Consider the following 571,413-nt stretch of genomic DNA (forward strand, 5'->3'; position numbering starts at 1 on the left):
TTCCCATGAAAAGCCTTGCTCAAAAGCAGTGTGCTCTTTAACTCCCAGCAGAAAAATCAATAAATTTAAAATCCTATCCCCAAAATTTAATGATTTTGCAGGTAGCTGGACAGGTGCTATCTAAAAAGGTCATTAAGATGTGAATAGATGGTTTATTTGCAATTCAGAGCACATGACACATCACCCTGATCTATACTTTTTAAAATGTGCTCGAGATTCACCTGTTGTCCTTGAAGCGGGGCTGTGGCACTTTTCATCCCCATGGCATCTGTAATCACTTGGTTGCCTTATTTCCCAGTAGCAGGAATAGAAAACCAGCTTTGGAAAGCATTTCTTCGAGTTAGGAAAGGCAGGATGGGAAACCAGAGTCCCATCAAACACTGCTCACAGAGGCTGCTTAGCAGCTTGCAGAGCAGCTTAAGTGCTCAGCTGAAATTATGAGAGGGGACCTGGAAAGAAACCCCCCCCCAAAAACCTGTCAGAGAGAGATTAGAGCCGGGAACACAGTGGGCCAGGGAGGAGCATGGAAAACCATTGTCAACATGCGTATGGAACACAGATACAAGGTGACACTGTGGGTGAGTGGCAATTTGTACTCTGCTCACGCTGCTAGAATAATTTGCTTCTGCTTCAACGTGGCTTGTTTGGTTTTTGCAGTGAATGCTGCAAAAAACTCTGCAACTTACAGCCACAGAGGAGAACAGTAAGCTGGATTTATTGCCTGTCCTGCTGGAATGCTCCACCCTATCCTATAAGACTCACTGCCACACAGGTGAACTCTTAGGTTAGAAATTTTTTGAAGATTGGCTTGGAAATAAGGCACTGAAGGCTTGCTTTCATTTGTCAGGACATAGCTACAAATTAGAAAAAAGACAGTGAGGAAAAACTAGAAAAACCACCTTTAATTTTTTTCTATTAAAGAAGTGCAACATTTTCAGTCCCTTCAAGGAATCCTGATGTACACTGATGGAGACAGGCACCATCCCACTCCCACCTAGACCTTAACTTCACCGTATCATCAGCGTGTTCCGCTGATCTCTCTCAAAGATGTTTTTCCATCTCCTTCCTTTACCTACAGTAAAATACAGCCCAGGAAGTTGTACCATCCACAGGCTGGCCCACTACACAAGTTAAAGGGTTGGAAGAGATTTGAGGTGTTAAGTTTCAAATTCCCATTGTAGCAGAACAGAATTCCACGATTTACAGGATTTTTACATTTTGCTGTAGGCAAAAATCAAAATGATAGCCCTGACAGGTCTAGGTCAACTGGGAATGAGACTCCACAGGTTCCTCTGGCACAGGAGAGAAACTGCTCTGTGTTGTCAGAACTGTAGGAACTTGTGGGGAAAAAAGGTCAAAGCCTGAGCAATGCCTGGGTTTCTGCTGAGAGCCAAGGAATTGGAGCTGCCCATGAGCCAGGAAGATTTCTCTGCGTGTTATGTGTGTAAGGATATGCCAAAGTTGCCACTCTGATGCCAGTAGGAACTGGGCTGGGGAATTCCTTCCAGGAGCTGGGTCACAGCAGTAACCACTTGTGCCTGTGAGGGAGCACTGCCCTAACCAGGCATCGAAAATGAGACGTCAAGGAGACCATTAGAGCAATTTGATCTTCAGTTTAAACCTGCATTCCCCAGGCCTGTGCTCTGGCCTGTAATCCAAACCCACTGGTCTCTGGGCAGCAAAACCATTTGGGGCAGCACTCAAAGTATCCAGCAGCCAGCTTATTTTCCATTCTGCCCTGGTGTGTGGCAGTCAGAAGCAGTCCCACAGGTGATTGGAATCGTGAGATCTTTGAAGAAAATTTAAGAGCAACTTCTATCTGCCAATCCCTGCAGCTCGCCCAGAGAGAAAAGTGTCCTCAACAAGTCTTTTACACATGGCCCAACTGACTCTGGCTGCCAACAGGCTCTAGTTTAGCACCAGGATGGAAAAAACAAACAAACAAACAAACAAAAAAAAACCTGCCAGTAGATTATTTCCATTTGCATTTTTATGCAACAGAGAAATGAGAATTTAGCAGCCCTCAAACTTAAAATTTTTAATACTAGACTTTCAAGCAATTTTTCTCTAGTACTCCCCATCAGGTCACAGCTTTCCACTCTTACATATTTTACATATTTCCAGACAGGTATCAATTACTATTTCGGTTAAGTTCACCACTTGTGACTATAATTATCAATTTTCTTGTAGTCTGTAGAGATCGAAAAAAGTTGTATATGTTTGTATATAGAACATTCTATATATATAATATATATGTAATGTATATGTTGTATAAGTTTGTTAGTGCACACTGTTAAATGCTTTCTATCAAGATTTACCATGTATGTGGAAAAAACCCATCACTTAAAAAGTTCAATGAGGGAGGAAAAACTCTTGCCTGGGTGATTTATTGTGCAATGAGGGGGAGTGTGGGATTTTTGCAAGGCGTTGCCCTGAACGCTGCTCAAGGCTGTCAGTGACAGGCATGAAGCTGCAGCATTCCCAGCAAGGAGCACAGCATCTGACTCTGAGAAAGACTGTAGGACTGCCACTGGCTGGAGGAAAACCAAGGACTTTGGCTGTCGCTGGATGTTGAAATCTTTCTGTGCTTTCACCTTTCCCACTCAGACAGCAGCACCTCAAGCAAAATCCCGAGCTTAGATGTATCTTCAGCCTTGCAATCCTCAGCTACACCAGGCCAGATTGGCTGGAAACATTAGTTCAGTTTAAAATGCTGTTTGTTCATTTAGATACTTTGTTCTCTCACGTTCTTCTCTCCAGGAGCTCTGTCAAAAATGAGATCCAAAACCAGATACACAGAACTTCCAACAGCACACACACCTTTGGGTTGGACCAGATGTTTGTAATCTTAATGTCTAGTGCTGTAGATAGACAGAGAAAATGCATTAAATTAGATTATTTATAAGTCTGCAGAGTGGGCAAGTCTTCAATGAAGTACAAGCTACTTTATTTATTAATAAAAAAATTAAATCCATTCCTAGAGCTTTAACTTCAGTTGCAAATCTTGAATTAAAAGACATGACAATTGAAATTTTGAGAATCAGATTTTGTTTTCTATAATTACCTGGGGGGGGAGAGGGGCTTTAAGTTTTTTTTACAGTTCTGCAGTTCAACTCTATCTACATCAGTCATTCCCCACAGTACCAGGATCGTTACAAAAACGTGTAACAAAAATACTCGTATTTACTACATGTATTGTATAAAATTATCACATAAACCCTTCTCTAAAACAGTTCATACTCCTTTTCCAGAATCCCTTTCACACCACAGTGTGTGCATAATGCAGGTGGGCATAGAAAGCTTTTTTTTTTTTAACTGGAAACCTCTTCAGAGCTGCATCCAACCTCAGGCATCCTCCATACATAAACTGTGTAAGCCCCAGGTTTTGGTTAATTATGCCCCTCAAATAGCCTGAGCCCTGCCCCATCCCCTTATGCCCCTTACCTGTAGCTCAAAGGTGAATTCAAGCACAGCATATTTCAGTCCTGAACGTTTCTTTTGCCTTGGAAGGATCTGCTAAGAGCACACTCTCTCTCCCATGAAGGAACTTCGTGCGGACATCCGTAGTCAACTCCTCCTCTTAGGTGTATAAGCAATAGTCACGTAAATGAGTGTTTCCATTCATGTGTTTTGTTTTGTGATTAAATCAACAAATCAAACGTTGTACTTTTTTAAATAGCAACAAATATTCAGATACAATGTCAAGGAAATGTGGGCTGAGTGTGTGTGTGGTTTGTTAACGAGTCATTACCTGTCTCTAAGAACGAAGGCTGGCCTGGGGTGAACCACACACTCCTGTGCTAACCGTGTCCTGTTTCCACAGGTATCCTAAATCAATGTCACAAAGCTAAGGCATCTTAAAGTGAGGCTGTTTTGAGCCCCCATTAACAACCAAAAAAAAACAAACAAAAAACAGAGGGAAAGGAAATAAAGAAAATAATTGATACTAGCGGATGTAATCTCTTTTTTTTCCAACTTCTATTCCTAGAGTCTTTATAGTATTTCAAAGGTGCGTGGTTTTATGTAAAGGTTTGTGCAGCAACCACCAAAGCTGTGAGTTCCCGCTACCAAGGCTGGGCAAGTTCTGCCCCGTACCAGAAGCCAGCTGAATGTAAATTTGTCATTTTGAGCAGCAAGCAGATGGGAACCAACCAGAGCAGGGCCGCTCGGCAGCCCCAGGGGCCAGGCTATCCCCGTGAGGAGCTGCGTCCCACAGGTTCCCATCTTGTGAAAACAAGGCACTCTCAGTGACCACAGCAGTTCGCCAGGACTGCATCCCAACTGGATTTCTTTTAGCAGGCAGACACATCCCTGTTGATGCAGAAAAAAAAGAGAACTCTTACCCCTTCTGCAGCATTCATCTGTCCTTGTGCCGGGCTGTGCCAGCTGACATAAGGCTGTGAAGAGAGAAACACACAAACAAGCTCAGGAACAAACATCCTGTCCTGACTGCACCGAGACTGAGACTGACCTGCACTCTGGTTATCAGGTCCTGAATTAATAAAATGCCCTCAGCCAATCAGAGGTGGGGGGAAAGGAGCCCACAGGCAAAACCAGGTAAGCAATGTGAGCAGTCAGGTTCCTTCTTGCCACTTTCAGAAAACAACACAAACCCTTTTCTGCAGTTCTGGGTTGTGCCTCTGCTTACCTGGCTTGGCCCTCTCCTGCTTCCACTGCTCAGTCTCGCTAGGAGTTAACGTCTAATCGGAATTGAGGAATGCAAATAGCAGCAATCAGAAAACAGCTCAGAGCCAGTCCTAGCAACACGACCCAAAAGCCACAGTGGCTACCTCTTATCTTCTCATTTGCTCCAAATTACTGCTTAATTAAAATGAACCCATCGAGTTTGTTAGTCAAAATAAGTTTGGGTACATGTTAATCCCCTTACTGATTAGCATCACCCCCTTCTGAGAGCTTGCTGAGAAATACGTGTGAGATCCATCCTCTGGAAATTCTGAAGGCGGTGTGTGGGAGGGGAATATTGTAATGTGCCAAAGAACAAGCAGCCCAAATGACAGCAGCCCCAGTGAGGCCTGGAATAGGGCACAGGTGTGTCACTGCAGGACACCCAGGACAGGAAATCATTAGGCCACGTGAATTGATGACGAGTCCAAGCCAGCATCTTCACAGGCAGAGCACACAAATGCTCAGGCACCAGGGTGCCGAGGCTCGGATCTGTTAGGAGCAAAAGCTTTAATACAGTAGGAAAAAAGATGCTGTGGATAAAGAGCTCGGCCATCAGGTGACAGATATCGTAGAAAGCCCTGGCATAGAGCAGGCAGGAAGAAAACAAAAATACCTCCATGTAAGGTGCAATACAGAACAGGAAGGAAGGCCAAGACGGTGCTGAGAGGGGCAGTCAAGGCAGCCTCATCTGGGGCCCCGGCTCAGTACCACGTGTCTGTTTTGCTGCACAAGAGGCAGGTGGAGGATCAGAGTCCATGCTGCAGCCTTTTGTAAGGAGGCCCCATTAACATCCTTGAGCACTCCCTATGTTCTCCAGCCCTCAGTGCCAGCTCCTTCTGATGTCAGGATAATGGCCCTGCCAAAAGCACCGCATCTGAAATTAACAGTCTCGAGCCCCCTCTCGGGCTGCTGAAAGCCAAGTGTGCATCCTCTCAGATCAGGCTGAAAAAGCAACTTCAAAAGTACACTGCTTAAAAGGGACCCAGCAGAAATTCAAAAATGAAAGGATAATTAGGGGCTTGAAAACTTCTCACAGGAGGCAAGAATGGAAAGATGAAGATTGATTACATTAGGGAGGAACTGCAGGAAAAAGACATGATACAATAATTAGAGGCATAAGGAAGATGACGGGAGGCACTCGTCCTCCCTTTCTTGTATGATACAAGAGCTAGACCAAGAAATGACAGAATTCAAGGTCAGGCATTGTGTGAAGTTAACAAAAGCAGCTGAACTTGTGTAACCATCACAACCGCCTGGAAGGGAAATGAAAACGTGATGTGAGATTTAGCCAGACCAGAAGGCATTAGTGGGGAGAGTAATGCCAAATAATGGCAGATTAATTCCCTGCAAGCTCCTTCCTTGCCCCTTCTTTTGAAGGATCTGATCCCAGCTCAGCTTGACAAGCCCAAACTCCCAGGAAAACTTTCTGCCTGATCATAGGGTCAGAGCAAAAGACACCGAGGCAAAGAGCAGGGGAAATCTGAGCAGGTTTTAGTGGGGCTGCCAGGAGGCAGGTGTGAGGCTTCCTTAGGAGAATGGTCTCTGAAGGAAGAGCCACAGGTCACCACCACAGTGTCACGACTCCTCTCAAACACACCAGACCTCAAACACCAGCAAGGCTGCCATGGCAGCCAGCCAGACTGAGATGGTTTCCTTCTTCACAAAAATATGCATTGCCATGAAGTTTTTAACCAATTCATCGAGCTTCATTCTCTAAAATGTTTCTGCTGGTGATTTTGTGTTTAGTCTAAGAGACTCCAAACAATATCCCTCTCGAGGCCAGTTTGCAAGGTAGCAGTAGGAAAAAATACAGAGGTCAGTCACCAAAATGCTTTCTTAAAAGTGAGAGGCCAACCAAGAACAGATTCCACCCATTGTGAGCGCTGCTCAGCTGCTCAGTGAGAAATCCAGCCAACTGTAAAGCCACTTCAGCACCTGAGTGTCATCGGCAGAATCCAGTACAAGATAATCCCGCAGAGGCCTGCAAAATTCTACATCAAGTGCAACCACAATGACTTTTTTTGCCTTAGACAATTATACACAGGCACTGCCAAATTATGTTTGCACCTTGTTTTAATAACGTAATCCAGCTTATTTCATTCATAATAAATTCATTAGGTTTTGGGGAGTTGTACAAGATCAAGCACACTTTGACAGAATTCATTTAAATATCCTTCTTTTAAAAATTAATAGTTTCACAGTTCTGTAAACACGTTTCAGTGCTCTGACTGAGCTCTGGAGGGTTTGGCTTGGTGAGTTCATACCAGCTTCCACCAGGTGTTTGAGTTTGGTACCCTGCCAGTAAAACAGAGCACGGGAGGATCACACCGCCAGCAGGTGATCACAGGCTCGTCCTGCCCGGTCCATGGTGCCTGCTGCCTCCCCATGCACAGGAAAGTGGCACAGCGTTGTCACAGCTCCAGGTCCTGCAGGTCTCCCCAGCTGGGGCCAATTTTCACTTTAACATTCAGTTTCACGGAGAGTTTGATGGCGTTTTCCATCTCGTGCTTCACGATCCGAGCAACCTGGGAGAAAACATCAGCCATCAGACATGCACACAGCTTCAGTGCTCTGGGTTTCTGTCCATGGCTGGGGCTGACAGACACCTGGAATCCTATCCTGCCTTTATTTGCACTGACTTACCACCAATGGGAATGCAGCCAAATCCTGATTAGTGTTCATGAATGGAGAAACTGCATAAAGCCAGTGAGATTTTATGCAGCACAGAGCTGTGACTGGTTCTGCAGTGTTTAAGACTACTCAAAAAAGGGGCCAAGATTAACTTTCTATTAAACACTTGAGAGTCCTGAAGAGTCTCATCTTTCACTCAGCTGCATAACTCTTGTTTCATGGAGTCTGCTCTGAAAACTTCAATGTACTGACAGCAAGACACAAAACAAATTTGCCAGAAGAAAAAAGCAGTGGCTCCTCCGTGTTGTGCCAGCTTGAAAAGCACTCTGTGAAACACAAATCATAAACCTCTGGGAAAGCAGCTCATATTCCACGTGGGTGCTACAAATACTGCCCAGGTTCCCCCTCTCCTCACTGTTTAGTTAAGGCAACTCCTGCCCTCTAGTAAACAGATGAGGTTACTGTTCTCTGCTCCCCAGTGGTATTCCCAAGAAAACACTCATTTCAATACACAGTTAAGAGACCAGAAATTATTTCTTTCTGCAACTGTTTGGATTATAAGAGACTGTTGGTTTTTTTTTTCTCCTGACTGTAAAAACCTGTCCTGGACAAAGGTATTCCCTTTCCTCCCCCAAGACCCATGCAGAATCCAGCCTGTCCTGGATTGCTTATTTGAATGAATCCTTCAATCCACGCCCATCCCGTGAACCTTTCCACAGCAGAGTGAAAAATTATGATGATTCCTCAGCTCTGCTAGAAGCCTCCCTGGCAGCAGAGGAACTGTTCAAGCTGTCTGACCCTTCCATGTATTTTCATGATTTCCTCACAGGGAGCCACCACAGAAATTCCTCCATAGTTTCTGCTGGGGGATGGAGGAGGGGATTTGAGGAGATCAGAGCACAAGATTTTCCAACAGCATGAAGACCTAGGGGAAGATCTGTGTTCCAAACCCCTATGCCCCTACATACTGCATTTCAAAATGATCTTGATAACCTAGAAAAATGCTTTGAAATTGGATGTAATTCAGCACAGAGTGCAGCATAGAGAAAGAAGCAGGGTAGAGAATTAGGACAGAAATAATCTACTGTTCAAAAATAGGATGAAAAATTACTGCCTGGGAAGGAAAAAAATGGGGTTATCAGAGATTAAAAACTGAACAGGGCCTAAGCAAGGCACACTTCTGTGAGAAAACAAGGAAATGAAATTCTGGAACATAGAAAATGTTGCTTGCATGACACACAAATCAATTTTCCACTCTATTCAAACCACTCCAGCCTTGATCAAATTTGGGGCCCAGCAGATCAAAAGAAACATGAACCATACAGAAGGGGATTCTCTGAGAATGGTCACAAGTCCAGCACAAGGCATCAGCAAAGAAGATATGATCAGAGCTGCTGCACCTAGAGCCAGTGACAGCAGCTGTGCTGCAGGGGGGACAGGAAAACCTGCTGGTTTAAGCAACTGCCCAGAAAAATCTGTGGAGAAATACATCTGAAGGAAGTTAGAAAAACAGGTAATGACTGCTCTGGAAGTTAAGGTAGTTGGCAAAATAAATAGAACACAATAAATAGTAAGCAAATTCATTCACTTGTCTCCAGTTCTCCTGGGAACAGCATGATAAACTGGAGTCAGTATCTAAAGATGATAAAGCCTATACTCAGGGGATTTCAGTCTTCTACAGTAACAATATTAGGAGCCTTCTCATCTCAAAAACAGCCTGCCTAGATTGAAGCAGCAGATGTCTGAACAAAGCTGGCAAAATGAGAAAAACCTCTAGCTGAGATTCAAGACAGAAATATCAAACCTTTTGTATTTATTTACACGAACGTATCTATATTATTAATACATATACTCACTTGTATTCTTCATATTTTTAGTATGTATTTATTAATATATACATGCATGCTCAGGCCAGTCAGCACTGCTGAGAGCTCTGTCAGACTAGGAGTTACTGCTTGCCATCATGACCTTTTGTCATTAGTGACGTGCTTGTGCAGAAGTGGAGGAAAGGCATCCCAAGATATGGAAGCAGGGCATGGAAGCCTCCCTGTGTTTGTGCTCAGGGATTGGGAAACACTGAGCAGCCAGCAGCCAGCTCAAACACTGCCCCTGAGAGCTGGCACACAGACTGCTCTGTGCCTTCAGGGAGGAAGAGCACTCACACAGACACGCACAGACAGTAAAGGCACTTAAAAACCACAGAGCACATTCCTTGCACCTACCCCGCTGCCAACCAGCACCACAGTGCTCCTGCCAGGAAGACAAGCAGGTAGGGAATGAGGAAAGGAGTGCCAAAAGGATCAAACCCTCTTTTCCTGCGCAGAGCACAAACCACAGCTAATACATGTTCTGAGTTAGGCACCAGAGCATAAGCAGGGAGGCAAAAATACCTCCAGATGAGGAAACACTTCCCCCTACACCCGTCAACAATGCTAAGCCACTTCACTCATCAAACCTCACAGAGAAGTAACTGCTGTTACAAGCAACGAGGCACACGCTGAAAATGGACTTCAGCCATGGGGATGACATTAATACAAAAATCAAGAGATCAAGCATGCAAACACGTTTTTTTCATCCAGCTGAATTTTGTTTTCATAGACCTTTCAGCACCCAGGGAGGGGGGATCCAGGGAAGAGAAGGTGAGCCCCTGGAAGGAAGGCTTATTTGAAATGCAGTAAATGCAGGTAGAGCTGAAAGAGGAACTGCAGGGCTGTACCTGGATGACATCATCCTCTGCAACCTCATAGAGGAGCTCATCGTGCAGCTGGAGGATAAAGAAGCCTCCTCTGATGGGATGTAACATCCCTGCGTTTCTCCTCCTCGACAGCCGTCCTACACAGGGGAAGAGCAGAGTTTGTTAGGCACCATCATACAAAAGTGTGTTTCTTGTATCAAAAACCTTTGCACATTCCTAATGCTGAGAAAAAGAACGTGAGGACCTTGAAAATTAAAAAGCCCATGCCTACAGACCAACCCACAAATCGTGGCTATTCTATAAATATTTGTACAGCTACCGAGGGAAAAAATGTTAATGGAAAGTATTTTAGATATACACAGTTCAGCCTTACAATATAAAGATATGAATCAGAACAGAAGCAAGAGACAGTTGTTTCCTGAGCCATCTGTTTTGAAAGTAAATTTTAAACAAAGTCTTGCAAAGTTTAATCAGAAGCTTGTTTACAGCATCCTCTCTGGCAATGAATTAGGATTCTGCTTCTCTTCCAGAAACATTTTAATGGCTAGTTTAAGAAAGCAGTCGGCCTCCTGCAAAGTGCAGTTTCTGAAACTGTAGCTCCTGAGCAGAACTGAGGAAGGAAAAAAAGAGCAGTTATTGAACAAACAAATAAGCAGCTAACAAAACCAAGATCCTGGTGGGCCTTCCTTGACAAAAAAATTAAAACAAACCCTTCCATGTAAAAAGCTGTCGGTGTTTTAAAATAAACAAACACAACCTCAGACACAGAGACTCAAAAGTTATTTATTTCTCAGGTTAGCTAACAGGAGGACTTCAGTTCGCAGAAAGGGTTTCAAGCCATCATCGGTTCCTCACACAAGCCTCACGCTGAGGCAGCAATGTTGAAGCAGCCACGTGATGCAGGATGCTCCTCTGATGGCACAGGCATTTCTGACTTGCTGTAAAAGATTTCATTCCAGTTCTTGAAACACTCGGTATCAGAGCAGGGGAAAACTGTCACAAATGCATCTACTCACCCCCCTGCAATCACACTGGCCAAAGGTCAGAAGCTTCCGCTCCTAGGAGAGGTAGGAAGTTCTGCCAGATACTCATAGCTGACCTCTGGATCTGGTCTCTCCAAAATAAACTCCCTGACACATTTTCAGAGGTTTGGCAAGTCATTATTTCATTTCCAAATCAGACTCTTCGTATTAAGACAGCCTCATGTTTCAATTAAAGCATAAGAACTATCAAAGAAATATAGCTCTCCGTTTCTTAAGTAGTCTTTCTAAAATACAACTGATGAACAAAACATCATCTACATAAACTAAAAAAAGTCTTTGTGGCATTTCTCTGGGAATGAAACTTACGCTGATAAACACTTCATATAATACTCTTGTGAAATCTCTGTACATCAAATTCCAGCCAACAAATTCAGGACTTAATTCTAACCAAAAAATGTATTTTTAGAACTAGAAGTCATCCCACTCAATTTTTTCACTGCCTCTGAAGCCAGAGTGTCTGCTCAGTTCCTCCTTCCCACTTGTGAACAATTCTGTGGCGGCATCACAGACCGCATCACACACGAACTCTCACTGCCAGCCCTTGCAAGATGTGCTCCGAGGTAACCGGAGCCTCTGCTCTGGTCACATTTGCTTCAGTTTGTTGTGCAGACATTCTTCCTCCTTCCTGATGACATTTTTGCCCCTTAAACACAGACTTACCACTGTCAGGAAATAAAACTTCTCCCACCTCTAGGCCCAAAGGCACTAACTTTTTTTCAGGTCTGGGGGTTTTGTTTTGTTTTGTTTTTTTAAATTAACATTAGTAACACTGAAAATCTTGCTCCAGTGTGCAAAGAGGAGGCAACCATACCAGTCTTATCTCTTGGGAAGGAGCTCTCCAGGTGTCCATGGGACTTGATGCCAGAGGAGAAGGCTTCCAGGCGTCTCTGAATGTTCACAGTGGCTGTTTTGACGATGTCTGCAGCAGATCCCTGAACAGTTGTATTCACAGCCTGGCGCTCCGCCTGAACACAGAGAGTCGTTCTCAAAACTCACCCCCAATAAATCAAATCCAACATGTCACATGCACTTAATTAAAAATAATAAATACATGGCCCGACATACATGGAGTAAAACTTCCAAACAAAGAGTTTGTTCTAGCTGCCTGAAAGAAAGACACCTTACAGACTAGCTTCAGACACAAAATTTCTACAGGCACCTGAGAAAATCCCACAAATTTAAAATTAATTAATATCAAGGGTAATAACCTGCGAGAGTCACAATCCACAAGAAGGAGAAGCATGTAACCATGGCAAGAGTTTCAAGGGGAGTGGAAAAATCTCAGTTAATCTAAGCATCACAAGACACTTCTGCCTATCTTCAAAGCCACGAGGGATGGACAGCTGAAGGCAAGAAACTGGACTTCATGGACTGACAATCTGATCTGCCACACTAAATCCTGACTGCCAGAGCATTACACAGCTGTGCAAAAACACACCAGACCACTGTTTTTTCCAACACAATCAGCTTCTCTACTAATCCCCTCCTCAGAGAGGAAAACAATATTCAAAGTCTCCTCTTTCTTTGTTCAGAGCTGAAACATGTGCAAAGAATTATGAGGATATTGAAACAAAAGTGAAGATAATCCATTAACTGGTCTTTAATGTGATTTTAAAGACCAAATCAAACTTGAACAAGAGATGTATCTACAAAGCTTCCTGCTGTAGATTGTCCATTATTTTCAAAAGTTTTTGAAAGCCTCCTTGTTTCCCTGCCAACTGTTTGGAGTACAAATTCCCCCAGTTCCTCTTCTACTCTAGTCTTTAATTCCACACAACTTCATCCAGTTTCCTACCAAGAAGTATAATGCTCCTTCCCCACAGAAACACCTCCCTAGGGAGTCAACTTACTCTTACTGAAGTAGAGTCTATGGCAGAACTGTCCAAAATGACTTTGAAAAAAAAAATTATTCAAAGGTGTATACTAAGTAGATATTTATCTAAAAAGTTAAAGCAATTTTCCTCTCAGGGAAAATAAGAAAAGGAACAAATACCCAAAAATATAGGTCTTAAATGCCCTTTCTTCCTCAAGTGCTGACAGCATGTATCATGCAAAGACTGCTAAGTGGGAGCAACTCAGCCTGAAGAGTTAAAGTGTACTCCTCTGTGGAAGCTTTTTAAAATCATGTCCATTGATTTCAATAAATTACTCACTCCAGCTCCAACGTGGGAGTTCTGAAGGGAGGTTAGCACAGTGACGACAGCTGTACACCCAGTCACAGAAGACTTACGTCAAACAGACGACGACAGAAGCTCTGTTATTCAGAGAATGACTGAGGGAACAGTGAGCTAAGCAAGAAGTGGCAGGTCATGGCTAAGACGGCTCACAAACCTTGTAAAACTGCAGACACGGCTACACAGGGAAATCTGGCATTTTAAAAATAATACAAAGAAAAAATTAAAAAGGCACAGCACTCAACATACATGAGCTTTACAGTAGGGATTCGGATCTTTGATAGCTGGCAGGTATCGCCGTCTCCCCAGGATGGTCTTCACAAACCCATCCCTTCTGCAGCTCTGCACTGTCTCCCTCAAGAATTTCTGAACCCCTGTGAAAGGAGAGAGAAAGTTTTCTGTAACGCAGCTGATGTTCTGTACTGACTTCTCAGCGGGGTCACGGGAAGCAGTCTGGGGCAGCCAAGCAGCACAGAGGAAACCCTTTCAATTTCCCAGACCCCATCAGTGGACAAAAGGCACACGATCACTCATTCAGCTCTGCTGCAAAACCTATTTGAGGTGGAAGAGACTTTTGAGGTGGAAGAGAGTGCACGGTGTCAGGATACCTGGCTGTGCAGAAGGAAGTGGGAAGTCCATCCTGCACAGCGCCCAGGCACAGCGGGTCATACGTGTATTATCCATAATGGAGAGGTCAGAACCAGCGCTGGAAAGACAGGTAGTAGGGAGGGAGTAAATTGAAAGCAGAAGCCAGCCCTTCATGCCTCAGGCTGCCTGACTTCAGGCTGTGTCCCTTCAGATTCTAGGATGAAAGAAAAATCACCCACCTGCACTTTGCAAGGGAAGGAGCAAATCCACCAAGAGTGTTAAAAAGAAACTTAGGTCAAAGAAAGGTGAGGTAGGGAAGAGTGAACTTGCACTGCAAGTTCAGGTTAACAACTGTACTAAAGTGGGAAAAGTTAACTTCAGACAGTTTCTTTCCATGTTTACAAAATATAAAATGTAAAAGGTGCTACTCAAAATCAAGACTGACAGTGTAAGTCAATTCATTAGGTGTGTCATTTAGCAGCCAGCCTGGCAACACATAGCAAGTGAAAATCCACGAGAAGCGAAGTTACAATATAAGGTACACTGCAGTTTGTATGCACACACACACGTGCCAAGAGAGAGGAGGCAGGAAATCGTTCCTAATGGTCATGGAGAGACTACTCACAAATTAATGGAGACTAAACAGAATTTTAACAGAAAGCCATTTCTCTGCATCTGTCTCCTAAAGAAACAAACCCCAAAGCTTCAGAACATAATTTTCCAGCTCATTTTCAAGCCCTGTGATTAGAGCTAGCTGCCTCTTGTCCCATTTGCCCTCCATTCCTTTTTTGATTGCAGCTCTGTTCTCTCTACAGCTTTCCTAAAAAATAACATGCTTCTTAAAAACAAAACCATGTCTTTTTACAAAACATGGGAGAGCTACTCTGAGCAGCTGGATAAAAATTCAAGGATAATATGTATAACAGTTTAAAGCTCCATGAAAGCAGAAGAGAAAAGCAGAAGAAAGAAATAGTTCTATTTAAAAATTATAAGAAGCATGGTCTAAAGTTGTCGTATCACTTGAAGCTGTGTGTTTTAGTAAGGGAAAGCATGTTTCTCATTCAGCAACTTAAGAGATTCAAAATGACTCCTCAGGGTTTATTAATTAATTTAAAAAAATTGTAACAAGTAAAGAACAAAATCCTAAAGGTGACTAAAACCAGAAATTAGAGTAAAACATTGCAGAGTATCAAACTGCTGCATTCATGCACTGGACAATTTCAAAATGAAAAGAGTTTTCAAGAAATATGAGTAGTGGGTTGAGACAAATTTAGGATTTGAAGAGACGTGGAGAGAAAGGATTAAAAACAACCACCACCACCTCCCAGCTCCCAAACAGCCATATCCATACCTGAGTATCTTGATTTGAAGGATTCAATATAACTGGCAGCTTCGTTTTCATCAATTCCCATCTGCTCGCCTAAAGATTTTGCTCCTATTCCATAGATGATTCCATAGCAAATCTGCCAGAGGAAAGGGTAAAGAATCACAACCATTTGGTCAGCCATGCAGAGAAAGCAGAGCCAAAACTAAATGTGATTCACTGGAAGACAAAGGTATGGGAATAAGGGCAAAGTATTCAGGAAGAGAGGACCCCCTCTGAGTCCAAGCCATTCATGCTGCTTTTCTCCACCCTCATCCCCCAAAACCCCAACAGCTCCAGTTGCAACGTACTGAGATTGGGAGGATGGACGAAGCAACTACTGAACAACCATGGCTGAACTCAAACAGAAAACATATTACAATGTGTTGAACACTGCACCTTCCTGCCCAGAAAACTGCTATTGAAGTTTTTTCCTAAAATTACCTGCTTAGCTTCTTGCCTGGTCCTGTCTCCAACATCTTTGGGATCAATCATTTTCCACTCTGCTGCGATGCTCTTAAAGACGTCGGTACCACCATTCAAGGCTTGAATGAGGCGACAGTCGCAAGACAAATGAGCAAGGATCCTCAGTTCCAGCTGAGAGTAATCAGCAGCCAAGATTAAGCCACCTGAAGTCAAGAAGTTAGCAAAAAGCTTTATTTCATAAATTACTCCAATATTCCATCCAGCTTGCCAACAAGAAGGATTGAACCCATCCTTTATCTTCTGCTCGTAGAGTTTTTCACAGCAATTTCTATCAAGACAAATTCTTGCCTGTTGCCCCAATGCTCAGCCCTGCCTGCTTCACATCTGGTCACATTTAGAATCCATCAAAACCATATAAACAAGTATCTGTCCAAGTGTCTAAGACAGAGCAGGCAATGTGAGAACTGGCATTTGGATAGAAAGAACACTAGGCAGAGTGCAAGTTGGGTATTAAGAACTGCCTTAGCTACCTCTTTAAAAAAACAGGTATCCTTAAAGAGGAAAGTGTGAACACACAAATGATATTTGAATACTTTGCCCAACTGAAACTCTCTCTTTTACAGTCGTGTGAATAATTTTGAAGGCATGCTAACTACTGACTGCGCTAGTTTTCCAGGTAGGTTGCTCAGACACACATATACTGTTATCAATTCTTAAACCTTCATTATATCTAGGATTTTTTGCTAACCATATACTTAACAATTCCAGAGCAGGACCTGGGGATTACCTGGGAAAGGAACAAAAGCATGCCTCATGCTAACAGAAAATGGTATTCCTCTTTCTTCTAATCTTTTTGCAGCTTGAACCTTTAGCCCATTCGGCAAAATACTGGAACGCTTTCTGCATCTGTGGAGAAAAAGAATGACGGCTCTTCACCAATTTCTAAACTACTAAGAGATGTGTAATCATTTTTACCACACTGAATCAGTGAAAACTAGTGAGACACTGGCCTCTCTTCCATTTTTCTGGACAATCCATACCCAAATTTGACCACGCAGGAACTGGACAGAGACCTCATAAACACCTGAAATGGATTTATTGATTCCAAAAAGACTTAGGGATAAATCTTCCTAGTACATTCAGGATTCAGTTCAGAAATTGGATAATTCTGCTCTAAAACAGGTAAGATGAATGGCCGCAGACCTGTGATGAGCTTACTCCAGAAATGCAACAGAGTCACAGGAATCCTAAAAGTTCAACATTCCACCTTGAGTGCCAGGTCTCTCAACATCATTCTCCTCTGGAGAATGCATGCACCAGCCCAGAGGCAGAAAAATTCCTCCCCTCAACATCACCCTCATTACTGCACACGCACATACATGCACAAGTAAGCCTGTAAAAACAGAGCAGAAGTTGCAGAAGAAGCACTCGTAACACACTGCACATTTCCTCCCTAAAGACTGAGGGGAAATTTGCCCCAAAGCTGCTCAATTTTCTTTTCTGAGAGGCCAGAAGTTTACAGTGTCATCCACGTGCTCTGCATCCCTTCAGGGCTCGCAGAGGTCTCCTGTCCCACCAAGGCATTTGTAGCTGCAGATGGAATTGTATCCATGAGCACATCCACTGAACAACCACAGCTCTGACACCATTCACATCACACCCTCCCATCAGTACCAGTCTACCAGACAGTCCAATGGGCTCTTTCTTCACTGGAAAGCAGAAAGCCTTTATAAGTCTGTGATGTCTGGATCAGGGATCTGAGCAAATTCTTTATCAAAATGAAAAGGTATCTCTGAGATCAAGACTAGTTTCAGCAGAGCAGAGAAAAAACATCATGCTCTCCCTCGTGCACTTCCTTTTCTTCTTAAATATTGGCTTTTCAGGAACAGTAGGGATCAATGAGATGAAAGCACAAAAATCACAGAAATAAATTTTCAAAAGAAATAAAGGTGAGGAACAATTGCACGTCTGGCTACTGCAGAACATCACACTGTTCAGCATAGGTTCTCAGTTTAGTTAAATGTGTAAGGGCTTTATACCATGACCTAATTTAGCTACACTCCTTTGGTCAGAAGCTTCTTACAGCTGGAGGAAAGAGTAGCAATAGTAGTTAGTAAGATAATAGACAGTTTGGACCAAAGTCTGGAAGGCTGATCAGACTTGGCAGGCTGGCAATTTCCTTCGTGCCAGCAGTCATTTCTGTGCCTTTAGGATTGCCCATCTTCCTAACACAGTGGCTGCTTAACTAAGGAATGTGGCAAAGTGTAGGAAAAGTCAGCCTGTGGAACAGACCTCTCAATGTCTGGCAGGCATTCCAGTCCTTTGATGGGCTCTTTTCTACAGGGAAGGCTCCCAAGAAACCAGCACACTTCCCAGCCATCCTGAAAAGCTGCTGCAAGCCTGAGCACTGCCACACCTTTATCTCAGAACGACATTCCTGCCTCCATGGCTAAGCCTGGTTCTTCTGAGGAGAAGTGGACAAGATCCTTCTACTCCTGAGTTCTCTTCTCATTACTTTCCCAAGGCACAAAGATGTTAAACGCACAGTAGAAGAACCAAAAACCTTCTCAAATTTCTCACATCTGGCTGTGGGGAAAAAAAGCTTAGACAAGTCACTCAGGTGACACAACTGGGACAAGAACCTGAATGGAAAGAGAAACTGAGAAGGCAGAGAAGCACCACCAAGTAAGGAAGCCTCAAAGCTCACAAGGTAGATGCTAAAAGATTGACCTTGGTGTTTCACTAGACTTCCACACAGCTGCTTAGGCATTGGCATGTAATGCTGTCAAAGTAGAATTGTAGAATCCTGGAAAACAGGGTATTTGGTTAAGAGGAACCAAATTTAGAAATCTTCCTCTGCTACCTGGTAGTTTCTGCAGGTCACTATCACAAATTAAATTATTAACAAAGAATGAAAAATATGTTGACCCCTGTTCCCTTACAACGAGAGCTGCACAGCATAAAACAAATTCAGTTTCTTCTGCTTCTTCCACAACATTCTATCCTTTTTCAGAGTAGTTCTTAGCAAGTCAAACCAGATCCTAACAAGTTATTTTCCCACTCAGGCTTTCCATCCAACAGCTGGGAATGTAACGCTAATCTCACTGAAGTGTTTCATAAAGAACGTCAAAATGAAAGCAAATAGCTACATGAAACCACATGCTGTTAGTATTATTATGTCTTTCATGTATCACTGATTTTTAGGTATTTATTCCCCTGTAAGAGAAACACTGAATAACAAGTCACACTGACACGACAGCAGCCAGTGATGAAGTGAAAAAAGAGAAATTTGACAACCTGACCACATTAAGATTAGACAAAAGCTCTGTCAAAATCCTCCTACCTGCCCCCCAAAGCAGCATGAGAATTAACATTTCCATGGGCTTGGGAGGGTGGGCTTTCTTCAACCACAGTTGGCATTTCAATCTCAAAATCTCTTGGCACATTCTGGATATTTGGCTCTGTGAAGGTTACTCGACCTGAAAGGGAGACAAGGCAGAACTAAGGAAGGATCCAAAAAGAAATCTCTCTAACTCAATGCAGCTGCACTCCAAAATACACTACACCTCCAAAATACAATGGCCAGGAAGGTGAGAAAACACAACTCCTAAAAAATTTTTCAAAAGGAAATGTATTTTGTGTTTAATGGGCTTGTGATGGTTCCCCGTTTCTGAATCACTAATATGAAATTCCCAAATCCAGAACCTGCTCTGGAGTCAGAGGTTTACATGGTAATTTGTGCAAGAAATTAATAATACTGCTCAGTGAACACAAAAGCTATTTTAAACACATCTGGTTTTTTGAGGCAGATACATGTCAAATAGATATACCAGTGTCTTTGTTTGCTTGAAGCAGAGCACAGGCTTGATTTCCTATCTTTTCCTCTTAGAAAAGCTGCATGCATACAAACATACAAAAAGACAAAAAGCAGTAAGAACTGAGGCGTTTGCACACATTTGTTCACCTGTAGCTGTGTGAGTCTGTGAAATTGGATGTATCCTTTCCATTCCCAGTGCAGAATTCAGTCGCTTCTCCCTCTGTAGTGGAAACACCACTTTAGTAATGGCGTTGTTGATCCTCCTCCATTCCAATATCAGCCCTGGCAAGGGGTGAAGTGTCTTTAATTTCTCCAAAACATCCTTGTGGGAAGAAAAGGGCACAACTAATCAACGGCCTTTAAAACTTTATAAATAAAGTTTTTGCAGCTCTGCAGGAAAAAGTGACTCCTTCACCCACAGTGAGCTTCCACTGTCACTGCCTTAAAATTAAATTGATTTTATTTATACTCTCCACTTATACCACCTACACATGGGTAATCAAAGCACCACCTGACATAGCTGCAGTTTTATTGCCCACAAGAAGACAATCGCTTCTCTTTGGACTCCTGCACCCTCGTCATCACTCTTAATCTGCACCAACCAGTAAACCACCTGAAATGATGAAATAAAGCATCACTTGCCAGAGGTCCCCTACGTTGCCTCCTCTTGTCCAGCGTTAACACTTGTCCTCCATCTTCTTGCTTATTTTTCTCCCTGCTCTCTCCTATCTGTACACTAGGAGCACCAAGCGAAGCCCTTGACCGCGCTCCTTGAAAGACAAAGCTGATCACTAGCAATCAAATCCTTTCAGTTTAATCAGAAATATGAAGGGACTAACAAGAATTTCAAAAGACAGTGGCATGCAAACATTTCTCAAAATAACATTTTGTTTTTGTGCGCCGCAGGCAGCTGCAGCCTCATCCCCCCACATCACAGAAGGAAGAAATCTCCCTTTGCTTCTTGCTCCCTGCTCTGCCACCACCACTGCACCCAATGTCTTCACTGCCACTTGAGTTCCAGAAATCAATACTTGTCTTCTGAGTACAGACTACACTGAACAAGAGGAAACTAAGAAAATAAAACAGATTAATGAGTCCTGAAAACAGGGACATAGATATCTGCTAATTTCACTTGTCTGGCAAGAGCACCCATTAGCCTGCAGCAGCTGGTATTAATGCAGGTCCACAATATTTATCAACTGGCAAGAATGTCAATAGCCTTCACATTATACAAGCTTCTGATATACTAAATTTGATAAGCCATCAGATTAGCCATTCTGAAGACAAATTCTCTGAAGCAGATTTGATACTAGCAGGAAGAGAAAATATTGTATTTAGTCAACATGGTATTTAAGTATCTTTCAAGCTGATGTGGAAAAATTCTTCTGCTATTGGCATTACAAAATTATTGTGCTATTTTGGTCTCACACGTGATTTGGGAAATCAGACTCTGCCTGATTTACTCTTATTGAAGCCTGCTATTTATAGGCACGTCCTCACTGCACTCAAGCTTTAGCGGAGTAGGAGTTACTAACTCTGCTAACAGAGAAGTTAGAACCCAATTTGAATTTCCAGTGGTAACTGGAGGAGCAAAAGGCAATTAAAATTTACTTTCAAACTAGAAACAGATTTTACTGTACCTTGGTTGTACTGAGCTGCTTGCTTAGCCTGACCCTGTTTCCTTTAGCAGTTGCTCTTCTGGTGTAACCCAGGGTTTTCTTGTTCCCTTGGACTTTCACATCTCCATTTTGTGGCAACTTCAGCTCTAAGAACAAGACCTGAAAGAGGCCAGCATTTCGAATCAGTTTCTGCACGCTGCACCCAGGGGGAAACAAAAGCAACTGAGCACTTAAACAGCTTGTTCCAGCCAAAGGATAGTACAACTGCTTCAGGTAATTAAAAAGCTGATTAAAGACCCCAGCTAACAGTCATTCCTCCTCATTTTAATTAACTACAAAATGCAATTTAAAATCTCATTTTCTGAACACTCTAAGTTTAAGTTCAGAGGTATGTTTTTAGAAAAGGTAATTAACTCCATCCAGTAAGTGAGGTTATCACTGACAGTCAACTGTAATAAAATGCAATGTTCAGATGACTGAAAGTGGGAAGAACATTAGTGAAAAAAAGGAAATGTTAGCAGGGAGCAGGCTTCAGAACAATATGAATGGCACAGAAAGAGGTGGTCACAAATATCTTTCAGAGAATAGCTAGAATATTCGTTTTTCTAACAAACTGCCAAAAAACAGAAAATTAAGTATATGCTCATTTGGTGACAGAATACAGCTCTTCATTTTTCAGTTTATGTTTCTGTGTAGCATTATACACTATTTAGCAGCTATTGTCTTTGATTTCACAGCTGGCAGAAGGGAACAGAAAGCTTTTTTCCTGTCCATTTATGTAGCACCGAAGTTTTACTGACCAAAACTAGAGGGGTAAAGTTCCATTAACTCATACAAGATAGTTTACATGACTCATAATAAATTCCCACATGAGATACAAGCTTCTGTCGTTCAGAAAACAGCATTTCAGACAAAACTACTTCCCCCTTTCCATGAAGCAGAATGAAACTGAAGTCGAGTATTATTTCAGGAATTCTAACTTAGACTACTGTTACTGAGTAAGACTTCTACATTTGTAACAAAGAAGGAATATTTCTGTGGCATTTCTTTTGCTGATAGCTGCTTGCAGATTTTGACTACTTCCATATGAAGTACAGCCCTTTAGTGAGAAAACAGTACATGGAGAAAAAAAAGAAGAGGGGGAGAAAACCATGCACAGCAATTTTAATCTATTTCAATCATTCCATGTAATGTACATTAAAAAATATAAGTGAAATTCTTCAGGAATGAAAGCGTTGCTATTTTACATAGAAATCTGTTTCTTAGACTTTAAAAAATATCAGTTCTTAAAACTTTTAAAGCAGTTTTTCCTCCTCTTTCATGCCTCTACAGGGACAAGGGTAACAATTCAACTTTTGCAGCACAAGTCAAGACTACATGACACGAAATCACATCTCGTGTGCGGGACACTGGCATTGAGAAAAAGCTTCTCCAGTCTTGCACCACTCATCCAAAATACTCCAAAAGCCATTTAATTGGCAGATCATCTCATGCACCCTGACAGGCCAGGTCCTGTACAAACCACGTGCTTATTTTCACTTGGTTTCTATTTCCTCTGCTACTTTCTTTGTCTCTGCTAAAGTTGGCAGAAACCAGACTGATCAGTAACAAGCAGGAGAGACTCAGCCTCTTGCAGGCAGCAAGCTCAGGCAGGAGTCTGAGGATAAAAGAACTCTCAGCAGAGTTGGGTTTGCATTTTGTCTTTTCTTCACGCCGTCTTCCCACGAAGAATTTTTTTCTTATTTTAGCCAAAGCCTCTTGATGGTGACTTCTGGGGAAGTTCTCCCCCTCCCACCCCAACCCTCACGTACCTCTGCAATGTCATCGGGGCTGGTCAAGGAGAAGCTGTGTCCTGCCAGCTGATATGCCTTGGTCTCAATCTGGCTCAGTTTTGCCTGCATCACCTGTTTCTGGGTTTCGTAGGCTGCTGTGCTGAAACCAATGCCATTCAGCTCCAGCAGAGCCAAGCAGTAATGGGTGGGCATCTCCACTTTAGAAAATACATCTGTAATAAGTACAAACCCAAGAAAATCTTTTATGAAACAGATCAACTGCAGATAAACACATTCATTTTAAAAAAAAAAAAAAAAAAAAAAAAAAGGAGAATCCTCAGTTTTGAAAATACTGAAATGTTCTGACACACTGAAATCTTTTACTGTAGATTTCATTTAAATACTTTTGTTTCTGGAATAAAAAATATCTCATAAAAAGAACAGTTCCAGAACTTCCTATCACAAAAGTATTCAAGAAAGCAGATTCTGTCAATTTTTTTTTCTAAAAAAATACATCTCTCTGTATATCGACATTTTATCAACTGCAGACATGCTTAATGTAAGGCTTTCTAACTTGATACACTAATTCCACCACCCACATATTTTTAAAATGTTCTAAGGTTCAAGTGTAACAATCATAAACGATGTGGTAAACTTGCAATAAAATACTTCAGTGGGATTGGACCACAATCCTTGGCTCTTGATAAAATTTAGGGGGAAACTATCATAAAGACCACCAATAGGTATATTTTGGGGATGTTTTTTGATGGCTTGTTTTAAAAACAGCACAAGCACTCAGCAATTACTAGTGGAAACATAGAGGATCATTCACCGTGGAATCAACAAGAATTTCATGGACACAATGCATACGTGACAAATCATGCTATATGGGCAGGCCAAAGAGCAAGAAATCTCCTTCAGAAAACATCTGAGGATTTTAGGAATTACTTCTGACAAAGAAATGCAAAAACTTTTGAAAATGCTCATGAGAAATCATTGGCAGACCCACAAGTCCCTCAGAATGGCCAGGGTCCTCACCTGGGAAGTACAAATCTGCTTGATTTAGAGACCTAGAAAAGACTCTACTACAACCTTAACCACTGGAACTGGTAGAGATTTGGGATATAAGAATTATATTTTAAGGTGGGGTTTTTTTTCAGAATATATATGCTTCCAAGGGGATGTCCCTCTTTTCATTTAACAAATGAACATCTTGACAGAATACATTTAGATAAGAACTTCCAAACCGCCTCTCTTCCTGGGCTGATCATTCAGCCTGCCGTAGCAGAGCTGTATTTACCCTCCATCTTTGCCCCCAAGCAGAGGAGGTCCCTTCACCTGTCAGATTTTCCTTCTGTAACTCCTTGTGGAGCTGGTCCATGACGTTGAAGACAAGCACAGACTCTATGGCCGCTCTGTACCGCCCAGACTGGTCTCTGCTGGCACTCAGCCCCAGGCTCTGCACCCCTTGGCCGGTGCCCACTCCTTCCAGGAGGGGCAGCTCACTGGGCAGAAAGTTGGTCACCATGCTGTGAAGGGTGTGTTCCTTGGAGCCAGAATCCAGCAGCCAACATGCAACCTTAAAAACGGAGATGTCCGTGAGACTTTTCTTTTTTTCCCTTTAGTCATAATTCAAGGTTATAGTGGATATTATTTTTTCTTCATTTGGCAGGCAAGCTGCAATAATTTGTTACACCATTTCAGTCAAAACCTTCAGGAGGGCCTAAGTCACTAATTAGCTTAATTCTTGAGTGACAATGGAAAGTTACTTCTTTCTAAAAGAAAAGCTATTTCTGTACTTTTGAAAACTTTATCTTCTGTCAAATAAACACATCTTGAAGTGTGTTTCCACTTACTAAAACTTAACTCAAAGGGAATAAATATGAAAATCAGGATCAAAACATGTTTAATCTGAAAAAATTACTTTGTGGAGATCAGAACTTGTTATTGATCTAGAATATTAGCCAAGCTGAGCTCTCCTATATTTTGCAGGACTAATGCCAAGAATTCTGCATGGGATATTTTACTCCTGGTAGAGTTTAAACCCTCTCTTCAAAGCAAATTCATTTATATGTGTATTTCAATTTCTTGTGTCAAAACAGGATGAAGCAGGATGGGTTGGGGAGGGTGTATGTACATGTCCATTGTACCAATAAAATGAACCACCATGAGTATGACTATCACATGGAACAGTGAAGGGAAAGATGATTTTACTGCTCTTCAATTTCATCCTAAAACTATGTCTTGGTATGAAAAAATCTGTTTGTCCTTGTGTTGAGCACCTTAGTTCCTTTCCTGCAGAGATGAATATTGCCATGAAGCTGTTCAGCCCATGAGCAAAGCAAGCTTTAAAAAGCAACATGATTTTCTGTGCACCCAGAGCTTTTTGTAACATGGGCAACAAGGTGCTTTTACCTCAAGCTAGTGTTTCATGTGAGTTCCAACTGGTACCCAAACCTTTTGAAATTCCATGTAAACTTGGATTTGTTTTGTTTTGAGAAAATAGGGCTAGCAAAGTGGTCTGTATGCATAGTGGGTAAATATTTTCCTTCAAAGTCTTCTGCTCTCAGAAGAAATAACTTGACCAGAAGCATTTGTGACATATTTCAGCCCCAGGTTTTTTAATGCAACAAAACAGAAGTTAAGTCCTGTCCACTGGGACTGGGGAGAGATTTATCTTTTTTTCCCCTGCCAAGTAAGGTATGAAATAATAACGCGTTCTGAAAATTTGTTTCTCTTGCAGGCACCATGAACATCTATAGCAAAACAAAGGTCCTCAAAATACTGTTCTAGATTACCCACTGAAGGAAAATTTCACTAAACCTCCTGAAAAATCCGTATTTAAATAACAGAAGCACCAGAAGGTACTCCTGTCTTTCCACTGCTGTGTTTAAACTAGCAGTTTCACCCAAGTGAAATTTCTTAATCCTGCAAACCTTTGGGTCCTCAAAACTTCCTTCCAAGGAGATGCCGCAAGCCATCAGCAGAGTTTTGTAGTGCGGAATGAAGTCATACATGATAAGTGAGCGCTCCTTCTTGGGCTTCTTCTGCAGGTACAGCTGCACATGGTTCAGTCTCTCTGTCACAGACAGGCTTTGGTCCAAAGGTGGTGGTGCCAAACTCGGACTGATTTCTAAGGCAGAAAATACAAGCAAAAATCATCTTTTAACCCATTACATGGTGAAAAAGGCAAGAGAAAAATCTTCAATTCAACAGCCTAAAGCACAAAAGCTACAGTTGAACTATGAAGAAATAATACATCTATAGCAATATTTCATATTTATTCAAACCAGACAAAGCTCCCAAAAGCAAATGCTCTGTCTGTTCTAACAAACAAAGGATAGCCAGAAATCAAACCCTAGTCACAAGGTCACTTAGCACAGATTGAGCTATGTTCAGCATATGAGTGCTAGATTTGTTCTAGAGAGCAAAAATTGGAAGAGATTGAAAGGGAAAAGCAAGTTAGATAAAGAGAACCTGGCAGTGAGTAAATGTCTTAGCCATATGCATGCTCACAGTCCAGTGTCTGAGCCAATAACCTGCCTTCATTACACAGTACTATAGATGTATCCACAGCAACCTGTCCAAGGGTGTTTAACACCTAAGACTGCTAAATGACTCCTCCACACAACAGGACTGGGGTTGGGACAATCACAGCACTTCCAAGAGCCTTATCTGCTGAAGGAAATTTTTTGAGATGCAGTGTCAAACAACCCAGCAGAGCCTGTCTGCTCACTTACCAGTCTGGTCTTGGATCTCCTGCAAAGAGATATAGTAGGCATCTTTTCCACCCCAACACACTGCCAGTCCAACTACCAAGATGTCTTCGCATCCTTGGACAGGAAATCCGTCATCTTTAGCTTGTATCCACTGAGGAGAGCTCACTAAAGAAATAATTTTAAGTTACTATTATAAAATGGCATCCATAAATACAGAAGAGCTGGGATCCTGAAAATGCAAATACATACAGCTGAGCCTAAAATTGAATATTATCGAGTCTCAGTAAAGCAAAGGAGCTGAGTGTTAGTAGATGATGGAGAGTTGGTTGATGTCAAGCATTTCCTTGGTAGGTCTTTGGTGATAGTAATGAAATGTTAGCAACTTGTTGGTATGTGAGATCATCTGAATATTATTCTGTGACTAACTCTGAACCAAGGTTACATATTTTCAAATATTTTCAAAATGTAAACTTGGTTTAATATAAGCATGTGTGAAATTCAGATCTGTCTCTGGGTTGTTGCAATATTGCTTTTTTTTTTCCCCACAGAAGTACTCATATGCTGCAGTTTGATGCTTCTTTATAAACATATTCTTCCTTTAAAATGACAAGATTCAGCAGTTAAGATTCTTTGCTGTCACATTGCCATAACAACAACATTTCTTAACTATCAAAATAGGTTTTTGAGAGGCAAATGTTAAATTCATTTTAGAGTGGAAGGAAGGAATACACGTCTATCTCAACTCTTGGAGAGGCTGCTAGAAAAGGCCAGAATTTGGAAGGGATGTTTTATGGGTGGTTTAATCTGAACAGGAGGGAAAACTGATTTACTTTGAGGGTGACAGAACGCTGGAGCAGATTACCCAGAGAGGTTGTGGAATCTCCTTCTCTGGAGATACTCAAAAGCTGCCTGCACAGGATCCTGTGCACCCTGCTCTATGTGAACCAGCTTTAGCAGGTTCTGTAATAATCTCCAGAGGATCCTTCCACCCCCAAACATTCCATGATTCTGTTATATCAGTGATTTTCCTCCTTTTTTGCATACCCTTTCCTTCTCTAGGCCTGCTTTAAGCTGAAGATACCACATGCTATTCACAAAATAATGCACTGGAATGGGAAACTGACCTTTTTTGAACTTGCCACCAATCGTTGATTTGGGAGACAAAAGGCACTTTGTTCTTTCACATGCCACCGAGATGGAGAATCTGCTTTTCTCCTTCCATTCTGCAACAAAAGTCTGGAAAAGTGCTTTGTCGCTTGCTACATCAATAATAGTGAAACTTTCAGCACTTAGGGGAACAAATGGAAAAACATCCTGAGATAGCTGCAGTGAAAAGCCTTGGTCTATAGTGGAATCATCTTTTATCTCAACTGTCTCAGTTGGCTCTAGACACCCAAGGTTGACCTGGAATGTTTTTGCCTGCTGCTCTACATTGCCCTCACTGTTCCACTGTAGCTGAATCGTCTGCCCTTCATTCTTGCAGGTGACTTGCTCCTTTCTTGCAGATTTCACAGGGACAGAAACCGAACTTTTTGGAAAAAGCTCTTTGGGAAAAAGCTCTTTGGGTGGTGTTGGAGGAATAAACCCGTTATTACTATCTGGTGCAGGACAGGATGTTCTGTTGCTTCCCTTGAGCTGAAGTGTTATGCCATCTGTTTTCTGAAGATCAGAGTTTTCTATTGTGTTTCCTTTAACCTTGAAAGAGCTTTTTAAATCCTGGCAAGTGGGCAAAGGCTCTGGCTCACAACAGTCAGATTCAAAAACTGGATCTGGCTCTTGACTAGCAATAGGAGCAACTAACTCTCCTTTCAAACTGGAACTTGCTGAAACTGGTTCAATGCCTGAGAGGCTAGGCCACTTGTCCAACACATCCTGCAATCCCGGGCTTAGCTCAAATGAGCATCCAGACCACACTACTGGATGGGGGTTCTTCTCTGAAGCTTGGTGGCTTCTCTGGAGCTTTTCAACTTGATCTCCTACTAAATCCTTTGGTCTGGCGTCATTGTTATGAATGACTGAATTTCTTAATCCTGACTGACCTTGAAATGTAGAAGGAACGTCTTTCAGAAAAGATGGGGAGTTTCCATGGTCTAAAACTTCTGCTATTACATCTGAGGATGCCAGAGACACATTGTTACACTGTGCAGGATTCTCATGTTCTTTCTGATTGTCACTGTCATCGAATTTATTCTCAACAGGCCTTGGATTCTGCAAAACACCATCTGGAGGAAGCAAAGCCACAGGGTCCTTTCCATCAGCTTCCATGATGTGAACAGCTGAAAGGTCACTCACATTACTGAAGGTATCATCAAACAGCAAGCCATCACTCATATTTAGGCTTGTTTCAGGGACGGACTGGCATTCGACTTGTACAACGTGTTCCCTACCAAAATGGGAGGTTGTTTTATTCAGGTCTTTAGACACACTCTCCCCTTTCACTGAATTTTGGGTCTGGTAATCTTGTAGAAAGCTGTGTAGCTGTGAGTCAGTCACTGAGAAATCGCTTTCTTTAAGGCAAGGTGCAGGTTCTACTTTCTTCACTACAGGCTGTAAATTAAGGCCTCCAGAATCCAAAACTTTATTACTACAGCGCTGAGTTGTGTTTTTTGTAATGTTATTTGTTGTGATAAGACTTGGGAAGCTTGGTTTCCTAATTGCTGCAGCCAGCCTTTTATCAGTATCATTCTCAGTCCATAAACTGCTTAGTTTTTCTGAGATTTCCTGATGTGGTATTGCTGCCAGCTCTGAACCTCCTATCCCCTGCTGTCCTGTGATTCCAGCTGCTCCCTCCTGTTTTATTATCATCTCAGTTTGAGTATCCAACTGGATGCTGACTTCAAAGTCTCTAGAGTCAGAAAACTGATGAGAGGCTGGATCATTCTGAACACCATCTGCATTGCAAACACCTCTGGATTTTACGAAAGACTGTATCAGAAAATCTTTAGGGTGACAGTTGCCATTCTGCAGTGTTTCAGCTTGTAACAATATTCCATTGGGCTTTTCACTCCCATTACTGCCAGCATTCTGAATCTGAATATTGCAGCTTTTCTCCTCACCAGGACAAAAATATTTATCGATCCTCGCCTCAGCACAGCTCGCATCTCTTTGAGTTTCATTCCTTTTTTCATTCCTTTTATTCTGCTCACCCTCAGTTTTGTCAGTTCTCTGTGTCCTAGCACTACCAGATATTCCTCTACTTCCTACAATACTGTGCGTCTCCACACTGGTGTTTGGAGTACCCTTCAGCATAACAGGTGCCTGGAAACCTGCTCTCCCCTTAGGCATGCCTTCCTTAGTGGTGGCAGGCTCTGTAAATAATCTTTCCATTTTATCTTTCTTCCCAATCCTAACTTCCTCCCTCTGTACAGAACTTGAGACTTTATGAGCTACAGAATCTGTTTCCATAAATTCCTTATTATTTTGGTTTGAAGCAGAATTACCTGTAGAGATGGTGGTGTGGGAAACAGGCAGCTTTTGTATGTCTATGTTAAGCTTATTTGAAACTTCAGGAAGTGACCCCTGCAGTTTTGAAGCGGTATTTTTGCTCCTAGTCCGATTTAAATGTGAATCTGTGCTTTTAATCAATCTAGAGGCTGAAGACCCTATTCTCAGTGTTGGTGTTTTTCCTTGTTCAGTAAGGTGCTCTTGGACTGCTGTTCTGGAATCCGCCTTGGTTTTGACCCCAGAAATTTCTTCTATGTTTTCATTTCCTCTGCACACGTTTGGCCGTTTTCTAGCACTGTACACAAGATCACCCTTGCCTTCCTCTGCTCGAGCCTGCTTCCTGCCCAGGACTTCACTCTCAAACACAGAGCTTTCTGTGCTACTGCTCAGTCGCCTTTTATATCCCTTTTTAATATTTGATAAATTTCCAATCTGAGAACCAAGGCCATTACAGCGCTGAACTCTGCACCCTTTTTTGCTTAACACCCTTGAAGACTCAGCAGACTTCTCTCCATCTGATCTACGCAGTCTGTCTTCCAGTTCTGACTCACTGCTGATCACAGAGGATGTATCAGTCTCCAGAGAAGACTCTGGGTTCCACTGCACCCCCATCAGTGCCAAATCCTGCTGCAAAAGTCTCCTGGCTTCCTCCACAATGATGGAGGCTGCTTCTCTTTCAGTTAAACCCCTCATTCCAGCCATCCAGATGCTGCGCACGGCCCGACGCTCCTCTGCTGCCTCTTCATCCTCATCCACAGCCCTGCGAACACTGCGGGGAAGGTAACAGCCAGGTGTAAACATCCATGCAGGACATAACAAACAGCACGAGGAGCCAGCACTACTCTCTTCTGCTCCCGTTTCAACTGTCATCACAGCTTCCTTTACAGAAGCACTGTACCCAAAATATAATACACTTGATGGGAAATAACTAAATTGGAAACAACTATTTCTAAATATGAATAGATACTGATGAAAGATATTGCTGGCTACATACCCCAAAAGCATTGCCAGATTTCTGTGTTCAAATGTACCCCAGACAAGTCCCAATTCCCTGCTAGGGTAAGAGCCAGGTCTCAATGAATCATCCTCTATGTTTTCCAAAGAAAGAAAACTTCAAGAGCATGAACCAGACAAATGTCATGGCACAGTCCAACAGGTACTTCATCAGGGAAGCTTGTTACTGCACTAACATATAAACTGTAAGAGAATCCCGAAAGATAATCAGTAATAAATCATCAACTATTTTGAACATATGGTGTAGCTGCCTTTTAGAGGCAGCAAAAACACCCCAGAAAGCACTGACAATTTTCCCAGAACTCAACAGTGCATTGAAAAGAGGAATAAAAAGAAAATTTGGGTGTCAAAAACTTATTCTGTAAATACAAGATGCTTCTATTAATTTCAGAATAATCACGGAACGACTGCGATCAGTCGGAGAGACCTACAGGTTATTTCTATCTAATATTTGACACCAAGTTCCAAAGAGTTGCCATTTTTTTTTGCATGTTTCATCCTGTAACCCTTCACCTTACATACGCCTTTACTTGACTTCCGGACTTCCTGATTTCTCACCTTTTGAACGGTATTGAGCTCTTCAGAGCAGCTGCCACGTCATCAGGACTGGCTTTAGCAAGATCAGCCACGGTGACGAAGCCAGCGCTGTAAAGTGTCCTGGCACGCTGTGCGTTCAGCAGAGACACGCGCACCAGGTCACAGAGCTCCCTGTGCACCCCGAAAGTGAGGCGGCTCTGGAACTGAGAGAGCAACAACTCCATGTTGTGCCAGCCCAGTCGATTACAGAAAACTGTGATCATTCCTGGAACACAAAAGTCGCATTAATGTCTGAACTCCAGTTCCAGTTCTACTAAGCCGGATTCACTCCCCACCCTCCCAGTCTGAATCAGCACTCACATTTCTCACCTTTCCATTATTTACAGAAAATAACTCATGTTTATTACAAGTATGAGTAGGAGCTAGTCTTGCAGAACTCAATCTGCAATTAACTAGCTAATCAGTGAGGCAGAAATTCTGAATGACACTGTTTTTTCAAAGATGCAAATATTGAAAGTTTGAAGCACATGCATATCCTGGAACAAGAGTCCTATGAAACAATCATACTAAAAAAGAAAAAAAATGGCAAAGGAAAAAGTAGTGATGAGAGTCACTAAAGGGAAGCCACAGATCTTGGAGGAAACCTAGCAGTGACATCCATAAACACAGACCCTGGCCTGCAGGATTTCAGTTACTGAGAGCGTCATAGGAGGCAGCAAATCCTATGATAAAGGTTACAACTGCAGTCCTCAGTGCATGGGAAAAAGAAAAGAGCACAGAAAAGACAGTTTCTTACCCACAGATTGCATCTACAGACTATGAAAACCACTGAAAGACGTTGCATCCCTCACTAATTTTACAGTCATTATAGAATACAACTTTTATCATCTCTCTTAACTCTATGTCATAGCAATAGTTCATTTTACTTCCCAGATTACCTCTGTGAAAATTTTTAACAGTGGAAATACAGAATTATGAAACTGCTACAGTTATTTATACCAAAAAGTTTTTTTAAAAAGTTATTTATACTACCAGAATTAAATTAAACTACTCTGCATCAGTTGGCGTGACCTTTTCATTTTGGGGCTTTGACTCATGCTGCAGCCCACACAGAGGGTTTCACAAGTTGAGCTAAAACTGTCTTAAAAACTGAAAACCCACTTATGGAGTAATGAAGGATTTAGGCAACAGAAAAAAAAAAAAAACCAACACAGTCTCATGGTGGGCTGTTACTTCTACTCCCACACAGCCTTCTTAAGGAAGTTAAAGGTAGCAGTTGTCTGACCTCCTATGATCTGCTGCTAAACGACCCAGAAGCCACTCACTCTGTTTTGAAAACTCTAACCCTATACCTTCCGGCCAACGAATTCTGCATTCAGAAAAAAGCCATGTCCGATCTTAGAGGCTCCAAACATTACTCAATGCTGAAAGGTATTCTTTCCTGATAGAGCAAAGCTTTAGAAGGGACTTGCACTAATTTCCATACCTAGTATTAAACAAACTATGTTCCTGCACAGTACACAGCTGATTTCCACAGACCTCATCAGGCTGCACACTGCTTGATTCCCCCCAGCTGGCCCCCCTCCCACTGCACACTCTGTGGTTCCACAGCAGCGGCAACCACAGGTTAAGCTATAAATCCATGAGTGGTTTTACAAGGCTGTTTGCTGTTAGTGCCACACTGTGGCTATCTTGGCCCCATATCTGGAAGGACCAAAAAAACCCCACCAGACTAGCCTAATACTCTTGGGGTATCTTGCTCAGACAACTTGCCTGCATAAGTGGCAGCAGATTGCTGCAAGGATTGAAGCTGACCACGACTACAGCCGTATTTCTTGGTCATATCTTGTAAAGGAACCTCGCTGATTAAATCCAGAAGGGCAAGGCTGGTGAAAAACCTGTTGACAAAGTACATGAAGAAATAAAATTGTCACCTGGGGCACACTACTGTACATGGCAAAATGTACCGTGATACATGGGACAGAACACTACTACAGTATAGCACACAAAGGAAACAGAGAGGATGGCTTCCTAAAACATCAGTACAAACATCTGGTGCCACCAGTGTTCTCAGATCAGAGCAGACCAGCTCCAGGTTCTCTGACCTATCAGCTCACTTAGAAAAAGAGCCAGTTCCTGAAAACAGACACAGAGCCTGTGCAATACAAATGTCAAAGCCTCTAATCTCTGCACATTCACACCCACATTCTGTGGCTACCTTTTGTGGATGGCCATTTGTCTGTGCTGTTTCTCTGTTTTAGCTGTGATTTTGCCCTTTACAGAGCGAGCTAGAAAGCCTTCTTCAATGCCCACCAGCTCAGCCACACGTTTCATTGAGGCTGGCAGCTTCTCCCATAAGCAGAAAAACTGGTACCAATCAATTGTGGTCCACTCCTCATACACTGGGGTGACCTAAAGGAAACAGGACAACGCAAAAAACTGTTAAATAACAGAGAAATAAACACAACCAAACAGAGTTTTGGGTAAACAAAACTACAGCCTAAGGAATGCGGTTAGAGCATCCTACGCACTACGTAAAGGCGCTGAGTCACAGGAGTGTACCATGAAGAAAGTAAAAGCTCTTCTAATCCAGTTTCTTTGATATTTGTACTGATGAGATCTGACTCATATGGGTACTCCAATGATTAAACAATTTAGAATCTTTGTCAGATTATTCTTTAAATCCAAGGCACTAAACACTTTTTAAAGCTGTATCTTCACTGTTCTTTAAGAAAACAAAATTTTATTCTTTTTTTAACATAATTTAGACATCTACCAACCTCTTAAAACCATGAGTAACCACACCAACCACTTCCATAGCATTTGATAAAGGACGAAGGACACAGATTTTGCCAGAACTTGCAGAAGCTTTAATTTACCTGGAGTACAAAAAAATCTCAACTTTTATTAACACTAACAAAAAGCCCTCCAGAGCTCCTTTTTTTTTTTTTTTTTTTTAACCTTTTTTAGACATAAAACCAATTCTTTTAATGTTTAGTCAGCAGAGTCAGTTTCTCTATGAGGAGATAAAATGTCTTCATATCTTTATCAGTATAAAGAAAGATTAATTATTTTGAAAGAACTAAGAGTTGTTTGGCACAAATGTTAAATGGCACAAAATACTAGATGCCTATGTGGTTGTAAATTATCCATACCTCTTCATCTGCTGAGAAGAACAAAAGTTATTAAGATGGGGGTTTATCTTTTGCTGATTGTTGGGCTTTTGTTGTGGTTTGATTTTTTTCCTTGAAAGGAAACTATTTTCCTAGTCTAGAAAATCCTTATTTGTTTTAATCAACTTCCCTAAAATACAAGGGCTTGGAATTCAGTGTCATATTTGTACAAGTAAAAGATTCAAGCTTAAAAGAATTAAAAAGCATTTTAGCAGATAAACTCTCTGTAGCCCATAAGGAACACATGAAGAACAATACTTTAAAAAAAACTAGAAGAGCAACAAAATGAAATAAACCTTTGGCCTTGAAAATGAACAGACTTGAAAGAAAGTGTTTTAGAGTAGCTTAACAGAAGAGAATCTCAAGAACATTTTGTTCAACAGTGTATGATTTAAAATAACCTTAGACAAGCTGCTGCAATTAAAAAGTACAGCATAAAAACCATAATGCCATCACTGCCTCTACCCCAGAGCAGGAACAAATTTCATCCTTTTTTTCTGTTTTGGAGATGCAAACAGGGGAAAAAAAAATCACTGGTGCATAACACAAAGGAGTCCATTTTACCTAGCAGAAACAGAACAAAATATAATGTGGTCCTCTAAAACAGAGATATGAGTACATATGGGATGGCAGTAGATTTAAAAAAAAAAAAAAAATCTACCAGTATTAGCCCATAACTGGGTTATTGAACACAGCAAGCAGAGACATGTACCCTCAGATTCTTGCCTGCCCATCTCCCAGATCAACAAGCTTTGTAACTGCAAGCTAATTCCTCTTGAAGTGAACTTTCTTTTCGGACAACATTCCCAAATTTTGCCTTTATCATCCTTCGTATGTAAAGGGAATACACCTTACACTTAACGGCTAAAGCTGACTGTCAAATTTCAGCTGATGATTGCATTGATGGGGCTCTAGCAGCCATGAATCCCAAGTTGTTCAGTGCAACTCCATCTGGTTTCCTTACTAATCTTCACAAGTTCATGGCTTCCTCTCCCAAGGTCTTAAATAGCAGTGCTTAGCTTTTCAAGTGTATGTGCTCATAAATCTTGACACACTCTGGGACACTTTTCCCTCACAAGATTTATCACACTCCTTCCTTTAGCCCTGGCAGCATCACCAGGCAAGTAAACTAAATCAGGGATGAATTTCACTGTAACTGAAACAAAGAAAGGCCCAGCCATAGAAAGAAAGTGGTGTGGCTCTCTGAGGCTTTTTGGAAGCAAAATAGATACTAAATGCCCAATATTTTTCTGGGCCTCCAAAAGTAATATGAAATGAAGCCTGCTGATCCCAAATACACTTACAAAAATCAATTTGTTTCATCAACTTCAAGCGCCTCAGAAAAATTACCACTATCTTATGCCCAAAACTTATTAAGTTCTGAAATTCTAGTAAGGCAAGAGTGCCAACAATGGGGTTAAATGGCACACAGCACCTTGCGTGCACAATAGACACTATGGTAACACACTAATTCTGAAGAGCATTCAGTTTAGAAACTCTTCTTCATGAACGATAAGCTAGGCAAACCACAGGAAAACCCAAACCTACGTTCATGGAGCTGTCAAGAACTTTGCATTGTGCTGTCTCCCCTTAGTTCAGGTAGTAGAAAATACAAGGCACAGAATGAGGAACCTACCAAATAGACAATATGCAGATCATTCTCCAGAACAAAGCTTTTCATAGCTCGCTGCAGGTCAGCAAATATTTCCATGGCTTCAGTTGGTGAAAGAGAAGAGGAAAGGGTAGCTGAGCCGAGATGTGTTGGGTGATAAACCTTTGCTGTTAAAAAAAAAATATATATTATGTAGAGAAACATTTCTGTGCAAGTTTATAATAATTTTCAGGTTGTGCTTCATTTGAGAGATTTCTAACTTTTCACAGCTGCTTTCTCAATAAGAAATAGTCTATGTCTCCATTCTGAAGACAGAAAAATGGAAGCAATAACAGGCTTAGCCTTGCCTATGTCTAAACTAGCCTTTTCTTTTTCTCTTCTTTAGAAAGAAAAAAATCACAGTCTGCAGTCAATATGCACCAATCCTGTGGTTAAAGTTTGCTTTGTTTAAAGATATTTTGGGAATTTGTAGACTAGGACACATCAGTCTTAGAGGTGATGCAAGTGATGTGATGTGCATTCCAAGAACATGCCAAATATGTTAAAACAGGTGTAAAGATACCTTCCAGAAAGACAGAAAATTCTTGATATGCAATTCTTTAAAATAAAATAAAAATGCAGAGAAGCTCCTTACTGTTAATTTCCACTGAACATTTACTCAGCAAAACAAAGCTAACTGCAACCACTGAGAGGAACACCAGCTTTACCTTTCACATCATTGCCAGAGTCCACAACCTGGATGAATTCATTTTCCAGCAGCCATGTCACACAAGCCTCGATAGGTCCAGCCTGAGCTTCGTCTTGCCCTTTCCCATTTTCCCGTTTGCTTTCCTTCAAGCTGGATGCAAGCAGAGTGCAAGAGGCGTAGGTCTGCACATCCTCTGGAGTGTTGGCTACTCCCCCCACTATGATCTGTTGAAGAAAACTATCTGTTCATATTGCCAGAGATACAGTAGGACAGAAGATCAGATCAGAGAATCAAAGAAAGTCATCTCAGTTTCAAAGAACCATTTTCCCAGAGGGGAATATGAGACAAAGCAACAGCCAGCTTTCAAAGACTTTCTTGGCAAGAAGCCAGTCATCTTGGGTAGAAGTAAGAGGACTAAGCTATGGAAAAGAATTATTTACAGTATCTTATTTTGAAAGTGGACATACACATAGCAGCAATTTAGATTTCAGACTAATCTGAGGCATTTTTGTTAGCCAGCACTGTGAAACATTAAAATATGTTAGAACACAAACTGCAATTTCATGAATACAAAAAGCAAACCATGAAGGTGGAGTTCTTGTAAGGCTATTCAGCATATTGAAGGTTTCTCTTGGTAAATATGAATGTCATACCCCACCATTGTTTTCCTGATTGAGAGTGATTTTGTTCACCTTAGATTTTGGTTTTGCTTTAAAGGAACCCCCTTTTTTTAGATAGTTCTTATGTAGAAAAATACATTTAGAAATTCCACTGGTCTGCTAAAATTCAAAATCTATAGAAGTATAATAAAGTTCTAAGCATCACAACAGTTTTCAAAAGACAGTAAAAGTATAACAAACAAATTCTATTTAAAGAGTCCTGTATCTAATATAAGTTCAAGCCCAAAAGCAGCTTCGGAAAAGGAAATAAGCTCACCTATGTGGAATAAAACCCTTTTGGTCCTTTTTACTCCTATAGGAATCCTATAGAGGAGGGAGCAAATTGGGTATCACCCCTGTTCGCTCACCAAAAACGTATTCACAAAATCTCAATCATTCCTGTGCAGAAGAGGTAGGGAAGTTGAGGGGGTAAATAAGAGACCCTACAAGGTTCCACAAATGTCATTATGGCCCGAAACAGCCTACAAAGCCTCTAGGATCAGTAATTTACAAGCATCCTCCAGCTAAGAACGTCAGGTCACACCTAAGTTTAAGACTTACACATAGTTCTGCCTGCTGCTTGAGTACATCTAAATGCAATAGCAAAGCCTCTTTGAGTGTGCTCACAGCCCAATCTGCAGCAAGCAGAGAAACATCCTAGACAAAATGCTGAATACTGAAACAAGCTGGCAGACCGAAATAAGATGACTGGGTTGACAAAGGAGGAAACACATGAAAAAGATGGTGTCACAGAAGAAACCATCCTACAAGGGTACGAGCACAGCTCTAATTCCTCTCGGAGTGTCCTGTACCTCAAGTATTGCTCTTTTCATGCTAGAAGCAACACCTTCCCCTTCTCTTCTGAGCAAACAGCTGCAAACAGGCTTGAGAGACCCCTGAAGTAGAGCAACACCTTTTGATCTCTCTGAGGGCTTGCAGACTAAAATGCTCTCACCTATTGGAGAAGAAAAGAAAAACAAAACAAAGCCAATTATCCTAGTGCTGCATCTTAGCACTATAACAGCCGCACACCGTTCACCGAGGACACGTTATTGGAATTGAAAACTCTAAGTATTGTCAAAAAAGCTGAGTAACAAAAGAAGAGAAAATATGTGCAACCTTAAACAGTGCATATGAATTACTGTGTAAGAACGGCACAGATGCATAGTACATCAGAACGAAGGCAGGGCAAGCTTCAAAGTTACACTAGGCTAGTCTGGGTCTTGCCAAGTCATCTAAGGATATTCTACAGCCTCTCCACACATCTGCTTTGCTACTGAACCGCTCTTGCTTCTTGTTCTGGAGTTGACTGGAACTATAATATACAGCAGCATCAGTTTGACTTTTTCATTAATAAACAGAAAAAATTCTCAAAAGAAAGAAGAAAACATAAAAGCTGCACAGTATTTTGACAGTTTCTATTAAGTCAACCAGCTTTCACTCCAGAAATAATTAATTCAGAAATCCAAAATTACTGATCTAAGTAACTCTGAACTTTCATATATGCATTTATACACACTTAAACATAAGTGTCCTGCACAGTTTCCACTGAAAATACATCTCAATATATCCCACCTTAAAATTCTCTGTCAGACATTGTGAAGTAAATCTCTAACTACTGAAACTCCGTGGGAGACAAAGAACACCCAGAGCCATGAAAGAAAAATGAAAATAATGGGTAAATTCCTTCAAGGGGATCACAGTACAGCTTAGCCATGGAAAATGCAGTGGTCACACAAAGGATATTTTCCCACAAACCTATTAGACAGAAACTGGATCACTGTGTCTCGGTTTTGAAAGACAGTTGTCTGCCAGGCAAAACTAGAACCTCCCTTGGAATGGAGAATGTAAACCCCCTTCCTTCCAAATTACTATAATTTTGCAATTAGGGGCTCTCAGACAAAGATATGGGAAATAGGAGTAATAGTTCTTTACTAGGAATAATAAAAATAAAAAGGAAAATACAAATGTAGTAGTACAAAAAAACAAGCAAGGAAGCAAACAAAGATCCTGGAAAAAAAGCCCTGACGAAGTCAGGGGTACGACCTGGCACCCTGTTGGTCAGGGTGTTGGAAGCAAATAAATCCTCCTGGAGTAACAGATGTGGTTCTGTGGAGTAGAGATGGTCCTGTAGAAAATCCAGTGGTGGTGAGATGGTCCAGTCTTCCTCCAAGAATCCAGTGGAAAAACAGGATACCTTGTGTCCTTCAGTCCCAGTTTTTATCCAGCTAGGAACAGCTGGCTCCTCCCCCACTGTGTGGAGCATCTCACAATGGGATGGTGGAATGTGTCATGTCATTGATGGGCCCTAATGGCCCATTATCAGAAGATGTCCCCCTGGAGGTTGAAGGGGTGGTAAAAGAGATAAGGAACACTGCCCCACCTGGATTTAATGGCTGGGCCATTATCAGGAGGCGTCCTCCTCCTTCCCCCCTGGAGGGGCAAGAGAAGGACAAAACATCTCCCCCCCAAAAACCAGCCTTCAACAGATGAAATAAAATACACATTTCTAGGTTACATAATCCAATATACACTGAAAGACCATAGCTAGTTGCAAGTTTTGCCAATAAATGAATTATGGGTAGAACAGGTTTGCCTTTGACTAAGAGGAGAGCATTAGTTTTGGCTTAGCTGTACTGTAAATATGATAGATTTAAGATAACTTGTTAAGATTTAAATGCATATAGTCTGGACACAAGGTAATTTTGGTAGTGGGTATCTTAGCATGAACTGTAGCTGTGGAAATGCTACAGTAATTAGCAAATCCAGAAGAAATGAAAACACAACTGCACTTAAATTTAATGAACAGAATAAATAAGTGCAGTGTGGGCGAGTAACAAAATACAGCTTAAATATAATTACATAAATTAACTACAGGATGAAATGATGCTCAGAGGATGTGTCTTGGGTTTTTTTTATCTTGCCAGGTGAAATTTTTGTTGTCTGTTGACCACGTACTTTTGACAGAACTGGGGAGCAGGTAAGATAAACTGGCTGTAAAATACTGTTTTGTGAAAGAAAAGCTTATTTTTATTTTAGCAATAAAGAACATTTATTCATTTTGTATTTGGGTTCTGATGTGACCCGAAATTTCCTCTGAAAACTTCCCTTTGACTCTTTCAGAGTGATGTATATAAAGGAAAATCTAACAGAAGATGGGTATCCACTTAGCTCTACATTATCTGACAGTTTTTACAAGACTTGGGGGATATTTTTTCCCAAGATGCCTCTGACAATTTAAAGCTAATAATTGCAATCTAGTAAACAATAAATTTACAAAAAGGAACTGAGCAGTTTCCAATATCCATTATTGAACATTTCAGATACTATGGGAAGTCTAGGTTAGCATCAGACTAGACAAACACCAGAAGACTCAGGATATCTAGGCATAAAACTTCATTAAAATCAACAACGACCCTACTAAATTCTAGGTTTTGTTCAGCTTTACTTATTCCTCTTTGGGAAAACTTGATGAATGTAGTTTTGATGAATGCAAAAAGAAACTAATTTCACTCTTCAAAATTATATTTTTAAATGTCCATCAAAGAAAAAGAAATTAAAATATCAAAATGTAAGACAATCTAAAACCACAGCGCTGGGAAAGGAGGAGGAATTCAACCCAACAGCATTTCTCTTCTGTCTGTCAGCTGAATTTCCTATCCACTAAGGCATTTTTTCCAGCTCAAGTTGCTGTCCTCCAGTCTCTCTATTCCGTGACAGAGTAGCAGCTGGCAACATAGCTTTATGTTCTCATCCAAAAGACTCCGTGGAGTGGAAAAAAATGGTACATTCATGAAGCTCATCAGCATAAAATCAACTGCTTACTGTGCACAACACAGTCACGTCAGGACTGTCAAAAAGGGTACTAATTATTGTAACTTGAAGGAGAAAAAGAAGGAACTTCAAGGAATGATGTGACTACAGTCAAATGAGAAAGTCTGGAAAATTTCAAAATCCAGCATGCAGCTGCCCTTTTCTTGAACGCATAGGGAGAGCTCGCACAGATATAGGTCGCAAAACACTCTGTTGCTACGCTACTCTGGCAAAAATAGAAAGCTAAAAGTAAGAACAGTCTGCTCACATAGGGCTCCAGCAAGCACCAATCAAACAATCAGGAGGGCAAATCCCACTTTCATGCATCTGTTGAACTTCTTATTTTCTACCGTGTTTATACTTGTATGATGTGGCTTTTTTGCAAACATCATCCACAAAGATAAACTTACATTGCAAATTAAAATAACAGGCAGAATTTTTTTGTAGAACATCAATCAGTGCCACTGTTTGCAAGAAGGTGCCATATTATCTGTGAACTACTGTTCATTTTTCCTTGTCTCTGTCTGACTACTACTTTCAAGATCCATAAAATTGATGGTTAAGTTTAGCAGAAGTTGAATAAGTCTAAATCATACAACAGAAGTTTGTCAAATTAGGGTTGTAGACTTTAAAAGCATTTCTTACATTTTAGGCCCATCCAGTGAGAGTTTACTGCAAATTTTCTCACTGAAACTCTAAACACTTTAGAATTAAGGCAAACGAACAACACAGCCTTAGAAGCTAACAAGAATTCAAAGGAGAAAATAGCCTGCTCCTGAAGTAACTGAAATATAAATACCAAAGGCAGTCTCAAGCCGTGAAAACAACCCCCTGGGAATTACAACTTTTACTCCATTAATACCAAACAAATTAATACCAAACAAATTCATGTTGATTAACCTAATCATACCGAATACCGAAGGAATTCATCGTGATTACTCCCTAATTGCGAAGTACTGCCCCGGATTTAATCAGGTTAACACCGCTCCTGCAGAATGTGAATAAAGACCGTGCTTACCCTCCGTGTCTACCCCTTTCCTGCCAGCCCTTCCAGCCATCTGCTTGTAGGTGAGGATGTCCAGCAGTTTGCCACCGAAGGTGGGTGTCCGGACGATGACGCGGCGGGCAGGCAGGTTCACTCCCGACGAGAGCGTGGAGGTGGCTGCCAGGACTCGGACCAGGCCCTGCCGGAAGGCTCCCTCAATGATGTCCCGCTCGTCAAAAGTCAGACCTGAGGAGATATGGCTTTGGTGACCCTTGTGAGGGTGAGACTGAGTTTAAGAGCTAAAAATATTGACGCTCAGAGAGGGAAGAACAAACTTAATGAACATGCACCATTCAGTGTCAGGAACTAGACTTGCAACGCTACCCTAGCTAGCTTCTGACCGATAAGTGAAGCGAAATTTCAACATGAAATTGTTATTATTCAACTGACAGTAATATATGAGCTTTTCTAAGGTGCTTGTACACATAGTAGCAAGATAAACTACTTACTGTATATTTACAGGCGCTGTGAGTAAATAAATAAAGAAATAAAATAAAAAATGAAAAAACAATAGGGAACTAGGATTTACTCATCTGCCATACTGACCCTGGACTCCTTCTTCATTATTCCCATTACAGGTCTAGTATGTATTTTTCTATATTACCTTCAGGGCTTCAGGCCAATTTTATAAGCGATACAGATTCTATAAGCATTTGGAATTATTCCTCCTACACAATCAATGCCATAGCTACTGTTGTCTCTCCCAGTCAGTCTTTTCTCTCAGTGAATCAACAGGTGTGTCACCTCTATTGCCTACCTAAGTAAGAAATAAAAAAATCCAAGCAGAAGTGATCACAACAGATGCTCCTTTTATTTTTATACTGCCTCTATTTACTCATTTATTTCAATTTTAAACTGAGGAAAATTCCTCTGAAATACTCTGGCAGCTTTAGGAACATCTTGAAAATGCTGGAGCTGCCAATCAGTTAATTTTTCAAGCATTTCACAGAGAAAACACTAGGTAAGTTGTATTCCAGAAGTTGCTGTTATCCAATATAGAATAGAGAGAAGATTTAGCAAAACAATTTGTGGATTAAAGTCTTTGGCCACAAAACAAGAATTTCAAGTTTGCCTTTAACTGTGGGATTCTCAAATCTTATTTAGTCATAAGCTACAAAACACTTTAAAAAGCAACTGGTAAATTGCTCATACTTGCAGTAAAAAGAACCCATATGACTTCACCACTACTGAATTCATGACCAAGATATTCAGTAATACCTGCATGATGAAATGCCACTCCCCATGGCAAAGTACGCTGGAGCACAGAATCCAGGCCTGAAATCGAACGCTTTAACTGATCCAGGACCTCATTGATCCCTTCCCTGTCCACAACAACTGGGGCAAGGGCTGAGTTTTTTGCAGAACCTTGAGAGAGAAAGTATTTTTTATAGTTCCTACTAAAATTAATTTTCATTGAAGTCACTGTGCATACTGTAGTCTTCTATTAAGTACTTTTCTCTTACTCTCAGTTTGTTGCAAACTGTAGAACTCCCTGGCAATGATGTCTGCCAGCTTCTCACACCAGTTCTTGGACGGACAGAAGAGCAGAACTGAATGGCCACCACACACAGTCTCATAACACAGGCTCACAATATGGTCTTCGTCTCCCTGAATTGAGATAAAATATTTTCAGTGCACTCTCAGACTGAATGATGCTTGTAAATGCTGTCCCAGTAGAAATCTTATGCTTCCAGTCAGAAAGAGAAGGAAACAAAGAACATGGAGCACTGTTACCTTAGTCTCTGTCTTTCTTTATGAAGTCCAAGCACTAGTATGACCACATTGTTGAGGGCAGTTCTAGACCTACTCATGAATACATGTAATGTTTTACATCTTGCTTTCAGAAATCTTTTTCTGAATGAAGGCCACACAGCGCCCAAATAAATCCCTGTAACCTCCACATCATGGCTAACAGCAGTGGGGAAGACCTAGGAAGAGCCCCAAAGGAAAACCCCTCTACTCTGACTAAGGAACTTTTTTTAACTTGGATGTCTGAACTAAAAGCATGACACGTAGCAGTCTAAGCATCCCCAATAAGATGCACTCAGCAAGCACTGCTGACCAAAGACTGCAAGCGTTCAGAGCACAGTGGAAGGCTTTGAGGGATACTTATACAGATGTTCATGCAAAAACCTGCTGTTTACAGCTTGCTTTTTTGGTTTTAAGATCCTAAGAGAGTCCCTGCAACTGATCTGTTTTGCTTGGCTGTGCCAGATTCTCTTGTAGCAAGCAGGCCAAAGGAGGAAGGAAAAAATGTAGGCGTAAAGCAAGAAATAAAAAGCACTAAAATGCAAATGAAAACAGAGGAGCAATGGCAGGAACTTCTCCACAAGGATTCAGCCAAATTCAGCTCAAGTGGTGAAGTCATCAAGTTCTCTTTTATTGGTCCAGTCTAAGGTACAGAAGTCTGACAGTCCAGTGATAGATTTCAAGCCCAAGATCCCCCAGTCTTGTAAAATAAGCCAGCTCCTTTAAACCATTGAGTCATAAGTCTAGTTTAGTTCTTCCTCTCACTTAATTTAGTAACTATCCAAAGCAACTCAAAAATATCCAAATGCAACATCGCCTTCTCAATATAAAAGATAACTTCCAAATGCTCTAGTGGAAAATATTTCCTTTTGTTTCCAGGATACTTTTTTTTTTGCTGTGCCACCACGCTACTGACAAGAGAATGTCTTTGCACAGCAAGAACAGAGTGCAAAACATTTCAAAATATTGCTGCCATTCAGCTCATATTGCCCAACCACTACACTAGTATTACAGAGAGCAGTTGAAAAGACAAGGACTCCACAGAAAAGGACCTACAAGTGTAGAGTTCAAATTTCCCACTTCTACCCATTTGGTTCTTTGAAATCATTACAGTATCTTACCCCTAACTTTCCATATCCTTTTCAGGGACTGCAAAAGGACTGACTACTGAAAGCAGATTCAGAAGAATTAGGATGGACATCTGCCCTCTAATCGGTGTCAAAATTAAATCATTTAGCAGTTTAACATAAGCAGGTTCAATACCAGATTTTAATACAAATACTTTCTCCCAAATATGAATGCAAATTCCTTGGCCTAAGCAGAAAATCCTTACCTGCATTTATGAAAGGGAAGTAGATTTCCAGACACAAGACAGAGTGGTGAGTAAGGGGAGAATCAAACCCTTTATATCTGTTCAAGCAGTCAGAAACAACATAACTGCAAAGTCAACTTTGTCTTCAAGTCAGGTTCAAAAATCTTCATGAGTGTGTATTTCAAGGTTTTTTGTTTAAGTCAGTAAAAGACAAAAATATCAACATTATTTTGTTTGAGCACGAATCTATGAAATAAACAATGAAGTTGTGAATGTCATCTATTTAAAAATAAATAAAAAACTTCCCAGGAGCTGTCTTTTAACTTTAGCACTACAAAAGGCCTTATCCCAAAGCGACTGCTCAGAGTTTGGTTACCTTCAGTTGCAGCTTGGGCTGGAATTCTCGCACTAAATTCATGGAGGAGTCATATATGTTGCTGCCAATTTTCACCCACTCCTTGAGGGGCACAGGGCGGAAATCTGTACAGTACAGCTCTGCATCTAACCATGAGGCCAGGAGCCCCAGGTTAGGGAGGGTAGCACTCATGCCTACTATCTGTATCCCACCAGAACCAGGACTGGTGTTCTTTGTCTGTCTGGAAGTGGTTAAAAAAAAATGAAAGTTAGCGACAACACAGGCTACTGTTCTGGAAAATGGAATTCAGAAAAACCAGTTCGATCTACTTCCTTCCAGCCTCTCAAGTGCAAAGCTAATTTTTCAACTTCTTGACAAAGGAAGAAGCCATACTCTGCTCTTAGAAAACATGTCAGGTTATGCACTGATAACAAGATAATTCAGCTTTCAATCAAGCTGAACCCAAACCTTCACCTTCTTTGGGTAGCCAACAGCTATAAATTGACTGCAATATCTGGAGAGACTGAAAACAAAGACTGACTAGTTCCTTTCCACAAAAAAAAACCATGGAAATAAAGGAATGGCTCAATCTCCCCTGCAATCTTTCTAAGTCTAAATACCTTAATTAAGACACTTCAACTTGTTTCCATTTCAGGACAAATAATATTAGACTAATCCTTCCTAGATCACCAAAGCCCTAAGTATAGCAAAGAAGCAAGGAGCTTCTGTTCCTAAAATGCTGAATAGCAGCTTTCATTAAGACAGTGAGAAATAATGGACTCCTAACAAACCTGATAACACAAACTGTGTAGATATCCAAATTAGGATTTTAATTCAGGCTTTTACATCCACATAATAGGGGGTTTTTTTATGTTTCTAAGCTTGTGTTTGAAAAGTACTCATTTGCATTGCACTGAGCTACAAATTGAGACTTTAAATAATAAAAAGATCTGACAAATCACTGTGAGCTCAGAAATAACCTGAATCTTCTTAGAAGACCCTGGTAATCCTGGCAAAGACAAGACAGAGAAAACAAGATTATCCAGAAGCTGTAGTATAAAAGGCCAGTCACTGATAAGACAGAAAGAGGGAAGTTGGGGAGAGGCAGACTCTCTGTTATCCAAACTCTTTAAACATTTGCTAGTACAGCTTCACCATTAAGGTTACAGATTTTTGTCCCTACAGAAACTTTGGACTTTTCCCTCCCTTTTTGGAGGTGTAGGTTTGTTCCTTTTTGTCTTAAAGGATTTTTCCCCATAAGTTACTAGGAAACAAAGTGCTGGTACTTAGAAGGTACTTGACTACTCAACACAAAAAGGTGGCCGGGAGGGAGAACATCACACGAAGTTTGGGCGAGGGAAAAGGACAGGGCTGGGAGGAGCTGGGGTTCTTTTTCCCCCCCTGGCTCTCGGCATAGGAGAGGCAGGGTCGGGCAGCTGCTTGCTGCATGAGGAGTCCACTGTTAACGGAGGTCCTGGGAATTCTACCACCATTCACCATCCGCTCGTGTGCCCAGGAATTCGGAGCCCCTTCGCCTGCCCTGCTGGAGCCGGGCCAGCCCTGTCTGGCCATCGCAGCTTCTCCAGCACTGCTCACTTTGCCTGCCAGGACACCCTCTGCCTGCTGGGGACATCCCACTGTTTCCAGTCATCGGCCCCGAGTTTCCACCGTTTCTGTTTGGTGCTCTCGGGCTCCCAAGGGATCAGACTGCCCGGGACTTGTGAGACAAAGCCCCTCAGGGTTCTTGGTTCTGTTTATTATTATTGCTGTAGTTGTTGTTGTTTGTCCTGTGATATTTACTAGTAAAGACCTGTTATTCCTTTCCCCATACCTCTGACTGAAAAAACTCCTTTAATTTTCTAAATTATTATAACTTGAGGGGAGGGGATTGGAATTCCCCCATTCCTAGAGATACCTGTCTTCCAAACTAAGACATCCCTAAAGCAACTTTTGACCTCCAAGGATTAAAAAAGTTCCAGCTCTACGACACACATTATTTGACTAAGGAGGAGAAAAATCTGCTGCAGAATTTTGGCTGAGTTTGGAAAAGCCTCAGGGAGAAGCATGGACACCCACACAGGCAATGGCCATCTGAGAACATTTTCTTGCTGTGAAGACACAGCTTGTACTTCAGTGGGACGTGCACTGATCATCCTGATAACTGGCCAGACTGGACAGTGTTTAAAGACTTTATATAAGCTCATTAAATAACAGAGAAAAAACAAAAAAAATTTAGACTCAGAAGGGCATTTGAAAGAAAATACGGTCTTCAGCTCCAGGAACCCAGTGGATTCCAAAATAAAAACAGCAGCCACTTTCTTCATGTCAGAAAGTGGTACAGGGTAGCACTGTCACCTTGATCCTGACAAAGAGATGGAGAATCTGGGCCCTAGCATGTCTGCATGGTGAAGGCTGCAACACTGTGTCTTCCCAGGAACATTCTTCGATGCACCTGTACTTTTTTCCCCTGGCAAGTGTTTTCTCCTCCCTGCTTCCTCTATGCAAGGGAGTAAAGCAGAGGGTGGGCTTGCACCTGTGCTGCAGCTACCTGATAAACCAAGAGAAAAAGAGTGGCAAAGTCACCCACACTGCTCCAAAGCGGACTGGCTTCCAGAATTTATGGGGTGAGAAGTCAGATGTGATTAGACCAAGAACACTGCTGGCTCCTGGAAATCACGATGGGAAACACTGGGTGAAATGCCCAGTGGAGTGACAATGTAGAAATGGCAGCTCCCCCAGAACTCAATAGATGGTCTCTGCTTAGCCCAGCACTGGTACAACTCACGAGACACAAGAAGCAGTAGAGAAAACTGGCAAAATCTGACTTTTTGTGCTAAGGAAACAGTTGATTTTGACTCTTCTCTCAGCACCGCCAATAAAGGTTAAGAAGGTTACAGCCCCTCTTCCATTTTGTTTTCTCTGTGTTTGGGCATTATGGAGCAGGTGGACAGTTTGGTGCTGAGGATCTCGATACCAAATTCTTAAAAGCTTCTCGAGGCCTTCCCAAGCGCCTTATCTATTCCTCAGCGTCAAAACAATTGTGCTAAAGGCAAGAAAACATGCACCCACTAGCACATGTTGTAAGCAAAAGCACACCTCACCCTGAGCATGCTAACTGCTGACATATCCTCTAAGCTTTCTGATCAATTCACCATGCACAAGTTAACAGCATGCCCACTCTTCCACCACACCAGAGCATTCCACAAGGATAATTACACCATTCCGTGAAGCACTGAAAAATTAGGCAGGGCAAATCTGCTGGCAAAACTGTTTTAAAAATAACCAAAGTTTAAAAATAAAAACAAAACCTAGGCTGAAGAAGTAAATGAAAGCTTCAGCCTTACTTCTTTTCCTGAGAGGATAAATCCCATGGTAGCACACAAATTGAAAACCAGGAGGAAAAGAGGGCTTAACTACGATGGTAAACCCCCAAAAAGTGCTATGATGAGATCTTAATAAACAGTCCAGGTCACCGCTCTCATAAAAACCTTGGAGCTAACCCAAATTTCCATTCACACAGAGAACAAATATTTAGAGTCATCAATTATTTAGCATTAAAAGACAAACATCTCGGTCTACTCACCTTTTTGCTACCTTCTCTGTAACATATCTCACTTTGGTCAGGAGGAGTTCCAGCAGATATCCTCGATGAGAGTCTCCCAGCATGTGCAACTCATCCACAACCACCACTCCTGATAAAGAAAAGCACTCGGTCACATCTGACAGACCTCCAGGCTAAGAACAAATAGCCTCCTTAATCCTTCCACATTCCACATGATGAACTGAAATTTATGTTCACAAATCCATCTCTGCTTACCAACACCACTATGGCTTCCTTTTGTCACTGAGAGAGACAAATCATGACTGATGTCACGACATTTCACACTCACCACAACCACACACATAATCAGCTTTTAAAAAATAAAAATAAATGGGTTGAGTTGTTGTTAGTCTAGACACCACAGAAAACAGTATTGCAGCATCTATACTGTAACCTCCTTGCAAGTAAAAACACTCAGGCTACAGAGTATCTGGAAAGGAAAATTCCAGCACCCAAATGAGCTACTCAAAAAATTTTGTTGACATCACTGTCTTAGTTAAAAACATCATTTTTCACTAATGCAGTAATGTCAGAAAAAAAAAAAAAAAAACAACCAACAAAAGCAGATGTAATTACGCTGGCAAAGTCTGCTTCCTGTTAAATTGCTCTTCATTAACCAAACCTGAACAAGCCCTGCTATTTAGCTCTGGCTTTCTAATGAAAAAAAAAAAATCCTGATGTGACAGCTTTGTTGCCCTCCTACCTCCTGCAAATGACTTTTTAATTTATTAACCACCTCCATCAAATTTTTAAGGTGTATAGAAATATCTAAAAGAATCATGTCTAAAAAGGCTTCTCAATATCAGCAGCTGGAGACAGCAGAGCAGACTAGGGCGTTCCCTAAGGGGAAAACACAGAGCCACTACTACTCAGGCACCCAGTGCACCTCCTGCACACATCCCAGCGGCAGTATGTATCCTTTCTGGGCAGCTGACAGGGTCCCAGGGATATGGAGTAGGATAAAGGAAGGTTAAACAGAAAAAGCAGGGTGCAGAGGACACCACGCTTCATTAGCTCTGCTGATGTGGAATACTTTTTTTCTCTTTGGTGCAGCTATATAATATCTTTCTGGTACGGCTAAAATAGCAGGAGCTTAAGGGTAAATGTGACCTTATATTATCTGTCTCAATGCTATTTTTCCTTCTCTTTTTTCTCTCCTTCCTACGTATGTTCCTTCTCTCTCCGTCTGTTTTCTCCCTCCTTCTCTTCCAAGCCACTTAAGTTAGAAAAGAGTGCTGCACTGCTTCATCAGGCTCTTTTACAAACTCCCACCCATCCAGTTCCTCTGTCTTCCTGCACTTCCTCTATTCTGTGCTTGCTTGTAAAAAATGGCAATTCATTGGTCACCAAATACATATTTGTTCAGCTACCAGAAAAAACTTCTTCCTGCTTCCCTATACAACAATCTGTCTGAATTCTTCCAGAGCCGAGACAGGACAGTTTAATCAGATACCTACCAAAGCAAAATTCATAGCAGTCACTTCAGACCTTCATCATACTAAAAGAGATACTGAAAATAAGGCTAGATTCAGTCTGCTATTTCTGCCTGCAAATCAGGTGTATCCCTAGAAGACAGCTGAAAAAAACCTACTGAAGAGTACCTGAGAGGTACCAGACGTGTTTACTGTAGAATAACTAGGTTGTTTTAATTCCCCATTCTGTTTGAAACTAAAAAGTTCTGAATGACAAGCAGGGAAGACTTGTTTTTATATTTTTTTTTAATAGAATTAAACTAGTAATATTTTATTTTCAAGTTTAAATTAAGAAACAAATATCGTAACACCACATTACAATTCCATTCCCAGCTGACACACTGAGAAAGCAGCAGATTCTTCTCTAATCATTTTCCTTAAAGTCTCTTTAGCATCAGTGTCAAGAGGCTGAACAAGAGGAATATCATCATCCCATGGACCTGGATGTTCTAAACTGACATGTTTTATAATAATTAGCAACACAACATTGCTTTTAACTGCTTCACGCAGCAAAGAGAGCTCTGGCAGGCAGAGGAATTGCGCTTCTCTCAACGATTTCCAAAGGCAACGTGAGCTATCAGCATGGGGCTGACATCAACAAAAGGAACAGCTCAAGCTTGAGATGGAATCCAGCCAGGATTGCACTCATCTCCCCATAACTCATCTCAAAAGATAAAACACCCTTGTTACAAACTGGTCTAAATTTAGAATTAATTAGAAGACAAGGTACAATCTTGCAGTTTCAGACAAGCTTGCTTTGGGTGACAGCTAAACTGGCATTTTCAGTTCATACCCATATTTTACAGCTTTTCTGAAAATTTACCTCCAAACAGAAAATTTGTCCATACTTTACATAAAGATAACTTTTAAAAATCAAATTTAATTTAAAAATTAATGTGACAGAAGCATATAAAGAAAAAAAAATAAGGCATTTTACCCTCATTTCTGTTATATGGCCATATTGGGGCATAAGGGAAATGGAGGTTCGCAGCAGAGGTATTTTTGAATGGTGAAAGAAAAGCATGATGCTTTAAGGAGGTATTGCTATTGAGAACACATATTCAAACTCAAATCTTGTAGTCACTTGGCTGCTTATATTTAAATGACTTTTTTCAAGTACATTCATCTTCGAAAGTGCAAGAACATGTAGGGATGAAATGGAGGTTCCAGCCAGAGGGATTTGGTGTATCTCTAGCTTCTGAAAGATGATATTAAACAATATATTTTAATATACTGAGGATGCTCCAAAGGCACACAAGCCAGCATAAAGTTGTTTATCCTGACCCCACTGTCTGCCTTGTGCTGCTAGTACAGCTTGTACAGTGTGGTGACATAGGATCAGACAAACCCTAGTTTAAATAAGCAAAAAAAAAAACCTTAAGCCAAGTAGCCATATATTGAAATAAATAACAGGTTCTCTTCCAAGTGAAGGGATGAAGATATACATTCAAGAATCGAGATGGACTGCCAGAATCTTCATTTGAATGAGCTTAAAATGCTGTACAACAGTCACCCACTCATCTTCCAGCCCACCAGCAGTCTCTAAAGCATTCATGGTGATTCAACCCCTCTAGATCCAGGCTTGAACATGTTATCCCATGATCTCACACTCTGAAAAAACCTGCAAGGTTTTATTTCCCATTTTCTCTCTAAAAAGCTCTTCTGGTACACAATGCAGCAGAATATTACGATACCAGATGCACACAGAACAGCAGTTTCAAAGGTGGAGGTCTCAGAGCAGTTGGATCCTCATTTATTTCTGCAATTTTTATATTCTTAAAATAGCAACCAGCTATGTTACAGGAGAGAGTGAAGATGGGAAGGATTACTGTGTAAAACACAACTGGGTATAGCTTTTTTGAGCAGAGAAAAAAGGAGAATAACAAACTTCTGATTGGACTAGGAAAGCACATCTCTCTCCAAGTGTACACAGAAACATTGGGCTTCTTCAGCTTTTAACTCAGCCCCAAAACTTAATGAATACTTTCATTTTCTAGTGGCCATCGGGGCCACAGTGACCCAGAAGCCAATGTTACAGGGGCAGAGGGTTTTTGAGCAAACAAGACAGAAATGAATGGCACAGCCACCCCAGTCACCATGCCTACCCAGAGGAGCACTATGTATTCATTCTGCTTATCTGGATCCAGATGAGCACAGAATGTAATTCCTTCTCTTCCTCAAGCTAAATGAAGATAGATCTTAGATTCCACAATCTCTGAATAAACAAACCAACATATTACATTCCTGAACTCAAACACATCTCAGAACTTTAATTCAGTTTTATTGATTAGAGAACAGTTCCTAGCTATGGGAATCATTGTTAAATGCAGCTTGCCCTCCATTTGAGACAAACTAAAGTCTGCAGCTTCTACCTACTCATCCCAGTTGCTGAGCTACATGGAACAGTGCTGACTGTCCTCCTAAATCCAAATAAGAGGTTCTCTGGAAGAAGAAAATTGCTTCACATTCCTACATCTGTCACGTACAGAACTCAGAAAATTCAAAGTATTCTATGATTTCACATGTGTTCAGAATATGTAAGCCCTCTAATGGTCAAGCCATAGTATTTTACCCAGTGAGTCCATTTTGTTTTCTTCTATGAGCCTATTGATTAGTCCATTGGCTTTCTCAATGGTGCAGACAGCAACATCCAGAGCAGAGAAACGCCCAGCAGGAGCCATGCTTCCCATGTAGCCTTCAACTCTCACATCCACCTCCTGAAACAGGGCCTGTTTTCCAAGGATACAGAACATTATGCCAAGGTTACAACTCTGAATTTTGACCAGTGCCTGCTGGAATCACATAAAAGCCTGCACTCTCCATCTACAATTTCTAGTATTTTTAATGTCATCTAATCAGATTAAAGCCATATCTCAGCCAGTTAGAGACATTTCTTTTTCCCACTGTCATATTTTATTTCCAAAGCAGAAGCCATGGAGTTCACGTTGCAAGACAGTGTACTTAACTGAGTAAAAGATGAGGACTACTGCTTTGTATAAGAAGAATTAATATTAAAAATATTAGGGAACACAGAGTGCAATAGTTTATGATATCAGTGGCTTATGTACAAAGACACCCTCCTCTTGAGAAATCCTGGGTGAAAGCCAAGTGTGGAAATCCAAACACAGTGATGACACATCTCACACTGAAAGCCAAGAAACTTCTCTTCCAGGTCTCTTTACTCCCGTGCCAAAGCTTTGACACATCTCACACTGCATTAACAAAAGATACAAACATTTGGACCTCACAGGTAGGTCACCCTGTGAGTTCAAGTATGCGCAGCTACGGCCAAACCCCATGCCAGGAGCAGCAGAACAGAGCACTGATAATCCTCCAGTTTTACGAGATAAAAGCAAAAAGGTGTCCCCAATGTCAATCACTACAAAGTAACTTTTGCACTTAGCTTGTAGGATCTCCTAGCAATTTGTAAAGTTAAGATGCCATCTCATTTAAAGAACACACAAACTGTCTTAACTGCTAGAAACTGTAACGAAAATGACTGCTGGGTTTGGATTTGGTTTTTGTCAGTTTCATTACCCAATGGCAACAACGTTTGACATGGAAGTCTTTCAAGAAAAAATATCTATGCCTTGAGTGTTTCCACTGTAATTTTGTTTTTTAAATAGCTGGGGCGAGGGAGCCAAGACAATCATATTCTGGCAGAAAAAAAAAAAAATAGTAAAGTCAAAGTGAAATCAAATGCACAAAATTGTGGTGGAATACCCCAAGGAAAGCTAAAATACATTTTTATCCTTAAGATAACATTTACACTCTCCCTTTGTACTTTTCTTAACAGGGTCTTTCATTAGAAACTTCATTGAAATTTTGTATATTATCAAATCGGTGAATAAATGCAAGTAACAATGCTTTAAAAGTCAAAGCTGAAATAAAATGTTTTAATTGACTCTAAATTTTTTCTAAGTTTACCTTTTTGGCTGAAAGTTTCATTTTTTTATCTCCAACTTAAAGTAAATTTTAAATTATCTACAACTTCTTTTTGAAAAAACTCAGCAATTTTTTCTCCCCCCCAAAATCCATGCTGTTGCATTTCTGATTAAAAAACATGACCCAACCACTACTACACATAAATTTATCCTCCTTGAATGCTACTTACCTGCAGGTAACATTTCTTCTCCTTAGCCACAGAGACAAAGGGAAGGATGAGAAGAGCTTTCTTGCGAGTCTCCAGGACTCGCTTCAAAATAAGCAATTCTGCGACAAGAGTTTTTCCAGCGCTGGTAGGAGCTTGAAAAAAAATAAAAGGAACAAGCATCACAAATCTAGCATAGAAAGAAGTTACTGGAGAACTCGGGGTGGAACTCTTCAGTTGATGTCTCTCACCCACAACCATATTTGCAGTCTCCCCTATAAAGAGTCAAGAAGAATAAAAATCACACGCCTCTCTTCTAAGTTCTTCATCCTCTCAGTGCTGCTCTAGAACCTTTTTCCCATGAAAGGTAGACACCAAATTGTCATTTCCTACAGACTTCTAGTCCACCAGTCCTACTTCTCCTTCTGCGTTACTTCCCCTTCTGCACACATACCCCACACACAATATGTGATGAGAAACAATAAATGACTGAAAAAAAACCTAATAGCAAATAATATTCTCAGAAGTGTGTAGATCTTCAATTGTTATCAGTCAGTTCCTAGTAGACAGTCTGTAATAAAAAAGAGTCATCATTAGCTGACTCCTAATTATCAATTTCTAAAGGAACTTTAACAGAGAAAATGGGGAAAAAAGTCTCTCTTCACATCTAGAAAGAAGACTATCAAGTCAAGTCTGAGGTACAGCAATGGGACAGATCTTAAGATGTCTCCAGAAGAGGATCTTGACCTTTCTAGCTGTCAGATCCAAATGTTTCAGCACCAATAAGTCCCTGTAAATGGCAGTGGAAAAGTTAGAGGGGGCTGGTTTTGTCAGATATTCGCATACCTGAGTAAACAAGGTTCTTCCCTTCCAGAACTTGTCCAAGCATCAGGCATTCTGCTTGCCATTCAAACATCTGCACTACTCCCAGACTGTGGTATTTCTCCAGAACTGCTTTGGGAAGACCCCAGCTTGCAAGGAGCAGCTTGTCTGCTTGGTCTTCAGGAACATTTACCTGCTGATATTGCCCTTTGGAAGGAGAAAATAAAAATAAAATTTAAAAAGTCAACTATCATCTTTGCATCTGAGGTCACTTAGGTTATACACCTAAATTTTAAACTTCTCTACAAACTCTGGTATTACAAAAAAAGGCAATAAACTATCTGCCCTATATTTTTCAGTATTTTGTGTGGGTGGATCACCATTTTTTCTTATCTTCTGACATCTTTTTTTTAATTTTTCCTCCTGTAAGATTTTCCACATTGAGTTAATTTCCTCATCAAACTCTTGCCCTGGTATTCACTTTTGAGACAGACCAGCCATTACCAATTACATAGTCAAAGAGAGCTTCAGCACTGATTAATGTAACAGCATTGCAATGTATTTGCCATCTTGTCCTCACCCACACCATTTAAATTACTGCTACTGAGATTTCCCTAATTCTCACTGATTACAGAACTACCCAGTGTTTTTTTGTTTTACAGATGAATGAAAACCACAACCTAAAGCAAACAAGCAGCTTGAGCTACTCCATAGAATGTGTCACATCTCAGTTTATTAACAATTATTAGCATCTTCACAACACTGCCGGTTCCTCTAGCTTAATTAACTTCTTTGCTGATTATTTCTTGTCTTAGTAACCCTAAACAACTTTGTGCTGACTACAGGCACTGCCTCTTCCTTCTCCTCTCTTTTTTCAAATCATTAAGAAAACTCAAGCTTTTTGTCCTATTCTGGTTTCTGATCCACAGGAATGCCTCCCCTACCACCCATAAATATATAGTTCCTGGAAAAGCATTTTGTGAAAGACCTTGTCAAATTGAGATGAAAACCAAGTAATCCTGGGTACTGCCTCTACTGTACCCATTCTACTGGTACATTCAAAAAATTCTGAAAGAAATTTCCCACCGTTGTTGACAGCATAAAGGCTGGCTACATTAATAATACCAGCCTGCATAAGCAGTCAGCATTTTTTCTCTCATCACTAAAAATTTCTGCTGGTGCCTTGATGTTAACCCCAACCCAGGCCGTCACTGTTGCATGATCAGTCTCCTCTACACAGGTTTGCTTCACTTTCTATAATCAAAGTACCATAAAATGCTAAACAAAAATTTACACACCATTGGGAAAGAACAGAAATATGCTACAAAGCAGAACAGACTTCCCAAGGGGAATTCAGAGGAGACCAGAATTGTCTATCCTAAACTGTGACTGTGGACCCTGGCTGGACACCAGGTGCTACCCATAGTCATTGCCCTCCTCAACAGGCCAGGAGAGACAAAATACCATGAAAGGTTCATGAGTGAAGAAAAGGACAGGGAAAGACCACCCACCAATTACCATCACAGGCAAAACACTTGGGAAGATTAACTTATTACTAATCAAATCAGAATAGGATAATGAAAAATAAAGCAAAATTTTTAAAACACCTACTCCTCCCTTCTTTTCAGGCTCAACTGTGTTCCCAATTTTCTCTACTTCCTTCCCCCCAGCAGCACAAGGGGACAAGGAATGAGAGTTGCAGTCAGTTCATCACACATTGTCTCTGTCACTCCTTCCTCCTCAGAGGAGAGCTCCTCATACTCCTCCTCTGCTCCAGTGTGGGGTCCCTCTCACAGGAGACAGTCCTCCATGAACTTCTCCAATGTGAGTCCTTCCCACACGCACAGTTCTTCACAAACTGCTCCAGTTCATGTCCCCCATGGGGTTACAAGTCCTGCCAGCAAACCTGCTCCAAGCATGGGCTCCTCTCTCCACCAGGAGCCTGCTCCAGTGAGGGCTTCCCAGAGGGCCACAGCCTCCTTCAGACAACCACTCACTCCAGCATGCGATTCTCCACGGGCTGCAGGTGGATCTCTGTTCCACCATGGATCTCCATGGGTTACAGGTGGATGACAGCCTGCCTCACCATAGTCTACACCATGGGCTGCAGGTGGATCTCTGTTCTGGCACCTGAAGGGCCTCCTCCCACTCCTTCTTCACAGACTTTGGTGTCTGCAGGCTGTTTTCATCACATATCAAGCTCACTCCTCCAGCTGCAGTTGCCATTGCACAGATTTTTTTCCCCCCCTTCTTAAATACATTATCCCAGAGGTGCTACTGCCGTTGCTGGCGGCCTTGGCCAGTGGCAGGTCCCTCTTGGATCTGGCTGGCATTGGCTCTGTCCGACACAGGGGAAACTTCTGGAGGGCTTCTCAGAGAAGCCACCAGAAGCCTATAGTCCCCTCCTTGCCATGCAAATCTAATAAAGTGACCAATATGGCAGAATTAGGATTCAGGAACATAAAAAACCCGATGTGATGGGACCTCAAGCTTTTTCCCTAGTGTTAAAACCAACAAATTTCCTGTAAAAGATGGACTGAGTAAAGGATTACGTGATTGGGCTGTTTGAAGAATATCTTTAGATTAGAACTGAACATGTTTGAAAATTTGTGGCTTAGAGATCTATGTACAGAAGTATACCCTTTTTTATTTACTAAAACAATGCTAAGAAACAGTCAAAATTAGGAAGATATAAATTGTTGGTTAAAAGCTTTAGGTATTAGATTTCTGAGAAAGAAAACGGTTTCAGAGTGTGGGACCAGGTAAACACAAGAGTGTTGATTACTGAATTGTCTTTAGGGAGCTGACTGTGGAAATGTGTACATTGCCTTGCTCTATTCTATTTGCAGAAACTGACAAAATTGTATCTTGCAGAGCATAATCACATCAGTGAGAAGATGTGACATGACTAGAGAAGAGACCGAGAGATGTAAATGCTTTTAAAAGTTACAGAAAAATCACAAAAGAGATGAAACTGCAAGATGCTTTGTAAATATCTTGATTTAAGATGCTGTATACAATCGCGATGCTGTATAAGTCTTGATTATTCATTTCATTCAAGAGCACAATAAGCTGGTAAAATATATGTATGGCATCTAGAAGCATCACTTTAAGTGGCTCTATCTGACAGCAGGAGCGCTTGATATGACACCTTGCCACAAGATATTTATACAAAATCCTGTATATTGCAAACAGAAATCTATTGCGTATACTTCTTCTTTATCCCACATGTATTCTTTGATCAATTTCACAGCGGAGGTAAACAAACCTCGGCGGGCGCACCAAGGAGAACGGACTATACCGATTGTTGTATTATGGCAGCACCTAGAGGCCAAGCCAAGAATAAGGCCCACCGTTACCCGACACACAGAATGCCCCCATCTCAGAACTGGGCGCAGAATACACATTTTTCTTATTTTCTTCCTCGACTGCACAGTGAGGGGTGCAGGAAACCCGTCGATCACCACCCCGCTAACACAAGCACGTACCTCGGCTGCAAGCCGCTGCCCTTGAGGGGGAAGGAAGGGGCGAAGCGCGGCCCGAGCACCGCGCAGTCCGCCAGGGCCCCGCGCCGGGAGAGGCTCGGGGGGATCCCGGCCCCTTCCAGCAGCCCCGCTGCCCCCGCCCAGCACGTCCCGACCCGCCGCGCTGCGCGACCGAGGGGAAGGCGGCAAGGGAAAGAAGGGGAATGGCAGAGAAGGGCCGCGCTCTCCCGCGCAGGTACCTGCCGAGCCGCTGCGGCGCAGGGAGAGGTCGAGGCCGGGCGGGGGGCTCAGCACAGCGCGGCGGGGAGCGGCGGGCCCGGGCGGCACGGCCCGCCCCGGCCTGGGGGACCCGCCGCCGCTGAGCCCCGCGGCCGAGGCTGCGGCGGCACCGCTCGGGGAGAGGCCGGCGCCGCCGCCATCTTCCCGCCGCGCCATTCAAACCCGGCCCCGCCCCGGCCCGCGGGAGGGCGGCCTCGGGCCGCGGCCCCGGCGGGAGCGGGGAACGGGAGATCCCGCAGCAAAACCGGGCACACCGGCACCCCCGAGGCGTGCGGCCACCGCAGGGTACGGGCTGTCTTGGTAAAAACATCGGTCTTTGCTTCGGCAGCGCTCCGAGCGTGCGGTACGCGTGCGGTACCGGTGAAAGGCTGAGATAATTAATGCTCTGCTTCGACAAAACAAGGCTTACCTCGCAGAGCTGAAGCAACAGGAGAAGGCACAAAGGTGCAACAGCCTCGTTTGCTGTTTCTAATGTCCCTGACGCCAAAACAGCTGTTTCAGATTCCAAAAGACTAGGCCTGGGTTTTAATTTCAACTGAAGAAAACATACTGACCTTTCCAAAAATAAGGACAGCAAAGGGTGAACACTGAAAGCAGGAGCATGAATATACGCAGCTATTTCCTTCTGGACGCCACTGGTTTATTCTGGATAACATAAACACACGCACCCCATCCAGAAAAGCTCTCCGTGTTCTGTAACTCTCTGCAGAGAAACGGATCACAGCTTAGGAGGCTGAGTTCACATGAAGCGGGACCGGTGCTCATCCTCTCTAACACTTACACGCAGAAATTTCTGGCCCTTGAAAAAGAGTATGTGCTCTCATTCCCATCATTAAATCTTAAAAGGAAGCAAAACTCTTTAAGAATACTGCTGTCATTTGAGACAATTATACCTGAGTAAGTGTAAAGGATCGTCTAATGGAAGAGTCAACGTATTTTAATCACCTTTAAATCAAGCAGCTCAGAAAGTTTCTTTCACTGTTCAAGTTTACAAAACCAGATGCTAACAGTAGGCTCCTCTGTGTTTCAAAGCCCAAGCACCAGACAAACACAACACACACATTTTCCCTAAAGCAATTATTTTAATGAACTGACACTTGGAGAATGCATCCACCCTGCTACACCCTTGACCAAAAGTTAGATACATGAAAGGGAAGAGAGGCATACTGACACCCTCTGCTAAAGACTCCTCACTGCAGGAAACAATTCCCACCGCAGACTAACCGTTTCCTGTATTAGTACTGAAAAAATATTGAAGAAAATAACTCAGTAAAGATTTCTACTTCGTAACAATATATATTTCTATTGTGCCAGAAAAAGACCAGAATAAGCACTGCTGATATTTAAAATACTCATAGCATAAACGTTTCACTTCAACATGTAGTTTTACAACTGCAGTATGAAATCTATTACTTCCTCATCACTTCATGTCCTCCTTACATCTTTGAAAAAGCTATTTAAAATATTAAAGGAGACATCTATCTTCATTCTACTCTTCTTTTTTAAAGGGGAAAAGACAGGTTTTGCTATGTGAAATTTTTGATTCACTAAAAATAGTTTACAAAATTTGAGGACAGACCTACTTTACCAAAGTAGGAAAAAGAGCTAACTAGCAACCAATCGAAGAATTTGATTCCGTAAGTATGTGCACAGCTGGTTCATCAAGTCTCTGTTCTGTCCTTCAACCCAGTGCATTTCTACTACTACATCATTTCCTTCTTTCTTCACATTCATTAAACACTTGAAGAGAAACCCCCCCCTAGTTTCTTTAGAGCTTTGCTCTTTTTCCACTGTCAGATTGTTAGCTTCCTCTGAAGGGCAAGGTTCCTCCTTTGCATCACCAGAACCTTTCCCAAGCGACGTTTCTCCCTGCTTTGCTTCCACCTCTTCCTTCACAGGATCACGGTGTTCTTCTTTGGCGGCAGATTCCTCTGGTTGCTCATCACCTGCCGTCATCTGGACATCCTCTTCAGCTGCCACAAATCCCATTTCAGAGTCTTCAGCCTTGGGGTTTTCACAGTCCGAGCTGTTGCTCACGCTCTTCTGGCTGTTCTTTTCCTCCTCCATTGCTTGCAGAGTATCTTCAGAAGCTCGAGGAAGTTCTCTTAATTGCCTTATTCTCTCTCGTTTCTTTCTCCTCAAATGAATCCAGGAGTTTTCAATGGCAGTCACAAAGAGGCTAATTTCATCTTTTCCACATGGAACATGTTTATGCTGAACCTATTGCAGAAAACAGAATTTCATACGATCCTCACACGGCTATGCTTTCAATTAGGACATTGTTTTAACATCTAATACTTCGTACTGTACCTTCAGATCAGTGAGAATCTTCTCTACCCAAGCTCTAACCACAGCAATAGCTTCTACAGCATCCCAGCCCATAGCTGCAGCTTTGATGGATAACTCTTTGACTGTAGAAGCCAAAACCATGAATGTAATTGGTTTTCGTGGCTTTTCTAATTTTCTTCTTTTAGAGGGAGGTGACTAGAAGAAGAAAGAAAGAAAAGAATTACAAGGCTATGCAGTATCAGTGGGGTGACTTTTGTACTCAGAAGACTGGGATTCCATAAGGCACGAGGATTAAGAGTGTAACGTAAGGCACTAAGCAGTCATTCGCATGGCCCGTGCTCCACTTCACCCCCAGGAGTTTTAGACTCCAACCAGCTAACAGGATCATGCACTTTATGCTAGCCTGATGGACAGAGGGAGTTTATCTTCAGGTTTTAGGCAAAAAGCTTCATTGGTTCCTTCAAACTATGAGCTCTCCATGAGCTGAGAAAAGTGTGGCTGCTCTTGGGAATCGAGGCCAACTGCCAATATCCACGTTTTGATCCAAGTGCACCGAAGGTTTACTTGCATCTTCTGTAAGGTTGGTTATTGTCTATACCTATATTTAAATATACAAACATCCAGATCCAAAAAAGCAACTGGCTCACATTTCAGGTGAACAAGCTCCACTTACATTCATGTAGGCAAGTCTGAGTTAGACGTGGTCATACCTATTTGGTAACAGAATCCACATGTTAAATTAAAACTGAGTTCTCAGAGGGAAGTTTAAATTCAAATCCAGCCCCAAACTTAGCGTATTTTTATTACAACTAAACTGCTATTTGAGGTATGTTACAAATGATCCTCACTTTCAATGAAACCCACAGGAAGTTCCTGCAATGGCTTCCTTTTTCCACCCTCAACAAGGGTCACTCATGAATCACATCACAACTGCTAACAGACCGGCAGCCATCTAAGAAATTCCACTGTCCATACAGCCCAGCACATCCAATATTTCAGTCTGAAGAACAGTATGTATCACAGCAGTTATAGCTAATTAGCCCCTTCCTCAAGTAAGAGGCACAGAAAATCACAAGCAAACCAGAATTAAGCTACTTACAGGTACTTGTACGTCATCATAGAAACTCCAGGCCAGTGCCCATCTCATGGTGCGTCCCTGGCAGAATTCAGTATGAGTGACTTTAGGAACCTATGCAAAGAAGCAATAGATTATTTCAGATTGACAAACAGCATTGTTTTACTGCACACATTGTCAAACAAAGCGTATTTTCTCATTACACAAATGGAGATTCTTTCTGACGTGGCTCAGAGGTGTCAGGACCCTCTCTCATTTCTCTCCCTTTACTGTGACTGAGGTGCAACAGTTCAAGGATAGAGAAGAAAATCAGATATTTTGTGTCTGGCTCAGCATCTGCCTTTGGTAATTCATCTTTCTGGGAATTTATTTCACCATGCATTCTCTTTCCTTCCACTGAATACAAGGACAGATGTCACAATTATTCTCTTTGTATGGGAATTAGTGTATGCTAATAAGAGTATGCTTCCTCCAGAGAGTGTCCTTTGCACAGCCCTCCTTCAAGAGAACAGTAGCACGAGGTTCTATTTTACTTGGTGCCAGAATTGAATGCAAACAAAATAACGCTGCCACTTAAATTATGTTATTATTCCTTTTATCAACCAAATTGCTAGATTTCATGTGAGCTAAGAGAAAAGAAAGCTAGATTTTTTTTTTTTTTTAATACAGCCTTGTTAAGACTATTATAAAGCAGAAACCCTGAATCTTCTAGAATGAAGACAAGCTCCAACTTGCTAAAGACAAAACTTTGGAGACAGTATTTGTTACTTATCTGTCAGTTTTGAATCTACAATAGTTAAAACCTCAATTGTTTCCCTAACAAGGAATTGCAGTTCCTCTTTGTAATAAAAACACTGTGCAGTAATTCAACAATAATTACCCACATACACTGAAGCATACTATATTCTGTGTAGAACACAGGCAGGATATATATGGACTCTATGCAAACTTACCCCCTGGATTCGAAGTTCTTCTTTCAGCGGTGCTAAACTGCATTTCTTCCCCAACATGCAACTGTACCATCTGCAAAGCACACATTAACAAGAGTATTTTACAAATAGAGATCAACTGAGGATGGCACCTATCAGTAAGAACTACTTGGACCAGAAAGCTTCAAAAACAATACGAGATCAAAAACCAAAACAACAACAAAAAATCACACTTTAAATAGAGTCACTAGGACACAGTACAACGAAATTCAGAACAAAAGATCCAAAGACAGACTGGACAGGAAAATCTTTTTGATCTTTTAAGAAAGACATTAGGAGTATTTTAGAAACAACACGTGAACAATGAGGAATTTCGTTTCAAAGAGTGACTTCAGTTCTGGGGAAGATGTTACACCTTACAAGAATTTGTTTCAACCTCTCCACTTTCTTTGGAGAATGAATCAGAACAAAAAGGAATAACCAACTATTGGAAAGTAATCGTACTCAAAAGCAGACATGCTAGCCCTTATAACTTATCCAGGTTTCCATCACGCAACCCATATTTCATGAGGAAAAAAATCAGGAAAAAAATGTTATTTTCCCAGTACTAGTGAAGCTTATCCTTCCACACAGCTCCACATCTTCAGAATCTCCCAAACATTGCTTTAGATGAAGCTTTGTTCTTCATCTGAATTATTATTCGAGCTTTACAACCCCACCTTCCACATTTTTTGATGACTGGATCCAAAAACGCTTATTCATAAATATAACACATTGAAGTACAAAACTTAAGATTTCCCAGTTATCAAGGAACAGTTTTGTCCAGCACTGGGGGAGTGAAAGTCTGTTAGTCAGAAAACTGAAGATGTGCCATCTGTTTCAAAATAAGGTCAAAAGAAGATCTCACTGTGTTTTTTATTGCAGCTTACGTTCACCCAAAGACAGCGCTCAGTACAACAGTGTCCTTTAGCAGGCAAAGCTGCAAGTTACCAAAATGCAGCCAGGGAAAGATAGAAAGTTCTAGGTAATCAACAGATAACTAGGCAATGTCAGAAAACCTCTTCCACCCCAAAAGTCCTCAAGAATGAACCCTGATCTGTCTCTTATCAGGTACATGTGCTAATTTTGCTGCAAGCTACAAGTCCCACTTGTACAGGGGTTTTTTGTCTTCTACCTTTAAATACCTCCAGCAATAACTTCTGATTGCTGCTCAGGAACAACTGGATGTGTAAGTATTATCAAACAAACTGAGCAGATATCACTGGACCACAGCAACTAAAAATAACCTTTTTACATGACTTCTGCCAAAGATGAAGATAAAAGGTATCAGTTTGGGGTTTTTTAACTGGAACAAAACACTTACCGTAACCTCTTTTTAAGCTGGAGACTATCATGAATAATTCTTTTGACAAATTCTAGTTCTCCTCCCTCAGCCATGATTTCTGTGATCCCTCCTGTATTTACAGAGCTGGGAGGGGGGCGCCGTGGATTTCGAGAATTAACTCCCTGGATTAAAAAACAAAAACATTTGACTTGAACATTTAATGAAATGTTACGCTGCTTTGTACACTGCTTCCTATCTTAATCTTTAATGGGTGGCAAGCACCACCACCTCTACTTATCCTCCCACCATCAGAACCATGGACAACAAAAATCCATTCAAAATAAACACTCCTGAATGAATTCCCTACTCAGTCTCAAACCTAGGTAAACCACTTGTCACATGAGGACTCCGCTAATATGAAATATGTGGTTCCAATACACGTAAGACATGCTAAGTGCATCTATGCAATTACAATCTATAGTGTTTAATTAAATCTTAAACCTTCTTTTCTACTGCCCTGCATTATACATTTCTGACTATATTCAGTGGGTATTGCAATACCTGTATGATACTGTCCACATGACCAAGGAAATGAAAAATACAGTTAAGCAAAATTCCAGGAACTAATTCCTCTGTACCACTGCTATGCAGCAGGCACCTAATTTCAGATTTACTAGCTGTCTACTTTCCAAACTCATTTTCTAAGACAGTAAGAACTTGTGAAAGAATGCTACAGCTCATGCTTCACTTCAGGAGGGGTAACTGTAAAGTTTTCAGAACTCCTTTAGGGGCTTAGGGGACGAGAAGCGAAAAGACTTAAATGCTATTTCATGATGATTTGGGATTTTCCACTCAACCTCGCTCAAGCCAAGAGGTTAAATTGTTGCTACCATCCCACTGACTACTGCAGTACATACCAGATGCAGTTTGTCACCTTACCTTAGCTTCCAACTGGTTGGCAAAAAAGGGGGGATTGCACATGCAGAAATCATAAACGATCTCAGATTCTTCCTTCAGTGCATCCATTAGAAGAGTCTTCTGTGGTACCTTAACCACTATTAGAAAAAGTGAATTTGGTCAGTAAGGAACTTCATATTTTATTTAACATGCCATATACATTATACATTGTATAAAACCTGCCAGCTGCTTTTCCAGTATATTGAAACACCACCACACCACTAAAAATCGGTGGCAGCAGTGACAGAAAACTCTTACTGTTCTCTACATCAGGTTCTGGATCTTCAAGACTGACATGGACAACAGACTTAAGACATGTTGCTCAAATGGATGCTTCCAAATGTTTTTATTTAGAGCTCATAAATGGACCTGATTTTTACTACACTGAGTTCCTACAGAAAATTTTCCAAGCTCGTTCCCATTATCCAGGGGGAGCATTCTAGGTCTCCTACCAGCAGAAATAACCTAAACACCAAGAAATACTTCAGTAACAGTCAGGGAATACAGAGATAAAAACACCCCAGGGTGAAGTTTAACTTTCAGATTTTCTTAAGGAAGAGTATTTCTCTATCCACACATCCCGTGCTGGACAAGACAGCTTTTTGGCTTAAGCATACACTGATTTTAGTAAATATTCTACTCTAGTAAAAATGATTGAGCGTGTATTTTGAAGGAATAAACATTCTGATATGCCACTGAACACGGCAAAAAATATGTCACAGCATTCATATACTACTAAATACCTTATTACATTGTACCTTTTATAAGATCAGACAAGTTATTCTGTTCCACATTCTTCTTGGCATAATTGAAGCACATGTCATCCACTTCTGTTGCAAGGAAATACCAGCCATTCAAAGTTGCTCCAAGTAAAGGGTATATACAGGATGCCCCTGTCCCTGCAGAAGTGAAAATCCAGGAAAAAGGCAAAATAAGTACTGGTGTTATACACAGTACAGCTGTTAACTATGTACTTATTACACTGAAAAGAGCTTCAAGAAAATGCTGATTATTGATCATCTACTACTCAATTCTTTAGTGAACTTGATTTTTGTAATCTGAAAAATAGCATTGTCATATATGCACTTTTAATAAAAGAAAGAATAATAAATAAATTTTGTAGTAAACCATCAGCTTTGGTTTAAGCGATTTTCCTTCTGTATGACAATTGTTAATTTATATAAAGAAAGCCAAATGCATTCTGGCTTTACTAAAACAAAAACCACAAATAAATTTCTCATCTGCATTTTTCTATCATCTAGCACAAATAAATTCCTTTGATGCATACAACAACCACAAAAAAAAAAAAAAATCTGTTCCACCAGACTCTCTTTCTCTAATGTCCAAAACTATCAAAGAAACCTAAGTGTCAATCAAGATATTCAAGAAGAGAGACAGACAGATAAAAACTTGGTAAAAAGAGAGAGATGCTGGCACAAAATAATTATGGCATACCTGGGCGAAAAAATTATCAATGACAACCAAATTCAAGATTAAAGGGAATGGACGGAAAAGGGAAAGATATCCCACCACCACAAGACTAGAGCTTACATGTATTTAGAATCTGTTATATTGACTTATAGAACCATCAATTACTCCATCTGTCAGTACACAAGAGCGAGGGAGTACTTCTAGCACCTCTGTCAAGTCCTTCTTGGATGACTTTCTGCTTTTCCAAAGCTGAAACATCAAAGCTCATGCAAACTCAAGCTGAAGAATTTACAGTATGTGGAGGACTTAGAGGATCTGTCTCTTCTACCCAGCCACCTACTGCGATGAAGTTCATGGAATTAATTTTCAAAAATGAAAATTAGTATCAGATGCCTAGAAGCTGTCTAAAAAATTTCAAATTTACTAGAAGAAAGCTGCTGTGAACACATCATGTCATGATGCAAACCTGGTACCCAGCACAACTCCAGGACAGTAAATTTCAGGAAAACAAAAAAAAATTCCAATACAAAAAGTCATGCTAGCAGATGCCAAGAAAAGTAAAATCTGGCACAGTAACAGAGATTACTGAACCCCAGCTTTGAGGAATTCAGTAACTTCAAAGTTTTAACACCAAGCATTAAAACACCTTAGAAAGGAAATTCCAACTTCTCTCAGCTTCATTTTAAGTTTTCTTCAGCACAAAACAGTCTTTGAAATTAAGCCTTTGAAACTGTAAAGGAAGGTGACAAAATAAAAGATGTGAACTAATCTCAAATGTACTATCACTAATGCCTTTTAAATAATTCACATGGAATAACCAAAGATTGGGAATCCAAATGCCAATTTTATTATTTGTGTGTGGAACCTCTTACGGAGCTTACAATTCTTTTATTTCTAATGAAAACCAAATTATGGTCATCAATGTACATCTTATAAATTCACATCTCTGCTGTTTACATTTATCGGCTGCCTAATCTAGGTATCATCCTGATATTACCCAATAGTCCACACTGACAGTGGACAATATCATCCATCTGCTAATGCTTGGTCCATCTTAAAAGACATTTTGTTCTCAACAATAAACGAGAAACGTTCCACCTCTAACGACCGAAACACAGCTCAGCTAGCATTTGCCCTGGTTTCTAATTAAGCCTCTTTTACAATTCACCTGTCAAATACACCTATAACAACAGGAAAAAAATATTATTAAGTGGAACACCAAAAAATATTGCTATGCGACTCGCAAACTCTCTGGTGCAGCCATCCAAAAGCAAAATTACTAAATTAGCAACAGAATGCATTTCGCCAGTTCGAATACCGGTAAGAAGCACTTTTTATTTCCTTTAGAATGACATTTTTGCCTGCATTTCTAGAAGCACAGTTTTTGTACACCGCACAAAGCTGCACTCAAGCGAGTTCAAGGCCCTGCAAAGCCACATCGTTGCGTGCCATGACTGCTCCTGTGTTTGTGCAGAGAATTCCTGCCCACCCAGAAGGCACATGTAACACTTGTGGAGCTCAGACTGCCTTCCACCACAGCGAGCACAGGTCAGAACTCTTTGTTCCTCAAACTCGTGGATGAGCAACAAATTGTATCTGCTACTGTCGCCGACGGTAAATGAGGATTCAGACATTTAGTTTCGCCAAGTACCTATGTCAATGCCTCGTCTCAGGGTTTGCTTCTCAGCATCCTGATGGCCGATGAGATCCTCCACCCAGTGGATGTAGTTCAGCCTCAAAGGGACGGTGGGAATGAGCCTTTCCACGGGGATGTCGATGGTCAGCCCGAAATCCTCCTTCAGGAGGGTGCACGTCAGGGCCCTCACGGCCTCGGGATCCTTGAAATTCAGGCTGAAAGGCACAGGCAGAGCTTTCAGGGCTGCCCGGGGGCGGACACACGCGGGCACCCACCCGCCCCATCCCGCCCCGGCCGTACCTCACCCTGCCCGCGAGGGTGGTCTGCACGTGCTGCTGGAACTCGGGGTACTTGCCAGCCAGGTAGGCGAAGTCGGGCGGCTTGTCCTTGTAGCGGTTGCGGGCGTGCATGGACTTGTTGAGGGCCATGTCGGGCCGGGATGTGCCGAGATGCGCCGGGAGCGCGGCGCGAGATCGCGGCCGCTCCCCCCCGCGCCGGCCGGGCCCACTCCCGGCGCGCACCGCGGCGCCGCGGGCCGTACCAAGGCGCGGCGGGCCGCGGGGGGGGCGGCCGGGCGCCGCTCCGCTCGGACCATCGCCCGCCGCCGCGGCGAGGGAAGTGCGGCTGCTGTGGCGGGGAAGTGACCGCCGCGGTCCCGTAGAATCCTGGAATGTCACGGCTTAGAGGGGACTTTAAAGATTGTCTAGTCCCAACCCCGCCGCCAAGGGCAGGGATACCTCCCACTGGACCAGGTTCCTCAAAGCCCCATCCAGCCCGGCCTTGAGCGTTGCCAGGGCTGCGGCATCCACAGCCTCCCTGGGCGACGTGTGCTAGTGCCTCACCACCCAGACAGTAAAGAATTCCTTCCCAACATCAAGCCTAAATTCCCCCTCTTTCAATTTACTTCTTGTCCTATCACAACAGTGACGAAGAGTCCCTCTCCATACTCCCAGTAGCCCCCTTCAGATGCTGGAGGCTTGCTGGGAAGCCTCCACAGAACCTTCTCCAGCATGTGAACAGACCCCATTTCCTCAGCCTGTCTTCCAACGGGAGGTGCCTCGGTCCTCTCATGAACCTCGTGGCCTCCTCTGGACTCGCTCCAGCTGTTCCATGTCCTCCTCATGCTGGGGGACCACAGCTGGACTCAGTACAGTTACAGTGTAGATGTTCTACATACAGGCATCATCTCTTCAGCGTCAGGTACTCAATGAGTAATGAAGACAAATAAATGACATTACATAAACAGTCGCGTTTTTCTGCTGGCTCCTCGGTGCAGGCTCAGAGGCAGCAGCACGAGGAGCCTCCACTCCTATCTTCACGCGCATTACCCACCCACGTCATCTTCGTTACCTTGAAGGAGACTTCAGCACTCTCTGAAACGCTTCACAGCCACGGATTTCTGTAAAACTCCTCCATGAAGCCACTGGCAACCAAGCAGTGGCCTGGGCCCTGCTGCTTGTGGCTTACCTTGTGCCACAAACTTTGCAACACGTGGATTTTAAATGATCTATTAAACGGTTTGAGATGGGGGGAAAAAACCCCCAAGGCTTAGACATCATACGTGGAAAAGATTGCCAAGAATTTCCCCACTTCAAGCACTTTCAATATACAGCATGTAATTCTAATAATGATCATACTGTTGTGCTTGTTGAACATAAATTATGAAAGGGAAAAGTGTACTACAGTGAGCTTTGTACTGTCTCTGATTAAAAAAAAAAAAAACAAAAACAAGGCCAAAAAAAACCACAGCAAAATCATCCTCAATTAAAACAGGATGTAGGCATAGCAAAACAAAGCCTCCAACTGGGAATTAAAATTGACTTCAGTTCCTGGCTTTGTCACTGACTGTCAGGAACTTCCAAGTTTCAAGTAAGAAACTTTCAAGTGGAATAGGAGCAGTCCTTCCTTATTTAACACGGTGCTTTGGTTCCTCAGACAAAAACATGTAAGATTAACACTAAAGTATAAAGTATTATTATTATTTTATTTAAAGATATTTTCCTGTTTAAAAAGCCAGATATAAATCCAAATGACTCATTGTATATTGTTAAAAAATTCAGTCTAAGTGTGCTGGCATTCATATTCTTGAATATCTGAGAAGACCTACAAGTGGATTTCATTTCAGTCCTACTTCCTGCCCTCAGCTAGCTTCTTGTGATGTGAGGTCAGCTAAGTTTTACATACCAAGGTACACAAAACTTGGGTGTTTTATTGAAAAATACACAAGCCCTCCAAGCCACCCGCTCTTGACACTTCTGTAAGTTATTCCTCTTCTTCTGCCCCCAGCCACAGTCACAGAAAAGAAGCTGATATGAGCAAAACCACAACATAGGTAAAAATATTCACTTTAATTCAGAACATTTAGTGTATTTACAACAGAAAGTTTCTCTCTGGTCGAGGGATTAAAGACTGAAAAAATCCATGCTACAAACATGTGGACAACCTGCACCTGGTGCAGGCTAATTCAATTTTTTCTACATCTGGTTCACCCAGGGTAAGTCCAGTGAGAAAGTGATGGGGAGAGCCTGGAGATGGCACCGAACGGCTCCCACAGCCAAGCAGCAATCACAGAACGCAGTCCAGGAAGTAGTGTGAAGTTATTCAACAGTTGCTAAGATAACTATCCAGACACGTACACAGTCCCATTTGCAGTTAGATTCATCAAATCATCCACGTGTAGATAAGCAGGTAGACACAAGCCTACCGACCTGCGTGCAAGCACAGATTTGCAGAGGTGCTCATGCACAGGTACCACCCCACCCAGGCAGATGGACACACTCCTTGCCACCCTGCACTTGGACAAACACACAGGCAGGTGTTTTGTTAATGCTAACTTACATGGTTTCTTGATACAGGGAAAAAAAAAAATCTTGAGAAAAAAGCACCAACCCTCTCATCTGACTCACTGGCTCGGAATCATTACTCCTCTGGAATCTGAGGGAAATGGTGTGGAAAGGATAATGTCCTCCTGTTTCTCTAGAGAGAGAAGCAGTTCTGAACAAAGGACTCTCCAGGAGTACTTTTGCTACAGATACCCGTTAGTTGTTACTAGTTGACACCGAGAGGGGGCAATCCTCTCCTGCTCCCAGAAATAGGCACATCCTCCCACCACTTCCTCCGAGCTGGATTTAGCAATCAAAAGGCTGCAATATGAGCCACTTCAACTGGTTGATCTCACAGAAAAATAGATCTGCAAGAAGTGAGTAAGTACTTTAACATCTGAACAGTCAGATTAACCAAAGCACCCTCTAAGTTTACCCACCACCTGATGTGTGGAGCACCTTGTTTCAGCAACAACTCGTCCATAGAACCTGTATGATCAAGTCACTCAGAGCTCTCATTTGCATCTTGCTCAGAGTCCACACACCACTTCCTTTATGAGGTGCTTTCCCTCCTTGGGAAAGGAGGTGTTGCAGAGGTCTGCCATGGCTTAAAGGTGTTGAACTACAAGGTGGTTAAGAAGCAAACCTCAGCCTTCCTCCAGCATAAGCTGCTGTTGTCTCCAACAAAACCAGCTGACGAGCGCTACAAAGATGGGGAGATACGGGGAAAGAACGAGAGCTACGATCCCCTCTTAACAGCCAAAGGCAGCTAAAGCAGAAATAGATTAAAGATGGTTGTGGAGGCTGCAGGGCTGAGGGGAGTTCTGGTTTAGCAAAGCTTCTTGAACAGCGTCACTGCAGCCGCTGAGCTCCATCTGGTTGAGAACACAGCTGATGTGCTCCACGGTGGCGGCACGGCCCATCTGCAGCTTCCACACTCGGAGCATTTCGTACTGGGCGTCTCGCAAGCGCCGGTGCTCCAGCTCGATCCGCTCCAGGTCGCAGTCACTCAGGCCCAGGCGCCGCACAAACTCCTTCCACCGCGACGGCGGCACGTGATCCACCACGGTGTACAGAATAGCAGGGTCTGTGGAGAGAGGGGGAAAGCTGTGAGAGGCAACATTCTTCGACCTCAGGGAGAATGTGAATAATCCAGGGCTGGAGGTTGCCTAGGTATCTTGCATTGCCTCCTCTTGTTGAAATCTTCTCCAGTTCTCCGGAGTATCACACAGACTCTTGTGATGTCCAGACTCGCTCTTATCCCTCAAAATGTAATGGGAATGTGTCCACATGCTCTTGTGTAAGGTTATGACCAGAGTCAAGCACATTGGCTTAGGGCCTCGATGCCATACATTCTTGAAAAAGAATGTATTATTGAAATTATTCTGGGTCACTACCCCAGGGGCATTAAGACTGACAGCATGTCAACACATATGACAACCCATTTTGGTGGTAGGGAAAAGACAACAGAAAGGCCTTGCACAGATATTTGGCATGTAGAGAGACTCACAGGCTCTGGGCATGCTCCTGCCCTTGTACTGTGCCAGGCATGGGTACACATCCAGGTCATGTACTCGAGGTAAGCTCTGTCCAGCATACTCCTAACTGCATCTGCTTAATTAAGTTCTCGTTTGACTGGGGAAGGAGAGAAGGATGGAGGAGTTGTACTTACTGTCTGGGAGCTGTGTCTTCCTGGCAGGTCTGACACAGTCTGGTAACTCATGTGAACTCTGTGGCAGAGGTGCAGATGATATGGCTGCATTTAGTGGCAATTCTGTTTCCTTCTGGGATTCACAAAGGGTGGAAACTTCATTTCTTTTCTCCTCAACCTGAAAGACACATTACATAGTCCAGAATCACCCACAGCAGCACAACACACCTGTCTCCTGTGAGTAACAGCTAGCTTTATGTGCTAAAATTTATCCAAGATAGGTGGGGAGTGGGTGTTGAGATTTTAACTCTTCCTACATGCCTTGTTTCAGCAGAAGACCCCAAACATTTCTTTCCAGCAGAACCCAAAGAGTTTAACTTTCTTTTGGCACCATAAAACAGTAGTCTGGAAAAAAATATTTCTTTACACAATCAAGTAAGGCTGGCACCCAAAATTACCACCATTCTAGAAGCTCCACATGCCGCCTTTCCCATCAGCCTCCTCTGTGAGGCTGTGGAAACCCCACCTCAGCTGCTGCCTGCGCCCTCTTATTTGCAGAGTTACCTTGGACCTGAGAGCATACTGTGAAGCAGCACTGAGAGGCTTGTAGAGCAGAGATCTGAAGTAAAATTAATTAAATCCTCCAAGTTTGGGGTACACAGAGAGAAAAGGGGATTAAGGACCAACTATCTGAAAAAAATGCATCCAGAAAAATTAAAAAAAAAAAAAGAAAAAGCAAAAAGCCAGGAGTTTGAAAAGCATCCTCTAGAAGAGGGGAAGTAAAGTGTTACTGGCTCCACCCTCTACAGGAAAAGCCTTCTGAGTTAAACAGCCCTGTTACCCAGCTCACTTGAAAATACAAGGCCTGAAAACAGCCCATGGGGAAAAATATCACTCAAGATCCCAGGCTAACATATTTGAAAGTGGAAGGTAAGCTCTTATACCCATCATCTTGCTCACCTCTGATACCGGCTCCTTGGCTGTCTGTGGCAAAGAAACTTCAAAGAAAGAAAAAAAACAAAAAGAAAGCAGAAATTATTTTCACTTCCTCTTGTCCAAGAAAAAACAGGAAAGCAGCTACTCAACAAGCCTGCCCTCAGAAATGTTTTATGCAAAATACACGTCCCAGAAATAAGCTCACGTGCACTTCCAGTCACAGCTACGGGCTCGGATGCAGAACTGCAACAAGAGCCTTGGCTATTTAGTTCTTGCGCTACTCTACTTGCAGCAGAGCAGAGTAAGGGGATCCCACTTTGTTCCTCACACGTGTGCACACACGAAAACACAGAGAAAACAGTGTCTATCCCAATCAATATCACTGTACTCACCACAGGAGTAGAAAGACGACACGATCCGATTTTTCTGGACCAGCTTCCCTACTCTGTGTGCAACGCAGAGGACAGAGATAACTCCAAATACTGCAACAAGGGTGCCAAGTACAAGGTTTCCATCTGGACAAAAGGAGGAGAGCAAATGCATGAGTGACTAAGAAAGGAGGAGGTGAGTGCTAGAGGAAGAACAGCAAGTGAAGATTTGCAAATGGTAGGAATAAGGAGGATATATAACCCTTTGCAAAAGGCATTAATAGAACAACACCCCACAATGAAAAGATTCCACTGCCCTTCAGTCCCCTGAGTACTCACTCAGCCCAGATGAAGTTGGTGAGGTAGTGACTGGGCTAGGACACAGCAAGCAGTCTTCTCCAGTGCAGCTGAAAGAGCGAATCAGAGAGGTGAGCACACGTGCAATAAACTCTATAGCCATTTGCAATCATCCTGATTTAACAGACAAGTCAAGATGAGCCTGCAAAGCAGAGCAATACACTGTGACTAGTGGCTTTGGGCTTTTAGTGGGCTGATGCTTACATGGAGGAGACTGGGGGTGGCAGAGGTGAAGACCTACTTGCCCCAGAAAAGCAATTAGAATATTGTAAAGTTATGTCTAGATAGAAAGAGCCTTGAGAAGAAGTTCCTCCTCCTGTGGAGCTCCTGCTGTCTCTCCTACTCAGTGGTGGGGCACACAGACTAAAAAAGCTCACCTGCTGCAAGGCTTGCAAATATTACTACGTGACAGGAAGAACTGAGGCTTACACCTGCAAATTGCATCTTTGTTCTTTGAACCTGTAGAGGAAAAAAAAAATCAGAAACTGTTGCCATAATCTGGACTAAGAAGGAAACAAAAGGAAGAAAATCTACTCCTAGATGGATGAGATATTATCTTTTTTTTAAGCCTGGAAAACTGCTACTGAAGAAGAGATAAATGATTTGATTTACATATAAAAACAGAGCTGCAGGAGGATAAAAATAATAAAAATAAGAGTGCCACTGTCCTAAAGGTGGGCACCTCTGTAGAGGCTTGGGAAGGGACTATATAATTACAGAGCAGCTGAAATTAGTGTAATGTGCAAAAAGCAGTAAAAGTCACTCAAGTTCAAGCGTGACAGGGAGGGGAAACCACATTAGTCAGGCCAAGATGAGGGAGAAGTGGTCCCTGAGCAGCTGGGACTGGTGAGGAAGTCAGTTCAAGGCGGGGAGAAATCACTTCAAGTCATGGGACACATAAGCACTCTGCTGATGTCGGGAGTGGAAGGGGCAAGAAATGAAAGAACTATCACTTCTAAGCAAGTCACAGGAGAGACCTAAGTCAAACAGGTGTGGGAAGGAGCAGGCAAGAACAGTGGTGGAAGGACATCAAACTGCATGACAGGGAGGGAAACTGTCCTAGAACAAGGAGCATGCATTCTGTGGCGAGTGAGGGACAGAAATAAAACAGTTCTACATCAGCCAAGAGGAAAGGAAGCTGCTCAAAGGCAGCGTGCAATGATGACCCTTGAGGAGAGGCTTAAGTGTGGAAACTGTCACAAGATGACTGAGCACTAGAGGGAACACACTCACCAGTGAAACAGCAAACCTCACACTAGACAGGGTAAGAGATGAGAAAGGGATCAGGAGCAGCACAGTTTGCAAAGAAGAGAGGATAGCTTTAAGACAAGGTACGGTGTGGGAGCAGCTGGACTGGAAGCACGGGCCTGCTGGATGATTAAAGAGCAATGACTAAATTAATTATAATTGTATCTTTTGTACAGATCATGACCAGCTGAATAACATATCCAGAGGTGAGTGTGTGTCCTTGGGCTGGAAGACAGCCACTAAGGAATGTATGCAGGTGTGGACTTTGAAGACCAGTGGGCCTGTGAATGGGCAAGGACGTGTGACGTCTTGTTTGGCTGCACAGTCGGATCTACCTGTGCAACCTTATAAAAGAGCTGGCCAAGGAAGTAAAGTCAGTTAGTGTTGCATCCAATACTGACTCGTGCTTTCTCAGTCGTCACACGAAAAGAAGACATTTAAGGGACATGGAAAGAATTAGACTACAGACAACAGTGTTTGTTCAAGATCTCTGACTCCTGACTGGAGATGAGGCACCTCAGGACAGCTAACACGAGTACTTCTCCCGGACACCGGCATCATCCCAAGGTAATGCCCAATGCCACTGGGAATAGTTCAGCATTACTAGCAGCTCTTTACTTTAGAACGCTGCACAGAACGCTGTGGTCGTTCAGCAGCTGACTGACAAGCAGTTCAGCTGAGCACTGGGACCAGAGGTGTTTTCATCCATTGTACTCAAAGTGCTTCCAGCAGTTGGTAGGAGAAATGCAGTGAGCATCAGGAGAAAGACAAATAAGGAAGGTAAGGGGAAACCTGTTGTAAACATAAAGACCTTGCCTCAAGACAGGCAAGGCAGAAGCACCAAAATTAAGTAGAAAGTAGCTCCTCACAACAGCCAAAACCAAGAAACCATCCAAGGACAAAAAGCAGCTATGATAGGAAACAGGGATTGATGCCAGAGCAGACAAAAAATAGAACCCCTTCTGGGGAAAGAGGGCAAACAAATCGCAGAGTTGTTCCAAAACTGCCATCCTTTCAGTGCAAGGCACTGCAGCATATCAGAAAGCCTACCCTGGTAGTGTACATCTGCACTGGAGCCATACCCATGCCATACTCACAGCTGGTAATAACCCCATCGGCACACAAGCTGCAGTTCCTACACCGGAAGAATTCAGACTCAGAGCCAGTCTGATACTGGTTCTTCTGACAGCCACATACAGTATCTTGCTGGGGGGTGCAGGGGGTCTCTACTACCTGCTGGAGTTCTGAGGAAAGAAAGGAGAAATGATTGCTCCAGCCTCTTCCTTCACCTTCAACTGAGAGCACTGTTAAGTGATGGTAGGTATTTTTATCCCTTAATTCTCACAGAAAAAGGCCAGAAAGGCCTGCAAACTGTATCTCAGACCGTACTTATTTGGTAACCCTCATTCCTGCTGTCCCCAGCCTGTCCCTGTCGTGGGCTTTCCCCGACATTCAGGTGGTTTTAGAGTCTTTTTGCCCTCTGCAAAGCTCTGTGCCAAACAGATGAAAGAGACGGAGTCTTCAAGTTCTGATTTTTCAAGGTTGCATGCTTCGTTTATTTTTCTTATCTTACAATTTTCTCAGTGCCCAACAAAGATGTTTGCAGCTGCCTGGACATCTGACGACTCCTGCCTGCCTAGGGCTGTCCCTATCTTTTATACTAATTACTACCTATTCTTTATTTACTATTACTTGCCAATGCCTATCACTATTACTAAAAAGGTCATCTCTGCTCTGACCCAATCCCCATTAAACTACTTTGTGCCAACGTCACTGCTGAAATGGAGAGAGGGAAGAAGAAGGAAGAAGTTGGAGACAACGCCCCAAATTCTCCATCTTGCCCCCATTCACTTCAATGTTAGAAACCTAAATTTATTGGTTTTTCACCCTGTGATATACTAAACTTTCATACTCTTGTGGCCTGCAACCCATCCTGCAGTGCAGGAAGCCTTTCCCATGGACTGAGATCAAAGCCAGTGTCTCTCTGAGCTCTGGGCTGGGGTCCCAGACCCCCCTGCCCAGGTCCCTGACCCTCCAGGGCAACCAAAGGAATGCCCTGGACTCCAACATGTCCCCATACACTGTCTTACCCATTCAATTGCTTACTTTTCCAAGCTCCCTCGCTCACCTTGCCATCCCCTCCAGCCCTCACCCACCACAGTTTTCCTCAGATCCTGCAGACCTGGCAGTAACTCACCTGTACGGCAGCGCGTGCAGCGGAAGCATTTAGACATGGTGTTATCAACAGCTGTGAATGTGCCACTGGCACATGGAAGACAAACAGTTGCCTGGTCAGGCCCATCACAGTCTTTTGCCTTGTAGGTACCTGCAAAAAAAAAAAAAAAACAAACAGAGCTCTGACAGGAGGCCAAATGTGTTGTCTTAGGGAGGACAGGAGTCACTGGTTCCTCAAAGAAACCAGTGTTTCTGGTTTCTCCAACCAGGAGCTGATGGCATAAGGACCAAGTATGCTTCCTCTCACCAGTGTGAATGACACTGACAGCCCATAAGAGGAGAAAAGGAGTAAGAATAAATAAAAGGAATACAAATTCATCTGGGTAGGGATAGGTACCAAGCAAAGGGAGAGCTGATTAGTTGTAGGGAAGAGATGGTTTGAGAATGCAGGACAGGGAAATGCCTCCAAGGTGAAAGTCACTGCTACTGTATTTATTTTGTGTACCTGCATGACACCTCATGCAGCAGTGTGTCTTTCTGGGGTGCAGGTATTGTCCCAGTTGACAGTGCATCTGTTTCTTTTCTCTCCTCAAAGCGTTAGAGGGGTCTCTTCCATCCAAAGCTACCCGACGGGCTTGCAGTCTGTATGGCACTGGAGTAATTTCTACAGATTCCTTTGTCAACACACAGACAAATATTAGAATAACCTGTAAATAGAGAGGAAGGGAGGGAGAGGAGAGAAACAAGGTGAGAAAACATTACATCCTTCTGCAGGCTGCACCTCTGACTTCAGCACTGAGAATTAAATCATATCATGAGTTCAGTTTACTTGGCTAATTCTGGCAATGGGACCCTCCACTGGCAAATGTGTGTGGGGAGATGATTTACAAAAATAAACCCCAACGAACTGATGCCTGCCATCTGTGATATTATATCTGCCGTATCGTTCAATGGCCTCTACGGCAAACTGGTTGTATATAAAACAAATATTTTTCGTGACTGCAGTTTATACATGGAATGCCTTGAAAAACGCTGCAGCTTGCATAAAAATTGCACAAGAGCAAAGAAATGTTTTTATTAAGGAAGGCAGTAAGGCTGTCCATGTAGAAACAGTTCCACAGAGAAGAATGCACCCAGTACTTGCAGTTCCACTGAATAAATACAGAAGATGGGAAGTTTGGAATAAGATGGCAAAAGAGGATCTCACTGCCTGCAAAGTAAGGGAAATCTTCCAAAACACCTCCTGAGCAAGCCAGACACAGAAACATGGGAAAGTTAGGGTTTTGAGATCTCCCCGTGTCAAAAGCACATTCTTCCTCTTAAACTGCATCTGTTAACAATCAGCCCGTACAGTTTGACACAAAAATGCAGTTTCTTCTTTTTTTAACTCCGTTAAGATTTGATTTGTTTTTCCACTTGGAAGTTACTGTTGTGCCAGTATTCACAGAAATATTAAGACTGGCACGACTGCCACGTGACTGTAAGAGAGCGTGACTCTGTACACCCACACACACACGAACCAAGGGTTAAAAGCACAGCCTGGACCAATAACGAAGGATGCCGTTCCCTGGACACTGTTTTCAGGACAATATTCCCAGCACTGAAATTGAGAAATATAGTGTTTATATAATGGCCAAAAGGTCTGCACTCTGCTAAGACCGCAGCATAAATGACTCATCAGCAAAAGATCCTGCACCAGAAGGATGGTAACAAGATTGCAGCATTATCACAAACACAACTCCTTTGCCTGCTGGCCCAACAGGAAAATAGATCTCGGGCATGCGTTTCAAACATTCAGATAAAGAAAAAGCATGCAACAACAAAAAAGTTAAAAAAAAAAAAAAAAAAAACAGCTAAAAACTTGGCCCAAGATTTATGAAACCTGAAGTCAGCATGCTTTATAGTACCATGAAGAAGTCCAAGCAGCATGATGAAGACAACCTGCAACCCTTGCCATCCTCTTGGCACCCAAGTGATCCTGGCCACACCATCTGGACATCCATGTGTTGATGCTTCTGAGTATGTTACAGATGCACCAACAAACGCTATGCATTCTCAGATCATGAGAATGATGAAAATCCACTGATTTTTTTTTTGCAAATGAACACTGCCCCGCCAATATAATCTCACACAAAGTTTTACTACACTACCTTTCTTCTAATTGCAATGTTTTCCCAGCTTGTTTTTTGAAAGGTTTTTTTGAAGATGCCCAGCAGTACAGGCACAGCTTCAGAGTTCCTTTTTTGTTGGTTTTTTTTTTTCCCTTTTTTTTCCCCAGCTAGGAGAGTTATAGCAAAAGCAAAGTAAACAAGGGCAAACCACAGTGCTGATACCAATTTTGTGGTAACAAGCTTAATAAAAGATACATAGAGTGAAATGGCTATGACAGCCCTACACTGTCTCGTTTCTCTTTCAGAATTAAAGCCTTGGGGGAGAAAGATACATACATAAAAGCAACTTAAAACCTCAAGAAGGATGGAGTTTGCCACTCTGACAAAGCTAAAACATCATTTTTCAGAGAGCTCTGACATATTCAATAGACCAGATGCTAAAACAGTGAACAGGAAAAAAGAAAACCACATATTTAAATAGATATCATTTCAGACTTAATTAGTTGACCACAGAAGAACTGTAAGCACTCCAACAACTCCCCAGCGAAACTAAAAATCGTTTCAGCAGCTGACATTACAAGATTTATTGCTTGCAGGAAAATGGAGAAAAGATCCTTCACACAGATGGTCTGACACACAGTAACAATAAAAACATCCTGATTCTCTAGCTAGTGATTAATCCCCTGATAGGAGAATATAAAGTCAGCCCGTGACACAAGTCAGCAACTGAAAGAAGATGAAAGCATCAAAGATTAAGCCAAAAATACAGAGAAAATTGGTCAGATATACCTCCAGAGCTAAAAGAAAACAGTAGTGCTTTTAATTTTTCAGATTAAGTGAAAGCATGTCTGTCAACAAAGCAGAGCTGACACACTATGGACCACAATCTGAGGAGCAGAGAGTCACAGGCCACAAGTGACTCACACCCCAATGACTCGGCCATCCAGCAAAATCATTCAAATTATGGGAAGAAAAAACCAAAAAGAAACCAAAAACTACCACCATCTTAAGCAGCTCCCCAAGCCATTCAGCAATACACTGATTTATACCAATGAGCAACTTCATCAAATTCAGGTAATACATTAAATTAGAATAGTCTGTTCTGCTTCAGTTGGAAGGCACATAACTCATGGTATAGGAACTGTAACAACCCTATTACAACATGGACTACAGAACTGATCAAAATCCACAGTGAAACCAACCTAACAGGATATGAGGGTGACCACATGGCAACCACTTGGAAGTGAAAGAGTGGCCCAATGAAGACCCCATGTAATAATGCTTTTGATCCAGACTGTCATTCCAGGCACAGGGAGTTTAGATCCTAAGGGTGCAATTGCCTAGGGATTTCTTTTTTTTGGGATCCCTCTTTTGAGGCACCTGGCTTAAGCTACCACCTAACACAGTTACAGATGATTTGCACCAATAAATCTGTCTGATGAAGGTGAGAGCCTGATTTTGAAAAAATTCTTTAGGAGTTCTTTAGGAGATTCCCTCCTCTGGACACTCCAAGGACCTTCAAATCCTGTGAGGCTCCGAAGTGCTCCTGCGCTCGGGGTGGGGCGGCAGCAGCGCTGAGCACAGCGGATGATCCCCGCTGTGCCCGGCTCTGCTGCCGTGTTTGGTGTCCCCAGGACACGGTTTCTGCCCTCTGGGCTGCCCGGGCACACCCTGCTGACTCTCACTGAGCTGCTGCCACCAGCACCCCAGGGCCCTGCCTGCAGGGCGCTCTCCAGACAGCCCCCTCCCGGTTTAGATTTGTGCCCGGCGGTAACTCTGTCCCCAGAGGCAGGATCCAGCATCTGAGCTTGTTTAATTTCATTCCAATAATTATTGCTCACTGCTCCGATTTGTCTAGAATAAATGCACTGAACAGAAGTGGCGCTAGAATGGAGCCCTGAGGAACGCCGCTGGTCATCAGCTGCCAGCCAGATTTAGCTCCATTCACCAAGCACTGAAGCCTCAAGTCATTGATAAGAGTTTGCCAAGGCAAAGTTTGGAGGTCTCCTGCAAGTGAAACAAGCTGAATCTCCATTGTTAGACGAACAGCACACTCCATTTGGCAGTATAAAGAAACAGTACCCACTAAGCAACTTCACCGAGACCATGTGTATTACCTAGACCAAGTCATAATTCAAACCACATGTGAGGCACACCACTGATTCATACCTGCTCACTCATTTCAGTGAGCAGGGACTACCCGGGGCAAACAGAGTCAGCAAAAACTCTAGGGTTTACTTCTGAAACTGCTGCAGGAATAACCAAAATACTCCAGAATGCTGCTTCCTTAAAACATTCCACCCCTCTGGGTGACAGCCTTGTTCCCCGTACGTTATCCTCACACAAAAGGCAGCCCTAGTTCCCTCCTATGCCTCATGCCAGCACTTACTGCCCAGCACTTCACCTGCAATGAAAAAAAGGCACAGCACAAGCCCAAAAGCTCTTCTGTGCAAGGTTTTGAACAGCTGAGACAGGCGTTAGGAGTCTTTCCACAATTTTCACACGCAAATATTCCCGAATTACTGCCACCGCTACAATTTACACCCTTGTTCCCGCTTCTGCTTCACCAGGCCATGCACAGAGAACTGCAAGGTGATATCCCCCCAGAGTAAGGCAAAGAACGACAGGAAGGGCAAAGATAAAAGTGAAGAACGGATGCCAGAAAGATGGGTAAGAGGGTGGAAATAAGGGACATTTGAGAGCAGTGTTCTCAGGACAAGGAGACATAGAGCGGAGTTCCTGAAGCAGAGGGACTGCACAGGGAAGTGCAGCATGTCAGGGCTGCCCCATATTATCACCTTATGAGGCTGGGAAATCCCAAATTACTCAGCACGAATTGCTGCAGCCCTGCTGTGACCTGCCAGTGCAACATCACACAGGTCATTTTGCTATCTTTGATACCGTGGCTTCAATACTGCTTGAAAAAAACAGCACACCGTACTAGTAGTATTAACTATCTATATGGTGTCCTAAATAATTATGAATTAAGTCTTTTAGTCCCAGCATTATCATCATCAATGAAATAAGTATTTTAATCATATAAATGTATTTCTCAGGACCAAGTTGCACGAGGATTCCATTGTAAGAACTTAATCAGCCGCTTCTCTCAGAAAAGGCTTCCATTTTGCAAATTCCATCTTTAAGCTAATTAACTGCCGGCAAATAAGAGGCATTATGAGTCATTAGAGTGTCTCAAAGTATTTTGTAACAGCAAGTCACCTTGGCTTAAGAATCCAGCGTGATACACGCCCCATGCACAAGTATTCTACATATGAATCATCTGTAAGTTAGCCTTTTGAATGAGTCATAAAAAATTAGTCAGCTTGGAGGCTTGGACGAAAACCGGCATCTTGCTCCGACTAATGAGCCACCAAAGAAATCAGGGTACAGGATTCATCTTTCTGTTCTTTGTCTGGTTCAGCCATTTCCAAAAGCTCTTTGAGGTTTGCATTTTGTTTTAGTTTGCTATACAAAGATGAAAAGGAAACCAGAACTTCTGCTTTACACATTGAGAAATGTGCATTAAAGCAACATTTACAGGAAGTTTTTGTCATTGCTCACCAAAATCTGGAAAGAACAAAACAAGGCAAGAACTACTAGTATAAATAATCATCCATTTTATGAAGATCAGATTTTCAGGCCTTGTCTCAAATCAGGAGACTAGTAATAACTTTTCATACAATGAAGAAAGGCCTTAGAAACCTTAACTTAAAAACCAAGAGAAAACCGTGATTATCTATAAGGATTGTGGACTTCATATCATGAAATATCATAAAGTATATAAAGTTAGAAGGCTTTGTTTCACATTAGTAGAAATTAAGAAAAATGGAGAAGTCAGTAGGATTATAACAACCATAAGAAAATGTCTTTGGAAGTTTTCCCTCCGAGGACGCTGTGGCGAGCGCTGTGTCAGAGTGCCACGTTCACTGACCCTCGACACCACTGCACTTTGCCTGCCTCTGTTCAGGGCCCAGCTGGACTGGGCTGCTCTACAGCCTCACATCAGAGCACTGATGGAGCAGGAGCTCAGTGGGGTCCTGACTTTTCCATCCTGCAATGATTTCAGCTGAGCCCTCGGCCCCTGCCCACACTGTGCCATGGACCTGTCCATGCCCCGTGCCAGTGACTCACTAGGTGAATTTTTAAGTCAGGTAATTGTGCGATGCCGAGTCCTACACATTAGAACAGGTATATTCCTATTTGGTTTAATAGAGAAATGTAGTGACACTGCTTTGAGATGTGCTTTCCACTGTCAGGTTCCTAACAGCGTAACACAAAGATATGCATTAGCAAGGGAAGCACTCGGCTATCCAGGGATTACGAAACAGAACACAAGGCATCTGCCCCAAATACAAACAAAGCCTCTTTTGTGATGACTAAAGAACGTGGGTAAGAAATAGGGAAATGACAACACCGGGTTTACCACAAATAATACTGCTAATGCGGAAAATTGATTACTTAAGGAAAAGGGAAAAGCATCCAAACTGACAGTACTGGTTACTTGTGAGAACAAAAATTGCCATGTAAGCGTACTTAGCACAGACCCTAATATAAACTTTTCACTGGACTAGAAGTAGTCATAATAGTCCTAAAAATAGAAACTACAATTAGATTAATAAGCAGTTCAATTAACCTGATTGGAGAAAACAACCAGAAACAGAATCAAATGCTATGAATTATTAGGAAAGAATTTGAGAATAAAACCAAGAGTGTTGTTATGGCAATATATAAAGGATTGAATCTGGACTGTACTTCCGGTCCCCAAGCTTAAGAATATAAAATAACCCAGACATAATACAAAGAAAAGTAAAAAGGACCATCATCGGTACAGACTGGTTGCCACAAAGGGAATGATAAAATATACCGGGCTATAGAAGAGAAACCTGAGCCAAGGATACTGTAGCAGGCTCAGAGTCCTGAATGCCAAAGAGAAGATGAACTGGGATGAGTGTTCCCTGCCTCCTCCAAAAACTAAGAGGCATTACATAAGACAAGCAGCAGAGAGGTTCAGGACAAACACAGGGAGGTACTTTTACAGCCAACAAGTAGCTGAGGTGTGGGACTCCCTGAGAGAGTGCCGGCTCTGCCAGAAACCTGTCCTGGTTCCGAACCTGATCACCACACCCATCAGCAAAAAGAAAAAAAAGAAAAAAAAAGTTCAGGGATCCAAAATATGAAGACACCATTTCAGCTTGGGAATTCCTACAGTCCCAGCCTACTGGAAGCTAGGAAAGTATTCTCATTTCTTGTTGCTGTACACTTGCCCTGCTCCAAAACCCTTGGCAGACACCTGTGACCAGTCACTACTGGAAACAGCCCGGTGGCCCAAGAGTCCTTTCTTACAATGCACTTGGTGGCCTGGTTTTCAATTTTTATATAACATAGCTTCTAACTTCAAAATGGCAGCTTCTCCCTTTACTTTGAAAAGAAATCAGTGCCAGAAGTACCCTTATGGGTATTTTGTCTTTTTTCTTCATAAAATGGAATTTTCTTTCATAAATGAAACTTCCATTATATATATATATATATATATTTTATTATTTTTTTTTTCTTTTCTTTTAATGAGACAGAAAACACCCTGGCCTCAGTGAAGACAGATGCCATTTTGTTCACTATAAAAGTTAGGAGTGCATGGGGAAAACGCAGAGAACCTGAAAATGAGTTTAAGGACAGGCAGAAAGAGTGAATGCATGGAAAGAGGCTACAGGAAATTTTGAAGAATCACAGGAAACATACAAGAATCAGAAGAGTAGAAGGGAGGCATCAGAGGGCAAAGAAAAACTATGAGAGCAAACAGGATGATATGCAAAGTAATAACAGATGGAAGGGCAGGCAACAGAGTGAGAGCTGTAACTCTGGGAAAAACAAAAAGAAGAATATGGTTTTATTGAAAAGATAAACATTATCTTGAAACGACACACAAATAGGAAGGGGAACGCATCTTCAAAAAGAAATCCCACTGAAGGACGCCTCCTCCAGTATCTTATTTAACTGAAGATAATATAATGAATTTGGGGAATCCAATAGGTTTTTCTTTTTTTGCCAACTGAATGAATAATATCCCATATAGCATCTGATTTACACCAAAATGCGTGCACCTCTCTTCTTAAGCCAGAAATACACTTTTCAGGTTTGCAAATTGCTTTGAGATCTGTCCATAAGTCAATGGTTTATGTATCCTGCCTAGGTCCCAAGATGGCAAGTGATCCACAGCTAGACTCAAAATATTCCTTCTCTTCAGTTTTAGTTGTGTTGTCCTGAAATTGCTAGCTTTAAGCCTATTACTGGGTTTCCAAACCATTCAAGTGGTAAAATAATCCCAAAACTAAATCCAAACCCTTCTGGAACGTAACTTTGCACATGTTGCAACTTTCTGACCACAACTTAACAACTAACCCAACATTGCAAGTCCAGTGCAGCCAAGTGCAAGTGCGCATTAGCTAGGATGCTCAGGTACCTAAGGATAAAGAGCGTGACCTCGTAACCTCTACAGCACAATGTATAGCCGTGGCAGGATGCTGAGTGACACCACTCCGTTGTCCCATCTTTACCACACATCTGCTGATACTGGATAGCCATTCACGTCTGGCAGTCGGGTTATTCATAAAACTCTCCGATTTCTTTTACAACTTTTTCGCCGGCAAAATCACAACGGGCAGCTTAAACATCTTGCCCTGCGAAGCCCGGGAAGGCTGAAGAAGATCTACCGGCAAAGCTGAACTTGCTTTTATACAAATCCCGTGGTTTGGGGCGTAGCTGCAACCCACTAATCTCTGTTAAAACGCCCGCAGAGTGGCATTTGTGTGCGGCGGACTGCACAGCAAAGCGGGGGCGGGAGCGGAGCGGCTCCGATCCCAGCCCTGGCGGCTCCGATCCCGGCCCGGGCTGCTCCGATCCCGGCCCTGGGGGCTCCGATCCCGGTCCGGGCGGCTCGGTGCCCCGGCGAGCCCCGGCGCCCGGAGCGCCCCGCGCGTTAACGGCCGCGCCGCGGGCTCCAGGGAATGCACCGCCGTTCCTGCAAGCCCCGACGCCTTTTCCCCGAGTCAGGGATAAATCCCGGAAACGGCGCCAGAGAGCTCGGTGCCCAGCGGAGGGAGGGAGGCGGCGAGCACGGCGGTGCCGCTGCCCGGCCGTCCCGCGGGCACCGGCGGATGGCGCGGCTCGGCCGCCCGACCCGCTACCGCCGCTCCGGCACCGGCGCCGGCACCGGCACCGGCACCAGCCTCCCCTGCGAGGACGACCGCCCGCCTCGCCCTCCCGCAGACTCCCCGAGCCCGGCTCCCCTGCCGCCCGCCCCGGCATGGGGCTGCCGAGAGGGGAGCCCCAGCCCCGCGGAGAGGGCGAGCAGAAAGCGGGCTGTCCGCAGATCGGCGGCCGTGGGCAGCCCGACGGCGGCCGGGAGGGCCGAAGAGAGCCCGGGCCCGAAAGCCCGACGGCGGGCACCGCTGTGCGGACCCGCGGCGGGCTGCAGATCCGCGGGAGCGGAGCTGTCGCCGGGCGAGGCGGGGTCCCGCCGGAGCACGGCCCCGCTCCGTCGGGAGCGGCGAAGCCCCCGCCGCGACTTACCGTCCCCAGCGAGGTGCGGGGCAGCGCCGGGCCGCGCATGGCTCCGCGGCCCGCTACATCCCCGTGGCAGGGCCCCCCACGTCCAGAGGAAGGCGGCGCAGCCCTGCCCAGCGCCGGCCGGAGCAGCGCGGAGAGTGACTACCCCGTCTCCAACTTCCTGGCAGCGGCTGCAGGAAAGAGAGCGGCGAGCGGGAGGCGGCCCGGAGCCGCGCCGAGCCCCGCCCGCCCTCCGCCGCGCGAGGAGCGGCGTGGGCAGTATTCCTTAAGAACGCAGATGGACGGGCCGAGGAAAAGCAGCGGAGTGGCTAAAGCTGCTGGAAAACACACGGGAAAGGAGTCAGACGAGGTCCGCTGAAATCGTAGAAGTGCTTGACGCAGGAGTGTTTCGCTCTTGAGCTGTACTTTCCACGTGAAAATGAACCGTGTAATTGTAGGAAAAAGGCTTTCTGCATCTCAACTGCCTTGATTTTAAAGACGGCCATTTTTCAGCCACGATCAGCATTTTTCAGAGTCTGCATGACCATCCTGTAGTTTTTAATGTAAAACACACATTTTCTTGTATGCTCCAATAAGCCAGCTGTACAGATAGTGCAAATATAAGCAAAAGCAACGTGACATTCTGTGTAAGCCCTGCTTCATTTAATATATCCTCTTAGAATGTTTGAAAAACAAAAATACAGCTAGGAATGAGTGGCTAAATGATAAAGGACTCCCCTTCATTTGTTGCCCATTAAGACTTCCGCTTGCTTTCTGGAATTGTCTCTATACTCCAGTAAAAGACATTAAATCAAGCTACTAAGCATTGTTTTGGAAGAATTTGCCCATTTCAGTAGAAAAGGGGTACAATTCACTCTACGGACTGCCTGAATTACTGCGGAGAAATCCAAACACGTCCACAGACTGTTCCTGCAATGGAGTTGACTATCTGCTGTCTGGAAACCAAGGACTGCACATGCACAGGAGAAAAGAAGGAGGGCACTTTTCCACACTTTGGCTTGGAATAGCTGTGACTTTCCAGCTGCAAGTCCCAGGAGGGAAGGGAATAGCAGAATAACCTATTACCAGATTGCAGGCACCTCCCACGGTGGAAAAGATTTTATCCCATTCATTTCCTTGCCTCGAATAAGGACAATACAAAATTAGCCCCTAAAGGGAAAATTCTGGCACACATTCTGTGAAGGAGGAAATGAAGGAGGAAATAATGTTTTTAATGGGCTGCTTCAGGTTTAGCACTTGCTGTCATGTGGGTGAATGAGACACATCCTTCCAACTTCATGGAGCTTCAGCCCTCAAAAAAAAAAAAAAAAAAAAAAAAAAAAGGGCAAAAGACAGCCCCATTTCTCTAGAACCACATAGAAGTCAGAAAAATCCCGGTGAACCTTCACGTTTGACTCCTCCCAAGTTCGGGGAGGGACATCTCTCAGCCCACTGCACGCTTGACATTTGCTCCAATGTCAAGCTCATCAATGCACATCCTCTTCCCAGCTTTCCCCAGAACGGCAGCTCCAGGCCTCCCTCCATCCCTGCCACCTCCCTGCAGCCTGCCAGGTCTCCAGCTCTTCCCGAGGTCCTGTGGCTACAGGCTAAGGCCCAGAGGGACTGAGCCCACCCTCCTGTCACACAGCCAGTGGCTTGCAGCTCGTCTGACACCCCAAGCGCTTTATCCCCAGCCCACAGAGCTGTATTGGGTTTGCACAACCAGGTTTTGGTAGCGGGGGGACTTCTGTGAGAAACTGCCAGAAACTTCTCACGCGTCTGGCAGAGCACCACAAGATGGGTGCACCGCTGGTCAAGGCCGGGCCTGTGAGAAATGGTGGCAATGCCCCTGTGATAACATATTTAAGAAAAAAAAAAAAAAAAAAAAAAAAAAAAGGCAAGATGTAATTGCAGCCAGAGAAGAGCAGGATGAGAATATGCGAGAGGAACAACTTCGCAGACACCGAGGTCAGTGGAGATGGAGGGAGAGAAGGCGCTCCGGGCACCAGAGCTGAGATTCCCCTGCAATCATGATGAAGACCATGGTGAGGCAGGGTATCCCCCCTGCAGCCCATGGAGGTCCATGGGAATGCAGAGATCCATAACCTATGAAGGAGCCCCATGCTGGAACAGGTGGACACCTGAAAGAAGGCTTTGACGCCGTGGGAAGCCTGTGCTGGAGCAGGCTCGGGCCAGGAACCTGCAGACCCGTGGAGAGGAGCCCACGCTGGAGCGGGTTCCCTGGCAGGACTTGTGACCCTGCGGGGGGCTCACGCTGCAGCAGGCCGCTCCTGAAGGACTGCCCCCGTGGAAGAGTGGATCGTGTTGGAGCAGCTCCGAAGAGCTGCTGCCCGTGGCAAGGTTGGAGAGGTCCGTGGGAGGGACCTGCAGGAGCAGGGGAAGGATCCCTCTCTCTCCATGAGCAGCGGCAGAAATAACGTGGGACGAACCGACCGTAATCTCCATCCCCTCTCTCCCTGCTCCGGTGCGGGGCGGGAGCGCCGGAAGCGGAAAGGTGCTTTTAAGATTTATTTTACTTCTCATTCCCTTGCTCTGGTTTTGTTCGCAGTCAATTCAGTTATTTCAATTCGTGACTTCCCCCGGTCCCTGCCTCAAGCCGTGAACCTTTCCTTTGATTCCCTCTCCCCTGCCCGGCTCCGTCCCACACGCTCCCGGCGCCGGTTCCTCGCGCGGAAGGGGCGGGAGCGGCCGGGGAGCGGCGGCGGCGGCGATTGGGCGGCGGGCAGGGAGGGGGCGGGGCCGTCATGGCGGCGCCCGGCGCGGCGGTGAGTGAGGGGCCCGGGCGGCCCGGCGCCGTCTCCGCCGCCCGCCGCTGAGACCCCGCTTCTCTCCTTTCCCCCCGCAGGAGCAGCGCTGGCTACGGGCGGCTCGGGACTTCGTTCGCCGGGCGCTCCCGGGGCCGGACGGGCAGGAGCCGGCAGCGCTGGAGGAGGTGCTGCGGTGCCTGCGGAGCGCGGGCGGCGGGACGCTGCCGCTGGGCTACAGGTGACGGCGGGGCGGGGGCCGGGGGCCGGGGGGGTCCGGTGCACACCCGGGGGCTCGGCCCGGCTCGTTCGTGCGCGATGCCCGCCCCGGATGCCGGCTGTGGGAGGGATCGTGTCGAACGCGGGTAACCGCACGCGTTCCTTCGGCCTCGGCGCGCCCCCGGCCGCCCTTGCGGTGTGATCAGAGCGCCGCATCCGCCCGTCTGCGGGAGGTGGAGCGTGAAAGCGAAGCGGGGCATCTCGCCGAGGCGAGCTGCCGCACGGAGCGGCGTTTGCACGGCAGCTGCCCGCTGGGATCCTGCTGGCCCGCACGGGAGGAGGTTCCTGAGCACGGTCTCTGGAGCTCTTGGCCAGCTGAGCTCAGCGTTCGAGTGCGCGCTCTTAAAAAGGGGGGATCCAGGGTAACATGCTCCGTATTTTAGCTGATAAAAGGTTTTTGGGTGCTCACCATCACGAGAAACATGCAGCTTGTTGCGAGATAATCCATATTGGAAAGTTTGGCTTGTCCGGATCTGTTTCTTGCTCCAGCTTGTGGAAGGATTAAAATACCTGGCACGGCCAGTTTTGGGAGAAATGGTCAACTGGAATTGATTAGGGATTTGTGACGTTTAGCTAATAGTTAATAAACGTAGGTGGTTGATCTTTCACAGCAGCTAAATGTGTCTTATTTAAGCCATATTTTTTCCTGTGAATTTTATGACATTTAAAACAGACTTTGGTTTATGTTCGGGAGAATCTATGAAGAAGAGTTGAAGGTACATGGTATTTATCTCCTGGCCACTGGTCTGTTTGTGAGCAGTGCGCTACATCCACAGCTAATCACCAAGCATACTGGAGCACAAGGAGAGATTCTATTTGTTTTTGTATGTGATAACCATAAGCCAGAGTCCCGCTGTAATTCTGGTTTATTTCAAAAAGCACTCAGCACATTTGACAAAAACATGATCAGCACTGTGCTTTTGTGGATCACAGGTACCAATATTATTCCCGGTTGTGCTGTCTCTGAAGAATGAGCAGTTTCAGCTAATGGAATTTTCAACTAATCCCCTCTTCGTTTTCCTGCAAAATGCACAGCATAAGTAACTACATAAATTTATGTCTTCTGATTAATTTTTCTCTATCTAAATACTATTTATTGCTGATTCAGACCCATCACTGATCTGGACTAGTTTCTTGCTTCGAACTTTTGATGCCTGACTAATCAAGTGAAACTCTTCAAATTCACACCCTTTGAATTTGATTATGTCCTGCTAGTGAGCAAGTGGGTATTGTAAATAGAGCTCCAGTTTCACACCCTAAAAATGCCAGTGAAGTTCACTGGAAACCAGTACCAAAATCACAGGCTGGAGAACAGTTTGTGTTGGCTCCTTCAGTGTTGCTATTAGGGTACTTTGCAAACTGAGTTCTTCATACATCCTGCTATACTCTTGGGGTTTTTTTTTTCCTTTCTTTCTTTTTTTCCAGTTTCGTCTCCATATCTGACCTACAGCAACAGCAGCATATACCGTGCTGCAGCCACCTGAGCTGGAGCACTCATGAATTTAAGGAATGGTCTCATCAAGGACAGGGTGCTTTACCCATGCAGAACACTTTGCCAAGGACTTACCTGATCCTGGTTGGCTATTTAGCAGATGGAAGGCAAGAAAACAAAGACAAGCTGGTAGATGGTTGCCTGTACGTGAAGGACAATACTGGGATAATTCCGTGTGAGGTATGTCCTCGGTCTGAGGGGTTCTGTGTTTATTCCCACTTCTGGGGCAGTGTCACAAACCACCAGGGGCTTCAGGTGTTCTGCCAGAGTCTGGTGAAGGAAATAACACGTCTCTGTAACGGGCAGGGAAACAGCAAGCTCACATCCTGGGCAGAGGATAGAATGTGTGAAATGTGCCACTGCTAGGAGAAGAAATACTGAATGTACCGGCATGGAAAAAAGAGATAGCCAGTATAGTTCTGTTAAATTCACCACGCTACAAGGTGGTCTGGGACACCTTCCCACTCTCTGCTGAATTCCAACTAGTGGAGCAGAAATAACTTCCTGGAGAAAGCTATTAGTTACTTACTTCATGTTCAGTGGTGCACTGATGACATGTAGGAAATAATGAAATAATAGCTTGCATGACAGTTGACTTAAAAGCCTCCTGAAGGAAATTGGAAGTGGAGTGGGATAACAAATAACCCCTAGAGCGGTGATGACAGAGCACTGAAGTTGTGCTTTCCAAGGAGACAAAGTCTAGGAAAAAGTTGTGTTGGTAGGAACTTGTAACTGAAAACACAGGGGCAAAAGAAAGGGGGCAAGGATTGTAGAAAAACAGTCTGAAAATAACTATACTAAGCCTTGCAGTGGATGAATTATCACCTTTCTGTGAGAATGTGACTCTTAACCAGGAAGTGCTAGCTGTAGAGCTCAGCAAGTCTGTTCCAGATTTGCACCTGGAAGGACAGAAGTTCTCCATGCAAGGTAAGGGAGTGGGCAGGAAACACTGCTCTCATTTAGTGATGAAGCCTGCAGTATGACAAGAGTTTGTGATGCAAATGCAAGGGTGTATTGGTAATGAACACTCTGTAAGCAGTGCTGAGGAAACAAACTGAAACTCATCTCAAGCTTCAATCTCGTTATCTTTTGGTTTAGCTCCTGCACTTCAAGCTGGAGTGGTTGGAGTCACTGTTAATCTTCCCAAGCTGGTCATATATACCACAGAGAGACCAGAGTGCAGCAGGGTACTTGGAAATCCTGGTGGATCCAGTGCCAGTAAATGCTCCCAAGGAAGTACTTCCCAGCATTCCAGTCATCTCCCCAGTGTCAGCTGAGCCACTGCTTATCTCCAGGTAAAAACTCACCCAACTCCATCATAGCATCATTGCTCTGGCTTGGGAGGTAACATGAAGAGCACTTGGCTTAGAAAGAGAGAAATTCTATTTCTGCCACATGTGAAAGCATAGCAATGAGTGGTGGAAGTAAAAGTTCTACAACAAAGCCACTTTGTTTAATCATCTTCTTCCCAGGAGTTTATTGGAAGGTTTTATTCTTTAATTTGAAAAAATCAGACCAGTTTTAAGTATTTCTAGATGTAATTTCAAATTATAGAAAGAATGCTAGAGCAGTGTTGATTCAACTGTCTCTGAGGCTAAAATTCACTCTTTTGATCAGCACAGCTTTTCTTTTCTTTGAACCTCCAGTGAACCGTAAGTATAATTGAAAGTAATCCTGTATTGTATTATGATGGTAAGATGTGCCACTGGTCAAGTTCTTATCAGATTCCTGGGAGGAAAGTGCAAGCGAAATGTCAACTGGTAGAATTAACTGTGCTTTAGTTTACAGCGTGTGAAAATGAGCCAATGGAATTGCAAATCTTACTAAGCTGATAGTTTCAAGTCGTGTTTTATATTCAAAGTCAAGATCATGTTTTATATTCTTGAGTAGAGAATTCTTGGTGTAATTTAATTACAATAAAATGTCACTGATAGTGCTGCTTTAGTTTCTTTTTAATTATCTTTTGTTTTTATTTGGTTTATCTGCTTCTAAGAAAGTAATTCTAAGCTTAAGTGTTTGATTTAGCTTGAAGGACCTTTCTAAACAAGAAAACTATTCCCATATTTCAGTATATGTTCTCAGGCTTTTAATGTGAAGCTCCTTTGGTGTTGACTGATACCTGACCAATTTTCCATGTTACAACAAAAACGTTACAGTGAGGTGCTGGTGCTACTGTGTATCTACTCCTGGTTGGGTTTTTTTAAATCATGAAGTTAGGTAATTATTTAGATGTTTTGGAATCAAAAATGGTTTTGTTCAGAGTAAGTGGGATGCTTATATTCAAGTGCAGTAGGAGCTGAAATGAAAATTACAAACATAAATTTTTTTTAAATTACTCTTTTTTTAAACCTTTTGAAACGTAGGTTTGAAACAACAAACGAGATTGATTCACGAAATATCATTTCTCTCGCCTCTCATCTGCTTTCAGTTTTGCTGCTCTCACTCTGTGTGTCAAGTTTGTTAGAAAGACTCCATTGTTGCTTTCAGGCCTCGTGTTTATAGGCTTAGAGCTTCCACAGTGTTGTGTTCCATGGACCTACAAATCCGCGTTCTGTTTTCTGCAGGGGAGTTCCTTGTGACTTTTTTCCTCTCCTTTAGACCAATAATTAGTTTCTTGTTTGTGGTAAAGCTTTTTATAGCCTGGCTGTTGTCATGGAGTGTGTGAATTTGTTCTGTTCCTTCTGTCTTCAAATACTAAAATGTCAAAAGGATTTAGTGTAGAAGAGTTAAAGTACAAATTTTGTAGCCAAATACTGTTTTGAAAACCTCTCTGAGAGATTGACCGTATAACTTTGTTGGATCTGTTATTCCCAGAAAGTATGTACGTGCTGCACATTTGTTTATTTTGCTTTTGGGATACTTTTGGGCTTTCTTTCATCTCTGATTTCAGCTGCCTTTTCAATTGCCCTCTAGGATTCCATGTAAGAAAAGATCAAAGCTTACTGTAGCAGGGGAATTGACCAGACTTGGGCCTCTCCTTTGTGTTCACCACAAGACATTCTTCTTTCTGTTTCTGAAGTGCTTTGCCTCTGCTGTTTGTGTCCCTGTGCTGGTGCAAGTAAGTTCTTGGAATTTTGCTCACAAATTCACCGTCTGGATCTGTGTATGTGCTAGCTGATTAATTCTTTGAAGCTTGCCATTGATTTCCCAGTTTGACTTACTCTTCCTTTTACTGGTGATACCTTTTTAATTGCACCCAGTGTACAATAGTCTTGGTGTGTAAGAAGTCTAGTTCTGTGCCCTGCAGAAATACAGTCCTTCTCCCTCAGGCAGTTGCAGTGTCCCTGAATGTCTTGCAGATACAGCCCTTTTGCTAAGAGTGTGAGGCAATCCTCTGGCTGGAAAAGGGTTTTTTTGGGTGGGATTATTTGGGTCAAGAAGATTTTTTTTTTTCCACTGCAGTTGATGCTGATGTTGCTTTTGGTTTCTCTGCTCTAGAAACCCAGCCAGATGCTGTGGCATCGTGTCTTCCAGCTGGGTCACAGGTACACAATCACAGGCCTGAGTATGTCCAGCCTGAAGAAATCTGGACACTCAATGTATGTCACCGGTGTTTCTTCCTGCGTTCTGCCCTACTGTGCAGAGCAGGTGAGGGAGCAGCCACTGAAGAGTGCTTGGCAAGGAGAATCCACTCAGTCTTCTTCTTTTGAGACTGCTGAGCAGCTCAGCTGCTCCTTGCAGCTGGGGGCTGAAGAGGAGAGGCCAAGTGCAGCCAAAGAGTCCAAGATCATCTCCTATGTGGTAAGGAATCGTAGGTTTAGCCTTCACCCACTCACGCACTGGGGTTTCAGCTCCTGGCCTGCAAGGAGCATTATTTTCAACATTTTATTTTCTTACTGCTCAGGCCCGTGAGTCTCTTGTATTTTGGGACTCTCTACAGTTCTCTTACTTTCTGTTTGCTTTCTGTTTAGGGATTTGTCACCAAAATACTCAGTGTTCAAGCTGGTCTCTTTTTACTGGATGACCAAGTCTGCTTGTGCCTTGCTTACCAGCCGCTGCTGAACTCTGCACGGGGACTCCGACCGGGAGCCTGTGTGGAGGTAAGCTGAGATTTGCTAGGCCCTGAGGTGTTCAGTGGAAAAGGCTCAGGCCCTGGGGATATGGCTTGTGAGGGTGTGGCTCAACAGAAGGCTACGGGAACATGGAAATTGTTTCAGCAAGTGTCTGGAACAAAACTGGAGATCTTACTGCCTAGGCTCAGTCATGAGAGTTGATATGCTTGTTATCTGATTCCTCCCTAAGCTGTGCTCAGCGCCTCAGGCCTGATTATACACGATCCAGTAGAGTGAGAAAGGATTTAAGGTGGGGTAACACTTTTGGGGAGCGGTGGCAGGCTGGCTATCTCTTCTCTTACACTCTGTGTCTGTGTATCCAAGCTCATCAACGTCCACCTCCTGCAGAAGCCTCTGGTGTCCTTCCCTTTCACTGTGCTCGGTGCTTGCCTGAGCAGCATGGTTGTGCTGAAGAGTTTCTCCAGGCTCAGCACCCCCTACCAGCCAGTGGCCTCTCCGAGAAATCTCTGCTTACAGCTGCTCTTCCGCTTCAATCTTGGAATGCCGCTGTACCTCTGGCTGGTGAACCTGCTGGAGACCTTTGAGGAGAGGTGAGGACCATTCTTCTGGAGGCAGGCCATGCCTAAATGTGCCTTGTAGGTTACCTGGGTGTCTTCTAGACCAAAGGATCACAAAATCACTGTGCTTGGATGCTCTGGTTTTTTTGCCTAAGTAAGCCATTTATCCTGGCTTCCCATTGTGTCCCGTTGCTTGTTACCTTTCAGTTGTTCTTATGAGAAAAGCCGGTGCATTTTTCCAGTGCAGGTGAGCTAAAGGTCTTGGGAAGCTGCAGTGCTTCAGGGCATTGTACTCACCTAATCCTGCCTGGAATGCTTTGTCCTGAAATGCAGAAGCACCACAGGGGTGTCTGCCTGCCAATGTGGTTTGCTTGGTGGATCAAGGTAGGCATTGAGGCCGAAGCTGGAAACTGGTGCTACAACTAGAACACAACTGATATAAAGGCTCTTGTGTCCTGGCTGTGCCCAGCAGCAGCAGCAGCTGCTCAACATATCACTCTGAGATATTCTGAGTATCTCCAGGAGTGTGATCATTTGTTTGAGAGTCTCTGTCTTGGCAGATTTTCCCATCCATGCTTACCTCCGAGTCTTCCAGATGGCTTCCTGCACTCTGTTCACAGGACAGCTGTGGGCCAGTTTCTGGGTTTAATTCTGGCTTCTGTTAGTGAAAATATTTGTGTTTGTTCTGAAGCAGTTATGGTTGACCACTGTCACTGCTGCCTTGGACTTTAAAGTGTATTCATTTTACTCTGTCAAGTAGCAGTTTATAGAGTGCTCAGTGTTCTGGAAATGTGACATGCTACCAATAAAACAGCTTCAGTTTTGCCTTGGGAATTATGCTAGCTATAAGTTTCAGGTTTTATTATCTTTTCCACTTTCTTTAAATGTGATTGCTCAGTCCTGTTACTGCTTAAAAATTGTTCCAGTGAGTGCTGTCTGTTTTCATTTGAGTTCACTTTCTGTCATATTTTGGCTGGCAATGTGATCACTTCCAGCCATTCAAAAACAGTAAGCTAATCTTATGAAATCAATTCTACATGAGGGAAATATTGGAATAAGAATAGTCTGTGGTTGTTTCTGAATTTTTTGCATTCTGTGAAAGAAAGCCAAGTGTACCTGAGTAATCATATCAGGCCAATTAAAAGGCATGGAGATCTATTTGTGTGGCTTTAGAGGGAGAGTATCTTCATGTCATTTGTTTTTCTGGCCATTTGAGTTTTGAGATTTTGCCAGTCTGTCCATTTCTGTGGATTTTCTTGTTCCTTGTCTGCCCAACATAATTTACATCGGCCTTAAATGCTCCATTTTTTAATCACTTTGTGTTTTTGTGATCTCTTTAGTTCTTGCCCTATACAGCATATTCACTTGAAACAAGCAGAAAGAGTCCCTGATTTAGATGCAAGACTCATTAAATGCAAGGACTGCTTGTGCTTTCAATGCTCATAACTTTTTTTCAGGTTTTCTTGTTTCTTTGGGCGCTCTCGACTGCTTAGCTCTGCGCATCGAAACCCTGGAGCTGCTGAAAAGTTCCTTGTCCCCCTTCTGCAAGCTATGGTTCCAGACACAGAAGCAAGAGATATATATAATGAAATTCTATCAAAAATACACCAGTGTCCCCTGCAGAAAGTGAGTAAATGTTCTTTGAGCTGTTTGCTGGTTGTCTGATGGGAAGAAACTCAGCTGATTCATTCTTTCTCTCTTTTGTTCAAAGCATTTGACTCTGAACCCTCCATGCCAGGCCCCATCTCTGTCAGTAGTTTGCCATGTGGCAGAGCAGAAGAGCTGGGAAGGCTTCAGCCCATCACAGTTGCTTTCCCCCTTGGAGGCACAGCATATGGGCACCCAGGAGCTGAATCGCAGACTGGCCTGGTCCTACTGCACACTCTCAGCAGAAAGTTTCCAGCCCCAGCTGGTAAGTGCCTTGTTCTCTATCCTGTCTGTGCCTTGAGAGCTCCTGGTTCTCACCATGCCTTCCAGCACCTGTCCAGGGCATGCCTCTTCCTCCTGTTAGGGAATGACTCTGCTTTTCTCACTGTGGCACGTGAGGAGCATTGAGAACAGATTGAACTTGGGCCGCTGCTACGCACGCTTTGATTTATGGCTTTCAAAGATAGGAGTTGTTTGATGCTCCTTGCAGCTTCCTTTCTGTTGTAGATACTCCTGGGTGTGCTGAGGGTCTCCTCCAGGAGCAGTTCCCTCCAGCTGCAGGACAAGAGCAGCAAGCTTCCCTGTGTGATCTCCCATAAGGATGGTAGCCCCTTTGCCCAGACTGCTCTCATCGGTATGTCCCACTAAACTGTATTTGGGTGCTGAGCTTTTGTTCTTCTGCCTTCCACCTCCGAAACAAGGAAGAAGAGGCGTCGTGTGGAGATGCTGAACTGTCACTGCCTGACCTCGTGACTTTAAAATGAGGATATTGACCTTACTGGTTTTGTGTTCTCTTTTTATTTAGCTCAGCTCTTTTCTCTGATGTGTTTGCAGGATCACTCTTGCAGGTGGAAAACTACCAGCTTGTAGTGGAGAGATTCCTTAAGACTGATTTTCCCTCCTGGGAGCACCTGAAAAATCTGGAGCACGTGAGAAAGAAAAAAACTAGGTGAGTCCCTTTATTCAGTGTGCAGGTAAAAATCATCACTTTCCAGTTCCATGAGTATTTTGGACTATGGTAAGCCTTCTTACCAGCATAGCATTTCAGTGCCAAAACAACTGTTCTTTGCCATTTGCATAAAATGAGCTCTTTCTCAGCAACAAAGCCACCATCTCACTTGTGTTCAGAGTACATGCAGCCTGGGAGCTGCCCTCCGCTTCACTCTCATTCCCACTGCTCCTGCTGAGTACCTGTGGGGCGCTCACCAGATGTGTTTTCCCCAGATAATCGATTTTTTTGGACAGCCACGTGTCAGGAACAGAGAGTTTCACTGTTACCGTTTGTCATTCCAGTGTCTATGTGCAGTTCTACTTTGAGGATGTTCAGGTTCTCCATGCTGCTGAAGGACAAATCCAGAAAGACCTTAGGAGTGGAAACAGCTCCCCTATGAGGAAGAGCAAAGATGGCAGCACAACATCTGAGCTGGAAACCCCAGAGACAAAAATGCTGAAACCTGAGGATCCCGAGGCAGATGCTGGCAGAGATGAGAACTGTCAGGAGGGCCAGAGCAGCAGCAGAACAACGAGCTGTGTGTCTCGCCTGTTCTTGGTTACCCAGAAGGAGAGTCTCATGTCACGCAATTACCAGCTGCCCGCAGAAGAAGCGAAGGAAGCGCAGGAGCAGCAGCGCAGTTTCCAAGCCACCGTGCAGTGGCTGGGCAGGCCACGGCTCTGGAGCCACCCCAGAGAGACTGGGAATCTGTCAGAGCTGGAGGAGACCGGCTGTGATGGGAAAGAGGGCGTGACGCAGCAAGAAGTGAGGCGGCCTTGGGGTGTGGTTTGATGAATGTGGGAGCTGGCTCCTCGGCAAGCCTGTGTGCTAATTTGTTATCAATGGGAAAGTGATTTTTCTGTTGGGTACAGTTGGGTGGTTGTGCCAGCAAATTCCTTCTTTCACCCCAAGCATGTTCCATTTCCTCTCTGTCACTTTCCTGTAAATGCATCTGCCTTGTCTTACTCTTGGTGGTGCTAACCTTACATCCCAATCAAGACATCCTCTGGGCTGGGCTTGCTGTCTTTTTACTGTATTTTTCATTTTATACCTGCCAGTTCTCATCACCTTCTGTCCCTCTCTCTCATGCTTTCCCCCACCAGGGACTGTTGCTCTTTATGGGAAGGTCTCTGCGATGGTTTCCGTTCCTGCACGTGGATGGACTGTATCGCTTCATTGTGCCCTGCTGCTCGGTAAGAGAGAAGTTGTGCTGCTGTTCTCTCTTGGAGACTTTTGCTGTACTGCATGTGGGAGTTGAGGAGTCAGAGGGTGACTAAGCTGTTTTCAAGGTCTGGCATTTCCTTCTGTCTTTCCAAGAAACCACTTTTGTTCTGTGTTTGATTAAAATTCTCAGAGCTCTGAGTTCAGTGGAATTTTTTTATTGTTCTGTAAACCATTGTTCTTTACTTTTTCCCTATATAATCTCCTTCCTTCTAATAGTCTTCTGTCTTGCCGTACCGCTCTTATCTCAGGACTTGGAAGTGTTTGACAAGCTCTATTTTCCACCTGTGCCAGCAACATTCCTGAGCAGGCCATCCTGCCCGCTGTGCCTGCCTGTCCAAGATAGCTGGCACTTACAGCATGAGACCTGGATCTCCTGTCTGCCTGAGCGCCAGGTATGCAGTGCCTTATTGCACAGGGCTTTCACAGGTTCCTTGTCGATCTCTCCAGAGCTAGCTAGAAAATTATCACTGCAGGGTGTCTTCTTGGTGGGACTGTTCCGCTCTAAGTTCCATCAGAGGCTGCTGCTGGGCTTCTCATTTTTCCTGCTTCAGAATTCATCGGGAGAGGAAGCATGAGTTGCCTGACCTAGCTCTGAGCACGCAGAGCTTGCCTTTTCTACTCTGCATGGGAATGTCTGTAAACTGCAACCCATCTGAGGCTGTGTCTCCCTCACTTCTAGCTGACAGCCCTGTCAGTGCTGACAGGCGTGGAACAGAGAACTGCCTCCATTCCAGAAGTGCTTAGCAGCAGGTATGTTGGTCTGCTCCAAATTATAAGCAACCACGTCTTAGGGAATGGCTCAATGGTAATTTTTAGTGGGAAGTGTTACATTAAACTGTGATGAAATATCCACCCTTAGAATATGGTTTGGAAAACCTGTGTGCAAGTAGTTCAGACTTCTCCCATTCTGGTTATTGAAGCTAAAGGGATTGTAGGTGACAAAAGTGCAAAATGGTGTCTTGAAAATGGTTCAGCCACTGCTGGTGTGGACTAAGTCCCAAAAGCTTCTGCCAAATTCCTGTCAGAAATGGAAACAAGCACAGCAGGGAAAATCAGACTGAATGTATGTTTGGTTGGGTTTTTCTTTCTTTGTTTTAGATTTTTTTCGCATACCTTGCTCAAACAAATACTAAGGTTAGAAGTTTTTCTGTTCAAAGCACGTTTAATCTGGGGTGATGTGCATGTACACTGGATTTTTCACCAGTGCTTTATGAAAAACTGTGTTTGCTTTGCTTGGCTCCTTCCTCTAATTCAGAAGAACAATTAGGAGTTTAGCAGATAGGAAGGCTGTAATGCCTCCCCCTTTGTCTGCACTGCTGAGCCTGAAGCAGCAGAGAGCAAGGTGAGGGGGCCTCTTGTCCCTGGGAGGGGTAGGCTGCAGCAAGCTGCCCTCAATCCAGTGGCTCAGGTGCTCAAGGGCAGGTTCCCCAGATACTGGGCTTAACCAACAGTGCTCTTCTTCATGTCCATCTTGAAGTCAGGCCTTCTTCTACTCCCTCTCTCTGCAGGCAGGACAAAAATCCCGGTGTGCTCTCAGTTTCACAGGTTCCCTTGTTTCTTTCTGTGGTGAGATCGTGGAGAGGACCTTGTGTGCCTCTCCCAAGAATGAGAATCCACCTGTGATCGCTGGCCTTCGAAAGAAGAGAGGTAAGATTGTGTCAGCCTCTTGAGAAGCAACAAACTGGTTCTTGCTTCTTTCTGTTTCAGAGAGCCAATGCACTTGGCTAAGCGTGCTGCTATGTCTGGGAATAAAGGAAGTGTGCCAGGATATCGCATCCTGTTGCATGTCAAAGGGCTTGGAAACTGCACACTGTCTGTGTGGAGATGGGAATGCAGTACCCGGGAAACCGTGGAGGTGGAACAGCGATAGCCTCATTGTGATAGGGAGGAAAAACCCCTCTAGCAGGCCCAGCTCAGTGACAGGCCATGCTGCCTGTGTGACTGAGCTCATGGTCTTTGTGGTTCTGTGCTCCTCAGGGACTCTGCTGTCCAGGGATCATAATGTAAAGCTCAGCGTCTCAGCTGCTTCAGGCTCCCCTGTTGTCGTGGACGTTTACATTACTGCCACCTACCTGCAGCATCTCTGGGGTCTGCTGCCTGGAGCCAAGATCCTCTTCCAGAACTTGGAACGCAAGATCTCAAGGTGCTCCTGTCTTTAGAGCCCTGATCTCTCGTACTGTCTTTGAAACCATCTCTTAATCTGACCTCCCGGGCGGAGTTTCCTCATCCTTTGTCCAAGCCTTCATGTCTCCCAATCCCTTACCATAAATTATTTTCTTACTATGTTGCAAATGAAGATCAGCGCAGCCATCCCAAGAAAACTCGAGTGTTTGGTTTCTGTGAGCTCTTTCTGACATCTGCTCCTTCATATTGCAGATTCCATAATGTTTATTGCACGTACATTGCATCCAGCTGTGTGAGCATCATATCTCTGCCAGCTTCTCACCTGCCTTTTCCTTCTACGTAAGTTGGGTCTGTTCTCATGTTACAGTGTCCCAAGAAGGGCTTCTGTGTTCCAAGCTTCTCAAATTCCTATTTCTTCTAGCCCTGCAGGAGAAGCCTCATCCCCCTCACTAGTGTTTCTATCCAACTTGAGACCTGAGCTGCAGAACCTGACCCAGGCTCGGATTTTATGCCACTTGTCCTGTGTACTGACTGTGTGCCTGCAGTGGATTTGCTCGCTTTGCAGCTGCATCTTCAAAGAGGTATTCAGGCTTCCACAAACATAATTTGTGAGAGGTCTTGCAGATTTTTTACTCTCACACATCCTTTGCTACCGTGTAGAAGAAATGAGAGTTCCTGTCTCAGTTGCAAACCCTCATTCCAGCGTCTGAGAAGGACTTGCACATTAGAAAGGGACCAAAGTCATAACTGCTTAGAAGTATGTATCTGATGCCAGGCAGGCTGGCAGCTAGGACTAGGGGTGAAGTGAGGACACTGAAGAGGACAATCCTACTCTGTTAATGCTCTGCTCTTTCCATGTTCACTGCTGTTGGGGATCAGCACCTTGCAGCAGGTGATTTTTCTTTTTTTCCCCACATAGACTTTTCCCAGGACACTCATTGGAAATGCAGTGAAATTCTTTACACCTTTGCATACTTAATTAGGGAAGGGTTAAAGTAAACAGTGGTCCTTCCCTTTCTCACTTACACCACCAATACATAGCTGTAGCTTTGCTCTTCCTTCAGGGGAGGTGCACCCGACACAATCCTCCGTGTCCATCACAGACAGGAGTGAGGCAAGCCAGTGCACGGTAAGCGCTGTAGGGCTTGGGAGTGGGAAGAGGAGGGGAGGAGGAAACAAATTACACCACAGACAAGAGAGGGAAAACCATATCAAGGATGGGATGTGGACAGAACGGTAAATATGGGGTTATCACATCTTCTGAGATGTGAACAAACTCTCTACTGCGATCTGTTGTCTGGGGTGTGACCCTTGAGAGGGAGCTGGTTTTGTCCTGCCCTCCTTCTAATCCCAGCCTGCCTGCTCTTTGCACAGGGTGCTGGTGGAGGATGGAACAGGTGAAGCTGTGGTACTGTGCAGGAATGAACACGTGGCAGCAGTGCTGGGCCTGAGCCTCCTCGAGTGGGAAGCTGTGCAGAACTGTGTGCAGAGCAGGGGCACGTTGTGCATTCAGCATGGAGAAGCTCCTGGAACAGGGGTGAGTGGGTTATTCCAGCAGCAGTTGCAGCCTGCTGGGCTCAAGTCTCGGCTGGACAGGATTTCCCTTTGCTCTGGGTGTTCCAGAGCCTCCCTGCCTCCGAACACATCCTGGCAACCCACTCTTTCCTTCCTCAGGGTCTAGAGGAATCCGAGGATCTTGTTGCTTGTTACCTAAGGAGTCTGTGCAGGAGTCCTCTCATATGTCGCCCTATCCTGTTGGATTTCAGCCTAGACAGGAAGCCCTCCAAGATCCTGCAGTCTGGTAAGCAAGTACTGCTGGCTTTCCTAATATTTAGTGTGGGAAGGAAGGGAGGAGGCATCTCACCAGGCTGGGGAAGGAGAGGTGCCTTCGCTGCCCACAAAGCAAGATCGTTGAAGGATTTTCCTGGAATTTTGATTTCTGTAGCGTAGGACTACGTTGTGTATTGGTAGATCCATGGGTATAAGAATAGAGGAGAAATATTGTGGAAATCACTAAAACAAGATACATTGATTTCTCTACTTCACACAGAAACATAAAACTGTTTTTGAGGAAGGTTCCCAGTCCTTGTCTGGGACAGGAATCTGATCAGCCAGAGTTACTGTGCAGACCTCTCAAATCACATGGGTTTCGACTTTAGATAGCATATAGGGTCAATAGTAGGCCTGGAAATCCTCATCTGGAAATCAGCACTAAAGTTTTTTGAATTCATGAGCGCTGAGGTCCGAGCTCATGCTGCCGCAACTGTGCAGTTGCTGCGTTAAGGGGACATTCTTCACACCAGTTCTTCACACTGTTTGCACACATGGCTGGAGCTGAAGTTTGAGTGCAAGTGCTGCAGGGTTGGATTTGCTGAGCTTACCAGAGGATGCTCTGCAGCGAAGACTCTTTCTGGCTGTCGTACACTGTCCATAAAGGCAGACTGCTGATACTGATAGAGGATACAAAGCTCAGTGCATCACCTCTGTGGGCACATAGCTCACAGCATTTCACAGTGTAGAATGTCTGTTTCCTCCAAGTTCGGAGGGATACCGAGAGAATGCATTCACCTGCCTGTATCCTGGATTCATTCATCATGCTGTCCTTTGAGGTTTAGCAGATGCCAAGCAGCTGCTGCAAGAGCTTCCCTCCCCCAGCAGCTTCTGTGTGCTAGAGCAGAGCCAGAGCCCTGTATCGAGTTGTTACCCGTTGTATCTTTCCCCTGCAGCTCCCCCGCAGCTGCGGAATTTTCGCTGTGGTGAAATGGATTTCGTGTCACAAGTGGGGCCTCCTCCAAGCCTGCTGTGTCTGAAGGTGGAGGAAGTGGGACAAGATGCCTTACGCTACCTGAACAGCCAGAGGATGGGCAGGACATCCAGTTCCTGCTGAGTGGGAGCCACTGCTTAATGCCTCTCTCAGTGGGAGAGGAGTTATGGAAATACCTGCTGGGATTGGGAGGTTTTTAATCTCCTTTCCAGTGGGAGCAGGAGCCTGTGAGCACAGCGTGAAGCGTGCAGTCAGGCAGCTGCTGTGACTTGTGGAATTTCTAAATGGTCGCTCCGAGCCATTGTCAACCAGTGATACTGGGCTACATTTTGGAAGGGAGATGTTCAGTGCTTCCTTATGTGACAGCTCTTACCTTGGGCCTAGGGCACACAGTGTGTGCATGTCATGTGGTAGTATCTACTAAATAAAGCTATGCAAATGTCACTTCAAGAACACTGTATCTGTTTTAGTATCTATTTTAGTATTCGGGTTTCCTTGCTATGTGATGACCATTAACAAAACTACCCACAGGGTATGGTCTTCTTAACCTAAGTGAAATTACACTTTTACAGCATCTCCTTCAAGAAGAGAAGGGAAGTGAGTAAGCTGCTGTTTGGAGACTAAATCATAGGACTAAATGACAAGATTATTTGGGCATTGTTTTGCAGTTTATGAATAGCAGCCTGACCATCAGGTGGGGCTGGTAAGAAGAGGCAGGCACTGAGCTGTGATACAGGCAGTGGGTTTATTGAGCCTGAGTAAAGTACCTTCCCTCTCAAGGCCTGCTGACCACTTCTGAGACCAAAGTGTGAGTGGCACAAGACCTGATAGGTGCCACCATTCATTAAAGTTCTGAGACTCCATCCTAAAAGGTTGCCAAAATAACTTAAAGCAGAAGTCTGCAAATGTTGCTGTGACAGCCTTATTTTCTGTGGGTGCTTTCTGCAAAACAGTTACAGTAAAGATTTTACTAAAGCTTACTCTCCGCCCTCCAGAAAGAAAACAAAATGAAAAAAACCCCCAAATAAACTTATCTCAGCCTGAGGAAAATGTTGACAGTAAGTGATAAGACAAAGATCAAATCCGGTTAAAAAGTGCAACTGAAAGTGGTCATGCAAGAACACAGTAACAGACAGAAATAGATAGGAAGTGCCAGATAACACTTATTTAAAAAAAAAATAAAAAGGCTCTATCTCAGTTTAGTAACTTTGCTTCTAAATTTGAACCTGCCGGTAGTATCTTGCTGGTTTTCTTTTCCTCCTCATACTGTATGGTAGTTTTCTGTCTGGTGTCTACTTATCTGTTCCTCTTTCATTTCACATTACAAATCCAATCATCACTCCTCCTACAGGACTTTAGATGTGGTTTGTCTTTGCCAGGATATTCCAAGCTTGCTGGCAGTTTTCTAACCCGTTGCTGTTCTGCCATTCGCATCTTTTTCAGAAGGGGAGTTTGATTTTAGCACTCCAAGAAGATGGAGAATAGCTGGCTCTCTTATTCACAGTTTTATTAGTACAGCCAGAGAATCACAAGCCAAGGGATGGGTGAATCAAATCTCTTTGGGGGGAGTTAAGATTTGCCTGCTTTTAGTATTCTGAAGGAGCTGTTCTCAGCTGTATTGTGGGAAACCCTTTTCCTGTTTGTGTCTGAATTTCTGCCCGTGATCAGAGTTCTGGTCACTGTGTTAGATCAGACAAGGGAACAGATCTTGTTCTGCAATCAGAACTTTTGCTTTATGCAATTTTCCTTATCACATTCCTTGTTCTCTTTGTGAAGCCAAGCAAAATATCCTGGTTTTGGTGTGGGTAAGAAATAGTAACACAAGAAAAATCAGCTCATTTCATGTTTGTGCTACTGTGTGCTCTGGAACCAGCAGGAGCTCCTGAAGTCCTCATCCCCAGAGGGAGGAAAGCCTGAAGTGAGTCCTGCCATCAACACAGCTGTAGTACCTGGTCTGTATGGAAAGACAGACATGTTCCTTTTAGCTGATTTTCTTTAGCTCATCCTTTCACCAGCTCACCTCCAGGTCCTACCACCCAAAGCCAAAGCTGATGAATACTGAGGGCAGCTGTCCCGTGCTTTGGCTGTGTAAGCCCTCCTTATTCCAGGTCTGCAGGGGATTGCTCAGGCTGGCAGCTCCCTCTAGCCATGTTCAAGGTGCCTGTGGTATTTACTGGAGACAGCACACTGTACTGTGGAGTTGTGTGGGTAAAGTGGGAGCAAGCAAAGCTTGTACTGTAGCAGGTCTTGTGAGCAGGGAGAGAGGAAAAACCTGTGCTGCCTTGCACCCATAAACTGCAGCCCAGGTCCAGAGGGTGCACAGGAAAGAGAGCGAGGGGACAAGTAAAAGCTGACAGATGATGGTGCAAGAGAAGGATCTCTGTGGTTGCAGAAAGTGATGGGAGAAGCCATCAGGGAGCCTGTGGGAGGGACAAGCCATGTATCCCAGCTGAAGATGGGGATGGGGAAAGGATGGGCAGAGAGGAAAGACACAACACATTCCCCCATTCTGGCAGGCTCAAGATAGGTCTGCTGCTGCAGCCAAACTCCCTGAGAGGGCCTCCGTATATTGTACACATACACGTCATACAAGTTTCCCTTTCCAGGCTTACCTCCAGACCCAGCAGTTTCCAGTCGCTTTATAGAGGTTTTATATTGCCAGCAGGTACAAGGGAAGAAGAAGCATCCAGTGACAGGCTGGAAAGGAGGATGACACTGACTCTGCATTCAGGCTCATCGAGTTAGTCACCTTTGTAATTCTGAAATCTGTAGCAGAAGAATAGTGAGGGGCTACCAGAACAGGAACACAGCAAGGAAGGCAAATAAAGTGTATTTATTCCTTCCCACTTTTCTGAATATAGATGAAGATAGGCGCTGCCTCTTGTACTGGAGACCGATTGCAATGAAGTCCTGGCTGTAGAAGCATTATGGTCCTTCTCATGTAGAGCAGGAGAAGATACTCAGGACCTTTGGAAAGTTTGATTTTCTGTGAGCAAAATGGCCTTTTAAATAAAGGAATTGGGCTATTGTCATCAATAACTGCTAAAGTGGCCTGTTGGTTTGGTACATAAATGGGATCTAAGCTGAACTGGCTAAAAAAAGTGTCAAAATATGTGGGCTTTGGTTAACATTTCAGGCAATACATTCCTTTGAAGTGTGTCTCTCTGGTCCCTGGCAGTTCTGTCCCTGTGCCAAGGTGACAATCAGTACCATGATAAGCACATGAGATAGCCAGGAGCAAACACAGACCCTTTCATGCATCCCAGGGACAGAGAGAAGCAGTTGGATTAGCCATGCTTTCAGTCCATTCCTTGACTGACACAGCTGCTGCAGGACCCCCCTGGTGCACCAGGAACGATGTTGAAACTCTCCTCTCCCCCATGCCTGTGGTGTCTGGGTGGTGTTGAACCCTACCTGTCACTCCGATGTTGACCACAGCCTTGGCAATGCTGTTCTCAATCACGCAGGTGTAGGTGGCGTTAGCAGTGATGTTGTGCAGGAGGGAAGTCACCTTCACAGTGATGTTTTCGGGGTTCAGCTCGTAGCTGGTGTTGGCAGCGTGGGGCAGGTTCTCCCCAGTGTCACCGTGGGCCGCCCAGCGCACGGCAGGGCAAGGGAACCAGCGCGGGGCTTCGCACTGCAGCGCGTCCCCACGGCTGCTGCTCTCCACCTGCACCATGGGGATGCTGAAGGCTTTGGGAGGGAAAACAGGGAGAGAGTCAAAACAAGGCAAGTGATAGGAACTGGGCACAAAATACCCAAATGCATCTACCAGCCTCAGGTATTTCTAGGCTGCTTGTTGCTTAGCAGCACAGCACCGCCTGTAGCCAAGCCAAAAACAGGCTCAGACAGAGCCTGGTGCAGGTTGGGCCATGGGAGGATGGCTACAAGAGATCTAAGGACTCCTGGTACAGCTTGACAGGATCTGCTGAGATTGTGACACAGGTTTAGTGCCTTTTATTCTTAATAATGGGGGAGAGATGATTCACAGTCTCCACTTGCTGAGAAGGGGGCCGGACCAACACCTATGGCTTCACAGAGTTGCAGAATTGTTAAGGCTGGAAGAGACCTTTAAAGATCTAGTCCAACTGTTAACCCAGCATTAAGTCCACCACTACACCATAACCATAAATGCACATATTTTAAATCTCTAGGGACAGTAAGTAACTTCACTACTTCTCTAGGCATCCTGTTCCCGGGCTTGATAACTCCTTCCCATGAGCAAATTTTTCTTAATATTCATCTAAATTTCCCCTGGTGCAACTTGAGGCCGTTTTCTCTCCTGAGCAATCCCCTGCAGACCTGGAATAAGGAGGACTTACACAGCCAAAGCACGGGACAGCTGCCTTTAGTATTCATCAGCTTTGGCTTTGAGTGCTAGACCCTGGAGGTGAGCTGGTGAAAGGATGAGCTAAAGAAAATCAGCTAAGAGGAACACGTCTGTCTTTCCACACAGAACAGGTACTACAGCTATGTTGTAAATAAAACTCATTACAACATTTCCCATGTTCCTTCTAATGCCTCTCTGTGTGGATTACTCAAGCAACACAAAAGCAGGCAGATCCATAAGGTTTCAGAGAGGGATAGGGGAAAAACTCCCCATGGAACATCGGCAACCCTCAGGATTGAGCCAAAACCCTCTTTCACTTGGAGAGGTCTGAGGGCTTTTCCTCACCCAGTTTGAGCTGTAGGGCAGCAATTCTGGCCACAGGGATAAGAGGCAGGGTGCAAAGACTGCAGTCTGGAGGAGACCCTCAAGAGGTTCACTCATCAGTCTCAACATGAGGTGACCACTTGGGAGGTGACTTGTTACTACAGCTAGATTCATCTCACTGGAAGAGGCTAAAGATCTGGTGGTTTCCAGATCTCTCCTGGAGTACTCTTGTAAATATGTACTGTTTCAGATAACTATGATATCAGAGGTTTGTTGCTTTGGTAGTAATTTTAAAAAGCTGAATACTTTAGAAAAAAATGAGAAAAAATTATTAAATACACTAAATTTTTTACTAGGCAGGGTATATCTCCAGCACTTCTGGGTGGAGATATATCCTAATTCTAGAGAGAAAAAGCTACCGTGTTATCAAAATTATAACCTTTTCTGGAGCAAGGATGTCAAAAGAGAGGGTAAGACTGTACATATCCTTGTAAAAGCCAGAAAAATACCCTGCTCAGGGATGCAGCACGATCATAAGCACAGGTAGGTTCAACCAAGACACACTAGCACGTGTTTTGCAGCAGCATTTTGCTCCTTGCAGCCCTCACCTCCTGTCCTGTACCGCAGCACCGCTGCCCCACTCCCTCTGGCTGTGGTGACAGAGCACTGGTAGGTGCCAGCATCAGAGAGCTGCACATCCCTCAGCTCCAGGGAAGCATTCCCGCCGATCACCTGCTCCACAAACAAGGCCGTGCGGCCCTGAAATGAGGGATCTTGCTCTTGCAGGTGGTCCTTCCCACCCTTAAACTCGTGAACCAGCCCAGCTACCCCCTCCTTGGCCCACTGGATTGCTATGCTGTCCCTCCGGATGTCGGGCTCAAAAGTGCAGCCCAGGATGCCGCGCTGGCCAATGTTCCCTGGAGACGTCAGCACCGTCACACTGATGGAGTGTTTTCCTGCAAGGAGAGAGCAAGGAAGCTGGAGAAAAGTGAGGCAGCAAGGCTGGAGAAAGGCCAGACTGCCCTGTGGCTGTCATGGACCAAGCCTGAGGCTGAACAGGCACTGGCACAGGGCAAAGCCACCAGTGGCAGCTGCCAGTGCTCCCATGGATTGTATGCCAAGATAAAGCACAGGGGTATTTCTTTAGCAAAAGAGTGTTTCAAAAAGTAGCTCTCCTAACTTGTTTGAGAAGAATTCATGTGGTATTTTCTTCTTTACTTACATGTATCAGGGATTTTTCTCTTTGCAGGCACCAGAAAAGGGTGATTTTTATGTCTTTTCTTAGTCAGGACCTCCCTTCATGCAATGTAAATGTGATTGGAAGGCATAATGCCAGCAGAGAAATAGCAGCTCTTTCCCCATCACTGAAACCCAACTATTTTTGCTTCATTTAAGAAAAGCCAGCATCTCAAATCCTAAGATGTGAGCCTGAGAATTCCCAGAGCCAGGTCTTGTTTCCCATACAGCCCTTCCTCACCCATCCTCACTCAGCACATTCCAAGGAAGCTGTATTATGGCCAACACCAAAGCAACACATTTTTCTGTCTGTGAGGGACCTGGGAAAGGTGTACCATCCTGGCAGATGGTCTCCGATTTCACAATAAATACCATCCCATCATCTCATCGTATCCCAGAGAAGGAGCAGAGCATGCGCAGGACTTTATGTGTAGGTTTGGGACTCCAAGCCCAAGGAAGTTTCAGCTGACATGCCACTACACTTCCAGCAGCACAGGCTGCACCACATCTACCTAGCCTTTGTTAAAGGGCAGTAGGTGGCACTTCCACACATGATCACACCTCAGCCCAAGCACGGGATGGACACACGGAGGTAGAGGCAGGGCAGAACTTCATCAACACCCCACCAGTAACTGCAAGAAATCTGAGCAGTCACATACCTGAGACACCAAAACCAATGATCAGGGCGATCACTGCAGCCAGAAGGACAATGACTGTAGTCATGCTATTGGGGGAAAACGAAAGGACAACATTAGAGCACAGCCCACCTCCTCCACAGCCCGCACCTGTACCGTCCATCTGCAGAGCTGTCTGCAGGAAGGAGGTGGAGACAGGAGAGCCACAGACCCAGAATGAGGCAGATGGGTGAAGCACATGACCACAGTAGTGATGATCATTCAGGTGAGCAGCACTTGTCATCAGCAGTGGGGGACAACATGGCAGGAGACCCAGGCTTTGCCCTTGAGAGCAGGCAACTGGCCCCAGTGCAGGATGCTTCTCTCCACATTATTCCCTGGGGCATAAGCACGTCAGGCAGTCCCTGCTGGCACTTGTGAGTGACCAGGGAGTGAGCAAAGCCCCTGACCCCAGGAGACACCCAGAACAAGGCAGAGAATGTGCAGGAGGGGTCTGGAAACAGGACCATTTTTTGGAGCTGGTTAGATTTGGGATGCTCCATGTGGAGATGATAATGGGCTGTAGCATGAGAGACTGAGGAGGAGAGGACCACTTGCCAAGCCACATAAGTGGAGCAGCCACGCCAGAGGAGAAGAAAGGCGGCACGTCATGGATCAGCACAGCTCCAGCCTTGCCAGGCACAGCCCAGCGTGGACAGACCCAGAAGCACGGCTGGGTATGGACTCCCACCACAGCCAGTGGAGCCCTCGTGGTCACAGGCACATTTTCCTGTGGACTGAGAGGTTGTGGCAGCAAACAGCTCCCAGCCAGAGCAAGCCCAGAAGCAGCTCCCCACAAAACCCACAGGCACATCCTGGGGCTCATGCCCAACAGTGTCACAGAGCCTCCTCACAGAGGAGAAGCCCAGAGAGCTGCGGGCTGTGAGAGGTCGCTGCTTTTCTGCCCACACAAAACCAGCTGCTCAGCTTCAGCAGCATTTACTGGTTTGCAGCACACTTTGCCAACACACTGGGCAGCCTCCCGCAGGAGAGTCCCTCAGTGTCCCTACAGCCATGGACTCCTCCCACCGCTGATGTGTGCCTGCATCTGTGACTTGCTCAACTTCCACGAATGCCACGATCACAGGGCTGATATGGAACTCTAGAGAATCGTACCATGGGAACAAGCCTCTCCCACAGGGACAAGCAGGGAAGGGAGAAAGGGAAGGTGGGCTGAAAGAGGGAATAGAGAAAAAGGGAGATGTTGCAGACTTGTTTGCTCTCCCACTGACTCCTTTGCATCCTCATCCTTAAAGCCAGTGGGAAGTTGTCTGAGGAAGCCCTGTTTGCACATGCTCAGAAGGGAACAGAACTCTCACCAAAATGTGAGGTACCTCCAGATAAGGGTTCATACAAATCCATATATCCATTCACATCCATATCAAGCTCTGTCTAGATGCCCTCAGAGCTGGGAGATATCACATTTGGCTTCTTCTCTGATGTCACCAGCTTTCAGTCATGGCTGGGATGGACAGCAGTTCTCCACCTAATTTCTCATGATGGATCACAGCTGACCCTGCTGGGAGAAAAGCCATGGCTATCATCCAGCCATGGGCACCAGGCAGCTGGGGACCAAGCTACTGCTTCCCCCAGGGCCCTGCAGGATGGGGGCTTTGATGGCTCCTGTGGATCCTGCAGAGCGAGAGCTTCCAGCAAAGCCTTGCCATGTCCCACGGGGCTCAATCCCAAGTCACTCAAGGTCCCAGCCAGGCTCGCCATGGGACAGCCTGTGCTTTCCTGTTCTGAGGAAGATGCCAGGTGTCTCATGTAGGTTGAATAATATCCATCTCCTGGATGGGCTCTACCAATTTCCACCCTGGGAGTTGATCCCAGAGTGAGATAGCTGCTATAAACTCAGCCAAGGTTGCCATGACAAGCCTTCGCTCTCACACCTGGGAAGCGCAAAGCAGCCACACAACAGCCGTGACTCACCTTTATCCCCATATCTTACAATCCTTCTTCCCGAGGACAGGCAGGAAAGAAATTGCTCAGTCAAGGGATGCTGCCAGAGGGTTACAGTAAATGCTGGCAGGTATGGCAGAGGGACAAGCAGCCAGGATGTCCTCCTGTGCAGTCTCTGAATGCTTCAAGTGCCACCACATTTACCTCAGGTCCTTGAAAGTACCATCTGGCCTGAATATCACCTCTGCCCTCACACTCTTCTGTCCAAAACCATCCTCAGCTTACTCACAAACACAAACCAGCACAAACAGGCCACACCAATGCTTTTGTCCTGTGCTGGTGCCACCTTTCCCAAGGCTGCAAAGCACTGCTAGCTTTGCACCCAGAGAGCAGCTACCCACCCCTGCTCCAGAGCACCAGCAGGGCTGGTTGAAAAAGCTGCTCATTTGTCACAGGGGGAATGGCAATTTTGGGTATGCAGATGCCACTGCCCACTTCAACACCCCTTGTGAGGGACAAGGAGAAATTAGTCCCTCTGGGGTTTTCTCCACGGAAACGGCGAGATCCAGGAATCACAAGATCCTTACAAACATTTGCTGTGTGCCCACTGCTGTGTGTAATGGGTGGATCTGGAGTTCAGAGTGAGTGAGAGGAACCTGGCATCCTAACCACATGCTGGTGGTAGCTGTGTCCTGCAGCAGTCCAGTTCAAGCACTCCAAGGGAAAAGCAATTTTCTGTGCATCAGCACCCCTGGTACCTCCTGTGTTTTAAAGGCATAGAAACAGACTGACGTAGCTGGGGCTGCACCAGTCCGAGCCCTGACACCGCCCTCAGTTCCCAGTGCCAATTTGGCAACCTGTGGGATGCTGCTCTGTGCCTCCTACCTTATTTTCCATTGTCTTGTTCCCATGAGCCAAACTTGGAATCAAACAGGAATCAAATTCGGCATTAAATTCTGTTGCAGCAGCCCTCTTGTTAGAGGGTAGAAATGAGCCAAGATATAGACTTCTTGCTCACCACAGCATGAAAAGGGTCCTAGTTTACTCCTCTTTACAGCTCGGCCATCCTGACTCCAACCATTCACTGACTCTGGCTGCAGCAAGCTCCTGCTGTAGGTTTCCATTGCAGCCTCTGACTGCTGGCTGTTTCCTGCTAAATTATGACTGCAGGTGTTGGTTTGCAGACTCAGAATACAGGCTTTTACCCAGCTAGACTGTGACTGCAGGTTCCAACTGCAGACCCAGAGTGACCTCACAGCAGTGATTCTTTCTCCCCAGGACGCTTCTCCTTAATGATGATTTTCTTCACCAGCTAACCCACTCCCTTTTATCTCACTTATCTTTATTGGCTATAGCTGTGACTCATCAGGGGAGAGGCTGTATTGGGTAATTAACACAGCTATTACTTATCAGGGGCGAGGTCACATGTATTCCCTCCTACAAAATTCATCCATTCAGTACCAGCCTAAATGCTGCTGGCCACAGCCCGGGGACACGGAGAGGCTGTGATAGGCAGCAGTCCTAATCCTCCAGATCTCTAGCTCCACTTGGACAGCGGTAACCCAAAACAGCAGGGTTTTTATTCCAATATGCAGCTGATGATTGCAGAACCCAACACTCTTCAGCACTTCGGGGGTTTTGTTGTTTTCGTTGGGGATGTTTTGGTTTTGTTTCCTTGGTTAATTTTTTTTTTTTTTTTTTTTTTTTTTTTCCCCCTGAAATCAGCAGAAATCTCCCGCTGCTTCTCAGAAACTTCCTGGAAATTTCACCCCTCTCTCTGGTCTGTTTCTGCATTTCAGGATTAGCCTGAAGAGCAGATGTCCCTGAAGGAAGCCTGCTTCACCCAGTAACCTGCTGCTGCCTGGCAGAGGGCAGAGGCGCTGGCAGAGCAGGAGGAAGGTTTTCAGAGCAGCAAGGGATAGATGTGCATTTTTTCACACCTATCAGTTATTTCATTCCCTGACAAAGACTGGCTGGGCTGCCTCTTGAGAGTAACAGAGCTGGTTATTGTGTGCATTCCAGACACATGAGGAATACAGTGCCCAGGGAATATTCACACTCTGACATTGTGTCTACAGGCAACCTCAGTTCTGTCAGTGGAAGGGTGCAGATAATATTGCTATTTAGTTCTTCCTTGATGCTCCATGTGACAAAGCTCATGTGTGAGGTCTCTTCTGCTCACACGTGGCCTGTCCTTCTCCCCACTGCTGCTCGTCTCCGGTGGGACAGATACTGGTAACAGCTGAAATCTTTTTCACAGAATAAATGCCAGCAGAACTGTCCCACACACCACTGGAACCTCTGTCTCCATCCAGCCTGGAAAGTCCACACTTGGCATGGAAAGACAGCTTGTTGCTGCCTATGTTCAAGCAGTAAAGTTTGGATGAAAGCTCAGTCCATGCTGACTAGAGGAAGAAAAATTTGCCCTTTTATCCATCTGATGGGGCTTATTTTTAACTAATCAGGAGATAAGGACACAAGGTAGATCTTTTTATGGCTTCTTTTTCCAGTCGTAGCTCACCAGCACTTGGTCAATAGCTCCAAAGGAAATGGGGTAATTGAAATGAGAGGCACAAACCACTTTGAGAATATCTTCCCAGCTCTTACTCCTGCAAGGAAACTTCTGGAGGACAGTTTCTTTCTCCCCACAGCAGGCTGATGTGATGAAAACACAAGCAGCTGTCTGAGGACCAGCAGAAGAGGGCTACCTTCCTCAAGCTATTGAACCCCCAAAATACAACAGCAGGAATACACCCTTCCTCAAGCATTGCTACCCCCATCTGCCACAGCATTCAACCCTGGGTTAGCAAATTCTAGCAAATACAGAATTCTAGGACATGCATCTCCCTCTTGACTACAGCTGATGACCTGCACACGGGTGTCTGACACATACACGGCCTTACAAATTGTATAAAACAAGCTGCACTGGTATTTAGGTAGCTTGAGAGAGTGCAGTACAGTCAAGCTGCTAAAAACTGCTGTCTTGGGAGCTCCTGGCAGCAGGGCAATACATCCCAAGAGTCTGAAAAATGCAATTCCCTCCCCTCTGCCAAGGCAAGTGCAGATAGTACCATACCTCCAGAAAATGACCTGGCCTTGGGATGCCATGGTCACAGCATCTGCAGAGACAAGTCAAACACCAGGTGCCTGAAGGTCCCACACTGTCCAGCACAGCCCCTGTCCATTGCATGGTACATCCTCCCAAACTGTCCTGCTTAAATAACTGAATGCAGCTAAGGAGTGGTGAGCACAAGCACTGAACTCTCAGGAATGAGGAAACACTGAGCATCTCAACTTCCCCCTGCCCAGGGCACTCATAAGCAGGGAGGCCTGGTTAGACACTGGGGCGACAGGAGAGACCTCCTACACATCCATTTCAGAAACATGTCTTATTTAAGTCAAAAAATAGCACAGCCTGTGGTTTGGTAGCCAGCTAATCCTGGGCTCAGAATGCACAAGTGTCCCAGGAGATCTGCAGCTTACCCATCACTGAGGGGCTGTGTCATAACCAGGACTAGCTCAGGTCTCCCTACAAAAATCTCCAACCACTTTCTTGGCACTGGGCAGAAAGGTCCCACATGCAGGTCCCACTCCTGGCCCCATTTGCACTGTGTTTCCCCTGCATCTCTGTGTTGTGCTAAGAGGCTCCTACGAGCTCAGCAGGGCTCTCAGAGCCACACAGGTTGGGCAGCAGCCCCTTTTCTGACTGCTGTTTAATCCCAATGAACTCCTTCAGGCCAAACCGCCTCTGCCCACCTGCTCCTGCTGCTCTCAGGTCTGCCAGTGTGGTGCACTTTGAAGTGTGTAAAGGAAAGAAACTGGCACCTGCGAGACCCTGCAGGTCTTTCCCTCTGGGCTTGGTCTCAGACAAGGCTGGAGGCAGGATAAGCAGCTCTTGGGCATGACAGGTTGAGAAGGGCAGAAAGGTTGTGAAAGAGTAGAAAAGGGAAGGCAGCTTGCACCACCATGTTCAGTTTCCCGAAAGGGAACCTGCGTATCCTGACATCTACATCTGGACTGTGTTCCAGGGAGGATGGGAAAAAGGGGATTTTTGTCAGTCTGTAGCTATCTGCAGCAAGTTTGGATGGTTAGTGGGAGTGAACAGCTTTCCCCATGCAGAGCTGAGGATGCCCAGAGGAACTGGGAACAGTCCAGCATCTAAAAAACCCCAAACTACTCTCTCTGCAATAACCAGAGGTTAAAATCAAGAGCAATCAATATTGGTCAGTGATGAAAATTGGAAAAAAAAAATCATTATTTGTCAGAATTCTGCTGATTATTAAGCCTCTCATAATTTAGCAGTACAGTACAAGAAGCTAAGAATAGCTCTAGGCCACAGCAGCCTGGTGGGAAATGCACATTAAGAAATATCCTGTTGCCCCCAGTGACACTTGATTAATGGCTGTGGTGACACCTGATCTACAGCTACGTGTGCAGTGGGCGGACAAGGCGTCCCCTTTCTGCTCCAGTTAACTCCAGGTCAGCCACAGCACACCCCATTGCACAGTCAGCAATCAGGTTACTTCCATGCTGGAAAAACACGTCTGCTTCTGGGGCACAGGCAGCCCCAGCAGGACATGGGCAAGTCCTGTTCCTCAGGGCAACACCACGTTCATTTCTGAGCAGCTCATGCTGGAGCCTGCTCCTGTTTGTATGCTCATACTGCAAAAAAACCCCAAAAGGGGTTCAGGATACTTCCCAAAGAAACCAAGGGTCTGTGACTACAGGATCTGCCCAGCTCTTACCAACCTTGAATTTATTAGCAAATCCAATCAAATGTGACAGCAGGGTCTGGTCCCACATGGTCTGTGAGAGCTGGTGAACACCTGGGACACATCAGCTGCCTTCACTGCGGGCACAAAGTGCTACCAGCTTTGCTGGGCCCAGCAGCTGGTACCCTACAGAAGAGTTCCCCTGCTTATGGGAAGTTCACACCTTATTTCAGTGTCACTGGAATGCTGCAGGAGCTACCAGTGAAGGAGAAGATGGAGTTGTGGCAAGCTGACCAGCAGCCAAGTTTGACAGAGCATTCCACAGAGGTGTAGGCAGCTACCAAGCTGAAAGAGATAAAAGCTTTTCTTGGGGTTTAACCCAAAATGTAGGATATCTTTCCCACGTTATGATCCCACATCTGTAACAATGATGTTGAGAGGTGCTTGAGAAGCACCACAAATGAGAACACTTGTGATCTGGAAGGAGGAGAACTTGACACTGCCTTGCTGGCAATATCTGTCCTCAGCCTCACCTGCCTGTGAAGGGAAGCTGGAAGAAGCAGCACTCAGAACAATCCCTCACCTCTCAAAAGAGGGAGGTGCTGAGCCACCTGGGCTGCAAACACACAAAGTTTGTCCTCCACAAACTGCACGTGCATCTGTCCTGACATGGCATTCCCATCAGTGCAACCCTGTGAACCACTTTCTGCTCTGGGAAAAAATAAGCCCATCTGAGCCAGAATCCGTTCTACTCCTGAGATCTTCTGGGACAAAATACACACCTGTGAAACAGAGGCACAAGTGCAGTTGTGTCTCCAGCATGCTTTGACTCTCAAAGGAGAGATTCCTTAGCCCGAGCCTGACACTGGAAGCACCCCACATGGAGTCTTTCAGGCTCCAGGCATCCTTCCAGGATTTTTACAGTCTCTTGCTCTTCATGGTTTTTCTCCCAGCTACACTGCTCTCCCTATTGAGGGAGTAAATCCACTTCTCTTGACTCCCAAAGCCCCACTCCACGTTCATTTTTTTCCCCAAATTTTGGAGACAGGCAATTTTATCAAGAGCTTTTGGCTTGGGGGAGAAAAAAAAAAAAAAGTACCTACCAGTGCAGTTCTGTCTGCACTGCATTAATGTCTGTCTTGAAAACACCTTTATTATTTCAAGGACCAGCTGGACAGAAATAACATCATATGGCCCAGCAGACTAACTACAGTTCCTAATGCACCCCCTGACCCAGCTGTTTACCAACAGAGCACTGGAAGCCCATCTTGGGAATGGTTGTTGGGGTCCAATGTCAGACTCCAGCAGATCAGAAGGATGTGTTAATTTGCAGAGTACACTAAATTATAAAAGGCTGATGGTAAAGGCTGCTGGCAAATAATGGGAGGACACTGATCTAGCCCCCTCCCCGCTAAGTGAATAAGGTCATTAAATGTCTTTTATCAAGATGTTTCTTCAAGATATCCTCATCCACAACAAACACCAAGCACACAGTGGTAGCTAGCCAATACCTCCTAATCCCTGGGACCAACTGGGCCTTCAAGTCTAACAAAAAGAAAAAAAATCAATACCAGGACCCAAGCTGTCCAAAACCTGCTCTGCCCACATCAAATGGAGAGCTGCAGTTCCCTGAAGGGTTTAAATTTCATTGGTGCAATTCTGACAAACAGATTCTTGGAAAGCATCAGCGACAGGGTGTGTAAGGGATACCTAACACAAAGAGAAAACACATTCCTCTGTCTGAGAGGACTAAGATGTTTTTAGTCAGAAATTATCTGCCTAGAAGGTAGCGCTGTCCTTACGTGTTCCCTCTACAAGACAGCATGGAGGTTCTGAGAAAAAAACAACACAGCTAGTGGGGTGGGGGAGCAAGAATTAGAAAGACACAAAAAATTAGACATTTTGGTTTATGTCACATTCTGCACTGAACATTGGCTCCGTTGAGTTGCCATTGACATAGCAAGGATGAGAATGAGTTACTATTTGTTCTATTAAAGGTTAACTCAAACTAAACTTTCACTTTGAAATTTCAGACTCAGCAACTTGAAGATTCAAACTGCCTAGACTTCCTTGATTGTTTGACAGGGAAGCTTTCTGGATGATTAATGGAAAGCTATAACCAGCATTTGCATAAGGGTATCTATCTCCTTTGGTGGGAAGAAGATCCAAAACTGGCTCTATAAGAGGAACAAACTACAAATGAGAGACTTCCAAGGCTGAGCAAGCAAACAGTTTCTAGTATTTACAAGCCAGCTGTCATAATGCAGAAAACAAAACCCAGTCCTTGCTGTTGACAGTGGAGCAGCATTCCTCTCCCCAGTGACCAACAGTGGGACCTTTGTGCCCAGCTCCTCAGGCAGAATTAGGAGCCCCCAGCAGCACACACCTACTGGCAAGGTTACCCTCAGGGCAGTGGTGTGCCCTCAATGACACCATTTTGTTTTGTAAAGGAAGGTATTCAGAGTGTCTGCTTCACCCAGACAAGCAGCTGGCAGCAGCCAGCAGGGTGGCAATTGCCCTTCCAGGGAAGTGCCTCTTCCTCCTCATCACAGACGCCATTTCCCCAGCTATGGGGTGAGAAGCGCTTTGCCAAGGTCGCACAAGACAGATCCAGGAGTTTTGCTGTGTTCCATCTCCTGTGCTCCAGCTCTGGACAGACAATTGCAAACTCATGTCTGTGACTCCTACTGATGCTCAAACTGCCCCCAGATCTTCCATGGGTGAGCTGGGCACTCCCTTTGCTTCCACACCAGCCCCAGCAGCACTGTGTCCCACATCATCTCCATGGAGAACATACAGACCAGGCGAATGATACTCCCATTCCTGTTCCTGTCAGTGCCATGAGGTTTTCTGGGCCTTCCTGCAGATACGTTACTGACTCGCCTTGCCCCTACTTTGCAGGCAGGGTTGTAATGAGACTGCAGTTTATCTGGAGGAGGTGTAGGAGTTGCAAACATCCCAGAAGCATGACTGTGCTATGTGCACACATCCAAGGCTGGAATCCAGATCCATATCCAACAGGGAGGCAGAAGCCATTTTCAGGTTGTCAAGCCTTTCCAAGGCATGACCACAAACCCTTTGGAATGTGCCCCAATGAGCAGCTTTAACCTCATCAAGAAGGACAGCAGAGGCTGTTGACCCTGCAGAGCAGGACACACCTTGACCCTCCTGTAAGGTAACTGCTCAGACTGAGTTTCACCTTAGAGCATGCCCTCATGGGCTACAAGTCCTCAGAAGTGTAGGCAGTGGTACAATTCCCAGAATTTGCTCCTGTCTGAGCACAAAATAACTTTGCATACACACCCCTGGGTGGAACATAAGGCACGGTTTTATTTTCCCCCACGCCCCCCCAACAACTCACACCCATCATGCCGTTTGCTGGCAGCAAGGCTATGCAGGGGTGGATCATATGGATCCTCATGGATCATCTGTGCTCCTGAAGCAGCCAGCAGCAGTGCCCTGGACTCCCAGGAGCTCACCTGGCTGCTCAGAGTGCCACTGTCCTGAGCAAACTCCTCTGTGAGGTGTCGCTGGGGGGCCCACACAAACACTCTGAGCTCTCCTCCACTTGTCCACAGCACGACCAGTGGTGGCAGCCAGGGTGACCTTTGTGTCCATGGCCACAGCCTTGGTACCCACCTGCAAGAGAAGAGGCACCAGCAGCTCAACCCAAAGAGGGCCAGAAAATCCCAGTATGTTACAGACTTTGGCCTCAGGACTTCTCTAAAATGTACTGATGAGAACACAGCATATTCAAAGCCAAAACTTCCAGGGCTCCATAAAGAACAGCTCATCTCAATAGCTGGGGAAAGCTGAAGATTTCCGTCCCCTTGCCTGTTGAATAAAGCAATACATGGGCGCCCAGAACCCCGTGCCAGCTGCTTGTGGCTATGGCCAAAGATACAGATCAAGCACAGAAAAAGCAAGAGGACAATTCTATTCTAAAAACACGCAAAACACACAATGACACGTGCAGGTGAAGGAGAGGGAAGATGGTTGGGACTAAACAAGTAAGGGAGTTGAACTCTTGTCCTAACCATGGAGTGAAGTTTCTCCAGAGCTGGTCACGGTGTAACACAGCCCACGAGCTCCCAACATGCCAACACTGGAACAGGAACACTGGAGGTACAATGCTGCTCAGCCTCACTGAGAAGGGCTGAAAGGCTGAGGTGCCCTGCCCCACCTCCTGCACAGCTGGCTCAGGTCTCTTTCTACGGGATGTGCCACAAAGACCCTTGGTGTGTCCTGCTGCATTTCTCCCTGCTGCAATCACCCTCCCAAAACACGTGTACGCACGGTTTACCACACTCCCGGTGCATGTCCAAGGTGCAAGTTGGGTGAGAGTATCTCCTCACACCTCTATCCACCAGGGAGGAGCTAGTGCAACAAATCCTCCTGATCCCAGCAGCGTGGGGAGAGCTGAGCACCCACCTGGCATGGTCCCACCACAGGCGCAGCGAGCGGCCTTCTGGCCTCCGCTGGAGCAGAACGTGCAGCAGTGAAACACCCCCTGGTGCTCTCGGAACTTGTGCTTCACCATCACAGCGAAGGGAGAGCCCTGCAGAGGACAAGCAAACAGAGAGGCTGCTGCAGCGGGTGCTGTCAGATGTGTCTGCATTCTCAGACACCATCTGGGTGACCCTGTCAGTCACAGATCACTGAGCCCAGCCTTAAACTGCTACGTGGTAGAAGTAATCCTTGGACAGATTTGAAACAAATACCTAAGAAAAGAAAAGTAACTGCTACGTGGTAGAAGTAATCCTTGGACAGATTTAAACCAAACACCTAAGAAAAGAAAAGTAGGTAAGGAAGAAGCATTGCAAGAGAAATAAGAAACGTTACCTGCACGTGTTGCCCTTTCACACAGACGCAGACAGCATACAAGCCTGGCTCCTCAGGGATGTAGGAAATACAGTAGGTCCCATCACCATTATCACACACTGTTGGCTTGACTGCACTGTGGACAGTGAGAGAAATCCAAAAGGTCGGTGACTGGCAGAAAACTGCTTTAAATGTAAACCAGAGTTTGGCCTAGATTGGCCTAGGGTGGCTTTCACAAACCCATGCTATTACCATACAAAGGAAGTCTCACAAAGCCAGTTGCACTGCAACGATTTGTAGCAACCTGCACACCAAAAAGGCAGAAGATGACACACAGCACACTTACAAGTCAGATTATCCCATCAGATAAGAGCCCACACAAATGAAGTAATTTCACAGCTTCAGCAAGCAGTTACCTCCAGAAAAAAACATCTAAAAGATAGGATAGAATAGGCTAGGTTTGAATCACTTTAACCACTGTCCCAGCTGCATTGACCCCAACTCTTCCCTTCAATGCTGAGGAGTTCTAGGTCCCTGCTGGCAACTCTCCCTTCTTGTAGTGAAACTCACTGTGTTTCACAGGGAGCCCTGGTGAACAGAGTGCTAGAAAGAAAGCCTCAGCTGGTTACTCCAGGATAAATTGCCTGCTCCACAGGAAGATGGAAAGCTTTTCAGATAATTATCAGGCAGCTCTGCATAGAGGAAGGTGTTCTTGCTAATCCCCACTAATTAGTCTCCTGGGCCCCATGACATGTAGGTTCATAATCTGTATTCCCCACCCCCAACACTTCGTATCAATACAGCTGCCTACATAATTTCCTGCCATGAACTGTGCAGTGATACTTCGTGCTCTTCTGCAGCTGTTGTGCCTCAAAGCAAAGCCAGACAGCTTTCAGCAACCCAACTAGCAACTGCATACGGGCAAGAGCAAGAAACCGCGTTAATGTGGCCACAGCGACCTCTAGCCTACCACGAGAAATCCAGAAACCCCTCAGGCACGCACCTTCCTACACCATAGCTGCACTCATGGAAGGAAGGTACATTGGAACAATGTTCTCGGACAGTGATGCTCTACTGATAAGCATCTGTGCAGCCAGCACTGCTTCTGTGTGCTCTGTCAACATAGCAAAGGGTTTCAGCATCCTGGCCCTTTTTTGTTTCATCAGGTCATCCCATCATGAGTGCTCCTGGAACAAATTAATGCTGGCATGCAGTTCCACCTACTATAAAACAAGAGAGATTTTTCTTAAGAACTAACCCCCAACTGGGTCTGCTTTCGTGCCTGGCTGCTCTTTCGTGACAAGTGTGGTCTGGAAACAGTAATAATTTTTTTCTGGTTGGTCACTTTCCTTGTGGAAACACTGAGGAGCTCAAGTGCAGCCTTTCCTGGGTTTGCTAGGAAACCTTCAAACACATTAAAGTACTCAATGCTTGCAACTACAGGAAAAAGGACAAAAGCACAGCACAGATTCTTTCTCCAGAACATGAAGAAGGCACGTCCACATCAGCTGTCAGAAGCTCGTGGGGTTGGTGAACTCTGTCTGACTTGTGACTGTCATACAGGGGTTGCAATGACTTATTAGGTGTTAACAAAAGCAGAAGCCCCAGGCTTCTGCTGGGAGGAGCGAGAAGGGGCAACAGCTCCCTCTGACCGTGCCCAGCAACACACACAAGGAGTTGAATCCTTTAAGAAGCCCAAATCAGTCAAAGACTTAATACAAATCTCAGCAATCACTGTCCAGACAACACACAACCAGAAGGAAGCACTGTAGGAAAAAGAGTAGTGCCTTTTCCTCTACAGGTTCTGACCCACATGCTGAAGCACATCCTCCCACCCTCCTAAGCAAGCAGGGAGCCAGGATAAGAGAGGCAGAAAAGCTAAGCCAGTGAGCAGGGATTTCTTGGGTGAAATACCCACCAGTCCCTCTTGTCCTTGTGGGTGATGGTGACCCGCACTGCCTCTCCTCCCCGTCCCAGGCGCTCCCCTGTAGTGTCCTTGCACAGCAGGGTAAAGCCACTCAGCTGGTTCTGACGGGCACTGTGGAGATCTGGGGAGAAAACAAAACAAAACAAAATAACAGACCACCAAACCAGAAAGAAAGAGAACTACAAAGGGCTCAAGTCAAGCCACGATTGCCAGCTCCCACCTATTTTGCAGAATTGCAGCCCCATTAGAGCACAGCCAGGACTTTGCTTCTGGGGTGTACAGCTCCTTCCACTCACAGGGAAAAGTGAACATATGACTGGATATTAGGAGAGAGCAGAAGCCATAAGTTCTGAGAGATGTTTGGCAGGTTTAGGCCAGAGATCTGTATGGACCATGGGGGTCTGTTTGCCTGTCACTCAGCCCAACTGGCACCTTTCCAGAAAGCCTCAAGATATACCATGCAACCCAGAGGAAGAAGGAACAGCACCCTACTGTGCCCCAGAGAACTCAACACCTACAGTCTGGCACGGAAGGGACGGAACAAGCCCTGGGTCTGTCTCATTTGTCCTGCACAGACCATTACTGACCAAAGCTGGCTGCGCTCTGTGGGATGGTCTGAACACTGTCTCTTTGCTGGCCCACCTCTATGTCCTTAGTGAGCAAATATCCATAAAACCATCAAGGTATTGCCAGGTATTCCTACAGCAATCTCAGCAGAATCTGTAATGGGAAAAACTTACCCAGCCACAAAGGGGAGATCTGCCTGGGCTTATGCTACAAAACAGCTTGGACCACCAGCTAATCATGTCCTGCTATTACAGGTGCTGTTCCCATCCCCTGAGTGAGCCCTCCTCAGCCCCCTGCTGAGGTTGGTGACATTGTGGAGGGCAGTGCCACATGCTCTGCACATCTGGATGAGAAAAGCTGCCTGGCTCCCTGCCCAGCACAGCTCCCACAGGCAGGCAATGCAACCTCTGCTGGGGATCTACCTCTGCCCCTGGTCAATGCCTGATAGCAGGGAGCCAACAGTGCCAGAAGCTGCACACCACGTGGGTACAGAGAGCAGAGAGGTGATTTCAGGGAGCAGTGCACTCCCATTCAGCTCTGTACAGCACCCCATTACCTTCCCCATGCAGGGTACATCTGGCTGGATCAACCGCTTTATTGAGAATGGCCCCAAAAACTTCATAGCCGCAACACTGCCCCGCCCTCTCGTGCGGGGAGAACTGGATCCTGTCATCCACGCTGGGCTGGGTGCTGTAAGCAACGCTGTTGAGCTTTGTCAGACGGCTGGACACCAGCCCTTTGGTGACGAGGATCTCCACGTCTGAGCCACTCATCAGCAACTGCTCGGTGAACTCCACGCCTGTCCTCATGTCCAGCAGCAGCTGCTGCAGCTGGGCCTTCTGCAAGTGCAGCAGGTTTTCCTTCTGCACCTTCAGGTCCTCCAGCTGCTTCAGCAGCCGGTCCCGGTGCTCTTCAACGGCCTTCACGTAGCCCCTGGCAAACAGGCAGATCTCCGCGGCCACGGCCTCCGCGCGGCTGCGGACGGCGCTGCCCATCTCATCCACCCGGCCCAGCACATCCTCCAGGGTGTCCACGTGCTGCTGGCTGCTCTTCAGCAGCTCCCGCAGGGCGTCCCCGTGCCTGTGGATGACATTGCCGGCGAAGTCGCAGGGGTGCTGACGGTGTCTGCCCAGAACGCAGTCCCGGCACACGGGCTGGTCGCACTGCTCGCAGAACAGCTGGAGCTCCTCTGCGGGATGGGAGGGGCACAGGAGAGGCTTCCCGGCACGGCTGCAATCCTTGGTGCTCTCCAGCTCTGTCACAGCGTGGGAGGCCGTTTTCTTCTGTCTCCTAGGCAGGAGCAAACAGCAATCACTTTATGCACGTTGGACACAAAATACGAAAACTGAGAGCCTTTGCAAATGCCTATTTGCAACAGGCTGCAAGTCATAGTGTGCACTGCTCCTTCCTGTCTCCACTGAAATTCCCTGAAAGGACTTGTGCTCTCCTGAGAACTAGGCTCCACACGCAGGAGGAGCGAGTTCCTCCTTTGTGTGGAGCCCCTCCTTAGGAGCTGCTCTCAGGCTCCCCAAGCCTCCCTGACTGCATGGTCGGCACGGATTTCAGACACAAGGCAAGTGAGCTCTAATATCCCTTAGGGGAAAATCACTGCCAGAAGACAGCCAAAAAGTAAAACATTTAATATTCCAAAAGTCACACCCAGCTTCCTTCTGGTTGCCAGGTTAGGTCCTGCTCAGAAGGATGGGACATGAAGAACCTGTTATAACCCAGACATCTGCCATGTCACAGGGCAGCACTAGAATATTTCCATTCTCTGCTACTTTGGACACTGGGAGTTAGTTATTGAGAAGGATTTAAACCCCTCCTCTCCCTACTTGTCTCCTGCACTAATGACTTCTGGCAGTTGCAATGGGAGCTCCAAGCCATAAGCAAAGACTAACTCCAAAGACCAAGTGCTGCAGAGCTGCTCTGGTAACACAAAGCAACCTCATCACAGGCTCTTATGCTCCTCCTTTTGCTTCCCATTAACCACCCTTGGATCCACCACATTTTCAAAGCCTTCCAATGTTGCATGACTTCAGCCTAATGCCTCAGTTGTTCCAAGGAGCACAATCACGGCACTCAGAACCACAGAAACCTTCCCTACACACCAGGAAATCCTTTCAAAATGGTTTTCCTTAGTCCTTGCTCTGACATCAACTAAATCAAGTGAGAGTCTGTAGATGCCAGTGGGGTGAAAAAATGACAGCAGTAAAATACTATAGGAAGTGGGTCACGGGGACAAATTTTCTGCTGCTTTCTCCCTTCTGCAGCTATTCCTGGCAGAGCAGCAGGCTGCTATTCAAGGTCTCTTATCACTCTTCAGCAGCTCCATGGGGCACGAGGCATTAGCTAATCGGAATGGTATGCTGAAAATTACACCCGGAGTGGAAAGGTAACTAAGAGCCTACAACATTTTCCCCGCAGGCACCAGTATGTGCAGGGGGGCAGGGCAGGGAGAAATATGTCTGGGGAAAGAATTTGCTAATCAAGCAGAAAGGAGCAGCAAAATGTGGAGAGAATAGGGTGAGTTGCTTAACCCAGGCTGAGGCTTCCCTGGCTTGTGCTTCTGGGTGTTTTTCTGACCCTGCCTGTCACCTCCTTGCTTCAGAAAGCCATTCAGGCTTTCCATCACTTTTCTTCTATAGTGCTGACTGACCTCTGCGTGGCTTACAGGCCACTGAGCCCCTTTCCCCTTTGACTCCTAGCTGTTGCAGTTGCGTCTCCATTCTGCAACAATTCTACAATATGTAGCAGGCAAGCACATGGGTTGATCATCAGCAGGTAGCAACCACACCAGGCAGGACTTCCACAAATCTCCTTTCACTTTGCCTAAGGGTGCCTTTACACATACACACAGTAAATGGTCCTGGAGGTGGAGAGAGGCAGAGCAGCGACTTAACTTTCCCGTTTTCCTTCGGGAGATGTGTCTTTTCCAAAGTGGGACAGTACAGCATGTGAGGCTCCTGTCCTGCAGGCACCAGCCCATACCCATGCCTGTTGCCCAGTGATACTAAACCGAGATGCAAACCAGCACGTGGACACCACTACAGGCAAAGGATGGCTTGATTTTGGACTTAATGGCCAATAACATGGCTGATAGACTTGTTCCCAAGGGGTTCAAGAAGAGTTTTGACAACACTCCAAGGCACACGGGGATTCCTTGTCTTGGGCCAGGACTTGGACTCCACGATCTTTGTGGGTCCCTTCCAACTCCAGATACTCTACGATTCTATGCTTGCAGCTTGCTTGTCCCCACCTGAGTACAGAGCATCCTGCGGGCATCCTCCAGGCAGGGGCGGTGAGCGGTGGCTAGAAACTGGGACACAGGCCAGCTCTTGCTCCGGCTCGCCCTGGGTGTGTCCCTGCCCGCTCCCCCAGCCGCGGTGTCCCGGTGTCCCCGCCCGGGCCGCCCCTCACCTGTGCGCCCGGCAGCAGAAGCGGCACAGGCGGACGCCGCAGGTCAGGCACCGCCCGGCCGCCGCCCCGTCGGCGCAGAGGTCGCACCCGGCCGCGGCCCCGGCGCGGCTCCCGGCCAGGCAGTCGGGGGGGAGCTGCTCCACGCCGCCGGCCGGCAGCGACAGCTCGGCGTCGCACACCGGGCACAGGACGGGGCGGGCGGCGCCCGGCGCTCCCTCCGGCGGCCCGAGCCGCCGCAGGCAGGGCTCGCACAGCGAGTGCAGGCAGGGCAGCAGCCGCGGCGACGCGCAGGGCCGGGCGCACTGCGGGCAGCGCGGCCCCGACATGCCGCCCGCCCGCCCGCCCGCGCGGCCCCTCACGGCCGCTCCCCGGCGCGAGCGCTCCCGTCGGGAACGCCTCGCGCCGCCCCGCAGCACGCGGTGCTTCCCCGCCCCCGCGAGGAGCGCGGGGGCCGCGCCGTGAGGGGCGGGGGCTGCGAGCGGACCCTGCTGCTGCCCGCCCCGCCGCTCCTCCCCCGGCCGAGGCGGCCTTTGTCATCCCCCTCACCGAGGCGCGGAGGGACGAGCTCCCCTTCTCCGGCACCCGCCGGGCTCTTTGTCTCCGCCGCTTAGCGTGGGAAACGGCCCCTTCCCACCACACCGCCGCAAGATCATGTTTCCACTTCTTCCAGTTCAAAACTTCCAGGTTCACCGCCTGCCTGGCCTCTTTGTCGGTCTGCTGGGTGCCTTCAGGCCGTGGTAGTTTTTCCCCTTCGGATCACCGGACACAGAACTCGCCGCACAGCTGAGCGAGAGCGGGGAGACTTTAACTGAGACGGTGAAACTTCAACGCCGCCCGCCCGGTCCTGTGCCCGCTGTGCGACGCCGAGCTGTCGCTGCCGGCCGGCGGCGTGGGGCAGCTCCCCTCCCGGGCTCCCCTGCCACTGCCCGCCGGCAGGGGCTGGGGCTCTTCATTCACCGCACCTGGCAATCAGAAATATGCAAGAAGCAGGCGTGGAAAGCCCGACGTCAGTGAAGCCCTGCGCGATGCCCCTTGGGCTTCGATGGCATCTACGCGGTTGCCTTTAGCAGCCTGATGTGTGTAAGCGCTTCAAAGACTGAAACCAATTTTCCTTGTTTTGAAAAAGTTCTTTTCTATAAAGTGAACTCTAGTGCACCACATTCAGCCCTTAATAACTGAACTTTTTACCAGCCTCTCCATTAGTTTGCCCAGGACATTAAGTATCTTACCTGTCCGATCCTGCTGGCCCTTTTGAATACCAATGTAATGTGAGGAGGATTTGAGATTTCTGGAGTTTCAGTTCCCCAAGTCAAAAATCAACAATGGGAAGATCTCCAGTCAGGTTTTTGTTTTTAGAACCAGAGAATCCATTTACAGAGCAGTAGATAAATACTTAAAATCGGTCTATAACACAAGTAAATATTTCCTCTGTAACAGATGCTAATGCCAGTCTGATGCCCAATGGCTTAACACAGAACTCATCTTTTTCTTCTGATACACTCAGACATTTCTGTGTTTTATATGTTGCAATGCAAGATAAAAGTTTTAGGTCATGATGAAATGTTTACACCCTCAAAGCCAATCACAAGAAGGATGTTCCAACAGCCTTCTTCAGATTACCTATTAGCAAGTGCAGTGGTTGCGGAAGCTGGAGAGGATAAAAGCTGCAGTGATTGTGAGACAAGATGACTTGATAACAATGTTCAATATTGTCACAAAGACTGGTTCTTTTAATCATGCAGGAGGAAAGAATAGTAAATGGCCCTGTGAATGTGGGTGTGGGAAGAAAATGGGGGAAGAGTCATAATGTTACCTTTGTGCAGAAAAGGTGAGCTGCCTAGAAAACAGCAGCACCTTCCATTGCTGCAGAGATGATGGAATAAAGCCGTGACTGGCAGCGGCAGAGAAAATCTGAGGATGCGGCCCAGCTGATCTGATCTGGTCACCTGCCCTGCCACTGATCAGATTGAAGCACAGATCACTGCTGAGTAATGAGTATTTATGCGCTACCAGCATAAAGTAAGAGCACTCTCGGGATGATTAGAGGGAGTTGTAGTAAAATGGGCTGGAGAGAATCATCAAGGGAACCCTGTGAGAACTGGGGAAAAGAAAAGCAGAAATGCAGGGAAAAAACCACCCCAACAACTAACCCAGTGACCCAAAAACCAGGAGCTGCATTATTACAAACTCATGATTCCCTTTGGTTACTTTCCCCCTAATATTGCTTTCTTGGGTACTGTCAGTCAGTGGAGGAAGCCCCTGCGCCACTACATCCTAAATTGTGGAAGGCAACTCAATGGACATGTAAACTGGAGCTCTGTGAATATCTTCAGTTAAGCACCTTGGTCTGCAAAGCACTGCAAGAAGTGAGAGAGAGACCCTCTACCGTCTTTGATTATTCAGAGTTTGCTTTGTAACTGATCAAAATTAACAGATGAAAAAACCAATGTGTTAATTTATATACAGTGGAGGGCAATAAAGGAGCATAGTGAACAGAGAACATAAATGAAGCCATGAAAGTGTCATTAAAATTAAGCCAATGTTTTCCTTTTGCCACAAGAGTTGAAGGATGGCTAATTATTCTCATTTGACCCAAGACCTACTTGAAATGAAGTCCTCTTTGAACTTGTTTTCCTGCCTCTATTGTTAATGATGTGTATCAGAGCCTCGCAGAGTAGTTGCTCTGGGTGATCTGTTCTTTCCCCACCTTACTTTCACTGCCAGCTCCTTCCTCTTTTTCCTGTTTATCTGCTTCTCATTTCCTATCATTAAGCACTAGATCATCACACTGAGATATGGAAGATTTGTTTCCTTCTCCTGAAGGACTTCTGACTAATATTTCTAGTATCTCCTAATCAGACTCTTGTGGGGAAAGCTTTATGCTGCTTTCCCATTTTTATTTTTCTGAAGAAATATTGGTAAAACTTTTTATAGCATGTTCAAAAAAAAATCTTTAAAGCATAATTTCCTTCCTAGACTCTGTGAGTGGCATGGGTATAGCCCATTAATTAAAGTTTGAACTGGCTGGATGCCTCATGCTTTCCTGTCCCTATTTACTCTGATAATTTCAGGGAGTTGTTTCTGGATATCCTGCCATAAGAAACACATAAACTGAACAAGTGGTGAAATAGAAGTCATTAGTGAACAGGACTGCAGAAAAGCCCAAGATGACTTGTTGACAGAAACCTGAGAACTTGTCTAAGTGCCAGAGCTTAGCTTAATGGCAGCCAGAGGAGTGTGGAAAATTATTTATTTGGGGAATTTACAAAGAAAAGACAAGTAGAACATACTGTTGGCTTCTTTCCTGCTGACCAACCAGTTCAGTTTTGCTGTGAATTTGTCAGCCCTAGGAGCTACTGAGAGACTTCTCTGAACGTGGCAGAGCGGCCAGGCTTGGACTGGGAGTACTTGAGGCACTGGTACTTGTTTCCATGCAAACTGTTTCCAGCTACCCAGCTGACAGCTCTTCCCCTTTACATTAACCTCCTCCAGAAAATCCAGCAAAGGATTTACAAACATCTCCCAATTCAAGCAGAATCTCTCCCTCATTCAGCTAAAGATGCATTTGAAATGATGAGGCACTTTTGACTGTTGAGAGGAGCATTTCTGTAAGGCACAGAGACTGGTGTCATCCCCAGCCTTCACTTTCTGCATCCAGCCTGATGCCCACAGGCTTACCACACTGAGTAAAGAAATTCTTCCCAACATCTAACCTCAATCTCTCATTCTTTTAGTTTAAAACCATGGATTTTTTTAAAAAGGAAGTGCCATTTAACTTTTACTTGTGCTGGGCCTCAAACACACCCAAGTAACTTGCCTCAAGCCCAAGCCTCACATGACAAAATTTCTGCAAGCTGGTGGCACATGGGGAAACGTGACAGCTGCAGCAGCAGGACAAGACTGATCTGCTTGGGAACACCCCTTGGGACACAGAGAGAGGACTTCTGTCCTGGGATTTCTCACAGATTTTCTACAAAGCATTCCTAGAGGAACTTACTCTTCAGAGAAACACTTCATCTCTCTTCACACATATACACTCTCTTTTAAATTTGCCAATAGCATTTTCTCTTCAGGCTTGTGTTGAGCTTTGGAGACAAAACAAAACTGAATCTCAAGTTACATCATTTAACATAAGCCCATGCATCTTTATTTTCATGCTGGACGCCAAAGTACATTTCTGTGAGCTGCTGCTGTCACACCTCAGCCTTGTGCTCCTGCAGGACTTCAGCCACTACAGCGTGACCTGGGAGAGGTGACAAAGGAAAGCAGCCAAACAACACACAGCCTAAACCTCTGCCACTCACCGACTAATGGAAGGCACACAATCATCACACACGGGCTTGGCTTAACCCTGAAATAGCAAACAGGAAGTTGATAGGGCATGGAGATGTAAAAACACTTCAAACAGAAAAGAAAGCAGCAAAAGAGATGTGTGGATCTCTCTCGTCCTCCAGATTTGTAACAGGAAACACACGGTTAGAAGTGGGCAAGCCTTATCCCTTTCACTTGGCAGCAGCTCTTTGAAGACCAAAGCAGCTGCAGACAAACCACCCAGCGACATAGGCTTTGTGCAGACTTGCCCTTGCTATGCCTTCTGACCAGACATTCCTGCTTTCCCCTCCTCCCTGCAGCTTTCCAGCCACCTGCTGCCACTTTCGGCTTTCTGCTGCTATATATATATTCTTTTTAATCTCTCCTGAATCCTGCCTACTTTTTCTGAAGGGAAGATGAAACTGGATTTTCTTCAACAAGGCTTTTCTAAGGCAGCAAGTTCTTTGTGATGTCAGGCCATTAATCTTTTTTAGCTTCCCTTCATCCATATATGAGAGAGGGAAGTGATCTGAAAGGCTGTAAGTTTCTACATGCAAAAGATCATAGAATCATTGAATACTCGGAGTTGGAAGGGATGCACAAGGGATCACTGGATTCAACTCCTGGCCCTGCACAGGACAGCCCTAAGAACCACACCATGGACATGACGGTCTTGTCCAGTCACTTCTTGAACTGTCAGGCTTGGTGCTGTGCCCACTTAATACTGATGCCAAGAAGACAAATTGAGTTGGTTTTTTTCCTTTCCCCTCACTGCTGGGACCAGGAGACAGAAGGATATTAACAGCAGGGTATTTCACTGAGATGAAGCGAGGAGCAAAAACCTGGCCTTGCCTGCAGGGCAGTGAGAGTGGGAATTCACTTAAATGAGACTTGTGGTCAGTATGAGGCCTGACCAAACATACTTTTATGCATCTATGTACACACAAAGAAATATAAAATCTGGTTGCCTGCAACAGGTGTGCAGGAAGACTAGCTCCCTGCAAGAGCAGATGTCAATCCAGTGAGAGTCAGCATTTTGTTTCAGACAGGTAAAGGCCAGCCTGGTTATCAGGCAGCAAAGCTTGAGTTGCTGAGTCGAATTCCAGCAACAGCTGCACTTTGTTTCTTGGTCTAGAACAGACAAAACAACCCCCCCCCTAAAATTCTTTGCGCTAGCAGTTTCTCAGACACTGCCTTGAGCTTTACTAGCCTTCAGTATTCCAGCAAACACACTTCCATGACATCCTAGGACAGCTCATTTCTAGCCAGAGAACACTGTGATCTCAGCCTGAACCACAGGAAGTCACAGGCTGTGGAGGAGGTGGTGGGAAATTGGAAATAACTTTCATTTGCTAGCTCTCCATCATAAATATTTTTGTCAAGGTTTACTACAAGATAAGGAACGGATAACAAATAATTTCCTCCGTTTTAAGTTTTATAGGTAATCATTACTAGTAAAATAATGACTACTTTAAAAAGTCAAATAAAACCAATATAAGAACCACGGTCATTAGAATATTACATAAACACCCAGCAAACCAGCTTAATACAATTATTTGTATCAGTTTTCTGTTCTATAAAAGAGCACATACTTTAGTACACAGCAAATAAAGATTCGGATTTCAACTTCAAATAGTCTCTTTATATTTAGTATAAAAATATAAAACGAGATTTTTGAAAAGCAATCCTCCAGTCCAGATGCAATATCTAATGTGTCAGCTGCACAGAAAACACAACTTTTGGGGAGCAACTGTAAACCACAGAAGGAACAAATACTTTCTTATGCACATCCTTATCCACCAGAAATAGACTGGCTTCCTAATCTCCAGGTTCCTTTTCAATGCAGGTACCTTCCCTCATCTCAGTTTTTCCTGACATTTTATTCCTGTATCTTGTGCAAATCAATGCTCCAGAAAGTTTCACAGGCAATATCTAAAACCTCCTGCCTTCAGCACACCTAACAGAGATATCAAGGTGCTCAGCTGTAAAGCTCCAGCAGCCTGAGTTTCCCACCTAATGAAGGAATTTTTTTCGGTGAAAAGGTGTAAGGTCACAGCAGCATGTCCAGCTCAGAAACTCATTCAGAGCACGTCCCAGAGTGTTCTGTAGGGCACAAATACAGTAAAGCACATGGATCTTTCCATACTACTGGCACTGACATGAACACTCTTCAGAATTAAACTGCACATCTGTAGAGAGAGGTTATGATTTATTTGCAGTTCATTAAAAAATAATTTAAAAATACATGACTTGAGCTCAGCTTCCTTTACATAACATGCATTGACAATGCAAACCATCCTTCTTCTTTTTGCTTTTCTACCTGTAAAAGAAGAAACCAGTTGAGATTCCCATACAGTAAGATTCCCATAAACTCCTATGTGCCCTAACAACGTGTTAGGACTGTTGTCTGCCATTGGCACCATGGAGGGAGTCACACCACCTACTTAATAATCTCAAATTTCCCTCCTAGGGATGTAGTTTGCTGTCAGGATAGGAAGTCCTGGGCCCTAACTCTGTTCTCTTTATCAGTCCTTATCTGGGTTATTTTGAACATCAGGAAATAGGTTATTAATTTGTCCTCATGGTTGCTTTGAAGCCTATAAACAGCTCTTATGATTTGTTTATCAGACTGTACCACTGGAGGGTATCCATTTCTTTGCACATCAGGAGTCAGAATTTTAGACTGGGGCTTTCTCTTTACATCTGGATTTATTCATCCTTCATTAACTGACTTGTGCAACAGCTAGGTAAGAGCTTGCCTGCCTCCTGACTGTGGCCCTACCAGTGCATCATAATCAAGCCTTGAGATTGTCTGCAGTCACCAGGAAAAGTCTTCCAAAGGTTTCCAGTTCTAACACACAAAGATGCCACAGGAGAAATGGGGTGCTTGCTGGTAAGCAACAACTCTGTGGCAGAAAATATTGAATGTCACTAGTTCTCAGGCCTCTTCTTACAAATTGTCTATAATCCAACCTGTCACAATTTGATTAATAATAGCCTCGGGCTATTTAAAACAGGACAGAGCTCTCCTCCCTTCACCCATCTTATGAATCTTTTCCCTTTTATGACAACATTAAAATTTTCTGGCTGAAGATTTTTTCAGTCTCACCTTTGATCTTTGGCTGACAGAAGTTAATTTAGCACTTTCTGACATGGCACTTGAAGATGAACAAGGTTTGTTGGAGTCTCCTACAGACCTGGAAATATTCAAAATAAGATTAAAAAGTGAAAAATGGAAGTGACTATTAGAATATCATCTCTGATCCTGAGTTAGGACCCCTCATCAGCAGTCTTCAACAGCACATGACATCTGTCTTGTGTCAGATTGCAGATACTTTAAAAATAAGCAAAGGAATTTGTGAAAAAGCTATTAGACCTTTGTCCCACCTGCAGAGTTTAATGTGAGAAAGTAAGGGAAAATCCACAAAGCCAGAAAAACACATGGCAATTTCTCCATTGTGTTCAATTCCTGCTGCATGGGCAATTAAGATACTACAAATATGAAATAGTAAAGGGTGAACTTTTACCTTCTTATACTGGTCACACTGGCATGGGGAGCACTGTCATCCTTGGAGCTGTCCACTGACACGGGAACAGACACTTCAACTGTCCTCCTTGCATTTTCTAGACAATAAATAATTGCTTGATTCTGATGAGAACACAGCAACATTGCACTACATTCATTTTATTTTACCATTTTTTCCTGAGGCATCACAACCTCTTCCCAATTGCACAGATACACAAAGCAGAAATAAAGCACCAGGTAAATATCAGCCTCACACCCACTTTCTGAAAACGATTGACAATGAAAACAGAGACTCAGAACAACTACAGACAACATTCACATACAGAATGATTCTTCCACAGCTAAATTTTCTGTGGTTTTTGGCAATTAAAGGCTTAGAGACTTATGATCTCTCACCTTTGTTCCTTTAAGATTTTACTTACCATGCTGAATTTACATTACAACAGCCAAACAAGCATTGAAAGTGTTAGGACCCAACCCCTGAGTCCCTGCATAGACACCTGCATGCAAATGCCCACACAATGCTTCCTCCTCCCCCTCCTTCCTCTTTCCAAGTCCTTCCCCCTTTATACATCCTCTGTGGTTTCACAAGGGGAAAGGACAGGGGTCCCACACAGAGCACGTGTACACGGTCACATGCACTTCTGCTTCTAATGACAATGACTCCATGAAAAGATAAAGCAGCCCTGACCTCCTGCAAAGTAAATTTTTTTATAGTTACACATGGCAGCTAATCTGTGAATCCTGAACCAGCAAGTATATTCCCTAAGCTTCCATGACTGGAGGCTCCAGTTGGTCCTTTCTATTAGCACAGGCAGTAACTGAGCAAGACAGTCTGATGGAAGGAGTACCCAAAAGACAAAATCTAAAATGTGGTTGAGAATAGGATGACCCATGAGTTTTAGAAGCCTGATGTAAATACTTTAGTCTTTTTCACTCAAGATTCTGCACGATAGAGGACTGATTAGAAAGCCCAGTGCTGCCCACCAACGACTGTCACAGAATCGACTACGTTGAAAAAGACATCTGAGATCATCAGCTCCAACCTCTGAACCTTGTCAAACAGACCAAGGCATTGTGTGCCACCTCCAGGGACGGTGACTCCACCACCTCCCTGTGCAGTCCATTCCAATGCCTCACAACCCTTTCTGTGAATAAGCTCCCACTAATGTCCAAATGCAGCATCTGCTCTTCAGACAAGAACATAGCAAAGAACAGGTCTAACATGAAGCTCAGGACTTGCAGCAGACTAATTACTAAGCAGAAAACTTTAGCAGAGGTATAGCTGATACATTTTTAGCTCACTGAAGCAAGAAGTGTTTGTACCACACAGTCATTAACAGCAAGTGTGACTAACCACAACCACTGATCCAGTAAGATAAGGACTCTCCAAAGGAGAAAAACACTGTCTTACTAGTTTTTGTTTCGGCTGAAGCTGAGTACTTACCAGTGTAATTCAGGGATGGGGTTGGAACAGGAGACAGCATTGGAGGGACCATGTCAGCAGCAGCTGATTTCTGCTGGTCTATCAACTGCAACAGTTTATCCCGTGCTTCTGTACTCTGGCGGTTCAGCTCCGCTATTCTTTCCTCCAAGCTCCTTGATACCGTGAGATGACTCTACTTGGATAATGGGATAATTACTTCCAGTTGAAAATTTACATTTTTCACCCTCAGGGCGGGCATACAATGTATTTCAAGTACTTTTATGCATTGCTTTCAAACTGAAAGTGAATATAATTATGAGCACTTCTGTGAAAAAATCTGATTTTGGCCCTTTTACTGTCCTGTATCTAAGTCCTCAACTGATTAAACACTACAGTATTTTATACTGGTCTTCCCTCAAGTAGGAAAAATACAGCTGTTGTCCACATAATTTGAGAAATAAAAAAACTCACAACCCCTCCCAAAACATACGAACAAACCCCCCCACCAACAACAACCAAAAAAACCACCCCAAAACAAACCAACAACCAAACCCAATAAACACCAAACATTAACTACAATTAGGAATATGCCTAATCAGAGAGACACACATTCAGGAAGGTGTGGGGAAGCAAAAGCAGTTTTCGAGCAGAAGTGTCCTAGAACTCATCTTTAAGCCAGGTTTTGCTTGCTTTGACCTCTTGCCCTCCCTTTTGCTAATTGCTTCCACAGAAACAAACTTACTAAGAGTTTGCTTCACCTTGTACAACCAAATGAGTAAATATTAAACAACATAACCCAATGTGGAAAGTGACAACACTCTCAGCCTACGTTTAAAAGAAGCAATTAAAAATCTTTAGGATCCTTAATTTAACAGTCAATCAGACACTGTGATAGAACAAAAGACAATAGCAAGGGCAGGGATATTTTTGTGATATTAACTTCACTCACTGGGATCCTACTGAGCAACTGCTTAGTTGCAGGTTAATTTTTTTTTCCACTTAAACTGAAGCCTTCAAGGTCTCTCTCCCAAAATCTTTGGGATTTTCACAGAAGAGGACTGACAAGACAGATCCAACAAGCACATAAACTATGATCAAACATTTGCAAAAGATGCACTTGCACTAACTTGAATCTCATCTGCTTCTGGGTCAGAGCAGCAGAAGAGATGTCAACATGGCTTTAAATGTGGGTTTTACAAGGTTGACAAGAAGCTGTGGGTTGGTGCAGTGCTTCCACTGCTAACAATACCCAAACTACAAGAGCTTGGATCACATTGCAACACCACCTCTTTTTGCAGCATAACCTTATAAATGTGCTGCACAGTCTTCAGAACCCATGTACAGCATATGCCCAATATGAGAAACTACTGCTGATCTGCTTATGGAATAATAAAAATAAAAATCACAAGTCTTCAAGCAAACAAATGGTAACTGACAACATGAAAGACAAAAAACCACCAGTAAACTATGGGAAAGCTGATCAGCAGAATGGAGATCTAGCCTTCCTCTTCTGTTAAATTCTGACCTGTCCTTGTGAAGAGTCTGGATTAGGATTTTGTGTCAGGTCTGGCAGATGCAGACATTCGCTTTTTTCTCCAGGGTCACCTCTGGATTTGCTCAGCTGAGCTTTAATTAGAGCATTCTGCCGTGTGAGCTCTGCTATCTGTCCCAGCAGATCACCATCCTGAAGGAACTCTTCAGCTGTGCTGTTTTTTCCAGTGTCACCTGGGCAGGACAGATTGATTTTCTCATGGGAACTCTCCAAGTCTCTGTCTGCAGGAGGAATTAGTTGCCTTGGAGAGATGGGACAGTTTCCCTCAGTTGTGCCCTGCGTCCTCAGGGAGGAAGGAAAGCTCCTTTCCTTGCATGGTTCTCTTTCAGCAGACTGGGAAATGGCTGCCAACACTACAAACACGAAATAAAGGAACAGTAAGGACAGTGACACGTGATCCTCACTGAGAAAACTAATAGTGACTTTATTACTAATAAGCAGGAGTTTGAATTGTAACATCTGGCCTGAATGGTGTTATGGTACTGATCAAAACCAGTCTCTGCAATATCCTGCTGTAAGAGCCAGGTGAGTATTTCCTATTGCAAAGTCTTACATTTAAATGATTTAATTAGAGATTCACAGAGAAGTCACTAAGAAGATAAATTGTTCTGAGTTTCTTAGCTGACAGATCAAATACTATATCTTAGTTCACCATTTTCCAAAATTCAGATACCTTACCTGATAAACTAAGTTTTTGTTCAGTTCTGATATTTATATACTGGGTTATTAACAAAACTTTTAGGATACTAAACCAAAGAAATGCAAGACTTCTGGCATGATAATACATTGACTACTTAGCTCCTAAAGAGGAAGCACTGTGGCCAAAAAAAGTAGTCAGGTATTTTTTTGTGGTCACCATCAGCAAAGAGATAACACATCACAGAGACATGACTACAGTCACAGCACTGTCTGCTGCTACATGCTAAGTTCAACTTGACTTTTGTGACCAAAACCAGATTTTCTATGCTTCAGACACCAAATAGCCCATTCCTTCACAAGCTTTAGTTTTTGCCTCTTGAGCAGAGATCAACACTTTAAAATTTACACTCAAATGTGTTTTATGAATCTTTGAGCATAAAGAAACATTCATTAAGTTCAACATTTGTTGGGCCATTTAGCATCAGTTTTAAGAGAGTCACAATATATTTTATAGAAATCTTGGAATACAGTTCGGCATTGTTGTTTCAAAAGTCAGAAGACATCTGACAGTTCTCCAAGGAACTGAAACCAGACATTGCTCTTTGTAGAACAAGACCTTTAGTTCATTTCCTCCAGATTGTTTATGTACCTTCTCATAGCAGCCCACCAAGTGGCTGAATTAGATATAAACTTCCAATTGCCCAGCAAACTCCTTAAAAACCTAAAAGACTTTCGGTTATTTTTCTGACTTGGAAAATGCTTACAAAACACAGCTGAAAAGGGAAGAAAAATGAGGAAACCTGCAATACTGCTCCTGTACCCTCCTTCTTGTCAGCCTCCTTCATCTGGCCATGGATGTAATTCTCTGCCTCTCAAGGGTGTTCTCCAGGGCCTTGGCATGTCCAGCGGGATGCATGTGCTTACAGTGAGAATTGCAGCAGGCAACAGCTCAGTTTTAGAATCACAGAATGCTTCCTTCTGCTCACTTCAGTAAGGATAAAGGAGAAACACCTTCCCTGATCACCCTGATGAACCTTCTTCCTCCCATGAACCAGAACTGAGCTAACCTAAAAAACGCATAAAGCCTATGGATACTGAGACAAGACTGAGCTGCCTGGTTATCTAGCACCACATAATTTCACCTAAATTTCCTCAATCCTTTCCTGTGTGTTAAATGAAACCAAATGGGAGCCTGGCTCCCGCAGCTTCCAAAAGCCTCTTTGCTGGGAAGATTGGCTCAAAGCAGGAGCACACAGCCTATAGACATCCGTGTGTGTCTGCAGCACACATTGCAAAAACAGAGGAGTTCCAGGCTTCAGCGGTCCCACCATCAAAGGTGATGGAGGGTGACTACACCATCAGCAGATGGAAATCTGAAATGTGCTGTAGGTCACCGACAAAGAGCTTCAGCAATCACACAGACACGATAATCAAAATGAGTACAGAATAAAAATGTCAGTCTGGATTGCCACTGACAGGACTGCTGCCAGGAGATGGAAAACAGGAAGTGTAAAGGCTGCCTAGCAACAGGCACAGGAACAAAGGAAATGCATATCTGGGTGCAGCAGTAGCATATTCCAGCTATAAGGCCCATATGTCTAGGCACATAGATTAAAAAATTTTTCATGGAAAATACATCTCCAAAGGTAGTGGGAGATTGAAACAGTAACACAAAACACAGACTCCTAAGTCTACTGCAGTCAGAGAGATCTCACCATTCTGGAGGAAAGACAATTCCTGACTGCTCTTCTGCTGTGGTGGTGACAACAGCACAGCTGGCTGGAAGATGTGAGCTGGAAAGCTTCTACCAGGTCTTGTATCATCTGAGGGACCTGACCCTGGGCGAAACGTGAAAGAAAGTTGTTCTTGTGGAAATTTCAGCCTATTTTCCCTATTGCCTGCATCAGTCCTGGGCTCAGAGAAGGTCAAATCAGGTTTTTCTAAAGAAAAAGACAAAGCCAGGATAAAAGTTAAACAAATGAACAAAACAAACAAACAAAAAAAGGAACAAAATTTACTTATAGTGCAATAGCAATGCAGGAAAAAATCAATAACAAGTCTTATGTTCAGATACCTGAAAAACAGACTAGAGTATGTTCCACACACACTTCTACCTTTCTTCTGATGCCCAGGTACAGAATTCTTTCACTCAAGCAAATTATAAATCTTTGCTGGCCATAAGAGCAAGAAGAACTCTTACACACAGCCTCACAATTTAAGGACAGCAGTATGAGATCTGTCTGCAGCTCATGCACAAGACTTACAGGTACATGACTTGAACAGGTGTTTGAGCTGCATTTGGTAATGTTTTCTTGAGTAAATCAGACCTATGCACTTGTCCTAGTGCCTCATAGTATAAATTTGATGGCAACAATGCTGTAGAAAACAATTCAAGGCTTTTTTGAGCTCTGCAGATCTTGTTATCATTTAATTCAAATGAGACATCTCTTCAGTTAAAAAAAAAAAAAAAAAGTAGTTATTCTTCTCTATTTAACTAAGGAAAGAAGATTTCTAATGCTGCAGAGTTGTTGAATGTGAAGATTTGGGTGTTAGGTTGGGGTTTTTTTGAGGGGTGCTTTGTTGGATTTTATATTTTGGAGAATAGTTTCCTTTTGTTTACTTTTACAAAGCCTGGGTCAATCACCAAGGGAAAAAAAAAAAAAAAGAGATCTGGTATGTGGTTTCTTCCCAAGAAGAAAATTCTTCCAGGAAGAAATTAGCTACAGAAAGATTTATGAAACCACCACTTAACTATGGAACACAAGTAACTCTGAGCAATCTCGGGATTCACAAGAAGTTACTGACCTTGAGAGCAAAAGCAACGCATTTAAAAACTGGCCAGGAAATACAGCTGGGAGAAAACTCAGTGGCGAAAGGTGGTTAACAGTCCAAGGTGAACGATGTCTGTTATTCTGGCCACCGATCTAGCGGCTCAGCTTAGCCTGTCTCCATGTCACACATCACTGAGCCGGTCACTCCCCTCTCACACAGAGCCACAAACACCAAGTGACACAAACCTCTCTGCCCGGCTGGTTCCGTGCCTCAGCTGCTGCTGCCATGGCCAGCAGCGACCTCCAGCGTCTCACGGAAGAGCCAATCTCTGCCTCTCAGGCTGCTCAGCAACGCGAAGCCGAGATCCTGATTCTGCTGGGTTTGACTTCTGGGGGGTTTTTTAGGACCCTCAGAATGAAACTGACTTTAGAAGCCATCTAAATGTGGGGAACGCTACTCTCCTTTGTTTGTACTCACAGCAGAACCCATGGCATGTGAATTTACAGAAGTGACATTCACGCTCATGCGAGAGGTACTTGTGCAAGCAGACATCTATTATGTACCAGATTTTCCACTACAGTGATAAACTAACAGCTCCTCTTTCATCCTTCACATTCATGGTACACACCTTGGCTGTTTTCTGGACCTTTGCTTGCAATTCCAAAATGCTTTGGACTTTGTTCTCTTTCAGGTTCTACCAAAGGGAGGCCTTTAAATGCTTGTGTGAGACACATTAGCTTTTGATCTGTTACTGTCATATACTCCTGAAGCTTCTTCTAAAGGAGGAAAAAAAAAACATTCACAGAATTACAGAAATTTGTGACCTACCAACATAAATTAGAAAATTATATACAAGCAGTCCTGAAAAAAAAAAATGGCCTCTTAATACTACTGCATGATTCTGTAGGATTCCAGTGAGGATTAAATATTATCGTCCCCATGTTTTTCATTTGTAAATTATTTGTTCTGCCTTTTCTTACTCATGAAATCTCTTCTTTGCTGAGGTTTCTTAATTGCACCATCCCCAAATGTAGCCATTGATCAAATCTACCTCCACGGAAAACTAAAAAAAGGAAAATGTAGTATTACATCTACTCATTGCTCCAGTAAAGTGTTAGTAGTAGTAGTGTTAACAGTATAGAAGTGTGACGGAAGATGCCTAAACTTTTAGATGGATAAAAAAAGCTCAGTTTCACAGAACCAGCACTTTCTCAGGCTTTGAAGTTAAATAAAGATAAATGAACAACTTTCCAAACATTTCATACCCATACCTGCTACTGTGATTCTTTGGCTCTTCATTCAATTTTATCATTTTCTTTCTGGTTTTGGTGGTTGTTATTTTTTTTTTGTTGGTTTTTTGTTTGTTTTTGTTTTTGTGTTGTGTGGTGGTTTTTTTTGTTGTTGTTGTTGTTGTTTTGGTGGGTTTTTTTTGTTGTTGTTGTTTGGTTTGGTTAAAATCTCCAGAACACGAGACAATGCATCTCAGCCCATATTTGCAACAGAACTCAATTCTAACACGTAAATCCTGATGGGGAAGAAAGGAAGGGGGGCTCAGTACCTGCATAGTGATGTTTTCCTCCCTTACTTGAAGAACTTCAGCAGTCAGAGCATCAATCAGTTCTCTGTGTTCATTCAACATCTCTTCCTGCTGCTGCTTCATCATCTCTTTCTCATGCAGCTGCATTTCAGTCTAAAGAGGGAGAAAAAAATCAAAAACTTATTACAAACCAGTAACAGACTCATATTTGAAAACAGGAATGAGTCATTATGGCATCATAATATAACAGCTCTTCCCACTATTGCTAAACTTCATTACTTTCATGACAAAATCAAATTGTCTGACCTTGAGAACTGTCAAGAGAGCTTACTGTTTGTTCCTCCAGGACACTGTAGGGAACCCTAGACATCCTTGTTCTTCTGCCTTTACAGCTTTTACAGGATCTAATTAAAAGTAATTTCTCTCTGCACAGATACAGTTTCTTAAGTTATTGAATCTTCAAGCAGGAATCAAGTAATTCCAGATGTGCTGATGCTTGTCAGCATCCCGTGCTACTTGTGCCTGATCTTTAGTTTCCCTAATTCATTAATGAAGACAAACTGGACTAAGTAAAGGAGAAAGTCCTTGCTTTCTAATGCTTTCCATCAGAGAAAAATGTCCTAAAGGGTTTCAAAAGTATGATGACCAAACTGCTCTGCATCCACATGAAATGAATGAATAAATGAATATTTTTGAGACTAACTGACAGATACTGCCACTAGACACAAAGACAGGCATACCTCCCTTAAGTATGTGAGAGGCAAACCATCCATTTTCTGTTTCTCTTCCAGCTACAGAGAACTGGGTTTTATGTATTGATCCAAGTGAAGCATGCTGGCTCAGAAAATGGATTAAAAACCCTCTACCTGGTCCTCTCTTTTCAGAAATTAGATATCACAAAAGAAGCACTTCTACCCTCACAGCAGTGATGAGGCTTCTGGTGCCTTAGATCTGGATGAGCTACTGTCTCTACTAATCCTACACAGCACTAACCTAGTCTTGGAGGAAAAGCTTCCAAGCAGCTGTCTTACATTTATCAGGGAAAACATCAGGGTCAAGATCCATTCCTATCCCCAGGTAGGATTTAGGTCTGGTATACCCTGAAAGAAGTATTCTCATCCCAGCCCACTGGGACATGGCTCTAAACACGTGAGCTTTAACACTGCACCAGAACATGCAGCAGATAGGGAGAACAGAGCAGCACAGATCCAGGGAATATGCCCAAACTCCTTTTATCATGTGGGCCTGGCAAAGAAGCAGCTTTCTCAGCAGAATGGGGGTGAGAAGGGAATGATTCATTCTAACATTTGGACAGTGATCTAAAAACTAGTTTAGAAACCAAGTCAGATTTATCCATTTCCTCTAAGAATTTTGTACAGTTTTGCAAACAGTTCAGAAGTTTATTTTCCTCCTTTTCTCTAGGCTCTTCTGCATCCACTACTTCCTTCTTACAGGTGTTGGTTTGTTAATCACTTAACAAAAACACTTTCATGGAAGAGTCCTACAATCAAGTTTCTCTTCCTACTTTTTAGAGACAATTTTGAGAATAAATAAGGCAACATCCTTTATTGCAATCCTGATATTCTGCAGCAAAACTGGAAGGAAATAAAGGGAATCTCTCTAAAAGCTTTGAAACCTCAAGAAGCCTGACTGACTGTTTAACTAAAATCAAGGGCTTTCTAAATATCCCCTGCAATGTCATTTTCTTAAAGAGCACTGCCAGCTGTAATTTAGGCATTGGAATTCTGCTAACTCTGCTGGCTAGGCAAGACAGATGGTGCACACAAGTACTTCATTTATGTCTGGCATCACAGGGACCAGGTTTTAGGAAACACTTTGACAAGCTGGGCTTCTTCCCAGCAAATTCTCAAATTCTAATTGTAACTAAACCTCCCTGAAAAGGAGAAAAGTCACTTTAAATTATGAATGCAGTACCTATCTCAAGCAAGCCTGAATACAATGAACCGCATTATGCAGCTTGAGTGACTTCTTCATATTGCTACTTAAGAATTTAGGTAGTAAATTTATGACTGTGGCAGAAAATTCTGCAAGCAATAATCAACTTCTGGAAGGATGAAATGGTAACACAAGAAATATTATGGGAGTAGCTTTGGAAGAAGTCTGAGGCTCAGGAATAACTCATTTCTGTAGAAAAATTAAAGACAATCTAACTGCAATTACATTTAAAACACTAATTAGATGCTATTAAATTGATGTATTCCTAATAAACAGAAAACATTCTACTGAAATTCTAAGATCTGCAAAACAACCAAATTTAATTCCCTTATTATAATTTTAATAAAGACCAATCATTATTAACTCATTTTAAAACATAAGACTTTCTCAGCTGAAGTTCATCTCCTGATGGCAGTTGCTTTTCACTCTTGGATAATTTACTATTTGCTTCCAGGACTTAATCAAAGTAAATTCTTCCATACAGATTAAATACAGAGTAATAGAAAGATTCAGTTATTATACATCTGGTAAGACAAAAATTAGAATTTTAAAAGAAGATGGGCTTCCCCCTTTCAATTATTATGCACTCTGAAAAGGAACCAAAACAAGACAGTTCCACATTCACAAGAGATCTATCACCTTTTCCATGAAATAGAGCATTAGCACTTAGACAATACACTCTGCTGTACCTATTAAGAGTGCAGGAACTGTCACCATCTGGTTTAAAATGTCACACAGACCCAATGATTCTGTGAGGCATTGCTGCCTCTTGAGAGCTCTGGGATACAGATGAACTAGAACACACATTTTTAACCCTTTTCCTTTTTATAAAAAGCTTCTACATGGTACACAGGTGGTCTTTATGGAATTCCATTCATTCCCAGCTGTGCACTGTTACAGTGAGAGCACTTCAGGTCATTCTTGCTTAAGGTAAAGTTTCTGTTATGGATAGTAAAAGAGGACTAAGGAATCTCTCAAGGAAAATAGGGGATTTGGGTCCACTGCTCTGGTGACAACAGCATCACCTTTGGGACGCAAAGGAAGAAAATTAATTTGTAAACAATGCTGTAGTTATTACCCTGCTACAACTCTGAGTATTTGTAAATAACAAATTTAAAATTATTTCAATTGGTATTTTCTGCTTTTAGACACTGAGAGACTTTCACTGCAGTCAACTCCTCCATTTTCCCTAGGGATACCAATTCCTAACAGACCAGTTCCCAACACAGCAGAAGTTTTAACTCCCAACTGCATGCAGACCAGGCAATAAGCAAGGATAATCAGAGTTCAGTGTAAAATGATTGGAAGGCAGAAAAGACTAAAGTTCCCATCTGTAAAACAACCTTACATCCTGCTTCATTCCCTCTCCAGGAGCAGCTCTAAGTCTCCCACCTCTTTGAGGTAGCGCATCAAACGACAGAGAGCGTTCACCAGGGACAGAGTAAACCCCGACAGGCCTTCACTTCTCTCCTTTTTTTGGACCTCGCGACCTGTGCATCGCTCATATTCCTCCAGTTCATGCTCGACTTCCTGGATCATGTGGTTGAGAACATCTAGGCTGGGTTTGTTGTCCCTCTGAAAGTCAGTCTGGATTAAATCAGCTGGAGAATCACCTCTCTTCTGTCTTGCAGAGTTCTGTGCAGCTTGCTTTCTTTTCACTGAAGGGGAAGAAAAAAAGGGTCATTGGAATTTCAACTTGTACGGAGATCTTCGCAGTACCGGTGAAATTGCATTGTTTATCGAAGTACATCAAAGGAAATGCCCTCTCTTGCCATAAGATGAAACAGACCATCAAAGAATGTCCCCCAGTCATTCCAGCTATTTTCAGATCCTCCAAAACCACATATTTTTTCTGCCACAGTAGTACCTCTCAAGCGCAACTGTTTGGTGCTTTTATCTTGGATACACTTGTTTGTACTTTTCTCCTTTCCAGTTAAATGCATGGAAATAGTTTGCTAATGAAAAACATCAGCTGCTTTCTCATACTCAGTAAGCAACTCTCCTTTCATGTTACAGCTTGGAACTGATGTCAGTCCCCTCACACGAACGTGTAGAACAAGGGGATTGAACTGCATCCTTAATCTGCGCAGCACGGAACAAAAAGCTGGATCAGAACTACAAGAGTCCTGCACAGGAGAGAACTCCATGACCAGCATCAAAGGGCTGTTTTTATGGTTCCCAGATTCCTGTGGAGTTGGCTTTGCCAATGAATGTGCCGAACACAGGGGAAATACACTAGACAAGGAGCTGTGGAACATCCAGCCTCAAAACCAGCTCAAGACTCAAGGACCCTCTCATCAAATTTTGTTATTAGCCCTGCAATGAACTCCAAAGATCCGTTCCAGCCCACAGTTTCTTATGACACTAAGGACCTTGGACAAAGCGTATTTTATTTTTAAAAGTACTAAACTCTTTGCTGCAATTTGTTTCTGTTTCCTTGAGTTTGGGTTCAGCACTTGTCTCACAATGTCACTGGAGTCTACAGACTCTTCTTCATCCTCATTCTGAAGTCTTGAACGGGTTCTCTTGATTACACTGGTAGCATTGAGGGCTGATTTAAACACAAAACAAACAAACAAACAAAAAAGCACATGTGAAATATTTCAGGCATGTTCCTAATAGTAGTATGTTCTAGAGCAATTTTATGATAAGAGCTGGCTTTTTAGTCTGGAGATCCATCTGAGCCAAATCAGCACACATTTCTGTCTCTGACCCCCAGCCAGGCATAGGATCCCATGAACAGCCCAACAACCTTGCTGTGATTTGGCAAATCCCACCTGAGTGATCCAATGAAGGAGAAACAGTTGGAGTCCAAGGCACATTTGACTCCTGTGATAAGGTGGTTTTTCTCATATCCTTTTCAACCCACAATTGAGAATTCACCAAGGAATTTTCCTCTCTCAACAACCGAAGTAGCCTACATTCAAAACAAGAATGACAGTGAATTGTAACAGGACAATGGCATGATTCCAGATTACCTATCTTGACAGAGCTCTTAAAATTATCTGCAACTGCCCAGCTGAGTTCTCATCTCACTTTCATTTCCAGTCTCAATGTTACAAGAAGGCCTTTCCCTGGAATTCTGAGATCAGGAAAGGAGGGCAAAGGGAAACAGCAGAACAATCTTAATCGTACCCATTCAACACCCTTTTTAACTCCACCTGTTTCCAGCGTCAAGCAGGTGGAAACGTGAATGGATGTGTTTGTACTGACCTGTCAGAACTGATGCTGGGTTTGAAACCCAAAATGTCATGGTGCTCATCTTCTGATAATGCTTCTTCCTCCTCCTCTTCCTTAAGAGCCTTTTCAAGAGACAACAAAGAAAACAAAACAAAATTCAGAAGAAGTTAGAGACCAATTTTATGGAATTGTTTCAAGAAAAAAACCAAAGCCATCTTAGTCTTCCCCTCCAAAACTTAAAATAAAAATACCATGCAGGAAAAACATCAAACCCACACCCCTTTGTAGGAAGTTCTGGGGGACTTTAGTACCTAAGGAATACTGATATTGACAATTGTCTCTGAAAATAACACAGGAAGTGACTAATTCAATAACCAGTATTTTCTTTGTGTGATTTATATTAAATAAGAAAACCCATGCAAACTAGAGGATAAAAAAAAAGCTGTTAAGGCAGGACCAAAGCAGAGAAGCAGCAGGCAAAATATGGAAAACCAACCTAAATCCTTGGTGTTTGTAAAATTTCAGTCATTTGACATTACAAGCTAAACAACTTCATAATGAGACCAGCAAAATTACATTTATAGTCTGTATGTAAAATGCAACCAGAGCAAAATACAATCCTATGTACTACATTTATAGCTGAATACAACCAACCAAATTTGGAATTAAGGTTTCTCAAACTACCAGGATTCTGAGCTTCTCGGTAGGTTTCACCAGATAACCTTTAACTGTGATTTCCTAGTTCCTTAGAACTCACAGAAGCTTGGCAGACAATCAGTACATGCTTCTTTTAAAAATTTCAGCTTATCCTGCAGCATGCATCCAGTGACACAGCTTACACAGGTGCTGCAGTTCACTCCTCATATTAAAAAAAAAAAGAAAAACAAATGCCACTCCAAAATACCTAACACAGAAGTACCACAATTTGAATCACAGCTATTTTTGCAAGGTAGTAGGAAGTGGGAGTAGAGAACCATGGGAATATGACACCATCACTTTTGCTCCCAACAGCCTGTTGGGTCTTCATCAGAGGGAAGTTTTCCAGGAGCATCACATGCCCGTTCTCAAACCCCAGTGAGCACTCCTGGTACAACATGTTATTAAAAGAAAACAGAGCACAAAGGCAAATAAACTAAATTAAATTTTAAACAATTTAAAAATCGTTTACAACAAATCTGAATAAGTGTAAAATAATGCGAAATATTAAAAGTTAAACTTGCAGGAGTCATCAGGGCTGTGGAGTGGACTGGGATACAAATGGCTGTGTCCCCATATATGCAGATATAATTGGAAAATCAGACACATATTCAGAATTTTAGCAATTATTTATAGCAATTAGTTGAGTGGCACAGAATTTCTTCTCTTAGACTGTAATCACATTGCACTCTTCCTGAGAATTCCAGAATTTAAAAGAGAAGGGTATGCTAACGAGAGAGAGCTTCTACAAGACATAATGATGTTTGTTTCTCATATCCTAGGATGAAATAAAAAAAATCGTGATTCCCAGAGTTTCATTAAAGAAACTCACCTCTGTTTAACCTTGTTTTCTATGAATGTTATCAACAAAATCCAATTTAGTTCTGCTTGGAAACTGTTATCTTTGCATAGTCTTATTCTGTGCAAACAAAAAAGCCACAGGACATGCATTCATGGAAGAAAATATACATTACCTGGGAATCCATGACCGATTCACTAAGGATGGAAAGCTGACTGGGAGGATGACTTTTTTGTACAATGGGTCCTTGAGATGATTCTAGGTCACAGTTAGGAGCCATTGTTACATTAGGAAATCCTACAGGAATTAAACAACACAGGGAAGAACACAGAGGGTCTGTACTTATGCTGCAGCACTTTGTACCGAAAATCAAGCTCCTGTACTTCACACACAGAAAAAAAAAAAGGTCACAGGGATGTCACTGTAAACAACAACCAAAGACCAACCATAGGGTTAATTTAGTACACAGGGCCACATACCCAGCTTTTGTCCTTCCCAGCTGCATAAATACACTTGTGCAGAAGCAGCTTGCAGGATCAAACAGTCACTAGGAACAAAAGAGAATGGCAGCCTGCAGAGAAAATCCCCTAGGTTAAAGATTTCATATACAGACAGCCAATCCTGCCTTCCAGCAGCACAAGGATCCACAAGCCAAACTGAGAAAAGGAAAAGCCTCATTCAGGAGTTGCTGATAAATCTTCAGCCATATCCAAGAGCAAGAGTCAGCGCACGGAGCAATGAGAATCAGAAAACCTCCAGCAGCTCAAACTGCTGCTCTGCACAGGCCAGTAGCTTGGCTGTGAAATGGTGAGCATGAGGTGTTTCAGAGCACATGATGTGAAATTCCACAGCGGACCAACACAGGAATTACCAGCCATCAGTCCCTCTCCTCTGATATGGGAGGTGATGGCCTCACCTGTGTTTCATCCAACATGAACGGGATCAATTGTACCATGTTAGAGGATGAGATGAAAGCAGTTAAAAAGGACTTTGCAATGCAAGACTATTCATGGAAGGCAAGCAGCTAATCTTACATGTGCTACCACATACAGACGAAATGTTCTACCTGTTCGTGTGCGAGGAGCATCCTCAAGCAAGTCTTTTGCCACAGCCATAACCTGACCAGATCGTTCCAGTACATCTTGCAAATGGTATTGATCAGACAGTATCTGAAATCACAGTGTATAAGGAAACTTTACACTGAGCAGGACTGATTCTTTCCTTTTTTTTCCTTTTTTCTGGTATTGTTCCCGAAAACAGTTACTAAGAGAACAGTCGACAAGAGAACGTTTGCAAAGTTAGTATTCCGCAATCAGATCCTAAATAAGATAGATCAGAACACCATACTTGGTTCTGAGTAACCAGAATTCATACTGTTTTTCTGAAAAATTAAACACATTACTTCTTAGGCCCCCATCAGCACTGACTCTTTACAACAAATCCTTTCAGCCCCTCTTCTCCTCCCAGCCTGACTCAAGAAGCTGGGCATTTATGACACGCTCATCAAAACAAAGACATATCTAGCAATTAAAAAAAAAAAAACCAAAAAAAAAAATCCTCAAATCATTTGATCTCAATGTCAAGTCACAGAACACTTACCTACATCTGACACCCAAAACAGGTACTATTTGATGAGATTCAAACCAATTCAAGCAGACTTGTTTCACTCAGTCTTGCCTCCTGAAAATCCTATCTAAAGTTAAGCCACATACCACCAAAAGTTCCAGCAGAGCTAAACACAGCTGACTGCATCTGGCACCAGAAGACCTTTTGGGAATCTCCAAAGATATAGCTTCTGTATTCAAATTCTCTCTCCCAAAGTCCCTCTCCAGTATTTGAAGTCCATCACAACAGGTGCCTCCTAAGGAAAGATGTCTTGGAGTGCAAAGCAAGAGGCATCCAGCTACCATGAGCCAAATGGAGCTGACTGGGGTTGGGGCTCAGTGAGCACAACACAATGAGAAGCTCCTCACTGACTCCTGGCTTCATTCAAAAGCTGGAAACTGAAAACTAGTAAAATTATATCCCACAACCTGGGGAGAAGTTCTTAAACATCTGAGAGGAAATAAGTAAGTGACTTCCACTTGATCATGGTTCATCAAATTGATCCAGAGACTGTGAGTACTTTAGAAGACCTCACAGAAAAGGCTCATGCATGCCCTCCTGCTCAAAATTTGAAAACTCACTGACAATTTTTGCTCCTCCAGGAATAAGGAACTGCTTTGGAATGGTTTCACAGTTCTCTCTGCTGTTATCTCCACAGAGTTCTTTTCCATGTCCATGGGTAAGTTTGCTGGCTTACATTTAGCCTCATACAAAAAGTTCTAGACAATGGCATTTCACTTGTTTCTCCTTAACCCTCTATTTTACTACATGCTTTGTTCTGTCACAAAGTATCCCTACATATCTGAGTTTCCATGTTTTTCTAGTCTTTTGAGCTTGCGTTACACTGCAGTAAATTAGACATCTCATAATAATTTAGCAAATCAGGGAATATTCATTTTTCAAGCACTTCACAGATCTCCCTTTCCAGACCACTACTCAGTTTTCACATCTCATACAAACTATATCTAGTCTTTCCATTTAGCCATCAAAACAATGCAGGTTGGTAGATAAAGTTATTATACCAGATTGGCAGATGAAAAAAAAAAATAGAAAGAAAAAAAAAGTAAAAAAAAAAGTTTATATGGCTCATTTCCTGAAGGCAATTAAAATTAGAGTGATGTGTATAATCAGACAAAAATTATCCTGATTAGTTTGTTTTTACTCTCCTCACTAGATCTTTTTTGGCATCAGCAGGTTCCTAAGCTCTACCCTCCTGCTGAACACATTATGAACATTTTTAGAGCATTGCTCCCAAGGTAGATTAGCTCACATTTGCTTGTGATGAGAAGAAAAAGTGACATCATTTTGTAACCCCTTTAGGCCCATTTACATGCCCTGGACAAATCCACTGAGCAGTGTGCTTTGTCCCAGTTTAGTATCACCTACGAATTTCATTAAAAATCACCTTCCCTCCTGTTTCAGATGTTATCAAAGCAAAATAAACTGGACTCATCCTAAAATCTCTCCACTACAATAATCCATTTACCTCTACTCTTTGGTGCAAGGAGTATTAAGTGCAAATTTGGTGCAAAGAGTATTATTTTAAAAGTAAGTTGTTACAGGGCCAATCAGTATGGTACCTACACATTCACAGTCCTACATTTCAGAGTGAACTCATTTATCTTTTCATTCAGATTTTCAGGCAGACAAACGCCCAAAATATTAAAATTTTGCTTATCCCTTTTATAACTCTTTTTTTAATGTCTTTCTGTTCAACACACAACTACATGAGAAACAAAAATAGCAGCACCTTCTTAGCTTTTGTCTCCCAGTCTTTTGCAGTTGAGCAGTATTCAAGAGGCTTAGAAAGTTACACTGCCAACACTAAAAGAACAAGATCACCAAGGTAACAGAGGCAAGGAAACAATTCTCAGCCCTTGTGCTTTACTGGGAGACACAGGGTCTCCACAGCTACTCTGAACAACAGGATCTGGCAATTAACAAGATTTAAGTTAGGGAGATGTGAAAATGGTAACTCTATTCTATTTTTCTCTACAAGCAAGAATACCTCAGTGATTGAAACAGCAAAAACCAGATTTGTTTCACCTTGCCTGGCATAATTTCCTTTTGCCTTCCTTTTCACTGATTCAGAGGTAGACACAGAGTAAACTGAATAAAGTAATCCCTTAACTATAAAGGGGAAAACCACTCAGGAGGAATTCAGATTTGTGCATTTTCATTAGAATCAAGCAACAAATATAGAAGACTATTTCCTAAACATGAGTTTCACACCTGCAAAAGAATTAAGTCACGTAACAGGTAGCCCAGGCAAATCTTAGAAAATATAGTCTAATCTACCTTTTGTGACCTATAGCTTATTTCTACGTGGAAGCATTATTGAAACTAGGCTGCATTAGGGAAAGTCACTGAGAGGTTCACACTGTTTTTTGAATACTCTGCTGAAATATGCTTGGCAGAAGAGCACCAAAGTAACAAAGTCCAAGTCTGAGGCTTGATTAGCAAAATATCCACAACACAAAAATTCTACTGTGGTTGCAGAGAAACAGGAGTCAAATAGAAAACCAGGTGGTGATCGTCAGTTCTAAGTACTTCCATTTGTTTGTCTATGCTTGAATATTCTCAGAGATCAGAAAGAGACTTCTGAAAAATTACAAAAGACAAAACAATGAAGTTTGTGATGGTTACTCCATTGCATGTTTACAGAACTACCAGATCAAGTTTATTTTAACTGCTAAGTGAACATTGTTCATCATCATTCCTTACCAGCACGAACAAATCTCACTCTGCTCGAGTACAGAGGTCTGAAAGCTAATTTTCAGATTAGTTTTCATGGCAAGGAATGACCTGCCATGTGAAAAAGGAGATCAACCACCACTTTTCAGTGACAGCTACTCTCTCTGTTACCTAGGCATAGGTTTACTGATACAATTCAATATTCAAAAGCAAATTCAATAATACATTTACAGTCAGAGTGCTTTAGAATGCTGAGAGAATAAGCTTTTTTCAATCCTCAGATGACAAGCTTCTCAGCCATAGCTCATCAATCCTTGTTCTGTCAGTTTTCCTCCCTTAATAATTTCTTGCCTCACCCTTTCAGCCTCCTTGACACTGCACCTTCTCTGTTTAAATAAGCAGTGTCCCTCCCTGATAGAGAAATGTTCATGTTGGCAGCAAAGTAAAATGCTAGACACAAGGAAGAAAAGGCAAGCTGGCAATAAGAACCCAAAGAACACACATACTTTTAACAGCAGTTGAACTCTGCAAACAGTTCCTGTTCAGATGAAGAGAGGCCTGCAGAATTACAGAGGGCACAGCCAGGTAACCTGGGTCAAATGCACAACTCTATGTAACAGCTGGTTTGTCAGTCTACTCCAATCACTGCATGCATGCAGCACACAGAGCACATGCACATATGAAATCAAGTTATCCAACATGAGGAGCAACTGGGGCTTCCACGTGCAAGAGCAGTTTCCCAGTAGCGCTGCAGATCACCTGCAGCAGGCTGCAAGTGCAAATTCAGCTCTCACCTCACGCATCAGAGCCAATTTCCTTTTCTCCAAGGAATCTGCACCCAGTTGCTTTTGCTTCCTCAATTTTCTGTTCAGTGCTTTCTCTTGGAGTTCCAGATGTGCCAGTGCTTTGTTTTTTGATTTGTGTATTTCACGGCGACGGAGCTACAGAAACGTAAAAGAAATCATTTCAAAAATCAATCTTAAGCAATACTTGCAGGGCAAAGCTAAAGAGCTCATCTTGATTTTATCGTTCACACACTGAAAATGATTTATGTTAACTTCACAATAGTGCCAATGACAACCGCATAAACACCCACAAGTGAAAAATGCTATCAGTACCAGTCAAATTTACAGCAGCTCCAAAGGTGAATGGGGAAAGTATCAATTTCTGTCTGCCCTACACCACTGACTCAGCAAGAGTTTTCTCAGCTGTAAAAGGAGACAAAACCCAAACAGAATTCACATACTTTGCAAGGTATATGAAAAGTATGTGAAAAGTATATTGAACAGTGTATCCGCAAAGTATCTGCACAGTGTAGCGCACAGTATGTGAATTCTTTGCTACAGACAGATCATTCAGTATAAAGAAACTGCGTCAAACTGTTAAAATAAAAATTGAGTATTTTCAGAATTAGAGGCTCCTCAGATAAAGCACATCTTTCAGTCCTTCCTAGCAGACATAAGACCTTCAATTAATCCACTGACCTTTCATGTATTTACATTTTCATGCTTTTATGATGGCACGCAATTTATTCAAATAAAAACTGCAGCTACTGCTTCCCAGTGGGAACAAGAAACTGAAAAACCCCCACTGCCAGACCTGGGGATGCTCAATATCATAAACAAAAAACTAGCACTAAAGAGCCAACATGTTCAGAAGCTCGAAAAAGAGATTAAACATTGTCAGAAAACATCCCCGTAAGCATGGTAAGCACTTGTCACGTCAGATAACCAGCTAAATGTCCTTGCCACAGGGACAGAGCAGGGATTGCTATTAAACTTACAATATCCTCGGGAGTTGCACGGTGCACGGTCAAATCATGGACGGTACTCTGCGAACAGGAACCAGGGAACACGTCAGAAGTCATAACTGACGGCAAACTTATTTTTTTTTTTTTTTTAAGCTTTATTTAAAGTAAAACCCAAACAACTTTTAAACTGCAGTATAATTAGCCTGGCAGCATGCTGCCGTGCACTTTGATGGCGCTGCAGAGCGTTCCACCAAAACCGACACCTCCACCAAACCCGAGCGCGCTCTTTTCCCCCAGGAGATGCGGGAGGCCCGGCCGCTACCAGGGAAGCCAGAGCGGCCGCGTCCCCCTCGCATCCCGGGGCTTTCCACGGCGCAGCCCCTCGGAGGGCGGTGGCTCCCCCAGCCGTGGGCACGGCGCCTCCCGGGCCTTTTTCCCAGCGGAGGCCGCCCGGCGGCGGGGAGCACTTACATCCCAGTCCCGCCTGGCCACCGCCGCCTTCCTGGGGCCCTTCCTGGCGGCGGTGCGGGGCCGCGGCCCGCGGAGCAGCGACATCGCGGCCGCAGGAAGGGGCGGGAGCGACGCCGCCGCCGGGATCGCTTTTGCTCGGCCCGCCCTGAGGGGAGGGCGGAGCGCGGCCTCCTCCGCCCGCCTCTTCCTCCTCCTCTTCCTCCTGCTCCTGCCTTCCCCGCACGGAATGAATAAGGTGGCTCCTGTGCCCGTCGGGCTGGGAAGGAGCAGGCTCTGCCCTCCCTCAGGGCTGCAGGGGACACCCCTCACCGCCTCCTTTAATAGAGCGGCGCCGTGGCCGCTCCGGCCCGCTCCCGGCGCTGTCACTCGTCTTCCATCTCATTTTTCTGCTCGTTCACTTCACTGTTACCCCTCCTCGCTGCAAATATCCTCCAAAGGTATTTCTCAGTGTCCATCTGAGGAAGCCTTGGAAGTTTCCCCGTGCGAAAATGTATTTCAGATACTGTTACGAAGCAGAATGTCACACAAACCATGAAATGAAGGTGCTAGGAAATGAAGGAGTGACCCTTGTTTAAACTGAACAAACAGATGTCGTTCGCTGTGCCACCGAGGAAGGGTGTACACCTCCTTAGCCACAAGGAATTTCTGGTTTCTGTAAAGCAACTGGTGGTTCTGAAATGAGTCATTTATTTTACACATGGGTGTAATATATTCTCTATAGACTTACCCCAGAATATGCCACAGATCCTTCACTTCCCTGCCACACAGGCGAAGACATGATATAATTACTCCAAAAGGTTACAGTTAACATTTTGTCTTACAGTGTGAGCATAATATTTTGCCTGTGGGAGCTGGAAAGTCATCAGCTTTTCATTCAAAACGTTTTTCGTTTCACCAAGATTTCCTGGTGCTTAGGTTCCCCATCAATGTAATTCTGGCTTTACCAGGGTCGTTGTAAAAAGATTCATGCAGATGGTAATGGTTAATGTATTGAGGGAAGGAATTGTTTTGCACGTTATACAAGGAGAAGATGGAAATCACGAGGAGAGAAAAATGCATTAGAGAAATACTTTCAGCAATTGCCTCTAATGAAGTGCTGCAAATGTGGAGGCTGCACCTCGACTTCAGTTTCCATCTAGACACTCAACATAGGTACCATATGCACCTGAAAGTGATCATCAGAGTTCAGCCTGTGGGAAGAGAAATCCATGCAAGGCAATTCATTCATCTGTGTTGGTCTGAAAAGTTGGAAGCCAAAAGTATGACTCAAGGGCACATCTGGAATTCTCTCTTAACATGGCCTTAAATTGTCTTGAAGAACAAGGCCTACTGAAGAAAAAAGCAATAAAGGCGTAATTGCGTCATTACATTGTCTATTTTGAAACCTCTTAAACCTCTCTGCTATTATTAATTACAATCAAATATAAATGTTAAATACCTAATACAACCAAATACGATACAAGCCAAACACAATTCTCATTCAAGCAGCACATTCTCAAACACTTTGCCCACCTATAACAAAAGTCGGAGCAGGTTCTATCAGACATTTTTAGAGCCAGTTTATATTTCACTTCTTGTTATTCTTCACACTGCATTTTCAGCAGTCTGAAAACATGGCATTATCTCTGCAGAAGCCAGCTGAGCATCTACAGCATCTATTAACTCGCAGAGGAGCTTACATAAGACAGAGACTATATATGCAAACAGTAATTTTAAATCATCAGGTTCCCAAACAATTTGGTTTGTTATACATTTATACTATTTCCCTTTCTAAGTTAGTATGATTTAGGGAATTCCTTTGTAATATCCTCTATCCTGGATATCTTTGCAGCCATGGTTACCAGGGGAAAATGTGGTTTCTGTACTGGTTTTGGGGGGGTTGTTATTTTGTTCCCAACAGCAATGAGATTTTCTGCTTTTGTGCTATAGAGAAAAAAAAAAAAAATCAACAGAAAACTCAAAACCACAGTTTTGTGAGCCTCTCATCCAGCACAGTTCCTCCTTCTCTTCAGACACTCACAACCCTGGGCTTTATTTATACTGGGAAAATGGGCTCTTTTACAAAATGCATGCCCTCCATAAAGCCAGAGACAAGGGCCCCAAGAGCATCATCCTCTTTTCTGGAGGTTTGGCCCCCTGGGCTCATGGACAGCCTGGGAACAGCACAGCTGAGGGCTGGCCTTCTTCCCTCCAGTGACTTTGGCATCAGGGCTCTGGGGAGCCTTCAGGGAGGGCTCTCTTCCCCCTCAGAAGGCAGCTGTATTTCAGGTGAGGCTCTGGTCCGTGGCTCTGCTCGAGCTGTATCCCTGGCTGTATCCCTTTGGCCCTGACCAGCTTCCTGGCCAGACCTCAGATCTGCCTCACTGCTGGGTCTTGCCTGCTGCTGATGGGACTGTGTCTGTCCCTGAGTGACCAACTTGTGTTGACCCCAGACCTATCCCATTGCTATTGACTTGTCCACTGATCTGGACTCTGTTGATTCCATATCCTGTCCTGCTTGTCTTGCTCAGATCCCGTGGGATGGGGCCCTGGCCGATGAGGTCCCTGCTCTGCCCCTCTTTTCCCTCTCTGTGTTGTGGCACTCGGATCCCTGTCCCTTAGGGAGCATCTGGCCCTCACTGGCTTCTGATGCCAGAGTACTGTGGCATATTCAAGAAAAGATCACTTCCACTGACTCGAACCCATGGTGTATCTGGTTGAGAATACTGTCTCTTAGAGGGATTGGTTCTTTCTTCCAAAGTACATGCTGCCCTTCAAGAACAAGATCCAGGTGTAATGAAAAGGGAAAATGGGCTACTCATCTTTATCAGAGGGGTCTGAGTGAAGTGTTATAAGACAGCCAACCTCCATTTGTTATCTGGAAAAGTAATGAAACAAGCTGTTCGGCAATCAGTGTACAAACAACTAAATAACAGTAAAGTGATGAGCAGCAGGCACTCTGCATTTGTCCAGAACAAGTAATGTCAAGCTAACCTAATTTATTTCTTTGCCAAGTTAACTGACTCAGTAAGTGCTGAAAGGAATAGGTGAAATGTGTTTTGACTCCACAGGGCTTTTGACATTGTCTTCAACACCACTCTCATGAAGGCAAATTGGTCTCAGATGGTATTAACATGAGAGGAGTGTGTGATTTAAAAGCACTTTCCAAACTGGTGCAGTGGATCTTTTCCTGTCAATAGGAAGGTATATCAAATGCAAAGACCTGATCTGTCTGCTAGAATTGTTTACATTAATTAGGAATTTGAATGGTGGAACTGACCTTTGACTTCAAACTTCTGCAAATAACATCGAGTCAGTCAGTACCACATCCACCACCTTGGAGGCAAAGATTTGAACAAAGGTTTACCATTGCTAAATTACAGAAAGAGCCTCATAATAGTGAGATGAAATTAAGATAAGAACAATGTATGACACTTTTGAATTCTCAAAAATGAGGGAAAATGTGTAGTCTTTGGTAAGATATCACAATGTACATCTAATCAGGGAAAGCACTTTAAAAATAACATAGCTTGGTGTTGGAAAATGTGGACCATATGAAGAGACACTTTTTTTTTTTGCCACAAAACCAACACAGCTAGAGAGGGACAATGCACAGATATCCCAATCTGAAACATGCATTACACCAAATGACGCAAAAATTATTTGCAGTTGCCACAGCTACCTTGGTTTGCAGAACACCATCCTTGTGCCATCGGTAACATTGCTCTGAGGAACCAGGCATGGCCCTTATCTGCTTCACCTCCTCCTGTTGCCTGAAGTCTCCTCTCTGGGAGAAGATGGGTTTCCTAGTGTCCTCCCTCCAGCACATGCTAGAGGGCTGCTGGCCCTGGCAGAGGGACCTGTCATCTGCAGAGAGCAGCGGGTGAGAAAGGAGCTGTAGGGTTTAGGAGCCTTGGACTTGATGGCATAGGGAGGGGAAGCCACAAGTCTCCCAGCACCAGCGCTGTTTGAAGTCTCCCAGGACAGGTCATGCCATGTCCTGTTAAGAGGCAAGACAGAGTCATAAACTCTCCTGGTCTGCACAGCATGATATTTCAGGCTGTAAGGCAAAATCTTTGCATTGGATTCTCCATATTGCAGCAGATTGCAAGTGGTTTATTTTACCCTTAGTGATACTTCTTGGGATTCTGACAAAAGGCAGGGTGACTTGAACTTGAACACAGAACTGACTGACAATTGTTTCGTTTTTTCTCTTGGCAGAAATCACACAAGGGCCTGGAGATCAAAACGGCAGTACAAGGCATGCTGGCTCGTTTTGCTGAGCTTTGCAACTTTTCCTCCAAAGACAACAAGTGATTCTCCCAGGAAATCTCTCAGCCTTGAAAACAAAACTCACAACTTCTGGAAAGCTCCTGGGGCCAGAGTCACTTCAGTTGGAGACTGCAGGCTGATGTTATAGAACTGTGGCTCCTGAAAGTTTATCCTCAGCCTGAAAAACCTTTCTGATTGCTTTATAAGTAGCACTCTTATTTCCTCTCACTTAAAAGTGCATCCCTACACCGTGGGATCTGACACATTTCCCAGGTGTGTTTTCCACAGAAGATTGTAGGAGGGTTAAGCCGTGAGGGAGAGAGATCCCTTGCCTTTTCACAGCCCAACAGTATCGTTGTTATCTTGCTGAAAAGGTTTAGAGCATCACAGTATGGTTTGTAGCCAGTTCCACAGATGATGCAAAGAAGAGATGCACCATTTGCTGCTGCCTTTTGCACCTTTAGGCTGAACTAAAGGACGACAGAGTTTATCCCAAAGTTATGAGAAGCCAAAAATAAAGGTTAGGGAACTCCCCATACGGGATTGCAGGTGCGAGCTGCAGCTCCAGCAAGCCGGCAAACTATGGAGCGAGGGCTCCCCTAACGCGGTGGGCAGGCAGCGTTGAAGCCCTGCAGACGCTGATCCCCACGCGCCTGACAGTGCCAGCGTGTCCCTGCGCTCACGGCACAGCTCCCCAAGGGGAAAAGCTCCCTGGCACCCTGCTGCTCAGCCGGGCTTCGAATTTGGGGCCGGTCGCAGAGAGGAGACCCTCCTCCCCTGGGCTGGCCAGCCCTCCGGCCGGCCTCCCGTCCCCTCCCCTCCCCGCCCCGCCGGCCGGCGGAGGGTCCTTCCCCGGGGAAAGTTGCTCGGCGTCCCCGGGCGAGGGGCGGGGGCGTGCGGCGCTGCCCCCGCCGCCTCTCGTCCGTGTCGCCGAGGTATTTATTTAAACCGCAGATAAAGCGCCTCGCCGCCCGCCCTGCCGGGGACGCACGGTCCGGGCGCCCCGCGGGGTCGGCAGGAAGGAGCCCATGGCCGGGAGGGCAGCCCCGGCCGCCGGGGCTCTGCTCTGCGCCCTGCTCTGGGCGGCGGCGGCGGCAGCGGGGGGCGGCCCCGGGGACAACCCCGCTCCCGGCGCCTTCGGCCACGTCTACCGGGGCGCCGTGAACATCAGCGCGGAGCGGGTCTACGCCTTCTCCTACCGCAGCGAGCCCGGGCAGGTAGGAGCGACCCCCGGAGCGGCGGGTTCCCCGCGGCGGGGTGAGCACCGCGTCCCCCTCGCCCGCTCGGGAGGGGAGCGTGTGCCGGGGAGACGCCGGCGCCGCTGCGGTTCCGCCGCTGTGCGGGAGCGGGCCGGGCTGTCCGTCTGTCCTGCCCGCATCCTCCCGCCGCCGCGGTGGTCGGGAGCCGCAGTGCACCTGCGGGCTCCTTTCCGCCTTCCCCGGCGCCGACAGGGCTCCCGGGATGCGAGCTGGGAGGGTGCCGGTGTCCCGGGAGCGGCGGGGTGGGCAGGTGGTTTGGTGCTCCCCAGAGCAGGGGGGGGGTGGTAGTGGTTTGATGTCCAGCGGTTCTAGCAGCAGAATGCTTTTAAAGTCTAGAAGGGAGTTGTGAGGATAATAGTACTGCGTTAAAAATAATTTTAAGGAAGCAACACAAAACCTAAAAAAAGGATAAACTACAAAAAAAAAAAAAAAAAAAAAGTGTTTGTGCAGTTAATAAGTCTTCTTAAATGCCGTTTTCCCCACTGTGCATTTCCTTAGGATCAGGGTGCTCTCCCCTGGTAGTCCAGGAGGTGAGGCAGGGCTGTGCAGGTCAGGATTGTCATGAGGCTGCAGGGCAGCGTGGCCAGGGCCATCTGAGGCTGTTTGATGGTGGAAAGAAACCTGTCATTTATGTATACCCAGTAATTGCAGGCTCCCCCTCTCCCCACTTTTTATGTGTTTTTTATCTCAAGTAGATAAGTGGTACCTTGGAAACTCAGCCCCCGTTGTTTGGATCGGGCGTTAATTGCTGAGTAAGATGATCTGATGTACCAGAAGATGGTGAACTGGGTAGATGAATCTTCCCTCCTGTCCTCAGTTGCACAGAACAATAGAAAATGGAAACCCTGGCTTTTTCCCACACTGTGTACTGTGTAATAAAATGCACCTGGTATTTACGGGCCAGCAGTTGGGTGTCTGGGCTGTGATGCAACTGCGCCCAGCCTTACTTAACTGTTGGGTGTCACCAGTGATCTCAGGAGGTCAAAAGCACACTTTGGGCTTGAGCCTCCTTTTGGAAGCTGGTTGAGGTGTAAGTTAGGTTCCTCCAGATGTTTCAAGTATTGGGTATTGTGATGAGAGCCTATTGGCAGTCCAGATGTTGTGTGTGGCTTGGTAGCAGAGACAGCACAAATACTGACTTCAGTTAAAATTAATCTGGTTCCTTCAATTTAATGTGCTCTTTGAAGCTCGGTGCTTTTTGCTGGACACCTTCTGAAAAAAAAAGCTTTCTCTCCTTGAGAGCAACAGTGAAAGCACAGTGGGAGGCGGCAGGGAGGAAGCATGGCTGCTCAGTGGTGTTTGCAGGTACCTAAATGCAGCTTCTAGGCTGCTTCTAGACCCTAGGCTGTTCCTGTGGCTGTGAAGTACAGACTGCTCAGTACAGACTCCTGCCTTACTTTAAGCAGGAGCTTTAATGGACTAACCTCCATGGTCCTGGGTGCTGGAACATGAAGTCCCTGCAGAGATAGGGTCAGGGGTGTATCTAGGAAGGGAAAAATCAGGTTTGAGATTTAATATTTTTTTCAATGCAGAACTCACCAAGCACTGCCATGAATATGCTTAGAGGGCCATGCAACCAGCTCCTGCTAGGAAAAATGTTTGGGAGACAAAAACTCTTTAAATAAAGGTGGGCTTTCATAGGAAGTTTTCTGATGAGGGATGCCTAGAACAGGTTCTGATAGTAGAAGAGGCTCCAGAGAGACTTTATTATGGCCTTTCAGTATAAAAAAGCTTATAAAATGATCAAGAAGAGCTTTCTACAGTGCCATGATGGGACACAGGGCAAGAGTTTTGAACTGAAAGAGATTTGGATAGGACATAAGGAAGATTTTTTTTTTTTTAATGGTGAGGCACTGGAACATGTTGTCCAGAGAAGTTGTGGATACACATTATTGGGAGTGTTCATTGTCACGTTGGTTGGGGCTTTGAGCAACCTGATCTAGTGAAGATATCTCCTTGCCCATGGCAGGGTGTTTGGACTAGATGATCTCTGAAGATGATCTTCCAATCCTGTGATTCTTCACTGAGCTCTGCAGGTGCCATGTCTGAGATGAAGCAGTGGAGGCTGGCAGGAAGGTGGCTGACCTAGTTGGGGGGATTGGCTGTGTGCAGCCCCTTTCCCAGCTGCAGCCCTGTGCTCATGAGAGGCAAACATGACTGGATCTTCTCTTGCTGACATGGTCAAGGGTTGAGCTATCTTGATGTTCCCGTGTCTCCCTGTTGTTGAGAATTGCTCGAGATTTAGAAGCTTGGTAGTGGAAATCTTGGCTTTAATCACCAAGTTCTTGTGTGCAGGGTTTTCTTAAGCAAAAGTTGGGAAGATGTTTAGGAACATGCTGTCTTCTTGGTGTTGGGGCTCGTGAAGGAATGCAAGTCCTGCAAAAACTCAGTGTATTAATCATTGCTTTTTGCCACAGTCTTAAGCCTTGAACTCCTAGTGAGGGAATACCAGCCTGTGTTTACCAGTTGCCTGCCACTTGAGAGCTCTCTGCTCTTCCTGGTCTTTTTGGTCTCTTCCTGTCTCTGTGCTGATGGCAGTTTAGCCAGACGCCTCTGATAACTCAAGGCAGATACCTCATGGGCGATTAACCTTAGTTACAGAAAAGTTAATTCAATAAAAAGAAAATTCCCCATATGGAAGGGCTGCAGTGGATAAGATTAATTGCTTTCCCCTCTGAAACAAAGTCAGGTTTGGAGTGATCTGGCTCTGAAAACAGGAATTTGTTTTCATAGTGCTGTAAATTCTGATGTTTTCCCCTCTGCTGCTCTTTCTCATGAGGCCAGGCCTACAAAGCAAGGGAAAACTTGGGAATAAGGACAAAATGTGAGGTCTGGCTTGTGAGCCATGAACCTTCTGTAAATTTTGTGGTTACTGATGTGCTATGGCTTCAGAGGCACATCTGAAAATGCAACTGAATAGAGCAGTGCTTGAATGATGGATGAGAGAAAGGAGGGAGCAAGACCTTTTCTCCCGTTTGGTGCTTTAGAGACTTGCTGCTTTCTGAAAAGTGTTGTGCTTGCCTAATCTTGCTGTTCTTCATCCACATCATCATCCTTACTCCTTGGGGTACAGGAATGCATGCAAGACAGGAGGGGAAAAAGCGAGTCCCACGAGAATATTCACAAGCAGATATGTACAAGGTGAAGAAACCACAATTCAGGGCTCTGCAGCTGAGCTGCTTTGAGACATGTGGCTTCCTTTCTGTACAGCTTGTGGGTAGAATGAAAATGATGATACTTATATGTGGATCAAATCACCTAGCTGAACCTTCTGTGTGTAAATACATTGCCAGGTCTCTTCTCTCTCTCTCTGTGGAGGGTGAAAAGCCTTCCTATGTGCTGTGCAGAAACACTTGTCTTGAGGAGTCACAGGAGAGCTGTGACAGTCTTTTATGTATTAGGATTTTAGCCTTAATTGTTGAGGGGGAACTGTGAAAGTAAAGCTGTGCTGAGGAGAAGCACAGCCACCTCTGCTGCAAAGGTCTTCGAGAGTTGGCCTGTGAAAAAAGGCACATGACAAACTCCTTCCTCGTGGTGGAAACTCTTGATTTGTAGTAGAGTAGTCTGTTTCTTGAATTCCCTTTTTTTCCTTCTAGCTGCTCTTTGAAATTCCCCCCCCAATACAGCTGTTTGTTTTATTTTTAACTCTGAGTGTAAGAAAATATAGTAATAAACCCAACTGTGTCACTTGTTGCTGTGCCCTCATGTTCTAACAGCGAAGGCAGATGTGCACTGTTAGAAGTCTGGTGAACAATTAGTTGGGCAAACAGGGTTATTTTATTTTAGGATTATTTACACTGGAGACGTCCAGGATAGGGGTTAAAAAAAAAAAAAAAAAGCACGCTCATTCCACATGTTCAACATGCCCCTGCTTGGGAGGGAGAAAGGAAGGAGACCTTTTCTGATTTGGTGGAGCTGCATGTGCAGTGTGTTCCCGCTCAGAAGACTGAAAAAGGGTTGTAGAATGTTTCTGCTGGATTTACCACTGACTGGAGAAGGCTATGTGTGACAACTAAGAGAACCTGCTTAGTTCTATGTTTGCAGTTATACCAAGGTTTTCAAAAAGAATACTGTGTGTGTGAATACTGATGGAATTCAAAGTGAATGGGACGTTCCACCACTGTAAGATCTGGCAGTTGCTAATGGTTAATTTGCTGAAAACACAAATTACACTCATGTTGTGCAGGTTGGTACGTCCTATACCAAATTGTAAGTGGTCCAGGAGAATATCATGAGGAAGAAGACAACAGAAGTTATTTTTCCTCCCTGGAGCTCAGGTCAGCTGAATGTATGATTTGGGAAATACTTGGACTATATTTAGAAAACCAAGTATCTCTGAAGAGAACAAGTTTCCAACTTTACATTTGTAGGCAAATCTGCTGCAATCCAGGCACAATTCTTGGACATTCATGCAGTACATGTTGGTTGTGATGAGCTCCAAAGCTTAGCAGTGGGCTGCACCTATTTTAAGAGAAAGAGTGGGTGCTATTTCTCTCCTCCTCCATTGCCAGGACTAGGAACAGAGCCCCAGTCTCAGTTCCCATATGGCCCAACTTACCATAAATTGTGATTGACAGTTGATTAAGCTGGGGCTTCTCTGCTGAGCAGTTGTGCAGAGTGAGGATGTGTAGCCCTGGAATGTGTGTCTTGCCTGTGAAGTCTATCTGAGGAGCAATGGATAAAAAATTACCTTCAGTCTGTGAGAGGCTGTGTGCCTCCCCAACCGGGGAGGGTTGCCACCATCATTACCCTTCATTTTTTCAGAGTTGCAGATAGGAAAAAGTTGACTGTCCTAAAGCAAGAGCAGCATCAACACTAGCAAGAAGATCAGAAGTCTTCCAATTACGTGCCTTAAATTTTGTGACCAAGTGCCTTTTCCAGGTAAAGAGCATGGTGCATTCCTCAGTTTTCCTCTGACCTCTAGTGAATGGGTCTCGTTTCTTAGATGTGGATGGTAGTTGCACTTGCTTTCCTTTAGGCTAGCAGCCAGAATGGGAATTCATTCACTCATATGTTCCTCTGGAATTGTGTGATGAGTCACTTGCTCAGAACAAAGCCATCTGTCCTAGCTGCAGGGAAACTCCTTGATCAGGGCAACCTGGTTTAATAAGTGGCAGTGATCAAATCTGTGTTTGCTCTTCGCTGCTGTTTGGCATGCTAGTGTAGGTCACACTCCAGCAGCACCCATGTCTGTTATAACAACTCTAAGAGCAATTTTTTCACCTCTTGCTTCTGAGCTGGCTTTGGGTTTCACATGTAGGACCCTTCAGGCTGGAACTAAACTACCTTGAAGTATTCCCATGGTGTCCTGCACATGTTCTCCATGATGTTAGTCTTGGCTCCAGCCCAGCTTTCAGTCTACAGCTGCACCATGCATGCAATAAAACTTTAGTCTACTATTTGGAGAAGGCTGAGCCTGAGCTGTAATGAGGACAACAGGTCAAGTTCTGTCTTTCCTTAATGCTAAGTGGGACCCCACCAGTTTAGCCACAAAGATGCAGGTAAAAATCAAAGAAATTGGGAAGATTACAAATGCTTGCATGAGAAGATCTGCTGATGTCAGTAGACCTGCTGTTATTGCAGGATCTCCAGGGCCTGAGCACTGTTGCTCTTTGGTTGCTGGCTCTAGTCTGTTCACCACAGGACACTGGAAGAGCCTCAGGACACCATTTCTGGAACCTAATAGTAAATGCCTTATGTGACAGGAATGTAGGCACAATGTCAAATCCCAAAAATATCAAAGCAAATTATAGTATATGATGTCTGAAGCCAAGCAGGGTTCAACAGAATCCCTTTGTGTATATAATTTATATTTCTTAAAGAAAACAGCCAACCCTGGGAGGTGACAGCGTAGGCAGTGTAGAGCACACAGCACTTGGAGTGTGCTTGCTGCTTCTCAGTGGGTTCTCTTGAGCACTCCTTACCCTGCCTAGGGTCACACAAAAAGCTTTTGCTTACAGGGGAAGACAAAAGTAAACTATGAGAGAAATGGGATGGCAATCTACTAAAACCTCAAACTTGACTGTTGTTTTTTGCATCAGAAAATACAGTCTTGAAAACTCTGACAAAAGTGGAGTATCTTAGGGGAAAGAATGGTGTGGGACATGGCTTTGCTTTGGACTGGGGACAGAAGCGACTGAGATCCCCTCAAACTTAAATTATTCTTTATCTTTCTAGGATTTTGCACATCTTGACAGAGGCTATCAGTTTGCAGGCTTTAGGGAAAAAAACTGAAAGCTGCTCTGGTTTCTTACAGGATAGCCCACAGACCTTCAGATGGTGACTGCAGCGCTGGCAAGAATTTTATTTTTATTTCTAATGTGTAAGCTTAAGCTGTCAAGCTCGATAACTTGTCCTTGAACTAAAGCGTCTCTTTTGAATTTGAATGTTATTCTAAATCTTAGTCCTTCTCTTCTTGTGAGGCTGTCATGTTTAAAATCAAGGCTGATCAGGTTTTGTTGTCCCTTCTCAGCCCCAAGATGTTTAAATTAAAATAGAAAACAAATTCTGAATAAGAGGAACTTCATCAAAATGCCTCTCCTCAGTTTGAACTCTTTCCAAGAACAGTGCAGCAATTTATTATACATTTGCATTGTAAGTGGAAGCTGAAATGTCCTCAAATAACTTGTGCAGAAGTTGTTGGTAGGGAGGTAAGTTTTTTCTGTATGGACCTCATCTGCTGTTTCAGGGGATATTTAAGGAATCAAAGTGCAGACTGTAAAAGGTATATTGCAAGGGTGTGCCATCTGCTCAGTTTGAAAATATAGTTTAGTACATTTGCATAAGCAAACATAATTTCGTGCTGTGTATACTTGGAGAACCACAGAGGATTTCAGAAACAGCCTTCCTTACTTTTTTACACTGATGTTTTTCTTTGAGCATAGAAATAGCTACTTCAGTGTAGTTTAAAATAAATGGAAAATGGTTTAAAAAAAATACATCATGCATTACAAGACGTAATTCAGTCTGCATCTGAAGTGTTACTGAAGTGAGGAACTTGGGAGCCAAGAAAGAATGAGGTATCTATGTTCTGACAGCAATCACGGGAGTTACTGCCAGCAGCTGGGAGTTAGAAGGTTACAATTTGGAAAGGTTATAAAACTTTTTGTTCCAAGGGGTGGCCTGGCCCAGAGTTCCAGCTGCTGTGGTTTAGGAAGATGCAATTATTGGAGAGTAGTTTGTTCCTTAACTGACTGTTCAAAACAGGTACCTACTTCATCCAGCATGGCAACTCCCAGTTTCTCCTTCTGGCTGACTTGGAGACTCCCTAGTGACATTGGTTGGAGGACAAAATTTCACAAATGGAGAAAGATAAATATTATCGTGTTTTATATTTGTATTACTTCTATTTGTCCTTTACAGATACTGTTGCAGACAAATGAACTCGTGGGAAAGCCCATGGGAGGCTTTAAGTCCACACAGCGCATTTCCGCAGAGTGAAACGTTTAAAATGAAAACTACTAATCCTGGAGCAATTATGTTAAGGTGTCCAAGGCTGTTCTTGGCATATCCAGAGCCTGTCTCTTCGTTTATGCTGCTTCGGGTATTTAATACTCCTGGCAGAAACGCTGGAAGAAAAGTGTCGGCCGAGGTTATTTGACAGCTTGCTTTTGGCAATTAAGACTTATTGACATTGGAGCGCAGAGACAGAAAAAGGCTGAAAGGGAATGATCCTCTGAGCTCCATTTGTTTTGTTGTCAGCCAGGAGCGGTGCTCACGTCTCATGAGACGGCAGAAGAGAGGTTCTCTAAAACCTGTCACTGTCTCAACTATTTTCCTTTCGGGTCTCAGCTTCTCCTGTTGCCTTGTCAGTGGCAAGATCAGGAGAGTTCGGTGCTGATGGGGTATTCATTCACTGCCTCAGTTGCCCTAGTCCACCTGGCTCAATCCTGCTTCACTTCACTTCAGGGTTTTGATAAAAACAAAGCACCTCTCTCTCATGGGACAGCCGGCAGCAGCAGTTGAGAGGCTTCTGTACGCGTACCCCACGCTGAGACCTTTCACTGTGAGCGGCACTTTGGGTGTTCGCCTGCCGGATGTGTTCCCTGCCCGCGGGCTTGGCCCGCTGCCCCGGCAGGCCCACGACCAAGCGCTGTCGCAAGTGGGGCTGGTGATCCCGACGGGCTTGCGAGGAGCGGCTGGCGTGTGGGCGCGGCGGAGCCCTGACGTGACTCAAAGGCTTTGCTTAGCGAGAGCTTTTGGAAAGGAATCCCTGGTAAAGCCCTTGAAAACCTTTGCTTACGGCACAAACTGTTGTTGCAACCTCGCCCTTAAATTCACATCCCCACAGTCTTACGATGGTGTGTAATCTCTGTGGGAAGTGCAGAGTTAATAATCAGTCCAAGGATTCTTTCATGTCAACAAGAGCCTGGTTTATTTTGCTTGATGTTTGCAGCCATGTCGGTTCCGTTGAGCTGTAAGAATTTGGGGCCAGCTCCTTCTGACCTGTTCCCATCTAGAGAATGGAATTCAGTTGTACTTTTTTCCTTTCCTTTTCTTCCCTCCCCCTATCTCCACGGTGGTGGTGGAACTGAAGCACAAATATTTGTCTTTCCTGGTCTAACGCGTTTTTATACAGAGCTGAGAGCTCTCTCTTTATTCAGCTGTCTTGTTGCTCTTGTCCACCTTGAAACACCAGGGGAAGCCTCAAGGTCAGTCGTCTGAGGAACAAAACTCTCACGAGCATGGCTGGTGAACAGCTCTGGGAAGGAATGTGAGGAGCAGAGGTCTCTGAAGCAGTCCTGACCCTGCCTCAGCCCCGCTGCACAGAAGGCAGCAGTGTGGTTATTGCTGACAAATATTTGTGCAGGGCCTGCCTTGCCAAAGGGAGCGTTTGGTGCACGAGTTTGTTTCCCAAGGTGAGGGTTTCAGCTTGGAGGGTGCAAATGAAATCTAGCAGTATATTATGATGCCAATATAGCCAGCCTCCTACTGTGAGTGTACAAGGAAGGGGAAGGTGCAACCAGTTTTCTGTAGGGCTGGCGATGATCTGCTCCAAAATGAAGTCCCTCAGCAGTGCTGGCAGTGCAGGAGTGCCAGGAGCCTTGTTGACCCTGTTTCTGCCCAGGCAAAACTTCCTCCTCATCTCACCAGTGCTAAGTGAGTGGGGATGGATGCAGAGGAGGCTCCTAGCCTTTGTGATGATTGTAATTTTAAATTAAAACACTGCTTTTTCCCTGGAGTTCCTCTTGTCTCTACATAAACATTTGAGTTGGAAGTGAGAGGTATGTGTGATGGGAGCAGTGGTTCTGTAGCAGGGAAGGGTTCTTGCATTAGAACTCCTTGTTTTTAAAATGAAATGAGCTTTGGAAAGGTGTGGAGTGGGAAGCATGTTTGAAGTAAATAAATCACCTTTTTTTTTTTTTTCTTCACCTCCTGCTTTTTTTCACTCTTCTAAAAATATTTTGCTGAAGGCAAATGCCAAATGCTGACTTCCAAAGGGAAAGATGGGATTACTAGCATTGGCTCAGTAGTGAGTTCATTAAATCTGTAGCATGAAAATGTATATGTTGTCTATATCAAGGCAAGAGAATCTAGAAGCAAAGCATGGATTAGAAGTTTAAGGTAGGTCAGATAGAAGAAGGCCTAAAAACATCCATTCATGAGTGTTACATTTTTATCCCTGTCCCTTGTGATGTTCCTGCTAGACAGTTCATCCTGCCAGGGAAAATGTCTTTCTCCAAGACACTAATTAGGGTTCCTTCTAATGTGTAGCACTAAATTGGGGAGCGAGTGACAACAGACGAAGAGAAGCCCTAGTTGCAGTTAAATGGTAATTCTTTCTGCACTTTTCCAGGCTTCCTCATAATTGCACTTATATTTTGCTGGACTTGTGCCCAAGCTTATTTCCAAGTCCTCAACCATTAATTGGGAACTTCTTGTGCAGGTTTGGCCAGCAGGCAAATCCCACCTGTTTCATTGCAGTGTTTGGCAGAAAGAGCTGTTGTATAAGAAAGATGCCCATCAACCAAAGCTGTTGGGAGCTTCTGCTGAATCCTCGAGATCCTGTGAGGGGAGAGCAGAGCTGCACCTTGGGATTGGGATCTGGCCCCTCCACTGGAAGTGCAGGATCCGCCCGCAGGAGGCCCTGTGTTGCTGTGGTGATGGCAGCAGGGTAAATAACTAGATGGACTGGAACCTCAATTGCCACCTGTCCAGCTTCTTAATCACCCTGTTTGTTTCCTGGGCTTTATAATAAAGATGTTGACGGGGTTGGGCAGTGTGATGCTCCTGGCTGATCTGAGTGTGTGCAAATGTAGGAGGAACAGAGGTATTCATTGCAAGTGAATTGTTGGTATATTGAGGTGAAATTTAAAGTGCACGGGGATCTTAATGAGCTGCTCTGTAACTGTTGCTTATGACTTTCTGATGTTCCTCTCTGAGGCACCCTGTTTGAATGTGGCCTGGGAAGCAGCTTTGCCTGCGTAGAGTGCAGAGAGAAAGGTGGGGGGGGGGGAAGAAGTGTAGTGCCATCCCATCTGTGGCCAAAGGTGGTCCTGCCTTGATGCAGCTGGATGTTGTCCCAGATATTATCAGACCAAAAATAGCTCAAGGCCCCTGAATAAAGACTTTTAGGGGAGCAGGGCAAAGGAGCTATAACCAGCTGTTACAGAGAGCAAATACAGAGGCCTGAGCACAGTAAGGATGTAGAGAAGTCGTCGTGGTAGTATGGCATATGCCAGTTTTCATGTGGGTAAGTACTTGGATTTAAAAGAGTATTGAGTCTTGAGACTCTTAACCTCCCTCTCCTGATATTGCTATTTCCTACACGTATTACAAGATAATGGAATCAGCAGCGAAGCTGGATAAATGTTGTAGCTGAGGTATAATCAGCTTAGTTTTGTGGAGAGATGGAAACCAAATGAGGGGGCTGCTGTATCACAGCAGAGGGAAGGGACTTTGTCCCACTTCTCAGGCTTTTCTCTATCAGAGCATTAATCACCAATGCTTTTGTTTCACTTTCCTTGCCCTTCCCTAGGATAGATGGGAAACTTTCTTTTCTTTCTGAGGGTGATCAATCGTAACAGGTCTCCCAGAGAGGTTGTGGAGTCTCCATCCATGGTCAGCTGGCTGTAGGTGGTCCCACTTGTGTCCAGTTCTGGTCTCCCCAGTATAAGGAAGGTATGGACTTACTGGAGTGAGTCCAGTGCAGAGCCACAGAGCCAATGAAGGCACTGGAATACCTCTCCTATAGGGAGAGGCTGAGGGCTGGGAATAGATTGTACTCATTTAATGTACACATACTCATGTACAATTAAAAAAACCTGACTATCTGCAATATGTGCATAACTCATGTCCTGAGTTATGGTCTGTATTTGTGAAGTCAATGGAGAAGAGAATTTCCCAATCTTTGGCTTGTATTTATGGATAGCTGAGGATGCATAAGCCAGTAGTGCTATTTGCTTTGTATTTGATGTGAGTTCCCCATTGCATTGAGCTGATGTGTTGAGCCCTGGAGGGTTCACAGAGCCATGTCCAACCTGGGGCAAGCAAGAACCACTTTCCCTTTGGAGGTGGGTTTGCTTGAACTGTTTCATGGGCAAAAAGCTGCTGGACAGGTAGCTGAAATGTGTCCTTTCTATAGTGATAGTTGTTTTCCCCATGGGTGGAGAATTGTTCCATATCCTTACATCAGATTGGCTTGACTATTGTGTCTTCATGCTCCTTAGATTTGTTTTCTTGTTCAGTTCCAGTCTCTTCGTTCATGTCCTATTCCTTGTCACAGCAAACACCAACGAACAAGCAGGAGCTTGTTCAGCCCAGTCCCTGTGTTTCCAAGTTACACCGATGTGTGCTGGCTCAGCTGCTTTGGGACAGCCACAGGGACTAAGGAAGCCACCAGGTTACCTTCCAGTGCTGCCTGTGGTGACGCCCTTCAGGTGTTCCTTGTGTGTTTTGCCTTGTGGTGCTGGTTTTTTTTTTAACTTTGTTTTAGCACCTGGTGGTGAAATATACTTGGAAACAAAATTGCATAGGTAGTTTTTGTGACTGGAAGGAAAAACTGGAAAGCAGGCCAAAAGAGCTTTGCAAAGGTTTAGAAGCCAGATGGGAATTGGGAAAAGATTCTAATTTCTGCCCTTCTGTTTCAAGGGGGTTTTAATTTTATTTTATTTATTTATTTATTTATTTATTTAATAATTTTTTTTGAATTGGTGGCTGTCACCTCTGTTTAATGGTGATAATGTCAGGAAAATTGATGATTACAGCTTTCAGGAAGGTGTTTTAGTCTACTAGACTTAACTCCCATGTGAACCTAGAATCACCAAACAAGAATAAATAGGAAATTTGCTTTGACTTGGAATTGCAGATGTGAGTAATTTCTCTGAAACCAGTGTCCTCAGGGTAAGAGTAAGCTCCTGTTTCTGATAACTCTCCATATTCTACCTTGCTAATTCTGTATGTTCTTCTCAGAAGGGGCTACCTCCTTGTACCTTTACTCTTCTTGGAGGGTATAAAGTCAGAATACCTGTGAGAAATCTTTCACTGATCCTAGTGAGAGTCCGTTATAATCTTTCAGGTTGTGGCAGGTTTAAAATGTGTATACATTATCTACTTAATAATGCTGTCATTATTTCAAGGTCTCTAATTGAGATGGACTGTTTTATCATATGAAGAGTTATGCACTCTTGTATTTTGTGTTCTTGATCAGTGTCTACAGTTCTGGAGAGGGAGCTGAAGGGATGCTCTTTTCAAATGGAAATGGTGACATCTCCATGTGGTGCAGACAAAACTTCTTGCTTCTCAGACAGTGATCTGAGGGTGTTTTACACCAAGCTGTCCTACCTCTGCAACCATTTGGTGGCCAGTGATAACGTAAAGAGAAATTTCAGTAGCTGGTGCAGTGGGCTGCATTAAAACGCTTTCTCACAAGCAGCCTTTCTTGTCCACTTGAGGGCAGCCAGCAGTGTATTTCTGTTTTGTTAGGTGGGATTATGGTTATATTGGGATTGTTTACATGAGAGCCAGCTGCTAATATGCTTTTTCATCCTTGGCTATCGATATCATCTTTGTAACTTCCCAGTAACGTTGATAGAGTTGGGTACATAAGAATCCTGGCAAGAAAATTCTTAGTTGTATCTTTGGGTCTTTGTTTTGTGTGTCCTCATCTGTTTGCTTAATTTTTGTAAGATAAGTTATGTAGGTTGCTCCCATCAGAAGCTGCTGAACTCTCTTACCTATTCTGCGTTTGTCCACTGTATCTTGTCTGACAGTCCCCTCTGACCTAGGCACAGGGCTGTGATTCTGGACTGCAGGATCAGCAGAGAGGCACTTCTGGATCTGAATAATTAGTCTAGCGATGAACACTGCTGATCTCCCTGTGCATATTGTCAGCACCTAGGTCAGACTGAGGAAGGGGGGAAAGGCTTCTCCCACCTGGATTTGGAGCTGCCTTGTTCTCTACCTTCAGCTTACGCTCTCTTTCCCCACAGGTGGATGCAGTGCGGGTGTACGTGAACAGCAGCTCCGAGAACCTCCAGTACCCCGTGCTGTTTGTAGTTCGCCAGCAGAAGGGAGTGCTGTCGTGGCAGGTCCCACTGATTTTTCGAGGCCTGTAAGTACTGGAGTCTCTTCTTTGTGTCCCACTCCTCTAGCAGCTGTATTCATCAGCAGCCTGCCTCACACCTTGTGACCTCTGTAGACTGCAGGGTTTGGTTGCAGAGTGTTCTTGCTCGCTGCCAGCTGGGTGTAGGAAGACCAGGACTGGATAGGTAACCTCTTACTTGGCAGCCTGCTCTTGCCTCTTATCTTCTCAGATATGTGCACAGAGTACCAGGAGGCTTGTCTGGGGGGGATCTGCCTGTGGCACCAGTCACTTAATCTACCACACATCACTGCTGTCCTTCCACAGTTGCCTGCCATGTGTGCAGGGAGTTCCTGGGCTCTGGTTTGGGCTCAGGGTTTGAACAGGCTCTTGAAAGAGCCCTATAACTTCTGTGTAACAATGCATTTGAGGAAAAAGAGCTTCTGTTTCTCACCTCAGGAGCATCTATTCTATTCTAGGAAGTGGTTGTTATGGGGCTGCTTCTTTATGAAAGCAATGCTGCTTTGTATCTTCATTAACCCCAGAGCTTGTTGGGCTGAAAATAGAGAGTTTTCAGGCACCTTAGACCACTTAAGATGTGAAGCTTCATCCTGTGACTGAATCCTGGTGCCAGCAGCAGATATCCTGCAGTGTTCTGCCTGCTGCGGGCGATGGGAACAGTGATGGCTGTCAGTGCTCTTTGTCTCCACTAAATGGCAAATGTTAGAGACCCGCAGCTGTCGTGGGCATCCCCCAGGGAAGTGAGATGTTGGGGCTGACCAGTCCCTTGTGCAGCTTGCAAGAGGCCACAGAGGTGGAGCTTGAATGCTGAATAAAATAGTGAATGCTCCTGGCCTTTCAGATGAGAACCTCAGTTATGCAGTTAGAGGAAAAATTATGCCGTTCTTAGTAGTGCTGAAAAGCTTTTTAAGTGCTCTTTTTCTCTCTCTCTCTCCCCTTCCCATCCAACTTTCTCTTCCCTCCTTCCCCTGGCTGTTGTAGCTATCAGAGGACCTACAATTACCAAGAAGTGAGTCGCACCCTCTGTCCCACTGAGCCAACACCTGAAACAAGACCCTCTGACCAGATTATATTTGTGGACGTCGCTTCCATGGCGCCGTTCAATATCGCATATGAGCTGCTAGTCACCAGGCTGGAGAACTTCCAACTTGAGTAAGCTGGGATGTGAGAACACAAATGCAATTTCTTCATGTATCACTTAAACATCACTTGAGGGACTTGGTCCATCTGCCTACTCTTCCCTTATTTTTTCCTTCTCAGAAAAAAAAAAAAAAAAAGATCTTTTGTTTAATCTGAGGGTACTTTGTGTGTATTCCAGCTCTGAAAGTTTTAGACTTCAACATTCTGGCATTTGTTTTCTAGGACCAACAAAGCCTTTAACTTCACTGCCAGCCCTTCCCAGCCCCAGGTAAGAATGAATCCTGTGTAGATTGCTTGTATGTCTTACCACATCCAAGTGATTGATGTGATCTTTTGTTAGAGATAGCAAGTCTTTTATGACTAGGAAGTTTGTCTCTTAGGATGCAGGGAAACTTCCTTACTGTTGAATTTTCTGTGGGTACAGTGAAGAGGTGACAGTGCTTCGGTCTCTCCAGGGGTACATTTGAGTTCTCCCAAAATCCATGATCAGAGGAAATGAATGGTACTGGCATTTCAGGAAATCCCAGAAATGTCCAGAAGTCCAGAGGCCATTGGACTGCTGCACTTCTGTCAGGTGATACACATCAGGGTTGTATTCCTGCCAGTTCTGGCTTATTTGTCTGAGCACAACTTGTCAAGATGCAGTCTTTACTGGAAAAAATAAACACAGAAATAAAGAAGCTGTAAAGGTGCAGCAGAACTCAGACTGCTGTTCCTTGCTTGGGGCAGCAGGTCATGCTGAAAGGTGATAAATGAAATGCCTGATAGTGATGCCTTGAGAGGCTCCCTGGAACAGAGACTAGACAGTGTTAAAGGAATAAAGTGTTCATTAAAAGGTCTTTACAGGACACACCTTGGGCAGTACGAGAGCCTGGTCCAGGCTATGCCCAAGATGGACGATGGGTCACACATTTGCACACTTTTATAAGTTTTGAGCCATTTACATTTTGGGGTTGATTGTCCAATTACGGCTTCAGGTTATAAAGTCCCATCCTCCCAGTTTGCTCTTCTCCATTTGCTGTTGTTTGTACTTCTTGGGCCTGAAGCTGTCACAGTGTCCTTGGTTCTTGGGCTGGAAAAGGATTGTTTTGTCTAACTAAACTGTGAGGAGAACTTGCTAACACTTTATATGAGGTTCAGAGTTACACACTGATGCAGTACAGAATCTGGAAAATATGAAAGCTAAAACTTAAGGCATCCATTTGTCTGTTCAAAAAGAAGCATGCATGAGCAGCACCTCCAGCTGAACAGCTTTGCTTAGAGCCCTGCAGATACAAATCATCTCTTGAATGAAAATGCTGTTTTGTTGGCAGCAGCTGTAGAGATGAAGGCACTTGTAGAGCTAGGAAGGTGTGTGATTTACCCAGGCTGTCGGGGGACTATGTTTTTGTTGTTGCTTTCACTGTTAATAACACCATTTAATTTTAGGCTTTGTATTACCAGGCATCCTGGCTAATCCTTTTTGCTGTCAAATGTTGTAATCTGGTTTGCAGATTCATGCAGTATTTTATAATGTAGAAGCACAGGGAATGATGGTGACTCTTAATAAGCGCTCATCACTTAGGATTTTGTAATTTGAATATAGAGTGTTTAGGATATAAAATTAACTTTGTGACTGTCTGATTTTTTTTTTTAATCACAATAATATGAATCTTAGGACTTTTAATTAATAACCAGGTGTATGGAGTAGAAGACTGCTTCTTAATCGGTATAATGCTGAGGTTTTTGTAAATCAAAGTATTAAGCAGTCAACAGGGGGAAGAAAAAAAAGATGATTTAAAATCTAGATGGGTATTGTAAAAAGACATAACAACTGAAGGAGATGTTGTCTGGAACCCAGCTTGTGCCCGAGGGCAGAAGCCGAAATTGGATATGCTTGTGTAGGTGAGAAATGTTGGCTGGATGTGTTTATAAGACTTGCAGTGTGTGCAGCAGAGAACTGCTGGCCTCAATGCCCTTGTGTTAATTCCGTACCCTGGAAATCTGAGGATATTCTAGAAGAGTCCTCATGAACTAAAAGGTGGTCCTCATGCAACTGAAACTTTCCAAGGGGAAAAAGTGCCCCTGGGAAACCAAGGAGCTCAGTCTGCCCGTGACCTTGCTTGCTGCAGACAAAATGTGCTCTGCTAAGGAAACTGGTGAGTTTGCACTTTGCAGGGACTTGTGGTTGGAGCCAGCACCCCTTCAGCAGGGAAGGGACCCTGCTTGGAGAGGGGTGATGGGAACAAATGCTTTAATAGAAATGGGCAACTTTATGCGATTTCCTGCTTATCCCTGCCCTCCCACTTGGGGGCCATAATTCCTGGGAATGGCATGGAGGAAGAGAAATAGGAAACAGCTGGCCCTTGCTCAGCACTGAAGTTGATGTGCCAGAAAGGGAACTCTACAGCTGGGAAAGTCTCAGGTGATGGTTTTGGAGCAGGGGTGCTGGTAGCTTCCAGCATGGCGGCGGTGGCTGCCTGGTGCCTGTATGGAAGGGAGGGAGGTGACTGGTGGCACTCCTCAGCCTTGTGCCCTTCTGAGGGGGTATGGGGTGCCCATCAGCCCCTCCTGGTAGCTGTGGCTTGGAGCCTGAGCTCTCAGGGTCTGGCCTTCAGGTAGGATGATTGCAGCCCTTGGAACAAGCCTGCCTGCTGGGCCAGGCACGGGAGCCCCACTTCTCCAGCAGCTGGCTGCGGTAGTGCATAGAATTTTTTATTGGGCAAATATGCAAATAATGATATTACCTGGGACATCTTTTGCCCAGATCTGAAAAAACCAGCTTTTTCTAACCCTACAGACTGCTCAAAGAAGGAGATGCCATTCCTTCCCCCCACTGGAAAAGTAGGAATATTGCCAGATTATTAGTGTCTCATGATTTTTTTTTAGTTACAGCTGAATTATTTTCAAAGCTGAAGTGCAGAGAGAAACCCCCCATTATGCTTTTCCATCAAAGCAAACAAACAACCCTAAATTCTACAACTAATACGAGTCATTTATTTACGGAACTCTTGACAGAGTTTTAGCCATTTCACCTAATACTGTTCAGTCTGTCTGAGAGGCAACCTGTTTGAGAAAGCTCTGTGATGTTTTCCTTATATAAAAGTACAGCCAGCAGTATGGGAACATCTGGAAATTGCTCAAATCAACATTAAATGGAATGGGGTGTAAAATGAAGTCACTTTAGCTTCATCAGGTGGAAAAAAGCTTAAGGAAGCAGAAACTATGCTGTGTTTTGCACGTTGAAGATGTTTGTGCCTAATAGCATACTGTGAAAGGGGAGCAATTGCCTATATGTATTTAATCTGCTCTTCTCTAGTGTATGGTCTTAACATTTGAAATCTGATTTTTTTTTTTTTTTTTTTTTTTTTTTGTGAAAGCCATCCACATCCAACCCCAAAGGCCATCTAGGGCTGTTCAGGTACCTTAGGAAGGTGTTGAAGATACTGCCAAGGTTGATTTCTGGATCGTGACTCTTGTACTCTGCTTTCTCTGCAGTATTTTCTGTACAGATTTCCTCCGGATGTCGATTCAGTCATTATTAATGTGGTGTCTGATGCAGCCTACCCATGCTCAGTTGTCTCTGTCCAGGATATTGTGGTAAGTGCAAGCAGAGAAGGGTGAGGAGCTGCTTGCTGCAGCTGTGTCCAGCTGTGAGGGGTCTGTGCCCTACAGAGGGGCTAGAGCCCTAGGCAGGGCTTTGCCCTGGTGGTGATGGGTGGTAAAGGGAGCCCTTGAAAGAGGAACTAAAATTCTATGGGAAGGAGGCCAAGACAGAGATGCTGAGTTCAAGCAGCTCATACAGAGACTTTTGGTGTAAATAGGTGAACAAGCTGTTCCTTTCTAGCTTATCCATAGAGAACACATTCCACATAGAGAATTTGTCTCCCTTGTGAGGTTCCCTGCTGCCCTGTGATATGGGTCTGTGTCTCCATGGAGGGTGTTGGGTGGAGTGTCGGTGGCTGAGGGAGGGAACAGTGCTGTTCACTTGACTCTCCGCTGGCTCAAGGCAGCTTGGGGAACGTCTGATTTTCAGACATGATGTCTTTCTTCCTTTCCAGTTCGATTTCCTTTCTGTATATTTCATCCCCTTTCCTGGGGTGTTCCCTGTTGGGGAGGTTGGCTGTTGCTTGCAGCTGGGAAATAGCCCCATACTGATTCCCTTTTCCCACCTCCCTGAATGATGCAGGGTCCTGCAGTGTAGGAGCAGACAGAAATGCAAGATGTTCTGTTCCCTTGGATACCCCAACTGGGGCCTTTTTTTGCTGTTCTCTGCTGTGTTTTCCTGCTGGCTTCTTTTGAAAATAATTTGGATGTTGTTTAACCTGGTTTAACCCTTGGTTGTCTGTTTTAGTGCCCGGTGTATGACCTGGACCATAATGTGGAGTTCAATGGAGTTTATCAATCTATGACAAAGCAGGCAGCCATAACAGTGCAGGTGAGATGCTGATTTGTGTCCCAGTGTTTCTGTGTGGCAATTAAAACCTCGTCTCTGGCTATTGGACTGGAGAGGCTTTGTGTCTCATGGATTTTCTGTCCTCTTCCATTCTTCTGTGCAGAGAAAAGATTTCCCAGGTGAGCAGTTCTTCGTTGTGTTCGTCATCAAGCCAGAGGATTACGCCTGTGGGGGTTCTGTGCCTTCTTCAATTCATGGTAAGTTGTTCTGGGAGCTGGATTTGAGTGCTGCATCTGAGGGATGGAGCAGTGGGTGTCTTTTAGGACCTTCCTGTGGGATGCCACCAGGTGATTGTGTAGCTCTGTCTTATCCAGGTAGTTGTGAGGAGGAGTGAAGTATCAATTTGATATTGTTGGGCAGGTTAAACGTCTTGATAAGTGCAGGAGGTGGCTGGCTAGTACACTGCCTGGCATGCTGGGGTTGTGTGCTTTTCAGCAGCACCACTGACACCTTGGGAGACACTGGAGACACCCAGGCAATGCTGCTTACAGCTTTTGGTTTGGTTCTCACCTCTGCTCCCTGCTCCTGTATTATCCTCTTGGCTCCATGGAGTCTCAGTTCCTGCAGAGAGCATCTTCTACTGCTGTCTTGGGATCTGTGACAGCTCTGAACTTGGGGTAACAGGAAAAAATGGCAATTTTGGGAGAGTAACGTTACAAAAGACTTGTTCTAGTGTCTTTTCCAACCAGAAGACACTGTGTCCACTTGCTGGGCAGTGATAAAAACAAAGTCTCCACCAGTCATGTGGTGGCTGGAACTGGAGTGGGAACATTCCTCTTCTCAAAACCTCAAAGCTTCCTCCCTGTAGAAGAAGCAAGACTGCAGCCAACAGATACATTGGGCTCCCTCAACAGCTTTATACTACTCCCCTGTCACCTTTCTGCCACAATTTTCCCACTAAAAAAAAAAAGAACAGTGCCATTTGGGGTGTCATTCCCTCATCCTAATGCTGTCAGCAGAGCTGTACTGGCCAGGTGTGCTAAGCCCTGCAGAAACAGAGAGTTTCTAGAGTGGCATCCTGCAGAGAAGTGTTTTACTCACAGAGATTTGGCCAAAGGCAAAAGTGGACTCCCACTACCTGTAATGAGAGAATCTCTGCTTTGGGGATTAAATGAATAGGAGATGAGACGCCTTTGGGATTCAGACATCCAGACTTAAGCAATGTACAGAAGGCTGAGGCAGGGATTTCTAGTCTGAAAAACAGGTGAACAGGGAGGAAGGGGGAAACGTTTGGGAAAGGCTGCATATTGACAGATCAGAGAACAGTTTAAAGCAAAGCCACCCACACATTTTAATGAAAAGCCAGACCCTGTTGTTTTTGCAAGTTCAGAGAGCCGAGATCAGTGCCAGAAATCATTAATGTTGATTGTTTTTATATTTGCTGTACACTGTGCATCTCACAGGGAACGTCAACCGTACCTGGAACCTGCAGCGGACAAAGAACCTTCAAGTGACGATTGTGCCCTCCATTAAAAGTCAGTGTCTTTGGGCAGAGCAGTGCAACTTTACAGGGGAACTTGGCACTTCTGAATGGGGGGGTATGGCTGGGCCAGCAGCCTCTGAAGGAGTGCTGCAGAGACCACCAGCAAAGGAGACAAAACCACTTGGAGCCTGCTCCCTTCCAGGAAGGGCTGTGTGGCACACCAGCTAGCACTGGGGGGGGAGAAATGGGGGGAGATGGTGCTGAACAAGTTCTGTCAATTCCTTTTGAAGAAAGCAGATGGGTCTGGAAAGGCTGTTTGGGGCTGGGCATTTTTACAAGGTGGTGTTGGGAAGGGTGCTGCCCCTGAAAGGTGCTGTTCCTGCTCTGTGAGCTCACTGATGCCTTCTCTTTCCTCAGAGTCTGTTTATGTCCAGGCCATGTTCTTCAGCTTCCTGGGTTTCCTCTCCTTTTACCTGGGCTCAGTGATTGTTGCTTTTGTGCACTACATTAGGTGAGTTCAGGAGTTATAAAAGAACAGTCTTTCTGTTTCCTATCATCAGGGACACCACACCCTGCAGAAAATTTGGGAGGAGGGGGATGGCAAGCATTTAAGCAGAGCAGCTGAGGAAGTCTATGGCTGCTCAGTGGGCTCCTACTGACCATCAGCTAGAAAATACTTCTTCTTCTGCTATGGGGGCCATGGGAAGGATGAAAATCTAAGGGTCTGCCCTCTAGATCCTGGAGTGCCCCAGCCCTGTGTTTTCTTATGTAAGGACACTGGGCAGCAGGTGGGAATTGTGAGGAGGCCAGTCTGGGATACGGAGTGTGGGACCATGCTGGACTCAGTACTGCCATAAGTGGCAGTGACACAAACAGGGCTTTGGGAGTCCCAAGGATGCTGGTTCCTTCCTTACCTGCCTCCCCTGCCCCAGACATTGTGTGGCCAGTGTCTGGGCTTGTGTTGAAGAAGAACGTTGAAGAATGTCTGCGTGGGCATGGCTTAACTTCAAGACACGTCAGTGAAAATACGTTTCATTGGAACAATTCAATGAAATGACTTAACTGTGTGCTCTTGCTGGTATTTTTCTGTGTTGTGGGAATATGTTGGGGTTTTTTGTGTGTGTTTTTTGCCTTTTTTTTTTTTTTTTACCATCTTCTGCTTGACATCTGCATTGACAGAGGTGATGTGGGCTTCTTAAGAATTGTGCTAATGAGTGCCTTTAGATCCTGCTGCCTCTTCAGGAGATTGATACATGCTTGGTCCCCTGAGCTGGGAAGATGGGTTTGGAAAGGTAGTGTGAGGGTCTCTCCCAGCATACTGAGTAGTGAAGGATGGGACAAGTCATGGAAATGGTTGTCCTGCCTCTGGTGGATAGCTGAGGGGGTAAAAAAGCCTTCTGTTGCTTTGGAAGTTAGAGAGGTGGACAGCAAGCAGTCATGGCTGAGTTATGTCTAGTCCAAACAGTATCTTTCTTTTTTGTCGTTGTGTGTGTTTGTTTCTTTTGTGCTGATTCTTGTTGGTTTTATTTGGTTTCTTAGAGCTTGCACCATTTTTACCTGTTGGTGTCCTAGATAATCCTGCCATGGCTGGCCGGGGATGAGATTTGTTGGCTGTCTCATGAGTGCTGTCTGTTGCTTTGCAGGGTTCAGAGGAAGGCTTCAGCTGGGAGATTGAGTCCCGAGCATGGTAAGATCTCTTCTCTGTTGGGTGACACCTTGGAGTGAACAGCACAGACCTCAGGCCAGGCTCTCAGCCGAGTGCCTTCTGTCCTGGAGCTGTCTTCCCCGGTAGCTCACACAGTCTCTGGTGCTGAGGGAAGATGTTAGAGCTTCCTCTCTGCCCTCACAAGCGAGGGCCTTTGAAGCCAGCTGCCCTGAACCTGGTCTTGACTCCTACCCTAGGAGCTGCCTTTTAAAGGGGTGGAGGAAGGCCAAGCCTCGCCTAAACCTGGCTACAGGCAAATGTCCCTGATGCCAGGTCAGTTCATTTTTAAACAAGGCACTTTTGAGTATGTCAGCTCTTAGGCTTTAAGAATTCCTCTGCCTGGTTTAAGGATGGGGTCTTTTAATGTCTTAATTGAACTTAAATGTTAAATTGTTTTTCACTGGAAGCCAGGTGGATGAATGACTAACAGAGTTAGGTAGTGGTGTTTATGATATTTGTGTTGGCATTGGATCCAGTTTACTTTGTGCTGCACCCACATTTCCACAAGCTGCAGCCTTCTGCCTTATAAAAACAGAGCTGCATCTAAGAAGCTGCCAGTGAAAGATGGAAGTTTTTGTCATGTGGATGGGGGGCACTGGGAGTTCTTGCTTTCTGGTGAAGCGTGGGAGTCTTTTCATTTTGATTAAATATTTAGTGCCTGCAAAGTAGTTCAAAGTGGTGGTGCTGAGGTCATTTGTACCTCTCTCCTGGGGGAAGGGAGGACATCGCTTTGGCAGCATTGAAAGGTTCTCGATGTTATTCCTTTTTTGATGCCGAGTGTTTTCAGTCTCTCTGGTCCACTACATACCATCAGATAAGCATGGCAGTATAACTGAACTGTGTTTTAAAGAATCAGCAGTGGAACTTCACTCTGACTGGCATTAATTGGCTAAATATTTCTGCTGAGGACCTGGGAGCCTTTGAATTCTTAGACTTGCTTTGTTAGCCACTAAGATCCACATGTACCCCTGGAATACTTGTGAAAGGGTTTTTTTTTTTTTTGAGCAAGGGAACTGTAAAAATGTCCATAAATATATTCTAATTGTATATGATTTGGGGTTGATCCTGCTGTGAAACAAGAGCAGCTCTTAAGGAGTGGAGAAATGGGAAAGGCCTGTGTGTTGGGGAGATCGGGTAAGCGGAAGGGACCTGTCCAAGGCTGTGGAAGAGCTCCAGGGTGCTGACAAGGAATCTCTGTCTAAGACAAGGAGGCACAGTCTCAGCCAGGTGAGACCAGAAGTCCCAGGGAGTGCTGCTGCAGCTGAGGTTTAATGTGCTGAAGCTGCCTTCAGCAGACATGGAAGTTAAATTCTGGCGTTTGGAAAGTTCTCAAAGAAGATGCAGGGCACAGATGCTGGATTTGGTATGGACCTGGAGAGTGGAGAACTGGGCTGCTGAGCAGACAGCACTGCTGAACAGCAGTGAAGGGAGAGAGGAGCACAGTTCCTTCATAGTTCACAGCTTTCCTCCCAGAGGCACCTACTGCTTCTGTGACCTGTCCTCTTCCTTGCAATCCACTGCCACTTTCACATAGCTGGCACTGCATGTTGCAGCCACATCCTTTCCTCTGGGGAGGAATCGTGTCCTACCCACACGCTGTTTCTTCATCTATTGTCTCTTCAGGGTGTGTCTGACTGATGCTTATAAAATGGTAATTAGCATCTTCCCTGTCTTCCAGGTCGGTGGATGCACTGGCTTTCTCTGGTTTGGTTTTTTTTTTCCCTCCTCTTCCCACCCTTTGGAAATTCTTTCCCTCCCAACTACCCCTGGATCTTGCCTTCTTCATTTACTCCCATTCCTTTCCTGTACCAAGGAACTGGATGGAAATGCTCAGCAATGTGATTTTGCCATTGGTCTTGGAACGTCCTGCCATTCCATGTGCCTCTTAGCTCTTGTTATCCATCTTATTTCTGGCTTCTGTGGTTAATTTTTAGGGGTTTTTTTAATCCCATGGCACACCTTCCTTTCCACATCCTCACTATCTGGTGGAGGCAATAGCTGGAGGAACCCCGCCCGGTGTGGTACATTTGCTTTGCTGACTCACTCTCACAGTGGGAAGTGGGATGGAAATTAGTGGGTGAGCTGGGTCCAAAGTGGCTGTTAGAGACAGGGCAGAGTGCCTTTTCTCCTTGGCTTACCTCCTTTGTCTGGAGTTAAATCTTTGGTAACTTGGGAGAGAAGGTTGACAGGTCACTTGGGAGAATAAAGCCTGGTCTAAAATTAGGAGGGAGTATCCTTGTGGAACAGGACTGACAGGCCTAGGAGTTGTGCTTGTGCCTTGCTGCTGTGAACATAGGGAAATGCTTTTGCCCTCTTCTCAGTGATCTGATTTCCAAATTACTTTGGAAAGCAACAGGAAAAGCTTCCATGAGAGAGGGAGACTGGATTGGAGGTGATGAGTAGAAGCTGCATCTTGCTTCTGCAGCAACATCTGCCAATCTCAGCTCAGGGCTCAAGGGCTGTCAGCTGGGGGCTGCAGTCCTCAGGGCCCTCCCTCTGGTGCTCACTCCATGCCATGTTCTGGTGCTCCTCTGAGCTGTTTGTTTTCTCTGTCAGAGGGACGGGGCAGAAGCATTAAAGGAGCTGAAATTTGAGACCAAGTCAGCCCCCAGCCCAACAAGCACAGCAGACATGCCAAAGAAAAGCAGTAACTGGGACTTGAAACATCAAATATTGCTGTAGGGGTACTTCCCTGACTTGGGGTCAGTCAGGGACAAGTTTTAGAACTTTCTACGTTTGTGACTAATGAAAATGGTATAAAAACCTCCACAAGGTGTTGGGAAATGCCCAGAATTTCCAGTGGGAAAGAGCGCTCTGCCTGTGCCTGCCAGTTTGAGACCAGCCATGTACTGGGAAGCCAGAGATGCAGCTTGGGAAGCCAGGCCATAGCCAGGCTGCAGTGAGGCTTCCAATACTGTGCCATGTTCTGCATTGCTTCGCTGCTGACTGACCACGTGATATTGTTGCAGGGTTGAAGCTTTAAAGCACCTTTAACCCATCTCACTGTTTGTCACTGCTGGAAAACATGGTCCTGCTCCTGCTGCCCTTGCTTCCCTCCCTTTTGAGACTGATCTCTCGGTGAAGGGACTCAGCTGGCTGTTTCCTGCCATGCAGGTCAGCTGCTGAGCTCCACCACTGGAAGCAAAAAGAGGGAATGTGGAGGCAGGAAAGCACTCCTCCTTGCTTCATATATGTGGGCAGGAGGCAGGATGTTCCTAGCCCTCAAAGGCTTGCCCTTCTTGTCATCAGCACGAGATCATTATCACTTCTTGCATAAACCATTATTTTTTGTTTCTCCTTGATTGGTTAATATGATGCAGCAGCTGTCCTGTCAGTCTGTGACTCTTCCAGGGATGGCTGAAGGTAGAAGAGATTGGAAGAGTTGCATGAGATGGGGAAAGAGAAGAAGTAGAAATTCAGAAGGCTGTTAAGAACATCATGAGACTTGCTCTAAAATTTACCAAGGTCTGCAGCCCCTCAGTGTGATCCGTGCAGGGTGCAGCCTCACTGGCACCCTGTGTGGGGAGGCTGAAGGGAATGGGTTTCCTTCACACTGCAAAACAAGGGTTTTCCTTTTGCACAGTATGCTCCAGAGGGAGACTGCCATCTGTTTAGAGAAATGCTCCTTTTCCCAAGCCCCTCCAGCTCTTCAAGCTGTTTGGGTTCACCTCAGAGATGTTTTGAAGCACTGGCATGAAACTAACTGTCCCTCCTGGGTCTGTTTCCATTGCAGGATCTGGGATGATGACTTCTTCACACCCCATCTCAGCCAGCACTCCTGAGGGAAGCAGCTACGGTGCTATTGGTACAGTACATTCCAGAAACGGGGCACAGGAAGCTTCTCCCTGGGGTGGAGGAAGGCACTTTCAGGGTGATTTAACACCACAGGAGAATAAAGTTGCAAGCTGCTTTAGGAGCATCTTGCAGCTATTAAAAAAAACCAGCAAACCCAAACAACCAAATTGCAGTTTGTGAGGTGCAGGTTGCACTTTAGGGAAAAGCAACGACATAATAAATGTGGCAAATCAGAAAGTGGTGCCCCAAGAGACTGTCCTTGGAAATGTGTCCTAGACAAAGCTGCAGTCACCTGAGAGCTGTGGGTGACAATGCTGCATCAGACAGGACATTGGCTAGTGACTGACAAAGATCCCTTGCAAGCAAGCTTCTAGGAGCCTGTTATTAGCTCACAGCCTGCCTTTAAACCAAAGCATGCCTGTCCCTGGGAGGCTGAAGGGCTGTGTGCCATAAAGCAAGACACAATCAGAGCTTCTTGCTCCCAGGGGTTTCACTAGGGAAGAAATAATGTCGTACTGCCAACGGGCAAATCATGCCCTGGTGGCAGAGGAGAAAAAGACTTCCTGAGGGCTTAATGACCACTTTACCCCTCCTTCTCCTTCTTCCAAAGAAATCTTTTTAAAGCATTTGGGAAATGAGGAAGAAGCCTGTGTTCTGCCCGTGTCGATGTGGACGATGAGCTGGGAGTTGCCCAGCCTGTGGGAAGTGCAGGCAGGTCCTGCTGATCTTTATGAGACCAGTACTGGGGATGCAAAGGGAACAAAGCTGGTACTCTGCCTGCTTTGAAAAATCAACTTTCTTCTTTGTCTCTCGTTCTATGGTATTTTTAGAAAAGCTTAGATATAAATAAAGCTTACATAAAATCTGAAGGTTAACTAGGTGAGTGTGGTTTTGACCCCTAGCAGTCCGCCTCTTTCTCCAGAGGTATTTGTCTTATCTCAGAATTCCAGATTTCAGAGCCTGGGCTAGTAGAGAGTAGAAAATGTTGAGATGAAAAGTAATAGAATAAAACCAGAGTGAAAACTAAAATACTGCAGAGAGGGGAGGATAATGGTCCTTCAAACTGCTCTTAGCTGATCACCTAAAACTTTTAGGAAGGTGTGGGATCATGGAAATTTTTTTTCCCCCTGAACTGGCCCTATCAACTTGTCAAAGCATCAAAGCACCTGGGACAGCTTTATTCTTGCTGTACACAGAAGGATTTAGCCTTTACCCTGTCTCTTTCTCCCTGCTGTGGCCCAGATGAGTCCAGCTCCAGCGGTGGCCATCAGCTGCCCTCCCCGGAGCGCAGGCCCCCGGCCGGTTCGGACACGGACAGCTCCGTGGAGGAGGAGAGCGACTTTGACACCATGCCGGAGATTGAGAGCGATAAGAACATCATCCGCACTAAGGTATGGCTGCTGTTGCAGCTGTGGGCCTCGTGCTGGGCCAGAACTGCTCACTTCAGTGAAATCTCAGAAATCCTGTTCCCTTTCTGGGTGGATTTCACCTAATACAGCTGAGCGTGCTTCTTAGTCTTTTTTCAGTCACTGAAAGTTCTCCCCCTGTGATAAGTGTGCTGCTGGAGGGCGTGCTTTAATATGGAAAATGAAATTGTATTGGGGATGATTGAGAAAGGAGGAAAATGCCCAGAGAGTGTCCCAGAAAGTTCAGGGAGGTGTGAAGATAGGGAGAAAATAATCTGCAACAGTAGGAGGCTGTTTAGTACAAGTAGTGTGACTACTGTGTATGTACAGAGGGGCTTTGAGCCAGCAGCTCTCAAACTGCCTCCTTTTGTCATCCTGCACTGCTCTGTGTAGTTGGAGCCATTCCTGGAGGTCAGAGGATTTTGCAGAACTCACTCCCATAGAATCAAAGCACACAGTGAGTTCACTGTGTAAAACCAGTCCAAATACCACCAAGCTGCAAATATGTCAAGATCTACTGGCATGTGTCATCTACATTGGTTCTTTTGTGTTTTCTTCCCTCTTTCCCTACCCACTAATGTTTTAGGTGTTCCTCTATCTATCAGACTTGTCCAGGAAAGACCGAAGGATTGTCAGCAAAAAATACAAAATTTATTTCTGGTAAGGAGAAGGCAAACTGGTAAGGGCCAGACTCTGGGCTCAGAGTCTCTGGTTGTGGAGTCTGGTCTGCATGCCCTTCTTCTGAACACTCCTGAACTGTCCTGTTACCCATTCTGACCCTGTTCCAATCAGTAACTGCAGATCCCACATACCTCAAGTAAGGATATTTGTGTGCCATTGCACACGTGATCCTGGCAATGGATTCTGTTTTGCACCATTGCTTTTAAGCGTGGTAACAACCAGTGCCCTGGAACATAATGGGAAGGGGGTGAAACTGGCACTCAGACACATGAGCTTGTGGCCAGCATCCTGTCTCATTTGCCTCCATGTGCATGAGCACATGTGCTGCTCTGCTTCAGGGGGTCACAGTGAGATCATGACCCCAGAGCAGTGAGGTGTGCACATTCCTGCACTGGCACTGTGGGGCTTTGTTCTGGGTGTGCACCCCCGGCTTTGGTGTGTGTGTAACAGCTGCTGCTGTCTCCCCTCTGCAGGAACATCATCACCATTGCGGTGTTCTATGCCCTGCCGGTCATCCAGCTCGTCATCACTTACCAGACGGTGCGTTCGGCTCGTGCCTGTCCCCTCTTGCTTTAAACTTGCCCCGGGGCTGTGTTGTGTGAGGATAAATACAGCCACAGTGAAACTGGGATCACCCAGGAGTTCTGCTCCGTGTGAGGAGCAGTCGATTTACCTTAGCTGCTCTCGCCGCACTGTGTTGATGTTACAGTGAGCTTGGCTCATTGGGCTTTCACTTCTGCTATTTCTGCTTGGGAAAGTGGGAGTGCTGCTGTTTTCCTGCTCAGCTGATGTCTCATTTGGGTCCTGTTCCATTTTAGAGACAGGAGGAATTTGATGTTATCTCTAAGAGCAAATAGTGTTTGCTGTGATTTTTCCTCCCTTCTCCCAGCCTTTGCTATCCTGCTGTTACGCAGATATCTTCGAGCAGGTCTATTAGTGGGGGGTGTTGGGAGCACACAATGTTTCCTCTGAGGACTGTTACCAGGTTTGTGGCCCATGACAACATCTTGTCCCACCCTGAAAGCTTTGCTTGCAGACGTCAGTACTCCCCTGTGCCAGTGCTAGAGCCGTGCTGTGTCCTGGTACACCTCGTGTTTGTGCCACGTTTGCGTGGGGCAAACCCCCCAGAGCAGGGAGCGTTTGCTGAGGCCAGGCTCTCTGTCCAGGTAGTGAATGTGACGGGCAATCAGGACATCTGCTACTACAACTTCCTGTGTGCTCATCCCCTTGGCGTGCTGAGGTGAGTGAGCCCTTTCGTCACTGCACGTTTGTCTCGTGCCTCCCGAGCGTGTGTGCTGTGCCCGGGTCAGGATTTTTATGCTCGCCGGGCTCGCAGTAGCAATGTTGTTAAGACCCCTGGGAGTTTGGGACTCTGATCTTTGTGTTTTGCTCAGCAGTGGTGCTCTGTTGCAGTGAGACACGTGCACCCTGGAACTTGTGGCACCTGGGTGCCCCTTGCAAATCATTGGCACAGCAGGGACGTGCTCCCGTGCTCTGTTGGACTCTTGTATCCAAGCAGCAGCTGCTCTGCAAAGAAGTTCAGATCAGTCCGTCCAGGGTAGCGTTTCTCTAAACTAATGTATGAGTGCAAAGAAAGCCCAGAGTTGGGAATCTCGCAGAAGAAGTGTTAAATTAAATGGGACAGGTGACCTACTCAAACTGAAATTGACATCTAGAGTTAAAATTGCAGTTCTTGCAGCTGCTGAGGTGGAAGGTGGTGGAGGGGGGAGCAAAATGGATTCAGCTTATCACAACCCAGGGTTCAGCTTCCTGCTGCTGTGCTGCCTTTGTCTTAAACCTTCTTCTTTCCTGCAGTGCCTTCAACAACATCCTCAGCAACGTGGGCCACATGATGCTGGGCTTTCTTTTCCTCCTCATTGTGTTGCGCAGGGACATCCTCCACCGTCGGGCCATGGAGATGAAAGATATCTACACCCTGGTAGGAAGCATGATTGCCTGGGGCTGGCTGAGTGGAGGCAGGGAAGATGGAGTGAACTCAAAAACCAGAGTGATACGCAATGGGTTTCCCCTTGTCTTCCTCGCTGGAGGGTTGAATCCTCCTCTTTTTGTCTTCCTGTGCAAAAGGATCTAGGTGGGATGCTGATGTTCCTGCACACCCCGGTGCTTTACTGCTTACAGTGTGTCCATGCTGCTCTGATGACCCAGCCTGGGCCTGTGAGGGCAAGGAGATTAACAGAGGAAGGATTCCCATGGCTCTGGCTTTTCCTGCAGTGCTTGCTGTCCCAAGATGCTTCTCTTTATAGTGAACTTTGATTTGTTTTACACAAGAGCTGCTTATGATAACTCTGAGGACTTTGGCTGCCTCAGTCTCTGAAGCAGAGCTTCTTGTAGCCAGAGCTTCAATAGTCTCTCGTGGGAGAGGATGGGGAGATCTGCAGCCCTGTGGGCAGAGGTGCTGGTGGTTTCTGGAGACAAACAGCACTGTTCCCATGGGCTTGGTAGCAAGTAAAGGCATTAGCAGCTCTAAGGGTCTGCTGCTTGTGGTTTTCAGGTGAAATCTTGGCCAAATTTGATGATGGAAATCATCAAGATGATGGAAATACCTTCTCACATTGGCTGATGGGCTCTGCTCAGGTGCTTCTAAGACCCTACTGACCACAAGAGCAATTCTGGTCAGCCCACACTCAGTTTTGGGCAGGATGTAGCATGGCATGAGGTACAGGACAGGGATTTGCAGTCTCATGATGTCAGTACCAAGACTTTGAGGTCTTCAGATCAGAACTTCCAGCGTGATTAGCTTAGGTTTGCTGCCTGTGGATTCACCTGGCTATGCCACATGTCTAAATCCAGAGCCTCCAGGACACTGTGCTGCACTGGTGACTGGAGGATGTGAATAGGAGTTAGGAGGGATGAAATGATGGGGAATGAAAGCTTGCCTGTGATCAGGACACTGAGAGCACTCACTATACAGCTCTGCTCTCTTCCAGGACTATGGGATCCCAAAGCATTTTGGTCTCTTTTATGCTATGGGCATTGCTCTGATGATGGAAGGGGTGCTCAGTGCCTGTTACCACGTCTGCCCCAATTACTCCAATTTCCAGTTTGGTAAGCTGAGTTTGCTTTCTCCTTCCGAGCTGGAGCTAGGATTTGCCATGTTCTGTCTCTTGCTGATGTTTCCCATCTCTCTACCCCTGCCAGTCTCCCTGGAGCCTGCCTGTTTCAAAGCTCAGTCAGGAGGTCGCGATGCCCCTTATTTTCTGATCCCCTTTAGTTTTTGTTGCCCCAGAGCGTGGAAGATGTGCTGCTGCGAGGTGGCAAAGCACAAAGTGCTGTACAGCGTAGTGCAGCAGCAGGGCCAAACCCAAGGCTGGCAGGCTCAGATCCCTTTGTGTGCCCTTGGAGCAGCTTTCTGGGGCCGCTGGCAGGAGCTGTTTGTGCAGTTTTGTTGTGTCCCTCCACAGACACCTCCTTCATGTACATGATCGCGGGACTGTGCATGCTCAAGCTCTACCAGACGCGGCACCCAGACATCAACGCCAGCGCCTACTCCGCCTATGCCTCCTTTGCTGTGGTGATCTCCCTGGCTGTCCTTGGAGTGGTATGGCTCCCTCTTACTCGCCTGCTTCTCTGGGGAGGGGGTGGCACGGCTGGGAACATGGTTTGGGTGTGAAAATGACTGGGGAAAGCAGCAGAGTAGGGTAAGAGTGTGTTAAGCAGCTGTTAGCATTTGAAGTCTCAGTTCTGCTGGGCTTTTCTCCTTCCTCCCCCTGAGCTTTCAGGTAGGAGAAGAGCAGAACAGGTGCCTCTAGGTGGGCTCTTTTTTTGGGGCTTTGCCCACCACATGCCATCCTTCTCAAGAGGAGAAATTCATCATCCAGGTGTACATGTCCACAGACACAGATGGTCTTCCTGTGGTGTGATTCATATTGGGGGAAAGAGGGGGGTGAGGCTAGCTGGGCATTCAAGACAGGTATCTTGCACCTAGCTGCTTGTGCCTGTTTCTCCCCTTTGGAATACACCATGTTGTTTGTCACAGCTCTTGCAGTTGATTTTCCTGTCTCTGGAGAGGAGCAGGTGTGTGTGTGTGTAGATAGATAGATAGATAGATAAATAGCAGATAATGTCTGGGGAGCTCTCAGGCAAATTCCTGGTGTACCTGCCTGTGGAAGGGCACTGGAGCAGAAGCTGTAAGGCTTTGCCTGTTTGCTCATAGCATTGCAAATACTGAGCTGGGCTCACCAGAATCCTTGAGCTGTGCTTTACCTTGGGGGTCTCTGCTTCTCTTTTTTTGAAGGACTCAGTTTCATTCATCAGTAACCAGGCAAAATCCATGGAATTCTTGCTCTGAACTAGCAGCTAGATCCCAGCGGGCTGGTAGCTCCTCACTACCACATAATGCAGAGGTCTCCATTTACAAGGCTGTGGGTGGGATAAGGCATGCAGGAGGAGCTGGTGACCTTGTAGATCTTGACAAGGTTCAGAACACTGAGACTTTCTTATGGATTACTCTGTCTTCTTTTGTGGGATGCTTTGAAGCTGTTCAGTGGAGCTTGAAAGCAGCATCTCTCCCTTGTTCCTTTCATGGAGAGGTGGCTTTTCCGCTTGCTTTTTGGTGCGTGTGTTTTTCTCTCTGTCCACACAAAGTAAAAATTTCAGGCGAGTGTGTTTGCCCCAGGGTAGGGAAGTGGTCACAGCCTGATGGCAGATCAGAGTTTCTGGACTCCTTATTGCATGAATGAAAAATTAGGATTTTAATGTAGCATTAACCTGTGCTTGCAGGTTACTTCCAGTCCTTAAATAAAATTAAAATGCACACTAGGAGAAATTGCCTGCAGAGCAATTCTGTCCTTTTTCGTCTACTTCAGTACAGTTGTTAAAGTAATGGTTGGCTCCCTGCTTGCCTTTGTAAAAATCCACCTCCTGGCCTTGGAGTCCCTGCATTTCTGCTCCCTGGGCCAGCTGCTGTCCATCCAGTCTTGTCTAAAGGGGCATTCAGAAAGAATGGCCTCCTCTCCAGGATGCTGAGCTCCTCTTATTTCTCTGGGCTTTGTTTTGAATTTATAGATCTGTTTTCTGGTTGGAAGATTTAGAGGTTTTTTCCTGTGTTTAGTGAGGTTGTTTAATGTCCCATGGTGATACAGGACAGGAAAGGATTGTCCTGCTGAAACAGGGCTCAGTTTACTTTTAAAATGTCTTTGCTTTCAGGTGTTTGGGAAAAACGACATGTGGTTCTGGGTTGTTTTCTCAATGATCCACGTTTTGGGCTCGCTGGCTCTCAGCACCCAGATCTACTACATGGGTCGCTTCAAGATCGGTGAGTGCTGTCACTGAACCATCTCCTCCCGGCTGTGCAGTGCCTCCTGTCCTCACCTGCCTGTGCAGAACAGTCCTGCAGCCCCTTTTTTGGGCTGCCCTGTCCTCTCATCCCTCTGACGCTTTCCTGGCCTCTGAAGTCCTTGTGCTGCTGCTTCCTGGGGCAGTGGGATCAGCAGGAGCTGTGTGCTCCATGGCGGCAGGACGGCTGGGCTCTGAGGGAGCTGCAGCTCTCCCTCGTGCTGTGCGCAGAGGGGTGACCTACACCCTCTCATGGGGTGAGGGGGGAGGGGGTCTGCTGGGGAGCCTGGCTCTTGTCCTCTGATAAACCTATTTCTTCTTCCTCTTCTGCCCCTGTCTGCCTCAGACGGCCCTGACTCAGGTAACTGTCCCCAGCTTTCCCTTTTCCCTGTTGGACTGAGTGTGCTGAGGTGTAGCAGCCGGGGATTGCATGGGTGTGTGTGGGGAGGCAGGATCGTGTGCCACCTGGGGTCAGCTCTCGGGAAGTGAAACCAGTTTGCCAGCAGCACTGGCAGTCCCAGTTCCTTGGAAGGAAGGGTATGATTGAGCTCATTTTGGTGCAGGAACCTTTTCAAGCTCTGTGTCGTGGCTAAAGGGGAACAAATGTATTCATGCATGTTTGTCCATCCCCACTGCCACTGATGGCTCTGCAGTGAAGCTTCTAGAATGATTTTGAGAGCAGGAATGTCTTGCATGTGCTCTGCCCCTCTAGGACCCTCTAAAGCCTGTGGGACCCCTTTCTGCTGTTTCCCTGCTCTGGCAGCTTTTTCCATGGAAGGTGCTCTTCCCCCTTCCTACCCCCATCCGTCTCTTCCAGAGATGGGGTTGCAAAGCCAGCCTCTTTACACATACAGGCAGGGCCTGTGTGACTGCTGGGCAGTGCTAGTGTAGAGGAAATTTTTGAATTTACTTTTGCCCTAACCTGTTGTTCTGGCTAACTGCCATACATCCTGTGGTGGATGCCCTTCCGCTCAGCACAGACTGCTTCCAAAGGGCAAGACATGGATCTGCTGACACCTTGGGTTCTCTGTTGTCAGCTGGTGGGTGTCAGCTTCTTCTCACAGACATTTTAGAGCTCACTGTGCTGGCTCTTCTGGCTTTTTATCCTTTCCTTCGACAGACGTGGGCATATTTCGGCGAGCGGTGATGGTGCTGTACACGGACTGCATCCAGCAGTGCAGCCGACCAATGTACATGGTAGGTGACCTCTCATCCCAGCACCTCTCAGCAATTCCTCACTTCTTTAGGCAATGTGCAGAGGGAAGAGGTGGGGCTGTTTGAAAAAGTGATGGTCCTGGCTTCCCTTGTTCTCCTTCCCCAAAATGGGTGGGTAAATGTAGGTCTCTGCTGGAGTGGCTCACCCCCAACCTCCAGGCCTCCCCTGATCTCAGCCTTGGTGAATGAAACATCGGGGCAAAGGTGGTGCGAGTGTAACAGGATTTGCCTTTGCACTTCCTCTCTGGGAGCATCCATTCAGAGGAACAGGTATCAGGCTCTGCGCAGTGCAGCCTCTCTGGGGAAGGGCTGCAGCTATTTTGGGTCTGTGGCTTAAGCAAAAGCAATTGCCATTTCTGCAGCACCTCAGGGCAGATAACAAAAAGTTAAGAAAAGGTGGCTGTTACCTTGTGTCCCACTGATTGCTTTTATTTTATTTAAAAAAAAAATATATATATATATATATATATTCTCCTGTCTCTGAATAAGCAAACTTGGTCCACTCACACATGAAGTAAGCCTGGCCAGCCTGAAACAGCTACATCATGAAAGCAGCTGTAAGCATAAATGCACATGCCCCATAGATATAATCCTTCTGCCTGCTGTTCTTTCTGTACTTCCCCAGCTAATGGTGAGATGGCAAGAAAAAACAAGGCTCCCTGAATATATGCAGGATACTGTCCAAAGCTTCCCCTGCTGCCTCTTTCAAGCACATCTTTGCTCTCTGCAGTAATTCTTTTGCAAAACAGTGGGAGGGAAGGAATCTAACTAGAAAAGCAGTAGAAGCAGGCAATGGATTCGCAGAATCTCCTGAAGTTGATCCCTTAAGTGCTAAGCTTGTCTTTTTTTTAGATATTTAGTCTCCTTGCAGCACTTTCTTAAAATTTTCGAGGGTCAGGGCAGTTTCCAGCTGATAAAAGCTCCCCCAGAGCCAGGTGCATGTGTGTTTGCAGGAACCGGACTCCAAACCCTCACACAATGCTCTCCTGAATTTCTGAGGCAAAGGCCTTTTTGCATACCCTTTTCATTTCATATGATCATCAGTGTCCTTTCTCCAGGACAGGATGGTGCTGCTCATTGTTGGGAACCTGGTCAACTGGTCCTTGTAAGTACTGGCACGTTGGTGCTTTGTGTATTCGTGCACGTGGGCAGCAGGGTTTGGCACTGGGACACGGCTGGCCTGGAGTGATGGGGACATGCAGCAGTGTGTGTGCTATAATCCTGAGCTGGGGCCCCTCTGACATGTTTTGGCAGGCAGGCTGGCCTGAGGGTGGTGGGCAGATCCATGGCATGCAGTGCAGCACTAGAGCTACAGGGAGCATCCCTTGAGCGTTTCAGCTGGGGGTGTCCCATGGCTCGTGTTTGAGGGAGCTTGTGCAGGCTGGCCTGGAACTGTGCTCTGTGTTGTGCGTCCCACAGGGCTGGGAGACCTCTGGCACAGCCAAGGGGCAGGAGACCTGGCAGACAGAGTCACAGAGCCTGGCTGAGCAGTAACTGCATGGGAGGGATCAGCTCTTGGATGAGACCTAAAATCACTGCCCCAGGCTCTTGCTTTTCACTAAAGCTGCTTCTCAGGGACATACCTTCTACCCAATGTACAGGTCTAGGGCCAGATCCTACTGAGTGAGATGTGGGGCCATGGGGTGGAAGCAATCCAGGGCCCCTGCCTGTCCTCTGCGGTCTCCAGTTGCTTCAGCAGCTGACCATGGCTAAATTTCCTTGGCTGTGAGCAGAGGCAAACAGTGCATTTCCTCCAGGGAATTGGGAAGCTGTGGCACTGGTGCTGTGTCTTGCAGTCCTGGTGGTGGGTAGAACAGTGTGTGGCTGTCAATTCACTGTCCCCAGTGAAAGAAGCTGCCTGATGTCCCTTCTGTCCTCTCTCTCAGTGCTATCTTTGGGCTGGTGTATCGGCCCAGAGACTTCGCCTCCTACATACTGGGAATCTTCATCTGTAACCTGCTGCTGTATCTGGCCTTCTACATCATCATGAAGGTAATGAGAGGCAGCTGTAGCTGTCCTTGAGGCCCCTGGCTCCAAAGGGGAAGGGATGAGCCTGTTTTCTGGCTGCCATTTGGCTTCCTGTGGTGCTGCAGAGGGATGTGGAGGGATCTTTGTGGGGCTCTGGGTGGGACAGGGTGTTGGGGAGGGATGGTGTGTAGCCATTTCAGGGGTGGCTGGGCTGTATCTTTGGGCGGTGGGCAGCCCTTCACAGATGCAGATGGTACAGGTTGGAGTGTGAGCCCTGTGCATGGCTCTGTCCCCTGGGAAGAACTCAGGGTGTGTCCCTGTCTGTAGCTCCGCAGCTCTGAGAAGCTCCTGCCCATCCCCATGTTCTGCATCGTGGCCACAGCAGTGGTGTGGGCAGCTGCCCTCTACTTCTTCTTCCAGACCCTCAGCAGCTGGGAGGTAAATTTCCCTTTTACTGTTCTTCTGTCCATCCCTTTCTCATAATCTTTCTTTCCTGGTGTTTGTTTTGTACAAAAACTGCTCTGGAGAAGAGTCTTGGGCTGCTCATGGGGAGCTGAAAGGGTTCAACTCATTTAGCAGACTTGTGAAGGGGGTGTGGGAAGCTGTGCTGAGCCAAAAATGACTGTAGCTGTGTAGAGGCTGTTTATAACCAGGTGATCTGGAGGCGATTGGTCCTTCCTAGGGGACAAAGAATGAGCTGACCTGGAAGGAAAACTGGGAAAATCCTGACCAGTGCTGGTAGACGACCTCCCTGGAGCAGGTGGCCACCTGGGGTCAGCCAGGTCAACCTGCTTGGGCTTGTTAGGGCTCTTGGTGACCTGGGAGGCCATTCATCCTGACTGAGTGCCTTCTAACAGGATGTCACATCCATCTCCATGGAAATGAGGGGCTTGCTGCAGAGTGGTCTGGTGGAGGCTGTGCAGCTTGCACCGTGCAGGATCTCAGATGTGGAGACGGAGGGTTCCCCTTGGGTTGTGGTCCCAGCTCCATTTTGAGGTCCAAGTATAATGTTGTGTTGTTTCTGGCCTGGATCCTGCTTGCAGGGTTAAGACAGGGTGATCCCTATAGGGTGTAGCAAGGGCCCAGCAGGGATGGGTTCCAGGTCCTGACCCCCTGCCTGCCTTCCTAGGAGACTCCAGCAGAGTCCCGGGAGAAGAACCGGCCGTGCATCCTGCTGGGATTCTTCGATGACCACGATGTCTGGCACTTCCTCTCCGCAGCTGCCTTGTTCTTCTCCTTTCTGGTGAGTCCTGCTGAGCCTCCCACTCTGCTGGCTGGCCTCACCCTCTCCTTTCACCCTGTTCCCCTCTATCCACATGGAGCTGTGACTGTTCCAGAACTCCACAGAAGTGCCCCAACTCCTCTGCTTGGCTCTACCTCTAGATATCCTTGTCAGTGGGATCAGGCATTAGGCTTTCTCCTTTACCTTATTTCTCTCCCAGTGCCTCCTGGCCTCAAATTCCCTCTGGGGCTGTGGGTCACACAGCTGTTTGGGGAAGCTGAGGGGCTGCTGCTGTGACCAGTGACTCATGGATTTGTGGACACCTCCCATAAAGGCAAGGCCTGAAGGTCTGAAAGGAAGACCTCCCTGGCCAGCAAGACCTGAATGTGGCTCGCACTTTCCTCCTCAGGTCCTGCTGACCCTGGATGATGACCTGGATACGGTGCGCAGGGACAAGATCCCGGTGTTCTGAGTCCCCGGGGACAGGGGCGCAGGGTGTCCCGAACCGCTCAGCCAAAGGCCCTGGGCCACTGGTGTCCGTGGAGAATGAGCCTGCTTCCACGGCCAACAGCCCAGTGGGAGCAGGGGAAGCGGATCCCGCGGCAGGCACGAGGGGCTGCTGTGGCAGCTGAGGTGGGACCAGGAGGGAAGATGATGTTGCTCCTTTCCTGCTGCATCCTCTGGGGCAGGCTTGATCCAGAGGCCCAGGCCAGTGCACAGCCCTCTGGCTCGTGGGTGCAATGGGTGCTGGAGCCAGTGAGGGGGGAGGAAACAGGAGGGAGGCACGTCAGAGACCTTTGCTTCCCTTCCTTCCTGCTGATGTGCTCCACTTCCTCTCTTGTGAGCAGGCTTGAGCCGTGCCATGCAAATCTTCCTGCACAGGGAGCTAATGCCTGAACCCTGCAGTCCGCTGCCCTCAGAGAGTCCCTTCGGCAGCACAGGGAGAGCATTTGGTTCCTCTGCTGCAGCAGCCGAGGGAGCAAAGGACTCCAAACTGAGGTGGCAGTGGGGGACTGTGTTTTCCTTTTTCCTCTTCTCGTTGGAGAAACTCCTTCGGTAGCTGGTGGGGAGCCATGGTACCAAGGCTGCAGCGTTGCTGGGAGGTGGTGAACCAGAGCTGCCTGTGAGGGCTCTGGCAGACTCAGAGCCTCCTACCTTGCTCTCCTGCAGCCTCTCTGTCGCTCCTGTTGAACAGCCACGCTCCTGGGCAGCTCCGGTGCTGGCACTTGGCAGGGTCCTGGTCTGTCACGGCACCACAAGTGCTCTCCTCGGGCGACCCCGAGAGAGACGGCACAGCAAAGCCACAGCCTCGTGTGGCAGCCCGTGGCTCTGCTGTGTGCCTTGCCAAAGAGGCAGGGTGGAACAGGGAGGTTTTCCAGCAGCCTCAGACCTTCTCCTCTCAGGAGTTTGCCTTGGACAACCTTGGGAAAGCAGGTTCCCTTATGGGCCGGGAGAGTGAAGGAGATTTTGGGGAAGTTGGTGTTGAGCTCTTTAGCTAAAGATGTGGACCAAATTTTCTTCTCCAACTTGTCTGAATCTGAAATGAGTTTTTTAATGGCTTCTGCATTCTTTCCAGTTTCTTAGTTATTTAAAAAAAAAACAAATCCAAGAATAAGGTGTGAATTATTTCAGGCCTTGTATCTAAAGTGGGACCTGTTTTGCTCATTTGCAATTAAAAAGAGTTCTTTGAGGCCTGCTGTCCTTATTCTTGTCTGCCTGAGCATTTTTACTTTGGTGTATGTGAATGGAGCCAGTGATGGAAAGGTTTCGTTCCACTTCTGCTTGCTAAAGCAGGTGACTGTGGTGATGTTTTACTCCAAGAGTCTGTATCTCCTTGAAGAGTTTTGCAGCAGCTGGTTTTTATTTTTTTTCTAAGTTGGAGTTTGTCGAGATGGTCAATAAAATGGATGTTCCTGGTTCCCTGCTCTGCAGGTTGATCTGAATTCTTCTTGCTCCTGCTCTCAGCAGCAAGGGCAGAGAGGTGCCCAGTGGTGTCACACGGCTGCTGCCATCCTTGGGACTGTCACAGGCAATTCCGGAGCATCGGTGTGGATGACCTGCTTGTTCTCTTAACCAAATTGCCTTTGCGAGGCTACATAAAGGACAGACACTTGTTTGTCACTTTCCAGGGTGAGGAGAGGGCTGGAGGAGGAATGACACAAGAGGCTGCCAGCCTTCATCTTCCCCAGCAGAGCTGTGCTGCTCTGGAGGGCATTGGGGTAGCTGTGCCAGACTGAAGGAGGACCTCAGTGCCCCCAAATTTCTCCAGTTCTGGGGACACATTTTTATATAATATACTCTTCTCCCTGTGTTTTCATAATCTGTAGTCTCAGACCTTGTTCCAAGATTGTATTTGTTTCTAGACAGGAAGCTGGTTATCTTCTCTAAATTGAAAAGTGAGGAAAAAATAATGTTGAACAGCAGTTGGAAGGCTCGACGTGGGAGGTAGAACAGCATATGGGCTCGCTGGGCTGAGCAGAGATGAGCACAGCATGGGATGGTAAGGTGGAAGCAGGGAGGGAGAGGGAGACTGGAGAACAGCACAGAACAAACAGAAAATCATGACAGAATTCAATTAAATACAAGGAAAGGCACCTCAAGCCTCAGAGATGGGAGGAAGGGTTGGAATCATCTCCCTGCTGCTTCTGCACTTCCAAGCTGGCTGCATCGGTTTTTAAAATTTCCTTTTAGCCTTGCCCTGCCTGCTGGGCTCTGTTTGTGCTTCAGCTCTCCCACCTTGATGGCCACCTGACCCTTCCATGGCTGTGGCTGCTCCGGGGTCTGGCTGGGCATCTGGGCACTGTGTCCCCAGCTGTCCTGGGCACGCTTGGCTCTGCAGCCCTTGCCCCAGAAATGCTGCTTGTCTCCAGTGCTGCTGTCCTTCTCAGGGCCCCAGCCCTCGGGCAGCAAGAGCAGCTCCCTGGGTACCTGGGGGACCCTCATTCCCTGATTAGGAGGGGTCATGCTGCTGTTTTCTCTCCTTTCTCTGTGCAGGGACGGAGATGTGTAGGGGTAAAAGCAGAGCGGCACCATGGAATTGTGGTGGGAGGTGAGGGGACAACTCCTGAAAGGGAAACAAGCAGTGCCACAGGCAGGGACACCTCCTACCAGAACAAGTTGCTCAAACCCTCGTCCAGCCAGGCCTTTCTGAAGATGGTGCATCCACCACCTCTCTGAACAATCTGTTGTAGTGTTCTACCGTTCTCATAGTAAAAAACTTCTTCCTTACATTCCATATATTCCCTGTTTTCTCAAGAAATGTAGGTAAAGTTGCTCTTGCCAGTGCACCTGAAAAGAGAAGGAAACAGCTTTTGTACGATACCAATATCCCCTCAGAGGTCAGGAAAACTACCCGAGTCGTGAGCTGTTACAGCTCCCCCTCGAGCCTCCGGGCTGGCAGAAGAGCAGCCAAGGCAGGGGCAGTGCACTGAAAGGGGAAGGCAGCTCCCTCGTGTCCTGTTTCCCTCCCCTCTGCTATGACTGAACTGTACCCTGGCTGTCACTGAAAGAACAAAAGCCCCTCTGTCTTAATACTAAACTTTTTTTTTTTTTTTAATTAAGAGCTTCCCTAAAGACAACTTCCACACCTGCAAGAATTTTGAGGTTTACAAGCCAGGTTTTCTGGAGCCCCTGAAAATAATTATTTCCTAGTAATTCTGTCAACTTCAGTATTGTGCAGTCTCCCAAAAAAGCCTTTACTTACCTTGGGGGGTCTCTGTACTGCTCTCATCCAAATCACACTCTTTAGCTTCAAACTGTGACTAAACAACTGTCTTAGATCACTTCCAAACCAATGCAAGGGGACTTGAGATGAGAAGCATTTTAGAAAATGAAGCTGTATCTCAACAGTGATTGTTGTCACTGGGGCAGGGACAGCACCTGCCATGAATTTTTTAGGTACTACACAATCAGTATTTATTTCTTCTCAATTACACAGTTTTATATCTCCAACTACTATGGTGCATTACTCTGGTATATGCAGAGGATGTGCATCAGTGGGAAACTCTGACAGCAAAGCTTTTATTTTTACCTCTACTTAAGAGTGAATAGCATAGCTTTCTGTGGGGAAAGCAGCTGTACCAACAAGAACACAATATTCAAAGAGTGGTTTTCTCTTTTTTTAATAAAATACTATCATGTTCATATCTATACAAATAATTATTACAACTATTAAACAAAGTATTACATTTAACAATAGAAATCTCAGAACTCTGAACAAGATCATGGTTTGGGATATTTACACCTGAATGCAACACATTTGTAAAAAGATGTCAAAATAAACAGAGCAAGATCTTATTTACAATTGGAAGATGATGTTCCTGTGCATTCATTATAGATTTCTACTGCAGTGTTCCTATTTTCCATTACAAAATAGTAAGGATTTTCCACTGGGACCGTATCCAAGTCATTTACAGCTGTATAAAACAGAAGCACAGCAGAATACTCTGGACTGAATATAAATAATTTACATTGTGGAGGGCAACAGCATCTTTGATTAATCTCCTGTGGCAAAATCCATACTTGCTTCCCTTCTCACAGTGAGCAGGCAGGAACAGGGTGCAACCCCCCACGAGCCCTGTTGTTTCACACTTGTGATTGCCAGAACAGTAGCACATATTGCAGACTTGGAAACCTCATAAAGATACTTCTGGTGAGGCAGGAAAAAAAGCCTTTAAAAAAAAAAAAATCTCAGAAAAGCTGGTATCAGCAAATACTAAATAGTGTCTGTGCAACCAAGCAGGGCTTGGTCACAGAGACTGTGAATTTGTATTGTCAGGACCAAAAAACCTCTGCTAAGTTTCACCAGTTCACAGAGTAACCTTCTCTCAGTGGGAATAAAGCCTTGGTGCTCTGAGGTTTCCAATTTATGGATTACAGAGGCAGTAGGAAATTGAAAATACCCTCACACAAAGCTGTGTCTGCTACCCATGCTGGATCATGGCAGTGGGAGAAGGGAACAGCAGTAGGTGGTAACAGGTCAGGTGATAGCAAAGAATGGATCTCCTTACAGCACTGTATCAGAAAACAAAACAAATATGACTGATCTGGTATAAATAGAGTTGATGCTCCTGTTTTGCCAAGGGAAGTGGGAACATTATTAAAGTGATGAGCGTGAACCTTACTAGGGGAAGAGCAAAAGATGACACCTCTTCATAGCACACTCAGTCATCCAGAAACAGTGGGAGTTTGACTGAGTCCTTGAGCCAGGACTGCACAAGTACCTCAGAAAATGTGAAAAGAAAACAGGAGACCAGAAATAACTAAATGGCCCCTCTTCTCCAGCCATGCCCTCTGCAAGTTGTCCTGCCACATGACTTGTTTCCTGCAACAGGACTACAGACACCAATCACAGTAGCAGCAGCAGCAGCAGCACAGCTTTAAAGTGCAGTAGGAAATCTGTGCAAAGTTCTGGAGGCTCGGGACCAGCACCGTACTTTTTTTTTTTTTTTTTTTTTCCCCCAGAGGTGCTCTCCCAGCTGGGCAAGCAGCAGTGACAAGCTGGAAATATGAGCTGGAAAACCCATTCCAGTAAGGCTCAGCCCCCAGCTCAAATCACTTCAGTTCTCATTTTCTTTAACTGTTCCTAAATGAGGTCCTTTCTCTCAAGAAAAAAGTATATAAATATTAGCACATTACTGTTTTATTGCCTGCTTTCAAATTAGTCTCTCTCTGCTCTTAGTCTCCTAGGCTGTTTAAGGGATTAATATGGACTACACTGACATACATGCAATCCAGCCCAGTACTATTTACTAGTGTTTGTTGAAGTTATTCAGGCCAAGCTGAAACCCACAGCCACACGGTGCCTGTCAGCTGTGGCAGTCCCACCCCAGTTAGTGCCCAACCTTTCCCTTCCAATGCTGATTTTTCTAAATTAAGCAGTACTGGGTATTTTTCCTTCCTTCAAAGCCAATAAAAACCCCATGTAAGTAACCATCAAAAAAAAGTGTTATGGAAGAGAAAATTCCATTCTCAGGCTAACAAACCACAGCTAAACCCACAAAATCTTTTCCAAGTATATCTTGAAAAACAAAGGAACTGTTAATTGCTGGGTAGTCCTCAGGAAGAAAATTTATGTCATCGATGCTTGCTGAAGAAAATGTTTTTGCTCGTCAAATGGCTTTTATAACAAGTAAATCAGAATCATTCCATCTGCAGAAGCTCCTTTTTCAAACTGCCTCCAATCACAGATCAAGGTGAGGTGAGCCTTATCAACCTGACAGCCAAGCACAACAGGTTCAGTGGGAGGGGAAAGGAAAATGAAGAAAAGAAGGACTCGTAAGATGTTGCATTTGCTCCTCTTCCTGAGAGCAGAGCCTGAGGCCCTGGGGAAGGACGGAGACACCAACGTGTCAGTGCCACAAACTGAACTCAGTGCAAGGAGCCTGGGGGATGTGGAATGGCAGGCGGGATTAGTTTACTGTGACAAGGACAATACCAAACAATTTAATAATTAAAAACTAACAGAAATTTAACATCTAATTTCCTCTCTTTTGATGTGAAATATCCAGTCCCTCACTGTTCCTCCTAAGGCAAAAGAGCATGAACATAAGAGAAGCTGAAACACAGAGGCCAAGTACAACATTCAAAGCCCATCTTGGGCAGTCAATTACACCAAAAGGCTACACAACAGATCCAATTTTGCTTTAATTAAAGTCACCTAGAGGCCAGTCAGCAACTTAAATATCAGAATTTGGATGAATGTGTTGATATGAGGCCCTCACAGAGAGATCTGCCTACCTTTCTTGTCACAGCAGTCTCCTGATCCCACACCGCCACCACAGGAGCACTTAGCGTCACTCACAGCATGCAAAGAGACTCACACAGAACTTCAACAGAAACTGCCATGCTCAGGGAGGGGAATGAAATGGTATTTCTCCATCCTGGTCTCGTCAGGTTTCAGAAAAAGGCCTGAGAAGGATGACAAAGTGCCCTGTCACAACAAAATACAATTCTCCAGAGAAGACCAAGGGTCACACAGTGAGTACTTCTCAGCCACACACTGCAAAATTGTGCAGTTCCTACAAAATCCCAACAGTCTCTGTACGGCCGAAATGCCTGTGCTGTGACTCCCTGCACCGCAGGCATCCTGTGAGCAAGGAGGAGCTGGTCTTGGTTGTCTTTGCAAACAGAAAGGGGGGATGTGAAACTTACTGACAGTTACTGCCTCTTCAGAAAATGATGTGCGTGATGAAAAAAACCCAAATAAAATCACAGCTGACATATTCTATTGTGAATACTCAGGACTGCATTTAACCTTGAGATGACAGCAGTAAATATGGAGGAATAAGAAAACAGAACAGGTTGAAACAGTTGAAAGGGACCTATAGTGATAATCCACTCCAGCTGCCTGGAGTGCCTCCATCTACTTCAGGACCGAGCATGTTGTTCAAATGCCCCCTAAGCATGCTTGAGGCATCAACCACTTTTCTAGCAAGCCTGTTCCAGTGTCTGGCCTCCCTCCTGGTAAAGAGATGCTTCCCAGTGTCCAGTCTGAATCTCTCTTAGTGCCCCTTTAAGCCATTCCCATGTGTCAGTGGAGCGCAGGGAGAAGAGATCAGCACTTCCCTCTGCACTTTCCCCGTCAGGGAGCTGCAGAGAGCAAGAAGGTTGATCTGGATCTATCTATCCAGATCCCTCTCCAAAGCATCTCTCAACAGCACCTCCACATTTGGTATCATCAGCAAACTTTCCAATGGTGTGTTCAACTCCTGTATCCAGATTAGTGAGAACTACAGTGGATAGAACTGGCCCTGGAACTGAGCCCAAAGCAATTCTGGTGACCAGGTGCCAGCCAGACATAGCCCCGTTCACTCTTAAGTCCTTTGAGCTCTGTCCTTCAGCCAGTTCTTCACCCAGCACACCATGAACTTGTTAACCCCACAGATGAACACCTTGTCCAGATGGATGTTGGGAGGGACAGTATCCAAAGCCTTACTAAAATGCAGAAAAAGTGCATCCACTACCTTCCCTTCACCCACTAGGTGAGTGACCTTATCACAGAAGAGTATCAAATTACCTAGACAGGACTTTAACTTTGTGAACCCATGCTGCCTGTGTCTGATGGCTGCATTATTCCTTAAATTCCTTTCAACAGTACCCAGTATAATATTTACAATTTTTCCAGGAACCCAGGCTCTCACGGTCTGTAGTTCCTGTGTTCTTCCCTCGTGCCCTGTGTACTGGAACAACACTGGCTACCTTCCTGTCAGCAGGGACCTGTCCAGACTCCCAGGTCTTTTGTAGATGATCGAGTGGAGTCCTGCTGTATGTCCTGCTTGCTCCTTCAGTACCCTGGGATGAATCTTATCTGGCCAAGTGGATCTGTGGACATTAAAGCATTGTAACAGCTTTAAGTTTATAAACTCTCTCCAGTTTTCATAGACATCATAAAGTAGTGCAATTTTCCCAGCAGAGGAAACTAATACGGTTTTCTGTGAATGTCTGGGATGATGAGCAGGATTTATATAAAGCCCTAGAAGCCAGGGCTTAATTTTTCACTAGTTTGTCTTGAAAGCCAAACCCATTGCTGCACACGCAATTCCATTTAAAGATAGCAAGAACGGGAGCGTTTGTTTCCCTCCTCAAAGACCAGACAAGTGTGTAATGCACAGAGTGGCTGCTGCTTCAATCCCCATCCTTACCATCCAGAACCCATGGAAGAGGCACTGTTATGGAACTCACCTCACCACCTGAGAGAGACCTACAGCACTACAGACACCCCTCTGGTCAGGGCACACCCAGACCTGCAGTTGGCTTCGCTGGTTTGAGGCTGAGAACTGACTCACTCCTAACCCCTGCATGTGGTGACTGCACTGTGGCAGAGGAACTGCCTTGCTGTGAACTGAAATACTCAATTACTTACAAGAAACACAGAAGTGATGCACCACTGAGATTTAGTGTCTTAAGATAAGCTCCACCTGAATTAAATCATGATTCCAGGCAGAAAGGGACCTGGGGGTACTGGCTGAACATGAGCCAGCAGTATGCCCAGGTGGCCAAGAGGGCCAATGGCATCCTGGCCTGGATCAGGAATGGTGTGGCCAGCAGGAGCAGGGAGGTCATTCTTCCCCTGTACTTGGCACTGGTGAGGCCACACCTTGAGTGCTGTGTCCAGTTCTGGGCCCCTCAGTTTAGGAAGGACGCTGAGACGCTTGAGCGTGTCCAGAGGAGGCAACGAGGCTGGGGAGGGGCTTGGAACACAAGCCCTGTGAGGAACGACTGAGGGAGCTGGGGTTGTTGAGCCTGGAGAAAAGGAGATTCAGAGGTGACCTTATCACTCTCTACAACTTCCTGAAGGGTGGCTGTAGCCAAGGTGGGGAACGATTTCTTCTCCCAGGCAACCACTGACAGAATGAAAGGACACAGTCTTAAGCTGCGCTAGGGGAAGTTCAGGTTAGATGTCAGAAAAAAAATTATTCACTGAAAGATTGATGGGGCAATGGAACTGCCTGCGCCCAGGGAGGTGTTTGGAGTCACCATGCCTGGAGGTGTTTAAAAAAAGGCTGGATGCAGCACTCAGTGCCATGGTTTAGTTGATGAGGAGATGTTAGGTTAAGTCATAGGTTGGACTTGATAATCTCGAAGGTTTTTCCCAACCTAGTTCATTCTGTGATTCCCAGCCAGGATCAGAACTGTTTTACTTCACCTGCAGGAAACCATACTAGACTGCAGGTTACAAGAGGAGAGACATTGTGAGGACAGACTACAGACACAGCCCTATTATTTTTCATGTTAAAGCCTCCTTACTTTCCTGGATCAATGTAAAAGGGCTTAGTAAAACCAAAGTCTGGGCACTCAAGCTGTGGAAAACTGTTCTAGGTCCCTCTTTGTGGGTCTTGTTCTTGGACATGGAAGAATATCTTCCTTCCTCCCTTTCAAAGAAAAAGAAACAAAACAGAATAAAAAAATCCCAGGGAGCCTGCTCCTGCTCATCACCAGGAACTTCTGACAGGTCCCAGGAGCAACAAGATGATGCACTGGTGAGCAACACACAAGCAGAGCACGACTGCATGCCAGGGAACCTGAAGTTACTATGTTGTTTGAAAAATCAAACGCAGAATGTTACTTCCAAACACATAAAAGACAAGTGTTTCTGCCTCGTTAGAAGAAAAATCACATTGCAGAGACACTAAATAAATAAAATTTACCTAATTCTTCCCCTTCCTTTACAAGAATTGGGACCAAAATTTGTGAAAGTACTGGAGACTCAGCCAGCACACACACATTCACTCCATCTCTCATGTATCTACAAATACAGCATCCTTCCTCCAATCCCAATGTCTTCCTGTGTGTTTCACCCTCAACCCATCCGCGTTCATCCATGTTCCTCCTTCAGCCACAACCACACAGGTTTAGATAAAAGGTGCATTCAAGTGCAGAGTACTGAGATTAACTCAGGCTCAATCCTATCAGCAATATCAAGTAGAAACTGTGCCCCCAGAAATCTCCACTCATTTTGTGGGATGCGACAGGCTCAGTCCTCCTCCCACGTGCTGCCTGGTACAACAAAGGACTGTCACTCACAGAAAGCAGAAAGCTGGTGTTAGAGCATGGGCCAAAGAAAAGCAGAGAGGGGAAAGAAAAAAAAAAAAGACATTAAGAAGGTGCTAAACAAAGTACAAAACCCACCCTGAGGTAACTTGCAGCAATCAACAATGAAATGGCAACAAACACAGCTGCTGTCTCTGCTGACTGCACCACCAGTCATGAGCTACACTGAAACATTGACTGAGTTCAGCAGTAACAGAAGCCACTGTTGAAACAGATCCAAACGAGATTCTTAGAAAGTCATGGGTTAAAGAAACCTAAATTTTCTAAAACAGTATTTTTAATTGCTGACCATGGGAGCACACAGTAATTTTCACCGGGTAAAGTCAGCCTTAAGTCAAGTGTATGTGACAAGCCCGAGACAGACAAAAGCTGCACAACAAATGCTTTTTCCAATTAGCACTGGGTTAACGCAGACTTGACTTGCGTTGAAGCTCCTCAAGATATTTCACAAAGGAAAAAGAGAAACCCGAACCATTCCAAGCTCCTATGCAGTTTCAGGTAAACACATCAGGAACAAACCGACACCTGTAGCACTTGTTTCCTATCTCCCATAGAGATGCTCTCACTCCATGGATTACTGAGGGTGGCCCTCACCTTGGGACAATCAGACATCAAACTTGATTGTTGGAAAATCAACAACCGATATTTGCACAGCTCTCAATGTTGCATCCTTACCACTTCCTAGTAAGTAAGCATTGCTATAGGCACTGGTGCTTTAGAGTTAGTAAGGTGGGTGGAAAGACGACGTGTATTTAAATATGGAAAGTACCATACACATACATTTAGGCAAATAAACAGTGATGCTATGAATGGTCCCTCCAGGGATGCCACTAAGATCGGCTTCCTTCTTCTTAAATATATAAACAACACATCAGACAGAAGTCAGTTCGCCAGTTTTCATACAGCTGAGCTGCAGTCATGACCTAAAATATGGCTTATATTGTGGGCAGGGCGGTTTGAGGGCTGTTTGGAAGAATCTGAAGCAGATGTGTTTGCAATGGAAAGCAAAGGTGACATCGCTGAGCCATCTGGAGGAAGAGCTGTGGCTATTTCTGGAAACAAAGAAGTTAAGTTAAAGTTGGATAAGTGAGATGTGTTGGTCATGTGCATTGGTGGCATATCTGGAAGCAAAGGAAAACTTGGCTGAGCAAAACCAACAGGCCTGGGAGGAGACAAAATGGATCCAAATCGATTGTTTAAACCTCCACCGCTCGGCTTTTCCGTGCTTGGGTTCGGAAACATTTGATTGGGAAAGTAAGGGATAGAAATGTCATTGGAGAGGGTAGGGTGGGCGGGAGAGTAAGGTGGATAGAAGGATGGCAGCGTATTCTGAGGATCAACTGGGATTAGAGCTGGTGTCCGAGTGGCACTAGGCTGAGTGACTGGTGGGATGAAAGAAGCATTAGCATTTATCGGTGGATTCATGCCACCCTCCGGAATAAAAGGGAATCCAAAATTCTGGGAGAGAGTATGTTGGTCAGGGGCCGCATTATCGTTGGACACTTGAGGGCCATCAGACATAAATCGGACAATGCTTCCTCGCTTTTCTATCGTGGACTGTTGGCGCCCAAGGATCATGCTGCCACTGGTGGACAGAGGAAGATGGGGAAGACTAGGGTCAAAGACATTCCCATGTCTCTGATTTCCCGATCGATTCCTTTCGGGCTGACGTATTTTAGAACCTCCGTTGTCTTGCAAAGGATGCCTTGAGCGCTGAGTCACCGAAGAGTTCGGCTGGCGAACAGAAGGCTGCCCTTGCTCATTTCCATGAGAAACTGCAGGGTGAGGGTGAGTTGGCCTCACAACTCCATGCATATTGCTGGAAACGGGCGTATTCATATGGTTCTTAGTCCCATGACTGTCCGTCATCCTCATGGGGTTGGACTTCTGCACAGAGATGTTTGGGCTTGTATTGCGACCCTGAATGTCTCCTGAGGAAGAAGAACTCGAAAAAGGAATAGTCAATGAAGTGTTCCTTGTGTTAATTGCTCCAATGGACATGTCACAGCTTTCTCTGCTCTGGCCATCACCATCCCTTCGGATGTGGACACTCTCCCGTGCTGGGGGACAGTTGTACTCGATCGTGGAGGAGGCACCGCACTGTGTGTTCCTTTGATGGTCTGGGATTGATCTTTGGCTTCCACTGACTTGATCTCCAAGGTGAGGGGCGAGCAAACTCTGCATAAAACTTTGGTGGCATGTGTTTTCATTTTCCCTTGATGGCAGGGCATTCCCCGTTGGAATACCCTGTAATGGCTGGTAGGGCAGTCTCTTCTGCCTCTCTAAGGGTGGCGCAGCATTCTGACTGATTCGGAACGCTTGTGACTGCATGCCCCGGAGGGATGACACAGAATTGCCAATTTCACTGTTTCTTGAAGCCTGCACATCGAAATTGCCCGTTGGCTGTTGATTGGGTCCAGAGGGCTTAAATGTTTGGCAATCAGAAAGACGCTGCACATCCGAGCCAACTGTGTGGTCGACCGACAAGCGGCCCTGCATATTATGAATCGCCAACCCTTTACTTCTAGAAACGTCAAGATAGCTTCTCATTTCAAGCTGGTCAGAAACCCTAGGGCCTTGAAGAGATATCCCTATTCTCTGCTCTGAATTAGAGGGCGTCTTCCCAATGAGAGCCTCAGCAGAGTAGCTGGAAACTCTGTTTCTTTCCTGCCTGTGAGGGGTGCATGTCATATCTGATGGTCTGGTTACGATACTGGCCTGGGACACCATTTGCTGCTCTAAGCCCCTCGAGGTCATAAGCCTTTGCATCTGATTGTGCCCTGACACATGTTCTGAAGTGGAACTTTGCTGTCTGCTGGCAACATCCTGTTGCTGTTGATGCATAATATCCTGACTGATATGGCTCTGAGGGTGGTTATGGTGGTTTCTGCTTGTTGCGGGATTTTCACAGTTCTTTTCAGGCTGGGAGGCTCCAAAGTGCTGCTGCATCTGCTGCTGCATTTGTGGGTGGTGAGGATGAGGCTGACCACCTTTCTGCCGTGTTTGATCACTTCCATGGTGTTTTTGCTGTAGAGAAAGTTGTGTGGCTTGTGTTCCCTGGATGAGATTTCGTTTCTTTTGCATCTGCACCTCCTGCTGTATCGTTCGCTGTTGGTGGACACCGTGGGGTTGAGAGTGGACCGAGTTCTCGCCGTGAGTGACGTGGTGCTGCAGCTGGTACAAGTGGTGCCTCTCTCTCAACTGCCCAGCCTGCTGCTGCTTCAAGTACGGGTGATTACTGTGAAGGTGAGAGATGCCTTGGGCAGGGACATGTTGAATTGGCTGCAGGTGCTGCCCTGCCTGGCCGGGCTGCTCCGAAAGCGGCGGCTGAGAACCGCACTGAACTTCAGTTTGTCTCAAAGCCGGCGTTACGAAATTGCTGTTGGGTGGGAATAACCTATTGAGGCCATCGGCGTGCCCTTGATTGCTCACTGGTGCCACAGAATTGGACGAATTAGGAGGAATCTGACTGACCAGCATCTGCGTTTGATCAGCAATACCCTCTGGTGTTCGGTTCATCAGCGCCATTCCCTCCAGCCTAATGGGTGCTGTCTGGCACTGCTTTTGCCTCTTTGCTGTGGATAGCAGAAGGTCATCCTGAACGGCCCTCTTGGCAGATTCTTTGCGACCCTCATGGCTTTGCTGCTTTAAGTGTGATTCCTGCAGCTGGGGAGCCTGCATGGTGCTTGCCCTGATAGCATTCAGCTGTTCCTGGGCATATTCACTCATCAGAGCGGGTCCAGGAGACGGATTGATGTACGTGCTAGATGGCAGGGAGAGGCTCACAGTTGCAGGGACACTTGCAGGCTCTGAGGACTGGGATAAACCTGCGCAGCTCACCAGGGGATGGACAATGCGGCTCTGGTGTATCAGATTATTCACACTTAGGCTGGTTATGCTGGGTGTCTGGGTAGTGGAAATCTGCAAAGGAGTGTTTGATGTTTCCACACCTCCTACAGAGCAGCTCGGCTTCTCAACCTGCCTGTCGACACTTGTCTGTACTGCTTCACGAGCACTGAATTTGTTCGGTGCCGCTTCCAGCGGCCCTGCGTTGTTTTCTTTCACTGACTGAGGTTTAAAAGGCGGTTGCTCTCTCTCCAAAGGCACAACCTCAGGCTTAGAGATGACACCCCTCGTGTTAACCTGTATTCCCCCTCCACCCTTCTCAAGGCTTTCCTGGTCAAAAATAGCTCTCGCTGCAAGAGCTACAATGTCAGTCTGTTCCGAAAACGTGCAGCTGTTACAGGTACTGGTTGAGGTGCTGCTTGTGACGTCTTCTCTGGTGGTATCTGGCAACATGGACGCAACTGAGAAGCCTCGACTGCTGCCAGAGCTGGTTGACATGGGGGAGTCTGCCTGCCTGCTAGTGATAAGGGAAGCACTGACTACTTCCTGATCAGAGATGCAGGAGTGAGGTTGGGAGAGAGCGTCACTTTCCGTGTTCATCAGCAAGAGTTCCTGCTTCTCAGGCAAATCAACATTTGATTCTGCTGATTTAGAGTTTTCCATAGGAAAATTAGAATGCTCCCCCTGCACGGTAAATGAAGAGGTTTTTTCCACAGCTGTTCTTTCTTTTGTGAGATCAGACAGCATTTTTGTTAGACCCTGTCCTTCTAACAAGTCCGCATCTTGCATTACCACTGAGGAATCCTGCGCAACGTTGCAGGACTCCGAAATCATTCCTGCCTTGGAAGAAGGACCTGCTGTGCTGCTCTGCACTGCTGAAGTCCCATTTGCAACCTGCAAAGGTGTCACCTGTGCTTCTTTATGAGAGGATGTTAAGGTGTCGGGGGGTTCACTGGGTTTGGGAGACTCTGACAAGACGGAGGCAGTTGGTGGGTGGCTCTGGGATCCCTGGGCCGGCGGATGAGGGGCAGCGTCTTTGGCCGGCGGTGGAGCGAGCAGCAGCTGCTCTGGCACTACAGACTCCAGCGGTGAGGAAGCAGGCACGTCTGCCGAGCTCGGCTCTGGAGCAGAGGGGGTTCTCACTGCCTGTTCGGAGCTCGCAGTCTCTTTGGAAGGACGGTCAGAAATGCTGACGCCGCTTGGCGCGCCCGCGCCGCCCGCCTGCGATGTGGTCACGGCCTGTGACGCTGCTGGGGCGTTTTCCGGCGGCCCTTCGCCATTTGAAGGCTTTGCCACCGTTTCCACGGGAGCACAGTCCACCTTCCCCGCATCTTTGGAAGGAACTGCTGGGCAGGACACTTTATTATTGACTGCTTGGTGTTTCTTTGTGCTTGGCTTTTTGTTTGTCCTTTTTGATTTTGCACTGGGTGGCAAGCCAGCAGCCGCTTTTTGCGGGGAAGCATTTATGGAATTAGATGCGCTGGTTAATACCGAAACCTCTGCAGGCACTGAAGGTGCCACAGAAGTTGGCAATGACACACAGCTGACTGTGGCAATCTGGTTATTGACAGTTGCGGGATTGGTGGGGTGGCTGAGAGACAAGTGCAAGCAGCTCTGTCCAGCCATTTGCGATATGCTTTGATTGAGGTTAGCTAAAGCACCAAATGTATTGAGGGCAACGTTGGTATTTGGATCTTCGCTGGTGGTGGGCTGAATAATTTGCATAGGAGCTTGGTTTGAAGCTCCAGATGAAGACATCACAGGCTGCAAGGCAAAAAGCTGCCCATTTAATGAGATAGTCTGAGGGTGCTGTTGATTGGACATTGTCACTGAAAATGTCTGCGTAGAGCTAGAAGATGGCAAGGAAGATGGCCTTGGTAATATATGGACAAGGTGCTTCCCTCCGAAAGTCTGTGGAAGAGAGGCATTTTGTATGGAGCCGCTGGAGTTGGCCACTGCAGTTGGCCCATTCACGGGAACTCTTACAGAAGCAGAAGGCTGAGCAGAGAGGAGGGGAAGAGGATTCTGATTTGCAGCTTGTATAATTACAATTTGCTGACTAACGTTTTGGCTGGGAACTTCCGCCCTCACAATGGGTGGGCACGGAGCAGGGTTTGGAGGCTGGAGAATGATGACGTTCTGGTTAGCTGGCGCTCCTGTCACAGCTGAGGCAACTGGCTGAGCCATCTGAATCACCTGCATAGCTGAGTTTAATGGAAGGATATTTCCTGCAGCCTGAGCTTTAACCTGTGGCTGGCTGATTAAAGGCTGTATAGGTACAGGTGGGCACGAGGGCAAGGTAACTACAATCTGTTCAGCTGCCTGGCCATCCCCAGGCAGAGAAGCATGCAAACTGATACTTGTAGTCAAAGGCCTGCTGTGGGCAGAAGACACAGTCCCAGCACCATTGACTGGCTCGTTGAGGAGGGCAGTCATTTTCCCAGATGGTGTCTGGCTCAGCGGCTGAACAGTGTTTCCTGCCAGCTGCAAAGTCGTCCACGTGGTCTGTGTGTTCCCAGCTGAAGGCATCCGGGTAAGGCTACTCATGTTTTTCAAATCTGAAGTGCCAACACCTGAAGAGCCTGAAAAAGACCAGCAGTTCTCCAGGGGACTGGCAGCCAGAGTGCTTATTGCTGTCACAGCCTTAACTCCTGCTGCTGCAGACGTCGCAGGCGTCCCAGCACTGCTGACCACGTCCGTACTCTTGAGGACATTTGCAGAAGAGCAGCTCTCTGCAGTAGGCAGTCTCACAGGTGGCACACAAGCTGTGTCCGTGGTTGAAATGGCACAGCTCTCCTGGAGGTCACTCCTGGAATTGTGTGTGTTTGAGCAAGTTGCATTCACCTGTTGAACTTGGGAGGCTTCCACGGAGGCACTGGAAGGAAGGCTGGTTGCCTGCGGGAGTGTTTTTTTTGTTGATTTAGTGCCCTCCTCATCGTTTTTACTTTTGGGGGGATTTTGCTCATTCTGTGGTGCATTACTTGAAGAACACTGTAGTTCCTGTTCTGCTGCAGGTCGAGGTGTGCTCTGTGTGCTGGCAGGAGCAGCGGTGGGCACACCTCGCTCGTTCTCCGGGGTGGAGAGCTCAAGAACGTTCCCTGCTGGAGCCGACTGAGCAGATGTCATTGGAGAAACCGTAGGTTGTGACCATGGCTTATTTTCTGGGGGATAAATACCAGCGATCGTCACAGGAGTCACTAAGTTGCAAGTTCTCTGAACTGGCACAACATTGGCTGTTTGCTTTTGCAAATTATGACCGACATTAAACGTTATTCCCTGCACAGACGCTCCCTGGTTATTTCCATTGGGTTGAGTCCCATTTGAATAGACAATGATGTTCTTTTGAACCTGATCACTGGGAATAACAACCGAGACCTTGGCGTTTTTGAGGTTTCCTTTCCAGTGGATTGTGGGGTCATCATACAAGCAAATATCATTTGCTTTCAGTAGCTCGATGTATCTCCCGTTTTCCTTTTGCAGTTCGTCCAACTGTTTCCGGAGTTTTTTTATCTCTTCAGCTACAAAAAGTGAGAGTACGCCATTACATCAGCACCAGAGCAAATAATGAAATAACATTACCGAGTGATTTCGAGAGTAAACACAGCGTAGTAATGAAATAATTTGTAGGAATAAATTGAAGTAGTTGTTAATAATGCGTGTTCTTTTCAAATGGTTAGCATAACCTATGTGCTCTTATCCTGACCAGTCTCTCTACTGAATGGGGAAGTGAATGAATTTCACAGACTATTCCATTATCAATAGCAGGATATATCAAATTTCTTAGGAAAAAACATTAGAACAAACTCAGATGAAACTGAATGCTAATCAAAATTGTTTAATTCCTGAAAGAAAGACAAGCACATTAATCTTTTTCTTTTCCCTGCTCTTTTGCAAACACCAAAACTGTTTTAATTGATAATCTTACAGCTTTCCAGAAGAATTAAGTTTCATTACATCTAAAAATTACAGGCAAAATGAAATACAAAGCACTCATGTAAAGCCACAAAAACTGGCAGTGCACTTGGGAGATGGCTCACCAAACTGGGAAAATCAAAATAAAGCTGAAATAAAAATCACAAACCACAACATGAGCTCTGAGATTATTTCTGTCATACCTCCATCACTGCACTTTTACACATCTATTCAAGTAAATTTTATATGATGCATTGTATTTTTATAAAATGAGCCATTATAACTTTTATAGCTTTTCAAAGGAAAAAAATGAAGCTTTATGAATGAAGAAAAATTCATCTTTTTGATAAAAAAAAAAAAAATCTAACTGAAGTTTTTCAGGAATCATTCTGGTCACTACAGTAGAATAAACTGGGGCAGAATTTACCAGATGATGCCACATCACCTATAAGCTCTGTAATTACTTTACATCACAATGCAATTGCTTCATTATCTCATAGCTACGTGCCAGAACACTCACTTGGGTGTTCTCTTGGCTTTTTGTTATAAGATATTCTAAGCAGCTGTATTTTTTCCTGTATGTGCATAATTTCTTGGAACCATTTGTGGTTCCAGGCTCTCTTGTTAGTCAGTACAGAGGCACAGCAGAAGCGAGGGACAGAAACTCCAGAGCCCCCAGCAGCATCTGTACTTACCCTGCTCATTGTTCCCTCCGTTTAACAGAAGTTCATCATTCTGTCTTTTCATTTCTGTTATATACTTAAAGGCCTGATCCAGGATCATGTTCTTGCTCTGTAAAAGAGATCACACATATAAAAATAGGAGAAAGGTCTAGAATTTGTAAATTCATTAGTGATGAGGCTGCACTAACTCCAAGAGGAGTATTTTTTACTTTAAAAATATGCTCTGAATATCACTGGGCAGGGTTTGTTTTTGGTTGGATTTTTTGGAGGTTGTTTTTTAGTTTGGTTGCTTTTGTAAGATGAAACTGCAGGTTTTGTGAGTGATACTGACCCTAAAATGCTGTGAGATTTTACAGAATAACGTTTTCAGTGCTGGAGCTGACACTTTCTGATGCCCAGAGGTAGGTACTGAGGCCACACATCCTAACAGCCAGCATCCTTTCTTGCTGAACAGCCTAAAATTCATGTTCACTAATAAACACACACATCACATGAAATTTCCAGGATACTGCCTTGTAAATATTTTATTAGAAAGGAAACAACTACCCAGGGAGATTCATGCATAATTTTGAAAGTAGTATGCTAGGGAATATGGGAAAATAACCGATCCACAATCATCTTTTTATGAAACCATGCTTATTCTGCCTGCAAAACCTTTGTTCACTTCTTCGTTTCTTCTACTGTTCAACAGGAACAGTCTCTGCTGGGGATTCCTCTATCTTGAAAAAGATGTTTCTGTGCATCCACCTCAGAGCTATTGTCTTGCTTCATCTTTTGCAAGGGGAGTGTCTTAAATTACTATAATTATAATTTCAGTTTCTGAATTGTTTCAAGCCACTATGTGAAGGATGACAAAAATAAGCTGTCACATGCAACACATTCAGATAAAATGCTCAAAATCTGTGTAACTACATTCATGCGACCCCACACTTCCAAATAGGAATTCTATCACAAGTTGTTTTAAAAATACTAATAACTAGTGATATTTTTGAGTATATTAGTTCAGACACTTTTGCCTTCTTGCTAATATAAATAGTAAAATAAGTATTTATACATCTACAGACAAAGAAACACTTGAACATATGACAGGAAACTTGTATGCACCTCTGGATGGACACTCACCTGCTTAAGTGCTGGAGAGCAGGGAATGAGTTCTCCAATTCTGTTTATCCCAGCATTAATCTTCTTCTTTCGATGTCTCTCCACTAAGCAAAAAGAATATGTACTGTGTCATCTGGTTGGGCAAGTGAGCACAAGACCAGCTGTACAATGTAATGGCTCATAAATACATTATTTCATTGAACACTGGAACCTGGAGTAACTTGAGTGAGGAAAAAAGTTCCTCTAAAGTAAACCTCAGTTATCAAATTAATACTCAGTGGAAGCAGAGAGTCATGGCATAAATAGCTATACCTTTAAAAGGTGGAAATATTTTGGACTCCTTCATGAAAAAGTTCCTACAACTCAAAATTCAGGTTTTGAAACTGCTTTTAACACAGTTAGACTACCTCTAACATAATTTTATGACACTATCTTCATAAGAGATTGATTTAATTTAGGCATACAGAAAGCAAATGAACAAAGATTATGGAAATAATCAGTTTCACATCTGGGAAGCAAACCCATGCCTCTTAAATTCTAATGTCAAATTTAGCACCAAAAGAGAAATAATGTAGATTTTATCAGTCTTCAGGCTTAATTTTAAATTTCTATTAACAGAGCAGCCAGCCAACATTGAAGATAGTTGAAGCTGTAGGTATATGGACTATCAGTTACTCTTTTCTATGTCCAAAGGTTTAATTGTTCCATAAGGTCTGACTGGGAGTAAAGAAAATATTGAATGGAGAGTAGTTCCAGTGAATTACCTGTTTTGGAGAAGGTCAGAGAATGCTCCATTTACAGTCTTCTAGTGATACCATTTGGAGAAGGTCAGAAAATGTTTCATTTATAGTCTTCTAGTGATACCATTTACCACTTCAGTAGGGCTGAATATTGGCAGAAAGGGTCTACACTGTGAGTCCAGGAGTGTAAATACCTCTGGGCGTGTTTTTTACAGACAATATCTCTGTTTTCCATCAGTCAGCCTCTTTCAAATAGTTAATTCTGATGTAGGTTTTTGTTTGTTTGTTTGTTTGTTTACCTGAAATATTTTCATATTCTACACAAACTTAAAACTATTAGATGTCTTAAAAAAAAAAAAAAGGAAAAAGTTCTGCCATGGCTTTGTCAGGGCTCAAACCATTTTGTTGTTCATTCAGGGTGCTGAATGAACCTTTTGATTTGTGCAGTTGCTCTCCTTTTGGTAGCACACAGAAACAAACCATGACCTGCAGGTGAGCTGTTCTTTGTTTTGGTAATATTTGCAACACTCTCCTCAGCTTTTCCACATATTAATGTCTAAGAAGGTGTAGGCTTGGAAGGAGCTGGTCCCCACATACTGCAGAGTTCAGCCCAGGTGATAAAAGATTTTGGAAAGCTATCAACAAGTGAACAAGAACCAGGAATTCCAACCTGTTAAGACTGTTTCCTGATTCTTCTCAATTCTAAAGAAATTGCCCCCACCCTGAGTGCACTCAACAAGCACAACACTGCACAGGCTTCACATGGAAACTGCTCAGTGATTTTTCCAGCTGAGTTTGTGAAGACCACGTGATACTGCTGTTCAGTCAAAGAAGAACTGCAATCAATTTCTTTGGATAAACCAGGCCAAAGCCTGCCAGACTCTTCCCGAGTCCATCTTTCTGTTCCTACTTGTAGAAGATGCCATTGGCACCAGATGCTGACTGGGTGCTGCCCAAGGAATGCGACTCCTGCAATACACAGCCAACATTTGCACAGAATTTCTGGGGTGCCAACATCCAACTGGATGCCTTAGGAATAGGCTAGAGGAATACCTCTAATCCAGGGAGCCCCTAAAGCTCTCAGTTGGGAAACCAGTCCCTGTTTTGACAGAGGTTGATATTAGTTTCGTGTGAATGTTTGTTGTTTTCCTTTGGAACTAAACAGAGCTGAAATTGTTTACTTCTTAATTTACTAGCGCTGGAAAGGCAGGGGCACAGTGCTCCTTCATACTTTAACTTTGTACTGTGGAAAACAGCAAACTAGAAATAATCTGCATAGATATTTTTTGCAAGGACACAGAAAAGTGTTTGATAGGGTGAGGCTTTTTCAGAGTACTAAACTCCTACGGAGGAACTTTCTTCATGCAGAGTATGTTTTATTACTCCAAAGTATCTGTGCTTATTTCCAGACCAAACAGCAAAGCATGATGTTCCTACCTGCATTATGTGTCTCCCGGTTTTTCTTTCTGTGAAACATAAAGGGAGAAGACTCATGTGAAACTGAAGGTTAAATATTTCTTTTATTATTTCTCTTACAGCTAAAAATACTAATTATAGTCTGCTCTGTGAACTAGAACAGCAGAAGTCACAATCAGATGTTCTTAGACACTGGTATTAAACCTTTTCTAACAAAAAATCAGGTTCAGACTTAAATCAATTGTAATATAACAAGGCACAGTGAAATATTCCACTTGATTATTGGTATATATTTATAGTGGAGAGCTGGGTTCCTGTAACACTACGCAGTGTTCAAAAAGGCCAAAGATTAAAAAAATATATATTTTGTTTCTGAGGAACAAGACAGTTAAGTATTTGTCTGAAATGTTGCTTTTACATTCACTGCATCACTGAAACAGGAGAAAACTTTACCATGCAAGTTGATTTTCTAGCCACATTGCCTTCAAACATCATAGTTTCTGGCGTTAAAGAGGCTTCCTTTGTGAGAGAAACCAAAAATACTGATCCTCTGCAGCTGCTGTTCTTTACCACCTCAAAATTCCATGTGAGGGTTGTGTTTGGTTTCAGGTGTCCACACCTGGGACTACTGGACTGATGGCACCAATCATAGTGCAATGCCCCAAACTGCTCTACTGGAAGTCAATAAATTTCAAATATATACTCTACATATAAAAATAAGATGTACTATACACAGGCACTAAGACAAATACTTCCAGGAAGTACAGTAAAGCAAAGCATGCGTTTTCTGGAAAAAAGCAAAATTCCAGAAAAAGACTATTTCAAAAAACTTCAGTCCAGCAGCACACTCTCAGTCTAGATGTCTGCTAGGGTATGCAAAAGGCAGAGTAGCATCTTCTGCTCTCCTTTTTGACTGTTACAGAACAGGCCAGATGTAACAAGGAATCTGAGGTAAGAATACACGATACATGTGGAAGCGGTGTGATTACTGTGAGACACAGTATATCCTTTATGCTTTGAGTTCATAGTTATTTCCGGTAACTCACTAGAGGTAGCCTGCACCTAGAGTAACTTAGATAAGGATTAGGAAACAGTAGTATTAATGTTAAAGGTCAGACCCAGAGACATCTGCTAAGCAATAATGCTTAAAGATGACCATTAATACTAAATATGCACAAGAATATAAGGACTGGGGAGACCAAGCTGTCCTTTGGTTGATATTACCATTACAGAAAACAAAATACTCCATTAGTCAGGTAAGAGAGAGTAATGAAATCTGCAAAAACTGAAAAACTTTCTGCAGGACAAATCAGTGTTCTCTCTGAGCTTTTCTTGATCATAAATCATATCCACATGGTTACCTAGTATAAGATGAATGCTGTATTTAACTAAGGACTGAAGAACTCCCCCGCCCATCAAGCATTAGATCACACATCCCTCTGTTAATACGGAGGAACAAAACTCCGGAGAAGTTCTACTGAGTGCTGAGTCACTTTGTTACAAATTTTGGTCATAGTGTTGCTGTACAACCTCAAGGTGTACTTTGAGTTCCAGCAGAGATTTGAGATGTAAGATCCAGATTCCACTGGGAGTTGAGGAAGAGATCTAAATTACCTTTTGAAAATTACTACAGTTTCCCCCAAAATCTACAAGGATCCTCCAAAGAAACAGAGGCTGTGCTCTAACCAAGGCAGCGACACAGTTTTACACACATCAGAATAGTCACTGAAGTAATTAAAGACTGTCTTTTGCCTAAGTGACCCTGGTAGATAGATCTTTAACAAATAGTTTGGCATAGACAGGGCAGGAAAGAAACTTTTGGATCAACCCTGATGAACGCACAGATCTTCTTGTCCATACCCTTACTGCCAAACTTTTAGCCAGAAAATTCATAACTGTGACGTGACCACAGACCACGGAAGTACGAAATAGTCATTTTCTCACAGAAACTCACCGATGTTGCTTCTTAGTAGGTGTCTCATTCTCTGTCATCTCTGGCATGGTTTCGGAGAAGAGAGCCTGAGGAAAAATCATGGAAGGAATTAACAACTCCTGCACTTTTCTGAATTCTTAGTCCTTGACATTTTCACGGCTTTGCCTTGGACCACAAGGACAGGGCCCTACTACAGTGCAGGCACAAGTCCATCCCCTTGAGTCACAGCAGTTGATTTTGTGGCATTAAAAAGTAAGCACGTTACCTATCGGGATGTTTTGTAAAACCCCTCTGCAATGAACTGGTTTCCATCTCCTCAATTACTTTAAATATAAAAACTTTTACAGTCCCAACCACTTTAAGCAAACAAGAAGAGTATATGACTGCTTTTCAAATGGGAGGAGGAACAGCTGAATTCCCTCTTACCAGCCCTGCCTCACTGAATCTGCACTCAGTTTCCAGTTTGAAATAAAGCATGAATGCTAAGCAAAGCTACGAGTTCTACAAAGCAAAGTTCTACAAATTTAGAGTGCTCTTAATGCAGCAGATTATGAAACTTACTTGCTATTAAATTACTGTACAGATAAAAATAACCCAAAATGACATCCCTACGATCTCAGATACGTAAAATTCAGTTAAAATTAAATTATGAAATGAAGTTAGACATAACAGCCTAATAAACTGCACCTAACTTGTCCTCATCTTGAACAGACTGGTGGCCTGTATTTAGACAAACAAAATCATTATAAAAACACACAAAAGATGAGATTAAGTCAATGATGGCTGAGCACCCATCTACCAGAGAAATGAATTTTAGAGAGCAAGTGACACAAGTACTCTGTAGATGACAACAGGAAAAGATAGATCTGGTTTTTGATATGTCTGAGCTCTGTATTTACCGTCACAGTTCCATTCACTCTCTCACCAACCAATCTGTTATTGCAATTCTTCCCATGGGCCCTCAAAACTCCCAGTGGCTTCACCTTTCCCTGGCTCCTCCTGGAAAGCTCACTGGCTTCTTTTAACAGGTTTCATGTCTTTAGGGTATTTTTTTGTCTGTTTGTTTGGACTGCAAGGAAGTGGGGGTGGTTTATAATACAACTTTATAAACACCAAGCAGTTCTTAATGTAAACTGAGCCTACCACTACTGGCACTGACATCAAAAACAAACCCCCAAAATAGTATCCTTACAAACCAGAAAGCCAGACACCTATGGAGCTCCCAAAGCACCGAAGCATGCACTTCACAAAGTGCTCTGCGCACGCACCTGCCTGTGTGTGTCAAACTAACAGAAATAATCTGTATCGTACCAGAAATTAATTCAGATACTGCTATTCAGCATTTATACTCCAGAAGTTAATTGAATGTAGTGCATTCAGTAAACATTAGAGGAGGAGAAACATTAGGGCTGATGCTGTTTACCACTCTAATTTGGAAGAACGTTCTCTGTTCCAGGGAAGGCTTGGGAGATGTTGGCAAACCAAGGAATAAAGCAAACAAGAAACAACCTATGAATAGATCCAATTCAGGGAACTCAAAGTGCCTGAAGATTTCAGGAACATAATTCAACTCCACCTACGCAACAGTGTTCACACCATCACAGAATTGGACACAGTCCTCTCTGAGATGAGTTACAGCATTCCCTTGCCTCACAGGGTGTTACACACAGCCACCACAGCCCTCTCCAGCCCAGCAATGGGAGCACATCACTTTCTATTTATATCCCTCCACAGATTTTGCTTTCTCCGTGCTCACTGATCATCCCCTGCATAAACTGTGAAAACACCTGACAGAGTTAAGTCTTTTACTATGAGAGAAAGCAGTGGTGCAACTTTAACACTTCCATGCATGCTCTTAAAAACAAGATTTCTTCTCCTTTGAATCCCATCAGCTTACTTCACTAACAAATTCATTTGAGTTTATATGTAGTAAGATTAATCCAAGTTAGTAAAAACTCACAACTCTGACAGCCAGGAAAGTCAGTTTCCCACCCAAGGCATCTGTAACTTATCCCTCCTGTGTACAGCTGGTGATGGTCACTGATTCTAGCTGCACCAGGTGATGCTGAAGGGGTTAGCTGGGAGACTTTAGCAGATGAGCAATTCTGATAATAATAATAAAAAAATAACAGCTGGTTAGAGCCCAGCCATCTTGGACGCTGTTGGTAACCAGAGAGATGTTCAGGTGTACACAGTGACTGAGGCCAGCACATCTCCCTTCAGCAGAGTTTCCAGCGTGCCAGAGCAGCCCAGCAGAATCTGTATCCATTAAGGCTACCAGCAGAGACAGGAGAAGCAGAGCAGCTGCCTGGTGACACTACACTCGTGTATCTATCACTGAGGCAGCACCTCGTGTAGCAGGTAAAATAACTACCCAAGGGGGCAAAGAGGTCATTGAATTTAGTGTGTACAGTACAGTTTCTGTTCTGGTAAAGCAAAGCTCCCACACATGCTTAGTAAAAGGAAGATGCTGGATTGTATCGTGTGGCAGTCACACACCTTGCTTCTTGATTTCTGCACCACCTATAAAGACAGAGCTGCTGTGTCTGCTACTGGGCATTATGAGACAAATTTTCCAGCATAGCAAATATGCTGGAAAACAGAGCAAAAAGATAAAAGAGGTCTTAGTTTGGTGAACATAGCATTTTTGAAAGACTAATGTATTCACCAAGCAACCGTATGTTTTTAACCTTTCAAATTTATACAGCTCGAGAACCAAAGGACTATTTCTGTACTGCAGTGTATTTAAGGTACAAAGTGTTAATGTGGGTTAGATGGCCAGCTACCAAGCAGGGCTAGAGATAAATCACAACTGTGTGAAGGTAAGGAAGGGTGTAAAAAAGCACCCACCCACAAATCCCCTTCCCCAGAAGAGACACTGCTGTTGTGAGTCCAGCTGCACAGTCCAGAACACACTCACAACCCCATCCTCCCCCTGCCCTAAGTCAGAACACCCACTCCTTGAGTTCTCTATACTCCTATATTTCAGCTTCTTCTGTGTCCACTCAGAAAAGTTCTTTTTCTTAACAGCAGGCATCCCTATCTCCCAAAGTCCTGCTATATACAATATTCCAATTGCCTTATTTCTTCCTGCTGAAATGATTCGGCAATTCATTGTACATAGCACTCTGGAAGGTAGGTAGACAAGGCCTTAATGAAAATTTGTGCTGTAATTAATTAACACAGTTTCTAACCATTTTTTGATCCTGAAAAAGATTAGATCTTTATTACGTGTCAAAGACCCCACTTCTTTCTTCCTCCTCTGCCCTTTCTTTAAATTATGTCAGTAGGCTTCTTCCAAGTGATGCTGTTCCCTGCATATTTCAAGCCATTTGCTGCCACACTGAGTGTATAAGCCTCACAAATGTAAACTTAAAGTCTGTACTTGATATGATTCAGTTCCACTGGGATCTGCAGCCCATTTCCTATAGGATACATGGCACAGGAATGCCGTGACTGTTACCCTAATTTCACTTTACTGTGGAATTACTTCAGGTGAAGTTTTTCAATTGACCACTCAACCAATGCTCCCACTTTTGTGACAGCAATAAGAAAAAGCAAGGCTGTACACTACCTAATTAACCAATTAGTTTATTTTGAGCTCCACTGAAAAGAGGTGGTTAAATTTATTAAACAACACTTGTATAAAACTCTGGGCTTTCTACTGATTGATTGTACCATGAGAAATATGGTGAACTGAAGTTGTTTTTTCCTGTTCTTATTCTGTAAGGACAGAAACCTTTGCATTTCACTTGACACTCCATGAAACAGCTCAAGCTGGCAATACCAGGGAGGAGGAATTCTTAAGGGCTGCTGAAAATATGGGCTTTGTGAATTAAAAAGGAAATAAAAATACCGCCTAGGCAGAGATTTCTGAGAGCTGATGAAAGTTTACACTCTCCATTTCTCCCCCTCAGCTGTTGTATGACCAGAACTTTGACAGTGGGTTTCCCTTTACTTCTTCTGCATCAGGTATTGCTTCTCCATGGCAAGATCCCTTCACAGATTCTCCAAAGCAGAGGACATGTATTTGCCTCATAAACTCAGAGACAAATGTATTTTACCTTCACTCATGAAATATGCTCACTTAACTCAGCTGAATGTCACCTGCAGAGAAACTGTAGCAAAATCCAAATTCTTAAAACAGATGAAGAAGCAGCAACTCATCATTTATATTTACTCACTACCAAGCTTCCCTCAAGCTTTATGCAGTTAACAGCTTTCACATTGTCAACCTAAAATATTGATTTTAAGTGTGATGTCATCCTCAGAAATTAAAGAATGTTTCGTGTTCTGAAGATTTAACATACTTTAATCTCTTCTATAGTTCTGAAACACAGGGTATAAAACTTAAAACCGATTTGTTTAAACATCTTTTTGTCTACCACCCATCTTTCCAGCTATTATTCAGCAAATTTTATGAAATCTCTTCTTCAAAACATGCACTCAGCAAATATAAGAAAAAGGAAATTTTTATTATTTTATTTGGCATTATTTTTTCAGTCCTTATTTAGAAATTGTTTCCAAACTTGATATTCATTTTAAAAAAGAAAATAATTGTTCCAATCTGTTATCTTTGGCTGTACAAGGCAATCTTCCTCAAATTAGCAAAGCCATTCCATTTTTCTGCATCAGGCAGAAAGAATCTTTTTTATATGCAACGACACATATTCTGCAAACCCACCAGCAGAGCAAATCTTTCTTTCTCTTAATATCCTTCAGCAAGCTTATGCTGTTACACTGCTGCAGTCTCACAGTTCTTACTGGTTTTGGATACCTCATGTAGTTAGCCTTAATGCAGAGCTAAGATCAATTCCAAGGCATAGACAAGAACTACTCAAATGCTTTTTTCCTGAGACTGAGTTTCTTCATCCAAGCAACTGCTGGAGCTCACTTCTCCAATCTTCCATGCACGTTTTAGAACAAGGCCAGCTTTACTCAGGGACTTAATCCAAGCTTTTAATGACAAGCAAGCTGCCCTTGAGATCAAGAGACAATTTACTGCCCTTTCTTTTTTCCCCCTTGGAAGGGTTCTATTCTAATTTTATATTTACCTAATAAAATGACTGCAGGAAACACAACTCAAAGCTCACCTTTGTGATTGTTACCTGTGTGAATTAACTGCTGTGGCCTGTCAAAGCAACCTGGTAAGACTATCATGCAGGAGAATGAAAAAGGCTATTTCTCCTGATAGGATGAAAAAAAACCAAAAACCAACCTATCAGTTTGGTTTCAGAAGAAAATGAGATTTCCCTCTTCCTGTGTCCCTTAATCCGCTCTCTCCCCACAGCTGGGCCCACTGCCTGAGCTCAAAGAGATGAAGTTCCCAGGTGTTTACAAAAGCCTGGGAGTGAGCAGAGGAGGAGGAGTGAGGTCAGGTAAGGGACTGGACAGGGCTGTGTCTGTGACCAGCTCTGCAGCACGGATGTGCTGGCTGACCAGCTGGCTCAGAGGGCACTGCCACCTTGTGCTGAGGAAGACAGTCCTGATGCAAACCAGCTGAGAGTTTCCCAGGCCAACCAAACTCCTCCCAGAGCTTCTGCAAAAGTTAAGGAAAGAAAACCAAAGCCAGTAAGCTAAAACTTGTTACACGGGGCAACTTTTTTTTTTTTTAAGGTGCTTGCAAACAACAGATAGCAAAAACCCCAAACTTCACTGTTTTTAGATATTTTTACTCTGCCTCTTTTGTTTGTATTATCTAAACTCAAATACATTAGTGGTTTTCCTCCTGCCGACTTAAAGCAATAAAGTTTTAGTAAGGCTCTTATATAAGAACATGCAAGAGAACTGGAAAGAAAATGTTCGGGTGTTCTTTTGGGTTTTTTTGTAATAGCATTGGAAGAAGAGAAAGGCTAATTACACACAGGTGATATTCAGGTGATATGCAGTTTCAGGACAGCACAGGTGTAGGGTCATTCTGAGAAATCCTGACCAGATCTGCTTAAGAAAACTTCATAAGGAAAAAAAAAAAAAAAAACAAACCAAAAACCCACAAAAAACTTTCCTGTTAATCACCTGAAGATGCACCTCTCATATTTATTCTTTTCTGCCTACTGTTGTTCTCTCCCAAGTCTACATAAGTACAGCATCATTTCTTTTTATATCTTAGAGGAGGGGCAGAGAGGGAGCTCAAGTCCACGGAACCAAGTCTCTAACTCACTAAGAGGTATCTCCAGACATTTTGCACCCAGACGAGAGCTGCTGCCACCCTCGCACATTGTGCAGGTGATCTTGGTAGTGCAAACAAACTGAAGTGCACACAGTGCAAGTAAAGGAAGGTGCCTGCCGGAACTCTCTCCTGTGGTCTGGAGCAATTGTTATAGGGAAGCAGGCATTTGGGAACTAAAGAGCTGTCATTAGGCAACCAGTGCACAAGCCAGAATCACAAAGACCAGACACCCTTAAGTGTGTCTTCAGCTACTTTAGATCAAAATAAGGAGAACACCACTCTTTTCTTTAGGAAATCAAACAGAAATGACCAGGGCAATCCTCCTGTTCCCCTGTTCTCCATGTATTGTGCTGAGATTCACAAGTCACCTTATACCAATATCACAAAGGAAGCGAGGAAGTGTGAGAAATGTCTCTATGTTGCAAGACAGTGCTCATCTCCCTGGCTTCCAATGCACAATGATCTGTGGGGCACTTCAAAACACAAAATGAATTTCAGAGGGAAGACAGACACCTAATTATGCTGCTCACAAAGGAGCCACAAGTGTGTTTTGATGGTGAAAGCTAAGTGGATGCGAAGTGAATTGCAGGCAAGCTCCTCACAGAGGTCATCACCTCTGTGTGGGCTGGGTTACCTGTACCAGATGGCGAAGGTTGCCAGCACCAGGCTGAGAGTGCTCTTCCACTCACTCCTGTGCAAGAGCAGCTGCTGGTGAGCCCAGCCTTGCAGCAGCACGTTACCTAAAGAACAAGTGTCTCTTTTCCTGAAGAAAGCTGAAACATAGAAGTCATCGTGGTCTCCAAATACTGCGACCAAGATGGTTATTTATAACTTGGGAATCCATCCATATGTGAAAGCTGTATTTGAAACACTGAAGACTGACTGGACACATGTAGGAGCTGTAAGTAAGAGTCACAAAATGGTTTGGGTTGGAAGAAAACTTAAAAATCATCTCATTCCAACCCCTGAGCCATGGGCAGGCGCACATCCCACTAGACCAGGTTACTCAAAACCTCATCCAGCCTGGCTTTAAACACTTCCAGGGATAGGGCATCTGCAGCTTCCCTGGGCAACCTGTTCCAGCGAGAGCCAGTCCAAATGTGCTTTCTCATGTGACCTTGTGTACAAGTGAAATCTCCATCCAAAGAGCAGTACCTCGTCACAGAACCAACTTAGAATTACAACATAAAAACATTCATTTTGGCTACAGTGATTTAGCCAGAGCAGTATCCTTTGCTTCACTGCTTTGGTTTTAAGCTGAGCTCTTTTGGTTCTGCAGCTACAAAGGATCCTCACGCAGGCTGTTTATAAAACCGCATACGGTCCCGAGGAGGTATCAAGGCATTTTCTGACACTTGCCAAACTGCTTTGCTGCTCTCTCCTGAGGACTCTAACTAACAAGCAGTGCAAAATAGCCCAGAACCGAAACATTCAGGGCATCCAAAGAGTTTATGTGTCAAATTTTTTAATTCATCTTTGCAGATATGAGTCATTCAGTATAAAGGATTACACAGACAAGTTCTTCAATATTTTATAGGCTTGGGGTTTGAGAAATCTGACACAAACTAAGAACTCATCAAAGGTTCGTAATATAGGAAGCAACATTCTATGGGCCTGCACTACAAAGTTCCACTACAACATGCAGAAGAGATCAATCCTGAAATTGTGTTACAAACACTTCCCTTCCAGAGCTAGGGGATTTCCCAATGAATCTTGATGGGGCCAAAGGCAAAAAGTGGCTGAGGTAGAAGGTACCATAAAACAGAAATTCAGTTTTGATGTATAAGCTCATTAAACCAACTCACTAACAACACTTCAATGAGCTTTCAGAAACAAGCACACACACATTCTGCCCCCAAACCCAAGAAAACCAAACAAAACCTCCACAACTTTGCAACATACATTTCATAGACAGACTATTCACAAAAGGTTTGAGTAGACAGAAGGTGGCTCGTTCTCCTTCACACCCTAAATGCAATTACGCATTTGCTTTTCGGAGGTTTCTTCCTTGGACCCACGAAGTGGGTGCACTGGGCAATTACTTTGGTTCCAGGAATAAAGGACTCATCTTGCAATCTGGATGTTTGACAGTTTGGAATAATACTGGCAGGGATAAAGCTGCACATTATTTTAATTATATTTAACAGAGAGGTCCAAACTGAAGTTATCTGAGCCCAGATGACCAGAGAAAGCAAGCATACTTTGTTAACACTTTCAAAGAGGAAATTTAAAATCAAAATTAATGCACGTTAGACACAAGAAAATGCAACTACTAGGTGCAAATCCATAGAAAACCTGAATTCAATAATCCCACTACTTTAGGAAGTACTTATTTAGCTTAGGAGAATTACTGTACATGAGCTACCCGGGGTGATTAAGTAGTTCTGAAAGCATTAGGAAAAGCAAATAAGACTACAGTAGGAATTTAGTACTGACAATGGAGAAGAAACTAAAACCAGATTTCCAAGTTACTACTTTGCATAGGTCTGAAAGGAATGGATAAAGGGGACAGACTGATACCACGATCCTGCAAGTTTTACTTCATTAAAAAACCATTCTATAAAATGAAAATGCCTTACCTCTACTCTACCTTCTTCTTCTATAACTGTGTGAAATCACTTCCCTATTGCCACCTAAGACTGACTTGGCAAAAAGACCATTAAGTGAAACTAGGAGTGGGAGAACTCCACTGAATTCCTTAGCAAGGGATAGCTCACACACTTAATATTTCCACACTGGGAAACACAGGGTCTTCCCATTCCTGCCCAGAATAAATGAGAAAAGCCACAAAGTAAGGTGGACTGTAAAGCCTCTTGAGACAATTCACAGATGGGATTCTCCCTGAGCCTCCTCTTCTCCAGGGTGAACAATCACAGACACCTTGGCCTCTCAAGACAAGAGATGCTCCCCTACCTTAATTGTCTTTGTGGCCTTTCAGCGCACTCTCTACAGAACATCCATGTCCTTCTTGTGCTGGGGAACCTAAACCTCAGCACAGGATGCCAGGAGTGGTCTCACTAGTGCCAAGTGCAGTGGAAGGATCACCTCCCTCAGCTTGCTGGCGCTCCTGTATCGAATGGAACCCATTTGCCACAAGGACACTTTGTTGGTTCACCTTCAGCTGTGTGCCCACCAGGTCCTTTTCTGCCAAGGTGCTTTCCAGCTGCGTGGCCCCCACCATATGTTGATGGATTGACTTGTTCTTCCCCAAGTGCAGGATTTTGCCCTTGTTGACTGCACAAAATTCCTGTCAGCCCATTTCTCCTAGCAATAATGGGAAAATCCTTGAGATGGTTATCTTCCCCAATTGTCCCAACTCCTTCAAAATAACGCTGAGAGATGTAGCCTCTCCCCTGGTTCACTGGCACTCCTCACCCAGGAGGCCAGAGGAGAACACGACTTCAAATTAAAATTTACTTTGCAAAAGGATCACAGAGACACCCCACAATCCCAAGTAAGTACACTGAAACAACAAGATTGCTTCTCATGGTGGCAGTGCTGGCTTAATGCTCGTGAAACTATGACCCAAGATGATGCCAAAACTAGCTAAACTTCTCCAATTACATGAGAAGTCCCAGAATTTCCAGCAGGTGAGAGACTTACATGGAAGGAGGGATTTAAGTTATAGATGCATAATACTTGCACATTTCTGAATTAAAGCACCTCTGAATATTGGGGGTACTCCAACAGTGAAAAATTTATGTTCCTTGTTGCTGATTTGGAGCACCATTTTACTGCTGGAGTAAATGAGCAAGAAGAGCTGTAGCATGAAGCTTTGCACAAGAACTGTGTTCAATTTCTAGCTAACAGCTTCACTGATGCATGAAAGCAAAGCAGAGTCCAGCCTCAAAGGTTGAAGGCTGGCATGAAATTAAGTGTCCCTGAAGCCATCCACATTACAGACTACAGATGTAGGCAGACACCCCTAATGGACAATACTATTTTCACTTAAACTTCAGTTACTTGAAGAATAAACAAGTCTTTAAGCTCTCCTCTCCCCATAAAACCCTTACACTGCTAGTAAGTGTGTCAGCAGGCTAATGGACATTTTCTATAATCTTTTCATGGCACTGCCCACCACACCAAAAGCTGGAAAAATGGATCATAGGTTCTGAGGAACCTGGATTTACACCTAAAAGTTAATAGCTCCATACTTGGATCATTCCAACCTCACTAGAGATGGACCACAAAGAAGCCACTCAGGTATCAGAATACCAGCATGACTGAGATGTGCTTTCAGATGGAGCTGATTTCAATAAATGGTTTTCACATTGGTCAGCTAACCTGGCAGAAGTTCAGGTAACTGAGTGAGAAAAGCACTTGTTACCAGGAAGCACCAAACATTTTTAGCAGCCTAGTCCTTTCTTCTTACCTGAATCACAATGGCACCCAGCGTGGCTGATGTAAGAGATTGCTATCAGTAAGTCATGGTTGCAAAAGTAACTCATTCACCTTAGAGCACTAAAGCCATAGCTTTTCATACAGGAAACAAACCCAGTTTACCCATAATTTGTCAATCTTGGGCACACAGCAGAACCACTTACTCTAAGTGCTTTGTTTTGTCTTTGTACTTTGGTTTGTTGCCTTACCAGGGTAGTGCTTACTCTAAGCATGACAACAGCAGTACACTGGTCAGGTAGCAAATCAAAGTACACTTTGGACACATTATATCCACACATAAAGCTGGAACTGTATTTTAAACAGCAAGTTAGGTCAGCATTACATAAACTGGGCACTGCACAACATTTCTTAATCAAGGAGTTGAGACCTTTACACATTTTACTGTAATCTGAAATAACCTGAACACTGCTTGAACACACCCCCCCCCCCCCCATTAAAACCGAATACATATCACAGCCCAGAGTTTCAGATGAGACAGTTTTCAATTAAATAACACAACTGAGCCATGTCCCTGATGAAAATGCCAGCAAAGCTGTGCATACAACCCAGGTTTTTAAATGAAAATGAATGTGTATATGTGTGCAGGCATACCACCTAACAGCTTTAATGTTCCTGATCTTTTCATAACAACTCTGGTTATAAATCTCAGGGCTCTGAAGAAGTGTACTTGCCTCCAGCCTGATGGATTGTCTGTCCACAGCATTGCCAGTCATTTTATAATTCTTCACCTCAGTTGTGTTTGTGAATCCTTTAATCAAATTAAATCCCTCAGGAACACATCTTACTATTTTGAAAGGTATCACTGCCCTTCAAAGCGCCATAGACTTTGTGGTACTTTCCACAATTTCTCGCGGCACAACCAACCATGATTCATTGGGAAGCCCTTCATATCAAATGCTATGCTTCTTATACCTCCCCCCAGCCAGGTGTCACTTACAAAGTTATTTTTTATTTTTAAGACCTTAAAAAGAACTACTGTACAAAAATTAAACTACCTAATGGCTCTTGTCAAACCAGCATGTCCCAGCCCTTGACTTCCTCACATGTCTGTTTCTTTCTCTCAGCATCCAGCTTCAACTCATACATGTATTAATTCAGATCCAAGTGGGACACAACTGGTACAATATCAAGGCATTTTGCAAATTAAAAGTGTGCCTAAATATTTGAAATGCACCATCCCCAATGTCTCTGTAGCCCAATTCATTATACCTCAATATGTGGAAGCCAAATGTGTTCTTACAGCTTCAGCACGTGGGGAGAAACCATCAACAACTGAACGATGCTCAAAAAAGTACCTCTGTAACTCCGCTGCCTAAAAAGAGTCAGGAGCATCCCCTACATTCACCTAAGAAGAGCTGAGGTGAAAAACAGCCGGAGCAGCTCAGCTAGTAGAACACATTCACAGAATCTTTGCCTTCTTGCTCCCAAGATGTCTTTGACATTTCAGAATAGAGCTAAGCTTCAGCTGCAAACAGGAGTGCGCAATGCACACAGCAGGTGTGGGCCAGGCACATGTCACAGGGTCACTCGAGTGACAGTCAGTTCAGTCTGTCCCTGGCCAGCTCCTCAGAACACTACTTGAAACACCAGGAATCAAAGCAGCAAAGCCACTATCAAAAACTTACATCCTAATTATCTCTTTGCAGCTGTCAGACTCCTCCAGGATCCACCACCATTTTTCATCTACTCCATTAAAATCTTCCCATGTATCCATAACCTAAGAGAATAAGTAAGTCTCTAAGGGAATAAGTAATTTGCAAACACTTGAAAATCTGCAATGTTCTTGTACTGTTCCACATACCTGACATGATATTTTGAATACAAGCACCTTAAAAATCATGCTCATTACACGATCATTTTTCTAAGCTTATTTCCCATTCAGGGGCAGACAAACTTTCAGTTGTCAAATGTATTTAACCCCAAAATGTACCTATGAGTTATTGTTATGGCACTAACTGAAAATCAAAAACTGAAAGTCGTAAATCTTTATAATAGTAAGTATTTACTCATAGGAAGTTTATTCCTTCCCATCTGTCTGATTACTGCACACAATTCACGAGCAACAAACAGGGCTCTGCAGTTGGTTAAAGTGCTACATAACACAATCCTATCAATAAGATAGCCCCAGTGACTTGTATATTAAAAGTAAAGCTAAAATCATGCCTCTAAAACAAGCTGTTAAATTACCTGACTTCTGGATGCTTAACTGTGCCATCATTATCTCTGCTAGAAGTACTTAATAATTGCACGCCTAGATGAAGTCTAATAGAAGTCCGAGCTATTATGTGAAAAACAAAAAACACAGTTTTGTGATTTTTGTACCGATGGACAGAAATTCAACACAACACTGTTCCCGTTTTCTTCGCCTTATTTCCAGTTTTTCCCTACAGACTTTGCAGGACCACGGGCATCATGTGCCACAGCTGTATCTAACCATAGCTATGTCAGTGGACTCAGTTCATTTGTGCTGTCACAGGGAGTTGCAATTTTAGGTGCCCTGCCCTCAGTGTGAGCAGTAACTGTGAGCTGCAGACACTTCTGCGCTTGTCAATGTTGATTTCCAAGAAAACGAAGCCTTCCAACTCGTTAAAGCCTCTGCTGCTGGCAAATTTGACTGAAATTGGCCAGAGAGCTAAAATTAACAAGCAGAGAAGGAACAGACAGACACATCCATCAGACTTCCTCAGGAGACCAAGCTTATAACACGCCCAACGAGAAACGCTAGCTAGGAGTGACCGAATTCCCAGTAAAAAAGCTGTCCCTGTAGGCACATCATCCTCGGCAGCGGGCTGGCTTCCCGCGGGGGTGTCACTCCACACCAGCACACCCCGCACCCCGGAGCGAGCCGAGGAGGTGCCCGGCTGAGGCGCAGTGCCCACCTCTGGCCGCCTCCGAAGCAAACTCCCTGAACGGCCACTCACGCCCGATGGTCCCTCAGCACCAAGCCCGCAAAGCGGTGCGAACCCGCCGCTCCCCCGACCCTGCCTGCCCCCGCAGCCGCACAGCTCCGGGGGCGCAGAGCCCGGGCACCGCCGCCGAGCCGCGACCGCCCGGGGCCCGCGCCGCCAAGGGCCGCCCGCGCTCTGCGGCCGCGCTCCGGCCCGTCCCGGCCCCGCAGCCCCTGCCCGGGCACACCTGGGCCGGACAAAGGGGCACCGGCCCCACCGGCGTCCCGGGGCCAGCGCGGCCCCGGCCCCGCGCGACGCGCCGGCCCCGCTGCCGCGCCCGCTCCGGGTCCCTCTCCTCCCGCTGCCGCTCCCGTCCCCGGTCCCGCCGCCGGCACTCACGGTCGGGCCGGGCGCGCTGCGCGGCGGCCCCAGCGCCGGGACCATCCTCCGCCGGGCGGACACCCCGCGCCAGCCCCGCCGCCGCCTCCGCGCCGCTGCCCGCCCGCGCAGCCCACCCTGCTGCTCTCTCCGCAGCCAATCGCCGGGCGCGGGGCCGGCCCTCGCCGCCAATCAACGAGGGTCGGGCCCGAGAGGGCGTCGCTCGCCCTCAACTGGGCGGGGCGAAGCGGACGAGGGCCAATCGCCGCCACAAACATTGGCGGAGCGAGCCAATCAGAGGGCGGCGAGGGAGAGACCGGCGTCAACAAGGTAAGGTGGCCGAAACAGGAACTGGCGGGGAGCGGCGTCCCGGGCGGCCAATGAGCGCAGCGGGAAGAGGCGCGCGGAGGGGCGGGCGGCAGCTCTTAAAGGGGCAGCGGCCGCTCGGGGACGGGGAGGGATGCGGCGTTGGGTCGGTTCTGCGCGGCATCATCGGCACCGGGGAAAGGACCGTGTGTGAGACAGGACCGCGTGTTAGTTTGTGTGCCCTGCTGTCACTTGAAACGACCCAGTCCTGCCAGGGCGAGGATCACCCGAGCGCTGCCCTTCGCCGACCTCAGCCGCGGGGCACATGAGATCTCCGCAGTGTAAAACAGCGTTCACGCACTGAACTGCTGCCCCGCGCCCTCGGCAATCGGCGTCCTGGAACGGAGTGGAGAGCAAGGATAAAGGCCGACTAAAGATTTGCCACATGGAGCCCAGCCACGTCCTGTGACTGTTCTGTGCTGTGACGGATGCTTAATAGACATTTTTCTTTATCACACGCTCTGCTCACGCTTTTCTGGGGAAGAAGGCACTCCATCCATCTTCCTCATGAACAGAATAAATAGAGTTTAAGAAAAGTGTTGTTTTAGCCACGAAATGAGGGGCTGTGGATCATTAAGAACTCCCCACTAGCCCACTTTTTACTTCCTGCTAATGCCAAATACACTTAGCATCCATAATAAGGCAGCTTCCCAGTTCCAGCCTCCACCGCATCCCTGAGAAAGCATCTTGTATCCATATGCCTTCTTACAATAGAATAGAGCAGGGACAAGTTTCTGGAGCAGTGTCCAAGAACTCTTCTGTTGCTGAAATGAGTCATAGCAGCAATCAGATGTTAAACAACCCAAACCATTTGATTTTGAATAGCTGCCACTTGCAAAATAACTTTGCAGCTGATATTAAGTGAAAAGCTCATTTGTGAGCTGTGAAGAAAATTGGGGCCCTAGCTGGTTTTGCAGAGGAATTCTAACGTTACTATAAATACCAGCTGGAAAGTGTAAAGTAGGAATGTAAATGCACTTTTTCGCTTTTCATCATCTTTGGTGCTGATATGACACAACCGAACTGGAAGACAAGCGAAATCTGAAATACCACTGCTCCATCAATTTATCCCAATACAAACTGAGGGACGAGGTTTCTCTTCTAAAGGGTAGCGTGCTTTTTTTGGTGAAGTTTTTCTCTAAATAGGCACCCCCCGTCCAAAGCAGCAAAACCAAGTTTACCTTCTGACACTCCTATTGGGCTCTATAGTGCGTTTGAACTCATAAATGATCAATACCAGTGCAGGGTTAAATATCTGAAATACTGTGGCAACAATCCAGCAGCAGGCAAAAGTCCACAGGTGAAATCACATACAACAGGAACCTGCAATGTATCACTAGCCTGTTTCTCTTGGAGAACATAAATTTACAATTATATGGCAAGATTGTTAAAAGAAAACAAACAGCTTTTGTACAAATACCTGGAAGAAAAGCTTTACATTGATTAGCTGATTTGCTGTTCTTTTGACAAATGAAAAAGTTTTGCAGCTTGATTGCAAATAGTCTTAACCAAGAACTTGAGTGCAATTTTTTGAACTTTTTTTTTCCTTTAATATAAAATTCTTGGCTGTAGTGCAGATTTGGGTTCAATAATTCAGTGAACAGTACTGGCCTGAGTCTGTATGATGTGATACAGCAGCTGACAGGCAATCAGAACACAGGTCAGTGCATCTTTCCCAGTGCAGGAGTTTCTTGGACTATGGGTCATGTACATTCAAGGGAGTGAAAGAAAGCTGGCAAGTCAGCAGTTTAGAGAGCTTCAGCTGGTGGTGCCACAATGCCTTCAGGCAGAATGGTAGCCAAGCTGAGTGCTTTTACAGTGTTAAAGCCCTGGGGAGGAGGAAAGAAGGCAGAATGAAAAGAGAGGGATAGAGTAACCTTTCCATTATCTGTTTGAATTGATGCCTCTTTAGGGGCAAGAGAAAAGAACATAAGGCGAGTCATCTGTCCCTTACAAAGCATCTGGATTAGATGGGCTGAAGAGATTTATGGTAAGGAAAGTAATACTGCCAGAAGCAGATCACAATGCTCACCTGACAAGATTGGTGTGGTAGATTCTCGAAAGCACTTCACGTAAGAGCTTTTGGACAGGGATTTTTTGAAGTAATCTAAGATACTGCAGGATCAGAGGATAATGTCCTCACAGGGGCTGAGAACTGGTTAAAAGACAGAGCAATCCCAGTGTTCCACATGAAGTAAATGATTGACCATTCACTCACTGGATCCTGGTGTGGTAACTGTTCTTTAAGCAGTTGTACCAGTAACAAGAGATAACAGCACACCTTGAGTGATTACAGAGGTGCCATAAATACCCCAAGTTTTGAATGCAATGAGGGGATTGGGAGTGCCTGTAGAACCAGCACAGCTTTGGGAAAGGACAACATAAATGATCAGGAGTACAGGGGAAGGAGAAGGAAAGAAACACAAACCAATAAAAGCCGAATGGTTTGGAGAACAGCTGCAGCAGTTTAAGTCCAGCAAAGATTTTCCAGCCCCTGCAGCTGCTGGTGAGGCTGGAGTGATGAAGGCTCCACTTCTGGTAGCAGTTCACTTCCAGCTGTGCCTTCCAGGCCCTCCAGCAGAGGTCAGGGAAGACAGCTGGAAGCAGCCACTCAAGCCTACAGACAAGTTTCAGAGCCAGAGCTTTGCTTTTGCACGTTATTCTAATGAAGGCACCAACTCCATCTGTTGATAAAGCAGTTTCCAGAGTAACTTAAATAAGTGAATAGAATACACTATAGACTATTCAGGGAAACACCTCTTTTCCTCCAGAACCTGGGCCAGACTGCAACTTCATCACTTCCTAAATGGCACTTGAAAGCAGAAGAGGAGCACAGTGAAATTACAGACAAAAATGGCTTTAACAGAAGAGACTGGACTTGTTAAAAAGAGAATTGAGTTATTTACTAAAATACCTTTCTGAGAAAAGTCAGTATGGAAGAGTATGTGCTGCATGTTAAGACCAGTCACTTTTACAAGGATGGATAGTTTTTTAGAGACCATGGTCAAGATTTGCAATAACTAGCAGCTAATTTGAATACTTTAAACTTTAAACCAGACTTCTTGACACCTGGTCTGTTTCCAGACCTGCTCACTGATCAATGCAGAAGTATTACAGAACAGTTCCTCTTCCTCTCCTCCCTCGTACCCCACGAGACAGAGCATTTCTGAGGAAAGGCTCACAACTTCAGGGAAAACAAACAAACAGACCTTACTCTGCACAGTTGTCAGACACCCTTGGCATTCAGCACGGCAGCCCAACACACAGTTCCTGCTAGAAATCGGAGTTACAGAGTTTATGAATCATCTGAGGAACAGTCTATATCTGATTTCAGAAGGAAACAGCTGTAGAGCAAAAAAATGCACACGACAAGTTGTAAATGACGTAACTCAAATAGTGCACGTTTATTCTGAACGGTATTTCTAAAGAGTTTGAGAAAAACAAAAACATGCTCCTGATGTACAACAAGGGCAATGATATAGATTAAAAATGGACCATCTTCTTGTAAAGAATTTGCTCCCCCTGCAACTTAACTTGTAACATTGAGAATGCATCTGTAAACTGCATACAGCATACCTTTCACTAAATCTTAATTCAAGAGACCAGGGGTGGTCTTAGCCAAATTAATCAGGAAGCAGTTGCAGATTCAAAAGAAACATCCAAGTCAGCAAACACTTTACGAAACACAGACATTGTGCATAGCAGCTGACCCTGGATTACAACATGGGGAAGAATAAAACAATTTGGGGGATCAAATTTTTACTAGACACAGGGCACCATCAAGATTTAACAGAATATCACCTAAGTTTGTTTCAATTGTAACAGTATGTCATACTTAGTCGGCAGGTTTAACCATTAGCTGCATCATGTAAACTCATCCTGTATACACTAAATACATTCTCTCCCTTCCCCCTCCCAAAAATGAGGGATCTCTCTTCTGGATGATTCTTTTTCTCCTGTACCATGGTTTCCTCAAGCAGGAGTCTTTTTGTAAGGTAATATCTTCATACTTCAACCGATGTATGACAAAGCCAGTTGCAGAGATTCAGGAATAACTTGTATATACACAATTTACACTCTAAAGCTGTTAGTCACATACATTTTTCTTGCTAGATCTTCATCCAGAACAGGAGGTGCTGGTGTTTTGTTTTTGTTTTCCCCCACTGAAACTCCCAACTTTGGAAAAATTTAGTTGTTCATAAGCTGTTGTTCTCAAGCTAGAAGAGTGTCCTCCTGCAGCAACAGTCAAAGTAACTGAAGTTCTCTGCAGTAAGCCCATACTTCACGCAATTTCAACGTCTCTGGGTAACAGCACTAAGATGCAGCACTCTCCTCCCTCACTCAACACAACTGATTGACTAATAAAATACAACTGTTTGTCATCCAGAACTACTGAGCTTCACTTGCCCTTATCCATGTACAGGGAACGCAGTTTTCTTAAGATTCAGATTAAACCTTGTATTCAAGATTCAACAACTGTTTTCCAGGATTAATAGCCTGGGAAAAGGAGTCTTAGATTTATTCTCTCTTCCACCTTCTACAAAACATTTTATCAGAAGTTACAATGAGGCAGGTCTGCTGTGGAATAGGAGCTTTAAGAATTGTTCTCATGGATACATTCATAGAATGATGGCAGCCCAAAGCAAAAGGAGACAGAAACAAAGGTTAATCCAAGTAAGTTCAGACATCAGACTTGTACTTTTAAACCTGAAGAAAAACTGTCTGTGAAACACACTGATTTGTGGAAGCCTACGACAACAGCAAATCCTAAGAGTTCATATCCCCACACCCATCTACCCAACCCGAACACTTACCACTTAGTTCTAGAAGAATGAAGAGCACTTTGCTTGGCACCAGAGGCAGCTATGGTCTGAGTTACAGCTGTGCTGCACGAACACCCTCAAATACAATACTGTCTCTCTCTCTCCCTCCACACACTTCTCTCGGTTTGGTCTACAGATGGCCAGGGATACTACGTTGGCATAGACAAGCTAATTGTGCTTCGATACGTCCCCTTCTAGAAAGATGCTGGACTGCCAACATAACCACCACCAGCAGGTCCTAGCTGTACTGAAAAGAAGCTTTTGTCAAAACTAGGCTGCCTCTGGCCAAGGGAACCGTTTGCATCTTTCTAGCCAGAGTCTGCCACCGAGTGCTGCAAACACAGGTGCTCGGGCCATGCAGACGGGCTGCTGCTGGCCCCCTGCCCATCTCCAAGACTCCGTTAGTGCAAACTCAGCAAGTTAAGCAGCCGTTTTCCAGCGCGGGTCTGTCGAGATGCACTCCAACAAATGCCACACACCTCTGTCAAAGAGGGAGCAATTGTGTAGCAGCTCCTATAGTCACCCCTGGGTTATCAAAGACCACCTAACGTGCAGCGAGGGGTGCCATCCCTTGCCTCACCACAATTCCTGGGTAGGAATCCTTGGCTCTCAAGTCACCCTCTACTGACTGGACAGCACCGACTAACCAGATGTCTGCTGCAATGCACACTACAGGTTGGAGGCTTTCAGAGCGGAAGAATTCAAGATGCAGATCTAAACTTTAAAAAACAAACAGGAAAAGAATACAGTTCAGCATCTACATGGGGAATGGGGCAGGTTGGTGTTGTCTCAGCTCAGTGCACTTTCCTAGATGCTCGGAGAAGAGTCCAAGCTCAAGTTGGTATTTATATTGGCATACATAAAATTGCTGGCTACAGTGCCTAGAAAGGAGCACTGGTATTCACGCAAACAAAGCATGAAAGGATGCAAAGCAGAGCTTAGTACAGTTTACTGTAGCCTCAAAGTTACAGTACTAGGAAGAAGCCAGCCAGCCTATTTTCCAAACCCATAAAATGCTCTAATATACGCTGCTTTCTCCGGTGCTCCACGAACACCCTCTCACCAGAGGAGAACTGCATTATTACTACTGAACGGGGGGAACGGGAAAATCATCTTCAAAGGAGCAAAACTGAGCAGTTCTTCACCACCTCCTTCCAAAGGAGCTCATAAACACAGCAAGTCAAGCCAATCCCAAGCAAATCCGGAGACCCTGCAAAGCTACGTGTGATTAGGGTCAGACTCGTGTCTGCCTTCTTACGTTGGTTTCCTCAACCCTCACATCTGTCACCACAGATTCAGTAGCTGTAACAAAGTTATCTGGAGACAGGTGCTTGCCTTATGTCATCAAAGCTGGTAAGGTGGTCACAGTCACTTTTTCCATCCCAACAACACAGATAAAACTAACTCTCAATGAGCCCTGCAGAATTTCACCCATTTTTAAAGCAAGGGTGTTGCCTCAGGATTCCTATGTTTATAAGGTTGTTCTTACCAACACCAGATCTAGCTCTTGCTTTGGCAAAAGTCTGCTGGGAGTTGGGTAAATGAAAATAAGAGAACACTAAGACCACTCTAAATCCTCCTCTCAGTCAGTTAAGAAGTGTAGCACCAGCTTGGGTGAAGAGTATTTAAAAAAAGCATTCAAAAAGATCAGCCCAGGCAGAGTGAAAAGGTATGGTAAAGTAGCCCAACCTTCTCAGCAAAAGATGGAGGAAAAAGCCATACTCAAAAATATTGGGAAGAACTAAATATACTTTTTTGAGGTGGGGGGATTAAGAGGAAGAGTGGGAAGTACTGAAGTAACATTCAAAGGCTAGGGGAGAGTAAAGTACCCTGTAGGTTATAAAAAACACAATAATGTAGGAGTCAAAGGACAAGATATTGCTTTGCCTTTTCCCCCCCATTGGGTTTACATTCTGCTTACTGAAAGAATAATTCTGAAGGAAACTTGTCATCAGGATAACCTGCTCAAGCCCTCCACACCTCAAACTTAAAAGAGATCTGCACACCTTTTCCCACCCCAACAGAAAAAAACAACAAACCAGCCCCCCCTGCCCAAAAAAAAAAAAAAGAAAAAAAAAAAAAGAAAACCACCAGCAAGGAGAGCTCAAAAACAAAAAAAATCCAAAACCAACTACAACCCAACCCCAAACGTGATTGGACAATCCTTGGAAGAAGCATTACATTTTGTTGGAGAGAGGTCAAGAAAAAAAAATTAAGATGAAGGGGTGTAGTAAAAAGAAAAGAAGAAAACAAAACAAAACAACCAACCAATCAAAAAAAAAAGAAAAAAAAAGGAAAAAAAAAAAAAAAGAGAGGCCTCTCTTTCCTTATTTGGCGACAAGCAAGTGCAAGAAAGTGTCCGCTGGGGTTTTGTTCAGTTGTCGGTCTTTTGCACATCTGCGTTCTGGCCAAGACAAGGGGCTTTGAGGTTTTTCTGCAGCACGTGAGCATCTGCGGGCTCTATCCTCTTGTAGTAGTTCTTCTTCGTCTCGATGATCTCAAAGCCAAACTTTCTGTAGAAGTCAATTGCAGATTCGTTGCTGATCTGGACATGCCTGGGACAGAAGAGGGCATAGAGAGACAGGGGTCAGTCAGAACGGTCAAAGACAAGCAAAACAGCTATCTAGATAGAGAGGACAGCAGTGTAAATCCAAGACTGGAAATGCTGGTCTTCCCAATTCAATTCTGGGTTAACACTCAACTCCTGGATGGCCCATGGTTGTCGGTAACAGTACATGTTTCTCCTCAGTAAAACTCTTTCAAGGAACACAAAACAGGAGAGAGATTCTGAAGCATTACTAACTCGGTAATTTCAATTTTTCTTCATCTCAATAAAGCAATATGGCAGATATTTAGTAGAAATATATAACAGAGTTTCACTGTAAAGCCAACTTTAACTTCCTGTAGTAATACCTTGCAGGTGACCAGAGGGGTTGTCTCAGTGATGATCCCAACACACTGTAACATAAAACTGGCAATGGTGTTTGATATGATTTTAACACCCTGCTCTACTCTAACTACTCCTCTCTCCTCACAAAAAGCCCTACGGATTTACAAAGTCCTTTTCCCTTACATTTACTTCCCCTAGAGTTTTACAGATTTTGCCAGTGTGTTTCAAGCTCTCCAAAACAAACAGCCATCAGATCTTTATCCTAAGTGACTGGGACATTTATTTGCAAAAGTTTTGTTAAAAAAAAAAAAAAGAAAAGAGAAAACAAGAAACAGAGAAAAGAAAGAAAAATGTTTGGCTTAACAAAAGGCATTCATTAAACACTCCCAAAATTCAGTGGACACTGCGCAAGTTCATGAATCACTTTGTCATGACAACACACTGCATAACCATAGAACCAAAGTAACTGTGGAAACAACAGCAGAACAAACCAAAAAATCTTCGTGTTAAGCCAAATAAGCACCAAAATGCTAAAAGGGAACTTTATTATAATGACAAATCTAGGCACTGATATCAAATTTGGTGCTAAACTGCATAATACGTTCAGATAGAAGATGCACAAGCAACAGACACAGTAATAAAATCAAAGGGCCACTAAAAGAACTTTAGCCCAATTTGGGGGCTATTTATTGTCATGTCAGAATCCTTAGTCTGGGCAGTGTAAAGAAAGATTATGAAGGATTTGGGTTTTTTTTTTTGCATTAGAACCAGCAAACAGTTCCTTCACTGTGCACACAGTAATGTGCAAAAGTAAAAAGGAAAGCCCCCTGTCCCATCAGCAGGCATCTCAGAGAGTCTCACTTCTTCTGAGGCAGGAGAGCAGGAATAATGAGCCAAAAGCAGTTTTACTCAGACACCTCTTCAAACACGTTCCTCTTACAGAGATGGCACAAAGCAACAGCAGTAGAGGACCTGGAAGAGTCTGCATCTCCATGCCAGAAGTGGACTGTTTGAGGAGAAAGTCACTCCATTTACAGTGATATCAGTGTATGAAACACTCCTCACCAGACACCAACACTCCAACACAGACACCAAGGCACTGGAAAAAGCACAAGTGTGAAACCAGTAGCAAAGGAAAAGCATAGTTTTGGCATTTCTGGATTTCAGACTGTTTCCAGGGGGACTAATGGGGTGACTGTCCTCTACCTCAGGGCTTGTTCTGTTGTCTGCATCATGCCAAGTGCTTACGAAGACATGCAGTTCATTAAAAAAAAAAAAAAACCAAAAACACCAACCCCCCCCACACAAAAAACCCCCAAACCCCAAAAAAACGCAAAAAAACCCAACAAAAAACAAACACCCCTCCAACCAAAACAAACAAACAAAACAAAAAACCAAAACCCAAAAACAACAACAAAAAACCAAACCAAACAAACAAAAAACCCAAAACAACGACAACAACAAAACCGCCCAAAAAACCAAAAAACAACACACAAAGCACAAGAAAACCTCTCCCAAAACTGAAAAACACACTAAAACTAAAAAAAACAACACCCAGAAACAAAACTGAAAACAGCTTCCTCAGCTAGGTCAAGGCACTGATCTAGTTTATTGTGTTGCTGCACAAACAGCTGACCTGGCAGTGTGCAAGAATGGAAATAGCAGTTGGGTCTCATTACTGAATGTAAACTTTGAGTGTTTGCAAATTATCTCTGATATTCTGACCCACAGAGTGCTGTCATAAAAGACAAAAAGCAAATGCGTCAAAACTTGCGGTATTTTCCATTCTGAAGATGACCTTTATATGATTAAAAAAAAAATCCTTTCTAAAAAGGTTTTTTTTGTCTTACAGTGGAATTTTGCTCTAGAACATAATTTTTTAACTAAACTATTTTCAAATACATCAGATTTACAGTACCCTTTCCAAAGCAAGCACACTTTTAGTTTTCTCAGCATTACACAACAAGCCCAGAATATGACCCCTGGCTTTCGGGCTAGTACTTACAAGGTGTTCCATGATCCCACTAAAATATACACTAAACTCACACTTAGATCTCCATCCCTTTGCTCCCATATCTACCTCTATCATCTCCCAAAAATGCATGAATGTAACTCATTTACTTACAGATAGATGTTGTCAAAAGTGCCATCTTTTTCACAGATGTTTAAGACATGATTCAACATTTTAGTTCCTGCCAAAAGATAAAGAGATACCTGAGGAAACTAGAAGGGTACAATTAAGTCTGTACTTAGCCAGGTCCTTCCCTGAGGAGAGGCAGTTTAGCTGTAGGAAGACTAAAATGATAGTGTGAAAACTAGGAAAGGCAAACAAAACACGATGTGTAAGTATTTCACTCTCAGACTGCTCATAAACATTAATTCATTGTTTCTTTGAAGAAGAAATAAAAATCACAACAGCCCAGAAGCATATGTATAAATCAGCTTATTTTAATACTAGTTTCAAGGTCTCAAACTCTGCTCAAAATACAGCCAAAACATTCCATAAAGCAGTGAGGGCACTGGTAAGCTTTTCTACTAAAGACCTAGTGAAACAGTTGAAGATAAAGTTATCTTTTCAATCCAGTTTATCAAAGCAAACAGGTTATTATAGGCCTTCATTAATCTGTCCTATGGGCATGCAATGTGGAACAGAGGACTAAATGAAGTATAGACAAAAAGCAGGTACTACACCTGAGCAGCAATAATCAGTAGTGATAGAGACAAAATAAACAGAAACCCCCTGCATTTAGAAGAGTGGAGGGAGTTGTGCTCTACTTATGTATGACTTGCATACTGGCTACATATCTCTGACAAATTATTTTGTCTCTCTCTCTGCAACGATTTTCACATCCATAGAAGCAGAGTATTTACATCACAGTATATGATTAAGATTAAAGTAATCTGAAATCCTAAATTGAAAATTTCTACAAAAGGTTCATTTCGGAAAGGCTGGGAAGAATGAGCACATGATAAATCACACTCTTTCCCCCAAGTCTCTTCCAAAGAGATCAGTAGTCTGAAGTGCACTAACTTGGTTAAAAAAATCTGAAAGAGCATTTAGAAAGCTGGGCAGCAATCTGGTCTCTTTGATGCCTCAGATACAAAAGAAGACCTTCCTTACCTATTCCTAGCCTTCGGTAGGGTGCCAGGCATCCAAGTGTCATGATGTACAGTCTCTTCTGGTTCTGGGAGTGATCCACCCTACAGCACACTGCTCCCACTGCAATATCATTGAAATAGGCTGCCAGGGAGGGAAACAAAGGCCCATCAGAAACAAGCCTCAAACTACACATATGGACAGCTCTTCCACTACACCCTGTATCTTCCTTCTTCCCTCCCTCCCTCCCCTCTTGCTAATTCTCCTATCCAGATAAAATAACACACATTGCAGACCCACATTTGGAATGAAGTCACGAGCGCTGCCTTGATACAGTGGTTGCTTATTACTGTTCACACCAACCAGCAATGACATCAGGAGGTAAACTGCAATGCACAGCTGTTTTCTTCTGGAACAGAAAACATGCCTATTCCCAGTGGAATGTCATCTACTTAGAGCATAGACCCTCTGTGGCTTCTTTGAGGCTCTTAAACAGTTACTTTTCATGATGTAAAACAACTAAATAGAAGGAGCTGCTATTCAAAACCATTATGGATAGCAAGGATGACCACTTCTGCCACCACAGCCCACAATTACCGGCAAGAATATTTGTACCTAGTTTGGCAAGTTCGCCAACCTCCAGTACATCCTTGTAGAACTTGTCATTGTAGCTGACAGGAAAAATGACCTGGTTTAGCCTCTTCAGCTGCTTAATGTTGTGTGGCGTCACATCTCCCAGCTCGATCCGGCTACTGGAACAAATCAAAACATGCTTAACATCTGACATACTGCAACACTGTTAAAGACACCCAAGATTAATTATTTTGCTTATGCTTTTATGGTTTTACTGGGTGGGAGAGAGAAGAACATGGATGTCTGTAGAAGTATTAGCTTTAACATTATCCCACTCATTTCCCCTCTAATCATCAAGATCATAAGAAAATAAAAATGAAAAACCCCAAAGAAAATTTAGGAGGAACAGGAAGCTAGAACAGAGACCAAGGAAATTAAGTTCTTATCCGTGCTTCAAAGACAGCCTCAATTTTACCACCTATCAATATAAAGCTTATGCTTAGACAAAGTCATTCCTAAACATCTGTCTCTAAAAACCAACAGTTCTGCGTGCAACAAATGTATTAAGCCTGTTAATATGCAAGTGTGCTTTTCTCAAGGTGATATCTGCATCTGCTTTGATCATCACTGAAATCTTTCTTCCTGCTGAGAGCAGAACCACAACTTTAAAATACATTGAGTTATACTGAGAAGAAACACACCAAGCTTCTCTCTTTTCTAAGACTAACTTCCTGACAGAAACACTATACAAACATAAGATTTTTTTTTAAAAAAAGAAAAAATAAATTTAAAAAGAAAGATATTAGTTACTCTTGGGTGAGTGCAAGCAGTTTTAACAAGGATTACAAGAATGAAAAATAAAAAGACCAAGATAATAAAAATCTTTTCCCAAATGGTCACCAGAATATGTGGGCAGGTACAAAGCCAGTGCACATGGAATTAGAAAAGCACATAATTCTAGGTTCATAACAGCCCTGTTTTACTGAATAGATATGGGGAAGCAGATTGTTTTCTGCCCAAACAGCAGTAAAAACACTGTTTGCTCTCCAGATTCCTTTTTTCATGTATGGCCATTTGCACAAGTCCCTTTGAGAATTGTATTCCAACACAACATAAGTCCCAAGCTAATAAGGATGATATTCTCACGTTACAGAAGTACTCCCAGTGTAAACAAGCATGCAATCAAAGTTATTAGATGGTGGAGAAACTGTAGTACTTGTTTGATGCCCAGCTTGGCACAACTGCTCAGCCTAGAACAGCAGGGCTTCTTCACGCTCACAGAAGACAAGTTCTGACCCCAGCCAGCAGTGCTGCTGCCTTTTCCTCACAAAGGGCAGGAGTTAAACTGTGGCACGTGGCTTTCTGGGTATATCTGTGTCCATGAAAGAGTTTTGCTAGAGTAGGGCATCTCAGTAATCTCGTACTAGGAGGGAAGAGAGCACTGAAGAGCCCCTTTCACTGCAGTCCACATGAGAGTAGAAACCAAAGGGAGCAGGTCTCACGTGCCCAGCTAGGTCAGATAAGCTGCAGTGCAGGAGATCAGTAAGGGAAGAAGCCTCACATTCATACTCAGTTACTGAAAGCCCAAGCTCTTCTACAAATAACACCACATTTATTAACCTTGGCGATACTAAAAAGTATCAGTAGTTCCGAGCTTCAGTAGATCAGCAATGATCATTGCTGAACTCACAACAAAGTTGCTGTACGTCACATCTACTTTTGAGCAGAAGTTCCTCACACAGACCATTACCAGGTAGTGTTTTCTAATATTATTTTAAGATTAATTAGTTACTAATCAAAGAAACCAGGCATTAGAAGACATGAACTATGAAATACTTATGATGACAGTGCAACAGGACAAAGATATGCTACCACAGGCAGCCAGGACAAGACGGCTAAGAAAGGGAACATAGTCAGAAAATGGATCTTCACCAAGAAGGTTTCAGAGAACAAATAAAGAAATGCAGAAGCAGAGTCTAAGGCTGGGAGCTGCTGAGCCAAGACATCACCTCTGAGGCTGGCATCAAGCCAGAGAAATGAGCTCTGTTAGTAGATGGCTAAAAAGCGCTTGCTGACACATTTCCTCAAGACCCTGGACTTCCCCCCTCTATCTCTCACCACTTGCCACATTCACTGTTGCCTCCTGCCATCTCCTGCTGCTTGTCTCCTGTGCTCTGTCACTATCTGCTTTGTCCTTGCAAGAATTGCACCAGGGACAGTATCTTATCCTGGAGAATAATATGAAAGAGGTTTGAGGAACACTGCAGGAAGCATAAATCAATATGTCATATATATCTGTTTAAATAGCGTGTACTCAAACCATAAATTACTTTAATGTATAGCCCTGGCTGATTAAATCAGCACCACATCTGTTATGCACAAAACCATTTCATACGTAAATTAAATAAGAACATGGAAAGGAAGACCCACAGAATGAGAATTCAGCATTTTGCCTGAAGACAGTGTGGCCAAAGTGCCACTGGGGCCTTGAGTAAGAGCATGGGAAAGCGTTCAGCAGTAGTCTTGCTGTCCCCAAGCCACTCATTTCCATCCTCTTGCTGGCACAAACATTTGTGCAACAATGTGGTGAGCCAGAACCTATTAAAACTAACCCAGACAAAAAAAGAAAAGTTTGGTTCTGACCCACATCAGTCCCCTGACTGGGGTCACCACACAAGTCCTCTGCCAGCATAAAGAAGAGAAAAAAGGTTGGCATAGGCAGAACTAATTGGTTCTTGAGCAGAAGTGCCAGTTCACCTCAGTTTAAACTGGAAGTACTGTTCAAGAGGAAGACAGGGATGTAGAATATCCAGTACATCTGTGAACACAGTCCAGAGATATTCTGCTACACTTTATCATTCATGGAACAACACGTACTTTGATCCTAAGGACTTAAAAAAGCTACTCCAAATAGCTGAGACAAAGCACCTGTAACAAAGAACTCAAAATTATCATTCCCTTCTTTTCACCAGAGTAAAGCATGAAGCTTTATGGAGTCTTTGTTGTTGTTAGTTTGTTTGTTTTTAACAGATGTTTACAACTAGACCCGCTTCTTCAAGTGAAGTCTCAGCCAAGTCAATAACTTAAGTTTACTGTGTCAGCTAAGGTCTGACTAGGCCAGTCCTGTGCATTCCAGCTTAGTAGAAGGTGTACCAGAAGCACTTATCCTCTGCTGTTGCAAAGAAAAAAAATTAAATTACAAGCTCAAATTAGCATATGAGAGAACATAAAGATGTGTAAAGAATCTGAAGTGCCCAGAAGGGACGTGCCCTTCCATAACAAATTATTTGATTCCCTGATGTCACTAATATTCCTAAGAAGATCCACACTTACAGCTCAAATGGCACTCCACGGAGGATGCAATAGTCAGCTGTACTTCATCTTAGATGTCAAAGGTTCTGGGACAAACCAGTCACCCCATCCCAAGCAATTGTTTTCAGCATAGAGGGATGCAGGACTCCTGGCTTAGCCGGTCAGGCCTCTTACTACTGCAGTGTTCTACAGATCCATAGACTTTCCTCAATGAAATACCAACCACTTAAACATCTTCCACTGCAAGGCTCTTCCCAAGCTACCATTATTCTCAGTTAGCTATTCCAGTGTACTCCATGCTGTCTGGAGATAATGTGTACCACTGCATAGGCCTTTCCAGAGAGTTAATCATGATTCCTTCATACCTTTCTTCTAACTAAAGCCAAACTCCTGCTCTCTTCCTGCAAGACTGGCTCTTAGTTCCTACTATCATCATACTAGCTCCTCCTTACATTCCTTCTGGTTAAAGTTGATTTTCCTTAAACATGGCGAACCAAAACTGCTTACAGCAGCCCAAACACTATTGTCTTGTCACTACTGGGAGCATTTTCCTGACATATCCTAGAACTACGTTTGCATTTTTCATGACTGCTATACTCCATGACTTGGTCACTGGGGAAAAAAAGCACTTGGAGGATTCACTAGTAAAGGGAATTGGTTCCTGGTGCATAGGCTGCTATCTGTTAAAAGTGCACAGCAACACTGCCCAGCGATGTAAGAGCGGAAGTGAAGAGTGATCCACCAAATCTGAACAGAAGTGTGACTTTACTGAGGTGACAGGCACCACTTCCTGAAACTGGATGCGTGCCCAGAACATTGGCATTAACACTCCTGCTCTGGCATGCCAGTGTCCTAAGATCCTCCAGGCACTGGCTAGAGAAAGCCTCACAGTTTGCAGGACCAAGTGCAATCTAGTTAGTCCTGCTGCAGTTGCATTGCTCTGCCTGCAGCTTACAAGGCCGTGATTGGAACCGTCTGTTTTTCCTACACTGTCTTACATGGATACCAATGGAAGCAACACAGGCTACAAGACATTAGCGCTACTTACGCTAGGACTGCCCTTCACTGCTCAACACATACCGAAGGAGAGCTGCTGTACAGAACGACAGCTCAAGAGGCAGCTACAGTTCAAGAGGAAACACAAATTCACTCCTGGGAATACCAAGTGCCGAACACTAGTTTAGAACCAACATCAGGGAGAAAAAGGGCCAATTTCAAGTTTCTTAATGCTGTAAGAATCTCAGCCTCATTCAACTTTAAATAGTGCAAGTCTCTCCCCAGAGGGACGTGCCTGACTGAAACAGATCTCCGCGTAACTGATAGCTGGGCTCAGGCTTATTGAAGGCATCTGGCAGGCTAAATTTAGCAGAGCAGTATCTGAAATTTGCAAAACTTACTGAGGAGTAAGTCAGGAGAGGCAGCGTGGAGAAATGGGCCCTAACAAATTAAGAGGACTTCAGAGAAGGTTTGTCACCTGCCAAGCAGCCAGCTAGCTTTATTGCTTCTATTTTGGCTTCCAAGTCAAAGCAGGAGTCTAGACAGGATAATCCACTCATAAAATAAAACCAAACCAGAACTATGAAGGCTATAGACCTGAAGGGCGTGGCTCTGCTTAGATTCTACTCCTAGTCCAAAAGAACCTCTCCTAGTGTTTTGGGGTTCAGGGTTGATGGGATTTTTGTGGACTTTTTTGATTGGTTTGTTTTTGCTTAGTTTGTTGTTTTTTGGTTGTTTTTTTTTTTTTTTAAATAGATGAGCTGCTTTGCTACACACACAAGTTAGTCAAGTTCTTGTGGGCAGACCAGAATGTTTTCAATTATCTCAGAGATCTGTGGGCTGCATATCTACTCTGCTTTGCTTGTCAGAAAACCAGAAGGATAAGTACAAACCTAGCATGCATAAAGTATTACCAATTTGCTCTGAGACCCCTGATCTTCTTTAGTCCTGCTTACTACTGAAAACATGTACTGCATGACACCTGATACCCTGCTGGCAGTTACCCCCTGTTCTGGCCTGCAGAAGGGCACAGTGATGTGCAGAAGACAACAAAGCAATTTTAGAGTCAGAATTAACAAACTACTTCCTTCAAGATCTGAAAGTCTAGTGAATAGGTTTCATGCATCACAATTCCCCAAGACACATATCAGACCCTAGCTGCCTGTCCCTTTATCACAAAAAAAAGGAAAAAAAAAAAAAAATCACAGCACATTACAGCCACACTTCTTCATTATATCTGGATATCATATAATTTGCTCTGCTTCAACGTAGAAAACTTGACCACATACAAAAGACTGGCCAGTCTTCACATGCAAGAAGCAAAGTTATGCTATAATAGCCTCACAGTTTTTCCAGCTGAGACATGTCTAGGTCTCAAACCTTCAAGTGAAAAATAAACTTTCCCGAGAAAATGAGAAGCTATCCCATTCTGCAGATGGATACAAAGAGCAGGAATCACTCTGCCCAGCTGACAGAATTTTCAAACTCCAAAAGAGCAAAAATGAATGAGCTGGTCTGGAACAAAAAAGCAGACACACATATATCACTTAGCTGTCCATAAAATTCTGCTGCTCCAGAGCACCTCACAAGGTTAAGACCTAAATATTTCATCAGTCTATCCCAGCTACATCAATATCAGATGAAAGAGGAAACAACTCGTCTGCAATCACACAGCAGATAAAGAGCTGCCAGAAATCCCAACTCTCCATTGCTGCTCTAACCACCTTTCCTTACTGGTCAAGTTAGCTTACAGGAACATTGATTTTGATCCATGATTGCTAAACAGAAGTACTTCAGTATTTTGAAACAGCTTCCCTCAAAATTAGTTTTGTGCCTCCACTAATTGTATCCTGAGACACCTTATAGATGACTGCTCCTTTCCACACCCTCAGTGTCCCCAGATCGAACAATTACTTGCCTCCCAGAAGATCATGACCCTTTGCTAATTAGTGTTTATGAAGTACCTGATGATCATCAGGTAAGAACAGAGGCTTACCTTCAAATTCAAAGTAGAAGTTATGCTTACAAAGCACCTTATTTACATAAATACAGCTTGAGGGCACTTCTTGTATGTACACAGATAACAAACTACAGAATTGACATATCAGGAGAAAATAATTTTTCTGCTTCACACAAATTATTTCTAGAGTTCACTGAAAATAAATTTTTTTACAAATGCCTTTGTCCATCAGAATAGTGAGGGGGAAAAAAAAAAAAATCAGTTAATTGCGGGTTTCCTACCTATACTTTGGATTTCAGTCCCAGAGCTGGGTTTTGCAAGGTGTTCAAATCACACATTGTATTGATAACATACTGTGCAAAATGAACTGAATGTGCTATCAATGTTATATGCCTACCTTAAAAACACTTCTAAGGCAACAATCATTCCCCCCCGCCCCATCCTTTTCCTAGTTTTCACTAAGAATAAATTATTCTCAAATAAAAATTTGTCCCAAAGATCTAAAAACAAATAAATCTCCTTTAACTGCAATTTTCAACCTAATTTGTGATCTTTGCTGATAATTCTAAGTGTCATGTAGAGAAAAACTTTCACAATCCTTCAACTGCTGCCTGGGTCTCATCTCATACTCTCAAGAGAACATAAATACAATGCTCAGATGGTGGAAATCAGAATTTTTTTTCAGGGTTATGGATTCTAGTCTGCTAAGGGTCAAAAATCACATGGAGCTCGGAAAAGAACAGGGAGAGGGAGAAGAAAGGCCAAGTGAACTCAAGAAGTACTTAATGCATGAAGATCTTACTATGAAGCACAGTATTTTCAATTAATTAAAGAAAGAAACACTCTGCCCCCAGGAGAAGTCCAATATCTTAATCTCAGTCACCTAGTGACAGTGTTGTGGAAATGGTTTTGGCTCTATTTTCAATAAAGCCTAAAGTACAATTTCCTTCTCATAATGAATTAATTCAATAGGCTTTGACACAAATACACAGTTACCCCATTTCAGTGCTGTGCTTCTCCGCTCTCAGGTCTCCAAGGCCAAGAGTCTCCAGACCACCAGGTGTTCTTCTGTGCACAGACTCTCTCTTACCCCTGGCTTCCCCACCTCAAACTCCCTCCTGACAAACTTCTGCTGCCTGACAACTCCCAGAGGGGTCACTTCTGCCCTTGCCCTTTTCCAGCCAGCAGCAGAAAGTAATCCTGACATTGCCTGCCTCACTTAGAGCAGGAGGGATGCAAGGAAGTACTGCACTTCTCTCTTATCAATTCCCAAACAAATACAAAGATCCAACTTTTTATGCTCTTTCCTCTTCTGGATAAAAATATCTAGCGCCTTCTCAGATTGGTCTGAACCCTTCTAATGCTTGCCAAATAGGCAGGCTCTTCAAGTTCTGAATGACTTCCACTTGGATTAAAGTATTCTTCTGGCTCAACCATCACCCATTATTCCCCATTTTAAAAGAGATTTAGTGTGGCAAAGGAGGATGCATCATTTCTTGTCCTCAGGAGATGGCAGCAGAGTCTGTGGCATTTGGTGACTAACTAATGTTACTACATTTTTCACCGGAATGTCCCAAACTACCAAGCCACATCTACATGCAGAAAGAACTGAACGGTTAAACAGTGCTCAGAACAAAAGACTGGGTTCTACAGTGCTTCAGTAAAATGGCTACAACCCTTCTGCTAACCTCCTACCCTCCCAATCCTTCCTACTTCGTGGAATGTCTTAATCTGGTTATGGAATTAAACTCACGGTGGTCAGAGTTATAAATCAGGTTAAAGTACCTATAATAAACTGCACTGAGTTTTTTTATAAACTCATTTAGAAGCTCTTAAGCCATTTGTAAGCTTGCATATAGGAAAGGTCTAAATTTACCATCCATGAAAATAAATGCAGACTATAGCTCACACTTGGACATTTCTAGGTTCAGAAAATGCCTAAAAATAAAGTGATTTTCAAGCTCAATTACCTTTTTTGTCCTGCCTCCAGCGCATATGACCATTCAGCAGTTTTCTCATAAACTTGGAACTTCCTCCCATATATGTTAAGCTTAGCACTGTGCCGAGCAAACGGAAACAATTCAGCAGCTCGGCACAAACTCTCTCATACTCACTCAGGAGAGAAAAATCCCTCTCTGTTCTCCTCAGAAACACAATCACCTCCAGGACCTTGAAAGGTTTACTCCTTGAATCCGGGCAAAACAAGCACAGGTATCAGAGCTTACCCGTAGTGACTCCTCACAGTTCAGAAACAATACAGTTATTTTTCTGCTCTGCTCAGTACCCCACAACTGTGATGCCTCTCCTACAAAGGCAGCCAGAGCAGCACAAGCCTGCAGGGTCTCAGGGTTAGGAAGTTCTCTGGGGCTGCAGGTATCTGTTGCGGAGAATGGAGCCTGCAAGACTCTTCCACAGCAAGTCAGGAGGACCCTCAAGAACTACAAAACCTGAGACTTAGCTGCAAACACAACAAAGTTGAGAGGCAATCTCCTAGGAGTGACTTACCCAAAAGCAGTGCACACTTCTTTCTAAGGCTGGTTTAACACACAGAACTCTAGTGACTCCCTGTTTCCATCAGTTTTCTACCACGTGGCTCAAGATGTGCTGCTGCATGACAATCTCCCAAGTGTTTGCCATCAAAACTGGAGAGGGATTTGGTCACTGTGACAAAGTAACACAGGCACAGGATCACAGGCACGGGGCCCTGCTTGTAACATGCACCACCAGCTCCATGTATGTGACAGTGCTGGTCACACAGCAGGCACACGCAGGTCCTGCAATAGCCTCATCTAATGTGATTTTTTTGTGAAGGCCATCAGGGAAAGCCTGGATGCCTTATTTTCATAGGTTTCATCTGTACTGAAACAAGTCAGAAATGCAGCCTTACTTTAAGATATCAAATGTCATGGACAGCAACCAGCAAATGCTCAAGAATCAATACAAGACTTTCAGTTTTCTCTCCTTAAAACCAGCAGCACAACAACTGTAATGAAAACACAAAACCACTGAGCAACAAGTGAATCAACACCATGAAAACAGCTAAGTGCAGGGAGTATTATTTACATCTGCTCTATAAAAACAGCCAGATTACTATAGACAGTGGAACCTGAGTTGCTTCCACTGGTATTTTTCCTCATGCAAACACAGTTATAAAACAGATTTTCAAATTCAAGAACTAACAATAATAATTTATAATAAATAAAAAATTACTCTCTAGAGGATCACAAGGATCAGTAATACAACAGTGAATTACCTCAGTTATTCAAGTCATATTTAAGAAAAAAAGGGAAACATAATAAGACTCTAATCTATTAAAATTATTCATAAGGTGAGGATAGAGTGAACATAAAGCCAAGTCTCACAAATCCAGGTGGAAGCTAATAACAGTTCCCAGTTCAGAAGATGGTGTTTAACTCATCAAATAAGAGATAACCCACAAAATTGTAAGCAACTGAGAAAGCACAAAAAACTTCTGCTATTTCTGAAACCAGAGGTCCTAGGTAGAAGAGATCACCTAACCTCAAACACCCTGATGACAGAGACACTACAACCTGCCATGCATTATTAACACACATCTCTGTGCTATTTCAAATTCAGAGAGCTAAGAAAGAAGGCTGCAAGCAACACACGTTGACTACACAGTCATTTAGATCTGAAATTTCATGCCAATGAACTGGAGAGTTTCTTTTTTAATTCTTTCTCTGCCAAAGTAGACTCTTCATAATGACAGCCGATAAAACATCAGCTGCTCTAAGCGCTTCCAAAATCATCTCTGCATTTTGTGGGGTGTGTTACAATGCAGTGCATACATTCCCAGAAAAAAACAGTCAGATGGAGTCAGTTTGTTCAGAAGGACTTGTCCACAATTTTGGATTCAATATTGAAGAGAAACCAAATCCCTGCAAGCCCATCAATTTCTGTATGCTGGGAGCTGAGGCTTTAGATATATTTTTGGACCCATCTTTTGACACTACTTGTACTTTAGGGATCTTCACCAATCTTCATAACTTAAAAAACAATTTGGGTTTGTTCCAAAGTACTCCTGTGTAATTTACACATTCCTTTTGAACTATTCTCTGGTCCTTTGAGTCTCATTGTATTTAAATGGGGTTACTTTTCAATTTGAGCTCTGTCGGCATATTTGCCTCTATCTGAATTTCTAGAGAACACCTGGATCCAATATGAGAATCTGCACAGGAATATGAATTTATTCTGCACCAGAACTTGCTGTGTGGTGCTAACAGTGTTTTGGCAAGACAGGAAGATGTTCTTCGTCAAAGAGATGAAAGAGTACCAGAAGAGCAGAAATATCAAGCACAGAACCCAAAGCAGTAAGCCCTGAAGTTGAACCAGAAATAAAGCTGCCTGTAAGTAAAGTAAAGTACCAGAAATGAAGTTTGGTGCTTTGAAAGCAGAAGAGCGGTATGCAGATTTTTTCTCCATAGCTTTTTATTTTTGAAAAAAAGTTACAAGTAAAAGAGTCCACGAAATGAGAACTCCTGATCAGTGCAAGCAGAGCCAGCTCAGTTCCTCGAGGAGCACTGAGCACGGCAGACAGCTCTGGCCATGCCCCACCAGGAGATCCCCACAGCTCCAGCCTGGCACACCTGGGCCACTTTCCCATTCACACACCCAGGTCCCAGTAACCCCATCCCACGACTGACATACAACCAAAGCAAGGCTAAGCTGTAGCAAAGAGCAGGACGGTCAACAAAGGATAAAAGGAAACCCAGTTGTGTCGGGAGCGCTGCGGAACGAGGATCGCATCAGCTGCCACCTCATCTTGGCTGATCCACGCTGCCGCTCTTCCCGCAAACTCCGCCGTCCTCATTACAAGGTGACTAAGAGTGGGGTGCCCTGCTTTATGTAGGGTGGTGCAGGTGGATAAAGGGTGGTCCAATACCCCAAACACACCTACTTTACATCACCCGAGAGTTTGTTTATTTGCAATCACCCCTGAACCTCTTTCTACATTCACCTGCCAGTCCCTCACGATGCCTGAAGCTGCTTACATGCTGTAAGAACCAGCTAAGAGTCTGTTCTCCAGCAGTCCTGTATGACCTCACCCCTATTGCTAATCAGCTAAACCCCTTACCATTTCTTAGTAAAAGCTTAAGTGATTCAGCTTCCATTCACCCTGCCTTAAGCTGCCAAACTGGAATAATAATACCCATCATTGCATAACACCAGTTCCAAAGGGACTGGTTTAATGCTCTTTTGAGAAACAGCTGGGGAAAGCTTCCTTTGTGTCTATGAAGGAACTGAGGCAGGGAACTGGAACGAGCACGTTTTGTGGAACACAAATGATGCTGGAGTTAATAAACATTAGGTGGTTTGGCCAACATTGAAAAACCTGTCCCAAAGTGACCTGCACAAGGTCAGGCAGGTCACCTGACACCAAAGCACAACTGTGAGTGTAAAGGCCGCAACTCTCCTGTACAAAAACGGCACCTCATTGCCCCCACTGAAAAGGAAATCAAGTGTTCGCAGCCAACCAGATTTGAAATCTCTACTTTTCAGGAGATAGAGAGAAGCGACGTCAGGCCCAAAGCAGCGGGTGTGCTACAGAAATGTGACACAGAACACAGCTCGTTTGTCATCCATCCACGCTGCACAGCCTCCACGTAGCAATTAAAGACTGAAAAACCCAACAAAAGTGCTAAGAGGATGTTACACACAACAGCACCGCAAAACCACACGCATCCGAGGCTGGCAGATTCCTCGCACCGAGTGAGCGGCGCTTTTTTGCTACCGCCAGACACGGACCAGACAGGGACGACAACGCGGCCAGCATCACCGCCCGCTCTACGGATCACCAGAGCCCGCAGGGCGGGATGCCCCCGAGCAAGAGGAGCCGCCGCGTCCCGCCCGCTCCGGCGCGGGGCTCAGTGCGGAGAATCCCCGCTCCCGCGGCGGCACAATCGCGACGGCGCGGGAGCCCGCGGGCAGCTCCAGCTCAGCCCGAAGGGCGCCAGCGGCGGCACGGCCGGCTTTTCTCGCCCACGGGGACTCCCCGGCACCCACCCGCCCGTCCCAGAGGGCGGGAGGGACGCAGCGACACCCCCGGGCTCAGAGGCGGCGGCACCGCTCGGCCCTCTCCGCCTCTCGCCCAGCGCGCCGCGCCGCCCGGGCCCGCCCCGCTCCCCGCTCCCCTCCCGGGCGGCCGCGGCGCGGGCCGAGCCCCGCACTCACCCCTTCATGGTGCGTCCGCGGCCTGCCCGGCGTCCGCGCTGGCTGCGTCCAGGGCCCGGCGGTGCGGGTGCGGCTCCGGCCTCCCCGTGCTCAGCGCGGGCGGCTCAGCCTCTTCCCGATCCTGATCCCGATTCCGATCTTGGTCTTGATCCCGCTCCCGCTCCACATGGGCCTCCGCCCGCCCCGCCCCGCCCCGTGACCCCTCACCTCACGCCGCGCGCGCGCCTCCGCCCCGCCCGCCATGACCCGCCCGCCCCGCCCCGCCCCTCCCGCGCGCCCCCGCCGCGCACGCGCCGCGCCCCGAGGGGCGGGGGAGGATGGGGAGGCCCAGCGAGCCTCGGGGGCGGGATGCGGACCCCGTCACGTGACGAAGAACGACCAATCGGCGCGCCCCGTCGGGCCGGGCGCGCACCTGCGCGGAAGCTGCCCGGGCCGGGCGGGCGAAGCTCCGCCCGGAGTCGGGCACGGCTCGCGCCCGGCGCTTCCGGTGTGCGGCGCGGCGCGTGCGCGCGGGGCCCGGCGTCAGCTGATCCAGCGCCTCCTTTGCCGCCGCCGGAGCGACTCGGGTGGATTCGGGCGCGCCGGGCCGGCCCAGGTGAGACGCTCTGCCCCTTCTCCCCCTGCCTCGCACCGCTGCCTCCGCCCCTCTCGAGCTGCGCCCGGGGGTTGCCCTCCTCTGCGATGAAGGCGGGGGTCGGCTCTCGCCGCTCCCCGTCCCGCTCGGAGCCTGCCCGGGAGCGACGCGGTCTCCCCGTGGAGCCGCTCGCAGAGGCGGCGCGGCCCCCGGCTCTGCGGAGCGGGTGTCGCCGGGGCCCTGGGCAGCCGACCTTCACGGAGCCCTGTCCCGGCAGGACAGCCCGCTGGAGGCGGCCATGCGCTTCCTCGCCCCGCTTCGCAGGGAGAAGAGACCTGGAAAGCGAAGCAGTCCCTGAATGAAAAAACCTGCCGAGCGCTCGTCGGAAAGGCCCCATGAGATGCTTTAGGGTTATGCCGGAATTCCTTACAGAAAAGGAATGAGGTGATAGCGGCCGGGTTCCAGTGCCAGGTCATCCCACCATCTTGAGTGGGTGGATCTGAATCTTTCAGTGCCTTGGCCGCAGCCCTGCAGAGAGCGAGCAGCAAGGTTATGGAAGAGGAATGTTGCTGCGGGCTCCTCACTGCAGCCCATCCGTGGCGGAAGAGCCCCCCCGTTGTTTTGCAGTTGAATATCCTGGTGGCACAGCAATGTGCTTCCTATTCCTCTAGCCAGTGACAAAATTCTGCCTTAGATGAGGTGTTCCAATCGTCACCCTTGGCATTCACTTAAAGGCAAGAGAGAAATCTTGCATGACTGGATTCTGGATGATATTGTTCATGTTACAGGTAGCTGTGAGATTGGAGTATGTGACACATATGTGTCAAGATCCATCCATTCCATGAGGGTGCCCAAAGTGATTTACTTTCTTAGGAAGAATGTAAAATCTTTCTTCTTAAGATTTTACTGTCTTCCCTCAGAGAATTTGCATAAAAGCAATTTGGTGATGGTTTTATTCATTGTAATGCAATACTTCAGCAAAGTACACTGGCTATTTGATCTAGCATGGTATTTCAAATGCTAATTCCGCTTGATGAAGTGGAGAAGGGGTGGAAAAATAGGAAAACCTGCTGACAGACTGCTAGAAGTGATTTATTTGCAAGAACATGCCAAATGCAAACTGGCATCTGCAAGTGGAAGTTTGAGTAACTGAGGCAGATCTTCAGTATGTTGTAGGTTGTGCTGTATTTGTGCTGACTTCTGCACCGTGCAGATCTGCAGCAGCTGAATGTTTGGCTTCTCTGTGTGGTACTTTCAAAGGCCTTTTCAATGACCAGCAAATATAAATATTTACTAATATCTACATTTTATTATTTTCTATGTAAGAATATGTGAATTGAAATCAGAATCTACAGGTCTTTGAATTACCAAAAATAATGCAGATTACTTTTGCTGTGCCTGTCAAGTCTGTAACACGAAGTCCTCTGAGAAAGCTTTATTCTTTTGTGCGGGGAAAAAATTAGTCTTAATTTTGTGATCAGGTGGCAAAGTCTGACATTCAGAAATACTAAATCACCATGGACATCAGCTTGAGAGAACAGGGAAGGAGAAATGAAGGCAACAGTGGAAAATGGCTGCTGGCATCAGCTGACTCTTCAAAGGGGGGTTGTAGTCTTGTGTTGCAATAGTAACACAAGATCTCTGTTTCCTGTAAATGCTGCCTTGTCATTTTCTAAATCAAGAATTGTTTTCTACAGGTAGTGCTAATACAGTTTGAGCCATGAGTGAGTAGTGTTGCTTCATTTTTATAGGGTATTATCTTAAATTCAGCTTTTTTTTTGGTCCGAGTATATATTAACTGTTTTATGCCTCATTGACCCCGATTTACAAAGTCTATGGGCCTTAAGTGACCTTCTGTTGCCTAAATTTTTTTCCCAGTATGACTTCATGCATTTATTTTCCAGACTTGCATGAGTGCTGGTGTTACACATTGTCATCCAAAGCTGCTAGAGACCAGCAGGTTACCAGATGATTCCCCTGAAGATCCTTTTTAGGGGCACTGTGCATTCCCCTTTGTGTTTGGATGCTGTAATACTGTGTCTTTGGGTTCTCAAGCCTCCCCACTTTGTTTTGATGCCATAATGGTTTGTCTTTGGCTTCTCAAGCTCTGAAAGTTCCTACTGGTGGGTTCCCCTCATGCTTTTAAATTGCATGTTTCTGAGCTACGGCTGCATTCCTAATTACACTTTTAGAAAGAGTAAAAGGATTACAGGATAACCTAGTTGGGATCTTTGGTTACTTTGATGTTGACCATAAAATGTTGAATGCCACTGATGACCATGTAGTAATCCCTCTTTTTCTTTTTTTTCTCTGCCTTTTTAAGAAAACCCTAAAACCACAAACCATGCATCAACCCAGTGCTACATTGCATGAAATATATTCTTTTCTCCATGCTTGTTTCATTGGTTAAAAAGTGGGGGATTTCAGACTTGGAAATATTGAAGCATGGTTGAATAATGGTATCCACATGATTTTTTTTTTTTTTTAAGCTGGAATTTCACCAAGGAAAACAGACCATGTAGTCAACTGGAATATCATGCTCATTCATTCTTACTTGACATCTTGAATCATGTGACTTCTTTATTTAGCCTTCCAACTGGGCAGAGAGAAACAGGGTCCTACTCCAGCAGAAGAAGCAGAATAAATTTAAACTTCTCAACCTTTTTTTTTTTTTTCCTGTACAAAATAAGCCGATAATCACCTAAATGTCCAACATGCAAAACCGGTTTTGACTGCATCTTCTGTTTGTCATTGTTGGATCTTCTCTTATGGTATAAAAAGTTTTTTGCTTGTCTTTGATGTGCTTACTCCATTCTTCTCTTTGGGAGTGGACAGCTAAGCTTATACCAAATTCCTGGGTTTGGTCATCCCTCATGGCATTAAGTTCTGTGCTCTCATAAATATTTTTTGGTTGGTCATTTTATTTCATCCAAGCATTTACTTCTCCTGTGATTGTCAAGCTCTCAAGTTGAACACCCCCATATTTTAGAAACATTGACCATTTGCTGACATCTTTTTAGATGGCCGTACGTTATTATACAGCTGTTCTGATAGACTTTGTCTGCCACGGCCTGGCTTTACTGAAATGTTACACTTATTTGAAAACTAGTAAGATGTATATGGATAGATCCTGAAAGCCTAACAGACCTTGTTACTACCATTTAACCAAATGGCAGATAACGACTGGTTTTAGCTGCTGAATTTATTTGCTTGGTTCGTCGGCTTGACTACTCCTCTGAGCTTGTGTAATGGTTAAATTCAGTGTCACTGCTCACTCTGTTCAGAAATAATTTGTCTGGCAGTGGCCCCCCTTTTAATTTTGTCGTAGTTTACAGCATTTTGGGGAGTCTGTTATGTTCAAATCAAAAGTAATCAGCAAGGACCAAAACTGGTATGGGAAGCTGCCCCAGTTAACTGATACTCATTGTGCTGAGCAGGTAAATGAACAAAAAAGCCTGCTGAAAATAGACCCAGATACAAATGTTTGAGAGAGGTGGTGTTCAGGAAGGTCTCTGTAATATAAAAGCCTTATCTTTGTCCTTTCTAATCAATTGAAAAGTGCTCTTGTTGTACAGATTCTCGTAGCCAGGTTGACATGTTGGTGCTCTGGTGAGTTTCAGCTGGCTGCTGTGCCCAACTGTGTTTCTGCCAGACAGATTTCCCAAGAAAAATGCCAGAATGTGTGCTGTGAAAATGCTGTGTCCTATCTTAAGGCTGCTGTAAGCTATGCTTGCTTACTGAAGTGGTTTCTGGTGGCTCATGTAAAAGAGAGGTGGTTTGGATGTCCGTGATGCTGGTCTGTGTTCTGTGCCATAAGCTGAAGAGCAGTTCTGTTGTGGTTGGGATGGTTGTGTGTGAGGAGGTATAGAGAGGATATGGGAAAAGCCATGGACTTCATAGAGAGAGAGCTGTGCCCTTATGGGAATAACTTATAACTGGACAAAAAGTTTCAAGTATTCAAGTTTTGTGTAAGAGCCTGAAGAATGGCTTGACAGTTTTTTAATATCTGAGCAAAGAAACTACATATTCCAAGGACTTCAGTTAGGGGGACAAACATTTGGTTCTTGTTACACTGTATCATTGCTTTATTTCCACTCTGAAGGTAAGACCTTAAAAAGCAACCCTTCAGAAAAAACCCTAAGATGGTTTTTCAGAGTAACTGCAGACTCTATTGATAAAGATGTCTAAATAGGCAATTCTATTACGTGAATTGCCTATAGGGCCTTGAAATTTTGAGGGTTTTGTTATCATGAGATAAATTTGCATAAGCTAGTAGATATTCAGACAACCACAATATGTAGTTTAAACACTGTTAAAATTTAATATGTTGGAAGGCCTCTGGCTGTTCTAAAGAAGCTGTAAATACTTGAGGTAATTGAACATAAAATTTCCAAATGTAGCTCAACTTGCTTTAAAACATAAAGATGCAGTTTTCCATTACAAGAAAAGTTAACCTCCACTTAATTTCCTTTTACTGGAATCCAGTGCCAATAGGTGTGCTGTGGTTCCCACCAGGTGTTTCATTTTACCAAATGTGCTATTAAAAAGTCCTTCTATCTGCTAGGGATATTGGATCTTTCTCAAAGACTTTCATGCAGGCTCACTCCTGGTTCAACTCTTCAAACTAGTTGTCAAATACCTTGCATAATAAACTGAAGATTCCATGATATCCTAACTTTAGAGGTGATCTGAAACTTAAGTGTAATGATGAAATGTTTGTTCCAAACTCATGCTCAGTATTTTAACCATTACACCTGGGGAGAAGGGGTTAGTGAGACTTAAAGAGGAGACGTTGTGTTTTAATGAGTCCAAACAACTCCTGTGATTCTGCATGTAAAACTGAGCCTGACTTAAAAATCTAGCAACAGTGGTTTTGTAAAATTGCACACCTTTTGTCTGTTTTATCTGTTGAGGTAAGATCTTCAACTCTTCAGAAGAGAGAGTGCTGAACTGCTGAACTTTACTAAAGTTTGCTGGTCTAGTTGCTTACAGCTATGTATTCATTTCATTTTAATGTTTGTCATCTTAAAGGTTAGAGCAACAAAAAGTATTTCAGGTAACAGTGCCAAATACACCTGAAAATCAAGTGCCTTTTACTTAATAAAAGCTAGGGTGGGTTTTAGTCTAGCAGTAATGTTAGTGAGGTTCATAAAAACTGTTCATCTAGAGGAAATGACTGAGCATTGTGCTGAGCAGATGGCTGCAGAACTTTTCAGCCCTAGCAGCTAGATGACAGGATCAGGATAAGAAAAGAAGGTCACTGTAGAACACAGAAATGAATTTTGCATTAGTGTTCTGTATTATGGTTTGGATTTCGGTTGCATTAGATCTTTATTTTGTGTGAAAGTCTGTCAAGCCAAAGGAAGGGCAGAATGTGTAGCAGGCTGAAAGGAATGTCAAATTTTTTACACTAATAAAATAGTGAAGCAGTGTAGCAAGTAAGAACTAAGGAAAGGCTCATCAATTTCCTCCTCTGGAGAAGCCTCAGCTGAGAGGAAAGAATTGGTATATAAAACCCTATTATGGAAAATCGTAGCATATGAGTCAGTTGATGAACATTTTTTTCGCATGGACAATGTAGTTTTCTCTAGTAACAGAAGTATTTTAATACTAGGGTTTAGCTAGAGTCTTTTATCAGTTCTAGATATAGCATGATAGCTGTAGTGTTTGATGTTTGAAGGCAGCTTATTTACTGAGCTGATCAGATCTTCAGTGGATCAAAGCAGTTATGCAGTATCCCTTGCCAGCCTTTCTGTCTAGTTTTATCTTTTCCCCTGACCTTGGTCATGTTCAAACAGCTTTGTTCTGGTATTGTTCTAGGCTGACTGAAGGAATTTCCCAAGGTGCTGAAAAAAAGCTTGGGTGCTTGAGTAACAGCTTGTGATGGTGGTACATCTTGCATGAACAGACTTCACACCCTTGCTTTAGGAATATGTACTTCTTGTATAGAGGTATCAAATATAAATATATTGGTATGTCTTTAGTTTGGATGCAAGGCATGATGTTTGTTTCAATTATCACACTTGTATGTATTGGCATGCCCATAGGTAAGCCCCCATCTGTTTTTAGGAAGAGGACGGTAGGAGCTTGTGGTGAACTTAAAGAATTCAGTGTCTCATGGTCTCACTTTGTAGTCATCATGTGCTGCAGTGACAGTGGCAGCATAATTCTCTTTCCTTGAATACACATGGAGTTATGTGTACATGTGCTGAGCAGAGCAGGCCTCATGTGAGAGGAACGGGCTTACAGGAACCCAAGGAACAAGTTATGTGAAAGATGAATGGTTTTGTAGGGTTGCAGACAAGTCCACAGTATGTAGCTGAGCATCACTTAAGCAGGTTCCAGATTTATCTAGAGCAGAGGTGGCCTCAAAGGGCACCGTGACAACCGAAATTGAATGAATAACTAAATGGAAAAATGTCCATATTGTTGAGTTGAGGTATAATCTTTCTAGCTCAGAGCTTATGGCAGGAGGGTTGGTGCTGTTCACTTCACACTGTCTGTGTCATGAGAAGACTGAGCCACATGGTTGTGTTGAGCACAGGACGTGACTCTGCCTGGTTTCATAGAGTGCAGATGACACACTTGGAAGGTGTTTGATACAGAGGGATCTGGACACACTGGAAAAATTGGCTGACAGGCATCCCATGAAGTTTGACAAAGGGAAATGCCAAGTCCTGCACCTGAGGCACAATAACCACATAGCCTGCTGCAGGCTGAGGACTGACTGAGTGCAAAAAAGCTGGGGATCCCCAAGCTGAACATCAGCTGGCAATGTGCCCTTGTGGCAAAGGCAGCCAGCACCATCCTGGGCTGTGTTTGGAAGAATCCCACCAACAGGTTCAAGGAGGAGATTTTTCACCTTGGTTAAACTTGATGGAAACCACATTTAGAGCGCTGTGTCTGGTTCTGAGTTCACCAGTAGAAGAAAGATGTGGCTTAATGGTGTGCATCCAGAAAAGAGCCACAAAGACTGTTCAGCATTTGGAGGTAGGAAAAGCAGATGAGAGAGCTGGGATTGTGTAGTCTCAGGAAAGGAAGGCTCTGAGAATCTTATTGTAAAGTATATAAACACCTGATGGGAGGGAGCAAAGAGGTTGGAGCCAGACTCTTCTCAGTGATACCTGCTGAAGTAACATGACACAATGGGGACAAACTGAAATATTGGGAATTCCTTTTAAACATAGGAAAACATTTTTTACTGCGAGGGTGGCTAAACACTGGAACAGGTTGCCCAGAGAATTGTGGTGTCTTAAGCTCTGGGGGTAATCAAAATGCATCTGGATGTGGCCCCGAGCAGCCTACATCAGCCTGTGTGGAGCAGGGCGTTGGAAGTAGGTGATTGCCAGAGGTGTCTTCCAACCTCAGCAATACAGTTGTTTAGTGACTGAGAAATCTGGAGTAATTTTCCTTGCTGTGTTACAGTAAAATTATAACTGCATAGTAGGAAGGAACAGGTTTCCTGAGAATACTATTTGGCTTCCTTTCACAGTGTCCTGTGTTAGAGTTCTGGGTGTGTTGTTTTTTGTGGGACAATATCCGAAATTCTAGATACGAAAATGCTGCCAAACTTCTGCATTTGTCTAGTAATTCGGGCACTGTATTTTTTTTTTTTTTTTTAATACTTCCTCTTAAAGCTATCATCTGTTAGAAGGGGAAGTAGAAACTGTCCTTGTTACAGGACATCTGTGGCAGTGATTATCCTGTTGTTTATGAGGCCCTTGAAACAGATCTTCAGGCAGCTGGACACTGGGATTTATGCACTGTGCCAGAGTCTGCTCAGGTGTGCACAGTTAATGTTGGCAGTCTCGAATCTGAAACATCACTCCAATGTGACACTAACTGATTTTCCAGTGTGGGTGGTGATTTTTACTGTCCTGTAAAGTCCAAGTTTTTACTAAGAAGAGGAGGAGGTATGATTTTTCTGTGGAAATTTCCTTTGGCCACATTTTATGGTTCATGCCTATTAAGCTTTCCTGGGTATCATATGTAAGGGCTTGTATTCTGACTCCATTTTTCTACCCTTGGAAATCAAAACACGTTAGTCTGTTTCAGATATACGAAAATCTATGACCTTCAAGTTCAAAGTTATTCCAGCAGAATGAATCCTAGCACTGGTGACTTCCTGATGTAACGCTGCTGCTTCCAAATTACTGCTACAACATTGGAAGTGTTGGTAATCCTAGAACTTGTGAAGATGGACTTGAGAAGTTGTGAAGACTCTGGGGAACTCTTCAGCCTCATGCAGGTTCTCAGGGAGGGATCACACAGCTGCTCGTGTTCCGTTCAGCATACGGGGCAGTGCCTGTCGATCTCTGAAAAGATTCCAGCAGCTCTCACTCAGGGTGGCACAGCTCTCTGCTTTGTTGAGGTGCAATTGCATTGGCGCTTCTGCTGGCCAGGGGAAGGGCTTCTGAGCATAAGGAAGCCCCACCAGACTCCTGGAGGCAATCGATATTGTTCGACACGCTCAAGTGTTGCGTGTGTTCGGCGCCTCCCTGCGCAGTCTGTTGTTAAACAGTTGCTCTGTTAAGCTCTTCCAGAGCAGGGCACACACACTGACACGGCTGTGTTACACCGCAGGGCCGGCAGGTGAAGGGATTCCAGCAGAAAACACGCACCACTTTCAAGGATTTTCCAGTACTTGTATGCACCATTCGGGACGTTGGCATTCCCGGCTTTTTCGGAGGGCCTTAACGCCGAAGGCCCTGGATTCTTGTGCTGGGTCCTGTGCGGTCGGGAGGGCACGGATGGGAGCCGAGCCGCGCTCGAGGTGGCTGGGATTGCTATTGCGGCATTCCTCGGCGCTGGTGGGAGAGAGGGAGAGACTGATGACTCATCAAGTCAGGTGGCTGTGCCTCTGCTGTGTGGCAGAAATCTCGTTCCCCTCTGCAGCAAGGCTTTCTCAGCCCTCTGTGTAGGGGCACTAGAAGGACGATTATTTCGCGGGCGGCGATGCTTCGCTGCTGAATTCTAGCTTTTCCAACCGGGCCCGTGGGTTTTTGGTACTCCCTGCTTCTGCAAAATAAGGTAAGGATCTGCGTTCATGTGACAAAATTGTCGTAGGTTTTCTTCCTTGCTGCGAGAGGGCTTCTTGTAAAAACCGCACCGGAGTCTGAATTTCTACAAGATCTTTGTGTTAAGGCCGTGTAAATTCTGCATCTGATCGAATGTTAGATGCAAAACCCAGGAGCGGTGAAGGAAAATGGGTTTCTCCAACACTGAGAGCGGGGCAGTTAGATTTTTGGGGCTACTGTTTAACCAGATTACTGTGCTGGAGAGAAACCAAGATAGAAAGCTGAGGTTATGGGCTCTTTCTTGTTTAATTAGGACTTTAAAATCAGTGTAATAAATCACCTTTTAGTCAGAGAAGGTTCTGCTGCAAGTACTACTTTGATTTCTGCTACTATTAATCAGAATATGACTGCTAGAGCTTAAGAGCATTTTTGAAATCAGTTGGTGAACTGTCTTAGATAAGGAAGATAGAAATTGTAAAGGATAAAAGATGCATCTTTACTCATAAGGAAATTAAAATTAAGCTAATATCCTATGTAGGTGTGCTAGTGGACTTCTGTAGGAGGGAACTGCATATAGAGCCTAATATCCCATGTTGGCAAGAGGCCTTTCGAAGGCCTCAGGGGCTCTGAAGATTTATAAAATGGTCACCTACCATAGTTTCTGGGGTACATATATGCTTTAGGGAATTTCATTTTCCTTGAGTACTAGCAATGAAAATATCTAACAGGGTAGAAAGGTAAGGCAGCATTTTGGCCCTCAAGGACTTTTCCATATAAATTGGAAATCTGTAGTGCTAGTACAGAAGCACAAGAGAATGATGCAGAGATAAATAACAGCACCTTTTTTTTTTTTTTCTTTCTTTATTTCCCTAATTTGTATTCAGTGTTAAGAGACCTGTAGCCCCTTTAAAAAGAAGTCAGCCTGGCTGAGTGGGCACTGGCTTTGTGTAGACTGTACTTTGGAGGTGTAGGGGAGGTGAGATGAAGGTGAGAAAGAATTCACACCTTTCACACTTGAAATAATTAATAGGTATGTGTTTAAAAGCTGTTGGTGCAGATGCTGGAGATCATGGTAAAGACAGGGTTTATTAGTGTGTTGCTTGGTGGTCTAGTGGAGGAATGCCCTGCTCTTTTACTTGGCTTGGCCAGTAATTTGGAAATGTGGCTGTAGGAAGAGAGAGGGAGCAGAGCAGCCACAGGAGCAAGAGAGGCAGGTGCTGGCTGTCAGGATGTTGCCATTTAACTGCACAATGGCTGTTCTGAGGTTCTTACTTGCCTCCCTGAAAGATAAACAGTGGCTTCAAGCAGATTTTGATTATGAGGAAAAGATAATTTAAATTGAAACTGGCCCAGCGTTCCTGCTTTTTCTGGCCTTTGTAATTTGACTCTTTTATATGGGACGTTGTCTGATTGCCAAGCTGTGTCACTAATTGAGTTATGAGAATGTGGTTTAACACTCTACTGTGCTTTTAGAGATGGTGGTGGTAGTAGGACACTGGACGTTGTTCTGTACGGTATAGTGAAGTAAATGTTTAATTCGGTTTTGTATTTATATTTGGATTTAGCAGCTGCTTCATTCGGTGTGAACAGCAATTGTGCTTGCTTGAGTTTTGCAATGTTTTAGTTATGTTAGATCAGAACCAGCTCATACCAGCTGCTCAGGAACTGCAGATTGCTTTGCAAGGACCTCCCCTCTGCCATTTGACAAAAAAGCAGTGAAATTAAAATTGTCTCCTGGGTCTAAACACCGGGAAGTGTGAAAGATAACCTATGGCTATGGAGGGTAGAGGGATCTAATGGATGTCTGGCCTAGCCTTTGGGCTCAAGACCATTGGGAGGTCTGCTCCAAGCTGGTGGTGACTGAGCCATGATCCACTGTTTTGGTGGCTGCTGTGGAATAAATCAGTGGCAGCCATGATTGACAGTACATTCCACAGAGACATGGAGCCTGGAAGAACCTATTCCATCAGGATGAACAGGGGTTTGGAATCATGGGAGATATTTTTCTTACAGAGCAGTCCCACCAATTTAAAACTTACAGGTCAGTAAAGAGGCCGAGGGGCAGAGGACTTGTATTAAAAAGCTGGAAAACAGCTGCAGGATTTCAAGAACAGCAGAAGTCAGCTTCTGCTCCCAAAGAATAGGCAAAGACATATCCTTTAATTGTGCTGGAAGGGGTGGCAATGGAGTTGTCTTGCTTATTGTACGTGGGGCAGGTTTTTAAGCTGCCACAGTGCGCCTTTCACCAGTGCTGTGTCCTAAGTGTGTCTGTACAGGAGAAATGGGAAGAGTGTGGACTTGCAGTTCTCCAACACCCATCAGTTTCCAAGGTAACACACAGCATGATAAGGGCTCACAAAGCAACACCATTAAATCTCTGAGCCGCACTGGAAGCAGGACATCCGGACTGTCGGCCAGAGGACAAGCATGGATGGAGGAAGTCTGGTGATAAAACAGCTTTCCCAGTGCCACTTGTTTCAATTCACTAAACAGTTACTGGCAAGACATGACTGCCTGTTGTTTAGCTGTTGCAAACTGGGGGTTTTGGCCATTATTCAGCACAATTCTTCTGTAATGCTCCGTGTGTTTCACTGACAGCAAAGACTGGGTAATACGTAGCTGTGAGACACGTAGAAAAGACTCACGTGTTTGTGTGCTGGTGAAATCTGTGTTTCTTCCTCTAAATACTGTGATTCAGCGCCTTAAGATAGCAAAAATTGAATTTGCACAATTAATATTTGTAGTATTGCATTTTTGAGACCGGTGGCAATAAAGCAGACCCAGAACATTCTCTTGCTCACTCAGAATCATGGAAAACTCCGTATTTTGAAGGAGGGTAATGATATGTGGATTACAAAAGAGATTTTCTGTTGTTTAAATATCCTATTACTGAGCTTAAAAACAGTGCAACAGTTCGGGCATTGTTACACTGCATCTTTTTAATTCAGAAGCATTCTGCGAAGCATATTACAGAGTGATGTTCTACCCCTGTGTTTCTGCAATAAGGAATCTCAGATCTTCTGTTTGTTTAAATCAGTTTTTCACTTTTTACAGCTTTAACATTATAGTGGTTAAGGTGCTTCAGGCTATGAGCTCAGAATTCTTTTTAACTGGAAATAAGAGAGCAGAGGATGTCACCGAGACACACAAAGCAGTCACACGCAGACAAGAGATTTCGCAAGGCAGAGGTCCTTCCGATCCCAGCTCACAGCTGAGAGAGCCAAGAGAAGAAGACCCCCTTTGTTTATTTTTACTTTTTATACATTTGTGAGTCTAGCAGAAAATTAGCTTTTTGGGGTTTCCACCCCTCAGCCTCAGTGGCCAGACCAATTGTCAGTTACAATTGTTTTCAGGTTAGAAATATGCAAACAAAGGACAGAGAATGAAAAACAAAGGATTTGTTTATATTACATCTGTGGGAAAGGTAGAAAACTGCTCTAATATTGTACAGTAACTAAAAGATCTGACTCCATTTATGAAAATCAAAAGGCTAATAAAGAAACTCAGAAAAACCAGGGTAACAAGAGGGAAGAGGAGGAACTTACTACATGTGTGTGTTCTTCAGGACCGACTCTTATTTTTTTCTTTTGTTCAGTTGAACAGGCAAAATGGACTTCTCCAAACTCCCCAAAATCCGTGATGAGGACAGAGAGGCTTTTGTTGGCTATGTTTACGGAGTTTCAGGACCTGGTAGGTATTACTTTGTAAAGGAAGTAATAAATTTTGTTTTTTCTAGGATCCTGTTAATCTTCACTTGAAAGCAGAGAAGTATAAAAGAGCTCTGGATGGTGGTTTTCATCTTGTTTTTTTTTTGGGGGGGGGGGTGGGGGTGGGAGACTTCAAGGATTACTGACTTATAGTCTGATAAACTATTAAAAAAACTGCTAACAAGATGTTACTATTAATTAACCTTTTTTAAAAATGTAATGAGGAGGAGCAGGCAGTTGAATAAAAACAACAGTAATAACAACAAAGGCAGATAAAGCCCCTTGGTTGGAAATCTGCAGGGCCCAGTGTGCTAAGCTTCTCTAAAAGGGTATGAAATATATAGTCCATTCTCACTGAAAGTCTGCCCCTGTGCTTTTTGAGGTCCTCAGAAGACCCCTGTTAGTATCAAGCTGTTCTGTTTACTGCACCATGGGCTGTGGGAGCTCAGCAAGGAGCCACAGGAGTCAGGGAAGGTGATAGGATGTGGTGATAGTGCAACTGGGAGAAGGAGGACTCTTCCTTCATCTTTATCAGCTGAAATAGTTTAGGCTCTGTTAGCAACAGCTTTTGAATACATGCAGACTCTACTGGCTTTTCTGCTCCCTCCTGCATTCTCTTCAAGAGCTGAAGGAAAGGGTGGGAATATGAGAACAGATCAGCAAGTATTTTTGTTAATGCAATGTATTTGATGAATAAGAAATTTCCTACCTAAATAGGCACAAGTTTTTTAACTGCAAATTCTATAACTGCAGAAGTGGTACTTAGAAACAATTTTAAACTGACACAGCTTTCTTTCTCAAGGAGTGGAAAATGTATTTTGTGTAAATATGTGAACCCTGTGTTCATTACTGTGATCATAATATACAAGACATAATAAATTTGGTTCTAAAGCAGCCAGGACTCCATGTATGACCTGCTGAAATCTAACTCAAAGCAACAGGAAGTTTCAGGCCCAAAACATGCTGCACAACAGTCTTCATCTGTTGAAAGTTAATTCAAAAAAAAGCCGTAAGATAGACCTCGCTTTTCTACAAAATAAAGCAAAAAATAGTGCTTTCTTAAAAGCTTTCTAGGCATCACAAGGGTATTTAGCAGGTGCCTTGGCTTGATCTGTCCATGTTTTTGTTAGCATACAGATGCTGTCAAGGTACACAGAAGTTTAAGTGACTTGAAAATGCTGGCCCCCAACCACAGGTTTATGTAACTACCGGGCATTGGGCGAGTTTTGCCATTTTCTTGTGTGTTTTAATTTAGTCAGATGAGAACGTGGCCCAGCTCACTGCAAGGGAAGAAATGCCTATAGGACTTGTTTGTCAAAGTTCACGGCATCTCACGCCCTCAACGTTTGCAATCTGTCAGGAAAGATAAGAGAAATTATGGCCTGAATTGTCCTGTGAATTACTGCCTTCTCATAGTGCCCTCTTATTCTGGATAAAGGCAGTGTAGGAAAACTTAATTATTTTGACTTCTAAACTAGAAATGCCAGGAGTTGCAGCATTCTTTTGTGAAGCCAGGAGTGTGTGTGTGATATGGGTGAACGCCAGGTTTATGCTGTGCAGTTCTTCCTGCCTTTTGATGGTTCGATTTCCCGAGCTGCAGGAAAAATCACTCACCTGTGTGCCCGTCTTTTGCAGTGGTGACGGCCTGCAACATGGCCGGGGCTGCCATGTACGAGCTGGTGCGAGTGGGACACAGCGAGCTGGTGGGGGAGATCATCCGCCTGGAAGGTGATCTGGCAACTGTCCAGGTGTATGAAGAAACATGTATCCTTTTCACTGCTCCCTCTGTGCTGCCAGGCTGTCCACAGCGATGGTGATCAGGGTAAATAAAGAGGATGGAAATAAGCCCTCGGTGCCTAGGATGCTGGCAGGACATCTGTGCTGCATTTTGTAAGTGTTGATGGTTTTGAGGTGAATCTTACCTTGTGTGGCTGTGTAGTGAGGAGTTTCTTTTTCACTGGAAATCAAAGTGTACCTTAGAATTCAAGTGCATTTTAATACCTCTTTGTTAAGGCAGTTGACAAGTGTCAATTGTAAATGGCAAAACTAAGCAATATTTATTGCATCTTTTTCCTTCCTTTTGATAGCTGTGCTTGTATAATGCCTAAATAAGAAATGTAAAGTGGGCAAGATGCCTTCTTCTGGACAAAGTATTTTGCCAAGCATGATAGATTACACTTTTTCTTCTGCAGTGGGCTTAACAGCATCTTGGTCCAGTTGTGATGCAGCATTCTAAAATCTAGGCAACATAAAATATATTTTTTATTGCATATATATGTATGTATGAGAGAATGTCAGAAAAGGAGTCATAAAACTTGAAGCCAGGCCTCTTTCCCCTCCCCGAGGCGGGGAAATGTATCTGTAGAGCCTAGGAAAAAGGCTGTGCTGGCTCCCAAACCTTGGTTATTAGGAGCTTGGTGCTAAACTGCTGACTAGGTCCTGTCTCTGCCTAATAATTTATCATTTAGATAGCATCATTGTTACAGTATCAAGTGGCTTTCCATCAGTACATGGAACAAGTTTGAGTATAGTTTACTTTTAATTTCCTGTTGAGCGGAAACTCAGCAGGAGTCATAGGCCTCTCTGAAGTCAACTTGGATTTAATCACTTGAATTTTGTGTAAGTTTTGGAGGTTTCATTTGTGTTCTGGCAGGCCCTTCTGCCAAGGAGCTGGCCTTTTGCAGAGAAAAGTCCATTGTGCATCTTTGGAGCTTAGGTAGTGCATAGACCTGACAGCTTGATACAAGACTGGAGGGCAGTAGTGCTGGTCTTAGACAAAGTTGAAAAAAAGCTGTGCAGAGCTCAAGATCAAAACAGTTGTACTCTCTAAACAAATTCTGAAGTGAAAAATTCCAAATTTCATAACATTATCTGACTTAAACAGCCTAATCTGTTTTCTAGGTTTGAAGATGTAAGAAATGTGTGATGTTCTGTCATCCCACTGCCTGGAACTCCAGTGAACTCATCCATATTAGTTGACATTAGTTGCCAACAGCAGTTGACTTGAACAACTGATCGTAAAGCAGAATGTTTGTCACTACTTTGCCTCTCTAGAGGATAAATAAAAACTCTGAGCAGTGAACTTTGCTGTTTGATCAAATTCAGAATTTAGAATAAAGCCTACATGCTTCTCAAACGGTGATGTGTAACAGTCAGAAAAGGGGTTTGAGAGTGTGATGTTACAAACCTGATGAATTCTGCCTGGTTTCTTTCCCTTGTTCTGGATGAACTTTTCCTCAGCAAATCTTTAGCTGGTGTCTCTGTAGGAGATCCTGTGCTCCGTACTGGGAAGCCCCTCTCAGTGGAACTGGGGCCTGGCATTATGGGAGCCATTTTTGATGGTATCCAGAGACCTCTCTCAGACATCAGCACTCTGACCAAAAGCATCTATATCCCTAGAGGTGTCAACGTGTCAGCTTTGAGCCGAGATATCAAATGGGACTTCACACCTTCCAAAAATCTGCGGGTAGGTTCTGACAATCCCGTGTTCCCCTCCGGCTCCTCTGCCCCCAGAGCTTACACCTGGAGCAGTGTGGGACCGGTGGTTAATGCTACATTTATTGAAGTTTGCAAAAAGGAGTGCTAGGAGGTGGTAGTGATGCATGAGACTGGATGGGGATTGCCAAAACTTACTTGATGTGACTTACGGTGTGTTGCTGCTGCATATGAGAAATTTACAGAGTTTTAATGTCTTTATCAAACCTCAGAGAAAACTCGTGGAATTGCAGTAAGCATTAGCAGGAGCAGGTGTTACCTGAGCAAGAAAGTATGACTGCAGCATGCATTTTGCAAATGGGGAAGGTAGTCTTAAGGCTGGAAAGTGTCATGGCTTTAGCCCTTTGCGGCATCTTTTTTCCAACCCTGCAGGTTAGCATACGCTCTCCTTTCTCTTCATAGCACATGAGGTTGAGAGGTGGAGAAGAAACGAGGAAAATTCCTTTTGTCTGTCAGTAATTGCTCCTGTCTGAGCCTTGAAAGGCACTTGAGCACAGATAGTGTTGCTAGCAATGCTGTTGGAGTAATGAGTTGTGTAAATGAGCTACTGTGCTGTAACAAGGAATTTTTAAAAGGGGTAATCACAGTGCTAGACTTAATAGCTGTAGTATTTTTTACAGTTTGTCAAGATTCTTTTTTAAAAGTCATGACTAACAGACCTGTTCTGATTTTAGGTTGGCAGCCACATCACTGGCGGAGATATTTATGGTGTGGTGAATGAAAATTCCCTGATCAAACACAAAATCATGCTGCCCCCACGGAATAGGGGTACAGTTACGTACATTGCTCCTCCAGGAAACTATGACACTTCAGTAAGTCTCCCAAACAGCAGTTGCTGGTATATTCCATGTCTCTCTTATAAGGTTGACGTACTCTTTCTGTTCTGCCTGAGGCCGGCTGAAGTGTTTCATGCAACAAAGTGTCCGAGTTAATGATCACTTCTGCTACCCTGCCTGCAGGCGTTACATTCTTATTTTGTGCAGCTACTTTCTATGTATATGGCTTCCCAATGGCACCTCCCTGTGCCATGTTTGATAACCTCTGTGGGGACCTGCAGTATCTTAGGGATTTGTAAAAAACTCAGTTCCTCTTCAAAAGCATATTTTTAATGTATGCTGTATCTTGCACTGTTTTTCCCAGTGGCTTTCTAAATGATGGGAAAGAGCCTTCCCTTGGGAGGTGATGATTGCATGTTGAGGTCTGTGGTGTTGCCAAAAGCCTGTGCAGAGTAGTTAAAATGAGAATTTGTGTGCTGATCCGGCGTGCAGCTGTTTGCTTACCTCATGTCTGGTGCCCTCTGTTAGGATGTTGTGTTAGAGCTGGAGTTTGAAGGCGTGAAGGAGAAGTTCACTATGGTGCAGGTGTGGCCTGTACGTCAAGTCCGTCCCGTTACCGAGAAGTTACCAGCCAATCATCCTTTATTAACTGGCCAACGAGTCCTGGATGCCCTCTTCCCGTAAGTACTTCCTTTATCTTCTACTGTGTAAGAAACCTCTCTCTTAAGGGGAGGCAGAGGCAGGAGGCCTTAGAGCCATAGGTTTTTTAAGGGTAAGCTTTCACCGTGAGTCACAGCATAATCTTCAAAAATATTTAGCTGAACTTCTCGTGTTTATTTGGCAGGTGAACCCACTGGTGGAAAAAGGAAGTTTAACAAAACTGTTCCAGTGCATTAATTTAGAAAAGACTGGACATGCATAAACTTAACATTACCATGTCACGTCTGTAGAAAGGCTAGAACTTTCAAGCTTGCTATCTTCATGTGAATGCATGAGTAGGATATCTTTCCATGATCTTGAGGATGTGTAGTTTCTAATGATTTTGAGGATGCCATTTAGGAAAACGGTTGCACTTAACTATAACACAAGCTGCTCATTTAAGCAGCTAAGTTTTAAGACACCAAATTCAGTTATTTTGGTCCTAAAGTATTGTGCAGCTTATTCTATAATGCACAGCTAAGTACAGTTGTTCTTTTCTTAGCATTTGCATTCCATCACTCCTTCTAGCTGTGAAAACTGCTATGTTTCAAGCCCAAAAGTCATGCTGTCATGTCAGCATAAGTCACATACTTCAAGGATAGGAGAAAAGGATGGTTTAATCCCTCGATTTCTTGATTTAGTGAAATACCTCTGTGTTTCTCACCTAGAACATTGAATATGACTCCTGTCATTCTGCTTTTGATGAGGGAATTCTAGTGGAAAATATATTCTAAGATGGGAAAGAGCTGCTTTTTAGTCCCTTGCAAATCAGAGTCCTTTTTCTTTACTCAGGTGTGTACAAGGGGGTACAACAGCGATTCCTGGGGCATTTGGTTGTGGAAAGACTGTGATCTCACAGTCTCTTTCAAAGTACTCCAACAGCGATGTCATCATTTATGTAGGCTGTGGAGAACGAGGAAATGAAATGTCTGAAGTACTGAGAGATTTCCCTGAGGTTAGTATGGAGATTTCATGGAGATTAAACCTTCCTGGGAAGACTTGCTATCATACTGGTATTGTAATCGAGTGAAAATCATGTTGGTAGAGTGACTTGAAAAGATCATCTTGCCTGCCTTGAAGCTTAGGCAAAAATCCCTTTTGGCTTGCTCAAGAATTATTTCAGTTGGCCCCTCAATAAACATCTGGACTAGTTTTTGGGTGTACCTTCTAAGTTGTTTAAAATAAAGCCGGAATGAATGTCAGAGAAGAATTTAGCACAGTTATAAGCATCTCACCTGTCACTGGTCATGTCTCTAACTTGACCATGCATAGGAAATGCAGCATCCATTTACAAGTTGCAGAGTGGTGATGCAGTTGCCAGATATTAGTTTGACATGTTAAGCTTTGGAATACTTTTTGAATGAAATAGAAAGTACCTTGTTAATAATAAAAAAAACCAAAAACAAAACAAAAGCAAATAAAAGCAAACAAACAAAAAAACACAAACAAAAAACCCCCCACAACCGCCCCACCGAAAAAAACAACAACCAAGCAACAGATTTACCAGTTCTTGTACCTGTTACTAATGTTTTGGTGAAGTTGTTCTGCCAGGGTCAGATAGTAAGAACTGTCGGGTGGAAACTTCACTGTCAGAAAGAAGGGGTAAAAAGCTTGGGTGTGTTAATTTGTGACAAGGTGGGAAAGTCAAGCTAAGGTGGCCTTGAAGAAGGTAAATCCCAGGGTATTCATAAGTGGAATTCTGGGTGAAATGTCAAGGTGTGCATTCTGTTGTTCAGGTGCTTGTAAGGCATTGAGATTAAAAATGTGGTTTTATGTCCAGTTGTGAAATACTAACTTGGCTTCTTGTAGACTGGGGAAAAAGCTCTCTGATTCCTAATAGACTTTAGACAGGAGGCTAAAAATGTTTAGCTCTTTCAGCCTGGAAATCTGAGAGAGGACAGTGTGCTTCCTTGTGCAGTGGGTTTGACATTACTTATTTGAATGGGATCAACAGGGATTTGGCAGTTGCAGAAGATGAGGTGAGGCTTAAGCATGTGCATTCGAAAGTTAAGCTGTGTGCGGTCTGAAAGACAAACCAACGTATCCTAAAATTTTGAATCTCATCTCTGCTCTTGGTAGAATAGCTGTGAGGAAAGTATCCTGATACAAGGCAAGTAAAACAGTAGAAAAAAAACCCCAAGCAGCTAAAAATTAACAAAAAAACCTTGCTACTGTTACAGTTTGGGTGTTTTTCCTTTTCTTGCATTTTAGTTAACAATGGAAGTTGATGGCAAGGTAGAAAGCATCATGAAGAGAACAGCTCTGGTAGCAAACACTTCCAACATGCCTGTGGCTGCCAGAGAAGCCTCCATCTATACTGGTAAGATTTACAAGAGGATAGAGAAAGTTGTATGTATAAAGGAAGGTATCATGCTCTAGTATTTTTGGTTCCTGAGATGGCCATATCAAAAAGCCTGTCTAGTTTCAGAAGTAAACCCTTTCAGACTTTGCCTGCACCAAGTCTTAGGATCTTAATTGAATTTGACTTGCATGCATATAATTACCATTTCTGAAGACTGAGTAAATTTTGTTTGTAAGGTGAGCACTCTGTGCCAGGGCTTGTGTAGGTTTTCTGCATGTGTTAATTCTGTAAGCTTTAGGTTTTGACTAGCTTTTTACTGACAAGTACAGCCACTTAATGGACAGAAATAGTATTCTCTGAGCTGGCAGACTAATCTTTCCTTTGCAGCCTCTTAAAAGCTTTTTAAAAGTTCTTTTTTATGAACAGTTGTCAGATAATTCAGATAAAACACTCTTTTCTCACTCTTGTATTCTGGTGTTTTGAAAGGGAAGGAGACTTTTTACAGTAAGAAGAGTCTTTGTTCATGGTTTCAGTGAGGGAAAGAGTAGCATCAGTGACATTGCAGTGTCTCTTCAAGGAAATACACGTGAATGTCAGATGAATCTGAGTGGCTCATAAACAAAAAATGAGGAGAATGAGAAGAAATAAACAGCAACAGCAAAAAAACCCACCAAAACAGTGAGGACATAAGCAGGAAGAAACTAACTTCCATCATCCATTTCTATCAAAATTTAAACTCAAATAATCTGGTTTATTTGCATCTTTCTGGCAACATATAAGCACAGAATTCCTTTCTGAACTGTATCCTGCAGCACGCTGTTGTCTTTGTTGCAGGAATCACCCTGTCTGAGTATTTCCGGGACATGGGCTACCATGTCAGCATGATGGCAGACTCTACTTCCCGATGGGCTGAGGCTCTCAGGGAAATCTCAGGGCGACTGGCTGAAATGCCAGCTGGTGAGTAATCCTTCCTCAGTCCAGTCTGGTAAATGCAGCCCTTCAAACTGTGAGCCTTTGACAGAATCTCTGTGTGCTGGTGTTTGCAGACAGCGGTTATCCAGCCTACCTCGGTGCCCGTCTGGCCTCTTTCTATGAGCGAGCCGGGAGAGTGAAGTGTCTGGGAAATCCCGAGAGGGAAGGCAGCGTCAGCATTGTTGGAGCGTGAGTGTTGCTTTGCTTTGCCTCTGCACTGGCTGCAGCTCCTCCTCGCTGTTTTTGTATGACACGGTACCTTTTCTTTCCAGACAAAAAGGTCTTGTTGCTCTGTGCAGCTGCAGCACTTAAAAATAGGGGAATGAGTAGGTAGATGCTTAGTCTCTGTTCACCCAGAACTGCTGCTAAATTGCGTGTGGGGGCAGAAGGAATGAGTGTGGACAGGTAGCTCTGTGGAATCAGACACAGCAATCGGATCAAGTGGCTCAGGGAAAAATGTCGTTAGAGCACTCTGAAAAGTATGTCAAGCCATGCTCAGAGCAGGAGAGAAGGGGCAGTTAGAGCAGCAGGGTGTGCACTTGGGGGCACAATGGATCATGACTCTTATGCTCAAACAGAGTAGAATTCCATGGAGCAGTATATCTCAAGTTGTGATGTGCTGTGAAAAGCATGTTGTCCGCAGGCATTCTCCTAGGTGATACTGGTTTGTGTATCATACCCTGGGCAAAGTGGATTCCCTGTGTTTTCAGGAGGGCCTCTGGCATCTGCAAGATCACCCAGAGCTGATATTTTGCTCTTCTTAGGTCTGCTGTTCACAACATGCTCATATAAGGGCCTTCTGCTTTTGAGATTGGAAGACTATTTTTTTTAATCTCTGGGAAGGCGTGTATTGGAGTGTCAAGCACAAATGAAGTAGTTACTGTATAGGTGAATATCAAAAATAATTTCAAATTGGGATATTGTTTCCTGTAAAATCACTGCACATGATGTTCTATCAGCACTCTTGCTGAATCTGTTCCAGTTGAGACAGGTTTGATGATCCAAGCTGGAGTTAATACCTGGAGCTAACGTGACTGAAATTACACCTCAATACTGTCAATCAGTCACTGAGGTAACTATTTTATGGCATGCTTGATATTACCCCTGTGTGGGTAATCAAGCACATACTGCAAACATATTGCAGTCTGTTATTTACTTGAAATCATGTTGACTTTCTGGTTTCTCTGCACAGAGCTGTGCAGTCAGTCACATGTTCAGTACTTCAGTTTGAACTGTGAAAGCAACTCTGATAACCTTTCCCTATCTCTTCCTGCTCAGTGTCTCTCCCCCAGGTGGTGACTTCTCGGATCCTGTCACATCTGCTACCCTGGGCATTGTTCAGGTATGTCCCACAGTGTTGCAGCTCTTCTGTCCACTTTGTTAGACTCCAGATGGTTGTACTTCAGCACATTTGTGCCAGTGACTGAGATGGGAGAGCTTTGACAAAGACAGCGTTGTAGGTGTTTTGGAAAATGTTCTAGCACTGTAAAAGGCGACCTTGTGAGATGGTCTCAAACTGATGTGTTTGAGATCCCTTTGGAAGAGGGAGTGACGGCAGCAATTCCTTCCAGCACTGCCTGCTCAGGGATATCTCTGTGCTTTCTACATGCTGCCCGTTGAGCTGCATTGGAAATGTATCTATTCCAGCTGATATGGAAAGCAGACCACTCTTGAAACAGGTGCATTGAACCCACACTGAAACCACAAAAAATCCTCAGAGAAGCTGATTGGGAGTGTCTTGCAACCGTTTGCAGTTTTGGGAGAAGCAGTTACATCTATCCAGTCTCTGCTTTACTTAGACTCCATTATTGACTTTACTATGGCTGACTGCTCCCTCATGAGCAGCCTCAAGCTGAATAGATCTGAACTCAGCTTAAAAGTTGCATCATTTTTTGAGAAGTGTTATTTGAATGTCACTGCTATAGTTACCGAGCTCACAGGCTTCCATTTGTGAAGCCTTTGCCATGCTGCATTAACTCCAACTTGCTCGACTTGCTCTCTGTATTTTTTTTTTTAATAGCCTTCAATTATTTGAGTTCACTTTTGATTTGGTGAGCCGATTGACCTTTCTGGCTTCTGGCAGGTTTTCTGGGGCCTGGATAAGAAGCTGGCACAGCGCAAGCACTTCCCATCTGTGAACTGGCTGATCAGCTACAGCAAATATACGCGAGCCCTGGACGAGTACTACGACAAGCATTTCACAGAATTTGTCCCTCTCAGGACAAAGGCCAAAGAGATCCTACAGGAGGAAGAGGACCTTGCAGAGATTGTGCAGCTCGTGGGGAAGGTGAGTGACCAGATGTGGTCTCATTGAGCCATCCTCCATTTCCTTATGGTTAGTGCAGGCTTTTGGCCATGTTGTAGAGCAGACCCGATGGATACTGCATTGCACAGAAAGATCACTGGGAGATATCAGACTCTCTCACCTCAAACTGTTTTATTCCAGCTTTCCTCCGTGTTTGACTTCTAATGACAAATGCTTTTTCAGATTTGCTAAACATTGGCTTGGTGCTGCTTTTCTCATGTAAATGAGATTGTGGGATATCTACTGTTTGCTCTGAAGTTCACTTCCTTCGTTGTTCTAGTATTGCTGAAATGCCCTTTGCTGCAACCTAAAGTACTATTTCATTGGAAGCAGTCTTTGTAGATAAATTAAGCAAACCCATCTTTACTGTTGAAGTCATCTGAAGGGTTACAGTTTATTAGAAACCACGTTGTCAGCTGCAGGACAGAGGTGTTGGCATTTACAAGTTGGCCTGTAGAAACAAAGTGAAGTATGCTTTTCAGAAAACTTGTGATGGTCGGTTTTTTCTTTGGAAACCTGTGACATATGGCTCCATTTTGCAGGCATTGTTTAATTTCCTTTTTTCACTTCAATGTTTTGAAGAGAAAGCTAAACTTGGACAGGAAAATTTCCATTGAAAGCTCTCAGAAAGGACCCAGTGAAAACTCTTGTGTTTCAGCTTAACACTGTAAATATGCTAATTGGCAGGTTCCTGGCACATACTTGACAGTGGTTTAATTCCTTGATGTTCAGATGAGCTGTTATGATTTATAGAGCTGCAGTAGTGTGTAGTAACATGTATTAAATACGGTTACTTGAAGGAAGTTTGCTCACGGTGCTCTGTCTCTTCACTGATGTTCTAGTCCAACCAAGATGAGACCTTTCATCCATCTTTCCCAGTAGAGCTGTCTTCTCTTGATGTGTCTTTGAAGAAAAGGAAATGGGGTCACAGGACTTTCTGCAGTTCTCTATTTGCAAAACCATCTTCTAAAAGACTGGTTTGCAAAGCAGGGTAGGATTGGCTCCTTGGTGTGGAAGGGATATTGATGGGCCAGTACTTGTGGCTACGCATTGTGCTCATGACAGAAGTACTGGAACTGGTGATTTTTTTTTCTCAGAGATGTTAACCTTGACAGTTCCTTTCTGTCTGGGCTTGGGTAACAACTGCAAAAGCCTTTAGAAAGGGAGAATTGTGGAAGTACGGTCAGTGTATGTTTTTGGTTTTTTTTTAAGCTCTGAATTCTGTTAGTCTCCTCATGAAAGAAGGTCCAAGCTTCCTGTGTAGAAAGCAAGTTGGGCTACTTAAAGCTCGATCTGGCCCCTTTGGCAAAAGGATGCTGAGGGTGGTGAAGGGCAACCCGTGGTGCCAAAAGCAGCAACAGGGTCGTGGCTGTCCTGTGGGGTATGACAGGCATTGTCATCCACTCCTTTTCTTTTCCTGAATGCCAGGTGGGAAAAGGACATTGGTAACAGTGCAGACTAGTACCAAATCCTTTAGCTTGCTTCTTGATCTAGCATGCTGAGATCTAGTCTTTCTTCCGTAAGGATTGAGGAAGGTAAAACTGAATTTCTTTTTATGTAGGAAGGTGACATTTCAATGTATCTCATAGCAAAGCCATGTGCATTTTCAGTGTCTGGTGGCTTTTCCGTGGTCTTAAACAGTGGGAAGGAAGCTCCCCTTATCATCAAGAAGACCTAAAGCAGACTTACTGTTTGGCCCATCTTAATCTGGCAATCAATTAAATTGGCTGTTCTACAGCAGGGAGTGAGAAATACCCAAAAGCAGAGTTCTGCTTGATGCTGTCTTAGGAGGGTAGGAAGAAGACAGGTACTGAAAGACAGCTGTTCTTGGGCAGGACATATTGTATCTTCATGGACTCGAGTACTAAACTGTTTGCCTTACTTTTCTAGGCTTCCTTGGCAGAAACAGATAAAATTACCTTGGAGGTTGCCAAGCTGATAAAAGATGACTTCTTGCAGCAGAATGGTTACACACCTTATGACAGGTGAGATCTGACTGGCCACTCTGCCCTCTTAGTCCTGTGCAGTCTGGATTGATACAGTTCTTTTACATGGAAGCTGACCAGTGCAGAAATCAATGCTACTGTTCTGAAAAAGTGGAAGAACTGTGCTTAGGTAGCCCATTCAACATTGGGCTACCTAATCCAATGCATTCACATTGTCTTACCCAAGGCATACGGACCCTTTCTAAAAGCAGAACCCCTGGGGGGGGTTGCCAGGTTCTACTCTATTTTTCTGTTAGCCAATGTTTCTGCAGTAGTGTGTCTGAGGAGGAGGACAGGACTGCTTTATTTCCACAGACAAACATCCAAAATCTTCCTGTTTGTTCCATCAATACACAGGGGACTGCAAGAATCTGCTTTCAGTTACTATTTCATAATTCTTGAGTAAGTTTGATCCGTCAAAAAACGCTTACTCTCTCCCTAGTGAACTCTGCTTTTCTTCTTTCCATGCTATCCTTGTGTTTTGACAGCCCTGACAAGGGGCCTTTTTGTACTTCATCTCACTCCCCAGCCCAGGTAGATCAGGAAACCTCGAGTACTTCATCACTAAAAATATAGGCATCCATCATTTTGTAACAGTGTGCCTTTGATCAGGTTACTAGGGCAGGTATGTGTGTATGCTATAGGAAGCCCAGGAAGTAGCACATAAATAATAACGAGGTACCTTTTATGGCATTCACCTACCCATTAAAAATGGAACTGTATGAAGTGCTGCTGTCATAGAGTAACTCCCTTTCCTGTGAGTAAAGAAACTTGCAGAGCTGTCATCCCAGGCTGTTAGGAGGAAGCCTGTTCCCTTGATGGACAAAACAGGAAAGAGGGATTCTGTTGGCTGCTCATTGTTTTCCTTTACTTGTTAGCATTGGCACAGATTGAAATGTGAGACTCGTAGAGCAGCAGTTCCTGCTTGCTCCTGTTTTGCCTGAATGTTTGGGTATTGCTTCAGGAACCTCAACTTCAATCAGCTTTGGGATGATTGTCTTGGTCTGCAATCTCACTGTTTAAAAGTGCAGGACCTGTTAGAGGCAGTCCCTTTCCTTTGGCAGTATACATTAAAAATCCCTGGAGTAAATCAGGCTGGCACTCTTTTCTGTCAGGGGAGAATGCTGTTAACTGTTCCAAGATGCCTGACAGGTCATCTTCTATTCCATCAGGTTCTGCCCTTTCTATAAAACAGTGGGGATGCTTTCCAACATGATTGCATTTTATGACATGGCACGCCGTGCTGTTGAAACCACAGCTCAGAGTGACAATAAGATCACGTGGTCCATCATCCGAGAGAACATGAGTGAAATCCTCTACAGACTTACCTCCATGAAGTTCAAGGTATGTTTGTAAGGAGTGGGTTGTCCTGCTTCCGGGGAGCTCCCAGGGTCTCCGAAAGACTGACTCAGTGGTGTTGACCAAAGACCTTCGGTAAAGGTCTGTGAACAGAGACTCTTTGCCATCATTTTGAAGACAGTAAAGAATTGGTTTGTGAGCACAGGGAATGGTCAGTGCAGAAATCTAGTCAGGTGATGCTGACTGCACAGCCATGGCAACCCCACCTTCAGCAGTCTCTTTTGTGTTACACAGTCATGGTAACAATACAAGCACCTTTTCCTGTTTGCTTTGGGGCTTTTGTGGTAAAATTCTGTAAAAATATTATAACGTGTTCTAAGGAGACTATTATCAGATAGAAGCAGCCTGAAGTCAAACATGGGACACATCATATATTATTAAAGGAGCATTTCTTTCCTTAACTTCTATTTAAAATAGCTCAGTTAACATTTCTATTGTTCAGTATTTCCTGGATTTTAACTTTGGGCTGTTTATACCTGTCTCTAATATAAAATAGTCTGCTGGAAGTGGGGAGAGGAAGGGAGGAGTAACTTCAGTGTAGGCTTAAGACAAAACAAGTGGATTGGAGCACCTGCTCTGGGTACCTTCAGTAGCTGTTGTTGTAGGATACAGCTTTACCAAAATTCATCCAGAGCATGCTGGTTTAGCAGTTACTGGTGGGATAGTAGTAACCTGTGATTCTGACTGATACACTCTGTGGAATATAATGCTTACTCTGTTAAAACTCATGCAAGTCAGTACTGCAAATCTTTGGAGAACAAGTAGCATTGGATTAAATACGTTTAGAATTAAATGTTCTGCCATGCAAATGTATTCTGTCCCTGCAGGGACATTCTCTTAGAGGAGAATGGTGAAAACATTGAACAGATTTCACAGCCTGACAGTTAATGCTTCTTGCAGAGAAAACCTTGCAGCCTCAGAGCAAAGCTGATAGTTGCATTTTTTGCCTTTGTCTTTCATGAAAAGTTCTGAGAAAATGAAGCTATACCAAGATATTTTTGAGATTTTTATGATTACGCAATGCATTTCAATTTGAACCAAACAACCTCTAAGTAATGGCAGAGTATCTCTTCCATTACTTAGTGGAGATGCACTGCATTTGGTGTTGGGATAGCAGCTGGTATTAATCACTGCAGCTCTTAAATCACACAGCATTAACCAAGGCCCTCAGTGTTTTTGATTGCTTTCCAAATCAGTTGCTTTTCAGTGCAGTAACCACTGCTCAAGAAAAAAAAAAAAAATCTCTTTCCAGTACTCATCCTGCCTGCTCACTAATGTGGGAGGAGAATGAGATTTAAACCCTGTGGCTGTTGGTGAGATAGACAGGATCCACAGACAGAGGTACAGTACCTGCTCTGCAGTTGGCAAGTGTCAATCCCGAGGTCGAGGTTACAGCAATGGCAAACCAGGGCTGACTTAGGTACCATGAGCTTTTCCTGATGGGTCTGTTTACCTGCTGTGTTCTTTCAGGACCCTGTCAAAGACGGTGAAGCAAAAATCAAGGCGGACTATGCTCAGCTGTTTGAGGATATGCAGAATGCATTTCGCAGTCTGGAAGACTAGACTCGACCTTTGTGACCACTCCAGTTTGTCCTCTCAGTTCCTCATCTCAGCTCCTCTGCTTCCCTACCTTACAAGAATGATGCAACAGTACTTGAGTTGATAAATAACCGTATGTTTCCCCTGTTCATACTCAGAGAGTGTCTTTACAAAAAACATTCCTCTTAGTTTGTATTTGGCATTGCTTTGTGCGTCTGAAGCGATGAGTGATGTGTGAATGGGCCTGGCTGAGTGAGGAAATGCTGTTGTACACTTCTAGGGTGGGAAACATTTTACTTTTCCTCTCCCAGCTCTCCTGGTAACCAGTCTTTCACCTCGGGGTGTAACCAGTTGAGCTGCAGTGGCAGAGGAGGTGTGGGTCTTCAGGCGGTACATTGCGAGCTGGCAGTGGGAAGGGCATTTACACCTGGCACTTTGCTAAGTGACTATCAGACGTAGAACTCCCCGTTCTCAAACAGAATTCTTGACCATATTCTGATGACGTGTTGATACAACCAAAAATTCTTCACTACTCTGTCATTGCTGAGTCTCTCAGCTGAGTCTTTTGGTATTGAAATGTGGTAGTTCCGGTCCTCTCCGAGAAGGGACTAACTAGAAGATGAGCATATACAAGCGACTGGTATAATTTTGTACACTGGAGAAACACAGTTTTATCTTCCTACTTAATACAGATAGGACTGTTGGACTCAGCATCAGCTAAAATCAAAGCCATAGGTGCTCAGCTTCCAGCAGAATTTTACCTTCCTGGCTCCCATTCATCCCGTAAAACTTCCTGACACTCAGCTGCTTTACTTTGTGAAGCTTGTGACTGCTGCCGTGTACTGCAGGGCACAGTTGGCAAGGTACAGTGACGCCACATGTGCTGACCACGGCGTGGTCCTTCCTTGGTGGTGCTCTGCCAGTGCAGTTGCCCCCAGTGCAATGCCCAGGTTTTGCCAAGGAAAGGAAAGCACATGCTTAGCCTTCTTCCTCCACCTGTGCTCACATGGCCTGTTGGGTGGTGGCACAGAAGGTCCCCAGCTCTTGTGTAAGAGGAATGTATGATGCTCGGCTGGGGGCGGGGGATGAATGGGGGAAGGTTGATGAGTACAAAGCGTATTTACTCCTGCCTTGTTGATTACGATGCAAGGGAAACCAGTGGTGATGTTCTGCCCTGTGCTCTGGAAGCACTCTGTCAAGCAGCTGAAACTGCTGTCTCATAGGATTTTTTATTGGTAAAACTAGACTGAGATGAGGAATAAGCAGAGGGCAGCTTTCTGTCAAACTCCCCGAGAGCAGCACTCATCCCATTGCTCCAGAGTGCAAGAGAGAGAGAGAGATGCTGGCATCCTCTCCAGTCTCTCCCTCTTGATGGTGACAGGTGGCATCCTGTGCCCAGCTGGCTTCCAGCTACCATTTCCTGCTTTGTTAGTCCTGAGACAGCACCTCTTGTTGGTGACACTGTGCCTATGTGAGCGTTAATTCTGCACTGAAGTATTTCCACCGGTACCAGCTTTGAACAGTAGTGATGCAAAGGGATCTTGTGCTACGGACCAAATGCTGCCACTTCCATAATGGTATCAACCCACTGTTTGTCAGGGGAGAGCCCAGCTGAAACTTAAGAGGGATTGACTATTTTTGATTCTCCCGAAAAGAAACTGCTCCTCCAGCTGATATTCTGGTAGTGAACGCTTAAGTTTACAGCTCACTAAACTTTTGGTGTATGCTGCTTATTTTATCAACGAGCATGTGTGAATGAGTAGTCACCATCCAAGCCCTTGCTGGGCTCATCGTTTGTACCCTTCACCACTGTACAATGTAGCATTTCATGCTAGAAACCAGATGTTCTTATCTCTTTAAATAGAGGATGTTATAAACTTTACAGAAGATGTCTAAGATAATGCAGTTCTAATATTTATTGTGCTGTACCTGGCCCTGAAGTGTGACCAGTTCAAAGTTTCATATATATTTTTGTCCTTTTTGTTTTGTGTCTGTTTTCAGTGTTGAGATTCTGATGTTCACTGTGTCCTGCAGGTCTTCCTTCCATAGCTGTGGGAGGAATTACAACATGGGCAGAACCCCATCACCTACTTTATCTTGTATATTTCATAATGTATGTTGCTGGAAATTGTGTAAAAAAAAATAAATTAAAAAAATTGTTCAAGTCAATGAAAATAAAATTGATTTAAATTAGGTTTTATCTGTCCTATTTTCTTATGTCAAACCAAACTTATGCCACAGTGGTGTACACAGCAGCCACTCACAAAATGTCACAGTTTGCTTTAAAAAAAAAAATACTTAATCACTTTAGGGATTTCTTTAAAACTGTAAGAGGTAATTTGGCATGGACTGTTTACTTCAGTTCTCCCATTCTCTTACAGCTTGCACAACCTCCTCACACATTACATGAAAGAGTTACAAAGTAGTAAGTACTCAGGGCAGGTATTTTTAGGATTCCTTTTAGTACAATAGAAGTGTAACTGTAAGTTTGCCTTTTGCTGCCACGCATGCAAAACAACCGTAATTGTACCATTTTAGGGCACTTGGCACTTTGGCTTAGAAGCTGAGCAGCACTGCTGGCCACAGCACCTCCTTTTGAATAAGGAGTTGAGACCTTCTGTAAACAGCAACACATAAATGAAGAGTACACTAAAAACATCACATTTGGCCCATTTTGTAGATTTGACCACTTCGTAACACCTCTTTGAAGAAAGTGTTCTGATATTTCATAGAATATATTAAGAGATACAGCAAGCTGCAGGTGTTCAAGTAATTCTGCCGCCTCACAAAGGGGTGGAAGTCATAAGCTCATTTCCTAGCAACCGTGATCTAGTAGTTCTTGGCAGATGTTAAGAAATCCATCAAGTGCCGTGATGAGTTCAGGTTTTGGCAGTTTGGAAGTTAACAACTGGCAGTGTCCTCACTTCATCCACTCGACTTTTGTGGATCTGGAAGGCCGGCGTCACCCAGCGGCCACAGGAGCACTGGTCCCCCCTCCAGCTGAAGGAGCCCAGCTTCGATGTGCATTTGGGACACAGAAGCTGCAAGAAAACCCCAGGATTCAGTCTAAGACATGTTCATGTGGATCTAGTTAAAAACAGGCCAAAAAGCTAAACTGGAAGAGTTTTAGAGCCCTGGGGTGTAGCAAGCAGCTGTGCTAGCAGAAGGGAGGGTGTGAAAATGCAGCTGCTGGGACCTGGTGGGATTCCAAGACATTTTACCAGGGCCCAAAAGAATCGGTCAGCCTGAGACAACAGGCTTCTGAAGTCCCACAAATCTTTCTCATAATAGAAACAAACAGCAGATAATCCCTGTCCAACATCCTGGCTGGCGTTGTCAGCTCAAGCAGAGCACCAGCTCGTTTCCTTGTGAAAGACTATTTTACATTTAAGAATCCGCCCATAAGCTGCAGAATTCACGCCAGAAAGGCTGCGACCACCTTGTGTAGAGATTTTCCTTTCAGGGAAGAAACACAGCTCTGCCCAAAACAAACAAACAAACAACAACAACAACAACAAAATTCAAAGAATAAAGCTTCACCTGTCCTTCCATTACTCCAAGCAATGCTGCCTCCATCCACTGCACGGGCTCGATGAAGTAGGAGGTACACTTTTCCTGGCCATTCCCAGAAAGCCGTGCAGAGTCTGTTACCCTCTTGTGGCCAAAGGCTGTCGGTCCGATTCCTTCCGTGTGCGACAAAATGCTGGAGCTACGGAACAGAGCGCGTCTGCCCCCCGGCATGTGGGAAAAAAAAGTAAAACTTTTTTTAACTGAGCAAATCTCCAGACAGTAGAAAATAGGGATATGGATCTCCTGACTCTTAAATAAAGAGGAGTACAAATTCTACATTTTTTGATTAGTCTAGAAGGTTCACAAGCACCACTCCAGGGAAGAAAAAGCTTTGTATTTTGGACTTTGATTTTTTTTTTTTTTTTTTGCAAACACAGTGTGGAAACTTGGGCACCAGCTCATCCCTGACCTGACAACAATGACACGCCCGTTGATTTACACTGGAGATCATTCTCTTGAGTGGATTTTGCAATGATGTTTTAATAAGAAATAGAGAGTATTTTATAAATATGTAAAAATTACATATATAAAGTACCTGCATTTCCTGCATCTGTAGAGAACCTCTGTGTTCACAGCTTGACATACAGTGGTAGGATCAACTGCAAAGACTTCTCGGGGCAAGTCTTGAGGGTCTGCAGAGGGGTCAGGACCATGTTGTGAATGGGATCAGCTCAGCCACGCTGCATTCCTGGGAACGAGACAGGACTGCGCCTCTGCCCCAGCCACAGCCTGCAGGAGCCACCTCCTTTCCTTTCATTTGTTCTCTCAACAGATTACGATAAAAACAAAAGAGCCTCATCCCACCATGCTTAAGACTGGGATTTGCTTAATGCAAGCAACTGAGACCTAGACTATGGCCTCAGCCATGGTAAAATGGTGATATTTTGCTTTATGTCCTTACTTCAAGAGAAAGTAAAGGCAGAGGAGGTTTCTGAGCAGTTGTGCCAATGTTTTAGCGCCCAAAATGGAGAAACTCAGCCTGCAAATGGGAACTGCTAAGGACAATGACACATAAAGGGCAACAGCACTGTCACGCTGAGTACGCAACACTCAGATCTTGCAAGAAAAGCTACATGTTATTTTATTATAAAATTACACCAATGCACACGTATCTTTTGCAAATTCAAGTATGGAAGTTTACTTCATTACCTGAATTGCAACTTTATCTCAAGTTTTTATATGTTATTTTTTTCATCACATTGACATATCTTCCTGAGGGTGTTGTTTGCTTTGCCGGGGATGTAAAGATCACGAAAAGTATCTAATTGACCTCTACCATTTTTTGCACTTAGCTCAAGAGCGCAGCTCCTTACAGATCTTATTTCCCTGGCATCTCTCAAAGGCACATTTTTTTCCCCCCACTGATGAGCTGGGATTCTCTGGGGCCGGTGTAACGTGAATGCTTGCCCTGGCCAAGTCCAGGCCCGGCTGCTCTGAGGGCAACACTCGAAGTCAGTCCCCTTTTCCAGGGCCTTCTGCGCTCGTTCCGGGACAGCGCGTTCCCCTCCTCGGGTGACTGCCCCGCGCTTCGCTCCGCGCACCCGCCACGCTCCCACTCACCGGACAACCTCTCGCTGAGCATCTCCAGCCGATACCGCTTGTAGAGGACGCTGCCGGTGTCCACGGCGCAGCCCATCGCCTCGTAGAGCCTCAGCTGCCGCTGGAAGCCCGGGTTCACCCTGCGGCGGGGGGCGAGAGGACAGCGGGCTGAGGGGAGCGGGCTGAGGGGAGCGCCGGGCGGGCGGGGGGCGCGGCCCGGGGGCACTCACTGCGCGTCCGGCTTGGCGGCCCTGACGGCGGCGAGCGCCTCCTCCCAGCCCAGCCCCTGCGTCTTCATCAGGTAAGCGGCGACCACGGCCACGCTGCGGCTCACCCCGGCGTGGCTGCAAGGCAAGGGCGGCCCCGTCAGCGGCAGCGCCGGGCGGGGAGCGCCGGGCCCCGCCACAGCCCCGGGCTCACCAGCGGACGAGCGCGGCGCCGCCGCCCGCCCGGGCCGCGCCCAGGAACGCCGCGCACTCATCCAGGCGGCTCAGCAGGTCCGCGCCGGGCTCGTCCAGCGCCCGGACGTGCATGGCCCGCACCCCCGGCACGGCCGGCGGCTCCTCCGCGTCCACCGTCAGCACCGCCACCACCCCCGCCGCCGACAGCGCCTCCGGGGACGAGCACGACTCCGCGCCGCCCACGTAGAGCCCCGCCAGCACCGGCACCATCCCGCCGGGAGCCGCCATGGCCGCGGGAGGCGGGAGGGAAGCGCCGCCCCCGGCACGGCCGCGCTTTCCGTTTCCCTTGGCAGCAGGGAAGGGAGGATTTCCGTGCGGATCGTCACACGGATCTGCGTATTGGTGCCGTTCTCTCCTCGCTGCTTCCACGAGTGGTTTTTTTTCCCGCCCCTCTGTCTCCTTAAAAATGCTCAGAAAACAAATGTCACAGGATCGGTCAGGTTGTAAATGAGCCACCACAGTGGGTCCCACCTCTCTGCTCAAGCTGGGTAGTCCAAGAGCACGTGGTACAGGGTTGTGTCCAGACGGTTCTGGAGTATCTCCATTGAGGGAGACTCCTGGCAGACAACACAGAGAATAGAAATTTTCAGCTCCCCTTGAAGCTGATAAATAGAGCTTAAATACTAACTAGAAAAATAGATAAAAGAATGTAAAAGGAGACACACAGCACGCTAAATGTAGCTGCAACCAGTGGATAAACAGATAATAAGGCTTTTGTGGCAAAGCCATGTAACAAGAAGCAGCAGCGCACGCCTAAGAGAAGTTCAAACCAAGGTTATCTGCGACATTGGGAGTGTCAGGGAAATCCACAAACGCCAGAGGTTTACGTCCACACGGGAGACAGAGGAGTCCTGCAACTTTATTCGAATAAAGGCAGAGAGTCTTCTGGGGCACGCACCCACCGGGTTTTCTCTCTCGAGATTTCGGAGGGTGCAGCCTCCTTTTACCCTGAACTCCCGGACGCACATTGTCCTCTTCCTTTTCCCATTGCTGAGGTACAGGGAAAGTACAGCCTTCCCGAACTGCCTACCCCTTATTCCCCCCTTGAACCTACTATTTTAGTTTAGAAGTTCAGGCTTGTGCAGACCCACTTGTTTCAGGAGCCTGTCTGAGCTCTGCAACAAACCCGCTGTCCAAAGCTAGCAGAGACATTAAGACCCATTTCAAAGACATTAACACCCACACCTTCACCCATCAAATTGTTTGTGAAGACATTAGCTTCCCTCTCAGGAGCACTCAGTGAGTATGACCAGCAGAGACCCCTTTAGATGACCCTCTAGGTCCATAAAGGACTTCCAGTAGGAGGTGGGTGCATTCCTTGATTAGTTCTAGGAAAAGTGATGTTTAGCTAGGAAATATTAGCTAGGAAATATGCTGCAATGAATATGTATAGTCATGATTGAATTTTACTCTGGACGCACATAAATTAGAGAAGATATCTTCTGGTTGTCCAGCATGCTCATAGTAAAGAATCCCTGCTTTCTAAAACTATAAATTGTGTTAGGAAGTTTGTTTGCCAGCTGTTTTCTGTCTCATTCCACAACCTCTCTGGACAACTTGTTCCAGTGCACAGTCACCCTCGCAGTAAAGTTCTTCCTCATGTTCAGGAGGAACTTCCTGTGCATCAGTTTCTGCCCATGTCCTAGTGGCTGGCACCAGTGAGAAGAGCCTGGCTCCGTCTTCTTGGTCCTCTCTCCTCCCCAACCCCCTCACTTTTTTTATTGTGGCAAAATGCCAAATTTCATTATAAAGACCTGTGCTAAGACTCTCCCCATGGCTGGGACACAGAACTTTACCCTGTCTCCACTATATGGGATAGAAAAGCCTAAAGGCCCTGTTACCATCACTGGAGGAACTGTTCCAGTGTGGCTCCGTGCGAGGCAGCTCTGGGCAAAACTGATGGAAAAACGTCTGCAAGAGGCTCTGGGATCCTTGCAGGATGCTGACTAGCCACAGAGGAGGTGAGACTGGCAGTCACCTCAGACCTGAGAAGGTGAGACTGAAACGGGGTGCAAAGGGAGATTGTTATCCCTTTCCCGCAGGAGAGGCCGATGGAGCTGGGGTACCGTGGAGCAGCTGCAGGAGGGATGGGCTACCACAGAGACGCTGCTGAGGATGCTGCCCACGAGACACTTCCTCACCAGTGCCAGCAGACAGTGTGCACCAGGTACCAGTCCTGCTGGGATATGGGCAGTGGGACAGCAGCTTCCAGAGCTGTGGAGTTTCCATATGCTGCTGGTGGCCCACTGGGCAGACTGAGACAACTCTTTGTAGTTGAGATGGGTCCCAAGAGTGCTTGAAGTGCCGCTGCTTAAAGTTTGCTGCCATCCTGCCTCACCTCCCTTGCTTGCCCTAGTGTCTGTGTGGTTGTGTGATCCTGTGATTGTGCAGCAGTCCAGCTGGCAAGCTGCTCCAGGGAAAGGCAGATCCCCTCTTTGGATGGATCAGTTCTAAATCGCATAAATGTAACTCAGAGGGTGTAACTGAGTATGGGGAGTCTCTGACAGCTCTCATTTAGATTATTTTAATCCACATAAATGTGCAAAATGTCCTCTTCCACTGCCACTGGTTGCCACTGCCACCAGCGAGAAACAAAAGGTTTACTGAAAAAGCATTTAAAAATGCAGACAACTTTCCAGTAACAGCAGGGGGGGGAAAAAAAAAAAAAAAAGCATACTGAAAAGAAAGACAGGTGGAAATTAAAACCAGATAAAACTGTATATGGATCTTGTGAAAGCAGATAATGATTGTAGCAAACGACCATGGGGAAAAAACAGATTATTCATTTCTTGAGTGATCTGAAAAAAATCTGCAGACAACTGCAAGTTACTGAAGGGGCTGTGAGTTTCACAGCAGGGTTATATTATCCAAGTATTATGTGAATACTAAGGGGTGGTTAATAATCTCTGTTAACCTTCAAATCTGTGAGTATGCAGGGGCAAACAGTACTGTCTGCAACTAAAACCAGGCAGGGCTTGATGCAGGATCTCAAGAGGTTGGTCTAGTGGTAATGTTAGCACTGAAGTCCTCCACACTGCTTTCTCAAGCTGTGGGTAATGAGGGAATGTGAAAAAGATGTGATTTGGAACGGAAAAGCTGGAGTGGGGATAAGTGCAAAGTCCTTGGGGCAGAGGCTACTGACAGCTTGGTACCTAATGGCTTCACACGACTGAAACTGCACACCCTTAACCTCACTGTTTCTCTGCACCCCCCTTTGCTGTGTTTGCCACCTGCAGCCTTCGGAGATGTGTCCTGAATTTGCTCATGACTCCCAAATTAGAGTAAATATTTTTTTTCAGTCTGATTTGCAAACCCTTGTTCTCCCACCACCTCCGCCTGCCCCCATCATCTTCTCCTCTACCACCGAAAATTGTGATGTTCTCCCCCAGTTCCAGGAAACCGTGTGCCTGATTAAGCAGCTGGGGTGAGCTCAGGTGCAAAGAAAAAGCCAGTCAGATGATGGGCTGCTGCCCACTCGCTCCAGCGAGCACATTCCATCTCTGCATGTGTCTGCCCTGCTGCTTCCTAAGGGAAAGGAAAATGCCAGGCTTCCCTGGGCTGCCTGCTCTGGATCCTCACAGCACAACCAGACTGGCAGAACTGATTCTCCTGCTGTGGGAGCAAAAGCTCTGGGGCCTAGGCAGAGGCATAATGCCCTCTCCCCTCCTAGAAGAATTTGTCTGCATCTGTCATCACACAGCAGGCTGTCTCTGTTCCTTCAGGCTTTTGGGTAGTTTGAGGCCTGTACTTCAGGTGATTTGTGAGAAGAGTCTCCAGCCTGGGTTGCCGGGGCTGCGCACAGCAAAGTGGTGGGGATGTCTTTGAAAAGCCATACATGAGAGCCAGCAGCTCTGGATTTCTGTCTTCCTCACATCTAAATGCAGCAGCAACTTACTTTGCACAGGTCCTGCTGGTGAAGGCGGCTGGTACCATTTCTTGCCCCTTGGAGAAAAGGTGTTTTGCTGAGCTCAGAACTCTATGGGAGTTGGGATGTCCTTGGTAGCATCCCATCTCTTAGAGCAGGGACTTTACAGCAGTCACAGTGCTTCTAGCGGCAAATTTAACTTCTGATTTTTGAAAGGCTGCTGTTCCTTGCATAACTACACTCTGTGTGTCTATATTCACATGTTTACCTTTATTTGTGTATCAGGAGGAAGAATTGCTTCATCTCCTAGCAGGAAACCTCAGACTTGCAGAGGCAGCTAGAGGAAAAAAAAAAAAAAAAAAAAAAAAAATCAGAGAAAGAGGCTCACTCTTGATACTCTGCAGGAGGATTTCATCATAGCCCTGCGTGGGAGGGATGTTCCTACCTGTCTCCACTCTCTCAGCATCTGCAGACACGCAGTTACTCCACATGTCAGGCAAAAAAGAAGAGTTTTCCAACTGCAGATCTGATGCTCAATTACAGAATGGAGCCTGACAGCTACTACTACTGGGTATTAATAACTCTGCTTCATTTTATGGCTTTCACAGCTGTAGCAACCAAGATTTATGATGACACATTACGTTCAGCAATGCATCACATAAGGAAACTAATCTGACAGTGCCAGGTCACTGAGCTGTCTTACAGGCTTTTAAGTGAGTTTCTTCTGCCAGATTTGCTGCCCTATTTACTGGATAAAAATGAACAACTTGCACTGTTTTAATATAACTCCATACTTGCTGCTGTTTTGGCAGCTCACAGACTCTTTTCCCTTTGTCACACTGCCTTCCCAGGAGCCAGCTGATCCTTCTTCATTCCCCATCCTCTGTCTGAAAACCCTTTGAAACACGTCCAGCACTGTGTATCCTGAAGGAGGGTACACCCCAGGAGAGGGGAGGAGGGAGGAAACACTGGAGCAGCAGGCAGAGATGAGGGATGGAGCAGCTGTGGGAGAAGGGGGAGATGACAATTGTCCAAGAGGAGAGGGGCACGGTGGCTGCCAGCACTCACTGTCTTGTGGCAGGATTTTATCTGTATCCCAGTCACTCTTGGAGGAAGTATGTCTTGCAAAGTTTGGGATCATCCATTACTTCTCCCTAGACTTAGAGCTAGAGCTGGCAGCAGGAAAGTCCTCAGTTACTGCTAAACATTAAGATTGTACCCTGGAGCTGTGTCTGGGCCTGTGTCAGCCTCATCAGCAGCCACAGCACCTGAGCAGTAGCCCACGATTTTTAATCTCTTGTCTCGGCAGTGGCCTGTGTATCTCCATGTTTTCTATCCTCATGTCACCATAATCCACTGCACAGACACAGGTGGATGGGTAGCAGAAGGCAGAAGGCAGAAGGCAGCTTCTCCTCGGGCTCGTTTGTTACTCAAAAATGCATTCCTCATTATTCCTGCAATTAATTTAGGAGCCTGGTCCAGCCGGCTTTAATGGCATTTCCAATTCCCATCCCAAGGACCCTTTGTGTGGCACCCATGAAAAGCAATTAAAAAGAACAAGTTTATTGTCAGGAGTTCACTGCAGAGAGTACTGACAAATACTCAAGGTCGGCAAGAGATACCTCTTTGCATTTACAAATGTCTTTGTGAAACGAGAGCTTTTAAACAAATAATGTAAAGTGTGAACCTTTGATTAATACTTTGACATCTGTAATAGCAGTATGTGCTGCAGTTTATCTTTGTCTATATTTAGTATCTAATAAATATTCCAAATAGAAAATATTTCTTAATAAGTACTTTAATTGCTTCCCACGTGGCAACAGAAAATATACTGCCCCAAATTATCAATTATTGTCAAAAGGCAATATTATTTGAGGCAGAAATCTTGCTGAAGAAATATTCTTAAGAGGTGAGATCATTCACTGTTTTAATCTCCAAGTGAGACATTTCCTTACTTGTGGTTGTGCTTCTCTCATTTGTGCTACTACTTCTCTCTGAGTTCCCTATTTCTCTTTCTAAATTTAGGAACACAGGGAAAAAGTGTTAAGAGAGATCTGGTTCCTCATGTCCAGCTCCATACCACCACAGGCAATCATACTACATATTTTCTGTTCCAGCTTCATCTTAAACCCAGTTTTATTCCCTTCCCTCCTGCAAGGCTCTGAAATCATGATTATCTCATTGGACAACAAGATGGTAACTTGCCTCAAATCTGATTCTTGTGTCAATGTTATCCTATAATTTAAATAGGTAATTTTGTTTTCTCTTATTTATCCCAATGGGGCAATATTGGAGCAAAATAAGTAATTATCTAACCCATCCCTATTCCTGTTCATCTTTGGCTTTGTTGGTAAAACAAGGCAGGTCTGTTGCTAGGCAAAAAGGAGCTTTCCAGTTTCCTCATTCAAGGCCAGCTCTTCTCCATATTTGTGCAGGTTTTAATTCATCTTTCTTGATGTGTATGGCCAAACAGTGTAACAGATGTAGTGGTGTTTTGTTTTTTTTTTTCCCAATGCTTTGTAAGTACTTTTTTACTTCTGCTAGGATTATGTCAGCTAGCCTGTCCTAGGTTGTGTTTGTTCCCCCCCTCCCCCATTTCTATTGAGTCCTGACTATCCTAACAAAAGGCAGATACCCCTGTGCTTGATGAAGTGTTGTGTTCTCAACAGAAATTGTAACTTTTTGCCCCCAGAATGCACGATCTCGCACTCTGCACTATTAACCACCAGCTAATCTTTATGACACTGCATCTCCAAGTTGATTCCTGTCCAGTCATTCCATCATCCTTGTCCGTGTGCGCAGAGCTTCCCACAGCCCATCAGCCACAGTTTCCAGTAGCACGCTGTTTCAACACTGCTGTAACATCCTTGTGAGCCCATCCTTGTAGGTTCTGGATGAGAGCCTGTTTGGCTGCTTGCAATTGAGCACCACAGAGAACTCTTTGGCAGAGCTGGACGTCTGGGATCTCTGCTGACAGCTGCTTTGTCTGGGGCAAGGTGCCTTCGGAAAAGCCCTGTTGTATTTCAGTCAGCTCTTCATCGTAGCTCACAGATTCACAGAATGACAGAACCAATCAGGTTGGAAAAGACCTTTGAGATCATGGAGTCCAACCCATGACCAAACACCACCATGGCAACCAGACAGTGGCACTGAGTGCCACATCCATTCTTCTTTTAAACAACTCCAGAGATGGTGATTCCATCATCTCCCTGGGCAGTCCATTCCAATGTCTAATCTCCCTTTCAGTGAAGAATTTCTTCCTAATGTCCAACCTGAACCTGCCACAGCTTAAGACTGGGTCGTCTCTTGTCACTTGTTGCCTGGGAGAAGAGACCGATCACCACCCGGCTACATCCCCCTTTCAGGCAGTTGTAGAGAGTGATGAGGTCTCCCCTGAGCCTCCTTTTGTCCAAACTAAACAACCCCAGCTCCTTCAGCCGCTCATCATGGGACTTGTGCTCCAGATCCTTCACCAATTTCGTTGCTCTTCTTTGGAATCGCTCCAGCCCCTCAATGTCCTTCCTGAACTGAGGAGCCCTTTGAAAAGTTTGTATTTGTATGGCAGGGGGAGCCGGGCGCTGTGTGCGGAGTTGGCGGGGCGAGCCCCTGAGGCGGCGGGCGAGGGTTCCCATTCCCGCCCGCTCCCGCCCCGAGCGCCGCGGGGCTCCCCGGGCAGCGCGCCCGGAGCGGCGGCCAGAGCCGCCCCCGCTGCGGCGGAGGGCCGGGCCGGGCCGGGCCGGGCGGGGCGAGCCGGGCCGGGCCGGGCCGGGGCGGGGCGGCGATGAAGGGCCATAAAGGGCGGCGGCGGCCAGCAGCGGGGCTGGCGCGGTTGCTCGGGGTGAGCGGCGGGGCTGAGGTGAGCGGCGGGGCCGGGGTGAGCGGCGGGGCCGGGGCTGCTCTCCCCTCTCCGGGGCTGCTCTCCCCTCTCCGGGGCTGGGCCGGCGGGGCGGGCGGGCTCTCCTGGGAGCGGCTCTCCTAGGAGCAGCTCTCCTGGGAGCAGCGCTTGTGTCGCGGCTGAGGGCGTCCGAGGCGGCGGAACGCGGGGTTCCCGCCGCGGGCGGCCGCTCGCTGAGGCGATGAGCGTCCCGCCGAGCGAGCCGGGCCCCCCGCCCTCAGCGCCGCTGGGCTCCGCGGATACGGGCCCGCGGAGGTTTTTGGGTGTTGTGTCAAATTGTAGGTCATACAGGAGAAAGTTGCTGCTGCAGGGTAGCGCACCTCGTCGCGACCAAGGTGAAGGGGTGTAGTCCTGGCTCTTTTTTTTTTTTGCCTCTGATTTGAGTGTTGCTTTCAGTGCTCTTTACGCTCGGTATTAAAGATAGATAGTGTCTCCTGCCTCCGTAGTGGTTTTCTTCCCGAGGAGTGAGCATCTTCAGGTGTCGGGTCTTGTGAAGGGAATGGCTGGCGGTGAAACAAGAGGCAAGTGAGCTCTTAGCATCCCAAACATATTGGAGTCGCTAGGAATCTGTTGTCATTAGCATAAAACTTGCCGAGTAAGCAAACACAAGTGGTTTAGGGGTGGGAGGCTTTGCAGGTTGACGGTCTGAGAATTAAGCTCTCCACTGAACTGGAAATGAAATACTTTGTCTTCCTCCCCCCAAGGGCAGCAATGTGCATTATTCTCCTAGGTGAGGGTCACCAAGCAGAACCAAGTGTGTGTGGTGGGGTTGGAAGCACTGGTCCAAGTCTTTTCTGGTCTCTGGGTGAGTGAGCCGTGTGTGTTTTGACTGCAAGAGAGGGCTACAAATGGAAAAGAGGAGAAGGAATAGATTCAGAGGTAGTAGCTGAAAGCACTTGCAGCTTCAGTTAGAAGTCACGGGAAGACTCTTGTGTTCTTTAGTGATCTGAAGGATTTAATGGAAGTACAGTGAGTTTGCAAAGGAAATGTACTTTAATGTGCTTGAACTGCCTGAGAGCAACTGCTGGCATGCTTGATGCTTTTGTGTTTATGCTGTGTTGGAGCATTAAGAATCGAGCTTGAAGAACCACTTGAATTGTCCTAGATTGATCATCTTGCAAATCACAGGTTTGTTTTGTGCCTGCTGGTGCTGATGTGATCCATGGCAGCACAGCTTGTAATGCAGCAGCTCATGCTCAAGGACAGAAGCTACTTCCCCAGAAGCATTTAACCTCACTGTGTACTTGCTCTAGGGTTTGACTCTCTTCTTTCAAATAGGTGGCAGGTCAAATAAGTTTCTCAAAAATGAAAAGTTGGAAAAGGAGAGGTCTGAGATGACAATAGCTGCGCTTTGAAACTTGTGTAAAAATGTTCCATGTGCTATGCTGTGGCATGCTAGGAAACTGTAGGGTTTGTTTTTTCATTCTTGGTAGGCAAGAGTTAATCTGCTTAAGTTTGACTAGTTTGACCTTGGCAGCTGCAGTCTTCAGGATACTTGAGGCAGAAGAAGGTGAGGCCTCAATTAGTCTGTAGCTGTCAGGAAGCACCTGGCTATACTGAAACCTGGAACACTTAAAAAAAGAAAAGGGTATTAACATCAGTTTGAGTTGCAGGACTGTAGAACATCTGAAGTGTCTACATGCTACAAAAGGCAAGTGATGTCACAGCTAATCGGATCATTCTCTTGTGCTTAAAATGCTCAGACAAGGCTGTGACTAAGTCTGGTTAGTGAGATTCTGGGTGTTAAGAGTAACATGAACTTGGTATGCATCCTCTGTATTTATCCAAGATGTTACAAGCTTGTTTGCCCTTCACAAATGAGCAGAACTTGGCAAAGTATGAATATTCCCAGAAAGGTAGTTTGGTTAGGCAGTGTCTCTGAAGAGGGGTAAAGAGTTGTTTTACAAAGACAACATTGAATGCTGTTACCTGACTTTGCAGCTGAGATTCTGTCCAGAGTGTTGAAGAGCTGCAGCTTTTTGCAGGAGCAAGATGTACTTGGCCTTTATCCTGTGAGTGATAGATGCTGGATTGTTCAGAAAGGAAGGAGTTCTATGAAAGTGAAGAAACCTTGTATCTTTGGCAAAATTTAAGAGCTATCAGTGGACTAGCTGTCTAAACCCTGAAACTAACACCTGAGGGTCTTCTGTGGTTCTGTTAGCTGGAGGCAGCAGTTTGAGCTTTATATGCATCATGAAACAACTTCAAAGCTAACTTTCAGAAGTGCTTCGCAGCTCATCTCACTTCAGCTGGCGCTGCTGATAACTTTAGCTTTAAGTAAGCCTTGTGTCATCTTTGGTAATTTCCATTTGGCACAAACTACTTTCCTGAAGTAACTCTACCTCACCAAAAAAAGAACAAAGAGCTAATTTTTTTTTTTCCCTGCACCTGTAGAAAAGTTGTCTCATTTCAGGTGAAAGGATTGCTGATAATCATTAATACATAGAATTATGTCTCTGTGAATGGACAGAAGAACAGAGCCTAGGAATAGATCTAGGAAACACAAACAGAAGCTCTGACTTGCCTTTTTCTTTTTATATTCTACCTCTGTAGAGTTTCTTTGGAGAAGAAAAGCCCTAAGATGGCAGGCAAAGGAAGTAGCAGAGCAGACTCCATGTCCTGCAGTGTACTGAACTGGGAGCAGGTCAGCCGTCTGCACGAGGTTCTTACGGAGGTGGTTCCGATCCACGGGCGTGGGAACTTCCCGACGCTGAAGATAACTCTGAAGGACATTGTTCAGACGGTTCGGAGCCGGCTGAGGGAAGCGGGCATTGTGGTCCACGACGTCCGTCTGAATGGTTCTGCAGCCGGTCATGTCCTGGTCAAGGATAATGGGCTGGGATGCAAAGACCTGGATCTCATTTTCCAAGTTTCTCTTCTAAGTGAGGCGGAGTTTCAGTTAGTTCGAGATGTGGTCTTGCGATCCCTCTTGAATTTCCTGCCGGAAGGAGTAAGCAAGCTGAAAATCAGTCCCGTGGCACTGAAGGAAGCCTACATCCAGAAGCTGGTCAAAGTGTACACGGAGACTGACCGGTGGAGCTTGATATCGCTTTCCAACAAGCATGGCAAAAACGTGGAGCTTAAGTTTGTAGACTGCATACGACGGCAGTTTGAGTTCAGTGTGGACTCGTTCCAGATCATTCTGGACTCCCTGCTCTTTTACTATGACTACTCGGAAACTCCCATGTCAGAGCACTTCCATCCAACTGTGATTGGGGAGAGCATGTATGGAGACTTTGAAGCAGCTTTTGATCACCTCCAGAACAAGCTGATAGCTACCAAAAATCCTGAAGAGATCCGAGGTGGTGGGCTGCTGAAGTATAGCAACCTCTTAGTACGAGACTTCAGGCCCATGGATAAGGACGAGATCAAAACTTTGGAGCGCTACATGTGCTCCCGATTCTTCATAGACTTCCCAGACATCCTGGATCAGCAGCGCAAGCTGGAGACCTACCTCCAGAACCACTTCTCCAAAGAAGAGAGGAGCAAGTACGACTACCTCATGATCCTGCGCAGGGTGGTGAACGAGAGCACTGTCTGCCTCATGGGCCACGAGCGAAGGCAGACCCTCAATTTGATCTCTCTGCTGGCGCTCAAGGTGCTGGCAGAACAGAACGTCATCCCCAATGCCACTAATGTCACCTGCTACTACCAGCCAGCACCCTACGTCAGTGACGTGAACTTCAGCAACTACTACCTTGCGAGTGCCCCCGTGCTGTACAGCCAGTCCTACCCCACTTGGTTGCCTTGCAATTGATCGCTTCCCTCGAGGGCTCCGGGGTGGAGGCTACTGACAGCCACCACGCTGAGTGTAAATACGGACAAGAAATAGCTGTCAGATGGATGCTCTCTAATGGAAATGTGACTGTATCAGACTCTCCATTTCCTGGTGTGCAGTGGGATTGTGCCACCAGGTGACTTGCTATGAACTTTTCAGTGTATCTCTACAAATGCCAAAAAGCCTTATTACCTCTTCGTTGGGAGAAGAGGACCAGCAGCCAAACGTTAAGAGGACCAGTTAAGAAACTTTGTACTAGCTCTGGAAGTGGCAGTTAACATGTGATCCAAGTGGAGCATTCGGTAAACTGGGTGTAAAATGCCTTAAGCAGAAGCTGCTCCTGGAGTAGCAGCAAAACTTTGCTTTCTATTCCCCAACCTCATCACTCTTCCTCAGTCTAAGTTCTGGCCAAATTTCTCTTGAACTAATTGTACCAAGACTGGGCTCATGTTATGCTTGGGTCGCTTTTACTTTGTGTCTGTGTAGAGCTGGTAACGGTATGAATACTGTCTGCCTTGTAGGGGACATAAATGTTGTTTCCTGTAGTGCCTATGGATCTGTGGTCCTGCCTCGAGTTCAAGATTAATTTCTTGGAAGTTGAAGACGGTTTAGTAAGTCTATTCATAAAGCATAAGCTGGTCAAATTTTTCTTGACTACAAAAACTTGGAAGGTGGCATTTCTAAAAGCACACCAAAACACAGTCCAACACTTGGTAATGTGAAAAGCCCTTGAAATGAGGAATCAAAGCTTTAAATAGAATTGGAGCCACAGTTTGAACATTTGACTTGGAAAAATATTCTTGAGTCCAGCATCAAGCTAAAGCCTTTCTGACTAGCTTTCAAAACAATTTTGGCACAGTTGGGAAGTAGCACAGCTCTTACTTTGGGGTTTGATGGGATTTTCTTCCTCACAGGTCCACAGCAAAACCAGCAAAAACCCTAAACAAAAATCCCAAGCCCCACTATAAATTTCAGGATTATGTGCACTCCTGCCACAGTACAAATTCTGAAAGGCCCTCCTAAAATGAATTTCATACTGTACAACTTCAGGCAGGTCCTGAGGCTTGCCTTTCTGTCACCACTGAGGGGTTGAGCTTACTAGGTTATCACTATCACCTGGTCACTGTATGAGATGGCTTTTTGAGTGGTTAGGGTAAAGTTCTTCCTTTTTACCGCTCCTAACCCTCACTTGAAGAGGTGTACAAGCCCTGAACAGAGCTCTCCACGGAAGATGGATGCCTTCAAAGTCTGAGCTCAGAACAGTCTCTGGAAGAGTGTGCACTCCCTTAGAGGTACAGGGGGCTTATCCTCCTGAACGGTGTGTGATGAGCTTGCTTCTTTGAGACTCCTGGGCTTTGTAAGGAAGGTAAAAAGTTCCCCAGTTATTTATATAGTGGTGTAATTAACCAGATGATTTTCACTGAATTATAATAGTAAAATACATATAGCAATGATCTCAAGTTCCTTTTGTTTAACCAGAGACATAGACTAGAAAGGCAAATCTTAGAGCTATTTATTATGTGCTGGTGCAATGTGCAAGAATGCTTGTTCACTGAATCTTTTTTTATTACTTCTATAAATATTTATTACTGTTTCTGCAAGCTTGTAAGACCAAAGTGCCTGATCCAACAAATGCTTAAGCAGAAAGCAGGTGGAACGCCAATATTTGGTTGCTATTCAAGGTGGAAAACAGCAGCAGTGCTGTGCTGAAATTACAGTAAAAATTACCTGCTCCTCATAAGACCAACAAGTTCTTTCCACTATTCATAACTGCTTCATGAAGACTTTCCCAACAGAGCAGTGATGCTGCTTCTCTGTTAAGACTTCATTTGGCTTAGGAAGGCAGGGAGAGATGCAATTTACAAAGTAGACTGTATGTAGCCAAGCAGGCTTTAGCTTAATTTCCTGAACAGTTTTGCTAGTAACATCGGTAGCAAAAACACAAATAATTTGGTGGATTATATTGTGGTTTTTTTTCATTAAAGGCTTCCTGATTAGTCAGCCAAAGGAGCTAAACTTGAAAGCAAACCCGGCCTTTTTCATTAACTGTGGCTTGGACTTGGTGTGGTTTACAGACAAGACATCTGTCATCCAAGACTTTGACTTTTTAAAAACTAACATGATGCCAGTGTTGTCGTATGTGTTAAACTTAGTGCAGGCTCACTGCTGGAATGCAATCCTAGGCAAGAATAACTCCTGCACGCAAAGCAATACTTGGCCTAGTATAGAGTGTCACTAGAAAGAAGACTTTAGAGTTTGTAGTTGCTGTCATCTCTTGCATAGATGTGCTTGAAGTCAACCCATGCTATAGCCATTGCAGAAGTGAACTGTTGCCTAGAGGAGCTTAGACTTGGGTATCTGCCTTCTGTGATGTTGTGGCTGGTCCTTAGGAATTGTTTTTGTGCATTGGCTCACGTGGAAGAAGTGGTGAGATGCTTGGGAGGATTCCTCGCAAGCTGGAAGCACAGACTTGTTTTACTAGTCTTTAATGCCTTGGCTGCTGAACATCAGGCCAGGTCCATCTCCTGAAAAAGGAAATGCTAGAGAACGAAAAGAGGCTGAATTGGATTCCTAGTGAGATAGAGCTCTGGAGAGGTTTCCTGCCATAGGTATTGAGCTTTTTCTGATGCAACTCGATGCTGAGGCCTCTGAGGATGCTGCACATTGAATTGCTGCTCTCTGAACAGCTGAGTGCCTGCCTTGGAGCTTTGCAGGGTTCTTGTGTTCCCTTGTCTGGCTGAGATGCTCTGGCACGTGGGAAATTCTGATGCTTTGTAACCCGGCTCCTAGACACTAAACTCTCGAGTGGTTAAAGTGTATCCTGAAGCTGCACACTACCTGCTGCATTGACCCTGCATTTCCAGGGATTGCTGGGGCACTGCTTGTCCTGTTGCCATTGAAATAATGCTGGCTTGGCAGGGAAAGCTGGTGTACTTGGTAGCTTTTCACCACTGTGCTGCAAGCAGCCTACCCTTTTCTGTTCTGGGTTAGCCTGGCAGCTCAATGGTGCAGGTGGCAGGGGCTTAAATTGCTGTGGGGTTAGCTGCTTTGAGTTCAGGTTTATGGTGATCCCTGTGGCAAGGGGTAATTTGAGAATGAGCACTAGGTAAAAGTGATGAGCCTAGGCTGAGTCCAGGATGCCTGCTTGATTCAGTCACCTCTCAGCACCAATAATGCCTCTGCAATCCTGTTCTAACCTCTTGTGTGTCATGTGGAGGTTAGGGAGAGACTACTGTACTTCAGACTCTTACCTGACACATTCCCTCTGGGCAGTGGCGTTAAAACAAAGCTGCAGTAACACTCAGTGCATCGTTCCTCAGGATCAAGCTTCTACTCACTAGGCTGTGGTGTAAAACAGCTGTTTTCTTTGTGTAGCTTATAGCCACTGCTGGACAAAGCCAGTCTGAGGTTAAGTACCTACTGACAATATTTACTGCCAAGTTCCCCCTGACTTGCAGTTTATTGTCATGACTTCCTCACTATAAGATAGACTTTTTTTATTATTATTTGATAGAGATGCTACCAAGGAGACCCGGTAGAAGACTCTTTTAGTCACTTTGGTAAAATCCCTGTGCTGATCCATGGTCACTGTGACAAGTTGTAAGCTGAAGTGTAGTTTGTGCTTACTCTGCTAAAGATTTAATTATTGCTGTGTTTGTCCTCTGCTCAGTCACTCAATCACTGAGCTGGGGGTTTAAGACTACTGCTTGCTTCTGAGTAACCACTTTTCAAAAGATCCTCATGCTTTGCCATTAATCACCTCCTTTACAAAGCAGTAGGTAGTATTGAAATCTAGTCCAAATACCTCAAGCTTTCCATTGAAACTTAAAGATCCATATTTTGGACTTGAGTTCTGGGGTTAAGCATTTGGTATGTGCCTAGGCTTTGTGGGTTCCTGATTCCTAGAATAACAACTGATGTTGGTAGAGATCTCTGCTTGTCACTATATGAGTAGTTGGGAAAAGGCCTCTTAGAAGAGAACCTGGACAAATTGCCTTAATTCTGAACTGTCAGTGTACTGATGGTGCTTGTTTCCTAGTCCTCTCACTCTGCCATCAGGATTCTGTAATTGTTAGGCGCAGGAATAAGAGGTATGTTGACCACAGGCACAGGCAGCTTGGTCTAATTTGGGCATTGGGAGAGCCAAATGAATAATAAAACTTCTAGCCCTCACATCAAAGTCTTACTCAATTGTTTCTTGAATACAGTCAAGTGCATTTCATAAATGTTCTTTATTTTCAGTGAAGCTAGATATAGAGTGGGTTGTTGGTCTATAGTAGAGACTTTGGGGGGAATGGTTGGAACACTCTGGTTTTTGTCACTTAAATGTCTGGATTGGGCTTGTCTCTCTGAATAAAACTGCACTTCCCATTGAGATTTAGAAAGCCTTTTTTCCTATGTTTATCTTATTATTTTTTAGTGTTAAAAGAAGTCAGCTCTTGGAAAACCTGTCTCTCATCTCTTTGGAAGAAGTGAGGGTGTTGTTTTGTTGGTTTTTTGAGGTTTGTTTTGGTTTTTGTTGTTGTGGGTTTTTTTGGGTTTTTTTCCCCCTCCCTCTTCTTTTAGCTGGCAAAACGTGGAACTAGAAATATTTGAATTTGTGATGAGCCCGAATGTGAGATTGGTCACAGTAACTTTGTCTACTGTTCTGCACTGTGGTATTCACTTGTCATCCTTGGAAACTGGGGTTTGGACCTTAATGATGCTGAAATTCTTGTGCCAATAAACTTATGCTAAACAACCCTTGCCTCAATTTTTGCATCTAAATAATGCTGACAAAGAATCTGTGGATCTTATTGTTCACTGGGTGTGCAGGTGCACTTGTGAGGTGAGCAGTAGTGTGGGGCACACAGTAATGTTTGCTTTAGGTGTCATTCAAGGCACATTTTTTAATATCTACGTCAACTTATTGAAGATTAGTCAGTTAAGTGAGGCATGATTAATCTTTCATTATAGAGACAGTCTCTAGAGAACCATTTTTTCCCTGTCTGACCATCATCTGGTCTCAACTTTAGGACATGGTGAAACACAGACCTAGACCTGTTAGGTAGGGTCTGGTCTGAACTAGAGCTTGCCAGTCTGTTCTGGGACACACTTCATTTTATTATATGCTGCTGCAGACTTCAACTCACAACCCAAGGGGGTAAGAAATGAAGTCAGCAATTGTCTTTCAGATTATTTACAGGTTGAAAATCTTTGCTTTCACACTGTCCTAAATGCTGATGCTACTCCTAACCAATGGTCAGTGGGAGCTGAGCAGGTGAAAGCTAAGCACAAGCTAGGGTTGTGTGGCAGTCCATTTGCTGCTTCTACTCTAGAATAAAGAATAAATCCTCTTAAAAATTGTGTTTGCTTCTAATCCCCTCCAGAGCTCAGACAAACTCTAGCCTCAGTTAACTATTGCTGGAGAAATTCCAATCTCCACGACCTTGTAACACCTGCAGTGGAAACTTCTGTGGAATTTAGAGGCTGTATGATGCCATGGAAGTAATCATGAGCCTTGAGTAGTCTTTTTTCCAGATCTGATTGCTTCCCTATGAGCTTAAATAGAGAACTGATAATGCAGCTGGGCAACCCAAACCATCTGCTTGTTGCCTGAAACTCTCCTGCCTTAGCCCCTGCTTGTCACACCATGAAAGCTTCTGAGTTATTTTGGGCACCATCCTTCTGTTTCTAGAATACCAAGCTCAGCTTTGCAGGGTCAGATAGTGAAACAACAAAATAGCTGTGCTTAGGCAAGTGGTGCTGGAGTACTCTGTATGTTCCATATAGAGCTTATATAATGGTAAACATTCATAGAAAGTAAAGGAAGATGGTTTTGCTCTATTGCAGTTGTATTCTTAGTGAAAATAAGCATCTTGTTCTAGTGTATCTGCTAGAACTCTCCCTTCTCTGTCCTGTGCAAGGTGAGCTCAATATAGTCATGGGCTGTGAGGTGTTAGGCATATGGTACTCTATATTATTGTCATTATTCTGTCAGGTGTACTTATTTTCTTCCTTATGCGATGGAACGCTTAATATTTTTGAAACCAGAGTATTCCAAGTGCCCTTACAGAGACAGAATAATTGGTCCTATGAGAGAAAAAAAAAAGCCTGTTCATTCCTGCTTATTTGATACTGCTTATTACATATTAGTGTATCTAGTTCATCAATATATTAAGTACCTGCAATTGCCATTTTGAGCAATAAAACAGTGTTTTTATCTATCCAACACATACCAGTTGAATATGGGTATAAACCACAGCAGTCATGTTCTGCTGTGGTAGCAGCACTGCCATCTGTTCTGCTTCATCCCAACGAGTTCCATGTCCTATAGGCAAGACTGCCCAGCTGAGGGAGTATTTAGCCTGCCAAGTCTTGGTTATTTTCCTCCTCGGAAAGGGTTGAGTCATCATGCTGGAAAAAGTGAGTCTTGACAAAAAACTGTGCAAAGCAGCTGCTAGAGCCTAAGCTGGTAGTCTGTGTGTACATTAAGGGATCCTGTACGTTTGTTAGTGTTATCCTATTGACCCTTGCCTAAGTAGTTTAATTAACCAGCAGGAATGAGTTGCCTAGGCTGTGCTGCAAAATGCTGGGCTGCTTTTGTCACTGGTAAGTAGCTTAGAGGACAATCCATGTCACCACGCTGCTTGGAGAATGGAGTAGTGCAAACTCTGGGAGAAGTCTGGCCAAGACAGAGGACTGGCTCGTCTAGTGTGTGTCAATAACATCTTGTCACTGAGAAACCTCTGTAGAAGACTCCCAAGGCTTGGTTGCACCTCAAGCAAAGGGAAAACTGTCCCCCCTTGAAAGAGAAGGGTTGAAGTGTGACAGTTCTAATTTAGTCACTGTGCCCCCATGCAGCAAGGCAAATCTGAGTGTGCCGGATATGTGGAATGTGAATTGCACGCACAGACTGGTCCCTTTGTGGGTGCCCTTCTTGCTTCAGAACTGACTGTCCACCTGCAACATTTCCCTTCCCTGCCCCCTCTCTATTGCTTATCTGAAAAACTTACCGTGGAAGCTATATCTGAATGTTCCCCCCTGAAAGTTAGTGCCCTAAGCTTGCCCAAAAGATAGCGGCAATTCATTGTGTACTGGGAGAACCTGTTCTAATATTTGATTGTGGTCATTACTGAGAATTTCAATTGCATTTTCACACTGGGCTTTGAACTTAATTTTCATCCTGTGGATTGCTGCATCCTTATCAACCAGGCTGAGAAGTCCCAGATGGTTTCCTGCTATCTGCTAATCTCTTCAGTTCTTGGATGAACTGCAGAAAATGGGCACTTGAAGCTTTATGTTGAATATATTGGATTCAGAAGCTGGAAACATTTTCTTCTGTAATTTTGTTGTTCCTGTTTCTCCTGACCCAGTACCAGCTGTTAGCCCAAAAATTGGTGCTGAGATTGCTTCTCAACCTCTTGATGTTCGTGTCACAAACTCTGCCTGCCATTTTTACCATGTCATTATGGTATGCCAAGTGCTAGTGCCGAGTCAGTTATCCATAGTGATTTCAAGTTCCATCTGCTGCTTTCTGAGGCAGCCTCTGCCATCTGCTATCAACAACATCTGTTCTCCTGGTTTCCAGATGTAGTACTTTGTACTTGGGAGTATTGGAAAAACATTTTGTCTGAATTCTAGGGGCAAAATCTCACAAAGTGGATGGACAGAGTAACTCATCTTCATTGTTTACTACCCTGCTGTCTTCAGTGTTGCATGGCTCTCTGTTTTGCATTGTTCCTGCATGCTGAAGGGTACGTGATGTGCTTGCGGACACTTTGAAACCTGCAGGTGGTTTAAAATCAGAGTCAGCACAAAGTCCACAGAGGTACTGGACGCAGGTTATTTTGGGAGTTTTTATTTGTTCTGCAAATACAGAGTAGAGACAGCAAAGAAACCTTATATTCTGTCAGTGCTTTACAGCAACTCCTCAGTTCTTCCCTTTGCACCCCCACATCTAAAACTCTGCAGTTACAAGCGTCCTTGGGGCTCACTATCTAATTGTTGATTTTACTTGCTGTTAATAAGGAATAGATGAGTAGTGAAAGGGTCTTTGGTTTGGCACAACTGAAGTGAGGAGCCCCGTGTTTCTGCTCTTGCCATCACATCTGTAACTCATCACAGGCATCTGCTTGTCTCGCTGCTCGTGTGGGGCTCCCCAAATGTTGCACAGCCCTGACTTATTGCCAGGACTGATGTAAATCTCTTGACCCCCATGAGTTCCCTGCCACTTTGTCCTCCTAGGCAGCTTTTCTCAAGGCTGGGACAAAGTGAGTTATTTTAGGGCTGAGAGCCTGCCATAGGCACAGTCCAAATTCCCTGTAACACCGGTGGGAATTTGTCCAGTGCTGTGAGGGGTTTGCTAACAGCCTGGCAGACCTGAGTGACATGGGCTCCTGTGTTACAGCTGTCCTGCTGCCCAGCTGCACTGGACTGTGTTTCTCCAGCCCTGTTTGATCACTGGGAGCAACATGTGCAGATGGAGCTCAGCCTCTGGCATCAAATTCATGGAGTCACTCCAGAGAAATGCTGCTCACAGGAAAAAATACCCCCACCGTCTGCTTTGGAGCAGAGGAAAATTTGAATGTGGAGTAACGTTCCAGCTAGAGATGTGCATGCCTCAAATTGGTGGTTAGCCTCCCTCCTTGCAGCACTTCTCTGGTAGAAGGAGGATTCCTATTTAATACTGTGTCCCAGACCACGGGCCCTGAGGAGAGGAACAAGCACATTTTACACCTGGTAACAGAGGGACCCGCTGGCAGGGCCAGGAGTGGATATTTTGGAATTTCTGCCTGTTGATGGGGTGGGAAGGGAAAGGGAGGCTGGATGGTATTGGGACATTTCAGAAATCAAGTAGAAGGATTCAGGTTTTAAAAATCCCACCCCAGATGAACCAAGAAACTGACAGAGAGGTGTTCCATCTTCTTAGGAGCAGGTCTGACTTCAAAGTGCAGCAGCGTGCCAGCAGAACCTGCAGTGGGGCTGTGTTATGCTCGTGCTTAGGATGCACTACAAGTATAATTTGTAACTTTTTGCAATACTCAGTTGCAATGTAAACCATGCTAAACATGCTCCTCTGTTATCATGAGTTACATGTGGCTCTCCTCAGCACTTTTGGTGTGAATTCAGAATGTTCAGACTGATTTTTGTTGACTAGTTAGAAATAAAAGATTTCTGTATGGGTATAATTGCAACTACAGTTACAAGTTTCGGTTGACCAGGACTTGAATTTTTGTTTTAATTGAAGTACCAAGTGAGAACATTTAGGTTTTTTTTAAAAAAAGGAAATTTATTTTGTGACTAAGAGTTCATTTACTAGTAATGTGATACTTGACATAAATGTCTTGCTGTAAAACTGCTTGTGAAGTTATGACTTTCAAGTCCAAAGCAGCAGCTTTTACTTTGAAGGTGCTTGCTGCCTGGTTGCTGGTTTTACTTACTGCTAATAAAGAATAGGTGAGTAGTGAAAGGGTCTCTAGCTCACCTCAAGGATCATTTGACTGATTTGCAGTGTTATAATACCAGATCATCATCAGAGAGTTTACGGCCACTGCAGCCGAAAGGTCCAGATCCCAGACCTCATGGAAAAGTGCTGTTACAATGCACTATAGTGGTCTAGACTTGCATAAGAGAAAAACTGCAGAAAAAACAATTTAAACCTCTTTTTTGTTTGTTTGCTTTCTTGTTTTGGGTTGTCTTTTTTTATGATGACTGTTTTTCAGGCTGTTGCAGGCATGCTTGATAGAGATTGCAAGCCATGTTTAATTTGTGAGAGGGACTATCTCAGAGGAGGACGTTCATTTCTATACACATTGCATTGTAATACATCACAAATAGGCTGCAGTGTAATAGCACTGGCTCGTGGCACTACCTGAAACTGTCTGACGGCCTAAGTGGATGAATTTTACATCCATTGAAATGACACTACTTTTAAAAATGGTATCGGGGCTGAGAAACTGCAGAAAGGTGTTTAATGTTCATGTGGCCAGAGCTGTCTGAAAGGCAGTGGTGCCCACACTGCCTCTTGGGGAGAGGATTTCTGTGCTTGGGGCATTTCAGAGAGGGCCTGGGGTGCTGCTGAGCGCTGAGCAGCAGCCCAGGGCCCTTCAGTGCCCTGCCACAGTCACTGCATAATGATGTGAAGTACGTGTCAATTAAGCCTTGCCTCCAAATGACATGAATTAAGTGGCAAGTTAAACCTTGCCCCCCAAATTTAATCAGGCTTCATAGAAACCTAAGATACTTTTTACATTTTTCCAGTGGTTTAATTTCCTTTTGATTTCCGTAGCAATGGATTCTTGAGAATCCAGACATGCCAGAGTGCTGGCAGGTTACCTAGACTTTAACCAAATCTTTATTCTCACAGTATTGAGTGAGCAGAGAATACAAGCACTGAGTAAACAAGGTGTAACTTCTCTATAAATGTCATAAACAAATATTTAAAGAGTGGTTTTTAATGTATAGAGAAGCCTTATTACTTATTTTTTGTTAGGCACTTAATATGTCCTTAAAGAGCTAAAATATCACTTTCATTAAATAGTTCTATTTTCATTTTTCTTCAGGTAGGTGTTGGTTGTAGCCTGGCTCCCAGATATCACATGGAGATTCCTGTCACAGGTGATAAGAACAGCAAAATGTAGGTATGACTGCTATTCAGGAGAAATGTTTTACTTCCTATGCTCCAAAGTGAAGATAATTAAAATAAAAATCCCAAGAAACTCTTGAAATATTGCACAGACTCGCAACAATATTTTTCTTTCACAGAATAGTATTTATATAAATACTTTTCTTTAAAAAGATGCATTGAAGCGAGCCTAGGGGTTTATTTTGGCTGAGGGCTCCTGACTTACAGCCACCTAAAATAAGCTGCTTTGGCATTTCACAGTGTTGTGTCCTGTGCCGGGGGTTACTGAGAGTTGAGGCAGCCCCTGGTGTCGGTGCCTGGCTGCAGAACCCGTCTGGGGCTTTTCTGCTCGTTGGCACTTTGGCTTTGCGTTATCTGGGACCTGAACTCAGCCTCTGGTTAACCTTTACAGCATTTCTTCTTATCCCAAACTGCTGGAAATAGGACAAAAACACCGGGAGTTTTCTTTCAAGCCCAGTGGAGACCTGTCACCCTTTCTTGTGGCTCTGTGATAACGACGTGGGTCCGTTCTTGCAGGCTGCTCAAGTCTCCTCTGCTCTGTGTCAGGCTGGGAGTTAGCGATTCTTTCGGCCAAAGGTCTGCAGGGGTCAGGGTGGAGACATCTCCTGCAGGGATAAGGAGTCTTTGCATCTTCTGTCTTCCACTCTCACGTGAAGCTGAGTGACCCACTTGTCCTAGCTTTTGTTTTTTCCATGTCTAAATGTGGCAGGAAGTGCTGCTGCCATGGCGGGGGCAGAGGTTCAGGGGAAAAGTCTGACTCTGAGGCCAAAGCTTTTTCACAGAACAATTCACATCTTTAAAGCACATTCAGTCCATGCTCTTAACCATTTTTCTTCAGTTACCTTTGGTTGGGTAAAGTTACTGTCCACGAACTTCAAGGACTCCCTCATTTCCAAATGAAAATGACTCCAAACCATTTAGGAGCCAGAATTAGAAAACCAGTCAGTACTGAGTCTGTGTTGGTGACCACTCACCTGAGACTGGTTCAGCCAGGAGGCATTAGGGGTCTGGAAGCTGGTTTTGGAGTATCCAAATGAGAACCTTTTGGGTATGAAACAGAGGATTCCTGCCAGTGTACTGCCGGGTGCATTGTGATGGGTCTCTAAAAGCCAAATATCTCAACAGGAGGAAATTCTGAGGAAGACGGATAGGAAAAAAAACTTTGTGGAGAAAAAATATATTTTCAAATGGGAGAAGTTCTTTAGGAGGACTATGTTAGATAAACAAAGAGCTGTGTGTGCAAGAGAGATGATAGCTTCAGCTAAAAGCCACCGTAATGAGCTCTGTGAGACTGAAAGATGATGATACCCCTCAACTGGTAAGGAGTGGAGAAAGACATACATCAAACTCATTTTCCAACGTTAAAATCCAATTTAGAATTTTAGTTATTTTTTTCTTTGCTGTTGGCCGGTTGGTTTCCCCCCTGTCACCCAGCTTCCCCCGAGCAGCAGACCCGTCCCTGGTGCCCCGCGGATCAGCGCGGAGCGCTCAGCACCGCGGACAGCGCCCGGACCCGCCCGGCGCTCGGCTCCCGGCGGGAACAGCCCTTCACCCCCGGGACACCGGCAGGGCCCCCCGAGGCTGCCGAGGTCACACCGGCTGCGCTGGGGGCGGGGGGGGGGGGTGTGTAGGATGTCCGGGTGTTGCACACAACTTTTAATTATGAGAGCTTATTAACTCATTTAGGAGCTCCCTCGTTTGATGGAGAAATCTCCAAAAAATGAGGCAAAGATGCTGCGGGGGTGGCTAACCAGCCAGGAGATGAGGAGGGATGTTCCATGTGACCCTGGTCTGAATGGAAGGCTCTAGAGGGAGAGCCTGTTTTCTAGGAGTTATTCCCACCAGTCTTTCAGAAGTCAGCCTCTTTGTTCAGGTCCAGATGGAGCCTCATGTCCAATCTTCTCAGAGTTTTTCTGGTACCTGTCACCTGTACAAATACTGTGCATCCAGCTACTCAATGATCCTTGTGGCTTCCTACCAACTCAGGATATTCCATGATGCTCACAGCTATGGCACATGTGTAGCAGTTCCATAGCCACAAATCGTTAATTCCACTTTATGTAATCCTTTCACTCTGAAGGTCTCATAAGGACCAATTACTTTGCCTTTCAGCACAAGAGGAGAAACTATTTAAAACTGAATTTTGTTTGACAGAGAGCTGAAAAGAGAAGGAAAGAGGAGAAAATGGAAATAGTCACACAGGAAATTCCCTTCTTTTGGATCTTGCTATTCTTGCCCATTCAGGCTCACCTCTACACTTCCCGTGAAGCAGTTTCTCTTGCAGCGTGGGCTCACAAGGGTTTCTTTGCTTCTTCCTCAAAAAGCACAGACAAGCAGCCTCCAGCAAATCCTCTTTAGCAGACAGCTGTACAGAAGAGATAACTCAGGTCTAGGACTGTAATAGAATGAAGGTGATAAGAGCTTTCCCATGCTCAGTGGATGCTGATCAAAACCCACGAGGGACTTGTTTCCAGCCAGCTGAGAGCCCTCGAAAGGCAGCACTTTACCTGGATGTTGGTTTGGAACAGTAGATTCCCCCTTCTTCTTCTTCTTCTTCTTCTGTGTTGCAGTATGAACTCCCTACCTTGTGTCTGACTGTTTGCTCTGGGGCCTGAGACCACATTATGAATTTTACAGTACAGTTTGGGCAGTGTTTCAACTTGTGAGTTCTAATCCCCTTGATGTTTGTGAGTAAAGAAATGGGTAGGCCCTACTGTATGGGTTCCACTGTAGATGTTTGTGTGGAAGAGTGGGATACCAATGTGTGAAAGAAAATACCAGGAGGAGAGTGTGTAGCTAAGGAGAGGGAGGTCATGAGTGTATCCGCCTGACCATGGAAACACCAGTGGAAAAAAGGAGCTGGAATACACAGATGACTTTTCTTGGTCTGCCTGTGGAAGCTCTGATTGCGCTCTGATTTGCCCTGCTGTACTGGTGCCCTCAGTCACAGAGGACTCAGCTGCCTCCTTCCAGTGCAGGCCCTCTGGCTGGGGAGAAGAAGGGTGAAGAGTTTTGGGGATTGGCTTGAAAGCCTGAGTTGTTTTGAGTGGTCTTTGTCTCCCAGGAGAATGAAAGGTCCCTTCAAGAACAGAAAAAGAGATGGAGAGGAAAAGCTGCCATGGGATGTGGTTGAAGGGAAAGGGGGTTATGCTGTGGAACAGTGTGACCCAGGCTGGCAGCACTCCTCAAGTGGAAGAATCATTATCAGCACCCTCAGGAATAGAAAGGTCCCCATCCTCTCCCTCTTTAAGGGCAGACCCCCATGTCTGTAGCAGCCGTCCTGGCTTTTCCAGAGGGTGCTCTGCTCTGCAGGACAAGGGCCAGTACCCATCATCTCTTGCCATGGGGGGTCAAATTGCAGGCTCACACCCAGCCTGGGCTCTCAGCAGCTCCCCTCTGGTTTCCCGTGTGCCCTGGGCTGCTGGTGGGTGGTGCAGAAGGTCTGGGGACAGCATTTCCATCATCCTCAGGAGCTCAGGTCCCTGTGGTGGAGCGGGGGAAGCCCAGCCAGCTGGGAGTGCTGCTTGGCAGCCGGAGGGTGGCACATTGTGTACACAAGAGTGTGTGAACTCAGTCAAACTTCACAAACAAGGATAAGAGCCGAGCTAGGATGTAATCAGTGTTCAAATATATCAACTCAAGGTCTGCCGAGAGTGACACAAGCGAAACAGCAAGGCAGAACAGGTGTCACAGCCCCCGTGGCTTTCACTTCCCCTTACCTTGGCTTCTCAGCAGTGAAGCTGGTGCTGGCCACAGGGCCAAATTTAGACTTCAGACAGCAAAACAGCCTGTCACAGGCAGCCTTGTTGCTATGCAGGGCAGGAGCCTTACTGTGCCCCGCACGGCAGCATGTCCAGTGCCGTGCAAGTCCCTTGCCTCTGACACAGCCCTCACCTCTTCCCCATCTCCACTGCTGCCTCTGCTGCTGCTACAGAAACAGCCAAGCATGATCCCAGCTGGCAGTTCAGAGCAGCCTTGTAGCTGGCTCAAGAGGCAGGAATTGAGGGGCTGTACCCCCGTTCTTGGCCCCTCTGACAGCTCTGGCCACGGCTTTCACATGAGGGGAAGATTGGGTTGGTGAGGCAGGACGTGGGCCAGTGTGGCTCCAGCCTCTCTCAGTCCCTGGAAGATGTTATGGAGAAGGTTGCCACTGCCCAGCACTGTGTGTTTCTTCACCTCTCCCTGGGGACAAGACCTTCACTGTGGCAAAGTGAAGCAGAGAAATACATCCCCTGCTGGGTGGGGTTTGGCTTTCTGAGCTAACATGGGGGCTTATGCTTGTGTTTCCACATTATTGCTTCTCTGAGCCCCAGGGAGCTGCTGGAAGAGATGGGCTCCTGCTCCTGGTCTGTCCCAGACATGGCCCTGCATGAGGAGAGCCACCTGTAGCTCTCTGTGGGTTTGAGTTACCTGTGTGTCACACATAGCCTGAGAAAACGGAAAGGGAATACTTCAAACCCAGGGCCAGGCTCCTGGGGCTGGATCTAGGCAAAAGCTGGCTTGTGCTCAAGTAGGGACCACCAGAACATCAGCAGTCCCAGGAGAAGACCCTTTCTGTTGAAGATATTGCACATGCTTGGCTTCCCCACTCTCACAACAGCAGCATGGGTGGCAGGTCCCGTGGCCATTTTGGAGGAGAGGTCAGGTTTCCTGGGGAGTTAGAGCCACAAGGGAAAGGTCATGGTAAAGTCAGGACACCTGGGGGCTGTCAGCACCCTGTGAAGCACATCCCTCTCCTGACCTGCTCCTCATCTGGGCTGGCTGCTCTTGACCCCCAGTAGAGGTGCAGCAGGGCTTGTGGCTGGAAACAGCTGCTCTCTCAATAACCTTTTCTGACTCAAAACAGCAGCTTTGTGAGAGGCACAGCAGCTAAAATGGGATGAGGCTGGAGGGCCAGGTGCAATGTGAAAGCTTCCATGGAGTCCCAGGTACTGATAATGACAATAAAAGGAGAGAGAAACCTCCTACATCCTCCTGCCTATGAAAGTCCCACGACTTTCAGCCAAAAGCCTAAAGCAGTTTTTTCCTGGGTGTGTGAGTGAGTGGGCCCTGTGGATACCCCCTTTGTGCAAGATGCTTTGGTCCCCATCTTCCTCCTCTTCTCCCCTCATGCCAGTAGACCGCATGGCAACTGAAGCTTCCTCTCTGCGCCTGAGAAAAGGAATTTGTGCCTCTGCTTTCCCTCACCCCTACACCCCACAGAACTGCCCCTGCTCTCGTGCTCTGCCCCGAGCACCAGTAGGCAGGTGGGGGCCATAGTCAGCGTGGAGCTCATAGCAGAGGATTCTGCTCCACCTTCCATCCATCCATGCCTGTAAGTGTGGTGCCCTGCAGGGTTTGACACAAGGCATTTGGATCCACACTCAGCCAGCCTGGCTCAGCTGGGTGAGGCTCTCTAAACAGAGGTGTTGTATGATGCCTTCAAACCCCCAGCTCTTGGGGAAGCTGAGGGGTGACTTGCCAACAAAATCCTGTATGTGCTGCTGTTTCCCTGGCCCAGCCCATCGATGGACCAGGGTCCCAGCACCAGATGAGCACCTGGAGTGGTGTCCTGCAATGAGGTCTGTGCCTCGTGCAGCACCTGCTCCATGCACGGCTCTTCAGTGCACCTTCCCAGCCCTGAGTCCAGTCCTTTGGGTGCCCGGTGCTACCCACTGCATGAGCTCCTGCGCTCATCCCCATCCCATCCTGGAGAGCCTGGGGCTGCTGAGTGTCAGGGTAGGGATGTTCCCACCCACCCTGAGGAGCAATGTGTAGGTGAACCTGCTTTCCAGCTTAGGAGGGTTCTGAGCTGTTCACAGTCCATCTTAGTACCTGATCTGAAAAATCAGTGTGAGGTCCCCAGAGGTGCTTGCTCCTCTGGGAATGTGGAATAGGCCAATGTGTGATCCTACCAAAAGGTCCCTGTGACACCAGGAGGGTTTGTGCTCCCATGTCTGAGTGACAGAGCACGAGGGATGGAATGAATAACTTCTTCCTTGGCCAACACCTGTGTTTCGCAGCAGGCAAGGACTCTTTGAAAGCAAGTCAGAGCTTTTCATGGAGTTTGGCCGCTGAGGGTAGCAGACCTGGTGCATGTGATGGAGTTCATGGTGCTGGCTGAGCCTCTTAACTGCTTTGTCCCATCTTGGGTGGCAGTACCCCAGTGTTCCTGGCTGGAGCAGCACTTGGGACCCTGGGAGCTGCCTCTCAGCTCTGCAGGGGAGCAGCACTGGTGCTGAGGAACTGCTGTAACCCTGCTGCTCAGTCGCTCTCAGAGCTCTGCAGTGCAGAATGCCTGAGAGCCAGTGATCCCTGCGAGGCAGCAGCAGGCTGGAGACACCACTGCAAGGTCAGACTAAACATCAGCTCTGTGCCAGGCTGTTGACATTCTGTCCTGGAGGAAAAGATCCTGAAAAGGCCTTGGAGAAGCAGGGAGGTGCAGCACCGGATTCAGCAAGTCCATATGGCCTGGCACTAGCAAGGAAGGTTCTAATATCTCTTTTAATAATCTTTAAGCTAAGTACCACAAGGCAGAATGGATAGAAAGAAAAAAAATACCTACAAGCCTATATCCATACACTGTATCTGCAGATTACCTTAGAAAAGACCTTGTTTAAAACCTCCAAAATTCCAAATCAGGGTGTTTTTTTTGGTTTTGGGGTTTTTTTAAAGCCACTTTTTGGCTGACTCAGATGACCTTTCTGTTGAGTTTGTGAGATGATGGCATTTGCTCTGCAGCAGGCGTTCCAGGCTGCAGTCAGCAGGTTTATGAATTTTCTAAATGTGTCTTTGCTTCTCCTTTATTTTTTGCCTCCGGAGATTTGCCAGGTAGGGGTTTAAGCCCTGTGGTTCCACAGTTCTGTAAGTTGGTGGGCAAGCTTTTGGAAGTCCCAGCACAAATTGCTGGGATAAATTAGCCCGCTTCATTCTGTCTCCAACTTGAAAACTTCTTTTCTCTTGGAAAAGTAGCATTAAACCAGAAAAGAGAGTTGAAGTTCTAGCCCACCATGCGAGAGGAAGGAGGGAGCACAGTTGCTGTGTTTGGGGAATGGTTTTGGTTGGTTGGTTGGTTGTTTAGAAGCAGATACAAATACCTGCAACTTTGGCAGACTTGGGGTTCTTTTGTTCTTTTCTTTATTTTATTTTAAATTTCATTATATTTAGGAAATCAGATTTTAATTGTTCTCTTTTTCCTGGAAGACTTTTGACACAATTCAAGCAAGAGGAAAAAGCAAGAACAACCAAGAGGCTCAAAAATATTTTAGTCAAACAAACAATTCAAAACGTCTATGTTTTATATTGGTTCTTTCTAGCAGCTGTTTGTCTCCAGATGTCTGGCAAGTGGTCACAAGAAGCACTTTATGTGAAAATTTGGAGTGGTCACTGCTTCAGCTAGCAATGGACAAAGTTTCCATCCCTGTTTATCTGTATCTGCCCATCTTCCTGTGGGAAAGAGGAGTGAGACAGGAGATCTTAGGGCAAGCAGATTATGCAAGGAGAGCTCAATTCAGGATTAAACCACAAATATGTATTTAAATATCTCCATTTAAAAAACCCAAACCCAAGCCCCTTTTTGTCTACTGTGGGGGTTTTATATACCCGAAAGCAAAAGCTCTACAACACTTCAAATTCACCAGAGCCACAAATTGCCTGTTTTATTTATAAATTTATTTTCCAGAATAAAAAGTTAATTGCTTCTCATGTGGCTTGGAAAGCAGTAAGAGTAGGATGGATGGAAGTTAAATGGATGTGACCTTTCAAAAAATTGTCTGCCAGCAGGAAAACAAATGCTAAAGGAAAAATAAGGTTTAAAAAAGTGAAATATTTAAAATTAAAAAAAAAAAAAAAAAAAAAAGGAGATCCCCATTAGTAATACAGTTTGGGCCATCAAATAATATCCTCAAAGTTTATTTTTTGGCTGAAGAGAACCCTGTTCTTTCTGTCTCTTTCTGGGCAGTCACACGGTGCCCAGGACCTGTGATGTGCCTGGCTATGATGTATATCTGTCCTGGGGCAATCAGCCTGCATGAACCAGAACTGAGCCCAGGTTAAAAAACAACAGCTCCTTTGGCCTTGAGAGACAGAGCACCTCAGTCCCCTGACCCCTCCTGCATCTTGCCAAAGGGACTGAGACACTTCCATGGACTGTGCACATTGTTGCATTGCCTGATCCTCGGGAGAACAGCTCCAACACTGCCCCCGTGCCCCCTGCCAGTCCTCCCCGTGTGAGGTTACTCCACTGTGCGCATGAAAATAACTCGTATGTCCCAGTTTATTATTTCTCCTGAGCAGATGAGAAGGTTGGAGGCCGATCAGAGCAGAGGAGTCTCCTGGTGAGTTCGTTCTTCAAAAGCTCGTGGCGGCTGCTTCTCGTTAGCGCTTGCCGGAGTGCCAGGAGGAAAGAATAATTCTCTCTGGGTTCATGTGCACGTCCCCTCACCGCTGTCCTGGAGTGGCTGCAGCTGCTCTGCTCTCAGGATGTTCAGACACAGCAAGCTCTGTGCTGTTTAGACTGCACGGGGTGCTGGCAGCTGGAGATGGAGGGCTCGGAGCAGAGCGAGCTGCCAGCGGTGCAGAGCGGCCACGGGCACGGCACTGAGCTCCCCAGCAGTGCGAGGTGCAGGCACACGCTCCGGTCACGGATGCTGTGAGGCATCCAAGAACAGTTGGAGCATCCAGGGAGTTCCTAAACATCTTTGTTCTCCCTCACCCCAAAAACCCCAGCTGGGAGCCCCTCGAGAAGTGTCTGGGGTCAGCGTGTTTGATCCAACATTGGTGGTTTATAATGCAGTGAGCTGTGCTGTGGGGTGGAGGGACGCAGGAGCTGCTCGCTGCCCCTGTCATCCTTGCTGGATGCTCCAGGGCTGTGGTGAATTCCCTCAGGCCGGCTGAGGAGCATTGCAAGGCCAGCCTAAGGAAGCAGCCCTGCATCAGAAAACCTTGCTGCTGGCTGCAGCGTGTTTTCCACAGGTGGAAGCACTAGTTCTGGTTGTACGACTTTCTGCCACTCTGAATCAATAAAATAACTTACATCCATCATCAGTGTCAGGCCTTTCCAAACCAGGTGCTGAAAATGTGTTGCATTTTGAGCCCCTTGGAAACGGGCCACTGCAAGATGGGGCAGGAGGGAGTGATGGGTTTTGCAGGGGGGCAGCCCTAGCATCTATTTTTAGTAACTCACCTTGAAAGTTCATTGCTGCTTGTGAATTATTTCTGCGCTTCTGTAATGACTGTGTGACCAGTTTTGCTGGCTAATGGTAGCGGTGATGATCACAGGGCACAGAGTGAGACATTTAAATATGATGCAGCAGAAGAGAATTTGCCTAACTGCACCAGTGGCTCTGAAAATGTCTAAAAGGGCATCTTTATTTATGGCCACTCCATCTGCAAAAAATCCCCCTGCTCCACCATTTTCTTTGGGTCTCAGTGTGCTCTGATGGACAAAGCACCCATCCCACAGCGCTGGGCTCTGCTGTCCTGAGCTGGCACATCAGCAGGTCCCACTGATGGCTGCTACTGCACCAGCCGGGCTGCAGAACCTTTCTGCATTTTCTTCTTCATGGTTTTGAGTTCTGGGGGTTTATAATTTTATTATTATTATTATTTTCTAAATTCTTGGATCGGCCCCTCAAAAATGTTTTGGTGTACGGCTGTAACAGAGTCTAGTTCAAAGAGATGCTCAAGTGCAAACAAAGGCACCACAACAGGACATGGAGCATTTCCCTTCAATGCAACCACTTCACTGGGGTCTGCCAAAAGAAGCTATCCTTCCATTACCATGAAATATGTTTGCATTTTTCAGATGCTCTTGTCTGGTCTCATAAAGAGCAGCTCTTCTGCTTAGTGCACTCTCCTTTATGGCTCTGGCCTTAGAAAAATTCTTGTTCGATGTTATCATTCAGACCATGGTGCTGACCATTAGCTGCTCTCTGCTCAGCAGCCTCTTACCAGGTTCCAGTTTCCTACTACAGTGTGTGCAGGCTGCTGCATTGTGTTCTCAAATCAGAGAGGCTCACTTACTGAAATGTACTCTTCAGCACCTTTGGGAGAGCCCTCTGGAGCCCACTGGGACCAGAAGAGGAGGATTGCTCCTGGCCTGCAATGCAGAGCGCTGGCAGGGAGAGTTTCAGCCATGCCCATCTGCTTTCTCTCAGTTTTTCCCCCAGTTAGATGGGCTGGATTGATGAGGCTTTACCTACCCACAGTGGCAGCTTCAAGTGACCTCAGGATCTGCAGTTTCTTATTCCACTCTTCTGTGCTCAGGCGAGCACTTGCCAGGCTGGGTCATTGACTCTCTTTTGGGATCTCCCATTACTGGTTCACCTCTGGGGCCTTGCAGCTTGCTGAGGAGATGGCCCAAAAACTTTTAGGAGCTCCTAAACCCGCATAGGATGTGTACTCCTCCGAGGGCATTATGCTTCACTGGTTATTGCTGCTACCGAAGAGAACAGGTTCCCAGTGCTGTGGGGTCTCCTGCCCCAAACTGCACTCTTTGCATCCCACAGAGAGGATGCCAATGGATCAGTGAGCCAGAGAACCAGCAGAGGTGATGAACCCCAGCCAGGCCTTTCCCTTACTACCACTATTAATTCAGTCAAGGGGCCATTTCTCACCTTCCGTGTTCTTGTGGAGATGTTCATCAGCATTAGTCTTCAATACGCAAGCCACCTTTGAAATGTCCTTTCTGGGCCGACAGGGTGACATCATGCTTGCAAATAAGCAAGCCTGTTCAGATGATGTAAAAATAATGGCTTTTCCAGCCAAACCATCAGCAATACCTAAGTGTGTGCAAGTTGTGACAGCAGACAGATACTGCTGTTAAATCTTTAAACCACTGGAGTTACATGCTCCTTGCTGCACAAATGTTCTGGTGAGAATGAGAATCGGGGTTTGCAAACATCTCTTTCACTGAAACAAGCATGATAAACTGATGGAGGACACTGGGCCTGTTCTGTGGGATGAGCACCTATCCCCAGGGCAGGACACTCACACATACCAACATTTCTGTCTGCTCCAGTGCAGCATTGCTTTATAGTAGATGTCAGCCATGCTAGAAACCAAACCTACAAACAAGACTCAATTGTGAATGCTCCTGTGGATAAAGTAGCTCTCCAGCCACACTTGAAACTTGATCTTCAGCCCTTTCTTCAAGCAGAAGGCCAGATTACAGCCCATGCAGTATCCACGTGCCAGGCCAGGACTGCGGCTTGGACAGCAGCTCAGGTTTGTGGCCATCATGAAGACCCTCTCGCCCAAAGCATTCCTCAGTCATACCCAGAATCCATTTTCCTGAAGGGTATCAGGTGCACAGGAGATTTTTGGGAAAAGACGGACAACACAGGACCCCTACTGCTCTGTGACAGGCCACACAGTTGGTCCCAGCAGAGGTGTTGAGTACATCATTAAAATGTCAACAATTAAATATTTTTCTTATCAACTACTTAAAAATTGCTTTTGCTTTCTGAAAAATAACAATGCAATGAGAGCAAATAATCATGCTGAGCTTTTCTTCTGTTTGTCATTCGTGTCAGTTCTCAGTGAGTTACAGGACCTTCCCTGTGGACTGAGATTGAGTCCATCACGTTTGCCCACAGCTTCCTTAGTGGATGGATCTGAAAATCACGTGTGCAGGCAGCAAATGAGCTGCAGGTACCAGGCTGAAGTGTGTCAGGGCCACGCTGACTGACAGAGTGCAGGGCTGGTTCTAGTCCAGGAGCAGTCTATCCTGAACATTTCTGCAGGGCCTGGCTCAGAGTACTCCTGCTGTTCTTGGCTGCCTGGATACAAAGCCAGGTCCTGCTCCCAAAACCGATTCCAATGGGAAGCATCAGTATTAGAGGACACTGAACACCTTCCACAGAACAAGGTTAGGGAACTTAATAACCTTCCTTGCTACCCTCCTCAAAAATAGAGGAACAAACTATGGTGGATGGGAGGAATGAAGGAGAAGAGGCTCTGTTTCTGGCTCCCCCGGAGCGAGGACTCCTCCTAACAACTTGGTGAAAGTGTTGAGCACGCAGCAACATTTTAAGTTTTGCTGCTCTCGTGCTACCCACACCACAATGGTGAGCAGTCCTGCCACATCTGGATGAGGAATCTGCTTTTCCAGGGGTGCACAGCTGAGAAAGGCTTCAAACAGGATCTGATCAACCGATTGAAAACAGATGCTGTGCTGGCAGACAGGCTGCTGTGGCTCATCTGATACAATCCCCTTCCCCTCGTTTCTGTACATAATGTCCTTCCAAGCAAAGCCACCTCCTCCATAGCTGTGTCTAAATTGCATTAGGAATCTTGGCGTTTTTTCAGTTATACGCATTGAGAATGGTTTTGCCGTTTAAAATATTTCAGGGGGACTGTAGAATCAAGCAGTACTAGACTGCTTGTCAGAAATCCACCTGGTACTCAAAGAGGCAGAGGCTGTGCTGCAGAGGGCTCAGCACGGCAGCATTTTAATCCCTGCAGTCCTTAACCTTTACACAGCACTGTCCCCCTTCTCCTGGAGGAGGGAGCTGTGTCAGCTCTGGAACCAGAGGGGAACACCCTCCCCACCACCTCACACACTGCTTTAATTTGAAGCATATGAGCAAAGAAGGCTCTGAGGCATGAAATCGCTTCCTCTCATTTCACTTTGGAAGGAAACAGCACCTTGCAGCAGGTTTGCTTGCCTCTCCCTGCTCCAGTATGTCCACTGTGGCTCAGGGTTGCTTTAGCTCACCCACATCCTCGCCTTGGCTTAGCACAGAGACTGGACACTGCACACTGCTAGTCAGTCTCTGTTCTCAGTTGTTCATCGCTCTCATTTGGGGATTATTGCTTTCCGGGGGAGACTCCAGTGGGCCAGTTGCCATAGGAGTAATGGCTGTATATTGGTGTTAGTCCTCCCTGGCACTGGAGGATCAAAAATTGAATTGTTCCAGGTAGTTTTCTTCTTGCTCTCCTCCCCAAACAGAGCTGAAAACAATTCCCTTACCCTCCCAAGAGTGCACTTGCTAACAGAAGTCACTGGGATCAGTTCCTATTTAGCCAGAATCAACATAGTCAGGGATTCCTGTGTCACACTGAGAGGTGCAAACAAGTTTCAGAGCAGGACTAGCTGGTTGCTTGGTCACAAATGTCACAGGAGATTTATCCCAGAGAGGCCAAGGCAAGGGGATAACTCCTTGTGCTCTTGTTTTTCAGTTTGCCAGGGGAGAAGGGCTGGTATCAGCTTGCTGAATAGCAGAACCATCGAAATTAATTTCACATGGAGCGTCTGTTCTCAGCAGCAGGACGCTAATCCTGCACAGCACTGCAGCCACGGGAGTGCTCAGGGCCAGGCTGGGGAGAAAGCCTCATTCACTGCAAAGCTGAGGCAGCAGAGGCCTCTGCAGTAGGAAAAACAGGGGTTCAGGAAACCACTGGAGAAGAGATGTCCACAAAACTCAGCAGCTTTTCATCCTCAGATTTTGTGAGCAGGAAAGCACAGGAAAAAAAAAAAAAACAGTTCAGGTTGAAGTGTCCATGGCAAACAAGGCACAAGGACAGGCTGCCCAGAGAAGCTGTGGGTGCCCCATCCCTGGAAGTGGTCAAAGCCAGGTCGGACGGGGCTTTGAGCAACCTGGTCTAGTGAAAGGAGTCCCTGCCCGTGGCAGGAGAGATGGAACAAGATGATTTTTGATGTCTCTTCCCAACAAACCATTCTGTGACTCCCAGAGGCTCAAAGGCCTGTAGACATTCTGACTCGGGCCACAACTCCTTGCCACTTCCCAAGAGAATCCAGCTGAGAAATCAGCTCAGGTAATTTACCCAGATAATTTATCCATCACTGCCTTGGCAATTGCTCCAAACTCAGCCTGGGCACATGAGAAGAGGTAAGCCCAGACACTGTGAGTCACCTGCCCATGGTCAGACTTAAGCCATTAAAGGCAGTGCCACTGAGAGAACACAGCATCTGTCACAACAGGAGTGGCCTAAGCACCAAAGCTCAGCTTTACCGACAGCAACGCTGCCACTGCACCACTGCAGCACTGCAGCACCCTGAGCCATGCTGAGGTGAACAGCGACCCTCAGAATTACACTGAGGCACTTCTCTAAGGAGAAGAGGGTGGGAGCGTGGAAGAGGCTTGAAGCAAGACAACAAACCCTTCACCGGAACTTTGAATTCTGCAGTGGGTAGGGATGATAAAATGCAGAGTTATGATGTGCACAGGCTGCCTGCCTTGGCCACCTTCCAGAGGAGAGCATTGTGTCCATCCTTAATAGGGCAGGCCAGTGTTTATCACTGCCTGAAACAAATGCACCTCAGCTGGTTTAATGCAGTTTTTTGAATCTTAAAATTAAGCAATGAAACATCTTAATAGCAGTGAGTATCCTGAGCATTTCAATGATCTGGGTTTTTTCACTGCCACATGACATTTTCAAATGCAGGTCTCTCTTGCCACTGAGATTTGCAAGACTTGGGGGAAAAAAAAAAAAAAGATTTCAAGCAAAGCCTTCAAGGGAAAAATATACACAATAAGACCTGGAGTGCCAAAATCTCCTTTCTGCTTTGCAAGCGCTCTGGAGGCACATTCACACTTCGCCGAGCCAAATAAATTCTGAAAACGAAAACGTGCGGGCTGAGTCCCACCAAGAACTGTTTAGGTTTTATGGCTCTGAGTCATCCATGAGCTACAGAGACAGAAAGCGTCGAAAAACCGTCGGGCCGAGAGTTTGGTTTCCACAATAAGCTCGGGATCACCTTTAATCTGCCCACGGAGCGCACCGGGCCCGCTGCGAACGGCGCGGGTGTGAAAGCCGGCAGATGTTCACGGGGGTGGAAAGCTGCACACATCGTGGGAGAAGAGTGGAAAATTCAGTGCTGGCTGTAAAAGTCACTGGACGAGGGCAGCTGTTAACAGCCAGGGGAAAAGGGGCGGGAGGGACACGAGGGGGCTGCTCTGGACAGATTGCTGCCGTTCCCCCCTCCAAAGCTATCAGAAAAGTGCGGAATCCATCAGGTGTGAGCACAGCAGGAGGCAGAGCGCTCCCGCCTACCTGCACTATGGGAGCTTCCCGGTTTTGGCAGCGCCTTGGATGTGGTTCTGGGGTCGCTGGAGGGCCCTGAGGGACACTCAGAAAGCGAAGCCACTTGGTTTGGTGCGCTGTGTACACGGGCAGGCGATCACAGCAGTGTGTGACTGACACAGCAGCAGGTACCCCACAGGCTGAGGGTACACACAACATGCAGGATAAAACACGAGCCGGGAGGCGAAGGGAGGAAAGCAAGGAAACTCAGCTCACTCCATGAAATTGAGGAATTCCTGGATCAGGATCTCATCCAGAGCTGGAAAAGGCAGGAGTGGCTCCAGCAGCGTCTGGGTATGCAGGGAAAAGAGAGAAGGAATCGGGGTCTGCAGTGAGCAAAGCACAGAGCACAGGAACACAGAGACAGACTGAAGGGACTGCAGGGAGTGCAGCAATGGGGAGAGGGGATGGACGGCTGAAACGGCACGGGAACAGCAATGGGCTGCAATGGACTGGGAATAACTGGGAGTGAACTGGGAATAAACTGGAGATTAAGTGGGAGCACTGAGGACAGGGAATGAACTGGGAGAGAACTGGAAGGGAACTGGAAGGCAACTGTGAGGGACTGGGAACACTGGGAGGGACTGGGGGAAACTGGGAATGAATGGGGAATGAACTGAGAGGGAACTAGGAACAAGCTGGGAATGAACTGGGAAGACTGGGAGAGACTGGAAATATTATGGGGGAATAGAGAGGGACTGTGAGCACTGGGAGTTACTGGGAGGTAACTGGGAATCAACTGGAAATGAACTGGGAGTTACTGGCAGTTACTGGGAGTGAACTGGGAGTTACTGGGAGTGAACTGAGAGCTACTGGGAATGAACTGGGAGTTACTGGGAGTTACTGGGAGTTACTGGAAGTAGGAGTGAACTGGGAGTTCCTGTTCAGTCATGTTGTGACATTCCTCCCATGAGGGATTCACTCCCTTTGCACTTGGGCCCACCCTCCATGATTGTTTCACAAGGGATCCTTCCCCCTTCTCTTTTCTCTTCTCTTCTCTTTCTCCCACTTTTCCCCTGCAGTTCCAGCACCCTGTGGCCAGGTTCTCTTGCTTCTATCACGTGTCAAAACCCAGGGTGTCAGCGTAACAGGAAATCTGAGCAACACTGCTGTCCCCAAGGCACAACCTGTGCCAGCAGAGGCTGGGCTGGAGCCACCATTTCCCCTCCTCTGCCTGCACAGTTCAGGCAGAGGCACCCACCCACCCAGACACACCTGGGCATGGCCCAGGAGAACATAAACAAGTAGTCAGAGAAAAGAAACCACAAATGCTTTTCGGTTTTATTCTTACTGGGAGCGCAGCGGCACCCCGACGTGGTCCTTCACATCATCCAATGAAAACTGACAGGGACTTTCTCGAGGCTCCCAGCTCACCTGGCAGCTTGTGGGACTAAATCCTGGAGTAATGGTGGCTTGGCTGTGGTGCTTTGTCAGCCTGCAGACACGGCATTCCCAATTCCAGACAGCTTTGTTGGGTCAAGACTAAAGTAATCGGTACTAACAGAAAGAGAAAGGAATCCGATGTGAAACACAGACCGTGTGATGAGTGACTTGCCAGGCTGGTATTGCACAACATTTGTACAGACCAGTCAGAAATGGGCATTACAAACAGAGCTGGAAAATGGTAATAGTTAAAAACATCTCCAAGTGCTTTTGATGGATTTCCCAGAAAAGTGAAAGTCTCTTCAGAAAAATAATGTAACAGCTTCAAAAAACAACAACAGCAGCAATGACAAAACAAAACAAACAAACAAACAAATGCATCTAGTGATCTTTAAATCAGCTTTTCCGTTGGATAAATATATTTGAAATAGTTGTACAGTTCACAGTGGCATAAAGTTCTCTGATTGCTTGAGTGCTTGAAAATATCTCATCAGTAAAAAAATACCAGAGCTGGGGGAGGAAAACCCTCTCTCTGAGTTCTGTACATGGGTAAATGCACAGGTTTTGGCAGGCATCATCAGGTCACTGGATCCATGGGAAAGTGGCAGCGTCACAGGACTGCAGCTCACAAGTCAGGGGATGGAGGATAAGAAGAATAGTAAGGCCCATTTTCCTGCAGTGAGAACAGAATAAGCCGTTGAGCAGAGGTCTTCTCCAACACACCTTGGTGCAATGATAGTGCCACAGAGGCAGAAATGATCAGGGATTGTGGCTTTGTCTTCCACGAGTACAGGGAGTGCCACAACTCACCCAGGAGAGGACTGTGCTGTAAACAGGCAAACACAGTTCTTGGTTCTGCCTGTGTTCTAGGCAGAAAGTGCAGGTTAAACTTTGGCCATGAAAAGCTGTGACACCAGGAAGCCACGGATGTTGGCACAGCCAGCGCCAGACAAAGCTGCGGATGCACACACAGCTCTACTGTGGCTGCTACTCTGGAGTTACAGCACACAGTCTTTGGAATAATTTTGCCAATGCAAGCCATATTCATGCCACCATTTCGTTAGAGACCTGAGGTGCAGAAAGGAAGAGGGTCCTATACAAAGGTAGGGCACCTTTCCATCTCTGTTCTATTTATCCCTGCTGGTGGTTTTTTTTTTTTTTTTTTTTTTTTTTTTTTTTTTTTTTTTTTTTTTTTTTTTTGTGGTTTTTTTTTTTTTTTTTTCCCCCTGCATGTTTGTTAGTATGTGGGGCGGGGCGCAGATGACACACAGCTACTATTTCTTTTTTTTCCAGTCCGTATAAGGAGTACAGTAGCAAACACAAATTTTATCTTGTCCACAGGCTGTTAGAGTGCTATGTTACAGTTCCTGGCTGAAGAAGGGTAGGCTGCCTTTTATGCACACAGGAGACTGCTCTAATGGGGAAGCAGCCTCCTTCTTAGCCAAGCCCTCTGCTTGGGTTGGTGCAGACAAAAAAAAATCAGAGAATCATTACTCACAGAACAACACAGACTCTCCAGGAACCTTTCCCCCTTCCTTCTCCCCATTCTTAAGGTGTGGCAGTCGGTCCCCTTAAAGCTCTTGCAGAGCAGAATGGGAGCAGCACAAGAGCCGCTCTTAGGGCAGAGACTCGCAGTGGCCACAGGCAGTCACTTACCCTGGCGTCGTACTCGAGGACAAAAGGGGGAAGATCAATCTGTTCTGGGGGTATGGCTGTGAACAACTGCTGAAGGCTTTCCACATAGTGGATTTTGTCCTTTAGCCCTGAGACTGTAAAGGTTGTGAAAAACCATGCTGAGACCTGAAAATAAAACCCCACAAAAACCAATTAACGAGGTGCTGCTTCAAACCCTTCAAGTTCACTGTAATACTCCACAGTGAAACAGGCTCGAGTTGAACTTGAAACACTAAAATCATTGCCACCACACAACAAGGTCAGGAAGTATGCACCCACTGCTAGCAGGCAGTGTCTTGAGAGCTTCAAGCTAGTGTTTCCTGACTCTACACTCACTCCTCCCCAAATGCCAGCTTAAGGTCCCTTCCTACAGTCCAAGAGTGACAGATATTCTGCTATTTGTCCTCAAAAGCCCATCAGTACAGTGGCATGCTTTCACTCCAAGTTTAGACAGTCCAGAAAACTACCTGACTCTGTCAGAAACATTTTCAACCCTTTACATTCAAGTTTTCACTTGAAAAAATTGCCAATCAGAGCCAGAGAAAGGGAGACTTGGCTGTTCAAAGATTGTAATGAAATCTCCCTTCTGCTTTGGATTGTCTGAGCTTTTGCTCTACCACTTTTTTTATCAAAGCCTTATTAATTTAGCTCCACAAGAACAAGCCTATCAACTTATTCTACAAAATTTTACTTTAAATATTCACACCACTGTCTGTTTTGGGTACAAACAGGATACAGAATTTTTGGTTTAGAAGACCAGTAAAACAGCAATCTAATCCCGCTTAGATTGACTGCACAAGCTTTAGCTTTTCAATCCACCTTCTCCAAAATTAAGCACTGTGTTACTTATTGTTTCTTTCTTGTCTGTTCTTTTCCTGGCAGACTGAAGGAAAAGAAAAAACCTGTTCTACAGGTCACAAATGCTCATAGTCAATCACATAGTCCTGAGCAACCAGCTCCTTCTGCCTCTTCTTCAGCCAGGGGTCAGAGCAGGTGACCTCCAGAGGCATTCACAACCTTGACCATTCTGTCATTCTGTTTGATAATTTTGCTTTGACTGCAGGAAGTTAACACAAAAGAAGCAACACTGCAAGAAAAAGTCTTGAGGAAAGCAAGAGTTTCAAATAAGCTCTGAGATTAAGTCAATAAAAATGATCTGCCTGAATACAACATTAAAGAAAAAGTCAATTCCTAAAAACTGTCCTGGAATAACTGTGCTGCCTCCTCAAAACAGCTCACTTTAAAAGGAAAGGAACAATGAAAAAGAGAAAAGGAGGTAAAGAACATGACAGAACATTTGAAATCCATTCATTATTTTGAGGGCAGAATTGGAGATTTATGTTAGCAGAAAGCAGGGAGGCAGATTTTACTGGCATCCATTGTTCATTATATTGTTCTAACAAGACCTCTTGTGAGTGACATTTTATTGGGTGAAAAATACCTTGTCAATCTTGCACCAAAGCAGCATGGATTTCAAGGTGTGTTATGAATGACAATCATTGAACATAATTCCTATGGATGTTTAATGTATAAAAGCCTAATAGGGGGTATTTTTGTAGCCATCACAAAAACTGCTGTCGAGAAAAGTGTTTTTCCTTTTTCCCCTCCTTCCTCTCACTATACAAGCCACTGCAGCTTGGCATCTTACCTAGGAACACAGAGAGAAGGGAGGGGGGCAGAAATGTTTCTGGAGAATTTTTCTATTACTTCTATTCTTGATAACCACAGGTTATAGAAACAGTAATACAAGAGCAGCTGTTTTCTTAATGGTAACAGGATGTGGAACTTTAAATTAAACCAAATCTCTGTTAATGCACTGAAAGCAGAGTAAGTGATACCAGAGCAGCCAAAGAAAGTTAAAAATCTAGACGTCTGCTGAAGTTTCCCTTCGTTTTTCTTGTCCTGATATTCTGAATCTAAATAAAAGGCTGTCAAAGCCACTCTGCCAAGCTATCAACCCACAGTTAAATGTATGACACGTCTCCCACAAAAAACCAGAAACACAGATTAGGTGTGTGTCGCCATTCTCTTAATCTGGGCATACCTCAAAGAGAAATTTACTAAAATCTGGGAAAGTTTATTCCAATTGGAATGACCTTGTGTAGAAAAAAAACCTGAGGGATTTGCAACAACCTTTCCATCGGCATCTGATCTCAAGAAACTGCTTTTAGGACCATTATAAAAAGACAAACCAAAAATTGTTCATGATGAATACAAAGAGTATAATGATTATGAATATCTAATTTGAGTCTTCGGGTATCTTTCAACTTTGAAACATTCTTGATTGACAGCCAGTTAATGAAAACAGAATTACTCTGGGTGAGACTGTTTCAGATCCAGCCATTTATAGCTCAGTTCAGAATACAAGCTCTGAAAAAGTTTGGAGAGCTCTCAGAAGCGGGGAGCTGAGAGGATTCACATAAAAAATGCCTCCAAAGCCCTTTATTGATCTATCAGCAGCTTTATCAAAAAGAAGCAGGAGGATCTTTGCATGCCAAGAGTACAAAGGAACTTGTGATGGCACTCCATGGGTACCTTGATCTGAGGTCTGGTAGCGAAGTGCTCATGCAGCAAGAGCCACTGCAACCTACAGAACTGCTGACACCTGTGCTACGATTTCACGACAAGCACAGCTCCCTGTCACAGATCACAAGAACACTCAAAGCAGGAGCAAAGGCAGGAGCACTGTACAGAAATGTGTGCACAGCGGCTCACCCTGCTTCAGTTACTCTGTGCTTTAGGAGAACTGCTGAACCCTCCCCCCTGCACACCAAACTCCATGTATTCTAGACAGGCAATTACCCTCAGAAAACACACTTTACAACAGTTTCATACCCAGAAACCGAACAAAGCGTCATTGCTGGCACCATAAAGTACCTGGAGAACTAGGCTGGTGTTCTAGGGATGCATGATTTTCCAAAAGACATGATGCAAAGCCTCTCCGTCCCTTTTAGCCCATGCATAAGCAAAAGCGACTCTCACAGATGGCAGCCGTGCCCTGTGCCAGCACTCAATCCTGCTGTGAAAGGGACAATCTATACCAGACATTTAAGATCTGAGGGTGATGTGTTTGGGAAATCCCATGAATGCACAGGCCTTCCTCCTGAATTTGAGGCATGGGGTATTTCCTACTACTTCTAGGGAAGGAAGGGAGTAAGTGATCCAAATAGGAAGGTAAATGTGCCAAACATTTTTGAAGAAATTTGAAGCTTTTGAGCTAGCAATCTTCCATGAGGACAAAAGCCCTGAAAGAGCCAAAAAAAAAAAGGAGGGGAGAAAAAACCCATTCCCTCTTAGCAGCCATCTTCTTCACCATGCTTTCTGCCGCATATTACTCATCGTGTTTCATAAGCTGACAGTCCATGCAACAGTCAGAAGCAATCCCGCTTGCCTTCCAATTATGGAAAAGATTGGCAGAAAGACATAGGTACACATTCTCTTTTGCCTCCAGCTGTGCTGCCAGAATGGGATACAAACCCATACTATTTCCAGCAAGTTAGAGAACTCTGTGTCTCTCACCCTCCCTGCTTCCCACCAACCATCTGCTTCGCCTCCAGATCCGTTGAGTCCCACTGCCGTTTCCAAAGGGACAGACAAGATGGCAACAGACACCAGTGAGGATGAGTTGTCATCCTCCAACAACAACAACAAAATCTTTCTCAACTAAAGAGAAATGTATGGGAAGAGAGGAGGGGGGTGAAGCACTGCTGAGAATCTAAAACACTGGTACTTCCTAGCTTCAGCTTTTCCACTCAACTTTGTGACCTCAGGAATGTTCTATGCCAGCTCCTACATTTTTATGAGCACCAGAGCTGGAAGCTCTAATTCTAGGACCCCTGATCTGTATCCTGTGGGAGTAACCAATAACCTAAGAAAAATTGGAAGCTGGGCTCTAGGGAAGCTTCAGGCTTGTCTCCATAAAAACAAGGAAGCTCCAAGTCTCACGGTGTCCCAGCTGTGCACAGGCAAAGAAAGGACTCTTCAGAAATTCAGCAGTCAAAGAAATTCTTGCTAAACATGTGCAAACAGATGTGTTTTTCCAGGCATATGATTTTTTTCAAATTTGATTCATGTCAGCAAAAAGCAGAATAAACACAGAGGTTAATCTGATGTGAATGTGGAGGATCAGATTTCTGTTTTAATTGGACAAACAAAATTCTAGGAAGGGCTGCTGCTGCCACTTACTTCATCTGAAGTACTCATGCTGCTGAAATAGGAGTAGTGGATGTGAAGTCCAGAAGGGAACCAGCTCCATCTTCTGCTGCCCCACACAGATCCCAGCCAAGGGTAACAACTCAGTGCATGACAACTTCAGGTTTTTTGTCTCCTGATGGATTAACAGGATTTGTTTTCTGCACTCCATCAAAGGCATTCTTCCCATCTCTGCTGCTCTCCACTCTAACCCTGACTAATCTCACTGCTGCCTGAGACTGCTCTCTGCCCTCCCCAGGGCAGCTCTGAAGTGACACAGGGACACAGGTGATACCTCTTGTGGTGCAAGAAAAGGTGAAACATCCCGGAGATGAACTACAAAAAAAAGAATTCCCTGAGTGTTTGGTCATGGTGCTTCATCACCCTGCCAGCCAGACAGCAGGAAAAATGACAAGATGTTTCCCTTTCAAAGCTTCCACCTCTCTCTGGTAAGAGCACACAAAGACCAGGGCACAGACAGCATGCATTGCATTGGGGTTCAGCTTCTCACAAAGGCTGGAAGATTGCAGCTAGATCAAAGATGGGATGAACTTCAAATTCTGACTGTGGATCCAGAAGATACTGCCTAATTTTGGGAATCTTCTACATGTCTCCACATTCTTCATGCTGCAGGCTACTCCACCAAACAGGCAAGATACACTTTTCTTTCGTAAGATTTGCCTTACCTTTGAACGAAATGTTGGGTGGACAAAATACAATGCCTTCAAGTTCCTCTTGTACCTGGTTTAGATTAAGAAAAAATATTTAAAAGTGAATTCTAACTAAGGTCACCTACACAAGCCAACTGTCAAAAGAGACCATTTTTCTTAAGTGCCTCTGATGTAATTTTATAAAGTTAGAACTAATGTAAGGGCAGACACCAAAAAATGAATGTAAAGGGAAAAGAAAAGGTTTTTTTTTTTAAAAAAAAAGCAGAATGGTTATCTTTCAGTGAAAGACATCACAGCTTTCAGTCTTTCAAGTAGGAAGTGAAAGTAAGTTAAGGACAAATTATGACTGCCACTGTTACCCAAACCTCTGCTCTCACAACCAGCAGCACACTTTAACAAAGCCTGGCTCCAAAAGCTCCAGCTCTGGATGGTGACAGACAAGACAAGCAGAGTGCCTCCCGGACAGCTCCAGAGGGAGACTGCAGAGGACAGAACTTCTGGTTAAAATGATGGACTTGAGAAGGAAAGAAAACACCTCTTCCTTCTTCTTGTCTTTGTTAGTCATTTAGGTCTCTGTCCCGGCCAAACTCTCTCAGAAATAAATGGGAAACCAGACACAGGGAATAACAAATATTTGCATAGCAGAGAGGAAGACCAGAACATGTTATTTTCCTATTGACACTCACTTGGCATCAACAACATCATAGAGTTTCTTCAGGAAGTTAGAGTCTAGCTGATTGTAATCATTTGTGAGCGTATGGAAGTACACCAGGACATATTCCTTCACTGCAATATGGTCCATGACGTGGATGAAATACAGAAGAGCCTGAGGCAGAAAGAAACAAAACTTGTATTTGCAAAGAACTCTTTCACAGTTGCATTACATCTTAATATACTTCCTTCATTTCATCTAAAAATCTGGGAATCTTGAGGCTGCATGGCATTATGTTTCAGCTACAAAAGCAAGGCAAACATTCCAAGTCTTCAACCTGACTGTAATAACTTGGAAGTTATTTTGTCTTTTGTCTATCTGATCTCACAGATGGAGATGCATTCTTGCTGTTTCCTTCAAAAACTAAATTTAACTCACTACATTTCACTCTTCACATCTCAGCAGTTATAGAAGCAGGGTAACTCTCCTTCTTCTTCAGGAGAAAAAGCAGTCCACACTAACCCTGGTTTTTCTAAAAACAGCCTCATTGAAAAGTGTCAGCCTGATGCACACATAGCTCTGTAAGGGTATACATTTTCATCTGCCTATAAAAATACCCTCTAGTTAACATCTTAAGTCTTCTAGAAATGATGTCTCCAGTATTCAGTATTAACACTGAATTATCCTTATAATCAGACTTTTCCATCCAAAGCATTCATATGTAGCCTACACAACTCCTTACCTTTTCCATGTCTATCAATGTTACAGGGATATTCCTTCCAACCACCACCATCACAGTGCGGCCACAGTTATCCACACCTACAAAACAAAGCAAGATGTCTCAACTTCTCTCACTTGCCAGCTTTTGTAGCTGGGCCCTTTCAAACCAGGGAGAAAGAGCCTCAGCTCACAACTTTTGCATCTGGTTTCCAACAGAGGAAATATGCTTAGTTACTGCTCTCACTATATCCGTACCTATTCTGATAGAAAACCCCACGTATCACACCTGAGAAACTTAAGGACTGCAATTTTATGTTGCCTGTGTACTCCATATTTACCTAAATATCAAATAATAACATGGGTTTTATTTTAAAAAACCCTTAACTTGCAATTCTGCCACCAAAGCAAAATTTTTCTTAGAAACCAGGCTCAGAACCCAATGCACATATTCCCAGACCACGCCTCACGGACCTCCTGTGGCTCACAGAGCCAGACAAAAGAACTGAAATTTGCAGCTCCTCAGCAGAAGGTATCACACAACCTTGGTATTTACATAAAAGATCGAGGCAAGCTCTGGATTTTCATGAGGCCTAAGAGATCAGCCAAAGTGCTGAACAGATCTTCTCTCCAGAAACAAACCCATGCTTTCAGCATGACCTATTGTATATGTAAGTCCAAAGAAAATAGTTTTACTTTATAACAACACAGATCAGTCATGAGTATCCCAAACTTACCTGTCTGGTACAAAGCTTTAAGAGAAGCAATGTCAGAGAGGTCTTCAGCTCTCGCCTGACACAGCCAGCGATTGTAACTAGAAAGTCAAAAACATCTGGTCAGATCTAATCCCCCTTTGGATCAGCAGTATAAACCTGAAGAGGTATATGGGAAGGGAAGGACAGAACAAGCTTTAGCTGACTGAGCTCTCTCTGATGTTGCTGTTTTCTGACCTATGGAGCAACTATCGAGTTTTTAAAGAAAGAAGTGTTAGAAAATAAAATCTAGCGTCTTAGTTACACACCTAATGATTATCACTCGGGCAATTAATACATATAAATTAATATGTATCCACTCGTAACTGCAGTGTCATTGCAATTGGGCTGAAAAGATCTTAAGAGGTTTTTCCATTTAAATATGTCAGTGTTTAGAAGACAGAAAAAAAAAGGAAATTTCCTCTGAAAGCCTGGATGTCAAACACAACTATGCAGCAGTTTCATGAACAACTGGTGAACAACTTAGTGGCTCCTCTGACAAAATAAGCCAACACCAAGCCTTGAGAGCTGTCCAGCATGGAATTACCTTCTAAAGAAGTGATCAGGCACGTTAGGGTTACCAAAATAGGGAGGGGAAGAAAGCCTGAGCCTTCTTTTATTTATCAAAAGGAAGAAAAGTGTTTTGCTATCTGTGCAGAGCCTCAGGAACAAGAGGGCAGCATCGAAAGCAGGGGATCCCACTACAAAAAGAGGCGACAAAACAGTGACATCTTGTGGCAAACAGGTAAGGCAGCTGGCTGGCTGGATGCACTAAAGGGTTCATCACAAGCTTCCCTTTTTCTCGACTACTGGCCCGTCGCTTCTCCCTTCAGGCCAAAGAGGCTACTACATCAATCCAGGGTGACACCAGGCTTTACCTGCATCTGCTTGCTGGAAGATGAGGCTTTACAAATAAAAAACCACATCATTCATGAGGGTTGGTCCTAACTAACACAAATATTCACACGAACAAGCAAATTCTCACTTCCTCTGGTGCTGTTTCTGCAGCGCTGCCTCTGACAACTGTCCCTGAAGGATGAGGCGCCTCTGCTTATCAACGTCTCCCTCCATGCGGGCAAAAGCGTGGGACCCAATGAAAGACAAATCTGCCTCCAGACCCTCTTCATCTGAAGCATCTGCAGGAGAAACAAAGATGGTGTAAAACGTTTGGGCTGTGCACAGGACTGGTGCGTTTCCCCCAGTGAAACAACACAGTCATTATGCTACAGACTAACACAAAACCCCCGAGGTACCGTGATGAGGCTCTGATACCTCACCAGTACCATGGCAAAGCACAGCACGTGATCGAGAACCACTCCCTTAAAATGCTGGTTTGCCTGGAAACTAACTGGGAAGTCCTAGTCATCAGCTCATAACAAAGGGTTTACTCTCCCAAAAAACAAGTCCTGGAGAGAGGGACTTCAGCTTTACAGTCATTCTACTTGAACTTTACAGTCACCACGCTTGTCAAAAGGGGAAAAATTAGCACACCAAGGCACGGATGCTGCAGCTTTATTCAATTAGAAGCTGTATGTAGAAAGGGCTCACTTGTATGACTGACACCTCCTGAACAAATGCTGTAATGATCTGAGTGTAGCTATTTTTATCGCACTGTTCACAACAAGACTGGCTGATGAAACAGAAGAGCACAGGCTCACTGGCTGGTGACAATACCAGAATGCTCCACTGAATTGATGTCATCCAGGCATGCTGCTAAGGCTTCTAGCACTGCCCCTCTGGGCGATCTGGACAGGAACCGAGTTTCCCCTTTTAGCATGACATGCCTTAGGAGCAATGGAACGAGAGTGAAGGATTCCACTATACAAATTCACTGTTACATATGCAAATCCAGTAATTGCACAAATTATTAGCTAGTCCTTGAATAACTCATACTACTCAGCCACAGCAGCAAATATTAAATATTCAGCCTTATCCCAACTGGCTATGCAAAAGCAGAAAAATGAAAGTAATTCCAAGTTATACGCTTTGGATGGTTTAAGGCTGTAAAACTTGCACACTACTGCTTAACAAGCAAGGCAGAATATGTCTGCTGCATATGTTAATATACTGTTTTGTTACATGCATCTCACCTCCACCCTGACATCTATCACTGAACTTTGATAGCCACATTCAAAGATCCTAATCACTTTGGGAAAAAAATTTACAAAGGGAACGATCTACCAACCTCTTCCACCAAGGAAAAGACAGAACAACTCTGCTGGAGGTTACTGCTAGGGAACACAAGAAGCCAATGAGGCAGCTTGAGAACTGGAATCATTATAACCTGACTTTGGTGAATTGAGGTTGGAAAATGTCTCTCTCCATTTTCTGTTTTTCCCACTGCCTTTCTCACAGAGAGATGCTCATTCCAGAGTCCAGTTCCAAACTCACCATCCGGCACGCCTGGCTTCTCAGTAATCCTGATCTGCCGCTCTGGTACCACCGGCTCCCCTTCCGCATTGCCAATATCTGCAGGGAGGTAAGGCAAGGATTGGACCTCTTCCTCCAACGATCTCGGAAAATACAGAGGCAGCAACTTCTGGTAAGTGGCCTACAAATAAGAAAAATGCCTGAAGGGTCTATCACGCACCCGTGCTCTTCGCTTGAACAGCGTCTGCCTGTGTAGCAGGGAACCTCTCAGTTTGGAGGCAAACTACTGCCTGCCTCAATGGTGACTTTGGGCTGTGAGCTGGGAATACTTTACTGAGTAACCTCGATAAAGGTGAACTTTTTGGGTTTTTTTGCCACACTGGCAAATGACTCTGAGAGGACTTGGCTAAAACCTGCATAAGCTCAGGTAGATTGCAGATTCTTTAGCTTTGTAATGAAGTTAAAATACGCACGGACAACAGATTTCAGCAAATGCTGCTCATGTTAAAAGGCACCACAACACAGAACACCTTTAGTGATCTGCTTGGGAAAAAAAGTAAAAGCACTAACCCAACAAGAAAATCCCTCCCCACATGAAGGAATATAGTGAGAATCTCTACATATTATATTACTTGGGTTCTCTCCAACTGAACAGCAGTTTTATGACCCCCAACAAATTAGTTATTTTCCTTATGCACATGCCATAGAACCTGAACACAGCGTGGGTGTCCTGCCTGCATCTCTCAGAACACAGATGACTAAATGTCAAGTTTGCTATTCCAACAAGCCAGCAAGCAGTGTTTCAGATCTTTGTAGGTGATGTGTAGGGATGCTGAACTGGCCCTCTTCAAGCACATCCTTGTGTAAGGAGGAAACTTTGTGTGAGGAATTTCCTTTCGGGCTAACAGACAGCATCCAGCACAGCTGCATGCTTTCACCTCCCCTACTGCTCCCTGTGCACAGCTCAACAACACTGAAGCCAGAAGCAGAAAGAGTCTCAATGTGTCCACAGTGACTGCTAAGAGCATGAACGGCTCTGGAAAAGAGGCAATGCTAAGAAGGAGACAGAAGGATGCTGCAAGACCAAAAGTCTATGTGATCTGAAGGGGAAATCCAAATCCAGCTTTACTGCTGCAGACAAGGTCAATCATGCCCAGGAAATTTTGGTGGAATGAATGCTAAGAAGATACCTCTTCAAGCTCAGAGACAGCAAACACCACCTTCTCCAGAGTCTCTCCGTGAACCTCCAGAAACCTCCTAACTGTGCCTGCAAGGAAGCAGATTAAACGTAGTTAGCAAAACAGAAGGAGGAATCCACACACACAGCTACAAGTGAGGAACTCAAGAGTGCAGAAGAGAGCTACATCTCTCCTCATATGAAATATAGCTCCACAGGCTGTAGACAAATGTGGATTAAGTGGTCGTTTAACACATCAAATGGATTGCTGTTCATACTGGAAGTTCCATCTCTACTCTCTCCTGATGCTGACTTTCAGAGAGAGAGACACATAGGGAATAAATATCTCTGATTTTAGCTTACTAGGCATTCCTTAGACTGTGAAATGGGATTCAGTGGCCTGGAAAAATCAAGCCAAATCCTTCCTTTAGACAGTCCTGCGCAAACTGCTAAAACCAGACATTCTTGGAACAAGCCACTGTGCCCTAAGTTATCAGCAAAGCAATATAAGCAAGCTGCAGCAGCAGCTGGTTCAAGGCAGGCTCAGCAACACAAAATCTATGGGGTCAGCTGTGCCAAAGAGGCATACAAAAATTTTATTTGTAAACCATGAGAGAAAGTGTCCAAACAAATTGGTTGGTACGGGAGTGTTTTATCAAGTAGCACACAGACATACAGAGACAACAGAAGACAGCCATAAAAGAAGTTATCTACAGAGAATACTTTTGTGGGAGTTCAAGAAACAGCAGAAGGAAAAAAAGGAGCTATTTTCAAACACCTCCTGTGTACTACTGTGCACAAATTCCTGTGTAATCGTGTTGACTTGTGACACTACTTTACACAACAAATGCAGTTATGCAGCTCCACAGCAAACAGTTCTGAATGTATGTGAACATGTCGAAAAGCCAAAAGAGATGGGGGAAAGTAGGAACCAGTATGTAAGCAGATATACAAGAGTATATAATATTCTTGTTTGAGCATTTTTCTATACTTTATTTTCAGCCTAGGATGTTTTCTGATTTGTTTTCAGTGGCCTTCATTTTTTGTTTAATATGGTTTCCTCTTGAGCACAAGGAATTTTGAAAACTTTTAGCAATGCTTTTTACTAAGAATTTCCATAAAACAAGCAGCAAGCATAAGAACTATTTCCCCTTGTTTTTTCTGAACTGGCATGGTTTGATGGTTCTTATTTTGGGAGACAGTGAACTGCTGATTCCTTTTCACCATTTCCACGCCACTCATGAGTTTACAGACATCTGTCACACTCCCCTCAAGCCTGGTATACTCCAGTCTGAAAAAGTCTTGAGCTCATTTTGCTATTTCTTGCCTTTTTCTATTCTTGTTGACCTCTTCAACTTCTCTGTCTACTACATTCTTTTCAAATGTGCAGCTTTAAAGGGGGAACAAAGCACTGATTTATTGCATAACACTCTTAATCTTGTTGTGTCTTACTCAGCTTGCTGTTTTGAGCTGTTGTTTTCATGGAACTATTATCATCTCGATGTTTTGCTGCCTATAATCAGCCCATCATTTTGCATGTGAAGGCAGAAGCCTGTAGGAGTGGGTCAGTGGGGGAAGGATCTCACTTTAGGTTTGGATGTGCTGATGACACTAAAACAGCAGATGAAATTCACTGCTGCTCAAGTCTGCCTACAAGGATTCAACAGTAAGGCCTCATCTTGGCTACTCTGAACAAATTCCTATTACCAGCAAACTCTCCCTCTTTTAGCATCGCTTCCAGGTTATAAATGGATACATTGAAGAACGCAAGTTCCAGCACAGATTCCCATGGATCTTCACTGATGACATCCCAAAGATCTTTACTGAGAGAAAGGTTAATTTGTTTTTATCTTCCATTTTCTGATCAACCGTGGAATGCCTTGCCTTTTTACAGGCTCTAAGGAACCACAGCCCCCTTAAAAAAAGGGTTTTTCCCATTTCAAGAGTAATCTGTCAGAGGCAGGTGCCCTGCTGAGCGCTGCCATCCGGTTTATGCTGTTTCCCAACACACTTACGCAGGGCTATGTGCGTTGCATCCTCCAAGGGGTAGCATCTTTTCAGAGTGTTAATGACACAAAATCCTACGGAGCACATTGCCTGTTCCCTGCAATCCAGAAAAAGAGAAACAAATGAAGAGACAGCCAGGTGCAAACAGACATCTGTCAGGATAGTAAGGAGCACCATTAATTTCTTTCCTGGCTCTTAGCAGCAGGAACCCTCTTTCAGGTTGTTGCAGGAGGATCCTTCCCTGGCAAGATGCACACACCCTCATTAAGTAGAGAAGGAGAGAACCATTAATTATTCCCCACTGCTTCCGCTGGTGCTTGTTTTCAGATTTCTCCTTCTACCTCAGCTATGTTGTTCTTACAGTTCCTCATATCCTGAATTAAATTCTTCCCTCAAACTCCCTGCAATCCTTTTGTTCCTGTTCAGGACTGACAGGAGGGAGAAGGAAGAAAAAAGAAGGTGCTCTTCAATGCATACACACTCCTGTTCCTTCACCTGACCAATGGTTTTGTTTTGTTAGAGGTCTCGACACAAGGCCAAGGTGGCTTACTCCATCTTAGGTATGATTAGACAACCATCAGAATGGAGTGACACATACTTTAACACCAGTAAGATGCTGGTGCACTGAGTCACAATTTCAGAAGAATAAAGCAGAGCTCTTGCTAAATCAAAGGACTCTGAGCAAGCTCAGAGATTGTAGACAATTTCACAAACATCAAAAGTTACTTTAGGAAACAGATTGACTGAAAGACATTCAGTATACAGAAGTATAAGAATTTTAAAATAATTTTTAACATGTTTCAGTCCAGGCCTGAATTTGCTTGTAACTTCTGAAGCAGAACAAAACTGGCACATGCTAAAAACTGTAAATACTGTAATCTTGAGTATGAAACAGTTATTATTATACAAAGTCCAACCTTGGAAGAAATGATCTTCCCAACCCTAAAAAATTGTTAGGTATGCTTTCTGACATTGCTCATGCTCAGGTGTATTTTGTGACTGCTTCCACTACAACGGTGGTCATAAGAGAGGAACAGAACACAGAAAAATAGGAAGAAAAACTGTTAGTTAAGAGGAAGTAGAAAATACACAGACAAAAGGGGAAAAAACCTACAAACCTAGCTGCTGTAACTGTAGATTAAGAAGTAACCCTATACCCTGACTCAGAGTTTTAGCTGTCTGCTGTACAAGGGCAGAGAAGCCAAACGCATGAACTGACGCAGCAGTCAGATCTGCCTGTAGGTGCGTCCACACAGCTGCGGACACACGTGAAGCTGCTGCTGGAGCAAGCCCATTTAACACTTGTTGCAGCACAGGATCCAAAGCAATTATTAATGCTTCTCCTTTGAGGAACTGAATGCTGCACAGCTCGAGCTACCCAGTTCGAACAAGTGCACATCTCTCCGTGCATTTTATCTACACCACAGCAGAGATAACCGAAGGCACGAAGCACACCACCAAGCCACTCCTGTTCTCATGCCCTTGGCCAGACCCAGCTATACAGGAGAAGACACTGACAGGGGTGAGATCTCGGTGCAGAGCCGAGCTGCCAGGCCAGCTGCGGCCCAGGGGCAGCCCCCGTGGGAGCTGTGCCGTGCTCACCTGGCGAGCTGCAGGACGTTGCGGTAGCAGCTGTACAGGGAGCTCTCGGCCGCCGTGCGGTACCGGCTCTTGTACTTGGGGCCCACCGTGTGAATGATGAAACGCGCAGCCAGGTTAAAGCCTTTCGTCAGCTTGGCCTCGCCTGTCCTGCAGCCTGGGATGGAGGAAACACGAGGGTAAAAGTGACGTGGCAAGAAAGGTGGAAGTATCCAAGCCCATGCCCTCCTCCAGCCAAGCAACTCCACTTCATGCACAGAAGTCGGTGTTTCAGACATCAAATATTAAGGAGAGCATCCAATCTCATATCAGCTGCTTAAAACCTATTCAGGCTGAGGAGGTGAGAACTGTGCTCATTCCTCTCAATTTTACACAGCTGAATTTAACAGCTTGGTTCGGAGAGACTGCTTTTTGGATAAAATGACTACGAGTCTCCTTAATCAAACAAACCGGTCGTCAGCAAAGCTGTTAAAACTGAACGGATAACACACTTGTTAATTTATGCTCCCAGACTGAGGCAGCTTGCTTTGTTTTTCAAGTTTCTTCATGTCCACAAGGCAGACATATGATCCTCATGCAGCTCATACTCTCTGGACAGACTAGTTATCTGGTCTCAAGGAAAGGAAGTTCAAGCAAAACATTTAATTGTTCCATTCACAGCACCCTCCAGTTACACACTCCAGGAACAGATTCTGCGTTTCAAGTCTGTTTTTCCTTCAGCACACGGAAGAGAAGTCTACTAAAATTCCCCTCCTTCACCTAAATCTAGTCCACTCCAGCTAAAGAAGTACTTCTGGTCTCCCTCTTTCCCTACCCTCAAAGGCAAGTATTTTCCAACCTTCTTCCTTCTGCCTGCACAGCTGCACTTCAGCTTTCTGACCTGACAGAAAAGCAGCATTTTCATTGGATTAGCTTTCCACCTGATCTTCTTCTAAGTTGCTGGTGCCCACAACAGGGAATGAGACAGGAAGAAGAAGCTGCACCCTTCAGGCAGCAGTGCTGCAGCAGCTTGGCTTAAGCCGTCCATTGAACAGGCAATTTCATATCTCCCACTCCACTCTTTCCTTGTAGTGCTCAGGCAAGCCAGCAACATGCATGAAAGCATTATTTTATGGGAAGAGACACTCCAGGTTGAGAATCTTCCTTACCCAAAACTTCAAGCATCTTTTTACTGGCAACATCAGGATGCCTTGAAGCCAGCATTTGTAAAGTTTTTGATCCCACAAATCACATCATTAGCTTCTACAGATCTCCACTGTGCCTCTTCTGGATTAATCAGAAGGAAGAAACACCATACAAAAACTAAGCACACTCTTCTGAATTCCTGCACAGCCTCTAAGACTCAAGAGAGCAATTAAAAAAGCACAATATGAAAAAAATAAAGCCAAACCCAAAACAATGTATCAGATATCAAGTTATTTTTCTTCCTCTGCAGTCCCCACACCTCACAAACAGCAAAGAGCAAAGCAAAGGCCTGTAGGAAAAAAAACTGGTGAAAAAAAAAAAATGAAGCAAGTTTGATTGAAGTATAGTTGTGAATTCAGTAGGGGAACCAGTAAATTCAGGGAAGCAGATGTAGCATGGGTAATCTTTAACTATACTCAGATCACACTTCATACTTCCCAATGCATTCTGCCTGGAGATGTCTATACAACTTATAAAACTAAATCAAACAGTAGGTATTACTCTTATTTTAAGATACAAGATGAGGGGAGCTGCACAAGACAAGGTCTGTGCCAAGACTGGGAACAAAGTCAAGATCTTATTTTTTTATCTGATAAGATTTCAGCTATTAGAATAGCTTTTCTCAAAGTTTGAAATGGAAACTCTGAATCCTTTACATCATGTGCGTGGCAGAGAAAAAGCATCACCAGAGCTGGAAGACTTCTGCCACAGAAGGTCTTTATTAGACTGCAACAAGTATTTGTTGATAAGCAAGCTTCTATCCATAGCACTTCCTCTGCCAGCCTGCCCCTGGCTGTAGTATTTCTGCAGGAATCAAAACTGATGCTGCTCCCAGGAACACACAAGTTAGCTGAGCCTTAAAGAAGGCACAGGCCTTCAAAGAGTCAGCGTGTCACATGCTTTCAGATCATAATTTTTCCTGGAATCTGTGAAATAATGGATATATACCAAGCAGCAGGAATAAAGCAGGAGAGACCTAACTGAAAACGCATTTTACAGCTTTAGAACACAGACCATGCATTTTCAATTTTTCAGAACAAATGTTATCCAATGAAAAAATGTCAAGGCTAAATGGGAAAAACGGTAAAAAGGAAGCAGAGGTAACAAATGAATCCTACACTGATTTCTTAACAAAGCTCTCCATCCACTTCTGCCGCTGTGACAAATACACTACGGGTGCTCAAATGCCAAATCTGTAACCCAGCCTCTTTCCTCCCCCACACAACATGTCAGTAGGATGTCACAGAAGAACTGATTTCCACAAAGCTCTTGGCACAAGATTAAAAGACAAATGTCTTCTTCATAGGGAGCTGTGAACCTGCAGAATGCAGGGAGAAGCCATAAGTGTTTTCACTGTGATAGAATATGCAAAACTATGCATAACTCAGCAGGGTAAAGGGGAATTTAAGAAGCTGAGCACAACTCCCTACAGAGTTGATAGATCTTGGACTTTAGGACTTCTCGAAACGCATTCCCTCTCTTCCCACCTCTCAGTGCACACAAGAAACCCAAGAGTATTTTAGAAGACTTCTGGCATATATAAGGGGCTCCTAACTATTCTAGAGTACCTATGGTATTTTAATTTCCACCCACAGCATACAGTGAATCTTTGCTCTGTTATAAAATGGTTACTCTTCCTCCTGTTTTATTACGAGGTTACTCAAAAAAAGCAAGCTGAATCAGCAAAGGATGATTTTATAGAAACAGGATTTCTATTCAATTGTAATTTAAGCTACTGAGAGTTTATATTAGAAATATGGCTCTTCTGTATCCATTTTGTTACTGTGTAAGGAGACCAAGCTGTTACCCAGAGTGAGCAGTACCACACAGGGACCTCAAAATTCAGTTCAGTACCGTAGTTTCTAGAGTTGTGAATTTTTATCTGTAAACCATGTTAGACTTCTGTATGACCTTGGATAACTATAAACTCTTGTTTGTCACACACAAAATAAGGAAACTCTTATTCCCAGTGCCTGTTAGGGCACTTTTATTGACTCACTTTTATTGAAAAAATAAAAGGCTGAGTATTCATCTCCCATTATGAGCAATAAACTTTGTTAATAAAGACTCTAGGCAAAACTCATCCATTTCTAGAATAGCCTTGCATTAGGGCTGCTCTTGTAGCTTTCCAATAAAGTCATTTGTTGTACACAAGAGACAAATGAACAATCAACTTAAGAAATCACAAAGACCTTATTTAGACATGCAGTGTTTTATCAATTCACCTATTATTATCGTATCCTTCTGAAAGACTGTGTGTATATCAATATCCTGAAAGAGGATATACCAAGTACATGACAGAATCCACTTAATTTCTTCAATGGTGAACTTCATAATATAATACAGGATAAATACCTAACAGGATAAAATTTCAAGATGTACAAGACTGGTCCCTTGAGCAAAAGCTCCGATAAGCTAAATGCTCAACGTGGCTTCAGACAGCAATGGGAATTATTGTATCACCAAGTAAGGGCTCATCAACTCAAATATCTGCCACAGACTTTCAATTATCTGTAATGTGGACAGCAAAGAGAGACTAGATTGGCAGGCATTTCCCCCATTATTTTCACGTTAATACCAGCAGTTGGGGGCTGGGGGAAGCTCTGCCTTTTTCATTTGCGCCCCAATCCTGATGCTTTGTACTATGCAAGGACAGGAGATTTCAGTAAGGTAAAATGTTTCTGACTACTTACCTTTGAGCTTCTGGAGCTCATCCTTCAGGTCAGGCCCAGCATGCATGAATATACTTTCAGAAACTGAGTTCTTATCCGTGAGAGTCTCATTGCTGGTGTTTACGATGGCCGTGCAGTTCAACAGCGCGACATCTCCTTTCCTGAGGGAACAATTTATTGCAGCCTGAATGTACAACTGAGCAGCATTTTCCCAAATCAGTGCTGACAAGCAAGGAAATGCCAAGTTACAGGAAAAGCACTAACAGGACACCAGTGCCCACAGGGCGTAGTGTACCCTGATGCGCTCACCAAGCTGACTCAGCTTTGGCCTCTACCCGACGGAGACAGACTGCATGCAGAACGTCCGCTCCTGAGAGAGCCCCAGCCTCAGCAGAAACTTAGGGATGTTTGTGGAAAAGGCAGTGTTGTAGTTGTATGGAGGGCAGCAAACGCTCAAAACACCTTGTTCAACTGATGGAGTGTAACACTTCCAAAAACCCACATTTTTTCTCTTGGGGATAAGAGGACAGTCCTTGTGTTATATTTCTCTTAAAACTTAAACCATTTTTTTCAATGTACTTCTTTATTTTTGTAGACAGGCTATCCAGGGCACCTTACAGCTGCTGTTCCTCAGACCACAGTGGGTTTAGAGTGATGGACAAGTTTTCTCCTCTTTTGTTCCCAGATTGTGAACCCTCAAGTTGATCACGCTCGTGATCATTCTGCTGTCCAAAGATCAGACACGCAGAAGATAAACAAGGCACGGATGCATAAGAGACAATGGAGCAGCAGAACTTTGACCTGCTTTTTGTCACAGCAGCAGCCATCGGGGATTTGGGGATCAAAGAGCATAGGAAGGGAAATAAAGATTCCCCCACACAGGGAGAAACTAAACTAACAGTTGAAATTGCATGCATTTGACCAAGCCATAAGAGATGTTTAACCCTTTACTCCTCTCTTTCTCTACTTTCTGTTTTACTCCTCTCTTTCTTTACTTAACTGATTTCAGGAAATCCATGAACAGTCCCACTTCCTGCATATATTAACCAGAAAGAGGTTCAGGCTGATGCCTGAATCTGCCTCCCTGAGAAATCCTTCTCCCTTCACACTGATTAAGTTAAGGGTTACTCATCTAAAGAGCAGGCATCTGAGCTACATTGGTGGAGTAAGTACAGAACACACATTGATAAAGTATTGATATACTTTATCAAGAGATTTTGGAAGAAAGTAGGAAGGAAGGAGGAAAGAGGGGTAGGAAGATCCAAAAGCAAGCACAAGAGCCACAGGAAAGAAAGAAATACTGATTTAAAATAGAAAAGTGAAAGCAGAATAATACCAGCAAATACAGAAAAAAACCCCAACCAGCTAGTAGACAGCAAACATATTTTTTTAAAAATAAAAACCTCATATCCAAGTGCCCAACTAGGTCTTGATACTAAGCTTACAGTACCTCATTAGGAAGTACAGAAACAGGCTGTTGCATCAAGGACTACCTATAGCACAACCTATGGTGGAGCAAAATCCCAGACTTTCAAAGTTATAGTGAACAAAAAGATTATTTTCTTCCCAGATCTGTAATGTTTGATTCAAGAAAAGAGGATTTAGAAGCTTTATTCTACAGCAGCGATCATTACACGAAGATATGGATCCTGCAGTAAATAGGAGAAGTGATGAGTGACACACGAGCCACACCAAACTTACCACAAGATTATTTTTTCATTGATGTCTTTCCTGTATGGAAAAGGTGATCTAACATCAACTTGAGCTTTTTCAACAGGACTTTGGTGACAATCTAGTTGCTTAGCCTCATAGGCATCACTCCAGCCTGGCAGACTGTCAACATCCACAAACTGGGAAGGAGCACCCAAGGGATCCATGGAATGGAGACAACAACTCCCTTCCTCTGCTAACTTGTCACACTCCAATTTTCACTGGAGTCTTCCAGGTGCTTTAAAGGGAAGAAAAAAATAAAAATATCAAACCGGGTCACCAGCTGTTCACCAAAAGCAATTGTCCCGTGGAGCCAGACCTTTCACAAGACTGCAATGTAATAAGAGCTAACAGACAACAGAAAAACAGATTTCCCAGTCAAGCACTCTCTCTTTTGTTACCTGTATGCAATAAGGCAATGCAGATACTTGCAACAAGACAAATCTCTTCCAACAATTCAACGTGAAAACACCTTCTCTACTAAGCTGATCCAACTGACTCCTGATCTTGCATTTTGGAAATAGCAAGAACAAACTCCCAAGTGCCAAGAGGAACTCAGTCTCTCTGAAAAGTGTTATTTCTTTATCTAGATCAAAACCAAATTTGTAGCAGGTAATGTTTAACCTATTTTTTCAGAGATACTGGTAAACACTTGTATAAAAAAGAAAAAAGAGCTTCCCAAACCACAATGCCCCTAACCCCCAAACCTTACAAACAAACCAAGGAAACCCTTCCCTCTCCCTGAATAACACAGCCCTTGCAATTCAGTGAATTCTGAACTGCTGCAAACAAGACTTACTGTCAAGACTTAGTTCTTACAGCCATGCACTCCGGCACAAAACCCCTTCACCCAAATCAGTTTTGCACGAAAGAGTAAAGCTGTAAATTTGAAAGCTGGCCCAGGGAATTTTAAGACTGAACTCTGCTATCTGACCGATTTTGAGGTGACACTGGTTGCTAGATGAAGGCTCGATCATCCCAATACTCACTTTTCGGTTCAGCAGGTAACGCTTTGGCTCTTAGTTTCCGTAGTGACTACTGAACTACACTAGTGAGTCAAACACACCCAGGTAAGTAGCCTCAGTCTGCCACACACACACCCACTACTTAACTCCTTTCACGGGTTCATAATTGATAATAATTTAAAAACGATCGCACCCACAAGGAGTAATTGTGAAACGCGACTTGCTAAGTACATTCATTAACCAGGGGAAAACAACACAACAAAACAAAACAACCAAGCATCCAAGCTCACACTGAGAGGTAATAAAGGCTGACACTACAGACAGCCCTAAGAGCATCTAAGTAAGATTTTCGCAGGAGAAAAGGCAGTGAGAGAGAAAGGCAAGGCAAACGCGGTTACAGTGCCCCCAGGCAGAAGCTCGTCCACAACAGCATCTCCCCCTCCCCGAACAGCCAAACCCAGGGCTCTGGCTACGGCAGCCAGCGGCGGGCGAAGCGGAGGGCGCGGATCTCCGGGCCATCTCCCCCACGGTGGCTGCCGGGCCCTCCCGCGGCGGAGGCGGCCCCGAGGGGGTGCCAGGCTCGGAACGGGGCACAGAGCGCTGCGAGCGGGGCCCGAGGCCGCAGTGCCCGGGCCGCAGTGCCGTGCCCGTACCCGGAGGAGAACCTGCCTCTGCCGCCTCTGCCGCCCCACGGCTCGCACCGCGATTCCGGCACCGCGCTCCAGCATCCAGCGGCCCCCGCCCGGCTCCCACCGCGCTCGCCCGTCGCGGGCCGGGCCGTGCCCCCGGCACCGCCCCGCACTCACGGGCACAGCCGCAGAGCCGCCGCCAGCCCCGCCCGGACAGAGGGTCCCGGTCGGCGCCCGTCTGGCGACATCACCCGGGGCAGCTCCGCGTCCGCCGCGCTTCCGCTTCCCTTCCCGGGCGGGGCCTCAGCGCCGCGCTCGCCGCCGGGCCCGCTCTGACGCACTTCCAGCGCGGCGGGCCCGCAGCTCCGCACGTGTGGCGGCCGCGGCTCCCCGCGCTCCTGGCCGGCATGGGGCTGACGCGGCAGTACCTGCGCTACGAGCCCGCCGCGCTCTTCGGGCTGGTGGCCAGCGCCAGGGCCGCCGTGGCCTTCGTGGCGCTGCGCGGCGAGCGGGGCCGCTACGTGGCCGTGCCGGCTTGCGAGCACGTGTTCGTGTGGGACACAAGGAAAGGAGAGAAGGTGGGAGCCGGGATGCGGTGGCGGGGCAGGGCTGGGGTGCAGCGTGCGGGGGCTTTGGGGCGCTTGAAGGGGAGCGGTTTGTGCTGCTGAGCGGCGTTTGGAGGGAAGAGACAGCACAGCCTCCTCGCCTCTCGGGAAGGGCGAGCACAGCGTGAGCTTGGGTTATGGAGTGAGTCTGCAGCTCTGGCCCGTCGTGCTGGTTCTGGCTGCGTCCTGGCCCGTTGTTCTTCCAGCTCTCCAAGCCGGTCACCGGCCTAAAAGGATTCTGCATCGTGTTACCTTTTGAGTAGTCCAAAATATACCGCAGTGTTGGATGCTTACAAGAAAGGTACAAGAAAGTAATTGGTTGTTTCTGTTTAAGGGATTTATGAGGGTTGCTTTTGTTGAAATCCCACAGGTAGCACCAGCTACCTATAGCACAGAACAGAGGAGATGATTTGGATAATGGATATCTGGAATGCAGCGACTTTCACCTTTGTTTTCTTTTGGTAGTAACTTGTAGCCATCAGAGAGAGGGAGTGGTGATCCTGATGCTCTGTTCTTACTGTAAGAGTAATTTATTTTATCTCCACTTGGTCTTAAAGTGGCTGAATCTCACTGTGGGTCCCTTGAGATTTGCCTCAGGACCTCAGTTGTGGAAGAGTAATTGTTGTCCCAGTAGCTGGAAGGCTGCTCCCGGTTTAGCTGGCTGTGTGAATGTTCTTGGACGAATCAGGGATGTCACAGAGTTTGTGATTTGGCTGTGGAACTGGGCATCCCCTGTGAAAGGTGATCCCATAGCGAGGTTGTGAGCTGTAACTTTAAGGACTTTGCCGCACACTGTCTCCTGTGAGATTCAGAAATCACCCTAAGTACTACTGTCCACTACAAGCTGAAATCTGGTTTTGCCTCACAGCCTCTGGAGAGCTGACTGCTGGTATATTGTTTTGGGGACGTTTTTATCATTCTCAGGTTCTTGTGCAGTCTGTGGAAAAGCTTCTGTGTTGTATACCCAAGGTAGGCCAGGCAAGAGAGGTTGGAGTCAGGAAGAAACTTTCCAACTTTACTCTCAAATAATATTTCTTGCTCTCTGGGACTTAATATGTGGGGGCAGAAATTTCAGGTTCTGAGTTCCAGGGCTTGTTCTGCACTGGTTTCCTGTTTAATTGTGAGAAATTGCTTCCCTTCTAGCTGCTGTTTGCCTTGGAAAATGGGGTTAATGATACTGTATTTGGTGCAGGAAGTTGAAAAATGAACTTATAAAGTGGCAGAAGCACTCAGTTGGAAGTTCAGGAGAAGGGTAAACTATATTTTCTCTGCTGTGTAAGTATCTGACTCTCACGCCATTTATCAACATTATATGTGTTTTGTCTCCTAAAAATCGCAGGTTCTTATCCTTAAGGGTGTCAAGCAGCAAGTCAGTTGCCTCTGCCCCTCTCCAGATGGGTTGCACCTGGCTGTTGGGTATGAGGATGGAGCAATCCGTGTCTTCAACCTCCTGAGTGGGGAGTCCACCATCACTTTCAATGGGCACAGGGCCGCAGTTACGGCCCTGCAGTACGACCACCTGGGTGGAAGGCTGGTGTCTGGCTCAAAGGTGAGGCTTTGGCGTCTGGAGCTCCACCCTTTCCCAGGGATGCCCCGTGGGGGAGGCTGAGCTGCGCTGAAATGTTCGGTATTTTAAGTGAGGCCTCTGCCCGTAGCCAGAGGATGGCAGTGAGAGGAGCTGGGGAGCAGCAGGGGCTGCAGGCAGGAGTAGGGCACTGGTGGAGCTGTTAAAAGTGAAGAATCTGGTGAGATCAGGAATAGCAAAAGTGTCTCAAGCTGGGGATGGTTCATTTATCACCCTGACTGCACCTTTGGGGAGGCAGTGTCACTTGTATGAACCATCCTTGTGGTCCAGAGTGAGAAGGTGTGCTCTCAGGTAATCTTTTCAGTCTCGTGGCAGAAGTTTTGCAGAGACAAGGGCCAGTCCCGTGGCGACACTCTCTCTGTTCCAGGATACGGAAGTCATCGTCTGGGATGTGATCAATGAGAGTGGCCTGTACCGGCTGAGGGGACACAAGGATGTCATCACTCAAGTCCTTTTCTTGAAGGAGAAGAACTTGTTGGTCACTTGGTGAGCCAGACTAAGAGTACTTATTGTCAGGAAAGCAGGCATGGTTGTACTTGCAATTTGGACATCCTGTGTACTATAGGCATTTATATTTTCCTTTTTGTGTTGTGATGTCTCACACCCTCCAGCGTCTTTGAGTATAATTTTGTCACATCCACATATTTTTAAGTCTGGTGCCTGAATCCAAGTCTTAGAGCAGCTGAAATGGCCATACTGGAAAAAAATGCTTGGAAAACAGTTTAACTTGTTGGTAAATCCATCAACTTAAAATGATTGTAACAAAGAAAAGTGGTAACATGTTCATTGTGTATGTAACAGGTTTTGGAGTTTTTTTATCTCGAGGAATTGAGCAGACTTACCTTCTGTATGTGTAATTCACACAGCAGTGTGACAGAAAATAGTTTTCTTGTAAGCTGTAAATACACGCATTAATTAAAAGATGAAAGGGGGTTTTTTTAAGTTGATTTTTAGTTACTCAACTAAATGAGCTGCAAGTTGACTGAATCCCTTTAATAATAAATGTTGACAGGAGGTACTCTTGCTGAAATATCAGTCACTAATTTTTTGCTTTTTAATATGCCATTTACTAGCTTAATGGAAAAGTGCATGCAATCAGTTCAGTTTAAAATAATTACAACTTTCTTTTGGTTTTTTTTCAGATGGAAAAAGTAGTATTTTGTTGGTTGGGTAGATGATATGCGTTTCTTAGTGCAATTTCAAATATTTGCAGGTCAGCTTCAGTGACTTGACAGATCCTTCTCGCAGTGTTGCTGCGCCTTTTTTGTTTGACTTGCAAAATTCAATGTTTGAGCAGCTGCTCTGTGATACCTACTGACATGTTTTAGATTTTTTTGGATTTCTACCACTTAGAAAAATGGTGAGCTCTGGAGTCTTTCCTCATGTCTTGAGTTTTTCTTCTTTGTTCCAGTGCCAAAGACACACTGGTGAAATGGTGGGATCTGGACACCCAGCACTGCTTCAAAACTCTGGTTGGACACCGAGCTGAGGTAAAAAGGGGATATGTGCGAGCTCTTGGGCTGGAGGGACTTGGGATGTTATGGCTCACTCTGGGCTTTTCTTGCTTTCAGGAGTTGTAAGCTGGCACCATCGTACATTTTACTTTCATTAGGCTTTAGGAGTGAGCAAATGAGAAACTTCCAAACATTCCAAGAACCGTCATCAGATGTAATGGGTGACAATTCCCAAGCACATGTCCCCAGAGGAGGTCCCAGCTAGATCCGTTCTGTGTTTGGTTGCTGTTTAAATAAGTCATTTAAAGATACTGTGCTTTTTTTATGATAGTAAAGGAGTCAGTTCCTCCCATTGTGCCTCTGGACAGGTCTGGGGCATGGCTTTGCTGTCCGAAGAGAAGCGTCTGATCACTGGGAGCGGTGACAGTGAGCTGAGGGTGTGGGATCTCACCTACATCCAGGAGGTAAGGCATTCCCTCTGTAACCCCTCAGCCCTTGCCCAGCGGCTTGTCCTTGAACTGAGTTGGAACTGGAGCGTGTTCAGATCTGATGGGTGTTCTGGGAAACAGCCAGAGCAGTGTCTTTGCTCTCTGAGGGGTCCAGAAGCTGCTCGTGGGATGGGCTTTGCTGTTACCTGTGTTTTGAGCTTTCAAGTGAAGCTGCGAGCACTTTCAGAACGAGATTTCTACAGTGTGTCAGATCTTCCTGCCTTCTGACTTACAGCTGAGGGGGACAGTCTTGTGGGTGGATGATAATCATGGGAGCACACGGAGTGCTTGGTGCCTGCAGGGATGCTGTAGGACACTCCAGTGTATGCTACCCAGCTGTATCTCCAGGGAAATGAAGTGTGAGTCAGAAACCACAATACTACAGCTCTTGAGGTTTAAAGTACTCCTTTTGTAAGTTTGTTTTTTTGTGGTTTGGTTCTTTTTTTATTATTATTTATTTAATTTTTGTTTGTTTGTTTGTTTTGTTTTGTTTTGTTTGGGTTTTTTTTTTTTTTTTCCCTCTGAGCAGGTAAAAGATCCTGATGAACCAGAACCCAAGAAAAGCAAAGGGTCTTTTTCACCTGGAGCAGAAGAAGATGCTGAAGAGGATGAGACCTTAGAGCTGGATGAGCATCCTGAGGAAGTAAGATCAGTTTTCCACACTGTCTCTGAGCTGATGTATCTAACCCCATTTGCATGGCTCATATCCTGAGTGTCATATTTAGCCTGTTTGGGTAAATGTTAAAATTCTTGTCTTGATCTATAACAACTTCCTTAGCAGCAGTTGCTGCCTCATCTACCTGTAAAACATCAGCAGAAGTATGTATGCCAAAACACCCACAGATTTATCCTCCACTGACAGTTTTTCTTTGCTTTCTATTTGAGGACTACCAAATATATAAATGTAAACAGTGCTAATAGAGCTCTTTCATCAAACAACACAGAAATAAAATAGTTCCTAGCAGGTTGGCAGCTGCTGAGTTCAGTACTGATGCTCAGCTTTGCAGAAACAGAGGTCAGAGTTGCACTGTAATGAAATGTGGTGTGAGATTGGGTTGCAGAAAGCCATTCCCACTTGTGCTGCTGCTGGAGACTTTATTGAACCTGATTTTCTGGTAGAACTTTCTGGGGTACTGCTCAGATCTCAGGCTGCTTGTAGTTGTGGTAGATACCTGACTTTGTTAATTAATTTTCCAGCTTCCTCTCCAGAGGATTTCTCTCCCTTCAATGCCCTGTTTAAGAGTCTCTGTTCTCACCTTCTGTGCCTCTTTTGACTGAGCTCTGCTGCTTCTGTAGCATACAAAATCATCTCTGTCTCTTAAATGGCTATGGTTTGCCAATAAAGTTATTCTTCCACTGAGACTGCCAATGAGTGTTTTCAGCTGAAATGCAACAAAGCACCAGGAGATAAGCTTGCAGCTCACACAGATGATTGTTTTGTCCCCTTATTATCCTTAATAGCTGTTCTGCCAGGACCCTGTAGCTTCATTTCCCCCTCTCCTTGACTTCCCTTGTCAGCAGGTTTCTTGAGTTTGCTTGAGAAGCTCCTTTGCCCTTTGAGACCCGAGTTTGTTCCTCTTTCCCTGCAGCGCATCATTAAGTGCAGCAAAGTTGGATCCATCATGCGGGAAGGGAGGGATCGAGTGGTGACTCTTGGCACAGACCGGATGGGCAAGTTTTTGGCCTGCCATGTGAGTAATGGGGGGCTCTGCTACTGAGCTGTAGAGGAGGCTGGTAGAGACCTTGGGTACTTTCTGTAAGGACCAGCCAGGCCTTTGCATGCCTTTGCATTTGTTTGTTCTGACTCTAGGGAACAGATGCTGTTCTGGAAGTGTTCTCTGTCCTTTCTGAGGAGGAAATCCAAAGGAAATTGGAAAAGAAAATGAAGAAAGCAAGGAAAAAAGCCAAGTAAGTAATTTTTTGGATCTTGTCTGTGTCCAGAAGGCTCTAGAAAAGCTCTTTATTTAGACAGGCTTTTCAGTGGTGTTACACAGTGGTTGAACTCCAAGGTTCTGGCCATTCTCTTTGTGCTGTTGTATTTTGGGGTTGATCTTTCTGTGCATCCTTGGTGCTTGTCTGAGCAGCACTGCTCCCAGAGACTAAGGGAATACCTTTCTTTCTGGGTCTCCCCTCTGGGGAAAAAAAAAAAAAAAAAAAAAGGCAAGCTAAAGTGTGCAAAGAAGTGGACATAAAATGGGTTTTTCAGAGCTGCTCAGCTCTACCTAACATTGGTCTTTATACTCCTTGGTGCATCAAAATAAGTTCTTGGTAGGCAGTGCAGGAGTGAGAGTTTCATCTGAGAAGTCACACAGTCTGCTATTTCATCTCCTGTTTTATAGCAGGTAGAGATACAGATGAGAATTTTCTTTATGGTTACTCTGTGTTAAGTGTCTCTGGCACTTTAAGTGTATCCACTTTACAGGTGCCTCAGAACAGCCCTTAGGGATGGGTCTGGCTCCAGGGTAGAAATTAAAGCACAGGGCAGGTAAATCTGGAAATGCATTTTGGCAGTGGCTGAGAGCTTTTGGTGAGTGATAGGGGACGAGCAGAAGCTGGTCTTGCTCTCAAGCACAGCTTCTGTTGCCTGTTTTGTAGCCATCTTTGTAATGTGCCTTGTGTTTTGGCTCCAGAGGAGGTTGCCTTCTGTAGGACAGTTTGTGTCTTTAGTGGCCTGCGTACTGGCATGAACTTCACTGTCCACCCTTCCCAGTCCCTGTTCTTAAATGTGGTTAGCACTGCTGGATGTTGTTTTCAGCAGGCTAAGTGGTTTCTGTATGTTTTCTCTGTCGGTGTGTTAGTTTGCATTGGCTGTGTTGGGTCATTTGACTCTCCTCCCTTATCTAACATTTCCAGACAGAACTCTGAAGAGGAGCCTGAAAGAAGTGTGGAGCTGAGCCTGCAGGAGGAGATTCAGCGGGTCACTAATGTCAAAGCCTCTTCTAAAATCAAGTGAGTGGAGAGCCTGGAGTCTGATGGGTGATTATGCAGCTACCCAGGGAGGGCTCTGCATGGCTCAGTGCAGGCAGAGGTGGAAGAAGCTTCCCCCTGAGCATTTGTTTAGCTTGGAGGTGGGGAGAGGCCTGCCACGATCTCCAGTCCATTCACACCTCTGTGGCTCAGGCACTTGCTTGTTGGATGTGCTCTGTCTGTCCTCCTCTGTTTCAGTTGTTCTTGATAATTGATCAACGGTTTGTCTTACTGCCCCTGTGTACAGCTCTGATTTTATCTAATCAAACAGGTCGTTTGACTTGATTCTCTCTCCAAAAGGAGAGCTGAAGATGGTACTGCTGCTCCAGAACAATGTCATTGAATTGTACAACCTGGACCTGTCAGCACCAGTGCCCCAGGCTGTCCGTGTGTCCAGGATAACCGTCGGAGGCCACCGCAGTGATGTCAGGACGTTGGCTTTTAGCTCTGACAACATTGCCATTCTCTCAGCAGCGGCAGAGTCCGTGAAGATTTGGAACAGGTACGCAGTCTTGGTTGTGTCAGTCTCCCAGAACTGAGGGGATGCTGTGTTAAGAAAAGCAGTGATAAGAAACAGGGGATGCTGGAAAGAGATAAAACAGTGAATGAAGTAAAGGGAGTAAGATAAATAAATAAAGTAAATAGATAGAAAATTATTTTTCGTTTTTTCCTTGTTAGAGAAACTGTAGATCTAAAATTTCAACAGAAGGTCTAACCACAAAGGTCATACATAGAAGTCGGGTATAGACTGTATTTTGCTATGGATTTTTTTTGTTTTTTCATTTTTATTAAGAGGTATTAACTGTTACCCCAAACAAGCCTGTTCTTTAGGGAACATGTGGGTTCCTTGGTGCTGATTTCAAGCTCAGTTTCCTCTGAGTGCACTGTCTTACACTCCATCCCTTTCTGAAATGCTGTTTAAAATTAGGAGCTCTGTTCTTGTTCACAACAGCAACAGGTCATGATGGTGGACAACACAGTGGCATGTCTTTATGGGAAATACTGGGTCGATGGGATGGTGGTGGCTCATCATCTGACCCCAGCTGAAAGACAGCAGTGGGTAGAGGCCACACTGGAGCATGTCTCTCTGAGCAGGCCAGGTTCTGTGTGTGGTGAGAGGTTTTGGGCTCTTTGTCCGCAGGTCAACCTTGCAGTGCATCCGGACGATGGAGTGTGAGTACGCGCTCTGCTCGCTCTTCGTGCCCGGAGATCGGCAGGTCATCATTGGGACCAAGGTGAGGAGTGGCCCTCGGGCTCCAGGCTGCCCTGGTCTGGGAATGTGTTAGGAAAGTGGCATTAAGGCAGCCTCACAGAAAATGGATTACCTCTCCTGATCTGGAGCACTGCTGTGATCCCAGGGTCATTACTGAGCTCTGGTGGCTTGAGGTGGAAAGCAGAGGAGAGCTTTGGGAAGGCCCTGATGGAGATCAGGAGTTTGGCCATCTCTGTGTAACAGCCACCTAGTGCAGCTGGCTGCTGGGGACATGGGCTCTTCTCCCAGGAGCTCTCATGAGCCGTGAGCAGAGGCTGATTGTTCCTCTGTGGTGTCTTTCTACCAGACAGGGAAGCTGCAGCTGTATGACCTGGCTTCTGGCAGTCTGATAGAGACACTTGATGCTCACGATGGGGCTGTGTGGTCCATTGCTCTTTCACCAGACCAGGTAACTCAGCCACCCTTATAAGTATCATCTGCACATCTTTCCACATAATTCTTTCCTTTCTTTGCACCATGGAATTTGTTTTGCACCATGTGCTTTGTTCCATGGAAGCATGCAACTCCTCATCCTCAGAGGTGGAGGATGCAGCTGGTAGTGTCTAATAACTTTCTACTGGAATCAAAACCATAATGAGAAATAATCTGCCTGATATTCATCCTCCCTGCAGATGAAAACATATGGGATAGATTTTACCATCCTTCTTAATGTAAAATGTTGGACTGCAGTTCCTTTAGAAGGCTCTCTTGTAGGGTGGTGGTAAGTGATGTGTTACCCAGTAATGGAGATTCTCAAGCTGCCCACAAATCAAAAGCATATTTTTACCTGCAGCTGGGATGACTGCTTTCAATCCCAAAGTTTCATTCCAGGTTTTGTTTTACATTTGGGCTCTTCTCCTGAATAAGCTAGAGCTTTTGAAATTGTTGTTGTTGCTCAGCCAATGTGTGCTCTAACCAGAGCAAGTGCACCTGGTGGAGTCCACGTAGTCATTAATGGTGTGGGAATGTGGGACATTTCAAAAACCTTCTCTGTGTTGGCAGTTCCTTGCTGTAGACTTTCTCTGGGTGATAGGAACTAGTTCCACAGCAACTTTCTTGTTTTCCCCTACAGCGTGGCTTTGTGACAGGAGGTGCTGATAAATGTGTCAAGTTCTGGGAGTTTGAGCTTGTGAAGGATGAGAGCAGTGTTCAGAAAAGGTGAGATGATAATCCATTGTTGATGGGTGCTTTGGCCTTTGCAGTGCACTACAAGAGCTGCCTGTGGCATCTATGTGGAACACAGGGAGGAGAGTTTGTGCTCCTTGCAGTTTTGTGAAGACCTGAGCTTAGCTGGAGAAGGGCACTTGTCTCATTCTGATCCCTTTTAGTGCGTGGATTTAGTGTCTAATCAGGCTGGGCCTGCAGATCGTTACCATAAATGTAGCAGTGAAGTTCATCAGCCATCAGAGCCTGCTTATTTCCAGTGCTGTCTGAGTGAGGAATGAGGTGCTGCACATTAGAATTCACTTGCTTTCCCGGGGTGCAGTGTGGGACTTGGATCCATTTGCCTTCCTAGTTTGTTTGCTTGGGATAACAGTTGGTTTTTTCCTCTTGTTGCCAGGCTTTCCATGAAACACCTTCGCATTTTACAGCTGGATGAAGACGTGCTCTGTGTGCGGTACAGCCCCAACCAGAAGCTGCTGGCTGTCTCCTTACTGGATTGCACTGTGAAGGTTTTCTATGTTGACACACTCAAGGTGTGTAACCAAATGGGCTGTGAGGCTGTGCTGGAAGGGGTGTAGCCTGCAAGATCAGGAATACAAAGGAAAAGTGTCTGTTTTATGTGGAACATCCTCCTTCAGGGGCCTGTTTGCTGGCAAACCTGAAAGAGCCGTGGTTGTTCCACACTGGGAACTGGAAGATCCATTTTTCATTTTAAAAGTGTTCTGAGCCTGTAAGTGGCAAGGTTCATTCTGAACCCTGCAGATGTATCACTACTCCAGATCTGTCAGGCACAGTGAAGGTGGGGATGAATGTGTCTCATGTGGCATGAAATGGGGCATGGCAGAGGCAAAGCCTGCGGGAGGAGAACCTTCCTTGTGAGCAGTGTGTAGTGGATTTGTGAGCTATGTATTAGCATGTGGATGTTAGGGAGTGACACAAGTCAGGCTGGTGCTCATAGTTAAGTGAAGAGAAACAGAAATGATCTCCATTGATACTGGTGATTGCCACCAGAGTTAGCTAGAGAGCAAACAGAGCTAGTTCAGCTTGCTTGGCTGCTTCCACCTTCTTCTCGGTTCTGCCCTCATGACCCTGCTGCTAGCAGTGTTCAGCGCAAGAATGAAAGTGGGGCAGTGCTAGAAAAACAGCTCCTGAGGCAGGGCAGAAGTAGTCTGGAGCTTGAGGTTTGCACACCTCTGCCCACTATGTCTAACTGAGTCACTTTTCTTCTGCTTCAGTTTTTCCTTTCTCTCTATGGACACAAGCTGCCGGTGCTGTGTATGGACATCTGCTATGTAAGTATCGTGGAGCTGTGGGGATACGGATGAGTGTGAGAACCTCTGCTGCCATCAAGGCCTCTAGGATGATGCTTTCATGTCACCTCCTTGCTCCTGACTTAGCAGTTTCTGGGTGGGACACAGCAATCCCCTTCTTACACTGCAGTCCTGTGCTCACTGGGAGGGTTATCAGAGTGGGGCTCATGACAGAACTGACCCCGGGGCATTTTGCAAGTGAGTGAAAATCCAAATGCTGTAAGGGTCCCTTACACTCATTGTAACAGGTACAGCCTGATTCCTGCTAAAGTCACTGTGTGAGAGCAGCAGGAATTGTTAATGGGAGCAGAGGGCAGGTGCTGAGAGGGAGCATCCTCTTCGTGCCTGTTCTTTCTTGAGCTGCATCTTGCCCTGAGGTATCTTTGGAATGAGGCTGATTGAAAGGCAAGAAAAGTGTCAAGATATGACCAAATACCTGCAGAGGGTCACAGGAGGGCCAGAGTGCTCCAAGTGGGCTGTGCCAGCACCAGAGCACGGGCCGCTGGGGAGGAGGTGGAGGGGTCAGGAGGCCACATTTCAGGAGCCAGGTGTCTGCCTGCTCAGCAGTGCAGAGCCACTGGGGTGGCAGCAGTTCCTCGTGGGGCTGCCAGCCAGCTCCCCACACCCTCCTCTCTGTTGTTCTCTAGGATGGGACTCTAATTGCCACCGGCTCTGCTGACAGGAATGTGAAGATTTGGGGCTTGGATTTTGGGGACTGTCACCGTTCTCTCTTTGCCCATGATGACAGGTGAGTCAAATCCTGCAGGATCTTTGGACTGTGGACTTGGCTCCAAGGAGTTGTGATCCAGCAATAATCGTTTTATCCAGCGCAGAGTAGGGAGAGTTCTGCAGTGTTCTCCGTGTGGGTAAATTTGAGCTTTTTTCTCTTCCAGTGTGATGTATCTGCAGTTTGTGCCCAAATCCCATCTCTTCTTCACAGCTGGGAAGGACAGTAAGATTAAGCAGTGGGATGCAGATAAATTTGAACATATCCAGACGCTGGAGGTAGGAAGTTTTGGAGTCTGCTGAAAGGAAGTATTATCCCTGCATGAGCAGGATTTGTCTCAGGGGTGGAAGTTGGATGATGTTAATGTCATACCTCTTCTGTCATCTGTGCAGGGGCATCACCAGGAGGTTTGGTGTTTGGCACTCAGTCCCAATGGAGACTACGTGGTGTCAGCATCCCACGACAAGTCCCTGCGCCTCTGGGAGAGGACGAGGGAACCACTGATTTTGGAAGAGGAGAGGGAGATGGTGAGAGTTGCATCTTTCCTACCAAAAACAACTTCCAGACTTTTTTTTTTTTTTTTTTTTTTTTCCTCCCGATCTTTAGTGGCTTTCTGCAGGTCTGTTCCTTACAGGCTTTGACATTCTCTTGTGTGCCTTTCAGCACAAGTGTGTTTGGGAGGCGGTTCAGTAGGTGGCTGATGGGGAGGGATGGAGAGCACTGCTCCTGTTAAATGCAGTTTGTCCCTTTTCCAACTGTGAGAGGTCCATTCTGTCTCAGGAGCAGGCCCCAGAGCTCAGGGATGCTGGGGAGAAGCCCCTTCTGTTCCATTTGAGCATGTATTGTGAGGACTCATAGACTCAGAAGGACTTAAGTAGGAAGGAAAGTCTGGAGGTCTGTGGTCCAACCCCTTGCTCGCTGCAGGATCACCATAAAGCTGCTTAGAGACTTGCCTTGATACATTGATATCTCCAGGGAGAGAGATTTTCCAGACTGTCTGAGCACCTGTTCCAGTATTGAGCCACCATGGGGGTTGGCTCATGTGTTTGTTTCACGTATCCAATCAGAGATTCCTTTGGAACAATTTGTAACTCTTTATCTTTTTGCTGGATCCTTCTGAGAAGCTTGTTTCTGTCACCCCTAGTGACAGTGAACTAGTAAGGCCGTTCTCAAACCAGGATGGGAGGGGAAGGAGACAGAAATGCTGAAGCAGGGGTGGATGAGAAACCTGTAGTAGATGTTTGGGTTTTTTTATCCCAGCCTGTTTGCAAGAGGTGACCCACACGCTGTACCTTGATTCCCTGTGTTTGGTAAAAGGAGAGACAGAGGTGGCTCTTTTCCAGATTCCTGAAAAGTTTGTTTTGGGTCAAGTTTGAACAGCAAGGTGGGTGCAAATACACGAGTAGTGAACTACGCATAACATAATTAATGCCCTTTCACGTGAGAGATGACAGACCAGAGACTCTTTCCTTTTGCAGCCCAGAACAACTCTGGGACTTTTCTAGATTTGTTTCCTCTGTTGTGGGACTGGTGAAAGGTGTGGTGGGGAGCTGCAATGTCTCTCTTGGCTTGGTGGGATCCTGAAGGGCTGTTCCTGTACCCAGAGCAGAGACCTGGATTTCTTTCTCTGTGAGAGATTCTAGAGTTCACTGTGGGGATGGGATCAGGGACAAATGGGCATTTGTTTGTCTCTGCTGATTGGTCCTGGTTTTGCAAGGAGCTGCATGCGGCCCTCCAGGTTGTCTTGCTCAACCCATCTGGAAGGGCCTTGCATCCTTGTCTCGCTCACAGCTGTTAATATGTTGTGTTCTCATCCTCTGTAGCAACGAGAAGCTGAATATGAGGAGAGTGTGGCAAAGGAAGAGCAGCCTGTGGTAAGTTGCACCATCTGAATGTGTGTCAGTCTGACTGTACAAACTCTGGGAGAACTATTTCTGGAAGAGGTGTGGGAGAGGTATCAGGGAGAAAGGATCCTTTTCTTCCTTGGGGCGGTATGGGGAGGAAGGTGGTGCTGAGGCTGTGTCTGCTCTATGATGTAGTTGGCTGTGGCACTGTGGAAGGATGGAACTGCAGCGCTGTGTTTTGTATTTTGTAGGTGCCTGGAGAGAGGCAAGGAGAGACAGGGCTGGCAGGGAAGAAGACCATTGAAACCATCAAAGCGGTAAGGTGCTGTGGCTCTGCCAGCGTGGCTTTGTGCCTCACCCGTCCATCAAGGGGTCATAGCATCAGATTGAGGAGTAACCCGTGCTGTCACTTAAGGGCAGATTGCTCTTGCATGCAGAGGCAGTGTGTCCTGCTCAGAAGCCAGCAGACAGGGTCACACAGCAGGAGTTTTTTCCTCCTCAGAGGAATGAGATGTGAGGTTCCTGTAGCTGCAGCTGCCTGTCACGTGTGGGTCACACAGGGCTGCTCTTGCCCTGTGGGGTTTGCATCCCAAAGGAGCACGAGGCAGCTGGGATGCTCTCAAGGCATCAGGCCTCTCCCTGAAGGGCTGTGCAGTCCAGTGCGCAGCAGTGGAAGGTGGAAATCTGTTGTGATATTTGACGTGGGAGATGTCCTTGGAAGGTGTGGGGGTGGGTAATGCTGTGGCTGCAGATTTCGACAGTTTGGTGATTTTCAGAAGAAATTAATCTGAATAGTCAAAATGGCCTGACCCTGGCTCGTGCCTCAAAGGAGCACTGCTTGCTGGGGCTGGTGGTCAAAGCAACAGCTGAGCTGCAAGCAGAGAGCACCCAGGGCAGTGGGGGGTGTGGATGGTGTGTGACATCTTCAGGACTTAACCTGTGTGTTCAGGGTTGTGTCTGGAATAGAGGTTATCAGGGGAAGTGCCGTGTCGTGCTCTGTGTCAGCATCTCTGCTTCCAGCTGTGTTTGTCCAGCTGAGCTTTGCCCTGGCTTGCCTGGTGTCACTGATGTGCTGTTCTTGTGCTGCACAGGCTGAGAGGATCATGGAAGCTATCGAGCTGTACAGAGAGGAGATGGCAAAACTAAAGGAACACAATGCCATATGCAAAGCTGCAGGAAAAGAGGTAAAAGACTGAGGAATGTAAAAATGCCAAGGTGTGTTGGGTGTATCCTTCCAGCTCAAGTGGAAAGGCTTAGCATGCAGATAAAGTCAGGACAGCTGAAAACAGCAGACATTTGCTCAAATCTTTTTGAGAAGTAAATGGCACCATGCTCTGGGGCATAATTAGGGGTGTGTTCTTTCCAATGATCTTTATGCCTAAAGTTGTATCAGTGTGTAAGTTTTGTCCCTGGAAGAGTGTGCTGCTGCAGGTTCATCCTAAAGCCTCAACTTTGCCTTCATCTCAACACTCCCTGCTGAATAAGGGGCTGTGATAGAAGTGGGAAAGGTGACAAGTGGAAGGAAATTCTTCCATGTTTGAGTTAGGCATCTGTGTCTGAGAAAGAGATTGTCTGGTGGTTTCAAATGAGGCCTTCAGCAACATTCTGGGGAGGTTGGAGGTGTGGGAATTGCAGGAAGACACTCAATGTAAGCTTTCTTCTACTGTGGGTAAAAGTTTGCTCTGAAAATGCGTTTATGCACACACACCTGCCTCATTCTGACCCGTTCTGTGTCTCCAGGTTCCCTTCCCTGTCAATCCCATCCTCCGTGCCTATGGAAATATTACAGTAAGTGGAATGCCCAGGCCAGAGGCTGTGGTCCGTTCTCAGCTGGAGTGGGGCTGGTTGGTTTGCTGGCTGAGCCAACATGCTGGGTTGCTGGAGGGAAGGACTGCTTAGTTCTTTTTGCTTGTGCAAAGTGAACATAATTTGGAGTTTTCGTGCTGATGGGGTTTCTTTTTGTGTTATTCTTTTATTTTTTAGTATCATGCATCTGTGTTAAAAAAATTTAGCCCTGTTAAAGAACCCTGATGGTAGCCATGACCTTATGATCTTCCTTATCATGAGCCAGGGGTTTACACTCTTCTCCAAGGTATAGGAAAGCTGGTTTGAACCTTTTCCAGGTTTATTTATATGGTGTTGCTACACCAGTTATTGATTCTGTTCCTGTTCTTGCAGAGTTTAGTGAGAAAATTCTGAATGCTAGTTCAAGGCCCAGGTATTGCAGGCTAGAGCTGGTGCCCCTATTCACTCACGTCATACCACTGCACAACAGTTTCCACTAATTTTTGTGGATTTTTGACATATTACAAAATACACAGACAAGGATGCATGGATTTCATTGATAAATAACAATCCACTACTCTGAGTAGATCAGTTTTCCTGGTTTATTCCAATGTGCACTCCCAGAGTGTGTTTTTTAAATGCCCTTAGGAAGATCCTTGTTTTTCCACTCGCCCATTTTCATGCAGTCATACAATGGTTTGGGTTGGATGGGGCCTTAAAGATCATCTGGTTCCAACCCCTCTGTCCTGGGCAGGGACACCTCCCACTAAACCAGGTTGCTCAAAGCTGAATGTCAGTGCCAGATGAAACAGCCTTTGTTTTCCTTCTAATTACCTGTAACCACCTTGCAAGAGCCCTTCTGTCCCTTCCTCCTGATTATAAGTGTATTTAATTATAAGTTGGATAGACTGAACAGAAGTGATTGCAATCCTGTGACATAGTAGTTGTTTCCCAATTCCCAGCTCTGCATCTGCCAAACACTTTCAGCAGATAAACAGGAGTAGTAGGAATTAAGTCTGGGAGATGAGTTTGTGTAAGGTTTTTTATGTATGATTTGTTTTTCCAAGCTTTTTGTCCAATTTGTACAAGATTCACTGACATTAATTGAGATGACTTAGCTGGTTAAGTATACATTAGATTTTTCACAATATTCTTCACCAGTGTAGAGTACCCTTAGAAGGGTGAGGGAGAACTTCTCAGTGGCAGCTGATTGAAGCCAAAGCGGTTTCCCCTTTGTTATATTCAGCTTGGTGTGTCTGTCTCACAAGATGTGATGGTGTTTTTAACTGTGTGAAATGGACCTTAGGGCATGTTGGTCCTGGAATGTTTCTTGTTAAACAGGGCTGGTGTCTTTGCTCTGTTGCAGCCTTCTGCATATGTGCTGGAAGTTTTCAAGAAGGTCAAGTCGAGGTGAGTCCCAAGAGCTTTATTGCTGAACAGGTTTGTGAGTGAGTGTTGGGTTTCTAGGCCCAGGACTGGCTGGGGTCTTGAGTGGTCTCTCATAAAAGGAACGTGCATGGAACTGGGGAATGGGAAGTGTTCCTTATGTGGGGAGTGTGGACTAAAACTTCTAGATGTGGGTTGGCTGCTTGGAGATGTGCAAGTACATGGAGAGCAGTTTGGGATGCTGAGGAGGGAAGGCTGTGTGCCTGCTCCCTGTGCTACAAGAGGCCTGGGCTGTGCAGGTGTGGGCAGTCATGGACCAGCTGTGAGGAATTGCTTAGCACAGCTGAGTACCAGAACACGCTTATGTGGATGTGTTTCCTGCTCATCTGTAGCAGTGAGACTGTAGCTGACTGACACTAATGTTTGTGTCCCTTTGCCTTTTCCCTCAGTGAGCTGGAAGAGTCTCTCCTGGTGCTGCCTTTCTCCTATGTCCCTGACCTGCTCAGACTCTTCAATGAATATATTCAGCTGGGCTCAGATGTTGAGCTTCTGTGCCGAGCTCTGCTCTTCCTGCTCAAGTGAGTCCTTTATCTGCCCAGACAGTATCTGGGCTTTCTTCTGGGTCTCTGGGCCTGAAATTCTTGGGGGGCATTCTAGAGAATAAATGTGTGGTCTGCCAGGAGATGAGGAATCTCTGCAGCCCACAGTGAACGAATGGTGTGTGGGATTGAGCTGCTTGGATTCAGAGTGCTGACATGCCCAGGTGGGGTTGCTGGTCCCAGTGGCCCAAGTCTCCCTGGAATGAAAAGACCCCACATCAAGTCTGACAAGGCACTGTTGGGGGTGCAGTCACTGTAGAACCCTGTCCTCACAAAGACCTTCCCCTTGAACCACTGCTAAACTTAAGAAAAACAGCTTTTCCAGATACATTTGTCCATGTCCAGTGCTGGTCTGGGGAAGACTAATTTAAAAAACCCTGTATGTCCAGAACATACAAAGGCTCAGGAGAGGGCCTCTGTGATGTTTCTAATGACAATGCTGCTGCCTGCTTTGTTCCCAGGATACATTTTGGGCAGATCACAAGCAACCAGATGCTGGTGACAGTGATAGAAAATCTGAAGAAAACCACCATCTCCAGAGTCAGCGAGGCCCGGGTGAGTGTTGCACCCTCCCCTTTTCCAGGATCTAGAATAATGGATGAGACAATGTTCGTGAGCATGGGTTGTCTTGTGGTGTCTAATCGGGAAGGTGGCTGGGGGTCTGAGCTCATTTAAACCATCCTCTTTTGCAAATAGGCTGCCTTTTCCTTATGTTCCTCCTCATACCCGGTGAGAATACCCAGTGGTGAGCTCATACTTGTGCTCCCTGCCTCATTTGCACTTGGTTTTCTGATACGTGTGTTTGGATCTTGGCTCCCCAGTCTCTAAATATGTAGGAGGTAGAGTAACTCTCTGCTTCTCTTGTGCTTTTCTGTGGGCTGCTGCCTCAGTGCAGACTGTGCCTTTTCCTAGAGGAAGCTTCAGGTGCCTGCCAGCAGCTTGTGTTTCACAAAATACAGTGGATTATAGCCTGTCTTGAGAGGATTGTAGGGAACTGAGTGCAGGACTGACTGTTCTCCTGCTCAGATGAAGTTTACACTTAAACTGACGTTGCTTTCTTTAATCTGTGGATTGTCTTCTTTCCATCATCTCCTAGTAGAGGGTGGCCAGTGCAGGATGCACTGCCCCCTGACTAGCTTGGGTTGTGCCTCACGGTCTGGTGCTGCTGTCTCTGCAGGATGTGCTGGGATTCAACATGGCAGGGCTCCAGTTTCTGAAGAGGGAGATTGAGGCCAAGGACGAGGTGACATTTTTTGCTGATGCTACTGAACGTTTTGAGGAGAAGAAGAGAAAAAGGAAGAAGAAAGAGAAGATGGTTCTTGCAGTGCTCTAGCATTTGGTGCGCAAGACCCAGAGCGCCTGGATGGACTCGCGTAGCCTCGCTGCTGACCATGGAAGTGTTCTTGTGGCTGAACATCTGTGAAGATGTCCAGTGGCTGGGACAAAGTCTGTCCCCTCCCCATGTGGTATAACCAGCATGTAAACCCAGCTCAGCATGGTTGTCTCTGAGATGGACTCTCTGTAGTCTGCTGCAGATAGATGCATTTAGACTCTTTCTGAGGCGGCTATCAAAGGCACATGCTCCTCCTCTAGTGGAGTGCCTGTTAGAAATGGAGTTGATTTATCCTGAGATCAGCTCGTGCTGGCAGCGCTGCTTCAGTGGAACCCAGCACACGGACTGCTGGTGACACCATGCCCTGGTCAGGGAGGGCAGCTGGCGAGATTTTTCACTGACACCTGCTGGTGGCTCGTGGCCTGTGGAAAGAGTTCTGTGATTTCTGCTGAAGTGTGAGGACTTGAACTACGGCCACTCACTCTTTAGTGGGACGGGGAGAAACATGGCTACACTCTATTAAAGGCATATTTATATTTGCTTTATGAGACAGTTTTGTTCATAGTGTTTTGTCCTGGTATTTCTTTTGTAAATCCTCAGTTGCCTTGGCCTGTGTGTCAGTGTTCAGAGGGTTTTTTACAGAGAATAAAATCAGTGGGAGCAAACGGAAGGGCTGCCATCCCAGATTGTGTTTTTCTGGAGAGCTGGCAGACCGAGCGTGAGAAGCCTGGATTGTTTGCCTTGTACGTGCTCCAGGTTTTAGAAATTGCACTGATTTGTTGCAGTGTTGTACTTGTGCTGTGTCAGATACAATGATTTATTTTCACAGTGGGGGCAGTGAGGCAGAATGGAGTGAACAAGTCTCTGCTGCTGTTGTTATCAGTTTATAGCACATGCTGTGTTTTTTTACCAGGAGTTACTGGTTTGGGGGATGTGATACTCTGCTGAGTGTTGGGCTCACATGTCCGACTTAGGTACTCAAAGATGAACCTCTAACTTGAGTTTCATATGGATTTTTAGTTGCATCCCAGTTGTAGCTGACTGCTGGCTTTGACTTAGGTTGTCTATTACTAGCAGTTATGCAGAAGGCCAGAATTCTGTTGGTCATTGTCTAGGCAGCACCTCAGGCATAACAACTACACCTCTGCTGTTTGTGACTTTCTCAGGGGATGATTGTTCACTTGCCCCTTCAGAGTCTGGGTAATTCACAGGAGCACACTGTGCTCCATTTCCAGGTGGCTCTCAGAATCTGTAGAAATGGGAACTTCCATACAGCTCTGCCAGTTTCCAGGTGCCCCTATAATGTTATATTTGTCCAGATACGTATGAAACTTGTGATCAAAAAGCTGCACTCAAACGTATCTCTATCCTGACTTACGCTGTTCTATTTAATTCTGTTCTGTTCTTTTCCTTTACTACTCCCAAAATAGACCCTGATAGGAGGGATTGCTAGGAGGAAGAGGAGGCACTGGAGGATGATACATTTTGTTGGTAAAGTCAGTTGACATCTGTTATCCACATTATCTGCTGCTGAAATGAGCCAGCCCGCTGGGAAAACAAGTGTTACAGACGGAGAGGTGACTTGTGACACCACAGTGCACTGTCAGCTGAGGTGACTAAGGAGAGAGATGCCAAAACCAGGTACCAAAAAGGGAAGGCTGACTGCCTCTGTTACCTTAATGACAGGGAGATAGATGTTATGGATGCTGTTTGATGATCCCCTGGGAGGCCTGGAAGAAAAAAGCATGGCCACAGGCACCTGAACTCAGGGACTGATGAGAAGGAGGTAAATGGTGATACAGAAGAGGAGCTTGGGATGCAGAGTCATAATGATGAAAGGTATCCTCTGATCTAAGTTGGAAGAGGTGGAATTCTTCACTTTTGTCTCTGTTTGCTGTCACTGGTATTAGGGAAGAATCCTTGGAGAAAAGGTGTTTTAGGGGCTGGAAAGTTGTTCTCTCTCCCTAGCTGCTGACACAGGCTGCCCTCTGGTTCTCAGATTTGTATCACTTGTGATGGGTCTGTACTAATGCAATACTCAGGTGGCTACTGACAGAGCCCAGCATATGCTTTAAATGGGAGAGGTCTGTCCTGTGCCAACAGTCTCTGATAGGAATTTTAATATCCTTGGGACATCAATTTGCCCTTTTGTGGCGGAAATTCCCTGGATTTACAAGCCTGAACAGGAAAGCACTTTCTAGTCCAGGGCAAGCTTAAATCTGTATTGTTAGAAAATGTCTCACCTAACAGTGTGAATGTGAGGGTTCAGAACTGGCATTCATATTTCACACCGGTGAAAGCTGCTATTAATGCCTGTCATGGGATTCTTAGTCACTGAAGTGTTGAGAGAAAAAGTCATCTGCATGTATCAAGGAAAACTCCCCATCTCTCCATCAGCATGTCACATGTTGGAAAAAGGATGAAGCACAGGAAAGGACCTTGTGAGAAATGAATTCATAAACAGGAAGCAGAGCTGCACTTGGATGCACAAACATGGAGGCTCAAAAAGAGCCTGTGACCTTTCTTTTAGTGATTGCTGTGTAGGTGGGAACAAGGAGGGGGAAAAGACCATCTCTAAGTGGCTCAGTCTTCCACTATGAAGAGAGAAGCAGTGAACATTTGAAGGTGCTCAGGTGTGATTTTGAGCAAGAGAGTGTAAGAGTCCCTCTCTTGTCAAGTGTACCTTTGTGTACTCACAGCCCCCATCTGGTATTTGCAGCTTATTAAAGGTAGGTGAGCACACAGAAAGTTAAGCCTGTGATTGTGAAAGCAAACAGAAACTTAAGAACTAGAAACCAGAGCAGGTCAGCAGCTCCTGAAGAATAACAGTTGACTGCATTGAAACCTGGTGCATTCCCAGTACCTGAAAAAGATTTCAGGTGCCTCAGCACAGGTTATTAGAAACCTAATCCCTTTTAAAAACAAACTTAGTGGGAACCGTACAGCACTGTTCCGTAGTAGGGTTGAAATACAGCAATCTTTTCACTGGTTGCATTTCAGACAGACATGTCAGGAGATTGTGCAACTTTTTGAACACATTTCCCATTAACAGGGAAAAGGCAAAATATTTATTCTCATTTAATCTGATTAAATAAATGAAAAAAAACCCCAAAACATTAGATGTTTCCATAAGGTTGGACTAAAATCTAGGTATTTCAAGTGTTGCTGATCCTCATGTTGATCTTCTGAGGCTCTAACCTGTAGTGGAAGAGGACAGAAAATTAACATGAATGGAAAGAATTAAAACCAAGAAATCAGAAATCCCAGCTCCACCTTTGCACAGTTGTTGAACCAAACCCAACTATGTCTAGGTTCTTTGTAAGTGTTGTGTGAGTGCTGTGATTGATACAGACTGGCTTCAGGTTTGCCTTTTGCTCTTGGAAGGGAACAACATGAAACAGAGTTCTTACACAGACTTCTAGTAGATTGGGGGTTTGCTTTTATTGTACAAATTGAATAGCATAAAAATCACAACCACACATTCAGGATGGGCAGTATGCTTAGGAATTCTTGGAGACTTTCATGGGCAGCTTCCTGTAAGGTATTCTGAGCATGTTAAGGGAATATTTCTGAAATGTTTTAAATATCCATGTGAAATAACAAAGGAAATATAATGAGATGGGACTAAGTTTGGTCAGGTGATGCTCGATCAGTGATTTTTTGCTTGTTGGTCTCTGCTAGGAGGTGTGGCACATTTGTGATCAAGTTTAATATTGCAGGGAACTTTCTAGGTCTCAGTAGAGAATCACTGGCTCTGGTGATAACCACCTGGGAAAGGTGATGGAAACTTAGCAAGTTCTCACAGTGCCTCTGCAGTGACTTGATTGTTTCTGTTCTGGATGGCTGAACAAGACTATTTAACCAATTACAGGATTTAACTTAGGAGTGTTGGTGTTCCATGTTTTGTCAGACTAAACCAACCAATCCAGAGTTCCTTCACATGTCTGAAATGGATATGGTTTTGAGTCCAGGAGACTCTGAGGGGAGGAATGTTCAAAAGCACTAGGTACAGCTGTTTGGGTAGCATGGGATGGCTGCAGCCAGCTTCAATAGGAACTATCAATCAATTCACAAAAGGACACTGTCAGAAGAGAAGAGAGGTTTGGCTGTGGTGACAGCAGCTATGATTAGCTGGATTAGACATGTGGGGGGAGAATACTGTGTAATTAATTCCTCTCCCTTTGTGCTTGTCATGGAAGATGACCCAGAATTTCTCTTGGCACTGGGGGTGTCTCACTCAAATGTGAACTGACTGGGTGAGTATTTCTTCGTTTCAACACAAAGCGAGAGAAGGTTTGTATCAACTGCCTTCATGATGAGCTCCAGGCTGTAAAGCCCTAAGGTGGAAGGCATTGAACTGGTTGTTTTTCTAAACTATAATTGTGTGTTACTCTCGGGGTAAAATTCCACACTGGAAAGGGTAAGAAGATACTTAACAGGAAAAAAAGCTGTACTTGATGTATACTGGGCAGTCCTAGAGCAGATGCAGCAGTCAGAGGTACATGTCTGTGAAGTTTTTGAGAACTGACTGATGTGGTCACTTTTCTTTTTCTCCAGAGGAGAGGAAATGAGATACAGCTGGAATTTCTTTGCTGCTTGGGTAGATAACATGGCAGGCTTACAGATGTTTCAGTTGAAAGAAAAGGATGATGTCAGTGTTACACATACGAAGCAAACAGGGACTGTTCAGCTGAGGAGAGACATCCATAGGGTTCCTGTTTATGAACTGTCACCATCAATTGCATTGTAGAGTGCCTGAGCTCATGGGGATGAGATGAACACCAGCCTAATGTTAAACATGTTGACTGGTGGTTTGTGAGAAATTCCCAATAAGGCTTTATTGTTGTCAGGAAAGACTTAACCATTCTAAGACAGTCTTAGAATGCATCCAAAGGAGGGCTACAAAGAGTTTGAAGAGCCTTGAGGGGAAGCCCTGTGAGGAGTGGCTGAGGTCACTTGGTTTGTTCAGCCTGGAGAAGACTGAGGGGAGACCTCATTGCAGCCTTCAACATCCTCACGAGGGGAAGAGGAGGGGCAGACACTGATCTCTCTGTGACTGCTGACAGGACCCAAAGTAGTGGCCTGAAGTTGTGTCAGGGAAGAGTAAGGATATCAGGAAGAGGTTTGTCACCCAGAGGATGGTTGGGCACTGGAACAGGGAAGCACAAGCCTGACAGAGTTCAAGAAGTGTTTGGACAATGCTGTCAAACACATGGTGTGATTCTCAGGATGTCCCGTGCAGGGCCAGGAGTTGTGCCTGATCCTTGTGAGTCCCTTCCAACTCAGGATATTCTGTGATTTTTCATATAGCCTGATTCTGTAAGGCTACAGGAATGTGCTGTATGAGTGTGTGCAGAGGGTTGTGTGTATTTGAACTTGTCACATTGAGGCTGCCCTATCTGTAAGACTCCTGTCCCTTATTAGACTTGCTGTCATTGTCAACGGGTCACCAGTAAGATTTGGTTTTACAAACTGGAAAGTGGTAAAGAGAGGCTGATTTTTTAGGGCTTAATTGTAGCAAATCCAGCTGCCAGGAAGCTGAAGGACTTGTTTAATGTGGAGACAGTAAGTGAAGGATTTGGGACAGGACTGAGGAGGCTCTGCTGTGAGTGCCTCTGCCAAGCTGAGCAGCAGTAATACCCTGCAGTTCCCTTGCAGTGAGTGCTTTGGTTAATGCCATCCACTGTTTCCCTTGTCACAGTCACCAAGTCTGTGAGAAGTGCATCATTTGCATGAGCTTTGTTCAGGATGCTGCTGATGAAGTGAAGAGCAGCTAAAACAAATGTGCTTTAATTTACAGCTGGTGTCACTGCATGCAGTACTTACACTAACTACTCTACTAACTACTTCCGTGGGAGTGTGATCCGTAAGCGTGGCTTGGAGCTTGTAGGAAGTGCCTGGACTGCTGCTGCCACCCCTCCCTGGGGGTATCCTTCAGGGCGGCACTCGTAAGTGTCACTGGATAACACGGGTGGAATGCCACGTTAAGGAGCTGAACCGTTCTGGTACATTTCTTGGAGTAAGACAACCTGTGGAGGTAGGAATGAATTCTGGAAATAAGGGTGCGAAACACCTTTAATCTAGACTAGTGCCCTCAGCTCAAAGATTAAAGGAATAGGTAAAATATAGGGGAAGGGCACATTTTGGAGGCTGGTCTGCAACTGTGTGTGAGGACTGGGCGAGTGGGAACAGAACAGCAGCTGATTCTGCTGCTATGCCACTGGTCCTGTCTAGCCCATTTGCAATTATAGGCATGAAAGATTGCTTTGAGTCAATGCAAAGGAAATTTGGGGAGTTTCAATGTCACATCCAGAGCATATAAAGCCTCAGGAGTTCCTGTCTGCTATTACTCTGGTCAGGCTCAGAGTATCCTGAAGTTCTTTCTTTGGTAAGGGTAGTCCTTACTGTGAATGAAGTTTCTGGCATGTTTGGATGTAGCTTGCCTTGCTATTTCTTTTATGGGTTTTCAGAGGACCGCTTCTACCAGATTTCTAAGTGTAAATTTGATTAAATGTCGAGCAGAACTTCACCTGGAGCACAGGGGAAATAGAAATAATAGCTATTGACTTGGCTCCTTTCTTTTACTGTACTGCTGTCATCAGCTAAACAAGTGAAAAGCCCACTTAACCCAGACAGGCTCATTTCTAACAGCATTCACGCATTTCTGTGCTTGCATCTTTGCTGCTGCAGGGATTGTCCCATTTGCCTGTGGGGTGTCAGGATGATACACTGTTTTGTTGCTCATGAGGTTGTACCACCAAATGCTACCACAGATTCAAAAACATAATAATGTATTTTCATGAGGGGTGGTGGGAAAGAGTTCCTATTATTTTAATTTATTTTTTTAAAAAGCAGCCAATTTCTGAGTTGCCATTCTTCCTTTCCCCACTTTTCAAACTGTGTTATTCTGATGTAAAATGCATTTGGCATCAGAATCCTAAAATGTTCATTTGTTGTGCTTTTGAAAACAGCCATTTGTGTATTTCTGAAAAGGACAGTAAAGCTTGCTACTGCAACAGCCTGCACTGGAAACAATGCTTGAGGCTCCCAAGAGGAAGATGATTCCCAGGGTCTATGCTGTGAGGTGTCTGTGAGATACAAGACAACAAAGGATATTTGCTTTCACAGGCAGAAGAAGAGTTTCAGTTTCTGTCAATATTTCAATATCATGGGAAACTTCTTCAAGGCCACCAGTGTCTTTCCCTCCAATGAGCATGGCAAAAATCTCTATCTCCAGTTCAACCTGCAAGCCTGCTGCCACCTAGGAGAGACAGAGAATGGCTCCCAGGTAAGATGCAAGTTTCATACATGGTCCCCTGCAGCAGTCCTTGGAGCTGGTGGTTGATGCCCCAAGCCTGTCACTGTTAGAGGCATTTGGACAGTGTCCTGAATACTATGCTTTAACTTTTGGCTAGCCCTCAAGTGGTCAGGCACTTGGACCAGAGGGCCATTGCAGGTCTCTTCCAAATGAAATAAAATATTCTATTCTGTTTTAAAAGGAACATAAAGGTAGGGAGGTACAAAAGGGGCAGATGTGAGGAGAAAAGAAGGGAATGGAAGTTATTCCAGCTATCTAGATGGATTTCTGCAAGGCCTTTGACACAGTCCCCCACACCATCCACCTCTCTCAACTGGGGCCTTTAAAGATCCTTCCAACCCACACTGTTCTGTGATTTTAAGTACTGAGTTGTGGCTAAGGCTCTGGGCTAGGAGGTTTGACTTGCATTATGGCACTGCCTCCCTGCACAAGTCATTGCTTCTTGATTCCATGCGTTGGCAAGATATTGCCTGGTATTTCATGGATGCTGTGGGGACAGTGGCCAGCACTATTTATTCAGAGATAACATGCAGGTGAAAAGAGAGACTGAACAAAGGCAGAAAGCACAAAAGCTTTCTACTTAATGGGGTAATTTAATGGGCTATGGTGCTTTGCTAGATAAAACACAAGGTGGAGAACATCTGGAAGCAGGAGAAGAAAGGATTGAGGCAATAGTTTACTAGGGTTTGATCCAGAAGGTATCAGGACAGGGAGTAAAGTCTAGGCATAAGACAGAGCAAATATAACAAACACCCTAAGCAGAAAGGAAAACTCAGAGGCAGTGGTAGGGTAACCCTGTTAGCTTTGGAAAAGCTCTCTATAACCTCACTGCTTGACCTGCTGCTTTCCACTGAACTTAACATTTTTCTCCCTCTGCATTCTGGCAAAGGCTGGGACTGGAGTGCATGGGGTGTTTAGCTGAAGGTGGCAGAGGGACGGTGGAAGACAGCAGCGCTTCAAATAACTTTGAACAAAACTGTTTACCCTGGCAGCTCTATTCCCAGACAGCTGCTGTCCCAGAAAGCTGCCCTAGCTATTCTGAGGGCCAGGTGAGTCTAGAAAAAACCCCCAAAGCTCTCCTGTGTAACCTACAGGTCCTGGTGTGTACATCACTCTCAGTCCTGTGTGGGGAGGTGGCTGCTTCACCCGAAACCTGTCAGAAAGAGAAGAGAATCAGTTTGCCAGAAACTGTTTCAGGCAGGAGAAATCACATCTAGGAAGCAGGCTGCCTGCTCTTCCTCTGCTTTTTTAAATGACAGCAGAATTTCTTAGCTCATCCTTTCCATCATAATGTACAAGTTGGAACTACAGCGGTATTCCTGGGCTTCTCTCCACGGCTCAGGTTTCTAACAAAAAATCCCCAAGGGAGCAGATGAATGGGCCAAAGTAAGCCTTCAAAGAGCTTGTTAACACTGCCTGGTCCTTAAAAAAGAATGTGAAACAGCAGCATTTTAAACCTGCACATTCAAAGGAAGCTGAAGCTTCTTGGCAAACACCTGTATGTTGCAAAAGTCCATAACAATCTTTATTTAATGTCCTTTGGTGTGATTCTACTGCAGAAGGCGTGATACTGCTATGAATTTTGTGTAAATAATCTTTAAATGAATGGTACCAACTAAAGCAGAAATTTTGCTTGTTTCTTACTGATTGTTTCACATCTGAGATTCAGTCCTTTTGTGAATGCAACTTCCTACTGTTCAGATTTTTAAAGTTCATTTGTTCAGATATGACCTTTACTTTTGCATTGCTCTGGAACTGATCCTGTGGATTTCATTCCTCCCCGAAGAACAGTTTACCAGCATGCCCTTGCACCACAAGCTGTTAAAGGAAAGGCAGTAGAAGAGGCATTCCGAGGATATGGCTCCATCTTATGGAAAGCTCTGGCAGAGCTATAACGTGGCTGCCAGAATTCCTGCATTTTCTCTGGAGTGGTGGCTCCACAGAAACTGTACTTGATTTTTGTCAGGATCTCTTTGGAGAGATAAAAACCAGGGTACTAAGAATTCAAACTAACCTTGAGAAGTTCACACCAACGTTCTTCATGATTACCGTGGTTGCATAGGTGCAGCCTTCCTTTAGCACTCCAAATGTCACCCTGGGTGGGATGAGATGGAAGCTGCTAAGATCCTGTCTTGTTGCAAGAGAAGATATGCTGACCTTTCCTGAGGCAGGATCTTCTATCTTTGCAAACAAAATATGAGACAAAGAGAATTTTGGTGGCCATTAAGTCAGGTAGAGAATTACTTAACCTATATTTGACCTCTGTCCACTCACCCTGAAGAATTACAAAAAGGCATCCTAATTGGAGTAAAAACTGAAGCAGTATTTTGAACACTGTCTGAAAATTTATACTGGTTTGAGTTTTCAGATGTATTAAGCCACTGAGGTGTCTCAGGGAAAACTGGGGAAGCTCTGCTTTTTTGGAAACAGAGCTTTCATGTAGGTGCCTGATGCAGAATGAGTTTTTCCTAGCAGTTGAGAGAACAGGTACTTCTAGAACTGCCAGTAAACATAAATAAATTGCAACAGCCGTGTTTCATTAAACAGATTCAAAATACCTTCCTGTATTGCTCCAGGATGAAGGTTTTATGGAAAAGAGATGACTTGGAGGATATGAGCATTGACAAGAAAGATGTAATTTTTACCTTTTTATTTGGTATGGTGTTTGTTTTTATCCCCTGAAGGTATGATGGTACTATTACTTTCTCTTTTCGTGTCTGTCCCGTAACATCCACCATCAGACTTGGAACTTTACGTTGAAAGGGTGTCTCTTCTGCTCCTGCTGCCGTGTTTAGGTCTGGAAGGGAAAGATTTCCAAAAGCATGAAGAAGTGACAGGTGGATTTAAATTTGCATTGCAAATATTGTGTCAAAAGTTACACAAAGATTCCGAGCTGCTGCAGCTACATTCTGGAAGGCAGGTGTACCTGTTGTGCCGCTGGGACCATCATCCTGTCTGGAAGGATCCTGCAGCGGAAGGCCGGATGAAAGTGACGAATCACTCGTGGCATCAAGAAATTCAGATGCTCAAGGGAAAAGAATGGAACACCGAGTCAAACATTTTTTTTATGATCACCATCATCTTCATGAACACGTGAAACTTCAAAAATCACAGTCTTTGGCACTTTAATTTAGATAATCTTGGAAAGCTGTCTACATAACCATGAGAGGCTGGGAAAATTTTGCATGTGGCATTTTGCTCTACTCAGCCACAGAGATCTCAAAAATGCCTCTTGTATGTTTAGTCAGTTCTTGTTCTCTGGCTAACTAAACTATAAGCCATAAAGGACTAAAACACGATCCAGCACAGGTCATACGGTGATTGAAAATTAGAAAACATGGGATTTAGTGGAGATCTGATAAAGCCCCACTGAGGACTGTTTTCCTGATATGAATCTTTGATCTGTATGACTTTGAATCTCACTCTATGATTTCAGTAACTTGTCAGGGCTGCTTTTTAAACAGAACTGAAGCATTCCTCTCAGTTCTGTAAAGCTCAAGGCTAAGATAATGATTCCCTCTTTCACTGCTTCCCATCATGGAGTCACTTCTTTCCTCCTGTATCCTCCAGTCTATCCTTAGCCTGCATGTTTCCTATTCCATATTGCTTTTGCACCAGTTCCTGCTTACCACTGAGTTCCATATTTTTCCTACAGTCATGCTAGTTATTTTCTAAACTTGGCCTCCTTGGTTTTTGCTCATCCACCCCTAACTATTATTTATTCCATTCAAGTTTTTCTTGAGCATTTTTCATCTATCCACTCCTCATTCATAGCCCAATTCTTCAGCTTAGCATCCAAAGCTGATGGTTCTTCCACATTCAGTGATGTCTGCAAGGGCTTCTTCCTCCTGAAGAAGACACAAAACTGATGCCAGAGAGTGGATTACCTCCACTGGGCTCTCTTTTCATCCACGGAGGGCAAGTCATGCTTCCTTCTTTGTGAAGTGGAGGAAGTTCCTTAGAGATTGCTTCCAAATCAGGGAACTAGAAAAAAGGAAGAAAGAGGGCTTAGGTTTCCCAGCTAAACACCGAGAAAAAACAGCCAGCAAACACCTTCCTCCCACTGCAAAAAAAAAAAAAAAAAAAAAAAAAAAAAAAAAAAAAAAAAAAGAAAAAGAAAAAAAAAAGGAGGAATGCAAAGGAAACAAATAAGCAGAACCAAAGTGTTGACTATAAAAGAGATATAAGTAAATACATCAGATTACAACCTACATTTCTGAGTAGGCTTTATGCACTTACAGCATTTACCGGGTGAGATTACAGTAGGAAAGCCCCCAAGATAATTTCTAAATTAGGAATGTTAGTTTTACTTAGTCCCTTTCTAATAAGCAGGGACAGGGGTTTGAGGGCTAAGTAAAAAAATCCTGAGGTTGAGCTTTGCTCTGAATCGGGCTCTCTCCAGAGTTTATGTAAGAATTTTATAGAGTTTGTACTCAGAGAACATATACCATCTTCAAGATAGGTTTCTTTTACAAGGGCATACCATTTCCTGTATTATTTCTGCCACGGCTGTCTTTTTTTAATGGTTTGTTGAGATAAACAGAGGCTGACATATAAACTCAAAATTGTCTTTGGGAGTATGGGAGATACCAGCTGGGCTAACAAAACTCATCCAGTTTTCAGCTGCATTACCTTTTCTTGGACAAAGTCCTTGCTGAATTCAGATTCAAAATATGGAGCAAATATTTTGTTTTTTATTGCTGCAAACGTAGTCTTCTGTTCATCCAGTTCTTTCCTAGGGATGTTTTTCACATTGTTGGTAAGGAAAAGAAAGAGAAAGAGCACTACAACTGAGTTTACCCTGGTTTTCAGTATTATGCATTAAGAAATGGAATTGGTAAAGGCAAGTGGCATTTTTATTCCCTGGTTCATCACATGGAGAAACATTCTTGTAATTGGCAATTTTCTTAGAGGTGGATTGAGAATTGACTGGTCTGATCAGAATGCACATGGACACTGAGTTGCCTGCCATGAAGAGCTCCTCCTCAGAACATGCTCCATTTCTCTAAACCTCATGGAACATGTCTGGGTCTGCCACTGGTGTCTTTCTCACCTTACAACAAACACTTCAAGCTAAGAATTGGTATTCCACATGCATTGTGAAAATTTTGAACATAAAACTCATCTAATTTCCTTATTTCATCCTAGAAAGACTTGACAGCTCTGTGGATACAAAAGAAGCTGTTCAAACTTCTGAAGGTAAGGTTGACCAGAGTAAAGATCAGTCATGTTTTTAGCTTGATTTAGCCCAGTTTTACACTACTGGAGTTTCACTGACTTGCAGGGTCTAACATCAGCTATGAAATTATCACTTCTAATCATACTGAGAGTTCTAACTCTGGTTTTAGAGCTGGAATTGCACATGGTGTTCTTGGGTGTTGGCTGCTCAATTTATGTATTTAAAGTAATTTTTAAAATAGGACACAAAACAGTGTGGAATGTTATATTAAAATATAGCTCTGAAACTCTAACAGGCTTTTTTATCTCATGCAAGTCAGAACATAATTAAGAAGCAATGTGGAAAGCCTCATGTGGAGTGCTGTGTCCACTTTTGAGCTGTCTGATGCACAAAAAGGCCACAAAGATGATCAAAGGTTTGGAAGACCTTTCATATAAGGAGAGGCTGAGAGAGCTGGGACAGTTTTGCCCAGAGAAGCTTTGAAGCTCCACCATGTGAGATGTATCTGGGGTTCCATTTGAAAAAAAAATCTGCTTTTATTTGTGGAATATCTGAATTTTAACCTAAAGCATCACCATTTGAAAATATTAATATACAGTATTTTCCACAAGTGGCAGAACCAGAAATGAAACACAGGGACTCTGACTTACAATAATTAGTTTTTCCCAAAACCCCAAAACCTAACAGCTGTAAGGTTTTGGGTTTAAAAAAAAAAGAAAAAAAAAAGGAAACTCGAACCATTTATTCAGCATTTCTGTTGAGCAGAAAATACCCCATTATTTGCAGGCAAGCTACTGGACTATCATCCAAGACCTGGTGAAATCCATAACATTCTTTATAAAAGTAGATTAAGCTGGCTTATAAAAGAACTTGATCCTACTAATATTATTACCTGTTCTGTTCTAGTTTGCTTTGCCACTTTGATGTTTGTGTTACTCCTTCTGGACTGAACCACCCAGGACAAAAAAAAAAGAGAATAGAGGGAATGAGAAAACTAGTAGTTTTCTATAAATACCAAAATATTTACAAGATAACCCTGGAAAGAAAATCCTTTTTATGAGAGTATGTTATGTAAGCACCTCAGGTGACTCCTGACTCGGACTTGTATGGTTTGCACAAAACTGTTTGCTCGTATCTTCTTTTTTATTAGATCATTCAATACACGAAACATCCAAAATCCTTTCCCAACAAACTTTGAATTATCTTTCAGATAAGGAAAGAGAGGCATAGAGGGACAAAATAATCACAGGACAAGACAGTAAAACACTGCCATACGTATCTAAGGATCTAGGTCCCAGTCCTTAAGGACAGTCAGTAAGGCACAGTGCCTCCCCTGTGGCAAAGGCTCCCCAAAGGCTTCCCCCTTTGTGTGATTTACATTTGCTGCTCTGTCCTACCTCTGCTGCTGGCCCTCTCCTTGTGCAATTCTTGTCTTTGTGCGACTCCGGGCACGAGGAGCCACTGCCTGTTCATACAGCTCTCTCACATGGCCTGCAAGGGCAAGGGAATTGCTGAATGCCCTGCTAAGCGGTGCTAGGTGTTAAGAAATAAAAACACCAAAGGACGTATTTTTAATGCATCTTTCTGCCACTTGATGGAAACCTAACAGAGTCTTTGTTACCTTGAGGGGAAAGGCAGAAAGAACTTCATTCCCAAATGAAGGTCAGAACATTAACAGGTAAGAAATTGAATTTAATATTGGAAGGACAAGAAGCAGATTAAGTTCACACTTCAACTCTGTATTTCCTGACACATCTTTATGTTCTTTCAAGATGCAAATACATGTGAACAGGAAAATTTGCTGACATTCAGCCACATTCTAGCTGGGGTGCTATCTACAACTGAAGAAAATAACAAGGGCTTTCAGGGTCCCTTATTACATTTAACTTGCTTAAGATAGCTTGTGCTTAATTGAGGCTGTGAAGCAACCATAATCAACATTCTCATGGAAGGAACTACTAGTTCAATATATATCATGGAGAAATGCCAGTCTTTCCACATTTAATATTGTGACCAGCTCTGGGGCTTTACTAAAGAGTTGCCCTGTCCTGTGACATTTTATAAAGTGTGTTGTTTACTTTTTACCTTGAAGCTAAATCGTGGGTCCAAAGAAATTTCCTTGGCTGAAAACAATTTTCTGTGGCAAAATTTAGGAGATATGAGTATTTGAGAGGTATGATCCTGTTAGACTATGACAACATCTCTTAGTGTTCTAGGAATTACGTAAGTTCAAACTTCAAAATGTGGTTGTTGTTTTTGTTTGGTTTTGTTTGGGTTTTTTTTTAACCATAAAATACGATTTTATTTTTCAACTTTTTCTATTTTTACATATTTCAAAGAGCTTTTCTTTCCCACTATCATCTTCATTAGAAATCTTACGTTAAAATTGCAGTGCCATTTAAAAGGAAACTGTTCAAGTAGAAATACTCTTGACAAGGTATGAAGGGCAGAAAAATAACACTTTGAAGGTGAGCATCACTATGGGACAGAATGGAATGAGTTTTCCTAGGGAAAAGACTTGTGGGTTTTTATAAAGAAACAGACATCTTATTTTTTATTTGTACATATTGAAAACATGAATAAATGTTAATAAATATCTTGTGAAAACTTTAACAGAAATTCATGATACATTGCTCCATCTTTTCCCTTAGGTAGATGAATGTAATGCCAACATGAGATGGTTTGAGATTAGATTTTGAAGTGTAGTAAATAAACAGGATTTACTTAGTTGCTTTGAAAAACTTGTCTGAAAAGTTGTTACTTGCATAAAAGTACCCAAGTATTGTCACAGTTCTTATACCTAAGAAAACTCATTGCACGTGGAAATGTAAGTCAAAATGTTAAATATACATGCCTAAAACCAGGAGTTATTTTTCAGAGGTACTGGATCATTGATGCTAACAAGTTCTAATCACCTGTGAGAGTCACACAGAAACATGTACATGGCACGTAGATGAATTCACTTTTATATTCCCTCTTTAAAAATATTACAATACTTTAAAACTTATTATGATATTTTAAAATTTAAAAATACAAGTATTCAATCTTTATTACCTTTATCACTGAGCTTTTCAGTTGACTTCTCCCAGTCAGGGAAGGACTGCAATGAAGAAAGAATAACCATGTGAGAAATGAAATTCACAACAACAGCATCTTGTTCAAAGGATTTATGTTGTAAACAAGTGCATCTTTTTGCCCCCGTTCTTGCAGTCACATTGTCAGGTATTTCAACGCTTTAGAAAACATAAGCTTGGAAAAAAGGAAATTAATACAATTTTCCTGTTCTAAACAGGTATTTGTTTCCTTCTTGATGATCCACTTCACAGACAGCTTTGTATCTTACATGGTTACTTTTTATTAGCTCAACTAAGCTAATTCCTTCTGCAAAAAAACCAAACAAGATACACTTGTATGAAACTTACATTCCCACCAAGTCAAATGGGAAATGTGTTCAGGAATTTGCAGGCTCTGTTACTGGGGAGATCTCACGTGGCTGGCTTACAGTAAAGTGAATGAGGGTTAAGAGGCTCGAAAGGAAAGTGTTCCCTTTATTCTCACGCTGCCTCTGAAGCAGTTAACTGGAAACCAGAGTTCCTGTGCCTAGGCAGTCTGGGTTGTGACAGAGCTATTGGAGACAGGGGAGCAATGTGACACTGATTCCTGGGTCACAGCAGGTGCACACTGAGACTGCTGCTCACAGGAGAGTTGTCCAGAGTGAAATCTGTAACTGGAAGGGTAGCCAGGACAATCAACAGTAATTAGTCACTAGACAAGTTCACTGGATCTGAGCAGCATGTGAGCTTCAGCACCTGGGTCTCATTGAAGTAAATAAATGTCTACGCAGAGGACAGATGCAGATGGAGTTACTGACAGATTGTTTCTTTGTCCCTCTTTCCAGAAAAGCTGTGATCCTCTTTTCCTATTTACCCACCTTTCCCTATTTCCCTATTACCTATTTCTCTCCTTTTTCTTTTTGTGCTCTAATTATCCATGAAAATTCACAGATTATATAAAAAAAAATTTTAAAAAGCTGCTCAGCAGTAATAACAATATTCCTCCAGACTGTTTTTGTATTCTCCCAAAAGCAAGGTTTAAATTCTTACTATGGAGGTGGCTGTGGTTGAAATAAAAGTCTCCCACATGCAATGACAACAGCCTGGAAACATTTTCATCCTGATGCTGGGGGATATTAAAAAAAGCAAATTACTGGAAAGCAATTTTGGTCTGTGTGTTTGGGAACAAATCATGCAGTAGAGCCAAACTCTTGAACTGTTTTGAGCATTGCTTCCCCTAATGGCAGCAGTGCCCAGCTGAATTCAGACCAGCTGAATCCTCAGCACGGCTCTGCTTTACCATTAATCTACACCAGAACTGGCACTGTGCTACTCCGACATTTGCTGGTTTATTAATGGGGAATGTGTTTCAAGGCTCACAATTCCAATGCAGTACATGGATTTTGTTGAAAGAAGTAGTGAAAATTTTGATTTTTCTTACTGTCACGAGTTCAAGGAGACTTGCAGCATTCTCCTTTTCCTCTTCTGTTCTGGGTTCTTTCATATTTATCTCTTCCAGCTCATTTTCCTGCTTTAAGATGTTGTCTATATACTCCTAGTGAAACAATGAAAAAGAACAAGAAAGATGCAGATGTTGGCTTAAAATAGCTATTTACATTGATATAATCATACCAACTGCTACGGAAAAGAACACTTTGCTTTCCCCACATTTCTTTAAATCAGTTGGATGGAAAAAAAGGGTTTTAAACACACCACTCTGCCAGAAAGCTACATGCAGTATAGGACTTCACTAACAGACAGGTTTGCAGAAAAAAAATCTGTTTCCAGTGCCAGTTCTTTTTCACTTGTTTATATCTCTTTACTCTTATAGGCAATGGAAAAAGGAAGAATAATATTTTCTTTAGTTCTTGATTTTGCTCTGACAAAGTGAAGGTGTGGCTAAAGATTTAAGATACTTTGTTCTGGAAATTTTTAATTAATTAAATATTGATTTATGAGCAATGAGGGTATTTTCATTGCACATTTATGCAATTATTAAAACTGTTTTTTCAGTGCTAATAATTGCAGTTCTTCCTTCCCAGTGTAACAAAACAGCATTCCTCTTTCTCTAAAAATCAACAATAGATCTGGGTGATGGAGACACTTTCTTGTCATTTTGGTGTGGAACTTTTCCTATAGTGCTGCCTTTGAAGATCAGTATGCAAACGAAATAATTTTTATACATTTATAGACTGAAAAACTGGTAACATTTCATTCTGATAGACTCGCTTATCCCAAACATGTCTGGGCAGGACAGCTGTCAGTGTTTTTCTGTTACAAGCATGTTTTCTTTGAAGTGTAATGTGAGGAAAAAAATAAATTATATAACTGGCTACAATATGCTACTACCTTCACAAATTTCACATGCTGTTATCTTTCAAATTCAGTCTGCAACGCCATTATCAAAACAGGTTAAATGAGTAAATTACAGGACACATATATTTTGTTACTCTCTGATGCTTAAGTAATAATGGGGCTTTGACTCTAAAATCTCTTCTAAGAGCATCTTCACAATGTGAATTAAATAAATGAATGTTTTACACCAACACTGAGAAGGGCAAAGCTGGTGACTTTTGGACTCCATCTCAAAACACTGGCACAGAAGGTCTAGCTTGCACCCTGCTCTGAAGTCCCTAATGAGGGATGGCCACAAACTTTATCAGACTGCTACACAGCCACTTCCTGGACATGGATAGAGTAACAAAACTCAGACTGGAACCTGGAAATGTTCTGCATTGATTTATGAAAACAAATACATAACCAAGACCAGAGTGTGTCTCAGTGACCAAGTTAACTGTAGAATTATGGTGAGCTAGAAATTCTTGTTCAGCTTTATAGATTTAAATTCTTAAGACTTTTGGAAGGAAAACAAACCCTAAGCAAAATAAAAGCGAAGTAACAGATATCAATATTGACAGCAAGGAAATTATCTGTTAGAGTACTGTCTGTGATGTATACTGGACTGGATCTCACCAGCATTTGCTCAGAAAACTGGGTTTCATAAGAGGTAAGTAAAACAACTGAACTTTTTCAGAAAAACACTTATAGCAATGTCTATGTATGAAATAATTCTTCTTCAAGTGTAGTAGATTTCTTTTTCTCACGTATATACTACATATTTATCATACCAAATTTGTCTGTTCTCTATTGCTTACTGGAAGAGTGAATAAATGTGGTTGAAATACCTTGAGGGAAAGCTGCAGTTTTTCTCTTAGTTCATCACAGAGTGGCTTATATTGGAATAGCTGGCGGATTTGCAGTTTTTTGGGACATTTTCGCACCGGGCCTGGCAAGGGCGCTGCTCCAATGCTGAGACCCTTCCAAGCATACCCTCTGATTGAGGGACCTGTGATCTCCCTCTGAACAGAGAGAAGCAAACAAAAAGAGCAAGAGGCTACTTATATTACTGAAAAATGCAGCTATTGGCAACGTGTCTCAGATGGAAAGCATGTGCTCTCCTTATGGAATCATAGACCTGGACAATAAAGCCAGTAGAATCCTGGGAACAATTTATCTATCCTAAAACATCTTCATCTGGTAAGATAAACTCCCCTTAAAATTGCTATATCCCCTCACTAAGCATAAAAGAATGGGACCATACATTCCCTGACACAACCTACCCTTTGCTTGGTCTGCTTAATAAACTGAATTTAACATTCACATTGTTTAGAGCTTCATTTCCCCACAGAGATTAAGGTCTATTGCTTTAAAATGAAAGATAGTTTTGAAACAACTATACCTCAGGGAGAGAAGATGCTTCCTGAGCCCCTAACTGAAGATAAGGAGGAACAATACTCTCTGGTTTTTTCTTCATTACCCAGGGGGATGCTTCAGCCAGAGGGCGGAGGACAGTAATACTTAAAACACCTGGTTTAAAGACACATTTTGCTAACAATCAGTTCAAATTAAAAACAATTAATGAACAATTGTCTCAGACCTACAGAAAAAGCCACTTACCTCTCTACAAAAAAATCTTATTACTAACAGATAAAACTCCATGTATTCATGGCTACCGATGATACCAGATCATTGAGTTGATTATAGAATAGTTGTACAAGTTCAGATTACTCAGCCCATTTCTAACAATAAACTACTTATGCTACTTGCTTTGATTCTTGGTGAACAGCTCAGTTGTATAGTGTGGGGAGGAGCCCAAACAAGGAAGAGCAGAGCATTCACCTATGTGTACTGAATACTAATCTCAGAAGTACTACAATGTATCCAGAACACCCGTAATTTCTCATTCTATTTTATACTTCATACCCCAATCACTGGACGGATTCCATTAGAGATGATTTATTTGTATTGTTTGCATAAATTTTAATGTTCTTCAAGATATTTTTTCCAACCCAACCCAAAAATTACTTAATCTACTGTGATCTATGCCACAGGTGACCTTCAAAATGGATATCACCACTGAGGTACTTTGTCACAATGATATAAAATTGTGAAGCCTTGTTGTCAAGGCAAATAGAGCCAGTATTGTGAAAGGTGGAGCAGGAAGTCTGGAAAATCAGATGTGCTACTATTATGAATGATAGCTGGTTGTCAGTAAATTTTCTTGACTGGGTATGTACACTTCATCTTTCTGATCTTTTCACCTTCTGCATTTTTCTGCCTCCCTTCATGTCCCTTCTTTTTTTCTTTTTCCCATGGCAGAATTATTTCATTTGGTTTCTGCAATGGAGAACCAGTCACTTGTGTCAACAGAAGTACATTTAAAAATGTGCCACACGTTATAAAAGTAGTAAGTGTGAAGGCTGTTTTATGTCATACGCTTATAAATCTATGAGAAATATATCTTGGGACTTTATGGCTTGAAGCAAACTTCCCTTATCATTCCCTCATATCCAGGGGAACCATACTTTTAACCATACTCTCTTTTAAAGATATTTTTTTTGTTAGTAGCCACCTATTACACCACGGTGTCTTTTATAGACAACTAACAATTCCAGGATGTAATTTTTTGCATTGCTACTACAAGGTGGTTGGTACCATGTAGGGTTGGCTATTCCAGTCATGTCTTTTCAGCATTTTAATATGTATCCTTTCCAACAGACGGGCTAAGGGTTAACATCAGGGCATCACTGTCCTCATTGCGACATCATTAATGGAGACTGTGATACATTCAATTTTTTAAATGATAAACATAAAGAATATATTCATTTGGTAATCCTTTTTATTTGTGTGACTGAGAGTGGAAAAAGATATGCCATCTGTTTGTTCACTTTTCCCTTAACAGTGCCCTTCAGTTAATTCTCTGCTTCCCAGAGGCTTCCCCCAAACTCCTTTTTTTCACTCCTAGAAGTGTGGACCCTTATTTACAAGGATAAATCCAACATTTCCTACCCAAATAAGAGTTTGAAACTTTGCAATTCTTTCTATTAGTAGTCTGTCAGAAAGGTTTTCTACCTGGCTGTTCTTGTACAGGATCCTGCAAGACTGCAGTGGCAGGATCACTGCAGGCCTCAGCCACGTACTTGTGTACATCCCTTTTTCGCAGGAGCTCCGTTCCAGAGCCATCTGCAGAGATGATGAAAAACCTGCACAGCCAAACACAGACATGGGGCTGTATCAAGAAAGCAGAACTCCAGTGTGATGGCAACAAATGTGCAAATACAGAGTACTGAACAAAGGGAGCACAAAGTTATGAACCCTGTACCAATACTGTGTAGAAAAGAACAGAAAGTGTTAACCTATGAATGCAGTGCGGGTTACCTGGGGGCATGCTCCTTATAGGTGACAGGTTTGTTAACCTCATCTGCTGCTGAACTTGTGTCCTCCTTGCCATCAGAGCCAATGCTGGGAATGCACACATCTGTGCTGCCATCAGCCAGGACCTAGAGCAGAAATTATGTGAAATTACTTGACTTAAAAGATCCTTTTAAAACAGTGACTTGCTGGTGAACTTTAGCATAACCTAGCCCAGTGAAAGAGAGAGAAAAAAACATTTCATGCTGAGCAACTGGAAACTCATAGGAAAAAGAAATAAAGAGGAAAACTGAAAAGACAGTAAAACCCCCCAAACATTTCTGGAAAGACATACTGTATCATAAATACTAATATCACATGCTGATATTTAATAAATGCCCAAGGACTGTTACACAAAAACACTCAAGCTGGTCAAGCCAGGCAACTGTATACTCAAGACAGACATTGATGTATAGCTACTGAGTGAACTTCTACAGTGTTTTCCTTCTTGAAAATACAGTGTGCTTATTAACTAATGTGACATTAACATATTCAAACAAGATAGCTAACAATGACCTGAAAAGGAATAATAATGCCTTTTCAAGATACAATTTAAATAAGGGTGATTCAAAGGACAGTCCATGAACTGAATCTGACACACCCAGTTTTTAATCCTCACTTGCAGAACTGATTTTTTGCTATAGTACAGATCATGCTAATTAAGGGAACTTTGAGGGTGAGCTAAACTGTGCACCATGTGTTCTGTTTCAGTCTCTCTAAAAATGGATAAATATTAAAAAAAACCCCAAACTGATATCCATCACTTAGTTAAGAACATATCAGAGACCTGATTCTGGCTACTTTAAATATTACAAGGTTACAATTTGACTTGGAGAGAAGTTTATAAGATAAAAGTAGAATGCGGAAACTTGTTTTCTTCTATGTATTCTACCTTGAAAGTATTTCCTTCAGGATCTGTCATCTCACAAATAGTGCTCGAAGTGTGTTTCATAATGTATCTCCCTGCTTGTTTCTCTTCTTCCTTGCTGATGAAATCACAAACTTCATGGCTATAAACTGCTGAGCAATCTTCATCAAAGAAAAGAAAGCCTCCCTTGCTGGGTAAAACCTATGACAGCAAAAAGGGAAGAGATTCAATCCTCAAAGGTGAAACTTTTAATTTAAATGTACTCTGAAAATGAAGAACAGATACAAAGATACAAATGAAGAGGACAGCTTTTAGACATTTGATACGGAATCATCGTTTAGAGGAACCAAAGGGAGAGAAGGCAGGAAGATGAGGTCCAAGAGGTAGGCTGATCTGAGTCTCTGTAACATTCAACTTAAGGAAATTTAAGACTGTGATTTAAGTATACTGTACCTTTGTGAGTAAGTAGCTAAACATTGTCAGAGTATGAAAGAGATGGAATAACAGGATTAATGAAGGCTATAGAGAAGGGAGGTAATCAAGGTGAGAGCTGCTAATGGCAGGGAACTCGGAACACAAAGATTAAACGTCACTGTCACAAACTAAAAATAATTCCCACCTGGTAAGTTCCCTGTGGCTTTGCTAGAATAGATGTCCCATCTCCAAAGACAGTACAACAGGTACCATTCTCACAATTTATTATAACAGTAGCAAACTCAGGATTCTCTAAGCGTATACCTTTGAGCTTCTTTATGGTGGCTTCTGAGGGTTTTTCTAAGAATTAATACAGAACAATGAGACAGGAGCACATGAATCATGGAAATATCTTAGGATTCAATTTGCTTTTTCTCTCATAGTGCTGGATCTTTATCTCATCAGTGCAAGATCTTCATAAACTTGACAGCATACTTTATCACATATTTTATGCTATGTAAACAATAAGCAACCTTTGAAGTTCTGGACTGCGAATTCAATATAGGAAAATCCAACATCAAAAAATGTCTGTAACCATCTGTAGCTGGCCAGAAAAGTACACTCTAATGTATCAAGTATGGTACCAACCATAATGATCTGGATACAGCTTGGATCACTGAAATTCTTTGTGCCTGTAATACAAGCTCTAAAATGTGAAGAAATTCCTATTAAGCAACAAAAATCTTGGAAAACAAATGAGACAGGTATGTTAATCTGGTTATTGCCCTTCCATTGAAGAGAGAGATCAGTTCAAGGGATTTTAACTTTTAAAATCCCACAGGGAGATGTTCCTGAACATTTTCTGCTAACACAATAATGGTCTTTTCCTACACTGTGTTTGAACAGTCCGGACACCCACACAGTAAATATCCCTTTCATTGTAATTTAGGAGGACAGGACTTGTCTTGCAAATGAAGCAGTTATACAGAATATAACACCAGCCAGAAGAATCACAGATGACCTTTAGCCCCAGCTGTTTCAGGCAAATATATGTTTCCCTTTTCTTGGCAGGACACTTTCCACAGCCATATTCAGGTGGCTCCAAGGTCAGTGACTCCATGGCTTCACTGGGGAATATAAAGATGCCTTGGTCCTTACATACCTCTTCAGTTAGAACTCAAAGCAGCTTCCTTGTTGTTATTAGGGCAGGTGGAGAGGGCAATGAACACACTAAAACTCTGGCACTGTGGTCTCATGGTGAAGCAGGACCATATAGGTATGAAAGAAGAAAATTTAATTACTTGCAACAGTATAATTTTTGCACTGAATATACTGCTGAAGGAAAGCACCAAACTAAGCCTAGACAGCACTGGTGGATCTGTTATCTAGGCTGCTGGTATAAGCCACCTTCAGTATATATTTTGACAACTTTCTCCTTCACAAGATACGTTAAATGCAAGAAAAGTAAGTGCTCCCCTTTTGATGTTACCTCTTTCCACACAACCCGCTCGTACGGAACGGTCTTCACATTTTTCATAAAAAGTTGTGATCCTGGTACCATCAGCATGCTCCACTACTCTGTTACCACGTGGCCTATCAACAATCATCACTTCGTCTTCTCGTACGGTCACAATCTGAAAGAATGAAGGACTTCTCATTAATATCGGCACTGTGATTGATACTTGTGACAGCAGCAACAATGATATAAGACATCAGGACTGAAGCTCCAAAGAAGCTTGACTACCACATCTTCATCTGCTTCAGAGACAGAGTAATCACGTTTTCTTCAAAATCTAAAGCTACAGTGCAACAACACAACCTTTAGGATGTTTTCAAAGAACAAATGCTACAACTTATGTGATGGCAGCCCTGTCTCTTAGCTTATAGACCGTGCTATAGTAACACAAACACAGTAATACCGTTCCATCAGCTGGGTTTGTGGCCTGATACATAAAGAGTGGCTTCAGATTCATTCTTGTTGCACCCTCTGTGCCCACTCGAGTGCCTAATGGAGTTGTCGTTATCCAGGTTCCTGCCTTAGGTTGCGCAGAATTGGCCTTTTCACTGTCTTTTCCTGCAGAGACAAAAATTTCTGCATCAGACATGATATTCTCTAAGGCAAAAGACAGAGTCAGTAAAGTGCAGAGTTTGTGAACATCGCTTTTGACAGAATTGCAAAATGAACTATTTAACAGGCCAGAAGGAAATTACAGCTCCTGCTACTCAAAGACATGCCCCTGAACTAGCCTTATCTAATGTGCTTCCTTGCAGAAAAAGTAAATAGCATGCTAATGTCATCACTCCTATGGTGCATCAGAAGAAAAGGATGAAGATCTCATTATGAAAGGCAATTGGAGAGATCTTATTAAGAATGTTATAGAGAACTTTTGTCTCCCACACTCAGGAAAAATAAATTAGACTAAGTGTATGCAAAAGACAAGAGCACAGTCCAGAGAGCAGGCTGAAAGGCTTAGAGCAAATATCTAGCAAAAAACCACCTCCCAAACCAAAAAGAGATGAAATGCATCACTAGAAATTTGTCAAGAATAAGCAGAGGAGAAGAAAGTGTGGGAAAAGTGAAAAAGTGATCATAAATAAAGGACAAGGAATAAAGGACATACACTGGTCATAGATACTAAGAATTCATATCAGAAAATGGTTTGTCAGAGTTGTTCTCATCTTTGTAGTTATCAAAAGAAATATCCTAAGAAAAAAAGACTGGACTTGACTCAAAAAGTCTTTTTGTGACACCCTTCTCTTTGGCAGCAATTTTTATTCACCTATTTCCAATAAATTGTATGTCAATATGACAGGTCAGAATTATTCTGTGTACTAAGTAATACTGAGAGTGATCTCAGACTACACTCTGAGGTATGAAGTAACCATTATTTAATTCTTTCTCAGTCAAACAAAATACAGTAAGAATGGCTATATTACCAGCAACCCCAAGTCCATACAACCAGCTGATAATGACCAATAGTAGGTGCCTTGGAATACATTGAGTGAGAAACAAAAACGTATCCTCTGTGAGAGAAGCATTTCTTAATACAAAGACTAAAAACTGTAAGACAAAAGTAAGGATTTAACACCACTGTAGTTACAAGGATTTGTTTTAAAAGACTTCATGTTCACTCTGATACTAATGAACCTCTCACACAACTTTTTACTTATTACATTCCTACCATATTAGGAGAAAAAGAAATTTGGAGTAGGAGAGAAATTATTTGCTATGAAGGTAACATAGCAGTGTGCAGCACCTGAGTACAGATAAAATTGCATTTTCACACTGTCAGAATTTTCAGACTAAAGAAATATACTCTTTATTAAGCATCATCATCCATAATAACTTTATATCTGTCCAAAACACAAGAAATTAACAAGAAATGTTACCTTTCTTAGTGCTGTTCTCAGATAAACATTCTGATTCTGGTAAGGATTGCATTTCATCTGGAATTGTATGTGGTGGTAAGACAGGACCAGAATCAGGGCTCTTACTCACTGTGCCATCAGCAAACAGAATCTACAAAAATCAAGGACATGCTAGAGGTTAAAATCAATTCAAACACCACTAGAAAGTTTATAAGAATGTGTCACAAACGTGATAGTTACTAGAATACTGTGGGTGATGGAGAGGAAAAATGTAAAATCTCTCCAAACGAATACAAGAAATAAAGAAGCTATCTTAAGGAGAATTAATAGAACAGACTATTTCATCACAATAATCACCCGGTCCAACTGCCTGACCACTTTAGGGCTGACCAAGTTAAAGCATCTTATCAATGGCATTGACCAAATGCCGCTTAAACGCTGACACCCTTGGGGCACCCACCACCTTTCTAGCAAGCCTGTTCCAGTGTCTGACCACCATCTTGGTAAAGAAATGCATTCCAATGTCCAGTCTGAACTTCCCTTAGTGCGCCTTTGAGCCATTCCCACGTTCCTGTCAGTGGAACCCAGGGAGAAGAGATCAGCACCTCTCTCTGCACTTCCCTGTCAGGGAGCTGCAGAGAGCGAGGAGGTTGACCCTCAGCTTCTGTCTGCAAAGCAGGCAAGCACAGAGTCCTCAGCCCCTCCTCTCAGGATGCACCTGCCAGCCCTTCCTCTGGCTCTGTTGTTCTCCTCTGGATGCACTGCAGGACCTTCCCACCCCTCTGAAGTGGTGGTGCCCAGCACTGCTCCTGCGCTCGGGGTGGGGCGGCAGCAGCTCTGAGCACAGCGGATGATCCCCCCTGTGCCCGGCTCTGCTGCCGTGTTTGGTGTCCCCAGGACACGGTTTCTGCCCTCTGGGCTGCCCGGGCACACCCTGCTGACTCTCACTGAGCTGCTGCCACCAGCACCCCCAGGGCCCTGCCTGCAGGGCGCTCTCCAGGCTCCTCCCCAGTTTACACTTGTGCCTGGCATTACTCTGTCCCACGTGTAGGATCCAACAGTTGGTTTTGTTAAATTTCATCCCATTAGTCATTGCCAGAAGGAGTGTTATTTGCTGCAGTTCACAGATGTAATTAATGGAGACTCTTCTAATAGCAAAAAGGAGTTATAAAAATAAACAGTAAAGATTATTCTTTGACTAAATGGTCACAGGTCAATGACTTTTTTTTTTTTGGTAGCAGTGATAATGCATCTGTATTGACATATTGATCTGTACTGAGATATTCCACATGTCTAAGACTGCTGTTAATCTTTTACAATAGCTAAGAAAAAGAAGTCCTGGTTATTTATCTAATGATGGGTGGTTTCTGAGATCCATTACACTTAACTCTTGACATGCATGTTCTCTATGTGTCAGATAAACTCTAGAATTACTCCAACCATCCCTAAATTAATTTATAAATACAGTACAATGTAGAAAAGAAATAGATAACATATAGAAACAACTCTTGAAATTGTTACTGTAAGGAATTAAATATTTCTACTTTTTTGAGTGCTTATCATACACAATAAATTTCTGGTGATTCACAGACATTAAGTTGATATTAAGAAGGATGTACTCAACCTTTTAAAACAAAGACTGCGGTAAAATCATGCTAGGCACATAAGATCTACGTTTTTCCATCAGAAAATAGTATGTTGAGAGTATACAGATGTACGGCAGCTAGTTTCCCTGCTTGTTTCTGAAATGGATATATTTCTCAGGAATCCTGGCTAAATGTTTTAACATCTAGTGTGATGAATAAATGTAAAGAACTTACACTAGGCATTGTAGTCTATTTAGACAGGAAAAAGAAATTCAGAAAAAAAGGAATTATTTTGACAGATTCTGAGTCAAATTAGATGGCTCCTCTTTTCACCTGTTTGCTAACTACATATAGAGTCTTACAGTTAAAAAAAAAAAAAAGTTGTTTACAGTATTTGTAAAGATAGCCTATACCACCTAAACTGTACCAAAGTTCTAGACAACCGAAATAGGTATAAACAAAGTGGGTACTTAGGAATACACAGACTTTTTCCCCTGAAAATTTAGGATACGTAAAGGTATCTGCAGGACTGAAGAAGAGTTCAGGTCTTTTCTGGATCCTATATGAGTGTTTAAACTGAAAAAAATATATGAATGCTTTCATTTTGCCAAAAATATTCAAAGCTGAACTAATCCACACTTCAGAAGCTTAAGTTTAGGAATGTAGTTCTCTGAACCATATTCAGCTATTTCCTAATCACAAAGTTATTTAAAATCTTCTTGTGCCTGAAATTTTCATACCTAAATCTCCCTAAGCTCTGACTCTCAACAAAGCCAAGAGTATTTTAGTCTTGATATGGCAGGATAATTCAGTATTACTTAACTCCTTCATCTACAAACTGCACACTTCTCGATCTCAGTAGACAAAAACAAGTTTAAGGGTGATCTCCTTCCATCACATTGAAATGTACTAAATTGTACTGCTTGTACTAAATTGTATTAAATTGTACTCTGCTGAGTATACCTGGGTAGATCCATCCATCAGGTACTTTATGACAGTTCCTTGACTAGTGATGACTCTTGACACCTCTTGTTCTGCTTGCCTTGACGGAGGTGAATAAAGATGTGAGTTCTTTACCATTTGGGGATAACTCTGTCTAACCATAATGTCCACAGCAGGCTGCTCAGCCTGTCCACTTTTGGTATCTTCATGCTTTTTTTCACCTTCAGTAACCTGATGTTCCTCCTCTCCATTTTGCACAACCTCTTCCTCCTCTCCTTCATCTGCTTTGGCCTCACTTTCCTCTACCATCTCTTTCCCTGCTTCAGTGGCAGTGGCTTCACCTTTCAAATCTGAAAGCAAACCTTGAATCACTTAATACTGCATAGCACACATTTCAAACAGTGTTACACACCCAGCATCATGGTGTCGACGGAAGAGATACAACTTTAGCAGTGTAAGACTAACTCTCCTTGGCTGAATCAATGATCCACAGAGTAAAAGATAGACTCTGATTTTAGAGAAAGTTCAAAACAGTTACCTACTCAGAAATTCTGCATCCTCTTGTGAAGGTGGCTTGTCTTTCCAATTGAAAACAAGGGAAATTCGAAGATGGATTTATTATGGATGCCAAACTTTTGGAAGACTAACATCAGGTGAAAAAAATTCACCCAACTGAGTTTCATCAAGTTTGAATTTGTATCGAAACCCAAGTAATATGTTCTGTCTGCTTGAGCAAGTAAGTTTCTTAGATTAAATGATGGCAGTGTTTTGAGTGTGCTATGGGGTTTAATTATGGTGATTTTATTGAGAGACTTCAAGTGAGTGTCTATAATTTCTCTGTTCACGTCAGCTACTCAGCATTTCAACTTATGCTTCTTGCCAAGCTATGTATGTTTGAGAACACTCTGCATGTTCTTTACTTCATACCAGATTAATCAGAGTGCATTTACTGGGCTGTACAGATTTGTTGTACATAGGTATTAAATGACATCTGTACGTGGCTGTTTTTATAACTAATTAGATGACAACAAAATTCACATTTGTCTGCTTCAAAACCTAACAGCATGCCTAAAAAAACCTCAAGATTTACTACAGTTTACAATACGCAAAGATGAACTTAACAATGATTTTCAAAAACACTGGAAAAAATAATTATTGCAGAATATTTGTCAGGCACAGAAGCTCTAAAGTATCTATATACCCTACCATACTTCTAAAGGAAATCCCATAATAAGGACAGAAAGATTTATTGTGAGTGTTTTCTCTCTATGAACTGGATAGTATAAACCAAAAGACTTCTGTGAAATAATTCCTCTTTGAAACTGATTGCATCTTTTAGAAAAGCAACAAAACCCCGATTGTAAAACAACCAATAGCAGAGACTCCGTCACAGCCTTGTTTAGTTTTGTTAATAATTCTTACCATTCATGAGTGTAACATTCTTACAAATGAGTATAACTTAAATCTAGTATAAAGTCCTAGTTTTCAGTGTCAAGCCCCCCCAAACTGTAATAACTTTGTATACTGTGTTTACAAAGCTATCACCAAAATTCTGTTTCCTTGTACTTCCAGGCTGGCACCTTTGACCTTTTCTTTGGTAATTCAATGGAGTTCTCTGGTGAAATGAGCTCATTACAAGATACAACTTCTGATTTAATCATTCCTGTCATTCTTCCCTGAATCTTTCAAATTATTAACATTTTGTCTTGGGGACTTAAGCATATATACTTTCAAAGAAAGTGCAGACACAGGTAAAGTAACCAACTTCCCACTATCACTCAAGACTCCTCAATAGATATGTATTTATTTATTAAATTTGCTTGTTTTTCTTTAGTATTCCAATCAATATGCATATTCAAATGATTATCCAACATGACTCCTAAGGGCTTTTTAGGGTTGCTGCTTCCTTGCCCTCAGTCTTTTATGTTCAACAACCTGTGATTCTAGATTTTATATTTGTTTGAATAAAACAATATTATTCATGTTGCAAATATTATTAAATAGACATTATGACAGACTTAGCATTCTGACATGTTAAAAACATTAGAGTTATATCTAAACCCATCCATGAAGAAATAATTTTAGAAATAATTAAGAAATTAATTTAATAATAGTCTCAGCTTCTCCTAAATTCTTTACTTTGTAGTGTCTCAGAAAACTCACCTTGAAACCTTTCCCTGAGGAAAGTTAATACAAGTCCATTTGGACAGGAAACATTCAAACTCGGAAAAGCAGGAGCATCTGATATCTCTTGTGTTTGGGGAACTGGTTCTTCCTTTTCCATCTACAGAATGAAAAATTAATTAAGTCTTATTCCACATTTTAAAATAATAAAGAAAAAAATAGAGTTCAGGTTTAGTCTGTACAGATCCCTTTTTAACAATACTTTTTTTTTTTTAAGTGCTGTCTACCACTCATTTAACATTTTCAGAGTTTATGGATTCAGAAGTGGAAACATTAGTTGTTTTCTTTGATTATGCTATCATCTTTCATTCACCTTGAAGAATCATCCCCTCAAAAACCTATGTAACAATGGACTACACTATGCCAGTAGTCATAAGATGAAAAAGTTTTGGGTTGCAGACATAGATAACAGAGAGAACTTGTCCTGGTATTATCCCATATTCTTGCTTTTTAGTAATAGAAATATAGGGAGGAAATGGCAGATATTTTGCCACCTGTTTTTCAGCATAAAGGATTCTGAATATTTTACATTTAACTTACATAATATTACTGGTAATTAAGGCTACGCTCAATACCCTAAGATTGCAGTCACAGCATCATGAGGTAGAAGTCACAGAACAGAGCAGAAGTAACCCCCAGTTGTCGTCTACTTCTCTCTGTCTAATGGTAAAAACAATAATTAAGTTTTTAGGTCTTTACAGGAGGCTATTTTGTCTCTCAACTCAAGATCAAACAAACCTAAACCAATTCTTTTAAATCTTTCCCACTGGTTAAGTTTTCTAGACCTGAAATCTTTCTTCATGCTTCCCTTAAAATTTTCAGTGTGGCCCCATATTTTTCTTGCAGTTCAGCATCCATAACTGGACACAATACTCCAACTGAGACTCTACCAGCCCTAAAAGAAAAATAACTTCACATATTTAGCAGGCTACACTCCTCTCTATTCAGGTCTTTGCCCTTCTCACAGGAAGATGGCATTGTTGACTTACGGATAGCCTGTGATCCATGGCAACTCTCAGACCTTTATACAACGGTCACTGACACAACTGTTACCCGTTCTGTAGATATATACTGATTATTTATATGTAATTGTAGAACCCACCTCTTACTCTTACTGAATTGCATCCTATTTTACAGACCATGTGAATTTATCAAGTCGGATTTGGATTCTAATCCTGTTCTCCGAAATACTTGCAGACTTATACAGACAGGTGCAGTACGCACTAATATAGATACTCTCCAACCAAAGTAAGTCCAAGCCAAATAGTTTAAAGCCTTTCGGTTTAGAAGTCATCCTGACAGATTTTAAATTATATTTTTCTATAGTCCATTTTTCTATAGGGTTTGTGCTACACAATTGCTGTATGTTTTGCTGAGTGCTGTTTGGCAACTCCTTACACCACTTTCCATGCTGAAATTAAGTAAGGAGCCCTTTTTGTGGATATGCACAGAATCTGTTTTGAAACAACAGCCACAGTGTTACTTCAGCCATGAGGTACTAAAACCTACTTCAGAATAGAAATTCAGAATCTGCTTTCCAAAGACTCATTCATCCTTTCCAAAGACCTGTACTGTGATAGAAATACTTCAGTTAAAGGAAAAAGTAATGTTCTCAAATTGCTGGTCCCTGGCTTGTTATCAGCTGGAAAGACCAAATAACAGAGCAAGATTCTGAAAAACTGTCTTCAGTTGTGGTTGTTTTTTTTTGTTGTTTGTTTGTTTGTTTGTTTGTTTTGTTTTGTTTGTTTTGTTTTGTTTTTTAAATATGGGTTTTGGGAAGCACAAAAAAGTTCTACTTGGTTAAACTAAAAGTTTAGCAGATCTTGTGGCTGAGATATTAATAATCATAGAATGGTTCAGATTGGAAGTGACCTTAAATATTGTCAAGTCCCAACCCCCTTCCATGGACAGGGATAATTTCCACTAGACCTGGGTGCTCAAAGTCCCATCCAGCCTGGATTTGAACACTTCCAAGGATGGGGCATCCTCAGCCGCCCTGGGTATCTGTTCCAGTGCCTTAACCACCTTCACAGTAAAGAGTTTCTCCCTAATATTTAATCTTAATCTTCCAGTTTAAAGCCATTTCCCCTTGTTCTGTCACTACATGCTCTGGTAAAAAAATCCCCCTCCAGCTCTGCTGTAGCCTCACTTAGATACTGGAAGGAGCATTCTAAGGTCTTTCTGGACTGTTCTCTTCTCCAGGCAGAACAACCCCAAGTGTTTCAGTTTGTCTTTGCAGGGGAGGTGCTCCAGCCCCCTGATCAACTGCAGTGTAACAACTGTGACTGTAAAGCCAAAATTGACAAAAGTATGTGGGCCACTGTGCTTCACATCATGGAGCCATAAAGACTAAGTTCATTAACAGCTGCCAATATGTACATCTGAGAACAACTGAAAGAGTAAAACATATCCTTAAGAGCACCAGAGATTGTTAGGCATTTGTAAAGGCAAAGCTTAAACCCCTCTGAGAAGAATATATGTTTCTTTTACAGAAGTTCATGCATTTGAATTTTTGTTTGTTTCTTTGGATTGGATGTTGTCTCTTCTCTCACCTTTTTTTCTTGCTGTACCAGGTGATCGGGTGATGAAGGGGCTAGTTTGTTATGGTTTCCTTTGGAAGAAGCTTTGGAAGAAGCTTTTCCTGATTTTCTTCTGTCAGACTTATCTCTTTTCCCTGGAGCTGGCATCAGTGTAATAGGAGAAACTGTTGTCGGAATTACGGTCGGAAGATGAACAGAAGGGATGTTCAGAATTCTTGCTAAGACAAGACCTGTTTCATCATCTAAGGAAGGGAAAAGCAATATTTTCAATGTAATTAAATTTTATAAATGTAGATGGCCACATTTTATGTTTTAAAAAGATTTTATACACTAAATTTTACCTTAGAAATAATAACCTCAATGGGGAGTTTGTTATTTCAGATAGAGGGACTAAATATATAAGAGTATTTAGAAAATCTTTGCACAGACTGACAACTTAATAGTCTAAATGACATCTTGAAACTATTGCTTCCCACAAGTTGTCACTTGGTTGTCACATCAAAAATAAAAAAAATACGATTTAAAAATTCTCTTTTTCCTCCAGAAAACTTAGAAGTGGAGACATTCTGAATCTAGTATATAGTAAATGATCACTGTGTTATGCTTTATTATGGGCTGATCCAGCACAGAATGACTCTAGAAATTTTGTACAACATAGGTCTATTTTACTATAATTCTTCAGAAAGATTCTAATGATCGAGACTTGATAAGGCTCTTGCAATTCTTGAAGCCAAGGATTAGGACAGTCTATTAGGCATGTCAACAGGACGTAGTCATGCTGCCTTTCAAAGCAATTTCTTGAAAATAAAAGAAATACAAACTTACATTTTCTGTAATTATTTCAACAAACTGACATTTCACTTTCACAGGAATTTCACCTATGCTTTTATTTTGGTTGCCCCCAAAAATGAGAACATGATGTCTGAGGGTAACAATGAAAAGGAGTGGATTGTCAAGACTGAAATAAAGGTCATTTAGAAATCTTGAGATAGATGTGAAATTCCAGAGGACTGACTGTTAAGGAAGGTTTCCCTTCTTTTATACACACATTCACATGTTTAGGACTTGGAATTTCACTCTCATAATTTTGTCAAGACATAAAGAGCAGGTGCAGAGGTTCTATAGTACCCAGAATCAAAAGCCCTGCTGGTGCTCAAGCAGTCCCAGATTCACAAAGAGACAGTGAGATTATTTCTAACATAAATGATCTGAAGTTAACCTTTGATAATGCTGGAGAAAACAAAGAATAATTCAAGACTTGAAGAAATATTAACATTTCCTCCCCCTCAAAAGAAGTTGTATAAAGCTGAAAAACTACTTGAGGCTTTTTGTCACATTAGCTTCCCTAAAAGGAGAATTAAATAGATGAAGTGTGAAAAACAGTAAGAAAAATGAGAATTAGGTTATTTCCAGAAAACTATTTCAGTACTTCAGAGAAAAAGGGTAATTTGCACACAATTCAACTGATCGGTGGAGAGAAACTGCAGATTTCTTGGTATACCATTCTGCATTAGGGGTGGATGGCACAGAAGAATCATATAAGAGAGTATTTCTGGTCAGAATTTTTCTGAGCCCTTATGATACAAAGACCCACGGGAATTTGGCATAAGCAAATGATCACGGAAAAACTGCAAGCAAAGAATGCCAGTTAGCAGTGCTGTAAAGCTCAACATGGCAAGGATTATTCTAATGTAGAATAGGATCATTATGGTGAGTGTGAAAAAGCCTAAACATCACAGCTGACATGTAGGTGTTTAACCAGACATGTCTCTCTTTTATGCCAAAATCCAAGTCTTTGCAAGCCACTATTGTGAATGCTCTCTTGGCCCAAGTCTAAAAAGTCCTTTTTTAGCAATTAATTTGTAAAATATATTTGAACAATTAAAACTGAGTTGAATGGTTTACCACAGTCCACACAAAGATGCATTCAATTAAATGTTTTCATATTTTAAGAGCTGAAAAATGCTGGAACTATTTTCTGATCAGAGAAGGGTTTCACTTTTATCCATAAGATGATTTCAGTGGCCTTTCAAATGTAATGGAAACAAAAAGCTCTTGGTAAAAGCAGACACTGTTTTCACTGTGGTTTTCTGAAGCAATTGCTTCCAGTTGGTGAATGTGTTTATTGAAGGGCTGAGAGAAATCCCTCATTTATCTGCACAACTGTAACCTAAAGTCCAACTCCTAAAGTAAAATGAAAGTTCCATAATCGCCTATATAAGTTTACAAAAATATTATTTCTTGGAAAACCAAGAAGACTCCTCAGCAAATCACATTTTCTTTGGCTCAAATTAATTGGCTGATTTTGCTGGGCTACTTAATAACAATACTTGCACGGCTCTGTTTTCACAGTAAGCAGAAAAGCTTGGAGACCTCCCTCCATTTTGAAAATTGAATCACAGAATATTTTTTGACAATGTAATCTCATTTTGAGCCTTGCTAAAAATTCTCTACCATGTAGTAACAGCTGCTGAGAAAGGCAGAATTGTATGCAACAAATTATTGGGTTAAGGAGTATATGAAGGGGGAAAAAAAAGGAAAAAATGTCCCTATGGTTCTCAAATATCCCATTCTATTTGCTTACTTTACCTGCTGTCTCCCCTGTAGGTCCATAATAGCTCAAGGACAGCTGGATTCCATTTTCCAAGGTGGCTGAAAAAGATCCAAACTTGCTCACAACTTTCTTTTGATTTTTCAATTCTCCTTTAGGGGAAAAAAAAAAAAAAAAAAAAAAAAAAAATTAAGATAGCAACACATACCAGAACCACCTGACTTGTAAACCAATGGCTGGTGGGAAAAGAGGAACCACAGTGAGGATGACTAACCGAAATAGACTAAATAGGGCAGGGAAAACCAACATTCCATTCATAGGTTACTATAAAACAGTCAGTTTTGTGCAATACACCTGTGGGTTTTTTTTACCCAGAAATAGCATTCTAATTAGCTAGGTGTGTAAAAACAGGTTTAATAGCAACAACCAGTGTAGAGTCTTACGGAATTTAAGCAGCAAAGGAACCTACTTCTGGAGTTATGGATCCTTGTTTCTTGGCTGACAAAAATGTTAAACTGTCCATTTCTTTTGCACGTGGCCTATGCACTAATAAAAATCACTGTCCCTCACATGCTGTCACAGGGACAGGAGCTGAACTTTGATTATCCCCGAGGGTCCCTTCCAACTCAGAATATTCTATGATTCTATGTGGAGAAAGTAAAAGAAAGGACAAAAAGCTGAGAAATTACTTCCAAAGACAGGTCTGGGATTTGTAAAAGTGGATCAGGAGTCAAACTGTCATAGAGGTGCAGATCAAGGTATTATGTGAGGAGTATGTCATGGTGAAAATAACATGAACTAGGCAAGATACATCTCCCAGACACTGGATCCTACCTTGCCTCTACTTCAGCTGCAACTGCCTTAAAGAGATGTTCTGTTGGTAAACCTGGGATTTCCCATAAGGGGAACAGCTTCTTCAAACTGTGAGGAGTAGCAGAGAAGACTACAAAAGAAGGTTAAGGCAGGCCAAGCCATCTCCCCAACTCATCAACATGGGACACATACTGAGACCTTGTCTGCTCCTCTTTCTTGTCTGTCATTGCAATGCTTATTGCTGAATACTACCTGTAGGGTGCTGGTTTGGAGTTTAGACTGCTTTACAAGTTAACCATCGTATACCATCCAGCCACTGTCAAGTATCAGAGTGGATTGATTCTTATCTTCCCTACTGCCTTTCTATAAGGTGCTCCTGTTTATATGGGAGGAAAGCCTCGTACTTGTGCCCAGTGAATACAGCTTGTCTCAGATACTCACACTGATGACTGCCAGTACTGTCTGGCAGACCACAGAATGATACAGACCAGCTGTCAGTGCAGACAAAAAAAAAATCTTGTCTGTGGAAGGGATGCAAAGTTTGTATTAAGACAGCCTACAATTACACTGCTGGCAAGCCAAGGGGAGAATCAAAAGCAGGATGCTTTCTAACACTGATGAAGATGAAAAGAGCTAATATGTCTAAGTTATTCTTTCCCAATACTCTTCAGTTTGGTGACAGCAATTCCATAATGCTTTTAGCAAACATAGACAAATTATTACAAACTGGGTTCCTTCTTGGAAACACTCTCACCTGGGTTCAGAAAGGATTTGGATTCAATGCTTTCTGAGTATTAACAGTATTTCAACCAACTGTTGAAGCTGCTGAATTGCAGAAAGATCTGTTTTCAAAGCAAAGGTCTTGAGGAGGCAGTAGTGCTGTGTCATCTGACCCAGAAAAGGAGGTCCACATCAAAAGGGGAAACCTTCCTTTCCAAGAGCAGATATTTACTTTGGTCACAATAGACAGGATTCAGTTTTCATCTTCTTAGGCTTTCTCAGGCCACTTTAAGATCTGAATGAGTCTACCACTAAAGAAGAAAACTATTTTCTTAAGGAATGGTGATTTCCTCGCTTTGGAAAAGAGATTGGTTTGCACATGTTGACCTGCACTGTGCTTCTACATCTTGCTAAGACCTCTGTGTACAGTGCTTAAGTCAGCCAACTGGATTTTCACTTTGTTTTATGAAACACTGACTTTTCCTACTCTCTTCCATTAGTAACAATGTATTTTCTGTTAGTTGATAAGTTTTGCATCCAGTTATTAAATATACCAAGCTATTAACTCTTTATATCAGTGACATCAATCCACAGACCTGATCCAATTTGCTGTTCTTCATTAATTTCTTGCTCTTCAGCTTCTTTGAAGTTTTCCTTGGGGTCTGTGATATGAATGAAGAAATTGTGGTTGTCTTTTATGACTTTCACCTTTATCAAAGTTTCTGTAAAGCAATGGAATACTATTATTGCTTCCACCAGGCTTCAGAACTTATTTGCACCCAAATAAATGGTGCACCTGCAATTTTAAAGCACTCAAAAAAAGAAAATTGCTCATAACTGGACTGAATCATGTAGTAGAAAACCAAGGTGACAGAATTAAGGTTATCTAAATTTAGACTAAATATTTAAAAACTTCCTGATAATTAAATCTGCGAGTCTGCAGAAGAATCTGTTACTTAGATATATTGCATTTGACTAGAAAAATAATTTGAACATTCTAGAAATATCATGCATCAGTTGCCATTGAACAAATAAATACAAACTGATTTTTCTGCATTTCTAGTTTTCTGGTACTTTATTTATTTATCAACTGTTAACATATTACAGGTAACTGTAAAGATTAGTAGTGATAGAGCCTAATATGGAATTTCTTTAACTGAAATTTAGTGCTGAGACATGAAAAAGCATTTATGGATTAAGAAAGTATTCTACCAGTTGCACTGAGTCAAAGAAAAGCATACAGAAACAAAGAATCACTTTTTACAAACTAGAAATAAAGAATCACTTTTTACAAACTCTATCTTCTCCACTTGAATCTGTCCTCCATCAGATGGGAAAAGATATTGATGGGTTCCTGATACTTGAATGATATCCTCCCCTGTATTGTAGCCATGAAACTGGAAAAAACAAGTTTTAAATTATCTGTAAATGAGAAAGGCAGTGCACGTGAAAGAGGTAAATGAAGGACAGATCATCAGGATCACACTGTACTGCTCAACACCTATGCTTAGGTACTTAACTAATGTAATAAAACCTTGAGCAAATATCTAGCATGCTATCGTCATATGCAAATAATTTCCCAGTTACTAACTGAAGTAAATTGTTACATGTGAAAAACCATCATGGAAACTGAAGAGTAGCAAGTAGACTGGTGGGTTAACATACAGTGTGAGAGAAAAGTTCTGATCAAGTACGAAGAGACAAAGTACGATGCCATGGGATCACATAAAGGGCAGGTAAAGAGTCAGCTTTCTACCCTCTAGGTTTTGGAATTCAGATACTGTAAATCTAATTAGATTGCTATGCCTTCCAGAGTGCCACAAGATGGCAAAAATTATGTATTCAAGTAAGTTCAGACTGAAATGTCATTTATTTCTGAGTCTGAAGTCTGTACTTAAGCAAATTTAGACTGATTTATATTGAAGTATGCTAGTTTTGGATGCAAGACAGACTCTGCAAATATAAGGTGGTGCAAACTGCTGAAAAACTGTTTGAACAAAACTCGTGAAGAGCTCCCTCATTGCAACAGGCAGAAAAAGGGGAGCTGCTGTCTCCACTGAACTGTCTAGACAGGAGTTCCTGAGATTCCTAGGGACACAAAACACAATTACAGTTTAGATTTCATGTGCCTGAATCCCCAGGGGTGAGCTGAGCTCTACATTTCATGTTGCACACATGCCAATGGAGTTATTTTCTGAAACACGGGAAAAATATGTATTTTAGATTAGGGTACTTCAAGAACATCAATTTTGAAAGAGGAAATGTAAGAAACAGTGATTTCCAGTGTGGACAGTCAAAAGTTCAACTAGGTCTAGTCGTTCCTTACTATGGAAGATGGGACTTACGTTCTTATGTTAAGACTTATGTTCTCCTTTCCTATCCTCTCCCACAAAAATCTCAACATGATCAACTTATGTTCGTGTTCATATCATGTTACACTAAAAAAATTAAATAATTTGGGGTAGGATAATCTTGAACATCAAGAACTGCTTAAAAAAACTTTTAGGAAAGGATCTGCTGCTAAAACAATGGAGCAGAGCCAGTTAGGCTTAATTTGCCCTGAACTCAAATTTCACAATAGATAATAGCTCTGATGTAATCTTGACTCTATATATAGTTAGTGCTTCTCTAATGTGGTATAATAATACAACTCTTTACCTTATAAACTTTCTCAGAACATGGTTCTGGAATGCTATGATCCTCCTCAAGTTCAGGGGCTTTTGTTGACTCATTTTGAGACTTCTCTTCGGGAGGTTTTTTGTTTGATTCCTTACTTTCTTTATCTTTTACATCCCGTCCTTTCTTTTTACTTGGCAATTTTCTTTCCTTTTCTAGTTTTTCTTCCTTTTCTTTTTTCTCTTCCTCTCGTAATCGGTCCTGCTCCCTCTTCCAAGCCTACAATCAACATTAGGAATTAAGCACCAGGTTTATCCTTATACTACAAGATATTTCATATGTGCATGCTGAAAAGAGTAGAAGCAAACAAAACCAAAGTAATCAGAAGTTCTAAGCTAAGACACATTTCCAAATGTGTCAAAAGTCTTACAATATTATGCACCAAATTTTGAATAAAATTACTGATTCATTCAATCCTCAACAGCAGCTATTGTTGACCACAGGAGATGAATCAGGTGATTATTCATGTCTTACACAATCAGCCACAGGAGAATGATTTTGTTGAATACTTTGCTACAGTGTTTACCACCAAACCACAATGCACTGGTATTAATTACTTAATTACTTAATCTCTTGCACTGGTATTAGTTTATTCCCCAAATGCAACTGTGAGTTAAAATGATTTTTAATTTTTACAGAAAGAGAAATGAGGGATTGATGCCAAAATTATCAGAAGACATTTGGGATTTTCTGAGTCTTTAGGGGTTTGTAGCACTTCATAGTCTAAACATATGAAAGCAGAAGCATTTCTGGGGAAGAAATGGCAAGCATTGAGAGTTACAAGTGAGGTGTTAGCCTCCATTGAGCTGTGACAGTCAACTTCATTTCCTATCTACATTTCCATATCAGGACTTGAATTGCACAGCATTACACACTGTGAGGAAGATGAGACATAATATGTCTTTGAGGAGTCAAAAAAAATGCAGGGGAATACAATATCAATAAAACTAGATTTGTGCAGATTAATGGACAGTACCAATGCTAAGACCTAAACAACAGTATGCTTAATCCCTACCTCAGCCAGAAATGAAAACCTGGGCAAGTCAATTAATCTGTAGTGAATGGTCATGGACTAAACCTATGAAATGGGATTCTCTGCCATAAGGGAACTCTGAGGTACCATATTTACATTCCTTAATTTCAAAGAGCTGTAGACAGTGAAAGACAGTTGGGTACACAAGTACTTCCACGAAGCTGGATCTTTTCTTTTCATACCTTTAAAACTGGAAAAGTTCAGTAAATAGTAGGATAATAGCCATACTACATTTCATTTCCTAGTATTGCAACTATAATCTGCTTTGGAATGCCTAGTCTAACTCCAAACAGCCTTCCCTTAAGAAAACAACATAAAATGACTCACAATCAATAAAGAAAAGAAAATAACATACACAAAAAAACCCAAAGAGCAGAAAAACTAAGAGGACTCAGTCAAGCCTATGTAAAGAACAAAGGTTTACTTTCCTAAAAAAGCGGTGCTATCTAGTCCATTTCGGAAACATATTTTTGCCTCACCTTTAGAGAGTCTTCTCTGATAACGAGACTTTCTTCATTCTTGGATTGAGACTCTGTTACATTCTCAGGTTTGGACGTGCTGCCTTTGAAAAGTGAAAGGGAGAATAAGTGAGGTTATAAATATAGGAAAATATATAAGAATGGGGAAAAAAAAAGATGTGCAAGTAAATAAAAATGTATATTTAAAAATAGGGAAAGCATTACGATACAATAAAGCAAACCTTAAATATATTTAGAAATAAAATAGAAAGTCTGTTTAGGTTAGAAGAAACTTGATTCTCATAACTAGGGACCAAATACACTAAATAATATATCAACAACATGTGTATAGACTGTCTCTCTGCTTCTTGCAATTGGAGGCTTTGATCTTGGCAGTAAATTTGTTTTTAACTGAGCCAGAAAAAGCTCAATACCAGAATCATAGACATTGCAGCCTTTCGGGACAAAAACTCCCAAATAAATGCCATCTAAAACTTCAAACCTTCACTAAAGAAACACTCACCCTTGTTTACTGTTATGGCTTTATAGGATCTACGATTTATGAAAAGAGTATCTTCTATAAGTGTAGTTTTTTACTATGCTTGGATACACCATATTTACCTTGTAGAAAAGATAATTTCAAGTACACTATCAGAAACTAGTAGTTAAATTGCTTTGTATGATAAAGCAGAAATTGCAGCCTCGGTGAAATTGAAAACACCTAAGGACACTGTTGTCCATCTGTGTTCCAGCTAGAGGTGATTATATCCTTTCCAGCAAATGACCTCCTCTATGAATCATAACTGTCACAATGCACTGCATGGGCAAGATTCAGTCGAGCTCCTGTGACAGCTAGATATGTACAAATTATGATTTAGTAGTCGTAACTGTACTTTCAGTTTCCAAACTATAATCAGAGGTGTTAACTGGGTTGAGGAGTTATGTTTCTATTTTTGTAAATGCTAACTGCTAGTCCAGGGCTGCTTCAAAGTGCATTCTCAAAAAAGGTAAAAAAAAGCAACGGTTAAACGTAAACAAATCGTTGTTAATACCATTTAAATACACAAGTAGACAATTTTGACAAAAGTTCTTTTTTGTCAATAGGGGGTTTCAGATTCTGCTGCATGCTGAACAGTTATTGTACCAACAGCTTGCAATTTTCATTACCCAAAATGTTGATTGTAATTCAAGTTTGCTCTGCAGTCTTGTCAATTCAAGTTTCCAGTTTTAGCTTCTAGCCCACACCTTCTGACTTCCATCTTTTATCCTGCCCTTTAAAAAGGAATTTTCCTGAACCATGTTGCCAGCTTTAACTACTGCTCACCTCTTCATATGTTCAGTCATCTGAACAGATTCACATTGTATGTAATCCTTAATCTCATTAGATAAGCACAGCTATTGAAAATGTAAATTGATACTAAAGGTGTCAGTTTTCAGAACAGAGAAAGATGCAGAATATGTAAATATATAGATTTCATTAATTCCAAAACATATTTATGCCTATATAGATGTCAAAAACAGGGTCATCCTATGAAAAAAACATATGCAATTCTGCTCTGAAAAAATCAGTGTCTCAGCACTTAGAGTGAAAAATTAATTTCACAGAATACAATAAAAATATACCCATTTCTGGCTTTCTTAGCAAAGCCATTTTTTTTGGCAGCACTGGCAAACAGTCCAAGAGGGCCTTCTGCCATGGCTTTTTCCAATGTAAAACACTCTGTTTCCTTACCCATCTTCTCTTTTTGGTATTTAGCTTCTTCCTCTTTCACCCAATCTTCAATTGAGTTGGCTACCAGCTCAAGATAGCTCCTGAAAAACAGAATATCCCTCTATTTAACATAACATGGTTTTCACTAATATGATTTCAGATCAAACAAGATCCCTTGGCTTCTCAAGTATTAATCTATAATCTTTGAGACAAGACTTGTATTTGACAGGACTTCTCTCAGTTTTTACAAGAACTGATACTTTTGCCTGGTTGGTATTTGCTTAGTACATGTTACACTTGGAATTTTGGTTATACTTTCTGCAAAGAAATGTAAGAAACTTGTCTACCAAAGAACACCTGCTGCTTAAGAAAAATCCAGGAAATCAGAAACCTTCAAGGCATTCAGTTCCAAAAGGTTCAGACTCATTCTCATCCTCACTGTTTTACCACTGAATAAATTATTTTCTTGGTTGCTCTTGATTCATGTTGATTTTTAGAATATGCTTCAATTGTTTGTTCAGAAACTGAAGTGTTATTATACGTAATACAAGCTCTTTATCGATGTGACAAGAAAGGTGTCTGGAAATGGTCATCCAAGTGCAGATGAGAGAATCAGTGTACCATAACCTGCCATGAATTAGGAATACTCACAAGTAACAATTAGATTGAAGTGAGAACTGAATGACAAACTGATCCAGAGTTTGCTGCTGGCATCTGCAGTTGTATTGTCTCATCTTCCAAAGGTGTCTGAAGTGACTGCTAAAGTAGCTCATTGCTTTCAAGAAAGGAGGAAGCCTGGGAATCTTACATGCACCTGCCACTCAACCCCTCATTCAGAGTTTTATCATAATTCTTGTAAGCAAAATTCTTCATGTGTGCAAAATTGAAAGCAGCTTTTGAAGAATGCATCAGATTCAGTTGCTGAATCTTCATGATATATTTTATTTACAAGTTCAAGATGATTCAATTGTATTCAAAATCTCTGTCTGGAGTTGAGGCTTTTGGGTATGAACATGTAGACAAGACAATCAATTCTTGACCTCTTGTCAGTTTTAAAGTTCTTATTGCAGCAATATATCCAAGAGAATTAATATGCAGGTCATGTACACAGGCTGGAATACACAGTTCAGGTACAGCTTCAAGATACACCAGTCTCTCCCAGCTTCTGCAATGTAGGTGAAGTTTGCTTTGGGAAACTTGCATGGAGAAATTGTTGATCATATATATACTCAGTAGGGAGAAGGTTATTTGTTCACATCTGCAGAAAAGTGTACAAGCTATAAAAAGATATGGTGTTGAAAACAAAAGGCAAAACTAGTCTGGAATATAGAGTTGCCAGTACTGGAATACCTTGAAGATGAATATATGTTATAAATAAAAAAGAGACTATTCGTGTGGAAAATATTTTAGGGCAATGAAACAGTCATTCGAAGTCTAAAATACACATTCTATTAATATGTATTCTGATGTCACAACTGCCAGTGTCTGACTCAGAAGCATTTCTTAGAAAGGATTATTCTTTTCCAGTAACTTGTATAATGTGTTTACTATGAAACTATAAACAAATGTCATTAAGATTAACTTTGAGCAAAATAATGATTTTGATAATGCCTGAATTCATTTGGCTTCCTGATAGAGTGGCTAATTCTAACCAGAATTAAAATGTTTTATATACACACTTATCATTGCAGGTACATGTGTCCATGCCTTTGGATTCCCTTAATCAGTGGCATCCATTCGATTTCACATGCAGCCTCCTGCTGCCTATCCTTTAAACAGTATAATTTCTGAATTTTTAGATCTCTACATGAACTACAGGACCTGATATCAATAAAGAAGAAGTAAGGTAACTGGGATCTCCAGGAGCAAAAGCTGCTGCAGCATCAGAAATTTAATTTCCTCTTTGCATGAGAATTTGCTGTAACAGGACTCACTGCAATCAAGATGAAATTATTCCGTGATTCTGTAACCAACTGAGTAGCAGATAAGAGATTTATATACCAGACAACAACTATGGAACAACCCTGCAAAGATGGTCTGTATTCTATAAGCTGTCACAATAAAGAAGCAACAAGCGAACGCAGAAAGAGAACTCTTATCAGAGAGATTTTCAAGCACTGCATCTATTGTGCATTTGTAACTCTTCTGTGATGAAGGTGTGATTCTTAAAGCTATACCAAAGATTAGAATGATAGTAATATTAATAAAATAAAAATCAATAAATTGTTACTAAACTCACCAGGACTCAGTTATTTCATGTGGCAACTGACAGTGGTCAGAAATGAGATTTTAGGCTCCAGGCAGTAGCTTGAAGCCTGTGGGAAAAGCCAAGTATGTAACTCTCTCACTTCGCTTGGGAAATCGTAAGGAGGAACCCCAAACAATCCCTGCAGATATCTTCTTCCTGACACCTGGTATTTTTCCAACTTGTTTATGGTAAAGATGTTTACTGAGAGGCGTTGGTCTGAAACAACCAATAATATTTGTTGTACCGAAATACTGTATAAAAGAGCTTGTCTTTCAATAAACCTTTGCTATAATGCCCTCCAAAGGAAACGGAGTTCTACGTATCATTACTTGAGCCATCCTGAATGATAATGATAATTTCATACAAAGGTAAAAACAAGTAATAATACTGTTAATTAATAAGTAGAGTTTGTGCCTGTTTCTGGCAACTCAGCAGCATCTAGAAGCTAATTGCAGGCAATAGCTTGAAGCACTCCAGGTATTTAATGAGTGTCTTCCACAGAAGTGTTATGTTGCTTGGAAACATACACTAGCAAATGTTTATTATACTTTGTCTGGAAATCTGAAATGATCTTTAGCAATGAGGCTGAACAAGGTCTGAAAATGTGCTGATTATTTTGCAGAGTATGGGCAGGTATCAATGCCACATAACAGAACCAAAAGAGGACCTCTAGCTCTTCAAAAATTCTAAGTAGCATGTATAGCAGTGATGTTGAATATGTCAACAAGAAAACAAGAGCAAAGCCAAACCATCTTGTTAGCGTTCATGCCATTTTCTTTACGAACTCCTTGCTGCTTTGAAACAGAACCTGGTAAAATGTCACTGGACAAAGAAGGCATGCCCCAAGCACAAGTTATCTTTAATGTCTAAGCCTTGTTTCCAGCGGATATGGAAGAGTAAGAAGTAGAAAGCACACAGCTGTTTCATCCTCAATCAAATTATAGTGCAGATAAAGATGCATCATTTGTCCTCTGGATGCAAAATCAGCAGCTTTTCTTTTGCGGGTATCAAGAGCCTTTCCCATCTCTTAGCTGGTCTTGATCCATTTCAATGAACGCTCTTTCAAGGTGACCAGCCAATCTGTGGTTTTACAACCCCAGAGATAAACAGTGGTTGCTCCAAGGACAAATGCTTCCTGAGGAAATCTGGTACCTCCCTCTGCTTCTACAGCACCAATATGCTGTTGGGATGAGGCGTTACTCACCAGGTGACGTGTTTGTTCCAAAAGTGTATGGGTCTCCTATGGGTCTCATGTCATATGCGTCAACTCTGCCCAGAAGACTCAAATACACCAGGCAGCTGAAGTGGCACCAACTGGTTATGTTTAGGAAACTTGAATTAGGCATTTAATGTCCAGCGTCACAAAGAAATGTAAGAACGGCTGGCAGAGTAAAGAGCTCTGGGTGCCAACAGATTTCTGTGTAACAGCCCTTGAGACCACTGACCCCATCCTTGGGTCTGTCTGAATGCAAGACCCAGCTGTGCCACCTTTCACTTATCTTTTGGGGAAGATTTTAGTTGCTATATAAATGCAAAACTGCTGACCAGACATTTAGTGGATCTGCTCAACAAAACACAAAACAGCCAGCATTTTCTCAAAGAAATTTTGAATTTCTGCTGGCAAATCTCTTCTGGCTCTGGTCCTACTCACTGCTAATCACAATAGCCTGTTTACTTGGCAAATAATTTAAGTCCAAATGGTTGGAAAGCTGAGATGGAACTACACAGGGTTCCTTGACTGAGAGCAAAGACACAAAATACAATAAAAAATACAATACAAAATACAGCTTCAGGAAGGCGCATTTTCCCTATTTAGTATTCAAACCTGTTAAAATATATATAGGTGTCAGCTCAAGTTTACTATAAAAATTCCCATAATCTGATAAATGAGGCACTACACTTAGAAAAGGACACCGGCAGGCAAATGGGGGGGAGGTACCTTTATACTGGATAAATTGTTTGAAATTTTATTTGATAAATCTAATTAATCCATAGAGCACCAGAGTGACATAGTTAAAGATACCTCAGCTGTCTCTACATGGCATTTTAACATTTTTACATATCAGTACAGTTATTCTATTTTCAGTCAATTATTTGGAATAGTAGTTGCATCTACATCATCATTTGTATCACCGCTTCAGTGCAAAAATGTGTTCCAAAATAAATACCACTAACAAAAGAGCTAATAGTGGACATATCAACCACTTGCACACCTCTAACTGGTGAGCAGATATTGTTAAGGAATTAAGAAGAATGTGTTATTCTGTGGAAAAAATCTAATATTAACAAAGCAATTTGAAATTTTCTCAAAAAAAAGTATTTCCCACTAAATCACTCAATTTATGTAGTTGAAAAACCTGGTAAGTATATACTTGGACAGAGTTACTTTTTAAACATTCTTCACCTGAAATGTTCCCAGTCCAATTTTCTTGATGTGGCACTCCTAATACGATTTTTTATGTATGTGTACATTATTTACACTTTTATATTTGGTGATAAGGAGTGACACTCTGCATTGTTCACACTCAGAAAAGTTCAACAGAATTCTTTTGATACAGCACTATTTTTGACCTGCATGACTTTCTTTCTCATAAATGTATTACATAGCCATATATTAATTTCAAAGCTTTGCCCTAAGCACACCCATGGAGGCTTTAATTGAAAACGACAGTGAATGAGATGGGGAAGATAAAATCCACTACCTGAATCCAACATTAGAGTGCAGAGCAATATTCCAAGTCTCTTGGCACTGACGATGTTGATTCATAGGACTGTGAAAAACCATTAGTAAAGAGTTATCTTGGGTATGATAAAAGGAATCAATACACCTATATTCTTGGGATGCTGTATGAAGAACCTGAAAAGGAGAGAAAGAAAAGTTCATCCTCCCTGCTATGTGCAGAGGCTACACAGCACAGCTTTGAGCAACAGGTGCTCCGGAACACTCTCATACAAGATGTACTCAAAGCATCTGGATTCCAGCAACCTGAGTTGTTCAGGTAGGTGGAAATTGAAACTGCATTGCTATTCATGCTGAGAAGAGATATCAACTATGCTCCACCTTCTGACTGACCATGAATGAAAAAGTTCAGCTACATAAAACCCAAATAAATTAAAATATTCAACAAATACTTAAATAATTTTAAATAATAAAATACTTAAATAAATAGGATATAAAATCAGCATTATCATATGCCAGATAGAAAGAAAACTAGTTTACTTTTTTTAATCTCAGTTGAGTTTACTTGGCATTCAATTTGCTATACCATGATCTGCGCATACCTGAGCTTTGCAGTCACCTACATTATTCCACTCTGCTCTGTACTGCCCCATCAATTTCAGTATTTATATTGCCTGCAGGTTGAAACTTATTTTATAGTCAAAGGTAGAAGAAAGTGCTCTTTTAAACCATTATTTTTCAGAACTATGCAGCTGAAGGTTCTACAAGGATCTATGATCTTCCCAGGTACAGAGGTGAAGCTGATTAAGTTGGTAGATCCCAGGGTCCTCCTTTCTACCCTTTTTAAAGATGTGTAAAATGTTTCTCTTTATCCAGACATCCAGGACTTCACCTGACTGCCACAACTTTTCTTTCAAAAGGTTATTTTTGGCTGCAATAAATTGCTATTTCTTATTACTTTAATTTTCCATCACAATCTTTTTACTAGGCTCACTAATTGTTGGTAGGTGAAGCAGTATTAGCTATTTATGTTGCATACGAAGGGATTCCCCATGCATTGAAATGCATGACCAGACTTTAAAATTGCCACACTAAAGTGGTGTTGCAAAAGTCCAGGCAGCACTTCCCTCACCCATGTACAGCATGTGTCAGGCTCAAATAAGAATTGCAGCCTATGGAGCTCAAGGCAGCACAGGAACTAAAAATCCACTCCTCCCAAGAGGATGCTTCCCAATTCAAGCCAACTACACCTGAACATAACCTACAGGTTTGTCATTCTGTCATTTTGCAATATAAGTTTTAGTGTTTAGCTTGCAAAATTTCTATAAATGATGCTTTTAGCCCTTAAAGGGTGAAGTACTGTAACAACCAAAGTTTCTATTCACCCATAAAACATACACTGCATAGGCATTTGCAAAGTATGTTTTCACATCCCCGGCAAACTGCCACAGAGGATCAAAACCAAGGGAAAAGTGGTTTTGCCTCCACAATACTTTCAGCTAAGAGACTTGTTGCCAAATTGGACAGCTCCAGTTCAGCCAAACCAGGAAATAAAAACCCATTACGAACTAAATTTCACATGAAGAACTGAAAAGTAGCTAAAGCACAATGAGTTCTGGTAAAAGTGAAAGATAAAACTGAATAAATTACTGAGCAGAAAAATACCCTGAACTCCACTGCTACTACTTTATATCACATTCTGAGGGCGGACCGGATACATGAGATTGTCAGTTCACAGATACCTGGCGAAGAACATGGGGCTGAAAATGCTCTTCCAAACTCCAGTCTGTCAAGCAACGCCTCTGTGTCTTTTTTATTTCTTCTAAACTTGGTCCGAGGCCATAATTTTCCTGACTCACCTCAAAATACAACAAACCAAAAAGATGAATATCAACATTCCAGTGTAAGTATTAAATTGACTGTAATCTTGTTGGATTAATAAACAGCACCCCAAGTTGCATCACAGTTAACTGCATAATGACACATATGTGCAGACCCATATGGCACTGTTTAATAAAAAATACAATTACACCCAAGCAGGTTTGGTTTTGGACTTTTTATGACAAAATAATCTAAATACTTTTATTATTAGCTTATATGTTTTTGATTTCTGTAAGCAATTATGAGTATTCAAACATGTCCTATGATGTGATTTTAAAATTGCTATGTTTATTATGGAATGTATGGCAGACAGGTGATTCTGAAGATGCCAAACTGCAGTTTACTACTGTGACACAATTTGACAACTTCTTTTAAACTTTCACATTTGAATTTGACCCCTGGCATTCAACAAAACCAGCACAGAATTATCATTAACAACTTCACCAAAATCCATCACCTTGGAATTCAAAGAAAATTATTTCACAGTGCTTAAAAGTTATGTCAGCATTTGCCAAACATCAAAAAATTAACATTTGCATGCAGCATTGCAAAGGAATCCGCTGGAATTTGAGCAGTATCTTCTGTTGCCTCACATAAAGCCTAATTGACTCAATTTCTCACACTTGCCATCTCAGAATACAGAAGATCCAATTCTACATTCAAAAGAGGACCGACCAGACCATCTTCTTCATCGCTGTCACTTGTTTCTGTATGCCCTGGAAATTTAAAGCAGAATTTAAAGAATTGTTCCAGAAATTTCAGCCCTGCTAAGGTTGGAATAATGCAATTTCCTTATGATGAGATTGACATCAAGTTGAAGACTTTTTTGTCACGCTTGTCCTATAAATACACAATCAGCTCGGCTACAATTTTTTCCTAAGAAAGCACTTTAAAATCCAGTGACAAGTGCCAGATAAATAAATAAATAAATAAATAAGGGGAAAAAAAAGAAAAAACAAGACATTATAAAACCCAGTCAAATTATCCTTTCTATCTGACTTATGCTGGCCCACTAAAAATACCGTCAGAGGTATCCTCCAGATTCATAAACAAAGAATCATTTTTCTTCATACATTAAAAAGCAGCCCTTTGCACAGATGACATTAAAATAAAAGGCAAGACCAATTGTTTTGATATTTTCACACATTTTTGATAAGTGCAAATTTTAAAGTTTAAAATTATTTGGTTTATACAGGTCCATAAGTTACTGATAGAACATCACTTCTCCTGAGGATCTGACCAGTCATTCCATTGTTGCAATGAGCACCCAATACGAACAGCATCACATGAGGACTTTAACTTCTATATTCTCTTACTTAAAAAAAAAAAAAAAAAAAAAAAAAAAAAAAAAAAAAAAAAAAAAAAAAAAAAAAAAAAAATATCCTTTTAATAGAATTCTTTCTTCCCTAAGTTAGGGCAGAGGTCACTAATATTTGATCAAAATTCACATGTACAAGAAAATTAGCCTTCCTGGTGGAAAATACACCACCAAGTATTCGTTTGTAAGTGTCTTATAACTAGCTCAGCTTCCAGACATATATCTTTAGGCTCTGCTTCTCTTGGAAATTACTCCTGTTTACTGACTGCCTTTAAAAGACTGAAGAAACCCAAAAGCAAATGTTTTATCTTCCTGGTATTTGCTTGTGAGTTGCAGAAGTGCTGAAATGTTGTTATGCTTGTGAACTGCAAAATTAATATTGTGACTAGTATAAAAGCAAAAGAAATTAACATGCAAAAATGTTCCCAAGATTCAGAAGGAAAGCAGATAAGCAGAATATTTTTGCCTGCTCCAGACTTCTAAGGAAAGGATCCCATCTAAGGTGCTTGCTTAGACATCTCTATTAGGAAAGCGTGGACAACATCACAAAGTACTGCATCCAGCTCTGGGGTCCCCAGCACAGGGAACACATGGATCTGTTGAAGTGGGTCAAGAGTAGGCACAGTGAAGGTGATTGGAGAGATGAAGAACCTTTTCTGCTCAGAGTTTAGCCGAGAGAAGGAGAGAGAAGGAGAGAGAAGGAGAGAGAAGGAGAGAGAAGGAGAGAGAAGGAGAGAGAAGGAGAGAGAAGGAGAGAGAAGGAGAGAGAAGGAGAGAGAAGGAGAGAGAAGGAGAGAGAAGGAGAGAGAAGGAGAGAGAAGGAGAGAGAAGAAGAGAGAAGAAGAAAGAAGAAGAGAGAAGAAGAGAGAAGAGAAGGCTCTGGGGGGCTCTTCTTATTGTGGCCTTGGAAGAGACTTCCTAGTAGGACCTGTAGTCATAGGATAAGGAGTAATGGTTTAAAAGGAAAGGAGGACAGATTCAGACTAGATAAAAGGAAGAATTTTTGATCATAAGGGTGGTGAAACTCTGAAACAGTTATCCCAAAAAGGTGGTGGCTGCTCCCTCCCTGGAAGCACTGGAGGTCAGATTGGACTCTGAGAAACCTGATCTAGTTGAAAATGTTTCTGCTTATTGCAGGGGTGCCAGAAGAGATGACCTTCAGAGGTCCCTGCCAACCTAAACAATGATTCTATGATTCTTTAATCATGAACCTAAAGGTATAATTGCTTAAACTGACCTAATTTCTACTTTTTTAGTGCTGTTTTTTGGCCAAGACATCTCCTTTAACCAAGCCAACAACTTTTCATTATGTTAGAATCTGCAGAAGAAAATGTAGAACTTCAGAAAATTCATTCTGCATCATCTACAATTGTTAATGCTGTAGTACAAAATAGCTTTTGTCTTTTTTCTAGTATTCCTACAGAGTTACTCAATGTACAGGCTATATAATACTTGAAAAATTGTCAACTTGTACAAGGAAGAAAAATCACATCCCTGCAATAGCAAATGATATGGTAAGACAAAGAGTGGATTCAAATTCTTCAGGAGTAACATAAAGAGAGAGGTTTTTACCAGGGCCTCTTGGAGATTTCCCATTACGCTTCTTTTCCATAAGGAAGAGTTGTCTCAGCTGCCTTGCAAACATGGCTGGATTATCCCAAGGGATATAAGACACTTCAGAATCACCTCCAACCCTAGATCCAGAGCTCTCCAGGAAACCAGAGTCACTCAGCCCAGTCAGCTTCAGGCTTTCAAAAGTAAATACTCTGAAGGCTCTTTCTACTTCAGCCCAACTCAGAAGTTCTAAAAAAGAATTACAATCATTAACTGAAAACGTCCTTACAGCTCAGCAGAAAATAAATACAAGACTATTTAAGTGTATTGTTCTTGGCAACACTGCAAAAGCCAACTGCAATTTCCTTAATGGTACTGGATCAACTTATGTGGGCTACATTTTACACTGTATTCGAAGTTGAATGCTTCCAAATTGCAAAATGATATGCCTATGTATTAATCCATCTTAAATGAAGTGGTTCCTACATCTGAATACCTTCTGGCTCATTAACTTTATAGAAATGATGTTGATTTTAAAATACTGAGTAGACTTTATCAGGCCAGTTAGCAACAAGCTATTTTAATTTCATGAAATGTTTCCATTATCTGTAACTTCTCAAAAATATCAAATTTTTTTCCCTCTTCAGACAGAATTTTACACATAATTTAAACAGAAGTATGCATGGTGCAAAGGCAATAATAAATCCTATTTATGCTTGTATGTATCCATGTCCATATAACAATGACAATCATGCAAAAGACTGAAGTTTAAGACAGGTACTACAATGCCCAAATCACATAAAGAATATTTCAGTTTGAAGTGTTTTCTCTTTAGGGGTGTTAAGCACTTAAGCATGTTGTATATCTTGAGAATGCTGGATCCCTCATCTTCTGTTCAAATTAACATCTAGTTTGATAAAAGCAAAGGCTTTGCTAGCTAAATTAGCAGTTAGGAGAGCTTGGCAGTACAGTATGGCCCAGAGAGGATCATCAAATTCAACACCCATCAGCTGGAAGACTATAGCAATAGCTAATACTTTAATGGCTTACTGTCCAAAATGAACATACCAACAACTAGAAAAACATAGCGGAGTGTAAATTGATCCAACACAGGGAATTCAGGATGAAAGAGCTGGGAAAGTACCTTCAAATCCTGTGCCTTATATGATGACAAGAATGTAACCAAAGGGATTTGGATGTTTATATTACTTAATAAGCTAGAGCAGACTTTTGATACTACCTAAGGGTATTTATGTAGTCTTTGGGATTGTTTCTCAGTGTAAGTCATGGTGGCAAGCACACTCCAAGAAAAAGTAACTGCAGAAGTGATTATGGTTGGAGAAATGAATGTATTCTTGGTTTGATAAAGGGCCTGTTATAAAGTAGTTTCATTATTAACACCAATAGCTTACACAGAATACATTTTGAAAGCTGTGTATTGTTCCATTAAAATTGTCTACAAGTTTTTTACCTCCAAAAAGGAGTTGCTAAATAAACACAGTTTACATCACAGTCTCTCAAAATGCATTCTACATTCTAGGACCATTTTTACAGCTGTTTTTTCCCCCAGAATTAGTGTTTGTATGTTAGCAAATATAAATAAATAAAATAGTTTCAAGATATTTCCAGCTCTTAGTTATGCAATATTTAACACTTATACAGTCATTCCCACTAACCATGACACTGAGGTCTGAAGTTAGGGGTAACTTGTAAGCAGGGTATAATTATATATAAGCAAGAATATGAAAATGTGAAATTCTGCCAAGGTTGTTTTGGCAGCTTAAAAATCTTGTCTCAAAATTCCTGCTATTTAAGAGGATAATCAAGCAGAATTATAAAGAATGGAAATTATATCAATGAAAATCATTTTACCAGTAGTAAAATAATGCATGAGCTCATGAACTCTGGCCAAGCGTTTAGTGTTGTTTTCAGTTGAAGGAGGGGTGAAATGGGTAAGTTCTCTAAGAGGCAGTTTATCCATCATTTCACGCTCAATCTTTTCTGGATTGAAGTTCTTCTGGACCTGGAAAAAAAAATCAAAGTACCAGAGTTAAAGTAAACTTTCACACTATTGACTTTTCAAAAATTATGTTTGAATAAAGAGGTCTTTCTACAACAGAAGACATTAGCATGTGTTTAAGTCAGTTGGACATAAACTTAAATTTGAACACGTGCCCACAGTGTGGTTTTGAACCATGGTGTCAGATACTGCAGGCAGAAAAACATTAGACACATAAGAGAATGACTGACAGCATAATAACAGACATTTGTTAGAAGTTATTTGCCTGTGCTAGACTTCAAAATACAGAAGTATGTACTGATCTGTTCAGACTGGCAGCAGGTACCTTCCACGTACCTTTCAGCTGCTCTGCGCTACTCTTCATAGTAATTAAACTTATGAACTTATTGATCAGTCTGTGATGAGAGGAATCCCAAGGATTTATTTTTTCAGACGTAGTGGTATCTTTCAGTTTCACTATTTTTAGTATTACACACTTACCTTTTTCTTCAACTGCATATTCCAAATGGTTGTCCTCTAATCTTTCCTCAAACATTGAGCTATATCCTGAATCTTCTCTTCAGCAAGTATATAAATACACCAAGTGTATGCCTGCTAAGAGCATCTCTTAAGTTGATTACTCAGTCCTTCCTTCTGCTTGAATACATCCAATGTGTCAAACTTGACTTGCTTCTGAATAGTTTTAATCAATGGTTGTCAAAGTATTCCCCAGATAATTTGTAATCCATGAAGCCAGACAGACACACCTTAGCTATGAAATCTAGACCTGTATTATCCCTTGTATTATCCTCAGTTAATTTTTAAGGTTTAATGGTAAAACTACACCTTGCCTTTGGGAAAATTCAAGACATTTGCCGTGGTTTTTTCATTCAGAAAGTTTGGGAACTGTTACTTTGCAATAATCCCAAACTATGCAGTCTCTGAACCTTTCTGCCTTTGTTAGAATTTGGCAGTGCCTTGGTCACACACTATGCTGCAACTATTCAGCCAACCTGAATACATTTCTTGTGTTCATTAAAAATTGCTATGTATTTTCTTCTTCTCAACATTTTAGTATTTAGTCTAGCCCCCATGCTAAATCACCATTAACAAGTTAGCAACTCATTTTCCATAGTATCATCAGTGTTTAAAAGCAAATCAACAGTTCTGTAATAGCTCTCATCTATGCCAAAGGCTAAACATTCTCATTAATAATGCAAATAGATCACTGAAATCAGTATGTTTGTGCTCTATGTTTATGAGGTGTCCTCCTCAGTAACTTATTGCTTCTTAAGTAAACTAAACACATGTGCATGGATCCACCTCAGAAGAAAAAAGATCTAGGATATGCTGTCCAGTTTTGTAAAAACACCACTCCTCCCCTTGTAGTGCATTGAGCATTCACTGCCTGTGAACTTTGGAAATGTTTATATATAAATAGGTTGAACTGTACCTTCAGCAGGTGCAACCGCTGAGCCAGGGCATCATGGTAGTTAAATAAGAGAGGGTACTGGGGGGTGACAGTCTCTCGTTCAACACATTCAAGAGAAAAGTAGTCATACAGATTCTGTTTAAAAAGAAAAGGAAGAGGTATTAAACCCCAAAACTGAGATTTGTCATTTTAGGAAGTGAAACAAAAGACAACACAAACCTTTTTTTCATTCACAGGAAGTGAAAGAGAAGGAAGGACAGAGATTATATGATCTGCAATGGCACGATGCAGCCCATCTGCCTGAGGATCTGATGCCACCAGACTCGGTGGTGTAAGGTCTTCTTCACTTGCAATAACCTGGCAAACACAGTATATGTCAGCTTCCATCACAGTATGACTGCTGCAGAAATACCAAGCAAATCCCGCTAGAAGCTAAGCACACATCCATAAATTCTACCAGGGAAGAAAAACCTAATTTTTTCTACAAGCAGCAAAAGTACAATTTTCCAAATTAGTTTCTGCACAAAACAAAGATTATGGTAAACAAAATTAAATGTTTTTCCTATTGGTTCCCTTTGAAAGGATGAGAAGAAAAATATTTCTAATTTGAAATGTTAAGAATTGTTAAGGAAGACAGGTAATTAAAAATGGATTGTCTATTAGGTGTCAGACTTGTATTCTTACCTGAGTCTATTTCCAGACTAAGCTACAAAAAGTATAAACCCCAATATTATACTGAAATTTTACTCCTAAAAGAAGGTGGATTTCCACATAATGTTGTGTGTCTCTTCTAAATCATTGATTGTGCCTGAACTCGACAGAAGTCATATTTTTCTAGCACTAGTATTGATGATCTTACATTAGGCTTGACCTAAGACCTTTGAACTGAGCAAATCAGCAAAAGTTCAGTATCAATAACATTGCTGTAGGACATGAAAACTTATCATCTTAGATAAGAAACTGCACCTTTCTCCTCATTTGATTATATCTGCAGTCTTCAAAAACTAATTATGGAATAACACTACATATATATATACAGGGTAAGTGCACAATACGAAAGAAAAAGTTTGGAGTTTTGACTCCTTTGTATTGAACCTCCTTGCTCAGTGCCTCAATGCACTGTCTCATATTTTATATTTAAACAGATGGATTTATTGATCTTTGACAATTCTTTATTTTAGGTCTAGGCCAAAATAGCTACAGAAATTAAAAGGAGAACATTCCCACCTGTTCCAACATGCAGCTCAGCATTAAGGGTACAGAAAAGTACTCCTCAGGAATTTGACTCAGCAAGTCATTGTAATACCTCATGTCCACTGGAAGAAACAGAATAGGAGTTTCTTCACCTGCTATATTAAGAGATAAAACATTAAGGTATGTTTGTTCAGAAATGCCAATTTATATCTGCAAGTCTGCAGATAATACAAAACTGGGAGGAGCCGTTGACTCTCCCAAAGGCAGGGAGGCCCTGCAGAGGGACCTTGACAAATTAGAGGCCTGGGCAATTATCAACCTTATGAAGCTTAAAAGGCAGAAGTGTTGGATTCTGTGCCTGGGTTGAGGCAACCCTGAATGTACACACAGACTGGGGAATAACATGCTGGAGAGCAGCACCACAGAAAGGGACCCAGGAATCCTGTTTGATGGAAAATTGAATTTGAGCCTGCAGTGCCCTGGCAGCCAGGAGGGCCAAGTGCATCCTGGGGGGCATCAGGCAGAGATCACAGCCAGGCAAGGGAGCAGATTTTCCTGCTCTGCTCTGCACTGGGGTGGCCTCACCTCAAGTCAGAGGAATTTTAGTTTGGGTATTAGAGACATTTTCACCCAGAGGGTGTTTGGGCACTGGAACAGGCTCCCCAGGAAAGTGGTCACAGCACCAAGCCTGACAGCTCAAGAAGCATTTCAAAAACAGTTTCGGGCTCATGGTGTGATGTCCTATGCAGGGCTAAGTTGGACTCTTGTGGGTCCCTTCCCACTCAGAATATTCTGTGATTCTGTGAACCTTCAGACAATATTTATTAAAAAGAATCTAACAAAGTTAGAGATTAAACAAAATTACTGAGATCTCTTAAATCTGACTGTGACTAGGAACAGATAGAAAACCTGATTTTCTAAAGAACTTGGTTATCCCCACTGCAGTTTTCAGACACTTCCCAATGTGTTCACCAGGATGCACAACCTCTTCAGCTAACTGCACAAATCATTTTGAGGATTTGTGCTGTCAGATGAATGAATGGTTTGACAGAGTGAACAGCTACAGATGGATGCTTTAATCCTTCAGACATACTCTCTGACAAAACTACTGTTGGCAGAATTTCTTCTGGTTTCCCTTTTTTCTTTGTTGGTGTCATCCGTGGTGCTGCTTGTTCCTAAGTGAACAAAATTAACATTAAAAAATTAGAAACCATAAAACAAATGAGTATTGCACAAATTTTTGAGTCAAAATTAAAGACAGGCAATTCTACCCTATAATTAGTTACTCTCAACAAGAAGAGAAGTGTCTTGCCTCAGCTGCAGGTGGTTGTGTTGATTTGCTCTCTGGTAACATAGACACATTAAAAAACTTGGTATTTTCCAAGTAGTTGCAATGCTGTCTTCTCCAGTCCAGGCAGTCATACATCAAACAAGCAATGTGTTCAAACAGCACAGTACCAAATGCAAGCTACGAGAGAAAATCAGATACAAAGGATGAAGTGAGCATGTAAAAGTGTCATGTAATTTAGTGACAGGAGTCAGTAGCTCTTTAACTAGCAGATCTACATCTGTTTGTAAGTTTTCCAAAATACTTTTTTCTTCACCAATTCAGTATGTTTTATAGAGCTATTCTAAAACCTCCTTCAATTTTATTTGCCTTAACACTGCCATGGCACAGCATGGACTGCATATTGCTTAAATGCTTTAGATGTTATAAAGTCTAACTTGTCTTAACTGTAACTGTTCAAGGACTATCTTGCAGATGGAACTTATGGGGGTTTTTGGATGGGAAGAAATGGGAGAGGAAAATTAAAGTATTTTGTGATGTGTGTACATTTTTACTAGTTATCAACCTGCAGCATATGTGGAAGCTCAACCATTTCCCTGCCCTAGAAGGATAAAAAAATGAAACCCCAACCAAGTAATTAATATCATCTCATATTGTATTTTTTCTTTCTGTTGCCCTCTGAAAACAAAGAAAGCCCCAAGAATGGCATTCTGAAACCTACAGTTGTGAGTGAAGGAATGTCAGCACACTGCCCAAATGCCCAAAGGGAGAGCGCTGTATCTGCAAAAGTCTGACAAGGAAAGAGTCATGGTTCTTGAGGTCATGTACTGTGGTTTTCACCAAAGCTTGGAAGGAATAAAAAGAATAATAGCAACTGCTATTTTAAATATTAAATGTTTTTATACAAATACCAAAACCCTGTTGGAGAACACATGAAACATTCAAGTTTCAGCAGCTTTAATGGATGTATACTTCCTCTGTATATCCTGGACTTTATGGAAAGGATGGAATTATTATAAATTTTAGAAAATTTATGTAAAAAGCCCTTTTCTGAGTGATTCTTTCACTTTTGTGAAAGTAGGGCAAGTCTCTTGTACTGAGAAGTTTGCCTCTAAGAGGTGGCTAACAATATTGAATGCCTCAATTTTAAGTTTCCTAAAATAAAACACATCAAAGAAGCACAATTGACATTAGGCACTAAGAAAAATAATAAACCCTTAATAAGTATTAAGAACCTGCTTTCATCAACTCAGTGCCTCTTTATGACACTGTGATTTGGCAATCCCAAATCACTGATAAGTTATGGAATACTTGTCTCCACTTTCATAACATTCAAAGACACTTGGGAAAGAAATTCTATTTGTGAAAACAGAATGTTCATTAATATTCTTGCACCTTTGTTTTCCCAATTCAATATTCTTCTGAAGAATGGGTTAGTATAACACCTTTTCATCCATGTACTTCTTAAGGTATCACTAAAGCTCATAAAAGTTTTATATAAAATATTGGGGTGTTTTCAATGCACAGTCTTTTAAACAAAATGAGATTTTTTACAAAGTCGTAAGTAACAAAACCCAGTGCTACTCAATGGGATCCAAGCAAAGTTTAGTATAATTACAATTTTGTAATTCAATTTGCCTGGTCTTTCCTCAGGACATAGATGCTTATCAAAAGTTTTTCAGGTCTAACCATTAGTGACTTTTCAACAAAGAAAACACTTTTGTATGTATTTTCCTTTCTAAATATCTCAAATCCGAGAGCAAAGACTACTTGTCGTATGCAATACTCTGTCATTTTCATATTAATGTCTAACATTTCGTCCCAAGAATTTTCCTCCTGTGTTATCTTGCACTTCAGAGATGCAGCAAACTTGGACTCAGAGATTCTCCAGCAAGTCCACAAGAACACTATCCACTCATGATTTCAGAACTTATATGCTCCCCACTTGTTTCTTAAAAAACTTACAAACTTTATTACTTCTGTAGGGCTCATGAAATTATAATTCCAATCTGTTGAAATCTGTTTCATTGACAGATGGTTTTTCCCTTATTTCAGCTATAATACAGGTGCTTGCAGGATATTCAAAAGTAGAAACAGTCCCTTGTAATGTGATTATAGGGAAGATAAAAACTGTTTTCCCAAAAGAGGCCTGGCACAGCAAGATTATATAAAGAGTATAATGATAAGCAATATTATAAGTGGCAAGCCTACATGATTCCACAATTAAGGCATTTTCAGTGAATGCTTTAGAAACCACTGTGAGCTGTTTGGAAACAGAATCTACTGCACTATAAATAAGGGTTAGAAGAATGTAGTTTAACCCTAGAATGTCCTTTGATCCTAATAATACAGACTACAAATATACTAGGTTAAATTATAGCATGTTGCCTTGTCTTATTTTGCTTTAGCAATTTGTATTTTTTACTGCTGACACTGTAGATTGAGAAACACTGGACTCTTTTACCTCACTCTATGTGAGAATCTAGGATGGAAAAAACTTACAATGATTCACTTTCTCCTTCAGTGCCTGGTAATAGTCCTGACTCAGCAGGCTATACAAAGTTAGAGCCATGCTTTGGAAAAAAGGAGCAGTACTAAGTATGATAAAGCAATATCATATATCAAAAAATATTCTTGCATTCAGCCAATTTTTTCTCATGTGACTATTCTGAGGTGCAGTAAGTAGGCCAGATCTTATGAGGACAAAAATATATCTTCTGTGTTACTTTGTACACACATATGACTCTCAAATGAGATGCAAACTGGGTCTATAAAGATGCTGAATAAATTTAAAACTGTTTTACAACTCTTCTGCTGTGGCTACAATATTAAGAAACTTCAAATCAGACATTTTTATTCAAAGGACTCCTTGTAAACAAATGCTGAATAAAGTTGTTGGATACATAGGAAATATTTTTTGTTTAAGATTACAAATATACTAACTACTGTGGTTCTGTTTCAGAAAAAACTTGAGATTAAATTCCTAAAGTGTTCTTAAAAGTTATAAGCCCTGAGGCATGCCATGCCCTGTAAAAACAGAATGTACTGACCAGCATTTTGCTGTCTGACCAATCAGGGGGAAAGTCACTTTCCTTAACTAGGTAATGAAGCCTGGCAACATCAAAGAGACTTGATCCATGCTTTCCACTGTTCAGAACGGGCTCCAGGAATTTCCAAAATGTTTCCAGGTCTTTGTTAGCTTCATCTTCCTTTCTCTTCTCTGCTTCTATGTCTAAAATATAGAAGTATTTGACAAATCATGGTACAATGCCTCCCTTTAACATAAAGCACAAATCATGTATCAGTCTTCTCTAGGTACTGCTAAAATATTTCTATCCTCAGAGTCTCAGCAAGTATCTGACACCTAACTTTGAGATTAAAATATACCCTCATTTAATCTTGCCATCATCTTCCATTTCAAGTGCAGTCATTGACCCTGAAAGGGACCTGCAGAGGTCATCTGGTCATCACCCTCCTCTGCCCAAGCAGGGCCATCAAGAGCAGACTGCCCAGGTCCATGTCCAGATGGCTTTTGACTACCTCCAGCAATGAAGACTCCATGACCTCTTGGGGCAATCTGTGACAGCATTCAGTCACCCTCACAGTAAACAAGTGTTTATTTGTCTTCAGGTAATGCCATGTGTTCCAGTTTTGCCATTGCCTCTTGTCCTGTCACTGAACACCACTGAAAAGAGCCTGGCTTCCTTTTGTTTGCACATTCCTTTCAGACATTTATACACAATGATATCAGAGTTCCCTCCAGGCTCTTCTCCAGGGTAAACATTCCCAGCTCTTTCAGCCTCTCCTCATACGAGAGATGCTCCAGTCCTTTGAACATACTTATAGTTGTTTGATGGACTTTCTCTGGTACCTCCATTACTCCTGTACTGAGGAGCCCAGAACTGGACACAGAACTCCAGGTGCTGCCTCATCAGTGCTGAGTGCAAAAGAAAGTTCAAATCCCCTGACTTGATGCAGCCTTGGATACCAGCCTTGTTTGCTACAAAGGCACAGGGCTGGCTCATGTGCCACCACCCCTAAGTCCTTCTGTGCAGAGCTGCCTCCAGATAGTCAGCCCCCACCATGAACTGGTGCAGGACTTCACCCTTGCTGAATTTTATGAAGTCCCTGCCAGACCATTTCTCCATCCTGTTGAGGTCCCTCTGAAAAACAGCACAGTTCTATGGTGTGTCAGCCATTCCTCCCCGTTCTGTATCATAAGAGTACCTGCTGAGGGAACTATCCTAATCACTAATGAAGATGTTCAGCTGGACTCATACCACCAATCCCTTCTGATACCCACCAGGCCAGAACATTCAGCCAGATTTCAATCCAAATCAGTGTTTGCTTATCCAGGTTCTTTATGAGAAGACAGTGCCAAAGGTCTTACTAAGTCGGGGCAGCCAATATTCACTGCTCCCTCCTCCTCTATCAAGACAGTAATTTTGCCATAGAAGGTCATCGGGTTGGTTAAGAATTACTTCCATTGGCAAATCCATGCCAAATGACCAACTTCTTGTCCTTCATGTGCCTGGAAATGTTTCTAGGATTAGCTGTTCTATCATCTTCGGGGAGACTGAGAAGAGTCTGGGTGGCCTTTAGATTCCTGAGTCATTCCTGCCATTTGTGAGGACAGCATTCTTCCAGTCTTCAGGCATGTTTTCCAATTGCCATGATTTTTCAAAAGTAATTGACAGTGGCCTTGCAGTGACATCACTGCCAGCCCCTCAGTATGCCTGAGTGAATCCCATCAGGTCCATGCACTTATGTGCTTTCAGTTTGTTTAAATAATTCCTAACTCAGTCCTTTTCCACCAAGAGACTTTCTCCAGACTTTCACCCTGTCTTTGGGGCCTGAAAATTCCAAAGGCCATTCATAAACACAACCACTTTTTCTTCTTTCAAGGTCCTTTAGCCAGTCCTTATAGGGAGGCTGTTTGCTGGATTGAATAGAGTTTATTGGTATTTTTTTTGTACTGTAGAGTCCATAATTCTATTCTCATGACAGCCAAGCAGCAGGGAATAACAACCTCTCTTGATCTGCTGGCTATGTCACTACAGCTCAGGATAGCCAGTCATCACTGTTGACACATATTTAGCTCACTGCTTACCAGGATCCCAGTTCAAGAAAGGTGTTACAGCCTGGGGACAGCTGAGTACAATTGCAGGGCATTATTTGGTGTCATTTCCTCCTGTGGCTGGGGCCGAAGTCCCAAAACAGCCAACTGTCCACTCGCCTTGAAATTACCAAATGAGCCAAGTTTCCTTAGCAGTACACTTCCTAACAATTCACAGAAGTATGCATTTGATAAAACATCATTCTTCGGTGACTACTGTGGCTGCAAACTCTGCCTGCTTAGTCAGTCCCTCTTTCTACTGCCAAATTTTTGCACTGGCAAACCACTTGGTTTGGTGGCCAACCAGTGGCAATACTACTTTGGCACTGGCAAACACAGCTGCTCATAGGTAGCATGCACAAACTCAAGGCACAGAGAAGGAGAAAAACACAGCCAGAACAGTTGTCCCTGGATATAAAATTATCCCCTTTCTACACACTTTTTTTTAATGACCAGATTACCTTCAGGTGAAACAGAAGATGGTCCTTCAAGTTTAGTTGCTTCTAAGTATATCTGCAATGGTGTGTAATTCTCAGAAGAAATTTGAATTACACTTGAAATGTTAATCTCAAGGTCAGTCAAGACAGGCAACAACTGAAGATTGGGGAAACCCAGAATGATAAAGTAATGATGAGCACCATCATCTGGTTCATCATCTGTTCAAAACACAACAAAAACAGATTAGAGCAAGAACATTCATCATTCAAACAAAATATGTTTTTTACTTGACTATTTGGGGTAATGCAAATGAAGGTCAGAGAAACAGTTTTTTTATAATCTCATTGGGAAAATTACATTTAAATTCAAAAATTGTGTTCATAAAACTCAGATCTTCTGCATCAAACCATCTAGAACACAGCAGGAAGAATACAAGTCAGAAGTAATAATTGTTTGGAGAAGGACCAGGAGAAAAACTGCAGAAGGTGACTATAATCAGAATGTTGTAGCAGCATTTCTATAATTGCTCCTCCCTCTCAAAGGAGTTTAGTGTCAGGACACGTCCACATGCTCAAATGGTAGTTTAAACGATGCTATTTCATCCTGCATAAGGCTGGACATGCAGTATACACAGAATAAGTTACTGTATCTTACATGAAAGATTACCCAAGTCATAATAATTTCAAAGGATTAGCTGCAGGTATCAGCTGACTCACTGCTGACTCCTCCCTACCCAGTAGGTTCATGCTCTCTAGATGTACTTCTTGGCAAAATCCTCATCAGCTGGTAATACCAGCTCACACCAGGCCTTTGGCAAGGGCATATCCAAATTCATAACAGAGTGCAGATGAGAAGTTTGACTGAGTGCCTGTTCTACGTGGGCTTATCAGTTATGTATAAATATGCATAGCAACATTTCAGTACCAAAGCAAAAGGTTAAGCATGATACAAGTAGAAATGAACCCTCTAGAAGCTCTATAGTTGTCTAGTTTCCTTTTATGCCTTATGGAGAAATACAGGTAGTAAGACAGGTATCAGGTGATTTAATTCATCCAGTACAATTATTTATCCTAAGTTAACAGAAACTGCCTGCTGAAGGTCCTGTATCTCTCCATCAATGCTGAAACACATAGAGTTAGTGCAGACAAACCTGCACTAAAAGCAAACCACAGCTTTATACTCTATTTAGCATTAATATCCTTTCTTATGCTTACTAACACATCACGTGCCCAAGTGCTTTATTGACTCCTCAGCTTTTGGGACTCATTTATCCAAGGAAGGAAAAAAGGTAGCCTAGCACTGACATCTGCCTGTGCTCAGATATATGGCCAGGGCTGTGCAAATGCTGCTACCACCTGGAGCAGCAGGCTCTCTGTTGCTTGTAATATTAGCTAAAAATACAGTAACATAGAAAGTTAGAGAGAGACTGACTGAGGAAGCAGCCACCACAGTCCAGCACGTATATTGCATAAAGCAAAAATCAAAATCAATAGAAAACTAGCTTATTATTTCACTCCTAGTACTGAAACGGAAGTACATAAATTCATGTCTCAGTTACTGCAGGAAGAAAAGGTACAAGCACATACTGGACATTGATAATTTTTTTAAAAGAAGACAGGTGTCCGTACAGTCACTCACAGAGATCCAAAAATCCCAATGTATACATGCTGAAGACAGCTTGCCGTCTGAAAATTATAATTATGACTATGCTAATAATCATGACAAGTGGATAACCATCAGTCAGTTCTAATTTTCAGTGACTAGTCCATATGCAAAAGAGGAAAGACATCAATGCAAGTAGTCTCAAGATTACTCAAAAGCAGAAAGATTTAATTTCAGAAAGGTGATAATGTATTAGGGATGAATGATAAAATGACTGTTAGCTACCAGAAACAGATATAGACTGTCTTTGAATTTAAGGCACGGTCTGTCTTCTTTTTTTTTTTTTTTTTTTTTTTTTTTTTTTTTTTTTTTTTTCCCCTTTCGTTCTTTATATAGCTATGTTAAAGCAAATATAAAGAGGGGAAGCTTAGATTGGATGTTAGGAAAGGTTTATTCACTGACAGGATTGACAACTCTGTCAGCTCTGTCTTAAATTATAGTATAAGGAGAAAGCCGCCTTCAGATACTGACATTTAGTTATTATGAAATCTTTCTGTAGGATAAGTTTTTTGTAGGATATGTTTAGCTACTTTCTTTTAGTCTTACATATGCCCAAACATTTTGATGTTGACATGTCACATATAACTTATCTGTATTTTACTTCTTGGACTGCACAATCCATCATAAAACTGAGCAGAACACAGTGCCCTCTTCAAATGCAAAATGGCAAAGCTTTGATACTGCCAAATAGATCTTGACTTTTCAACATGAAACAAAACAAAGTACTACAAAGGTTTATCAGGAGGATATCATCTTATTTTACATACCAATGTATTTGTCTTTCATTTCCACTTGTCCTCGTTGTTTCAGTTTGGTGTCCTTTTTAAGAGAGGGTGTTGCCACTGACTTTTTTCCTTTACTATCTTTTCTAGTTGTCTTACCAGGAGATTTAGCTCTTTCTTTTTCTTTCTCTTTCTCTTTTTGCTGCTGTTCTGCCTGACAAGACAAATAAATGAAGTTCTCATTATAGCCTTCGTGCAGAACAAAAGTCATACTGTTGTAAAATTTTAGGTGTTCAATTTTTTTATTTTAACACTTTTCCCTCTCAGCTGCTATAATATTCATGTGGTAGATCTGTCTTGCACACGCTGCTTTTTCCTACTCAAACACATCATATAGTTATTTATATGTTCTTACTCAGTCATAATGCTAAGACTTCATATTAAAAAGGAACTACAAGAGGTAGCTAGACAGTATACCCACCAAACTAACAAAATGTATATGGGTAGAAAGATAAGTAAAAAATCCCTGTGCCTTGGTTACTTTCACTACAGCACTTGCATCAACCAGAAACCTTCCCTGGACTGAGGGGAAATACAGCAAAAAATCAATATCTGTTAATACCTTTAACATCTCTGTTAACACTCTTAACTATAATGTAAAATGGTACCAGCACTATTTTTCTTTGACGCAAATATCTGTCTAATGCAAACTAGAACCAAGAGTTGTGTGTTTACTTCACACAGGATATTACTCAGCCATTCTCATTATTTTACAACAAATACACCAACATAAAGCTCTTCCAGTAATTTAAGAGTACAGGATGAAAAAAGATTTTGTAAGTATCCCAAATCCTCGCACTATAAATCCAAAAAATTTGAGAACCTGTCTAAAATTAAAACAATCAAAAAAATATTAAGGTAAAGTAGGTTTTGTAGAGCAAGAAAGTTTCCACCTTATTTTTGCCCAGCAGAAACACTACATTTGAACTACATAAAAATTACATTTCAGGATTATAAAGCTATACTATTTTAAAGCTATTATTTAATTTAATAAAATAAAAATATTAACTTACAGTTGCAATCCTGCTGATGTCACTTTAAAGGCTATTAAAGCAATCAGGAAAGCCCTTCATGCAAATGAGAGAGAGCTGTTAACGCTATATAGTTGCTTTCCCTAGATCCAGATGGAATGTCGTCCTAAGTTTTAGCTTTCATGTTTTCCAGATTCTGTACTGTATTAGTATATAAGTCTGAACTTCATATAAAGTGTTAGCAAGTTCTCCTCACAGTTTAGTTAGACAAAACAATCCTTTTCCAGCCCAAGAACCGAGGACACTGTGACAACTTCAGGCCCAAGAAGTACAAACAACAGCTAATTGAGGAGAGCAAACTGGGAGGATGGGACTTCATAACCTGAAGCCGTAATTGGACAATCAACCCCAATATGTAAAAGGCCCAAAACTTATAAAAGTGTGAAAATGTGTGACCCATCGTCCATCTTGGGCATAGCCTGGACCAGGCTCTTGTACTGCCCAAAGTGCGTCCTGTAATGATCTTTTAATAAACACCTACTTTATTCCTTTAACACTGTCTAGCCTCTGTTTCAGGTCACCCCTTTAGGCATCAGAAAAGCAGACTTTCCAGCTGTGGAAGTTGTTTTTAGTTCAAATTCAAAATCAAAACAGAAAATCCTGTTTCCTGCTTTTCCCCTCCTTCTTTAATTTCCTTTCTGTAAAATTTAGAATTGTCTTCGACAGATTCTTGAAACTATTGCCACTGTGTAATGAAAGATTTGGATGCTTTCATTATTTTCTTTCAAATTTATTCCACCTTTGACATTTCAAATTAGAAATTTTGATAGCAATTCTTTGAATTCTAAGCTGATGAACACACCAAACAGATGATACAATCATCATGCCACAAAGTTCACAATCAACTTCATCTATTGCATCTGCATCATTTTAAGTAATTCTTAAATAAGCAGAGACATTTCTGAACTTGCCAAGATTCTAACAAAGAACACTACTTGACCTTAATACTTTAGAAAGTAAAAGCCTCTCCTTTCTTGGACTCTTTCCTTTTCCTTTCAATGTCATATTTCTCCTTCCCTACAAGGTGCAGTTTTTTCTGGAGTTTCTAATAATCCACTAACTTCTGCAATTTTGTTATTTTAAGCTTCACATTACAAAATTTTACTACCTCAAACAGTTTTCTAATTCTGAGACACTTTTTTTTTTTTTTCTGCCTAATAAATACTTGCATGTCTCAATTTACGACAAGCTCCTGTTCCTAATGAAATACAAAAATTTCCTAATGACTTATTTCTGGTTATTTACATATTAGTTCTGCTGATCCATTCTATTAACTGGTATCTATTAAAAAAAACCAAAAAAAAAAAAAAAAAAAAACAAAACAAAAAAAAACCACCAAACCACCAAGGGCAGATATGTTTGCTTTCTGAGAACTGATTTGTGAGTAAATCCTATTTTCAACACCCAGATTGTTGGCAACAGAACTTGTATTGTACAAGCTAGTTGGAAAGGATTAAAAAATTTATGGCAGCCAATTTAGAGATAGAACTCTAAATTAGAAGTCAGTTTCTGCCCACTCTGTACTCAGAGCATCCTCATATCCAAGAGCCTCCCAGCTCTTGACTCTGTCCTTCAACTGCTCCTCCCGTGTTTGCCTGTCACACATTGATATAGATACCATTCAAAGGAGGTGACAACTTTTGCAGACAATTTGGCTAAAACAGAGAACTGTAAGTGCCAGAGACTCTTCAATGTCAACTATCCTCAAATTAACCAGGGAAATAAAATTACAGTTACAAGACTAATTTTGCTAAATCAAAGCTCTAAAGACTCTATTTTAATAGTGAAGTGCCACTAAACTTCAAATTTTTGTTTGACAGTTTACTTAGAGAGAGAGTTTACTTGAGAGAGTTCAGAGGAGAGGAACATGCATAGTAAAAAACGAACAACCATGACACATATTTGGGTTTGTTTAGCTAAATATGTAATAGATTTTTGTAGAATGGAGTGTAATGTCGTCCCCATGCACAGGGAGAACTGAAAGAGGTTTAAATGAGAGTAGGGTTGGTAGGATCAGAAACCTTTTTCAAATGTGTGCGTTGCAGAGATGGTTCAGAAATAATACTGATTGCCATGGAAAAGCAGAAATACAGCACTGGAAAGTTTCAAAAAAAGGTTCAACAAACATCTGCCAGGAATAGTTTATGTAAATATTATCCTGCCTTAGTGCTGAAGGATGGAAGAGATAACTTCTCCAAATTCCCTCCAGAGAGAGATTCATAACAAGAACCCTGCTATAGTCTGCTCTGCGTCTATCCTTGATACCTCCCAAGTAACGACCTCTCCTACCTTTACTTCAGCAGGGATACATTCAGCAGAAAACCTGTTCCTACCTCTGTTTTCTATTGGTCCCAAGACTCAGCTAAGGCATTACTAGCTCTCACTCTAGCAAAGCTTCTTCTATAGTATCTTTATTTTCTTTTTTTTCCCCAAGTTCTCACTGGTATTTGAGTAATTGAGAACGTTATCCACAAAACCTAATCAACTTTAAAAAATATCTCTAATCACATTTCTCTTTAATTATAGTTTTAGAAAGCCAAATATGAGAAGAAAGCTGAATTTATGGAAGCAACACCAGAATAGAAGTGTCTTCAAAAATGTAATGTTCCTAGGGCATACTATAGTACCTTCTTTTCCTCTTCTCTTCTGTTCAGGTCCTTCTGTTTGAGACAAAGCAATTGAAATTTCAACAGCTTGCCAGTCAGTGTTACAGGAATTTCTTCACCCCTGTCCAGAAAGGCTTTGGCTAATTCCACCACCTGCAAAGGCAAAAAAAAAAATCATAACAAATCTACTACATGCATAGTTTTAATACTGCACTCGACGCATATTTATTTGCATGCTGAAATGAGGAAGTGCTATCCCACATTGTACCATGTGTGGGTTAAAATGGCCACATTTCCAGAAAAAACAACGTATCAGTAGGACACACCATTATTCTTTGTGTCTTTTGTTCCAAAGACCTCAAATAGAGTTATATCAGCTACAGTATGAGATAAAACTAGAATGGAAAAAACCTTCCATGATTTACGAGAAAGTCAACAGAGTTCTCACAGGAAAATCTAATTTTCTTTAGGTTTTAAACAAAGGAACAACATTAAGCAACTACATATTATAAAGTAATAAATTAAAAGGCCCATAACAGATAGCAAATCAAGGGGAATCGTTTGCAGTACGGTTTACAAAGTGACCAGTGTCTGAGGGACTAGCCCTAAATGAAAGATAAAAACTTCTTGAAGGGAATTTGAGAGGGTCTGTCTTGGTGAAAACACACCCCCTCCCTGTGTAATTCTGATTCTGTTGGTATGCAGTCTAATTGGGGTGAAATAAGGCTATTGAGTTTTCTTAGGGTGATGACAGCAGCGGGAACATACAGCTGCATTGTCCAGATGTGTGGCATTGACAGGCTGTTTTATGACTATGTTTTTTACAGCTTGTTTCCACTAAATTTCATACAACTCACTAACATCTGGGCCGTTTTCCTTGGAGCCTCATAACTACTTTATTTACTGCGAAAAAAATAAAATAACATAAAAATACTGTTAAAAAGTTGTTATATGTTTCTTTTCACTTGTGTTGTCTCTGTAATAAAGTTCACCTATGTAGGAAGCGCTGTTGAGGAATAATATAACCATAATATTTTCTTACTTTTGTTTTTAAGCAACCATCAGCTTTATTTATAATCATGGGCTGAATTAGGTGTTACTCAAATGTTCTGACATGTTTCTCTTTTCTCCTCATGGAGCAATTACAGTTGGGCACATATGGTGTCAATTTTGCTAGCTAACACTGAGACAATGAAGGTGCACACTGCATCTCACTGAACTGTGTCTTGTCTAATGCAAACACCACCATTAGCTTTGAGCTTCCATAGATTCTTGCCTAGTTTAGGAATTTTCACTTCTCACCTAAGTGTAGCCACTAAAATGCTTCTCTGAATAAAGCAGAGTCCAGACCATTTTATGCCAAATTATTGTTTCATGCAAACAAAAGCAAGGAGCAGAAAAAGAAACGTCTTAAAATTCAGGTTTTTCTCAAGCCGCATAACAAGGAGACAATCCAAAATATATGCATTTAAAAACCCTTCCAAAACAATCCTGCTCCTGCAACACAAATAAGTCTAATGATCTTAACACACATAAGGGAAAATTCATCATTATTAAAAAGAATTTTGCTTTGCATGTTATGTACTCAAAGTAAGACTGGTCACTAGCTCAACAAGCCAGTCACAGAAGGCTTCCAGAAAGACCCACTGACATCAGAGCCACAGCAGAAAATCAAGGACATGTTAAGAACAAGACTTACCACAGACTGTGGGCACACTAGGAACTACTAGTTATTAAAAAACAAACAAAAAAAAAACCATCAAAAATCACACAGAGCTAGGCACACAAATCTGTGCTCTGAAAGAAAGAGACTTTGGTAGAAATATAGAAATACAGCAATCTCCCTCAGAGATAAAAATTCTCATAAAAGTGGGGGGGAGGGGTTGGTGGTTTTTTCTGGGTTTTTTTGGTTGGTTTTTTTTTGTTTTGTTTTGTTTTTTTGTTTCTTGGTGGGTTTTTTTGTGGGTTTTTTTTTGTTTGTTTGGTTGGTTGGTTTTTTTTTTTTAGAAATGATGTTAACAGCCTATGGAAAATGATGCTTCTCACTGGCCTAATGTAGACGAGTTGCATATTTCTTGAAATACAATAGAGGGGAAATGGAGGGATTCTGGAAGGATTCCTGAAAAGTATATATATAGTAACCCATCTCAATGGCAGTTGCTGATTTATTGTCCATGAAAGAAAAAAAAAATGTGCTTAGATTCTTAAATCCCGTACTTTCTGAGAATTTTAAAGTATTTTACCAGTCAAAAGCAATGTCTAATAATTATTCCTATTTTGTAGATTTTGTAGAATATGGGAATGAATACAGACTTGAAGAAGTACAGTGGGAAGGAAGGACAGTTTTTCTTATACTAGCCATGAGAAGTATAACCAAAACTATTTAACAGGAATACATTCCATGATTGTGGAAAGAGGTCACACAAATAAAACAAAGACAGAATGAGTGCACTGCATTTGGCAATACAAAGAAAGCAAATATCTTTTCATGCAGAAATGTAAAATATGCTTCATACAGGAGGAAATGAAAACCAGTCTGAAAGACAGACCATAGATCAATCCATGCGCAGTAGATAAAAGAAACTAAATTTATTACATATCCATATTTACTTCATCTGTGATCCTGTGAATTACGCAGGCACCTGGCATAAACAATTGAAAAACTACAGAGCCTCAAGTGAAAAAAAAATACCAAACAAAACCCTCAAGACAAAAACCTCAAAACAAAAACTCGGTAGGAATACAGAAGTTTTTCAGATACCATGAAGTGGATTTGTTACAGATTGGCTACACTTCACCCCACCAGTGATGATCTTTTTCTTATGTGAGAAACCATGGACAACGTTAGTTAGGTAGGGCCTCTTTTGCTTTAAAGCAAGAGGAAACTCAGCATTCCTCACACAGCAGGGGTCACACTGGTGAAGTGCAGAAAGGCCTGGGTGATGCAGTATTTGATCTCATATGGTGGCAGTACGAACCACGCAGAGATTTAGCTGTCTGGTGCAAAGGGCATGTATTTTGAGCCACTCAAACACTGCATGAGTGCTTGTAAGTGACCCTACACTACTGACAGATGTCAGTGCCACCGAGATAGCAGATAGGTCTTAAAAGTTGGGGAAACATTTAAAGCCAGAGTCCTTGTGCTATCTTTCTTTGAAATGCCTCTTTTTCAAGATACAGAACCATTGTGGCTGCCAAATCATAATCAGAAAACCTTTCAAAAAAGATAAATTCGATTATAAACTTTTACAGCTTTATTACTACCTGGCAGCAGTAACATCACTCGCTAGGAACAATGGTCAGCCCACTTCACAGTACAGTTCTCCCATACCCAGAGTGAGCTTTCTAAAGCCCTGTCTTCCCTCTTTTTCTTGAAATTGTAAGAAATCCAGACCATCACATATGCCTCAGACTCATATAACACTTCCTAAAAGAAACATAATAGTTCCTGGGAGAACCAAGTAAGAAAAATCCCTTAGTTGCTGACACAGTTCAAGTTAATTTGAAGCAAGATAGTTATCAGTCAAGAGGTTCTGAGGATTACACAACCAAGTTGGTAATTCAGATGTATTTGCCTAAGCAAAGTAATAAAAGGAGAGGGGAAAAAGTGATCTTGACCTATTACAATCTGCCGTCAGTCTTATCAGTCCTTCACAAGCACCTTTTAAGACAGACTAGGGGACAAAAGCTGTCGGATAATTGTTTTTTCCAAAGAAGACCACTTTACACATACTATTAAATATTTCTGACTCTGCCAATGTCATTTCATTGACTAAAGCATACTACAAGCAATCATTTTGAAAGAATACCAGGACGGATCTGAGTTAACAGAAATAACTTTTTTTTTCAGATGACACCTCCAGTGTGTTGAAAGAATTCAGTTTCTCATATCAGACCTAACTTCATTTTAACTCTCAGAACCTCTTCCCACCTATGATGTCAAAAGACCACTTACTTTGTCATTATCTTTCACTAGTGAATTAATGACTCACGGTTCAAAGACAGCTTAAGGACTCATGTAAAAATCAACAAATCAATTGCATATCTGAGCAGAGCTCTAGATAATGCTTGTGTATCCATAAGATAGACTCTAAAACCTAAGATAAGCTAAATGAGCAATCCTCGTTAATTGGTGAAGATGTATTCCAGAGAACGAAAACAATTAAATAATTAAAGTGGATTTGACGACTCCTTGTACTCCATGGAGTCCTTTTCAACTAAACCTACTAAAATGAAGCAATACTGAGCAAATATGAACACTGTTCATATGCTAAATATCTTCCTTTCTATTGTGATAACATTTCTCAAAGCAGAAGCAAATGCCTGCTTGTACTCTAGAAAAATAACTTGTCGCTCATATGAGTGACTCTGTTTTTTTGCCAAAACACAGCACAGCTTGATCTGGTTAGCTGAAACCTATTAGAATTATCCACTGTAAGAAAGTCTGCTCTCTAAACCTCTCTCTACAGAAAATCTGCAACCTGAGGGGCTATTTTAACTGATTTAGTCCCAAGGAAGATCTATGAGAACTTTCTAACACACATGTACAACATTATGCCAAGTACTTAATGTTTTAAGAAAAACAGAAATGGTGAATAACCTAATTTCAGTAAAAATGAGATAATACATTACATAAAAATAAGGAGGGCTTTATTAGAGAGCTCATACAGGAGCTCTTACCATCTAGGATGCTCCTCCTATGGCTCCCTGACCATTAGCTGCTATGAAAACCAAACTGCTTTAAGGGACACAAATATCCAGTGACTGGAAAGATCTGTCACTGCTATCTCAGGAAGGATTTCTATGCACAGGGAAGATTTTCTCACGTGACCTTTCATATATCTGTTTTCTTTCAACACTGACTGGGGGGAAATAGTTGAAACAGCATTTAAGTGATTTCAGAAGAACCCCTACAGAAACCCCTCTTTCTCCTTTTAGAAAAAGAGGACAGGCCAGTCTGTTGTGATTTGCGCCCAGATGAAGGGATATATTGCTATGATCAAATACTGAAATGTTTACATTTCAGTGGGATGAATCTGCCCAGCAAATCTTTCCATTATGGCACAGAATATTTTAAGCTTCTGAGAAGTAAATTGTCTCCAGCAATTTCAGCCAACTGAATCCACACAAGGAACACCACAAGGCTAAAGGATTTAGTCATGCTTCTCTAACGTTGCATCTGGCTAGGAAGAGAACCCAATCAGAGGTGGAACAAAAAGATTAAGAAACAAAATTGCCTCATCAAACCTTGTGCTGGCAGAACTCATCCAGCTACATCTTGACAAAGTTTTCTAAGCCGTGACAGAATATTTGGGCCAGGTAGTTGCAATGGCCTTGGCACCACAAAACTGGGCAGGATCTTTCCACCTTGGCTCCTTGGTTGGTCTTTGCCACAGGGCGCCTTTTTATTTATTTATTTATTTATTTATTTATTTATTTATTTATTTATCTGGTGACAAAGGATTCTGGGATTAGATGCTGTACTTGAAAAAAATGTCCTTAATGAACCTATTTTTGTCCTTAATGAACCTATTACAGCCCCCCCAAACTTTGAAGACAAAAACCCAGAAGATAGCATTGCCTTTGGCTACTTCAGAGAGTCCCTCTAACACTTCAAGGACGACATTCTCACAGACATAATTGTTGTTTCCTCTAGTTACACAGGCATCTCAATGAAACCTGCACAGAAAAAGCAAAAATTTGATACCAATTTGCATGTATGCAGGAACTCTTGTAATCTGTGAAGCAAATTCAAAGTCTCACCAGTGTTCTAAAGCAGATTTGAAATAGGTAGATGAATTTCAAAAGGTTATCGTCTTTCCTAGAAAATAAATTGTCAACAATTTGAGCATTACAAATGGCCTCAAATCAAATAATTACAGCTAACAGTAATAAAATAATAATGCATGTTTCTAAAATCCTAGCTTTAGGATTCTATGAAGAGTCACTATTCTGAAATGAAACTAGAAGATGTGCATGTCAATTGCCTCATGTAAATAATAGAACCCAACCTCTCAGATTTTAGAAAACAAAATTAGGAAACACAAGTTGTTTTCCTGCTCAAACTCAAGACTTCCCACCCCCCCCGTTTTAACATTTAGAAATGCTGGTACTTCTTAAAATGACACATTGCTCCTGGAAAGGAATACTGAACTTGAGACACTTAAACTGACGGTGAAAAGCTACAATATATTGCACTGCCTGGTTCATAGTAACAAGAGTTTCTTCTCATGGAATAATTAAATCTGAATGGAAGGCATACAAATTGATAACTTAAAGGACTACACAGGCCACTTTATCATGCAGTGGCATCAGATGCTCTGAAAATGGCAAAGGCTGATGAAAAGACATGCTAAACCTAAATTAACCAATTCTTTCCCTAACAATCTTTTAAGTAGATTGACCTAAATACTGTGAACCAGCAGGCAGAGTAGTTAAACCCTCCTCAGAAGATAAGACAGTAAATACTTCAGGTAAAATATCACCTCATTTAGTGGGTCACTTATAAAACATCCTATATTCTGTACTATAAACTGGTGGGCGCTTGGTAACGATGTGAAAACAGAGGAGTAGATAATGCCCACAGTAGGATTTAAAGTCCCTTAACCTTCCCTGAAGCCAGTACCTCCCTAAAAGGCACATTCATTTAACAACAATTCCCAAGTGTACACATTAAACCTCTGTGTATCCACACAGTGTAATAAGGGCCAAGTCCTTCTGCAATAAAATTCTCTTCACTTGCATCCACACAATACCATTTGACAAAGGCTGACTGGAGAACTGCTCCATTTTATTATGACATTTAGGAGTGTAGTATGAAATTTATTTTGTACTGGAATGAAAAATAAAATTAAGCCTTTCTGTCCTTTTAACCATTCAGCATGGCTGCCAAAGTTGTTTCTAGTGTCAAACCCTCTCATGAAAACAATGACACCATATAAGTTTTGGCTCCTGAGCTGTTCCATTTTACACCAACTTCTAAAATTAATTTCATTCCATTGGAATGAAAACAAAATCTTTCTAACTTGCATTAGGAAAATAATTCTATTGACATGCATATATAGAGGCAGAAGGTTTGATTTTTATAAGATAATCTTTACTTTTGAGAAAGCCTAATCTTAACCATAACCTTTGTTATGGTGTTTTGTCATAATCTACGCGCTTACACAAAACCAGGAAAGTTTTGATTACATGCTTCCACAAGAAATAAAAAGGCTTTCTTAAAAACACTCCTGACTAGCATTATGTGTGAAACCTTTTTCTCCAGTGCCCCATATCCTGCCTACTACTGAGTTTGCTCTTCTCCAAGTGCCAGACAACTCTTCTGAGCTCATACTTGGTGAAAATATTCCTTCCCATAAGTGTTACATCTCTGACATTAAAAGTTCCCTTCCACCGCAAACAAAACTCAACGTTTTTGATTTTTCAACCCAATCATTACTATAATGAACACAAATAAATGCCTACTCCATGCCCCTAGTGCTACCCTCCTTTCTTCTGATTTTTCTGAAGATATTGTTAGACACAATGATGAGAGTCTAAAAAAGGGACATAGACAATAGAACTATATAAGGGAATAAAAAGGTATGAGATATTTAAGACCTTCTGAAGAGAGGATATGAAAGATATTTAGATAAATATCTATTCTTAATTTTTTAAAAAATGAAATTTAGGTCATTGGAGCGAGTAATAGAAGGTAGTTTTGAATAATTATACACATGCATACACATTTAAACACATATTTTAAATATATTGATTACCTAACTGTAATTACATAAAATAATATAATTTTACATAATACGATATACAAATTATATGTAACATTTCATAATATCGTCATATAATTCATCATCTATCCTGGGAAACACATATTCAGTTCCAATCTAAAGTGGACCTTCTCTCTACATCACAATGTGATCAGCACTTCAAATAATCTTACCAGCAGCAACCCTTACTTCATAAGTCTACACTCTACACGTTTCTAGCAAAGCATAAATCCACAGGAATGCTTGAATGCTTTACATCCACTGCTTCCTGGCTAAATTTATTTCACTTTTTTCAACTTGGGCTTGTTAATTGTTATGTTTTACCATCCTACAGAAGTTCTTAATATCTTGGTTATATATTTTGTGTTGGAAGTGACAGAAGAGGAATCTGTTTCATGTACACCCAGAAAACTCAAGGATTCTTCTATATCTGCTACAGTCTATTGCCTATTAAGGCAAGAAGTACTGTGAACACTATGCAATTTCCCAAGGATTATGGCAGCACAATCTTAGGAGGAAAAACAGTAACAACAATAACAACAAACCCAAAGAAAAAACCCAAAACATGTACGACATAAAAAAATTTAAAAACAATAGATTCTATTTCTAACCAATCACTTTTTAGTCCTTTAAATGAGCTGTACAAAACATAAGCTAATTAAGATTTAAATGCAAGCACTCAACTGAGCTGGATTTTAATGGCAAAACTATACATATTATGCTTGGCAATAGAAGGATCTAGTTTGGGGATCTCTTTGGTTTGTTTATTGAAACTGCGCAACTAGTTGATATCTCAGTATGTCTGGTGATAAGGCTTGGCTGTTATGCATCGTGACAGTAAGCCTGGAGCTTCTCTTGCTTTTATCCATCCAGAGGTTTGAGGTTTCTGAGTTGACACTGCTTCCCTGTTGGCAAGGAGGTAAAATAAAGTGAGGCTTTGCATGAAAACAATCTGCCATGCAGATCTGGAACAGGAGAATGAAAGAGGTCCCGTGTTCACCCAGTGATGACAAAATGTAGAATGATTTGTAGTCGAAATCTTGTATTATCTTCTGTTTAAATATTTACAGTTGCAGCATGTGATTTGAAATCTAATGCTTGCTTGCTAATCACATGTGAATATCAGAGATAGTTCATATAAATCAGCTGGGATTACAAGATCCTGGATAGTGGAATTTAGAAGTCCTCACTAATTTGGATTCGATGAAGAAAGGAAAAAAAAAAGAGAAAACAGATGACAGCAGAGATAAGGATGAATTTATTTTTTAACTGTATCAGAGGAAAAAAAATCATCAACATGGCATAGGTATGGTATTAAACTGAAACAACAGAAGAGTCAACATAGATGCAGGAAAAGTAGAGCTAATCAGTGATTATTATGGTTTATATTCAGAAAACCCCCACAGATAATATGGTTGTCTCATTTCATTAAAAGCAATTATTTACAACTGCATCAATAGAAAGTTGCAAAAAGGCAGCTTTTAAAGCTAGGAATACCAAAAATCAGTAGACCTGGACAATATAATCGAACGATTAAAACCAGGTAGCTGAGGAACTCTTTGGACTACAAGTATTGACTTTAACCAACTCTTGGAGAACAAAGGCAGTTTTACAGCAAATAAAAGAAAATATCACAACACTTAAAAAAGGGAAATTATTTATATTGGCAATGTAAGGCTGATCACAACAAAGGAGATGTAATTTCCTTAATATCTTAAAAGAGGATTCAAAAGACAATATATAAAAGGATGGTAAAATAATTGTCAATTCTATTTTGTTCTCTTAAAGAAAAAAAAATAAGGAGGCCTTTTCACAAAGAGAATAGCTTCCTATGGCAAGGCTGCAATTCCATTTGAAACAGAAAACATGATATAGTGAAAACCAGAATTCCCTAAGCTCTGTGGTCTTGTATAGGAAGAAAAGAAAAAGAGGAAAAAAACGGCATCACTGCATTGGCATCATTTAAACCTACACAGGTTGCAGGTTTAAAAAAATGAAAAAAAAATATTTGCTGGAAACTTCCAACTGCACCAAACACTTCCACGACATCTGAGGTCCAAAGCCTAGGTAATCCATCTACCTTTTCCTTCCTTTCTAATATGAATGCCCTCTCCAATCACCTCCTCCTCCTACCTCCTGCAACATATGGGAGATATATATATATATATACACACACACACACACATAAAATTTATATTTACATATATCAATAATAATTATACACACACAAACAGATATATATAATTCTGCTATGCCCAGGATCTTTTTGAACTAATATTGACCTATAATTGTCCTCATGAAATCATAAGTCTAGGGAGGAATACCGGAATGCACTGCACACTGCTCATGCTGCCTCTCACCCTGAAAATGCAGGAGATGCCAGCAGAGTTAATTATCATCCTGGTGATTAACAGATGGGAAAACTTATTTACAACAGATTTATGCTGCTCCAGTCTCATGGAATTCCAGGACGAGAATGGGACACAATTTGGATTTGGCATCTGATCTGATAATGTTTTTCAGTTTGGCAACTATAGCAGAAACTTTACTGGGAGAAACAATAACTAATATATGAATTCTTGTCTGGTAGTAGAATAAAGCTTAATAGTTTTAATTACTTTTTGGTTAAACAGGATGACTTGTCCCAGAGATGAGTCAGAGCAGCATGGAAGGATGCTTCTGTTACAAGATTTTAGTTTTGCTGGCTTCTCAAGCACAAGGACGTGTTTTGATGGCAACATTCTGGAATCCACAACCAAACAAAACTCCTCTCATCTCTGCCAGTTGCGCTTTTTTCATCTTTCCATGACGTTTTTCCCAAGCATCTCAGCTTATCTGACAGAACCACAAAACTCTTCCACATCTCTCCCTCCAATCCCACTCTCTCTCATGGCCATGACCCATATTCAACTGTTCTTTTCCAGCAACATTATCCATCTTCTTCCAGTCATCTCATGTGAAGAGGCCTCATGAGGCTCCATCTGTTTTCATAATCACCACGGTACTACCTCACAGCTCAGGCTTGTTTCTTTATTAGTTTGGGACACGATTCCTTTTCAGAATTTCCCAGGTAACACAAAGGCAACTTTCTGTTCCCTGTCCCAGTAAGTCCATCAAAACTGCAAAATAACTCTTACAAGAAAAAAAAAAAAAAAGTCCTTTAATCCACACAGGCCCTGAACTCAATCTCACCACAAGTTTCAAGGGGGAAGTAGGGGAAATAAAAAAAAAGTATCAGCCTCATGAACAGTTCTAGTGTGGAAAACTTAGTCTTGAATAGATTTTCAAAATTCAAAGTTTGGGAACTAGAACACTTGTAAGTACTTAAAGAGCACAGCTGCCTATCTCAAACACTGTTAAGGCCACAGAAGGATTTTGCCATGAGATTAGTGCAAGGGAATGACAGGACAATGCTAACTCCAGGCCTGGTGGAGGCAACATCCGGCTAGCACATCCTGGGACAATATCTGGACAAAAACTCCCACTGTGGCAAACTGTGTGAAGAAGCAACTGCTTATAGGCAGATCACCAGCCAAACAAAGATCACCCCAAGGTTTGGGAGAGATGGCATCTGCGGCCACCAATGACCACCAAAGCCCCACCTAAATATTCCTCTAGATACCTGAAATTTGGACTGTAGACAGCATAAGAAAAAGGTGTACTATTGTCCAGGTGCTATCTCAGATCTAGGAGGAGGTTCACAAAGCCTAGGAAAAAGAATGTGATAATGGATACAAATGGAGAATCTATGGGCTGCAAGGACAGCCGACTCAGCAGCTAGGCTGAAAACAGTTCCAACTGGATAAAAGGTAATTCTGGCATGGGAAGGGAAGGTTGTGAACACTGATCCCAGAAACCCACCAACTCAAGAGAAAGACTGAGCATGCAGACTAAACAGCACGAGAGGTGAGGTAATCATTAACCAATGCCATAAGAGAACTGTGCAGCCAGCAAGCATTAATTCCTTTGTTTGATAAAACGTAGAGATAATGAAAAGTTTTGAAGGACCTTGGGACCTCCCCCCTCAAAAAGCCCAGAATGGAGGACTAACAGGATGCTGCTGGATCCACAGGTGGTGTTACTTTCTACTTGAACACTCTCTCTCCCCCCTCTCTTCTATTTCTAATTCATCGTTAAATAAAATCTTTACCATTGACTTCAGCATATGGTCTTGTTTGCACCTTAATTTGGGCAGAGGCATCTCTCAATTATCAGATCTTAACAACACTATCATATTTAGTAGTGGCAAAATATCTTAGTTACACACAAAGTTATTAACCTTAATAAGAAATTGACCCAACAAACAGGTGTGTAAACAATAAAAAATACACACCTTGCTGATAAAATGCATATATTTTTAGTTGTAGGTCTTGTTAGAAAAATTGTACCTTATAAATGATGAAATCTGTTGATATATTACAGGAAGCATAATACTTTCCCTTTCATATATAAGGGAAAAAATTAATTCCTCAGCATCTTTATGAGAAAATAAGCCTATCATCATTCAATTAAGCGCTAGAATTAGTACAAAATTCCCAAGCAGGACTCCTACCTCCATCAAGTCATGTAAGAGTCAGAGAAGGTGTTAGACACCTAATTCTCCTGGATTTGGAAATCTTTTAGCTACATATTTATTAATCCTGCCCTGAGCCTCTTCGTTTTGTACAATAAGAGTGATATGAGACACAAAACAATAAAATGATAGAAAGTCTGAAGGAGAATAACTTGGAGCAGACAGCAGGAACTATTTTAATATGATATATGATTAGCTTGCAATGTATCATGAGCAATTTGTGAAACGTTCTTAACTTCTAGGCGCTGCAGATTGCTGCACTGAAATTCATTAACACCCCTGTCTTTCAGTAGATGCAAAGTGTAAGACCAACGGCATGGGTAACAATATTCCTACTAACACCAATAATAACCACACTGCATTACTATGCACGTCATTAGTCCCAAATTCACACACACATATATGTCATATGTTCAAAGATCATTAAATGTCAGGAATCTCAAAGTACTTCTAAAAATGAATATGGAAACTTGTGGAAATGGCAGCATGTTGAACCCTGCCACAGAGAACTGTATGTGGCAATGACAGAAATGCTTCTCTCAGAAGAACTTTTCACAACCCTGTGCTCTGTGCCAAACTTCTGTTTGTTTATCTTTGCTAGTGAAAGCAGTGAAAGCTTTCACTGCTCAAACTGCACATGGAACGTGTGTGAATGTTCAGGAACAAACCCTGCCCAGAGAGGTGGGATCTTAAAGCTGTGGCAACATGATCGATCTTTTAATTTGCTACAGCCTGAACGGAAACTGAGTCCAAGCAAAAGGTCAGAACAGGCATTTTATATTCTGTGCTAAAGGAGGGGTGGAAAAAAATGTCTTTGAGGAGCAAAGTAAGTAGCTAATGAGACACAGCACTGACAGCTGGAATTTAATAAGTGTCTACTTCACAAGGAAAATTGCTTTCAGTAATTAAATACAGGTATCATACAAAGCTTCTGCTTAGAGACAGACTTCAAAATCCTTCTGTCAAGTAGGACTAAATAAGTTTTTACATACCAGGTAATATAAGGGTGAGTTTGCCTGGGAAGCTAGTCCTAAATGAAGAGGGTTAATTGCATAAAATTCACAGACCTATCAGTGGTAAATAATTCCAAAGGGACTTGTTCAGATAGTAGCCTGGCATTTCTGAAAAACAGACCGCAGCTAAAAAGTGCTGTTATAAAGTCCACCAAAGCCTGAGACACATAAAAAGTTTATTAGTCATTGCAGAAATAAAACACAAACAAAGCCTTTTTAGAGGGATCCAAAATTCTCTACGCTCCGGGTCTGTAAGGACCGTAAAACTCTACCTGAGAAAATTTTAAACAATCTTCTAATTAATAGCAGGATTTTATCACCTCTCACAAGCTGTAAGTAAAACATTAACAGGGTAGGAGGAAGTACTCTTTGTACTAAGCATGATACCAAACCCTGCTGACATAGCCCACATGATGAATCAGGTTACATCAAACTGAGATTATAATGGGTACTAGCACACAGAATAATGTTTCATATAGGGCAGTGCATACCCATAAATGAAGGGATAAGTTTCCCAATTATTGGGAGCATCTGAGAGCCTCACAGGTTTTCTGTACTTTGAGACATCACCATCAAAATATGATCATGTAATATATCCTTCAATAATGAAATCATATACCTGGAAACACATTTTGATCATCACTTAATCAGCAGTCCAACAGACTATTGCTGGTATCACAAAGTAGTTTAATTATATAGATGGTTGAATGTTTTTACCAGCTACATCCAACATATTTGCATTTACTTAAAAATGAATAACAAAACCACAAGGAACTACACACTTCAGTGTAAAAGAGCATGGACTCTGCAATACATGTTTTAACTTACCTCATAGTACATAGGCACATTCTTAGCCTTTTTTCCCTTTTGACCCCCAGATTCTGCAATCTGCAAGTAAATAAAGCATTATAGTGTGAGAAGATTTTATGTTTACCTGAAGTACTTTACTCATTATTTTGCAAACACGACACTCACACTCCAAAACAGTGAGGAATCATATGGCAACCCTGTACCTTAAGGAGGGAGGTTTTTTGAGCAGCACCTTGAAGAGAAGTTTTGTTACAAACTTTGTTTACATGGAGCAGGGCAACTTATTCCATAAGATTTTTTTTTTTTTTTTTTTTTAAACTCCTATGAGTTAGAGCATAGAAGCTGGTAAAAAGTATACAGAATAATTCCTATGAGGAGTGGATGAGGGAGCTAAGGCTGTTTAGTCTGGAGAAATCCGTTTCTCAGGGGAGACCTTGCCACTCTCTACAACTCCCTCCAAGGAGGTTGTAGCAAGGTGGGGCCTCGTCCCCTAGGCAACAAATGACAGAATGAGAGGAAATGGCCTCAAGCTGTGCCAGGAGAGGTTCACGCTCGACTTCAGGAAGAATTTTTTCACAGAAAGGTTTGTCAAGCATAAGAATGGGCTGCCCATGGAGGTGGTAGAGTCGTCATCACTGGCAGTGTTCAAGAAATGACTGCGTGTGGCACTCAGTGCTGTGGTTTGGTTGATAAAGTGGTGTTCAAAGGTTGGACTCAATGATCCTAAAGGTCTTTCCCAACCTTAATGAACTAGTGTAATTTTTGAAACTTCCACAGAGTAGTTTATCACTACCACAGACCAAAGGAGGCAGGATCTAGAAGTGACATCTACAGTTTGGTTCATTATTAAAAGTTACTTTCTTGGAATACCTGTCTGTAAATATCTTCACGTGTTACCACACTGAAGAGCTTTCGCAGTGGCACCTGCACAGCAAGAGCCAGGGCCTGGGTGTGCATTTCATCCTCAATCTTGGCCCCAACGATGAAAGCGATGCTAGGCTTCCAGTCATCCTACAGTCCAAAATAAAATATTTAAGTAAATATTTATAAAACAAAGATTTCAACTCATGCCAACAAAAGTTCTCCTCTGCGGTTTCAAAGAGTAATCATGCAGAGACGGCTTTACGTCTCTTTAAGACATATTAATCACACTGAAATTGCATGCAACCCGAAAAAACCCCTACAACTTTGTCCCGATTCTTTCTGCCATCAGGTGGCAGCATTATGCTACGGAAAACACAAATGCCTGCTAACAGCCTTAAACCTTCGCAGGGAAATGATGCATTACGATATCACAAAGATGTACTAACTTCTAAATGGCATTTGCAGATTTGACAGTCCAGGTAGCAAGCAAGAAGTGAATTTTGAATATAAGTATTATTGTGATGTAGAAAAAAAAATTAACAATTTTCAGCTCCCTCATCCTGCGAATTTGATAATGCCCAGATACTATTTTCTGTACACTGTAGCATTATTTTTATGATGTTTTATGAAGGCGTATTTATGCATAGTATGACTCTTGCATGGCTTCACTAAGTATTCTGAATCCAGAAAAATTACTTTCCAGTGGCAAGTTGTACACTACAATATTGATAAGTTGAAAACTCTAGCAGTTTTCAAACTTTTGCAGTAGCATACACATTACTGTAATGTAATAAAATGTTTTCAGCACTAAAATTGTAGAACAAGAGAAGACTGTAACACTTTATTTAGTGATGCACATCCACAAAAGCTTAAAAGTTAAGTAATTTAAGCAACTTTTACTGGTTACTCTCTTTCATATTCCTACTGGAATCCCTTTCACAGAGTGAGTTGCTATCTCCAGCACATCTACATCTCACTCTGGAGTATTCTTTATCAGCATTAGTGATGGCTGAACTAGGAGCATTTGTAGTGATTGTTATGCACAGGAATCACCAATTTTTATTTTTTTTTCCAGTGCATATCTGCATGTAAACTGCAAGGTTACCAATGCAGCAGCATAAAGGTAAACATGGAAAGGGATTCCGTCAGATCAAGGCAGTCCCAGGACAGTCACATTAATCAGGACCAGGCTAAAAAGGGTCACAGTCCAGTGTGCATCATAGCAAGGAAAGTTTTTAAGAGATTTAAGATAGGGTGGTAACTTCAGGATATTGAATATTTTTATATATTTGTATTATGTACAAAGTCCTTTTGGAATAAGACCAAAACCCGAGCTGAGTTATGGTAAAGTGAGGAAAAGGACCACTCTAAGAAAAAGACTCAGATTGTAAGAGAAGCATCTTCTTCCAGTTTTACAGTACCCCTCTTCATTTGTTCCTTTTCTTGGCTAGTAAAAAGCCTACCTAAATGTCTGCAATTTGAGCAGCTGAGGGCTTGGGATGGGAGAAAACCACGGCTGACTTAAGTTTCAAAAGAGTGCATGCTTGCATGGCAAGAAACAGTTTGTCAAACACTTAAGGTAACAAAGGATAACATCACATGAGTATGCCCCATTTTTCTAACAACAGAATATCCAGAAAAACAAAACAGATGTAAAGATCACCCGGGTCATTAAGTGAAACTGCAAGTAGCTACAGATCAGATAACTAATCCAAAAGGGTGCCTCCAGCTCCACACATCTTGAACTTCCTTGATTGTTTATTGCAGCACAAAATAAACCTCAAGTTTTTAAAACTACAAAGTGCTAGAGAGATCAAGCATATAACTGATGCTCTAGGAGTGTGCAAACATGGTGGAATGTAGGAGTGTCCAGCTGCACTGGGGCAGCAGACACTGCTCATTGAAGAAGTGGCAGCAGTAGTGGGGACTGCACCAAGTTCACTGAATTTCATTGTGCTCTTTTAAGTCTTTCTGCCTAAAGCTGCAAGATAGCTACTGGTGCACAGCACAGTGGAAGAGCTCTAGGTATTCTGATATTGTCAACGTGCACAGGAGCTGCAGCAAATCTGGATTAAAGCTATCACTCTATACCTGCCAAGAGCTGGACAGTAAAACTTCAGTATTCTTTGAATAGGAAGTATCTAGATGCCCATGCTTGTGTGGAAATACTTACTAGGCTCTCAGAACTGAGATTCAAAGAAATGCTCTCACGTGGCAGTATCCTGGTGTTCCCAGGGCTGACCAGCAGACAGGGAATCTTTAGAATAACTATCTATCTGTGGCATGAGCTAATGGAGCAACTGTTACCACTACACTGCCCACTTCAGTGAGGACCACCAAGAGAGGGAAACAAGGTTCAGTAAGTCTCACAGAGAGATGCTGACAACTCAACAGCATCAAGAATCAGGAATGTCAGGTTCTACTCAGGATCCTACGGTAAGCATGGTACAGCAGCAATACAGAGCTTACTCCCAGAATTTCCTGGAGTTTTTCAGATATATAAAAAAATATCTAGCAGAAAGTTCTAAAACCCTGCCTTATGGCTCCTTTAGTTCCTCCTTGAAACATGCCGATAGCTTGCTGCTCACAAATTAAACCTGCTCAGCACTGATTAATATCACTGCAACAATAACATCCGTGGAACCTGTCTTCCTCACCATCATCACGCCCCCTGATTTTTCACCCCTTGGTCACAACTGTTCCTAGTTAATTTCTCCTTCCTTTTCCACTCTTTTTATTCCTCATCTGAGTGATGCCACTTGTCTTAATGCTTCCCCCACCTGTGACTTGGTCCCCAGCTCTTGTCCTCTGTCTCCTTGTTCAGCTAGTCTCCAGCTTCATTATCTGATCCCACTTCAGGCTTTCTCCATCCTCAGATTCCTTCTCCAAATTCTTATCCTCTAGCCCATATAATAATTCCCAGGTATTTTCAGAGTTATGGTTGAGCAATGAGACACCCTCCTCCACAAAAATACTCTAAGCCTTTCTAAGAGAATTTTCCTTGTTTCCACTGTGATGCCCATCTTCTCAGCAGTCTGTGACAAAGCACCAAAGCGAAACATCCGAATAGGTCCTGCTTGTGCAAAATGAATATTAAAAAAAACCCCAAAACAAAACAACAAAACAACCCAGGACTTATGCAAACAAAATTATCCAACTCCAGATTTTTTTTATCCAAGAAGAAATATCATCCGTGGTCCACATCTTCTCCCCACTAAAAATGCTCCGCTTCAAAGAAACAAGGCGATTAAGCTGCTCCATGTAATAGCTATGAGAATATCTATACTATAGGCAAACCATTGGCTAATGCATTAAAATAAAATACATGGAATGAGCCTCTAACAAGATAACTGAAGTGGTAGCGAAAATTATAACCTTTATTCTACAGAAGTATATGCAGCTCGATACAAGGTCTTTTGCACAAAAATTTAATCATTATTAGAGACAGCCTATTCCTCTCTAGTGCTAACTGAAGAAAATAAACTTCTTTTCTAAAAAAATGCAGTACCTGGGAATAGGAGCTGGAAGTAGCTAGTAAATATCTGAAGTAGCTACACACATCTTCACAGCGAATAATGGTCGAGACTTCCCGGAATCATTAACAGCATGTCATCTATTTCTAGACTGACTGGTTTTGAAGCCTTTAAAGAGCATTTTTCAGAAAAGCTGCACACTGAGAACATGAATTGAAGTCAATAGCCAATGCGCAGCATAAATACACAGTTGAAGGTGTTTAATTGATTAGACTATTTTCTGAGGTTAAAAATCTACTATTTTTGCAATACTGGCTTTATATTATCGATCCTGTAACAGTATCCTTAATGTTCGAGGCACTGAAAGGACAGAGAAGAAACAGACCTTGCTTCTACAGCTCACCACCTAAAATCACAACATAAAAATGTGAAGGAAAAGTAGTAAAATGTATATGGTTACTTTAAAAATATTTTCTCCCTCAATATACAACTGCTCCTCTACTTAGTTTTATTCTTTCAAATGTTATTGTAGTATCAAGGCTTGAGAAAGGATCTGAAAGAGGATAGATTAGTGACCCTAAGGCTACCTCAAATGACGTTCTCAGCTTAATGAGCAGGATAGAAAAAAACCATAAAAATAACTACTGGAAAATCACGGAAACAATCTAGGGAGGTTGCCAGTGAGAATTTCACATGAGCACTACAAACTGCACAAACAAGACCGAAATGCAGGGAACAGATATCCCACAGAATCAATAATGCTGGTTCAAATGTGATTTAAAAAAAAAAAAATGAAGCTGGAAATATGGCATTGATTACTGAATAGTGTTTAAGCAACCTGAAACAAACTCCAGTTAAGGGCAGACCAGATGGCTCTTACTGGAAAACATCAAGTGACCACCATTACTACAAATGACACTGTCCTGGTTTTAAAAATCCTGGCCATGTCAAGAGTTGAAATGCACCAAAGTCTCTCAGTATTAGAAATAACCATCTGTGTGGGAAATTTCTATGTCCCTTAGTTGGAGAGGCTCCAAATCTGCAAGATCAACCTAATTCTGGAAGCTCCATGTAAGCAGCAAATGGTTGTCCAAAATCCTTGCTTTCACAAAATACAGAAGGCGCCTCATCTTCTCACGATTTTGCTCTCAAGGCTCCATTGTGTTCCTCTGTAAAGTGATTTTTTCCAACTGTTAAAAACCAGTACACATAGCCTGTATATCTTCATCACAGCAGTATTGGAATAGCATAGGTATGTTAAGAAAATATCTAACTTTAATTCACATTGAAGAAAAAAGCAGATGTAGGACACAATCTTTTTCTTCCTTTTTATACGTATCTTGTTTTCTCGGCTTCATTTCCTAGACACAAAAGGGCAGCTGTTCTATGGAAGACAGTTGAACAAGTCAGGTATATTGTTTATTTTTTCAGTACCAGCTTCTAGATCTCTTTGGCCAAGAAAAGCATCAAGCAACCAACTTACCCTCCTGCCATTTCCAGACAATCTGGGTATGTGTCATTTTATTTTTGTGGTACTTAGTGTTGTGAGGTTTACTGGTTTTTTGTTTGGTTGCTTTTTTGGTTGTTTGTTTGGGGTTTTTTCTGTGGGTTGTGTGTTTGTTTTGTTAGTTTTTTTTTCTATTAGGGCAATAACCAGTAAGTTAATTTCAATACAGCATTACAGAATTTCAAATTTACCTGCAAGGACTGAGAAGAAACATTTGAAAACTCAAACTCAGAACATCTAAGCATTAAACATATCGCTGATTTATGAACAGTTATAGTAGCTACTCTATCACTCTATACTTTCAACAATGAGGGAACTTGGACACCAGTAAATACAATTGACATTACTCGGAAAAGCTGTTTATCAGGAGTTTTGTAGCCTTAAGGTAGGACATCACTGCTTGGAAATCTGCAGACACACTTTCATTACCTGCTGATTGACCCTCCCACACATTTATTAATGGCTTTTGTTCCTAAGAGCCTGAGCTTTTGCTGTACAACATGGGCAGGTGAGAGAATATCAAAGCTCAACAGAATGCTAATTTTTCTCTGAAGAGGAAGTAGTATGAATAGCAGTCAAAAGTGAAGCCATCCTATTCAGAGTATTTTTAGAGGTTTCACAAGGTTCAAGTTCAATTTTCAGGCCCTAAAATGCCAGTGAAATGAGAGAAATCATACAGATGGAAAATCAGCACAGAACATGGCTTCCAGCTGCTAGGCTTAGTTATACTAGTTAATAAGAACAAATAATAAATGACAGCAATTTCAATTAAGGGCTGTATTTGCCCAGAATTCACCTTTCACTTAACAAATATCACCCTTTAGCTACTTAACACATGCTAAGATTAAAACTACTTAAGAATCTTAATTTATGTTTTGCAATTTAATTCTGTAGTGAACCCAATCAAAATAGATGATAAATATCTGAAGGCAAATACAGTTTGCAACTCCATGTTCTTCTGCACAGCACATTACAAACAAGAAAGATACACATAAACTATAATGTGAGGCTCTGGAAAATCCATATTTCCTCGGTATGTGTTTTTAAGTTGTGTGTTTGCCAGTTTTCACAGGGCATTTAGTAAAAGCAATTATTTGCTTAGTAAATACCATTTAAATCATAATTTAGTTAGTATACCTGTTCATAAAAATCTTAACAGCACTGGTAAAATGCTTTTCATAGACTGAACTAATAAAAAAGTGCAAGTCATAAACACATTAAAATGTGAAATTTCACCACTCTGTCTATCTGGCACAATTTAAAACCAGTTCTAGTAAACTCCCTTTGCCTCCAATAAAGGGAAAGAATATTTTTCAAATTGATACAAGTAAAAGATTTTAAAATTCTTTACATATGAATTATGAGGAGAGACATTAATTTACTTGATAGGAGTCCCTGTCATCTCCCAAATAATTTCAGATTCATATGGTATTTCATATACAATACTGAGGACGAGTGAGAAATAAGTTTTGCACACTATGTCTGGTGAGATCTAAAATTCAAGCTGCTCAACACTCTCTTTTATAGACTGCTTTCAGTTCCTGAGCTTTATATATTTGAGTTTATACTTCGTATGTTATATGATTACTGGGGTATGGTGGGTGGGGGAAGGGAAAGTGTGGTTAGACTATTTGCAGAATGCGATTTGATTTTTAAAAATCATGTTTATCCTTTAATAAAAACCCCTATGTGATTAAGTAGTTAAGATATTCAATGCCCTCTGTGTTCAAGAGGAAGGAATTAAATTTGGCAGCAGAGCCGTACTTGTGTCAAAGATTTGCTTTTACAGAGCATGTTTATTTACATTATGTACACCCACATTTGGCCACACTTGATGAATCTTGATTCACACATGCTCAGAAGAGATTTGCTGGCATTTGACAGTTTTGCACCGAGTGTGCTCTTGCCCATGACTGTAAAAAGAGCTGAACAAGAACACTCCTGCAGTAAGAAATTTCAGTGGCTGCCCAGCATCTCAGAAGCCTGAGTTCAAGCTGACCGCAGCAAGGGGACAATTTTTTCCAAGTTCCCAAGGCTCTGTCTGGAACAGCACAGCAGAGAAAGTGAAATTAGCTTAACTGGTACAGAAAGCAGTCAGATGATACCAGAATTACGGAAACAAGGAATCTCAAGTCAGCCCCCGTGGGTATAGGCATTACGATAATCTTTAATTAGGCGATCGCACACTTTCTCCTACAGAATTCTTGCCCCATTCAGTGAACATTCAACATTTTTTTTCCATCTGCCTCAATGTGTGGTCCAGAATAATACCAACTTTGACATTTCCTAAATTCTGAACATTTTATTTTCTACCTTTAAAAATACTTCAATATAATGGTTTGTGTTTAAGAAATGTAATAAATTACGTGTAGAGGCAGCAGGGCATACAAAGCTCTTTGTTCAGTGAATTCACTGCACAATATCCACAACCACAATAAACACCACCATAAAAAAACATAATCACTAATTGGCACCTTACTATTAAGCACTGGAGGAAGACCAGGAACAGAGTAGGTGATGGAGATTGAACCTTCACCCCATTCTTATGCTTCAGGGAGGTTTCCCAAGGGTAGGGACAAGATTCACAAGTAAAAAAAAGGCTCAAGCACCTTAGAACTCTACTTAAAAAAATCTGTGTTCTAGGAAACAACAGCCTAAGGTATTCAAAAAGTGCTCTTGTTTGGCTAAGCTTATGTCATATGGTTACTACTAAAAAAAAGTAAAAGCAAGTAAATATTTAAGAGATTTTTGGACAACTGTGGCTTTTTCAGGAAAAGCAATTAGCCAGTTTAAAAGCCTCCTCCTGAATTTAAAGTTCCTCATATTTAAGCAGTGCTGCCGGGATAAGGAAAAAAATCAACAAAACAAACCTACATCAGCTAAAACAAACAAAAAAATTTGCTGTTTTTTCCTTTTTTTTTTTTTTTTTTTTTTTTTTTTTCCCCTTCAGTGTACTGCAACGGGAATCCAGAAAACAAGGAAGCCACGGAAGCAATTTGTCTCACTTGCAGAAGCCGTGCTAGATAAACACACGTGAGATAAATATTATTGTTTGCTAAACGACCACCCTATTTTGAAACCAAATTCTCTCTTGCAAGTCAAGATTTATGAGAATTACATCGCTTACGCAGAACCTGGAAACCTAAGTATGCCTTTAGATCCTCACACTCTGTAAAAGAAAAAAAAAAAAGAAAAAAAAAAAAAAAAAAAGGGAAAAAAAAAAGGAAAAAAAAAGTGCCTTTTAGCTGCACACACTCAGGCAGGAAAATTACAGCCTCGCATTTTCAACGCTACAGTTAATGCTGTGTCAGCACCTCCATCAAACCTCGTTGTTCAGCGGTTTATAAAAAGTTCACTCCGAGCCCAAACCTGGCACCCAGAGCCCAGAAAGGAGAGTGCCGAGGAGAGGAGGAGCGAAGAAACCCGCAGGGCCACGCTCGGTGGCGGGGGGCAGAGGCGCTTCGCCGCACATCGGGACCATTCACGGCCCTCCCCGGGCCACCCTGGAGCCCCCGGCAGCCGCGACCCCCGGGGCGGGGAAGGGCCCGAGCCGCCTCCAGCCCGCTCCCCGTTCCCCCCGCGCCGCCGGCTCTGCCCCCGGCCGCCTTCACCTCCTCGAGGCGGGCGGACACCAGCGCCGCCTCCCAGCTCGGCAGCCCGGACGCCGGCGAGTCCCGGACGGACTTAGTTCGCTTGGGGCCCATGGCGGTGCGGCAGCGGCGGCCCCGCCGGCCCCACGCGTCGCCCCGGAGACGGCGCCCGCGGGCGGAGCCTGCCCGCCGGGGGAGCGCGGGGCCCGGCCTGCCGCGCCGCTCCCACGGGGAAAGGCCGGGGCGGCTGCGGCCGCTCGGTCTCGGGGAGGGACGTCGTCAGCGTCTGTAAATATCTAAAGGGGGTGTCAGAACGTGGAGCCAGGCTGTGCTCGGTGATGCCAAGCCGCAGGGCAAGAGGCAGCGGGCAGAAACTGATGCACGGGAAAGTTGCGCCTGAGTATGAGCGCGAACTTCGCTGCGCGGGTGGCCACGCACTGAAACAGGTTGCCCGGAGAGGTTGTGGAATCTCAGCCACTGGAGATAGGCAAGAACCATTTGGATGCAACTCTGTGCCCTGTGGTTCTAGAAACTCTGCTTAGGCAGGGGGAGTTGGACCAGATGATCCACTGTGGTTCCTTCCAACCTGAAGGATTCTGTGCATTCTCTTGGGGCTTTTGGGTACTTTCATCATCGGTTTTGAGACACCGAGCCGCCCCCATCACGGCCGCCCGAAGGAGAAGCCTCACCGAGGCTGCGTGGGGAGTGTTGGGGCGGCGCACGGACACCAAGTGACACATCTCATCCCCGGGGCTCCAAGTGACACATCTCATCCCCAGGGCCACATGGCAGCACCCGTGGCGTGCCCCTGAGGATGGTGAAGGAGCGAGCTCCGGGCCCAGCAGCGGCCAGGGGGTGCGCAGGTGTGGGCAGCCAGGCCGGCTCCCAGGCCCAAGTGGCTCTCCAAATACTACCATATGTTACGGCACTGGGACCAGAAGGGGAGAGGGAGGCACTGTTGGGAGAAACCAGGAGAGCTGCCAAGATAAAGAATTCATTACAGAGGAGTCATGTCGTGATCTCACACTGGAGACGAGTGAAATATTCTGTGTGATTTAACATTTGGTGAAAATACCCCAAACCACATGCTGCCCTCCCCCCACCTCCTTATACCGACTGGGGTTGCTCAGAGCCTCCAAATCTTTATTTTATTTTCGTCACAGCTTTAAACCCTGCTGTGCAGTGTGTTACTGCCTTAGTCAGGATTTCATTCTGGGATGATACTAACCTAGTGTGTGTGCTGTATAAAACACCTTTCATTACACAGCTTTAGTGAAGAAGTAGGAATTTAGCTTCATGGGGGATGTAACAGGCAAGTCTCTCATCATTTTAGTTTGCAGAAAGGTGTCTTCCCAGTGTTTGTAAAGAGTGATGCAGTTGGTAACATGGGAAAGCTTCACAGTAGATTTGCCGACATCCATTAACATTTCCCCCCAGCCGATCTCTTGGCTGGTGTCCATTTTTCTCTTTTTGAGTTTTTCTTTTATTGTCCAGAAAAAACAAGAATTGCTTGTTCAAAGAAGCAGGCTGCATGACATTCCCACCATATCCTTGTTCTTCACTAAAGTCTTGGATACACAGCCTATGCTGGCTGACAGAGTATGGAAAGGAGAAATGGGGCAGGGTCACCAGCTGATGTAGCAGAACAATAGAGTGATTTGGGGTTGAATGCACAGATACTGTTACAGATACAAATACCCTAACTATGAACAACGCATCAGATTTTTCATGACTCAGTTTTCACGAATAAATATAAATTTTGGGAGGAGTGACAGGAGAGGTTTGTGCACCCAGGTCTTGATGGTGTGGCTGGAAATGTGCATTCCCATGACTTTGGGAGATGATAACTGTTTAATTATGCCCATACCTGGATCTTTATGCTCAGATCATTGGAAGGTTAAAAACCAGAGAGGCTGATGTAAGCCAACCAGAAGCTCTGAGAACACCAACAGTAGCTGTGAGAACCATGAAGTGGCCTGTTTATATCTACTGTGGATTTGCTTGATGCATAAGGACTATTTGAAGGAAATGGTTTTGTTCTGCTGCTTACCACCTTAGTAAATGCATCTTGATAACTTGTCTATTGTTGGATGCTGTAGCAGATACCAAGTCCCACTAAAGTAGGACAGCTGATCACCTGGAGTCTATACCAGTTCATGTAAAATTACCTCCACCACTCTCATAAACAAAGGAGAGGAAGTAATTGTATTTACGCTCTGTTACAAAGGGTTGTAGTGTATAGTCCTAAAATGGGTTATCCATCACTGAAGTCAGCTGAAGACATCTCCTGTTTGGCTGCTTGTCCATTTTGTTGTGCTGCCAAAGATGCTTGTAGGCCAAGCTGTGAACCAGATCACTGAAGCCCCCTTGGTTAAATCCTGAAACAAACAGACAAATCAGAAATACTGGGAAACTACAGCTCTTCTTTCCTCCAAGAGGTCTGGACTGCACAAAACCCAGCTGCATGTCTTGTGGCTGAGCCATCTGAAAAACTTCAGCTTCCTTCTGATAACTAAAATATGAAGCTGCTGCAATCTCAAAACCTGTATTAGCAAACCGAAATAAAATTCAGCTATACTGGTAAGCCTCTGGCTGGAGGAATAGGCAAATTTCATATTCAGAGAGACAGTAATGCAGTTTGGGGTACCTTCTGCAGAAAACAGGAATGTAAGCTTGACTTCTCCAAGAAGTGAAATTTGGTCTAGTGCAAGAGTTAATGGGACTATCTGTGATGGCTTTGTGTGTGACAGGAATATTTATGGTGTATTTTTCAGGGAGACTAACAACCTAAAAATGCCAAGATCAGCCTTTAATTTTTTGACTGATTAAAAAACACCACTTGTGAATACATCTGTGGAGGAACCACAGTAAGACATGAATTTACAGTAGACTTGCAATTCTGAATGATATTCTGTGTAAGTAAAGCATAGTTTACCTTTCCCTGGGAGACAGGTTAACAAACTTAATAAATTTATACAGCAGGGTAAGAAATCATGCATTATTAATACTGGAGTACTGGTACTGTAGTGTACTGTGGAGTAGCTAGACTCAATAACATGTCTGCATGCTCACACTTTTAATAGTAGTATAGGAGTGTTTAAAAATGAGGTATACTCTTTACCTCCTTCAGGAAGAGAAGGAACATTGATTGCCTTTTCTTTTAGGGCAACTTAAACAACATTTGCACTTACTTGTTCTTCAGTAAAGTGTGGGGAGTGGAAAGGCATTACTAGTTGTACATGTCATTTCTTCTCTACTTGATATCTTCTGAAAGGCTAGGGCTAACTAAAGAGACAGTAAAGGTTTTGATTCTTATTAATTAAAGCCTGATTAACTGAGAGTGGAATTAATTTTAATCCTGCTCACTTTGTTTTAAAAGTGTACTTGTTTTAAATGCTTGAAAATTATTGGGAAAAAATTATCTTTTCAGTAAGAACCATCACCTTCTCAGCTTTAGTTGGGAAGTAAGCAGAGTCTCTTTGCTTGAGTCCTTAAGAACACACTTAATTGCTTTATATTACTTTCATAAGATTTAAGTGTTGCTGAAACAGGGAGGTTTTCTGAATTATGGCTTCAGAAAGCTGTTTCTGTTTTAGAAAACTGGCCAGAAAAGTTGTCTAGAACAGCTAACATGGCCCTCAGCACTGCTAAGGAAACAGCCTTTCATCCTTATATTTCTAAAAGAAGAAGAAAGGTATTAAGAAAAAAGAGAAAAGCACACTTCCTCCCCCTTAACCCTCCCGGCCCCCCCAGGAGAACATTGTTCAGTCCTTTTTCCCCTCAGAAAGGAAGAAGAGGAGGGACATAAAACTCTTTTTGCTTTCCTTTCCAGTTTCATAGCACTGCAGCATCTGGGCTGGGAACAGCTTTTGCTTGAAGTTTGCAACCCCCCAGGACACAAGCGTCTCACAAGTTTCACAGATTTGACAGCTACAGCATGTGTTACCACAGCCTCCCTGAACTCTCACATACCAAGCTGGTTGTAGGAGGTCTTTGCCTACAGTTGCTGCTCTGGCCACCAAATGATTCTTTATAATTTATTTCTTAGTCTCTAAATTTGTTTATATAATTTGCATAAAACTTCCCACATGGGCTGAATTGGCCTTGTGGATGTGGAGCAAGTATCTGTTTTGGCTTTAGGATCTAGAAAGCTTTTTTCTACATCAGTAAATTGTAAAGTGCATGTGCCCTGAAAGGGATAACGGTTAAGCCAAGTGTAAATATATTAACACATTCCTCTTCTGAATATGACATGGTGCTCTTATTTTTCTAGTGCCAAAAGTCAGTAGCTTCTTCATTAGACTGAGTTCTGATCATGAGACAATTAAACAACCTCTCCTTCTCAGACTATAATGGGCCTTCCTAATAAAATAAGGGTTGCTAGATGCTTGCCAAACTGTGAGAACTTGCAGGGATGGCCAGAGGGAAAGGGAACAGCTGGATTGAAAAGACAGTGCAATTCAGACAAGTACATCCACCCCATGGCAGAGCCTGCCCTCCAGTGCTGGGCCACTCTATGCATGCTCTGGGCCTAACCTATTTAAGCTGGTCCATCTGATAACATGGCCAAAAGCACAGCAAGTTGTAGATATTCCCTTCTCCCTCCAGCTCTTGCATTTAGTGGGTGCCTGGCCAATCAGTGTTTTTTTCTCTTCACATAAATGTTTCCACTCAAGCTGAGTTATAAGTGTTTGTAACCTCTGTTGTTTATTGCAAGTGTAACATACAGAACAGATCAAACTTTCTTTATACAAATATGTTTAGATTTAGGAGTCTCCACCTACTTTGTTTCACTGGGAAAAAACCTCAAAACTTGCAAAGCCCTGTATTTAATTTTGGAAAAGATGCTTTCTTAGTCTACTCTCCCATGTGCATGCATGTGCAAGGAGAATGTTTTTTCCTCTCTGTAGCAAATGGCATAAGGATTCCTGGCAAAGCTCAAAATGAAATCCATTATCATCTGTCAGTAAAATGACTTCCAAATTCCAGCTGGATGCTGTGCAACAGTCTCTTTAAAGAAAGACTCCTGCATTTGGTATTGTAGTTCTACTCTCTCTAGGTAACTGAATTTTGGAAGTAGTTCAGTGCTATCAGCCACCAAAAAAAAAAAAAAAAAAAATTCCAAATTCAGGTATCTCAGGTTTTATTCTTGCCCCTTTTCAAAACAGATCAAAAGTTTTTATATTTGTCCCTAAAGGAAGAAATCCTAAGAAAATATTCTCCCAGTCTTCCAGAAAGCCAAACTCCCCTTCTCAACTCCATTCTCCTGCATTTTCAAATCCTGCATTATTGCATGCCTTCTTCTGGCACAAAAAGAGTAGTTTCCCTAAAGGTTACAAAGTCTTTCATTGAAGATCTGCTTCTGTAGCAGCACTTACTGCTACCTCCATCCAGAAAGGGTGACTTGCACAGCAGTGCTGAGCACTACCTGCTAACGTTTCTCAACAGCCAAAGCAAGCAAAGTCTAAAGAAGTAGGATTTGAAACATTATGCCATTACTGGTAGGGAAAAAAAAAAAAAAGTTTCTAATCCATTAAAAACAAACATTAACACCATGGAGGGTAAACAGACTTGAGCTATATGCCAGAGTTTGCAATGAAAATATTGATGAAAAGAGGTGGAAAGACATGGTGTGTTTATTTTTTCAAAAAACAAGAGATTGTTTTTGAAAATAAGTGTAAACTGTACTAGAACTGGAGTAACAAAATGGCTAGGGCCATACTTCTTTGGCCTTGGTAGTCTCATTCAGTGAACTTTTAGTCGGATAGTTTTTAACTGGATTTTCTTAAGGTGATGTCTAATGGCAGAATAACTAAATTGCCACATTATAGACTATACTGAAACTGTTGCTTTGACTTTATTGCCCCCTCATTTCTTTCTAAACCATTTTCCTGAGCGTATACAGCTCCCAATAGATCTGGTTCAGTGAGCATGTTTTGGAAAGAAGTACATGGAGCAATGACTGTTTCCTGCTCTATTTTGGCTCAGTCATACTAGTGCCTGAAATCTGCTTTATGCAATAGCCATGATTAAGCTTTCCAGTCCTAGGACTCTATCACAAAGCACTATCATGCCTTATGGTGTCACCCACTAAATCCTTTACTCTTTCATAATCCTGAAGTGCAGCTACTCTCTCCTTACTGCAGACTAGAAAGGCATCCTGTGCTGCCCTCTCTTCCCCACCTGCAACATTCCTATCTCACAAGCTTTTCTTATCCTGCATCTCCAGAATTCAAACCGGACCGCACACTGTGGCACCATAAAGAATCAAATCCAGCGTTGCCCAGCAGGAGCTCATCTTTCATCAGCACCTTTCTCCTGCCAGTCCTTGCTTCTAGACACAGCTGGTCTGTGTGATCTGAGATACGCCTGCCAAGAGCCCCATCCTGTGAACTCCAAGCGCAGTGCTCCAATGAACATATTTGTGCAGGTGTGGTCCTCTTCCTCATCAGCTGTGCTGGAATGCATCCTCTCTTGCTCTTTATTGGGCACCCCACTACCACCATTTCCCATGCAATTATATGAAATAAAAGGACATGGGAAGGCTGGCTTCTGCAATAGCTGATGAGTCCAAAGCCTAAAATTTGTGAGCCCTCCTGTAGAAAGTCCAGATAATTCCAGAACTTACTTACTCCTGAGGGCATCAGGATCTAGCCCTGAACCTGTATAGAGTCCCCTGCAAGTGTTGTAGCCCCTGTTACTAGGAAAAGGATGGTGAGAACAAGGTGATGGAGATGAGCAGTCTATTGGCAATCTCTGCCTACCAGGGCCTCATCTTGCACCCTCCTACCAAGACAGTGAGAGTTGGAAAGTATTATGAGATGTGGCTTACCTTTGTGGAATTATCTGTAAGGGAGTAGCATTCTTTGGCTTCTTTGGAAGGACACTGTGCAGTCATGTGATATAACCACAAAATAAGACAGTTTTCTGCCCCACCAAAGTCCACATATGTATCCTTTGTGCAAGATTTTAGTAAGTCTTAACAATATGGGAAGTTGAAATAATTTGTGGTATCTTTTTTTTTTCTGCAAATATCAGCAAAACCAAGGCTCTGTCAGAGTGATTTAATTCTCAGAAAACTATTTATTTAAAGATCAAATTAAATAATTATAGGAAAGATAAATAATATTTTCATCCCTATCAGATGCTAACACTTACTTTCATGTAAAAGCTCCACTTATAACTGACAGATATTGTGTAATAAATAAAAGTTACAAAGATTTGGTAATGATATATTATCAACATTGGATAGCTTCTGCCATGACTAGCCATTCATATGGATTCAGTAAGCTTTAAGCAAATAAAATGTGGCAAGTTTTTTATATTATATCATTGCAGAGATTGAGTTCAAAAGCATTTCTAATTAGCACTTTTCTTAGTTAACAAACTGTGTTAGCACTAATACCCATCAGTCAAATTCCTTAGCTCACATTAATAGCAGTCAAAATGAAAAAGCAGGCCTTTTTCCATCTCTCTCCATCTCATTACTTCAGACAAAGCAAAACATTTACTGTGGCAGGGCTGCAAGATGTGGAGGGCCATTAGTGGAAAAGGTACGGTACATAACTAGCCTGGCCGTGCTCCAGATGCATTTGTGCCAGTGCTTTCAGATCATGCATCCTTAGTACTTAGTTTGTATCCAGTGATTTTTATGAGAGGTAGTAGTCAGCATTTGAAAATAATGTGGAGAGATTTGAGATAAACAGCTGAGCTCAGCAGTTTGGCTCAATGTACCGGCCATGGTGTCTAATCTCTAATTCTCAACTGCACCCTTAGGCTTGGCGTATGTAAATGTTGTAAGGTCATTGTGACAGTCATTGGGTATGTCAAATTAGGACTGTGAGCAGAATGAAAGAAAACAGATTTCTTAGTTTTCTTTAAAATATAAGTTACATGCCAACAGAAAGCTTTTTTTGGTGAAAACATATTTTTTCACTTGCCTTGAATTATCTTTGCTTTTCTTAGTCATCCCACAAAATCCTCTGATGACTAAACAATAATAATTTAAAGAAAACACTGACAAATTAGTTATTTTTACTGCAAACTCTCACCAGTAAACCTTGAGTGCCATCACTACCAGTGTGGATCAATGAACTGCAAGTTGTCTGGTTCCCATTTAGACAAATAGCTAACATTTTCAAGATTTAATTGAACTTTTAATTTAGTTTTGTTTTGTTTTGTTTTTTTTTTTTTAAATTTTGTTACAGCAAATATTGTCTCCCTGGACAGAAGGTTTATTAACTGAGATTGAAAGTCTAGTGTAATGTTTTTTAGACAACACTGAAAAGACAGAGCTACACCACCAAACAGTGTGAGAGTTTGGATGGAAAAGACTACTCTGAAAATGAATCACTCCTAGAGTGGTTTTCATTTCAGAGCTGATGGAATTATATTTTGGAGATCATAACAGCTTTTGCACAAAAGGCTCAATCAGCTCTATATGTTCCTTTTTAGAAGTCAGTACTTGAGATTCCGAGCTGGAGCAAATATATCTCTGTTGGGTGTTTTGTGGCAGTAAGATAGCTGTGGGAAAAACTGATCAGTTCTGAAGTAAGGAAATTATTGACTTCTAAAGCTCAACACTTACCTCATTCAGATTTTGCTGTCAGAGCTCAAGTAACTCTTGATGGTTTGAACAAGAGGCTGAAGCCCAGGCACTGAGCTCCCCAGACACTTTGAGTGACCTGAGCTTTTGTACCTGCCTTGCTCATCTTCGCCCACATGCCCTGGATCACTGGAGGTATCCTTGCCTCTGATCAGAGTGCTGTCGGATAGGGAAAGAACAGGGCAGACTGAGGTGGATTATCTTTCTTTTCTGCCCAGAATGAGTGGATTAGCAGCATGCAGTAGGAATGATTGGCAGCACTTCTCATCCATCTCAGTGGTTCTAGTAAATTTTAAGGAAATGTTAGTCAGTTGATTCACTACATGTACTAGGATCCTGTTCAAATAAGAGACTTGGAGATCTTTCCTGCCAAGAGCAGTGGAGTGCCCTGTAGAAAGTGCCATCCTTTTTTTGCTTTTCAGAACATGGCAGAATGATGGAAGGCTTCAACAGTGCCATAAACTAAGGTTTTTCCCTATGTATTCCTGATAAAAGTCTATTGATGATGCAGCTTGGCCTTTGGGAGGCATTCCTCAAGGCTTTATTTATTCCACCATTGATATTTCATCAGGTAGCCAGGAACAGACTGATCTTCTGAAGGAATGAGTGCATTCCTGATCCTGATTTTGTCTATAGAAGTAATGTGAAGGCATGGAGAAAACAAAGGAGTGACAGAGCTCTGAACCCTGGGAACCACTGCATCACAGCTCCAACACACAAAGGAGTCTGTACAGCTCAAAGTGTGTTGAAGGTGAGAATGCGCTAAAGGCGGGCATTTGAGGCTGGAAGAAAATAATTCCAATTCTCTTAATGCAAATACACTACAAGTGGGGCATGGCAATATTACCATCTGAGACTGTGCTGTATGTTCAATGTCTTTTTAAACTGAGATATCTTGACCTGCCTTAACCCATTCATTTGCCCATCCTCCCATGCTGATACCTAGACTTCCACTTATGCATTTGGAATTTAAAGAATTGTTGAAAGGAAGAAACACTGTGGACACACTTTCATCCATTTGTTTTCCTCAAGTCAGTGAGGAAATAGAATATTTTAATCATGTTTTGAAAGGCTCCTGACCTAGATGGGAAGCCCTGGAACTCACTTGCATTAGACTTTTTAAAAGAACAGTTTATTAGCTTGATAAAGATCAAACTGAGGGTATTTTGCTTTCTGGGTTATGTGTGAGAATCTGATGTGGTATTAAAATTTTGAGTGCGTAAGACACTTGTGTACAGTAGTAGGTCTGAAAAATAAATTTAAGAAAGAAAGAAAAAGACAAAAAGCTAGATGGAACATTAAATATCCATATTTTCAGTGTGGTTCAGTATGCATTTGTCAAGCTGGAGCTTTAAAATTCAGATGAGGTTCTTGATAGCAGTGGAAGAGCAAGACTGTTTTCTAAGCTAACAAATGCTCAGTACTTTGCTTTCTTGTGCTTGTACTTATCTATGAAAAGTACAAGCATAGGAAAGCAAACATCAGTAGGGATTCCATCCTTCAGGAACAGGTATATGCGTTACAGCACTTCACCTGGAGCAGAAACAGTGGGATGTGTGTACACATGAAGCGATCGTGTTTCCTATCTTACCATTTGATTGTTTCAAACTTACACTCATGACCTAGACTCTGGAAAATACTCCTAATTATGAAAATATTCTGACAAATCTGGTGAAGGGTAGACTTGTTACCCGAGGTAGAGCTTATGGTAGAGACCTCGATTATTGGCTAGATGGCAGTAGAGTTTATTTATATTTTGATGTACATGTACACTGTGTATCCTACCACTTTGAAATTCAGCTTACTGTACTAGTGGAAAAGTTTCTAATATTACAGATCACTCATCCCTATGGTAGTGCTGCTGTGTTCTCTTACATTGAGCAAAAAGCGATTTTCATAAGGACAGTTCACTTTTTGTCTCCATAGTTCCTTCATATTTGGGGAATGCAAAACCCAGCACTTGTCCCTTTTCAAGAAGATACTTCTAATTAACATTATACAAATCAGCCAGGTGGCTACAGATCCAGGGCAGTGAAAGCTGTTTTCTCTCAACTTTTCAGTAGACTTCCCACTTATGTGTTTCCAGTGGTCCCTCTGCTTGGTTTGTGCAATAGAGGGTTTGGGCAGATATGGGCTTCGGTTTGCTAGTGCAGTGATGTGGGCTCATGGTAATTAATCCTCTTCATGATGGGGACAGGAGTAGCTGTGCAAGTACCAGGGCTTTTGTGTCTCCTCAGGGAAGGTCATTCAAGATGGTGATTTAACTCCTGCAGCAGAAGAAGGATCCTGTTGGTGTGGGAGTCTCTGTGTCTCCACAGAGTCTCCACAGGCAGGGTGGCTGCAGTTGGGGAGATCTGAAGTTTAGGCAGCACAGCATGTAGGGGAAGCTCTGGCAGCCAATCCCTGTGATTCCCAAGAATGCTAAGAAAACCAGTGGTTTGCAGACCACATAAAGTACACTATGGCAGGATCCCTGGAGACTGAACTTTTACGAGCCCTGTGGTGCAGTGCCAGTTACTAGCCCACCAGATGCTGGCAGGGCAGGGGAAACACAGACCAGCCTGGCCCAAATGTCTTTCAGAGAATCAGGCAACATGCTGATGCCACCATTGAGTCACAGACCATCAGGATGATTTAGGTCTGGTCCCCTAAACAGGTGTTGATGCAACTTGATGATATTATGCAACCCGGAAAGCAACGGGCAAGGAAACTGTCCTGTGAGGGAAATTTTCACAGTGTCCTTGGCTTCACTCTGTAGCTGCCTGGGACAAGTTTCCTGGGGCTTCATGGAATGGACACACTGAGATTCAGGCTTGGATCTGAAAAACCTGAGGCCCAGAGGAGCTGTTTTACATCCTCCACCTCCTCTTCTTTGATCCACTGTTCGCAGCATCCTGTGGAGCCCTCTGCTGCAGCTGAAGCTGGTGCCCCTCTGTAGCAGCAACTGCCTTCAGTCCCGCTGCTCTGCCTTTGCCTTACCACCTGTTGGAGGACGCGCTCTCCCAGGCACCCCCAAGCCCGAGGAGATTAGACCCATTTATATCTGAAATGACAGGGGGGTGTGAAATTTTAAAATGGCTTGTTCTCCTTAGTGCTGCTCCCCCATGGACCCCTGTCCCTCCTGAAGCAGCTGCCCCCTCCCACCCCCCAAAGCTCCTTGGTGCAGCTGCTGTCCGTCTGGCTGCCTTGGCCTCCTTGTCAGCTGTTTGATGTCACCCATCAATCTTCCATCTTTCCTGCAAATCTCTGATGATCAAGTTTCACGTATCCAGGACTCTGGCCGTAAAGCCCCTTTCACTGGTATAATTAGTAATTAGAGGAATAATGTTAGCAAACTCCGCTTGGCATAAACAGACACTCAATCCCCATCTGTCAGGTCAGGAAATTCACATTAGGATGAAGGCCCAATGCAGATTTTTCTATCTGAGGTGAATGACCGCACACGCTCCGCACTGCTTAATTAAGCTGGCCACATGACATCAAGTGGGAGCTATTTATAAGTGACCACTTCAATTATAAACAATTTCCAGTGTTTTGAAAGTCATCGTGTCTTTCCTGCTATGAATCCCCATGGGCTTTGAAAGGAATGGTCTCTCTCAGCAATGCTCTGTAACAGTAAGGAGCCAGGAGGTCATTGATGACTGGTGTTCAGGTCCATGGTTTGTTTTGGAGCGGCACTGCTGAGGTGACACCATTCAGTGTCATTCAAGTGTGACAGGTAAGGCAAACTGAGGACCAGGTCTCTTCACTGTAGACCTCTTCACTGCAGCTAACAAACTCCTGATATTTTGCAGTGGGTAAAACTCAAGACAGACTGGTTCAGACTGGAAAGGAGCAGCACGTATTTAATGTGAAACAGGCAAAACTGAATGTTTTATTATCCTGTAATAGATATTATAACTCAAAGATAATTTAAGAAGGTCCTGTGCTCTATGTTATGCAGGAGTCTGGAGCAGATGATCACAATGGCTTCTTCTGGCCTTATCATCTGTATTGTTTGGCTCCTCATAAGAACTACTTTTTTCCCTTCTGCAGAGGGGAAGTTCATATATGACTGAGGATCAAGCTTCTGGTCCTTCCATAATTGTATGAGGGAAAGCCAGAAGTTGTACAGCTGGGCAAAGGCTCAGCAGTGGTTAAGATCAGAAACCCTTTTCTGGGTTTTCAGTTTAATTTATAGGTGTTGGTGCAACCAAAACAAAGATGAACAAGCCAAGTCTGTGGCTATGTTCCATGCCTGTAGTTGGGCAGACTGTAAATACAAAACCACACCACCACAACCAAGGCAATTCTTGTATGCCCAAAGGTTTGTGTTGTTCTGTAACCCAGTCCTGCCTGATCTCTCCGGGAGGAAAACGATCTCTTTTCAGGTGTCTGAGGTAAATAAGACATAACAGCCCCCAGTTGTTTCAGGAATGGGTGGACAAACTTGAGTCACACTCAGATAAGGACCCATTGCTAAATGGAAATGGGAAAATAGGATCTGATTTTTCAAGCAGTATTTTAAATTACCAAGCAGTATTTTAAATTACCAAGGCCACTCCTTAGCTTAAAGGGACCTACCTCTAGGAGCTTGAGGGGGCAGGCTGAACCACTGCTGGAGTAGGAAAGGAGGACTTTCTAAAGAAAGAGAGGACCTCTGAAAGTTAGGTTTCCTGTTACAGTAATTTTCTTTGCAGCATGTGTAGCTGAAGAAGGATGCTGACAAATTTTTTTTTTTCTGTTGGAATAAATTCCAGGTATTTTGGATATTGTGTCTCAGTGTACTAAAAATCAAGCTGGAGATTGAGTTCACTGTTAGATACAAAACAGAAATTAATACAGCATGAAAGGATAAACTGTATGAAAAACAGGGTTAAATTCATACAGTAGCATAACCTCATACTTTTGACCTGATGCATACCTCACAGTGCTGTCCTTATTTTAAACAACTTTAAAGTCTTTGACCTTAACAGCTCAATAGTATTGTCTTAAAATATTTTTCTGAATTATGTTCCTAGGCCTCAAAGGGGAAAGGTGAGCTCAAGGAAAAATAAACCAGTTATGTAGGATCACACTGACATCCGAAACAACTGATAACTTAAGGTCACTTTCAGAAGCCCCTGTCACTTGAGCTAACTGAAACAACTGGAAACAGCAGAAGTTTGCTATTTGATGGTGAAGGAGCATGAAAAAGAGATGAGGTCATTCAATTTGTATTGCCCCATACTATTGGATATTGGAGAGAATGTGTGGCAGGAGAGGAGTGTTGAGACACAGATTCTGTTCCCATGGGGACTGTGATCACAGTGGATACCCTCTGCCACCTCCAAACAAGCTGTAATCCTTGCGTCCCATCTCTGTCCCTGAACCTTGCTGCAGTTCTTCCTTTTTTTCTGTTCACAGATATGTGTTGTAGTTCAATCGCTTCTCCCCCATGCCTGGCCCAGTTTCTTGGCTCAGCTAGTCTCTGACCCCCTTTGTTGATTTGTGTCACTAGCATTAACTAGGTCACAGATCGGTGTTTCTCTGCCACGCTGAGTTTACAGTCATTTCTCTCTACCTGTGTTTCTCACTGTCTCTGTTGCTCTGTCCCACTCCAGCTTCTCAGAATCTTCAATCACCCTTGGCTCTGCTCCCTCTCCAGCCTCAGGCTCTATGTAGACCAACTCTTTTACCTTACACACAACTCTTACTAGATTTGATCTCTGTCCTGCCACACCTCTTCATCTGGACAGGCTTCCAAATAACTTGTTACTCCGTCCTTCTCCCCAAGCTGAGTCTTGCCTTTTCAGATGCCTCCTCCTCTATTCTCCTGAATGTGTCCTTCTCTTTTACTCAGATTCCCGTCCTGAACATTCTGGTCACTTTCCCGCTCAGTATCAATTGGTTTTTATTCCTTCTCACTCCCCTCTCCCCTCCACATGTGCTTCCATTCAGTAGGTCTTCACCATTTTCTCTTATTGCCAGTAGCAGATCATCACAATCCTGAGCGGAGCCTGTCCTACCACTATTAACTACAGGAGCAGTAATTATAAGAAGCAACCTACTTGACTTCTTATGCATGCAGGGAATGCACAAACTCCTCAGTGGCTTCACATGCACAGCTCTGACCTGCACATATCAAAATGTGACCTTTGAACTTGGCCAAGCTTTGATAGTTTTCACAATGAGAAAATGAGGAACAGTCCTGACTCAAAAGCCATTCTTTCTGATAGGACTACATTTTCCTTTGAATGGTAATACTAATACAACTTCAAAAAAAAAAAAAAAAAAAATCTCAGAATATTATCAATATGAGGAAAAAAAAAGTCTTTTTTTGTTTTGTTTTGTTTTGTTTTGTTGTTTTTTCCAAAAAGTGTCTTACCATGAATATGACCATGACCAATGAAAGCTAGGAAGAAAGAGGGAGAGGGTAAGGAAAAGTGAGCGGAGACCTGAAAAAGAATAAAATTATGCCAAAGGTGTCAAAGTCTTCATTTCTTTAGCAGCAATTACAGTAAGTCTTTAACAGCATATGTTTATTGTGGTCCTCTTTTTACTCCTCTGCCTGTCTTTTCTCCTCAGTCTACTTCATGGAATAATTCTGGCTATGAAAAAAAAAAAAAAAAAAAGAAAAAGCTACGAACAATAGCTATAAGGCCAGATGTCTGGACATCAGCATTCAGTTGTGCTCTTACTTTTGGTCATACACAAAATGTGCCCAGCTGTTGCACTAAGCCCTTTAAACAATCAACAAATCCCAGCTCTGCTTGCCCTGAATATATTAATGCATAGAACTCCATCTGGAATTGCTCATCATTTCTCAGGTCCTATTAAACTACCTTATACTTCTGGATCTGATTGAAAAAGGATTTCATAAAGAATATTTTGAGAAAAAAAATTAGCAAATCTTGTCAGTTGGAAATGTCTTCAACTGACACTATGTTTTCCACTGCGAAAGCAGTGTGTGTTTCCCCTTCATTGTTCTCTGTCCTCTGTTTGTCCCTCCATTCCTTCATCTCCATTCCTCTACACATGAGTGCTGTGCTGCAAATTGTCTGGAGAATGTGTCTGGTTTGACTATGTTTGAAAGCCTCAGGCTGCTTAGTGGTAACACCTGTCCAACCAGTTAGAGAGGGTATAGATCTAATGGGGACTGTGAAGGGAGGCAGAGGCAGCTCTCTCCATTCAGCATGACACTGAGGGTTAATAGAAGGAAAATATTGATGTTTTATTGAATTACTCCTATAGGTCAGATCATATAACGTGCCCAAGATCTAAACAATGATCCTGTTCTGGAGGAATGTGTGGTTCAGACTGATGAGATAAACCATTTGCTGGAATATCTCTCTGAGTTCACTAAATTGCTTCCCTTATTTAATTACAAATTAATTGAAAACACTCCTTGCCCAGTGGAACAATACTTAAATTCTGATTTGTTGATAGTATCCTAATCCTGCTTCATATTCCTGTAGACTCTCCCACAATTATGTCATCAGTTTAGCACATTCTTAGACTTTGGCGAAACCTTTTATGCAGGACTCATTAACATAAATAAAATAAAAAGCTGCAGCCCTGTGGCACACAAAGCCTCATTAGTCCCAGCCAGGGTGATGCTGACACAAATGACAAAGTGGCACACTTGCATCTGATGTAAATTTGGTAGCAGGGGCACTATCAGAGCTCAGAATGGAAAGATGTAGCTCTTTTAGCAGAACAAGGAGATGAATATTCAGACAGGAAGCAAATGAAATCTTCCTTGCAAATTAAATCTTGCAGGAAGAGGCCAAACTATGGAATTAGTTGATTTTACAGCATCTAGAAGGTCACATGCCCTCTACCTGTTGCATTTCTAGTCTTCAACCAGTACAAGATTACTCACCTTGCTGTACTTTTCAGTGCTTAGCACGATCTTTCTCTTGATATTTGAAGGGAGGCAGAATTTGCCTTGAAGCAGGCAGCTCCACAGTGTGATAGAAAAACCTTGCTGTCAAAGAGAAAAATCAGAATTAACTTTCAGTCCACAGGAAGCACGTTGCTAATTTTTCAGCCAAGTCATTGGCCTCTCCGTTTGGGATGCTAATCTATTTGCCTACTGTGAAATGCTTTGCCACAACAATAGAAATCTGAACACAGCATTGATAAAGTACTTAGCAATATCAAATTCTACAAAACATCTGTCAGCTAGCATCACAAAGAATTCTTACTCAGATTGCCCAACACTATATATTCAAACCACTGTCCACTTTCCTTCTCAGAGATAAAAGCTCATTCTTTGCCTTCTGTTCTATGGCTGATCCTTTTCCTGGAAACAATGATCATATAAACAATTTATGTGGTGTACCAAAAAAGGCTGACAGATCTGGGGATTTTTGGACACCACAAAGAAGAAAAGATATTATATGAGATATTATTGATATGATATGATAATATGATAGATATGATGTGATTGAGATATGATATGATATGATATGATATGATATGATATGATATGATATGATTGATATGGAGATTCTGGGTCTGGATTTGTCAGCCATCCCTAGCTTCAGTGAGGACAGGATCCTGGGAAGAGGGGATGTTTTATACATACTGGTTTTAGCCATTCTGGGTCAAAAAGACAAAGTTGAAGCCTAATAGGCGTGTGGTACAAATCCCAGGGCTGTGGGGACACATTATCTCAAGAAGATGCTCCTCTAGAAGGCAAGTAATACTTCCCACTCCCATCTTTATGGAATTTACTTCAAATATCAGCCCCTCCCTGGTACATAACAGTGATCTGCTTGTGAAGTAGTGAAAGCATGAATTGTCATGGCACAATGGAAGAGTCCCTGCAAAAGTCACACCCTAATGCAGGTGGAAAGGCTGAGTGTTACTACCATCTCATGAATGCCAAACAGCTATGGAAGACATTTAGCTAGCTCACAGATGGGCATAGTTCAGAAGCTTCTCTGAATTATTCCCATCTGTGTTTTAGATCTGGAAGGATGAGACTGCATGTGCTGAGTTTTCCAAATAACTGGATCTCTTACCATAGAGGAAGCAGAAGGTATTGCCTGAAGCTCTCTATTTGCTTGGGCTATTTAGCAAAGGTCCTGGGAAAATAAGATGGTAAATACAGCCTGGGGTGCTGTATAACAAGCAGTTCCACTTTTTATCAGGCAGAACTTATTTCAAGCTGGCACTACCTATCTTAGATATAGCTGGGTGTTCTGGTAATGGCTCCAGGACCCATCTGGACATCTGAATCATCATGAGCAAAAAAGGTACAGGGTTTCTGCTAGTTTCAGTCTTCCAGTGGGATGGGAAGACCACCTTCCTCTCTGATGGGTGTGGGGGAGATGGATATATGCAGTTCCTAGCTGATGGGTGCTCTTAGTTACCTCTTCTGTAATTCCCACTATGCAATATCCCCATCCATTCCCAACATGGTATTACCAGTCAGATAGTGCCTTTTCCTGAGGAATACTGTTCAGTGCAAATATACTCAGTTCAGTTCTCCAAAACAACCCTGAAATAAAAATCACAATTTTACCCAAGAAATAGGGATCATGGATCTAGGATAGCAAAAAACATCCAGGCATGTTTGGGTAATCAAATAACAGAAGTATTGATGGGTATAGTGAACAAAAGGCTGTATCAATGAATATTTTCAAAAATTTCAGGTTATACAGCTTTATGTGTTTCCAATGTCCCTGGAGTTTTAAGATAAGGAAAACCTAGCATAGGTTCCAATGATTTCAGGGACAAATGACTGAGGACTTTAAAAAGATCATCTGAACATGCAAAGACTAGATTCTGGTATCCTCGTCTGTGTTTTTCTAAAAGCCAATTTACAACTTTCCTAACTTCACTTTTCCTAGGGCTAAAGCAATCCCTATCTTACTATTTTGACATGGTTGAAGTCACTTTAAGAGAACCCAGGAAGATTAGTTTCTCTTTTATTACAATGAGAAGTGGGGATGGAAGAGTACAAGAGACCCAAAAGTTATGGTCTGCTTAGGGCAGAGAGGAGAATGTTCACAAACTGCTGACAAGATTAATATGCAGTTGATGGGAAACGCTTTCACACCAGGGTGCCAACAAATAAACACAATTCAAAAATATCATCCCCGCTGCACTGGATAAGGGTGGATTCCCAGCAACAGAGAGGGAGGGAGAGAGAGAGGGGGAGACATTTAGAGAAGGCGGGAGACCTGTTTGCTCTGTGAAGCTTCGTGCCCAGAATTCCTCTGTTGGAATCTGATAGCGGGGGGCTAGCTGGGCCAAAGGGTTACTGCTTTCTGCATAAAAAAAAAAAAAAAAAAAAAAAAAAAAAAGAGCAGGGAAAGAAGCCTTGGGCAGGGGAGGTTGAGGATTGTGTGTGAAAACCTGAAGATCAAGTCTGTGCACAGCTGCTGCGGGGCTGGGAGCTTCCACCTGCTGTGACTTCACGAATGCTGCAGGATTTGCAGAACCTGAAGATGAGCAGAAGGGTAGAGTCCTCTCCTTGCTTGGCACATAGTGGGAAGCTATGCCTGGTTTAAGTAACACAAACATGTCTTCCTGGCGTGAGCTGTCTCAAAACAAAACAAAACAAAAAACACTTGGGGGGAGGTGAGCTGGAAGAGCATGAGGGGAGGCACATCCATAAGCTGAAAAATGTGCTGTGAGACTAAGAGTTTACAATTACTTAAGGGGGAAAAAATAAAAAAAAAAAAAAAATAAAAGAAAAAAAGAAAAAAAAGCTGATTATTTTCCCTTTCCCTTTTACCTTTTCTGTCTTCATTCCCTTCTTCCTCCGCCTTCTCTCATCTCCCTTACATGCTGCTGTATTCTACTATTGAGGGAAATGCTGCTATTTCACTGCCAATCACCTGTTTAAAAATGCAATTTAGATAATATTTCAGTTAAGCTGGGTTGAAATTGCCGGGCTTGAAAATTGAACAGCACTGGATTATGTGTCTATATATATCAGCGGAGGAGGTTTAATGAAATTGTTCACTAATGAAATCTTAGCTTTAAGACTTCACATCCCTTCAGAGAAATGTGACATTAAGAGCCCTCTGCCTCTATGACAGCCGAGAACTTTTACAGAGATTTTACTCAGTAAAATTTTACAGTGGATTTACAGTAGTCTACAGTAGATTTTACTGTAAACAAACTAATAAAAACATTGCTGAAATCAATGTGAATGCCACCAGTTACTTTAAAAAGGAGTTTTTTAACCCCTGTGTTCATCTCCTTATGGTTGAAAGCACAGACTTCTTAATCCTGTCCTGCAACTCTTCACTCCTGCAGTCCTAAAACCTCCATCCCATGCTACTTATTTTCCCCAAGCCTTTCCACTCCTGGCATTTCCTCGGGCAAATCTACTTCCCATCCCCTTCCAGCCTTCAGCCATTCAATGTCAAGTGCAGGCTTTGCAACCAACAAACTACACGATGGTTCAGTGATGTGCAAAAAAGAGGACTATGAAAGGCAATGAGCAGAGTGCCTCTCCTTGCCTGTTTGAAAGGGAATGTTTAAATCTAGGTTTCCAAAGGGAAAAGGCTCTGGAGGAACTCTATCACACTGCTCCACCTGCACCTCTAAGTCACGATTGGATGAGGAGGGATGGTTTTGCTTTTGGGGCTGATCCAATTGGTCTTGTAACCTTTCGGTTCCCACAGGAGCATGACAGCTCTGTCTGTGTAGCAGCTAATGCCTCGCAGTTGACCTCCAGGGTCAAGGACATTGTGCTGATCTGATGACAGTAATAGTTCTGTTGACAGATGCATTTCAGCAGCTGTACAGCCACTTGGTGGGACTTGAAGTTAACTCTTCCTGTGCCATCTGACACCGATGGCTCAATTGTAACTTGCATGAGACAGATCTTCTGCAGCCCCTTTGCCTTCCACGCAGTGTAAACCTCTCCAAAATAAATTGCCTCATCACTTTATGGAAGAAATATGCAGATTTTAATACCAAGCTCTCCCTACATCCTCTCCTTCTCCTTGACTTAGTCTGTCCAGCTTTATGCCTCTTCCCTCTTCTCTTTGCCTTCTTCCTCTCAAATCCCTGCTTGATTGTTGAAATGCTCATTTAGACCTTGTGATCTTTTTTTGGTTCTACTCCCTGCCGCTGAGACCAAAGTCTTCCCCTGATGAAAAGACTGACGCAGCTGCTGCACTGAGGATCCTGGAAGACTGTTGTTGATGAATCTCCTGTTGTTGTCTCCAGTCTCTCTAATTTTTTGCTCTGATTTTTTTTTCTGTCTACCTCTTTCTCCTTCATCAATGCCCAGTCCTTACGTTGAACAACATCCCTGGTCACACTAGTGATGTTTTCAACTTAGATTTCTTTTTGCTTTCATCCTCTTCAGTGCTGGTCCAATACCCTTATGCACTTACTCAAATGCTCTTATAGTGCATTTTATGTGACACACTGCCTTTCTTTTTCTTTATTTAGTTTCTTCCTCACTTCTCTCTCAGTCCTTTTAGAATCTTGGTGGGGTCTTCTTTGCTGAAAACACCTCTAGCATCTGTGCTTACACCTACTCTTCTTTGTTTATCTTTGACATGTTTTTTTTCCTCGTTTTCCTGTTGACTCCTTTATTGCCCCAAATAAGTGTGTTTTCAACCCTGTTCTCTGAGCTTCCCTTAGGACTTGTGTAGGTGACTTAGGATAGGAAAGCTTTTCCCGGCTTTCCTCACCCATGAAGCTGGAGCAGCAGCCGTTGTACCTGCAGTGACTTAGCTCAGGAGCACCACAAACATTGCAGGACACTGCATGAAGGCCACAGATCAGGCCCCACTCCATCATCCCTCAGTGTTTTGGAAGACTCCTGAGGTTTCATGACAACTACACCTGAGCCCAGACCTAATTACCCCATATACAGCTGGTTCTTGTATGTAGACAGCAAGATGAGAGAGCCTCCCGAAAGGGCTGCAGCCTTTGGATCTACAAGTCTAACAGTCCCAACCTGCAATCCCATGAGATGGAAGCACGTCCTTTGTGTTTCAGGACCAGCCTATAAAAATTGAAATAGATGGTAATCCTGCATCTGGAAAATAACAGTCTGGTTCTTTCTGGCCTCTCTCACTCCTAGACCTTTTTTTCCTTTCCCCTCCCTCTCCCATATTTTAAAGGCTGAATATTCTGACACAATTGAAAGCTCCTTCTTGGGTAATAAAAATGGCTTTGGAATCCACTCCTATAAAGGTGAAAAAATACACAACTGAGGAAAGAGAAAGAAAGTTAAATGTGTAAGATTTTTAAGAATCTTTGCAATACATACAGGAATTAGAAAAGTCAAAATGTTTTATTTTTTTTTTATTTCGCTTTTGACATCATGGTTCCCTTTTAGATGCACATTTTCGTTTTTACTTGTTTCCATTACTGGACCATTTTTCCTTATGCCTAATTTTCCACTGATTTTGCTGAACTTCTTTGACTGTTTGGGAGCTGTTATTAAGCAAACTGGCACATCTTTGTCTAGATCCTAGCAAATATAAATTGGTCATGTGCCTAAAATCACCAACACAGCCTCCTTTGGCACACACTACTCTTCCTGTCCTAATCGTAAGAACAATCTACAGCTTAATTTCCCAGTGAGACTGCAACGTTGCTTAACACCCATTTTGATTGAATATTGTAAAGGGTTTGAACTACCAGAATGATATGGATCAGTACAAGCACTCTCCTGCTGCCTCTCAACTTTATTAGATTAGGGAAAATTGATCTACATCCAAAGTTACTCTCTAGGCTTACTATTGCACATGACTTTCTCCTGCTCTGGATTTAAAGAAATAGTGCACATCTCTCCATTTTCATCTCAGCCACAGTAATTTTGTCAAATTTGGAAAAAGAAATAGTCAAAAACAAATAAGAAATTTTGAGAGGCATGTATTCCTGTGTTTTACATATATTTGATGTATTTTTTAGTGGACAGCAGTGAAGTGGTAATTTCCACTGATGTAAATCTAAACGTGGTATTATATAATTCTGCTAATAACCATGATGCTTGTACATCCCTTGTTATCATGAGTGTAGTGAGTAAGTGTTAAAAAACTTTTATGCTCTTCCCTTCCCATGGGGAAATGTTAAATTTGGCTTGATTTTCTAACTGAATGCACCACAAAAAATATTATTACTTAAAAACAACAACAAAAACAACAAACCCCCCCCCCCCCCCCCCAAACTGACAAAAGCCAAGCCTTTCGAAATATATAGGTATTGCATTTGTTTCTAAAAGGGGCAAGACTGAACATTCACTTGCTTTTCAGCAGACAGAAAAATTCTGCCGCCTGACCTGGTCCTGGCCAGGCTCCTGCATCCCATGGTCAGAAGCCTCCCTCTATCGACCAATAATCTCACTGTTCAGGAGGAGGGAGCTTTGGCTAGAAGCAGGAACAGGACCTGATCTGCCAGGTATCTGGAACAACTTGAAGTGGTCTTTGAATATGCCAACAAAACAAAATAAAATAAAACAAAACAAAACAAAACCCCAAAACCCCCCAAAAACATACAAACAAAAAAAATCTGCACAGTTTTGAATAGTTTCTACACTGACTGCTTTTTGTTGATTATAAGTGTGCTTATGCTGTTGCTTATGAGTTGGTTCAGCAGGATGAGGGAAATTAATTCTTTCTGTTGATACAGAATAAATTCTCCTGCTGCTGTTGTGTCTTTGTTCTAATGATTGTGAAAAAAGGAAAAAACTTTAGTCTACATGTTTCTTACTTGAAGGGGCTTCAAACAAGAGCTGTGGAGAGCTGAATCAAGAATTGAATCAAGAGCTGGGTCTAGCATTCAGGGATCACTGCACCATGTCGGCTGTATTAAGATTGTTATCGTCTGAAGCCCCTCAGAAGAACTTGAAAAAATTTGCAGAACCTGTCGTTTTATACTTTTTTGGGACAAGCATCAGTATGAATTGTTGTTTATAAAAAGCCATTTTCCTGGCTGCAGTAATATTTTTTTTTTAAAATACATTACAGTCAAAAAATATATGTTCTGGTTTTTTGTTTGTTTGTTTGTTGGTTGGGGTTTTTTTTAAATTATTTTTTTATTATTTTTTTAAATGAGATTATAAAGGGAAAATACAGAGTTGCAGAGTTGTACTCACTAACAAATCCCAGTGTACCAGACAACAGAGAACCATACTCAGGCAGGCAAGTAAGCAGGACCCTTTCTAAAGTGTGCCTTGCCCTGCGTCACAGTGATGATGGAGCAGATCCTCACACAGTGTAACCCAACATGGTGCCCTTAACTTCACTGGAGCACTGGTGGAGTACCACTGGATGCCTGAGTTGTCGGGGAGAACACGGTTCTTCTGGGCTTTATTATGCTGATTTACATGCTGATTTATTATTAAAATTTAGGGGTGCACAGGAGAGCTCGACAAAGTATTCTTTGAGTTGCTTAGGAAGGCTGCAATGTGCACCCAGAGACTTTTAACAGGGTTGCTCAGAAGGTGCGACTGGGGAGCGTGAATTAAGAAAATGTAGAGTGTGAGCAAGCTCGGGGAAAAAGGAGAGTTTGAACATATTTCTAGACTTGCAAGACTACAGCTGTGGGAATAATTTAAAAAGCACACTTTTTTGGGATAATTTATTTTTGAAACGCTGCAAAATTTGTCAAATCGTTTATTTGATGAGCATTATTTGACCAGCTGTACCGAGAGCCACACTGGAGTGCTGTAATGAGTGCTTTGGAATGCGACCAGAGTTAATGTGCCTGTGATAGTTGGATAATTCTTTTACCCTGCTCATTTCTGTGGTTTGCCTGTAACTATGGCCCCAGTTGATTGCTGTTATGATGTGAGCTTTGAATTCTCTCTCTCCTTTGGCCTTTTCCTTTTGGCAGTTCCTGCCGAGCTGAGCCCTGATTAGAACCACAGCAGGTCATTCGATCTTCAGATGGCTATAAAAGGTCTGTGCAAGTGACCATCTCGCTCCTGTCCCAAATGGATGATCACGCATAGCGCACATTGCCGCGCTCCTGGCAGGACTTCAGCAAAACTGGCGAGTTTTTCCTTCCAGAGCTAAAGCATAACACAAGGTACAAGGAGCAATTCCATTAAATGTCCCTTTAAACTGTCAAATTTAGCAAGAACTTTAAAACAGATCGGACTTTAAAGTGATGAGGGAGAAGTACTGTTCCCCTGCTTGAAGCTGCAGCTGGGTTTGTTACCACCAGGTGTGATATGAAGTCAGCATTTTCCTTGATGACTTTTTCCTTTGCCATTGTTGCAATCTGGCGCTGGAGATTGGTGCCTCATTCCAGGTTTTTAAAGGGAACTATAACTTTCCTGAAGGATTTTATTCCTTGTCTCCTTCTAAACGGATTTCGTTATTTTGTAATTTCTCAAAAATGAGTGAGTTTGATAAAATCCAGATATTTGGAATCAAGATGGAGAGTTCAGATAATAACAGTTTTACTGCAGAAAAAATAGTGGTTTAAATACTCATGCTATTAAGTCAAGTTTATAGTAATGTGTTGTTCTCTTTCATTCATGGGGTTCTTCAGAATTCAGATGCCCTTCTTGTGCTGTAGAAGTGCTGGTGGCATTTCCAGGTGAAACAGAATTGAGATTATCTTCCCACCTTGGTGGGAAACATGAGAGGGATCTCCCTGTCTCAGTATCTGCAGGTACCTTGCTTTGTTCCCTGGAGTACAGGCCTTTGAGTGCTGGACACAATTGTTTCTTTGGGAGTCTCAGCCTCTAATGCAATTCACAAAAGACAGTGAGTGTTTTCAAGAGTTCACTTCAGTCAGACATTGAAACAGAGAGGGAATTTTTCCAGTGCTGTCCTTAGACACAGATGATATCAAAGGCTGAAATTCATAATGCAGAAAATCTTCATTTTATCAAATATAATTAAATGCTCCCCCCTTTTTTTTTTTTTTTTTTTTTTTTTTTTGCTAATGGCAAGTATTATCTGGGCTTCCTGGTGCAGGAACAACACTAATTTTGGTTTCATTATTTGTATCTGTTATTTCAATAATATTCAAATGGTGGACTTACAGAAGTCTGAAGTTTCAATCCCAGCTCGAAGATCATCCCATTGACCCTACTTTGGACTCAGCTTGTGGCTGAAGGTCCCAGAAGGAAAGAAACATTATTTTGCTTTTCTGTCAAACTGTCCTTTAAGATCTCTCAATACACTCTATATTAGCTCTCACAGATCTGATCTCAGGTTTGAAAATATTAATAGCAAATGGCTTATGAGATTGAAGTAGCTCATTTTAGTTCCCCCCCCTCCCCCCCCAATTATCCTTATAAATACTTTAAAAGAATACAATTCTTAAAATATATAATGGAAAGAAATTATAAAATATACAGCTTCTTGGAACATATGATCTCATTTTTGGTTTTGGTCAATTTGACTGATCAGCTGATACGTGAGTGTTCAAATCAAGGTGGTTTTCTACTTTCTATGTAAAAAATCACAGTAAAATTTATTGAAAGAACAATCAGCTAAGGAAAAGAAATGTGGTTCACAAGGGGGCCTATAGAAAAGTGGCTCAAGCACTGAAATAAACTCTGACTGTTCAGTTAATTTTATATGCAAATCATTATCATTAACAGTGCCACTTCAGCATGTCATGATAGCTCATAAATATAAAAAGGGTATTCTTATTGTCAGTGAATTAATTAAACAAAATTCTGGTATATTTTGTTTTCATATTGGAAGCATTTTAGCTCAATCCAAACATTGGTGCAGAAATTAAAAGCTAAATACTGGAATGCCCACACAAACTCAAACCTAAATTCCTCTTTTATTAGTGTTCAATCACACTTATATTACACAAAGCTATATCCCAGAGTTCTGCCAGATGTCAGGGAACAAAAAGGCACACACTGGCAGGTGAGGAGTGGGCTAAGAAATCAGTTGCAAAACCAAAGCCAACCACAGAAATATTTTGGCAATAGTTTTCATGTGAGGGATCATATGTGTCTCCTGGAATGCAAGTCCAGGAGTAGAGCAAGCGCAAGAACTTCATGGCTGAGATGGTCAAAGATACCATTTTCTCCTGGCATTTCTGCTTCAGTCCTTTTCTGGAGGCATCACCTGTTTTAGCAGAGGTGCAAGGATAGGAAGTGCATCTGTGCTTAGATGCTGGACTTCACACACAGGAATTTCAGCTTGGCCCAAGCGCTTCAAAGCCACTTTGTGATGGGTGGTAGGAACAGACATAATGCCGGCCCTCCCATTTCAGAAAAATTCAGCAGAGCTCTGTGGTTGGTTACTAGTGAACAGTTCCCATCAGAAGGACCTGTAACAGGACACAATTTATTTACATTGCATAACATTCTGAGCATTTCTAATATTTCAACATTCATTTCTGTTTCCAAATCAAAACACAAATCACAGGATCACAGAATATCCTGAGCTGGAAGAGACCCACAAGGATCATTGAGTCCAACTCTTGGCCCTGCACAGGACACCCCAAGAGTCACATCATGGTGCCTGAGAACATTGTCCAGATGCTTCTTGAATTCTGTCAGGGCTGGTGCTGTGACCACACTACCTGGGGAGCCTGTTCCAGTGCCCACAACCTTCTGGGTGAAGAACCTTTTCTTAATATCCAACCTAAACCTCCCCTGACACAACTTCAGGCCATTCCCTTGGACCCTGTCACTGGTCACCACAGAGAAGGGATCAGTGCCTACCCCTCTTCTTCCCCTCATGAGGAAGTGGCAGACTACAGTTAAGTCTCCTCTCAGTGTCCTCTTCTCCGGGCTGAACAGACCAAGTGACCTCAGCTGTCCCTCACATGGCTCCCCTTCAAGGCCCTTCACCATCTTTGTGGCATTCCTCATTAAAAAGACAAAACAAAACAACAAACAAACAAACAAACAAAAAAATCAAAAACCCAAACCAAAACAAAAAACAAACCAAAAAACAAACAAACAAAAAACCTTTTAAAACCCCCAAAATATCTCCCTATAAAAAAAAGTTATTCAGAAATAGTGAATGTTTATATCTTGCCTAAGCTAAACCCCTGAAACTGATGACGTTGTTTTGAACTGATGTGGTTCATCCAGTGAAACACCAACCCATGATACACTGGATTCTCCCCACTAAAGCAAATGCTGTCTGGGGAGTTCCTTGCCTGATGCCCCTCTGTCACAGCTCTGAGTACAGCTTAGTAGCTGGGTTGCAGCCTGCACCTACAATCATTTTTTGGTTAGAAAGCAAGCACCGTGACATGAAGAGGAAGGTAACTCACAGGGAACTTGACTGACAGAACAGACAATTCAAAGAGTTCAAAGAAGCAATGGTTTGATGGGGAAACACAATTCAAGAATGTACTGAACTGAGGTGCCTAGTCGTAGATAACAAAGCCTTGAAGGAACAATCATCCTTGAATCATCTTCTACTAAAACAGAGGCTCCCAAACATCTCCCATTGCTTATCTAGGAATATGCAAAGTAACAGGAACGGCACAATAGATTTCATTCAATATATATCACTGTCATCATTGTGCTTAATAACCTCAGAGGCCTTTGTGATGGGATGAAGAGCTCTCTATGCTAAAGACCGTACAAAGAACACAAAATAATCCCTTTCCAAATAAAATTATGATGGAGACAAAGAGTGGAGGCAGAAGAAGGATTTTAAGTGATGTACCTGTGTTGCATGTGCTCTCCCCTTTATTGGCATCAGCCATACTTCTCACTGCATGTGCAACTCCTTGAACCTTTTTCAGACAGCGCCTGTAACTGCCCCCCAAAAACTGAATGAAGATGCCATCTTTTCTTTCACACAAGGGATGTGGATCCAAGGAGGCATTACCATAGACAGTACTAGAGATGGCTCAGAGGATGCATGGGTGGAGGAAGTGATCCTGAACAGTGAAGACAGAAATGGAAGAAGATGCTACTGGAAGACAAATGGTTCCTTCAAGGGGGGGGGACACCCTTTTATTGTAATGTTTTATTATTTTAAAATGTAAAAAGAATATTCTGCTACATGTCTATTAGAGAAGAGTGTATCAAAAAGCACGATGGGTATGCGGAGGAGCAGATGGTAAAGAAGATATTTACTCTCATTTCCTATATCCTGATTCACATATTGCACATCTTTGGAATGCACACCCAGGGCACAGGGGGAATCGGACATCATGGCTCACCAACCTCTATGGATAAAATGATAGCCTGTTCCCCTCTATATGTAACCAGAATTTCCAATGGGTTAAAGGCTTCTTCACAAAGTCTGTGACCTTGGTATAGTTCAGCCATATGATAATGAAAACATAAGACGCAGCCAAGGCATTCTCTGCTAGGACAACCTCCCAGCTGCCCATTAGTGGAAAGAAGTGTCACTTGAAACTGTTCTTGGAGGTGTCTGAAGAGGGGGTGTTCTGGAGGCTGGAATAATTTTTCTGTTAGTTTTTTTCTTTGCTGTAATCTTTTCCAAAGTCCCCGCAGCCCTTCCTTCCATCAAGTGACAAGGAGGGAGATGAGCACATGACTGGATGTTATTCCCCATTATGCCACTGCATAAGTGGCCCTCACATGATGTAGGGTGGTGGCATTTTTGGCACGTGGCCTCTGTGTGTCTGATCATATGACAGGGAAGGAGAAAAGGGAGAGCAGCTCTCCCATATGAGGCTGTGTATGCTTTCCTATTTAAAACTTCACCTTGGTTATGTGGTAGGGAATGGAGAGTGGAATTTTGTGAAGCAAGGTAGCAAAGAAGTCTCCTGAAGGAGATGAAATATCCCCTGGGGAGAAAAAGTCAAGAAGCTGTTTAATTTATTCAGTTTTTATAAACCTATTAACCAATGCTCAAACCTCCAGTATGAATACAGGAAGTACAAACTGGACCCCAGTAAACTTTTTTTCAATTCCTTCTTTATTTCTTCTAAAGCAGAGGCTCTTGGTTTTCCCAGAAGATGCATGAGAAAGATGGCAGTCCTGTTATCAGAACCTGACAACAAAATCAATTCCAGTGGTACTTTCAATGTTCTCACTATGAACAGAAAATCTGCTTGATACAGTAGGCCTTACTAAAACTATTTCCACTTCAGTTTACGTGAGGTATCATTTTACCAGTCTGCCATCTAAAGAAAGGAACAGTCTTTGGCTCACAAACACACCAGATTTCTATTTCAATTATTTGTGTCACAGGATCTGATTTACTGCTGGACAGAGGCTTGATTGAGATCAGTACAGATCAGTTTAGCATAGTTCTGGAGAGCTCCCTCCCTTCCCCCACCCTTACGCAACCCTTGCGGACAAGTGTGACCTGCTCAGCATGACAGTGAATCATCAGGTTGGCTCAAATTGTCTCCCCATACCTTTGAGACGGATGATTAAGATCCAATTGCAGGCCACTTGAAAACTTAACTAACTTCAGCAGTGCCAGTGGTTAAAGCTGAAATGAATTAATCAGTGAAGCATCTAAGGATTCTATTGGGGTCATATACGAGTGATCATTGCTGTGTCAGTTTTCCACCCAGACACATTTATTTAAGTTGTGACTACCTGTCAGAAGGAAATAGTAGGTGTATTTCCTAAGACATTCTCTGCTAAGGTTTTGGTTATTCTGAAATAACATGCCTTTCATCGCAGAAGAGCCCTAAAGGGAGCTGTGTGCCAGTTTGTTTTTGCAGCAGGCCAGGTATCAGGAGTTCAATACTAATGAGAAGGCATCAACATCCGGTGTTCAGAATCAGGAGGAACATCATATGCTTTTCTCTAAGTCAGTATGAAGGGTGTAAAGAAAATGATGTTCTGGAGTTTACTTATCTATGGAAGTAGCAAATAATGCCCCTTTATTATGTGTTAGTCATATGTTTGTTAGTCCCCACCCTACCACTCTGTGTACATCACTGCCTCATAACGTGATACGTGTCCCACTGCAGCCCTCCCTGCTCAGCATGCTCACAAGATAATTCTGATTTCACTTGTGTAACTGTGTGCACAAGAAATGTGAAAATACTGACTTTGTCCTTTTCACAGAAATGTCAGAATTTCTCACTTGAGGTCAATTTACAGCATGGGTTTACAATTAATTGCATTATTTGCTTGAAAAAGATAAAATAGGACTCTCTCCCACTATGTCTGATGAGAATAGAAAAATGGAGGAAACATATGAAGATGAAACTCTAGCAGCATGAAATGATCTTAAGAAAACAGAGGGTTTTTATTTGGGATCTCCTTTGAAAGTTTGGTCATAAGGTGAGAAAAAAAAACCTCATAATTTTACGGGAAAAAATCCTCAAATTACTTTTCTATAGCCTAAAGTTTCATGGTATCTGCAGTACCAGCTGGGAGACCAGGTATTTGTCATTTGATTAGTGATGTGCAAACATGAAAAACTATAATTTTACCTTTTGCACGTACTGTGAACACTGATAAAAGACAGCTCTAGGACAGGCAAATATAACTGTGAGCATCTGGATAAAGCCCAGCTTGGCAATGACAGACCAAGCAGGCCTTATATGTCTGGCAGCTTCCTCAGAATTTAACTAAATCTAAATTTAAATTGCGATAGGGTGAAGCTATTCCTCAAACTTCCTGTGAGGTGAAGGATTTAGACCTGTTACTGAATCTGGGAATTGCCTCTGTGGGTCCAAGAACATCTGAAACGCGCAAAAGAAAGATCATAACACTGAGATAGTTCCTGCAGCTGGATGGTGAAACTTGTTTAAATTGCTCTGTGGTATAATGGGGAAGTTTTCTTTGGCCATCACTGATGCTTCAGGAGTTTCTTGAAGGGCTTCTTTATAGGAACATCTGGGTTGACTGCAGCAATTTCATCATCGTCTCTCTAGCAATATTTGCAAAGCTGGTTGTCTCCGTGGTTCCAGGATGAGTCATGTAAAAGAGTGCTGAGCTTCCTGTGTCAGAGCCTCCCATGTGTGACTGATCCCCCCTCTGCTAGCTCACACAGCAGACTCCATTTCATGGCTTTTCCTCATCTTTCATGGTTTAGTCACATCACAATATTCTTTTACTTGCATGGCAAAAATAACATCTGCAGGAGCTTTCCAACGTCCTGTGATTGAAACTAAGATACAGCAGGGTTTCTGTGTGGGTCTAACATGCATGTGAGGATAACACAAAAGAGTGCCTTCTCACAGCTTTCCCAGCAGGTCATTTTGATTGACATATTTGTAGAGGCTTCAGGGTGGATTGTAGATTCAGCTGGTATGTCAAACCAGATGGGAGAATTCCACCGAATGTACAATGAAATGAGGAGTGCTGTTGTACGGCTTTCTCTGCTTCTAACAGATGGATGGGAAAGTAAAATACCTCTTCATAATCTCCTTTTCATTCTGAGGGCCACCTCTATTCCTCTCATCACCTTCCTCTCTTCTCCTTCCCCTGTGTTTTCCTTCCCATTTTGCGTATCCTTTCAGCTTCTCCTGTCTTTGGGCTTTCCCACACAACCATTCCTTTGTCTTTCTTTCCCTTCCCCAAGTGTTCTTTGCTGCTCTTATTTTTCTATAACCAGAGGTGTTCCCAGCAGAGAAAGAGCAGACAATGCACAACAATTTGTGCAGCTCCAGGAGGGGTTAGTGAAATTTTCTATCCCAGTGTGGAATGAAAAACACCAGATCAGATCAGGGAATGAATGAAACTTGTGGCATTAGAGGTTTGGCAGAATTTTCCTGCTATTTTGGGAACTCATTGAACTAGAGGAGTCAGTAAGTCTTTTTATCTTGTAATTTTATTCCCCTTTTCTTTCTTTTCTTTTGGTGATTCAGTTAAGGAACCCAAAGATGTTTTCCTAGCCCAAAGGAGTCTTGTATGTCAGGGACAAAAGAAATCCTCCATTTGCTGGGCTGGTACAAGTAGTTACCCTATATTATAGCTTTCAAAACAACAGAAGCTATCATCAAGGTTATGTCTGGACTTTTATTATAATCTCCCATTTCAGTGCGTGGTCTTAGCTGTGGAGGTAAAATGTTTTAGAAAGTTTGACCACAATGTCATTGTATGTTTCTTAGTTATGCTAGTGGAAAAGGTTTCCCATCACATGGTGTATTTAGATGCTTTTTAAACAAGGAATACTTAAAAAAAAAAAAAAAAAAAATTACAATAAAATGAAGGCACTGTGAAATATGAAGTTAATCCTAAATCATACTAAACCAATTCTTTGTAGCAAAAGCAATTATCACGTTTTAAAACTAAGCCTTCTACCAACTGGATGCTCTTCTGTCCCCCAGCTGTTCATAATCGTCTATATAAAGAAGGTAGCTGAATAAAGCAGTAAAAGCATCCTCCTCGTTTCATAGAGCTGCACACATTGTCTACAAGAGGCACCTACACTGCTGCGGGGCTGTTAGAGTACCTAGCACATTTTGCTTTCAAGCTCAAACTCCCCTAAACGTAGCATTGCAGCCCTTCAAGCTGTACTCAGGAGTCTGACCTGTGCAAAATACAGGAGAACACACCGTCTGCCAGCCATTAAATGCAGCATGAGTGAAAAGAAAATAAAAGTGTTCAAGCAATCCTGATCATCTGGGCCAGAGTTGCTCAAAATAGGGATTTCTTTGGCTACAGACTAAACAGAAGGACCTTGTTTACCTTATTTTTGGCAGGGTGGAAAGTGTCTGATAGAGCTGACTGCAAGACTTCTGGGAGAAAAGTAATGCGCAGAGGTCTCCTTTGCCCTGGAGACTCTCGGTGGTCAACTGTGGACCAGGAAGGATTTAAACAAGATGGTTCCTTTGGGCTGCTGAAATGTACGTGCTACAGCTCGTGAGCTCCCCTCAACTGAGCAGCCCTCAGGGTTTCCCACAGTCATGTCCTGCCTTACTTCCACCCGTGGCTATTGCAGAAGCTTCTTCCCTCAGCCACTATCCCACCCTTTGTGGCCATTCCATGTTTCTTCTCAAAAACTGACCAAGGCCCTCAGGGCTTCTTGCCGTGGGGACAGCTCGAGTCTCTTGGCAATGCCAGAGGGAGGGCTTTGGTGAGTGGTGGGCACCAAGCTGTGTGGGCTGTGCTGGAGCAGGATCTGCACACTCCTTGAGATACTTGAGAACCTTTTAAGATCACGCTTCATCCAGACCCCGAGTTTTCATCCACAGAGTTGTTCATTGGTGCCCTCTTTTCTCTTCATAGCTGTTAAACGAGACAGCATTTGTGAATGTCCAAGCAGTTGTAAGCACGAACACGAGGCAGAAGTTCCCCTACAAGCCACCAATGCCCCCAGCTGCCCCTGGCCCCACACTTCTCATCACATCAAAAGTGCAAAGAGTGTGAGATCAGGCATGTGGTGACAACATCACAGCCATCATTATTTGTTTTGAAAATGGTTTAGTCACGCACAGCCACCTTGCTGTAGCTGCCCACTGATGTGGCAACAGCTGAATCTTTTTTTTTCAGGCTACCAGAGTTAGAGTGAAGCACCAAGTGACTCAAACTGCATCTGCCTGCATCTTTTTAGGTATTTGTCTCCAAAGATAATGGCTGTCCCAAATGTTGTTTAATAGTTTCCCTTTCCACTGCAGAGCAGTCTCAAATTCTGACAGTGTTTTGCAGAGTTCATAAGCTCCACAGGAGGGAGTCTTTACCTATAGTTGAATACCACACCTCGTTACTGAAGGTATTTGCCACCTACAGTGATGATTGGTAAAGGCTGATTTGTGGTTTTTCTGCTAAGGGGTTGTGGATCAAACGAGGTGCACCTTCTTTGGTCAACTTGGCCCATGTCTTGGGATTCAAGTCTGGCAAACTTTGGAAAGTCCATGAAAAATATTTCACATGAACATTGTAGCCTTGCTGATTGTTTTTCAGTGAAGTGTCAAGCTCGTTTTTCTTCTAGAAATTGTAAAGTGATTGCTTTCCCTTTCTCCTGCCATGACTTTATGAAAGTAGTTTAACTTTGCTATGTGTTATGTAAAAGAGAATAAGAAGACCCTAGTTCTGGTAAAAGAGTCCTGGAAATTTAAGGGAAAAAAAAAAACAAACCACCAGGGAGATAAAAAGCAAAGCTCCTAAATATGGACAGTCCAGGATATTTCAAAGAAGACAACAGGATAGGAACACACATAAACTCATGAGGGTAGAAAGCACTTACTGTTGGGAACATTTGACGGCACAGCGCTGCCCTGAGCTGGGAGGCTGAATAGTGCAAGCCACTTCAGGTGCTGCAGGTTCGACATGCAGTGCCAGACAGCTCCAGTGGAAGGATGGACAGCTTCTTCACCCACACCATAAGTCAGAGTTTATCAAACACAATCCTTTCTGATTCATGAATGAGACAATTAAGAGCAGAGCTCTGCAGGCGGAAATAAAGCACATAGACTTACTGAGGAAAAAAAAAAGGAGGCAAAAGGCGCAAGCATTTAGCTAGAGAAGGGTACTGCAAACAAAGGACATGGAGTGCAGGGGCCAGGAATGACAACTGCAGCCTCCAGTGTGGCTTCGGAAGGGAAGAAGTGTTAGCTTTGAAGGACTCCTAAGGCACCCAACACAGACTGAGAACCCCCAGGTAGATTTGGCTACATAACGGGTACAAAGCAAACAAGGACTTTATGGAACATTCCTGTCTGTCACATTTGAAATTCCTGGTGGAGAATGCTTTGATATTGCTGCCTTGATACTACTGTTTTAGGAAAGGGAATGAACCTACCTGTTTTAAGGGCAAAATTCAAGTCCTGTCATTCTACCTGAGTTTCTTTTGCCTTTACTGAGACAATAGTAATGGAAAACTCATTTGCATGCACATTCTTGGTGTGAATCAGAGAAGGACAAGAGTGATCGTATTGATTCATAAACTGAATAACCAGTAAGTTCAAAGGAGGTTTTCCGTTTCTACTTCTTCTATGTTTTGGATAAACAAGTGGCTTGCATTCTAGATAATCAGAAGCTCCTTTTCTACTTGCAGCTTGGCAATATGTGTGTTATATAAAAACACTCTCTTCCTGTTTTGCATGCCATAAACACTGGAGTTTTCCATACAGGGAAATTATGGGAGCTTGACAGCACAAAACAAAGTTTCCTAGAAGGTTTCTTAGACAAAGCTTGGAACAGAATAAGACAAGAATGCCAGATGCACAGTCTGGTGGTCCCTGCAAGAATAGCTCCTATCTATCTGCCTACTCAGACAGCCAAGATTTTTCTTCCTCAGGCACCCTATTGTATGCTTGATAACTAAGCAGAACAGAAGTGGCATTTCTCTCCCTAAAAGGCCTCCCCTTCTTCCTGTCTCATTTCTCCACCTGCAGCTACTCTTCTGATAGGCACTTCTCCTTGAGCAGAGTGCTTTCTGTCAGATCAGGTTTTGCTGGATGCCCCTGAGAGCAGTGTAACCCCTGCCCTGTGCTGATGGATTGAATAAAGCCACTAATCGTTAAGTGAAAGTCACACCAGACTTTGTATGGAGTGAAAGCAGGGGGCACAGTCTTCAGCTTCTAGGGCTTGGCAGATCTCACAACAAAACAGCTGGCTGTGAGACATGGGTGCTGATGGAATACATTAATTACTGTCGTCAAGGTTTTAGACACACTTGTGTGTTGCTGGTAATACCAGCATGCAGGATTATCAGAGGAATCACTTGTGAAAAAGAAAAAAAAAAAAAATGCAGAAGGGAAGAAAGGAACTCGGAAAGAAAGTTGTCTGGCTCAGGTCCACGCTGCATTTGCATGGGCAAGAAGACTTGTCCACTTTGACCAGTGCATTCCATGGTTTCCACAGCAGATGCATAGAATTTCTCTGAACACTGTGATGCAACTCAGCACTGTGAAGACCTATAATGGGTTTCGCAAACCAGACCGTGGCTGTTTGAGGGACAAATTCTGGACCACTTTAGCGAATCTCAGTTGCAGTTTGTTCCATAGTGATAGCAGGCTCTAGGCTTCCTCCTGCAGTGTGGTAGAATTTTGTATTTCCATCTCATTGATCCTATGGTTTTGAAACAACAGAGAAAAGTGTTTTTACTTTCGGTCTACACAGAAGCAAGTGGAGGCAAGGCTACATTTGCAAAGCAATTGAATCAGCCAGTGGAAGAACCGGGATGAAATGTCACATGTTGCTAGACAGGATGCCCTTTCTTTGAGTTCAGAGGTGAGTGATGAGTCTCACTGCTTTCCAGCACAGAGACAGGCACCTGGTAAGGCTGAAAGGAGCTCTCAGCTTTGTTGTTCAGGGCAGGGGTGCCTCTGCTGCCCTGTGGACTTGTTCATTACTAAGCTGAGCTGCCTCTTTTTACGCCTCACCTGCCACTTCACGTGCAGTGGGGTAGAGGTCAGGCCACAAAACTCCAACTAGTCATTAAGAGAAAAAGTAATTGACCCTTTTTTTACTTGCATTAACTTTGCTGGTCTTCAGCCCTGAAGTGTTTATTTTGCAAAATATCCCATCACTGCTACTGTATCAAGGAGACAGAATAATGCCATTAATATTGTTTGTTTTGGTTGGAGGAAAAACACTTCGAACCTCTAACAAATATCCTCTTGTTAACAATTGGAAACATATAATTAGGACAGACTGTCCTGTTATTTTAACGAGATTTCAGTTCCCCCCTGCCTCTTGCTGTTGCTCTCTTTCCCATTTTTAATGAGATACCAATTTCCTCCCTTCTCATTTGCAGATGCCTTTCCAATAAAACAAACAGCTTTGATTTTCATCTTAGTGTGCATTCTTAGCCTTAATTCATTCATCTACATGAGTTGCCCACCACATTCTCCATGTGCTAAACTGCTGTTAATCGCTAAAAAATTAACAAGGTGTTTAACACCAAAAAAAAAAAAGAAAAAAAAAGAAAAAAAAAAAGAAAAAAAAAAAAGCTGAAAAATCCTTTCCTTGTTTGGTGGAAAGACTTGTATTTTTGTCACCTGCCTAAGTTCCACTAATTCTAGGCATGGAGGGCAACACTAGGCATCTTTTTGCAAATCCACCCAATCTCCCTTCTGCTACACTGCTTCTACTCTGTATCTACTATTTTATCTTTCCCCAAACCTCTAAGCCAGTCTTCTTTCCTATGAGCTGTAAAGAAATCCTCCACTTTCCTTTTGTAACATTGACTGTAAGCCAGTATATTTTAATTTCAGAAATGCTGTCGGCTTGTGGGCAGCCCAGGAGACCCTGGAAGATTTGTAGGTGTTGAAGGGCATGAAGAGAAGGACCTTTCTCAATATAGCTGATTCAGTACAGCCATTTCTTCCCCTGAGGTTTGGGGAGATGCAGGCTTGGCAAGTTTGGTCAATAAACTATTTATTTATGAAAATTTATTTTTATTTCACTTAAATAGCTCTATGAGACCTGCAGAAATCCTGAAACAGCATGGAGTAGATATCACCTTGCAGCAAAGAATCTGGGCTTTGTTTTAGTCAGCCCAGCTACCAGATGAGATTTTCTGTAGGTCTTATATGTCATTTCTGTTGTTGGATACGTACCGTCAGGGAATGCTGATTAATTCTTATCTCTGTAGAGCTGAGGTGTCTCCATGTTTAGAATTTGTCTCATGTCCAAGGGAGATGATGGCAGGTGCTGCAGTCAGTAGCTGGCAGCATGCTGTACGCAGCTCCTGATACTACCTGATTCTGGAAGTGTTGCACTACAGAAAATGTCCTGTTGACCTATACTGGAGCATTTCCCCTGTCTTGCTCAGTTAGAAATGGAAAAGTGGCTTGTGCTCATTGTTTCATCTCAGTTTTAGTCAGATATCATCCTAACGAAGTATCAGAAAACGTTTTGCTCCCTTTGCAAGTAATATTTTGTACTAGACCTTCCTTGGCTGGCATGTCTTAGTCAAACCAGAGTCACTGGGTAGCAGTGGGCACCAAGGCCATACAAGGAATTCTAACAGCTGTAGGAGATGGAGGGGCTCAGAATGGCCACATTGCTTTCTGGTCTGAATTCTGTGATTTTGCACGGATGTTCCCCTGACTTTATCTTAAAATGGAGGTTGAATCAGCCTAGAGCAATCTCCATACTTTGACCAGTTCCCTTTGTGAACAGTGGATTTATTATGCAAGCCCCTTACTTAGAGATGATTGTCCTGTTGCTTTAGTTAAACCTTGCATCCAGTCCCTCACATGTATCCATCCTATCCTGTGGAAGATAGGGTGCTAATAGTTGGATAGGATGGGTGGAGGAGGTGACTGTGCCACTGCATGGCCATTTATGCTCAGTGTGATCCCGGCTAGCACAGAGTGCAGGTTTTTTTTTTTGGAGTCATCTTTGGGAGTCATCTGTGACTGTGTGTGTGAATGTGTGTGATTCCACACCTCTTTCAATTGGTGTAGCTTAGTTCTTTACTAGAGGAGGATAATCTACACCAAGATGAGCATGAATTGTGACTCTATCAACAGCGGAGGCAATGATTCAAAGGTAAAAATAAAGTCAAGTCTCAGTTTATGCTGGTACAGAAATATATGTCCAACAAGGCCAAATGTGTAAACCACAGTGAAAGATTATTATTATTTCTATTGTCAAAGTTTTTTGGGTGCTTAGGATAAATTCCCTTCTGTTCTGTATGTGAAAAGGCTTTTGGGAGGAATCCTTAGAAGCCAGGATGCTTTTTACTCGGAGTTTGTGTTGGTCTGAGAAAGGCCTATGTAAGTCTCTGTAAAAACAATTTAACTTAGTAACAATAGTGTTCTGGGGAAAAGGGTTGCCCTCTCCTCCTGTCTGAACTGGTGCATAAATTCCCTTCCAGCTCCCTCTCTTCATGAAAATTAACTCTGCATCTAATTGTTCTCCTTAGGACAGATAATTTGGATCTTCTGAATGAAAAGTGTCACAAAGGTAGAACAGAAAAATTGGTAATGATTACTCATTCAAATTAATTTTCTTTCTTTTGACCATTTTGATGGAAAGACGGGAGGGTGGAAAGACAGCAGGCACAAAAGCTGATCTCCTAAGGTGTGGGGAGAAGATCCCTGTCAGTCATGAGTGACATTTGCTGGGTAGGTCTGAGTGGTCTGGAGATCTCTGTTTCTCTGATGACTGCAACTGTAGTCAGACAGCATGAAACTCACAACTGGTATAAGCTAAATGAAAACTAACATGTGTTACTCAAGCAGAGTTGAAAATAGAGAATTCTTTAATGGCAAAGGTTTTAGCAAGTGTTGGTGACTCAGCGTTCAGGTCACTAAAACTCAGAATTAAAATTGCAACCATAAGAATAATGATCTGTTGTAGCACTTTACCCAGGGACATCATAAATTCTTTGCCACTTGAAGTCTCTTAATGGGGACTCATTGTCTTTTTAAAAGTTATGCTTTGATTCTGCCAAAAATTAATGGCTGAGATGGAGCAATTGCTTGACTTTTTTTTTTTTCTATATTATACAGAAGTCAAACTAAATCATCACAGAGTTCCCTTCTAGACTCTATAAATCTATGTGAGCGATCCAGATGTAATTCCAGCATCAAACACCAAAGAGGGTAAAGTATTACAGTTTGACTAATGAGATAAGAATGAAGAAACCTAAACATAGGTGGTCTACTAAGGGAAAAAAAATATCTTCAGTGACATTTATGAGCTGTGGAACTCCATCTACAAGAGATGGTGAAAGCCAGTTCTTGAGTCATTTGAAACAGTGATGCATTTAAAAGTAGTACAGAGTTGCTGAATATAGCAAAAGGAGTATGCCTGCTATAATAGTCTAACAGGCTATTAAAACAATGGACTTTCCAACTTCTACTCCCATGATTGTTCCACAGTGTGGAAAATTTGGAGAATTTTCCAGGGGAAAATTACTGCTGGTGACTGAACATCCATGGACATGTCCATCTTACGCCTGTAGCGAACCTTTGTCAGCAGCACAGAAGTTAGTATCACCACTGGTTTAATTTCCTTCCTCATTTCTTTCGCCGCAGTCGATCAGTGGATGCTGCTGGTCACTTGGCTACTGTGGAAGGACAGAGACACTGATCTCTCAGTCTCTCAGCAGGTCAGTACCTGAGACTGGCAGGCATGACCTTTGTAACTGAGGGCCTTACCACATCTAACCATTGCTTGGTGTCCAGAAATTAACTGGCTGAATTGAGGCCATCCCTCAAGGCAATGTTAAAAGGGATTCAGATGGTAAACTTCAAGCAACTTCTGCAGTTTGCAGTGTATTTTTCAGGAGATGATAATTTCTAGGTTTGAAAACTCTGTAAGCATGGCTAGTACATTGACGTGGAGAGAGGGGAACAGCAGGGTAGGATAAGAGGGTAATTTGCAATGGTCAGTTAAAATTGTACATTACATCTCATATTTTGGAGGCTTTTTGGGTGCATCAGAATCACTGAAAGGAAGAGAAGTATAATTTCTGCAAAGGTGGCTTCAAGCCTACTTTTTTTCCAAGAGTGATCCTCAACTGGTTGTGTTACTTTAAGTTGCTCTGTGCTAGTATTGGAAAGGCCTGGGCTTTTCATTAACACTTAATTAAGCCACAGTGGCCCTTCCTTCCCACCAGGGGCTTCCCACATTTGCAGATTTAGTTAAAGGGGTTCTGTCGAGTTGGTTAGGCTTATAATGTGACTGATCTTTACAGCTGCATAGTCCAGCAGGAAGTGCCCAGAACACCCCCCTAGGGCTCTGTCTGTCTCTCTAAACTAAAGCCCATCCTTCAAAAATAAGAAAATTTTTTTCAAGTAGCATTTTATAGCCCTGGGTGTGATTCAGGATGTGATGGATGCACCCAGGCTGCACCCCTGTGCTCGGAGTGCAAGCACTAGCCAGTATTTACAGGTGTATGACAGGCAGGCCTATGCTTGCCTTTATAAGAAAGTACAGAGAAATACTGACACTTCAACGGGACAATCCGAAAAGTAATCCTGCAAATGTGTGCAGGAGACACAATAGACACAGTTTTATTACTGAGTGGGTTTTCAAGCATGCAGCCACATGCAAGCTTGGTTCAGGCTGGGCTGAGAGGGGCAGAGGTTCGGGAGTGGCGTCACTGGAGTGGGTTATTCATGGAGTGCACTGGCCACAGCTGGAGCTGCAGACAGGGAGCACATCCCTCCCCTTCTGCTCCTGGTTAATGCTGCCAGGAGAAGTGGCTACATGTCTGCCTCTTTTGCAGAAGTTCACACTAGGTATGCCTCTGTATGCCCAATTGCTTAAAAATATTAAAAGGATAAAAATTCTAAGGGGTTTGTATACAGAAGTTAAGAAATCATGGGATTAAAGCTGCCTGCCCAAACTTAGCTCAAACTTTTTGGAAGTGTGTTGCAATGTTAACTTTGATAACTTGATTGTGAATTTGGTTTTTTTTCTTCATTCAGTGCACAAAAAAAGGGTGCTTAGGATCTGGATCAGGGTGAGGTTATTAAGCTGCTCGGGCCTCCCTTCTTATGGGTGGTGGAAGGTGGACAGCAGATTTAATAGTCTTCCAGGTCAGGCAGTGGAATGTTGTTGAAAAGGGGAAAGCAGGTGTGGGTAGGCAAGGAAGCATTGCACTAGTAAAACCAGGAGTTTACCTCAAGGTTTGGGCAAAGATTGACAACTTTGTTGTTATCTGAGTTTCTGATAAGTGGTTTGTGCTTCCTCCATTGTGCTCATAGAAGTTTCTCTCTTACTTATTCTGTGCATCACAACCAGCGCAGAAATTTATTTTTTCAACCAGCAGCAAGTATTGTCCTTAAATCTGAGCAACCCCTTACAATTTTAAAATTGCTGTTTCAAATCGTGAGCAATTTAGAGTTTGTAATTCATCAGAGCACTCTCTGCCCGCACTTTCCAGATGATAGAATGGAAGATTGACTGCTGGTGGTTATCTGAGCACATTGTGGAAAAGGGGGCTTCCTGGGAAGGCAAGAGTTCATGGACACACACTGCCTTTGGTAACAGCCAGTCAACAATGTCATTCTCCTGTGGTGGTGAAGACAATCGCATCCACTGGAATCCACCACACAAGAAGCGCCATGCAGTCAAATATGCGAGAGGCAGTACTGGCTGCCAACAGCCCATCCTCCTGTATTGTGTCAAATCTCCCTGACATTTTTTAGGCTACCTTCTTGTCACCCCCCCCCCCCCCGTGACCTATGGGTTTGTTAGTTTGTGTATTTTGCACTGATCTTCGAGGCCTGATAATTTCTCTAAGAAGCGCTCATGCATCACAAAGTTTCAAACTCAAGTTTGCCACAAATCCATCTGATGTCATCAGTTATCCTAACCCCGAGCAATCTGGGAGCATAGCATGTTGTTTTTCTGGCAGTGTGTCAGCAGATTAGCTCAGAATGACCAGAAAAAATATTTATTAACATAACAGAGGCCAATGTGCACTTGTGGATATTCCTCTTTTAGTCTATAAATCAAACAAATGACTTATCAACCATCCTAGACTTAGCTTTTTTTTTTAACATATATAAGTTGTATGTACATATAGAAAAGCTTCTAAGAAGCTTAGAATTGCTCTGATGATTTGTGTGAAGCAATGGCTGTAGGACATCTGTGCTATCATATGACCATGTGACAAGATTGAAAGAATTTTTTCCCCACAATGAAAGAACATACTTCATAAAGCTTATTTAGTAAAAATTTTGTGAATGCTATTTCAAGAGAGAGAAGTTAACTTGCAACAGGCAATAAAGTGGGTCACAGAAAAGAAATAAAACAACCCCCTGCACTGTCCCTTACTTTAGAGGTGCTGCAATGGACAGGGTATGGTCACAGAGGGACAATATTCCCATGGAATAGCTGTGGTTTCAGATACACTGCGGTAAGTGTTCTTCCCTCAACTGTAAGAAACCCTGGCCCTTTGTAGTTCCTGAAAAGTGTAGATGTTTCACTGTAAATGTTAACATTTCACTGTAGGTGGGAACATCTCGTGTTCACAACCAGTTTCTGTGTGGGACTTTGTCTTAACTGACATGCGCCAGAAATCTTCACGTAGATCAAGACCAGTTAGAGCTGAGAGACCTAGTAACATCATGTGATTTTTGTCAGATGTGGTATTAGAAACTCAGAAGGTCATACAAAGCAGAACTAATCCTAAACATCAGGACTCCTGGGCTGACATAATGGAGTTGGATGAAGGCCATCTTTGCAATTGGTAACCTCACACTGGCGTGTGCCTTCTCCTCTTTCCTTGCCTAAAGTTCCCTTGTCACCCTCAGAGGGTGACCTGGCACAGCTGTTTACAAAAACTTGCAAGGACAGACCTTTCTAAAACTGTTTTCTTTAGTGCCAATTGCAGCAAAAAAAAAAAAAAAATCTTTTTTTCTCTTCAGTATGAAAACCATATCCAAGTGATTCAATATTTTGGACTTGAATGTAATTTCCTCTTTTGGGCCAAATGGCTTACCACATCATCAGCACGTTTGTTCTCTGTACAAATGGTGTTTTGAGATGGAAGCATATCTAAGGAACTGTTATCTATTAGATGCCGAATCCATTTTTTTTTCCTGGCTTGTTCAACAGCCTACTTTTAAGGGATTTAAATTCCTTTCATCCTTATGTTCCTGTCACTGTTTGGAAAAAATACGTAGGAAATGATGAGTGACAGGTAAAAGTTAGCAAAGAAGAGGTCTCAAAGCCAGTGGCATCCTTGGAACTGGTTATTGATTACTCCATAGAGTCCTGCATGAATGCTGGGACAACCTGATAGTTTTGGTTCATGGACATGAAAATGAAATAATCAATGATGTAACCATTGGAGCACAATTCTCCCATGACTTCACCCTCTTCACTGACTCCTGACTTCAACAAATTAGTACCATCTAATGATTCACTGGTAGTTCCCTTGCAGACTGACATGACATCTGTGTTTTCTCTCCAGGTTTACTAGAATTTATTCTTTTAAACAGAATTATTCTGCTTTGCCTTTATGTGCACATGTACCTTCCTGGCTGATCTCAGTGGTGCTTTTTGAACTGAGACTGTAATTCAGACACAGCAAGTGTATCTCAGTATATACCTCTTCCAAATGATTGTTCTGTAACAATCAGGATGGTTCCTAAAAAACTTTTTTCCTGAATTAGTTTAATCAACAAAAAATAAATCAGTCAGATTTGCCTATGAAAGTTTCACTCCAACCTCCTAATTACAGAAACACATCACTTAAGGGAATGATTGCAGGTTTTAATAAGTGCAAAGAAGATTTATATATGCTGCTTCTTTTTTTTTTTAATATTTGACTGGACAGACTGCCTTATATGAACATGAATGTTATAAATAAGCACCATGTATCCTGCCTGGAGAGAGCTGCTGTGAGTCTGTAAAAGGATTTTTTTATTCTTGAGGAAAAAAGACGTGAGGCATTCTGAAGTGAAAAGTTTTTTCTTGGTTACTGTTTTATTTTCTCATCTTTATTCTGGAAAATCTACTGTTTCACGGTGTTATATGTTTTTGAGTTTCTTTATGTCAGTGCAAATATCATTTGACTGTAGCAGAGGCTGTGCAATGTGTAATCACATAAAACTTCACATTTGTGTCTGCCTGTTTCTTGAATTTTATTGTACATGTGACTGTATTCAACCATTTCTGTATATGTTTCTTATTTGTAAAAAGGCTTATTCACACTTTTGACAAAACAATCTCCTGTATTTATCCTAAGCTGCATCTCTAAAGCAGAATCAATCATTTTGGGGAATAATTTTTCAAAAATCTATGAATTGCAATGTAAGAATGTCTAAGTTCAATATATGTTTGTGTAATCTTCATGTTATTATTAACTCCATTCCCTTTAAGGATTAATTGTAACATCCTTTCTCTCTTTTTTTAAAGATTTCTGACCAACACCTAATGTTAAATCAAGTTTAGATTAAGGTATTTTCTTCTAGTAAACATTTTAGGAAACATTGCAGCCGGAATCCTCTGGGTGACTAAGTTTGTGATTTGAAAATTAGTACCGACACTGTGGTCATTCAAGGGGACTAAAGACAAGGAGTCAAGAAGAAAATCAGAAGCAGTTCAAATGATTTTGTTCTGAGGTGGTGATGAAACCTCTGTGTAGGTTACTCCAAAGGTTACTTCTTAGGTCCTTTGCTTGATTTTGGCGTTGATTCACAAAATAATATTGGAGTATTGAAGAAGGTATGAAAAACGGAAAGAAAGATTTCTGGAAAACATGCCTTAAAACAAGAGATTAAAAGAGTTTCCCTTTTTTTTTGCTCATAAAAGGGAACATTTATGGGTAAATAAATCATCATCAGTAAGTCTACAAAAGGCAGAGATGTATGTCATTTTGAGACCCTTTAATCTAGCTGATCGTGGCATCTGGATACTGAGGTTAGAAAAATTCTAATTTGAATAAAACATAAAGATTCTCAACCTCTAGTATAATTAATCAGCTTATCAATCAAGCTTTAAAAAAGCTAAATTTGTAATGGATTAGAGGCGTCAAATTAAGAATGAATGTCTATTTTAAAGTTACTTTCCAGACCAGTCCCAGGCTGCTGCGCATTTTCTTCATGAAATCCTTCTCTAGGTCATGGAAATGAGAATTTTTCACTCATTTCATTAGAGGACATTACATAAATAAGGAAACAAATCTTTGAGTGAGGATATGATTTGCATTACATCAGATTCAGCGGTAACAGTTCTCTGGTGTTAACATCTATGAAGTATCACAATAAACAAATTGACAGATACATATTTAATTTAAAGTTTAAGTTTTTCCAGTTCCATTTACGTAACTGTTCAGATGTAACCCTTTGCATAAGCCATATTTTGGAAGAAAGCACCAGCCATTTAGTGGAGCAGTGAATAAAGAATGTTCCCACTTTTGAACTATTCTTGCGAATTTTCATCCCATCTACGGCACTCACCTGATTCTGAGACATGATGTGAGGAAAACAGCTAATGTAGTTTTCAAGGCTACAGTGAAATTCTGTTTAGGCTAATCTACTGAACCATCTTGGACAAAAGTTTGTTGTCATGGCAGTGCATCACATCCAGATGGAATGTGCTATGTGTGGGTCTGGTCTATCAGTGTTTGATCTCCAACCCCCCACCAAAGCCAGTGCAAACTGATTTCTGTATTTACTGATGAGCACTCAATCCTGTAGGCTTCCTTCCTGCTGAGTTGCTTTGGCTAATGACATAAGGAAAGGCACGAGGAAGCAAGAATGTTGGACTCTGAGGCTGGTTCTTCCCTTCATTTGTTGCATAAGCAACTGCAAGAGAGGTCCCCTGTGTGGTTTTGGTTCCTTCAATGGCAATGCCACTTGTTCAAGATGCTTCAGAGTCACAAAAGCTGAGAATGTATTCTCTGTTTCCTCTTCCTACTCTCGTGGTCATATACTATTGTGTAGACAGCATCTGAGTCTCGTCAAGGGCTTCTTAAAATACAGAAAACACTGTTGTAACACAGCTTAAATGAAGTATTTGAAAAAAAAGAAAAATCTTATGTCCCCCCCAATTCTAGTTTATGTATAGTTCAGTCTACAATGTTTATAAAGTAGTAGCAGTATGTTCACCTGAAGATGTCTTGTCAGAGAGGTTTGGGGGCTTTATTGCTTCATTTTAAACCTTAAGAATATTATGCATACAAGTTCTTGTTTTTCATGCTTTCTAAAATTCCTTGCTGGAAATACTCAAGAGACGCTGGTTTGATATGAAGATATATTGAATTTTTTTATTTGAGCTAATAAAAAAACCCACTTCAACAAGGCGGCTGCAGCCAAAATCAAATTAAAAATAATCTTCTATAGGCTGAGTAGAAACTACTTGTCCTTTCACCCTTTATGCCCAAGTATTCTAAGTGTTGCTTTTGCTTGGCAGCTGTCTTGTGTCAGGCCCAACAGCCACTTCATGTGACACGAGGGTCTACTGTCATCTCTTCCGCTGTGCCCCGCTGGCTGTAGGACAAGTAATTGACCCGTTACCCCTAGCTGGAAAGGCCCCTGAACAATGGGCTTACAGCTCCTCATTCTAGCACCAAGCTGTGACACTGGGAGAGTTACAGGACACCTGTGTTGGACGAGCACTCCTGCTGTCCCTAAAGCCCTGTGCAAATGGGGGGAGATCTGCTGCTACCACTGGTTTTAAGCAGCATGTCAATTAGGCTTGTTCCAAGCAGGGTTCAATGACATGGTGCATAAATTGGCAGTAGCAGCTGGTGGCATAGCTATCCCAGGTCTCCACCTCAGCAGTGGAGCAGGACAGATGTTTGCAAGCAGTAGGCCAGCCTAGTGTTCAGGGCACCATTTCTCTCCCTGGCTCCCCTGTTGTCACTCTGTCACCAGAAAAAGACTCAAGGCAAATGTACATAATGCTGAAAATGAGCTACTGGTCCAGTTCTTACGGGGTGTGAGGAAACCCCACTTTCAGCTCATACCCACAAACATGAAAGCTAAAGATTTCTGTCCAGACAGAAGCTGTTGTCCCTCTCTTTTCATACCTTATTCATAGCTTGTAATCACAGTTTGCAGGATATCATTTGTTTTCATTTGAATCTTTGTTCCCGCCTCAGCAGGAAGGAACGTTCTGTTGAAGAAGCTTGTGTGCCTTTCTCAATTCAGCACAAGGTGAACATCCTTCCCTATTGCTCTCACAAAGTGCTAATCCTTCCTGCTGCTCTGTGCTGACTGATCTGTCAGCTGCTCCTGCTGTGCTGGTGGGCACCTCCAAATCGCCCCTGCTGTGCTTCAGGATTTTTCTCAGTGGTGAATGAGTGACAAGCAGAGTCCTGATGCAGCAGAGCCACAGCAAAGGTGGTGCGGGAGAAACTAACGTAGGAGACTCTCTCCTGTGAGTTTTCTCCCTGCAGGAGTCCTCAAGGGCCAAACCTCACCACCTAAGCCCATTTCCTTTGCTCCTCACTACTACCTGCTTAGAGCTGCCACCCCCTTGATCAGCAGGACCAATGAATGGATACAAAAAGGTCGAAAATGGAATGGCAGTCTCATAATTTCTCACAGGAGGATGCTCTCTGTGGTGAAGGAGGGGGAAACAAATCACCCAGTTATTACCACAACAGGGAACTGCCTGATAGGGTCTGGGAAAGGGAAACCCAAGTGAACACTTAGAAATCATTTACCTGGTGCCCCCTCATACTCTCATGGCAGCCTTAACTGTTATGTTTTACCATGGGAACATGTTCAGGACTCTGATGCCTCCCATAAAAGCCCAAGTGTCCCCCTGGGATGCCCAGCTCCAGGGCAGGCTGAATGCCTGTGAAGACCCACGATCCAAGGAGCTCTGACTGGTGTGGACTTTCATTGCGTGGATATTTCCCATTTCAAGCAAATGGAAAACAGCTTTCATTGGGCATTTCCTGGTACCTGCTTTCTCCCAGTTTTTCATCTCTCTTGTCTCTGCTGCAAAACTGTGAATCGAACTCAATCGTTATTTCTCTATGGCACCTTTAATTTATTCATAATGTTGACAGAAATGTGCAAAGCCCCTTCCTCTGCTGAAGCTGTGTCTGTCCCCAGCAGAGACATTTAGACAGACTCCAGCCCCTTTCCCGATACTGCAGCATACCCGGTGCTTATGGAGCACACATTGCAGAAAAATACCCTTTTTTTTTTTTTTTTTTTTTTTTTTTTTTTTTTTTTTTTTTTTTTTTTTTTTTTTTTTTTTTGAGGGAACAAGAATACATAAGTGCTTCCTTCTTTGTCCTTCCTTTTGTCTAACTACTCTCCAGATGTTTCGGATTCTGTGGTTCACACATAGCCAAGTAATGCTCTTGTTTTTGCACAGCAGGAAAGAAAGGGATTTTGAAAATGGACATGTAACAGTTCCTTAGGTCTGCTGCTTATCAAATATTTCCTGGCAACTCTCTGTAATCCCTGATCCCTCTTTCAGATTTTCTCTCTGAAGCAATTGAAGCCTTCTGTTTTACAATCAGCTCCCCTTCAATTTGATAAAGTTCAAAATGGCCTTTACTGGAAATATTTCACTTGGTAAAACCAGCTCTGGTGTGGCACTCTGCAAAAAAACATCTAACCCTGCAATCAAGCATGTGATATAAGTGAACTTCCTACTTTGCTCACTATTAAACATCTTTTCCTCATCCCATTTCACATTTTTTTTCCGGTGGCATTTTTCAGTGTGTAGTTTTTTTCTTTATGAAAACATCTTACAAGAAAGGCACTATAACTGCATTTCTTTTATTTTTCAGATGACTACAGGGCCAGATTACCAACTAGCTATCTTTATTCCCTGTTGTTAACTTTCTTCGGCTATAGCAGCTTTGTACTATTGCAGTCTAAATCTGAGACATTGATGAACTGGAAACATTTGTGCTAGTAAGCTGTCAACTTTGCCTAGCTACCAATCTGATTTTGCAGACTTTATTCCTTTTGAAACTCTCCACATATTTGGTGATAGAACCATATACATGCTGTGGTTTAGAGCTTTACAGTTTATAGGACATGGCTCAGAGTTTTGCTGTTTTCTTCCTCATCTTGCTTTCAGCCTGACAGCAAAGTATAAAGTGATTTTATGCATGACACATGCCTGAGAAGCATTCTGTGTCCTTACAATCTCAGGCAAGTTTGAGACCAGTGAAAGTGACAGTTTTAGCATTATAGAAGCACAGAGTGGTTTGAATTGAAAGGAACCTTAAAGATCATCTAGTCCAGCCCCCAAAGATCATTCCTCTTCAAAGTCTCATCCACTGTCTAGCAGGGGCTCACAGACATACTTGATTTTTATAATTTAAACCCCTCAGTTTTTACCACTGAATGATATTGGGGGATAAGTGTTTGCCCAATTACCAAAACAGGATTTTATGTTTTCTCTGCTGGACATGAAATGCTGGTTTAGAATCCTATTCTCAGATGTTTACTCTTGCAGAAGCCCTGTATATTTTAGGCTTTCTTATATCTCCAATGTCTACCTTTATTCAACAACTCTAATGTCATTCTTTGTCATCTCAAAGTATTTGATTAGCATTATCTACACTTCTGGTATGTGTTTTGATTTAGCATGATATCATGCTAAGATATTGCAATATTTAGGTTTTATTCAGTCATGCCCACATAACATTCAAACACTCAGTATTGTCATCTAGAATTAGAGTGCAATTTTTATATAAATAATCCTGCTACAGACCATGTTGGGTGTTTGTTTTGTTTTGTTTTGTTTTTTGTGGCACAACGATTTGGAATAAAAGAAAACACAAAGAGGATAATCTGTTCACATGAATAACATTGGGTAATAGTCCCATAAAACCTATTTTGGCTGACATACAGAAAAGAAAAGCGGCAAAATTTCTCTCACGTTGTACTGACAAATACTTTTTTCTTCTGCTCTTGTTTGGATTGTGTGTTTGAGTTTTGCCTGTGTTTCCAGGGAAAAAGACCATCCACACTTATGTTTCTGAAAAAAATTTTGTCTGTTTGACACCTGGGGCTTTTTTTTTTCCCAGGATGAAATTTCTCCCAAGAGAACAGTTTAATCTGTGCCACTTTTTGTTCAGATATCACACCTCTGGGACACTTATTTTCTCTGGAATAGCTTAGTGACTAATTTCTGCAACTTTGAAAGAATTTTAGCAATTTTAACAGTGTTCCCATTTGATTTGATGGAGATAATCATTTTCACGGATGATTTTTGAAAGAAAACCTAACTATTTTGCTTTTTGGGTATGCCATGCCTGCTGAAATACCTCTTTGCTCAGTCTCTGATTGCTACTGTTGTAATGTGTGGCAGTCCATTAGCTGCCAGAAGTCTATATAGCCATTAACAGTAGCAAAAGTAGTTTGCATGGATTCCTGTGGGGTGAAAAAATAAAAACAGCAGCACAGAGCACATTTCTTCTTTACTGCAGTACTCAGAATGGTACTGTGTGTTGTTTTTCTTTTTTCTTTTTTCTTTTTTTATTTTTTTTTTTCTTTTTTTCTTTTTTCTTTTTTCTTTTTTCTTTTTTCTTTTTTCTTTTTTCTTTTTTTCTTTTTTCTTTTTTCTTTTTTCTTTTTTCTTTTTTCTTTTTTCTTTTTTCTTTCTGTATGAATTCAATGTTTGTACACTGACCACAGCTCTTCAACATTCTCTGGTATATGTATTCTTATTTGTTCTCTGCATGGCATACATGACCAACTTGTTTCTGTTCCTGAGTTTTGTGCTCCTGGCCCAACTGCTTTTTTTCTTTCAAGCTCTGTCTTCTGTGTGTGTACCTTTTTAGATGTTGCCACAACACAGTGACCGCTCCTGGAGATCCACTATCACTCTGTCATTGCTGCTTCATTTCTGTGGAGATTTTTCCACTGTCACTGAAGACTGATATTTCGGCCAGCACATGGAAATGCTGCATTACATGTGATTCCAGTTTTGTTTAATCTCACTAGATCTTAATTTTAATAACCTATTAGCAATTTGTCTCACCTTGTTTACTTGCTGCAATCCTCAATTTCTTGTGTTGGTAAATACATTAATATTCTCTAGTCCTTTCTCTTAAATGCATGGTAATTGTTGTTATTGGACATTCGGAGAGTGTAAAGGTTATAGTTAAACCAATTGCCTCCTTAACCGTGTTTAGGTCACTTAATCTGCTCCAGAGAATTTGGGGATTTTCTCAAGTTCTCCTAACACCTCTGGTTGGGTGTAAAAACACATTATATGCGAAGTCTGCTGCATCAGGCCCGTGTTGTCTCAGTTCTTTGCAAACTCCCTCCAGATGTTAGAGGAACCTCCTGCTTCATAAAACTAATCAGAATCCACAACGAAGCACGTTCCCCCGGCACAGGCTCCGACTGTTGCTTTTTGTGCTTGAGTGGCCGATTCCCTCCCTCTCCCCTGCCTCTGGTGTGCTGCCTGGCACAGGTAACAAATGCTTCGTCACTGACCCGTGCTGGTGTGAAGGCCCCTGGGTTCAATTAAATGGAGCAAAAGGCAGTAAATAAACCGCATGGGCCAGGGCATTAAATCACTCAGGGCGGGGAGGAATCAGATGCCGAGGAGGTTTGGGTTGGAGGTGGGCCACGTGCACTTGCACCCACACTGCAACTTAATACCCCTGCTGCAACTTAATGACAATTGCAATCAGGCTGGGTGATGTTCCCTTTCTTCCTTCCACTCCCGCTCTTTTTACGCCCACAGCGCTCTCCTCGATAAATTAAAGCCTTTCTCCCCCTTCCCCTGCTGCCCCCTCCCTCCTTTTCCTATTTTGTTTTACTGCCTTCATGCTGTTCTTCTTTATTTCCAGCATTTTATTTCAAGAAGTGGGTTTGAAGTGCTCTCAGCCCATCTGCTGGTTTGGTTTAGAACGAGGACTGGAATGAGACAAGGGTTTTTGGAAGTCATGAACTATTTATAGCATATTTGTTCTTTCACATTGGCACTCAACTTTGTTTATAGAATCACCTGCAGTAGAACCTGAGCCAGGGGACCACAGCTCACTTGATCTAAAATTGGCTTTATTTCTTGGGTTTCTTAACAGAGACCACATGTGTGTGTCCAGTGCGGGCTAAGGTGTGTTTGATGCTCACACACATGTCGAAAGCACAAATGCAAAGTGCCCATGAGTGCCTCTGTGTGTGTCAAGGGCTTGGAGAGTGTCCGTATGAAATATTCCTATGGGTCACACATGCATGTAGCCTAAGAACTGAGATGTACCTGTGTGTTACCACTGTCTAAGAAATAAAGGTTCCTGAGAGAAAACCTGAATGAAAAAATTTTCATTACAATTTCTCCAGTCGGTTTTAATTTTCTCCAAATTGTACTTCTGTCTTGGGTCTGCCCGTTAAAACACAGTGTTCATTTTTGTTTTCATTCTGCATTAAGTATTTTTTTTTCAAAACAAAACAACAATTTAAATTGAAACCGAAGCATATCTGTCATTTTAAATTGTTATTTTGACGTAAAAGCATTTCATTTATTTTTCTAGCCAAAAATTGACATTTTAATTTGAACCCAAACAAAATTTTTCATTTACTTTCAAAGTATCAATTACAAATGAAAATATTTTCTTTGCTTCTACTCAGAAAGTCAGACTGTTTTGTGCTTACAAAATTGCAGGCATGTGGGCTTGCAGGGTTTGTGTGTGAATAATTGTGGTGGTGTGACTATTGTGCAGGATGCCTGTTGAGTATTTGCAGGTGTTGCACATACATACTTTTGCAGAACGTGCCCTCATCCGTAGAGTTTGTACATCTACATTTGCACAGGGGTGGTAAGATATGTGCACATACGTTGAGTCCATGCCAGTAATATCTACTTGTATTTATGTTTTTAGGTTTTCCTTGTGAATGTGCTTTTAATGTTCATGGGCTTGTTGCAGTGCTGCCAACAGTGTTAAAAATAACAGAGCAAGACTGAGTAAGTAACTCATAAGTTTTGAGAAACTGATAGATTTTGGTTTCTTTTGACCACTTTCCCGTTTTCTTTTTCCTTAGACTGTCGGATTCACGTTTTCAATCTGATCTTTACAGCTTTGATGACAGAAAAGCAACATTTTCACTGTAAAAGTAGATTTCTGATTCTGCAGTGATCAGTTTAAGAAGAGGCATGAAGAAGATAAGCAGGACCTGCATTAAATTTTGGGAGCTGGTGAAAAGGATTTCTGTTTCTGTTTGCAGAGTAAATAATGGGGTATGTGCTTGCAATAACAGTACCATATAGTCATGCTTTGTGCTTGTACGCATCCCTAGGTTAGCTAAATGTTTATGTGTTTTTGCCTCATGTTGGTGTGTATAATGTGTAATTTTAGCCATATTAAAGTTTAGCTTCTAGTCTAAATCAGACATTTAAGTACTTCATAGTGAGTAGAGAGAAGCTCTCAAAGCAAGGGAGTCATCCGCTCCGAAGACTGATCTCCTCTAATGGTGGGGGCATTTTGGGCACATATCTGGGCTGGCCATCTGATTTTTGGGTATGCTGACCGTGTGTTCAGGATGTGTGTTTGCTGGTGACTTGTATTTATGTTGGAGTTTATATGGCAGTTCTGTTTCTATGTGCAAAATGCGTGTAGATACTTCTGCAATGTCTGTGTCCGTGCATATCTGAGCGAAAATCAGCCAGCAGGAATTTCCCCAGAGCTCACTGTAAGTATGAAATACTTCACTCATCCTTCAGCCGGGATCAGACAATTCTGCTATGCTCTGCTTACCTAAAATATTTCAGAGCACCTTGGTACAGCATGAGGCTGAATGCCAGTGTTATAACTTAGCCTGATAACCTTTTCCCAGAAAGTCCCCATTTCACATGGTGCCCTACGGGTTTCTTGCTGCCCTGTTCTTCTGAAGGCATGAGCCAGCTGAGGAGAGGGAGCAGGGCTTCAAAGAGCATTGAGCATGTTCATTAGGCTACCAGCCTGTAGTCCCGGCCAGGCAATTTACCATGATGAGAAAATGTAGAATCACAACAGCATTGATCCACATGGAAGTGCTTTTGTTTGGGAAGCAGTGATCTGAAATATCTGCACTGAAGGATATGAAAACACAATGTCCTGTCATTTTGTGTAAAAGTGTCATTTTATCTCTGACAAATGTTAATGTTCCAGATTTTAAATAAGAAGGTGAAATGTCAGAATTTCCTACTGGATAAATATTCTGAATTTCGCTTAGTTTTGCGTTTACAGGTAGTCTGCTTATTTGAATAAGTGTATGACTATTCCATATTTAATGGGAGCGCTTGTGATCAACACAGTGAATGCTTTCTGTGAACTGAATAAAAGATATGAGAGTGTGTCTAGTTACTCACCTAAGCACCTTCTAGTTTGTAAATATTCATGTTAACATTTTAGGGATCAGATCCTAAGGAGACGAGGATGGGTGTAGGTTCTCTGGCTTCAGCTGCCTCTTGATTCCCGCCAGGACAGACTGTGGCCTGGAAAACATGCTTACTATGAGAGATTAGAGGGGATATGTTTGTTTCACTTGTAAAAGAGCTTAAGAAACAATTCAATCATGTTCTATATTTACTTATGGGAAGAGGAGACATCTGATATTACAGGCTCTTCGGTCCAGCAGACAAAGGTATAACAAGATTTGACTGCCAAACCGTTCAAATCTAATCTAAGGTACAACTTTTCAATAAGGTGGTTTTTTTTTTTTTTTTTTTTTTTTTTTTTTTTTTTTTTTTTTTTTTTTTTTAAAGTGGATGTATTTGGCTTTGGGATAGAGAGGGTAAATTCTACATCCCTCTGAACCTTTAAAATAAGACTGAATGATTCCATAAAAGATATGACTCTGAGCTGTTGAAATCATTGTCAAAAACTGACATTACTGGGGGAAGATTTGTGGTGGTTGCTGAGCCAGTGGGGACTGAAAGGATCAGGTCATGATTATCAGACATAAAACGCAACTAAGAGCCAAATAAGTCTTAATAACCGATTAACAAGTCAACCTGATCAAGTTAATCTGATCAAGATTATCTATTGCATCAAAGGAAGGACTGATTATCTGTTGCATCACATGAAGAGCTGCTCTTTGCCCCTCTGTGCCTGCGTGCACACCGGGGACGTGTGCATCCATGCTGTTTATTTTGGGCTGTGACGTGTGCTTGGTGTTTGCTGCCGGGAGCCTGGGGCATATTTTTCGGGGTGCTCCCATACACAGCATGTCAGTGACTGGGAGTGGAGCAGAGATTTATGCAGTGCCTCCAGGAATCCCCAGCGGGGCCCCTCTGGTGAACTTTGGCTCCCCGGCTTGCTGCCAAGCATTAACTACAATACTCACACTTGTTTTTAACAACAGCATGCAGGTTGTATTTCACCAATTGCTATTTTGGTTTGGGAGTTATGGCAGAAATGTCTCTGGGTTCTTGGCTGGTATAAGCAGAGCAGGAGATTTACTCTTATTGTGTAATGTCACCTTTCAGTCAGTGCTTGGGACGAAAATTATGGAGTGTCATTTGCTCTCTTTATTAAATTTCAAGGGCATGCACCTCTTGTGTGGGAGAAATATCTGGGGAGAAACTTAGCTCGATTCTGCTTAGAAAGGTAGCCTCATCTACTGAACACCTTTTAAAATATGAGTTAGTCCTTTTTTTTTCTTTTCTTTTTGTCAGTAAATTTGGCAGTTGCCATCTTCCAAACTGCTGCCTGTGATGATAGATGAGTTTGACCCTGGTAGCACAGAGAGATACTGGACTCAGCACAACACAGATGTTGCAATGCGGCCAAATTAAGCTTTAGTGGGAATGTGCAAGTTGGGTCTTAGTCAGAGTATCTCATGCCTGCCTGCTCGCTGAAAAGCAAGAGCGAAATATTAGCAGCTGACCTGGTGGGATATACACTTGCCCAAAATATTCTGTTACTGGCTGCAGATGAACCAGCATCTGATCTGCTGTGTGACTTTCCCCAGGATCTCACAGCTGTGGGGTGGGGAGGCAAAGGAGTCCTCCAAAAGAAATATTGATTTCTTCAACCTTCATTTCCCAATTCTCCATAAATCATGACACAGGAGATAAACTAGAGATGTTATGATGGCAGGTCATGTTTATTTCTGGTTCAGTATATCACAGGAAACAAATCTGAACATTACGCTTTGAAAAATATTCCTGGGAGCTTTGGGGATAAAATAGAAACAAGTTGCTTAATTATTAAGATGGAGATTGTAACTGAGGCTTATGATATGAATTTCCAATCTATACAGCTAGAAATATCAACTAAAGTCATTCCTCTAAACCAACAGACCAATAAAACTTAACAAAAAATGCCTAGAGACTCCCAGGTATAGATGGAAAAAGCTGTCTCTACGTGAAGGTCCTGCTCAGCACTTTCAACCTAAGAGCTGGAAAGAGAAAAAAACAGGAAATAGGTAAAGGCTCGAGTGTGGATACAAGGAAAACAGTATGAGTAAAAGATAAAAATATCTCAATAATGGCTTCACGTTACGGAATGGTAAGCATGAAATTTAGTAAAGATGGCAAAAAAGTAAGGATGAAGGGATTAATATTCTTTAGTTTATTTATTGTATCACACTCTCTATAATCCTGAGATTGTAATCAACATGTTCTTGATAGGATAATCAACATGTTCTTAACATGATAGGATAAACAAGAATTAAGGAGTTAAAGGAGACAAATATATCTTGCCATCATTCTTAGAAATAATTTTAATTTCTACCTAGCTGGAGGTAAAAAAGAAGGAATATAGAGTCCAGGATTTTCCCCAGTAGAGGAGTCCCGTGTTGGGAATACCAGTCAGAACCTCCTGATAGGATGTAAGTGAATTGCAACAGGAGGGCAGAGGGGATCTAAAAATTGCCTGAAAACAAATTCTTCCTTGTGACCAACAAGGGGGACAGACTGTAGACAAATATAGTTTCTGGAGGGTGCAAGTTAAAACTAGATTGGATTGCCAAGCACAAACTCTATTAGAGAGTGTATAAATAAAAAAAAATACAAATGAGAATGTGCTAGCAGATATATATTCTTTTTTTTTTTTTTTTTTTTAATATGACCTGTCTGTGATGTGCCTTTGCCACTCAGCATATGTGAAAATAAAACTGAAGGAGATTTAATTCCTATACACTCCTAACATTATTATGTACATTCCTCTTTTAAAATACTCTTTTAAAAAGTGAGTGTGTGTGGAGGGTAGGTGTGTTTTCTGCTTGTACAATAAAAAAGTGTATCTGCTATATGCACCAGGAAGGACAATTTCCACTCATGCTGGAGAAAATCAGAGTAGCTTTGAATGTACCTTTTTTTGTTTTGGTTCAGTTTTTTTACTGCAAAAACTTATGCGCGGATTAAAACCGTTATACAAACAGCAAAACGATTTCACATAAAAGTCCCAAATACAAAATTGCTTCTCCTTCAGGTGAATAATAACAGAATGTTTTACAGTTTTTAATGTTTGTACACCTTCTTCTATTTCTCCCAAAGAATTTTATTTTGCTGTTTTTAACCTGGATCACTGAAAGCAAACAATATTGTGAATGTCAATGCTTTTATTTCACTTTTTAGTTTCTAATTTTGATTCATATGACTTTTTATGACTATGCAAAATTAGAAAAACTAGTTTAAGGAAGAAAATAATTGAAACAGAAACTACTAAAATGCAACTTCATCAGCTTTGAAAAAGAGCAGATATATTGTAGATTTGCAAATTTTCCAGTGCCATGAAGAATTTGAAAAGAAAAAAAAGTACTGAAGAAAAAAATACACATCAAGAAAAAAGAAAAGTTGAACAACATAAATATCAACAATGTTTTAAATAGAATCCACTCTGTTGTAACTCATGTTCCAAGGGTTTGAAATATTTTGGTTTGAAACATTTAGTCAGACAGAAGGGAAAAAAAATGCTTTTAAAGAAAATTCTGCTTCTAAAAAAGAGTTCTCTTTTTGTGCAGCACAATTCTCAATAGAAATTTCTGACTGACAAGAAATTAGTGCCACGTTTGAAATAGATAAGGCAAAGTGGAAGATGATATATTATTCTGAAATTTGTGTTTTAAAACCAGTACCCACCTAGACTCCAGAAAGGGACTGGAATGCGTGAGAATTGGGTTTGGTTACTCTAGTACAGGTTTTTTCTTGGGCTCATAGGACACGCAGTGATCCGATGCGGTCGGACAGGACGGCGCTCTCGCATTATCCACTCCTGGGGAGCCCGCTCCACTGTTTTTCTTCTTTCTCCACTTTCTTCTTTCTCACTCTCCCGCCAGGTTTTCCCTTTCATTCTTCCTTCTTGTGAGGTGGGTATGAAAAAGCTTAGTGTACAAAAACTCGCATAATGATACTCTGAGGGCGAATTATGTCCTTGCTTCCCTAGGCAGCTCGAAGTTGCCTAGAAAACAGGAAAACAGTGCAGATTTAGGCTCTAACAGTAATTTTTATCGCTGCTATTTAGGAAATGGTTCTGGAGTCTCTATTTGGCAGCTCTCTTTTACATCCATCAGCAATGCAGCATAACCGTACCATCGGCACTAAGCACAAATTCTCACACCCCGCTGGGGACTCAGGGCAAGCCTCCCACAAATAACTTTCCATTTCCATCCTGAATTTGGCATTAGCCAATTTAGAGGCAATACATGGCTCTAGGAATAGGCTGTCATGTACAGTATGCATGAGACATCTCTCTCCTAATCTCATCTAATTGGCAACAGAAGCGGCTGTCATTAGGCACAGAGTGTGAGAGGCATTAGAGTCATTAGCGTTTTTGCAGGCTATAGGGAGGTCAAACATTTGGGGAGATTCGGACACCTTCCCTAGGAAGACTTTTGCACTCCTGAATTACTGCTTCCACTAAGTGTATTCTTGCAGGGAATTACACATTCACCCTAGTAAAAAGTGTGAGAAAATAGAGTTTTGGCTCACACAGATAATAGTCTTGGGACGTGTGGAAAATGCAGCGTCTGTTGTATTTTTTAATGCAGAAATTCAGTAATTAACTCCTCTGCCTGTGAATTATAGATATTCCTGTGAAATAATATGCTAGAAAATGCTAATTTCTGGTAGATAAAAGCATTTCATTTCTACATGATCTTTTAGAAATATTGACATATGCACTGCGAAGAAAAACATTACAGAAAATAGATTCAAGGTCACACTCCAAGGCTTCGTTCAGGGGAACCTGGTCTTTTGATAGTGTAGGATATAGCTATGTCCTCCAGCTTTATCTCTGAAGCAAAACCGCCATGAAATTGTCACAGACTTGAAAAACAATTCCACTGCAACAAAATTAATTCCCCAATACCAAGGAGTTCTGCTAGACACCTTCAACAAGTGACAGTGCAATTTGAGCTGTAGTTCTGGTACCCAGACGGGGATAAAATGCTGACTTGGCTTTTGAGAGAGGCCCCAGGACTGCAGAAAGTAATTTCCAGCAGAGACTACGGTCTCTGTGTACTTAGTCAGAGAAGGTTTGTGTTTGTTTGGCCGGCAGAACTCCTGCCTGCAGGTGGAGGGGGTTCACACTGACTTTCCCCACGGGGCAGTACCAAGGGCCCCCTCCCGCAGGCCTGGCCAGGGCTTGGGAGGTGTAAAACAGCCAAATCTGCTCTAGCTCGGGGCCATGGCTCATCTCCCCGTCTCCAGGGCACTGACAGCAGCACTGGCTCTTTGCAGATGTCCCTTCTGCTTCTCTGAGCATCCTGCCCAGCCTTCTTCCCGGGTCACCCCAACCTCCCCATCCCTGCCCCATGAGGCTTCTCTTCACCAGCCCTGCAGAAAACTCCTTGTCGCTTCGGTTCTATTTAAGTGGAGTCTGTCTCACCACAAACACCTCATTTATGCCTTTCCTTTCTCTGGATAATTTAGAATTCATGCAGGGTTGTGGTTCAAGGAAAATCCAAATCCAAGCAGAGTGCTTGGTTAGACTGTGGCTCAGGCAGGCAGTCTTCAATCAGCAGTAGCATTTCATCTTCCAGGCCATGGCGCCTTCGCAGAAGCAGAGAAAAATGTGTTTTTCTGTGAACACAGCATTCCTCTGCCATGTTTTTGTTTGCACCAAGCTTTTTCCTATCACAAGCTGTGAACAGAAATGGCCGGGAAGTTCAGTGTCTGCTGCCAGTAGAGGTTCGCAGCTGCTCACCCTTCCCCCACCTCCTACTGCCAGAAGTTCCTTCAGGGCCCTGTGCTGTTCAGATGAGATGGCAGTAGATGAAAAGTCACTGCAGATACCAAGATATTACTGAAGAGGTATAAGCTATAAAACTTTCACTGCTGATCCTGTTCCCTGGAGCACAAGCAGATGATGGTGCTAGAGCACAAAACGTAGGTTGGAGCCATCATGGGAAATAGCTCTGGTCTTGTCAGTGCTGCAAAATTAGATATGCAGATGATAACAACAACAACAGCAGCTGGTGTTGAGAGAGAGATCACATCTTGGACAAATGCTGTCGTACTGTGGCTGTAGGATACCACAGCACCTGGCTGCAGGCAGAGGCAGTGGGAGTGCTAAGAAAACCTGGTGAAAGTACAGTTGGTGTATTGGCAGTGTAAGAGATCTGAGACAGGTGAGCAGTGGGGGACTGGCGTTATTCCATGTCAACCCTCCCAATGCCTTTCCCCTAACATGGAGTTAACAGAGACAAAGTACCACTGAGCTCCTGGTTCCTGATCAGTTTGCTTCCAAAAATACCTCCCATGAAATCCCTAAACATGGCAAGCAATATTGACTTAACTATATGAACTTCTGCTGTGAAGAGAAGTCATCAACTTCTGATGACTTTAGTATATCAACTTTCCCCCCTCCATTCTTTGCCTCTTTTTAGGTGAATTTTTAAATAAATCATGAAGTTCTGCTTGGCCAGCCCATCTGGGCAGTTAGCTACAACATCAGCCATAGGAGCTAGAGCAGTCAGTACCACACTGAAGAAAATACAGATGGATTTTTTTCCCCTGGTGCTGGCTAAAAAAACATTTTCCTGATGTTCCTCACTAAAATCTCATATTAAAAATGCTTGAAGAGGCATATTAATGGTGGGGCAAAACAGGCACAAGTAATGTTCATTGGAAAGGAAGCTATCTAATTATCAGAGTGCCCATGGGGGCGGTGGCTGCCCTGGGAGGTGTGGCAGGTGCCCTTGGCTCTGCTGCTGATGTCCTTCGAGCAAGCCTGGGGCATGGTTTCTACACTTGCTTTCCAAGCAGGCATTGAGCCAGCCCCACTTCACCCCTACAGAGCAGGAGCTGCCTTGTCCTTTTCCTCATACCCCATCAACTGTTAGCCCTGGTTTCTTTGCCTGGCTGCTAGTGAGGGTGCACAGACACACAGAGGAGCACAAGGAGGGATGGGATGGGGAGCAGACTCAGCAGCTGGCAATGGGGCAGCTGTTTTTGCAGCAGTGACTGCGTATGCCCTTTACCTAAAGAACCAAGAGAGGATTGATGGTGCCATTCCAGGCAACAGCTAAGCCCAAGACACGGAGTCAGGAAAGGTGTTTGTGGGGGCCTGCTTCCTCCTCCGTGCCATAAACATCTTCCCACTTCAGTGCTCCTGCTGTTGCTTTTACACCCCTCTTGAGCTAGTTTGATCCCACAGTGTTTAAACAGCACAACACAGATGTTACAGCTGGGCTAGTTGTGTGCATCAGCCTCCAGTGGATCAGGTAAGCACCAAGACAGGAGTAGGTGACAAGGTGACAGGAGCAGCCAGGAAAGGGAACCAGGACCCAGGAGATTAATGCCTTTCAGTAGCAGTTAGACTGACCTGGTCATAACATGAAGCTGCCTAAATCTCTGATCTCCTGTGTTTGGCACAGGAAATCCTGCTTTTGAGTAGGGTCTTTATCCATTCACTGATATGCTGAATGCCTTCCAGTGTTGCCTATCTCCAACCCTCCTGGCTCCAGAGGAAGTGAAGGTGTCTTTCCTTTTTGCTGCTGTGTCTGCACAGAGAGAAAAATAGCTACTGGGGATGATGTAGGTGGAGTTGATACTTTGTGAGGCAGGGAAATGCAGAAGATGACCTCTGGAAAACCCTTTTGGGCCAATTTTCTAGAATTCTCTGGTTATGCAGAGTAAAATGATGAGCTGAGAATAGAAGACCTTGAGTCTATCCTGGTGTTTGATGTCTATGACATGCAAATAATTTTCATTTGTGGGAAGTGACCTATTGGCAGCAGTGCATTGTGTAGCTTAAAGTGTCTGGCAGAAAGAATTTTAACAAATATCCTACTTCAAGAATTGTTTTAAACAGCCAAGAATGGTTGGTATATTCTAATCCCCAAAAATAATTGCGAGTAGATGAAGTAACATGTGAGTAGTGAAACCAGTTCCCTTTATTAAAAAAGGTGTCTATTATGAGTTTTTTTCTTTAAAGGATACACATTATTGCATTTTACGGCATACCTTCCCTGTGTGCACAAAGCACTGGACTAGGTGGAGAAGACAGTAAAATCACATGTTGTTACAAGGTTGCCCAGAGGCTTCAGCGCAGTAGAGAGTCTTGCTGTCATGCAAGATGAGCAGAACTCATCAGATCAACTCTCAGCTCCTCATAGCTTGCCATGTAACTGAGGAGCGCCTGGAGGAAGGAGAGTAAGCAGAACAGGAATGGGACTTTGTGCCTATTCAGATCCATTTTGTAACCTGAAAAATGTCCTGGAGAACAGCAGTTCCCCCTAGCTGCCCTGGGGATCTCAGCTGGCCATTTCTGATGGGTGTCAAGGCAGATGTGGAACTGGAGGTGAGATCTTCCTCTGAATCTGGGTCGGGGTTTAAGGAAATAGGCAACTCCCTGCCTAAGGTTAGGATTTCTAAGAATATGCCTGAATGTGAGGTTGGCTCTGATTTGATCATTTCAGCACAGCTAAATTGGTGGGGCATTCTACAGCTGTGGATGCAGTTACTCCAGTGTAACTATATCATATGTCATGGTTTATATCACTGTTGTACAGTTTGTCCTTATACGACACATGATCAGTGGTGCAGGGCTTCGGTGTAACTATCTGCTCTATAGGGACCATATCTCAGCTGCTATAAAATCTGTTTGTTGCAGAAGGACAGAAAAGTGCCAGGAGGCAGGACATTGTACTGGATCTCATCTCTCCTGCTGAATAAATCAGTCAGATCATATGCACAGAGATCATGGGAGCACAGAGCTGGGGAAATGACAAGGTAACCAAGAAATAGATGTATTGTAGATTACTGAATCATATTATTCCTGTAGATTCTTTTGGTCCTTGGCAGCTGGTAAATAATAAAGTGTGCTTATCCTGCTGATATAAATCAGAGCAGAAAAGAGCCCCAGGATTCCGCCAGAGTATGCTGTGTGTTCCTATGGGAATCTGTCCCAGCATTGCTTTCATTTGAATTCTCCTTTGTTTATTTTGCAAAACAGAAAAATTATTCTGAAGGACTTTTGGCTTCTCCAGCTCTTGCCTTGGATATTCCAGCTTCCAATGAAATTCAGACACCCTCTGGCTCCAGACTAGTAACTCCCCACTGTTTTCTCTAACCACTAAGAGGTCTAGCACGTACAATTTTGAACTGAGTATCTAAACAGAAAGAAACTTAGAATACTGTGACAGACTACAAGTTTTGGTTTTTTAATCACAGTTATAATTTTTGTATCCTGTTACTCATTAGATGCGTGGAAACTTCCATTTAGGCTTGAGGAAAAGAGTTAAAAATTGTTAAGTGTAATGGGTCTCCACATAGACTGTAAGACATTTGAACTCTACTGGGAATAAAAAGCAAGATGAAGTACTTTTTAGACTGGTAAATATTGTCATTATAGGGCAAAAACCAAGGCACTGAATTACCAACGAAAATAAATGTGTGGATCAGCAAAACAGCTCTCCTACTGACCTCCAAAGTGATGCAGAATAAAATGAGGTCAACAGGGAATCCTTTGCAGAGGACATCTAATTTTTTTTTTTTTTTTTTTTTTTTTTTTTTTTTTTTTTTTTTTTTTTTTTTGTGAGAAAAGAGGAGTGTTAGGAACTTAGAAAAAACTGTGGTCTCCACCTAGATTTCTCAAGTAAACACGAGCCAGCTACCAGAGGAGATGCAACCCTGATTTTCTCATTCACCTGTATGTCTGACACATCCCTGCTTGTCTGGAACCTCTCAGTATTGTCTGCCAGGAGTGAAATTTTTTAAAAAGGAAAGAAAAGTCAGAGGAAGAGACTGCAAAAAGCAGGGAAAGGCAAGCAGAAACTGTAGCCAAGCAGTTTCCTTTTCATCATCTTTCAGGGTATTTTTGGGTCAGACTCCTTCCACTCAAGGGAAAGAGGAGCTGTCAAAGCAGAGGAAATGTCCCAGCCATTTCAGTCTGGTGGTGGTGTTGGCTGACCATTCTGTGCTCTTTTTGACACTCCAGGACAAAGATATGCTGCAGATAATTGAATTCAGAGGTAACTTTTCTTTCCTCTGGCCACAGCCCAGTCAGACTCAAGTTTCCTTATGAGTGTGATCCTTTTTGACACCTCTTTTAATGTAGAAATCCCTCAAATTTCAAGTCAGACAAAGGCAGAAATCCATTGAGTGTCTCCACACAAATCACTCCATGTCAGCAATTCATGTCACTGCTAGAGAAAAATCACTCTCCCTTCCAATTTAAAATTTCACTTGTGTTAGCTACACTTCTTTATGTACAGTTAATGAATTCCTTGAGTTCAAGTTGACTAAAACTCGCTTTCCAGTCCTTTGGGAGAGCATCACCATTCTGCTGGTCACTCAGAGTCCATTTGGGCAGAGCCGGTGACTCACGAATCCCGTTCAGACCGTGAACACACTTTGCACAGTGCGATGGGGATTTGAGCTTCCACGTACACAGACAAACTCATCCCAGTTCTGTCAGTTTGCATTCTGTTTTCACAGACTGACGCTGTGATTGTGTCACCTTTTGTTTGCAACATTCTCTTGCTTCTTCTGTACATCCTACATTAAATCATAGAATCGTTAAGGTTGGGAGAGACCTCCAAGACCATCAAGTCCTACTTCTGAGCAATCACCACCATATCAACTAAACCACAGCACTAAGTGCTATGTCCAGTCATTTCTTGAACACTTTTGGGGATGATGATTTCACCACCTCCCTGGGTAGCCTGTTCCAATGCTTTACAACCCTTTCTGTGAAGAAATTCCTCCTGATGTCCACTGTGAACCTCCCCTGGCGCAGATTGAAGCCATTTCCCTTTGCCTTGTCACTGGTTGCTGGGAGCAGAGACCAATTCCTACCTGGCTACAACCTCCTTTAAGGGAGTTGTGGAGGACAATAAGGTCCCCCACTGAGCCTCCTTGTCTCCAGGCTAAACCCAACTCCCTCAGACACTCTTCACCGCACTTCTGCTCCAGATCTTTCACCATTTTCACTGTCCTTCTCTAGACTCGCTCCAGCCCCTCAATTCTCTTGCAGTGAAGGGCCCAGAGCTGGACACAGCACTCGAGGTGTGGCCACACCAGTGCCAGGTACAGGGGGACACTGTTCATGATACAGGCCAGGTGCCCTTGCCCTTCTCAGCCACCTGGGCACAGCTGGCTCGTGTTCAGCTGCTGTCACCAGCACCCCCACATCCTTCTCCTCTGGGCAGCTTCCCAGCCACTCTGCCCTCAGCCTGTGGTGCTGCCTGGGGTTGGAACTGGTCTATCCTTTCTAGCTGTCTGCAGTCAGTTCTTACACTATCCATCATCTCTCATTCACTTGGAAGCTACTGGATCTTTGGCCAGACTATGGTGCCATACCATAGTGCCTGTATGTTACATTTTCAGACCTAATGACCACATTTTCTCCTTTTTCGCCTCTCATTCCTGGAGGCGCTCCCTGTAATAGGAGACAAAATCTGTTCCACCACTCTCTTTCAGGCTTCGCTGGCTGGAAAAACTGTGACGGAAGTGTTTTTGTGGTTGCTGGCATGTGCCAGCTCACTGCGACTGGAAGGTTGTGCAAGTCCCGTGAGGGCCAGCCCGCCAGGAGAACGTCCCCAGCAGGGGCTCCGTGCCCCTTCTCACTCAACGTTGCAACAGTTCCGGTTTTTGTTCTGCCTGGACTGCCACCAAGTGCTGAGATGCAAATTCCTCTGCAAATAAAGTGTCTCTCTTGGCTCAGTTCTCTTTCCAATTGTTTTCCTTCCAGTGATGCCGAAGGGTACAATGGTTAGGTTGCAGCCCATCGCACTGACCAGCGCTGTCTCTCTGTGTCTGCGTGCTCATTCATCTGTCTGTAGCTGCCCATTGTGTTTTGCCTTATGATCACTTTGAAGGGTGGAACTGTGTTTTCCTTTTGTCCTCAGACCTATGGGACTTTGGTTGAAAAACAGACATCTTATGCCCTATGGTAACACAAGCAAGAAACAATGGGATTTTTTTTTTCAGTAAGAGGACAAATGTTAAGTCCTTACTCAGGCAAACCTCCATTAGCTGTAGTGCAGCTGAACACTCTTTGAGTAGAAACACAGGAGGAAGATAAGGATTTGGTTCAAGAGAAAATAAATTAGAATGCACACTGTCCTCAGCCTTCTGCATACTTGCAATCTCCACACTGCATAATGAAGAGACCTTTCTTAGCACATGGTAGGCCATAGTGAGACACAGAGGTGGTCCACTCAGGGGGAGTAAGTGGAAATAAACTGCATCATTTCAGTTGTGGTTTGTACAAGGTGTGTACCAGGGCTGTATGTCCTGATGCACCTTCTGCCCAGTCACAAGATGAGCCAGGCTGACAGCCTTCCGTGTTCTCAGGAACAGAATACAAGAGTGATAGACAATGTCAATCCTTAAAAATAAAATGAGCGGTGAAGGGGAGTGGTATGCCTATCACTCCCCAGAATATCTATAAGAAATTCTCACTGGCCTGTGCTACACCTTAGACTGTGCCTTGGCTTCATCCATGAGGATCTAGCTGTTTTGGGGAAGCTGTGTCTGTGTACCAAAAAGTTAACACTATAGATGATTAACTAACTAGCTAACTAACCCTTGAGCCCTAGTTAGTTTGTTAGTAGAGATACAGCTTATACACTAGAAGTCCACAAATAAAAAAGATGAGGTTTCAAGAGAAACTGCAAATGCACAGGCAATAAGTGTGCATAAAACCCCAAACATCATAGATAGGAGCCTGGATAAGTGGATTGATTAAGTAACGGGTTTTGAAGTTCATAGCATACCCATGCCCTGTCCAAGACAGGAATGCATCTCTCCTAGGTGCTTCAGAAATCAGTAGTATTGGCTGTCCCTTGTATGTGACATCTAACTATCTGATATTTTTATATATTTTACAAAAGGGATGAGAAGCAAGGGGGTAAATGAGCCATTTAAAAGTAAACCCAGTTATGCTCAGTTTTGAGTATAAACACATTCATGCTTATCTTTTTTGAGAAACTCTTTGAGAATGAATGAATATCTCATTAGACACATTTGTGCACTCTTTCTCAAAAGCAGCTAAGATTAAAAGAGCTGTGGCGGTACGAGTCTAAGGAAGCAATTCTGTAATTTTGGGGTTTGGGACCTATTCATGAGATGATGTCTCAAATCAAAAACTTCATGACTTGTGAATGCAGCTAATCTCTCGCTAAAGCTTTAAAGCTTGCTCTGAAAGTGCATTTATTTCATCTATCCCTGAAAAAGGCAATGGAGTACAAATTCAGTGACTGGCAAGGTTAATACAGATCAGAATAATCCAATCTTAAGTGTTGATCAGTAGCATAGTTACAAAGGAAAGAATTTGCTTTCAGTATTTCCAAGTAGAGAGGAACTTAGTTAAAGTTAGATTTAATTCAAGTTTACCAGAAGGTGGAGCTGGATAATAAATCTAAACAATAGCTTGAAACGAATACATTCCAAGGATTATTCCAGTACGGAAAAATGAATGTGGTTGATGTGCCAGTAGTTTCCATGCACTGCAATTAATATACTGCAAGTGGCACCTATTACCTGGACAGAACCCAAATGATCAGAGTAGCCACAAAAAAGTACATTAATTATATAATGGTAATATGAAAAAAGACTGCAGAAGTATGGTTTGAAAATATAGAAAATGAAATGTTCATTTTAACTCCAATCTTCCAAAGTGTTGAAGTATATGTATATACAGGTAAAGACCACAAAATCTTAAATTGAGGCTGCAGGAGAAAGTAAACCTCAGACACACATGTCAAGATAAATAGCCTTATCAGCTCTATAATGGGCTATCTCTTAAAATTATACCCCAGGGTATTTCACATTCCATACTCCTTTTCCCTGTAGATTGCCATATTTCCATACAAATATTTCTTTGGGCAGATGAGGCAGACACTTATTTTAATATTTTTGTCCTGATACATGAAAAATCTCTTTGAAAGAGCATCCTTCACTTTGGATGGCCAAACTGCTTTTGGAGGACCTTCCCAAAGGTAGGCTTATTACATCTTACAAACTGTCCTTTGCTGCAGGCATTCTGGTAGAGTCTGGAGGTGGGGTTGTGATGACATGAAAGACCCCTCCTCTTTGTGAAGTTGTCTTTCCCCAGTGGAAAGTTTTTTGCCTGAGTTATGAATCTTTTGTCAATCTTTCAGCGTCAAACTCAGCTCAGGAAGTGCTCGGCTGGAGCGTTTGCCACTGGACAGGACCAAATGCATTGAACTCTTGGGTTTGTCAGTGAAATATCATTTGAACAGGTTTAAGGGACAGGTGTATGCTCTGGGCTCCTCTTTTTGGAAAGATTTCCTTAACCAAGCGCTATTGCCCGGTGGTGCTGGATATCAGAGCAGCCCATGATGTGCCCCTCTGTTAGTGGTGTTTGTGGTGATGGGTATTACTGCCCTTCAAAGATACCAGGTAAACAGCAGCATCAATCACAGATGAAGCCCAGAGTGAGAAGGATTGCAGGTGAGATGACACTGAGATGTCCTCACAATGGTCCTATGCTCTTTTTTTCAGTTCATCTGCAGATCGCAATGTTTGAATAAGGAGATATCTGGAAGATAACAAAGAACTGGCACCAGGCTCAGGGCCCACATTCACTCCGTTCTGACTTCAGTCTGTCTCAGAATAAAGATTGTAAAAAACAGGCAAAATATGTTTGCAGAGACTTTTCAGGAAAGTGATTTTCCACAGGCAGAAAGAGTATGGTAAACTTTTTCAGAGGAAGAAATAATAAATACAGAGCTCCATTGTGTTCCATCATAACTGACACAAGGCTCATATGATTAATGATTAATGCCAGCCCAGTAAAACCCTCCCAAGTATGCCTCCCAAAAAAGGAAGAAGGTAGAGGGTTTAGGTCTTCAGCTGAGGTACCTGAATTAATTTAAATACGATTGTGTCTCACATGCTTGGTCTTAATTGTCTCCTCCTGAAAATTCAATACCTGCATTCATGCTCCTGGGCTCCAGGGATTCCAGAGCACCACACTGTCCCCACTGAAAGGAAATGAAAAATCGGCTGATGCTAACCAGACCCCTTCAGCAACTTTACCCATTTAAGTGCTGTATCCTGCAGAGTGATTAATGATTTTTTTCCTTCTACATCTAACAGCAAAGAAAGAAGGAAAGAAAGAATGTGTACTGTCGCTCACCTTCTAGCCAATAGACTACAAAGGCATAGCTTGCCAGGATATTCACTTTCCTCCTGAGCGTGATTTATTTTTCATGTGTATCTGATGTTGCCTCTTCCTCGGATGTGGTTGGAACCTGCAGCATCTTATCAGCAAAAGGTTTGGCTCGCTCTTGTATGTGATTAGCATTGTGCTTTCTTTGGGCCTTTTTAAAACTGCAACCTGAACCTGTTCACCAAGCCTTTATTAACATGTGTTTTATGGTACAGGTGTAATAATTAATCCAAATGGTTAGCAGATGTGGCTGTCTATCTCTGGGCATATCAGTTCCTACACACCACCCCTTAATCAAGCAGTGCCCAAGCGATGCCAAAGTAAATGAAAGAAAATAAATTCCACTGAGATATTTATGAGGGCCACCTGGATAGGGAAATACCTTGGCCTTTGCCGGTCCCCTGCTCCAGGTGGCTACAAAAGACTGAAGTCCCTCACTATATACAAGTCAAATCAATCTTGCAGGGAGCTGAAAATGAAAAGCTGTGCTTGGCTCCCTAGTTTAACAATAATGAAATTTTGTTCGTGTGCTCTAAGGAAGTCTTCCGATTTCACCTTATTTATTTGAAATTTCCCTTCTTTTTACCAGTGCCAGCACCTGATAGACTTCACATAATTCAGGTTGCTGGTTCCTGCCTCTGTTTCTGGCAAGCCAAAACTAAGGATCTTCTTTGTGTTATCAGCTGGACTCCGGGTGTTGCTTTGCAAATCACGAAGGGAGATGCCAGATTTTTACATTCCTGCCATTTCCACATCTTTTTTCCCCCAATTATTTATAGTTTTCACATGGGTAATTCCTGGCAGATTTTCATCACATTCAGCTTCTGCTGGGACAAAAGTCTTTGCCTGTGAAGGAGTGGTTGTTCCAGCTGCCTCAGGAGGAGCCCATCCCTGGTGGAAGCTGCAACCTCAGCCTCCTTACAGCATCATGGCAAAATGCACCTCCCACCCCATGGGAAAGTTCCACACATCTGCTCCATCACATCCAGGTGCTACACTCCAACAACCACCCCGAGAACACCATGGATGAAATCCCACGTGTCCTGGGCTGCATCGAGCGCAGTGTGGCCAGCAGGCTGAGGTGGGCGATGCTGCCTCTGTGCCTGGCACTTGTGATAACCCATCTGGAGTGGCGCATCCAGCTCCGTGGGCCTCAGCTCAGGAAAGACATGGACCTGCTGGAGCAAGTCCAGAGGGGAGCCACAAAGATGGGTAGAGGGCTGGTGTCCCTGCCATGACAAGGGAGTTGGAACGAGATGACCTTGAAGCCCTCTCCAACCCCAAGCATTAGATGATTTCATGGGGTGGGGGGAGAGGTTGATCCCAGCTGGACATCAGATGCCTGCCCAAAGCCACTATGTCACTCTGTCCTCAGCCAGACGGGGCAGAGAAAATACAGTGGAAGGTTCATGGACTGAGATAAGGACAGGGAGAGACCACCCACCAATTGCCATCACAGGGAAAAGATACTTCATTTAGGGAAGTTAGATTAGAGTAGGATAACATGAAATAAAACAAAATCTAAAAAAGACCTTCTCCTCGCCTCTTCCTTCTTCACAGATTTCATTTTACTTCTGGTTTTCTCCATCTCTCCCCTAGGAGCAGCTCAGAAAAATGGGAATAAGAGATTGGGGTTATAGAATCATAGAATGGTGGGAGCTGGAAGGGACCTTAAAGACCATTTAGTTCCAACCCCACTGCCATGGGCTGGGACACCTTCCACTACACCAGGCTGCTCCGACCCCCATCTGGCCTGATGCTGAACACTTCGTGGGACGGGGCAGCCGCAATTTCTCATCCAGGGATGGGGAGTTCTCAGCCTCTTGGGCGAGTCAGTCCTTCACACATTGTCCTCTGCTGCTCCTTCCTCCTTAGCGGGGCGATTCCTCACACTCTCCCCCTGCTCCAGTGTGGGCTTCCTCTCATGGGAGACAGTCCTCCACAAACTTCTCCAGTGGGAGTCCTTCCTCAAGAAGTGCTCCAGTGTGGGTGCTTTCCACCGGGTGCAGTCCCTTCATGCAAAATGCTCCAGTATTGGTCGCCCCTTGGTGTCCAGGTTCTACCAACAAACCTGGTGCAACGGGGGCTTTTCTCTCCATTGAATTCTCAGTGAATGAGAAGCAGTCAATTCTGGGAAAAAGCTGTGCATGACAGAAGAAATCATCCGACATCCTTATTGGTAGCTATAAGTCATTCTTATCCACATTAAAAAATGGAGTTACCAGGGCAGCTAGTTCCAGTGCATTGCTTGGTGCTTAACAACTATGATGCCAGGCTACATAAGCAAAATTGTGTGCTAAATGTAATATATAATTAAATTAAACTGGTAATAGGCATGTACCTTGCACTTTGAACATGTAAGCTCATTTCCTAATCAACATATATCAGAAAAAGTTTCCTTTAGGTTGTTTTCTATCTATTTGGCAAGTTTTTCCTAAAAAGCCTGTATACTGACTGCTGCCATAGATGGAAAGATGGAACAGGTGGATCACTGGAGTGGAGCTTACTGCACTGATTATCCTGATGCAGTTTAAATATTTATTGAAAACTTACATGCAAACACACGGGGTAGTAAAACCTTTTTCAGTTTGAACTCTTACTGCTTAAATTTCCCCAGTATTTGGTCATGCTAGAGAGAAATTACTGAACAAAACCAAGCACATGATTCATGATTAAATCCGTGAGACCTACTAGCTATCAGCTTTCCATTAACTAGTCTGAAACTCTATGCCAAGAAGTGTCACAGTCTGCTTAGAACAGCAGTGGGGCCAGCCTCAACCAAATGGCAGCAGCAAAAAACTCCCAAACTATGCTGATTTCGTAACATATCTCCCCATATTTTCATCCCTGCTATGCAAGGTCTGTATGTTGGAATGAATTGTCTTTGATAACATGGAGGTTAATAGCCCCAGGAGTCTGGAGTCTCCTCTTTTCTCCTTAAAGAGGTTTCAGAATATGGATGTGCCCAGAAGTGTGTTAAATGGATTATGCTTCCATTATTTTAGCTTGTTTATTTGCAACATGAGAACAGCATGAAGTAAACACCTGGGAAGCTTCAACTGGAAAAGTTCAGATGTTCTTTGGTTATGAAGGCACAAAAATAGCATCCTTTTGGAACAAGCATATTAAAAAAAAAAAAAAAAATCAGAAAAGCCATATGTTGTGTAACATGAAAACTGACTTTTTCTTGTGGCTTCCAAAAATATCCACTTCTGCCCTGAGACTAATGCCTGTTACAGTTTAGCCAAAACAGGGTCAAAGCAGGTGGTTTAAGATTAAAGTCCCATATCAAATTAACTGTGATATTTGAGATCTGGTAAATACTCTCCAGGGCAAGCTGAATAAGAGCCCTTATTACACACAACAGATTGGAGTAAATAAAAAGTGCGAGACAAACAAAATATCCCCTCTCTGTAATGAAGCGTTCCCTCCGCCGCCCAGTCTCAAGGGAAAAAAAAAAAGGAAGACCAGCGGTCAGATGAAATACTTTATTGTGAAGGAAGCATGTGTCTGGCAGCTTCAGACATGCACATGAAAAGTAGACTGTTGGAACCAAAGGGTTTCTCCATATGTTGAACTCTGAGTCTCCCATTTCTTCCAGAAATGATTAGCTAAGGATATTTTCCACTTTTCAGTCAAAGAGAAAACAAAATACTGCGGGGAGATGTTAGATGTTCCACTGGGAAATGTACGTCCTCTTATCTCTCTCTATGAGAATCCCTTCCAAACTTTCTTTTCCACCTGCCCTGGACCTCGGGCTGAAAAGCCAAGTTTCATGGGGATTATACTTCCCTGAACTTTCCTGTTGATCATTTATAATTACTGGCATGAGATTGTATTTTTTTTTTTCCCCTGTTCAACATTCTCAGGAGCCTGAGATTTATTTAAAATCTATGTCAGTGGATCAGAAAATTCCTTTAGCCAATTCCTTTAAAACTCCTGACTGCAGTGGATATTTGTTATTTGCTACTCTGAGGACAAAGCATGTATGTTGGAGGTAAGACACTTGGCACAAAAGCAATGTGTGCAGCTCAAACAAGGTCTGTCTATCACGTCTTCACCGTAGAGTACACGCAAGTCACACAGCTTCATCAAAATTTGTATCTTTGCTCCATTCGCAAAGCTGTCAGTATTGCCTCTCTTGCTTGTTCTTGCACTTCTGAGAAGAGGAAGAGGATGGCTAAAGGTGTGGTTGGACACTTCATTGATTGCTGTCTTCCCGTATTTCTACTTGTTTGGTTGGGTTTTTTTCGTGTTTTTTTTTTTTTTTTTTTCCCCTAGGTCCTGTTTTTGGTGGTTTTGCTCCCTGTTCATTCGTAACTGTGAAATGCACTTTGCAGAGAAGAGGAGAGGGGTGGTTGTGTCTCTGGTCACTGCACTCACCAGACATGCTGCTCCTTAAGCGCCAATGCAGATGTTCCAGACTGTTGAAGATTTGTGCTCTGCATGAAAGATGGTAATTATGCAAAAACCCCTCCTTGGCCAAAGGACCACAGTAAAAAGCCTTAAAGATGAAAGGGAGAATTCTGGACTTTGAAAACAGGGCTGCAAATTCTGGCAACCTTTAAAAATGTAAAATATGTACATATCTGTGTAAAAGCCTTCTGACAACACTGCTTATAAAGGGGAAAGCAGAGTGACTGAAATAAGCAGATGCCTGTCTAAAACTGATAGGTTAAATAGTAGAGGCTGAGACAGAGCTTCTGGAATCAAAAATTAGTATATTCAAAGTGGATTTATGTAAAATAGATCTTATCCTTGAATACAAGGGATGTGAGGTTCTAAATATAGTGCATAAAGCTTAGTATGTCAATAAAATAACCTTCAGTATGGAATTTCATTTGGTGTCACTATATGTTTTCATTCAGAATCTAGCATAATAAAAAATGAATGCAACTTATGTTAAGTATTTTAAAAATTAAATGATATATTGGAAATACTATAAATCTGGACTCTTTGTTAAGTGACTGAGTTTTATCTGGAGCCCTGCATGGTTCAGTTTTCAGAATTAAACTATTTAGTATTAGTATCGATGTCCAAGGGAAAAAAATGCACTAACCACTGACAAAGACTGGATATGACACAAGTATTATGGAGTGGGAGAAAAAAAAAAGCAGGAAGATAAAATAGTGATGCAGACCAGATTGCCTGGTGAAACAGATGCTAGCAACATATTAGGAAGTAAAGCCAATCTTCTGAAAAAAAAAGAAAAAAAGAAGAAAAAAAAGAACAAAGCCATACAGACAGAATACCCTTAATGTGTACTCTGGATGGTAGTTGGGACCACAGTGGGTACAAAGTCCATTAGGTATTCCCTGAAGACCTCCAGAAATAATTCCAGTGGTGAGCTAGACGTGAGAAAATAGAATACAGGTATGGTATTTGTTGACAATGTGGCCAAAACATCTATATTCCCAGGTGTCCACAATCCAAGCTGGGGACATTGAATAGCAGAAAAAGTCACAAAGGATAATCCAGAGGATGGATAAAGGGCTGGAAATCTTCCACCAGAGCAGAAGACCATAAAAGAGCTCAGTTTCTTGAAGAATTTTGTGAAGATGACTGTCCATATCTCTCCACATTGAGAACTTTTTTTGTTCTGTTTGGGATTTTTTATCTATTGGATAAAGACATCAGAGCATCCAATGTCTGGAAGTACAAATACGGTAACTTCAGACCAAAAATAAGACACTCATGATTTTTACCAGAGAGGGACAGATAGTCACTAAAGGAATAAATGCAGTGGCCATACAAGGTTCTCTATCACTGTCAATCTGAAAAATAAAGATTGACTGTCATAAAGATATGTGAGTTACTTCCAAAAGGAAGGAATTCAGGGAAGTAGTGGTCTGGCCTGTGCTCTCCTAGAGGTCAGGATCGACATGCAGGCTGCTCCCTCCGGCTTTGTAAACCTTGAATTTGTTCCTTAATTCTTTCACGGGGAGGTCTGTTCTTTTGGGCTTTGCTTTTCCTATTGAATTGAAATTAGACATGATTGCATTTGTAGCATTAATTCTCCCAGACAACCAATAAATCAGACACATATTTTGCTTGGGATGTTTAGTTCACTTTAGCCACAAAAAAACTAAGGAGGAACTTGGACTGGAACATGGGTATTACAAAGGGAGGAAGAGATAGCTTTATGGGCTGTAATGAGATGACCTCATCCAACATTGCCTTCCTTAGATGTCAAAACCCTAATTGTTTGAGATTGTTGTTCTCTGTTTGTTATTTGCTTGTTTTCTTTTAATTGAGGCTAAACTTTAAAACAGAGCGAAAAATCACAATGGAGCCAAAGAAGGATGAGCACTCTCTTTTCTTTTTCCCCACTGGAATTGTCCCAGGATTTTAACTTCAAGTGGGTTTAATCTAAGGACTCCAACCTCCCTGTAGCCACATGTTGAACCAATTGAAAAGCAACCAACAGGTAAATATCTCTATCACGGCACTGCTAATAATGTAGCAGACCTTTAGCAGAAGAGGAAACCCTTTTGACCCCTCTTGTGAAAGCTTTTCTGTGGCCTCGAGTTTGGTTGATTTTTTCCTTAAACTGTCATTACAAATGCAAAAAGCAGACACCTGCAAGAAGCTGATAACTCTACATACATCAACAAGGAGGGAAAGCAGAGGCAAATAGGTTTTATTTGGCTTTAACGGAGCACCAGGGAGAAATACACAGAAATTGACGGACAAGGGCTTCAGTCGAAACCCATCAGCTCGTAATGTGAGAAAGTGTTTGCAAATGAACAAAAAGCCCCTGGCCCTTTCCAAAACTAGGACATTTCACCTGAAATATTCTACTTTTTCCCCATTGTTTGCTACCCTTCTGCTTTGAGGTCTAACCACAGAACAAGGCACCACTGAGCCACACTGCCGTTGCGTGTATCCATCTGGAACGTGTCAAGCCTTGGCAGACTGCCCTTATGCAAAACCCTGAAAAGGGAAGGAGGTAACTATTGTGTATTTTTCAAACAAAAACTTCTCCTGTGGCCTACAATCCTATTAGAATTTGCATTCTATAAAGAGACAGTCTGTGTTCAGCACGTATCTAAGGAACTCCCAAGAAACCTTGGGTTGTTTGAAGAGCATCAGAAGAAGATATCAGAAGCTGAGAAGATAACATGGTCTTCACGAGGCAAAGAATAAATTCATTAGGGTTACTGGAGACATGCTCTCTCAATTTAGACAAAAAACACTTCTCCTGCCTACTTCTGGGCAAAAATTATTGATCAATCATGTCATTTTTTGCATCAGATAATTAAAGAAATTATGAAGAATTTTGTTCCTATTGCTTAAAAATGTTCAGCCTTAGAAAAAAGTGAGACTATTGAAGATTTTACAGAGTTCTCAGACAAATTTTACCTCTGATGACATCTCCTGTTCTAACTTTACTCCTATAGGACTGGGGATTTTTCCCCATAAGGATGTCTTCCTTATGCTGCTTTAAAGGACTATGTTGTTTCATTAAATGCCACCTAGAGCTTCCAACAATAGAGAAGTGTGTCCTTCAGGAGATGAAGGTAGTACTTATTTCATTTAATGTGTATACTGTAATTTTTATTTATACATGGTATAAAATTTTCATTGTGGTTGTTGTATGTACCTTCTGTAAGTCTTCTGCTTAACAGAAGCCTGTAGGTTTATCTCATGTCCAAAACCATATAGGAAATGACACTTTCACTGTTTCAGTAATGGGCAAGATCAGGACTTAGAGGACATACTTCTAAGATAGCAGTTTTTCACCTTTTGTGCCTTGCTTCATCTTGTTAATGGAAGAAAAAGTGCTTCACATGTGTTTAGATGTTTAGATTTTTTTTTTTGCTTCAGTTGCTGTGTTTTCCCTTGCTGCTACAATTCCATTTTTTCATCAGGATTTACCACAACCTTCTCAAATTTATACATTAAAATTCTGTATATGCATTGCTTCTTAGATATCTCAGAGGCAATGCATATACAGAATTTTAATGTATAAATTTGAGAAGTGGGATTCTGTTCTAACAGATAACCTCAGCTGCCTAAGAATATCCATTTAACACCCATTAAAAATAATTTCTACAATCCTTCTAAGCATCTCTATCCCAGCTCTTTGTTTCCATAGAACATCAGAAAAAATAAGGACTCTGTTAGCTAATCGCATTTCACAGGTACTCTCTATCTGGGAACCCTTTTCAGGGAAAACCCCCAACATTTAACATCTTAACATTTTTATATGTAAAAAGTTACACAAAAATAAGTCTATCAATTACAAAAGAGGCAATTACAAAATATGATTTCATATTTTATTCTACTTCCTGTTTTTAGGGGAATTAGAATTACAGCTCTTGAGTGTGTGAGAAGACACAAATTCACAAGACCACAGCAGTCTTTGGACCATAAATAATTCTTTCTTTCTTTTTTTTTTTTTTCTTTCTTTCTTTCTTTCTTTCTTTCTTTCTTTCTTTCTTTCTTTCTTTCTTTCTTTCTTTCTTTCTTTCTTTCTTTCTTTCTTTCTTTCTTTCTTTCTTTCTTTCTTTCTTTCTTTCTTTCTTTCTTTCTTTCTTTTATTAAAACAAGAATACGTCAGAAAGTGTCATTATGTTATTGACGACAGTGAAGATATGGCATTTTTAACAAGTTGAGGTTTTGCTCCACAGTGATTTTGGTTATTTACAACACAGGATGTATTGTGCCAGGGTTCAGTGACTATTATTCTGTTTAAAGCAAAAAGTGATTTCTGAACCTCAAATATTAGGTATGTATCACCTTCTCTTGTGGCTCAATGTCCCTCCAAGGTTCTACCTTCAGTCAAATACATGGGTTTGTTATGTTGAGTTGCACTTGTTACCAAAATGACATCAGTCCCCCCATCCCATCCCATCCCATCCCATCCCATCCCATCCCATCCCATCCCATCCCATCCCATCCCATCCCATCCCATCCCATCCCATCTCATCTCCTGACCATTGACTTTTGTTTAAAAACTATTTCTAAAAGGTAACCTGGTATATTTTTGTATTTCCATGAAAGCTGTTGTGGTATTTTCTGCTGCTCAGGGCCCCACTAAATTATATCAGTGGTAGATAAGGTGAATTGAGCACCGTTATTGTAAAAACTGAAGGGGCATGTGATGAAACTGGTAGCACACAGTTTTAAAACAAATGAAAGTATATAAGTTTTTAACACAGTGAATGCAAACTGCTGGCATGTGTTGCCACAGGAGGTTGTGGGGACAGACAGAATTCTGGATTTAGGCAATTTTGTGGATAGTGAGTCCATTAAATGGACTAACAGGACTAGTAAGGACTGTACTCATTAACATCCTTAATTCAATGATGGCGTGTCCTGAGGACTTCAAGTAGTGTCTAGGTTTGTTTCAAGCCTCAAAACTGCATATCCTGTTGGCACTGCTGGCAAAATCAGCTTTGCTGAGGGCTAAATGGACCTCAGCTCTAGACTCAAAGGCAAGAATTTTCTCCATCCAGTCTGTGGATGGAGAATTTATTTTATCCACCTTTAATATGGAAAACTGTGTGGTTTTGTTTGTTTGTTTGTTTGGGTGTTTTTGTTTTTGTTTTTTGCGTGCGTGCGTGCGTGTGTGTGTGTGTGTGTGTGTGTGTGTTACTGTGAACAGCTCCATATTTTATGTTTTCAGCAAAAAGTAAAGGGAACCTGAGATCTGTCTGCTAGAGAAGATATAGAGAAGACACAGAGAAGAGCCAGGGCTCCCAAGGATGTCTGCTGACCATAGAAGTAGTACAACTAAAAGACCTAAGACTATATCAAGCTGGAACAAGGAGGAGAGGCAAAGGTTTCTCTGCTGCTTGCAAAGGTCTCTGAAGCTTTTTGCTGCTCTGTGTCAGCTGTGGCTTGTACATCCATTTCTATGGAAGGAAGGGATATAATGGTTTTGTTTTCAGAATCTCATTCTGAAAGTGATAAAATTTTCCAGTTGTTAGAGTGCTTTCTATTCTATTCCTATTCTTTTTAAAGTTTTCTGTCTGCTGGCTGTTGTGTCAAAGCTGAGAAGCAGGCCAGAGAGGAAGCTTCACAAATAGGTCCCATAGTGCAAATTCATGTTTGCAAAGACCTTTTTCCTTTTTCACTGTTGTTATTCTCACAAGTGAAAGGCAAGTCTGAAAGTCTAAAAGACCGGATAATATTACAATGTTCAGATTAATTTCATTTTTATAATTTTTACGGCTTTGCACCATCTTGTTTGTCAGTTGGTAGAAATAGATCAACTTTCTACCAATTCTGAAAGCTAATCATCTCCTTTCCTCTGAGGGAAAAGCAAAACCAATTGCATTTTCTTGGATAATCAAGCCAAGCGGCCTTGCCCCTTCTTATAAGATTCTCCTTGTTTAAGTGCTTACGCCTGTTTGTTGTACACGCTTTTGCACAAGTGGCTGAAAGTTAGTTCTTTATCACAAGAGTAATGCAGTGAGTAAAATCTGTGATTTTAGGGTTGGGATCTTTTGCATCAGTAACAGATGTAAGGAGGGAAAAGGAACATTAAAGGGCAAGGAACAGGAGCTGCTCTTCTCTGATGACTTCTTCTGCACCCACTTGGAGGAATGGATGTTAGGGCAGCATTTAAAGTAGGATTTGTCCTGAGGAGCACCTGTGTACAGAGTGCTCATACAGATCTTTTTTCTCTGTGTGTCCCAGTTGTATCTGCTCAGTTCAGATGCACCTTTTACCGTGAGGTTTCATCTTTGCTCTCCAGCAGTGCCAGCAGAGCCTAGAGAGAAGCTCTTGGAGGTGGCTCCTCCAAAGGCAGGAGCTGAGCTCTTTTTGGTGGCACGTCTTCTGCCCCCAGCTGCTCATGGGACTGCAGATGTGTCCCTGAGGGCACAGCTGCCGCTCTCTCAGGCACCCTGGTGCTCGAGAACCAGTGAGCGGGGACTAGCAAAGCCTGGACTGCAGCCTTGCGGGATGCTCTGGAAGGACAGTGGCATCTTCCTGCTGCTGAGTGGTAGGATCCAGGAGTAACTACAGCTCTGTAGTGCCGCGGAGGTGTGCAGGGGTGCAGGATGGAGAAAAGGGTCCTGGGTGTCCCTGCTGCAGGGTGTTTGCTCAGGCTTTGGTCTCCCGGGCTCTGGGAGAGGCTTGCTGACCCTGTGACACCTCAGTGTGTCTCACACCTTCTGCTGGGGGCAGCACCCGGGGCAAGGGGAAGCTTTGGGGCCATACAGTACACTGCTTTGGCAGCCTGTACTTTCTTTTTTAACAATATGAATTAGTAGTTGTTATTAGCATAAAATCACCAGTTAAAACACTCTCAGCTCATTTTTTAACAGTGGAGCTAATTGCCCTTAAGTGCCTGAGCTCCAGCAAAACGAAATGGCACCTTTGTGCAGAAACCCCCAGTGTTTCCCTGGTACATCCATAACGACCTTTAAAATAAGCCGTTACAATTCTGACATGGTACCAGCCTGACACCTTGGGCTGGGATTTAATTTTGAGTTATAGCAGCGTTAGGAAAACATATGATGTGGCCGTTTGTTTGCAGAAAGAAGGGGGAAAAAATCATAAAACCCTCTTTTTTTATGAGCTGTCGCTTGATTCGTTCCTGGAGCCCCAAGTAGCAAGCGTCTAAATCAATGCACACAGCTGTTCTTGCTTCTTGGAGCCCAGCAGGTGTACTGCCCAATGTGCCTGCCATGTCCCCCCACTCACATAACAAATAATAACGTCTTACACACACCAGCCATCCATCACAGTTATGGCCAGCCCTGGTGAGGCTGCTGTTCTCAGGGTAGCGTGGAGATTTTTTTTTTTTTTTTCTTTCTTATTTTTTTTTTTTTTTTTTTTTTAGCTGTAGAAATACCCTGCCCGTGGATTATTAGTCACACTTTCTGGAGTCCTTTAATTGAATAACCTTTGGCACTTGTGGCAAAGGGAAAAGAAAAAAAAAGGAAAAGCAACAACAACAAAAAATCAACCCCAAGCCCCCCACACCACAGTGTTTATTTGTGTTAAAAAACAATAGGCGTATTGTGACTGGCGAAATCAATTAGTCTTCCTCTGCAGTAAGGGCCCACATCTGGTGTGATTTAAGTTAATGTAAGGGAAGGGCCGCAGAGGCCCGAGGACCCCGAGTTCTCATTTCAACAGGTGACAGAGAAGGCATAAAAGGCTAATATATACTACAAGTGCGGAGGCGAGGCCATAAATACTGGAAGGTTTACTTAGGAGGTAAAACAAAGCTAACCAATAAGGCAAAAATAAATACCTTCCTGAGACAGGCTGTCACCTGGCCTGTGCAGAGGCAGGAGGAGGTGACGGGGGAGGGACAGGAACAGCTTGGGAGGCACGGGGTGCCGGGCTGCATGAGGGAGCTTGGCTTTCCCTTTGGCTTGGGACACCTTCCCTCCGTGGGGAAGATAACAGCAGGAGAAAGACAACAGAGTGTTTGTCCAGCTCCAGCGTGATTTACCTCTCCGGGGTCTGAAGGAGCTTGTGAGAACCCCTGGCTCTGCCTGTATCTGCCAGGGGCCCGGGTAATTCCTGCCAGCCCATCTCAATGTGATCCTGTCACTTCGTTTTATCTCACTTGTGCCACAGTGACACAGCACCTCACAAGAGTGGTTGTGTGCATGCTGAGAGCTGGTGCACATCACTGAGAGATAAAGAGTATCAGAGCATTGGATTTTTAATTTTTTTTCTAGCAACTAATTTTTCAGAATTCTAGTTACATCCAAAAACCATCCAACTCCCCAAGCCTGGATTTCTATGGATTTGCATCCTACATTCCTGCAGTTCTTCTCTTATTCTGCTGTTGCCTGAAGCCAGCTCCCTTGGCAGTACCTCCAGTCCTCCTGGCTTCTCCTAGACCTTCTCCTGTCCTCTCCATCTGACCACAATATTCCCAGCTCCTTCCTATGCCCTTTGATTACTGGAAACACTCATATGTCCCTTTCTCCATTCTTCAGCTGTCCATTTACATAAAATTTTAAGGAACTTATCTCAAAGCCATTCAACTTCCCTCAGATTTCCTTGATACTGTCCTTAATGTCCAGCAGGTCTTGGGGAAGGGACTGACATGTTCAAGAGGATGGATGCTGCAATTATAGATGCTTTTCACTTTGTAAACTAGTCTGAAGGGTGTTCTGCAAACGCCACCTGTGGCTTTGTAAATACACGTTTCTGCACAATTCATACGAGGCCAGAACACTCAAACTGATGATTTTGGCCACTTCTCTCCAATACATTCCTGTAATGCTTGGACCATTTGCTGTGTCTCGCTGTGCATCCTGGGCCAGTCACCCCAGTAATCCTGGCACAGCTGGAAATTGAGACTCTTAGAACTGGGAAGCCACCCCTGGGGTGGGTGCACACAAAGAGGGCAGAGCCAGCTAAGGAGTGTCAGGACCCTTGTGTTTGCCTGGCAAGGGAAGAAGGCAGAGTGGAGCGCCACCCTCCTCTCTCCAGCCCTGCTGTATCTGTGCAATGTACAACAGCACAATGGATAGACTGGATTTGACATTTGAGAGGAGATTGCCATAACAAAAAGATGCTGTTATTATAATTATTTTTACTGAGCTTTTGATATCCCCTTATTAACAGACGCCTAAGAGGAGGAAATATGTATGTCATATGGTCTCCGAGTATGAAGACTACTGAGAAAACACATCCTCAATCTGAATTAGTTTTACTTTGTAGAGGGGATATGTTTTGGTTCATCAGCCCCAGTCACTTGTCCAAGTTGGAAAATCAGTGCTATCATTTTAATTTCTTCACAGTAGTGATAAAGTCAGCCTGCAGCCGCAGTCTCCACTGCCCTGCTTTCAGAGACTGTAGGCAGGTACTGGGACTTGAAATAATATCACAATTATAATAAAGGGTTTTGTTGTGTTGGGTTTTTTTTCACATCAGTTTCCAACAGCTGGTTGCCAGTTGCCCTCTGACACAGACACATAAAAGGGAAGTAGTGAGTCCTGTACCAGCAGGGATCACTGGAAGAAATGCAGCCCTCATAAATCAAGCCAGCACTGTTACATAGCTTTAGTACAATGAAGTGCACATGTGCAAGGGTGACTGAAGAGGGACCCCACTCACTGGCTGGGAGCAAACAGAGCATGTCTCAGGGAAAGGGTATTCCTGCCATCATGGCAAGCAGCAGGGAGGATAGACTTGGGATAGGGCAAGAGTCCTGATGGCAGGAGTCCTGATGTACTTGGAGGAGAAGGTTCTCAGGGGATTTCTGGTCTTTTGCCTGACCAAGACTGGCAAGACCACAGCACTGGGCTTCCTACTCTCCCCATTGAGGTGTAGCTTGCTACTTGACACATCTTCATGGCAGGACGAGAAATATCTTTCATTTGTTTCAATATATCCCCTTGCTTTTACTCATGCCCACACATGTCACCTTTAACAATGATACTTCCTCCCTATAATCTTTGAAGCCTTGGAGGGATTACCAGTGTCACCTCATGACTGTGGCAGAATGAAGCTGGACATGTTTCTTCTTTTAGTCTTCCTTCTGTTGATCCATCAGTTTTAAAACCAGTCCTAAACATAACACTGCACAGCACTAGCCAGAGAATGTCTGCACTTCTGCACTTGAGCTGTATAACTTGAGCCTCATCTAGACCAAAGATGCCTGTTGTTTTCTGAACAAAGAAATCACAAACATTATTTCAGGAGTAGGGAATCATACAGAGCTGGGCTGGGCAGGCCTTTTAGGTATAACATTTCTTATAGTTCAGCTGTCCATCTTATGTATCCCTTTCATGCTTGTTGCCTGTTTCTTTAGTCTAAATGGCCCCTAGTAAAGATGTGGGCTGGAAACAGACTTCCACCTCAAGAGGAAATGATTCAGGTTTTTTCCCAGGTAGCTTCTTCCATGAATACCACTGGATTCTCCCACATCAACCTCTCAGTGAGGCAGAAGTGTGTCTCATGAGGTTCAGGATGCCCCCTGCATGATGGAGGGGTCCTTCTGGCCTACTCATCTAGAGTAAGCAGCTAGCACCAGCTTATCCCATACTCAGGAGACAGCACCATCCAAGGCAGTCTCTGAGCAGGTTGAATTGTTCAGGTGCTCCATGGATCACCTCTGGTCATATATTTTTGAAAGAAACACAGCAGTAACCTTAGGAATTTGGGAGATGAGAGTCTTCTGCATCTTACGCTTATTCCAAAGGTTAAATATTGTGTGTTCCCCCTAGTTTAAATTCAAGTTACATTCACTGGATATTTTTTTCATTTGCTGGGTTAATTAATATCTTCTCCCAGATATACATTGTTTGAAGCTCTGGAATTACTAATTTCTCCCTGTCAGGGACAAAGGTCAAATTTAACAGGGGAGATTTGAAGTGTATAGGTCAGTTATAAAAGAAACTCCCCAGTGGTCCAGTCAATGCAATTAAAAGGGGTGACACAATAGAGTTTATCAGCACAATGTTATGGAGACCTCAATTTGAGATAAGCATTTAAGGTTTCACACAGCCAGCAATTTCATTTCAATTGCATTTCAAAACAAGCGTTTATTGTTTATTTTCATCACAAAATGTATTATCAAATATTGCCATGGGTGGACCCCACACAGATGACCCCACGCAAATGACCCCACAGACACTCACTGACTCCGAGCTGCTGTGAAGGAAGTTAACTTCATCCCATCCAGACACAGCTCAAATATGAAATTCCATCTTCAAGACGTGATCTCTCCATCTCTCCACCTGGTCCAGGTGGCAGAAAAAGCTGGCACAGTCTGGGTGAAAAAGTGTGTGGAAAAACAGACTTCTCAAACCTTTAAGTTTTTAAACCTGCTGTAAGGACCACTGGTGAAAATGGGTTGAGGATAATTCATTCAGTTCCAGCTTCCCTAATTTTAAATATTTTCAAAATTTACAAGAAAGCAAGGAAGAGTCATAGCAAATGTCTGGGTGCTATGGAAATTTCAGCTATAGAAAAAGTGGAGAAACTGAGAGTTCATTACTTTCTTCTGTTGAATACACTAGTCAGAGGTGAGTGTGATACAATGTGGAAATATTTCCATGGAAAGAAAACAAACACTTAGTGCCTTAGGGGTTTTCCTTCATCATAGGGAGGCTTAATTAGTACTGATGACAGAAAGATAAAGCCAGACAAATCTGAACTGAAAATAGACATGTATTTTTACAATAAAAATAGTCACTGGAAATTACCAGGAGCAATGTTGGGAGTCTCTATCTCTTCCTATCTTTAGGTACATGTATTAATAGAATCACATAGGCTTGAATTTTGAGATCTCCTGCCATGTCTCAAGTGAAAGGATGAGAGAAAACAGCCTTAAGTTGTGCCAAGAGAGGTTCAGGTTAAATACTAGGGAAAAAAAATCACTGAAAGAGTGGTTAGGCATTGGAATGTGTTGCCCAGGGAGGTGGTGGAGTCACCACCTCTGGAAGTGTTTAGGAGGTGTCTGGATGTGGCACTTGGGGATATGGTTTAGAGGTGATTATGGTGGTGCTGGGTTGGACCAGACAACTTTCATGGTCTCTTCCAGTCTCGATGATTCTGTGATTCTGTTATTCTGTCTTGCGGTAACTGTGAGAACCGATTAGATGTCTAAATGATCTTTCGTTTTCTGGGGCTGGGAGTTGAATAGTCTCTTAACTTTATTTTGATAAACTACATTTACTGTAGCTTTCTCCAGTGAGGCATATTGGAATAGACAGATTCCAAGATATTGGAATACCTCAGCTGCCAATTGCTGCTCTCAATTTCTGTGACATTAGTGGGTTCAGACAGATTCATTGTATCGGTACAGATGCCATGCGGATGCTTCTCTGGTTTTCCAGGAATCTTTTGAAGTGGGGATGCCAGAAATTTTCCAGGCCCCTGTGTAACACACTGGTTTATCGTTCCTCATAAAGCCTTGTAGATCACCACTAAATGTTACAGATACATTGATTGCTGATTTAAATTTCTCATTAGCTGGATTTTTCTGTCCACTTACAAAGACTCACTAGGTTTTTGGGCTTGTGCTCTCACCTCAGCGTCACCGAAAATCTTTCCTAATGAGATAAATGACATCTGTTAAAAGTCAGGATGTCATTCACTGCGAAGCTCCCAAAAATTACAGACTTGGTGGGCCATACATTTTGTCTCCAGGACTTAAAGCTCCTAAATGTTTTCTCTTGTGTGTTCTGTTAGAACTCAGGCACATTCATGGATTTGTAGAATATGATCTATTTTGTTTGCTTTGTCCATATTGTCTCCTTTTCAAGATGAACTCTGAGCAATTACTTTGTGCAAGCATGTGAAGTGGGGTTTAAATAGGTGCTAAGTACTTTCAAACTAAATCTGTAACAAATGCCTGTGCACGTGCGTGCCCTGGGTTAAGCACTTAAAGAAACGGAGAGTTGCTGTACTACTGGATGATGGAAAATGACTGGAAAGGTTCAACAGGCTGTGGGACTGCATCGTAGGAGGGGGTTTTGCTGGCATGTTTGCAGATGGTTTTTTTCCAGTTCAGCCAGCTGTGACATAAATACTGCTGGAATACGTTTCATGCTGTTCGATAAAGATGTGTGTTGACTCATTTGTCTTAAAGCAACGCTTGTGAACAAATACTAAGTAGTTTTGTGTATAGTTTTAAATAAAAATATAAAGAAAAGAAGGGAACAGAAAAAAAAATCTCCTAACCCAATTAGTAAAATGAGAAGTCACTGAAGTAAAATTTTACGAATTTGAAAAACTGTCTCTTCAAAAACATAGCTAGCAAAGTACATCAATAAACTATCCTTGGGAAATCTTTACCTTTTGACTCGCCATGAAATTCTATTACCTTAAAAATTAATTCCAGGAAAAGGAATGAGTAGTGGTCCCATCCTTTTGTCAGTGTGTGTGAATGTAAATCTGTGCCTATTTCAAGGGCAATCACATGAGGCATGTGGCTTCAAAACCTAATGCAAGTCTGCTCTAGAGTCTAGAACCAGTAGGAGCACCTTTTTGTCTTTATTTTGGTTTAAAATTGGGCTACATGCATGCTTTTACAATTACAATTCCCCAGGAGATGCTGACAGCGGTGGTTTGGCAGCTCCTGAGGTAAAACTGCCTCTGTTAGGAGCGCTGAGCTCTGGGTGTGGATGATCACACTGCAACCCCGTGTTCCATGCAGGTGGCAGGCTGCAGTGTTGGAGACTGTAGGCTTTTATTTAATCCTTCTTCTGCTATGTCTCCTCCAGCAAGGGAGGGTCGGGGGCAGAGCCCAGGCAATGCCTCCTCCCTCCTGCACCCTGTAATGGACAGAGCCATCAGGTGTGACACTGGGCGGGTTTCTCACCTTCTCCTGCTGCTGCTGGCAGCACGTCAGACTATCCCTCACTCCATACTGGCACAAACTGCTCTAGCAGCGTTTCGTCAGTGATGCACAGAGCACAAGGCACTCCGAGGGGTTTGCAGACATTAATCAACTGACTGTGATTTGTAGCACTTAAGATGCGATATGATCATAAGAAGTGCCTCCATTTACTTATCTATAAATTACCTACAGCCATCCCCTGTCTTTCCACATCACGGTGATGGTGTGCAGTTAATTGATTCATGGGGGTAAAGAGCTTTCAGACCACCCGATGAAAGATGTTACACAAGTCAGCGGTGGTGAGCAGGAGTGGTGTTTTGGCAGTGTGCTCCATGCCGTGGGGTTGGTGTAAATGAGGTATTTGCTTCGCATTCTTGGGCTCCCTTCGTGTGTGGTGCGGGGAAGGCGGTCACCCTCCGTGAAAGTAGGTTTTATGTTGTGTGACATAAACACTGGGGACCACTCTATGTGCTGGGACACATGATACAGCTGACTTGCGGGCAAAATAATATAACCCACACCTCTCTGCCACGTCGGGATAAATCCCAGAGTGCACCTCTCAGAACAAGCATATCCTCTCGTGAAATGTCAAGCAATCAACATCAATAAATAATGAGTTGAAAACAGCAAGGTGGCGTAAAACTGCACAGTCGCGCTTGGGAAGGTAGGGAAGCTGATTAAGTGTTATTTCCTGATCTGTAAATCATCAATTCCAAACTTCTTCGTGTGTTGTCTATAAAATATTGGCTGTGGGCCTTTTGTTATAAAAAGGTAACTAATTTTTATAGCAGCCCCGTAAATAGTAATTAACGTGCCACAAACCGAACAACATCCTGCTGTAAAAAAAACGGGGAAACGCTGTGCCTATTTTTCAAGAGACCTGCATTTGTGCCTGGCTAGGGATGAATGCTTGCTTGCCCCTGTTTGGGTGGGTAGATGCACATGTGCTGCTGTGTTGGAAAACTAAAGTTCCTTGATTCTGTCCTACTTTAGAAACAGCCCTGAAATGGACTGGGAGAGACCAGCAATGTGAAGTTCAGCATCTCTTTTTGGTGTCTGCTGTATCAGAGGAGGCAGAAAGGAGTGATGAAGTAGGTGATTACTGAATACAGCATTTTTCTTTCCAGCCTCTATCACTTAACGTTGAGCTTATGCCCTGAAACATGAGAAGGACTTAGATCTAGTCTCAAAGTGTTTTTTCCAAATCTGTCCAATAAAACTGTATATGCTCTCATTATCCATATAAATCCCTAATCTCTTTCTGAACAGCAAAAACTGTTGACCTCAGTGGTACAGCGAATCCCATGGGTACAGCATTCCTACTTAAAAAGAAGAAAACCAACCAGCCCCCTACCTTTTACCCTTACTTCCTCAGTTTTAAATTAATAATTTTATGGGTGTAGTCAGTGCCTCTCGTTCCCTAAGGAGTGGGTAGGTGGGCAAGTCAAATTTACTGTATGTTACACACTCTGCACATGGACCATGGGAGGATCTGGAGCTGGGGGAATTGGCAGGATCGTGCAGCCCAGCCAGACCCATGTTAGGTGACCTGAAGTATGTGCACAGCTCGAGGAGGTGCTAATGGCTTGCAGCAACAATGGCCATGCTCTTTTTGCCCCCCACTGCCTTCCCTTAGAATATTTGCACCTGACCACATAAATGCTGAGAGCAGAGACCTTCAGACTGTCCTGGTGGCAGCTGCAGCTTCATGTCACAGCAATGGAACTGAGCACAGAGCACCCACGGCTGCTTTTTCTGCCTTAAGCCTGCCTGCACTGCTTCAAGAGAGTAAGGAGGCAGCTGGGCTGCTAAATCATTCCCCTGGATTCTGGATCTGACTTTCTGTGAGCCTTTCCTGATGCAACTGCTCCAGCTGGTTTATTGAAGGTTCTAATCCCACAAGGGCTCTGGTGGGAGGGGGCAGACAGGGTCCTCTGATGGGACATGGGCAGTCAGCAGCAGGTGCAAAACTCTCAGATGCAGTGAGCAAGCATGGCAGAACATTAAAACAAGGAGTAATAGAAGAAACAAGGGTTTCGGTGAGGTGGGGAGAAAAACGAGGGTAAGTAACACAGGCAGAGAAGAAGGACTGCTTGTTAGAAGATGCAAGACCGTGATTCCCCTGTGGAAAGGAGCACTTGGCCCTTCTGTCCCTCTCTGTGCCACACTGTGCCCCCCATGTTCACTCTAACTTTCACAAACTTTGTCTTCAGTGTGGATTAGGGTCAGTCACACCCTCTTTGTGTCAGATAGTGTTATAGACATTCAATGAGCACAATGTGGTCTGGTTCCACTCTGCCAGGGGTGCTGCTCGGCAGCTTGGACCTGCCATACAATTTTCCTGTTATTGTGGTAACTGGTGTCTACAGTTCCACAAGGTTTCTGATTCTGCTGAACTTTTTGTAGGATCCAAACTGTGGTACCTCAAACCATTCATCTTCAAAGCTGTATTTTAAAGCAGAAAACTGAGTAACATTGTCAATCAAAAATATGGTGATAAAGGCACGTAGTGATTTCACTAGAAATGCTGAGGAGTAAAAATAGTTTCCTGTCCCCTAAAGCACGGGACCATTCCACAACCACTGAATTGCTATTGAAGATAACAGGCAGTATGAAAATGCAACAGCAACATCCTAATATGCATAAAAATCTACTTCGGCCACCAAGGCCCAGGGTCCAAAAGCACTTTCTAGCCCTCTGCCAGGGATTGCCGTGGGAGTGGTAGTCAGGATCCCAAGTACCTACCAGGAACTTAGCCCACGTGACAAGATAATGCCTCTTTGTAACTCTCCAGCCTGATTTATCCACTTCTGACAGAGTTCTGCAGGCAAGGTCTGGTTAAGAAATATGAACTTGTTAAACCTTGCTGAAAGGTTTGGGGAAAGGCTGCAATCTCCAGTGAGCAAAGTGCATCTCTCCCAGAGCAGGCTGCATGCTGGGGCCATTCATCACGAGCCACGGGGAGGGGTCTGGCAGGGAACAATTGATATGGTTTTGCCATTGAAGAGACAGTTTCCCCTCAGAACATATGGAAGACAGATTACACAGCCCCGTCCTAATGTGACTGGAGCTCAGATGGGGAGAATACCCGGGCGAGAGAGGGACATCAAGGAATCAATATCATCTGACACCTGTTTTCTGTTTCCAGTATGCAGACCTGTGCCTGGCTGCCTCTGGAAGTGTCTTCCTCTGCTTGAATTTCAGTTCTCCCTGCAGATACATCAAACTGCGCCCTAAACACCGGGGTCTTTCATCTTGCATAACTGGTGGCAGAAACTAATGGCAGACGCTGGCCCTCCCCACCACACCTCCATCTTTCTGGCTGCCCCTAGCAGGCTGGCCAGGTTATCAAACTTGGACACAAAATTTGACACTTTGACAAATTTGGACACAAAAGGTGCTGGCAGGATACCAGAGTAACTGCATAACAGGGAGGATGGAGGGAAAATGCTTCTCTAAACACCATACTCCAAACACCATACTCCAAACTCCATACCTTCTTCCACCAGAAGCCTGGCTCTTCACCTTTATTTTTTTCCATTTCCCAACACACAGGAACCAGCTAGAACCAACCCTAACAAAGCACTGCCAGTGTGGTTTTTTTATGAGAAACACATGTGCCATGAACAAGGCAGCTAAGGGGAAGTAAGGAGAATCAGAGTTAAAATATGGAATCACCCTTAAATAGGCAAAGCAGCTCACAAAGCAGCATTACAAAACAAATATGCAAATTGCAATGAGCAAATAGAGAAATAAAAGGAAAGGAAAGGAAAAAAAAAAAAAAAGAAAAAAAAAAAGTGGTCCATGCTAATAAGTTCCTTAAGGGGAAGACAAAATGTAGAATAAATGTCTCTTCAGAACACAGACTTTCCTGGGGAAATTTTCATCATGTTGTGCAGAAGAGAAAAAAAAAAAAAAGATTTATTAAGACAGTATGAAAGTAAATTTTTTAAATATATATATAGCAAAGTTATGTACAACAAAATATGCAGAGAGAGAATCCAAGCAAAAAATAAATGTTGCTTAGGATTTCTGCAACATAAAAGTGATGACAACGTGCAGTGTTACCCTGTGTGGGGTGGTGCCTTGGCCTGCAGCTGGTTTGGTGAGAAGTTCAGGTGAAGCATGTGTGTCCTTTTTCAGACAAAGGGTGAGTAAGGATCCCACAGGAGTGGGATTGCAGAGGAAGGGAGGTGTGGAACCACAGAAAGGTTGGTCCGTGGTAGGAGTGGAGGTAAGTCAGGGTTAGTCTCTTGCCTTTTAACACTGCAGGGAAGAAGAGATGCAGAAGAGGGGGCAGGGAAGTTTCTTAGAGAAATCTTAGAGGTGGGAGAGAAAATGAAAGGAATATCATTCATCTTAATGCAGAACAATTCCTTATCTGGTGAGGGTAGAGACTTGCTTTGCAGCTCAGATGTTTCACAGTGGTTACACATCAAAATTGAGCTGTAGTGTACCAGGCAAGAGATGCAGAAGATACCACAAGTTAAGATACAAAACATCAGGTTCATTAAAGCCTCAGAAAAATGAAGAAAGTTGATAGATCTTGTAGGCAAAGGAACAGTTCAGCTCAGTTAAGAATTTTTTTGTAAGGGAAAAAAACCCCCACAAAAATGGTACAGAAATATTCTCCGTTCATCTTTGTAGTGTCTTGGCATGGCAGGGGATCACCTCTCCCCTCCACTGGCAGTATGTGGCTTTCACAAGCCTCTGCTGAGGAGTCCCAAGCCTCTTTCAGTCCAACACACAAGAGACTATACATCATTTTTATTTTTACTACTGAGGTTGTGTGCTGCAATAATTCATTGATGCTTTGTGTGGGAAGTATAAAAACTGCAGCCTGAGGACTAGAGCTCACTGTTGGGGACTTCCTCCAGAGACTTAATTTTAAGTTATTCACCTTAATATATTAAGATATATTTGGTCAGCGTCCTTAATGCACTAATTATAGAATCACAGAATTTAGGTTGGAAGAGGCCTTTGAGACCATCAAGTCCAGCCCAGCAGTGCCAACCCCACCAGTAAACCATGTTCCCAGGAGTCACATCTACCTCTGTCTAATACCTTCAGGGATGGCAACTCAACCACTTCCCTGGGCTGCTCGTTCCAGTACTTGATAACCCTTTCTATGAAGAAATGTTTCCTAATACCCAGCCTAAACCTTCCCTGGTGCAACTTGAGGACATTTCCTCTTGTTCTGTCACTGGTTACTTGGGAGAAGAGACTGACCCCCAATTTGCTGCAACAACCTTTTTTCGGGGAGTTGTAGAGAGGAATAAGGTCACCTGTGAGCCTCCTTCTCTCCAGGCTGGACACACCCTGTTCCCTCAGCTGCTGCTCAAAAGCAGCGAGGTCACTCCACACACCAACTCCTTCCATGGGCCCTGGTCTCTGTCTTGGCTCAGGAATCTACAGACCTGTAGATGTGCTGTAGCCTCACATCCAGTCTTGTCTCTGTCCCCCTTCTCCAGGTGTTCCTCACTGAACTCCCCAGATGGACCCTGGACAGGATCCATCCACTTTCCTTGCCTGGAGGTCTCAGCAGCAGTGGCTATCAGCCCCCTGGCACTGCCCTCCATCTCCACGTGGGCTGGGGTCACCCTGGGATCTCCACTCGTATGGCAGCCCCATTCTGGCTTCTCCCTGACAATCTCCCTGCTTTGTGTGACCTTGATTTGCATTAGTGCAGGGGCAAATGCCTGTCCCCTCTGATGTCACTGCACAGTGGATGCAGGGTAAGACAAGGGAGGAGAGGGAAAGGTTTATGGCAGATGGAAAGGTGCTATTCAGGAGAACCGCCCAATAAAATTGCAGAAGATCCTGTTGTTATTGCTGTTGGGCTACTCTCTGACTGTTTCCTGAGGCCACATTCACTGAAGAAAGGTTCCTTGAGAGAGAATTTTCGCTGGGGTTGTTTTGGTTTTGTATTTCAGGAAATGTTTTTGCCCCTGGAACAAGGGACTAATGAGTCTTGATCTGACAGGACTTCTAATGGGGTAATAAACACTGATGAATCTAGAAAAAGATGCTGAGGCATTTATTGTAAGATTAGATAGAGAAAAGTTGCCAAGTCAGAGGAGGAAATTTGAGTGCACTTAAGAGGACATCTTGCATTTTAGAAACTAGTAAGCGTTGGAGAAATGTGGAAATGTACCAAGGAAGAAGAGGAGTGGGGTCTCTTGTCCCTTGGTGGCCACAGCTTTATAGCAATTACTTTTTGTAACAGGCTTCTTGTACTTGACTTTTTTTTCTGTCCTCAAACTTAGGCAAACAACCCTCAAATTGTTGCACTGGCTGTGTTACTCCCTCAGCATGGGCATGTTAGAGCGAGGCTTGTGCTGGCTTTCCTTACAGCCAAGAAATAGATGCTGGCTGTGGGAGATTTGCAGCGTCTGTGAGAGTCATGAGGGATTAAAAATGAGTTACTTGATGGAGTGAGGCTCGTGATTCGGGATTAGCCTGCACGTCACATACGCACAGCTGAAATGGAGAATGTTTGTCGGGAGTGGGTGGGCCCGTCACAAGACTTAGGCTGCATGTCACCTGTTAGTGGCCAAAACTATGGACCTGGAACTTATTTTAGTGATGTTGTTTTTAGTGGGGAGAAGGTTGGGGAGGCTAGTCCAGTAAAAAAAAAAAGAGACTGCCGTGGTTGCAATTCAAAATGAGAAAATTTTCTCGTATAGAGAAAGAAGAAAGGCAGGAACTTATTTCTCTTTCTTTTGCCTCACTTTATTTAGCTGGAAAAGCAAAGGACACAGTCTGAGAAGAATCAGAAGGAGTCTGTGGAAGAGGGAACAGAAGGATAGATCTTGATAATACTTGTTTTTTTTGGTTTTTTTGGATCAGTGTCCATTATTTCCCTCCTCATCCAGAAATGTGCTTGCTTTCTTCAAACCCTTAGCAAAGGTATCACTTGCTGTTGCAAATCAATGACTTTACTTGTTACGTGCTTTCTTTTTGTAGGAGCATCTTCACATAAATGGTCCTAGGTGAAGATGTTATGCATCCTCTTCACCCTAAGTGAAGAGTCAACATATATGAATCAAAACAACTTTGGTAAAAGCCTCACTACCATGTCTCCTTTTTTTAAATTCTTGTTAATCCAGAATGCTTCTTTGTACACTGTAACATGTAATGCCACAACTTGGTATCAAACCAATTTTTTGTATTAATCATATCTCATGAGCAGCGATAACAATGCTGAAAACTTTTGATACATCAATATCTACTTCGCTCCTGGTCTCTGCACACATCTTAACCTTCAGCTGGCTCTTGAAATTAGGCAACTTCACTAGTGCATTTTTTATTTCAGCATCTGGTAGCTATATGTATATTGCTAGGGTACGCTGTGCGTGTGTGTAGCTGTGTTACAAACTTTATATCAATGAGCTCATTGAAACAAATGAAAAAATAGTCACTTATCTAAATCCTCTGCTAGCTGAATTGCAAGGTCATCGTCCAGCTGAATTCTTTAACTTTATCCCTACTGTTTAGCATGCATTTTGTATTCAGTTATTTCAGTTTTGTTACCACAGGCTTAAGATAATGGCTTGGCGTAAGAGATGCTCATTCCTCCTGTGAAATCGCCATCAGATAACAGTTCTGGACATACAATGCAGCCTGCCACTTAAAAGCTTGCCAATACAATATTATTTCCTGTCACTGAAAACTTTTGTAGTGAAGTGCAGTTCCTAGGAACATCCGTCATTTGAAAAGGGAAGGATCCCTTTTTTCCCCCCCTCTTTAATTTGAAAACAATTTTTTACGATGTCTTTCAAAATAGCATTTAGCTCTAAAATATTTTTTTTAAAAAAATCTTTTTTCAGAATCCAGAAGATGTAAAGTCTTCCAATTTTGTTTCATCAGGGGGTACTTGATTGTTCCCCCGTGCCAGAAAGTCTCAGTCTGCCGCTTTATTGTACACATTTGCATTTGGGCTCCAGAGCTGCGGTGTAAATATGTCAGTGATTGCCTGTGCACAGAGCTTGGGTGTGTTTATGCAGCGTGCTCAATCACATAATAAATATTGTAAACATTGATGTTTACATCACTAGCAGTTTCACTCTGCTGGCCTTGAAAAAGCATCCTGCTATGTGTCAAGCCAGCTTTTGAGGCTCAGCACCCATAAAACACAGCAGATCTTGCACAGAGTGCTGAAGCCATTATTTGCAGTAATGTGGATGAGGAGCATTTCTTTTAAATTTGTTCTCAGAGTCTGCATATAATGAAACCATGTATTGTTGTATTTCAAAAGGAACAAGACTGTGATGAAAAAAAGGCACTGTAATTAATCACCACTGGTGCAGTGCCAGTTTTCTGCTAGGGCCAACATTTTGGCATCACAAGTTTAATTCTTTCCCTGCTTCATCTTCATTCCCTCTCTATCTTCACCTGCAAATTAATTTTCTTTTCATCCCCTCACCTTCCTATGGGCCATGCATTCCCAAACTCCTTTCCTTCTTGTCTGGTCTCTGCTTCTTTCCTCCCCTCCCTCAACAGAGCTGTCCAGCTGCTCTGTTGCCTTATTTCAGATCTACTGGTGAAAGATCACTCCCCATCTTTTCCCCTCCTCCAGTCTCTGCCTACAACTATCTTGATCCTCCCAGCACCCCAAATACGTTCTTCCTCTCCCATCATTTTCTGCACAGCAGAAAGGGAGGCATGTTTATGGAAGGGTGTAAGAAACATCCAAGGGCTTTGTTTCTCTCTGGGAGCTGCCTGGGGAGAAGAGGTGGCTCCAGAAAGGTACATCTTTTGGAGTAGCAGAGCAACCCTTCCAGCTTGGGGTGACACCTGAGGTCATATCCCAGAGGGCCCCAGAGTTCTGGTGAGTTTGGTTCTTCATGGAGAAACACAAGGAGAGATGTAAGGCGTTGTGCTTCCTGTGCCTGTTGATCTGAGGCAATGGAGTAAATCAGTAATGGGGCCTGGGAGCAGGAATGAGAAGGTTAATTTTCGTGGCATCAAAACTGTTATCTCCAGGTGTTGGAAGGCATCAGTGCATCCAAACTAGAACCAAAATAGCAGCTTGCGTTTCAGTCTGAGCTTGCTGGTCAGTCTTGGTGTGATGATGTTGTGTTTTGATCTTCAGAGTGGCCTTCCTCTGTTAAACTCCATCAGATCTGAGCCGGAAACACTGGGGCTAACGTCGGGGTTTGTCTGTTACCTATTCTGGTTGTGACTTACTAACAAAATCAGGTTAGTATGTGGATGAGCCTCCAAAATATTCATCTACACGCTTTAACTGCAGGTGTGATTTATCGGACTGGTCTTTTTTTAGTTCCAGCCTATGTATAGATCAACGCTGAATTAACACCGTGCTGAAATGAATGATATGGTTCATGCTTCTTAGAACTGTTGTTCCAGTTGGCCTGAAGATAAAATAACATCTGTTCATGACAGAGCTTGAAAAACCATAGGGGAAAAGGAAGTGTCTTCTCCATAGACGAATACTGTCTCTTAATTTTTGGGATGTTTGCAGTGAATGCACTCATATGTATAAATAGACTAAAAGGGAAAAAAAAAAAAAAAAAAAAGGGAAGTGTGAAGAGGCTCAAATTAAAGAATACAAGTACCCAAGGGCTGGTAAAAGACAAATGACAGAAAGATGAACTCTGACAACCCGGTCCAGAAGTGGAAATATTTTGTTGTTTCACACTTGGACAAAGGACTAAGAGCTGAAGGACCCAAAAAGAGATCTAACCTGTGGCTGAGGCAGTGGTAACATTACAGTTTTAAACAAATACACCAGACAACAACTCCCACATTTTTAATGA

The 571,413-nt window shown here is 43.3% G+C and overlaps 16 protein-coding genes and 1 long non-coding RNA gene across 42 annotated transcripts; 5 read left to right on the plus strand and 12 right to left on the minus strand.

Annotated features, from left to right (window-relative positions):
• Positions 1 to 2,739: 2,739 nt before the first annotated feature.
• On the minus strand, positions 2,740 to 4,963 carry LOC131378483 (uncharacterized). Of its 2 annotated transcripts, none has more exons than XR_009207531.1 (4): positions 4,889 to 4,963; positions 4,344 to 4,397; positions 3,445 to 3,579; positions 2,740 to 2,861 (listed from the first exon to the last, which is right to left on the minus strand). It is a non-coding gene; the product is annotated as an uncharacterized LOC131378483 (long non-coding RNA). The 2 variants fall into 2 exon arrangements; XR_009207530.1 differs by lacking the exon at positions 4,889 to 4,963 and adding an exon at positions 4,649 to 4,748.
• Positions 4,964 to 6,752: 1,789 nt separating this feature from the next.
• Positions 6,753 to 60,448, minus strand: POLQ (DNA polymerase theta). 6 transcript variants are annotated; one of them, XM_058419274.1, is made up of 30 exons: positions 60,352 to 60,448; positions 55,944 to 56,126; positions 55,122 to 55,252; positions 53,580 to 53,736; positions 49,518 to 49,626; positions 45,956 to 46,175; positions 43,982 to 44,126; positions 43,737 to 43,883; positions 42,492 to 42,704; positions 38,473 to 38,615; positions 37,021 to 37,225; positions 36,338 to 36,480; positions 33,747 to 33,940; positions 33,302 to 33,426; positions 31,550 to 31,793; positions 27,658 to 30,746; positions 26,555 to 26,698; positions 25,751 to 25,947; positions 24,153 to 24,393; positions 22,854 to 23,047; positions 21,064 to 21,201; positions 19,571 to 19,745; positions 18,950 to 19,085; positions 16,394 to 16,512; positions 15,625 to 15,809; positions 15,169 to 15,280; positions 13,479 to 13,603; positions 11,867 to 12,020; positions 10,034 to 10,149; positions 6,753 to 7,211 (listed from the first exon to the last, which is right to left on the minus strand). In XM_058419274.1, exons 1-30 carry the CDS (start codon positions 60,446 to 60,448, stop codon positions 7,098 to 7,100), a joined length of 7,695 nt encoding a protein of 2,564 aa, XP_058275257.1. In that variant the 3' UTR covers positions 6,753 to 7,097. The 6 variants fall into 6 exon arrangements, with proteins under 6 accessions (XP_058275257.1, XP_039911112.1, XP_039911115.1 ...); XM_040055178.2 differs by lacking the exon at positions 60,352 to 60,448 and adding an exon at positions 57,826 to 58,034; XM_040055181.2 differs by lacking the exon at positions 60,352 to 60,448 and adding an exon at positions 57,531 to 58,034.
• Positions 60,352 to 69,823, minus strand: METTL16 (methyltransferase 16, RNA N6-adenosine). Its single transcript, XM_040055182.2, has 9 exons — positions 69,625 to 69,823; positions 69,340 to 69,539; positions 67,016 to 67,156; positions 66,240 to 66,355; positions 65,340 to 65,482; positions 64,001 to 64,070; positions 63,072 to 63,161; positions 61,994 to 62,167; positions 60,352 to 61,903 (listed from the first exon to the last, which is right to left on the minus strand). The coding sequence occupies exons 1-9, from the start codon at positions 69,750 to 69,752 to the stop codon at positions 61,289 to 61,291; spliced, it is 1,677 nt and encodes a 558-aa protein (XP_039911116.1). The 5' UTR covers positions 69,753 to 69,823; the 3' UTR covers positions 60,352 to 61,288.
• Positions 69,824 to 71,657: 1,834 nt separating this feature from the next.
• On the minus strand, positions 71,658 to 88,704 carry LOC120749593 (tumor necrosis factor receptor superfamily member 1A). The gene is made up of 10 exons (XM_040057149.1): positions 88,559 to 88,704; positions 79,387 to 79,588; positions 78,904 to 79,032; positions 77,804 to 77,950; positions 75,836 to 75,917; positions 75,441 to 75,508; positions 75,126 to 75,248; positions 74,758 to 74,795; positions 73,819 to 73,975; positions 71,658 to 73,233 (listed from the first exon to the last, which is right to left on the minus strand). Exons 1-10 carry the CDS (start codon positions 88,595 to 88,597, stop codon positions 72,932 to 72,934), a joined length of 1,287 nt encoding a protein of 428 aa, XP_039913083.1. The 5' UTR covers positions 88,598 to 88,704; the 3' UTR covers positions 71,658 to 72,931.
• A 2,595-nt stretch (positions 88,705 to 91,299) lies between these two features.
• CTC1 (CST telomere replication complex component 1) lies at positions 91,300 to 106,843 on the plus strand. Its single transcript, XM_040054204.2, has 24 exons — positions 91,300 to 91,320; positions 91,401 to 91,540; positions 93,004 to 93,250; positions 94,169 to 94,365; positions 95,984 to 96,128; positions 96,509 to 96,811; positions 96,982 to 97,110; positions 97,447 to 97,673; positions 99,098 to 99,266; positions 99,352 to 99,552; positions 99,795 to 99,921; positions 100,122 to 100,236; positions 100,581 to 101,043; positions 101,382 to 101,471; positions 101,751 to 101,894; positions 102,182 to 102,252; positions 103,040 to 103,149; positions 103,480 to 103,645; positions 103,879 to 103,965; positions 104,048 to 104,207; positions 104,691 to 104,755; positions 105,001 to 105,163; positions 105,301 to 105,427; positions 106,353 to 106,843. The coding sequence occupies exons 1-24, from the start codon at positions 91,300 to 91,302 to the stop codon at positions 106,511 to 106,513; spliced, it is 3,828 nt and encodes a 1,275-aa protein (XP_039910138.1). The 3' UTR covers positions 106,514 to 106,843.
• Positions 106,844 to 106,990: 147 nt separating this feature from the next.
• Positions 106,991 to 116,141, minus strand: VTCN1 (V-set domain containing T cell activation inhibitor 1). 4 transcript variants are annotated; one of them, XM_040055647.2, is made up of 7 exons: positions 115,875 to 116,137; positions 115,742 to 115,775; positions 112,940 to 113,004; positions 111,653 to 112,000; positions 109,805 to 110,083; positions 109,003 to 109,156; positions 106,991 to 107,332 (listed from the first exon to the last, which is right to left on the minus strand). In XM_040055647.2, exons 1-6 carry the CDS (start codon positions 115,978 to 115,980, stop codon positions 109,041 to 109,043), a joined length of 948 nt encoding a protein of 315 aa, XP_039911581.1. In that variant the 5' UTR covers positions 115,981 to 116,137; the 3' UTR covers positions 106,991 to 107,332; positions 109,003 to 109,040. The 4 variants fall into 4 exon arrangements, with proteins under 4 accessions (XP_039911581.1, XP_039911580.1, XP_039911583.1 ...); XM_040055646.2 differs by having other exon boundaries at positions 106,991 to 108,344; XM_040055649.1 differs by lacking the exon at positions 115,742 to 115,775 and having other exon boundaries at positions 106,991 to 108,344; positions 116,062 to 116,141.
• Positions 116,142 to 122,523: 6,382 nt separating this feature from the next.
• TRIM45 (tripartite motif containing 45) lies at positions 122,524 to 131,143 on the minus strand. 3 transcript variants are annotated; one of them, XM_040057083.2, is made up of 6 exons: positions 130,304 to 130,629; positions 127,440 to 128,173; positions 126,308 to 126,437; positions 124,411 to 124,525; positions 124,000 to 124,126; positions 122,524 to 123,207 (listed from the first exon to the last, which is right to left on the minus strand). In XM_040057083.2, exons 1-6 carry the CDS (start codon positions 130,627 to 130,629, stop codon positions 123,056 to 123,058), a joined length of 1,584 nt encoding a protein of 527 aa, XP_039913017.1. In that variant the 3' UTR covers positions 122,524 to 123,055. The 3 variants fall into 3 exon arrangements, with proteins under 3 accessions (XP_039913017.1, XP_039913018.1, XP_039913019.1); XM_040057084.2 differs by lacking the exon at positions 130,304 to 130,629 and adding an exon at positions 130,850 to 131,143 and having other exon boundaries at positions 122,531 to 123,207; XM_040057085.2 differs by lacking the exon at positions 130,304 to 130,629 and adding an exon at positions 130,143 to 130,265 and having other exon boundaries at positions 122,534 to 123,207.
• A 5,663-nt stretch (positions 131,144 to 136,806) lies between these two features.
• Positions 136,807 to 159,490, minus strand: SPICE1 (spindle and centriole associated protein 1). 6 transcript variants are annotated; one of them, XM_040056340.2, is made up of 17 exons: positions 159,218 to 159,490; positions 158,780 to 158,827; positions 157,791 to 157,937; positions 153,764 to 153,866; positions 152,873 to 152,994; positions 151,236 to 151,324; positions 150,800 to 150,939; positions 150,433 to 150,573; positions 149,415 to 149,680; positions 146,088 to 146,219; positions 145,158 to 145,305; positions 143,473 to 143,697; positions 141,092 to 141,471; positions 139,588 to 139,759; positions 138,142 to 138,238; positions 137,724 to 137,811; positions 136,807 to 136,934 (listed from the first exon to the last, which is right to left on the minus strand). In XM_040056340.2, exons 1-17 carry the CDS (start codon positions 159,299 to 159,301, stop codon positions 136,881 to 136,883), a joined length of 2,436 nt encoding a protein of 811 aa, XP_039912274.1. In that variant the 5' UTR covers positions 159,302 to 159,490; the 3' UTR covers positions 136,807 to 136,880. The 6 variants fall into 6 exon arrangements, with proteins under 6 accessions (XP_039912274.1, XP_039912269.1, XP_039912270.1 ...); XM_040056335.2 differs by having other exon boundaries at positions 152,873 to 152,955; positions 159,218 to 159,333; XM_040056336.2 differs by having other exon boundaries at positions 143,473 to 143,595; positions 159,218 to 159,333.
• Positions 159,491 to 164,297: 4,807 nt separating this feature from the next.
• On the plus strand, positions 164,298 to 206,864 carry SIDT1 (SID1 transmembrane family member 1). Of its 2 annotated transcripts, XM_040055028.2 has the most exons (26): positions 164,298 to 164,685; positions 178,158 to 178,279; positions 179,252 to 179,422; positions 179,633 to 179,678; positions 182,888 to 182,989; positions 183,744 to 183,827; positions 183,949 to 184,042; positions 185,249 to 185,320; positions 185,686 to 185,779; positions 186,912 to 186,955; positions 190,707 to 190,778; positions 192,011 to 192,159; positions 192,761 to 192,834; positions 193,329 to 193,395; positions 194,022 to 194,095; positions 194,671 to 194,794; positions 195,804 to 195,921; positions 196,278 to 196,414; positions 198,022 to 198,130; positions 198,497 to 198,511; positions 199,271 to 199,347; positions 200,424 to 200,470; positions 201,252 to 201,357; positions 201,661 to 201,771; positions 202,463 to 202,576; positions 202,965 to 206,864. In XM_040055028.2, the coding sequence occupies exons 1-26, from the start codon at positions 164,497 to 164,499 to the stop codon at positions 203,025 to 203,027; spliced, it is 2,475 nt and encodes an 824-aa protein (XP_039910962.1). In that variant the 5' UTR covers positions 164,298 to 164,496; the 3' UTR covers positions 203,028 to 206,864. The 2 variants fall into 2 exon arrangements, with proteins under 2 accessions (XP_039910962.1, XP_039910963.2); XM_040055029.2 differs by lacking the exon at positions 198,497 to 198,511 and having other exon boundaries at positions 164,531 to 164,685.
• Positions 206,827 to 240,666, minus strand: USF3 (upstream transcription factor family member 3). 2 transcript variants are annotated; one of them, XM_040056485.2, is made up of 6 exons: positions 240,595 to 240,666; positions 226,759 to 226,823; positions 224,826 to 224,854; positions 222,670 to 222,752; positions 221,560 to 221,656; positions 206,827 to 220,470 (listed from the first exon to the last, which is right to left on the minus strand). In XM_040056485.2, exons 1-6 carry the CDS (start codon positions 240,637 to 240,639, stop codon positions 214,004 to 214,006), a joined length of 6,786 nt encoding a protein of 2,261 aa, XP_039912419.1. In that variant the 5' UTR covers positions 240,640 to 240,666; the 3' UTR covers positions 206,827 to 214,003. The 2 variants fall into 2 exon arrangements, with proteins under 2 accessions (XP_039912419.1, XP_058275541.1); XM_058419558.1 differs by lacking the exon at positions 240,595 to 240,666 and adding an exon at positions 227,721 to 227,731.
• A 3,653-nt stretch (positions 240,667 to 244,319) lies between these two features.
• On the minus strand, positions 244,320 to 264,958 carry NAA50 (N-alpha-acetyltransferase 50, NatE catalytic subunit). 3 transcript variants are annotated; one of them, XM_040056071.2, is made up of 5 exons: positions 264,783 to 264,958; positions 252,365 to 252,498; positions 251,774 to 251,893; positions 250,778 to 250,844; positions 244,320 to 248,317 (listed from the first exon to the last, which is right to left on the minus strand). In XM_040056071.2, exons 1-5 carry the CDS (start codon positions 264,788 to 264,790, stop codon positions 248,137 to 248,139), a joined length of 510 nt encoding a protein of 169 aa, XP_039912005.1. In that variant the 5' UTR covers positions 264,791 to 264,958; the 3' UTR covers positions 244,320 to 248,136. The 3 variants fall into 3 exon arrangements, with proteins under 3 accessions (XP_039912005.1, XP_039912004.1, XP_039912003.1); XM_040056070.2 differs by having other exon boundaries at positions 252,365 to 252,501; positions 264,783 to 264,957; XM_040056069.2 differs by lacking the exon at positions 264,783 to 264,958 and having other exon boundaries at positions 252,365 to 252,536.
• A 292-nt stretch (positions 264,959 to 265,250) lies between these two features.
• ATP6V1A (ATPase H+ transporting V1 subunit A) lies at positions 265,251 to 295,705 on the plus strand. Of its 2 annotated transcripts, none has more exons than XM_040088777.2 (15): positions 265,251 to 265,377; positions 277,969 to 278,063; positions 279,716 to 279,844; positions 281,332 to 281,546; positions 282,250 to 282,387; positions 282,880 to 283,031; positions 283,843 to 284,005; positions 285,262 to 285,370; positions 286,187 to 286,309; positions 286,399 to 286,513; positions 287,603 to 287,666; positions 288,408 to 288,611; positions 290,520 to 290,614; positions 291,787 to 291,958; positions 293,444 to 295,705. In XM_040088777.2, the coding sequence occupies exons 2-15, from the start codon at positions 277,982 to 277,984 to the stop codon at positions 293,534 to 293,536; spliced, it is 1,854 nt and encodes a 617-aa protein (XP_039944711.1). In that variant the 5' UTR covers positions 265,251 to 265,377; positions 277,969 to 277,981; the 3' UTR covers positions 293,537 to 295,705. The 2 variants fall into 2 exon arrangements, with proteins under 2 accessions (XP_039944711.1, XP_039944718.1); XM_040088784.2 differs by lacking the exon at positions 265,251 to 265,377 and adding an exon at positions 273,551 to 274,386.
• Positions 295,706 to 295,826: 121 nt separating this feature from the next.
• On the minus strand, positions 295,827 to 299,292 carry DUSP12 (dual specificity phosphatase 12). Its single transcript, XM_040088797.2, has 6 exons — positions 299,042 to 299,292; positions 298,852 to 298,965; positions 298,643 to 298,761; positions 297,618 to 297,714; positions 297,053 to 297,239; positions 295,827 to 296,553 (listed from the first exon to the last, which is right to left on the minus strand). The coding sequence occupies exons 1-6, from the start codon at positions 299,290 to 299,292 to the stop codon at positions 296,392 to 296,394; spliced, it is 930 nt and encodes a 309-aa protein (XP_039944731.1). The 3' UTR covers positions 295,827 to 296,391.
• Positions 299,293 to 306,729: 7,437 nt separating this feature from the next.
• TENT5C (terminal nucleotidyltransferase 5C) lies at positions 306,730 to 315,361 on the plus strand. The gene is made up of 2 exons (XM_040056367.2): positions 306,730 to 306,803; positions 309,396 to 315,361. Exon 2 carries the CDS (start codon positions 309,424 to 309,426, stop codon positions 310,597 to 310,599), a length of 1,176 nt encoding a protein of 391 aa, XP_039912301.1. The 5' UTR covers positions 306,730 to 306,803; positions 309,396 to 309,423; the 3' UTR covers positions 310,600 to 315,361.
• Positions 315,362 to 337,543: 22,182 nt separating this feature from the next.
• On the minus strand, positions 337,544 to 360,929 carry GDAP2 (ganglioside induced differentiation associated protein 2). Of its 5 annotated transcripts, none has more exons than XM_040056277.2 (14): positions 360,806 to 360,929; positions 359,026 to 359,272; positions 357,346 to 357,485; positions 353,471 to 353,624; positions 351,877 to 351,965; positions 349,875 to 349,951; positions 348,706 to 348,865; positions 347,300 to 347,450; positions 346,300 to 346,376; positions 345,588 to 345,664; positions 344,880 to 345,019; positions 344,209 to 344,263; positions 339,314 to 339,457; positions 337,544 to 338,330 (listed from the first exon to the last, which is right to left on the minus strand). In XM_040056277.2, exons 2-14 carry the CDS (start codon positions 359,199 to 359,201, stop codon positions 338,283 to 338,285), a joined length of 1,488 nt encoding a protein of 495 aa, XP_039912211.1. In that variant the 5' UTR covers positions 359,202 to 359,272; positions 360,806 to 360,929; the 3' UTR covers positions 337,544 to 338,282. The 5 variants fall into 5 exon arrangements, with proteins under 5 accessions (XP_039912211.1, XP_039912215.1, XP_039912214.1 ...); XM_040056281.2 differs by lacking the exon at positions 360,806 to 360,929 and adding an exon at positions 360,669 to 360,747; XM_040056280.2 differs by lacking the exon at positions 360,806 to 360,929 and adding an exon at positions 360,653 to 360,673.
• A 106-nt stretch (positions 360,930 to 361,035) lies between these two features.
• On the plus strand, positions 361,036 to 379,675 carry WDR3 (WD repeat domain 3). Its single transcript, XM_040056410.2, has 26 exons — positions 361,036 to 361,206; positions 362,573 to 362,782; positions 363,186 to 363,304; positions 364,230 to 364,308; positions 364,641 to 364,736; positions 365,290 to 365,403; positions 366,350 to 366,451; positions 366,571 to 366,668; positions 367,614 to 367,709; positions 367,999 to 368,229; positions 368,869 to 368,962; positions 369,287 to 369,388; positions 370,052 to 370,137; positions 370,541 to 370,676; positions 371,379 to 371,435; positions 372,101 to 372,201; positions 372,347 to 372,458; positions 372,573 to 372,707; positions 374,004 to 374,054; positions 374,276 to 374,341; positions 375,116 to 375,208; positions 375,765 to 375,812; positions 377,176 to 377,219; positions 377,645 to 377,773; positions 378,256 to 378,349; positions 378,972 to 379,675. Exons 1-26 carry the CDS (start codon positions 361,036 to 361,038, stop codon positions 379,125 to 379,127), a joined length of 2,820 nt encoding a protein of 939 aa, XP_039912344.1. The 3' UTR covers positions 379,128 to 379,675.
• A 2,510-nt stretch (positions 379,676 to 382,185) lies between these two features.
• SPAG17 (sperm associated antigen 17) lies at positions 382,186 to 473,232 on the minus strand. The gene is made up of 48 exons (XM_058419492.1): positions 473,140 to 473,232; positions 464,555 to 464,695; positions 463,703 to 463,762; positions 449,544 to 449,675; positions 445,871 to 446,039; positions 443,465 to 443,659; positions 440,938 to 441,119; positions 437,912 to 438,067; positions 437,693 to 437,774; positions 436,633 to 436,754; positions 435,625 to 435,762; positions 435,427 to 435,540; positions 433,847 to 433,997; positions 431,993 to 432,223; positions 429,730 to 429,818; positions 428,964 to 429,080; positions 427,244 to 427,398; positions 422,315 to 422,394; positions 420,604 to 420,686; positions 419,074 to 419,310; positions 417,701 to 417,812; positions 417,012 to 417,137; positions 414,921 to 415,034; positions 412,344 to 412,573; positions 409,771 to 409,891; positions 407,629 to 407,957; positions 405,101 to 405,230; positions 403,630 to 403,784; positions 403,200 to 403,344; positions 401,916 to 402,070; positions 401,321 to 401,497; positions 400,396 to 400,517; positions 400,090 to 400,220; positions 398,417 to 398,544; positions 397,863 to 398,036; positions 396,119 to 396,232; positions 394,679 to 394,724; positions 393,022 to 393,115; positions 392,517 to 392,570; positions 391,078 to 391,180; positions 390,333 to 390,429; positions 389,372 to 389,470; positions 389,091 to 389,242; positions 388,460 to 388,626; positions 387,538 to 387,598; positions 386,244 to 386,388; positions 384,954 to 385,098; positions 382,186 to 382,325 (listed from the first exon to the last, which is right to left on the minus strand). Exons 1-47 carry the CDS (start codon positions 473,230 to 473,232, stop codon positions 384,971 to 384,973), a joined length of 6,336 nt encoding a protein of 2,111 aa, XP_058275475.1. The 3' UTR covers positions 382,186 to 382,325; positions 384,954 to 384,970.
• Between the last annotated feature and the right edge of the window lie 98,181 nt (positions 473,233 to 571,413).

Source organism: Hirundo rustica, chromosome 2 (genome assembly GCF_015227805.2).
Source record: "Hirundo rustica isolate bHirRus1 chromosome 2, bHirRus1.pri.v3, whole genome shotgun sequence".
NCBI lineage: Eukaryota > Metazoa > Chordata > Aves > Passeriformes > Hirundinidae > Hirundo > Hirundo rustica.

Bases quoted from the DNA above. Each gene is read 5' to 3' on its own strand.
- VTCN1 (XM_040055647.2), bottom strand. From the start codon at position 115,980: ATGGAAACCTACAGCAGGAGCTTGCTGCAGCCAGAGTCAGTGAATGGT. The intron at 110,084-111,652 runs GTGAGGGCTGCA...TCCCTCCCAAAG, and splicing joins GCTGCGGTACAGGACAGGAG to CCTTCAGCATCCCCATGGTG. The intron at 109,157-109,804 runs GTAGGGTTCAAC...CTTCTGCTACAG, and splicing joins GGTCAACATCGGAGTGACAG to ATTTCAGAATTACAAAGGTG.
- GDAP2 (XM_040056277.2), bottom strand. From the start codon at position 359,201: ATGGATCCCTTGGGTGCTCCTTCCCAGTTTGTGGATGTTGACAGTCTG. The intron at 351,966-353,470 runs GTGAGCACGGCA...TCTGGATTGCAG, and splicing joins AACGTCCTGCAGCTCGCCAG to GGAACAGGCAATGTGCTCCG. The intron at 347,451-348,705 runs GTGAGTTTGGAA...TTTCTCCTGCAG, and splicing joins GAAGCCAGGCGTGCCGGATG to ATGCTTCAGATGAAGAGGGT.
- TENT5C (XM_040056367.2), top strand. From the start codon at position 309,424: ATGGCAGGCAAAGGAAGTAGCAGAGCAGACTCCATGTCCTGCAGTGTA.
- METTL16 (XM_040055182.2), bottom strand. From the start codon at position 69,752: ATGGCCCTCAACAAGTCCATGCACGCCCGCAACCGCTACAAGGACAAG. The intron at 69,540-69,624 runs GTACGGCCGGGG...TGTGCCTTTCAG, and splicing joins ACCCTCGCGGGCAGGGTGAG to CCTGAATTTCAAGGATCCCG. The intron at 67,157-69,339 runs GTACTTGGCGAA...TCACTTCTGCAG, and splicing joins GAGACGAGGCATTGACATAG to GGACAGGGGCATCCTGTATA.
- SIDT1 (XM_040055028.2), top strand. From the start codon at position 164,497: ATGGCCGGGAGGGCAGCCCCGGCCGCCGGGGCTCTGCTCTGCGCCCTG. The intron at 192,160-192,760 runs GTATGGCTGCTG...CTAATGTTTTAG, and splicing joins AGAACATCATCCGCACTAAG to GTGTTCCTCTATCTATCAGA. The intron at 201,772-202,462 runs GTAAATTTCCCT...CTGCCTTCCTAG, and splicing joins AGACCCTCAGCAGCTGGGAG to GAGACTCCAGCAGAGTCCCG.
- SPICE1 (XM_040056340.2), bottom strand. From the start codon at position 159,301: ATGTCGCTGCTCCGCGGGCCGCGGCCCCGCACCGCCGCCAGGAAGGGC. The intron at 150,940-151,235 runs GTCAGTACAAAC...TTTTGAATGTAG, and splicing joins CCCAGCATCAGTTCTGACAG to GCTACTTCGGTTGTTGAGAG. The intron at 139,760-141,091 runs GTCAGAATTTAA...TTATCCAAGTAG, and splicing joins CAGACTCTTCACAAGGACAG to AGTCATCTCACGGTATCAAG.
- ATP6V1A (XM_040088777.2), top strand. From the start codon at position 277,982: ATGGACTTCTCCAAACTCCCCAAAATCCGTGATGAGGACAGAGAGGCT. The intron at 286,310-286,398 runs GTGAGTAATCCT...TGGTGTTTGCAG, and splicing joins ACTGGCTGAAATGCCAGCTG to ACAGCGGTTATCCAGCCTAC. The intron at 290,615-291,786 runs GTGAGATCTGAC...CTATTCCATCAG, and splicing joins GGTTACACACCTTATGACAG to GTTCTGCCCTTTCTATAAAA.
- SPAG17 (XM_058419492.1), bottom strand. From the start codon at position 473,232: ATGGGCCCCAAGCGAACTAAGTCCGTCCGGGACTCGCCGGCGTCCGGG. The intron at 393,116-394,678 runs GTAATAAAGATT...TTGCCCTTGCAG, and splicing joins TGAAAAGCTCAGTGATAAAG to GCCATGTGAGAGAGCTGTAT. The intron at 392,571-393,021 runs GTAGGACAGAGC...TGGGTGGTTCAG, and splicing joins GGAGAGGGCCAGCAGCAGAG to TCCAGAAGGAGTAACACAAA.
- USF3 (XM_040056485.2), bottom strand. From the start codon at position 240,639: ATGGTCCCGGCGCTGGGGCCGCCGCGCAGCGCGCCCGGCCCGACC. The intron at 222,753-224,825 runs GTAGGAACATCA...CTTTTTGCTTAG, and splicing joins CCGGGAGACACATAATGCAG to TGGAGAGACATCGAAAGAAG. The intron at 220,471-221,559 runs GTAAGTACAGAT...CACTTTTTGTAG, and splicing joins CGGAGGGAACAATGAGCAGG to CTGAAGAGATAAAAAAACTC.
- DUSP12 (XM_040088797.2), bottom strand. From the start codon at position 299,292: ATGGTGCCGGTGCTGGCGGGGCTCTACGTGGGCGGCGCGGAGTCGTGC. The intron at 298,966-299,041 runs GTGAGCCCGGGG...CTTGCCTTGCAG, and splicing joins GGCGCCGCGCTCGTCCGCTG to CCACGCCGGGGTGAGCCGCA. The intron at 296,554-297,052 runs GTGAAGCTTTAT...GTTTTCTTGCAG, and splicing joins TTGGAGTAATGGAAGGACAG to CTTCTGTGTCCCAAATGCAC.
- CTC1 (XM_040054204.2), top strand. From the start codon at position 91,300: ATGGCGGCGCCCGGCGCGGCG. The intron at 94,366-95,983 runs GTAAAAACTCAC...ATTGCCCTCTAG, and splicing joins GAGCCACTGCTTATCTCCAG to GATTCCATGTAAGAAAAGAT. The intron at 103,966-104,047 runs GTAAGTTGGGTC...TATTTCTTCTAG, and splicing joins CACCTGCCTTTTCCTTCTAC to CCCTGCAGGAGAAGCCTCAT.
- TRIM45 (XM_040057083.2), bottom strand. From the start codon at position 130,629: ATGTCGGGGCCGCGCTGCCCGCAGTGCGCCCGGCCCTGCGCGTCGCCG. The intron at 126,438-127,439 runs GTAATGGGGTGC...TTTTCTCCCCAG, and splicing joins ATGTACCCTGCATGGGGAAG to ATCTCCACAGTGCCCGTCAG. The intron at 124,127-124,410 runs GTAACGTTTCTT...TGTCCTCTGCAG, and splicing joins TGAAAGGGCAACACGTGCAG to GGCTCTCCCTTCGCTGTGAT.
- POLQ (XM_058419274.1), bottom strand. From the start codon at position 60,448: ATGAGCACCGGTCCCGCTTCATGTGAACTCAGCCTCCTAAGCTGTGAT. The intron at 55,253-55,943 runs GTATGCGAATAT...TTTTTTTTCAAG, and splicing joins GAAGAACCTTGTTTACTCAG to CTCCTACCAGCGCTGGAAAA. The intron at 19,086-19,570 runs GTGAACAAATGT...TCTCCCTTTCAG, and splicing joins ACAGACTCACACAGCTACAG to GTCGAGTAACCTTCACAGAG.
- LOC120749593 (XM_040057149.1), bottom strand. From the start codon at position 88,597: ATGCGCGGCCCGGCGCTGCCCCGCACCTCGCTGGGGACG. The intron at 79,589-88,558 runs GTAAGTCGCGGC...CTCTATTTACAG, and splicing joins CCCGCACCTCGCTGGGGACG to GTTATTCTAATATTTGTCTG. The intron at 75,918-77,803 runs GTGAGTATGGCA...TTTCCTCTACAG, and splicing joins CGATGGGGTTATTACCAGCT to GTTCAAAGAACAAAGATGCA.
- WDR3 (XM_040056410.2), top strand. From the start codon at position 361,036: ATGGGGCTGACGCGGCAGTACCTGCGCTACGAGCCCGCCGCGCTCTTC. The intron at 363,305-364,229 runs GTGAGCCAGACT...TCTTTGTTCCAG, and splicing joins AAGAACTTGTTGGTCACTTG to TGCCAAAGACACACTGGTGA. The intron at 370,677-371,378 runs GTGTGTAACCAA...CTTCTGCTTCAG, and splicing joins TCTATGTTGACACACTCAAG to TTTTTCCTTTCTCTCTATGG.
- NAA50 (XM_040056069.2), bottom strand. From the start codon at position 252,536: ATGTCAGATGTTAAGCATGTTTTGATTTGTTCCAGTAGCCGGATCGAG. The intron at 251,894-252,364 runs GTACAAATATTC...CCTCCCTGGCAG, and splicing joins TGGCGAACTTGCCAAACTAG to CCTATTTCAATGATATTGCA. The intron at 250,845-251,773 runs GTAAGGAAGGTC...ATCTTTTGGCAG, and splicing joins CTACCGAAGGCTAGGAATAG to GAACTAAAATGTTGAATCAT.